The 534,156-nt window shown below is 45.1% G+C and overlaps 12 protein-coding genes and 5 long non-coding RNA genes across 28 annotated transcripts; 7 read left to right on the forward strand and 10 right to left on the reverse strand.

Annotated features, from left to right (window-relative positions):
* The first annotated feature begins 1,053 nt into the window (after positions 1–1,053).
* On the forward strand, positions 1,054–15,762 carry PEX6 (peroxisomal biogenesis factor 6). Its single transcript, XM_072035397.1, has 17 exons — positions 1,054–2,134; positions 2,223–2,386; positions 3,119–3,202; positions 3,775–3,877; positions 4,047–4,183; positions 4,268–4,379; positions 7,133–7,341; positions 7,931–8,123; positions 8,482–8,558; positions 8,666–8,798; positions 10,905–11,110; positions 11,191–11,252; positions 11,564–11,672; positions 12,845–12,961; positions 13,586–13,663; positions 14,725–14,864; positions 15,197–15,762. Exons 1-17 carry the CDS (start codon positions 1,172–1,174, stop codon positions 15,331–15,333), a joined length of 3,024 nt encoding a protein of 1,007 aa, XP_071891498.1. The 5' UTR covers positions 1,054–1,171; the 3' UTR covers positions 15,334–15,762.
* A 1,039-nt stretch (positions 15,763–16,801) lies between these two features.
* On the reverse strand, positions 16,802–18,734 carry GNMT (glycine N-methyltransferase). Its single transcript, XM_027452863.3, has 6 exons — positions 18,418–18,734; positions 18,216–18,343; positions 18,010–18,123; positions 17,401–17,543; positions 17,187–17,308; positions 16,802–17,110 (listed from the first exon to the last, which is right to left on the reverse strand). Exons 1-6 carry the CDS (start codon positions 18,621–18,623, stop codon positions 16,939–16,941), a joined length of 885 nt encoding a protein of 294 aa, XP_027308664.2. The 5' UTR covers positions 18,624–18,734; the 3' UTR covers positions 16,802–16,938.
* Positions 18,735–20,767: 2,033 nt separating this feature from the next.
* On the reverse strand, positions 20,768–25,192 carry CNPY3 (canopy FGF signaling regulator 3). 2 transcript variants are annotated; one of them, XM_072035398.1, is made up of 7 exons: positions 25,038–25,192; positions 24,591–24,896; positions 22,308–22,431; positions 21,986–22,082; positions 21,626–21,748; positions 21,381–21,498; positions 20,768–21,268 (listed from the first exon to the last, which is right to left on the reverse strand). In XM_072035398.1, the coding sequence occupies exons 1-7, from the start codon at positions 25,087–25,089 to the stop codon at positions 21,057–21,059; spliced, it is 1,032 nt and encodes a 343-aa protein (XP_071891499.1). In that variant the 5' UTR covers positions 25,090–25,192; the 3' UTR covers positions 20,768–21,056. The 2 variants fall into 2 exon arrangements, with proteins under 2 accessions (XP_071891499.1, XP_038032335.1); XM_038176407.2 differs by lacking the exons at positions 24,591–24,896; positions 25,038–25,192 and adding an exon at positions 22,990–23,254.
* Positions 25,193–25,583: 391 nt separating this feature from the next.
* POLR1B (RNA polymerase I subunit B) lies at positions 25,584–42,004 on the reverse strand. The gene is made up of 15 exons (XM_072035396.1): positions 41,736–42,004; positions 41,479–41,646; positions 39,936–40,082; positions 39,048–39,180; positions 37,976–38,112; positions 35,920–36,143; positions 34,361–34,532; positions 33,426–33,597; positions 32,350–32,631; positions 31,596–31,729; positions 30,982–31,152; positions 30,230–30,386; positions 29,013–29,209; positions 28,646–28,899; positions 25,584–27,160 (listed from the first exon to the last, which is right to left on the reverse strand). Exons 1-15 carry the CDS (start codon positions 41,892–41,894, stop codon positions 26,278–26,280), a joined length of 3,390 nt encoding a protein of 1,129 aa, XP_071891497.1. The 5' UTR covers positions 41,895–42,004; the 3' UTR covers positions 25,584–26,277.
* An 803-nt stretch (positions 42,005–42,807) lies between these two features.
* On the reverse strand, positions 42,808–58,302 carry TTL (tubulin tyrosine ligase). Its single transcript, XM_027453543.3, has 7 exons — positions 57,809–58,302; positions 54,377–54,455; positions 53,109–53,341; positions 50,316–50,451; positions 49,951–50,220; positions 48,850–48,993; positions 42,808–47,264 (listed from the first exon to the last, which is right to left on the reverse strand). The coding sequence occupies exons 1-7, from the start codon at positions 57,963–57,965 to the stop codon at positions 47,147–47,149; spliced, it is 1,137 nt and encodes a 378-aa protein (XP_027309344.3). The 5' UTR covers positions 57,966–58,302; the 3' UTR covers positions 42,808–47,146.
* Positions 58,303–60,614: 2,312 nt separating this feature from the next.
* SLC22A7 (solute carrier family 22 member 7) lies at positions 60,615–77,633 on the reverse strand. Its single transcript, XM_027453544.3, has 10 exons — positions 77,128–77,633; positions 74,701–74,804; positions 69,723–69,877; positions 67,927–68,095; positions 66,220–66,337; positions 63,085–63,194; positions 62,783–62,997; positions 62,173–62,281; positions 61,326–61,532; positions 60,615–61,139 (listed from the first exon to the last, which is right to left on the reverse strand). Exons 1-10 carry the CDS (start codon positions 77,503–77,505, stop codon positions 61,076–61,078), a joined length of 1,629 nt encoding a protein of 542 aa, XP_027309345.3. The 5' UTR covers positions 77,506–77,633; the 3' UTR covers positions 60,615–61,075.
* Positions 77,634–81,886: 4,253 nt separating this feature from the next.
* TTBK1 (tau tubulin kinase 1) lies at positions 81,887–185,268 on the reverse strand. 9 transcript variants are annotated; one of them, XM_027453546.3, is made up of 17 exons: positions 185,042–185,268; positions 174,896–175,156; positions 174,017–174,118; positions 169,573–169,731; positions 162,466–162,613; positions 152,177–152,250; positions 148,648–148,788; positions 147,462–147,566; positions 132,846–132,911; positions 130,272–130,364; positions 129,416–129,541; positions 124,747–124,901; positions 123,594–123,813; positions 119,757–119,932; positions 116,413–116,971; positions 89,023–90,617; positions 81,887–88,591 (listed from the first exon to the last, which is right to left on the reverse strand). In XM_027453546.3, exons 3-17 carry the CDS (start codon positions 174,017–174,019, stop codon positions 88,165–88,167), a joined length of 4,047 nt encoding a protein of 1,348 aa, XP_027309347.3. In that variant the 5' UTR covers positions 174,020–174,118; positions 174,896–175,156; positions 185,042–185,268; the 3' UTR covers positions 81,887–88,164. The 9 variants fall into 9 exon arrangements, with proteins under 9 accessions (XP_027309347.3, XP_038032897.2, XP_038032895.2 ...); XM_038176969.2 differs by lacking the exon at positions 174,896–175,156; XM_038176967.2 differs by lacking the exon at positions 174,017–174,118.
* Positions 185,269–190,192: 4,924 nt separating this feature from the next.
* ACSS1 (acyl-CoA synthetase short chain family member 1) lies at positions 190,193–225,086 on the forward strand. Of its 2 annotated transcripts, XM_027453549.3 has the most exons (14): positions 190,193–190,559; positions 193,469–193,565; positions 205,745–205,944; positions 207,471–207,646; positions 211,123–211,275; positions 212,396–212,543; positions 212,831–212,968; positions 213,570–213,662; positions 217,709–217,821; positions 218,744–218,870; positions 220,172–220,299; positions 221,253–221,316; positions 221,914–222,032; positions 223,110–225,086. In XM_027453549.3, the coding sequence occupies exons 1-14, from the start codon at positions 190,208–190,210 to the stop codon at positions 223,284–223,286; spliced, it is 2,085 nt and encodes a 694-aa protein (XP_027309350.3). In that variant the 5' UTR covers positions 190,193–190,207; the 3' UTR covers positions 223,287–225,086. The 2 variants fall into 2 exon arrangements, with proteins under 2 accessions (XP_027309350.3, XP_038032040.2); XM_038176112.2 differs by lacking the exons at positions 190,193–190,559; positions 193,469–193,565 and adding an exon at positions 199,157–199,209.
* A 3,480-nt stretch (positions 225,087–228,566) lies between these two features.
* Positions 228,567–241,456, forward strand: APMAP (adipocyte plasma membrane associated protein). The gene is made up of 9 exons (XM_027453550.3): positions 228,567–228,844; positions 231,663–231,779; positions 234,769–234,884; positions 235,876–235,968; positions 236,887–237,003; positions 238,226–238,400; positions 238,899–239,033; positions 239,399–239,591; positions 240,627–241,456. Exons 1-9 carry the CDS (start codon positions 228,753–228,755, stop codon positions 240,834–240,836), a joined length of 1,248 nt encoding a protein of 415 aa, XP_027309351.3. The 5' UTR covers positions 228,567–228,752; the 3' UTR covers positions 240,837–241,456.
* Positions 241,457–246,680: 5,224 nt separating this feature from the next.
* Positions 246,681–250,592, reverse strand: CST7 (cystatin F). The gene is made up of 4 exons (XM_005017135.6): positions 250,461–250,592; positions 248,101–248,273; positions 247,672–247,788; positions 246,681–247,480 (listed from the first exon to the last, which is right to left on the reverse strand). Exons 1-4 carry the CDS (start codon positions 250,534–250,536, stop codon positions 247,403–247,405), a joined length of 444 nt encoding a protein of 147 aa, XP_005017192.4. The 5' UTR covers positions 250,537–250,592; the 3' UTR covers positions 246,681–247,402.
* A 66-nt stretch (positions 250,593–250,658) lies between these two features.
* LOC101796804 (uncharacterized) lies at positions 250,659–256,850 on the forward strand. 2 transcript variants are annotated; one of them, XR_005264175.2, is made up of 4 exons: positions 250,659–250,783; positions 251,974–252,124; positions 252,990–253,290; positions 256,499–256,850. It is a non-coding gene; the product is annotated as an uncharacterized lncRNA (long non-coding RNA). The 2 variants fall into 2 exon arrangements; XR_005264176.2 differs by having other exon boundaries at positions 253,147–253,290.
* A 27,697-nt stretch (positions 256,851–284,547) lies between these two features.
* On the forward strand, positions 284,548–308,882 carry LOC106016273 (uncharacterized). The gene is made up of 4 exons (XR_005264986.2): positions 284,548–285,345; positions 297,611–297,753; positions 297,832–298,147; positions 307,552–308,882. It is a non-coding gene; the product is annotated as an uncharacterized lncRNA (long non-coding RNA).
* Positions 308,883–319,574: 10,692 nt separating this feature from the next.
* On the reverse strand, positions 319,575–387,663 carry SYNDIG1 (synapse differentiation inducing 1). Its single transcript, XM_027453553.3, has 4 exons — positions 387,507–387,663; positions 374,261–374,830; positions 364,138–364,275; positions 319,575–321,603 (listed from the first exon to the last, which is right to left on the reverse strand). Exons 2-4 carry the CDS (start codon positions 374,738–374,740, stop codon positions 321,445–321,447), a joined length of 777 nt encoding a protein of 258 aa, XP_027309354.2. The 5' UTR covers positions 374,741–374,830; positions 387,507–387,663; the 3' UTR covers positions 319,575–321,444.
* Positions 387,664–387,793: 130 nt separating this feature from the next.
* On the forward strand, positions 387,794–391,717 carry LOC140002100 (uncharacterized). The gene is made up of 3 exons (XR_011808037.1): positions 387,794–388,201; positions 388,421–388,564; positions 390,349–391,717. It is a non-coding gene; the product is annotated as an uncharacterized lncRNA (long non-coding RNA).
* Positions 391,718–463,116: 71,399 nt separating this feature from the next.
* LOC119716663 (uncharacterized) lies at positions 463,117–465,793 on the forward strand. The gene is made up of 3 exons (XR_005265046.2): positions 463,117–464,170; positions 464,408–464,532; positions 465,166–465,793. It is a non-coding gene; the product is annotated as an uncharacterized lncRNA (long non-coding RNA).
* A 40,750-nt stretch (positions 465,794–506,543) lies between these two features.
* LOC101796096 (cystatin) lies at positions 506,544–508,815 on the reverse strand. The gene is made up of 3 exons (XM_005017132.4): positions 508,536–508,815; positions 508,050–508,163; positions 506,544–506,925 (listed from the first exon to the last, which is right to left on the reverse strand). Exons 1-3 carry the CDS (start codon positions 508,761–508,763, stop codon positions 506,848–506,850), a joined length of 420 nt encoding a protein of 139 aa, XP_005017189.3. The 5' UTR covers positions 508,764–508,815; the 3' UTR covers positions 506,544–506,847.
* Positions 508,816–521,212: 12,397 nt separating this feature from the next.
* On the reverse strand, positions 521,213–524,184 carry LOC140002101 (uncharacterized). The gene is made up of 2 exons (XR_011808038.1): positions 522,211–524,184; positions 521,213–521,716 (listed from the first exon to the last, which is right to left on the reverse strand). It is a non-coding gene; the product is annotated as an uncharacterized lncRNA (long non-coding RNA).
* Between the last annotated feature and the right edge of the window lie 9,972 nt (positions 524,185–534,156).

A 534,156-nucleotide genomic window follows, 5' to 3' on the forward strand; every position in this document is an offset into this window, starting at 1 on the left:
TCTGCTCCCACCCCTCTGCCAAGCACGGTCACCTAGAGCACACAGTCACATTCTTGGTCACATTGCTTGCTCATGGTTTATCTGGTGTTCAACAGGACTTCCACGTCCTTCTGCGCAGAGCTGCTTTCCAGTAGCTCAGTCCCCAACGTCTACTGGTGCAGGGGGTCACTCCTCCCTAGATGCAGGACACTGCATTTGCCTGTGTTGAACTTTGTGATGTTCCTCTCGGCCCAACTCTCCAGCTTTCCAGTCTCCTCTGAATGACAACAGAGCCTTCTGGTGTATCAGCCATTCCTCCCAGTTTTGTGTCATCAGCAAACTTGCTGAGGATGCACTCTATCCTATGATCTGGTTCATTGATGAAGCTGAACAAGATTGTTGCCTGCTTCCCTAAAAGAAAAAGAATAAAGAAAGCTATTATAGGAGGTACCACTACCGTGACAATCTGTAATTGTCAGACTTCTGGAGAGCAAGTATTTGCATACTTTTTACATGCAGTTGATTTGTTTATAAATGGGTTTAATTATTATTACTTTATATTATTACTAATAATAGTAATTTATTAATATTAATGTTTAGTAATATTAAGAATGGTAATAATAATAGTAATAAAGAGCCTAAATTTTCTTCCATTGAAATCAAGAGAAGCAGTATTAAACTTTTATGATATCTGGAGTTAGTGCTATGAAATGGTAGCTACCTCTTGGCATCACCAATAAAAGAAATTTTGCGGTTTGTGTGCAGAGGGCGTTTTTAAAAGACGTTGTGGTTTTTAAAACAAAAAACGTCTAAGATGTGGAGCTTGGTGCCATGGGTTATATGGTTAGCGGTTAGCACTATGAGTGATACGGGTGGGTGGAGGACTTGGTGGTGTCTGGTCAGAGGTTGGACTGGGTGATCGTGGAAGTGGCAGCCCAACCCAGATGACTCTGCGGGAGAAGGGGCGGGGGAAGGCGATGAGTTTATTGTGGTGAATTTCCGAACTTTGACTGAATTCCTAACCGAGGAGCCTCCCTCTCTATGGTACCAGCCGCCACTCTATGACCCGGGGCGAGCCGCTCTGCCCCTCCCCTCCATTCCCCGAGACCTCCCGACCCCTGTGCGCCTGCGCGGCGCGGCCGCTCTACCCCCTCCCTCCCCCCCTCGTCTCTATGGTGTCGTGGCGGCGCCCATGGCGGTGGCGGTGCTGCGGCCGCTGGACGCTCCCCCGGCCGAGCTGGCTCCGGTCACGGCGCTGCTGCTGGCCCCGGAGCCGCTGTGCGCGGCGCTAAGGGGCCGGGCGGGCTCTGGGAGCAGCGGTGGAGGCGGAGGAGGCGGAGGAGGCGGAGGAGGAGGGCTGGTGCTGGCCGTGCGGCCTGCGGGGCGCGGCGGGGCGCAGGCCGTGCTGCTGAGCGCTGTGGCGCTGGAGGCGGCGGGGCGCCGGGGGGCCGAGCTGTGGCTCCGCGGGGCGCTGCTGCGCCGCCTGGGGCTGGCTGCGGGCCGCAGGGTGGCCGTGTGGCCGCTGCGCCGCCCCCCGCCGCTCGCCTGGGTGCTGCTGGCGGCGGCGGCGGGGGGGGGTGGAGGAGGAAGAGGAGGAGGAGGAGGAGGAGGAGGGGAGGGGGGGGGGAGGCCGGCGGGGGGCGCGGTGCTGGCGAGGAGGGGCGAGGCCTTGCCGGGAGCAGGCCCCGGGCCCGGGCCGCTGGTGCTGGAGGCTCGGCCGGCGCTGCAGGGGCTGCTGGGCAGCGCCACCCGCGTCGCCCTCGCGGCCCCTCCGCCGCCGCCCGGGGGTGGTGTCGCCTCCTGGCGTCGCCCCGCGGCGCCGCCGCTCGTGTCCCGCTTCGCCGCCGGCCCCCGGGCTGCTGAGGGGCCGCGCCTAAAGGCTGCGCCACCCGGTGGTGGCGCCGGTGGAGGGGCGGAGGTGTGGGTGAGCCGGAGGGGGCTGCTGGCCCTGGGGCTGTTCCACGGGGAGTGGGTGCGGGTGCGAGCAGAGGGGGAGGCTCGGCAGCACCTGGCGGCGCTGCTGGCTCGCCCGCCCGCCTGGGAGTACCCGCGGGCTGCCCGCAGAAAGCCCCCCGATGGCACCGCGCTGCTGGCGCCGGCCCTCGCCTTCAACCTGGGATGTGATCCTGCCGGTGGTGGGCTCCTCTGTCTGCAGGTGAGTGCTGCGGGGAGCGGGTGGTGGGCTTGGGGGTAGCAGAGGAGGGAGCTGGGGGTGGCTCATGGTGTCCCTTGTCCTGCCACAGAGGTACGAAGGAAAGGCTGGTGCTGCAGAGGGGAAAGGAAGCCAGTCCTTGCTGTCCGTGCCGCCCTTCGCCAAGGAACTGCACGTAGAGATTGTCTGCTCGCCAGCCTACAGTGCCAGAGGAGTCTATGACCGTATTCTCTACAAGCACTTTGAAACACCCCGGTGAGCCACACAGAAAAGCCACACGTTTCTATTTCTGCTCTTAGGAGGCCTTGTTTGCTAGCTGCACCCTCACTGTGTGTTCATGGCATCCAGATCCAATACATGCTGATTACATGCATAACCAATAGCAGAATGCTTACGGAGAGTATTTCCAAATGTCTGTTTGCACCATCTGCTCCCCATGAGTTCACACAGGTTCACTTCCAAGCAGCATCTCTTGTCCTGTCCCTCAAAAGTCACCCTTAAATCTCTTTCCTTATAATTTATCATCCAACACCAAAGGCTCCCAAGTACTGCCCGCAGACTTCCCTTCTGGGGCATGTCCATAACCCCAGTTCACAGCTTTGAGTGAAGATCAGTGACTGGGAAGCTGGGTGTGCTGTAGGCTTTGCTTGTGAAACCTGCCCTCAAGCCTTTTCAGGAGCCTCGTTATGAGGCTTTCTGCTGTTGCAATTAGCCAGGCACAAGAAGGTGACTTTGTCAGGAAGTGACACTCTTTGCCAGTGTTCATCTTCTGTATCTTCCTTTTAGTAGTCTGGTTGCAGCTACTCTCATCCCATGCATGCCAAATCTTTAAGTGGTTATTTTTGGTTTTAGAATGCAAGAAAGGAGTGAATTGGTACAAATTGTGACATTCTTTTCTGTAAAAACAGACGTGGTATGGGGAGGACATGCAAGAAGAATTTACAGTTTTTCAGTGTTGAAACTGTGTTTTGTTGTTGTTTCTTGTAGGCTTGTCCAGGAGGGAGACATCCTGTGTGTTCCAACGTTTGGGCATGCTGAGTTTTTAGATGTAAATGCAGACAAATTCCTTAGGTAGGTGGCAGTAAACTATGGTGCTATCATGTGGATACTCAAGAGAAAAGGTTCTTCTCCACTCTTGATTCTCTTGAAACAAGACAGCAGATTCCGTTCTTACCTGTCTCTGGAGCTGACAGTTTTTCTGCCTCTTATTTTGGGGGAAGAAAGAAATGTTTTGCTTGGATTATTGTTGAATCGTTAAGGTTGGAAAAGCCCTCCAAGATCATCTGGTCCAACCATCCCCCTGCCACCCATGTCACCCACTAAACCATGTCCCCAAGCACCAGGTCCAGCCTTTCCTTGAACAACCCCAGGGATGGTGACTCCACCACCTCCCTGGGCAACCCGTCCCAGTGCCTGACTGCTCTTTCTGAGAAGAAGGCAAAATGAGAAGTTAGTCCAGCAGTACCCGTGGGCTGAAGCCACCAGGGGAAGCTGTAGCTGTTGACAGTCCTTTTGGTCTGCCTAGCCAGACAGGAAGCAAAAGTCTCTCTGCCTACCCTTGCCTCTCAGTTGGCTCCTGGCTGATGGATGCTTTGTCTTCCAGATCTTGACTCCATGATTCTGACTGCTTGTTTTTCCTTCAGGTGGCCAGAGCTGTACTTCAAAGTGAGGAAGATTTTAGGCATGGTGGAAGGCGAGCAGTCTGAGGGTTACCTGGCAGACACGCAGAACACCTCTTTGTATCTGGTAAGATGTTAGAGGAGGGCAGGGAGGGTGTACTGAGCCTGAGGGTGCTCTACAGATGCCAAATGTGCCTGTGGAATCTTGTGCTTCCCCTGCTCTTGTGGAAGGGCATTTCAGGACAGACTCACTTGGTAGCTGTCTTTTCTCAGCTGCTGTTCTGTTTTCCTCACAGATGGGCTCAACAAACAGTGCTGTCCCATCTGCCCCAGCCTATAACAGTCACGAGTTATGGAGCAGCTTGTCTCCTGCTGGACTCTCTGATGTTGTGAAGGATCTCTGCGATGCACTTCGGCCTCACCTGAATAGTCAGTGAGTTAAATTCCCTTCCCTCACGCCTCGGGAGAGCTGGGGCCCTGCTCCCCAGTCACTGGGAGAACTGCCTCTGTGTTACAGGGCAACCACGCTGAGCAGGGTGGGCAGCGTTCTCCTCTCAGGACCAAGCGGCAGTGGGAAGCTGATGGCTGTCAGAGCTGCGTGTAGCTGCCTCAACCTCCACCTCTTCAAGGTAATTCCTCCTCTGGCTGGTTGATGATTCTATGATTCTATAAAGCCCAGAGATTGCCTTTGTACCTTTCTTTAATAACTGTTATTTGGGTGAGTCTAACTGACTTTACAGACAGAGCAGCACACGGTGGTGTTTTAGGGGATTTCACATCATTGGGTAGGGCACTGAGTTGGAACCGTACCCTAGAGGCTGGCACCAAGTGAAAACACAAGTTGAGGAGGTGATGAGGGCAGGAACTGCAGTGGCACCGGGTGTTTGCAGTTGTCCCTGATAAAAAGCATGTTGCAGAGTGAGGCAGAGATCACACTGAGATCTTCCCCAGCTGGGCAGGAATCCTACAAAAGAAAGGTGGCCGACAGTTTGATACCAACGTGTGTGCCAGGTCTGCTTCAACATCTCACTGCCTTTAGAAGAGCTGTGCTGTAAGTGGGCTTCCTTCCATTCACTGAGAATCCGTCCATAAGGACACAAAAGCCCCCACATCTTCCATTGCTGTGCTTGGCTTTGAAAGGGGAATGACCTCAAAATGAGGTTTGTTTAGAAAAAGAGTTGGCCAAGGTAAGAAGTCCTTACATCTGCTATGGGAGCAAATGAGGGGCAGCGTGCCGTAACACAAGGTGACTGCATAGATCATACAGAGATGGGCTTGAGAAAAGTGAATTGAAGCCAGAGCAGATGAACAGGAGGGTAAAGGAAACAAGAAACATTCTTCAAAGGACACAAAACTGAGGTTAGAGTGAAGGATGACGTTAGCAGAGACTAGGATGAGTGTGAGCTGCTGGGAAATAATCCCTGTAGTTCCTGCAGAGCCAAACCCTGTCCAGTAACCCTTCAGGAGGTTACTGAAGGTGTTACAGCAAGCATGTGGTGAAAGGAGCATGACTGATACAGTCTACTTGGGATTTGAAAAGGCTGTTTGGGAAACTGTGGCGGTGAGATGCGAGTGAAGATCCTGGCTTGGATATAATGCTGGTTAAAGGTTTGGGACATGATGGTCCGATGAGTCTGAGCTGATGGTAGCTGATGTACCTTCACAATCAGCAGGGGAGCTCTGCAGGTGTGTGGACTGGGAGCTGTGCTGTGCAGCATATTGAGAAATGATGTGGGAAAGAGGATGAATTGAGATCTGGTGGTTGTTCATAACAAAGCCATTAAAGGTACGAGGAGACAGATGGACAGACTGTCCTTGGGCTAGAGGAGAGGTTGAATGAGACAAAGTGACTGAGCAGTAAGATGCCAGATAAAATTTTCTGGAGGTAGCTTTACAAGAAAAGTGTTGGATTTCAAGCTGGCTGTCACCAGTCAGGATCAATACTTCTGTTCTATGTCAGTGGCTTGAAAACTTTGGCTTTGCTCTCCGTACATGGAGAGCAAAGGGCAGAGGGCTGTAAATGCTTACCCTGATCTTATTCTTTCTTAAGCAGCCACTTGTGGCCATGCATGGAGACAAGATAGTGGCCTAAGTGGACTCTTGGTCTGTACCAGTACAGCCATTGGTAGGTTTTCACAGCTGCAGCTATACTGGGTAAACTTTATGGACAAAATGAGCTCTAGCCCATGTCTCTGAACAGCACTTAAGAGTTCTGAACACAAACACAGTCTTCACTGACTTGTTAAAAATGCCATTTTCCTTCTGCGCACTCCTTTTTTTCACTCTGAGAGTCTGGATGTATTCCTCAAATTCTTTAATCTCCTTGAATCTATAGATTTATATTTGTAAGGGGCTTGGAAGTTGCAGGGTGACTTTTCTAAGAGCTTCCCAAACTCTAAAAGGACTTGGAAGAAGAAGAAAGCTAGAGTAGAAGAGAGCTTGAAGGTTCCTTTTTGTGGAAGGAAAACATAAGCTTACTCCTTTCATGTGGGTCTTGTTGAACTCACAGAAAACAAGCTAAGCATTTTGGATATTTGGGTTTTCTTCTTTTGCTTAGAAGTTGGGTCCTGTTAAATTGTGGCACTACTTGGACAGAGAAGAGCAGTTAGGAGAGTAAATTCATAACAGTGGGTCAGTGGGGGAGGCAGATAAAGCCCTGGCTGTTGTCCAGCACCGTCTCTTGTTCCAAGCAAAATGTCCTGTAGGGAGTCTTTGTCACAGATCCACTGCTAAACCTCCGGCTTCTCAGTGTGCAGGAGCCATATCTGGAGACTTCTGGCAACGCCGCAGAACAACCAGCAGATTTCCTCTCCTCTCTCTGCAAAACCTCTCAGCAGCAGGAGGCAGCAGTGTGTGTTTGCAGCAGTGTTGGAGCTGCTGTTCCAGGGCTCACCAGCAGCCTCTCCGTTTTGGATGACTTCATGCAGTGTTTGCCTAGAAAACAGTGTAAAGCCACCTATAACTTTTCTTTTTCTCCTCTTACCTTCTACCTCCCTCTTGCACTTTAAGCCTGCGTGGCACTGAGCTGGATAGTGCCCTGAGCCTTCCCCTCTGCTCTTTACTCTGTTCCTCCGAGGCGCCTTGTTCTCCCTGTCCTGTTCTCTCCCCTCCCTTCCAGCACAGGTTGGCTGAGCCGTGACATCTCCTTCATTGACTTCTCCAGTCCCTTGTCCTCAGCTCTTTCAGCCAAGACCCTCCTGCTCCCCTGTCCTCCTGCAGAGAAGCAGGAAACTGCCTTTTCTGCATGTCAGATACTCCCAAAAACCCCTTCCAGCTGCGGATTGCCCACAGCAGGCTCCATGGAAGCGAGCGTTGCTCCCAGTCCCCGGGCTGTCCACGTTGCAGCCCCTGCAGTCCGTGCATTGCGTGGCCTGTCTTGCAGGTGGATTGCGTGAGCTTGTGCGGTGACACCAGTGGAGCCACGGAGGAAAAAATACAGGTGGCCTTCGCCCAGGCCCAGCAGTTCCGTCCCTGCGTGCTTCTGCTGAAGGACATAGAGCTGCTGGGCAGGGACCGGGACATGCTGGGAGAGGACGCCAGGGTCATCGCTACTCTGCGCCAGCTGCTTCTGGATCGAGACCCAGCACTGAGGTAAGTTGGGCACCCAGGATGATTGTTTGCTTCTGCTATTCCTAGGGCAGCAGCCGCTGTTGCATCGAGGCTTTCATTGCTAGTGTGCCCAGTTTTGTGGTTAACCCAGTGGAGATTCTCACTGATTTACTTTTTTATGTTATTTGGCCCTTGCTCTTAGTGGCTGGGGGGCTCAGGGGGCCTTATTGTCCAAGTTTGGGCTGGTTTCTGAGTTTATTCAGATGAGCAAAGCTGGTGTAGTTGTGAGGCATGCCAAGGGTTGCAGGGTCTGCGGAGCTGTTCTGCTGGGATTGCAGAGCTAGACCCCAGGAGAATCCCTCAGCAGATGAGAAATACCAGAGAGCAGGGAGGGAGGCATCAGGTGAAGAGATGAGACATCACTTGAGGGGGCCTTGAGTTGGAGGCAGAGCTCACAAAGCAGTTCACGGGTAAGCTGGAGGAGAGTGGTATATGGGAGAGCTTGGCTGGTACATGCACATTTCTCAGAGGAAAGGCAACTACTGGAGAGCGATGTGATGTGGGTGAGAGCAGTGGGGAGGGGAAGGTTTTCACAGAGCTGCAACCATTCACTGCCCCCCTTTCTCAACAGCCACCCTGTCCTGGTGATCGGCACAACCTGCAGACCCCAGGATGTTCCTACAGATGTGCAGACCGCTTTCCTTCATGAGGTGAAGATGGAAGCCCTTTCCGAGGAGCAGCGGAGGTCGATGCTGAGCGTGCTGACTGCCAGTCTTCCTCTGGGCAAAGAAGTGAACCTCGCCAAGCTGGCCCGCAGGACTGCAGTGAGTGAAACCGCAGCGACACGTGGCAGGGGGCAGCCCCGTGATATATGGCAGGATGGGAAAAAAGGGACAAATCCCGTAGCCCAGTCAGTTTCTTCAGTGGTTAACCCCAGTCCTCAGACATCAGTCTTAAGAGCAGATTTCTGGTGGCTGAGGAATCTGTGCTTCTTGCAGAGGGTTGATGCTCTGCTCTGCTAGAAGTCAATTTGAAAAATGGAAAGGAAAAAAAACAAAAGACAAATCCGAGCCTTCAACCAAAGCACAGAAGCTCAGAGTACAGCTCCGCAGGGAACCTTTCCCATACACCTTTTGTGGCCTGGCTGGACTGAACTGATGCTCTTTGTTTCCGCGTTCACAGGGTTTTGTGCTGGGGGATTTCTGTGCCTTGCTGTCCCACAGCAGCCGGGCTGCCTGTACCCGCATCCAGGCCTTGAGGTAGCCCGGGCAATTTGGCAGGAGGCGGGGAGGGTGGGGATGCAGCGAGCCCGGCCGTGCTGGGAGCAGGGCAGTGCCTGAGCCCTTCCCTTCTCTTTCCTTGCCAGCTTCCCGGGTGGACTGAGTGAAGAAGTAGAGAGGGATTTTTGCACTGCTGGCTTCCCAGTGCTTGAGGAGGATTTCAGCGTTGCTCTGGACCAGCTGCACGATGCCCACTCGCAGGCAGTGGGCGCCCCAAAGGTAGGATGCTGGGGCAGAGGGGGTTGTTTCTCTAAAATTCCTCTCTCTGTGGCTCAAGATGCTTCTCTCAAACTTTGCCAGAGCTGTGCTGTGCCCGAGCATGTTGCTTCCTGCTGTCTCATTCCATGTACTCCCCAAGCCATGAAAAACAGTCCAGGTGTGTTTTTTGGACCCCGTTGGCTTTGGATTTGCTCAGGGAAGCCCTTTGCAGCCCTAATTGGAGATGGCTTCATCAGTAGGGGTGCCAGGCTGCATCGCTCAGCCTCTCAAGAGGCTGCTGCCTCACTGGGGTCTCTCCAGCTGCTTGGCATATAGGAACATGGCGAGGTTCCTTCCTGCAGAGGGAGTTTCCCCACGTGTGAGAAGCTTTAAACTTGATCCATGGCCTTGGCCATGGCTCGAGCTGGCACAGGCTTTTCCGAGAGCCAGGCGGTTTGAAAATTTGGGGATCCTTCAGGGAGAGGGACTGGGGGGTGAGAGAAAACCAGCAGTCAGCTCCTGGGGAGCAACGTGCTCTGCCTCTGGTGGCTCGTGACTGGGGAAACAGCATTTGGGGTGACTGCTTCTGCTGGGCAGCGCGGTGCCAGGACCAAGCAAAATGATCAGAGCCTCTTCTCCCTGCCCCCATGTGCAGACAACTGCGCTCAGCACAGGGCTGGAAACAGCCCTCAGAGCAGTTGTTCTGGCACCTTCCCCAGCTGCCCATTTGCAGTCCTGCCCGAGCGAGGTGTCGCCTCGCTGCTCTTGTCAGCAGGGAGCTACTCTGGGGCTGCTCGGTATCTAATAAATTCAGGAATTAACCAAACGAGCTCTGCTTCGAGGTGTGTTTACCAAGTTCACTATAAGCCAAATACTAACCACAGAGCATGCTCGGCAGCGGGCTGTGTGAATGGAAGCTAATTCTGCTTGCATTTTGCAATCCGTTATCGATTTCTTAGTTACTGGCTGGGGTTCAAGAAGCCCATTAGCAGACACGGATACTTTCAACGTATGTAACTCTCGGTTCCGTGCTTACTTTTTCTGGTTAGTCACACAATTTTTTTTGCAGTTAATGGGATGCCGGCTTGAGCCTCTGAGAAAAAAATGATTTCAAACTTCAGTTGCTAGCAGCATTTGCAGTGTGTCCTACCGCTGCAATGTTCTCCTTTGAAAACGACCCTGCAGTTTTCCAGCTCTCGTGCTGATGTCTGCAGAGCTTTTTCTAGGGAGGCAGCATCAGCAGGAGCGTGGGGGAGAAGGCAGCTCTTCTACTCATCAGCGGTGAAGGAAGGGTGCCTGGGATCTTTTGCTTTAGAAGGTTTTTTTCTAGAAATCCTTATCTTGTCAGACCTGATTTTCCGGCAGAGTTGCTGGACAGCTGGAGGAAAAGCGCGATAACATCTCGAGTAGCAGAGCAAGGAGAGCCGAAGGAGGGGAGGGAGCCAAAGGAGGGGGGAAAGAATTTCCCTGTGGCCTATTTTTAAACTCCCCGGTTGTGCTGGCACCTGTTCACCACCCAGCCAGCAGCTGGGGGAAGCGTGCTGGGGCTTTGTTTTCTCTGCGTGTTCCCACGAGAGCTGCTCTGGCTCTGGGGGATCTGTCACCCAGGCTGTGGCATTCCTGCTATTTCGAAGGCTTTGCGCAGAGCATCCTCCTCCGAGGTTCTTTGAGCATAAAATAACACAAGTGGCATGGCTCCCCCCTCTCAAGTTTGCTGTATTTCCTCGCTTAGCAATCCTCCCTTGCATACTTGCAGTTGGCCCCATCCCTACCTACTTGTAAACCCATGAATTTTGTTCCTGCTTGTCCCTTTTCAAAAGCAGCTAGTTTTTTGCAGTGCCCTCCAGGCTGTCTGGCTCTCACATCCTCCTTCACGTGACAGAGCTGTTAGTAGCCCAGGTTTTGTCACTCTGTTGCGAAGCCCTTGCTCAGTCTCAGCACCGTGGGGGACAAAGTGCCCTAAACACAAGTTGCTAGGCCCATTTTTCCTTCTTTCACCCTTCCCCCATGCGTCCCTAGGGGGATCTCAGGTGGCTGGGCAGTGTGGTGAGAGGCTGACGACTGGAGCAAGAGCTGAACAGGCAGGCTCAGGAAGAAGTGCTGATGGGGACTCTCCCTCTCGTGCAGATCCCCTCCGTGTCCTGGCAGGATGTTGGTGGGCTCCATGAGGTGAAGAAGGAGATCCTGGACACAATCCAGTTGCCCCTGGAGCACCCAGAACTGCTGTCGCTGGGTCTGTGCCGCTCTGGTCTGCTGCTCTACGGGCCTCCTGGCACAGGGAAGACCTTGCTGGCAAAAGCCGTGGCAACCACGTGCACCATGACCTTCCTTAGGTGAAGAGCCCTGCAGGAGGACTGGCTTTCTCCTAGCGCTGGCTGGCCGTGCTCTAACCAGCTCCCTTCTCTCCCTGCAGCGTGAAGGGGCCGGAGCTCATCAACATGTACGTGGGGCAGAGCGAGGAGAACGTGCGTAACGGTGAGTGGAAGCGTCCTGAGCCTGCACGTGGCCAGAGGGGCTGCTCTGTGGCTCCAGAGGGAAGGGGGAGTGCTTAAACCGCTTTTCCAAACACCCATCCACAGCAGGCAGCAAGGGCATATATCCAGCAGTCCCTAACGCCCAGTCTGGCTCTCTCTGAGCCCCTCTGGCAGGAGTAGAGAGGGATGGTGAGGCAGCAGGCAGCTGATTTCCATCCACAGCTCTTCAGTTCCTTGCTGGTGACTCCACTTGGGTCCCGTTGATTGCTCCTCCTGCTTTTCTCATCTCGTGTGCTCTCTGTCTCCTCCCAGTGTTTGCCAGAGCCCGGGCAGCTGCTCCCTGCATCATCTTCTTTGACGAACTGGATTCCCTGGCCCCAAATCGTGGGCGGAGTGGAGACTCTGGGGGTGTCATGGACAGGTGAGTGAGCGTGGCGTGTCCTTGGGAGAGCAGGCATGCCTGCCTCAGCTAGGGGTGCACGGGGTGGCCCAGCGAGCCAGAGTCCATCCCAGCTCTTTATCTCCCTTTTCCCTTCCTGCTCCCTTCAAACCCTGTGCGTGGCCTGTCTCCTCTCAGGCTCATAGTACGGCTGTTTGCATTGCAGCAGATTCCTGATTGCCCAAGCTTGTTGTGCAAACATTTGGTTAAAACTGAGCCTCCTCCAACTGCTTCTGTGGCTGCCAACTGTTCCCTTTGGCCTCTTCCAAGGCCATCCTTCACACCCCTGCCTTGTGGTGGGAAACCTTTCAGCTGCCTCTGGTAGAAGCAAAGCACGTACAGCTTGGCGATGCCCAGAAACAGGGCGACTTCCCCCAGGTCTCTTATGCTGAGCTGAAGGTCCCTCTCCAGTCTTCTCACCATCCAGGAGGGGTTCTGCAGTGCCACCATGTGCCCACAGTGCCTGTCTTCATGCACACAAAGCAATTGCTTTGGAAGGGGCTGGGTATGGTTTGTGTTGGTTGGCTCAGGCGATGCCAGAAACTGGTTGAGATTCCCCCATGCCAGGAGGCCTGCTCAGCACTGCAGTACTCTGCTGCCAGATGTCCTTCAGCCCGGTGGTTTGCAGAACTAGATCAGCACCGTGTGCTGTTTTCTGCCCTGAGGGCTGGTCAGCAGCATCGCAGGCCCACCAGGGAGTCCCCAGCACTGACTGACAGGGCAGCCCTGCAGCTGAGCTTGCTGGGCAGCACCACGTAGCAGGGAGAGTTGGGATTGACCAGCACATCTGTGTGGGGAATCCGATCCCTAGCCGTGCGTGCCTGCCTATGTTTGGTCTGTGTTGCCAGCGTCTGATAGCAACTTGTAAGCACGTGCAGCCAGCCTGGAAGGGTTCAGAGCCAAGCGTAAGTAGGAAGGACTGTCTTGGTACCAGGGGCTTGTGCTGACTTTGCAATGAGCCCACACAATCGTTGGCTGTGCCCAGAGAGGTCTGGGCAGCTGTGTCTGGGCTGTTCTAGGGAAGAGAAGTAGGAGGTGAAGCCCAGGATGTGGAGCTTTAGTGGTCTCCCCTGTTCTCTCTTATTTGGTGGCTGGGAGTGACAGCAGCGCCTTGCCAGGGCCCAGTTGTGAATATCCCATCTTGTTCCCTGCAGAGTTGTCTCACAGCTCCTGGCTGAGCTCGACGGCCTTCATTCCAGCCGCGAGGTGTTTGTCATTGGAGCCACCAACAGGCCTGACCTCCTGGACCCCGCGCTGCTCCGGCCGGGCAGGTACATCACCTCCAGCCCTGCCTCGCTTCAGGGCAGGGCTGTAGAGCACCTCAGCCGGTGATGAGCTGAGCTGGGTCTCTGCCACCTTCCCCCCAAACAGGGACTCTTCCTAAAGCCTGCCCTGGCTTCTGGGGAAGGCAGGCAGCTGACACGAGGCCAGAGCTGATAGCTGTAGCAGCAGCACAAGCTACTGTGCTTGTTACTTCCCCCCCTACTCTGGTTATTGCCCCAGCAGCAGAGCAGGGCAGTAGGAGTCTCGCTGTGGCACCAAACTGGTGGAAGGACTTGGTCCCCCAGGGTCTTTTCTGAAGAACTCTCTCCCAGCTTGTCTTCGTACCTGGGGTTTGCCTGTCCTTGGGCAGGGCTTTGTATCTGCCCTTGCTGGACCCCGTGTGGTTCCTGTCAGGCCATTTCTCCAGCCTGCCAAGGTCCCTCTGAAGAGCAGCCTTGACCTCCAGCATCTGTGCCACCCTCAAAGTCTGTTGTCCGTGGACTTGACAGCAGAAGGAACTGCCCCAGGGCCACCACCTCTCAGTTCTGGTGCACAGGGCTGAGCACCAGTGACAGGTGTTTCTGGGCCTGTTCTTGACCACCTCTTTTCTTTTTTTTTTTTTCTGCTGACAGGTTTGACAAGCTGGTGTATGTGGGCATAAATGAAGACCGGGAGTCCCAGCTGCAGGTGCTGAGTGCAGTCACCAGGAAGTGAGTGATGCTGTTCTCCTCTTGCAGCACCCTTCCACCACCTTGCAGTGGGTGGCAGCTTTCCTAGGAGCAGGCCACCCCTTGCTTGAGGATCCTGGCCGTGTGGTGAGGCTGCAGTGCACCAACACAGCAGGAAGGTCCCACTTGCTTTCTGCAAGACTTCCACAAGCACATCAGCTGCTTTTTCCAGAGCTGAGGGTGAAGGCAGCTCTGTTCATCGTACTGCCTCTTGCCTTGTGATGTTGAGGGGTGCTGTTCAGCCCATGCTCTGTGCATGTTCCTCTGTTTCCCAGAGAAAACACTGGTTGTGTGGGACCCCAACCAGCAGGGCTTGGCTGCTTCTCCAGCTTCTCTGAGCTCCGGAGAGCATCTCTGGAGGCAGAAGAGCAAGCTGTGCAATGTGGGTGTGGAGTTACACCTCAACAGCTGGGTGAGCAGCAGAACAGATGCTCTGCATCTGCCCTAGCTGGGACTTTGTGTCATGGGTCGTTGTCATCACTGCTCCTTTCGAGGACAAGCTAACAGGAGACGTGAGGGCGTGGGCGGGCTGCGAGCATCGTCTCACACCGTGTGGTTTGGCAGCCGTGCCCTCCAGAGCTGTGCGCTCGTTCGTGCCGTAGGAGGCTTGCTGCTGTCTGCCGTGCGGCTCTGATGGGATGGTTTGGTGTTCCAGTGGTTGCTGCTGTCTGTAATTAAGCGTGTTCTTATTCAGCCCTGGCTGCAGGCTGTTCCCAGGTGTGCAGAGCGTTTAATTTCCCTGAGTGAGGACTTGAAGTTGCCTTTGATCCTGCTTAGCAGGAGAGAGGACCTCGCTGTGGGGATGTTTCAAAGAGAAGTGACTGTGGTTAAAAAATAGAATAACCAAACAAACATAAACAAACAAACAAAGCCCTTTGATTTTTTTGGAGCGTGCGGAGCAGAGTCCAGAAGTTGCTAAACACGGGGTGTGACTCTGTGGCCTCTGATTCCTCCTGCCCAGTCACTCTGGCTGCTGCATATCTACCAGACTGTTTATATTTTTGTCCTGTGGCTCTGACACGTGTGGCTTCGTTTCTTGGCAGGTTTAAACTGGATCCTTCTGTGAATCTCAGCAGCATCCTAGAAAAATGCCCGGCTCAGCTGACAGGAGCAGACATCTACGCGCTGTGCTCGGATGCCATGATGTGCGCCGTCAAACGCAAGGTGGAATGGATCGAGGAAGGTGGGAGCCCGACCCCAGCCCATCCCAGGCGTTGTGGCTGCCCAGCTCAGGGGCAGGGAGAGCGGTTACAGCTGCTGGCAGTAACTGGGCTTCGGGAGAAGAGCCTCGGAGGCTCTGGGGCTGTCTCTGAGCGCTGGGCTGTGGGTTACTGGCAGGCAGTTTCGACGTGTGTGAGCATCTCCACCTCCAGTGCTTGGCCCTGGGGGGAAAGAGAGGCACGGGTTTTCTTTCCAGGCCAATTTCCCTCCCTTGGCAGGAGAGAGGGATGCTGGATCTTGCCAGCCGCCCTAGCGCTTTGCTCTCAGTCTTTTCCCATTCTCTGTCTCACGCAGGGCTGGACACAGAGAGCTCCGCTCTCATCCTGACCATGGAAGACTTCCTGCAGGCTGCTGCGAGGCTGCAGCCATCGGTGTCTGAGCAGGAGCTGCTCAGGTACAGACACATCCAGCAGAAGTTTGCTGCCTGCTGACGCTCAGTGCAGGTGGGCCTGGAGGAACCGAGGGGAGGATGCGCTAAAGGTGCGAGAGAACTGGGCTGAAAACAGGCGCCCTGCTGGTGGACCCCGTTTTTTGAGCTGGGCTGAAAAAGTGGCCGTGCAGTTCTGTGTGCAGGCGCTGTTCTGCTCAGCCTCCCCGGGTGGTGGGTTGTGTAGCAATCCCTCAGCTGTAGAGGAGAACCCAGGAACAGGCCAGGGTGACCCCAGGCAGGGGAGAAGCTGAGTCTGGTGAGTGTGGGCAGCACGGGGGTGTCCCAGGACAGCAGAGCGAGGCTAAAACTGGACGCGGTTTGGCAGCGGGACGCGGGCTGGAGGCAGTCACTTGTAGGACGTGAGGCAATGCTGCTGCTGCGGGCCTGGCCTTGACATGGTCTCCGTAAATAAATAGAGGTTTCTGCTCCATTGCGGCACTGCCTGGCCTCAGATCTTTGTCCGTGGTGCTCAGGACAGTCCCTGCTACCCCCTGGGAGAACTGGGTGTCCCAGAGGAACCCGCGTCCGGCAGGGAACGGGGAGTGCAGGCACATGGCTGGGGCCACCAACCCTTGTGGGGCTTGGAGAAGATGAAGGAAAACCTTGCTGCTGCCTGCAGAGGGAGCCCCGTGCTTCCTGGAGGAGCTGCAACAGGGACAAGTGGCAGCAAGAGAAAACCCCACTAGATACCAGGAAAAACCCCTAGCAGCAAAGAGGTGGGCCTCCAGCCTTGGAAATACTCACCCCAACCCCTGGCTGGAGCAGCCTGGAGCTGCCCCATCTAAGCCAACCTGCGCTGAGCATGAGCTGGACCAGACAGCCCCGAGGCCCTGTCTCACCTCCCTGCCGCACGTGCGCTGCTTCCTGGCCTTTGCCAAGGGTGCCAAATAACTGCCACGCTTGAGTTGTGTGTGTCGGGCAGCTGGCTTTGTGTCTGCCAGGTCCCTGCAGCTGCTCCTACAGCTCCGGGGCAGTCCCAGGGTAAAGCAGGGAGCCGTGAGCGCCCCAGCCCCGCGGGGTGTTGGTGCTGCCCACACCAGGACTGCTGCCAGCGGTGTCCCTGTGCCACGTGTGGCTGGTGAGGACCTTATCCTGGTCCAGGCACGTGGTGCGTGACCGCCAGCTGAGCTGCTCTGGCTCCTGAGCGTGTTCAGGCAGAGCTGGCTGTGACCACACAGTGCTGCTGGATGTGGCCACCACCTCTTCCCCAGGGCGAGCGAGGAGGGGGCTGCAGCCGTACCAAGGGATCAGGGCTGAGAGCAGTGTCAGGAAAAGGGGGTTGGAGGGGTGGTGGGGATGTGCAGCCACCCAGGAGCCGGCCCACCCTGGCCACTTGGTGACTGGCAGCAGCAAGGAGCAGAGAGAGGGGGGTGAGGCTGTGCCCATGCCACCCCTCTGCTCCCCCTAAGGTCTGGCAGTCCTTGCCCTGGGTACCCAGATCCCCCATACACGGACACACGGACCACAGGTTCCAGTAGCTCTCACAGGTGCTCTTAATTAACAGGAGGGGGCTCCCAGGCAGCTCGCGGCGATGTCCCCAGCCCCCTGCGTGTCCCCAGAGCCGCTCGGAGCTCTCCGCCGCCACAGTCCCATCTCGGCAGCCCCCTCACGCCGTCTTCTTCACGACGTGGATGAAGTAGCAGGGGATGTGGGCCTGCCCCGGCGTGTAGGGCTGGAAGTCACCCAGGACGCTGTGCTGGCACTTCCCCTGAAAGGCACCCTTCAGCAGCGCCGTGAAGGCCTCCAGCCGGTGCGGGTAGTAAGAGAGCCGAAATTTGCTGCGAGGAGGCAACGGCGGTGAGGCCGGGGGGGGCTCGGTGCCCACCAGGGACCGCCCTGGTGGCCCCCTCTCACCTCAGCTCCGGGGAGGCCCCCGCCTCCGTCGGGGGGACCTGCACGGTGTAGTCCAGGGTCACCATGTGGGCCTTGTTGTTCACCAGCAGCACCGAGGTGGTGATGTCCTTGGTCAAGTCGCTCTGGGGAGCACAGGAAGGGCATGGGGAAGGGGCTGGGGAATGGGGTTGGGGCAGAGGGGCGCGGGGTAGGGCAGGGTCGGGCAGACGCCCACCTTGTAGTAGATGTTCTTGCCGGGCGGCGCGCAGCCCGTGGCCAGGATGTGGTCGTAGTTGCGGTGGTCGATGACCAGGACGCCCCCCGGCCGCACCATGCTGGCGATGTTCCTCAGGGCCAGCTTGTGGTCGCTCTGGTCCCCTGCGGAGGGAACCGCGGCGTCCCCAGGCAGGGGTTGTGCCCTCGTACCCCCAGGACCACCGCCACCCCCCTCATTTCACCCGTACACAAATCCTTGCACCCCCCCCACCCCCCAGCTCTCAGCTCGGGGAACCCACAGCCCCACCCAGGGTATGAGCTCAGGCACGTTCTCAGCCTCGCCGGGGCAGCGCAGGGAACCCACAGCCCCACTTGTGGCACGAGTCTGGGTGTGCCTCCAGCCTTGCCAGGGACGCGACACCGACGCACGCAGCCCCGCCACCCCGGGGCCTGGTGGCCCCGCTCGTGCCATGAACTTGGGCACGTTCCCTGGCGACGCAGCAACACCACCTTGGTTAACCCGCTCGTGCCACGAGTTAGGGAAAGTTCTCAGCCTCCTGGGCTATGAGTAGGGGTAGAGGTGGGTATGTGACCCCTCCCCGAGCCCTCCCACCCCTCCCAGCCTCACCTTTGAAGTCAGGCAGGTGCGCGAAGGAGTTGCCCAGGCAGATGACAGCATCGAACCCGTCCCCTGGCTTCTCCAGGTCCTTCTCCAGCGTGAGCCAGTTGGCCTCCTCGATGACTGCAGCGCAGGGGAACGCGTGAGGGCAGCTCCCCACCCCCCACCCCCACCTCCCAACACCACCCTTTCCCCGCGAGCTTCCCCCAACTCACCCCATCGGTCGAAGGGCTCCTCCTTGCGCCGCTCCCAGCGCTCCTTCAGCGCGTACTTGAGCATCTTGTCGCTGGCGTCCACGCTGGTCACCTGGAAGCCCTCCTCCAGCAGCATGATGGAGTCCACCCTGGGGACACGGCTGTCAGGGGGGCGCCCAGGAGGGCTCGGAGGGCTTTGGGGAGGGAAGGGGGGCTGCCTCACCCGGTGCCGCAGGCCACGTCGAGCACGGAGCGGCAGCGGTGCTGGCGGAGCAGCGCCAGGAGCCAGCTGCGGTACTCGGCCGTGCGGCTCCGCGTGTCCCCGATGTACAGCTGCCACACGCGGGCCGCCCGCCCGTCCGCGTACTGGTCCGGCAGCCCCTCCGCCGCCACCCCCAGCGACCGCGTCCGGTACACGCTGTCCACCATCCCGCCGCCCGCTCCGGCTCCGGCTCCGGCCCCGGCTCCGGTCCCGGTCCCGGTCCCGGCCCCGCTCCGGCCTCGGCCCCGCTCGCAGCGCGCCACTCCCCCCTGTGCCGGGCGCGCCACTCCTCCCGGCGCGCCACTCCCTCGCCACGCCCCCCGCACTCCCCCCGCCGCCAGCCAATCGCCTGCCGCGCCCTTTCCCGCGCCACGCCCCCCGCCGGCCCTCTCGGCCAATCCGCGCCCCCCGCTCCTCCGGCTGCGCGCCACGGCCCGCGGGTGGCGGGGGTCGGGGCCGACGCCTGCGGTGCAGCCAAGCGGGGGGCTGCGGAGTCCAAGGGGGGGAGCCGGGGGGAACGGAGGGGCTGGAAGCTGTGGGAAGAGGCGGGAGGAGCACGGGAGAAGGGAGGAGTAAGGGAGGAGTAAGGGAGGAGTAAGGGAGGAGTAAGGGAGGAGTAAGGGAGGAGTAAGGGAGGAGTAAGGGAGGAGGAGTACTGCCATGAAAACAGCGCTGAGGGTGTGTGTGACACGCACGAGGTCCTGCGGAAAGCACCGTGAAAAGCTCCTGCGGGCTCAAGTGGGAAGTTAACCCGCCTCTGCGCCTAGGGTGTGTAAGGAGTGCGCTTGTCTTGCTTGATTTCAACCTTGAAGCTTGATTTTGATGCAGCACGTCGGAGGTTGTACGTCTCGATCTGCCCCAAAAGGCACCCGGGGCACTTCGCTCACCCCTGGCGAACTTGGGTCGCTGAGAGGGAGAGGGTTTATGCACGGCTAAGCGCCTTCCGTGGGATGGAGGGAAGCAGCCGAGGGCTACGGGGAGCAAAACAGCCCAGGCACAGGAAATGGTGTTAACCATAATGCAAAAAGAATGGAAAAAACAAAACAAAACAAACAAACAAAAAAACATGGGAAAGTTATACCTGCCAAAGACCCCAAAATACTGATTCAATCAGGGCTAGTTCAATCTACAAGCCTAAGACCTGGGTCCAAATACAGGTTAAACTCCAGGACTCGGCCACATGAGGTGACAGAACAGCAGTGGGACTGCTCACAGCAGGGTGATCGCTGTCCAGTACCCTCCAACAGCCCACCCAGACACCTAGGGGCCAGGCGGAGGCTCCCATGACCGTACAATTTCCATACACTGTGAGCTTTTGACAGTCAGTGTCTGAAACGCACGTCCTGGCGCTGCACAACTGTCAGAGTACAGCACAAATACTTCCAACAGCCCCTCAGTTCACGGTGTGATCTGGCCAACGGCGCCGGCTAGTGGGCCAACAAGCAGTCAAAAACCTAGGATGACCAGAGGGTGGTCGGTTACGTGGAGATGCTGGAAAGCCTGCACAGCCTTCTGTCTCCACAGAGCAAGGACCGCAGGGGTCTTGTATGCAATTTCTGGACCAGCTGGTAGGTGCCCTTTACAGGTAAGTAGATCATGCTGCGGCTTGGGAAGTTTTGTTGAAATGGCTGGCGGTTGAAAATGCTCATGCAGGTTGCCAACGGGTCTTAAAAACTCTGCGACATCCTGCACTTACAGACCTGACAGATGCATGTCAGAGGTGGGCACCAACAGCATCAGGCTAACCCTTTAACGCAGGCTTCTGCGGCTTTCCGTGCTGGATCCTCTGAGTCACAATAACACTTTCGTGGATAAGGCGGTTTTGGCTCCACAGGACCTGCACAGCGCCCTTCCCGTCGCTGTAAACTCCGACATTCCGCTCGGTGAAATGAGATACAGGGCCGAGATGGGCCCCACCATCATCACAACAGCCATCGCCGTCCTTTTAGGTTCCATCAAAATGGACAGCTGCTTGTATTTTAATTACACCGGTAAAAATCAACCTATAGCACAAAATATTAATTCCTCTCTATCAATATATAGAAATAGCACAGCCTGCTGCAACTGTGCCAGCCCGAACATCTTCCACTCCACCAACGTGCCCTCAGCACTCCCCTCAGAGATCTTTATCCACGGTGATTGCGCGTGGGGAGGAACACCCGGGTCCATTCATGAAAGCATCCAGAAAGGAAGGGAGGGGGTCGATAAACTCAGGCAGGATGGTGAGTGGGGATGGATTAACAATTTTTTGGGTGGTTTTGGGTTGGGACGCTGGGCTATGCACCTGTTGAAGCTACTCACAGTATCTCTGTTGATTTTCTTATGTATTTTAATACATGTACCGGAAAATGACCGGCCTCTGTACCTAGGGAATATAAAGAAGCACACTCGCCTAATAAAGTTTCGTTTCGTCCTGCACATCGGAGTCCGTACCTCTCAGTCTGCCACAACTGCCCCCTGCCCCGGCTCGCTGGAGCCTACAGGGGCTGGTGAGTCCATGCCAGGGCTGGCCGGGGCCGTGGCCCCACAGTGTGGAGCAAACCCCTTCCCCTTCAGTACTTTTGGGGTGAGCACCATGCCTCGGGGCTCCCAGCCCCCGCCTACAGCTCATCAGCAGGGCTGTGGGGGAGCGGGGCCTCCTCCTGGACACCGTGCTCCTCCAGGGTGGCCCCTGCATCGTGGAGGCTCTCGATGCCCTCGCTCTGCTCCTTCACAGTTTTCTTCTTCTTCTTCCCGCTCTTTTTCTTGCTCGGCTTCTCCCCCAAGCTCGCCAAGTCGCCCTTCTTGCCGGTCCATTTCTCTGCCAGGCAGCCTGGGGAGAGAAGCAAAGCCCTGAGGGAGAACCGGGTCTCCCCACACCCTCATCAGGCCACCCCGCTCTGCCCTATACGTGCCCGTCACCCCTGGGAGCAGCCAAGACTTACTCGCATCCTTCCCTTTTAGCACGTGGTCAGCACAGAGAAACTGGGAGAGATCCTCTGTCTGGTGGTGCCTGTACCAGTCCTCGATCACGTCTTCGTACTCCTCCACCAGCACGTCGCACTAGCAGAGAAAGGAGAGCCTAGATCCCAGCACGGGGGGTGGGAGCAGGGTGCCAGGTCCTGCCAGCACCCACAGATCCTCCCCCAGCCTGCAGAGCCGCAGCGGGCTGCCCCCGGCGGGCAGGTACCTGCTTTTTGAGGTCGGCCACCTCGGCGGAGGTCTCGTTCCACAGCTCGTAGGGGATGTCCATCACCACCTTGACGCCCTTGTGCACCAGGTTGTGCAGGGTCTCAAAGGTTTCCGACATGCCCTGCAGGGGAAGAGAGCCACCCCGTGAGGTGACGTTCCCTGCCCAGCTCCTGCTCTGTCCCCAGAGTGCTGCCCGGGGTACAGACAGGCACAGGGTGTGTATCTCCCTCCCCAGACCCAATTTCTGAGGCCTCATGTGCAGATGGCTGGCTAGGGACCCAGAGGACAGGAAGAATGAACCACAGTTCAGTGCCCCAGTAGCGTGCAGGGAGGCGAGGGACTGAAGGGCCGCCCCCACCTTTGCAAATCTGTTGCTGCCGCTCCTCTCCTTGTGCAGGTTGTAATCCAGCAGCCTCTTGCAGATGTTCTCCGTCACCTCGATGAGCCGGATGTCCCTGCACAGACAGGAGGGAGGGGAAGGGCTCAGTGCTGCTCCCCAGGAACAGCCAGGGTGTGGGGCTGAGCCTTTCTGGAGCAGGAGACGCATTTCCCAGGCCATGCTGCCCACGCTGCCAAGCCCTGGTGCATTTTAGGCCCGTGCAGCCTACCTGCTGGCTCAGCAAGGCCCCAGCTCTGCAGGCACCAAATGCAGCAGGAGCCCCTGCCCCGCTCTCACTTACGACTGCGTGTACTTGACGGCGGAGCCCTTCCCATCCAGGAAGCCATACTTGGTGTCGATCACCTCCTTGGTCTTGCCGGTCTCCTCAAAAGCAGATTTCAGCTCCAGCGCCACGTACTTGCACACTGCGGGGCGGAAAGCACAGGCGGGTTGGAGGCTTTCGGGGCTCCCGGGGAACGGGACTGCTTGGGGAATGAGAGCTGGGAGAAGGGCTGGATGGAGATGTGAGCAGAGCCGACATCATTTGTGTCCAAAAAAGCAAACAGCAGCACCTCAGCTGGTTGTGCTGAGATCCCCTGAAGCGAGGGGAAGACCCAAATCAGACCCAAATCCCTGTGCTAACGTTAGGGAGGCCGAGTTCCACCTGCGGGAGCCCTTCAGAGCCACATTGGGCAGCCACCCACGGCCTCATTTTTGAGGATGATGATGAGGAGGAGGATGAGGCTGAGGAGAAGGATGAGGAGGAAGGCTCCTCGTGCACCACAGCAGCCCCACGGCACATCCCACCCCCTCCCCACAGCACCGAGGCCTCCCCCCCCCGAGGGGGCCGTGTGAGGGCAGGGCCCAACCGCCCCCCCCTTTACCCCCTAACCCCCCCCCCCCCCCATTTTCCCTCAGGCGGCCGCAGCGCTTTATTTCCTCAGCGCCTCCCCCTCGCAGCCCCCCCCCCCGTCCCCGCTCACCCTCGCACTTGCTGGGCAGCCGCACCCAGTCCGAGTCGTCGCCGCCCGCCGCCGCCAGCAGCAGGAGGAGGAGGAGGAGCGCGGCGGGGCCCTCGGCCGCCACAGCCGCCGCCACAGCCGCCATGGCTCCGCTTCCGGGGCCACGCATCCGGCCGCGCCTCGCCCCGGTAACCACGGCAACCGCCAATCCGAGCGGGCTGCGTGGCGCGCCCGGCCAATCGCAGCCCGCGCGCCACGACAAGCCCCGCCCACCGCCTGCCCCCGGGATGGAGGGGCCCCAAGTGTGGGCAGTGCCCTTACCTCCCCCCCCACACACCCACCCACCCTCCCCATCCCCAGATTTTGGGGTCCCCCCCCTGCAGCAGCGGGGACCCCGCTCCCCTCCCAACCCCCCCAGCCTTGAAGGGGGCTCTCCGTGCTTGCAGCACCGGGGGGGCTCCTCGCTGCCCGTCCCGTGGGGGCGCCCCCAGACCCAGCAGGGTGCTGCCCCCCCCCCCCCCCCCCCAGGCACTCACCCCTGGGCCATGATGGCTGAGGTGAGGAGGGCGTCGAGGAGCGCCACCTTCAGCAGCACCACTCGGGCGGCCGCCAGCAGGGCGGCGGAGCCACAGGCACGAGGCCCTGGAAGAGGGGAGGCCAACGTAGCTCCCACAGGAGGCCGGGGGGCCGCACCGTCCCCACACGGCCTCCAGAAGTGCGGCGAGGCTGGGCGGGTGGCCTCCAGGCTGGGGGGGCTGTGGGATTCCTGGGGTCTCACATGGCATCCATCTCCAGCCTCCATCCATGGATTTCAACCCCAGCCTCCATCCTGGGTCTCCATCCCCAGCTTCCAACCCCAGTCTCTGTCCCAGACCTCCATCTCCAGCCTCCAAACCCCAGCCTCCATCTCCAGCCTCTATCCCAGGCCTCCACCCCAATCCTTCATCTCCAGCCTCCAACCCCTGCCTCCATCCCCAGCTTTCAACCCCAGTCTCTATCCCATACCTCCATCTCCAGCCTCCAAACTCCAGCTTCCAACCCCAGCCTCCATCTCCAGCCTTCAACCCCAGCCTATATCCTGGGCCTCCATCACCAGCTTCCAACCCCAGTGTCCAACCCCAGTCTCCATCCCTGGCTTCCAACCCCAACCTCCATCCCCAGTCTCCATTTCCAGCCTTCATCTCCAGCCTCTATTCTGGGCCTCCATCTCCAGCTTCCAACCCCAGCCTCCACACCAAAACGTTCACCATCCCCACCAGAACCCAGTTTAACGCCCCCTCACCCCCTCCCCAGTCCATCCCCACCCCAACCTCCATCCCCACCCCAGCCTCCAGCCTCCCAGCGGGGTTTCCTCCCTGTCGGTGAATTTTTGGGCCACCACCGGGGCCGGGCACTCACCGATCACGGTGCTGGGGCACAGCTCTGCCTCCTCACCTCTGCCTGCGGGACGGGGAGCAGCTGGGGAGGTGGCTGCAGGTGCACATTGGGGCCGGCCACAAACCCCTTCCTGCGCCCCAAACCGAGGGCAACGTTCGCCCGCGGGGCCTCGCACCTGCACCCCACCATCACGGGAGCCTCGTTCGGCCCCGTTCCCACCGAGCCGGGCAGCGGGGACACCCTACCTGTGACGGGGACGGGGCTGGAGCTGCGTGCCGGAGCGGTGCTGTTGGGCCCCACGTGGCAAGCCAGCAGCCCACCCTGCAGGGGGCTTTCGGGGAGGATGGAGACGGCGCAGACGGTGCCGCCGTCCTCCGGCGAGGCCCCGTAGGTGAAGGACTGCAGGGCGCTGCCGTTCCCGCTGGAGATCCAGACGGCGTCTCCGGAGCCGGGCGGCACGTCGCTCACCACGCACACCACCAGCTGCCGGCGCTGCCCGTCCACCACCATGGTCAACGGCGGCGCCAGGGTGGGCACGGAGGCTCCGGAGGCTGCGTGGAGGCGGGGTGGGACCGTGGCTAAGCGCTGGGGTCCCCTCACCCTTGGCACCTCGCCGTGGATGACCACCATCTTGCTCCGGTGCTATGGGTGGAGGACCCGCCACCCTTGTGCCTTGTCCCCCCAGTACTCACGGGGCAGGAGAGGGAGCAGGGTGGAGGCCAGCAGCATGCGGAGCACCTCCATGGCAGCAACAGCAGCAATAGGACCAGCAGCAGCAGCAGCAGGAGGAGCAGCACCAGCAGCAGGAGCAGGGCTCAGCCCCTCGCCACCTCCACCTGCCCCTCGCACCTCCCAGCCCCCGGGGGAGGAGGCTGCGAGGCTGGGGCAGGCTCCGCCGTGGTCCCGCCCCCCCCTTCCCCGCCCCTCCGCCGCGGTAGGGCCCCGGGTAGCGCCATGGAGTCGGCCCGCAGCACCGCGCCCTCCCCGCAGCCCGCAGGGGGGGACGAGGACGCCCCGGCCGCCCCCTCCTCCTTCGCCGAGCTCCTGCGGCTGGTGCGCAGCGGCCGCAGCCCACCGGGGGTGCGCAGCCCACGGGCAGCCCCCACCGGGGACACCCCCACGGCCTCCAGCCTGCCGCGGCCCAAAAAGCCCTGGGAGAGCCGCCCCGGCCAGCCCTGAGCGCAGGAGGCACGGGAAACCCTTCCCTGCCCTTCCCTGCCCTTCCACCAGGCGCCAGCTCCAAAAGAATTATTTTTATTTAAGAAAACATATAAAGAACTCTTAACAAGTGAAAAATTCTCCTTTGTGCCCTCGCCGCAAGCAGCAGGGCCCAGCAGGTCCCAGCAGCAGCCCGGCTCTCCCCAAACACGCGTGGGGCATCAAATTTGTGCTGCTGCCTCCAGGGACTCGAGACCGGGAGCCTGGGCTTTGTGCCTGCTCCCCCCCCCCGGCACCGCAGAGCTGCTGGAGCCAAGGTAGGAGCCAGGCTGCAAAGCCCTATCTACTTCTCTTCTTCAGCCAAATGCAAAAAAAATATATATAATAAAATAAAAAGTTACAGAGCAGTGCAACGCACTGCCAGTCCCAGCATTTACTTCATGCTGTTCTGTGACCTCTTTCTCTCCGCGGCTGCAGCCAGCACTCAGAACGAGGACCCCCCCACACACTTTCCTGGTGGGAGCAGTGATATTGCTTGATTTCCATACACTGTATCTCAACAGCTAGTGATCCTTTACGAAGGGTAAACAAAAGTCGGCGGAGCTGCATTTCTTCTCGATGCAGCTTCACGAGTTGCTAAGACGGCCCCGTCTCGGTACAAACCTCAAATTAACCTTGCAACCGTTTGAAGAACTTGAGAACGGACTGAAAGCTTCAAGCCCACCGGGGGCAAACGCAGGACTAACGCGTTCTTCCTCCCTCCCCGCAGCACAATCACGGCTCCAGCGTCAGCCTCAGCTTGATGTTCATGGCTGCCAGCTCTGCCACGAAGTAACGGAAGACGTGGGGCACCGGGATGACCTGGATGGTGTCCACCCGGCCGCACAGCAAGCAGGAATACCTCCTGTTGCTCGCCACGGAGGACGGCGGTGGCCGCTGCAGCAGAGGAGAGAGCATGCTGCCGCAGCTCGTGCAGACGTAAGCTTCGGAGCCATCGGAGCAGCTGAAGAGGCGGTCGTGCAGCAAGAAGGAGGTGCCATGGGCCAGCAGCGCATCACGTTCCATCTCGCCGAAGCGAATCCCACCTTCCACGTTCCTCCCCTTGATGGGCTGGTTGGTGACGGAGTCCCGAGGGCCCGTCGTCCTCACCTGGAACTTGTCCGAGACCATGTGGCGCAGGCGCTGGTAGTACACGACTCCCACGAAAATATCTGCCTCCAGCTCCAGGCCGCTGATCCCGCTGTACATCTTCTCCGTCCCGAAGAAGTTGTAACCCGCGCTCACCAGCGTCTCGCCGAAGTATTTCAGAGCGGAGTCCTCCTCCGAGAAGGTGAAGGGAGTGGCGTCGTAGCAGACGCCGTGCAGCGCTGCCGACTTCCCCGCCATGCTCTCGATCAGCATCCCGATGGTCATACGGGAGGGGAACCCGTGGGGGTTGAAGAGGATGTCTGGGACCATCCCGTTCTCCGTGAACGGCATGTCTTCAACCGGCCACAGCTGGCTCAGGATGCCTTTCTGCCCGTGACGGCTGGCGAATTTGTCGCCCACAGTTGGATTTCGGGGAACTCTCAAGGTGATGCAAACCTTCTTCAATTTCCCGGTGCCGCGGTCGTTGCTGCATAACTTGATGTTGTCTACAATGCCCACCTCCTTATTCCTGTGTGGGTAGAGAAACGTTCACAGCAAAGGTGTCAGACAGGCTCATGGTTTTTAGGGAAGGGAAGCAGAGGAAGGAAACCAAACCACTTTTTTAGTCTAATAAAGCGCTCGGGATCACTGCACTTCTTGGGAAATACTATTCAGGGAAATCAGACTGTGTAAGAATTTGAGAAAAAAAAAAAAAAGATAAAAAAGCATCACACAAGTGCCATCCATTTGTTGTTTCTAATGCTAGAAGCACAGCTGCAAGCTGCCATGCGATGAGGTAGCGTGCCATCCATGATTTCAAATAAAAGTAATTTAAACCAGGTTCATCAGTATCACACCCAATCTGAGAAAATATTTGTTTTGTTTTGAGGCAGCAGCAGCCCTGCCTCCCCAGTAAATTCTCACTGTCTTGGTGGGATACTAAAATAAATAAATATGTTTAGAGCAAAGTAAGAGAGGAAGGCTCAGGAACAGAGAGCGAAGGCATGGTGTGAGTTGACACAGCCTTTGCCAACAAGTTCAAGGGTGTGCTGCTTCTCCACGTGCACCCACAGCCCGATGTTTCACACGGTGGGTGCCTGCTGCAGGCTTAACTTGTGTTACACTGCCCAAACTCACAACTTGTTTTAGAGGTTTTTCCCCCTTTGTCCTTTGAATGCAACCAAAGTAGAGACCATCACAAAAAAAAAAAAAAAAAAAAAAAAGAAAAGAACTGCAAGCTTGTTCGAAGTTGTAAGTGAAAGCCTCTGTTCATCTCTTCCTAGCTTTGCTTAAGACCTGGCAGTGTTAAGACCTGCAGCACACTTCTGACGCTAAGGAGAACTTCAAGGTGCAGGGTCCCTGGGGAAACTGGGGGCAGGAGCCAACACTGAGGGCAGGGAACTACACGTCTCCATAGGAATCCAAATAATGACCCAATCTGGATCTGATCTGATTTGCCTTCTCAACATGAATAATAAATAGCATAATCCTCACACTATAAATGTTGTAGACAGACACAGAGAGGACCTCAAGCTGTATGGATAACTGCATACATATGAGTGCAGTCTTTGGTGACCAAGCACTTTCTTGTATTTTGTTGTTGTTGTTTTGTGCATTGGTGGTGCGGTGTTTGTTTGTGTGTTTTTTTTTGGACAGAACACTTTATCCTATTCAATTAACAAAATGCAGCAAAAAAAAAAAGACAGAGGAAGAGTCCTGGGGAGACAGCAAAACATTTCTGGAAGCTCTCTTTTCACCAGTCTCAGATCTGTCTCCTGGGTAAGTCAGGCTTTGCAGCTCTTCAGCATACACTGGCTTAGAGAAAAGCCACAAAACATGCACGTAAGTTGCCTGTACCACGAATTTCATGTGTCATCAACACGTGCATGTTTTGTGACCATGTGAGGAGGAAAGGAAACCCCGGGAAGATCACGCAGCTCATCAGGGGCCACTGCTATCAGACTGCTCCCAACTGCATGTTTGTTTAGGGCCAGGAAGGACAAGCTGAACTTACTTATAGTACACAGTGAAGGTCTCCCCTGTGTTGAGGTTCATGTAGCTGTAGAAGGGATCCCCTGGCTGTAGGATGGAGCCAATAAAAGGCAGTCCATCAGCATCTAACTTCTCTGCAACATTCGGGTCACCAGGCCTGGCACCAAATACTAAATTATCATCTCCCCTGTTGGCTTTAAGGGAAAGGTCAATGCTCTCCATCTTGATAACACTTCCGTAAGCAAACCCTCTCTCCCATGAAGATTTGTTCACAATCTAAGAGGAAGAAAAAAAGACCTGTTAGAGATTTGCTAGTAACTTCAAGGAAAGCATTTCCATTCTGATCCAGTGCTCATCTTCTTAACAAATTCCTTCTTTTGGTGGCTCACCATTGCATCTTCCATGTCATAGCCACTGTAGGAGATGACAGCCACGATGGCATTGGTACCGACCGGGTAGCTGTCCATGCTGTAGAAGTCGTACATTCTGGGCCTCACCAGAGGGCTCTGGGGAGTATGGAGGAGGTACAGCTTGTTATCCGAGCGGTCCCTGTAGTTGTAAACTGGAAACCCCATGGTTTGCTTTCCTGTAAAGAAAGAAAGTTGGATTTATTCAGGATCAATTCAAAGTCAAGCCACGTTTCATCCTCCAGGTATCTTGCTAAGAACAAGGCTGGAAATGAGTTAGAGGAATTATTGATTTTAAAAACTACAGAATTTAATAATTGCTCTAAATCCAGTTATAAAAGTTTCTATGAGCCACACACAATATTCAGTTCCCTTCATGGTATTACGTAAGGAATATTTGTAATTTTTTGTCTTTTCTGCAATTTCAGAATCTCCGATTAACATTTTTCCTCCTTTGAAGTTTCCCATAGTGAGGCATACTTTACATATTTCCAAGCCACAAAGCATTTGCTACTGCCAGGATCAATGCACTGGCAGGAAAAACAAGTTTTGAACAGAGTTACATTGGTACTTTCAGAGAAGTATGACAACATGGTAGCATTTTAAGGACATCTTTCTGATAATATTGCCAGAAATGTAATATGCTGTGGAGATAATGAGAGCTGCTCTCAGTTCCTACCACACGCTTCTCTTAGCCTGTCTTTTTTGTTTTAAATAAGATTCTTGCAGGCCACTTGCACATCAGACAATTGAAACTTCATGTACTTACCCATCCCAACTGCCTTCAGACAACCAAATAAATCAATTTAAATGCTGACAGAGAAAAAAAAAAAAACACTATTGCCACAGCACTGTATTACCATCCTGCAACAGATGCCTAGTAACTGTCCTCTGAAAACTGAGTGTCAAGACATCACAGTGACTGAAAACAGGTGGCAAAGAAACCTGCACTACTGCACAGCCTCTGCTCTAGCTACTAGTCAGAAGCAGGTCAACCTGGCAGCTGGGGGGATGGCGGCACAGTTGTCAGATATTAACTCCCCTACACAGCTGGTGCATTGCCCCTTGCTTGTCTATATGATCAACAACCTCAAACAGAAAAAAAAACAAAAAACACACACCGAAATAGACGCATGAGAGATTCCCCACTGGCTCCTCCTTGCCCAGGGGCTCGCAGCACTAGGTGCTACAGTACTTACCCATCTGGCACTGGTACATGTTTCGTGGACTTTGGTTGTGATCAGAGAAGGGGATGAGGTTGGCGACCACACTCAGAATGCTGTGAGGGAAGAGCTCCAGGTGAGTGGTCACTCCAGGAACCACCTCCGACTCCATGGTGGCCACATTCATGAAGATCTGCACGAATCAAATCAGACAGGTCAGGAAGAAAGCAAAATAAACCTGCCTGTGATTACTTTTCAGTTCAGTTTTAGCTGTGTTTTTTTTGTCTGCAGCTTAGTGCAGGCAAGAAAAACATGACAACTGTTAAACTACTACCACAATCACACCTAACTGTAAGGACAGCAAGCCTGAAAATATAAAACTGCCATGACATGTCACCTTTCCTTTCCATGTTCCAAATTATGAAGTCCCTAAGCAAGCCACTACCTGTTTCTGCAAACTGCCCTTGGCAGCTGTGATATAAACCAAGATGAGACAGTACACACAACACAGCAATCTTTCACCTAAAAAAATCTTGACTATGTTAATACTGAAAGCAGACTCAAATATCTCAAAGACCCCTACAGTCCACCTGTAAGAAACATACCAGAAACTTATCAGCTAGAAGTGACAAAACCCTTTTGTCACCTATTCTAGCTCTTCAGCACGATCTCCCTATGTCCCATTCTCAGCTCCTTTGACAAACACTTCACAAAATAGTGCTTTTGACAGAGGATACCTCTGTAAAACTTTGTTCCAACACTTTAAAAAGGAAAAATGCAAAACCCACCTGTTCCAGAGTGCCAATCCATTCTTTCCTTCCATACAGCAGGTTTTTGACAGGCCGCACCATCCGGCAAGGGGTTGTAAAAATGAACAACCCAGGATACAGACTGGGTTTTCCTGTCATTGGGATAAGGACCACTTCTGCCCGTGCAGGAAATCTTTTCTCTTGAGTTATCTGTTTGTGCAATGAAATAACAATTTAGAAATACAAACCAATATTGCTTTAGTTAAGTTGCACCCAATCAGCTAGGTTATGCTCACAATGAAAATACCAACCACAGATGTAGTTCGTAATATAAAATGAAGAACAGATTTAAATGGTGTTTCTACAAAATTCTCCACCAAGAAAAGGACAGAATACTTATTTTTTTAAAAAAACAAAACAAAACAAAACAAAAAACTGTAACAGTGACAAGTTCACAAACCAATAGACTGAACTTATGAATGTAAACAAGAAAAAACTGATAAACCCACTCCAGTACTAACATGCAGACAAAATATCTTATTAGGTTAGATTTAAAAAATAAATGGAAGTTACAAAGAAAGTTCTAAACATGCCTATTTTTGACCATTGCATACTGAGGACGTTTAACTCAGTCACATTTTAAACAAGACAACCTTGAAACGCCGGAGGGCTTCTGCAAGCTGAGGAGCCAGGTCCCACTCCACCCAGCCCACCACGGCGCCGTCCAGCACCACTCTGTAACACTCAGCATAAGGCCTGCTTGGAGTCGCATCAATGGGGACAACACCTGTGAGAAAGAACAGAAAAAAAAAAAAACAACACACAAAGCACACGTTACTTCTGCAGGAAACCTCAAATCCACACCAAAAAGCTTCATGAGATCAGAAAATTTAGACCACCTGTAGAGTGCAAAGCTGCAGATGACTTGATGGAAAAATATAAGATGTGCACAACTGAGAATGCCATTCCCCACCTACTCCCCAACAATTTTTGGAATGACATAGGACTCCTGTTATTGCAGCAGTCACTGGAAGAGCTGCAGTTTAATTAAGGTCACTGGCAGCATTAGGAAGGCAGTTTCATTCAATTTCTCACTGCTCATACTGTGCAATTCCTTGCATTCAAGTGAATGTCTTCACTCTACATTACATGGCTAAGACATGTGTTTTGAACTTTACATTCTCCAGAAGGTTGGCAAGCCTTTATAAGCAACATGCTACTTGCCATTAAGCAGAAGCACATTAAGAACAGGTTTACCTTTATTTCATCTTCTAAAGTTAAGAATTTACACTAATGGTATCTGGAGAACATTTCCGAGATATGGGTTTGTAGGGCAGAAAAGTAGAAAGGAGTAAAAAGGAACAAAAAGGAACTGCTCCATTAAACATTCAAGCCAGCAAAACGTACCTAGGGCACATAACAAAGGTGGAAGGTCTCTCACAGACACCATCTCTGTCACTATTTCACACAGAGCTGTCATGTGGTTCATCAGACCACAGGGCTCTCCATCAGGGGTGTCCACAGGGCACAGGAACCCCCAGGATTCGGGCAGCAGCTTGCGCACAGTTGTGGTTCTCATCTGGGCAAACGCCGAGCCTCTGTGTATGCAGCGGAAGTGGGAAAGGTAGCGAACAAAATTCAGCTTGTCGCCCACCACACACAGACCGCTGTCCTGTAACATGCCCAGGCCTAGGATCAAAATTGAGATTTATGTCAGGACGTTGCCCGGTTTTGACACAGAAAGCATGATGTTACAAGGCCGTTTCCTATTTCTCACTGGTAAGACCTAAAGATGCTCACGCAGGATCCCAACAACAGAAGGTACACATGCATTTAAGCAATTCAGTGACTTGTCAAAGACCTAGAGACTTTAAATTCCAAGCTATGGCTTAAAATCCAACTCCTGTCAGAGACAACTAGAAATAGTTCCTAGTGAAGTGACTTGGGGATTTGCTTCTGATACTTCTTAACAAAATTCTGCGGCCTTCTAATCTCACTTCATTTTCTGGTGAGCGTTAAATAACCACACCTGCACACTCCATATGCCAGAAAAACAGAAAGAAAATTTGAAATATACATTATTAGAGTGAAGCAGTTTCTCTGTGTTGTAACTCACATTACTAATGGGGCAGTCCTCATAAACAAATGCCCCTTCTCTGTCTTACATCCTATCTTTTAAGAAGAAATAACCTTTGGGAAAACAAGAATATGGTTGCTTGTTCGGACAATGCTAAATTTAATTTCAACTATTTATCTGTGTAGAGGCCTTGCTTTAATAACTAACATGTTTTATGCCATGCATAAAAATCTATGTTTGAAGACATATCCCCCCTTTTTTCCAACTATCCCTTTCCCCAAACCAGTCTTCATCAACTCACAGTCTATCGTTTCTGCATTCAAGTTGCTTTCAGTTAGAAGCTCAGTTTTATATTGTTTCTCATACTATGTATGATGAAAAAAGCCTTTTAAGCCTTGAGACTCACCAGTTTTAGAACGCAGGTTGCCAGTTGCAAGAAGATACTCAAATGCCTTGGTAACATCTGCTGTCATGCTGAATGCCTTGATCAAGCTGTCTGCATTTATGTTGATATCTGCCTTTTCTGTTCTCTTCTCCAAAACAAATCTAACAGACTGTAGCCAGTTCTCAAGCCTCTCCTATGGTTTAAAAGTGAGAGGTTTAAATTGAAAACTGGAAAATAGAGACTCAAATTATGAGTGTTTAATTTGTTATGCGTGCTACAGAAGTCTTCTGAAATCAGCAGGATGGACAACTTTCAGCAAAGTGGAAGCTTTCTGACCATATTTCCTACACTGACTTTATTGTATCTAAGTGCTCACAGTATCATGCCAGTGTAGACCTGCAACAAATTGCCCACTCAAAATCTTAGCAGTCACTTCCACCCAGACTGGTGGTGACTGTAGTGAATAAAATACTGTAACAGAATTTCATAAAAAGCAAATGAGTCCCAAAGCTGAGAGTATACATATAATCTGACCACAAGACTAACTCCGCTCTTTAGCCTACTAAATACAGTGATGAATTTAAAACCATGTCACGAAGCAAATTTAGACACCAAAACTTGAAGGCCATGGTCCCACAGAATTTAAAAATTGCTGAGACAATGTGAGACACTGGATTCGATTTCTATTTTTAAGCGTAACTTTATCATTGCTGTAGTCTTGGACACTAAATAAAAACAGGGAAAAGGAGGCAGAACACCATACCCATGAATACTTTAGATCTCCATGCTGCAGCCCATGGAGGAGCCCCCGGTGGAGCAGGTGGATGTGGCCTGGAGGAGGCTGCAGCCCATGGAGAGCCCCCGCAGGAGCAGGCCCCGGGCTGGAGCTGCAGCCCGTGGAGAGGAGCCCACGCAGGAGCAGGGGATCTGGGGGGAGATACCCCATGTGATCTTACCTTTAAGAACATAAGGTAAAGCTGCCCTGGAGTAAGCACTTCCTGATTCATCAGACTGTCAGGATTATCCTCCATGCACTCTCCTTTGGCAAAAGCATACAGCTTTCGGGTCATCATACAGAGCAGGTAGAACTTCTCAGTTCTGTCTGTTAAGTGTATGCAGACACACTTGCTGGAGGAAGAGAAAGAAGGACGACTAACACCATCTCTTCACATTCTTCCTAAATTATCTCAAAACATTTTTTACATGCCTGTGCTTATCCACATACACGCAACCAGACCACTCCCCAAATCTGAACTGGATTCTAGTAACAGATCACAAAACATTTCTGTCTGGCCACAGAAAATCCAAAACTCTGTTGCTATCAAACCCTTGCACAGAAAAAAAAAAAAGGGGCTGAACAACATTCTAGTGCAAGCAGAAAGGAAGGTTATTCCTAATTCCCAATTAAGCTGAGAAACTGCTTTCTAAATAGACAATTGAGGTAACTTGCCTTCCAAGACACAAGTGCAATCATCTTTCAGCATGTCAGCACTCAAGAACCTGTCCATTTCTGCTGCTGCTCTATATTGCCCCCCGCTGAAGCCTTTACAACTTCATCGTAATGACAAGCCTCCCAAGGCTGATTCTGAGGCACGTTCTGGCCAGGCAGAATTTATGATACAAGGTACATCCCAATTTAAGCTTTCCACTATTCCCACTCTTCTATCTCCCCAGCTTAGGCAGACAAGGTTACAGAACATATCCGAGGGGAAAAAACACCCTAAGAGTAATTCTCTTCGTTCTAAATACAATATAACTTCCTTGAAATTATCCACCTGTTTCTCAGTACAGTGCTGTACTTCCAGCGCTGTAAGTGCCCCTCTGAGGCACCTGAAGACTGCCTTAATGTTTCCAGCAACCTAACCACCCCCCCCCTATTTACAAGTACTCCAGGGCAGAGCCATCCCAAACGATCCTTTTCAAATGCTAAAATACCTCTCAGAGAACTAACACTTGAAAAATAAATGACTCGGTTGAATGCTCATCACATTGACCATCTCAAACCTAGCTTATTCCACGGAAGAAGTTAGATTTTAAAGCATCTGGAAGCTAAACTGGCTTCTAAACACCTAATTCCTATAATTTTAATAGACAAATGCAATTCTCGTAATAGTTGCCCATTACTGTGTGAAACAGCTGAGAAAATGCCAGTACTGCTGGCCAACAAGATTATTTTCAAGCAGTCCACATACGTACCTGTAACCTTCTTTTCTTTAAGTGAACATTCCAGTTTTTCATCAAATACACCAGAAAATTACATCTAAATAACAACGAATGCTCTTCTCCTGAAACCATTTTGTAGATATTTGTATCAATCTGTAAAATCTGTACTTTAGAACACCACAACTACAGATTAATATCCTCAAGTCCCATCAAGAACTGGCCACTGGCTATCATTTCATGTGTGCATGAAAATCTTAAGAAAGGCAGCGTGATGGCAGAGCATTCTTAAAGCTGCTTGTAATTTCAGTGCAATCACGCTGAATCACACACTCCGAGATTCATACATACATACTTGAAAATGAGATCTGCAGCCTGTTCGTTGCTGTACCACTCTGGGAGGTTCAGTTTTACTCTGAAGCTCTTTCCAAGGTATTCGAGGACGTTTTGCTGTGTGTAACAGCCTGCATCCGCTACTGCTCTCAGCATCTCAGTAACACAGTTCACGTAAAAGGTGTCGTTTTCCTTATCTTTGACCAGCTCTTTAAAAATCTGGTAGTCCGTGAAATTAACTAATGCCTGAAAGACAAAAGGGTGTCAGATCAGAAAACAAAAAAACAAACAGCCATGAAAATGCTGGGCCATAAAACACTGAAAAAGCAGAGCACCCCAATGATTTAGGTTCTTCAGTTCTCTGGGAACACCCTTCCACCATGCAAACTGAAAAATACTGTGGGATTAAGGGGCTTCAAGAGTAGCACCGAGAGTATTAATAAACTGATGATCATGAGTAGCCCCAATCTAATAAACCTTGGAAAACAAACAAATTCACACCTTCTAAATTAACAGGCTTCTTTTGATTAGGTTAGATTTCCTTGTATTTATATATATATATATATAAATAAGTATATATTATACAGACACACACATACTTTTTTTTTAAACTTTTAAGTTCACTTAGAAACATGAATTTAATTCACCATTGTCTCAAGCTACTTCTTACCCCACAGAAATCAAAAGACAATTTAGTCTTTTGATGAAGCCCATTACAATTCACTTTAGCTCCAGCACTTCATGTTCTAAAGCTCATACTTAAATCCAATGTTCTTACGTCTTGGTGTTATAATGGTTGCCTAATTGTTTCTTTAAGTCAGGGTTAAGCAAATACATTGCCCACTAATGACTTCTCTATTTGCAGACAAACCTCCCTCATCTTTAAGCGAACTGTTTGTCTACCACGTTTAAGAAGCTTTCAAGAAGTTCATTAAAAATGGAGGCTGTATAAAAAATACACCCAGGCAGATTTATTTCTTCAAGGGGGCAACGCAAACTCAGCAGTTATATATTCTGCCACTTGGTAAGTCGTGATATGAACAATCTAGAACCAGCCACAGCACATGCAGCAAGGAGGAACTGGAATCGCATCCAGAAGAACCAGGCTGCCACAGCAGGACCTGGACAGGCCACAGAAAACCAGCACAGAACTAACCTCAACTGATGCTGGGGATGGGGTGAAAGCCTAGGGAGTGCCTACTCTTGAAAGAACTCAAACTTCAGACAACACAGCCTGCTTAACCTCAGATCTCATGAGCTAAAAAAAGTCAGTATAATTATCTTGCTTACTAAAATAAAAGGAATAAACTTAGAGTAATTACCTATTTCTGGTAACTACTTTTGTTGAGACAGCAGACTGGAGAAAAAGTGAAACGTATCATGCAACAGCAACACAAATAGAGCAGGTTGTAAGTACACACAAATTCCCTGAGACTGATTTATGCAGCGGAAGACAAGCTGTAGTGCCACAGGCCTCTTACTTGCTCTTACCACTTTGCTGCTGTGCATAAAATACACAGCTGACATACAGTGGACTCTGCTACCAGAGAAAGCATGCTTTACGAGAAATTTGGAAACCTTGACTGAAGTCAAACTTTCGTCTGCTAGCTGAAGAACAATTTAACCCACCCAATGTGCTCAAACTGGTTTTTGTCTTCCAGTTCTTACCTGTTTTCAGTTCCAATCAGAAACAGCACTTTATTTTTCTCCTCAAAAATTAAGCCAGTTGCCTGATTTACTTTTACATGAGACTACTTGATTTTAATGATTAATACTAATATGGATGAGAATTGAACTGTTTCTTGTAAGGTCATTCTGCATTAAAGAGATTACCAAAACCTTTCAGATGAGGTGTCAAACCCTTACACACTCCATTTGTCCACAGCATTCATTGGTAAGGAGCCATAAAACCTTGCAAAACTCCCCCCTCCTCTCCTTTCCCTGCATGCACTCCATCTGCTGCAACTGTGTGCTGCATTACACATACAGGCTCAGTCTGGTTTACAGTTCACCAGCCAATATAGGAAGTATGAGAGAAAATATTTCTTATGGAATTAGCTGATTCAAGCACTATTTACCTTAAGAGCAAATCCCAAGGGAAGGAAGAACAACTCTTTCTGAAAAATGAAGTTCAACATGACGCAACCGTTTTCCAAGTAGTGAAGGTTCATATTTATTGCAGCGTGCTCCTCCTTAACACAGTGCATCACTACTCCTGCAAAAATTATCACAAGCAAAGACCAACGTGAGCTGTGCAAAAGCAGCTGACTGCATTTCTGTGACAAGTCTGAACAGGTGAGACGGTTCATTAGGCCACTAGCTAAGTTTTCGTACTTCGTAGTAGAGAACACAAGGCAGGCAGATCTCTGATTTCAGCATCAGCATCTCATTTAAAATAAAGATACTAGCTCAGTTTGATTCTTAATGACAAAATCACTAAGCAGCCACTGCATTTGCTGAGAGGCTCACAAGACGCATAAAGCTTTTAAGAAATGGAAAGCCCCAAGACTCATCTCTTCTATCTGGAATTGCAGGTCAAAAGTTTCCTAGTCCTGTTCTAGGATGTCCACTGCAGGAGAAATTAAAATAGAACAAATGTGACTGTCTAAACCAGACTTCCCTCAATATAAATTCACAGGGAACTGCAATGTGTTCTGAAACACCACGGCTCTCTCAAGTCAGCAGGCGGTAATGCTTGAGTGCAAACCCCTGAATTCTCTTGTTTAATGCCAACTCATTTACCTGAGTACACATGACAAAGCTATGGAACCTAGTTAATGTTTTATGTAAATTTCAAATGGCATCTTGGGAGTACAGAAAACCAAAATCACTGAAACAACTTCCAACAGTTTACACTGACTTCTACAGAACGTAGGATTCTAGTTAGTCCTTCCATATAACAACAACTTCATGTTTTCCACAGCCTGGAATACAATCTCCTTGCTTAGCACAGGCAGCTCAGACAATACCACAAGGCAAGTACCTGCTTCATACTTTCATCATTAAGTTGCTGTCAACCCCCTTGGTTTTGTAGTAAAATTTATCTCAAAATACAAACATTATGCAGTTTAAAAATCAGCCATAGTTGGTCATTTCCATTTGTCCACATGTATTTACTGGAGGGATGCTGCAGGAAGCTCCTTAGCTTACCATACTCTGTGAAGCCAGGGCCTCTGTTTTTCCACTTGTGTCTTGTCATTGCAAGAGGGAAATTTCGTCTGGGCATAATCAGCATTCTAATAACTTTTTCTAAGCCATTAATTATGAAGTAGCCTCCCATTTCCTGCCAGAAAAAAAAAGAATAATGCTCGTAACGTGCTTAAAAATTCATAATATAACGTTTTAACTAAAAGAAAAAAATGCTCGTATTATTTTGTGAAAGCAAACATTTAATATTTCAGCTATGAAACAGCAAGAAACACGTTTCAGCACTGTACTTGAAAAGGCTGCACTCTTTGTCAGTGACCTTTAAGTCTGATTCTAGCATACAGTGCAAGGAAATGGATGCATGCTCCTTCACTTCAAGGAAGGAAAAAAACAAAAAAAACAAAACAAATCTATGTGGCCAAGTAAATAGTTCCAAAGAGCTGATGTTAAAAGTATTTATTAACAAAAAATATTAAAAAAATAAGTTATAACATTGAATTTTTAGACAAAAAGAAACTTTGATGCAGAAAACCTCCCTCTGGTCACATATAAGCTTAACACCAATAAATTCATAGCTCCCCAAATTGTGTGTCATTAGAAAAAAACGTGTTCTAGTAATTAATACTAGGAATAAGGGTACAAGTGGCTTAGTAGAGGGGCCAGCAATAAGTACTTCTGTATTTAACTGCCCATAGATGAGAGGAGGTAAGAAAACATTTGTAGAAGACAAACAAAAATAAGAAAGACTCTTCCAATGTCTGCCGTAAAGAGCGAACATCCAGAGAATGTAAGTCAAGCTTAAAATACAAATGCTCAAGTCCTCTAAGTTGTTGGCCCAATGTACTGCTCATGTAAAATGCAGATTTTCCTGACCTGCAAAATCCTCATTACCTCTTCCTCCTCGTGGCGCTGGATGAGCTCTTGGGGAGAGAGATTATACAGGCTGCACAATTTAGACTTCACCATAATTGGAATATACCCCACAGGATGTTTAATAGTCCCTTGTGGAACACCATTCACTGACCAGCTGATGTCAACCTAAAATGATACAACAAGAACAGTGAGCAAAGTAAGCTGCCTTTTTACTTTCCTCACATATTAACTGCACATTTAACATGACCACCAATCTGTTTCATCAACTTTTTCCACTTTAAAATGGTAATAATCGTAACTAGTAAATACATAGATAATATTCTCTGGTAAACAGTCAACATGAGTTTCCAGAAGAAAATCATACAAGTCTAGAACTAGGTGAAGAAGCTGCTAGTAAGGTATATGAAGTTGGTAAGAGTTTACTCTGCCTTTCAGACCTCTCAAAAAAGCAGCCTAAACAGAAAAGGCTGCCACAGGGTAGGAAAGGAGGCCTAAGAAGTTAAGACACAATTAAAAGTAGAAGAAAAAGTGTTCAATGAAAAGACAACCAGATTACAAGCATTTCCTAAGACTTGTCCACTTAATGTTTTCATAAGTGAACTGAAAGGTGAGAAAGAAAAGTGTGCTGTTAAAGAAAATTTATTTACAACAGTAAGATCTCGCAGTGTGTTTGGAGAAGGATGATGCCTTGACTGTAAGAAAGAGTGATAAAATACCCAGCGGAAGGAAATGGTCCTGGTTTTATAGGCAGAATAATGAATGAGCTTTAAAAAAATCTACTGCCTCTCAGGAAACACTGGCATTGTAATATGAAATCACTGGTTCAACACTGGCAAGAACTGTTTTCTGTGTGACAAGCTGCTCAGCAGACCATGGCACTTACCGTGAAGAACTGAGAATAATTCCATAGTACTACGTGCAGTTAAAAGCAGCGTGGTGAAGACAGGGAACGATCAGACACTGCTCCTTACTGTGCAAGAGCGGGGAGTGGACGAGAACAAGCAAGGCTTTTTCCACACAAGGCACAGCAAAAATGTTTTGTTCCAACATGTGCACAGGTTGAAAAAACAATTAAATACACATAAAAAAAAAAAAAAGAAAAAAAAAAAAGGAGGGAAATAATATAGTTAAGAAGAATGAAAGCATCTCTAGCTCAGGAAAATCCAGGAGTCATTGGGAAAATTGCTGTGAACAACGTGTGACTGTCCCACTTTTATGTTCAGACAGGATGTTTCACTTGCAGTAGGTTTTACCTACTTGTAATGCTTCAGAGAAAGGAAAATAAAAGCTGAAACTGCAAGCAAGCATTCCCTTGCAGTGAACACATGGAAACGTGCAGTACAGCCCCAGTTACAGAACTGGGACAAAAAACAGCAGTGGCCAGCCACAGGGCAGAGCAAAGCATTTGGCAGGGATGCTTCTTCTCCTGTCACATGCCTGAGCAACCCAAAAAACTAATGAGATGACACGCACAGGAAGGATTTATAATTCTGGGCTTATGTGAAACCTAGATCCAGGCAGAAAGAAGATTTTAGTTATAACAGTGTGAGCTGAACCTCACCGTGATCTTGCCGCGGTAGGTGCTGCGCAGCCCCCGGCACTCGGCGGGGAACACCTTCACCTCCCGGCACACCGCCCCCTTCGGCACCATGGGCGGCGAGATGGCGGCGCCGGCGATGGCCAGCGACACGCGGCTGTCCCTCAGGGCGAACTCCAGCGGGGCGATGTCCTGCGGGGAAAGAGGGACACGCGCCTCAGCGGGACCCCCCCCACGCACACACATCCCCTCCCCACACCCTCCTCTCGGCTCCCCCAGACCTGCAGCGCTTGGTACACCCCCTCGCTGATGGCGTAGTTGAAGGAGTCGATGTGTGCGGCGGGCAGGTCGCGCTGCACCCCGCTGCGGAGCCGCGGCCGCCGCCTCATGAGGCGCTGCTGACCGCCGCCACCACCACCCGGCCCCCGGCCGCCCTCCATGCCGCCCGCACCGCGCCGCCTGCCGGGATGCCGCGGGGCGGAGCAGGCAGCGGCAGCGCTACAAGCAGTAGTAGCAGCAGGAGTAGCAGCACTAGTAGTAGTAGCAGCAGTAGGGGGCGCTGCGGCAGCCACCGCCACGTGCTAGCCCCACGCGCGCCTCCCCCCTCCTCACGCCTCACGCCTCAAGCTATGCCCCCCCCTCCAGCCCCACAAAAAAAAAAAAAATTGGGCTCCCCGACCCCCCCCGCGCCGTGTGGGTGCTGGAGGAGTTGTGAGGTGCTTATCTGTGAGGTGCAGGCATGCCCTGCCCACGCCACGGGTGCCGTCAGGCTGCCATGTCACACACTGGTGCGCCACACGCAGCTGCCTCAGCGCTGTTTATGCCCCCCGGGGTTGCCTCCCGTTTGGGGGAGTTGGTGCAGTGTGAGGTGTTCACTTGGAAATGAGGGGTCTTTAAGGCTCTTCCCAACCCAAACCACATAAGACATCATTAATGTGTATAAATATAAGGGGAAGGTGTCATGAGGATGGAGCCAGCCTCTTTTCACTTGTTTCCAGTGACAGGACAAGAGGCAATGGGGACAAACTGAAGCACAGGACATTCTGGCTCAGTATGAGGGGACACTTCTTTGCGGTGAGGGTGACAGAGCATTGGAACAGGTTGCCCAGAGAGGCTGTGGAGTCTCCTTCTCTGGAGATACTCAAAACCTGCCTAGATGCACAATGTGCTCTAGGTGATCCTGCCAACCTCAACCATTCCGTGATTCTGTGTGATAATTTTGGGTAGGCCTGTGTAGACCCAGGAGTTGGATTTGATAATCCTTGTAGGTCCCGTACAAATCCGGATATTCTGTGATTCCCCATGCCCATCAAAGACGGAGGGCAGGCCGCCCCAAGGAAAGACGCCAGCCCATGAGATCAGCTCGTTTAATGGTGGCCAAGGACAGACGTGGACACAGCTGCTGGAGAAGCGTGGGACACGGAGCCCCGCCGGCCCCACACGCGCATGCTGACGTGGGAGCAGCCAGCGCTGCCACTACTCTCTGTGGCCTGTGGGAGCTGACATGGGTAATGAGACACGGTTACTAACCCACGGATGGCACAGCAGGGCTCCCCGGGGGGACAGCTGCACATGGAGAACATGAAATGCTGGGACCAGGGACATGCAAGCAGTCCTGAAGGGCGTTGATCACAACGGGGTGCAGAAGCCGGGTGAAATGGCTGCTGAGTCCTTCTTAGGCTTCTCCAGCATTTTTTTGTGGGCTGCAGCTGGCCGCTGGATTTCGTGGGAGCACAACAGCGGTTGCATGGTAGTCACGACTAACCTGGCATGAGACAAGTGATTGGGGAATTAACTGAAACCCAGGGCCCAGCTGGACCAGACCCTGCTGGAAACCCGCCAGAGCACCTGGGTCTGAAATCCTTCGTGGCCCGCAGAAAGGGGCAGAGCTAAGACTAGAGACATTCTGCAGTATGGCAGGTATCTTCTTGAAACCCAGCACCATCCTTTACGAAAGCTTAGGAAAGAGGGCAAGACCTTTTCTATCGACCTTTTAGATGGAATAAGGTAGAAAACATTTATTTTTGCATTTTTCTAAAAAAAAAGAAAGTCTCACGAGGGTTTGTGAGCATCACTTGCAAGATGCACCCATGGCTGCAACACTCAGGCCTCAGCCGTACACGCATCTAATATATGCTTGGCTAATATACTGGACAAGACCTTAGGCACTATGCTGTCCTCTGTCATCTACCTCTGTGCTCTGCCTCGAGGAACACTTTGATGGCAGGTGGTAGTCACAAACAGTACCTGCCGTTTTCCTCCTGAGGCTGTTGCTTATTTTTAAGAATTCAGCAAACCTACTGATGATTAGTGTCCCTGAATTGCTATCTCCCCGCAACCCAGTTGAAAGGGCAGGTTATAAACAGCTGCGTCGCCCGTGGTCACGGCTCTACCATCGAGTCGAAGCCCTGCTTTTAGCTGAGCAGCACAAATAGCCAGTTGGTGACGTACCACAACGCAACCTGAGATGCAATGGGGGGGGGAAGAAAAGGCCTTGGAGTTTGGCAGAGGTTCCTGAGTCAGTACTTCTGGCTTTATCAGCTGCTCCAGTGAAGGCCGCTGCTTTCTCCTGCATCCAGGCTGCTTTCCTGGCCTCATGCCACTACTTCAGCACGGACCTCTACACTAAAAAAGGGAAAGATCTGATTTTTTAATTTCCCTTTTGAGAGGAAAAGAAATACGGGCTTAGTGTCCCAGGGCTGGTGTGTTTTTCATTTCTTTACGATGGGGACATTTTTTTCTCACTTCACACACTTAGCAGCTGTGCTCTAGGCTGCTCAAGAGCTTGAGAGAGTGCAGTGTGTCCTGTCACCTCATGTACATCCTGGAGCGGGGTGATTGCTATCAGATCCTGCATTTGCTGGAAACAAAAAAAAAAAAGTAAAAAAAGAAAAAAGATGTATTTTTAAGCTTATGTTAGGTTAAGCTAATTTTAAGATACCCTGAAAATGCCAATGGAGACGTGAACTGTCAGCTTTGCGAGTTGAGTTAAACAGCCATCATGGCCTACTTATTATTTTGGAGTGCTGCCACTATGCTTTGCCCAGTCTGCATTGAAGTTTTGACACCTACGTGCTATCAAAAGGTTACTAAAACCCAACCAGTCTTCCTCCTGCCCCCCTCTCTACTAGCTTATGATTCACTACTTCCCCACTGCCTCCTGACTCATGAACTGAAGAGTTCACAGCACCTCTTCGGAATACACCCAAGGTCCAAAGTCAGAGACCAGACCTGGTATTTGGGATCCCTCTAGAAACAAACCCACCCACTAGCACTCACAGTCCAGGCCTCTTCTGCACGCAGTACAGAGGGAAAAAAAAAAAAGCCCTGTTTCACATATTAAAATGCTCTTGCTCCTTGTCACTTCTCAGAGTGCACCAGTGCACCTTGTGCCTGTCACATGCTGCGCAGACGCTGATCCATGCAGCACTTCAGCGTGTTTACAGCTCCAGAGGCGTTTGTGTGGCTTTTCGGGATGCTTCCTCTCTGCAATGGTTCTGCTGGGTTTTGCTAAGCACTCTGTTCCCTCTTGGATTCGAGCATCCTTGTGTGAAGTAGTGCCACGTGTGGATTCACAGCATGTTGCAAAGAACGGCCGTCCCATTACACCATGACCAAAATACCTTCTTCTAGGGAGGCCTGGACACTTCAGTTCTGTCTCCAGAAAAGTGGCAGGATCATCTCCTGACAGAGCTCCAGGCTGGCAGGAAGACCTTTCAAATCTGTCACGAGCAGAGATGAGTCCATCACAACTCCAGGATCTTTTGAGGGCGAAATCCCACTGCTTGACTCAGGTCCCATTTACACACGGACAGCCAAAAGCTTGTAACCTCCATGATCTCTTCTTGTTTGTTTATTTTGGGTAACAGGAACCATTTATTTCTGTGCCAACCATCTCTCCCTGCCAGAGGCAGCAGAACAGCGCTCTGACCTCAGCTGCACAGTCTGCTCTCCTGCTGCAATCGATTCAAACCCCAGAGCTGCAGTTTTCCATGACGGTTTCCCACGCGGTGTGTGAGGATCTCAATCAGGCAATCTATCTCCTTTCCTCCTTGCCAGGACCTGGTTCTGTGCTGCTCATGCAGGCACAATCTGCCCTGAATCATGTTTTGAACCACGTAACTCACAGCTAAGGTACATCCACACATCGTGTGCAACATGGAAAGAATCCCCAAACCCAGTACCACCATTGTACAAATGAGCTTTAACATGCACTCTGTGAGCACTCAGTTCTTTGCAGACACGCCAGTAGCCTCTTGAACAGAGATCTAATTGTTGAACTTTGCTTCTCTGTATAAAAATCTGGGACACAGCACAGGCCAGACACCACTCACAAAGCCAGCTGCTGCTAGAAATGCTGCTGTGCTCTGCAGAGAGCTTTACTTTAGGAGGGGTGTGCTGGCTTATGCTGAAAATTCAGACAGACTTCACAAGATGGGTAACATGATTTAGGTCATGCTCAAAGTAGATGTTAGTTCTGAAATTCAGGGACCTCACGGAATTTAACTTCCCTTTCCCACAAAAATATCAGCCTGCCCCAGCTGTGTGGCAAACCTATAGACAAGGAATCTCTCTCCTGGTCTACAACAACCCCTCTTCCTCCTTGCTGGGACTGAGCTGTGCACTGTGTTCAGGGTAGAAAATTACAGTATTTGTAAAATGGAGGAGAATCAAACTGGCTGGATCAAACAGGATAAAAATCATTTGGGTTGAAAGGTTTCAGATTTAAGCCTCAAAGGCAGTAAGATGAAAGCTGAGAGAAGAGCCTCAATTCACTGCATTGTCTCAGAAGAAGCTGAGAAGATTGGGTTTCAGCTATTTGAAACACTCCTAGCACAGAAGTGATGCTAGAAATCCTATAGCCTGCAGGTGAGTCCCAAGGGGGATCTCTCTACCTGTTTCAAACAGAATCCAACTGCATCAGACTTGCACTGAAACTGATTCAAATCTCATTAGGAAAAGGGATAACTATAAACAAACAAACAGCCTTTGCTGCCTGGGTTAATTCACCGCCTGCAGTTCAGCACCCTTTCTGACAGCGTCCTTGCCAGTTGTTGCCTGGGTGTTCAGCCAGCCAGCTTTGAAATGACCTCAGGAAACTGAATTCCCAGTGTTCCTGGATTTATGCATCCTGTGACGCAAGAGAGCTTGTTCCTTTCCATGGAAAAGAGCAGGAACAAGGGAAAGGAGTCACCTATTTGGAGCTGAGCTAAGGCACTAATTACGCAGTGGGTGAGGAAAGAAGAAACACAGCGGGAGGAGGAAAACTTTCCAACTACGACGTCCTGGAAGACCATCGTACTCTTCACTCAACTGCCTTAAAAAAAAACCCACAATGTTATCGCTATAGAAAAGGAGGAGCTAATACAGTATTATAGTATCCCTGTTGGGGTTTCATCGTAAGGTTATCTTGCTGTTCTCCCAGAGAGATTTGTTTCAGGTATCAAAGTCACATGAGCTGTTTCTAAAGTGGATTTTGGTGAATGCAGGCAGAGTTGTCTCAGCAGCTCTGGCTCATCGCTGCTCTGTGTGGATGCCTGTTTTGTTGTTTTTTTTTCCCCATGATTTTCCAGAACAAAAAAGAAGTCTGTCCCTATCACTTTTTGGCATGATACTGAGATAAGCCATCGAACAGTGCTGACCCAGTGGGTGCAGTCTCTCCCTACGCACAGCAGACGCATTCCCGTGGTCATCACAGCTTGATAAAGATCGGTGACGGCTGGCTCATCTTCTGCCCTGTGTCAGCGAGGGGGAAAACGCTAGAGATGGCTACATCCACAATTCCTTGGCAGAGTTCTGCATACAGCTTCCTAAGAGACATGAGAGAGACAGAGTAAGACGCACAAGGAGGCCAAACCAGCAGGCCCTCACCCTCCTCATACAGAGCCATGTGTTTTCCCAGTGGGAGCTACAAGATCCCGCTGCTGTTACAGGTAGCTCCAGGGAGGCAAACCAGATGTGGCAGGAATGTCCTGGTATCCTCCCCTCCTACCCCAGCAACTGCCTTCTTTCTCAACGATGCTCCCATTCCCAACATTGCTCTTTGCTGCACGGGAACACAAAACCCATTTCTCTCAGTTTACTGTCAGAACAAGCTCCTCAGCAGCATCTCTGCACCCTCAGTCCCCAGACTTGAGTCACCACAAGACGCATGGGGACAAACAACAGCTAAGCACCCCCTGTACCAGTCTCCCAGCTCAGAGAGTCGTGATTATCACAACAGACCCTGTACAAGTGGGGATGCACCCCAGGGGGATTTCTCTGATGGTTCGAGGAAATGTTGCAATGGGGTGCAAGTGTGCATATTAACTTGTGAGCTAGGCACAGAGATTTCACAGGACTCCCCCAGAAGGGCTGGAAGGATTTCATCATGGCAGGGTTCACAAAAAGCAGGATTAGGCAGAAGAGAGATGTTTGAGAAATGAGATAACAACAGCTTTGTTTTCTGCTGAAGAAAATACATGTGTAACCTCAGTGAATGTGCTGGCATATGGGACACTTGTAGCACCAAAGCTGTCTTTACTAGAATTAATAATGCCACCTCTGAAGCTGGGGCTACTTAACAGTAAGATGCTTTTTCAGCTCCTGAGTGTGTTACTGCTTTCAGCAGACAACTTTTGACTTTTAAATGTGAATTGTGTGATATGGGTGCTATAAATTAAAATAGTCCTGAAAAGACTGATGACTGGGCTGCCTGATAGGTTGGCCCTGTATTTCTTCTCTAGTATGAGTGATGACCTAATCTAATCTGCATCTAATGGAGATTAATATTATGTAAATATTATTATTATTATATATAACATATTTATATGTATGTATAAAAATTGTATGTTAGATATAGTAATGTAGATAACGTAGAACAGCCTTTTCTGTTCTGCTGTGATTGTATATAATAAAGATGCCTATTTAGCAAAGATTTCTAGTCTTTCAGTCATCTCAATCACATAATACAGCACCTCTCACTGTGCCTGTTCAAGATGTTCATGGCCAGAGTTGCCTGGCTGTCCCAGCTTCCCTGTGGCTGGTGGAGGCTTTGATTCAATTTCTGCAGCACCTATAGTGTGCTCTGGGGTCCTACTGCCTGCAAATTCAGTCACCCACTTCCAGCTGCTGCCTTTAATGCTACTCATTTATTCTGTGTTCAGGTGAAGACCATCCACCACTGGCTCCACAAAAGAGGCCGAGAAACAACCTGAGTTTCAAGGCATTAATTCTGCAACGTGTCAATAAAAACAACCCAAGTCACATTCAAATCCAATTGTCCAGAAATTGAGTATCAGGTATGGATTTGCATGGGAAAGCCCCCTTCCAGTCACTTTCTTCCACCTTTTTCACTTTTGTGTGAGCCATGTGAATGGTGGCATCACAAATGTGTAACAGAAACTGACTACTCACTGGGCACAAGCTGGAGCCCCGTTGACTTCTATGAGCCAGACTTTCAGCTCCTCATCAACCATGAAGTCAAAGCCAAAGAGCTGGAAGCTCTGGTAGTGAAGATGCTTTGTGCTGATTGCAGGCTCTATACACATAAGGCAGCTTCTGTGACAGGAAAAATAGAAACGTGAGATTAAAAGCCCCGTGGACACACTGGTTGCACTGCAGCTTCTGAAGCCATGTGCATGGTGCAGGTCAGTGGAAGGCTCCCTCATTGCCTTGGGACTGCTTGGAGCATCAAGTGGATGGGGCAACACTTTCTGACACCGATGAGAAAACAAGCAGGCAGTGCCCCACTGCAGTATCTTCAGGCCTGCCTTGTGCCTGGTATCTGGGTGTCATTTTATCAGCCCCCAAAATTACGTTAATTACAACACACATCATGGCAACCAGGTCCCTGCAAACATCAAAACATTTGTGGACAGTCCAAAAAACCCTAAAACAGCCCTGAGTTAACACCCAAAGAGCTGGAGAGCAGCATCCACCCTCACCACTAGATTAGGCAAGGGGAAAAAGAGGATCTGCAGTTAGAGCCTGAAGCAGAAGGCGGATCCACAAAGAGCTGCACCAGGCCCCCAGGGAACTGCCACTCAGAGCTCATTTGCCACTGAGACCCTCAAAGGTCGTGTCATGTCATTTTGGTGTAACAGCAACGGGGGATTTGAAAAGAAAACTCTGCCATGGAGGATCAGTATTTCGTACCTGGTTTCTCTGCAGTGCCATGATCTCTCCAGGTAATTTACTCAGTGCCCAGGAAGCAGCTGATAGTGCTAGCTGGCTCTGCTTGGGCTGAAGCTCACTCCAGACACAGCCAACAAAATGCACACACACTGACACATCCTCTTCAGAGAACAACATCTATAGAGTCCCTCATTTGCTGTTTCACTGGGCAATGACATTGTGGTTTTTTTTCTGGATTTGTCTTTAATTTACCTCTGGGTCAAAACCCATAACCTATGCAAATTAATTCCTTCTCCTGTCCTTCTCCTTCCCCAGCTGTGTTCATACAGATTCCCCGTCACTGAAGGGTTACGAACCCCTGTGCAACAGGCAGCTGGTTACCTTATTATGTGTTTGATTTGCAGTAAGATGCTATTCTCAAGCGTTGTGTTCAGGGCATCCATCAGATACTGGTTGAACTCCTCGAAGAACATTTCATTCCCTTCCTCATACCGCCCATAATTTTTGGAATATTCCTTCTGAATGCAGTGATTGGTCAAGTGGCAGGTTTTGTCCTGGAAATTAGCACTGTTATATGGTTCGGAAGAGGTCCGCAGGACACCCTCTCTGTAGAGGTAGATATTATATTGATGATCCACGAGAACCCAGCTCCTAGGGGGGAAGAGAACAAACTCTAGTCTCAGTTTAAAAAAGAAACTACAAAGAAATGCAAACCAGTGTTACAAAATCCAGGCAGAAAAGGTTACCTGATGTCGAACTTGCGATGCCCTGGCTCCAAAAGAAGAGGCTTCTCCAGGTATTTTTGGATCACATGCACTTGTCCCTGCTCATCGATGAAGTCTAGGAGCTCTCCAGCCTCTGAAGATATCATGATCCCTTCCCCTGACACAGAAAGATAAAGAAAAAATCAGGCAGAGGATCTTTGCTGGAGCTCTTTCCGGGCCCAAGTGGACCGTGGATCATTCCCATGGAAAACCAAGCATCACATGAGAACCCATGGCCCCTGGGCTGCCCGGTGCCTGAGCAATGTCATGCTAGCTCACTGTCATGCAATAAATTGGCAGATGTATCTCCCCTTTTCCATGCCATAGGACATTTGGTTCCCTTCCAGCTGGAGCTAACGTAGATGGAAAACAAGGGTACTGAGATGGCGTGGTCTGCCTGGGGCCTGTGTGTAGGGGACAGCTATTTAGGTGTGAGCAGATGCAGAGCAATCGGGGACCTTGGCAAGACGTGAGGCAGCTGCTTTGTTGGGAGAATTTGATTTTCTTTTCTGGCATTTTTTTTTTCCAGCTGGGCTTAGCAGGGAGGGGCATTTAGCACTTTTTAAGTTTTCTTCTGCTTTTCCCTGTTTTTCAGCAGTTTGAAGAGAAGGGGCTTTGGCAGCTTGTGAGATTTTTCTTTATTTTGTTTCTTTGGGGAGGGAGGTTTGCTTTCATCCTATACTAAGACTTTCTTCCCCTGCCTGGCTTTTCTGTCTGCCAGAAGCAGACATGCAAACAGTGTTCCCCTGCTCACTGACTCCATTTAAGTTACTATTGAAATCATCGCTGGATTAGGAAAAGAACTGTTTCAAAATGCTCATCCATGTAGTCAGTGTTTTCCCCTTCTATGGAAACTCTTCATTAAAGAATTCAGATGTGTCTTTTAAATACTGCCACATTTTGGCTGAAGCTGTCGCTGTTCATTTCTTGCACGAGTCCAGACATGAAATCACTGCTGCAGAGCAGTGAAGAGGGAACAGATCCCTTCTGGGATTTGATAAAGGGATGGCACGGTGCCACTGAAGGATAAACCAGCTCAGGTAAAATTATCTAACACCTCTCTGGCACTGTGGCCTGTTGTTAAGCATTTAATTAACCTTTTAGACTAAAGCTGATAATTTACTCTTAATTTCGTGATTTTTTTTTCTTTTTTAGGAAATACTGAGTGGAAAGAAGTAAATGCTCTTCAGTGGGGCACCAGTAGGATAACAATGGTTTGGAGCATACCTGTGAGTCGCTAGCTTCCCAGCCTTCCCTAGCATTCCTAGCATTAAGTCAGGACATCCTAAACCTTTAGTTTTCCTTTTACTGATGGACAACCAAGCTTCTCCTAGAACTCTCCCGAATCAGGGGCTGTCTCTGAACTGAAATTGCCTCAGCAATTAATGCTGATAAGCTTTCTGCTTCATCAGAAGTAATCCCCAGACATTTAAACGTCTCTCTAGAAGATTAGCGTGAGGCTCTCTTTCCACTTTAATTCCCATCCTGAGTTCTGCAGCACAGTGATGAATACAAAAAGTTACTTTGCTTTAATGCAGAAAAGAAGACAGGATCACGCTTAAATAAAGTATGTGGAGAGTTTAAACCTCCCCATGCTGCAGTGAGTAACAGCCACGGCCTTTTCAGTTTTCCAGACTGATTCTTTGCCAGACAGTTACACTGCACAGACACATTTCCCATCAGTGGCGTGACGAAAGGACTCATCTCCCTTCCTCCTTGATGAAATACACATACTCTTCTGATGCTTCTCAGTGACAGAGCCATGAAAGCAGAGCAGTGAGGAAAGCCTGCACAAATGAGTTGTATCATGCAGCCCTCCTGCAGCCACCTCTGGCTTTCATGTTTCCTGATGATTTTTATAAAACTGCTTCAGAAGTGACTCTGCAAATATGAGTAGTATTTGTGGGCCTGTTCCCTTTGAAAAGACCAGGTCCTTCCATGGGCTGGGCTCTGCGCACACAGCAAGGCGAGTTTTCATAATGAAATTCTGAGAGCGTGCCAGTGATACTGCTGTAACTGGCAGATAGGATAATTACCAAAGCATTACATCCATAGCTGTGTCCAGCTCTATCTTCCTAATAGCTCATTATTTCTGTACAGCAAGCTGTGCAATGACCCTGGAAAAAGGAAGGGCACGTTATCACCTGGGTACCTATTGCCTTATTCAAATGAAAGAGAAATGCAGGTACTGCATTGCTCTGCTTGGGGCTGCCCAGGGCCTGGATGTGATTTGGGTACACTGCGCTCACAGCTGCTCAGTCAGTCTCAGTGTGGCCATGGGAGGGACATTGGCACCAGGTTTTTGGGTTTGGGTGGAAGACAAACAATGGTATTTCTGCCCAGCTGAAATCAGGCTCGGCTGCAGCATGGAAATGCTTGTCACTGTTCTGGAGGACTGCTCTCCTGTCCACTGTCCTCCTCCCCACGTTCTGTTATGTTCCCCATCTCTTGCAGTCCACATTCCCTTGGCCTGATGGGCCCTGCTGCCTTCCCCTGCAGCAAGTATTTTGAGGTGCATGACTAGAAAAAAAGGGACTTCTTTCACTGCCATCCGTGTCCTAACTAGCATGTGCATGTTACTGTTTGTCAGGAGCCTGATGCCACCAAACAGAAAAAGGAGAGCCCTGTGGTGGCATGACTGGCATGGATTAGATAGGTGAAGCCATTTACAGACGGGCTCAATATTAGCTGGGCTCAGCCAAGCCCCAGGACTCTATTGATCAAGTAAGGGGTAAGGAATAATGAGAAGGTGGCTCATTCTGCTGAAAAACGAACCTTTGGCACCAGCTGAGGACTTGGCAATCCACACGTTGCCTTCTTTGCCTTCCCGCCGCCTGTTGTAAGATGCCAAGAAGACCTCCCTCTCATCTGTCCTTGTGTTGTTTATGAGATGGCGAATCCCGTTCTGTGCTGGAGCCACGGGGGTCTTCAGGTTGGTTGGGTAAATCACATAGGACTCGGGGAACCATGTGCAGGACTCCGATAGCTCAGGGCTCGTCTTGATTAGCCTGGGTGAAGAGATACAGGCTGTTAATCTCCAGATTGTTAATCTCCAGAGTGACCCACGAGGACATAATTTCCTAAGTACAAGTCATCATTAACTGGGCTCTGGTGATGAATAGCATCTTACAGACAGCCTGTACTAAACAATTATATTCTCTTTAGACCCTCGAAATTAGGGTCTTTTTAAAGAGATCACAGCAACCTTAAGCTGCAACAATGCACTCCTCCTGGAACCAGACCTGCAAGCTTTTGTTAAATGTTTTGTACTTTACATATCACGAAGCAATCAGTAGAGAAGTTTCCACGTAATTAGAGCTTGTAGTGAGTTCCCTGCCCCATCTCTGCACGAGGCCACTGAGGAGGCGTGATTGCTACCGTGAAACAGGGCAGGAAGGAAGCTGTGATAACAGCAGGCAAAGGGGAAGCCAGAGCAGTAACGCTCTCTGGGCTGCTGCTCAGCTCGTGACCCCTTTCCCTCTGAGATCAGATCAAGCATCCCAGATGGGGATGGAGACCATGGGGCTGAAGGCTCACCCCCATTTCCCCAGGAGATCACGGCACAGCTGGCCATGCAGAAATAACTCCCAGAGCCAGGTCTTCCTCGAGATGTCTCCAGACATTTGTTTGACCAACAAATCTGATTAACTAAATGAATATTAGTGCCTCATCGCTGTATGAATCAGAGGACGAGAGGAGTAGGTTTTAATTAAGTAGCTACAAGGAGAAAGAACAGATACGGTTTGTTGTTGTTTTTTCTTTGATTTGGCTGTAAGCTGTAGCTCCTGTCTGTCTGATTCAATACACTCTGTGGTTTCAAGAAGATGTAATTCAATGGAAATGTCATTTCCCCTGAAGTTACAAAGAGGTCATTGTGCACCCAGATATCTGCCCAGACCAGCACAGAAGTCTGAAGACACCACGTGCAGGGACACCCCAGGGCAGCTGTTCTGTGAAATACCCTTACAACAGGTTCAGCAGTTGCCAACAGTTAGAATAAAAATTTCTACCAATCCCCTGCAACGTTTCAGTGAATTCCTTACTTCACCAGGGATGCTTTGCGGCACAGCTTGTCGGCTCCCCTGTAGTAATTCACCAGCTGCACAAGTCCGGGTTCGTGGCCTGCAACAGAAAATTGAAAAGTCAGGCAAACTTCTCAATTACTGGAGGAAAAACATCTGCTTGGTGCAAAGGATCTGTGCAGCAGAGAAGAAAAAGAAGCTGTTTCCTTGCCCTTCATCAAAGAAACAGGCTCTCAGCTGGTACCGGCTCCAGCATTTTTTTTCTATCAGGGAAGAAAAAACATGCTTTTATTCAAGTCTGTTTTGAACATGCCGCTTCCATTTTCCAAAAGAAAATAACCATTTCCTAATTCACACTGGCAGCGGGCAGAGCCACTCAAAAATGTTCTCCATTTGCTGGTGGCAGTTTTTAAGAGCCAGGATTTACTCTTAAGTGCAGTAGGAAGATGCAGGGAAGTACACCATGACACAAAGATCTTAGGAAATGACCTTGCTGTTTTTTTTTTTGGCATTTACAGCAGGATTCCTTTTTGGCTCAGATAAAGGGCTGGGAAATGTTATAAGACATTCCCCAAAGGGTAATGCAGGTCTGGGCAGTAGCGCACGGCCTCCCCCAGAACACGGATGTGCAACAGGTGAATAATGCCCGAGGCAATACCTGGGGCCCTGGTGACAACAACCAACATCCATAGGGAAAATATGACAGAAAACCACTCTGGTTTGAAGCGACAACTAGGAGGACCAGAGGGACCCCCAAGCATGACAGTTACTTGCATCTTTGCATTCTCTTTGCAAACAAATGCTTGTGGGGGTTATTTAGACCCTGAAACAGCATTCAGAGCTTTAGTTGCCCTCTGCAGTAATTGCCTGGAAAAAAAGGTCCAGAGCAAACATGAACCTAAAGACCAGACAGCTGCGAGATCACAGACAGTGAATATCTATTTCAACCCCAAAACCACGGCCTTGACCTGGCTCATTATTTTATTCACAGATCTTTAAGTATGAAAAACAGCTGAAAGATCTGTAAAGCCAGGTACAGTCAGCACTGCCACGCACCAATTTACTGAAAGAAATTAGTATAAGCTCTCAGATTTCCTCCTGTTTCCAGCTTACTGATTTTGCTTGCTTCCCAGGGCATCCGAGGTGGTGCCCCTGTTGGTTTGCTGAGCATCTCTGGAGCAGTGGCCTGTGCCGTGGGGGCTGGTGGCCAGCAAGGAGGGAAAGGGAACGGGTTCTTGTGCACACTGAGGTCTGCTCTGTGCATTTAATGGGATCAAAAAGCTGTCAAGGCACTGAGTGAACCGGTGATCCTCCAGTGGCCAGCAGAGCCCAGCATCTTCTGCTCTGTCAGGCCTCTGCAGCCTGCTCCTTCTTTGTCTCCCCTTAGCACAAGCTGCTTTTGCATAAGATACAGGCTTTGATGCCAACACTCACCGCCTAAAGGCACAATCAGCCCAAGGAGCAGGAAACCAGCGAGTGCAGCAGGAGTGCTTGTGGCCCACCAGCAGCAGTGGCTCCCCCATGACACACGATCCGGCTCAGCCCTTTGGAAGGCACTGCCCTACAACTCCCCAAAACAGTGCCTGTTTCAAGCAGAGCCTTTAGGAGAACCCAACCCAGCCAGCCTGCGTGCAACAGCTGCTCAGAGGGACAGCTTCAGGAAGAGATTCCAGAGAAGGCAGAGATTTTTGGAAGATGTACCAAAATAACTTTTTTTTTTTTTTTTTTTTGGTCTTAATCTACTGATTTCAGGCAACCAGCTCCTGCTATAAGAGGATGGGTTACAGAAGTCAGTGCTAAAGGTTGGTCCCTCTCTAAGAAAAAAATTGTAGGTACCCTGTCATACGACATACTGAAGGACCTGCTGAAGCCTTTCCATCATCCCAGGGTTCTTCTCTAGGGTGGAAGGGGTTAGGAAGAGGTTGCCCTGAGCTGGGCACGCTGTCCTGTTCTTTGCTGGCTGCAGCACGTGTGAGCATCCTCACTGCTCGAGCCTCTCCCAGGGTTCCCCTGCCTCCTGCAAACACCCCAGCACTGGGAGGTGACCAGATGGCACTGCCATGTGTCGGGGACTTTCCAGTCACAAGCGTTTGTGTGTGTGTGTGTGTGGAGACAGGGGGGGTGGTGCTGGAGCTGCTGACTTACCGATCTGACAGCGCAGGGGTGATCAAGTGGTGCCAGGCTTGATCTGCATGAAAGGGGCCGGGGCTGGGGGGCTTCTCCTTGCTCTGGTGTTTCTGCAGCCAGAAGCACTGCTGCAAAATCACCCCAGGATGGAGGAAACTGAGGCCAAGCAGAGGGAGGGAGGCCAGGAGGGTCCTGCCAGCCCTCGGGCACACACAGGGGGGACTGCAGAAGGGAAAAGCGCTGCGGTGCTGGGGTCACCCCAAACCTGCTCCGACACGCTGGGGACAGGAGGCAGCACGGGGCCAGCCCAGCAGCTGTCACTCTGCACGGACACCCACCAGCCACGGGCAATGACAGTGCATCTCTGCTCCCCGCCGCACCCCACAACGCTGCCAGCGCCTGGCGGGGCTCTGCCTGCTCGTGGGCAGCACACGGCCCTGTCTGGTGGGGTAGGGGACGAGCAGCAGGGCTGGCAGGGGACAAACCCACACAAGGAAGCTCCCAGAGCTTGCTCGGCCACGGCCACGCATGCTGGCAGAAGGGGATGAGCAGCAGGGGAGAAGAAAAGGGGGGTGGCCTGGCATTGCACGCACACAGCCTCCCCGACAACTCTCCCCCTGCCCCCCAAGCAGGCACCAGACGTGCTGTCACCCTCGCCAAGACCCTGCAGAGCAGCAGCAAAAAAAAAAAAAGCCTCAAGTGTTTTTCTGCAGGCAGGCTGAGAAGTGGGGGTGTCGTGACCCCACTAGACAGCCCTGGGGACGGCGGGGACCCTGAGGCCAGCGTCCTGAACACGCGGGGAGCCAAACAAAGGGAGCGTCCCGCTGCGGGGTGCGAGCCCCCAATGCCAGCATCCCACTCCCCAGGCTGGGCTGGGTATTTTGGGGGGCACTGCAGATGCTGTCCTGGAGGGCGATCCTTCCATCCTTCGAGGCCTGGTGAGGGGCAGCAGGGGCTGTTCATTTTTGGGCTGTGCCGGTTTCGGGACAGAGCCTGTTCCAGGGCTGCAAGGGGCTGTGGGGAGCCCCCCGCTGCTGCCCCTTTGTTCCTGGCGATGCGGGTTGGGGTTGGGGTTGGGGTTGGGGTTGGGGTCGGGGCGGCTGCGGGGTCCCTGCGGCAAGGAGCCCGCTGTCTGGGGCCAGCTGTCCCCGAGGGGCTGCAGCCACTGCCCAAGGCACCAGAAGACAGCAGGGCACAGCCAGGCGATGCCCCACAGGCTATGGGGGACCCCATGGGGCTCACCCTACCCGGGGGTAAAGGGGGGGGGGGGGACCCCCGACAACACCGCACCCTGCTCGGGCACGGCAGCACCGAGCCAGCCCTTACCCAGCCTGCCGAAGGGGAGCCGGTTCCTCTCGCCCAGCATCAGGTTGAAGCGGGGGTTGTCCTTCCTGAGCCGCCTCCACTGCCCGCTGGCCAGGAGCAGCCGGGAGACCTCGGCGTAGACGCTGCTGTTCTCGTCCCGCACCACGAAGGTGTACATGGCGGCGGGGCGGGCGGGGGAAAACACCCCCCCCCGGACCCTTTACCCTACCCTACCCCGGGGACCCGCCGGCTTCCCCAGGCCCATGGGGCCCCGCCGCAGCTTAGGCAGGGCCCTGCTCGGCCACCGGCACCGCCACCTCCTCCTCCTCCTCCTCCCGTCCCGGCTCCGCATGGCCGGGGCCGCCCGCCCCTACGCGCCGCCGGGCTGAGCTCATCGCGGGGAGGGACCGCGCCGGGCCCCGCGGCCGGCGGGGCGGGGAGACCCCAAATCGGCCCCGGGTGGGGTAGGGGGGGGACAGGGAGGGACAAGGGGACACACAGGGGGGTGCTGGCCCTGCCCCTGCACCGCCTTCCCCGCGGCGACCCGGAAGCAGAGCGGGTTTTGCAGATGGGAGAAGATGGCGCTGCTCAGCGCTCCTTAGCCCGCATCGGGGTGCTGAGGGTAGATCGAGGCTGGTCGTGGTGAAAGGGAACGAAAAACAGGTGGCAGAGCAAGGTGGCAAGCGACAAAGGGCCTGGCCACCTCTGGGGGTGATGCTGGCCCCAAGCTGCGAGGCAGCGAGGATGGGGAGCTCTTACACCGACACTCGTCCTGGGTCCATCACACTCCTCAAATCCTGTGTTTCTTCTTGGCATCTTTCAGTTTTCCTGTACTTAACCTTCCCAAGCATTGTTATCTAGTTAGATTTTTTCTGTTTACTGAAAATGTCTTTCCTTATACCCATTGCTCCCGTCTTCCTCTTAAACAAGGCTGCAGCCAACCGCACCCATCTCATGTCACAAATTCACAACCTGGAGAGTTCAGATCTCGTAACAAACCTCTCAGTAATAAAAAGATATGAGTTCTTGATTTGGTTAATGCCCCGGTTTCCTTGCAGACCCTATATGAGAAACGCCATCAGCACTGCCTGCTTGTGTTGGTTGCTATAAATCATGATGCACTTCCAACAAATCAACAGTATTTTCCTGAAGGGAACTGAAATGTGTGGTAAATCGGTGATGACCAGCATGCTTTTTCGTCTTTGACAACGTGAGACGATACGTGACTCAAGGACAGGGAAATCTCATTTTAAAAACGGCTCCTCACCTACGTCTTTTTCTTCTGCTAAATTGAGCAAAATGTTCTTAATGAAATGTTCTCCACCTTATGGACAGTGACAACAATTAGTGTTTCCAAGTTGTTATCATAAAAGACCAATTTTATTAAAAGTCTAAGGAACATAGAAAACACTCAACTGTAGGCCAAATGGGCGATAACAAGATTCAAATGAAAAAGAACTGTCTATTTTGTATCATCTTTGACTGGATGCTGACATGGACGTTGTTTAAATGGGATGCTAATTCTTACCGACACAAATCTTGGGATACTGAATCCAGTCTTTTTGAAGCTTAAAGGTTTTTCCTGAATATAAAATTGGAACAATCAGAGCTTAATTTACCTCCCCAAGAAAAAAACGAAAAGGGTTTTAAAGCAATATTACCTCAACTGTGCCATTTAGAATTAAACCATTTTATTTTGTGTGTGTGAGTTTATGTACACCTCTTATGTGTGAGGAGTGGCCTGTGGGTATGCTCCTGCATGGACAGAGTGGGAATGGAAACCATCAACCCCACTCATTTGGGATCCCACTTGTCTTCCTTTTGACAAGGCTAAGGTGGTGAGAAATACATTAGGACATTAAATCCCATCCTTCTCCCACTCTGGAGAAAAAAAATAACCTTCTTTATTGAAAGTTTTCCTGAACTGGCACTTGCCAGGTTGTGTATCTCCCTCAGATACTTGCTGTAGCTAGGGCAATACTCTGAAACGGATCCCAAACACGTGTTCTGCATGTGGCACTTCTGAAAGAATATTATGATCTGTTACTGATGTCAGGGTGTTGCAACTTGCTGATATAAGAGCGATGATCTGCCTCTGGTGAGCGCAAGGCAGTACATAGGGAATTGCTCTTTTTTTTTCCAGGGATTTTGGATGGTTATTTGACCCAATCTTTGAGGCATAAATAATACACAAAATTATGTGTCTCACTGAGGATGAGGTTTGCTTTCCTTTTGTTAGCTTAAAGCAAAAGTGAACGAAATTTTTACTTGTTTCTACTAGGAGGCGCTCTTCGACCTAGAATTTGATGGGGCTCCTCATCTGTTTTCGGATACGCCGTTGGTTTGTGTTATCCTAATAGACCTGTGCGTGGCTTAGCTTAAAATACATCAAAGCCCCGGGAATCATGGTGTGTCTGGGACTCAGATGCTGAGGCCATTCTCTCTTCCCAATTTAGAAAGCTGCTCTTTGTCAGGGTTCCAGATTTATAGTTGGTGCCTTGTCTCTGTTATTTGCAGAAGTGCAAGATGCAAAGGCATTTCCTAAACTTAAGATCAATGCGTTAGATCAATAAGCAGAATGAAATCCGTTACTGAATTACTCAATATTACATTCAAAAGTTCCTGTAATGATTTTTTTTTCTTAATGGATATCACATATACACTAGATGTAAATAATCTGAAAAAAACTTCTTTGTGTATTTGGGACAAATGCTTGGAGTTATCCCATTCTCAGTGGAATTACTGCATGTACTTTTTGCTAGCTTTGACCCTCAGTGTGGAAAATCTCCAGACCACTTCCAAATTCAAGAAGTATTTGTAGCTACAGTTTATGGTTTATCCACCATCCAGTTAGATTTATTTCAGATGATAATTTTTTTTTTTTTGGACATTATTTATATTATTATTTTTGTACAATTCACACTCAGTGTTTTTTATTGCTGTTTTCTTGTGGCTTGTAAACCAATGGACTGTAGTTTCTGGAAGGCTGTGCAGTAATCTGAAACGTGCTGCTAGTCCATCAAGGCCAGAGACTGGAAGAGCTAAGCACAGGGTCCTTGCATGTCCAGACCCTATTAGACCTGAGTGTTCTTGCTCCTGGCCACACTACAGAGAGGGATTAGCTCCCTCCAGCTGGTTTCATGATCCACCTCCTTCCTTATATACCCTCAGCCTCAATTCCCTGCAGAGAGAGACGAGGAGGATGGTGAAGGCTCTTTAGTTGGCAGGTCAGAGCGTGGCTCAGTTTTGCAGTCCTACACAGAGTCTGTGGCTGTCCCACGGAGTCCCTCACTTCAGAAGAGACTGTAACGGCGTGCCCTCAGGGGCACTGGTTTGTAGTGGCTCCTTCACCCTGGAAGAAAAGAAGGCACATTTAGGCTGATGGACAGAAGACCAAGAAGCCTAACAGTCCCGATCCCTGCTGGGCTGTCCCTTGATCTGTTGCCACCCATGGATGGGGAATTAGAGGCAGCAGAGTGGGACATCTCCGTGCCCTTTCATCAGACTCCACGTGCAGGGCAGGATGGAGCTGACTCACTGTGTCTTCTCGATGTCCTCGATGCCTTCAGGCAGGCGCACGTTGAGTGTCTCTGGGAGCAGGAAGGCCACGGAGCCGCAGCACACTGCCACGCCGCAGTACGTCACCTCGGGCAGAGACCTCCACACCTCATCCAGCAGGAACACGAGTGGAGCCAGAGCCCCGCCGAGGCGTGCCACGAAGGAGGTGTATCCCATCCCATTCTGCCTGGAAAGGGAGGGGACCATGGTGGTGGAGACCACAAGAAAAATACGAAGAAAGATTTTTTTTTTTTTTCTCAGATTTTCACAAAACAAAAACCTCCACAAGAAACAGAAGATTTCCTCCACCAGTCTTAGCTACATCCCAAACCATGCTGGTACTGCACCTAATTTTATGTCTCCAGTACCTGGATATTTCATATAAACTGGCTTTTTCCTCCTGGAAGGCTAGTTAATCCCTGCTTTAGTATCATCTGATGTCCAGAAGGCTATCAAACTCATGTGATAGTATGTGTCCCTTATAAAAATTGATATTTTGAATGATTATTTCCTGGGTCTTTTAGCAGTTACTGACAGATTATCGCAAGGAGCTAAGACTTTATTGAGCACAAATCCCTTGAGTTCAGAAATGTGCCCACACAGAATAGTCCTGACCTTTCCATACATTTCCCTATCCACATAACCCACCTGCCCTGCCCCTTTCTCACGAGTGTGATGTGTAATCCCTAGAACCTGCTGCTTCTAGAGGCAAGGCACCAGTCCTGCAGTCCAGCCAGCAGCATCTTTTGCTGTATTGATGCCAAAGACCAAGGGGTGCCATTCACACTGAGGGTCTGGATGTGCGCCCAGGCAGTGGCGTCTCTTACCTCAGGACGGTGGGGTAGAGTTCAGAGGTGTACAAGAAGACAGTGGTGAATGCAGCTTCTGAGAGACCTTTGCCTGTAATGGCTACTACAGAGCGTAAGGAAGTGAAGGCTGGGAGGAAAGAAAAGACATTTATGACAATGGTTGAAGAGCAACAGCTAGGAAAAGGCTTCTTGTGCAAAAGGAATGAATGCTCAATGCTCTTACAAAAATAAATAAATGAAAAGGAAGCTTCCTAGCCCTAGAGGTAGTGCATCCAAGGTCTGAATCAAAGTCTGAAAGTTTGGTGGCTGTTATCCTGAGTGGAAGCTGAACTGATGGAAGGATAGGTCCCAACATTTCCCGTTGGACATTGTCTGTAATAAAGACACTTAACCTCGTCATAACTGGACCCTCTGTAGCCACTTCACAGGGGCTGGAGACCACCTTTTGCCACCAGATATATGGGCAAGCCCACATTAGCAGCCTTGTCCCACTGTCACCCTTGAAGACGGAGGGCATCAGTATGCAGAGTTGCCTGCGGACAAGATCTATGGTTCTCCCTCTCCAGCATTGCATGGAATGGAAACCTCCCCTTTAGCAAGTGCTGTGTACAGCAGAAGAGCATCTCACGTTCGGGAATGATGATGTTGGCTCCTATGCATAGTCCAGTCAGGATGAGTGACCACGCCTGACTCTGCCGTCGTCCAATTCGATTCACCAGCACGTACACGATTACCTTGGCTGGAATCTCAATGATGCCAAAGACAAACTGGGAGAGATACATGTTGAGCCCAAAGCCAGTTAGCTTCATGCTCATGCCGTAGTAAGAGAAGGCAACGCCAAACCTGCAAGGAGTGTGTGGAGATGGGAATTAGGGAAAACCATCTGGGTAAGGGCAGAATAAATCCCCTATGCAAAGTGACACTGCTTACCACACTGCCCCAGAACACAGAGAGATCTTCCGCAGGACTGGTGTCCTGAACAAGCTGATGTAGGAGTAACTCTCTCCTGGCTTTTTGTCTGTTGTGATCGTTCTGAGGGCCTGGGAGAGGCAGAAAGAAGAAAACAGTTCAGATGCTGTACATTCAGGATCCAGACATGAAACTCCTGAGAGACTGGGGCCTCATCTTTTCCAGCTCCATCACCACAGTGAGTTTTCCATACATTCCTATTGCAGAACAATTCTCTGGACATATATTATCAGAGGCATGTCTTCATAGAATATTTAATAGATTGTCTACCAATTTAGGTGCCTTTTTCACCTATTCACCCCTTCTTACCTGCATACCCCACATGGCAGCAAGGCTTGCAGCAGATTGTGGGGTTAGCAAAGTCAGCATTGGCCAGTTGCACCCCATTCCCCAAGTAGTTGCCTTCCATGGAGTCAGGTCTCAGGCAGCAGCTAACAGTGAACTGTATGCTTTTTTCTCACATTTATGTAAGTACGATTATTTATATATCCCTCTTCATCAAGTAACTGCATTTGGTCAGAAGAATCGCATGCTAAACTCCATCAACCCTGTTCATTAGAGTGCAAGGCTCTAAAGGAGACTGCAGACAGCTATGATGTGGACACCTAACCTTGGGAGAGATGTCAATGCAGCTTTGCTTCACCATGCTCAAGAATCATCAGCCAATGTGGGGAAGGGCTTTTAAAATTGGAAAATTTTAAGGAAACCTTGAGGAGAGAGTTTGGTTAACTAGTGGTGTATTCTCAGATCAATATTCTCTTCAGAGAAAGCAAAGCCTACAACAAAGCTTTTGCATAAAGAGTTAATCACAGCCATAGATTTATGCTGGGAACCTGCAACTTGGCTGGATGTATGAAGAGGTGCTGCAATGTCTTGGGCCTGAGGGTCATTTCCAGTGCCTTGTCTCCAACAGCATCCTGCAGTGGAGCCTACAGAGAGCAGGGCAAGTACATAGAGATATCCCCCCCAAAATGCCACTGCCTCCAGCAGTTCAGGGACTCTGAACCAGATGAGCTGTCATTCTGTTTAGCAACCTTGGATGATCCTTTCACACATTGTCTAATGGTTTGCTGAACCCATGTTTTTCTTTTATTTCAGTATACCCACTTTCTTTCTTTCCCTTTTCTACTTTTTTTTTTTTTTTTTTCTCTACTTTTGCCTTTTTTCAGAGGCAAATAATAAATCTTTTCATCCAGATGCCAAGGATGAATTATAGCACTGATAGCAGACCACTTCTGCAATGCTGAGAATTTCAATGTGAGATTCAAGTAACCCTGATGGCAGTCAGTCCTCCCTTCAAGTTGCATGATTTGCTATTTAACTGGGTAATGTAAGACATTAATATGGAAGACATCTTCTACTACATATTGTTGGCCAGATTTCTTAGCATGTGGAAGGACAACTGGGAGAGCCAGAACAGCAAGAATCCCCAAGAAATTTTAAAAGCACATGGTTCAGTGATAGCTGGGGAGGAAGAGGGTGAGGGAGTCTGCAGGCTTTCAGCATCACCCACAGTTAACACAGTCCTGAACAGTTAGGGGGGCTGGGGGCTTGGAAATATCTAATAAAAGAGAAATCCCAGCTCAAAGAGCTCCCTGGTTTAAAAGAATTGTACAGAATGAAATAATGTTAGGAAAAGGAGGAGGATAGCTGTAAGTAACAGCATGTTCAAGAGCTAAGATTTTATGTTTAGTTGCATACTATGAGACTTTCATTCTTTGCAGTTTTTGGAAGAGTGACAAAACTTTTCACACTGAAAAAAAAATCACACTGGGAAATTGCTTAATGAGTTCTATAAGGCAGTGCTATTAAATCTGAGAGCACATTAGTAATGTAATGTGCAGTTATCAGGAGATTTATATGTCTCTCAAAGTCTTCTGAATAAGGAAAATCAGTTGTTATCTTGATAAGCCATCAAAACACACTGAAGCATGGTCAAATCAATCAAGCAATCTTAAATCAGGCAGTCCTCTGTTGCTTGCATGTTTGGATACAGATGAGAAAACAGACATGTCTCTATAAACCTCCTAAATCCAGCAAGGTGTCACAGCTGCAAACCTTTCTTGATCAAGGTCCAGTGGTCATGGTCCAGTGTGATCTGGTGCAAGGCTGTGATAGTGGGGAAGCCCCAGCTACGTTTCCTAACCCTAAGAGTAGTTGGAGGGTACAATCCCTTGTCCTTCCTGGTGATGCTGCACTCTGAAATACAGAGTCATAAGCCAAAGCTGAATGAATGAGGTTATAACTTGTTATTTTTGCACATTTAGTCAGAGCTACTGGCTTGATTAAAGGCAAGGAAGAGTCACACTCAGCTCCTGTCTGCCACAACCTAAACTCATCGTTCCTCACATGATTAAACAACGTATGTCTATTGTAAATCAAAGAGGCTAATCACCTCTTAAAAAAAATATTAAGAAACTGCTATTTAAAAATGGCATAGTGGCCAGGATAAGAGGCTGATGGGGATGCTGGAGTACTGTGTGCACATCTGGACCGTGATGGCAAAACACAAGGCTCGTGTGCTTGTGCCAGGGGTTTCCCATCTTCCTCCTTTGGTAAGAGAAAAAGCAGAGGACATTAAAGAAAATATCAGCACTTAATGAGCCACAAACTTCTGTGCCCGCTGGATTTCACAGCTGAGCTTTGTCACTCTTGAGGAGGTCAAGACTGAAATCACGTGGAACTAATCATTCAGAGGTGACAGATGTGCAGCCATCCAAGCCTGGCTGTGAAGGATTTTCATGAGCGCTGACTTCAGCACAGCCAACAATCTTCCAGTTGCTCATGTACAGTACATACAAGATTATTTCTCCAGCCTAAGGTGGACTAGCCTTTATATTTTTGGATATCACTGCATAGAGTACCTTGAGTGCAATAAATACACTAACTACATGCTATAAGTATGTCTTTATGTGAGCTGAGCTGATGTCTTCTCTTTAGCAGTGGGTATAAGTGCTTTCTAGAGTAAAATGGACTATGGCACCCTGTGGATCACATTGCAGGCTGTGAGCATTGCTTCAGGTATAAAATAGAATTAAAACAGAGAGAAAGAGGAAATAGAAGAGGAAGGATGTGTCTGGATCTTCAGTTTCTCACCTCTGGTGAGAGAGCGAAGTCTTTCATCCCATTCATTCTTGCACATCTAAGCAGGTGCTTGTGAGCTTGTTTCACCTTGCCGTTGGCTATGAGCCACCGGGCAGACTCTGGGACCCACCTGGAGCGAGGAGAGAAGATATCATTCCTGTTGGCACTCCGTGTTTTCCACCCCACATACATGGCCCTGGCCAAAGACAGGGGATCTTCTCTGTGAAAAGGACACTGTCTTTACACATGCATGCTATTCTGCTCTTACAGAAATAATGGAAGAGCTTATCCTTTCCTGGCACTCTGCCGCAGGAATTTTGGCAATATGGGCCACGTATTCCTCGCAGAAGAGGGACCCAACTTCTGCTGCTTCACCATCAGGATGGACGGTGAGCATTAAAGCAATGCTCATTCCCTAATCTGCCACTGCTTCTCTGCTTGCTTTTTGGCAGCTTCTGGCCAAACCAGGTGGGTGTCTCTAAACACAGAATTTAGAAGCTTGAAGAAATATGTAGGTAAAATATTTACTGAGATCACATATTTGTCAGAATCTCTCAATGGGGTCTTCCAGAGGAGTGATCTGTGACCGGTTCCCTATAAGCTCTTGGTGATTTATGTGCCCCAAGTCAGGCTACAGTAAAACTAATGAACTATTCAATCTAGTCAATCAGTAGATGAAAAAGGATGCGTGGAGAAAAAAACATTTACAGAACCGGACTTCTGGAAAGTTTTCAATTCCTTCCCATAACCTTTTAATACTTTGGCAAATATAAAGAATGAAAAATAGCATTTTGCACTCCTTGTCACCATCTCCAGAGGATATTATGTCATTTGGTTGTCTAATGTCTCAACTGAGTTGTGGTGCCATGTCAACAATATCCATGGAATGGGCTAAATTTGATTTTGATTCCATACTGCATGGACTTTTAATTATCTGACAATCGCTGACTTCTTGGGTGCTTGAATTTTGATCAGACTACAGTATATTTTGTTGGAGAACTCATCTCCATAAAAGGCATTAACAAAAGAGAGAGAGAGAAAAAAAGGAAAGTTATCCTTCAAAGGGTGGGTCAAAATGTATTTATATGAATTTCAACATTTCTCAGGATTCATTTTTTTACAGCTAGTTGTCCTCGAAAAAGAGCAAAAAACCTCAAACTAAAAAGCCAGCGGAACACATATTTTTGTGTTGTACTTGATCAGCAAAATACCAGATGATACACTCTGCCAGAAAGCATTAATCACTGGTGAAAGGCTACATCTATTTTTGAGCCATTGTTTAACAACAGCATCAGTCTCTATCCCCTTTTTCATTAGCATTATTTGTTGGTAGATCTATGCAGTTGTGGGAATATCTCTGCTGATTTCAACAAGGGACATCTGTCCACCTAGGAAATGGCATTGCTCATGCCAAGAACTGTTTTGTGTCTTTGAATAAACTAATCTAACATACTTCACACTACAGTATCAGTGAATCAGCTGTATATTTGAGTCAGTCTTGCTACGTGAAAGGAAAAAAAAAAAAAAAAAAGATGTTCCCACAGCCATGGTGCACCCTTGGCTCCTGACCTTGGCAGAGGTGAGGGGAGATGAAACCCAAGCCACTTCAGTTTTGTTATAAATGGCCTGCTATTCCAGGGCCAGCACTGCGATATTTGACATGCTCACAGGGCAGGGGAAGCAAACCACAGCCCGCAGGCTGCGGGGCGCAGCACTCACCACAGGTAGATAATGCTCAGAAGACAAGGTCCTGTCACGGCGACTAAGAGCCAGTGCCATTCCCTCACCAGGTAGGCTGTCAAGGCCAGCAGCATGTTCCCGATGCTCCAGAAGATGCTGGTCAGGACCCCAGAGAAGGTGCGGTGCTCTATGTCCACCCACTCCATCCCTGCAAGAGGGAGGCAGCGTTCAGCGGGGACACACAGGGCTTCTCCTGGGAAGGGTCTGCGGGACTTGGTAAGAAGTGCAAAGTGAGACAACGTCCCCGGTCTTTTCCTCCAGGAGAATTCTGCTGCTTGGCCGACATTCTGCACATTTTAAACATTCATCCATAATGCTTAACCTCCCACAAAGCTGTAGGCAATTAAAGTAAAGCCTTAAAAGAAATACTGGACATACAGTAATAAAAAATGGTGCTAAAACCCCTTAGATGATACATTTTTATCCTGTTCAGTACCATTCAGTGGCATTCTTCATCAAACCCATTTTTTTTTTTTTCTTACTATCTAGTTGTATTTTGTCTACCTAGTTTCCTATTTCTCTGCCCGCTCGTTATTCCAGATTAAAAAATATATTCAGCTGAATATGCCTTCATGGAGAGCAAATGCTAATGCACATGTAAAACCAGAACAAACGGTGGTCTCCTTGTTTCTGTGCGTGAACTAAAAGTCAATTTTCCTCTAAAGATCCTGACACCTTGCTACAGCATCTAACAATCACAAATGTCCTTCCCAAGCTCTGCTTTATTTTATTTTATTTTATTTTATTTTATTTTATTTTATTTTATTTTATTTTATTTTATTTTATTTTATTTTATTTTATTTTATTTTATTTTATTTTATTATTTATTTTTGTGTGTGTGTGTGTAAGCATCAGACTTTATAACAGGAATGAGCCATAGCAGGCCTTGGGACATGTGATGTCTTGTGTGGCCTTATCCACTCCTGAAGCCTTTTTTAACTTGATTTTGGCTGTATCTGCAAAAATTCTGGACATTTTTGCTGCACCTTTATCTTGCTCTACAGTACAGTGACTCTTGCCTAGTATGTCCTAACCGTATCTATAAAGTCATCCTATGCTCTGCTGGGTAGCTTGGAGTTTGGAGCTTGTTTTAATTATCAAAGTAATTAAAGTCTCCAGCTTCAGTTTTGCCTAGCTTTGAGTGATTAAATATATATTTTATTTTATTTTATTTTATTTTATTTTATTTTATTTTATTTTATTTTATTTTATTTTATTTTATTTTATTTTATTTTATTTTTAATTTTATTTTACTTTATTTTATTTTATTTTATATTTTATTTTATTTTATTTTATTTATTTTTATTTTACTTTATCTTTTGGTTCTTTCTCCTGTCCTTTCTAAAAATACGGGTTGAAAATGAAATAATGAAAACAAATGCTGCAAAATCAAGACTGGGGAGGAAGAAACACCCTGCAAATAACACACCATCCTGCTCCTGCTGAGGACACGGCACGCTGATGAATTTTCCTAATTGTGTTTGAAGGCTGAGAAGCCTGTATCAGAGGAAAAGGGACGATAATTTGTCTATGGCTTTCTCTGCACAGCTAATGATGCTTAACAGGAATTGGGCAGCATGGATTATGAGTGTTAATGCTGGAACAGAAGCACTAATAAGTGGTTGTTATATTTTGACGAGACTGCTAAAGCATTAACTGGACTAAATTGTAATGCTTGGATCTTCCCAAGAGGGTTGTTCTTTTGGCTGCCCATGCTGAAATCGTGCCTGCATGCTGCACAAGTCCCTGCAAACCTCCAAACCCCAAACACTTACCCAGAGGCAATACAATCAGGGAGAGGCCGCTGAGGGCCATCCCGGTGAGGGTCCGCGTGATGGCCAGCATGCTGTAGGACACGGAGGCGGCGCTCAGCATCCCGAATATGACAGAGAACACAAGCGACAGCATGAGCATGGATTTCCGACCGAACCTGCCGCAAGCACAGTCGTGGGTTACTTACGGGATGGAAACCTGGTCCGGGAGAAGGGTTTGAAACGGTGAAATGAGAGACTCGAGGAGGTCAGTGAAAATATTGCCCACTCTGCAAAGACTACGTGATGCCTCAGAGTGGGGGAAACTGCTCTGGATACAGACAGTGCTGCAGTGATGGGATCCCCTACAGGCAGTCAGCCTGCCCCCTGAGCACCAGGCACAAGTCTTGCAAATGGAAAGAGCAGCAATTATCAAAAATATATGTATATACATATATTGGGCTCCCCATTCAACAGCACCATGAAAAGAAGAGATGCCAGATTGAAAATTCATGTTGTTGGCACAGCCCACACCTTCCAACAGCTGTCCCCACTCCTCCTCCTTCCATCATCCCCTTTGAACCAGATGCTGCTCCTGCTCCTGAGGAGGAGGAGAGCACTGTGAACATTAAAAAAATAAAAAAAATAAAAAATTAAAAAACGTAAATTAATTTAACTCTGTCAATGGGTAACATTCAGTCAATAGGGACTGAAACCCTGGCCTGATTCTGACATTCTCCTAGTGGCCACCTGATAAGGGGGGTGGCAAAGACCATTACCCTGGTGGGGGAAAATTATGTGCTGGGACACGATGCCACAATAACATTCTTGAGAGGTATCATAGTTGGCTTCGTGCAGCAGCTAGTTAATGAATCTACTGTAGAAGAAATGACTCCTGGCATTGGCCTAGGCAGCTTGCTGGATCTGCTTTAAAATGTAAACAGACTCAGTCTGCAAAAGCCATTGTAATGCAGCTGGATCAGAGCAGCAAACATCCAGAAAACCACCTAAACTGGAGCCAGTTTCCAAAAGTATAACTGCTTAGGAAAGAAGGTACATTTCTGAAATTAAGGTATACCTCAAAAATGCAGCAAGAAGCATATCAAAACATAAAATTCCCTGCAGGGCACAAGGCAGCTATTTATGGATCCATTACTAGATTCTCTCAGCAAATGCATGCCACCTGCTAAGGAAACCAGAGGGAAGCTGGCAGGATTGAACTGCAGGCTACAGGAAGGCTGCTAGAAATAATGCGGTTAAAACCGTCTTCAGAGAGAAAGATTTGGAAAAGAGCAACCTCTGAATGATTAAATGTGGAAAATATAATAAAAGGAGCAAACTGCGCAAGCATTAAAAAGAATAAAAAAGCCATTTTCATAAATATCCCAATCTGGAAGTCTGCCAAAGCATCACACATCCAGTGAGGTACAAGGACAAGGCATAAAAGGAGTGTTTGGAAAAGAGCAGGCAATAACAGAATTTTATTTTATTTTTTTTTTCCGCATATGTATGTTCACAGTAAAGGTGCAGGGTAAAAATTGTCAGCAGAGGTGTTCTCACATGCAAGTGTCTGTAGGATCTTAGAACACAATGAACCATGAGTGTAGCAAAATGCCAGATTTTCACCCCAAAGCACTAGAGATGAAATAACTGCATTACAATTAGCACAAGTGGGACCTCTTCTCTGTTAAGAGAAAAGGAAGGTTGCTAAGGGGGCATCGGCTTTTATGGTGTCTCACAAAGGTGTGGGGCATGACATCTGGGGTTTAACAGATTTGGCATTGATACTGGTGAAATGGATAAAAATAATGATAAAAGAACTCTTAGACATGCAGATAAGCAAATAACGCAAGAATCAGCATGACTTTTGTAAAGATAATGCTCATAACCTATGGAAGTTCAATGGGGGAGAAGCCAAATGGATGACCAGAAAGCTCCGACTGATTCAGAATAGTGGGATTTCCAAAAACAGTCTGTGACTGGAGACTGGTTGCTGTATCTGGAGTGCCGTGGGGAACCAACACAAAGTGCTCGATACATTTGCTGTGGTTTGTGGGACATGGCATGACCTGCTCTTTCATAACTTCTCCTCTTCTTTCCCATCCCCACTCTGCCAGTCCCAGGCCCCTTCCCTGGTGCTTCTGGAGCCAATACTGCACTTGTCGTTCCACCAGCAGCTCCTGGAAAACCACCTTCAGGGGAGGCAAATCAGGGCAAAACATGCTTAAACGTGGGGCTTGCTTAGGAGTTTTGGTTCAATCCCACTTCAAGAATGTGCAAAGAGCCAAAGAGAAGAACAGCTGAGCAAGGTAAGGACCCTTCCCAGTTGGTACAGGAAAAAGGATCTGCCAAATTTCCTGCAAATTTACTGGGTGCCCTGCTCCCAGCACCATCCCCTGATGTGACCTGCTCTCCTGCAGGGCCTGTGCCCAGGTAGCTCAGCAGGGCAGTGCAGTCAGCTCTGCTCAGGGCTGCTCACAAGCACACATCAGACCCTCTTTACCTGTCATTTTACCCTGTCCGACTAATTGGAAGTCAAGCCAAAACTTAGTCTTTTTGTTGCCTTCTTCAAATTTTCTCAACTTCTACTATGACCTCTAGAGATGGGGAGGAGGAAATCAAAACCCCACACGGTATTCAGGATGCAGGACCACCATACATATGCATGTTTCTGCATGGTGACGTTCTCTTTAACTTTTTATTCCTTTCCTGATAATTCTTACTTTTAAATTTGCTTCTCCAGCCACTACACATCGCTGAGAAGATGTTTGCCTGAAGCTTTCTATCATATCCCCAAAGTCTTGCAGCTGTGGTCAGCTCAGAGGCCTCTATTTTACATGTGAAATTATAATTTATTTATTTTTTTTTAATATTAATCTACCCTGAAATTGTCTTCTAATGCTCCCATCCACTCACAGGGCTTTGTAAGATCCTTCTGCAGTTCTCCACGCTCAGAGCTTGTCTTGCCCAGCTTGGTCTCTCAGCCTCACCTCCCTGCTTTCTCCTTTTCCAGATCATTTAGAAAAATGCTGAAAAGCACACATATCCAATTATCAGGTCCCCAGAGGTGTTCCTACATTGTGACAACTGAACACTTACACCTCTCTTCTCTTTCCCAGCTTTTGATCAATTATTTAGCCAAGCAGGGACCTTCTTTCTTACTGCAGGGCAGCTCAGTTTCTTTAGAAGCCTTTTGTAAGGAAACTTCTTGAAATCCAAGTAGACGATATCTTCTTTGTTCACATATCTGTTAGCATCTTCAAAGAAATACAGCCTTCTTGTAAAGTATGAATCTTGTGCAAAAGAGAAAAAAGTCATGTGGCCACTGGCTCAGTTGTTGAGAACAGTTTCTGAGCCAATTTGCCCGATATAGCTAGATGCCAGGCTGCCTGGCTGCTGGTTCCCAAGATCTTTCTTGGGGACTGGTTTAAAAACTGACTCGATACATCATACCTTCCTAGTCCCCTGCTGTGGAGGTCACACAATGCCAACAATATTTCAGGTTTTCCATCCTAAGGGTCCTGTAGGACTGTGGGATGACCACTCCCTGGTCCTGGCAGTTTGCTATCATTCATTTTGTGAATTTTCTCCATGCCTTCTTCTACCAGCTCATTTCAAGGCAGGATTTCTCTTGAGAAGGCTCCAGCTCCAACACCTGTTGCTGTGTTCCCTCTCTGTGAGCACGAGCTCAGTTATGTCTCACACCACAGCCCTGTTGTTGCTCCCTTTATCACTTAATCATCGACTGGCCCTTTCCCCCTACAATCCACTTTCAAAACACAAACAAACAAACAAAACAGTTGATTTTTCATTTTGCTCTAACATAAAGCTCTTCTCTGCCTTAATTTGCCTAACTCCTTTTCCCGATTCTGTTTTTTTTCACCTCCAAAAGTGCTATCAAGCCTTTTTAGACACAAAGTCGAGACACACTGAAAACCAGCTGGGTGTCTTGAGTCCTCACAGAAATATACAGACATAAGCAAAGATATCAAAGATACAGAAGTAACTGGGAGCTTCATACTGGGAAGCCGTTTTCCCTCTGCTATGCAGTGATCTTGTAGCCTGCTTCACCCTAATGCTTGTTTACTCCCAGAGGACGGGGAAGCTCCCAGAGCTGGGAAGGAAACAAATAGTTTCCTGCACAGGAAACTCAGACATTAAATATTGAACAGTGTAGACTGAATGGCACATCCTGCTTGCTTGCTTGCTCTGCGTATTCCCTGGTAGGTTTCCTGCTTCTGCTATTTGCAAAAATACTTAATTTCTTAATTTATGACCTTTCTCGGTTGTTACTCAGACTTTTTTTCAAGTTTACATTATCACATTCTAACATTTAACAAGAGAGAGCAGATTTGTTCCTATTTTCCTCATCAAGGCATTGCCCTAGCTCTTCCTCAAGGAAAGCCTCCCTGCTTATAGCAACCTCTTTTACCTGCTTCTTTTGTAATAGCCGAGTCTTTTTTTTTCTTTTTTTTTTTTCTTGAAAATCTGTTTCAGACATGGCATGCATTTACTTTGACCCCTCGCTTGTGTGTCCTTAGCCAATTTCCAGGTAATTTGCAAGGATTTAACTTCTTGTTTGTTTGTTTGTTTGAACCAGCTTTCTCCTTTTTAATCAGTCATCTTTCTTGAAATAGGTCCCATAGACAGGGCATGTTTTTAGTTCCTACTCTTCCTACAGTGATGCTGACCCCCGTGTTGAGGGTCAATGTTATTGTTGCAGTGCACCTTACTCCTAACCGTGGCCAGAGAGCTGCTTCTCTGGTGGGCTCCTAACTGGCTGCCCCACGAATCAGTCGGTGGCCATCACTCAGCATTTAGCCCCTGCATTGCTCATCGGTTATGGCTTTACTCCAGTCTTCGTGTGAAAGGCTGAATTCTCCCTTTGTGATTCTGTTTTCTCCTTCCTCTGCCGCTCTGATTACTTTGACACCTCACAGGTTTGTGAAGGCCTTGTCATTGAAACCGAAGCCCTGAAGGAACAGCCTGAAAGGGGTCAAACCTGTCTGAAAGGTATCCAAACACCACGGCCCCGATTGTGACGCCAATGAAGAAGAAGGTGGCAGTTGCCTGGTTCAGTCCACGCTGCTCACAGACGAGGTCCCACTGAAACACAAGTCCAAAATGACACTTAGTGCCCAGTTCAGCTTCTGTCTCCATTCTCACCATTTCCCTCCAGTGATAGCTATCTCCTGTTCCAATTCATATTAGCCAAATCTGTTTGAGATATAGAACTGTGCATGGAGCTGATGTTCAGGTATTACATTATTCATGGAGAAGATGTTCAGGTATTACAACAGGCTGCCCAGGGCAGTGGGGGAGTCCCTATCCTGGAGGTATTTTAAGAGATGTGTGGATGTGGCACTAATATACATGGTCTGGTGATGGGACTCCGTAGGTTGTGCTGATGTTTGGACTTGATGATCTTGAAGGTCTTTTCCAACCTAGATCATTCCATGATTCCAGTTACTGTTGCCCTGGCCAATTTCCTCAAAGTTGTCTGTGTAGGGTAGAAAGAAGGCAGAGGAGGAGTTGGACTCAACACTAGCTCCTGAGGCTAACTTACTGATTTCTTATGAAGAGAGTGGTCTAGGCATTCTTTTTAACTCGGTTAATGAGCATCATTTTACTTTCTTGGAGGTGCAAATGTCGCTAATCATTACAGAATGTTGTGGCCAAGCTGCAGAGTTAATTTTCCATATGAGTGTAACTTGATAAAACTAAACTTAATCATCAACCCAGCCTTGCAGTGTCTCTGACGGGGCTGGCCAGACCTTGAGCAACCTTTCTGGCTGCAAGCACAAGACTCCAGAGGAGGCCGTGGCCCTTTGAACATGGCCCGAGGCCACTGCACCTTGAATGTGGTGTCACGAGGCTCCGAGCCCAGCACCTCTGCTGCAGAGCACCTCTCCTGCCTTTTCCTCCAAGGGTGCTTTATACCTTTCTCCCTGAAACGGTGTAGAAATCAGATGCAGACCTGGTGCCCATCTCACCTCAGTGCCTGCTAAAACCGGAGGTGGTGGGTGGTAGGGAGGAGACATTGGCTCTTGGTTAGGATCCATCGGCCTTCCGTCTGACCAAATGTCCCCTTCCCTCAGACCTACCATGTTTTGGGTTGCCTTTCAAGGAAAGAAAACCACAGCCTGCAAGTAAAGTATTAACACCCAGAGGTATCACTGTCAGCCCTAGCAGAGCATTTGAAAAGGCTGGTGGTTAATGTTTGATGGGCAGGGACCTTGGGCAGGCTCAAGGTTATGCCTGGCCAGAGTGCTGCACCTCAGCAGGAGGCCCTTTGAGAGCACATTTCTTGGCTGATGGCGAGACACACCGCTGGCAGTTGGACTGATGGACTCCTAAACCTCTGAAACATTTTCCAGGGGGACAAGGACACTGTGAGTCAACAGCTTTTCAGAAGGGGTGATGCATCAAAGCCCTCACTCTGATGTTTCCCCAGGTGGCACTGATGGGGACGATGGGCACCTGCTACCAGGATTCCCTGCCTTCCCATCAAGGCCAGGTTCATCCAACCTTTTGCCATGGGGTCTCCATTCTGTGGCTGCTGAACCCCCTCTGCTGGCATGAGGATGGGGCTGGTACTGGACTGGGTGATGTCCTCAGTGTCTCCAGGGGGCTTATCCCTGGTCTGCTGAGTACCTGCTGTGAGCTGATCACCATCTTGCTCCTGAAGTCCTTGCCTCGCCACAAGCCCTACTTCTTTCGGACTCTGATCTGGGAGAGCCTTGAATTTTGTTCCCCATATCCTATGTTATGTGCACCTGGCCCATCCATCCCTACCAGCCCCATGCCTGCTGGCTGCCTCATCCCCAGGGTGCCCCACGAGCTCAAGCACTTTCCAGTCAGTGGCTGCGTGGCATGGTGAGCATGCTACTCCTCTGCCTCATTTCTCCCTCTGTCCTGCTCATCTTCTCAGCTACATGCTCAACAAATGTGAAACACCAAAGCTATGCCAAGGGGGCAGAGATAAAACAAGAGGGGACAGTAAGAGAGGCGGTATGATCTCTGGGAGAAGAGGGGGAAGCAGGAGATCAGGGAGGAGAGGCAGACAGAGGAAGAGAAGTAATGAAGTTTTAGGAGAATCAAGAAAGTAAGTCATGGGCTAAGATGAAATCCTTATAGTTGTAATCTTGTGCAAATTCCACATGGCTCAAGCAGAGAAAATCTGATGTGTCTCTCCTCCCCACAGCACCACTCTCTCAATCACCCAGAGAAATCAAGATGCTCGTTATGAGAAATGTTGATGACTAACTGCACTTCAGAGAGCTTCCCCATCCCAGGTCATCTTCACTAAACAAGTAACTTCCACTGGTTAAAATGCAAAGATTCCCCTTTGACTCTGTGCACCTAACATCTCTCCATCTGGTTCTCAAAGCTGATTTCATTTTCATCTAGATCACAGACCAGGGGTTACCTGGGTGGAGATGGTGGAGGTGAACTGTGAGTGGTCATAGACCCATCCATGCTGGCAGTTCTGGATGATGGAGTCGTTTTCTGGTTGCAGAGAAGAATTGAGCAGGAGGTGAAACTGAGGCTGTGAGAACATCTCACAGGACCTGAAGGTGCCATCAGGCTCCCGGGGGATGCTGATGAGCAGAATTTCCTCCATGGTGAGGTTCACAAAGGCCTCTTGGTGTGGAATTGCACAGTGATGAGAGGGGGTAGCAGCAAGAAAGCTGTGCAGCAGAAAATGCATGGGAAGGTTGATTCTTGCGAGGCATAGTACAAACAAAATCAAAATCTGGAATCTGCCAAAGCCACCAATTTCCAGCAAGAGATCTTCAAATTTCATCTTTTCTATGGAGTTTGCTCATTCAGAGCAGCTATGTACCAAGGAGCAGCAACATGAGCTTGAGAAGCGGTCTCTGTCTTTGGAGCTCAGCTTCCCATGGCTTTTCATACAGCCACTCCCTTGGACTTTGAGACCTCACTGAAAGGTTGTCAAAAGTCACAGTAAAACTGTCCATTTGGGGTAGAGCCAACAAAATCATCCCGTGTGCACACAGCACATCCATTTCAAGTGGACCCAGCACAAGGCACATTCTCTTTTTAGAGCCCTTTCTTCCCGTTGTGGTTTTTGAGAGGGAGATCCACATTAGGAGAGGAGGCTGTGGGAATAGCCACGATTTATGGTTTGGGGGTGCCACACACTGCTGGCCTCTCAGGCACTGCAACAAGCTCTGCCTCGTGAGCCGATCACCAGCTGGCCCAGCTGGACATGAAATATGTCCCCAGGAGACCAGGGGTGACTCACTGTGTCTGTGGGCACTGCACCCTGCTTGCTGTGCATCAGCTGTGTGTTTTTAGCATGGCTTGTCTCAAGTCATGACCTCATGGGAGCAGGGAGTATGGAGAGGTGAGAGGATATCCAGAAGAGATGAAAGATGGGTCTCCAGATAGAGACCAATTGGATGGGAACCAGTGCAACAGCCCAAAAGCGAGGGACCTACAGCCCGTGACAGGACCAGAGGTACTGCTGCCACCTCCACACGAGCCTTGCACCACGTTTCTTTCATCACCACCAGAAGTAGGTTTCTTGAAGAGATGGGTCTTTAATTTGAATTTTCCACTCCTCATACATTCTTAACCAGGAACAGGGGCTCTTTACTCAGCCAGAGGTGACTTTTTTTTTTTTTCTTTTAGAATTGTAGAAACAATGCCTAGAAAATGCAGCAACTGTGAAGATGCAGTAACAGCTGGCACAGCTTGCTTCACACACACAACATGGTTCATGAGCCAGAAACAAATTCTTCCATGGCCAGCAGAGACCTGGATGGAGGATCACCGGCACTTGAAGACAAGATAGATGCAGCTCCCTGCCCCACTACTGAGCAGGCTTTGGAAAAGGGGTGTGATCAGGACAGGTTAAACTGGGATCAGTGGGAGAGGGGGCTTTACCCTGACTCTCTCTTGAGGAGCCTGCAGGACCCTTCCCTCAAAGTTTATAAGGCAAAGGACACCACGCTGTGACCTGAGGAGATCTTTGGTTGTCTCAGCAGCATTCCTGGCCATCCATGTTTAACTAACATGCTGACCCAGTCTTTGCCACAAAGCATTTCAGTGCTTATCCTGGGGTGAGCGTGGGGGAAGCAAGCAGGAATGGAGCCGGGGCACCCAACAGCACTGTCCCTCCAGAGTTACAGTTTAAGCTGAAGGAACTAAAGGGCAAATTGTTTTTCTTCACCACTGGTCTTCCAAGAGCAAGGAACAGGAGCTCTTGTCGATATGCTCTTGCATATTTAAACTACGAAGCAGGCCTAGGCTCCTCGTCAGAAATGAGGCTACAGTTCATTGCGCTGCAACTCCTGGGGCTCTCCTATTCATTGTTCAATTGCTAAAAACATACATTATTTTACTGCTGTTCTTCTCTAACACAAACACGTTCATTTAACCAGTCACCAGATACAGTTAATGATCACCATGTGTACAAATGCCATGGCTATGCCCTACCACTTGGTTGATTAGACCCAGGACCTGCCTGAAGTGGCTTGGACCTGCCTGGCAGCAGTGAGAACAGGCTGACTGCTCACGGAAGAACCTGGAAAGAAGAGTTGGCATTTTACCTCACATCTCTCTCTACCTATTTTATTTTTTCAGCAGTCTTTCTTCTCCTTTTTAGAAGGCCAACTATTGGTAGAGAAGGAAGATTTTTAAATAGCCCAGTCATTAATGATTTTTGTTTGTTTGTTTGTTTGTTTTTCAATTGCTGCATAATAACTGGATATCTGAACAATTGTTGTGGGTTGGTATTTAAATGGTATTTTTCTCCTATGGGAAAGCTGCAGATTCTGAAGTGCTGCCTCTCCCCTAAAGTTATGCCTCAGTGCCTTGAAAATACATGACACATGCAAGACTGCAAGAGCAAGGTAGTGCTTCCACCAGAGGCAATGACCTAGACTCCTCTCAGCCTCAGAGGGCAGAGGTGTCCCCATCTGACTGCAGCTCATTGAAGGACTTCCACATCTTCTGCCATGTGTGACCATGGGTCCAGTCCACATTCAGCGCTTGCTTCCTGCCTGTTCCCCAGTCAGACCCAGCAGAGATGCTTTGTGACCCTTCCCGCAGGCATTTAGTGTAACTGTTGTCTTTGTGCTCTCATCTCACCAGTGCTGTTGAGAAACCATAGCAGGGCAGAAATTCAGCCTGAATTACTAGGCTGGGTTTTAAGAAAGAAGGATGAACCCGATCTATTCCTTCAAGTAGGGAAAGACACAAGAAGAAAGGGAAATCCACTGCCATTTGCAGAGGACAATCTTATGTGAAGTAACACATTGCCATGGGCTCAAGATAAATACCTACCGGTTCAGAGAGCAGGACAAGAAGGGGATGAGCCAGGAGCCAAGGGGATCCCAGCACTGGCCATGTCCTCACCAACAGGGCACAGTCCCCTAGGGTCTCAGCACAGCCAGCAGGAACCTGGGTCCATTCAGAGAGCCCAGTCTGGAGCAGAAGGGTCTGGAGACAGGGCTACAAGGCAGGTCCAAGGGCCAGGGCTGGAGACAGGAGCACATGTAATGAGGCTCTGACAGGGAAGGGGGATCCAGGCTTGAGCTTAAGTGGGCTCCTGGCCCATGGGCACAGGAGATGTGGGTGGCAGATGAAGCTGTGCAGTGCAATTAAGGCACATTTGTGCTCTCATGTCCCTAATATACCGCAACTTAAATTAAATGGCAGGGTTTTACCTCAAAAAGACATGTAATGCTGCCTGGGGAGCTTGGAGCAGAATTTAGCACTGTCTGGAAAGCTACTTTTGGAAATCCTGTGCAGACAGTAAAGGTGTGGGTGTGAAAGTACATGTAGCCATACGTTTTCTTCCCCTGAAGCAGGAGATGGGGTGAAGTGGCTGCTGAGAGTGATTTGTATGTGATCACAGAGTGGGTGAAGCGAGGTTTAACACCTGATGGTGTTTTTCTGCCCAGGTGGCCTTTTGCTCATCACATCCCAGTAACTCCACAGCTCTGCTCAGCCTTCTCATCTTGTCCCAGACCATTCCCAGCTGGCCGCTCCCCCAAGAGGAGTTTTTTTTTAAAAAAGTGTCCAGGGGAGCATCCTGGACAGCACCAGACCTCCAGCAATGGGAACAACTCCAGTTTCCTGCACATTTTGTGCATTGATATTAGTGTTCCACCAACTATCTTCTTTCCTCTTCCTTCCTACCAACTTTCTTATTTAAATCTAAGCATCCCCTAGCTCCTATCCGGCGTGACTGAGACTTCAGTTTTGATTTTTCTGCCCTGTGTTTGAGTAGGGATCCTCTTCTTTTGCAGTTTCATCAATACAGCAACAGTCGTTCTGACCTGGGCTTTTACTTCTTTAATCAACAAGAATCTCACTCCATACTCTAGCAGCAGACAGAAGTCTGGGAAAGACTGTAAGAATGAGGCAATTACCAAGTGGTACTTTGCAGATGATTTTCTTGCCTCCAGCCTAATCCTTGTTTGAGGATTCAGGCTCTGTGACAGCTCTTATTGGATGCTGTCATCCCAAACTGGATGCTCGATGTTTAGTTTTCAAATTACATCTAGGCTTTACATTAAAATTCTAACACAATTTTATTTTTTTTAAAAATTATATGCCTGCAGACAGGTAGTATTCTGGTTTAGATGCAGTGCATGTCTTTATGTCTGTTCATCCCTGTGCACAAGTTTCTGAGTTCCTAATTAATTTATTTTCACACCAATCTTCTGAGCCTTTCATTAAAACTTTGTACCCCTCGCTGGTCTGCCAGTCCATCTGTCCTGCCTGTGGCATTGACAGTACTTCAGAGAAGGTGGCTCTAGGGATGCTGGTCTTTAACCTCCTGCCTAAGATCCTAAATGTTGCTGCCTGCCCCTTCCTCCATCAGCCATACCCACACAGATGATAATCCCCAGCTCTTTGTCATTCCCAGCCTCTTGCAGGGAGGCAGGTCCAACACACTCACCTCCCTGCAGAGCGTGAGCAACCGAGGAGTTGTGATGATGTAGGAAAAAATAACCTACCTTGTGGGGAGATCTTATGGCAACTCGGGACACCGTGGTTGCAGCAGGAGGGGTCGGAGAAGCAATGGGAGCCCCAGTTGCCATACAACTGGAATGAAACCTGAGCATAACTGCAGCAAAAGCCCTTTGCCAAAAATTCAGGTAGCATTTCTGCTTCGCGTGGCAACACCAATGAACGGGAGAAGACACCGATGAAAAGGTAGACAGGCTTTTAATGGCATGATCAAGAAACCCCCTTTTAATAACAAATCTAATGACAACTGTGTCTGATATGAACAAGAAATGGCATCATCGTTTATTTTTTTTTCTTTTTTAAGACGTGATCTGAAGTTATGACAAATGCCGGGTGGATCTGTACACAGACAGGGCCTCTGTGATGCATGCCAGATTTTATGGCCAAGAAATTTGCCATGCAGTTGAACCGGATTGTGGTTCCTGGTCGGAGTTGTACATTCTGTTTGCAGTGTGTAAACATTCTCGAGCTGCTTTCCTAACGAATGCAAAGGAGATATGTAGAGAGATTTAGCCTCGGGACCCAGTCGCATTCCCAGACAGTACCAAGGAGCAAGAGTCCTGTCTCCAGGCCAAAAGACTTTGTCGGACTGTGTCAAGAGGTGAAGGAAAACAACATCGGTGCGCCAGCTATGATGTCTGAGTGTAGAGTCCCAGGGTAATGTGTTGAAAGGAGATATACAAAATTATCTGCGTTTCCAGCTCCAATTCCCATCCAGAGAAGAAGCGGCCCAGGTCCCACACGACAGCAGTGTCACTGACACTGGTTTTCACACACGGACTGGATTTAGATGTGGACTCCTTGCCTAGCCCCTGTGTTCTGCAGAGCTCTTCACACCACCTGCGGACGGCAGCCCAAGAACTACCCTGGCACCCCAGCAGCCATTTACTCAAGTGCCACGTAGACAGCAGCCCCTGCCTCCCTCAGCAACCCCGCGCTCACACCTCGGTCCCTACCAGGAACCTACCCGTGGATTTGCTGTGGTAGCTCCCTTCCTGCTATCTTAACATCAGCTGCCTCTGCTGTTACCATCAGCACGGTCCCAGTCCTTCAAAGATCAGCAAGAGGCTGAGGAAGAGCAAAAAATATTTAGGGTTCTGCAGAGGACTGTGGGAGCCAGCCAGCAGGGAGTCCTTGGGCACTCACCCTGCTCTCAGTGGTTCAGACACACAAAACAAGAGGAAAGGACCTTGGAGCAGCTGGCAAATGGATGGAGTTACAGGTGGTTGCAAATGCCCAGGTGGTCCCTGTGTGCTTTGTGAAACCAGCCTATCGCAGATACAGCTCAGGCCAGTTAAGCCAGAAGAAGCTTGTTCGAAGCCAAACTCATCAGGTCCACAAAGGGACTTGTACCGTGTTCACGGGATTAATTTAACTGCAGTTTATTGATGTGTGGACCAAGGCCTTAGGTGGGCATCAGTGTCTGTGCACAAGGAGTAGTGGTGGGATCATGCCACGGGGCAGTGAACTATACAGGGAAGGGAGAGGTGTGCTAAGGGACCATCGAGCTACTGCTGGAGCTGGTCAGGCTGTAAGGAGATGTTTAGCCATCTTCTGACAGAGGATCTACGCTGAGAAAACACCTCTGTGTTGGGAAGGAGAAACATCAAAGATACTGTTGCCCCAACACAACTTGCTTTGGATCGAAGCACGCCACTAGCACACAACACCGTGCTTGTGTCGGTGAAGGGCCACCACCCGAGCGGTCTCCAGACCCAGATCCATGGTTATTACAACTCTGATGGCAGGCACGAGGGCTGCCCACCGTCCAAGGCGGTGTGTTTTGGCCCCTGGTTCGTGGAGCCTCACTCACTCAGAGGGGTACCCTGTGTCGCCACCCACGTCACCGCACGGTCCTGCACACCCTGGAAGTCACGTAGCATCAGGGCACTTCTTCGAGGGTACCAGGATCCTTTTCAACCTTTAGCCACTATATATAATGGACACTACTTATATTATATCGTTATAATTTTATATATATTTATATATATATATTATAATACTCTCTACTTAGAAAGGGCAAGCAAAGTGTCCTGCCTCTCACAACGTCCAAGCACGGCTCAGAGATGCCTGTGACTGAAACACCTTTTGCACCAAGACAAGCAGAAGTGTATGTCCTGCCAACCAAGTTCAGGTTAGTGTCTCCAGCACGTGTTTACGCTCTTCCACGGCATTATCCTGATGGGCACCATCAGTCTTTTTGCTCCCTCTGCCCATATAACCTGTCGTCATGCTGTTGTAGTGCTGAGAACTGTCTTTCAGATCTGCCATACTCCCATATCCCAGTTTCTCTGTAAATGTCTCCTGGACAGACAGCACCCATTGACTCATTTTTAGCAGCCCATCCTCTCAGCCAGCACACAAGAAAGCAGGCAGGACATTTGCAGATCCCAGCAAAGCAAAAACTCTCAGCAGAGTGTTTGCGGCATCTCTCGATACCAGGTAGCCTCAAAGACACTTTTGCTCCCAGCACGCACAAGACCCCACAAAGCTCAACTCTGGGCATACTCCTGAGCAAATCCAAACCATCCCTGCCACCCACACACATGCACACACAGACACAAGCACGGCAGCGGGCTGTTCCAGGAGTCCCCTCAAAAACTACGGCTCTGTGCAACTGGCCAGGACAGACCCTGCAGCAAACACACCAACAGGGAACCTATGCGTCGTGTCAGGCTGCTTCCAGAAATCCCCACAAATGTGGAAAAGTGTTGGGAAGTCTGCTTCTCCTCCCCCAACTCCAAGCACATTTATTTATTTTTTCTACATGTTTCCTCTGGTCTGGTCAGCTGGATCTTCTCTGCTTATGCTACTGGTGGTGTTTGAGCATCCCTGCGTGTCCTTGAGGCTCGGCAGAGCCCATGCACCATGTTCCATGGCAGGGAACAGCAGGGCCATGCCTTTCCTGCCTTTTGGGGTTGTAACAGGGCACCTTGTCCTTCAGGGCTAGAGAAAGCTTAGATTGTCTGCTTTCAGCATCTCTGCTGACACCTGGAACAGGGAGCAAGCGTTCTGGTTTTGGCTGGGATAGAGCTAATTTTCTTCATAGAGGCTCACACTGTGCTATGTTTTGGATTTGTGATGAAAACAGTGCTGGTAACACAATGATATTTTAGTTATTACAGAGCAGTGCTACCACTGAAGGGCTTTTCAGCTTCTCGTGCTGCCCTGCCAGCGAGGACCCAGGACAGATGGCCCAAAGCAACCAGAGGGATATTCCATATCATATGGCATCATGCTGAACAATAAAACCGGGGAGGAAATAAGGAGGAGGAGGGGACAATCAGACCTATGGCATTTATCTTCTCAAGAAGCTATTCCACGTGATGGACCCTGCTTTCCTGGAGATGGCTGAACATCTGCCTGCTGAGGGGAAGTAGGGAATGAGTCCCTGGCCCTGCAGGGTTAACCCAAACCAGCAAGCCACCAAATCCTGGAGCACGTGCTGGTGCTCCCAGATCCGTGTGGATCCAGCTGCACTATCAGCCCAGCCCTGTCAAACAGCACGAGGAAAGGCTGTTATCTCCTGTGCTGGAAATCTTTCACTGACTTTCTGAAACCTGTGGGACCTCTCTGGTGGCTCTCCAACATGCGGCATGTGTCTTGCATGATGGGGAAACGACTGCACCACACCAGGGAGCTGTCACCTTGGTGTCACCAGCATCCTGCCCGCTACTCGTGGTTGGGTCATGGTAGGAAGACCTCTTAGAAGACACGGAGGTTTCTCAGAAAACCTTTTTAATAATAAAAAGTCACCACATTCCTGTGAAAGATTTCGCTGGATAGTCAATTCAGAACTAAAAGCTTGCCCAGTTTCTTCACCTGCCATTCTCAGCTACTCAGTCTTTCCTGCTTTCCTGTGCTAGATGGATTGAACAAATACAATGATTGTGCTTCATTGGCCTCCCACGATAAGGCAGGTTTGCTAATCCTATAAATAGTCCTACAGCACTCTTTCCAAGCTCTTTCAATGTCTTTTTGGCATGTATAAGACCTGGATGGAGCATCTGGTAATGGCTTCGCTGACAAAGTCTTACCATCTAAGCACTCCAAAATGAATGGTCTCTTGACAAAGCAATAGGAGTGTCATTACCATTTGTATTTCCAGAAAGAATCTGTAAGTTTGGGTTTATTCTGTTTTCTAGTTTCAAAACACGTGGGGCATATTTAGGACGTATTTGGACCAACACTTCAAACTCATGTGAAGGCATCGTGCCCCCAGAAGAAGTGGATGCACTCTCTGTCCTCTCCTTCCTCCACTTCTGGCAGAAGCGTTTGTGTGACCAAAGGCTAAACCTGACTGATGAATAGGTGAAAACTAAACCAGCAAACCAGAGTGCTTGTTGTCCTACTGGATCCATGTGCCCAGCCACTTCACCAAACAGCTGCCCCAGCGTAAGGTGGGACAGTGCAAAAAGCAGCTGGAACTTGGAGGGACCTCTGCTGTTGGTGGCAAAGGCAGCTCAGTCCATCAAACCACAACCTAGGTGTGGAGTTCCCAACGCTTCTCTTCAGAGATGAGAGCTGGGATGTGTTTTTAGCCTAGAAGCTATGCTTCTTACTCTACAAGGGCGAACAACTTTTAAGGAGAACAACAAACATTTTGAGCTGTATAACATAAATTCCTAGTGTTGCCAACACTGGAACTGTTGTGTAAAGAGGTAATTCCCATCACCTATTTCTAGGCATTTCCCTCTTCAGATGTTCAAGGAGTGCCCTGTTCTCCCAGCCACCCCATCACAGCTCTCACGCTCCATGCTTTCCAGAGCAGTTCCTGCAGATGTGAACAACTTCAGGATTCCTTGGACTTGATGGCCATGAATGTGGCTGTTTGCATGTGTGTTCAATGAATCAAGGTTATTACCATCCAGATTCCTCCATCGAGCTTTTTTGTCTGCAAATATTTACTGACGCTGCTAGTTGCAGCTGCAGGAATGGGTGGGCAGAACATCCACATTTTTGTTCTGCCTCATGCAAAGCCTCTTTTAGGCATGACAATGGAGTGAAGCCCAAAGTATTCGGGTCTGGAGTGTTTCCCCCTGTGCGGCGAGGGGAAAATTTTGTGACTACTTCAAGATCTCATCAGGCTCAGACAGGTATCAATCCTCCTGGCTTAAATTTTCAAACCTTCCGAATTAGTTGGGGGGCTAAAAAGTTGGTGCATAATTCTAAGTGAGAGCTAAGCTTCTGCTCTGATAAGATTATTTGAAGAGCACAGCCCTTGCTTTTGTATTCACATTGTTAGTTCTCACGCAACGTGTGGAAGAGCTGAGCACCGAGAAAGAGAAAGACATAAACCCGATCTCCCCGTTAGAAATGCACGAGATACCCACGGTGTACCAGCAAACCTCTCCTTGCAAAGCAGCAGCTTTTGAATATACTACAGGATAATTATTTCCCACCCTGCTGTGTAGGGGAACTTTCAACCACAGTGCCAAAATTCACAAACACCAAGAGCGTGAACAATAAAGCACAAGGAATTTCGGTGCAGAGGGCACCTGAGCTGAAGGCATCCAGTGACTATTCACATCTTCAGGATGGAGCTGTGTCTGGTGGACTACAGAACTGCGGCACCGACCACACTTTGAGAGGTTGAGAGGAACCACCCGTGTTGGGAGATGTGGTCTCCGCAGGTCACAGTTCGGTATTTGAGACAGAAGCAGCTGCAGTGTGCTCTCTTCCACATCAATTAGCAAGCGCTCTTGATTTCCCAGCAAGCTGCCAATACAGCCCTACTTCCACCTAAACACCTGCCACATGGGCATCTGCAGAAACAGACTGCCTCCTCTGTGGGACACCCTGGAGCAGGTAGGAGCATCCAGCAAGACCTGCCTGCCTCCCCCTCCTGCCTGCAGAGGCACCTCTGGGAAGGAGAGCAAAACCCCCTCCACCCCTCTCCTGCTCCTCTTCTCTCAGCTCACGACACATCCATCACCCTTGGCTGAGCTGGTGACAATCCTTCGCTTACACGGGTGGCAGGAGCTGAGCCAACACTCAGGTGCTGGCAGCCAAGGCTGGTGTTCTCCAGCAAAGAGAGAGGAGGGAGCTGCTTGCAGGACAGGAGCCTTCCTCCCCAGCAGGCCTTGCTCTCATCACCTCTGCTCCTCTTTCCGAAGCCAGGGTCGGTATTGGCGACTGGTATTGCTAACAGAGAGAGGGGAATGCCTAGGGAGAGGGGAGGGTTAGGCACTAGGCAGGCTGCCTGGGTGCTGCTTGGTGCTGTGCAGTAGCAAGCGTGAGCTGCGGACTGGATGTTTCCCTCGAAGAAGGCTCCGTGGCTCAGAGGCTCTCAGGCCCGTGGGAGCTGATCGCGACGGTGTGGGGGGAGAGTGAGTGAAGCATTGAAGTACAGCTACTGCTATACACTCGTGGTTCCGGCATGGAAGGCTGTGCTGCAGCATCTCAAGTGTATACTATATGCAGAAGTTACCCAGTCTGTCAGGTTGGCAGAGGATCATTATCTGGCAGCTGCCTTACTTTCCGGGGACACCTGCTTTCCTTTGGTTGCTGGACTCTGAGTCTGGGTTTTTCCTCTTTGACGTTTTTTGGCCACACCAGGAGAGGGCAGGGAGTCTCCTGTTGGCCCCGGGGCCTGAGCTTGGGGCTGAGGTCGGGGGGAAGGTGGAACTCGCTGAAGGGCAGTCCCTGGCTTATGCTGCCGGCAGGGAGAAGGACTTTCCCTCCGAGGCAGCAACTGGCTTCTGGGGGAAGCACTGGGGTTTTTTGAAGGAAGAACAGGGCTCCGAGGGGATGCACAACTGGACCTCCGTGAGCTGCTCCGTGGAGGAAGAGAAGTGGAACTTGGTGAAGGAGGAGGCCGACTTTGTGTCTGTGTTGTTCGGCCATCGTTTGGGACATTTCCAGCTGGTCTCTGTGCCTGAAGCCTGCAAGGAAAGAGAAGAGGGGGGGATGAAGAGGAATTTCTGTGAAAATCTCCGGGCAGCTAAATGCAATAGCCAGGTCAAGTGCCGCTACGGAGTCAAGGCCACATTAAACATGCTGCAGAATTGAGAGCTCAATAAAGGAGGGATCTACTATTAGCAGCATCAGAGCAAATAAAAGAGCTCATGGAAGGGAAGAAGACTTCACAGCCAGGGCAAGTGAAGAGGGGCTTGGCCTTTTGGCCAGACTCAGGCAAAGACGACAGCAGAGGTGGGAATGTTAGACATCAGCGAACTGAAATGAAATGTAAGAAACAGGAACGGACCACTCATTCAGGCCAAGTGAAGAGTAAAGGAGTGGGAGGTGAGCAAATCCCCCACTGTGATTCCTTAACAAGTCCAATATCCTGCATTGTTCAGCATTTCAGGCTTACCTGTGGGCAACAGCAGCATCCTGTGGGGAGCTACACAGCACCGCCATCGCCATGGCTGTGGAGCTCTCAGACTTCATGGCCTCTAGCGGTGTTTTCACTGGCGTGATGGGCCGAGGAATTCTGCTCTTTGTGCTTATGAGTTTCTCTTCTTTCCCCAGGAGGCCAGCTTTCTCCTTCCCTGCCTTTCGTGGGATGGAGTCATCAGAGTCGTGGGTGTCCTCCTCAGAACCGGTGGCTGACAGGGTTTCTGAGGCCCGCCGCCTCTCGTCGCTGGAGGATGCTGAGGAGGACGCCCCCGAGGCCAGCCTGAGGAGGCGGTTTTGCCTCTTCTCCATCACGAGACGAGCCAAGTCAGGTTGCTTTGCCCTCTTATAAAGCCTCTCCTTGGCTGAGAGTGACGTTGAGAGATCTGAGCCAGTGTCCTCCTCAGAGAACAAAATGGGGATCCGGCTTCTATACCTAGAGCCCAGAGGCCTCCTGGGACCCTGCTGTGGTGTGTCCAGGAGGATCTCTGCTGGCTTAAGGTGTTCTGTTACTGACGCTGACTTCTCAAGCTCAGGCTCCTTCGTGACCACCTCGGCAGGCTCTTCCAAATCCAGAGAGAGTGCTACTTTGTCCAAGGACTCTGGCTTGTCCTCTGGAGGCTTTGCTATGCCGTTGGGAATGGTCTGCTGCTCTCCCACCGTCTCCGAGGCGATTTCAATGTGATTAGCCGAAAGTGCACAGCTCTCTGTCTCTGCCCCTTCTAGCCCCGAATGGATGCTTCCATTCTCTACCAGCACCAGGTTATCTTCCAGCTCCTCTTCAATAATCACCTCTTCAAACTGGCCCGGAGGACAGTACTCCTCGTGCCTCATGAGCTGGCCGCTGGAAGACATGACATTTAAGTGGGTCTTTTCAGCTATATGAACAAATGTGCGCTCAACTTTGGTAAACGGGGAAGAAGCTGTAGCCACTGCCACGGGAGGCTTTGGTTCGGATTTAAGGACTGAGGACAGGGTCCCTGGCTCAGATACATCTAGTTGGCTACCCATCGGCTGCGGCCGCTCGCTCTGAGGTGTCAGTGCGGCAAGAGTCCCCAGATCAACTTCTGGAGCCAAGTCTGTGGTCACCGGGGACTTTTTCAGATCACCTGGTGAAAACAGCACTAGTGTTTTTGAGCCTTCCTCCAGTTCCAGGTCCCCATCAGCCGTGGAAGCTCGACCCTTGGATCCCTTCTGGTCATCGGCCAGGAGTGTGGATGGTGCACACTCCTGGCTGCGCTCTGTGCTTTTTTGACTCAGGTCACTGCTGGAACCACTATGCATGTCAATCTCATCCCCTTCCTCCTCTGCCTCCTCCTCATCTTCTTCTTCCTCCTCGTCTTCTTCCTCGTCTTCTTCCTCCTCTTCTTTTCCATTCATTTCCAGATAAGGTTCCAGGGGTTTGCAAGGAGCAGTTAGGACAACATTTGAGAAATCAACTCTCTTTATCCGCTGGGATACCTTAGGCTTCTCCCAGTAGTCTGACACATCTTTTCTGAAGTCTTGGTAAGGCAAACTTAAAGGCACCGCCTTGGGCAGACCATTCATTTCAAATGACTTCAGTGTATATGCCTGCCAGAAAACACATAGGACAAAAGAAAAAGTTTAGTATTCAGACATATCACTGGCACAAACGTCATCAGCATCAACAACAGTGGGAAGCATCAGTGGAAAGCATCTAGACCAATTCCAAAAAAATTCCAAATTGATTCCAAAAAACACATTGGAGCAGTGACAACTCAGTTATAAGATTAGTACCAACCTTAGGAAGGAGAGATTCACAAAGACACTTATCAACAAAGACAAAAGAAAACATGCCAAAGGAGTTTCTTTGTTAGCAGTCATTAACTTGGACTAGAAAGGCCTCTTTGCAAGCAGTTCTTCAGGATTTTTTCACGTCTCCCAATCTTCCTCAGTACTTACCTATTAATTTCAGTACTTATATATTTATTTCAGTACTTATATATTCACTCCTTCCTTACTAGAACTATTCAGCAACTCTCTTTTATGCCCAGGCCACAGTAAGCTCAAGGACCCCCTCTGGGGTAGGTACATTTCCTGACCACTTCAGAGTACCATCCAATGTTGTCCCACAGCAACAACCTTTGTAGCTCTTCTGTGCTCCCCTGCTGTGCTTTCCATCTCTCCCTTCTGATTGCATTTTATGTCCAGTAACTTCTAATTCTGTCTTCTACAGGCATCTGTTTTCATTAAAATGACCAGCCAGTAAGTCACAAATGCTGACACAAAAAGTACCTTTATTAGGTTCTGGTGTGTCCAACCACTAAAAGCAATGGAGAACTGAACTGTTGGAGGAGACATGCGTTTTTCAAGTTGCAGTCTGTGGAGGGATGACTGCCCATAAGGCTACAGGAGAAGACTGTGAAATGTTTGAAAATAAAACGTAGAAAAGCAACAGTTCACTCACACTCTTGACTGAACAAGGAAAAGAAGGACAAAATAAATAGGAAGTGCCTATCCAAGTTTAGTCTAATTAACAATTGTTGTAAATGAAAATCGTAGTAGCAACACTCTGCAGAATGGATTTCTTTAAAGATATTTAGGTGACCTCTTTCCTCTAGAGAATTAGAAACCATCATATCTTTTTACTCCAATGCCACAACTTCAATTTGCACTGAAAATTCCTTGTTACATCTCTCCTAATAATTGTGCCTGAAAATGTAAGATCTCTATGCTCACATGGAACAGGGACATGTCAAATAGATTTGTGGGCAGCTCTGAGCAATTATGCATGGTGATAGATTGTTCTTCCAAAATGAAGAGGCACTCATTATTCAGTACTCCTGGATTCATTTGTATTTTGGTTGTTTCCTCATTTTTCCTTAACCATTGACAAAGCCTACCTGCTGCCACCTTCATTTTTCTATCTATCCTATAAAATAAATCACAGGCTGGCTTTGGCAATGCCTTTGGAGTCCAAAGCTTATTCTCATCTCTCCTTAAAGCAGAAACCTTGCCCTGAGGATGGCCCTGTATTAAGCAGATTTGGGCTGTTACTGATTTGCTCTACCTTTTCCATCAGGTTGGCAGATGTGGAGCTTTGACTATTTAGATGGACCTACCACCATTTGTGAAGGAAATATCCTACTAGGCTTCCTCCCTCTGTTTCTCTGAGGCACTTCCTGGAAATTAATCCATTTGGAGCCCAAGGTTGGATTTGTCCTGTTGGCTAGATTTGCTCTTCTCGAGAAATACACCCACTGTACAAATCTGCTTATCCCTGGAGTCCTGGTCAAGCAGGCATGCTTCCCCAGCTTTGGGACTGGACCCAAAGAAGCTGTAACCAACGTCTTGCTTTGTGCTGAGCTTCCCACTGGAAAGGATGCTCCGACACCAACAGCAGGTCACTCACTGCTCTACTTCACCCTGCTGTGGTTGATGGTACACTTGGGGGATCCTATGAACTTTTGATATTCATTTTATTCTCTGCTTCTAGCTAATATCTCAGCAGCCTTCTGGGAATATCAGCAAACCCAACATGCACACAGTTGGCATACTGTTTTAGCATCCTCTGTCCTGTCTCCAGCACCCCCTCCTTCTTCAACCATTCTTTCTTTTGCAAGGCATCAGAAGTTCTTCTGAGATAATTTATATATATATATAAAATATAGCAAACCAAGCAAAAAGGTATGACCCTGAGCTGAATAGCACAACATTGCTGTAATATAAATTACGGTTCTTGCCCTCTTCTGCTCTGGTTATCCTTTGCTATTGTTGAGTCATGCTGCAGATACTTTACCAACCTCCACATATTTCTGCCTCTGCCTGTACAAATTCCTTGTGGTATTCAGCAAATGGACTGACTGCCTTTCTGTCTGTCATTTCATTTTCTCTGTGTATTTTCTATTGCCCTGCTTGGACACTGCAGTGACACAACATTGATTGTTTGGCTTCTGCCTACCTTTGGCAGACTCGGACTATTTAACCTATCGCATGCACTACCCAAAGACTGGCAAAATTCATTCCTCAAAGCATCCTGAGGCTGTGGTTGTTTTGTCACTGCAAGCCCATCATGGAGAAAATCCAAAGAGCATAAATATGCCAAAAACAAAAGACAAAAGTTATTAACAACCCCAAGTAAAAGAGATGTTGAAATGAGTCTTGGGTCAAATATTACTTTAACACATATTTTCTTACCTCCACTACTATCACCATCTGAAGCTGTTAACAAGGAAGACAGTCCCAGGGAGTCAAAGTCTGAGACTGTGTTCACTGTTGAGTTAATGTGATCAGCAGCTACCTGCAAGTAGCCTTGCTGCTGAACAGGCTGTTCCTACTCTGAAGCCCTCAGCAGAGAAGGTTGTGTCCTCTCTTGACATACATCACGTGTCTTTGTTGCTACTGAACGCTCACTTGCTCTAGGACTGTTCCTCAGGGGCTGGAGGACATCCTTTCTGCTCTGCTGTACCAATGGGGAGGACTCGTTGGAGGATACTGGAAGGTCAGGACTAGAGAGGCTTAGCTCATGTCTCAAATTTGTAGAATAACAAAGATGTATGGAATATCTGAAGGTCTCTGCTCCAATCACACCTCAAAGAAAGACCAACTTAGGTCGCTCTGGGCCTTTTCCAGCTGAATTCTGAGTATCTCCAAGGACGGAGATCCCACAGTCACTTTGGGACCCTGTCCAAGTGTTTGACAATCTTCAGGGTGATTTTTTTTCCTTTACATCTAATTCCTATATCTAATTTTCCTTTTCATTCAATTTTTGTCCAGTGTATCATGACCTTTCACTGTGCACCTCTGAGAAGAATCTAGCATCATCCTCTCATCGGGTAGTTCAAGAAAAATAAGATCCTGCCCCAATTCTTCTCCTTTTAAGGCCAAATAAATGCAGCTCTCTCAGCCTCTCCTCATATGTCCTACCTCTCTGATTCCTAACCATGCTGGTGGCTCTCTGCTAGGCTCACTCCACTGTGTCAAGATCTTTTACTGGGGAGCCCCAGCCTGGATACTGTACTCTAGATCAGATTTCACAAATGCCTAATAGAGAGAAATAATTGCTTCCCTCACCCTACTGGTGCTCATGAAGATGTTCTGCAGAGTTGCCACCAGCCAGGACTGTCCTGTTGGATGGGGTCCCTCAAGGTGGAGGGCTTTGTTCTCCACAGGTCCCTACTTGAAAGAACTGGTGGGCTCACCAGCTTAAGAAAGAACAGGAACTATGCCATGAGCTGAGGTAGCTACTCCATTTAAAAAAGCTACTGAAACTGTGAATGAGCAAAGCTATGCTGGAGCTGGCTCTACCTGGGTCAAAAGGCCTTGCTTTGCTCCAGCACACTCTGATCTCTGCTTATGCTGCTCACTTTTTCAGAAGACGTATTGACTGTCCTTGGACAGTCAACTGTTTTTTCCCAACTCCTTGGGCTAAGATCTCAAATCCCAACTTTCTCATAACTTGTCAGTTGTTCAGGAGTGCATACAGCAGTATGTGGATGTATCCAAGTGTGTGTTCCCCACAAAGTCTGCACATTTCACCTCTTAAACACTCTTGTCTCTCCATCAAACCTTACTGCATGTAAATTCAATGTGGCTGGTTATTTTGGGTAGCAATACGTATTTGGGAGGTAGCAAATATCCCTGCTTTGCACAGAGGACACTTAAAATATAGAGGGGAGGTCTCTCTTTTTCAGGAGAGAAAAAGACCTACCTGCTGGCATTTGGCAGAGTCAGGACCAGCCCCTTGAAGACCATCTCTCCCTGTGCTCATGAATACCCAGGCAGACTCCGGGACTTTGTGTTTACTGTAAACAGGTAGGGTACCAAATTTGCAGGATGACTGGCACTGGGAAAGCCTCAGAGGAGGCTGCCATCACCCCATACAGGCTGCAAAGTTCCTACAGCCTGGTGATGTTGCAAATACTGCAAAAATCGGCAAAGATGCAGTTTCCCCTTTGTGACTGGGAATGTAGCCAGATGTCCTTCTCAGGACAGAAGCATGGAGAGGACTCATACCAATGTGTTCAGAAGCAGTACTGGTATCCAGGTCATTAATATGCTCTCATAACCATCCTGCCCCATTCCAAGATGCACACACTCTGTGCAGGTCCCTACAACAATGAAGAGTGATGACAGTGCCTGTTCTACCTGTGTTATCTTCTGGTGATCTCAGGAATCATAAGGGCATGGAGAAGAGACCCCATAACTTGCCTGTGCGTATGTCTCCACGCTGTGGCAGTCCCTGTCATGGCACAGAGTGGGTCCAGTGTCCATGGGAAAGAAAAAAAAAAAAAAAAAAAAAAACAAAACCAAAAACCTGCTTGCCTGAGCACATCTGCATTGCTGTGGGGGAGAGGGAACATTTTCCTCTGGGAGCCTCATCAAGTTTCCATCAGACTGTAGGATGGGTGGCAGGGGGGCTTGCTACCCCCCTTCCATCTCTTGTTTTTAGACAGTTTAAGTGGAATAATTTGTGAAAGAAACAGATAGAGGAAAAATGTTGCTGTGATATGACTGGATGCAAACCAGTGAAATTAGTGCTAGCCTACAGTTACATAAATAGAAGTCACAATGTGGCCTTCCCAAATGTGGCCTTCTCCAACAGTCACAAGACCTTGTTTCTATTCCCAGATTGGACTTAACTGAGAGTTTTCAGTGGTTACATTGGTAAATGATAATTAAACTCTCCCTGTTCTAACAGAGCTCCTCTACCTCCTGCCCATGCTCCCATGTACCCAAGAATGAGCAGGGGACACCTTCCCAGAGCTGGAAAGCAAGGGGGGTAGAAAAGCAAAGCGAGAAAGCAAACAAAAAACCCAGCCAACACCAAGATGCTGCCTTTGATTCTTTAATAAGGTTTTGGTAGTATACAAGCTCTTTTTTTCTTTCTTTTTCCGATTGTCTGGATTAACATACATGGATTTAAAAAAGGCACAAAATCCATTGCACAGCTTCTGTTTTGTTTGTTTTTGATGACATTGCCTGTTCATTGTGGTTTCAAGTGTAGGATTTTACAGTACTTTGCAGCATTTACAGCATGGTCTACATACAGGTAATCAATGCATGCTTTTATACAGGAGACAGAATTCAAATTCTCTCTCAGTATGTCTATATACACAATAATACAGTGTTTTTTTCTTCTGAAAAAAGCTTTAAATCGGTCTTGCATGCTCGGTGTGCCAGAAGAATTAGTGCAAGCATATATTACAGTGTTATTGCAGTACAAAAAGGGGTTGACATTAGGCTCTAAAGGGATTAGATACAGGAAGAATAAAAAGACTCAGGGAAAACAAGCTTTGGATCCCTTTAGTCAACTACGTCCTTCCAAATCGATCCCTACTCAGTACCACCTTTAAAGCTACAGCAGCCGCTTCTTCTCCATCTCCCTGCTGCCCTCCCCCTGAGATGAGCTTCCACAGCTTCTTCATACCTTCTGTCCCTAGCAATTGATGAGGACTTCTGGCAGCTCGAGGAAGCCCTTCTGCTGCGCCTCCTAATGCTGGAGACCTGCATAAAGGGGACTTTCCTGAGATCCACTGCTCCCAGCAAACTCAAGTCCCAGCGGGTGAAGTTTCCCAAACAAACCAGGAAGCACAACAGGTTACCTACAGGTTTCGTCTCCTCTCAGTAGAAATGACTACAGAAACCCAAATTCACCTCCAAATTGAAAATCAATGGTTAAATACGGTTTGGACTCTCTCCTGCTTAGCAGCAACTGAAGTCTAAGAGGTGACACAAGGTAATGCAAAGGAAGGATATGCTGGTCCCTGAGATTCTTCATGGGAGCTGAGAAGTCCAAGAAGCAGAAATCAAGTTCCCAACGTGACATCAATTGTTCCATTGGGAATGGGAAGAGGCCTTAGTCCTGAGAGATGCAGATGGCACACAGACAGCAAGAGCCATAGTCCGGTCTTCCCTGTAACAGCTTTGAGTTGGATACTATCAGGACCTTAGCATATCCTGGAAGTGACATTATCCTCTGCCAATATAGACTAAACTTGTTTGGGACTGGGAGATCTGGCAGGATTTAGGGTAGTGAGTGGAAAAACTAGAATCTGAGTTTCTGAAGCAGCTTTTTCTTCAAACCAGCATCAGATGAGGTAAAAGTAGCAGGGGTCTTAGAGCTGCCACACTTGCTTGCAGGGTCTCTGTGTTCCAAGAATCAGCACCATAAATGTCAGAGAGATGTTCTTTCCAGCGCCTTACCATCAAATGCTCCATAGCCTTTCTTTTTTTTTTTTATTTTTTTTTTTTCAGCAAAGTGGATAGGACAGTCCAGTCCTATGCTGGAGTACTCTGCTCCTCTCTATTTGTGCTTTCATATGTTGTTAGGTTTGTGCCAGTTTTCCTAGCATCTTGGACAAAAGCAATAGCTCATTAAAGGTAGTACACCTGCCACGTAGCTTCCCAACTCTGTACCCACCAGTGTCTCCAGCAAGAGGCAATGCAGAGCTCCCTGTCTGAGCAGACACGCAGACCACCTCATTTTTATCACTCAGAAGAGACTCAGGAAATGGCGAGCAAAGTGGAAGGAAATGCTAATCCAAAAATTGTTATAGTCCCTAATTATAAAGGCAACTTAATAGCAGCAAGAAAGAAGGAAATTCTGAGAGCTAAACATCTTCCTTATCCATAAAACTAACCATAAGCCAGCGGTGCTGAATAAGAAACAGGTCTGGCTTTTTTCAGGAAGGACCAAACTCAAGGGGTGAGAGTCCCAGAGAAATCCTCCTTTTTTTGACTTTTAGTTCAGAGGAAATTTGCCATTGTTGTGTTTCACATTGCCAGATCTATTAATTGCACTCATAATTAAACTGAGAAACTTGTTGGAGTTGTTGGAGGAAGCCCTGGGGATTCTTATGAGGCAAGTGCACTAGATGAGGTAACCGACTCGAAACACTTTGCATATGAAAAAATAAAACCTCCAAACATAAAGCATTTTTCTTTTTTAACACCGAAAGACATGCAAGTGAATGTAAAATGGGGATTGCTTCCAGTCCCCAGGTTACACAGTTAGCAGCTTGTTAAAAATGTACATTCATTGTAACATTTCTTCAATGGTACGTGTAATACAAAGGAGTTGCAATACATCAAATAATCCTTGGAAACATTTCCCATAAATGATTCTTTGTGATGTCCCATGGAACTGTAGATGTGGTCTGTGTGTTATAGCGACCCCAACACAAAAACACATGGTGTAGAAATGCAACAAAAAGGAAGGTAGTACTGCAACGATCAGCCTTTACACATTTTATTTAATGTTTTTTTAACATTACCCAAAATAAGTGTTTGCATACTAATAAATTACGTCCCAAGTAGCAGCACCGTTCCTATCACCAGAACACTCTGCCACCAGCTGACAGTGAACGGAGGGATACGTTTGCTACAAGACATTCAGTGAAAAAAAACTGGGCTGAGCCAAGTTGCTGAAAACATTTGCTCAGATCTGCAACACGCAAGGGCCAGCTGTGCCATCCGATCCAGACACCATGAAGATCCTTTTATCCAGATTCTTTCTTTGCAACAGTCTTTTGAGGACTGGGCTGCGTGCAAAGTGGCCCATTACCAGCACAGAACCGCTTGGGTAAGGCGTGACCACGCACGGCCATTCACACTCCGCAGGCGGGCCGTGAACACACACAGAACATACACACAATCAGAAATGGAAGCTCCAGCAAAAAGCACCCCAACACCACCCCGGGGACAGGGGTGAAATCAGGGAGCACATCTGGCTTACTTTGGTCAGCCTCTCCAGACACTGTCATCTCCTCCAGTCACTCTGGGGAGGGCTGGCAACTACAATGGAAGCAGGTCAAGAAAAACACCCCCTGTTCTCAAGCTGAGAAATATCTGGGGCAATTTATTCACTATAAACACCAACAGGAGTTGAGGGATTTGCAAATCGTTCATGATTTTCAAGGCTTCAGGCCTTGTCTGCTAGGAAATGAAATTTTATTTTCTTCAGCTAGCCTCTTGAAGCCCATCTGCTACTGCAAAGCTGAGCTAGACACATACATGATAGCTATCTCCCAGTAGTCCTTTCCCATTTGTCCTCAAAGGAAAAAGAGAAAATACAAACCAAAATAACAGGTTTTCTCTTGAACACATTGGGATAAAAGAACCCTTTCTTATTCAGTGTGAGAGTCTCAAAATGACCTCACTCCGGATAAAGTTCTGACAGTGGTGTGAATAAATCTCCACTGACAACCATTAATAAAATGTCCCATTCATCTAACCCAGTAGTTTATCTATAATAAAAATAAATTAGGTCATCACCGCAGTATTATGTGGCTGTAATGCTAACATGGCCGGACACCACAGAGACCCCATATAGCCTAAAGGAAGAGATGCGAGACCCCCTGGACAAACACAGTGGGTACCTTTCATCAATCCATCCAGATGAGCAATACAAAATCTCCTTATGTTTTCAAGAATAATCTTAAATTCAACATATAAATACCATGGAAGATTATTTCATGGAGTTGTGAGAAGGAAGGACATTAGAAAACAGGAAAAGGACCACATATCTTTCCGTGCTTTCTGATCTTCAAACTCACAGTGCATCCTATTGTTGAGCTATCTGACAATACAGGACTAAACTAACAATGGTTATATTTCTTTCCCTAGTTTATTTACATAGAATCACAGCACCAGACTCAAATAGTGCATTTTTGCATGAGAGAACAAGTGAAGATCCTGGTAATTTGCCTTCAAAGAAATGCCTCAGTAATATTTGTTATATTTGGTACATAGGGTTCTACCATCCCGACTGTTTCCAGATCATGAAATAATATACTGCCTCCTGAAAATCTCTCTCTGAAATCAAACTCTCACGTCTGACTTCAATATAACATGTTCTGAAAAGGCTTTATGTGCTGCTGGCTTCATCCAGCGGTCCCTGCACATCAAACAGCAGAGCAGTGACTCACAGCAAAAATAAAGCACTTTGGGGATCTTTTGGGTTAAGAGGCCATAGGAAGGTATGAGTACTGTGACTGCTAAGTATTGTTTCTGAATTAACTCTGGGAAGGTTGAATTGAAGCATTTTTCCTGGCTTTGTATCTGACAGGAGAAGGCTTCTACTGCAAAAATAAATAAATAAATATCAAAACTCTCAGAAGAAGCTGCGCACTGTGGGGCTGTGTAGTCAGTGATAGTGGTACCAAGGCCTGGCGATGTTACTAAACTAAAGACAAATGAGGTAGATAAACACTCCAAAGTGAACTCTTTGGAAGAAAGGTTTGAAGCACGGGGCACAGACATCTCCCAAACAGCACTTGTTTTGTTTCTCATCTCCAAGTGCTCACAACTTGGAGAAGATAGAAAAGAAAGTGTGTGCTAACTGGCTTTAGAGTCGTCTTTGGAAATGAAATGCCGCCCAACTATCGAAGAGTCAGTCAAACTCTCTGCTGCGCGAGCAGCTTAAGGAAACTGCTGAGGAGAGCTTTGCTTGTTATCGCCGATCAGTCTGAAACAGCATGACTCTTTCCAGAAGACCTACGTGCAAAAAATAGATCTAAGACTGAAGTTTTTCAGCTCAAAAAGGACGAAAGGTTGTTGACAGGTTCTTGAAGGCACTCTGCCTTCTCATCTAACACTCAAGTCTGACTGACGCAGAAGCTGCTGGGGAGAGCTAGGTGCCACACAGGATCACAGAAGAAACACGGAACTTGTTTAAAACAAACAGATAGATGCTTTGATGGCCTAATACCACTGGCACAGCCTAGAAAAGGGAAGAAATGTCACTAGATATGCCAAACTGAGGAATACCAATCCTCAAGTGGAAAATCCACCACGCCTGTGATACTTCCAGATGAGATAAGCAATGAGAGGAAACACCAGTGAGCTGAAGTCCAGAATTAATAAACCGAGTGTCAGCTCTATTGCACTTTAGATTCTCCTGTCCTGGCTGCTTGCAATATTCTATATATTTCTATTTTTATTTGGATCACTGCTCCAGTCCCAGGCTGGGGAGTGGGGACAGACAGTTTCATCAGCCCAGAAAACATCCAGTTGGAAGAGCTCGTACTTTGAAGAATTTGCAACTGGAGCTGAGAAATTTTCTCACTCATAGAGACCCAGGCACCTATTTAAATAAAACCTAGAGACATGCCAACAACAATAAAACTGGTGCTTCACCAGCTATTTATATGGTTTGTAATCACAGATGGTAGCTGTGTCTTAAAAGAAAGTGTATTGCCAGCTTCCTAAATTTAGCTGTTCGTGTACATAATAATTTGGGGGAGTTTGCTAAATCCCAAGGATTCCAGGATTTGAAACTTGTTAAGTTCTGTCCTGAAATTGGAGGGTATTTTGTATTATCTCTGAAATCAAGCTGCCTTCAACCAATAAGTTCACTGTTCTTCGCACAGACTCCAGGTAGAGCTGAGACTGCCCCGAGTGCCAACATGTGCCAGGGGTCTGGCGAATGTGTGGAGTGGGGGACACACTGGAAACTGGGGAGTAAAAAGAAGTTTTTCCTATGGGGAAGAAATAGGACAGGCAATGGATAACAAAGAGGCAACTGGATCCAGGAAAGTTTCTTAAAAGGTGAGGTAAAAATGAAGATGTTCTTCCTGTCACTGTGTGTACGCTGTGCATGAAACCCACCAAGATCTCGGGCCTACCACTGAACGCTGGCTTTCTTGCATCCAGATTCAGAGTTGAACACGAATTCGGTGGCACCTCAGCAGCAACATCTGATGCTGATGGAGCAATGGAAGGGATCCCAGAGAAGATCCTAGGGTTGGCAACCTTATCTCCATCCAGTCTGGAGGCCAGCTGCCCAAGTACAGCTTCTTCATCCCAGGCTAGGGAGGTGGCAACTACCAACACCCATCACAGCTCAGACGAGTACCTAGTAACTGACAGCTTCCTAAACTCTTCTCAAAAGTCATTTGGACACGGGAGGTGGGAGATGGGTTGATTTACTAACTAACTAAATAAACTAACTTAACTAAAAGAAAAGAGCTGAAGGAAAGACCTTCCCTTGGAGTCAACATCTGAGATGCGGAAAGGAAAGCACCAGTCCTGAATGCGGTCCCTAGGGACCACAAGGATGCTTAGCCCAACAAATACTTTTGGACCAGTCTGTCACTTGCAAAGCAATAATCTTGCAGCAGCCTTGACCACCACAATGGCCAGGTTCAGACCCACAACAAAGAGAAATAGTGGAAGAGCAAGAGATACTTTTCTTCATGAAGAGGTAGCACAGGGATGGGATTGCATCACCCATATGGCTGTCTTACAGGACATTCCTATCTTACTTTCTATCATTACTGTAACAAAAGGGACTTCAAACAGTGAAAGAGGTGATGCAGCATAACTCTTCCACTTACTTGTCCCCTCAACACTGGCAAAAAAAAAACAAAACACAAAAAAAACACACACAAAAAAAAAAACACATACAAATGGTGGACAAAGTCAGGGTCACACCAGGGACTTTGTCGACATGGGTATATTAACAGGATCCTCCTAACACAGGCACACTGCATTAGGTGCAAAATTGCACCTTTGTTAGTACAGCTTATTGTCAGTCAACCCACTCCCACCAAAACATTTTCCATTGAAAGTGAATTTGTGGTGGTGTAAGTGCATTCGCTCTAAGGGTTGTGGCCGGTCAGTCAAGAATTAAAGCTCTTCACCCCATCGCTAGCATAGCTCTGTTGGCAAAAGTGATCCTGCAGTATCATAGAAGGCTTATATATATATATATATACACTATATATATACACTATATATATACACTATATATACATATATATATATATACACATGTATATATATATATATTTTAAACTCAACCACTGGCATTCATTCAATTCCTTGTCATATAAATACCACCAAAGATAAACTTCTCAAACACATTACTGCGCAGCCTGGCATGGCAGGGGGGTGAGCTGCAGGACAAAAAATACTTTCTCCAGTAGCTCTTTACCTGCACTTTTGCTCTGCCAGGAGGAGTGCAGAGCAGTAATTCATCCAAGACTGAGGGACCAGCCAAGGGAGGAATGAGACCGCTGCAGGTACCACCTAGCAGCTCCACTGCCAATTTTTCCTAGCTTAACCCAAGCATATATAGTAACATTTCCACAAATATATGACATCTCATTAGCTCCTTCCTGTGGGAAGCAGGCTGGGAAGAGAGTGATAAATTGGAAACATCTCCCATTCTGCATTGAAAGAAAGTGAAAGGAGCCAAGGGACCAAGATAGAAAAAGATGGATTTTTCAAGTAGATAAAATTGATGTGCATTTGCTCACTGAAGTAGAGCATGAGATCCTAATGACAGCTACCTGTCCTGATGCTAGTGAATTCTGCATCACAAAGAAATAGCAAATGCTCACTTCAATCCTCGTTTTGGATTCTGAGGAGAACAAGTGCTATGTACAATTGGAAGTAAAAACAAGGACATCTCTTTCAGGAAGCAAGCCCTGGTTTTGGGCCCTTCAGATGAACAAAAGTAAAAGGAAAACTAACAATGGGAAAAAGCTTTTCAGCCCCTAGCCCAATAAACATTTGTTGGTATTGGCTGCCCACCATCACTTTTTTTTTCTCTGCTCCCTCTGCCAGAGCTCAGTTGTGCAAATGGACAGTGAACCCAAACATGAAATTAATCAAGCTAAAAGAAACCACAACTTTCCTTCTCACTGCGTAAGTCCTTGCAGCCACATGAACACCAGCACTGGCACAGGGGAAACAACTAAAAGGGATAAATGGGATGAAGTGGGGATAGGAGGGTACTTCTTAGGGAATTGGCACTTCTGTTCCCTTTACTTGGCCATAAAAATACAGACTGCAATGGAAAATGGCTGCTTGCCACTTCCTTTGAGCTTTCCAGTTGTTGGTTGTTTTTCTTTTGTTTTGACAACTCAATTTTGGATGTATTTACATTTATAACTGCAATCATTACAAATGTAATACAATAATTGCAATATAAATGTAATCTGAAAAGGGTTTTCAGAACTGCACTGTAACATTCTTCAGTATTTCAGTATTAATTTATTACATTTCCATAAATATAAAAAGAGAGCTATTTTCACATTTCTTTAATTTGCCAACTGTTCCTCGATAATATGTGGATTCCACAGAAATTATTACAGCATTAGATGAAGTTGTTAAAAAAATATGCAAATTGACTATTTTAATACTCTTTTCATGCTACTGCAACATCAAGATTTTACTCTTTAGCACCAGTTAATTTGTTCAGAATTAAATTTTAAAAGCCATATGGAGCAATCCGCGCATGAAATAGAACTCCCCATAAAACCCAGGCCACAGCAACCTGTCCAATGATTCTAGTACACAGCTCAAATTTGATGGTTTAACAGGACTGATTTAGATATAAAACTTCCATCTTAGAGACTCTGAACAGGGAAGAATTCAGTGTATTTTTAGAGTGTGTCACCAACCCATGCCTTTAAAATCAACATCTTACTTCTAGTCTGACTTTTGTTATTTTATCTTCCAGACCCACACCTTTGCCTGGCAGATTAAAAACCCATCTTTCTCTCTTCAGGCAGGTATTCCTAACAGTGATCACGTCACTTTTTAGTTTTGTCTTTAATGTCAGACTGCATTTCTTCAAGCTCATTCTAAAAGACAGACTTTACAGAATCAAATAACTCTTGTATTACTTCTCTCTTATCAGGTTTTGAAAATCTTATTAAAAAATTTCCATACAAGACTTGGATTCAATGCCTGGTATTGATCTCACCAGTACAGAAGATCTCCCCTCTTCTCATACCTTAATTTTCCTGCTGATACATCAAAGAAGTGCTCCCTCTCCCCACCTCCCATAATAGCATAATGAGAACTCACATGGAGCTAATTATTTCTGCCAAATCCCATGTCACTTTGGGAGACAGCACCTCCGAGGGCACAGTTTCACCCACTCTGTGCCTGTGACCTATATTCTTCATACTCTGAAACACAGCCTTGTTCCTGGGTGGATGCAGTAATTAGTCTGAATGCAAGCAGCTTATCAAGCAATCCAGATCCTTCTGCGGAGCTGGCCTGCTAGCATACTTTTACCAAGCCACCCATCTTCCTCTCACTGCAAACCTTCTCTCCCATGATTTTCTTTTTTCTTCTTGGCAGCCACTAAAGGCATGGAACAGTGCTGAGCTAAGGTCAGAAAATCAGAAATCCTAATGAGAAACATCCTTGCTTGTAAGAGATACCAGTATGTACATATTTTTTTGTTTGGTTAGTTGGTTTAAAATTTATTAAAGATTTTAATTAGAAAAGAGTCTTATTGAGGTCTGTATAAATCAACTATATCAATCAGATTTTTGAACTTATCAGAATAGTTCTATATATAGCCATGATGAATAGCATTAGATAGATTACTGCCCTCTAAACTTTTATGTACAAAGCTACATAATGACTAGTAGTTTTTTTTTTTCTTTTTTCTGAAAGTGGCAAGTTAGTTTATTTAAAAATAGAGTTTATAAATTATAGTGATCTTGTTTGCCCCCTTTTTTCACTGGCAAAACTAAAGTTTGTTTTATTTATACAAACTTTTGTTCCTAAAATTGGCCTTGAAAAGTGAACATCAGTGTTTTGGAAACTATAAACAAAAAATTATTAAGAGCTACTGATTTTAAATCTCTTTCTTTCATAAACTCTATTTTTCTCTGGAACCTGCTGTTCCAGTAAAGTCAACTCTATTGAATGTGGAAAAAAAAACAAAATCAGAACAGAGTTTACTTTAGGAAATCATCATCTCTCATGTCACTTTGAGAAAAGCAAAGCCTTGCTCTTTCTGGTTTCTACCCTTCATGAGAAAAGAACTGCTAGCTAGTATTAGGCTACTCCTTACTCCAGCCTATGCATCTCTGGAGATGCCTGGTGCTCTTTTGTAAAAATAAAACTGGTAAGCAAATTGCAGATAATTTTTTTTTAATTTTTTTACTGGGCAGTAAAGTGTCCTGTTCACTGACATTCTTGGTGCAAATCAAAATAAATTAATGCCACTGACTCAAAAATGACTGTGGGAAGAGATTGGCTGTACCTACGCAAATCTTCTCAAGCAGTGTGTGTTGCCTCCTCCACCCCCATCTCCACACTCACTGGGATGCTCTGTGGGCAGGCAGGAGGCAACACACAGCCTGCCTTAGCAGGTGCAGTGGCATGCTGAACCACCGGGCCAGTATGAGCTCTGAAAGAACCATTTCACCCTGTCAAAGGTTGCTATTTTAAGCTTGCTTATGCAAGGGTGAATCTGATAATAAGGGAACTTCAGGCAGGGCAGATAAACCTACAGAAATCGGTGTTTGAAAGGAAGCATTCACTCTAACTCAACTGGAAACATCCTACCTACACAGCAAGAGATTTGTGTCACAAGTCATTAGCTTCCTCTCAACAGCCATACCTATCACACACCATTTTCATAGCTGTCTGAGACTTCCACATACTTGCAAGCTGGGCTTACATATTTTCCTTTGGACTCACACTTTCCTGAAGCCCCAAGCACCATCAGTGACCCCCCCTCCTTTAAGCTTAACATCCATACTGCCTCTTCTCCCAGAAGCCCGGACCAAAGGCTCAGTTCAATTAAAAAAAACAGTTACAACATTCACTTAACTACGGGTCTTCATACAGTTTGGTATTTCACACTGCAGCCATACTGAGAAGGACAATATATCCCTGCAAAATTGGGAAATAAGGGTATTTATGACAATTTTAAATAAATTTGACCTCCCTTTGCCTCTGAGATTCAAGTTTTAGACAAGGGCTCTAGGGGCTCTGTATACCACCACCGAGGCCAGTTTATTTCTAAAGTGAGATCTATTATCACAGGCATTTCCAAGCAAGGCCAAGAAGCAAGGCTGCTCTGCCATTGAAAAGCTGCAGGTGCCTAAAATTTTTGGAATTTAGAAATAGCACAATATACAGCTGGATCAGTAAGAAAATTCTTGCTATCCAACTCTTGACAGTCGGTGCCTTTGGGCAGAAGGCAGGGATGTTTGGAGCAGCTTAGGAGTGGAGAGCAGACAAACAGGTCCACCGTCAGGTAACAGAGGCAAAGCCAGAGAGACAGAACAATGTGGTCACTGTATGGAAACAAAACCACGAGAAAAGCACGGGGATTTCCAAAGCAACAAAGAGATACATGATCGTAACTCCACAAGAGGGACAAATCCTGAGGTCCTGCCTCAGGTGAGCTTCTAGTGGGAGTCAGCCTAGGCCTAGATGGAGTAAAACCTCCTAGAGATGTGGCCTGGTGTAAGATACCAACAAAGATGCTTGAACTGATTTGCGTGGGGAAGGTAACGCTTGCCGATACCTCCACGGTCTCTTCACTCCAGTCATAATTTGACGATGTTTGTGGCTTGATTGCACGTGTTCAGTGAGGCAGCCCTGCACTTCCTACCCCAAGGCTGCAGGACACACAAGCGAGTCTCTGAGATGAGCCCTGGCATCCACCTCTGTAACACGTTACACGTTCACCATGTGCATTCTCATCTTCGGCCGTGCTGCAGCCCCTTGCACAGGTTGCTGGGAGGTTTAGAAAGGCAGATGTTTTCAGTCTGTACGGGGTCTGGTTGCGGGGGCTTTGGAAGTTACAGTACCTTAGGCCAGTGTTGTCTGGGATTCAATATTGCATTAAGTGGTGACACATTGTGGGCAGGTGGGCTCTATTATTGCATTATGGAGGCTGCTGCTTCCCTGAACAGGCTATGTTTTGTGTGTGAAGCGGGCCCACACCTGCTGGAGCTGGGACCTGGAAATGCGGAGGACGGAAGGCATGAGTCTGTGGTTTCCTGCCGTGGGGGGCATGTGCCTGCGGTGGGGCATGCGCACGGGGCTGCTCTCCGCTGAACGGCTGCGCTGTATGAAAGTGCCACCAACGTGAGGGTAGTGTTCTGTCTCCAGGGTTGAGGAGGAGAAAACGGAGGACGCCAGTCTTCTCAGGGGGCTGTACCTCGGGAGGGAGTGCTGAGAAGGCCTGTCCTCCTCCAACTGAAAAAGACCAAGAAGAGTGGAGGAAAAGGTGTCAGGCAAAGACTTGACTCGCCCCTGGTTTGTGATGCGCATGCTGCAGACATCTTCGCCGGCGGATGAGAAATGCTTTTGGTCTACACTCTGTCTTTATAAATTGCTCTACACTCTGTGTTCATAAATTCCCAGGGGTCCTAGGAGCACCACGGGAGCCTGCAGTTACGGGGGGCCTGGCATACTCTCCCCAGCCACATGCGAACACGAGCGACACCAGGAGTGTCAGGCTCTGCTATGTCAGTCCCCTCCTCTAGCTACGGAGAAGTGTCTCTTCAGGACACAGGCCTCACTTCTCTAGCATCACTTATCTTGACAGGTCATTAGGCTACTCATACATATTGCATACAGGTAACAGTCAAACTCTGAACGCACTTGGAAACCGTGTCTACAAGAGAAAAGGTGAAACACCTGGCGCTAAAATAATTATACGTACTGAAAAGTGAGGGATTCTCAAGGACTCTTTCAATGAATCTTATTAAAACTTGCTCCGGCTATTTGCAAAGGCAACTTTTGGGGCTGTTAGTGGACTTCCCTTTTTTCATGCTTACATTGCTGACTTCCTGATACACTTCTTTATTCGGTACCTGCAAGGGAAGTGTTAATGCTTCCAGTTTTGGTGAGTGGAGGAAAGCAGCTGCTGGAAAGGCAGGCAGTGTGTAATTATCCTTCACTGAGAAATTCAAAACACAGGAGGGAATGAGGAGAAGATGTACTCTTAGGTCCCTTTTCTGCTTCTGTGATCCTGGAGCAGCCAGGGAAGGGAGGAAGATATAATCACAGAGGACAATGTCTGAGCTTGTGTCATGATGAGATTGCAGTCCCTACTTCCCCTCTATGCTCTGAGTAGATGAGAGGCAGCATAGGGATGGTTTCAGACTCTTCACCCTGAAAATGCTAAACTCTTCCTCCCCTTTCTACCCGTGCTATGAAACTAGTGCTTTCACAGGCATTTGCAAACCTCCATTTCCAAACAGGCCATTTTTCCTGGAATTACATGTTTCCTTTTAAATCCATTCCCTTCCTTGTGCTGCATTTCTTTTCAAGATGTCTCTGCAGTATTTCAAAGTGTATCTGGGAAATGTGAAAAGGTAATACTGCATTTTTGTAAGCCAACATTATTCTACTTAGTTTACTAGAGATGTTGCCCTTGTAAGTCATACAAGGAAACGAGCTGAACTTCATCCAGTCTCGTCTCTTTTCTATCACCTTCAGTATTTTTGCAGTGCTTTGAGGCAGGCATGTTATCTTCATAAGAATCTGCAAACTACTCAGCTTGTGGTGGGCATTAAATGTGAAAAGCAATTATTCACAGTCCTCAATGTACTGTATGTCACTGCACAGATCAGATTGTCAGATAATAATAATGTAATGCTGTCGTTCAGAGTATCTGAAACAAAGAAATTCTAGACAGCAACTCTAATTTCTCTTAAAGACAACCATCTCTTCTTTGCGTAGATGGTATAGGAATTCAGTTTTGGGTATACTGTCTGTAGGCTGCACAAATAAGCACACTGGAATTGTTATAATTACTCTTTGCTCCATATTTGGGCTCAGCATGTTGTGTGATTTCCATTGTAGATATCATACCAACATGGCAAAGTCTTCTCTTCTTTAAGAAAAAAATAATTAAAAAAAAATCACTCCAACTATCGAGATAGCTGGCACAGGACCAAGGACCTTGCCAAGACCATTAAGGGGCAAATTTCAATGCCCTACCAGCAAGCATACTCAGGTATCGCTGCCTCCTGGCTGAAGCTGAGGTTACAGACATGCCACTTTCATTAACTGATGGTTCTAATGCTTGAATTACACAGTCAAAGCTGGAGATGCTGTCCTCCTTTATTCCTTTGCCCTTGGCAGCAATCCGGCTGGATCACACCATCAAGCCTGTCCCGCTCTCTTTGGACAGGAGCAGGATGATACCTCTCACGTGAAGTCCCAGAGAAATGTGGTGCTGACAGAGCTCAATGTATTTAAAAAAAAATATATGAAATGTGATTAGGAATTGAGCTTAAGGTTTTGGTTTTTGTGACCTGCATAAGTACAATGAGCATACATGAGCATTGATTCTCTCATAGTATCCTTTATTCCTAACACATGAAAGGACAGAAATCCAAAACCTAAACAGTGTAAGAGAACAGCTCTACATACGTTATTCTCCATCAACTCACAAGCTCTTCTCTTGTGGAGGGAAGCTGGAGGAGGTAAATGTCAAAGAACCACATCATCTACAACGGGCACCAAGTGCAGCTCGTGGGGAATTAAACTGAGTGTGGAATAGTTGCTGGAGGTGGTTTACTGAGACTAAACCTACATCCACATCTTATGAGAAGGTTCAGCGCTGAGGAAAATCCCAGAGTGAGATGTGGCAGATATGCAAGGAATCTGTTCCATGATAGTTCCCTTGGCAACATAAGCTGCAACCTTAGATATTGGCAACACCACGGGAGCCTGGTGTGCTGACTCTAAGAGAAATAGCACGGAAGGTGGAGAGAAGTGAAGACACCACAGCCAGGCTATGTGGTACCACTGTAGGGATGGGGAACCTGATGGTACTATGGAACTGAAAGACTGCATGGCCAGCCCTGAGCCAACTTGATAACAAAATCACATCTTCTGGGTGAATTTTGCTCATTATCATGTTAAAAAACACCTCCATCCCAAAGGCTACCCACCTCCGTGGTGCAACCACCGCTCACTGGACATGTGTTCTGAATTCCTCTGAGCCTATTCCCTTAAAACAGAAGTGAGAAAATTTCATACCAGTTGTAATGAAGGTATGCATGACTAGAGTCACTCAATCTCCACCTAAAACTAAGAAAATAGGATAAAATGGCTCAAGTGAGGAAAATGTTAGGGAAGATACCATCACAGACAACTCAGGAGGACATTGAAGACTTCTAGGATCAGTCCATGGGCTGAATCTCTCTTCCTCCCATAGTGGCACCTATTGGGTGAGATCCAAACCCTCAGATAAACCAAGTGCTTAGTCATATTCTTGGTATTTGCACATTCTTTGCAGATAGTGTATTTATTGCCGTCAATCCAAAGGAACCTGTACTTCTGTCGCTTTAACAAACTGCACCAGTCATTAATCTACTAGACTGAAGGTGTATTGAACTATTTGTGCATCCGTGATCGTAGTAATTCAATATATTGAATGTGACTGGACTTTAGCGCGGAAATGGGCATTACTCAGAACCTAAGACCAGCCGCAACCTGATATCTGACGACAAGCTGGAACCCAAGGGGGTTTAGGTCCTGCCAAACTTCTTTACCCTTTAATGCAACTCTGAATGAGGGGCAATGGGAGTCTGCCCCCTTTTATGCGAATGCCTGTTGCTCACCACTGAGAAATGGTCCCTCAGGTCCGCTTCCGAGTAGCCCACAGACATTATTGTAGAATTAAAGAATATCCCAAGTTGGAATGGATCATCAAGTCCAAATTCTTGGTTCCCAAAGAACCACCCCAAAAAAATCAGACCATGTGTTTGAGAGCATTGTCCAAACGCTTCTTGAACTCTGGCAGCTCGGTGCTGTGACCACTGCCCTGGGGAGCTTGCCCCAGTGCCCAACCACCTTCTCAGTAAAGAACCTTTTCCTGATATCATTGCTGTAGAAGGGAAAGGAAACTAAGAAGCCCAACACCTTTTTATACCTCATTTCCCCTGCTGCCTTCTTCCCCTGGCCTACCTGCTCTGCCCCCAAAGATACCATGCAACGCGGTGACTGCAGCATCCCTCAAATGAGGCAGTGATGGGGTTCAGGAGCATGGGGGCACTTGGGAGATCGCAAGGACTCAATACCAAAACAGGGATTTTTTTCTTGGCTCACTGAGGGTCTCAGCACAGCTTTTCACAGAATAAACTGGGTGATCATAGGTGAAGTTGGACTCCTGGTTGAAGCTGGCCCAGGCAGCTTGTGCAATGTGCTTCTGACTGCCTCCTGTCTTACTCATGGTGTTACCAACACGGGTCTTCATGTTGAGCACACTTGTGTGATCTCTTGGCAGACACCAGTGGTGGGTTATGGCTGAGAACAGTTCCTAATCTTCACAACTGCTGACTTCCCAGGGTTAAGACATGGACAATTTTAAATAAGTTCAGGTGTGGTACTCTCCTGGCTGTGGGAGGCTGGCTGAAGGAAAAAAGAGGCCTGACAGAACCAAGGGGGATTTTTTTAAAGAATGATTCTAACAACACGCCTACATTGGTGAGGAAATGTACCAGTGGCCCTTACTTTGAGACCTTTATTAAAGGACGAAATCCTGGGAGATGGGCCTGCAAGACACAGTGTAAGCAAAGTGCTCTATGAACTCTGCAGAACATATCCAAGAATAGGTAAGGAAGAGTTAATATGACCTCCCAGCACTGCTTCACCTTTTTTGTGGTTTTTAGATAGCATATCATTTAGGCAGGCAAGTCTCGAAACATTTTGTATAATGCCAATTGTACTAGCAGCAAAAGAGACTCGGAGTCCACAAGTACTCGTGTGCAGCCCTATAGACAGAAGTAATGGCTAAAATTTATAAATGCGTGAATGACTGTATTTCTTCCCATTGAAGAAGGCAGAAGTAAGTTGCTGTCTCTGTCATGTGTCAGTGAATTTATTCAGCATATTTAAGAACTTATCAAATTTTAAATGATATTGCTAGGTGTGGATGTAACTGCTTTCCAACAGTAACAGAAACCCTACACCAGGATTAATACGTAAACAGAAATGCTGGTTCAAGATTATTACTTTTTTTTCCACATTTTTAGCTATTTCTACAGCTTCATCTGCATGTTAGTGCATAAACCCAAGCAGAGATCTGTTACTACATTATGAAAATACATATATTAAAGTAAATCCTAAAAGCTCTGTTAGGTTGCCGTGTGCTCAGTGCTGCACCGAGCAGAGCACAGACAGAAGGCCTTGAACTGGACACCGTTTTGTGACAAAACTTTTCTCCCTCTGTACCAGGGTTTCCCATCAATCTACACACCATTGCAGCTGTCTTATTGTCATCTGAAACTAGAAGATATCTAATATATGAGAAAATCCAAGCCAGAAACTCTCCCAAGCTATTCAAGGCCTTTTCTATACTTCACTTTCCCCACAACGGCATCCATTCATACTGTGCTCTGCCTGATACCCACACCCACAAGGGCACCACCTTCTCTCACCCGTGCAGTACAGCATCCTTTTCTCAGCAGTTTCAGATATTTGAACAAACATCTGAGCCCTAGATGAGTATAACTCAGGAACCACACGCTGGTCAGCTTGGGAAGGTCATGGCGTTTGTCCTCCTGGAAGTCATTTCCAAACGTATTAAGGAGAAGAAGGTGATTGTGAGACATCAGCATGGATATTTGAAGACAAAGTCATGCCTAATGAACGTGATAGCTTTCTGTGATTATCTGACTGGCTTGGTGGGTGAGGGGGGAGAAGAGAGGATGTTGCTTATCTCATCTTCAGTAAGGCTTTTGACACTGTCTCTCATGACAAGCTCACAGACAAACTGATGAAATATGGGCCAGATAAGTGGACAGTGGGTTGGACTGAAAATTGTCTGAACAGACAGGCTCAAAATGTGCTCAGGGGCACAAAGTCCAGCTAGAGGCCAGTCACTAGAGGTGTAACCCAGGGGATGATACTGGGGCCACTCTGCTCAGCTCCGGTGACGCCACACCTGGAGTGCTGGGTCCAGTTCTGGGCTCCCCAGTATGAGAGAGACATGGACATACTGGAAAGAGTCTAGTGAGGGGCCACAAGGATGATGAAAGGACTGCAGCATTTCTCATAGGAGCAGAGGCTGAGAGAACTGGGCCTATTTATCCTGCAGAAGAGAAGGCTTCTTATAAATGTATATAAATACATGATGGAAAAAAGAGGATGGATCCACATTCTTCTTAGTGGTGCCCAGTGAAAGGCCAAGAGGAAATGGACAGAAATTGGAATACGGGAAATTCAGTTTAAACAGAAGGCTTTTGTTTGTTCGTTCTTTAACAATAAAGGGGACTGAACACTGGGACAGGCTTCCCAGAGGCCTGTGGAGTCTCCATCCTCATAGATATTCTGGACTGGTCACAGCCCTGAGCAACCTTCTAGTTGACCCAACCTGGAGCAGAGGGACTGGATGACCTCTAGAGGTCCATTCCAACCTCAACCATGCTGTGATTCTGTAATAACTGAGAGGTCACTTTTTGCCAGAAGTGGCTTATATACGGGAGCAACAAAAGAAAGCATGAGAGTAGGGATTACCCTTTTGCTCTCAGTCAGTATTCTACTGACATCAGTGAATGATCACCAGTTTTAGGGAGACCAGAAAGAGGTCCCAAATCCACACAACATGACCCATTATCTTAGCCACGGTAGTTCTGCATTTAGTGGCATTTTCACTTATCTTAAAGGCCCAGATTATGTTCACAGATGAGGAAGATTCACACACACATACTGTCTAATCACAGTTTCATACAAACCCAGAGGAAGCTCAAGACGGAGCTGCAGGAAACATATGTCATTGCCAGTCAGGCCTTCAGTATTTTCATTAGTGAAGCCCTTGGGCAACTGTTTACAACCCTCATTAAAATGCTGGTCCTAATCAACTGTCTCTCCATCTCTGCATACCAAAGGACAGCCTTTGGCTTTCCTTTATGCACCAAGTTATTTTTCCTTTGACTATTAGCAGTTGGTTTTGTGGCAAAATGGAAAAATACAAGTCATTTTGAAGCTGTGTGCAGAGAGTCAACCGATGGATCCAGACATCAAAGGAAGCACAAGCAAACCCCAGCCACTCAAGCAAGTTCAGCGTTGATCCAACTACAAAAAACGCTAAGCCTAGAAAAAACTAAAGGGTGTTTCAGAACAGAAGAGCAAAGAAATCACAGTCTGCTGGAGAACCAGGGATGTCTGATACATTAATGGTGATCACCCACAATCACATTATCTTTATTTAATGACAGGAAATGATTTTTCCTTTGTTGCCTGCTATGGTAACCTTTTTTTTATTTAAGTCACCCCATGCAGTGATAAGCAGCCTTCATACTGCATCATACCGAGCTCCCTCAGTTGTTTCATATAGAAGTATTATTACTTGCTATGCTTGCTCCAGCCTTCTGTAGTCACACTAAATATGTCAGTAAGCATCCCTGCTGGTTACCAGCTGGTTCTTACCATGTTCATCACATCTTGCATTGACCAGCCTAGTAAGCGTACAGAACAAATTCACACACAGACCCTTTCAACTCTGATGGTCCTGCCTAAGCAGCCTCTAGATACCTGGGGCATTCCATACATTGGCTTTATACAGCAAACACCTCCACTTTTTTTCTTCTTTTCTCTCTGGCATCCAGAGAAGAGAAGAATCTGGGCAGGGTCTGCACAGAAGGATCCAATACAGTGAACACTTGCTTAGAGAACAAGCTCAAGAGGGAATGGGAGACAGAGCTACCATCTTCCAGAAGGGAACAAGAAGACTGCACAAGCACCTGCCATAGTAGGGTATTAGGGTGCATGTAACCTGAGACTTGCCTGCTGTTTCCTGCACTTATGGACTGCACATGCATGATATATTTTCACTAACATACAAATTTCAGCCCTCAGGAGAACAATCTTATTGCTTCTTGAACAGACTACAGTATAGGGACAGCTTTCTTCATGTCTGAAAAATGAAGATTAGATATAACAAAGGAACTCTGAGCCTAGCAGTATATCATGTTTTTGCAGGTAGTGTAATAAAAGCTACTGCTTCTTACTAATAAATGAACTTCTTTATATCTTCAGAGGATCAAAAGAAAAAAAAAGGCAAAACTGAAAGAAAGAAGTCTTCTACAACTATCTTGAAAACAAACAACACGGTAGCATATGAACATTTCTGTGAGTAAATGCCTGGTAGCAACAATGCCAATCACTGAAGTAAGGCCAATGGGGTGTGTGTATGTGCTGGTTACTCTGAGCTTTTTATTAGGTATTCAAAACAAAGTTTAATTTCAGGGACTTGCTTTATGCTTTGCATTGCTGCAGGCCTACCCATGATGTGTGATTGCATTAGACAGCATTCTCTTGCAATATACTGCTGCTAAGAAACTACGAGGAGAAGGTGTGCTAGCGACACCTCCATACCACTAAGCAGTTATTAACAAATCACTGAGGAACAACAATACAACCAGAACTGTGCTCTCCTCTTGTCTCTGTGCCAAAATGGCTAAAATATCTTAATAAGTGTGTCCTTAGTAGTGGACAACATTACTGGCTATAGGGAGCACCTCTAAGGAGTTCACAACATTTGTAAACACTGGTAGAAAGAGTTTCAATAGAGCACTCATGCTTGGAATCACAGATTTCTCCAGCATGGCTGAGGCTTCCCAAGATGACGACCTTGCTACCCTAGGCAATGAGATACAGACCAGAGCAGGGATCTTACCTGTCTCTGAGGACCAGTAGGTTCAGATTCTCGTCTCCTTTGTCGGATAGCTGGTGCTGAGTGTAGGGGGGAGTGGGCTGGACTTCCTGTCTGCTGTTCGTGTTTACTGTCAGACACTGTTTGAGAAGGTCCTTCATGTCTGTGGGAACTGTCCTCCTCAGTCACAGGCTGCATACCCCGACTTCGCCCATCATGTGTCTTCGGCCTGACTGCAGCATCTGCCCCCAAGCGCCTCCTCTCCTCACCATCTTCAATAGGCCTTAGCTCCTCGGGCTCCTCATCCGTGGTTCCAGAGGTGCTTGGCTCAGCACCTGGGTGAAAGTCCTTCAGCTCTGTCTCCTTATCAATGATAACCCACTCCTTGCTATCGAAGTCCTCCTCCTCTGCAAGTGGCACTGAGCGGAAGGCATTGCTAAGGGCTTCGTGTTCCACCGAAGCAGACACATCCATCCTACCACTTGCCTGCCGGTCAGCTTGGCCAGTGTCAATGGACAGCATCTGGGCTGGCTGCGAGGAGCACACAAGCCGTGATGGAGAGCCAGGTAAATCCATTCGAGACCTGAAGACAGAACAGAAAGCTGTTAAAAATACATTAGGTTTCTGGTTAGAGTTAGGGATCATAAGAGTTGAGAAAAAAACAACTCCATAGTCTTCACTTATTTCTTGCTACACTTCAGAAAGACAGGTTTAGCCAAAAAACATCTAATAGAACCTACAGTGGCATAAAGACATCCCCCCTAAAGTACTTCAGTATGACAGCCAATTCCAGCAACTCTCTTCGTGTAGATGATAGTATTCAAAACAGTTTTCCCCCACAAAACCGATGTATCCTTTGGGCAGTTCTACTGCTTTGTGAAATAAAGTTTCCTCATTGGGAAGTTTTACTCTTTTGTGAAATAAAACCCTAAATCTTTTATCTACCATCTGACTTAACCTTTTTTCTCCTGCGCTCCTATAGACCCTTCAGCTGCACCGTCCTCTCTCTAAGGTGGCCACTGAGGCCTCTAAGGTGGCTATATAAGCTCTTTGAAGAATCTTGGATCCCATTCTGCAGCAGGAATTTGACTGAAATGCTCATAAACCATGGGTGACCTCAAAACGATTTGGAGGAACAGGAAGGAAATACGGCAAGTATCCTTTGACATAGCTGTACAGTGTTCAGTGACTCACAGCCTAAATAGCAGCAACTTATGCAGCCATGCAGAAATACCTCTTAAACAAGCCCTGGAAGCTCCCTGTGCCCCACTGGCCTTGGTATCATCACAGCTGGAAAAGCCAGAGGCACTTCTGTCTTTCTGTTGCACAGCGTTATGGTCCTTGCTTCTCATTTGGCCTGCACCTGCTGCTGGCTTTGCTTCTCTATTCTGTCCTGCCTATCACAGAGGCTGGCAGCTTGTTGCACAGTCAGAATGCCTGCTGCATAGAAAAAGACACCTGCAGTGTTTTTTTACAATAGGATTTCAGCAAGAACCATACAGGAGGCTTACATACTCTTACTGGAAAAATACTTTTGTATGTAACAAAGCATCAGGGGAAACAGAAAAGTGACTGACTGAAGGGTGAGGGTTACTAGGCAAACCTGGGTATCTTTAACACAGTGGAAGGTCAGAGCTGAGAGGGAGAGAATTACAAGTCGAAAAGCAATTTTTGTTGAAGAAAGAGGAATCAGGGAAGGAGGTGAACCACGGGATGATGCAGAGAAAATAGTATGCAAAAACAAAGATCTCAGCATAATCCAACTGATGAATCTGAAAGAAGTAAGGCTGTGTCTGTAAAAGACTTAAAAATAAAGTATATTTTTGTGAATAGAGGAGACTAAATAACGAGGTAAGACTGAAGAGTGCCCCCCCTACACACACACTGTATGTGTAGTACACTGGATTTTAGTGAGGTCTTGTTAAAAAAATAAAAGAAGGTGTCTGGATTTAGCCAATGTCTTCTTCCTTTCCCCAGAAGAAGAGAGACTCCTGGAGTGGCAGAATTTTCTCCAGGAAGCCAGAGGAATTTCCCATCGCTGGGAGTCGTGACTGTGTTGTAAAAAGAAGAAAACAGAATAAAGAGAAAACTGTGTGGCAGAATGGGATTATATTTGCACCATGCTGAGGCAGAGTATGTGGAAGATGAAAAAAATATATTTTAAAAATAGGGGCTGAGGGAAGAGTACAGGAGAAAGGGATGATTCTTGGATAATACACTTTTTCTATGCTAAGTTAGCATGACGCTGAGTAGACAAGAAAGAATGGGAAAAATAAAGGAATTGGTTAAAACCTTTCAGTGAATGTACAGGACTGGTACTGCTGACAATTATAAATGGCTTATTTCCCTGCCTATTTTAAAGAGGACGAGAAAAGAAAGAGGCAGCTAGAACCAAGATTTGTTACTCAAATCCTAAATTATTAACAGCAACACAAACAATCATTCCTGAGTTACAGAAGTATTACAGCTTCCTCCAGACATCCAGAATAAACCAGTATCTAACAAACTGGGGGTAGTGCTAAGGGCTCATCCCCTCTCTCTAGTTCTTTTTGATCCTCCTTCATTTCCAAATTGTGTCTCTTTGAGACTGAGCTTCCTGACTGAAGTCTGTCAGATTTTCTTTGACAAAGAAGAAGTCAGAGAATAAGGCTTGTCTCTTTCCTATCTGTTTTACAGGGGTCATTTCACCAGTAATTTCTGCAATGCCAGCCCATGCCCTGACTTTCGACAGGAAGAGGACAAGAGAGTAACAAGGAGTATGAAGGGGATTACCAACTTCATGGGCCTATGTCTTGTAACACGCATTCCTCAGCACACAATACTTCGTGCAGCTTTTTAAAATTAATTTTATTATTCTTGGCTTGTTCTTAATTTCTTTGCTGTGGATCTGAGATAGTCCTCAAAATCAGGCTTTGCCTTCTGGATGCAATGCATACTTTGCACATGCAAACAAGTGCAATAGTATAGGCTAAAAAATTATTATTATTATTATGGAAAAATAATGAAATAATGAAACTCACCAGATGAGGGTCTGCCAGCTAGCTCTCAGAATACGTGCATCCCTGTACGTATCCTAACAACATCCATTATTCCCCCCCACCTTAGGTCGGCCTTCCCTCTGACAAATATCCCTCCCTCCATCTATGGAGTTATTCCCATCCAGGGACAGGATAAGAATTCCTCCCACTAACTGCTTTTATTAACAGACATGAGCGAACCACCACAAAGATCATAAAGCTGATGTGAGCTGACTCCTCCACTCAGAAATGACCTTTCAGTGCCCAATTATTTAATGATCAGGTTGGCCTCAAAAATCAACCCTCAAGGCACTGCTATGAGCAGTAGGAGGTTACAAAGGGTGAGCAAACCTTCTTTCATGTAGATCTGCTTTGCCATCAGCAGTGGAGAGGCGTTCTGACTCGGGGCTGTTCACACGGCGATATCTTAGGGAGCGCGCTTGCGCAGTAGGGGACTCCGGAGGCACTCGGACTGGGGAGCTGGGGCAGACACCGTTTCTCTGCTCCTCTTCCACCATGCACTGAGTCTGTAGGGGGTAAACACAAAGAACCTCAGAAACTGACCACAGACTTTGATTTCCCATCCTTCGCTGGTGCTCTGTGCTTTCTTCCAGGACACGGTTTCAGCTGCGTTTTCACAACCTACACAAGCAATGCAAGGGACAATATGCCCTGCAACCGTCTAATATGAAAGCAAGGTATGGATTTTAATCGGTTCAAATATTTAACTGCCTTTACAAGATGGCCTTTGCCTTTCAATTACCTTGGAATAACTAATTCAAAGGAGTTATCATGGGTTAAACTAATGCAAACACAAACCCTAACTGCTGACCCTAACTCCAAGGCGTCTAAGAGCCATCTAAGAAAACTGTTATGAAAAATGCATTGTTTGTCTATATTTATCTGTGTAGGGTCCATGCATTATATTACAGCTTGGATGAAGATGATTCAACTAAGCCAACTCCTAATTCCAAAGGTGGTGGGTTTCGTTTGTTTGTTTTTAATTTTGGTCCTCTTTACAAAATCTTCCAGGATACTTACTCAACCACAACATCTCTAAGAGATCTCCACAGACCCAGGGTCAACAGTTTGGAGATGTAGGGACCTGAACATACTTGTAGAGACTTGTGAGCATTGAGTGTTCATAGATCTATGAATACATTTCACATGGCATTAGTGAATTTGATTTTATTTTCATTTATTATTTTTAATTTAGCAACAGACAAAGGAGTAGAAGTAGGTGACTAACACAGCCACCTTCTGCATTCCACTGTGCTGCTTCCTTCTGGAAGAGAAGACCTGTTTAGGCAAAAGCAGAGGGGCAGAATGGCCCAAGGTCTGAAACAGTAGTCTAGGGTTTGCATTCAAACATACTGTGCTGCCAGCCATGCAACATCAGGTACTACGCACTGCGCCTCTGTGGGAGTATGCATGGAGAGTTTTTATCTCATTCTGAAGCATGCCCTAAATTCCCTTGCTCTCTGTTAATGCCAGAGACTCTGAATATAAGCAGGCCTCTCAGTAAAATGTTGCTGATCAAGAAAGCTGCCTTTGTGTGAGTACTGTGTACACAGCCAGTCAATCAGTGTTCATAATTTAGCAGATCTAAATCACTCAGGCTGGGTTTAGAATAAAAAAAACAAGGAGCCTTTGCAGCTAGGGGGAGTGGAGATCTTTCAGGCATTACAGGAACAGCAGAATAGATGACAGCGATTTAATCTGTAATTCATGCAGGCCAAAACATGCAAGAATGGTGGTGACAAATGTGTTTCAGAGAGGAACAAAATACTGACATTGTAAATGTAAGGAAACAGGCAACTTGGTAAGATCCATGAGCAGAAAATTGGGGGAGGGTGCAGGAGAGAAGGAAGAGGCTTCTGAAAAAAATCAGAACAAACATCTTGATCCAGCGGAGGAAGGAGAACCAGGAGGATTTAGAAAGGTCAGTGACAGTGAGCAAGGAAAATGCCCTTAGCACAGAAATGGGAGATGTGGGACAGAAGATCAGAACTGTGTGAACAGAGAAAAAGGATGCTCCCCGATACCTCCTAGCAAGGTATTAGGGAGAAAAAACATGGCAAGATCTACTCATCACCTAAATGCAAAGAGCAGGACAAAGACAGCCAGAGTTAATTCTAGTTCTGTAAGACTAGAAAATGAAGGATGGCAATGCTGGGAATAGAAGAAGGGTGTTTTACACACCAGCTGCCTGTATCATTTTGAAAGACACAAGGGATGCCTGAAATTGCAAGCAGAGGTGAAGCTGTGTCCCTGCAGATTAAGTCTGCAGCCTCTTTTTTTCTCCCTGTGGTGATTGTGACTTAAATGAAAACTGATGCTTTATCAGAGAACAATCAAAGTAAAGAGAACAGCCCTAGAAGAGAGAAAGTACAGGATCAGACTAAAGATAACCCTCGCAGACAGAAAGGCCAGATCTCTTTTGCTTGGGAAAGCACGATGTCCTAGGCTCTGTTTCATATACTGCTGTGTAGCCACGGAGCTTGTCAGATCCAAAGTGCTCATTGCCATGCTGACTCCTCTATCTCCTTTGCCAGTAAACTGACAAGAAATAGCATATCTCTTGGCAGGAGAGTCACCTGGTCATGCTGTGGATGTTGCAGAAACCTCCCTTGCCTCTAGCTGCTGTTACGGCAGAGCTTGTGAATAAATGACAGTGCTGAGTACCCAGCCATGGCGTACAACTAGCATGTGGAAAGGACATTTAGGACTCCCTTGCACACGTCTTGGTCTGACTGAAGAGCATCAAGGCACCTGGTGGTTGTAAGGAACAGAAGAACACATAGGAGTTACCACGATTTTTCTGTAATATTCTTTTTTTGGTTTTGTATGCTGTGGAAATAGAACTGCCCCACTCTGTTAGGCTTTTTTTTTTTTTTTTTTATTTCATGTGCCTTCAGATGAGAACTTCTGCGAATGCACACATTTAGTTTACCAGAGAGAGATGTAGAAATGATTTGAACTTGGTTTGTAAGTCTCAGTATTGAGGAATGCTTCTGTTAATGTTTCATACAAATAACATGTTGATCCAAATTGTACGCATTGGAGAATTTAAGTAAGTTAGGTGAGATGCTTTCTTGTCCTAAAATAATCTTTCCTAATGAGACTAAGGATAGTGGAGATAGCTATAGGGCTGAAAGAAGGACTAACTTCATGCCTGTGTAGAGACTAAAGTGAATTCTGGTCAGACCTGAACAGCTGGTAAATTTACCATACAATTAATGTTTTTCCACTAATATCCATTAAAGACAGGTTTGTGAAGTGAATCCAACACACCCTGATAAATCTATGTCTGCTTGACGAAGGTTTCTCTGCTGACAGATTTTGTTTGCGTCTGGTATCATGCCATGTGACATTCTGATTTTGAAATAATTGAGATCAACACAGCAAATACTAGTTTACTTACAATATGTAAGTTGATCTAATAAACAAACTGGTAGATTCTCAAACATAGCACTTATGATGGAATCATCAGCTGGTAAGCCTCCAAGAAATTAGGTCACATTTGCAAGAAAAGACTGAGAAACAGCTTAAGGATTATAAGGAAAACCAGCTAAGTCTACATGGCATGTAGACTAAAAAAACTAATATGACCTTGGAATGCAAAAATACAACAGTATTTATAATAGATTATTCTCTCTTCACAGGGGTAAATCCATCATTATATGCTGCTTTTAGATTGTACCACCCTTAGAGAGGAAAGTTAAAAAATTGGAAGACAAAAATTCGGCTAGTGATGAACCAAGGTTTGGAAAAAAACGGCTTATGAAGACACCCCAGATTGAATTTATTTGCCCAAGATAAAAATGCAGTAAAATTTTAGTTTATAATTTCCCAAACCGGGACATTTCTGATACCATATCAGCTACTCAAGGACTAGAATACCATTGCTTGAAGTACCAAGATCCTACATAATGATATAACGGCTATATGAAAGATTTGCCCTAGCATTATTGGGCTCAAAAATGTCCTTTGTATAAAACCCCAAATTAATCCCAATGGCTTCCACTGTGTCCAAGAATTGTGATCCCCATTTCCACAGAGAAATTCCATGGTGATCTTTAGTCTGTACTATGGCTGCCATAGCAGTGGATCCAGGTTGCTTATAGCAGTCTATGAATTCATTGCCCTAAGACCAGCAACCACAGGAGACAAATAAATGTTCTTTACTTTGCTGATGCTGATCCTGAGTTTGTTGCGATTCACATCTGTCTCTTCCCAAACTTCTGCCTCGTTGAAAGCGGCATTTGGTGTCTGGCCGAGACCTTCTGCTGGCCGGCCTGACAGGATGGGAGGAGCGTTCTCTTGATCACTCAGATGTTCACCCTGTAGGACATCCTCAGTGTTCTCACGAAGCAAATCGCCAGGTACTGGAGTGACGTTAACCACACTATGGAAAAGACAAGAAGAAAGGAAATAACATCAGTACTTATGGAGTGTGGCCCATCACACTGCCCCACGGAAATTCCTTAGCAGCTTTTAGTGTATTTTGAGGTTGAAAAAAAACCAGGCAATCTAGCATTACTTCACAACATGAAACACAACAGGAGGAATCCACCTAACATACAGCCACAAAGATAGTGGAAAAGATCAGTGAAAGCATCTTGGAATAGAAACGTCTTCAAAAGTTTCCAGGAGTGCCCATTACACATTACTTAGTTTAAAGCATAGTTCTCATCTTTGCACAAGACAATGAGGCTTAATAGGCTTTGTAGCTTTTATGCTCTTTAATTTTACTATGGATTATTGTTATCTGTTCCCTCAAAAGCACTAGGACAGACCACTGAGCTAAACCTTATCAACTTCTGTTTGGACATATTTTCACCTCTGAGCATCAATCTCTGTGCACCTCTGCACTAGCACATGAAACACCCCATGAAGGATGTGGAGTTACATTCTGGACATGAACAGCACATGCACTCTGATGTGTTCAGCTCTGTATAAAACCTCCCCACAGCAAGGCAACAGCTGCCTTGCAGCAGGCACTCTCACGGAAGTTCCAGCTGTGTGCACTCCATGTAATATGCAAAACATATGGGTTCCAGTAATCCATGCCAAAGGTCTCCAGGCATTCCTGAATGTGACTCCAACCCACGCACTCATCCCAAGTAGAAAATACGTTTTCAGGACAGAAAGGGTCTGAAGCCACGTTCCATTACCTTAGATAGATGTTAATATACATAAAGTCAAATCAAGTAGTGGTTACCAGGCAGCTCCTACTTTCCAGGATCATAATGGCCTTTGAATCTTTCAATAATGAACTTGTCGGTGAGCTTGTTATTGGGCACGTCCATAGTTTGACTGTCATAACTGCAATACTCACCCAAACATGGCTGCGGTTTGCCTGGTGTTCTGCTGTGGTGGAGTAGAGGTGCTAGTGGACAACAAGATATCTGTACCAGCCTTCTCCCAGTCAAAGGCTTCATTTTCAGTGATGCCTCTTTCTTTCATGCTGTTCTCAAACACGGACATGATTAGCTGGAATAAATTTGCAAAAACAATTTATTCTAAGTGGCTGAGAGAAGCTATCACAAAAAAAAATGAAGTATGAGCATGAGTATGAAGTGCATCTTATAATCTAATCTCCATCTTGCCTGTAAAAAGTAAGGTTATCTGTAAAAAGAACAGATATTCTTTACGAAAAGAATGAAGTGTTCCACACAGCAGTGCACCACCCAAGGAATCGTGATGTTCTCCTGTCAAAGGAAAACAATCTGGATGCTCTAGGCCAACACGGCCATATGTGAGGTCTTGTTATTCTAATAATATTATTCATCTAAATAATTCAGAATTGAGCAGACTCAACGTGAAGAGAGAATATGGTGACAAAGACATGTGACTTATGGCATAGAATTAACACTAGGACATGAATAGAAGTTACCATGAATAAAACCCCTATTTCTTTGTATTTAAATTTCAGTTGTGTTTATCAGCACGATCAGAAAACATTCTGCATGAAGGCCTGGAGAGCCTGCCATTTCCTACTACCTTCAGCAAACTGCAATTAAATTCCTATCTGCCACTTTCAGTTGAGCCAACTTTTTCCTCCTGTTTGTGACCTAGAACCAAAAGATCTCTGCAGCTCTCCTCCCGCAGTGGCACTATGTCTAAGTAAGAGAATTCCCAGAGTTGGCTGTCAGCCAGACCAAGGGACAGGTAACACTCCTCCAAAGAGTGGAGACAAACTGGACATGACATGCCAGTTGTAGCAACTCCTTTGCTCAGAAAGGGATTTTAATTTTGTGACAGTTGAACATGGTAAGACTGAGTTTCTGTTAGCCACATATCATGAAGCCTCCTTTCACCTGTGGTGGAAACAGGACTTGTGCTGCTGCTGTTGGCAGGGAATTTCTTGCTCAAAACCAAGTGTGAGTAAATGAAAGGTCACAGTCTTGCTCTTAGCAAATGCATTTCTGGACTTAGTAAACTCAGATGGATGTATTCTCATGAATGTGCCTAATTACTAGCCTTCCTGAGCTTCCATCTGCAGCCAGGCCCAGCTGTAGCAGGGCTGAGCTCCCCCAGGAAAAGCTCAGAGATGACGTGGTTTCCTTTCAGGATGAGAAAGGTTCCCTGGGTAGCTGCTAAAAGAGGAAGTGGTACGAACTGTAGTATTGGAGGATCTGTAAGAAGAGGGTTTAGAGGTGAACAGAATAGCACTCAGAGCTGGTAGGGGAAAGGGAAGTAGTGTGGTTACTTAATCAAGGCAAAAGGGAGACAATCATGGTGGCTAACAAGCGTGCACACACAAAAATCACATACGAGTGAGGGTGTGGGAAGGAGAATTGCAAAACTACAAGAAAGAGGATAGAATTCGCACAAAGAGAATAAAAACACAAGCTGGGTTACCAGGGTAGATGGAGAGAGAAATACAGCTGTGAGTGATAAAGTTTCTCTTCCTCTTTCTCTTTTTAAAAATAGCAATATGGAGAAAAAATGGCAGGGGAAAAAAAAAAGGCAAGGAGTCACTAATATAAAGGATCTGCATTGCCTTCCACCCCTAAAACATCTTTCCTGTGACACTGATAAAACTACAAATAGCAGATGCAGTTGCTTTTTCCTTTACGTGTGCTGCATAATGATGGTGAGGACTCTAGGTGTATTTCACCATCCTACTCTTCCCACCCTTCACATGGGCATATTTGCCTACACTGACAATTCCAGATGCTGATAATAACAAAGCTGAAGATAAAGATTGCAGACTTCAAGGAAAAGACCACTCAGAGGACAGAGCACAGCAGCAGCAGCCAGTCCCCATCTGTCTGTCCCCATTAACAAAAGAGCAAGAAAGGAGAGGCTGACCCATTATGCCTCTTCTTACATCTTTGTTTGGCCTCTTTATAAAGCCAAAAGCATCCTATGATATCCAGCATCCTGCCAAGCCCGGGACATCCATCAGGAGAAGACAGAAAGAAAATACATCAACTTTCAGACAGTGAGGGAGGAGGGAGCAGTAAGAGTGATTTGGTAATCAGAGGCTCACATGCAGCGTTTATGCTTCATTCTCCACCTCAGAATGATGGAGGGGAGAGGAAGGATTCTACCAAAACCTCATGTTGCTGCAAAAGAAGCAAAAACTTCACTCAGTACAGAGATGGGAGCCATCAAAACTGCACTGACACCAGATCAAACAGATGGAATACTGGAAGACTTAGGAATGGAACGGAACATCACAACTGCAGTTTATCACTTGTGGGATATACACATCTTGAACACGCAATGCTGGCAATTCCCCACCTCAAAAATGTACAATTGGAAAGGTTCAGAGGAAGATCAAAGGTGTGGAAAGGCTTCCTTCTGTGCAAAAAACAACTCAGTAGACTTTAGTATGGGTAAAAGAGTAACTGCAGAGCAACACCGAGGAGGTTTGGAAGATAGTGTGTAGCTGGGAAGGGGGAGAAAGGAGTTAGGGATCTAGTGTCCGGAGATATATCCAAGATGTAAATACAGAGACATTTTTGGATGAGGAGACTCTTGAGCCTCAAGGATCTTTGATCCTTAAGTTTTGAGAGTTTTTGAAACATCAGTGAATGTTCATTCTTTTATAATCTCACAGACAACACCATTGGAGACATGCTACGAGGCCAGAAAAATATCTTTTCCAAAACCGTGCAGCTGCCCTTTTGTAATAATTTCTCTCAAAGGGAAGAACTTGGAGATTGACCAGAACTGAACAGCAACATCGAACACTAAACCTGTCCAGCGATAGGTCAATATTCAGAATCCTAATTCTCACCTGGTGATTAGTATGTATATCTTAAATTGAAATATAATAAAGGGCTAAGAAAAGAAATAGTAAACTGTAACTTTAAATTGCATTCATATATATTTTATTCTGTTTCCTTATTTCTAATCTTATCATTCCAAATTTTAAACCACCCATGACTTCATATCTGAATAGACATGTTTTCCTCACTTCCTTAGCTTCTCTGAATGTCTGGTACTGGTGTCAAATTCAGATGCCATCTGATATATTTTTTAATCTTTCTCAGTAATAAATTCAGGTAAGTGAATATAAAGGACACCTCTGGAGAATTTGCTGGCTGGAATATACCTCCAGTCAAGCTAAAAGAATCAGAGTTCAGCATTGAGCTACAGGTGCCAGATTTTTGTGGAGTTCCCTTTTGTATGCTTCTTCCCAGAGATGCACCTGCAAGAAACGGAGGGCAAGGAGACAATTCACAGCTTCTGACAAATCCCCAGCTGTGAAAAAAGCTGTTCAGGATTTGTACTGCACTAAAATGGTCTGGAAACACCTCCTTCCATTCCTATCTCAAAGATGGCTTTTCAGTACAGTTCAGACACAATTATTTTATACTGAAATAGAATGATAGGAGGATGTAGGTACAAAAAGAGCTTTCTAATTCAACCATCTGCTCAAATCAGGGCTCATTACAAAGTCAGATTCAGTTCCTCAGGGCCTCGTCCAGTTGAGTTTTGGAAATCTTCAAGGATTGAGATTCTACAGCTTCTCTAGGTACCTGTTCCATACATAACAAACCTCATTCTGAATTTTGCCCCTAGCTCTAGTCACAATTTCTCTTGATGCAGCTTGTGCTGCCTGCATTTTGCTGTATGCCTCCAAGAAATCTGCCTCAATCCTCCCTTCAACCCTCCTTGAGACAGTGGAAAGCAGCAATTAGATCCCCTCTCGTCTTTCCTGATCCTGACTAAATAAATTCCAGTCTCTCCCTTCAATTCACCTGCAGTTCATCCCTCTCCAGCCCTCCATCTTAGTTGCAAATGTTATACTTCCACTGTACTATCCAGAAAGTGATTTTTTTCCTGAAAAAACTTTTTTTTTTTTTTTAAATGAGTTGTGGTTGCTATGCTGAACATGTACGTGGCTAACATACAAAGCCACATCTTCCCACTCATTTGATGCACTGTCAACAGAAGCAGTCACTCAAAAGACTGCACAGATCTGCTCGTAAAATGTTGTTTTCATCGCTTTGGCTTTAATGTGGAGAGAAAAGCACTGTGATAAAGGGGAACAATCAAGTTGCTTCAGTTATATTGTGTTAGCTGAACTACCATAATAGATCACACACATGCAAATAGTGCATGGAAGAAAAAATGTTAAGATGAATATTAAATAAAGGTTATAATAGCTCAGGCCTACATAAACCTGCAAGAAACCAAAAGGATTGGTGTGCACTGCTGAGCGATTGGCACAGGCTCTCTGCAGACTTTGGCAAGCTGTGCTAAAATTCTGCCACATTTGGAGTATCTCGCAACATTTATGGTTTAATGAAAACCAGAAATACTCTGTTGCTTGGGAAGAGCTTTCTGTTTTAGAGTAAGCGCTTATTTTGGGCAGGGTTAGCAAGAGGGTGAGACAAGGAAGAAATGTACAGTCCAACCTTTTTCTTCTGGTCCTAGAAAAGGTATTCATCAGCCTGATATGAACATGTGCATGGAAAAATTAGAAAAACAACAAATGCCAATCCAGACTGCTGTGCATCAGGCTGGTAACAAAGAAAGGCTCCTACCTGATAGTCTGGCTTAGTGAAGTAGTCCAGGCTTGCAATATGATCCAGAAACAGGTGGAACTCTGAAGGCATGTGTTTTAGCAGCATTCGGTGTTCATACTTTTCTTTTATCATGCCAACTTGTTCCTGAAAAACAGAAAATAGCTCAAGTCAAGAATCTCTTTTATTGCTTCATATTCATACTTCCTCGGTCTTATCATTCCTGGAATACCATGCAGTCCAGGAACACAGCTGCTGCTTAGACACAGCACGGTATCTAGGCACTTCTCCTGTTTTGGTATCCCTAGCACAGTGAGGTAGACCATTGCAGGCAAAGGCCAAAGGAGAATCGTGAGTCAGAAACACTCTTCAGAAGCTGTCCCTTCAGCAGAGCCTTTGGCACAGGTAACATATTTCTTTCCGCGATTTAATTCTCAAGCACAAAGTACTTCCAAGGTAACATGAACAGTTAGCTTTATTCTGTTCAACTTTCTTGTTGCAATTCCCATTTGGCTTGTTTTTCATGGCAAAGAGTTATCCTCCCTCCTTTCTCAAGGCTCTGCTTATTTGTCAAAAGGACAGTTCTGATGCAGTTTTTCCACTTTTGTGCTTGCTTTACAAGAACAAAGTCAAAGTTGCTTGATCCAACATGATTAACTATGTGCATAAGAAAACATCTATTCCAAACAAGACAAGCTCTACTCTGTGCGTCACAGCACACAAAAACAGGTTAGCACCTTGCAGCAAGATCTGATGAAAAACAGGCTCCAGCTTTACTCCAGCAAAAAGCAGCACTCAGTTGCAAAAAGAGGAATAATAAGAGTCATAATAACAAAATATAGCACCCTGTCTTAAGCACAGACACTGGGTTTCCTACCTTATCTTTGATCTTTCGCCATGGAAGCTGACCAACTGCAAACTCCACCAACATGTAAAAGAGGGACCACAGATCATCATGTCTACCCATCTCCTGGAGAAAAGAGAGACGAAGACTGAGGAGCAAAGTTCCATGCTGCTCAGTGGTCCAGGTGTGCTCTCCAGATGAGCTACCTCATTTTAAAAAGCAGGAAGAGAAGTCATACTTCCCATTACACGATCAAATAAGCCAGATTAAAAATTTAAGATGCAGAATCAAGCACTTATTAAATGGGGCAATGTCAATACAGTCACTTGAATAGCTTCATCTGTTTTCCTTGCGAATACAATAGGAAAGAGTTTTTTAATATTTAAAACAGAACACTAATTTTCCATAGGACTCTCCCTCACTCAGTGTACAGCACATTTATTAATGGGATATGGTCTGATCTAGATTAAGAAAAAAAGCACCTGTATGTAGAAAGTCTTTTTTAGTACTGTTTTTAAGCAAAGTATCATTCCGACTCTGTTCACAAGACAGCATTTACTCAAGGGCTTTATTAAAACTCTCATCACCACGCACCACAACAATTTACAGATTTGTAACTTCTCCGCATACCATTCTCTTCCTGGTCTAGCAAATACAAAATTGAAACATGAACATGAGGATTAAGGCTGAAATTGTCAAAAACACAGGACTTCATTTTTTGGTGCTCAGCATATCTTAGAACAAGATTTCTCAGAATAGCATGTGTTATGCAGCAATTTTTGTGCCTAAATATACCTTCAGCTGATGCCAGCTACAGCTGGCACTATCCAGCTCTTCCAAAAATCACACTTTAGGTTTCTCAGTATCCCCCAGGAAACAGAAAGAATTCATGATGGCATTCAACTTCCCTCCCTTTATCACACTTTCCACCTTCTGCAATAATTGACATCTTGCAGCCAGCAACGTCTTTCCCTAAAAAGACTTGAAATTTCCTGATATGTGCCAAGTCATGCTACAGACTCATCCTAAATAAAACTGAATTCAGACCATTGTTAAGGGATAGCAGTGTATATACTAGTCTGAGGCTTACCAAATCTCAGACCTCTTCTCAGCAAGAACTGAGCTGGTTTTGCTATAGTTTTCCTGGAAGTTCAGCTTCTAGCAGATTCCTCCCATTAAATATATTACTTTCAAACATAGGGAATTTACAGATAGCTACAAAGAGGCTCTTTAAATAGAGAGCATTGGGTCTTACAAACATTTGTAAGTAGGAAAGGAATTCCCTAGCACATCCAAGGAATCTGAAGTACCATGTCCCCCAGGAGCCCGAAGCAAACTATTTGGAGAACGTTTTTGTTGTTGATGTTTATTTCTTAAATCCCACTTTATGGAGAATTTTATTTAACATTGCCTTCCATACAAACACTTTTCATGACATACTAGAAAAATTAGAATCAACAAAGATTATGTACCACAAAGATTATATATCTTAGCTTGCACCAGCACAGGCATTTGCAGGACCCTCTGCAAGCAGAAAACTAAAGTGGGACAGTTTACTATTTATTTAATTATTTAATGTGTATGTCTATGTATAAAACATACACACAGACATACGTTTGTGTATAGCAAGTATTCTTTCAGCTGATTGAGTTTAACTGGCTTGCAGAAGGGTCCAGTAAGTGCCAGGACCAGGAAAAAAGATGGGACTGTGGTGCTTGTGGCAAGGGAAGAGATGAACAAAACACTCTCTCTTCAGGTAACAGCACCCTGCTCAGTTGATTACAGGTTTACAAATAGCTGAGCTACTGTCCCAGTCTATAGATGAGGCCATAAGCAAAAGCTCCAAGAATGCTTTTGCTATGTATAGAACAGTGCAATGATTAGAAACACGATATCAATGCTGAACATACACAATACCAATTTACGATTACAAATACCCTGTCTCAAAAAGCAATAGCACTTAGGATGCTAGAAACCTGGAGATAAGGCAGGAGGGATGCTAATTCTCATCTGGCAAGCACTTAGCAGCAGAACCAGAGGACTTATGCTTCACTGCCTATGTGGGAAGAATTATTGACACAGGACAAAAGTGTTTTGAGAAAAAATGGTGGATGAGACTGCTAGAAGTGTTTAGAATGAAACAGGCCAGACACTGGAAATAATGGCTCTTTTCAGGGAAAAATAAATTTGACTTTAACTAGGTTGCTTTTAACCTGAGACCATGCTGTTAAGAACAAAAATTCCAGGTGTTGAATGGATTTGGTGACCCAGCACTTTGCAACTCACAGCCAAGTTATACTTGAAATTAGCACGCAGCCTGGCACTTAACACGGAATGCTGTTTTAGTGGGATTTTTTCCCCCTTAAGCATGTCTGACAATGCAATAATTACAATTATCAAATTTACCACCTAGAGAGGATCCAGTAACTGAATCATAATTATGATTTTACAGTCAACAGCCTTGACCTTCTAATGAAATTAGTAGGATTTATTAATTTCTGTAGGCTGTAAACCAGAACTTGCACTTCTTAGACCTCTCCACCTGAGAACACTTATCCAGGGAGAAATAACCCTGTTGTTAACTCTTTATAACCCAGAAATACTCACTCGGTTTTTGTGTGCGTTCACTGAAGCATAACGGACTGTTCCTCGAAAACCAGCAACGTTGCGAGGCTGAAGGGAGACAATAGAAAAATCTCAGAGACAGAGCAGGTTATTTAACCCCATGTGCTAACTGCTGAGAACTTCTCATCTATACTTTTATTTCTTATGGACCCAAGGCAAAAAAAAACTCTTTATGCCTTCATCTGCTCTAGCAGCCACCTGAACAGACAGCTTTTCCAATTCTGTATTTGTATAAAAAAATAATTTTACACAGAAAGCAAAGTGATTACAGAGATAGGTTAGAACAGTAATAGTCCAGACATAGAAATAAGAACATTTTCCAGGATCATATTTTCCTTTTTAAATACCAGGACAAGGAAAAAGCTAGTAAAGAAGTGCTAGTGCAAAAAAGAGTCAGGAAAAACATCAGCAAACCTGAGGGCAGCCTGCGTGTGACAAAAACAGGGATCCCTTGGTCTAACACAGGGATGACAAACATATGTATTTGCTGACATTGTTTGTCAACATCCTCTAGAAGACTTATAAAAACGAAGATCCTCTGACTTTTGGGGCTCTTGCCTTTTTTTTTTTTTTTTTTTTTTTTCTCCACAGTATATTGTAAACCATGTATCTTCAGTTTCTCTTGCTCAGATTGTCTCGATCTTCATGTACCCAGAAATGAAGGCTTGATAAAGGCACCTCCAAGACGAAGGCAGTCCTCCTTTGACTATTGCTCACAGCTGGAGGCTTCCTCTGTTCTGGGTGCTGAGCAACACCCCCAAATCTTTCCACTGCTGCCTCCACAAGGACACTAAGTCATGGACGCTTACTTACTCTGTTCTGAAAAATGTGCATTTAAAGAATGACATCCAACAAATCCTTCCAGCTTAGCTAGAAACACCAGAGCTAACTACAGTGCTTTCAAAATTCCCGTGGCAAAGCAAGGTTCAGGCCCAGGCACCTTGATGTTAAGCATGGGCAAAGCACTAGACACTGATAATTAATATGCTACTTTGGCAGAATTCTGAGTATATTAATAAATACTCTATTTGGGTGAGCTGTCCCACTTAGGTCAGTTGCTTTATGTTTGTTGTTTCAGCTGTGCCTATGTTTTCAGAGCTAAGCCTTAAATTTGGTACTTTTATTCTAGGGCACGCTTCTGTCAGTTTAAATGCACACAATTCAGTCACTTCCCTCTGGCTACGGGGAAGTTGCTCTGAGTTTCAGTATTTTTACAAAGACTACAACTTCAAATGCATTTTAAACAAGCAACTATGCTGCTAACACACATCTGACTGGTATACAGTGCAGCTCCCAAGTTACAGCGACTCCAAACAAAAAGTCACACTCCACGTGGAGCACACACATGCATATGCCATGTACTTAATGCAGCATATAACATTGCAGTCCACTAGCTTGAGCTATTAGCTACTTATTTAGCAGCAGGTAATAGTCAAGATATTATTTCCATGACCACACACCTCTTTCCTCACTGAGCATACGTTTCAGATGCTTACTGACAAATTACTGCAAAATATTTTTCAGTATTCCACCGAATTTGCTGATGTAAGTTTCTGAAAAGCAGAATACTGGCCACTGGAACACGTCTGCTGGAATCACCCATCACCATAAATGTCCTCTACATGTTAAAAAGCAAGAGGACATCCCTCTTTGCCGTCGTGAGTGTGGAAACTCACGTGAGTGTGAGAGATGAAACAGCAGCAAATTATGAACAATTCTAGTGTATGATCTGTAGGACTTTCAGAACAAACATTGTTCAGTCTCTGCATTCCAGGGGAGTTTATCTTTTATGCTTTTATCCTACTTCAGTGTCCTCAGATATCAAATACAAATTTGTATATATAGAACTAGGTACTACATTTTGGTTTGGTTGGCAATGTCTCTGAAAATACTGCTTAGATCAATACTTACTATTTGTGGCACAGTATCTATACAGTCTTTAATTAGATCTGTTCTGAAACCAACTCCTGGGCAGTTTGCGGATGTATTCCCCTCCTCTTTCATTAACAAAACAAACGTCCACCCACCATTTAACCGTACATGTACATCCCTACAAGAGCCAATATGAACCAGTTCATCAAGCCATTCTGCACAGCTGAACCCAATGGGCTGTCTCTCCAGTCCTCTCTGATATACTGCCTCAGTGAAGGGACACTGCTCAAACTGAGCAAGACCATGCAATTATTTTGACTGGATATTTAGAACTTTGAACAACACAGGCAGACGCTAACTGTGTTAATAGCTTTCTTCCTCCTAAAGGTTTTCCCTCCTTTTGGCTGTATTTGGCTGCCCTGCCAGTCACAAGGCAATTAGTCATGTCTTTTGACTGTCACTAATCAATGCAATCAAATGTTTCCATTACTGTGGAGAGCAGGAGAGACCTTATTTTTCATCTAAACAGTTCCTGCCTCAGCACTTGCTGTAGCTCATGCTGTATACTCAACTGTTACTGACTTCTCTTCTGAATTCATCAACATTAATTTGTCAGATGATTTCTTTACAAACTTCATTTCTTCCCATGAAAAAAATTTCATCCCACCACTGCATAATCCAGCAGTGGAGGATACCCTGGATAAAGCATCACAGCCTTCCAGACCTGTCCACACCTGACACAGAACTGAAATTCTAACAGTTAGGAACTTCAGATTATGGAATCATGCATAGAGCAATTGGTTTGAACCCCCAAAATTGTAAGGTAAAAAGCTAGAAAGCTGAAGTACAATTTTTAAACCATACATGATTTTTATTTTTTTCCACATCAGTGTTACTATGAAAAATGTTACTCAGGATAAAGCTTGTCTCTTCCTGAATTCAGATTGTGTCTAGCACACAAGCAAAAGTAATTTATTACACAGAGCTGTCAGGGAGATGACAGATATGAAATATATTGCATTGTGTCAGAAGCAAGGTTTAAAATGAGTTTTAGCTTGGGAGAATGTGTTAGACTAGTACTGTAGAGCAAAAATTATATTCCTTTCATATATTGGCAACGCTCGCTACATCACAAAGACAAAATTTGGTAACAAAATTATGTACAGAGTGGATGTATCGTCTGCAATTGCGTGCTGTCTTGCACCCATCAGCTTCTTCTCGTTCTCCAGTTCAAACACGGATGATCATCTGTATTTTAAGGGCCAACAGTGTCGTCCTTACGATTCAGATGAAGTCTGTCTTTCCTGTATATGCTCCCCTTTCTTCAGGAGCATTCCTGTTTCATCATGATTCCGGATCCCTGCTCCTTATACCACCTTCTTACCTAGGCATCAAAACTTTTCCTCTTGCCTCACTGGTCTCTAGATTGCTACTCTGAAGCTCCTGTTCTTCATCTCCATTTCTAAAAGCTTACATTTGAGTGCCAAAACTTTCCTCCCGCCATTTCTTATGCCTGTGGTACTCTCAGAGAACACAACCACTGGTTCCTCCCCAGCCTTCTAGAAGCCTGTGCAAACATCTCATGAGATCCACCACCTTTGCCCCTGGCAGGCCTGTTGTCATCTGGGATCATTCACCCAGCTGTCATGGAAACAGGAAAGGAACTTCCAGCAGCAAGAAAATGAAGGGAGAGTTAGCACAGACCGAAGAGGAGGTGCTAAGGGGAGGGAGAAAATGTCACAGATCACAGCAAGCACTTTGAGATGCATCTTGGACTGAAGTAACTTGTTGGAAAAGTTGGAGTAAGAAGGAAAAGTGAAAGGAAGCTGTAATTAATCAAAAAGCACGTATCTTTGTGACTGCTAGGAATTTCCTGCTCCCAGCAGTTAGGCTTACAAGGAAATACATCTACACTTCTTCTGTAGAGACAAATTCTGCATCTCTTACATGCATTTTGAGTCATTAAACAGCAGTACTCTGTAGAATCATTAACAGCAGCAGCACATTTTGTCCCAGTAGGGAGTTAGAAATGAATAAATAGAGAAATCCAGGGTCAAAAACGTCAGATGACAGAACTCCCCTCCCCTCGCCTCTGAAACCACAAAAAATGACAAAACCACAGTCTCTGGCACTGCCCAAATGTCTGCCAGCCCCTCAGGCAGAATCCCAAATACTCTAGGCCTCTGCAGCACATTTAGGTAGCTGTCAGGATCCTGCTGAAAAACAAACATATCATGAGGGAAAAGAAAATCAGGTGTAATTTGGACTTCCATATATAACAAAAGTGCAAAACAAAATGAAAACCCAGAAGCATGATGATGGCTCACTCACAACTCATAGCAGAGATGGTTACGAGCAGCGGATGGGAAGCCAACGCATCAAACACAGCCTCAAAAGAAGAGCCCAAAAGAACTGTAAAACAGAGAGAAACCCAAAGGAAAACATGATAAAAAACAACAAAATGAGGAGAAAAATTAAACAGAAATAAATTAAAAAACAATTCAATATTGCATCCCTTCAGAAACCTGGGCGTCTTGTCGAGCTGTTGTCACCCCCCAGCATCCTTCCCCGCGCCGCTGCCTGGTGCTGTATGTGGTTTAATTTAGACACAAAACTTTGAGCGAGCCTGTGTGGTTTGTGAGTGCTCTGTAAATGGTGAGAGGGGTCCCTCTAGAGACTAACTTCCCCCGATCACATATCACACACTCCTAACAGAAAGTATAAAAAACAAATTTGAGAGCACAGATGCATACAGGTTCTACTGTGATTTGCCTCCCTAGAATTACCTCCTCTGCTCCCCAGTCAAACAGACTGATATTAGTAACCAGCAAGGGGATTTGCTCTCTTCCATCTCCTGCATTTTTCACCCAGGGCAAGTTCTAACATCAGTGCTTTAGTTTCTAAAAGCTAAGAGAGATGTCCCCTTCCCTGTTTGATTATTTATGGGTTCCCACATCAGATTTCTGTTTATTTCTGCAACCACCACCTTGCCTCCTCACCAGTCATCTTCTCACAGTCACTGGCTGGCCAACTTCACAGGTGTTAAAGCTGCCGAATTCAGGCTATTTCCCCTTCCCTGATGCTTGCTGCAGTGCCCTGTCCAGAATGCTAGACCTCTGCCACCTGTGGTGGGATGCAGAATGGTGGTTTGCAAGAGAGCAGACCGAATATCAGTGTTGCTTTTAAGCCACGTGAACAGACGTTATCTTAAGGTATGAATTACGCAGCATGAAAATGCAACGATCACCCTGATCAGAGGCAAGAGCTAATATTATAACGGACCTTAAAACAAAGTTCAGGAAACTGAAGAAAAATCTTGGCTGAGACATACATTTGCCAATAGAAATCAACTCATCAAAAGCAATCAACCAAACAGAGCTTCTTACTTGAATGTCACCATTCCTCTTATCAAAAAATGTGCAAGTTCTATGAATTCTGCAGGTTCTGCAACAAATTTAGTTTTGAGAAAGTCACTTAGTAGTCCTGGAGTATTCTTTCCAAAGCAAAAGACGTGAAGGTGATTAGCTAAAAGGCTATCTTTTCTTCTTCATTTTAGGAGAACTCCAAATTTCCAATGGATTTAAACACTGAAAACAGAGAAGTGATCATTTTGTCTTTCTGAATAACAGGCTAAACACATGATTTCTGCACTAGAGCTTGGATTAAGTAGCACAGAATATCCCCATGGAAAGCATGGGAAGTGCTAAGTAAGAAAGATAAGGTTTCCACACACTATTTATTACACAGAGCAGCGAACAGAGCGAAATGGAAATGTTCTGGAGAGCTGTCAAGAATTAGACACATCTCACTTAGGATTTACAGCTCTTAATGCTTTCCTGGAGTCAGGTGGAAAAGACGGTCCTTTTCAAATGAGGCAGAAGACAAAAGACTGCCGTGGCAATCACTCGGATGCAGGAGAGCTAAGTCCAACCTCCCCCATCCCCAGACAGACATGAAAATCACACCTCCCTCCTTCCAGAGTGCACCCACACCTGTAAGCTACAGGACACTTTGAGATGCAAGACTGAGAACATCCATGTCGGAAAGGATGCATTGTGCATGAAATAATTTAATATTTATTACCAAGAGAGAAAGTGTGTGACAGGCACTCTGTAACCTGGCAGCAAACGCACTTACCTGACGTAGGGGAGACTTGACCTGCAATCCAACTCAACATTCACTTGCCTAGGGTGCGAAGCCCCTGTTCCCTCACCACTGGGCAGAGCAATAGCTTTCTTTTCCTCTTTCTGTAGTCCAATGGGAAGAATAATCAGAGCTTCAAGTGGAACAGCACCAGTCAGAAAGGAAGGAATGACACATTCAGGTGTTTTGAAGCCCCCTACAGCATGGCAGTACTCAGAAATGGAAAATAGGATCTCAGTGCCCTCCAGGCGTGTATAGGATTTGAGCCTTGACTGCTCCCTTTCCCCTCACCCCTGTAGTACAAGAGCTCTGACTAGAAAGCTGCTACAAAAAACAAAACCATCAACAACCTGACAGAGGTGATCTGAGGTCACCGTCACTGCACCAGGGCTTCCAGGTACAGAAAGCAAAAAACCAGCAAGTTCTAATGGACAAGATACAAAAGTCCCTGCTCACCAACAGATTTTGAATTGGTACATTTAAACTGCATAGTTGTAATGTTTTAAAACAACACACACTCCCTTCTTAAGTCCAAATTTGGTACTCCAACAAGAAGAGTAACAATGAGAATCTGTACACAATTTTCTATATTGTCCTATAGTTTTAGTGTTCTATAACATTCTGTAACTAACTCACTCCCACAGAAATGGCACTTTCATAATACATTAATTGTGCAATGTTTTTAAGACATAGGTCCGCTTTTTTCCTTCTTCCCATCTCTATGTGAATTAATGTGACTATGCTGTGCCATCAGCCTTTTCTGCAATTACCTTTTTCACAATATAAAGACAAAAATTACATCCTTTCCTAAGCTAATATAGCACTTTGAGTACTACAGCTTCACAGATCTGTTTATTCTACTGCAAAGCTGTTAATCTTATCAGTAACATTATACTCTTAGATACATTTCAAGTTAAAAGTACGTGAAAAAGCTACTGGACTTCTATGTTTGAATATTTGGGGTCTTAGGATCTAGGAGTTAACATCCTTTGTGTTATTTTATAGCTCACTTTCCAGCAGGGAGGAAAACTATAGCAAAATGTACCATACTCTCCTCTTCTAATACCTTGCTCACTGCAGTGAAGGCTATTTTTAACACTGTGCACAGACACTTGGAAAATAAATATATCAATTAGCTGACACATTTCTGCAGCCTTCATCATGCTCGTCTACACAGGCTACGCATCGCCCTGCCTACAACCTCTCCTCTCTACCCACCGAATCACAGAGCCGCCCTCGCACATGCATGGTATTTTCAGCAAGGCACTGCAAACTACTGCAGTGCAGTCTGAGCCACGAGGAGACCGAGATCTAATCAATGGGCTGCAGCTGACTAAGCTAAAAAAAAAAAATGCTTGCTGAGCATAACAGCTCAGTGCCAGATCCTGCAAGCAGAGAGAGGCTCCTGGAAAAACATAGCAAAGCCTCTCCTCTCCTCTGTTCTCTAATAAATAAGACCAAGTTGCTAAAACCTCCATCACTTTCAATTAATATCTGTGGAACCACGGAGAATGTGTTGCTGAAGGCAGGGTGTCACAGAGAGGGGAAAAGCATAACGCTGTCTGTACGGCACCTTAGCGACAAGCCTAGCAGACTTGAACAAAGACCAGTAATGATGAAGGAGTTATTGTCAAAAAAATGACCTACATTAGCACTGAAGACCTTCATGACTCCACACACCTCCAGCATACGAGCACAGGCTGCTCATCATATTATCTGTCATGTCTCTGTTCCCCTCCAAGTTCAGATTTTCTACTCAGCCCTGGTTCTCTGTATTGAACACCCTCTGCTGTAAAAATGAAGGTGAGATGATGATTTTTCTTGTACGCTTGCTGCAGAAGATACTTCCAAAAATTTTAAAAGACAACCTTTCAACCCATTCTCTAGCTTTTTAGCTCTGTTGTCTAAAATATGTCTCAGCAATGAGTGCTTACAGTTCATTGCTGCATTGCAAAGGTCGGTTGTGCAACTGGGACAATACAGGGAATAAGAAGACTCTTCTCATCCCTGCCTCAGTCATGGCAGAAGGCTGTATTTAGAAGAAGAAATGGTTAGATTCATAGAAAAGGTCCATGTATCCCATAATGTCATATTTGTTATGGACGGTCTTGGGATTCACCCCAAAATGAACCTTTTCATGGAAGGGGGGCAAAAAAAAAAATCACAAAGGAAAAACTAGATTTGTTTCTCAGAAGAGAATCCTCTGCATCTGGAAGCAGTTATTAACTGGAGCTGAAGTAATAGTTACCCTCTATAACCCATGTCTTCTTAAACAGATCTCCAAGCCTTCCATGACTGAAAAACTGAGAAATGAACAGGTTAAACAAATGCCAGCTTCAAACTGCACCACCCCAGCTGGATGGGAACCCTCATGCTGGTAAGGAAGCAGATCTCATATCAGCATAATCTTATCAAAAACTACACTCCCCTGCCACCAAAGTTATGTAATTGCACAAATCCTGGGAAGATCCTGTGGGGAAAAGGGTACTGGAGGGGGCTGCATAAGTTTGAAAAAGAAAGGATAGCGGCCTTGGATGAAGCAATGGCATTGCTTTAAGTATTAAAGGAAGAAAAAAGTACTTCCTACGTCTCAGTAGCTTGGACAAAGTTCTGACTGACCCTAGATGACACTGCTCCCAAGCTACCTCCCCTCAGAGTCTACACATTTCCGAATTTTCTCTTCCATAAAGGTAAAAATGGGGTGCAAAGGTTCTGGAGGAACACCATCAGGATGGAAGGCAACATCAGTTCTTTCTCGTATCTCCATTTTTTAAATGTTTCTAAACAGATTTTATATTTACTCGCTGAGCTAGCTTTCTCACAGTCACTCACCAAGTGAAGCCCCTATAAATGCCTCAGAGTAAAGGGGCTAAGAAGTAAAGCACTCTAGAGCAAATGCTTTTGGTCACAGGTGGCAGAGATGGCCCAATACCTGCAACTGCTGCTACCATCGTCCTGTGACCAAGACAAAGATATGCTCTTTGCAAGAACAAGGCCAACAGATACTCAGACTACCTCAGATCAGTCCCAAGGTCTGAAGTTTTCTCAGGTACAATATGAAAACTCTGAAAAGCCATACGCGTATCATCAAGTGTCACCACAGTGACCTTTGTTTTGTCCTGTATTCCTTTCCTGATGACTTTTGCTACTTAAAGTATCCTAGCTTCACGAAGACATAGATATTCCACAACATCAAGGTTTCACTTATCAGCTCTACTTGTCAGCTCAGAGGCCACTAACCAATACGGGAACTGGAACTGCTTCCCTCCTAAACACACCACGAGCATCACCTTTCACACTTACCTACTCCGAATTTCATCTGCCATTTTATAACCTCCTCCCTGTATTTTATAACAGCCTTTGGCATTTTTTCCAGTGCGGTCCTTTTCTTTATCACAGCACACGCCGTGTCATCGCTGCTATTCAGACCAGTTTCTGCCCTGCACACATACTCCAGTGCATACTATGTGTGGCAGCAAGTGATGCCTCAAGAACAAATGCATCCCTTTACTGGGATTTATTTAGGTTTATCACCTATTTCACTGACTATCTTCCTCCTGTGTAACCAGAGAGAACAGAGGCTCTCTTACTCCCTTCTCAAGGCTTTATAGTATTTTACAGACTGTTACAACATTTATTTTATTCTTCTTCTTCCAGGTTCTAATTACAATCTTTCTGATTCCTCTCCAAGTGAGCTTGTCATTACTCTCTTCTGAATACTGTTTAGATCTGCAATACCCTCTTTACAACTGGATGGGTGGTATCATATGCATTATTAACTCTGTTGTCTCATCTGGTTTTGTAAAAAGGCACTGAAGTTTTGTAGCATTCTTTACTCTGTTCCATATGGACCATAACAATTGCTTCACTGGCTCTATACATCTCATCTGCTATCCTGCCTCCAGCCCTAAAGAAGTTGCTTCTGGATATCTACAGACAGGGTACATGTAGTTGGGCAGATACAGTCCCCCTTGCATTCTCTCTCATTTTGGCACGTACAGTGCTAATTTGTAAGAAGTACCATGCAGTTTCACAGCCCACACAACAGAATGAATGCTTGAAATTCTCCTAAATGATGAAATCATTAGGGATATGGCCAGTTGGGATGCAACTAGGAAAAGCCTGTGCAGTTTTTCTAGGGGAAAGTAAGATCATGAACAGTGTTCTCTGAAGCACTCGTGCATATAGACGAGGATAACCTGGTCCATCCACCTGGTGCCTCTGCAGTGGCCTCATGTGTAAGACAAATGCTTTGATGCAGGTCCAGAGTTGTCAAATGCAGGAGTTCTGGTGAGGTGGGGAAGGAGGTGAGCAGACTGCACAGCATCCAGAAGGGTGAACAAGAGACCAAGAGTCTTCACAGAGCCTCTGAAAGTGAGGATCCCAAACCCTTGCAATGCAAGGAAAAAGTGACAGCATGCAGCTACGTTCAAAGGAAAAACGCATGGAGGCTCCCAAAAGGATGGGAGCTGGCAGCAGGAGGCTCCTGCACCACACGTGGGTCTGCTATTGCAGAAGAGAGTTACCTGGGAGCAGGGGAGGAGTGACAAGGCCTGTCAAGGAGACCTCACAGCCATCTGAGCCTGACAAAAATGTTTGCACCAGGAAGCAAATATGTGTGGTGGTCACTGAAGACCCCTTCCTGCAGGAAATGCGTGCCCCATCTGACTTGATGTCTCAGGAACTTTGTGGCTTGTTGAAAGCCTGGATTTGGCATGATAAGGACAGAGTGCCAAGGTTTGTGTGTCCTGACTATTAACCCATGCTGCTCACTCATGGGAGCACCAGAAATACTATCAGGGGTGACCTAGAGTATACAGAGACCGACTACTGATCGGTCTGCATGAAGCTCTCCTTGGAGCAGGCGATGAGATGGCCACTGCTGATGGGTAACTGATGAGCAATAACTAACACAAGTAACATAATGGTGGTTGTCTGCTACCGACTGATCAAGAAGAGAAAGTAGATGAAGCCTCGTTTAGACAACTGAAGGGAACCTTACGGCTGCAAGCACTGGTGCATGTAGGGGGCTTGGCTAACCCTGATCTCTGCCTGGAGTGAAGCAATCCAGCAGCTTTCTGGTGAGCATTGAACAGAACCATAAAATAAAGAAATGAAAGTGCAGAGTCACAAAAAGGACAACAATGAAGAGGAGCACTGTTTCTTTTCTCCAGTATTAGTTCATTCACCCAAATTTGGAAGTCCCAGGTTCATAAATTCCTCGGCTACATGAATTCCTACATTTTCACTTGATGGCAAAGTACCACAAACAAGCAGGCATCTTGTGATCTCTCCCATTGAAACTTCACAGCTTTGAACAAAATTAAGATTCATTCCCTAGGAAAGGGACCTCAGGAGTTTCACAGTCCCAGAAATCCTGCCGCCTGTGACCAAGTTATTTTTCAGTAAATATGTAAGTAATATTTTTTTGGTGCTGCATACTAAGGGTAATGGACCAGGAATACTTTGTGCGCTATCACTGTCGGCACTCCCTTGAGAAACTGGAAATCTCAGGTCAGACATGCCTTACTGGTTAAGAGCTGTGATCTGTCTTCAGTATTTGTCACCCTTCAAACAAGAGAGCACCGGTACTGGGGGCTTGGAGAAATGGTAAAGAAATCAGCATCTTCTCTGGGAAATTTGTCAAGCTGCCTCTCTTTCCCTTCATTTTTCTGTCCTCACTTACAAGCATTTGAAACAAAAACCTCTGGAAAAAAATAGCTTTTTGCACTGGCAGTCTGCCCTGATTATCATAATAGCCAGCGTCCCTCCTGCTAACCAGGCTGTTGACTCTGATACAGATGCTGGAAATGCTGATGGCAGCCAAAGTAACAGACTCCAGACCAGCTGTAAGAAGCTCTCAGCACACATTGGACATCAAATGGCCACATGGCTAATACACATCTGCTCTACCTGTCCAAAGGAGTAAACATCAAACTATGTTTTCTACAACTCTCAGAGAAATATTGAGTAATGAGACTCCTGAAAACAACTAATTTTTTCTAATTGCTGACGCAGGAAAAAAATGTTGCTGATGCTTCCTTACATACTTTCTGGTTCCAACCATCTTTTGTCTCTATCCTGCCATGTGAGTTACCATTCATGCTAGCATTAGCATCCCACATTAGGTATATCAGAGGGTCAGGGTTTCAACTAATCTCTCAAAAAATCAAAAGGAAACATTTTCAACAACAGCCTATGCTATCTGCCTGCTAAGGGGCTCCTTGACTCTTGATATCAAAAATAAAAATAAAAAAAAAATCCATACTGGTTGACATCAGTGAATTGACATAAAATAATAAATTAAAAAATCTGTGTCAATAAACTTTCTAGTGGATTTTGTTCCGTGGAATTGCTGGCCTTTCCCTTTTTTAAAATCAAGAGTGTTTTCAATACAGAAAACTGGCCAAAAATAAGAGTGTCAAAGATTTTTAAAACAAACAAACAAAAAACACATCACAACATCCTAAAATCCAAGTCCACCATCTGTATTACTGGCAATTAATTCACAGTGTTTCAGAATAGCTAACAAGCAAGACTGAGGTTATGAATTTCGGTGGATGTAAAAATGGCAAGTATTTTTATGGTATTTTCCATAATGTAAGGTAATACATGAAACTCTAGGAAAGTGCACGGAACCCACCTGAGCAGAAAGTGTCTATTAAAAAATGAATATGACTGAAAGTTAAATTAAAAAAAAAATGCATCCAGAAAAAGAGAGTGACCTCCTTCTCCTACATATATTTTATATTGTGCCTCAGAACCAAATGATGAAAAGATGCATACGGGATGATTGTGTTACATATCTGGGAATTTTACTCCTCACATATAAAAGAACTGAAAGAGAATGATGAAAGAAGAATCTACGTTGTTGGCTTGAAATAATCTCCCTGGTGAAATGAAAGATTGAGCTCTTAATTAAAAAAAAAAAAAAGAGAGAGAAACAAAAGAAAAGTTTTAAAATATATGAAAATCTCTCTTCTCTTTATTCAGCATTTGGGATTTCTTCCAGGCACAGCTTCAGAGTGGCTCTGCAACAATGTCTTCTAGAGCAGAGTTTTCTACTTTTTCTGCCAGCGTGAAGCTGCTGCAAGGGTGCTTCACCTCCTCAATATTATTGCTCAGGGCTGATGGTTAACATCACTTTGGGCATCTGCAGCCTAACCCTCCCCACCTACTACAGACCAGTTACTCTAGAGAGCACTTTGCGACTAAATTAGATTAAGGAGCACACAGAAACACAACTAGGGAGAGTGCAGTGTGGGGGCAGGGAAGAGAAAATCTAATTCCATTTGCTTTCATACTCCCATTCGTCCCATCTCCTTCCCAATCCTCTGTGCATTATCTGGGTAGCAATCTCACCGTGCTTCTCTAGGCAAATCTGAGTCCAGTTAGAACTCAATAGTGGTACTGGGCAGCAGGGACACAAAGGAATCAAACAGCCTGGTGACTAAGGTATAATGATAAAAGGAACTGAAGTAAATGTTTATTTTTATTGTTTTGTTTTTGCTTAAAAACAAGCACACATCACCTGAAGTATGGCAGAGGAGAGCAGGTATATGGTGCTTTACCATATATGATCCTTACACATTGAACAAACTTATAAAAATATGAAAAAAATAGAAGAAAAATCCCCACCTATGTTCATCTGCTCAAGACACAGAACTTGCTCACTGGTCTTTTCTTTCTTCCTGCTCCCTAAATGTATCCTGCATTAATGAGTCTTTGAATTTAGCTCTCACATTGTCAACAGTTTTCAGAACAACTAATATCTCACAGATGGAGAAGTTGTGGTATAAGGTATAAGCCTAGGATGATAAACAGAGAGATTGTCTGATCCCTCCAAGCTTGTGCTGTATTCCAGAATAAGTCTGGGAATGCTCTGACTGCAACTTGTTGGAATACCTGGAGTGTCTGAAGCTTACGGCACCCTTACGAAGTGACACCAGATAATATGGTGCTGGTAAAAGGACTGAAGATAAAACGCAGGCCACGTAGTACAAGTTGTGTGCCCTGTTCTTACCTCCTCTTCAAGCAGGCACACAAATACTGCCCCTAAGAAATCCAGTTGGTGGACAATAGACACAAAACCAGAACCAGACGAGAGTGCTAACAGCATTATGGTTCACAGGAAGCTCAGCCTCAGAGATTGTGCTGTCCTCTAAACTCTTGTTGGTTTTAAGAGGCTTTACGAAGCCACCAACCTTGTTCCCCAGCTCATGCTCTCAGAGCCCTGAAGTACACGAGCCCTCAGATACTACAAAAGTTACGTGGCCAGCACTGGGTTCATTCTCTTTGCTTGGCCAGCATGCACCCAGTAAGTATTCTAAGTCCATGGAAAATACAATTAACCTGAAGGAAAAAACAATAACAATAAATAAAAGCCACACATCTTGGGAGACAATAGCAAGCATCCCTTTGATCACCAGCTCAAAGTCAAGTGCTGCTTCTCGCCTTGCAGAAAACGCAGTCCAATGTAATGTCCAAGCATAACAACCACAAAAACAACAGAATAACAAAACCTTTTCCTTGCCTAAGCAATAGCAGAACTGGCAACAAAGAAATTACTTAAAATTTACTTACTGGCCTGACTTCACCAGTGGTGTTGGTATACTGACGGGCCAGACCGAAGTCTAACATGTAGCATTTCCTGTACGTTGAAGGTAAACGGCCCATGGCAAAATTGGACTAGACAAAAAGAAAAAAAAAAAAAGAATAAAAAAATAAGTGTGATAACAGCAACTTGGCTAAGAGCCACCATTTGTTGACAAAACGTTGTCATATAGCCTCACACACTTCTGGTGAAAACATGAGAGGAATTTTCAGAAACACCTCATGGTGCATCTTAAGCACCATGACCTGCAGAATCACTGCCATACTAGCAAGTTCACTTCGCAGTTAAAATTTATCTGAAATTTAAATTTATCTGAACATTCGGGCATCTAAAAAAACAATGCTTTTGGTTCTTAGTAAATAAATTGACAACAAGGAAGTTGAGCAGCTCTCATTTAACTCCCATTTTGAAGATGTGGCCTTTACCATACTGGATGGCTGCTAAAAGGATTTGTGGCCAGCCTCGCTAGTGACAAGTTAGCTAACTTTTCAGATGAATCTGGTCGACCAAAACCAGCTGATTTTAAAAACAGTGAATTGAACAAGAAAGACTGTCATGACAATAGTGTAGCAAGAGGTGTTCAGGTCAAGCAGTTAAGAGTTACGAGAAAGAGACTATGGCTCCTGCAGTGAGACTTGGAATTATTGTGCCTCACCTAGGCATCTAGATGACCAACACTGCAACTGTGTTTTCCAACACTGGAAACTGTGCTCCAGTTGGCAGTTGCTCAGAAGAGATTTAAAGGATTATTTAGTTAATGAAATGGCATTTATTCAAGTGATAGGTCATAGTACAAGACATCCTTTCTAAATTCCTTTTATATAGTAGTAATTGGTTGGACTTCAGATGATTGCTCAGAGTCAGATTGTTTCCTCATGATCCTCACTGGGAGAAGTATGACTGACAGCTACTAATCCACCATGGATTGGTCTCTGCCAATAAAAACTGGTTTGCTATGCACTTAACGGAATAACACTGATATAACACTGCCATTTTATGTTTATAGAAAATAGCCTGTGTGTCAGACAGAGGGAGAGTGCAAGGAAGCCTAAATGCCCTCATTGAAATATGTCCATGTTCAATCCACCAGGCTGTCTTTATTGACTCAAGTATAACAGACATACCACCAAAAGGCAAATTTCCAAAACAACGTACAGGCTTGATGTCACGATGCAGGAATCCCACGGAGTGAATGGCTTCTATTGACTCCAGAATCTGTTTGCCTAATCGCAGTGTTGTGCTCAGCGTGAAAGTCCCTCGAGGCTGACTTCTTCTGAGATCTGCAAGATTTCGGCCCTGAAACAATCAATATAATATTTAAACTACCATAATAAAGCAGAGAATTGCACAGCTGCAAGATCTAACATGTATCCTCCCAAAAGCAGAAATGCTAATTGGACACGTTTACCTGTCTCCTTTATTTCTTCTACATGGTCTTCCAATGCTTCATTTTAACTTTTAACTGATGAATTTGCTGATAAGAGGATATTAAACTGGTATCCTGGGAAGTCAGATGATCTATTATTTGGGAAATAGGCAAGGCAGGGGCAGCAGTGCCTCTGATTGTATAAGCCTAGCACCTCCTTACTGTCAAACCCAGTCTACACAGAAGCTGAATTAAGAACAACCTTTGACTTTTCTCTGAGACAAGGAAAGATTACAGCAGGACAAATATGATAAACAGGTCATGAAGCTATTTGTTACAGCTCACAGAAGCAGTTTCATCACAAATTCCCCAGCACACAACTGTCTGGCTCAAGTTCAAGTCACCATTGTCGTGGCAATGCTGCAGCGGGGAAAGCTGTCTATCAGGAAAGGACGATTTTTTCCACTGACTTTAAAAATACTTTTTCAAAAAAATTTACTTCCAATTAATTTCCAATTTACTTCCAATTAATTAAATTTCTGGAAAAAAATCTAGCAGTACAGCATGAAAATAAAAACAACAACAAAAAAAAGGGACAGACTTAGCACTAGAATCACGTGTTCTTTGATCCCTGTCATCTCAGTTTTGCTTATACCTCTTTTGATTTGTAAAGAGAAATAAGGTTTTTAAATTAGTATCTTCTATGACAGACTACCCCTCTAATCCACAGAACTAATGCAGGTTATCAACTGATCAAAACCATTGGGAATAAAAGTACACTGTTTCAGACTGTGTGCATCAAGAATAAGTTATGCAGTCACATCGATTATCCCAATAATATAAAACCAGTTGATTCTGCTTCTGCAGAGACATATATGCCCACAATAAAAGTCCAGGGGTATTCAAAGTCCGCTGCAGAACATACATAAAAGATACCAAATATTTGATGAGAAAGCACAGGCTGTTCTCCAAACCAGTAAAATGCCACCTATTCATTCACCCATTTCCAATTGCCAAGTAAATAACTTGGACAGACGTTTAGGAGCCAACTGCAACTGGCTCTTTAGCTAAGACTAACCTTTCAAATTGGTTTCACCCCTGTCTTGCTCCAGGGATCTGGTGCCTTGAAAGCCACACTTGACAGACCAGCTAATACAGATTCAGCTAAGCAACTGCAACTGGTCCAAGTTTGTTCCTTAGTCTTATCTTTTTTTCTTTTTTTTAACATTTCTGTGACATTTTACTAGAAGCAGTACAGATTTGTCATCATTATCCCGAAAGATCCTAGCTTCTAAATTGATGGCAGATTTCTTTCCCCTGTAAAGTGGTTCTTTGGACACTGATTTTTTTTCAGTAAGATTTTTTCAGAGCTGTACATTGAAATGTTCCACAATTTTCCCCAGCTGGTTTGGAAAACAGTCTCAGAGACCTGCTCTCTAGTCATGTGAAAGCTGTGATCATCCAATATTGCCCTCAGGAAAAGACTGAAGATTATTTTCCTAATAAATACAACCAGGCAGGCTGAGAAACTGAGCAGATGCAATGAGTTGCAAGGCTTAGACTGGAAGCTTCAGTCCGTGTGAGCAAGGAGAAAGGGGTAATTGCAGTACACTACAGCCAGAAGGATGCATGATAAACCACATGGCGGCAGACCTTGAAGTTGAAGGGGAATTTTAGCCTGAAGAGTGATGGTGCAAAACGAGCTCTGCTTTAAGCAGCAAAGCCTTCATTAACAAATAATGAAATACATTTTAGCTTTGCTGACTCCACACGCTCAGCTACATAGTTAAGAACAGACTAGAAAGTAAGAGATTCTGTGCAAAGAATTTTTTTCCCCCCAAGGGATAGTCATCTTCAACAGGCTTGTTAAGGGCAGGGTTGGGGTTAGAAGTCTTGTCATACAATGAGCTCCAGATTAGCCTTGTCAAGAATCATATTCACACTCACACTGCAGCCATGGTCAGGGTTGGTTAGAGAGCAAAAGGTTTTGTTCTGTCCATAACATCAGCAGTTGGGATGCCAACGCTGCATAAAAGGCAAAGCCAAGCACTCCAAAAAAGTGAGAAGCATATTTTAAAGAAGAACTGGAGTCTGCTGATGTCTATTTTACCTCATTCAGCATTTAATTAAAAATAACCTTCCAGTTTATGCAGCAGCTTACTTCTTGTTGCTTACTAATTCATCCTTCTCACTTCAGCATGTACTGTCACCCAGATTATACAAAAAGAAACACAACATGGGCTGTAAGCTCTTCAGGAGAAGGGTGGGTTTGCATGGTGTAATCATACAGTGGTTTATATAGCAAATCCCTGATCATACAAGCTACAAGGGAGTTAGGACAAGTTCCCTTTCAACTCCTCTGACAGGTGATGAGACAGGCTAGTTTCCAAAACAATTATGTCAGAAAAAAACAGTTTTAATTTCAAAGTATTCCCCTTGAGATGGGAATTTCCTTCCTCCCTTAAAGGCCTTTCTTCCATGTGTTTTTGATTCAGGTGTATCTTCCACTTGCTCCCCTCCAGCTCTTTCTCCTATGACTGCAATACTGAAAACAAAAGCTTCTTTCATGGAAAAAAAATAATAATCTGCTTTCGTGACGTTACCACCACATTCGGGCTGTGAAGACCTAACTACATGCGTTTACTTGGTAAAGTCTTGTGCTCAACCCTGCAGCTCTTGGTGTTCTGTAGACGGACCCATACAACCCTTTATCTGGCTACCTCCAACAGGAGTAACTGGCTGTCTAGAAGTATGGTGACCATATGCCAGCTATCCAAATGTTTACCCTGCTTGACTTAGTATCAGTGATGCACAAACAGGAGAAAAAAACCTTCCACAGCAGACACCGTGCTACTGCTGAGCTTGGTAGAGATGGAGCCAGAGATCATTCTCGTTCGCAGAGAAGACTGCTGCTGATATGACACCAGTGGCCCCGACCACACTTGAGCCCTGATGCAAGACACATTTTAAATGCTCTATCACAGCTCAGCAGGCGATAGTTCAAACAGCTGCCACTGCTGCAAGATGCTGCGGGTAGCTCCAGCAAGCATTCTAGATTGAGTGCTTTCCCCAGAAAATTGTCAGAGAGACATTTTAAACAGAAAAGTGGAGCTATGAAATATCTTAGCACGTCTTGACAATTGGAGGTACCCCAAGGGATATCACAGCAACACCACCCCTTCTCACTGTCTCCCGTTCCACCCACTTCCTACGTTGAGCGTAATCTCTGCACCAGTGCTTGGCCTTATTCCTTCACTGTAAAACCTTCCCTGTGATGCCACCTCAGTGGGATGGGGTCAGAAGAAGCACAGAACTCACCTGAAGTTGCATGACCACATAATTAAATTTTTCATTCCTTCCACAGCCAATAAATCTGCAAACATGATCCTTCCCTGCAAAGAAACAGAAACACACAGAATGGAACATAAGACAACGACCCTGTGATCACAACTTGTAGAAAAATGGTTTTCTAAAAAGGGCTGGTAACCATAAGTGGCATCAGGCAGGGAGTTCTGCAGAACAGATTAATTTTGTTTTTACTTCCCAGCCCCACACTTCAAGACAGCAATTGACATTCAATAACAAAACTGATTCTGAAAACTGATTCTGGTTGCTACATGTTACCACAATACCAAACACTTGGCTCCTGATGAGGTTTTTAAGCAGGGAAGAGCATGAATGTCATTGCAGAGCTTTGCCCTGTATTTTTGTAGCGCTTGAGCAGTGGCGATTTTAATTAGTTTTTATACCAGAGCTTTTTTATTTTACTGCACTGCCTGTAATGCCCTTGGGACCTTGCTATTGCTCTCATAGGCCGGTGGCACCAAAAACCGTGTAGGACACCAAGACGTGACAGAATAGGGAAGTGGAGGGCAGCAGGAAGCAAACAAGCATCTCTCAACCCAGAGAACCGGAGCTTTGACCAAAACAAGGCACACAGAGTCCACCCATTTCAGTAGGAGCATCCGGGGCCTGCTCCTACAGGGCCCGGCAGCGTCCCAGAGCAGAGCACCCACACCTTCTGCCCTACCACAAGGAGAGCACACTGCTGCTGGCAACCACTCTGCAGGAACAGAGGCCTTCTTCTCCTTCTCCTTCTTATCCCTGGAGAATAGGCTTAAAACAGACAAGCCAATACCACAACCCCAGCTCTACCTGTAGCCGGCTAGCTAAGCAGGAGGGTATGGTTAGGAAAAGATATTCAGATGAGGAAAGGTTTCTTATCAGGGCAGCCTCTGAGCTCTGCCTTGTTCCTTTTTCTCACATACTATGCCTAGGTGTGCCCACGAGTACCGGCTGCCACTGTTTTCCTGCCATCAATACATTCATTGCAAATTCAGTGTTGACTTTGACCTACTGATTCCTACAGGCTGAAGCTGCTTTTTCTAGGAGAAACTCTTTGAAACAGTGGATGCAGTGCATGCTCTGGCCCAGGTGTTACCAGGATGGAAGAGCCAACAAGCCTCAACTGTCCCCATGATGTCCTGCCGCTGTCCCCATGATGTCCTGCTGCTGGTCCCTATACGGATGGAGACACTGCCTGCAGACATGAAGGCAGCCTCCAAGCCAGATTCATGGCTGCAAAGTCAACACATCTGAGTAGCTCCCGAAAGAACCAGCAGGTTTCTTTGGGAGCTTGCAATACCCATGTCCTCTGGCTAACACAACCCATGCAGCTCTGTGGACAGGCCAGCACAGGCTCATGCTCACTCCAGAGCTGACTCTCAAACCCATACAGACTCACACGGAATAGTTTGATGCTCTTATAAACCCCAAGTCCCACTCTGTTTAGCCTTGCAGAGCACCAGGAGATGGATATTGAGGCAACAGACAAAACAATGACTGTTTTTACTGGCAATGAGAGCTGCTGTGTGCTAGAAAGGGTAAATGACTCAAGTTTTTACTTGCTTTTATTGTTTTAAGTGACTGTAAAGCACTCCTAGCAAGTATACCGTGTGCTTTTTCTTGCTCTAAAACTAGACAAGAATGTCAAAAAACAATCCTCTGACAGGGAGAATCTCAAACCATTTGTTTCAAAGGAATAGGGGTGCTACTGTGTGGTACACTTGATTGTGATTTAAGATGCATCCCTGCTGACGGTATGGCCGCTTCAGATTTCAGCTATGTTCTCAAGAACTTTATTATTTTTTAAATCAGTTCACTCCATAACATTGTTGTTTTCTGGATCACCAAATTTTACAGGAAGAAAAAATATTAGAATTTGTAACTGATTATCTGATAACACACTTCAGCTTTCTCTATTTTTTGAAAAATAAATGATAACCTTATCTGCACTAAGGTTAATAAAACTGACAGGTCTTGATGACCTGTATCTCCAAACTGATTTTACTCCGAATCCTCTTTTTGAGGTAGGTAGGAGCCTAAAATGGGCTCCTACCCAATCTGTTAGTTCTCAGAGAAGAAAAAGAAAAAGAAAAAGAAAAAGAAAAAGAAAAAGAAAAAGAAAAAGAAAAAGAAAAAGAAAAAGAAAAAGAAAAAGAAAAAGAAAAAGAAAAAGAAAAAGAAAAAGAAAAAGAAAAAGAAAAAGAAAAAGAAAAAGAAAAAGAAAAAGAAAAAGAAAAAGAAAAAGAAAAAGAAAAAGAAAAAGAAAAAGAAAAAGAGACCACGCCAATTCAATTCTTACATGAAACAAAAGGAGCGTAAGAGCGTAGAGAAACCAAGCCACATTTAGCAGTGGTGTATGTACAGCCAGCTGGTCACATAGATGGGATAAATCCTTGCAGCATCAGCCCCTTTGGGTATCTGAGGCTTTTACTCATTTTTCAACTAAAGGAGGCATCGGTATACAATTGTTTGCTCTCTTGGAGGGGCTCATGCCATGCTGAAGTAGCAGATGGAGGATGAGAGTCAGGCGTGACTTTGGGATTCCTGCAGATCAGTCCTGCAGCTGATCAAAATTATGTAGCACAAAAATAATCATGTTAATAACCTACTGTGCAGTCAAGATGATGGGACTGTCATACTTTCCTTTAAGGCAGAAGGAAACAGCCCTCTTTCCTCACACGTGCCCTCCACAAGCATGAAGATCATTTGTTCCACTGAACAGCCATTCTGGTATTACAGAAGATCACAAGCTACAATTTGTGCATTTCGGTATTTATTACTAAAACAAAGCATATACCTTCCCATAAGGTAAAGAAACAGAGTAAGAGATTATGAATAGTTTTATCCCTTTAACTAAAAAGCTAACGTAGGCTGGAGGAATAAGTCAGCTCGATGTTAACAAACACAAACCTGAAAAAAGTTTGAAGGAACACGTGTTTTATTTTGTTTCACACATATTTATTTCTCTAGGCATTTAGAGAATGCAGTGCTTTAATGTTCACCCACAGAAAAATACATTTTTTTCCTACTATGACTTTTAAATTAAAATGAACATTAAAAGTCACCCATAGACTACTGGGTAAGAAATAAAAATATTTCAGTTACTGAAATGGTCTTTATGATCCCTATTCTGAAGGAACTCAAAAATTATACTCAATAACCATTTCCTAATATATAAAACTAAAACCACAAACTGGAAAGCCCTTCTACTATAGGATATATATTCATCATCTTGTAGAGATACAATTAAAATAAAAAACAGTTTAATACTTTAAAAATTCCATTACATGAAAAACCTTCATTACACAGCTCTGAAAAAATTAAATGGTAATCTTTTTTTGAGTATATTTTTCTACACAAATCAGTTTCAAAGTACTGGTAAGCAGTATTCCTTCTGATCTACACCTTTGTGTTTTTAAATATTCCTCTAATACATTAAATGTATTTTCAAGACAACAATGAAACCAATAAAAAAAATAGTAAGAAAGAAATATGTGACATTGCCGTTGCAACTTGAAGCATCTTTTTTTTTTTTTTTTTGTAACAGACACCATATTTCCTGTATTTTTACCTGCACAAGAGCAAATAACCAATCTTTCCTTGTAACAGGGTTTCAAGATTTAATCTTTAAAATGTATGCTAAAATTATTTTGTGATGCATCTCCATAGACGAGCTGTCTCATTGCTAACAGTCCACCAAAAGCATCTAGGAACCTTTCACTATATAAAATTCCATAAGTCTCACAGCAATTACTTTTACTCTCATAACTGTTACCCTTATGCATTCTAGCATATCTTCTGCAGAACAAGACCAAAGCTAACATAAATCCACCAAGATGCTTGTGGGTAATGGAAAACATGACATTCAAAGAAAACATCAAAGGACTGGGTTTGTTCAGCTGTAAGAAGGTAGCAGATGGGAGATATCAGAGATATCTGGTCAGAGACACCTCACAAGAAGCTGCAAAGATGAAGCCTGTCTTTTCTGGTGTTCAACAAGCTGCGAGGCAGGAAATTCTCATCAGGTACAAGGAAATTTCTTTTTCACAGTTAAGGTGTTCAAACCCCAGAACATGGGCCCAGAGAGGCTGTGAGATCTTTATCTTTAGAGATAATTGAAAAATTTATTGGAAAAAGCCTAGAGCAACTGGATTTACGTGCCCGTGCTTTGAGCAAGAGGTTGTACTAGATACCTCCAGAGGTTCCCCTGCCGGCCTAAATTATCCTCTGGTTCTGTGGCAAATACTCTTTTTTTTCTTTAAGATCTGTCTCTGGCATCAGCAGCAATGTCTGACCGGTCTAGTCACAAACTCAGTTTAACTTCAGAATCATCAGTCAAGTTTCTTTTTTTATTCAGGCAATGTGAGTATTAAAACAATGGTATATCATGGGCTAGAAATAACCAGCATGGCACAGCCCGCGAGCAGCTCAACTTCAAGATAAACTGCATAGGAAAACTCCAAGTGGTTACTTGACATAATTTGCTGTTAGTACATGCACAGATGCAGACACCCAGCTATACAACTGCATTCACTGGACTATGGAAACCTCATGCAGCTATTTCTCATGTTCATGCTTTATAACTATAATATACCTTTTATATATATTCTCTATTTTTATTCACTTGTCAGCATCATTGTCAGGTTTATCAGTTTAGCACAGATTTTGTATTTTGGGGGTAGCTGATGTCACTTCTGTACCAACATTCTAAAGAAATGGAGGATCCATCTTGAACCAATATGAGAGTTATGTTCACCATCTTCTAACTTTCATTGGAAATACCATCTGAAGCCTAACAAAGTTGACTAGATCACAGTTTTCTTTCCCCCGCAGTTTGCAAGTCTCCTCTCTGGCCAGACAAACTAGCTGACTTCAGGGACTTGTCAACTTGACTGGAAACGAGGAGTTCTGAACATAAAAGAAAACAAATTCAATGCTGGAAGTCCAATTTAAATAACTACATTATCTGATAGTAATCAACTATGATTTCATTAACTGGGTTAGCCTTACTATTGCTTCTGTAATAAATTAATGAACTAATGAACACACATAAAAACAAAAGGCTGGTCACCACCTTCTAATCCAAAAGCAAAACGTAAAATTGACTGACTTTGCATGGCATCATTTCATCTGCTTGTGTCCCAAGACCACTAAAAGCTTCAGGATGACCAACCACTAATATATTCCACACAGGGCAAGGCAGAAAAGTGAAAGAGCAAGAATTTAGCGCAGCCTCAAAAAGTGTATTTTAAACCCCTTTCATCCATCCCATGTCCCTCCCCAGTCTTGTGAGGCCATGGTGACCAAATGCCAGTGCATTCAAACACCCACAGGAACCTTTCACATGGCAAAATACAGTGCCAGGCACAGAGGCTACAGCTACTTCAGGTGTCTGAATCTGCCTCCCTGGGTTAGCCCAACACCTGACAAGAGCAACTTACCCTGCTTTCCTATCTTCACAGACAGCTTGGTTACATCAGCCTAACAAAATGCTATAGAAACATAAAAAGTGGTTACGAAAGTAACAGAAACTGAATTGCTGGGAGTTAAGATACCACTTTAACAAGTCACAAATGCAAAAAGAAAAGGCTAGGTCTGGCAAAAAGAAAAAAAACAAGCAAGATCCCTTTTCTTCCCTTCTTTTATTGGTAAACCCTTACCTGTCCAACCCCTGGCAGTAAATGGTGAACAAGCAACACAGAACTGCTTCACTGTGCGCTGTAATAAAATCAGGCACTCAAAACTACAATGCCTGTGACCAGGCTGCATCTTGCACAACTACTCAATATGCAGAAGATCTCTGCACTGCAGAATAAAATTAATCAGAGTCCTACGCAATGAGATTGGTTACACTGAAAAGAAGGCATTTACAAAGAAAACATCACACTGAGCAGTGCTTAGGAATATCTGGCTGCCGAGTGAGGTCAAAGGCAAGTACGCAGGACCCCACAGCCTCACACCAGGAAAAAAATTACTGTGGTGGATTAACAGAAATTGCTCAGCACCAGAATGGTATGGCCAATTTAATTAACCATCTAACCACTTTGTTAGGCTGCTCCAAAAAAAATTTTATCAAAGAAAGGTGAATGTTGTGGCCACATCCATATTTTGGGGACCTGCAGATCAGGAGGCATCCGAAGCACATGCCTTGTGAGAGATCCTTTTGTACCATTCCAGTCTCACAAGCCCACAGAGTGCTTCCAGAAAGGCATATCAAAAAGTGGGTAAGGACAGGAGGAACACATCTGAATTTAAAGCTGGGAGCTACTGCTGGGCCTCACACAGTCCCTATCTAGCATCTACAGAAGACAGTGCCTGGTGCATTAAGTGCAATAAAATGGCTTCCACAGGCCTCTCTGCAGCAGCCAAAAGCAGGAAAAAATAACCACTGAATTTAATAATGGATACTGATTTCCTATTTCTATGACGGAGGTTGCTGTTGGAAATCCACCCTGATACCGAAAGAGCCCAGGCCACGCACCTCAAAAGCTGTGCTAGCGCTCTTCTGACAGAGCCCTTTATTCTGTTAACCCCAAAGACTTCAAAGATGGAAGACAGAGTCAGTAGTCACTGACAGTATTTCACAGATGTCCCTTTGTCAGCTGAATTTTGCTCCACAGCAAAACTCCACAGTGGGGAAATAAAGTCCCAGAGAGAGCAGGCAGGCGTCCGTCTGTCTGCATTCCAAAGGGTTAGAAAAGCACTGAAGATATGGAAAAACGTCATCTAGAAGATTCTTCTTTCCAAGTGGTAAATGACAGAATACCATCTTTTTTTTTTTTTTTTCTTTTTTTCTTTTTTTCCTCCTCTACAATTCCAAAGAACAGGACTCAGAATCCTGATTTGTAACAGTAAGGAGGTTTTAAAGCAAGCTCCCATACTGCCTCATATCTACACAACTGCCACATGTCAGTGCTGTTCACACAGTGAGTTTGGGTTAATGTAAATCTTTTCTGAGCAAATAGACACAGAAGATCCACTCCAGATGCACATCAATATTTCCCAAATCCTAAAGGAGGCAGAGTCCACACCAACAACTCGTCCCCCAGACAGCATCAAACCACTTCCATGTTGTGGAGAAAGAGAGTTACTCAGACCAAGGGACTGGATTAAAGTTAACCCAAAGCAAAATCCTCACACCACACACAGTTTATAGTGTAAAATCCCAAAGCCAAATATAGTAAAGACGTAGAGGCCCTCAGCAACTGCTGCAATCTACTGATCTGCTCATATTGTACTGCTTACTAACACAGTCATAGCTTTCATGCTTACTAATGTAGATACTGACAGCCCTGCAAAGGCCCTTGCTCCCTGGATAAGCAAGGTGCAAATTCACTTAGCCATACAGATCTTATTTCCATTCACTTTTTAACAAAAGTTATCTAAAGCCTTGTCTACACAGCAAAATGTAATGCAGCTCTAACTAAACCAGCAACCTTCCCTGCTGGAGGCAAGTTTTATCTGCAAGAAGTATTCTGATAATGCAGCTTAGACTTGGTTTCAAAATGCTTGACTGCAATATAGATAAAAGCCTAACTGAGGTTAAAACCATGTGCAAGTGGTACTATCACACAAGATTATCTCAAGTGAGGAAAACTCTACAATAATGATTAAAGTAATAAAATAAGAGCTTGGCACTAAAATAGCATTCCTCTCACAGAGAAGCTGTGTTCACGTGGAAGTTCAGCCTGAAGAAGAGAAGGCTCCAGGAAGACCTCATTGCAGCCTTTCAGTACTTAACAGCAAAGGACTCTACCTCCATAATACATGCAGTGCCATCCCAAGTACAAGATCATTCCATCATTCCACACCGATCTATAGTTGCCTGACTATCACCATGTGGTGAGAACTCAGGTAACTTTTCAATCTTGTTTCACCCAAAGCCTAGAAGGAGACTGTTGCTGGTACTTCCCAGTCCCAACACAACATAAAGACTTGGGAAGCGGGCCAGAAGGTGACCCAGGATCCTTGCAAGTAACAAGTCAGCAAGAACTTTGCCTTTGGCAAAAACATTACATCTAAACAGATAAAGAAAAGGCCTTATACAGCTAGAAATATCAAATCAGTTAAGATCAGAGCAGAATGGCTCTACAAGGCTGCCAAGAGATACTGAAGTGGTAGTGATCTTGCACAACCAAGCACACGTGTCACAAAATCATTTGGGTTGGAAGGGACCTCTGGAGGTCATCTAGTCCAACCCCAATGCTTAGGCAGGGTCAGCTAGAGCAGGCTGTCTGTGATTGCATCCAGATGGGTTTTGAGTATCTCCAAGGACACAGGCTCCACAACATTTACAGGCAATTTGTGCCAGCATTTGACCACCCTCACAGTAAAAAAAAAAACAAACAAAACAAACAACAGCACGCACCACCACACACCACAGCGTTTGTTAGAAAGTACATAGACTCTCTAGCAGGGAGTCCTGAAGTTCGTCTGCAGTATGGGTTGATGGCCAGCTCAAACTCTGTAAAGCTCTAACAGCTTGCAAGACCGTGATCACAAGCTCTGAAAAAAAGCAGCAGCTCATTAGTCCTTTGTTGTTCTATTTAGGTATCACACCAACATTAAAGCTGTACTACTTAAGAGGGACTGCAGTGCTCAATCCTACCAGAAAAGTACAGAAGCATTTTACACAACACTGACCCCTTGCTTTTTACCTGGAAAAACGTGAACTGACTCTATCATCTATGGTAATGCCACTAACCTACCCCCTTCTACCAACTGTTTGGCGAAAGTCAGTCTCTCCTTTTCTGAAACGTTTCTCACCTTTCCCTAACAGCTCACTGTGAAAACATACACAATACGTGATTCCCAACTCTCTCAACCTTATTTCTTATTTTAACTTTATAATTTATTTTAGTAAAGCGTTTGGGGATTAACCTTGAACCAAAAAAAGCTCAACTCTTCACAGAGCAGCTTGATTTATACAAACATGGCTGAAGTAATTTGTAATTCTTAAATGCTGGATAGCTGATGCATAGCCAATTGAGCTGCTTCTGTCATTTCAGTCCCCTTGCATTTGCTAACTGCTTTGCCAATTTTCTCCTCCCGCCCTGCCCCACACCTCTAAATTCCCAGGCTCATGCTGTGTACAACTTTGGCTGCTTTTCAAGCATTTATATTTTCAACAATAAACACTGATGGAAAAGTATGAGCATTAATTAGTTAACTCCCTGAATCTTCTCTGATGCTAGCTCTGATTTGGTGACTTCAAGTCATGCTTTTCAAGCATTCCCTGCTCTGGATATAGCGTTTACTGACACTAGCCAGCACGATAGCACCTTCTCTTGGTATTCTAATAATCTGCTGTTCTACAGTCACACCCCTCACTCACAGTGAGCAGTTCCAAGTGTACAGCCAAAAGCAAAAATCTATGTCTCTGCTTTGCTTATCCCATTACATTGCTTTGAGACTTCAGCCACCTGCTCTGCTGTTCTCAAACAGCCTCCGTGTACCCGGCCTTTTAGAGATGAACAGCAAGTTTTCTCTTGATGATATGAATTGATTTCTCCTTTGCTTTGATTCCCTTTACCAAGCACAGATGCATCTATTATAACACAGCCTATTCCAAAAAGGCCTTATCAGTCCTCCTAGAAGAGCTGAACTGTGGAAAACTATTTGACTTTCCAAAATAATTCATTCACCTTTCCCTAAGGTCAATGTGACACAGACATTAACCCCATTTCAAAAGACCTGCAACCCTCTAATTCAACCATCTCTGGAGATTTTGTGCAAGGGCAGAGATACAGGTATGGACACAGGGCCACAACACTATCTCTGAAGTATGAGCCTTGGTGAAAAGTATATTGCTCACTGCCTCATGAAAAGGTGTTTTCCCAGCTCAGATGGGAACCCTGCAAAAGAGAACATCCCTTCTAAAGGCATATTCCACTAGAACATGCAAACTGTACCTGCCAATAGCCGCCCTTGCCTTCACAAGGAAATCAGTGCACAATGCGCTTTTGCAAAGAGCAGTTCTCAACTCCTCAAAGGCAGATTTGGAAATTCCTTGTCTCCATCCTCCTATGGCTGTCAGTTCTTAGTAGGAGCCCCCTCACTGCTCCTTCAACCAGAAAGGCCTGTTGCACTTTTTGTGCTCATCTACTATTCAACCATTTTACATGGAGAGTCCTTCGTGCTCACAGTGCTTTAGTCACAACCACTGCCCTCGCCCTTTGGGAAGGTTTTTGACTTTGGTTTCTAATTGTTAATACGCATGGTGACCTTCACCCCTTCAGAGTTCAAAGAGCCTTCTGCCTTACCTTGCAGCTTCTTCAGGACAGCCACTTCCATCTTGAGAACTTGCTTGGGCTGCTGGGCTGATTCCACCTTCAAGGCCACATTCTCCCGGGTCAGCAGATCCATTGCCTCGTAAATCTCCCCAAAGCCACCGCCACCAATCTTCTTCAACTAGAAGAGAACAAGGAGGTTTGGTACAGTGCACAAGAGAAATGACATCAAATTGGCTCTCACAGAGACAGGCACTAGCTTCTTTAATGCATAGGCAGGAACAAATTCAGCTCCCAATCTGTGCTGTGCCTGAATCCCTTTACTGCACAGTTAGGCAAAAGTCCAGCTGCCCACTTGACTGTGCTATGTATAAATTCTTTGCTGTACAACAAAAAACAAGCCCAGCAAGTGGTGACGTAGATATCTAAAGCAAATGATAATGCCTATTACGTCAATAATGTTCTTGCCAAAGCAAAAGGAAAGATCCCTCAAGGAGATAGCAGAAAGACTATCCAGAGTGTGGCAGATGTAAACTGTCATTCTCCCTCCACATGCTGGTCGCTGAGCTCCTCTGTCTTTCCTGGGAAGTGATCCCTTGATTCTCCTTCTGCTAAGATTTGACAAGATATGTATGTATAGATATGCACATGGGATATGCACATGGATGTAAGACAGACTCCTCGGGTGTTGCAAGTGTTAATGTCCATGCCAGGAGAATATATTTTTTTTAATTTCTCATTCTCTTAAATGTTTGAAGCACGCTATGCTGCACAGTTCACAGCAGAGCTAGATCAGGGCTCATTTGATTCACTTAGCACTTATCCACTGAACCTAACTGCAGCCCTTCCTTTCAGCAGTCTGCTTTCACGGTGTTCACAACTGCTCTGGAAGCCCTGAGGACTGCTTGTTTCCAACAGCAGCAGTAACATTTGAAGAGGAAAAGAAGCTTAAATTAGCCAGACGCTCAAACATGCATCTTACACAATATTTGACGAGGTTTAAATGGTATTTGGGTGTCTTCTGCATCACAGAAGGCCTGTCCTGTGCATCTGTCCAGTTTGCTGAACAAAGGTCCCTGCCTCTCAAGGGCAGTTGTTTTTTTTTTTCTTCTTAAACCATCTGCTTTTCTGGCTCCCAAGTCAAGAAAAACAACTCTGCATGATAGCTGGGACAAGAGTTTGTAGTACTTCCAGCATTAACACCCTGAGTATTGTCTCTGAAGATATTTTTGGATAACCCTTAGAGAGTTGCTATCCAGATTCACCCTTCTCTTTTTACCTGCTATTTTTCCTCACAACATTCTACTGGCTACACAGGCATATCCACACCGTAAACATCCCAATATCTAGGTCATCACATATTATTCATAAATTATTACGGTGCAGCCCTACTTCTACTTGGAAATTCATACTGAGCTGGCTATTAAAAATCCTTCTATCAAAACAATGCTACATTCAGCATAGCAACAACATGACAGCTAATATCTCCAGATCCAGTACATTGGATCTTCTGTTCACCAGCATATTAATGACAAAGAAGATGTGAAAGGGATGGCAAAAGCTGCAAAAGGCAAAAAGTTTAGCTGGGACCTGGGAGGACTTTGAAGGAAGATGAAAGAAGTCTCAGTGGGAAAACGCACAGCAACACAAACAAAAGTCACCAGTAATAAAAGTAACATAACATAGCAGGATCAGAGAAGAAACACAGGCTACACAAACATCTTGTCAGGTTGTAAATTCAAGAAATTGATCTTAGAAGAAATATCCCTGAGCCAGCAGAGATCCAAACAAAGATGCTTTTCCATTCACTGCCCTTAACAGGGGCAGTTCCCAAGTCCAACAGAGTTGTCAAAATGTAAAGCTGTTACAGTATAAATACAGTCACATAATTAGGATCATTGCCCACTATAAGCATCTGTAGCAAGGTCTTGTTAAGTACAATGTGCAATATGTGATCACTTTGCTATTAGAGGCTCTCACAGAGCTAGGAGTGGTTCATTTCAGGATTACGAGAATGATTAGGAGCCTGGAAAAAAATAAGGACAGACTAGGACTTCTACCTCAGAAGAAACAGAAGGAAATGTGCATCAGAGAAACAGGTTCAGGAAGAAAGGTGCAGGTACTGAGACTGCTCACCTGGGAAAACAACAGAACTTGAGGACCCATGAAAGTCCCCAGAGCAACGAATGCAAGATGATGTGAGATCAAGGCTAGAGTTTCTGCTGAATCAGAAAATCGATTTTATGCACACGTTCCAGTCAATGGATGCACCCTCACTGCCCGAGAGCTCTCAAGCTGTCTCTCCTTCCTCGTATTTTTTCCTCAATCTCTTACAGAAATTATTCTCTGGCACACTTTTCCCAGCACACCAGATGGTCCTATTCATCATTACCAGCACTGCCAGCCTCCTTGATCTTTCAGCAACATCCAGAGGCCATCAGCAGCCATTTCCTTTTCTCTGTTGCTGAGCACGTGGTTTTATTGCAAGTCAAGGTCTTGGCTGATGTCAGGAGTTTACCACACAAGCATCTCCTCGTTGCTTGGATACTTTGGGGGAGTTCAGCATCTAAATGAACTCTGCACAGCCTTCTGCAGGACACAGAAGAGAGATGGGCACACACCACTCAAGAAATGAATAAGGAAACTCTTAAATGCAAATTCAAGAAAGAGAAGGGAACATCTAATGAAAATCTCTTTCTTAAGTGGCAATCATGAGTCACCAGCCCTTGCTATGCCTCACTCCTCAGGGATAATTCTCATCTCATCCTTTTTCCTACTTTCCACAAGTCCATAAGACTGAGATACAAACTGATGTCAATAGCAGGACTCACCCTACCTAAATGCATGAGCCTATAAGGAAACGGGGTGCCCAGGGTTCCATCACAGCCTGTCGAACAATTCATCCGACCAAATGCTGGTATCTATTTTCACTCACATGTAACTAAAATCAAGTAAGCTGCATCCCAGACATACGCTTTCAGTCCTTTCAGTATGCCACGAGTGGCCACACCACCACACTGCTCATTGCAGCACTTCTTCCATTTCCTAAGAGCCTTCATGACACAAAGAGAACACTTTTACCAAAAAATCACGCTACTTGACTCCCCAGCGTGACAGGCTCTGACAGGGGATGCCAGGAATTCCCCAGACTGAGCTTTCCCTCAGGACCACCAACACGAAACTGGCATGTCCCTGTGGGGGCAGCCAATTCCCAAAGCCTTTCTGGATGTATCAGCAGTTATACAGGACACAGACTGCTGCCTTTGAAGTCTCCTTTAAATATCCTTAATATTTTGGATTTATCCTGAAAAGACTCTTGCAACACAATTCTCCAGAGCCTAGGGAAAAAAGACAAAACAAAACCAAAAACCAACGAACAAACAAAACCCCACCACCACCAAAACAACCTTACCACTAAGCAGAAAACAGCATTCTGAGAGGAGAATCAAAATGCAGCTCCACTTGGAATATGGAAAACTGCACAGAACAGGGATCACAAAACAGCATATATGATTGTAAGAGTCACCACCTGTGTTCAAAGCTCATTGCAACTGCTAAATCTGTCTTGCTAATAAGTCCCAGCTGTGAATCTCCAACACAAAGAGCTCAGGAGAGGTTAAGAGAGGTATCCACTCAGCCTTAGCATCTATAACTAGTTCACAGCAAGTACCAAAGCAATGTTTGGTTTAGTTCCCTTCCCTGACCACGGCAGTACGTGTGGATCAAGTCATCCTCTGGGGTCTCAGCAGAAGTTGCATGGTTCTAGTACCATCCAAATTTCATCTAGCCAAAACATCTGCAGGTAAAAAATGGTGATTTAGAAGAGTACTTGAAGTCCAAAAGTTTTGATAAAAAGTGTAAGTACTCCCTGTCCATGCCTTTCTCCCAAAATAACAACAACAGCAAACATCACTGCTGTCAGAAAGCCAAACTCTTCTCACTTGGAGTGACAGGAAAAAGAACTACCAGCAGGCTAACTGCAGAGAATGAACATCTTCATTTGTCAGAATTTGTCAGCCAGCACATAGGAGGAGAGGAGGAAGGGAAAGAATTCAAGGAATACATTAAACCCATCTAAATTTAGAACTTGGCTCAATACTGGAAGTATACCAGCTCTGAGAACCACAAGGTTCAAGCAGATGCCCAGCCAGAGATAGACACAATGGGAGGACAAATTGCACGAAAAGCCTTCTGGCAGCTGAACCCCAGTGCCACATAAATATGCCACACACCTGCTTGTGCAGGGTCCATTTCTCACAGCAGAGCTTCACCTGTCTAGCTTGCATGCTCTGTGTTAAATTCAGAAAGGTCTATGACAAAAAAAAACAAAAAAAAAAAAAAAAAGAGCTCTTACTACATGATGCTCGCTTAAGGAACACTCCCCTTTGTGTCCGTCATTTGCTCCTATGCTAATCAATTCCTTGCACCAAAAGTATTTTTCTACTTTCATCAGGTTAATTTGAGCGCCGTACAGCTCCCAGTTCTGACTAGTTCTGGTAATCAGAATTTCTCATTGATAATTTTGCCCTTAAGCAATTTCTCTGAGCCTTCATAAGGAGTAGCGACCTCACTGCAGTACTGAAGAATGCTGTGAGCTAACATTATAAAACATAAAAGGCTATTACCCGAGTTACAGCTGTTGCTGAAAATGTAGCCACATTTCTATATTTTCTAATTTAGGGTGATCGGTAGAGGTTCTATCAGTCCCTAGTCTTACAGATTCATGCAACAATGAAATCACTGAAAACCACACATAGTACCTTTACCAAATTTACAATGAGTTCAAAATGTTCCCCTAAGAGCACAACCAAGTACATTTTAGGTTTCTAAAGACAAACACAAACCCAAATCCTTCTGTTGTATCCAAGACCAAAGTTACTCTGTTTAGACCGCGTAAAAAACATACAAGCAAAAAAAACATCACTTGAGGGAGAGGTTTTAGCACTTTTGCCCATGAAACAGAAACTTGAGGCTTGATGAAGAGTAATAATGGCACAAGCCCAAGCTACCTAGGGTGCAGAAGAGTATCTGCACCAATGGCTTAGCATCAGAATTGCATCTAACTTCAGCTTTGCAAAGAATATGCACCGATCTGGCCAAATTGTAGGGTCTGAGGAAATCTCTGTGCAGGGAGGGTCAGCTAAAAGCTGCAAACAGCATTTTCTGAGAAGTCCATAAGCACAGAGCGTGTTTCAGGTCCTGCAAGCCCGGTAGCCTGCACAGGCTGCAGCCTCCCAACACAAGTATATGTGCTCCAGCCTAAAGCTGAAAAAGCACAGCGAGACTTCCCTGCAGTTGTGCTGGAAAGCTTTGGGAGGGTGGAGAGGGTGTCTCCATTTTGGTGTGTAATTGCACAGAAACTAGAGATTCTCCATCTGCTCTCAGGAAGCACAGAGATTGAGGAGCAGTTTGAACTGCCTAAATATAAGGCTGTTAGGGGATGGGCCAGACAGGAAAGTGAAGGCTGTGGAGAAATCAGGAGCAAAATGTTGGGATGAAGACAGGCAGGCAATGGGGGAGTAACAGGAACAGAGAAAAAAGGTGCAACTAACTGTTCAAGGCAACAAAGAGATACAGGCAACATGTAAGACTAATGAAGGAATGGTACCTTGTCTGAAGTGGGCTGTTGAAAATAATCAACTCACAGTCTGGATCTGAAGAGAGTTCACAGTCCTGAGTCTCTTTAAGTCCTCTGATATTCACAGCCCACGGCATAACTCACGAGACAGATGTACTGTACCCAGTCAGCACCGGGAAACTGCTTAGTGCTGCTACCCCAAATCACTTGCAGTTCAAACTATAGAGGTTGGTGTTGGGAGTTTAATGATTCCGACATTGTTGGTAATTCAAGTTAAAAATGGACACTGTGGCACAAATGAAATTTTAATTTTCCTTTTTTTTTTTTTTTTTCTTTTAAGACAAAGGCAAAATACAGAAAAATAATACAGAACTTTTAACAGTAAAAACTTAAGCAATCCTTTTATGTATTATGTTCTAGTTTCTTTATCCGAGATGATAACATAATGCTACTTGCCCTCACCTCCCTCCCATGGGCCTTATTTTAGGAATAAAAAGAAGGCCTTATACATAGGAGAATCTGCATCCTCTGAACAAATCTGGAGGCAATGAAACACATGTCTAGAGGATGGGATTCTCCCAATGTCTCTACCAGTGTTTTTGCATCATTCTGTACAAGCTTCTGCTCACAAGCTGTCATTGTTCTCAAGCTCGTCTGCTGGGTGCCTAAACCAAGACAGCCAGGTCCAGTCCATAGAAGTACTGAGCATGCTTGGATGCTCATGATGTCTAGCAGAGTTGTGCTTTGGTCATAAATATTAAGCAGTCTGTAAAAATAATTAAAAAAAAAAAAAACTAATTAAATTTGAGACCCTTTCTGTAAAAGCGAGCTAATAGTTTTCTTGTACATCACCTGGTAAAAGAATGTATAAAAAAATATTCCTGACACAGATACTATAGCAGTAAGAAACACAAAAAGGTGCATTTAAATGACAAAGTCAAGCCACAAATTTAAATGGATATTAAGATCTGCAGCAACACAATGTATACATGAAAAGATGAAATGATTCCACTGATTCAATGCATCCTATCCAGCTTGCACACCAGATGAGACAGTTGACTCATGAAGACCTAAAACTCTTAACATATGATGACATAATTTTTAATAGTATTATAATAATTTGAACACAGAAATTGTACCAACAAGATAACTATGGAATTTCTGACTTTTGAAGTCAATGACATTCTAACCTTAAACATTTGCATTTAAATTATCTTTTTGCAATGTTATTTATTTAAAGGGATATCCCTAGTATTCTTTGCCACAATATCTCAAAATCAGAGTTTCCTACTAAAAGATGACTCAGCCTGCTGCAACAGTTGAATCGTAACTGAAAATTCCTGGCAGGTTTAGTCTTCTAAAAATACTAGATGTTCTAAAATAAAAACACTAGAGCAATATTGACCATCTCCTTGCAGTGTTCTACTAACATATAGGACAAACTGTAGGACTCCGCTGTCTCGTGCTGGAGCCCAGGACTAACTGAGTAAGTTTCTATACTACTACAGGAGAAGGAGATCTGTTTGGGATACCAAAGGAGGCACAAAGCCAGTACTACTTACCACTTTCCAGCGATCTTTGACCACATAATTGGCCGGAAGGATGTCGACCTGCTCCCCTCCTCCACTCATGTTTGGTTCGTCCTTGATGACTGCTGCTAGGCACTGCATTTGCCAGCCAGAGAGTATTTTAGTAGCTCCCAATTTAAATGAGCCATTTATCTGGGGGGAAAAAGGGACAGGGGAAAGGAATGACAGAATTAGTACAGGTTATGGCAGAAGTACATGCTATATTTCCAAAGGTTTTGTTTATCACTAAATCAGAACCAGTCTCTTAGGAAAGAAGGCGAACTCACCTTGCAAATACCTGAGCTCAACCCATGCATAAACTTGGCAGACGCAACCATGCTTCAAGTCAGCAGCACAAACTAAAAGGGTGACAATTCCCAGCTATACCATGCAGGAGTCCAAGGCTCTTGGGCCTGACAGCCAACAAGTCAAAGAGAATCTAATGCCAAATGCTGCAAGAGCTGTTATTGTTACTGGGCAAAAAGGTCTTGCTTTAACAGAGCAGCTGCAACATCGGCAGTTTTTATGGTTTTCACTGGACGACATCCAACACAAATCAGAAGGGTTTGCCAGGTATTGCATTCAATAAGCCTAAAAGCATCAGAGTAGGGTAGAAGGCCCTTTGGAGAGCCAGAATTAGACACTGCCACTGTGATGGACAGCCAAGCAAAGAAGATAGGGATGGTTAGAAAGGGCTTCAGCCACGTACAGGTTAGTCCTCCTAATAACATACACACTGCTAGAAATTATCAAATTAAAATATAGAAAGATATCTTATTCCTATAGCGTTTGCATGCCCCATGCCCCTTCTTCCCTGCTTTTATAGGGAGCTCCAGATACCCTATGCTGAAATTAATTTTGCTTCATTTTTTTAAGATTACAGTTCTACAAAACTGACTTCCAGACACACACTGAATCCCGTGCTCTATAAGAAATTGAATACAGAAGTAATAGATTTTCCAAATGCATTTTGCCTCTTCCTGTAAGATCCCTTTCTTGCTTTAGAAGTAGGCCAGACTGCATGGATCTCTTATTAAGCTTTCTTCATGGTTCTATCTTCCTTCCCTCCCCCCCAAATATTCCAAAATATTCCTTATTTTTGTTCCTAAAAAATGAATGTTACCGCAGCACTCTGACAGATGAGTTAAATAAGGTTAACATTGTAAGTATCAAATGGGAATAAAAGACCATCACACTTCTTCAGGCCACAAAAAATGAACAAAGTCACCAGTAAATTAAGAGCTCAAGTAGCGAAAAGAGCTCACTTCCTAGCAGTGAAAGGACCAAGGAAAGATAGGAAGGGACCAGCATGCTGTGTGCACAAGGCAGCAGCAGATAGAAATATGTCACAAAGTCCAAGACAGAGGATGATCAAACATCAGAATACGAGCAAGTCAAAAGATTTTGTTCTCGAAATAGAAGATAACTATGTGGAAAAACCAAGCAGCAGAATAATGAAATAAGAGGACTTCTGAGAAACGTTCACACAATCCAACATCTAATAAAGTACAATCAAAATGATAAAAGAGAGATAGGAAGAAACTGAATTACAAAACAAATAAAATAAAAAGTCAGAAGAAATGACACTGTGAAATGCTTCGAATTCCCGTAGAAAGAATCCTGTATCTGTACAGAGCAGCCACTTTCAGTTCCCAGCTACTGAAGACAAAAAGAAAATGGAAAATTCTCCAATGAAAAAAGTACACTCTGTGTTTGGCAGCACAATATTTGTGCTTCTTATTCCTAATGAGCAATTCTAATGCTATTCCCTGGCTCCTTTATTCCAGCCAGAAGAGCTGAACTGACCAGCCCTAAACTAGCAACAAGCTCTGCATATGCTGTCCACCCAGCCTCCCTGCACCTCATTGCAGCCTGCACGGGAGAGAATCCCCCAAAATCTCTACGGCTGCCTTTTCTTCTATTATTTAAGGAAAAGTCATTTAGTTATAGACTGTCCTACCTCCTCAACTTCACGAGAAGATAAAAGCACATTAACATACACATACAGGGGCAGGTACCATCTCTTAATCCAAAGGAATAATTTTAGGGCGAAGACAGAGTACGAAAGTCAACAAATTCCCACAGCTTGGTAACTGCTTTCTCTGCTGCTTTATACACCACGTTCCTTCATCAACATTATAATATATGTGTTCAAAACCAGCATGTTTGTTATTTAAAGAAGCGGTCGTAGAAAGCTTTACTGGCTTTGAAACAGAATAAAATCCTCCTGGGGCACTACCATGAATAGCAGCCATTTGGTGATACAGAATTAGAGAACAAAGTTTACTGATGTGCTCTGGTGCAGCCAGAGTGATGCAGCCAAACAAAAGGCCAATTTAATTACAGCCTGAGACAAATTTTAGGCTGTTTTAGATGACAGCAGCAGCACAAAGCAGGGATACCATACCAAAAATTTGTTCCTGAGGCAGTATTAATACTGCAGAAACATTGGGTTTACCAAAGCAACAGAAGCATTGCCTACACCCATGAGAAGATCTAACACACATTAACCAAGACTTCCAGAGAAAGGGTAAAAGAAGGGGTGGAAGTTAGCTTTGTGCAGAAAACATAAGTGCTTATAAATCATGCCTTAATGCAGTACTTTAATTCCATCTAAATCAATAAAATAAAGCACAGAGGTTGTTTGCATCTAAGTCTGGTGCCAGCCCTCTGCTGGGGTTGAATTTGCTAGTGGAGTTACAGAAGCGAGGTGGTAAAAGATGGTCAGTGGGGGACAGGTAAGGCACTACCACCTCCTCCCCAACACAAGCACAGAATGTTTGACGTGCAGACACAATGCTAACGGGTGTTAAGAGGGACTGGAGCAGAGATGGAGGAATTACAGCTCTCATGACCACCAGTAAGGCTGTTTCTGACTCCAATGGGTATGTCCAAGCATATGAACTCTGAGCTATCTTTGTCACTTTTAGCTTTAAGATGTACAGATTGCAGAACCTAAGGGTATATAACTTTGAAGACTGTGACTAGGAAGACAACAAAGTTCAGTCTGTCTTTTTCTGTAGCATTTTTCAGGAAATAACTGTAGCCCTGTCCCAAGAAGAGAAGCAAGAGAGCTGAGGAAGCCCATAATACTGTAAAACCATCTTCCTAGCAATAGTGTATGAAGTAGAAATGAAAGCAGCTGCAAGAAAGCAACACTGACAACAACAGGACCAAATCCTGTCTCTTGGCCAACCTCAGCATGCTGTGTGAAATAGCTCTTGCATACTGCTATCTCTTCCAGTCCATACTGAAGAATCTTTAGAGTTTTATAAATTTAGTCTTGGCCTTAAAAATATATACATATATACACACACACAAAAAAAAACATGCTTAAACAGGCCGCACTAAATATTCTGACACACTGCTCTGCTATCTGTTTCTTCTACTTGGCATCAAGACAGCTCCCACGAATAGCACACGTGGATAAATGGTCTCCTTAATTTTAAGGCAGCTTGCAAGAAAAACTGATGTAATATAGCAGCAATTATTGAACTGACATGAAAATCTAGACCAGCTGAGAAGTGTGACTAGGAGAGATGACGGTAAGAAACTTAGGAGGAAAGAATTATGTCAGTGCAAGGCCTGATGTTGCAGCCTATTAGTTTGGCAGAGCCAGACCATCAGATGCACCTGCCTTGTTCACATTTGCGTTCATCAGGAGAAAAACTCAAAGCAAGCAAAAGGAACTTCAAAGAAGTTGTTAGGCTGAAGAACTTTTCACGGCAGATGCTAACAGCTTACACAGATTCAAAACCTGACTTTACAAATTCAGGAGAAATACGTGATTATAATTAAAAATCCATTAATGAGCTGCATAGAAACATTCCATCTTTGGCTTAGGAAGCCTCCAGTTCATGAACCACTGAAGGTAGGAAGTGCATTCTGGAGAGTCATTTTATATGTTTTCTCTGCTTTTCTTCTCTACACCACATATTCAGTCTTGGCAATCTTGGGACAGGATACTGAGCTAGATGGACCCGTGATATGACTTGGTATGAGCAGATTTATGTTTTTATCAGTTACTTTCAAAGTAGTGTATGCATGTGTATGCACACATCTCCCGTATCCTTTCAAGGAGGCCAGAAACCAAACAATAAAGAATCAATTAGAAAGTCTCATATATACACCCCAAGTACTTATCTTACAAGTTCTCTTTCAGGCAGGCAAAAATTTAAACAGCTTGACTGGAAGAATGATTTCCTTATTTTACAGGACCCTAGCATTCTTAAAATCAAACTTAGAAATATGGAGCATTCCTTGTGGAAATCTGAAGCATTTATATGAGATCTTTCCTATGTTAGTTCATTTCAGTCTCAGTATAATGGGTTAGCAGTGCTCAAAATACAGCCAAACTTAAACAAACATCAAGTTGGAAACTCATCAGATGCAAGGTGGTTATCACAGAGCAGAACAAAGCTATGGAGGTCTGTCTCACCATCTTACTAAAGGTCCTGGATAGCCTTAAGTGTCTTTATCTCACTGTTGAGGAATTGCAATATGTCACTTTATTTCAGGACACATCCTCACCTCTGGAAGCCTACAAATTAAAACAATTAGAACAAGTGAAGTTTATTTAAACTGCTGTAGCCCAGGACCTTCATTACTTGATCAAAGTGTTGCCCACATCATGAACAAGGGATCCACTTTAACAGCAGATCCCAAAAGTGTTTTAGATAGCTGATGCAAACTACAGATTTTTAGGTGAGATGAGGCTGAACTTGCACAAAAACAAAAGAAGCAACCCCGGTAAGCCACAGTCTAGAAATCAGATTGATCTCCTTTTCCAATACTTGAATGGCAGGAAGTAAAAAAAAAAGTTGTGAACAGAATCTAGGTATAATTTAGCTGTTCCCACCACAAATATTGGTTTAAAAGATCCCACAAAGAAGCAAGTTTACCAGCATTAGGCCAAAATGAAACTGACAGGGCAGGTAATCAGAAAGGAATACAGTAAGTAGGATTGGGAGTGCTTAGAAGAAAAAGAACAACAGCAGGGTTTCCAAGTGCAGCTGAGCAGCAAGATTGGGGCTCAGTCAACAGTGCCATTAACTGCAGGCGCTCAGTGTCACTCACTATGTTACAAACTTCATCTGCTTCCACACAATACCAATTTTCAAAATTAAACCCGTCATGTGAAAACAACAACAACAAAAAAAAAAGGTTTTTTTTTTTTTTTTGGTATAAGTAAGGTCCACCGTGCACCAGCATTCTTTTATTAGGATAGAAATGCATATAATAATACAAGAAACAAGTTGATTAAAAGAAAATACAGTGTACTGGACTAACAATGCTTCAACCCTGGAATATATCATACCTCCTGCTGAACTTGAAAGAGCAATCTAAAACAAGTCATACGTTAGGGTCGGTCTGACAGCAGGAGCTCGAAAGGTTCTGAATTGTTCCTTGTAGACACACATCTTCCTTCATTGCCTGCCTCTGCTGTAGCAAATCCTGCTCAGAGAGCAGGCTCGACTCCTAGCAGTTGTGGCTTAAAGTCTCCTCTGTGACATATTCTTCCCATAAGCATGCAAGGGCACCAGCTTTAGACATTCTGGATTTGTTATTCAAAGCATTTCTGTAAAATAAACAAAATATCTAAAGGTGAGGTTGCAAGATACCGGGACTATTTTTCACCTTTGAGAGGCTTCTGTTTCATGCCTGTGAAGAAGTGATGTAAATGTGACCAGGAAAAACACATAAAATCTGAAATGCTGCGATCGAGACAGGCAGCTCCAGATTTTCTGCTAACCCCGGGCTGCACTAAAGGGAATGTAATAGATACGATAGCAGACGCCCCTTGACAGCGCTATTACCACTCGCTGGTTGTGCAGCCAACCCAATGCAGTTTGGCCCCCGCAGTGCCTTTGAAGGATCAGAGCACGAAGGAAAACAAACCCCCTCCACCCGTCAGCTCACGCTGCCAGGTACTGTACTAGTGCACAAAGCAGTCAGCCACAGCAGTGGTTTCTGTGCCAAACCCACCTATCTACAGGGAGAATCAGCACAGTTAATTACGGCAACAAATCATTAGGAACGTGCAGCAGAAACTGCCAACAGTGCGGGCGCTCTTACATGATCCTAATCCTCTCCCACCAGCAGTCTCAGCTGCAGAGGTCAGAAAATGGGGGAGAAATGGGACTTGGAGAGGGAAGTCTGTTACTTTCTTCTGGTCTCCCTGACCAAGCTGCTCGGATTTTTGATCAGAAAACTAAATACAACACCAGGAAATCTCTCTTGCATCATAACCAACTTAAGCCTCTAGTGATAGAAGAGACAGACATCATGGTCTGCTCACAATAAATAAATTTAACTGCAGGTAGATACACTTAAGCTGCAAAGTCAATATAGATCACTATTTGCAAAGCTTGAGTAGTCTGCTGGTTGCCAAAATAAATATTTCTGGAAAAAAAGCAAAAGCTAAGCAGAGGTTATACTTCTGGTGTCGCTTGGCCTGCACCTCACACCCTTGGACATCACGTACATTTTCATTCCACTTCTGGAAGACAGGGAAGAAAAAAATCACGTATTTATACATCTGCCACTTGGATTTCAAGTCGCCCAGAGCTTTCTGAAATTTAATAAAAAATTAGAGTAAGTGAGGTAGCTGACACTTGCTGCACTGATACATCACATTAGACCAAATGAGACCATGTGGGACAAAATTTTCCTGGCTTCCAAGCCCACTGCTGATCTCAGCAGAGACTGTTTGTAATTACACAGAAGAGATTTCCTGGGACTGACGGAAACATTTTATCATGCCAGCTGCTAGCCACTTAAATCACCTCTTTACAGCCCTCCTTTAACTATTTCTTCCTTTTTTCTGGGAAGCTCTCTGCCTTGGTTGGAGCATGCTCAGAGGAGCACGTTTAACCTTCTTTTACCTCCTACTTTCCGCAAATCTACAGTTACATGCTCTGATCTGCAGCCTTAACAGTTTTTTTTAGTTTGCAGACAGATGGTGAATTGCTCAAAGGTGATGTCCTCACGGCTGACCCACTTTTTCTTCTACCCTTGGGAAATCCCAATACATTCTCAACCACATTCAATGGCTCTAAGCTTTTTTTTTTTTTCTCCTCCTCAAAGACAAAAGCACCCAGGGATGTAAAACTTGCTCTGAGACTCGAAGCTCAAATGTCATTGTTATCTGAAGGGCCTACAATACGATTCTAGAGGAATTTGTTTCCTTCATAATTGATCTAAAGATAATATTAACAACAAACACAATACCATCGAGGCAGATAGCAGTTGTAGCCCACACCTGTTTGTTTCTCTCTGTGACTGAACATCCTAGAAAGACACATGAAAATTCTTGCATATGCAAGCATGCTCTGTTTAATTCTGTCTGCACTGCTGCAAGAGTCAGTTTCCAAGGAGAAATGGTGTTACTAAGCTCATGGAAGTTTTACAAGCTGGCCTCAATTGCCTCTATATGAGCCATTTCCACATGTATCTACGATGCCGTCCAGTCCACAACTGTCAGCATGTGCTTCCCATCTCCCAGCCCATGCAAACAATCATTTCCCACCCATAAACCACAAGAACAAGTTCTCTTATTTGTTGAGTTTAACAGCTCTATGACTTAGGCACGTGTCTTCTCATTCTGCGATCAGACCTTTCAAAACATGACACCTGATCATTGTGCTTGAAAGAAGAATCTCTTGAATATTATTCTCCAAGGGAAAAAAAAAGAAAAAGAAAAAGAAAAAGAAAAAGAAAAAGAAAAAGAAAAAAGGAATAATAATAATAATAAAAAACTTCAAAATCTGTTCCTCAGGGCAGATTCATTGTAATAATCCATATTTGTACTTTGATCCTCAATTTGCCAATGCTTTGCCAGGTAACTGGATCCTGAGAATTTCCTATTACAGAATACATACAGTTGTATTTTGTGTCTTTACTGTAAAAATTATTTTAATTCAATCCATAACTGTGTTCAAGTAATGGAAACAAAATTTATACCTAAGCTGGCAAAAGCTCACAGTTTTTCAGACAGATCTCAACCTGAAATGGGTAATTACGCCTTCTGTGTTCAATGTGCCAGGGCAGGCTGGCTACCAGAGAACACTTCTAATAATACTCCACAGACACAACAATCACCGCTTCGAGTCCAGCCTGGGCTCTTTGTAGTGGGGGAAAAAAATAAGGAGAATTGCACCACAATCAGAAACGCAGATGGCAAGGTTAAAGAAAATTTGCTTGGCAAAAAAAGCAACTATACTGAAATACCAGCTTCTGAGTCGCCATCAATCCTGAAATAGGTTGCAGAGACCTACACGTGAGCAGGCAGCCCTGAGACCTAGAACTTAAATGCCTCCTCTCTTTTCCCCCATGCCATGAAAAGAGTGAGAAAACACTTTGCTGCCTTCCTTTTGAATTCGTCTTTTACCCTTTTTTTCCTCCTGCTCAACGTACAAAGGCCAGTAAGCTTCATCTTTGCTTGATGAGCAACCACTCTTTCTAGACAATGAGCTGAAAGAGTCACGAAAAACAGAAAGAAGAAGTGCATCTTACACAAAATACTTCTCAGCACAACCAAGCTCAGGCTCAGACACCTAGGACTAAGGCCTACAGGTCATGCCCACAGAGCACAGCATTGCTGCAGAAAGCAGCAGGAGATAGTGGGGCAATTTTGGGGCAATTCTGTCCTTGCCTACAACTGGACAGACAGACACTGGAGTCAGGAATAGGCCAGCATCCACACCAAATGGTCACTAAAACGATGGAGATGAAGAAAGGCTGAAGGATGCCTTCCTAGTCACTTGATAACTAAACTCTTTACAATGCAGGTATCTTATCCAAAAGGCAACTGAAAGGCAAATTCATTTAACACAGAAGCATCTTCTATGAATATTTAAGAGACTGAAGGGCTCCTCCTCTCCGCCTCATCTTCCTACAGAAGCTGCAAATTGTTTCACTGGAGTTTTCTTTTCCTAAAGGAAAGCAACTAGAGCAAGGGAGGTGGCAGATTCTAGATCTCTTGCTCTTTTCAGATCAAGGCTGAACACCTTTCAGAAGGCGTGCTTTAGCTACTGCAAATTTTACTAAAACCAAAACCCAAACCCACATTTTTGGGTGCCAAAACGCTAATGAATGAAAGTTGACAATCAATGGAAGCAGCAGAGTGGTTACAGTGCGTTACCTACAGTCTACAAAGGTACACTGATCCTGGATCCACAACTTCAGGTTCCTGCTTCACCACTAAAAGCTACCTGCAGCGAAAAGAAAGAGTTCTCTCCTCAAGGTTATTCTCTTCAAGGTTATTTCCTCGGCTTTGAGCTACTCGAACTGGTTCGTTGTAGGGTCAGTCAAATGCAAGCACCAACATAGTGCAGGAGTGGCACCTCAGATCCAGTTCAGCTTCAGTCCAGCTGTGCTCTGTGTTTGCTTTCACAGCACCAAGTCCTCAGCCTACCATGAAACCACAGGGCTCGGCCATTTCTCCTTCAAAGCAGCCAAGTAACTGCCTCAAGCCAACCTATTTTCCAAGGAAAGCAAGACACAAGAAACCAATTACTTTTGATAACTTTTGCACAACCCCTAAACCAGTACATTTTAGAGTCCAAAGCATCTAGATTCTGTATAAATAAATAGAGACAAGGCCAGCTGCATGCCTCTGGACAGATGCGCCCCTACCTCGCAGGTACAAAGCATTGCTTTTTCACATTAGGGATGGATGAACTGCACAAACTGGGGTTTGGGGAGGAGGAAGAAAGAATTTCAGATACAATCCTGCCTTCAGGCTATGTTCCCACCATCAGTGAATGCCAGGGAGGGAAAAACATCGTGTGGCAATAGGTTTTTGTGCTGACTGGCAGCGATCCTGTTGGTGACACCTCCTCGCTGACCCCTTGCACCAAGAACAGCCACTCAGATCTTAGGCACACCGACAGCTGAGCTTGTGAGGTAAAAGCACAGTGTGATAACCTGCCTGTCATCAGTGCAAGAGCAGCACGCCGAGCCCTGGAGGGCAGATTCTCATGAAGAAGTTGAGGTGCCATGTGATTGAGATTTATAGAAACAATTCAGCATGGAGAAAGCGAACAAGAAATGACCATTCACTGCTTTTTCTGAAGCATTAAGGAAGCAACAGCATGCAACTCGGCAGCATCACACCAGCCAGAAGCTAGCAAGCATCATGTCCGTGGCTTTTGGTGGCAAAAAGGCCAAGAACGATAACCTGGGTTACCTAATTCTGCAATGGGGGAAGGAAAAAGACAAAATGTTATAAGCACAAAACCAAAACAAACAAACAAAAACACCAAAGAGTGCTTTCAGCGGTATGTCATATTGAAATGGGACCTTTTGGGGTGAAACAGGTCTCATAAAGAAGCTGGGGAATTACAATGTATAGATGCAGGGAAGCACATTTAGGAAGTTGCTGAAGGGACTGCATTCCTGGGCACTCCAGCGAACAAGGTATGAAGAAAGAAGGCCGGGTCACTCCAGTGGAGGAATAGCATATGTACAAAAGAAAACAATGGACTTAAAGGAGATAGGTAAATTAATTGTATCAAGCCTAAATTCTAAGATGTAGCAGCAAAACTACCCCATTGACCCTCTGACCAGAACGATGTGGCAGCTGTGGTTTGCTGAGGGAGAGCAGAGGAGCTGCGAAGGGCAGCAGTGGGTAACTTCAGATGCCTTTTGGTGATCAGGTTTGTAACTCAATAGTAGCTCAACTTTGTTCAGTAAGAGGAGAAATATGCCACCCTAAGAAAAAAAAAATCAAATCCTTGGCCAGAGCAACCTCTGTTTTGTTCTTTAAATTGCTTGATTTTAATTCTAATTGGCTTATTTTACGAGCAAAAGTCTTTTAAAAATAGAATATACACAGAAAGGAAGAAAAAGGGATGTATTTTACTACATTAAATGTAAAATCATCAAGCAAAAAAAATATCAAAGAGCTGGAACAAACTGCTAAAGATGAACGTTATGTATTTTCCACACATACTTGACCACAGAGCAGCCAGCCAGTCTGCTGCATGACAGACTGACAAGGAATAGAAAGTCTGAACAAAGAGAGATGATGCCAAGGATTTTTTATACTTTGTTTTAAAGAGCTTTGCAGAGGATCTGGAAATCAGTCTTACTTCTTCACCAGACACGTTCCGAGAACTGAAAATGAGAATTAAAACTAACCGGCAGGCAGGCAGAAGGGAGATGCCATGACATCCAGACCTATAGGAAAGGCTAGGTGTTTTCGGATGACTAGACAAGTGTGCAGATAGGGCCATCTCTGTGAAAACAGTGTATCTGGAGAGCCAAAACCTCCTGGTGTGCTACCAGACAGACCAAAGGCCTTAAAAATTAAGATTTCTCAGGATTAAACCAAAGTCTCTCTAAAACTAGTAAGCGGTTAAAAGAGGGGAAAGCAAACAGGAATACAAGGCTAGGTTTCACGGCAGTTATCACATGAAATGACACACCCTGTGCACATGCAAAATTATTCAGGATAACAAATAAAAAGACTATAAAACACCAGACTGCAACGCCAAGAAGAGTGCAGCTAGGAAAAGCATGTTATATGTGTCACTGGTAGGAAAAGGACTGGAGCAATAAAGGATTTTAGCCTTCCCAGGTGGGTTTATGATCCTACAGTTGAAGTCTTTTCAGTAGAGATCAACTTTCTCCTTATCTGTTTGGCAGTCTCTTTCTATCTGATGGGTAGGTCACCAAAACTTCTCCACTTACAGCCTCTGGGCCGATGGTGAGCCTTGGAACATTTCCTATCGCATGGATAGCGAGGAATCCACTTCCATCTGTCACGGCTGACACTAAATCTCTTTCTTTAGTCTAGGCTGCCCTATTTCTCAGAAAAGAAAAAAAAAAAAAAAAAAAGGAAATCTCTGCCCAGCAGCTCTCCCTCTGCTTCCCATTGTGCCTATATGGCTGGAGTCAGCCCGTCATCTGCAGTCTGTTCCTTTTACATTGTTCACCAAATTAAAGGTGACATGGCTCGACACCGAAAGGAAAGGCTTTCCAGGCACATCTTATTTGATTACACCTACAGTCCATCACACAGTCAGTATCTTCCTTCCCTTTTCCATGCAAACACCTCTTGAGGAGCGAAGAAGACTTAATGGAAGGCAGTGGGGAACTGGGTAAAACCAAAAGGGATTGTGAGCCTGATGAAAATCCTACTCTGGTAGTAATTTTTTTTTTCCATGTAAAGCCCAATATATTGATGCTATTTGCTTTTCTCCAAAAAATTGAAAAGTTCACATGAAACAGCACCTGATATGCACTGAGATCCAAAATCACACTGCTATTCCTAGATTTCCCATATTTACTGGGATAACTGCAGCAGGTCTCAACGGCATGATACACATTCTGCTATTGGGGAAAAGACCAAGAGCTAGTCCTGCCTGACACAAAGGAGGGCTGCCAATGTCCAGCTTCTGTCTTGTAAGGCTCCTACAGGCAGGGGAGCCTCAGCCAGAGTTCAGACACAAGAGTGCATAAATTACATCATCTCCATCATCTCCCACCTCTCTTTCCTAATGCTTCAATAAGTGTCTGAACGATTTCCCCATTCTTCCTCTGCCTGAGGGAAGGAAGCTTTATAGCAGGCCTTTCTTCTTTCTGTCTCCCAAAGCAATCGTGGTGCTTATTCCAACTGGACAGAGTCTCAAAATGACACTTCAGGGGATTTCAGGATGCTTCTGGGGAATATCCACTTTTTTTTTTTTTTTTTGAGGGAAGGTGGGAATGAAGCACTAGTTGTACCCATTCTTTTATCTTCTTCAGCAAACCAGCTGAGCTTAAACATTGGCAAGTGCTTCAACAATCACACCAGCAAATCTTGGGCTGTGCCTTGCAACGTTCAAAGGAGGAGAAATCAACAAAGTCAACAAGCCACTAAAAATACGAGAATAGTCTACAAAGCCCCTAGGGACTCTGTAGAGACACACTGTCCTAGGAGGTCCTATTTTCTGTCTTCTGCTCTATTCCCTGTTTTCAAAGTGAACCAATGTTACTGGAAGGTCATCATGGAGCTCTGGCAAATGAATCTAATCTAGGACCTTCCCAGGAAGCCATTCCCACAGAGTTTACCTGGAACCCGTACACAGACACATACCTAAATAAGACCAATGTAGAAAACTGACAGGACGTGACTGAAGTGGTGAACCCATAGCAAGATCCATCAGAGAGTACTGGGCTATCTAACACGCTGTAAGGCAATGTGGCAATCTTTCCATAAGAGAAAGCAAGAAACCACAAAGGAATCACAGCACTTAAAGAAGAAAGAAGGATTTGGCTCTTCCTGGATCTGTCTGATCACTCCTGCTCTGGAAAACATCAAGTACCAACAGCTTCCATCAGAGGAGGGTTTCATTCTGACTGTTCCAGCATCGAGATGTAGTTGGCTTCACCACCACACTTTCCTTCAGCACCAAACACTGGGGTTGAGATGGAGAGGAAAGGGGAAGGAAATGAATACATGGGCTGAGGTGGGGGGCACTTCATTAGCATCAACCCTGGAAGCTGTTGAAATACATTTCCTACACCAGAGAGAATCATTTCTAGAGGACCAAGAACACTGATGGATCTGATTTTGTTCTTGCTAACTATTACAAGAAATATATATATATATATCCCTGAGACTGATCCTGGCAAGAACTGACCTAAACGGAAATGTTAATTCTGGTGCTTTTCTTCACCGGACAGAGAAGATGCCCGTTCTTGAAGGAATAAAACTATCACAAAGCATGCAAAAGCACACAGAACACAGAATTTCCAGCAGTGGACACCACATATGCCAAGGAGCATCGCGTCTCAAAAGTTTCTGACCTCATGTGCATCTGTATGAAAATACCTATGACATGGATGATCACAAGCACATAACCAAAAAAAATTAACACATAATTCGTAGCCCACGCCTATTTCACTGAGAAAGTCTCAAAATAAGTTGGTAGAGTGAAATGTGGTGAATAACTGCTACTAGTTCTGATGCTTGCTGATCGTCGTAGCACCTGTAAAGGCACAGCACCTGTAAGCTTTAGCGTTGAGCTAGCAGGTTGCACACCCTATCTCACACACAGCACGAGGTTAAACTCACTCCTATAAAGAAAAAATTCAGATACTCAAAGATCTCTGTTGTGATTCACCGCGAAGTTTATTGCTAAAAGGTAGCACTTCCAGTGACAGTACAAAGGACATAAAGAAATGCATATGCTGTGGTAAAATCAGGAAATCTTTCCTTCCATCAATCAAATTACCTACACGTCCTCCTTGCAAGCCTACGGAAAGCGAAAAATGTAGGAGAATGTTAAATGTACACCTGGTTTGGGCCACTCCGGAACACCACAGCAGCACGTACAGAAATCCCACCCCAAAAAAACACAAGAAACTGAGCAGGCACCACATCAGCAGGTATCAAAATCCCCCCAACAACCAGAAGGAACCGAGCAGTGCCTGGCTCAGCGGACCCTGGAGGGGCAGCGCCAGTCGGTGGCCCTCGGCTCGCCGGTTCCTCGTGCTGCACGAGACGTGCTTCAAGGTCACGGTGGTCGTCTTGGACGTCGGTGGTGGGTCTGAGACGAGGTGTGGGGTGGGTACCGGGTCCGTTTTTGCTATGTATGTGTGGAAGCCGAGTGCCCGACACAGCCTCGTGTGCCACACGCACCACGGCACGAGGCTGGAGGCTGCAAAGCCGCCTCAGGCACCACTGAGCGCCAAGCACCGAAATCTCCCCATGGAGGGGAAGAAGCCTACAGCAGAGGAACCCTCCAACCCCAGGACATGGCAGCAGAGCTCCGTGCCCCAAACCCAACAAAACCCCAAGGGACAGGGCTGGTTCCCCACCACCCCCCGCCCATCCCTCGCACCAGGCGGAGCGCACACGCCCGCCCGAGCCACGGGCACGCTGCCACAGGGCTGGGGGACACCACGATGCCCCCCGAGCCCCCGATCCCCCATGCCCAGGCCGTGTGCCCCCCACCCGCGGAGCCCTCGCCCCCCGCCCTGCCCCTCCCCGCGCCTCGCCCCCGGACCGGCACCGCCGGGACTCGAACCCGTGGCCCCGGGAGCCTCCCCCCCCCCCCTCCCTTTCCGCAGCCCCTCACCTGGGGCCGCCCCGCCTCCCCCGCCGCCCGAGGTGGCCGCGTCCGCCCCTGCACTGCAGCTAGCGGCACCCCCCTCCCCCGCCCCTCTCGGCAGATGGTTCGCCCCACCCCGTCCCGCCTTCTGATTGGCGGCGAGCAGCCGTCACTCCTCCCGGGGCCCGCCCATCCCGCGGGGCACGCTGGGAAACCGAGTCCCCCGCCTGGCTCCTCCAGCACACAGCGCGGAGGGGCGGACTACAAATCCCACGCTGCCCCGCGCGCGGCACCGGAGCGGCCCGGCCCGGTGCGGGCCCGCACCCCGCGCCCCCCCCCCCCCCACAGCGGGCGAGCCCCGCGCCCCCCCCCCCCCCTTTACTCCGCCATCGCCCTCCGCCGCCCTCCCCGCCCCGGCTCACCTGGCCCCGCCGCCTCCCGCTGCGGCCGGCGGAGGCAGCGCACGCCCCGCGCCGCCAAGCGCGGCTTCACCGGTCCCGCTGGCGCCGGGCTGCGGTGGCGGGGCGGTTGCGGGGCGGCCCCGGGCGCATCGTTTGCTGCCCCCCCCCCTCCCCCCCTCACGGAGAGGAGCCGCGGTGAGGCGGCGGGATTCGCCCACAATGCACCGCGCCGACGGCAGCCCTGACATCACCCGCGGGCCGCCCCCGCCGCCACGGCACCGCCCCGGGACCGCCCCGAGCCGCCGCCACCGCCACCGGCAGCGGCAGCGGCAGCGGAGCCCTCATCCCGCAGCCCAAAGCGGAGCTGGACTCCCCGCCCCACCTCACGCCGCCCTCATGTGTCCCATAAGCACGCTCCTCCAAAATCCCCACACATTTCCAAAATCCCCACACTTCCAAAGTCCTCACACACTTCCAAAATCCTCACACACTTCCAAAATCCCCACACACTTCCAAAATCCCCACACATTTCCAAAATCCTCTCACGACCCCAAAATCAGCCCCCCGCAGCCCAGGCTGTGGTGCTCCCCGTGTAGGACATGCCCCCCAGCCATGATCTCCCCCCTCCCGGAGCAGTGCACCAGGGCTGAGAGGGCCCCAGCTCTCTCTCTGATCCTTTTGGGTGGCCTCCAGGCTCCCTTTTTAATACCCAACCTGCTGCTGTGGATATTTTTGGCACCCCGCTCTCCCAGGCTGCCTTCTACACACGTCTGAGGGCCTCACGGAGCTTTCCCGTGGAGGGATGCACCTCAGGGAGAAACTCATGGCCAGACACATTCAGCTCTTTCTACCTGCATGTCCAGCTGCCAGCAGCCTTTTCTATACGGAAAACGAGCCCACAAGGCCGAGGGCAGGGTCCTCACAGCCCAGCAGGAGGGAGCTGGTGGGGCACCAAGCACAAACCCAGCAGGATTGTTTTGGAGGAGCCTGTCATGGTCCTGGGTGCACTAAGAAGCCTTAATGGCTCCTACCAGCCTCACCAGGACCTCCCTGCGCACGGGCCTGTGAGCCCTGTTAGAGATCAGTCTTCAGTCCCTGCCTGAGCAATGCTGTGCTGGTCTGCACATGGATCCTGACTTGCGGATGGGCTTCCTAACTTGAGCTTGGCCCCATCTTGTCAGTATGGGCCTGCCAAAAGCCACAGGAAAATGCCTGACCCAGGCTACCATCACTGGACCTGATCCTCATCTGTAGAGTGACTTTCTGGCTCCACCTCACACCTGCTTCATCACTACAAACTTGACTGATGATTTGGGCTCCTGGTTGGGCTTGGCAACCATCGCTGCATCCACCTTCCTGGGTACTTGGCCCTGGCTGCGGAAGGCCTTGCTGGCAGGGCTAACTTACCAAAATTAGAGCAGGGTCCTGTCCAGGCCAGTCTGGAAGATCTCCAAGGATGGAGAGACCAGCAGGTCCCTCCCCTGGAGAAGTTTTCCCATGCTCAGTCAGAATTATATTGTAATTTGTGTATCTGGCCTTCATTGAAAGGATGGAGAACACAATATTACTTGATGAGCTGAAGTGGAAATCAAGCGAGAGCTGGAAGCTTCCTACTTTTCTCAGTCTTTTTCCCCAGACAACTGTTGGCTCATGAGCGTGCCTCTGTCACATCAACACCAAGCCCAGAGCATCACTACCAAGCTGGAGGGGACAGAAAAATTTGGTGCTGAAGCCTTCTGTCCCTACTTATGGTGGGCGGCCCCAAGAGGAGGCTGGCATGATGGAGAGGTTTATCAACAAGGAGTTTCAGGTACAAAGCACACAGCAATACCAGTGCGTACGTGGCTCTGTAGTTTTGCCTGTTTTTGCCTTTTCCTACCTTTCTTTGTGGGGTCAGGTATCAGTTGTGTGCACACTAGGTGGGAAGACCATTGAAAAACATGGTTAGGAGTAGAACAGTTATAACAAATTCATGGATTTCATTATCTTCTTACTCTCAGTTTTAGGATATTAAAGGAAAAATGGGGACAAGCAATTGGGAAACATAACACAGGTCAAATACCTGCTTTGTAGCAGGGAAAAAGGGATGGAAAAAGACTGAGCAGAGTTTTTCTCATCAGCCCTTTGCAAGTCAAGACTGCATGTCTGAAGCCCAGTCTCAAAATTGTAGTTCCCAAGAGTAATATGGTTGTGTTGTGTTGTGTTGTGTTGGTTGGGGTGGGCTGCAGGCCAGCCTTCTTCCTCAGCTGCCCTGCAATAAAAAAGGCTTCCCACAAGAGGATTGCATTTGGAGCTTCCTAAAACTCTGTGCTATGACAGAATTGGGTATTTGATACAGGAATGCAGAGCAAATCTGTCAGAGGGTGTCAGTGTGTGTGTCCATGGGATAGCTGTGCCCAGGAGTGGGGCACAAACAGAAATCCCCTGATATGCCTGATCTCCCAGGTTGCACAAGCCTGTGCAAGAGGTGGTTTGTGGGGTAAATGCAGAAGGAACCCATGGAGAGGTGGCATGGAGGCTGGAGCCGGGATAAGCCTCCTTGGTGGAGTCCCAGAGCTGCTGAGACTGAAGGCTGAGGCTTCAAACCATCGCCAGCAGGTCACTGATGGACGCAGAGAAGCCTGACTGCCTTTCTAGGATGCCAAATGCTACTTAACCCAGCAGGGATGAAAATCCTGTGCTTGAGTGCTTCCAGTTGAAGGTCGTGATCCTACAAATACCCCTGCCTGTGTTTAGCTTTATGCTGGCACCCTGAGGATAGGATGCTTGCACGCTGCATTGAGCAAGTCTTGTATTTATTGGCAGGAATCAAAGATGAGGCCAATAAATGACATTGTTGGATGTTTTGGTAGTCGGAATAGGAGAGGATTGGTGGATGCTGATTTTTTGTTTATTTATTTTTGGTGTGTGTTCATTTGTTTGTTTTTGTTTTTGCTACAGCTCTGATTAACAGATACCCATAGCCAAACTCACCCAATACTCACACCGCTACTGGCTTGGTTCCTCAGTACTTGCCATGATGTCAGCATAAAAGACACTTGATTTTAGCAGCCAAGGGCTGCTAAAATCTCATGTTCAGTGAGGGTGCCTGGCAGGAGCAGGAGGCTGTCTCAGGAATCTTGGCTACACCAGGGAACGAATCCCTCTGCAGTGGTGGCCACAAGCCTTTGGGAGCTGCCTTTAAGAGGTTCATGGATCACAGTAAGTGGACGTCCCCAGAGCTGCTAACACCAGCATCACTGTTGGGACTTCATAATGCCAGGAGGGGCTTCTGAATGGAGAAATGCAATTCCGTAACTGCTTTTACCTAGCTCCAGCCTTTCCTGGCATACTCAAGCACTGTACTTAATGAGAATTGCTGTAACCCTCATTTGCTTTTGAAAGTAAGCAGTCTGCTGTCAGCCTTCATCACCAGAAAGTCAGGGACAGGGAGGCATTAACAAAACCTCATCCCCCCTCTGCCCAGCTCTCTTTGAAGCAAGAATTTAGGGTTGTTCTTGTCCTGCCAAGCAGCCCAGCTGAGCTGGGAGATCAGGTGCTCTGCAGGCTGGATTGTGCCTGAGTTGTGCTGATGGTGGTCATGGCTTTCTTTGAGGAAAAAGACAGCCAAAACCTGAGGATGGAGGGTTGCCTGGTGAAGCATGAAAAAAAAAAATAAAACTTCATGTTGGAAGAGGAAAATCAGTCTTATATGAAAGAAAATCAGAGAATGGCAGCATTCCCAGAAGATTTCAAGGTCTGCAGCAGCCTAGGCAAATTAAACAGCTAGGTTTTCAGGCCAAAGAATTTAATTTCATGCTCTGTTTTTTTGGACAACACTTCCCCCCATTTCTATCTGCTGTTTTGTGTGTGTGTGTGTGAAAAGCTTTCATCTGAAATACTGGTTTATTTATTTATTTCTTGCCTATAAGCAATTTTGATGGAAAACTTTTGAGCTACCCTAAGCAAACCAACCGAAAGCAAAACAAGTCCCCATACTCCCATCTGGCACAAGGTGGCACACACGCTATTGGTTACAACTCAGCACTTACCCAAAAAGAAATATTGGTGTTGAGAAGACAAGGAAGGGATCAATAATTGCATTAGCAGTGTGACAATGCCAACTTTACAAGGAAGTTAAGGGTGTATTTAATCTTATGTGTTACCTATAAAACACAGCTGGAAACCTCAGAAGTGCCAGAAATCTGAGTCCTGATAAGGTCTCTACTATTTACCTAGATAAAATGTCTGGTGATATTCCTAGGAAATCCAGAGAAAACACTACCTTGTTGCTACCACTGCCAGAACAAGCTTGAGCTTAGCACAAAGAATAGGTTAAAGTCGCTATTCTTGAACATGAAATGTGCTTTGTCTGCCCAAATTCTGGGAGTTCATTGAGGAAACACTCGATAGTTTGGCACTTCTTAAGGAATCCCAGACCTTGCTACGAGCTTTCCAACTATGTGCTGGGAGGCAGGGCTAGACTGCCTAAGAGAATTACTGCACAGCAAAGAGGGCAGCGTTATGTGCAAAGAAGAAGGTCGGCGTTATCTGCTGCAAAATCTCAGCGCTCATTTTTGCGGGTCGGGGTTGAACCGTGTCTCTCAGCCCCCCTGGTGCTGCGACTGAGGGGAGGTGGAGGAGCACCGTGATACCAAAGCTGGGAGCTCCACGTTGTGGTTATAACGATGCTCGCAGAAAAAGAAAAGCCAGGAAAAAAGAGGATGGAGACCTACCCTGTTCAAAGCTGTGAAAGTGATAAGGGGGCAGTGGTAGGACTCATGTCTGCGTGTGGGTTCAGAGAGGGTTCCCAGGGCTTTGTGGACATGGGGGTGCATTGGGGTGGGCATCTCTTAGGGGGGTTTCTCCAGAGCTGTGCGGTTTGTGGGGACTTATGTGTGTGCTATGTGTGTCCCCGAGGCTGTGAGGGTGTCAGGGTGTCTGCCTGGCTTCAGGAGGGTTCCTAAATCAAGGCCCTGCACCCGGGGAGGAACAGACCCACACTCCAGTCCGTGCTGGGGCCTGACTGGAAACACTGGGTGTTGTTGCCACCAAGCTGACCACGACTGACAACGGAGGCTGAGGACACCCAGCGCTGCCTCACGAGGGGCTCACCCTCCTCCTGCGCTCACCCCCAGCCAGGAGCTGCCCCCCTCAGCCACCCCACAGCTCCCGGCCCTCCCCGTGCGGGCGGTGTCTCCCGAAGCCATGGGGGTGTTCCCGGGGCGGTGCCGGGGTTGGGACCGACACCCGGAGGGCCCCGAGGACGGCGGCGGAGCAGGGCCGTGCCCCATGGCGCTGGCTCTGCGCTGCCTCAGCCGCAGGCTCCGGCTCCCGCTCCCGCTCCCTGCCCGGCGCCGCTGCGGGGGCGGCCCCGCTCAGCTCCCCCCCGGCGGCTACGGGGCATGGCAGGAGCGGGCTGCCCGCGACCCCGCTGCTTTTTGGGCCGAAGCTGCTCGGGGCTGGCTGCGCTGGGACAGCCCCTTCCACACCGCCTGCGAGGCCGGCTGGGATGGAGCCGGAGCCCGCTGGTTCCTCGGTGGCCGCCTCAACGTCTCCGGTAAGGCTGCCCCCCCCCTGCCCCGGGGCTGTGCCCGTGGTGATGCTGTGCCCGCAGCTGCTGGGGGCTGGGTGCTGGTGGGGATCCGAAGCTCTTCAGCAGTCGAGTTTCGAGTTTCGGTAGGACCTGTTGCTTGAAGGGAGCCGGAGCCCAGTCCCTGCTCCTTGCTGTGGCTGTCCTGCCTGCCCTCGGTTTATTTCGGGCTGTATCAGCCTTGTCGTCTCCTCCATACCATGGGCAGGCTCCATCCAGTGAGACTAAGCCCCAGCCCTACCTAGGGCATAACTCGGTGCTGAGGTCTTCTAATAGGGACGTATATTTTCGTATAAAGCCACCTTGCTTTAGCACAAAAGAGCAAACCCTCCCCTGGGCTTCCCAAAACACACGGGAGGATTCCCAGCTGTGGAGTTCCCAAGGGAACAGAGCTGTTTGTACAGCCCTGCTTCCAGCACACAGACTTCAGCCAAACTCTTGTTTTCAGTGCTTCCCATTGAAAGGAAGATCCTGGCTGAGCAAAGGGTTGTTTAGGATCCATTAGTTCATCTGTATAGCAGAATCAGCACCTTTTTCTTAATCCCATGTGGGTCAGGTAAAATCCAGCTGTTTCTGGGTCTGATTTTACACCGTGTCTTGCATCTGGCTCTTCTGCAGACACTGAATGCCACTTATGTTTTCTCTGCATAGCTGGAAAAAAAACAAGTCACAGACCACTGAAACACAGCTGCAGAGAATTAAATGGTTTTGCTGGGGCTGTTTTCCTTCTTTTAAAGCATGATGGAGATGAATAGCATGGTACTCAGCCACCAAGTGGCTGGTTTTCTGCTAAGAGGCTCGAGTTTTGTCCCCTGATCTCTTGATTGGAACAGTGGATAAGAAAGCACACAGCAGCTCAGATCTCTGATTCGGAACAGGCTTTTTGCCTGGGGGAGACCTTGCAGAGGCATGAGGTTCAGCGCTTGGGGGTTTATTTCATTGTGACTCCTTTCCAGGAAAAGACCCTAAGGAGGACTGTACCTGCAAGGCACCGCGTCCTCAGGAGCGTGTCTCGTTGAATCGTTTCTGCGTGCTTTTCCAAGCCACGTCGAGGAGGCAAGAAAACAGACGGAGAAACCATTAGGGTGTAGCGGTAGGGGGCAGGTCACCAAGTTCTATTTTGTGAAATAAGAGAAAGGCACTTGCAATGTCAGGAAGGAAATAACAGCGTTTGGCCCCGATTCACTGGTCAGTTCTTACCGGGCAAAGAACAGAAACTCTCACTGGGCTCGCTGTAACAGAAATACCCACTGAAATCTGGTTATGAGAAGGGAATGCTGCTTGGGAAATGAATTTCTGTGAATGTGGTTTACTGTAATGTGGAGCAATACGTAAGGGTATTGCTGCAATGAGCTCGGAGGTAGGAGTTGGTAAGGGTCCCAGAACAAACCACAACAGATCTGATTACATATGGATGGACGACAGAGGAAACCAGTGTATGCTTAAAGCATTCTTCCTCAGAGCTTTTGTCCTCCTGTATTGTGTTAAGAAATGAAGAAATTTTATCTCCTTTATTTTTTATTTTTTTTTTAGTATTACTGCAGAAATTTACATTCAAAAGTAAAAGACTTAAAACAACTGAAGGGCTTTTTTTTTTTCGTAGTTTTGAGATAGAAAGTTGTTCTTGTAGTGAAACATGCTGAATTCTGAGGTTATTTTATCTCCTGCTCATCTTCAGAGGCTCATTTCCACCTTACTTGTAGTGCTGTAAATCAGCTTTGATCATAGAACAGCAGAAGCAGGCTCCAGGGCTGCAGTTCACTTAACCTTCACAAGTTTTGACAGAACGATAGGCAGCTTTCATTGCACCTAATTTATCTGGAAAAATAAAATCCTTCCTCACCAGTATTAATATCTCTAGGAAATGTGATCTGAAACTCAGCATTTATTTCTTTTTCAGGGTTATCTCTGAGTTGTACAGCAGTGAGCCTGACTGGTTTTTAATAATTGTCTACTGAAATATCGTAACTGCCTTTACAAGCATATAATGAAGTATGAAACTGTAGTTTAGGCTTGGAATTAAAAATTTACAAGGCTAATCTTTAATCATCAGACAAGTAGCTGCCGAACATGTGGGCAGGTTTCTTGAGTGGATTCTTTAGAAGTTTTTTTAAGGTGGGTACTCTCTGTCCCTTCACTCAAACTTCACCTCACATAGTTGTCCAGGTCCCTTTTACATGGGGAAATGGACCTTCAAAAGCGAATTTGCCCTTCATATTTTAGGAGTTGTAGCACACAGTTTGAGATGTGTTCATCTTTCCCAGCTGTCTAGTAATATATAGATACACATCTCTGCTCTGTGTGTTTACACTAGATCCTAAAGTTTGAGATTATTTTCAGTAAGTGGAGATTCAGCCCTTCCAATTATACCTTGGAATAAAAATGCTTTGCGTGAGCTGTAATTAGAAAATCCAAATGATGCAGTGCTAAAAATGCAAGCTGGGGAAGGCAAGTCTGTCAGATTTACGTGGTAAAACGCTGCTCTGGTGAGGAAAAGCATCAGAAGAGTGTCCTCCTTGTCTTTGCGCTGGCGGGAGCAGGGGAGAGATTTTTGGCTGGTTTAAGCACAGCTCCTCTGAGTGCCACTGAGCTGAACAGAATCAGGCAAGGCCTCTTGTGGAGATGTCATCTCTAAGGCAGCTGTACCAATTCAGTATGGTATTTGTACACAACAAATATGGCAAAGACAACTTTCCTACTACTACAATGCTGTCGGTGTAAAGGATGACTTCCCAGCGTTTGAAATGAGCGGGCAGCTAGCTAGGTGGCCGATGAAATTTCAACTTAAGTCTACCTGCTGATATGCTTGACTGAGCTGAGTTTACAGAACTCTTTGTGTGTTATTAGGCTTTGATTAAACTTCTGCTTTCTTACAGTAAATTGCTTGGATCAACATGTCGCAAAGTCTCCGGACAGAGTGGCTTTGATTTGGGAGAGAGACGAGCCGGGAACTGCAGTGCACGTCACGTACAGGTACGGCACCTTCTCTTCTTACAGTGCCTGGAGTTGTGGTGGGACTGGGAGAAGAATTGCTTCTCTGAACTCAGACCTTTGTGAAACTCTCCATTCTTCCAAGGTACCCCAGCACACAGGGCATGCAGCTACAGCTTGTGGCATTGTGATGAGGTATCTGCTGAAAAATGAAGTCTTGTTCCAACTTAGAAATGATATTCTTCCCTTGGCTTCTTCATGAGGGCTTCCTGATCTTAGATGCCTATCTAATAAACGTTCTACACAGTCAGAAGTACAGTGGATGCAAATTAGTGGTAATTACTGAGAATTTCAGATTCAGATCTGCCATCATCTGGTTTTGGTGTTAATCAGGCTTGCTTGTGGTTTCCCTGTCTCTAAGTGGGTGGTTTTAGAACAGAAAGATTTTTTTTTTTTTTCTCACTGGCTTATGTCTCATCTGCCAGTGTTCTTTCTGAAGTTTCTGTGGCAATAGTTCGGGGAGCAGCTTTCAGTTTCAGAACAGCAGCAAGTGTGTTGGTGCAAACAACGTCCTGTGTTGTTAGTCAACAGCATGATACGGAGTCTTTGCTAGAGGGGGTTTCAAGTTCCCTGTATTGTTCTTCCCCTTCCCCAGTGCAGTTTAGAGCAATCTTGAGGCTGCTCTGAGAGATACCAACTTGTAATTGCTGCTATAGGTAGTAGGGTTTGTTAGAAATGGCAGACTTCAAACATGTTTCTCTTCTTGCTGTGTGCCCTTGCTTAAGAGACAGGTCTGCCTGCAAAAATGCCTTTTACCTCACGTCTCCCTAGTAAGAATTAAAGGTTTCCCACACTTGTGTGTTCCATGTTGGCTGTTTCAGGGAGCTAAAAGTACGTTGTACAAGAAAGCATAGGAGATATAGGTAGTCCAGCTGATATAGGTAGTCCTGGCATCTGACTCTTTTACAAGATGTTTTCTGCAACATGTTGATAGTTGGGATTTGCAGAACTTTTTGACTATAAATAGGTTCCAGTTGTCTTGTCTTGTTCACCTTTGGCATTTATCAAAGCTCCTAAAAACGTAATGTATTGGAGTGAAGAAGGTGGTCAGCAGGGAGAAATGAGTGTGCAAATAGCTTTGAGAGGTTAGTGCACCATACAGCGTGCCGAAACCAACTAGGCAGCTTTGCTAAACCTTTGAATTTTGTCCTTTTCATTCTGGTGGTATAAAGGTAAACGGAATCCAGGGTTTCTTCCAGAGTTTGGGGTGGTATATGGACTTCTACCTCTCTCTTTGTGTCACAGGTGTGGAAATGGGGTACGTTGGAGGTTGGAATTGGGTGACGTGTTTTGATTAACCTAAGAAGAGCAGCCCATTCCATGGCACAGCCTCATTGAAGGCAACTCTAGCCTCTCCCTTAGGCTGTGCTACATGAAATGTGCTGAGCTGCTCTGGCATCTCCAGCCGTCTTCTCAGGATCTGCAGAGGAATGAGAAGTCTTTTCTGAGCAGCAACAGAACTGTTTTTCTCTTGGCCTGTGGCATGATGTAGAGCTCAGTGATATGGTTTAGTGGAGGACTGGTTAGTGTTCGGTCTGAGGTTGGACTTGGTGATCTTGGAGGTCTCTTCCAACCTAGATGATTCTGTGATTCTATGCCAAAAATGTATTTGGAGAAAAGTATGTTTTCAGCCTGTGGATTTGTCATTGCAGTGTCTTGAAGACTAATAACCCACATCTGAAAAATGATTCCATCTTTGTGCAGCCTTACAAAGATACAATAACAAGGAACCAGGAAGAAGAACATTCAGGTGAAAGACAAGTTGGCAATCTCTATTTTTCAGTCTTCTGCTTGTATTTGAGAGCCATGTTCTTGTTTCTTCTTTATACTTTTGGTGAGACGCGGCTGCGTTCCGGTGATGGAGTTTTTCAGGAGATGTTGGTCCTACCAAGTGGGTAAAACAGGTTGCTTGATTTTTCTGCTCATCCTGTTATTGTCAGGAATAGCTGTGTTGACAGCGGTGGTATATGCAGGGAGAGAATCAAAAGTTTAGCCTTGAAATAACAGCCTTTTCTTTGAGCTGCATTTTCAAAGGCTTTATGTATGGCAGCAAGGTTTTTCAAGGCATGTTGGCATTGACGTCCCCTTGAGGCTAAGTCTAGTTGAAATATTTTTGCAGTAACATCTTGGTTTAGGTAGAAGTTTCGTGAGGGAAAGTGAATCAGAAAAGGAGGTGGCACTGTGATGCCTATTCAGTAATCCTCAGTGTGGCAGTTTGACCTCTGCATGTTGTCCTCAGCACAGGACAGGCCCAGCATGAGAAGATGAAAGGGATATTAGGTATCAGTACCTGAATGCTGGTACCTGTGGCAGAGAAATGCCTTTTTCTTAGGATTTGGAGGCACTGTTAATGGGATTGCATCCTTACAGTCCTGCACTAGGAACGTAAAGACTTTAATTTGGCCACTGCCTCATGGACGAGCTTTGGAGAAGGTCCTGGAATCTCAGCTGGGAGGTGCCCGGGGCTCAAGCGTTGAGAAGTACAAGGCTCTAGCTTGTTCCATCATTCACTTGGCAAAGCCTGCTGCCGTGAGCTTCTGCTCCTTAGAGATAAGCCTTGGGAGGCATGAGGGAAGATGTAGCTATTGGCATGGAAGCTCTCTCTTCTCTTCTGTGGAGCTGTCAGCGGCAAGGAAACAGCTGAGTGTTGGCCCTGCTCCCATCACGGGCTGCAAAGGAAGGCAGCTGCTGTGCGAAAAAGGGGCCTGGAACAAGCTTCTTCCTCTTCAAGTAAGGGACAGGCCTCAATCAGCTGGGCCTCCTCCATGCATTGGTAAGAAATGCAGCTACATCGCAAAGTGCTGTCCCAGCTGGCTCATCATTAGGGGAAGCAAAGAGCTGGTGGGGCTGTAGCATGAGCCCCAGCTATGTGTGCCCGCTTCTTGGCAAGGTAGGTTGTGTTTATTGAGCTGGGTTTAAGGGCTTTTTGCTACAGTGGGAACTCAGATGTGGCCTTATTGGCAAATTTTCACCCATAAAGCCTTGGGTGAAATGTTTTAGTTTTTGTTTGAATGGTGATTGCTGTTTTTACAAGCTCAGTTGCAATGAATCCATGTCTTCCAATAAAATCCTCTGCTATAAAACTGAGCTGCTCCGTCGGAGAGCCATCCTGACTCCTCCTTTGCCAGGGTAGCCCCTGAGGGCAGTGCTAACCTAATAGAGGGTGCCTGGCTCCCAGAGCAGCCTCAGCACCTGTCCTGCATCAAGGATGCTCAGTTAGCAGCTTTCAGCAGCTCCTGCCAGTGTTTGATGCATCCCAGATGCTGGAGATGTGATTAAGTGGCTCGAGAGCAGCAGGCTGCTTAGGTCACTGGCTCGCACCCTCATTGTAAATGATCTTTTCACTGGTGAGCTGGTGTCCTGTCTCTCCAGCTGATACATCTCAGCTGTTTTGGGAAGAAGTTCCCTTTTATCCTTTTTTTTTCTCTTCTCTACATTTCATTTTCTATCAAGCAGAAATCCATCGAAGTTTCAAGGACTGAACGAAAAGGCAGGAGACTTGTTTTATTAGTGTTTTGTGGCAAAAGGGCATGCATCTCTCCTGAGATTGGGTGGCTGCAGTCAGCGAAGGGGGGACAAATCAGGCCATTTTTTATCGAGTGGCCTGGCTCTCTGGAGGCTAAATAACCATAAAATCATTGCTAGGACACCGGCGAAGTAGCAGTTTAGCCACAGGAGTGTGCTGCTCTGAGCAGACAGCCGAAACGATTGGCGAAGGGTTCAGCCTAGCTGGGAGTGTTTTGTGCTGCTCTGTGGATGTTGTCACGGCCCAGGAGATTTGAAACTTTGCAGAGGAGTTCCCCAAGGCACCGCTGAGCCTGGGTTTTGAAGCATACTGTATTATCAAGCGAGTTATATAAGCAGGCACAGTTCATTGCTGGGTTACAGCCTCTATAAGCTCAACAATAGGAAATTTTAAAGACGGTAGCTAAAGCATTGCCAGGCCTCTCCCTCTCTGGGGTTATTTATTCCCTTTGATATTCCCTTGTTGACTGCAGTACTCATGATTTAGCCACCTGTGAGCAAACATTCCCCAGCACTGCAGTATCTAATGTTACAAGCCCGATAGAGAGAACTAATTAAGTAAATATCCTGCTAACTGGCTGATTCCCTCTGTCAACCAGTTCATAACGTTATCAGACTGTTCAAGACCAGGCAGTGCAATGAGTTACAGAGAAATGGAGCTACCTCACAGGTATGCGTTTAACAAACACCACCGTGGTGGTTCCTCAGCTAGAGAAGAAATGGTTGAAATTGTGTTAGATGTTACAGCAGGGATGGAGGCTGGAACCCGTGTGCAGGCTGGGTGGTGTGGAAGGTGTTTCTCGTTGACACAGAACTGTTTCCCTTCTTTCTGGTACCATATTGGCTACCTAAATTGAACTTGCAAGTAAAATTTGTCCAGGCTTTAAGTTTCCCCCATCATAGGCAGCTGAGGGACTTCTCACTTTGTCACCTGCAGAAAAAAAAAAATCACAAGGGGTTTTTCTTGCCTTGGGATCAGGATATTTGAAGGAAGGCTGGAGGATTGTGCTTGGATTAGCAATAGAACCTGTAGCCAAGAAGCCTTGCATGTTGAGCTCTGTGTTTTTTAAGTTATTCTCACTGAAGTGGAAGTATGATTTTTCCTTTTGGTGAAAAAAGAAATACTTTTTTTTTCTCTATTTAGCAAAAAGTGAGGGATATGGAGGGTTAAACTGAGGCACTGTTCACACAAGCTGAACTGAAAAGTGAGCAGATTTGTGCTTTATGCTTTTTGCCAGAACACTGAGCCAGGAAGAAGAGACAGGGTTTGCTTACAGGGGACTCGAAGCTACATCTCAAATGATAGCACCCTTGATGCTATCTATGATCATGAGATTCAGAGACAGGCTTTGAGTGTGACTGTTCCCCAGTAACTCACACGGAGCAACAAACAGGAGGTGAGATGGGCTGAAAGATGCCCGGATCTTTTTTTTTTTTTTTTAAAAACTACAAAACCAACCTATTTGGTGCATTTGACCTGAATTTTCAAATAGTTTCATCCTGATCCAAACTGTGGTTCCAGGAAACAAACTGGTGATTGCATGAAATACTCAACCCAGCCTTCGGACTGAGACAGCAGAGAACTTGGTTTGTGCCAAATCTGTTAACTTCAACAGACACTACCAAAGCCCCTGTACAGCACTGGGTGCATTAGGAAAATAGAAAAGCTGCTTACTGAAGAAGGTCTTGATGCAGTTTTTTGGGATGCAGAAAGAACTGGCTTGCTTTGTTTAGAAAGCTGCAGGCTGTCTTGCTGGATGTAGTGAAAGATAGGATCAGATTTCTTGGAAGAAGGTTCCCTAAAGAGAACTGCCAGAGAACTGTGTCAGGGAACTGCCAGCGAAGGGTTTTACGGGAGTTTTTGTTTGAGACATTGAGCAATGGGCTTTGGAAACACAAGCACTGGGGGAGGACATGGGAAAAATGCGGTCGGGTATTTTCTGAACAGAGAGGTCATAAAGATGGGGAGAGAAGGGCTGCGTCTGTCGGATTACACAGAACCACAGGAGAGGTCTGCTGGCTCTGCTGAAGGGCCGGTCTGGCAGACGTGGTGCTGAGGAGTGATGCTGGGGTACCCGAGGAGATGCCCGTGCAAAATACGGTGAGTCTCTAGAAGAGAACAGTACTAATGCTCAAAATCTTGCTTATGGCTATAAAGAAGCATGCCATAACAGTCTAATTTTATTATTCCAGATTTAATCATTCCAGAACGAGGAGGTTCTTTCTATGCGTTACCTTGATACTGCTTCTGTCCAGCTCCAGGTCTGCACTGCTGTTCCTGACCGTGGCCAAGTCGTTTGCGTTGCAGGGTCTCCAGTGCCAGCCTGCACTCCCTCTCTTGCCATCCCATGCCTGCCGCATCCTGAGCGTTCACCTCTCAAGGCCTCGGTTATCGCGTCAGACCTGCATTGTTTAGTGTGTTGCCTTAGTGTGTTAGGGCCATAAAACCACGGTGGCGCCATTAAAAGATAAAGAAAGATAAAACAAATTAGCCGTAGTTACCCAGTAAGTTAGAAGAGTTGCTGTGACAGCTAAACTACATGAACCGAGGCTGCAGGTAAATTAAAAAGGGTTCAGACAGAACGGACCCGAAAGCTTCATTCCTGAGGCCGTGCAAGCTTGTTACAAGACCCAGGGCCTTTTACTTTGAGGGGCAGCAGGGTATTAGAGCTACAGGGTAACAGCAGGAGCAGACTGCTCTATGGGTAAAAGAAGATCATTTTTCAGCAACTTGTAACACGAAACAGCTATGTGAGGGCTTGTTCCAAAGCTGGCGGAAATCAGCCAGTGTGGAGTGACTTGGGAGAGATCCAGGAGAGCAGCTCCGCAGCAGGGTGGTCATTGCTAACGGGGATTTATGTCCAGTCCAGCCTCTCCCTGCTCACGTTTCTGGGAGCTGGATCCACCCGCAGAGCTCTTGTGGGTGGTGGTTGAAGCTGTCAGCACGTCGCCTACACCTTGAGCTGGGGTGTCACTGGGATAAGACCAGGTTTCCCTCTGATTTTGGAGGTGCTGAGCTGGAGTGGGTTAATTAGGTCCATCTCTGCAGAGGTGGGGTGAGACCGGAGCTGGCACGGATCTGTTTGACATCCTGCTGTTTTGCGGTTTGTTTTGTCTGCCTGTTTTTTGCCTGGCTGCATTTATGTGAAATCCATATTCCGCAGCTGTTTCTCTCCACACCTGCAAAGCAATGAATGGCTTGGGTTTGTGTATGGTTTTAGTTGAAAGATGCTTTTTCTTTTCCCCCAAAAGCAAGTCCAGAATGTCCTTTGCATGTCATAATTTTCACCTTGCCTGCTCACGTTCGCTAATTCACCCACCGTCTCCTGGCTTCTTGTCTGTGTCTTTTCTCAAACTCTCCCTTTCCTGGTATCCTGTTCTTTCTCCTGCCTCACCTTCTGGGTCCAACTGGTTGCTGATTCCCCATATCTCAGCTCTCCCTTGATACTTTATCTGCCAGGGTGGCTCTGTGTTTAGAGCCCTTGCAGCCCAGCCCTCGCTCCTTAAGCTCAGCTCTTGCAGAGGAGCTGCAGATGTTGTGCATTAGCTGGCTGCAGTTTCTCAGCTTTCTCTCTTCAGAGGGGCAGGGCATTTCCTTCTGTTGCAGCACACTTCCTTCTCCAGCAGTTTGCAGCGCTGAGATCCTCCTGTTTGCCTGTGTTTGTCCTCCCTGGGCCCCTCTGCATGCCCAGCGACTTGGTGGCTCCTGGCTGCCTCTGCAGAGAGCAGAGCCCTGATCAGCACAGGCTGCTTGGGCGAGGGAATTGAAGTCCTTTGGGGAGCAGGCAGCACTGCAAGCACTGCTCAGGATTTTTGCTCTCTTCCCTTGTGGTTGTGGTGTATGTTTTTGGTAGATGGGAGGATTTGCTGGATTTGGATGGGAGGCAGGTCCTTTCTCGTGCGCTTTCTGCCCGTGTTGGGTGGCATTGCCCCTGCTGCTCTGCCTAGGGTGGGACAGTGCTGGGTGTCAGCCCCTTGGAATTGCTCTCTGCCTTTTAAACTTACATGCTGGAGTGATCACAATGCCGAGCTTGGCACCGGTAGCAGGTGAGGATAAAGGGCAAGGTTTCCTCCTGCTCAGTTCCCTTCTGTGGAATGGGATGGGTCTTTCTCGCCCAATTCTTCAAGGCCGTGTGCTCGTTCCACCCTGAGATGTGCCTCGGTTAAATGTTGGAAAAGTGTAACCTGCCAGCACCTACGAATTGCCTCCTTGTTGGAGATGAAAGTGCTTGAAGGAGTGAGGGATTCCAGGGTGGGATTCCTAGCACAGTATTTCTGCTAACTCCCTTTTTCGAATTGGAGAGGAAGTTGCTGCTGTAGGAGCCAGAAGGCACAGCTAATATTTGGGGATTTGTGGAGGGAGGTTTTGGCTTCTCCTTCTCTTTTGTCCTTTGTGTCCAATCCCTCATGTGCTGCACTTGTAAGGGAGCAAGGCAGAGCGTGACCTTCCAGTATAGCCCTTCAGAGCATAAAGGACAAGGCAAAACAAATAGATCTGAGGATAAAGACTCGGTCCTTATTTTCTATCGGTGTGTTCACGTGCTCTCATTAAGCAAATGTTGTTGTTGTTTTTTAATTATTAACCCCTATTTAACGAGGGTTTCTGCCATCGTGATGACTGAGTCCTGCATAAGCAAGTGAAGTGCTGAACTGTTCAGAAAGGACACCCTGGCTAGAGCTGTTTTGATGTTTCTGTTCAAGAGAAAGAGGTTGCAGCTCTAAAAGCACTTGTATGTGTTCCAGCACAGATAAGAGGTTTTTATTTCGCTTTCTCACAACTGCCCAACAGGGGCTTGTTTCACTTCCTCTTCTCTGCAGTTGGACAGCAGAGACACTCAGTTTTGTTTGGTCTCTTTAATATTTATTATTAATTTATTTTAATGTTTATGCATGTTGATGTTTTACTCTAATGGAGAAGAGAATGTGACCTTTTAGGACAAGCCATAAAAATAAACGTTGGGTGGGAATTCATTATTGCATGGAGTTGATCAGTTCCTGAACTTAGGAAAAATAATCAAAATAAATACACAGTCTATCAGCTGTATTATGTAGTTATTAAGGCTGCGCATGCTCATGAAGCACTTGGAAATAGTTAATGAACATTGTGCTCATCTCTAGGTGTAAGAGATGAAGCTGAAACTCAATCCAGGGTAAGGCAACTCCATACCTGCTTGCTCTAGGGTTGCCATTTCTGTTGCCAGCTGCTGCCAGAGCCCAGGTACTGCACCAAGTGAACCCCAGCGCTGAGCCTGTCTGCCACCTGTGAGTTACTGTGCTGCAGGAGTGATGTATTTATGTAACACTACAAGAACAGCCTTAAAATAAATAACACAAAGTGCTGTGGCTGGGCTTCAAGGCTTGTTTTTCTTATCATTTTCCTTATCTTCCAAAGGACAGCGGTGGGTGGTATCCCTCCAGCTATCGCTGGATCTGTCCTTATACTTTCCCTGTGGTTGTCACTTCTCTGCCCTCACAAGGCAGATGGAGTTTTTATCCTAAAGTTATTCTCAGCCCACGTTGTTTGTTTTTATTTTAATGTCATTTTATTTTTATTTTAATGTCATTTCCAAAGTGGAGCTCTTGGACTTTGCCCATTTCCAACATGCACTGATTTTATAAAAGAAGCAAAACAGTTTTTGACTGACCCGAACATCATTTCATTTTATTTTCAGCTTAGCCACCACCTGAAAACTGTTTTTTTTATTTGTTCGTTTTTCACAGCTGTGGCCAGCTCTGGATGATAAGCATACTCTGGTAGATTCATGCTTTACAGCTGATTTTGGTATGCAGACCCCCTAATACATTTGTCTGATCACTGCTCTCCTGACCTCATAGATCAATGCCAAGGCTGAGTGCGAGCCCTCCAGTGTTGCTCTAATTAGAGCAAACCAGCTATGATCAGATTAACTTTGTTTGCACTGTGCTTATAGACAAACTACAAAAGCGAAACAGAGTTAAAGCGTGTAGGACAGTGACAATATGGCATAAATTAGAGAAATCAATAATGGAAATTACTGCTCGATAAACACATCAGTCTGGCCAAAGGCAAGACATTTCAGAGAAATATGTTGGCTTTAAGTAAAGCTGCAGCTCTCTCCCCAGCTACTGTGTGAACTGTATGGTGAATTAGCAGCTCTGGGAACTGAAGTCCCTTTATGGGGAGAAAAATTGTCTTATTCCTTGGAATGCTGAGCTTTTGGTAGGGGTAGGAGGGGAGCACCTCTGTGCTGGGACTGCGGGCAGCCAGAGCTGGCTGTGGCTGTGCTGTTGGTGCTGCAAAGTGAGCGCATCCCTTCTACAAAGGGGCCAAGGGATATGACCTCCTCAGGTCGTACCCACACTGCTGTGTCGGTGGGATCTCATGCTGTACAGTCACATTTCAGGAACTGCTTTTGGAAGGTGTGCATTCTTTACAGCATCTCTTTAAAAGCATCAGCTGGTTGCAGGGACCGGTGGTGAGGTGATAATCCTTTGTTTCATTAAAGGATCAAGAAATCAATGGCCAGTGATTCTGGAGTCCGATGGTCTTCTTTCCAGGGTGGCATCTGCAGCTGCTAATTTGTTGTCATGTGCATCCTTATCTCAGGGGCTGCTCATTAAGTGAGACCTGTTATCATTACTGCTGATGGGAAGAAGTGCTCGGACTCCCTCTTATACCAAAAATGCGTGGGAGTGAATAGGATATGATAACTTTCAGGATCTCCTCTGACATAAGAACTGAGTGATCAAAACCAGCCGGGAACATGTAACAAGGACCTTGCATTCCTAGCCAAGGGAAATCAGTTATCTAGGGCATCGAATCGTCATGGTTCTCCCAAAGAAAAATACCATTTAGTTTAGTCATTCTGCAGCTAGTCTTAATTAATTATCCCATGCCACATTTCTGTTCACATCCCCAAGAATCAAACTAGACCAATATATGACAGCATACGTCTGTTGGGACAAAGTACAAACCACATCTAGCAGCGCTTTGGTTTATGACAGCTTTCATATAATGCAACTTTCACTCTGCATCCCCCTTTTGGCCACCTTCCACCTTGGAGGTCGGAGCATGCTGCCCAGGGAGGACCCTGGTGCAAACCAGCTCCAACAAAGTTGCTTCTCTTTGCACAACCCAGAGAAGCAAACCAAGGCCATGGCTGCTCAGAGGGAATTTGGTGTTGGTTGTGCTGGGCACGGCCAGCCTGCGGTGCCTGGCATGTGGGGGCAGAGACACCACGCACGGGTGGATGGTGGTGATGCCACTGGGGAAGAAAAACAAATAACAAAGTCATTTCTATCTATCAGCAGTTTTCCTGGCCATGCAGAGAAGAGCAACGAAGCTGGTGAAGGGAGCAGAAAACGAGTGTTATGAGGAGTGACTGAGAGTTTTCACAGTCCCTGGTGGTATAGTTACAGACCCTGAGGCATCTGCAGGTGAAGGGTCAAAGATGAGTATGCTAGGGCACATTTCTCTCCTCTGGGCTTCAATACTCAGCAAATTTCTGAACACGGAGGGCGATTTAATTCCTGGCAGGCTCTGGGAGTCATTATCTGAGCCTGGCAGCAGTAAGAGGAAGGCTGTGCTGGCCTCCCTGAGGGTCAGCTCCTTCCTTGGCCTGAGACCGCTCCTCAGGTTGCGTCCTGCACTTACCTGTCTTCTTCTTGAGTCCTTTGCTGCAGACACACTGAGCAGTTCAGTTCAGGACAGCATCTTGGTCTCAGATAAGCCTGCCGTTGTGTTATCCTCCGTGCAGACATCAGAAGAAATGCACATGCAAGTTCTTGTCCGCAAGCTTAGGCTTTTGTTCTTCAGAGGAACATTTGTTTCGGTGCTTCTTCTGAGGACGCCAGCGTGTAGCAGGGGGAAACGCTGTGAATTGGGCCTTTGTTCCTGTTCCCAGCGTTCTGAGTTTGTTTATGTGAGAAGCGGCTATGGCTTTACTCTTGTGAGGGCAATATCTAAGCTCTGCTAGGCTGTTTGGCTTTGTGGCCTGGCAGGGTGAGCTGACAAACTGGAAACCACAAATTGCTGCTGGCCCAGCTTGGATGAGTCTGGTAAAATCTCACAGAAACATCTCAGGACTTAATTCCACTTTTCCTTTTCTTTCTTATGTGTGTAAATGTGTTGTTTACCCTTTTGATTTAAAAGCTCCTGGTGGTGAAGCAATTTGGGGGGTTTCTTGACATCAAGTAAACAGTGCTGGGAGTCTTCGACAGCGGCTTCCATTTCATCCTGTGTTTATCCCACAAGTGTTCTCGGCAGCTTCTGACTGAGCCTCATAATCTTGTAGGTCAACAAGGCATGGAGGATGGCTGAAATGGATGCTGAGTTCTGGAGCCAGCAGGACAGTTGTTAGCTCTCTGGCTGCTCTCCCTGTGCCCTAGCCCAGCAGTGAGAGCCGGGCAGGTTCCTCCCACGAGCAGTGGCTGCAGCAAATGTGGCTCTCTGCCCCACTTTTCTTCTTTTCCCAATGGCAAGAGCAGTCTGGCCCTGACCAGACCACAGGCTGCTCTTCTTTAAGATGCAGGAATCGGTGTGCCTTGTATTGCCAAGGTGACGAGGTCCAGAGGGAATCGTAATGCCTCGTTTGGTTCAAATCCATCCTTTCTTTGTTCTGTGCAGTCACCTGACGATGTTGCTTCTGTGCCTGCAGGGAACTTCTGGAGCTGACTTGCCGTCTTGCCAACACCCTGAAGAAATATGGGATACGGAAAGGGGACAAGGTTGCCATCTATATGTCCGTGTCTCCCATGTCCGTGGCGGCCATGCTGGCGTGCGCCAGGATTGGGGCCGTGCACACCGTGGTCTTCGCTGGATTCAGCGCGGAGTCCTTAGCTGGGAGGATCCTGGACTGTAAGTAGATGCAGACCAGGGAACAAACCCATTTGGACAGTGCTTGGCACCCTCCAAGACATGCTGACGTCCAAATTCTGTGTTTTCTTGGCAGAAGAAGAAAAGGTTCATTCTCAGCTGGCTGGATAGTTCGCTTTTCTTTGCAAAGTACTTCCCTTTGCAAAGTGAAGAGCCTTTTCCTTAGTGGCAGATGAAGTGTCCTCTGGCCTTAAAATACTTCATAAATTGCTTAACATTCAGTCTGCTCTGGGTTACTGCCAACCAAAGTAAACCTGGAGGGAAAATCGGAGCTTAGGAATGTGGCCTGATTTGTTCTGATGCGGTGTAATTGCAGTGTTTCTCTCGTACTTGTGCACGGTGCTAATTCTGCAGTCTAAATTGTGATACTGTGATTTATGTATAGCAGTGAGGCGTTGGCAGTCTTCCCCCGCTGTGTTAGCCATTGTACCAACATACAGAGCAGTTCTTAACCCAAAGCAGTTGTAGTGTGATTAGATAAAAAAGTAACGCTAAAAATACAGCAGAAGTACAAAATAGCAAGTATATTCCATCTAGCAGTTGCATCAGCTTCTTTATGGCTGATGTGAAGAAATAAATCTTACAGCAGTTTTCATGCTTTTTTTTAAAAGTAAATCTATAGAGAGCAAGTATGTGTTTTGATTATCCCTCACTTTTGGCCACTAAGTGGAGGCTAAAGAATCATTTTTCTGCATCTTTCTATGGAGCTTTGTAATTAATTCAGTGAGATACAGTTTGAAGTGGTCCGTCAGAGTGCTGATACGTGCTGTGGCTTCCAGGAAGTTTCCCCTCTAAGTACTGAGTGAGTTTCAGAAGGCTGCAGGTATCTCAGAGCAGGACAATGCCTCTGAGAGGGTGCTGAATTTAGTGCTGCACAATTTGGAATGGGTGTTGTGTGCAGGCTCAAAGAGGGGATGAGAAAGGGGTAAAGGAGATGCTCGTTCACTGAGGCCTGCTGAAATTGTTGGAGATTTTATGCTGGTTTCAGTGCGTGAGGTGTTAGCCTAGAGAACCAGCATGCACTCTGAGGTATGTAACTGGGAAGAAATCGTTCTGTGCGTTGACTTTGACAGGTAGGAATTTGTACGTTTAAATTAGAGTGAGTGATACTTTGGCTAGACATTGGGAAAGACTTTCTCATGTTCATAACAGAAATGGGAGTGAGCTGGTAGAGAAGGAATAAATACTTAACATTGGAGTGGCTAAATACTAAGCATTGGAGTTGGACAGATAACTGCCAGCAGTGGCTTAGCTGGAGCTGACCCTTTAGGGTGTTTAGGGTGGAGGGGATGGTCTAGGTAAGCTCTGAAGGTTCCTGCTACCCCTAGTCTGTGCGAGAGCCAGGTTTTAAAGTGGTTTTGTCAGTGGCACTGACTGACTTTCATTGAGAGAAATTTTGAATATTTATCATATGCATTGTGCTATACATCATTCCCAAAAGTAATGCAAGCAGCGTGCACATATTGGAAAACAGGCTGGTGTGTCTGCTAATTCTCTCTTCTTTTTAGCTGGATGCAAAGCAGTTATCACCTACAACCAGGGAGTCCGGGGAGGCCGAATCATAGAGCTGAAGACGACGGTGGATGAAGCTGTAAAGAACTGTCCAAGCGTCAAACATGTATTTGTAGCTCAGAGGACAGATAACAAAGTCCAGATGGGTGACCGTGATGTGCCCCTTGAAGAAGTATGTTGATGCTGGTAAACCTCGCCTATTTTCCCTGCTGTTTGTCCGTGTGATGTTTACCGTGTTGGGGGAGAGGGATATGTTCTACTAACAAGCACAGGAACCAGCTAACACAGAAATCTCTGAGAGAACCACTGCAGGGCTGTTCAGAACACAAGCATGAGAGTCTTGCTGAATGTATAGATTATGCACACACTGGTGGCTTTGGTCTTTTGCCTGCTGTGGGCTGCATGATTAGACTCTGCAGCCAAGAAATATCAAACAGTCTCCTGATATTTCTTTCTTTTCATATGTGTGCTGAGTTAAAACCTATGAATTTTGGCACTGCAAACTTGGCACTCCAGTGTAGCTACACCAAAACTACCAGGGACGGCTGGCATTTATGCTGCTTCCGGAGCAGGTTTGCAATGTGTGCTGCTCTTTCTATACTGCTGCAGTACCCCAGTGGGCTAATGGACACAACTATATTACAGTGACAGCATCTATATATCACTGCAGTCACTTAGCTCTGCAGATGCCCCCTGGCAGTCTGGTTAGCTCCATTTAGGTCTGGGTGTTGGCTACATCATCTTTCTCTCCACTTGTGCCTTTTGCTCCTGAGTTCTGCAGATGAAAAGGAGATGCACCTTACAGCATCTGCATTTTCATCCTGAAATAGGATGAAAATAATTCATCCCTGAATTATGGTTTGCTATGACTGTGAGTTGAAGCAGCTCAATCTGTGTCTGATTTATCCCAGTATAAATCCCAGGGATATGTTGCTCCATTTCAGCAGTCTTGAAAACCATGCTACAGTTTTAGGAATGAGTGTTTCTTGAGACCCAGAGTGATACCATTGCTGTTACTGTTGTACTATGTGCAGACACACTGTTTTGATTTGTGAGCTCTCATACGTATTCTCAGACTGGGCACTGCTGAAAGGCAGCGCAGAAATAATCAGGTTCCTGAGAACTCTTAAAATAGTCAATAAACAGTGTCATAGCTACCCCATGACAGGAGGGTAGTATTTATAACTTGTACTCTAAAGAAAGAAAGGAGAAAACAGTGGTGATTTTTAGTTTTTAGCTGGCACACACGGGACTCTGCAACTCAATGTAGAAGTAGTTTTATCAGTTTGCAAGCAGTGGTAAACAGAAAATACTCATCACAATAATACCTGGAAATCACCCCTCTGCAGCCAAGATAATTACTCAAGAGTCCCTGTGCTGGTCACAAGAGATAAGGAGCAACTACTAGGGTAAGTTAAACAGAGAAGGCAGGTTTTATTCAGAAATTGTACAATAAGGAAAAATGTTTCAATGTACTTTGTTGAAAGAGTAAGACAAACAGCCCGAGGTGCTCTGGAGATCTAAGAACTGAGCTCAGCTCATTGTCAAGTGTAGGATTAACTCTGAAACATAATGAGAATTCAACTGCTAATGCTTTTAACTCTGTCATCACTGATCTTCACAGCAGTTGTACTTACCAGCCACTGCGCTTATCTTCCCACATCGTAGATACTTTCTCTTTAGTCCTGTCTCACATCTGTTCACTCCTCTGCTCACCAGTGGAACCCCATTCGCGCCTCTGTAGTGCAATTTTGTGTCCTTCATACAAGCCTCTGAGAAGCAGTGAGTCTGGGAGGGTAATGTGGGAAATAACTGAGATGCCACATGAACTGGCTGACTCTTTGTGATTTAATTGGCTCACATAATCCTCTGTCTTAACTGAACTCCTACAATAGCTTACTGTAAAATCTAAGCTCATGTTTTAATGGAGCATATGTAAACTTCATTTTAGTATCCAAAACTGGTAAATCAGCCTATGCTGGTAGTGCTGAAAGGTCACTGTAAATACCTACGAAGTCAGCCGGTAAGAATTATGTCTGACTGTATCAGCTCTTCTTATTTTATCAAGCTTTGTTTGTCAGACACTTGTAAATGTTTGGACCTGGATTTGTAGTGTTTGCTTGTAAGAAGAGTGTGTTTACGATATATACTTGTAAAAAAGCAGTACCTAGAAATTCCCTCAAAGAGCAACCCTTGCAGGAATCATTATTCTCCCAGGACCATACAGAGCCTGAGAAAAACAAGCCAGCTGTGCCTTTTTACAGCCGTATGTCGAGCATCTGGAACACACGGTCATTACTGCAAGTTTGTACACAGCAAGAAAAATGTTCAGCCTCTTCATGAAAAATTTACAGTTTGAGCAGACAAGCAAGACAAATGATGCTCTTCCAGAGTGCCTTTGTGTTGTTCACCCTGCTCTGGAAGAATTTTTTTTTTTTTTAGGTGTGTTTTATACATGAAAGCTTTCTAGTAATGGAATAATACTATCAATTCACAGCCCATCTTAATTCTAGCACTTTGCATCATTGATGGAAAGCATAAGTTTAGCACCCTTAGTCTTTTCAGATGGGGAGTGTAAGTAGAAAGCTCAGAAGCAGCACTGACCAAGCATACAGTAGGCATTCAGTTTTCATGTCTAAAGCTTCACCACCTGTTTTGGTCTGAAGATGTCTCTCAGAGTCCCTAGTTTTGTTGTTTTTCACAGTACAACTCTGTGCCAGACCTTAGCTGCAACTTATGTTCCGTCTGGATCAAGCACATGAGTCAGGACTGGGAGCTGGTCCGGATGCACTTTTGTGCAGGATCTAAATGCTGATGAGAAGCAACATCCTGTGTAAGTTCTTTGTATGGGACTTGAGCACTACGCATACTTGCTGCTGTGCTGTGTTTTGGATGTTGGCCTTCTGCAAGCAGTGCTGCTACAGGCACATTATTTCCCCTTCCTCTGATGGACTGAACATGCAAGCGTGGCCAAACATCTGCTCTGGACTAGTAGGATGTTGCATCCTTCCCTCCAGTGGTTCGGACACTACAGGTGAAGAGAGGATCTAGGTTCTCACCCACCTGGCCAAATGATGGTGTATTAGAACAACAGAGGCAGGAGGGTAAAGCACTGGGCAGAAGTAATGAGAATTTCAGGATCGAATGGACAGGACAGCCAGTCTCCGCTGGGGCCAGAGAAAAGAGATGAACACACAGTTTAACTATAATGTTACAGTCTTAAAAGGAAAAGATCCCCAACAGTATTGAGCCTTGCTGCTGCTGCTAAGTGTGGTTCATGTTTACAGTCAATCTTTGGTTTTCTTCCAGCAGTTTGCAAAGGCTTGAGAAGCAAGCTATTGCCTTTTTTTTTTTTTTTTATTTTTTTTCTTTTTTTTCCCTGTGATGTTATTTTATCTGGCCAATTCCCTTTGGCTTCTGGCAGAGCTGTTAGGTGAGAGGCTAGGTGCTTTGTGTCCCCAGGAACCTTTCCACAAGGTGAGCAAGTGTAACCTACGATACATCCATGCACATTTGTGAGGGGGAAAAAGCAATGATGGTGCTTGTCTCTTGGCCCTGCTGACATGTTTACAGATGGAGTATATGCAGTATTGATTGGCTCCATATAACCAAAATCTTTCTGTCATCATTACCCATTTATTTTCTTAGGAGATAGCCAAGGCAGCTTCTGAATGCACTCCAGAGAGCATGGACAGTGAAGACATGCTTTTCATGCTGTATACCTCAGGCAGCACAGGAAAACCCAAAGGAATTGTTCACACCCAGGCTGGATATCTGCTGTATTCTGCTCTCACGCACAAGGTAACTCAGACATATCACCTGGAAGAGGTTCATTGACCTTCTGACAGTATTAATGATAGGCACTTTGACTGGTGGAGGTTATTGTGTTCTGTGTTTGCTGCCTCAGTGGTTTATTGGGCATAACCAAATTGAAAAATTCTGAGAACATGTAAGTAATCTTCAGAATTTATTACCAGGGAATGTAATGCTGTGAGAACCAGAGCCTAGAGCTGTGAAAGAACACAAACTCTGTGGTACTTCTACTCTTGCATTTAAAGTATTGGTGTTTTAGGCCCAAATTTGCAGACATTAAAATCTGCATCTTTGAAGTCAGGTATTAAAGATGCAGCTGAGGAGAGTGTGGTAGGTACCTCGCTGGCATTGGTAAGTTGGGTATTACTCCGGTATTTTGCAGAAGGGTACTCACCTTTTTTCTTTTGCTGCCAAGAGGATCTGCCAATCTATAATTGCCAAAACATCTATTTCTTTCCTAGTCCAAACAGTAGATCCCGCACACTGGTGCAGGGAGACATTGTATGCAGCTGCCGTCCCTTTAGAGGTACTTCAGAGCCTGACAGGGAAAGGTTCTGACATAGATAAGGTGAGAATTAGCTCTCCTAGACTGAGGGATCAGATGACCTGTGTGGCCTCTGTGATCTTTGCACACTCATGTGTGACATTCTTGTCACACATTCACAGGTTTGTTGCTGTGGTGTCTTTTTTTTTTTTTTTTGATCCGCTTTCTTTGATTTAAAAATAAAACTGACTCTTCCTTATGAGTCAGGACCCCTTCACCATGTGGTAGAGGAATTAGATTTACAGAGGGAAGCATTTTCCAAAAGCGAGATGAGATAATGAGTTCTCCAAGATTTTTATTTGGTTGTAGCCTCCTGATACAGCCATGTGCCTCGATCCCTGTATGTTTGCAGAAGGAGTTAGGAAACTGGAAGGCTTGATTGCTCTGATTTGCTTCCTCACCTTGGGCTACCCTTTGTTTTGCTGTGTCCCGTGTGACTGGCTCTACTCACCTTGTGAGATCTCTTGCTCCCACTTGGATTCATCCCATCCAACACCTTACCCATAAGCTTTTTGCACCTACCAACAAGAAGCCAGCTGGCCTTACATTTATCTATCTTTGCAGTATGTATTTGACTACCAAGAAGGCGATGTCTTTGGCTGTGTGGCTGACATTGGCTGGATCACAGGACATAGCTATGTTGTCTATGGACCACTCTGCAACGGAGGCACCACTGTGCTGTTCGAAAGCACTCCAGTGTACCCTGACCCAGGTGGGTAAAGGTTTGGCTAGACCTGCAGTTTGACAAGGCAAAAGGAGGTTATGCACCTATCCAGTGTGACCTGCCTGCTCAGGAAAGGCAAGCTCCATTTCTTTGGAATGTATTTCTGTAATGTTCAGGAACGTCTATGCATCCAGGGTGGAAAAAATAAAAATAAAACATGTTGCCATTGGTTTTGCTCTGCACTCACAGTAACCGCGGCTTTAGCTTTGACTATTAACCTTCAAGCTGAACTTTTGTGGTGGAATGTCAGTGGCAGTGTGTTTATGACCTTGCAGGTCGTTACTGGGAAGTGGTACAAAGGTTGAAAATTAATCAGTTTTATGGAGCACCTACAGCTATACGCTTGCTGCTGAATTATGGAGACAAGTGGGTGAAGAAATACGACAGATCATCCCTGAAGACCCTGGGATCAGGTAGGGGGCATAAAATCTTCCTCTGAAAAGGATATTGGGTTCTAGCTGATGAGGATGAAAATATCAGAGGGGCTTCACTAACCAGATGGGATGTGGTAAAAATAGTTGATAAAGCAGGATCCCCATCTGGCTTTTCAGATATTGTCTTAGAAGAAGGGGAAACAAACTGAAACTGGGCACGTTGAACCTTAATGTAGTTGCCCATTTCCCAGCTCATTTTGCGGGATTGTATTCCTTCCTGAAAAGGTTTGTTCAATGGTAAATTAACTTTACTGGCTTAGGTGGCCCAAGCAGCATTTCACTGCATTATTTAGAATTCTAGAGGTTCTTATACATGACCTGAATCGATTAATTACTTCCTGTGATATTTATTGCTTGCCTTTTGGTCTTTCTGAAAAAAGTAAGTCTTCAGTTGCCTAAATGCATTGTAGTCCTTTGCGCATCTCAGCAAAAAAAGCTGTAAGCATTCTGCTTACTCATGCAATCACCACGTTGTGCACCAAAAGGGAGAACAAACTGCCTGCAACCCCTTGAGTCTCAGGCTACTTCTTTCCTTTATTTATTTATCCATCTATTTATTTATTTATTATTTTGGATCTAGTGGGAGAACCCATCAACAACGAAGCGTGGCAGTGGTTCTACCATGTGGTGGGAGAAGGGCGCTGCACCCTCGTGGACACATGGTGGCAGACAGGTAAAAGGCATCCTCGGGGAGTGTGCAGGGCCCTGATGGTTGTTAGGGAGGCGGAGGTGGATAGAGAAGAATTTGTACGTTTAGATTCAATCCAATGAATCTGTCAAAAAAAAAAAATCTGGCATTTTTTTCAGATCTGGAAAGTCACTGGGGTGTTTCTGCACATAATAACAGTATAACAGCATCTAAAAGTAATAGCAATGGTTTTTTGTGTTGTTTTATTATTATTTTTTATGTCCTTTCCCTCTCTAAATGTTCTTTGATATTTTGAAAGCTGGGAAATCTCAATTGGTTCTAGAAACAGAAGGCAGAAATTGAATTTTTAGGCAAAGCATGGAGTAGGCAGCTTGAATTAGAAATCTGATTTCCAGTTATTTATTGAACTGTAGTGACCTTGATGTGGTCTTATCATGAAAAGACATGTATAGTACTATATAGCCACAGACTGCACTTAGGTGTGTTTTGTTTCCTTGCCTGGAAAAGGTTAGAGGAGGATGGAAAGCTAAACCATGTAATCAAAGGCATCTACTGCAGCTACTCTGGCTGATTGTGAAGGAATCAGCTGGGGCTTGCTGGCTGTGCATGGACACTGGCAGCAGCCCCTCCCAGGACTGCAGGCGTATGCTTTATTTGCTTTGGCTGAGGCTGTGTTGCCTGGTGGGACCTGCATTTGAAGGAGTCCTGCAGCTCCTCCTTCCCAGCCCAAGCAGCAGCCAGTCCTCTCTTCTGCACACCAACGTTCAAGAGCTGTAAAAGGTGTCTTGAATGCTCCATCTAAATCTTGATGGAAATAAAGCCTTCTCAAGCTGTGAGCCACACAGTTCACCATAAAAGACAGCACGGCTGCTGGCTTTCTGCCTCTGTTGAAAAAAAGCCATCCTTACTCTTGAATTTCTAGCTGCTGTTGAGCAGAATATCCATTCCCTTTCTAGTCGAACTGCTCAAACCTTTCTTCCTGCTACCAGACTCCCTATTCAGGATCCCTGTGGCCAGTCTCAATGTGATGGGTTAGCTTCTGGCACCCAACCAAGTTCCATTTAATCCAGATTGGGCTTGCAGACTCTTTTTATTTTCAGATTTGAAATAAAACAGAGCAGCAATGTTATCTGCTCGGTACTTCAGTTACTAATACCTTAATCCATTTGGGTTCTCACATGCTGAACAGAAGAAAACGTGGCTGCCTAGGTGCTACATACTGCCTTACTACTTTGAAATGAAACACCACGGAGAAGTAGTTGGTTACTGTACAGTGATGGAGATGAGAAAAATCTATTTTGCCCCAACATTTTTGGTTTTAGCTTGTCTTTAGTCACTGATGCATGTAGTGTGGTAGGTTTCCTATGTCCCTTAAATACAGGGTTAGATCTTAAATGAAGCTGTATTTCTCCTGGGTTTTTGAAGCAACAGTTGTCAGGTGGGAGGTCAAAGAACATTTGCTGGACAGTCTGTAAAAGCAGAGTGCTAGATTCGTATCTTGAACGAAGCATAGTTTTGCCTGCAAACAGTTACCAGCTCTTGGAAGCATAATATAATGATAAATATTCATGAAATTGATTCTACTTTCTAACAAAATCAGTCTTTCTGCACATGAGATTGATGCTTCCAATAAAGAGGAAGCCAAATTAATCATGGGAACACTACATACACTATACAAATGTAAAGGGAGTGTGGAAAGAGATCACAGAAACAGTTTGATGGATGCTGGTTGTGATCCTGCGGTGTCACTTCTCCCAGACAAATTTCAGTGTAGCTTGTTAATTATACTGCTGTATGCAGTGTCCTCTACGGTACATTGCTCTCCAAAGCAGTGGCATGTTGCCAGCTAATAAAGCCTGGTAGGCATAAAGATGAACAAATGGTGATTTAAGGATCCACTTGAATGTCTTTGGATGAGCAAATGAGTGAGATAGCAATTGTGAGAGGCAATTTAAGTAGCATCGTGTGTGCAGATGGGAGAGACAGAAAATTTCTATGGCTCTTGGTGTTAAAATATTAGGATGGGCTGTGATTGACAGTAACAGAGTCAAATAATAAAGGATAGATTTTCAGGTGTAGTTATTCACAGTGACATCAGGTATTTTTATTTTTGTTGCTGTTATATATATACATATATACACACATGAAGTACAGCTGTTGTATGCAGCTGTGAACAAAATCTTTTTGAGAGGCATCTCTGGGTAGGTCCTGGAAGCTTCTGTTGTTGGATTCTTACATTGGCATCGTGTTGCAATGGTTTAGACTGGGTTGGTGTTTCAGAGCTGGATTCTTCCCTGCAGCAGTCAGGCAGTTGGTCCAGTTTGTCACAAAGAAAAAGGGAACGGGCAGCACGTGCTGCACCGGGCTGCTGGAGGTGATTTACCCACAGAAGGGAGCCTGTTCCAGTGCATCGCCTGCCCTGCTCAGACTCTGCTGGCCTTTTTTAAGGTCTGGGTGGCTTTGCACTGTGACAGCATTGGAACAGGTAGCATGGAAGCACAGCTTTTAACTTCTGCCAGCTCTGCCTCTGAGAAGACAGAGTTGAGAAAGTCAGGATAGAGCCTAGAAGCCTTGCTAGCTGCCATCCGTCAGTTGCTAAAATCTGCACTTTTTAACCAGTTTAAGACAGGTCTTGGCCATGCAAATAATTTTTAAAGCACCTCTATCACCACGCAGCTGTCTCTGAAGTGTGTCTTCACTGCTTCATGTGTAGCTGGTTTCGGGTTGTATAGGGTGTGGCAAAACACATGTTGAAACATATTTCGCAGTGCTGTATTCGGAATGAATACTGGCTTAGCAAAATCAACCGTCATTGCAATCTGGTTCCCTCCTCTGCCACAGATTTTTGTCTGTGCAAATACAGAGCAGCCTATGTCTGGGGTTCTTTTTTCTTTACCCAAATTTGAAAAAAAAATCAAGATGACCCTTTCACAATGAACAGAAGCATGTGACGTAGATGCACGTCCATCAATGAAATCTGAAATAATTTTACACGTAAGCCACATCTGAAACTACTTTCTGCAGGTCTGAAGCATAGGGTTCCCTCAAAGAGACCCTTCCTCGTAGCCACGTCAAGGTAACTGGATACAAATTCAGGGTCACATTGAGCCTTTCCAAACCCTGGTTTCAGTTTCCACAACCTCAGCAAAGCTGGTGGACCACAGCACTCTCAGAGTGGCAGAACATATCTTTATTTCTAGAGCTATATTTTTTGAAGCCTAATGTTCCTGTGTTTTTGTTTTTCTCTTGCGGTTTTTGAATTACTTTTAGAATAGATCTTATTAAGGTTGGAATCTGATTTAATGCTCATCCCAGCAGGAATGAAAAAGGATGATTAAAAGGTTCAATTTTGAATAGAAGATAATCTCAACCTGCCTGTGAGGGATGGGTTATTCTCATACCCTGTAATAACAGTAATTCAGACTCCTGAAATGCTTTTTATACTAACCTTAGACAGCTGTAAAAAAAAGTATGGGGAAATAAATCCCCTGCCACGCATAGACTTTCTCTGTAAAATCACTACTGGGCTAGGAAACGGGGCTGATGAGTACTGCCCCTGCTGCCAAGCAGCCCTGTTAATGTGAAGAAAAACCTGCATGGGTGGATGTGAGCATTCGAGCTGTATTCATTGCTGGTTGGTAGCTGGAGGAATGGCTTTATACGTGAGCTGACTTAGGGCCAGCTTCTGGGAGGAGAGCACATGGGCTGAATCAATGGGCGCTGCATCATGCCTGATGGATTTGCCACGGATGGGACCATGGGAGGGGTGTTGGACACACACGTTGTGTCTGCCACTGCAGGGTCTGCAGGCATGGTGCAAAGGCAGTGCTGTAGCCCTTGCAGTGCTCTTCGCTGAGCCTGGGGAGAGCTGAGCTGGACGGCAGTGGTCTTGATGCTTGGTGGTGTGGGGAGCCAATGCTCTGCCCCTGAGGCTGCTTAGCCATGCTCTGGTTTGTCACCAGCATACGCAGAGGTGACTTCTGTATTCTCTTTAACAAAGAAAAGCTGGTGTTTGCTTTCATCCAGCATTGGATGGATCCCAAATATTTTATTTTCCATTATTCCTTCAGAAACCGGTGGCATCTGCATTGCCCCACGGCCTTCAGAGGAGAAAGCTGAGATCGTTCCAGCTATGGCCATGAGACCCTTCTTTGGGATTTTCCCCGTGCTGATGGATGAGAACGTGAGTAGAGGCTGTGCCGGGTGCCCAAAAATGAAGCAGCTGCTTGTTTCTGCCTTAATCACCTTTCTGATGGGAGAAGAACAGGATCTGGGAGGATGTTTGTTCCTCCATTAAAATAGAATAGAAGAGCAATTTATATATTGGAGTACACCTCGAATGTCCATACAGATTTCCAACTGGACATTCCAAGCTGTCTGCAGATTTGGGGTGTCTGCATTTTCAGCTCCACTTCCATGGTCTTACAGTGTTTCTGATTAAGATCTGCTGCCTCGATTTATGAGAGCAGTCAGAATTTACGCAGCTGCTGGAAACCAGGGAGCTGAACGGTTGGAACAGCATGTGCAACATCTAGTGATGTAGCAAGACTGGAGCAGCCAGTGGGACTGACGTTTTTTCCAAGGGAAATGCAAGGCATGAGGCCCTGCAGCTGCGCCTGTCTGTGAGAGAAATGCTGGTCTGTGAAGCTGTGCTGAGCAATCCCCATCTGCGCTCCAGTGCTCAGTAAAGGATGTAATCTCCTTCATACACAGCTTAGTAGGGGAATGTGGCAGTTAATAAAAATGAAAGTGGAAGGCAGGAGTCCAGGCATTTCCCTGCTAGCCCCGTCCACGCTTCCTTTGGCTGCCTGGCACATCTTTGCTGTTATCTTTTCCAGCCTTGCCGTCTGGAGAATCACAGGCCTCACTTTTCTTTTAGACTTACAATGGTATTTTCTGCAGTGCTGCTGGCTTCAAGGGGTGAGGAAGGCATGGCAGAGATTGTGTGCAGTAGTTCTGTTAGTGGATTCATTTTCTCCCTGTGTGACCTTCCGTTGGCAGTCTGTACTGAACAACAGAGTGATTCATGACAGATCAATGACTCAAAGGCACTTATTATTCCTGTTTTGCTCTCCTGATCATCCTTCCTTTGCTCGAATCTGCAGGGAAAAGTTGTAAAAGGCAATGATGTGTCTGGTGCACTCTGCATCGCCCAGCCATGGCCTGGCATGGCAAGAACGATCTACGGAGATCACCAGCGATTTGTTGATACCTATTTCAAAGCATATCCAGGTAAGGAGAGTGCCAAGGGAATGCAGTTTGCACTACAGTATAAGCATGCTGAATATTTTCAGCAGCATTAGTATTTCTCTACCAGCTAGATCTTGGGGGTGGCTGGAATTTGGTGTGTTACATGTTACAAGCATGCAGCTTCTAGGTTCTAGATGGTGTTGACCTTTTTAAGTATCAAAAAGGAATGTAGAAGAAGTTAGTGTCTAGATTAAAAATCCAGCATTCCCTTTCTTTGGGGCCATTTTTGTCTCATTTGGAAATAAACATGTAGGATGGGAATGCACCTCCTGCATCACTCAGTCTCACCCTGGCTGACACAGGCTGTTACCTTTGTCCTTTTTTAAACATGGTCAAGTTGTATCTGGCGAGTAACTAGAAGTGGCAGAGAAAACACTTTGTAGGGGATTGGAGAAGACCAATCTTTAATAAGGGGAACAACTGAAACAAGGCAGAGAAGAATCAGGGGTTGTGCAAAATGGGGTGGAAAAGAAGAATGGGAAATGGATGGAGGAAATTGAATGAGCTCATATTCTCTTATTACTCACTGCATGTCTGCATCTGAAATCCTCATCATTCTTCACATAGGTTGATAGCTCCTATCAATAGATAATTGATTTGGAAAGGCAGGAAGCATGACTGAAAGTCCATGAACTGGACGATAATGGGTCCCGGCAAAAGCTAACTTCAAAGATGACAGCACTAGCTGCTTGCTGCTGTGCAGAAGCACCACAGGACATTCAGTTGTGGCCATGGCTTTGGTGAAGAGCCAATACAACCTGCATAACTAGTTGTGTCTTCAGTGACACTGCAGTTCCTTGGAACCACTGGGTCTTTTTCATTCTCCACCGTAAATTTTAGGCTCTCCAAACTCTATGCCTATCTTGTTTTTTATTTTATGCTTAGTTGCTGTGCATCTGTAGGCATGTAACGCTGAGGGAGAGCTGAGAACCCTCCATTGGTTTTATAAATCCAGCAGAGCATCACTATGCTGTGTTGCTGTGCTCAGTTTTACTTCAGGGACATGAGCCACTGCTTTCTCCTGATTGCTGACAATGATTCTGCCTATCCTGGCAGAGATCTGAGCTCTGTTGTCTTGGTGCTGTCCAGGTGCTTTCTAGGAGCCAGCAGAGCCCAGAGAGAGCAGCCAAAGGTTGAGGAATGGCAGAGGGAACAGGGAAATTACATGTGGCTGGTCACTCAGCTATAAGCTTAAGAATCCCTGCAAACTGCCTGATCCATCAGAGCCCAAAACAACAGGCTGTCACGCTTCTTGCTGCTAATTACCCGTGTCTTTCTGGTAGGTTACTATTTCACTGGGGATGGTGCTTACAGGACCAAGGAAGGCTATTACCAGATAACAGGGCGCATGGATGATGTCATTAACATCAGTGGACACAGGCTCGGGACGGCAGAGATAGAAGATGCAATGGTAAGCTCCAGCCAGGTAGAGGTCCCATAACAGCACATATCTGTGGGGCTGGGTAGCCCTTGAAAGATGCTGTAAGAATTCAAGCAAATGCAGGGTCTGGTTGTGTGAGGTGGCAGTATTGCCTTTGGACTTCTGACCCTGCTTACATGCAGCCTGATGCATAATGAATAGCAAGAGTGAAAGAGGAATCAGTGCCCATTTGTGGTCTCCTTAATGAGAGGAGGCACAGCATGAGTAGTCCTTGCAACTTAATTGTCAGAGCTGTTTCTTCTCAGTGACATTGTTCTGTTGCAGATGTAGTTTTGGATGCTGATGGTGTCTCCCTAAGGGATTTGCTCTCCTGTTCACTCCTTCCCTTCTGCTAACACCTAGCCTTTCCTTCCCAAATCTGTGGTTCATGCACATCTGAACTAGCTGTGTATGGCTGAGAATTCATCAGTGTTGAAGCAATCTTGATTCATGTCAGCTGTGAAGATAGCATATCATTTTGAGAGAAAGTAGTATTAGCTCAGGGAATTGAAAACAAGAAGTACTCAAAGCATTTATCTTCCAAGCTTGACCTGGATATTTATTTCTGTATTATGTTCCTTGCCTGCAGACAGCACTTAAAAAATAACACTGGATAAACCTGACGTGGCACATAGGATTCTATTTTTCTCTGTGAGAAAATTTTTTGTCTGTGTGGATTTCTGATCATGGAAATAGGATCTAGTTCCTCTCCCAGTTTGTGTGTGTGTGTATGCAAATGCATGCCTGTGGCCGCCAGCCAGCTATGCAGTGGGAAGGTGGAATCCACCTTTCCTATTGTGCATACAACAGAATCTGCCAAGGGAGAGTGAGAAATAGCTCAGAGAGATGGCAAGATACTGCAGATATGCAAGAACAGCTGGCACAAATGCTGCAGGGCTTGAAGCAGTTATTCTCTGAGTATTTTTGTTTGACTTTTTGTGAAGGCTGATCATCCTGAGGTCCCCGAGACGGCTGTGATTGGGTATCCACATGAAATCAAAGGAGAAGGTATGTGAAAAGCAGCAGCATCCTGACATGATACGTTTATACACTACTTAATTTCTAACCTCAACTCTGTTCTAAGTGGTGTCTGGGGAATATGAGCCAGTTGCCTTTAGGCTGACTGGCAGTACAGCCCTAAGAGGCAGTGGTAGGTGTGAAAATAACTGCAGGTTATTAATAACTGCTGGTTTTAGGTATTGTTCCCGTAACTATTTTCACACACATTGTTTACATATGTAGTAGAACTTCTTTAGAAAGGATTGTGTTCAGAGAAGTCCTTTGAAGAGAATGGGAACAGCTGATCTGCGTTGGCCAGCTTTAGATCCCAGTGACGCTTTGGTAATCCGTGTTGTCATTGTCACTCAGACCAGTCTGGTGCATGGAAGCTGAGACAAGGCTGAGCCATAGTTTTGAGGGCTGGAGTCTTGAATGCTATTGTAAACGGGATCAACATCTTTTTTGTCAGTCCCTAGATTGCACTTAGAAATGATCTGAAGCCTGCCTTGGCATTCAAATGAGCATTCATGCTCTTGGTAGTTTTGCCAGCCAAAATCTATTGTGAAGCATTCACATTCCATTTCATTTTGCTCATTTTTCTTCTAGGTGCCTTTGCTTTCATAGTGCTAAGGGACCAGGCAGCTGATATAGACCATGTCAAAGAAGAGCTCAAAACCATAGTAGCTACCAAGATAGCAAAGTATGCTGTGCCTGACCACATTCTGGTAAGTGGAAAACTGGGATCATCTAGTTCCAAACCCCCCTGCCATGGGCAGAGATACCTTCCATTAGAGGGATAAAATCCTACCAAAACTGTAGAAAAAGGCCACAACCTCAATTGTCACCAACGGGCAGAGTGACACTTTCTACTGAACGGTTGTTTTGCATTGATAATTATCGTCGACCCCAAATCCCAAAGCACTGGCTATTCCTTCTGCACAACTCTGACAGCTATTCTGCCTGGCCCCGAGAGCACTGCTGAATTCAGGGCTCCGTTTCAAGCCTGCTCACCTTTCAGCAGCTCCTGTTGTGTGGTTGGAGAGAGTGCACAAAGCTGCCCTTCATGTGTCCCCCAAGGCCTATCTGCATCATTTCACTCTTTGCTTGGAGGCAGCGATCAGACCGCTTCTTTGAGGGGCTCTGTTTTCGGCACATGCTGGGAAGATGGATGCCAAGATACAGGCTATGAAATGCAACAGGAGCAGGCATCTGCTGTTAAGTCCTTTGCAGGAAGCATAGCAAAGGTATTTAACACTTGTCTGGTTATGAAGGAAGTCGTGCAGGCTGACATTATGATCAGGCAGCATCAGCAGCCAGGAGTTACCACTGGAGTGGGAGATCCTGTGGCTGGCATGCGGTGTTGTGTGCTTTATGCTCCCAGCCTGTAAGTGGGGTTATGACTGCCAGCTTTGGTAATGCGCTGAGATTTGTGTCATCATCAATGCCTGAGTTTTCAAGCGTAACTAACTTTCTAGTTCAGCAGTTAACAGCTTGTTCAGGGCCTGAGTCTCCAAATATCTGTGGCTCCTGCAGCACCCAACCTGGAGTTACACGGCAATGAGTAAATGAGGAACAAAGTCCACTGAAATAAGAATACATTTTATAGCAGAAGGGATTGATGCTAGCAACATTCCTTTGCTTGGACAAAAACTAATATGCTCAATGGTTTAGTAGTTCCCAGGAGTCTCGAAGGAGCTGTTGACAAGGGGTAGTGCCAGGCTTAGGATTGTTCAGCCAGATTTCCTTGTGATTTCCAGCAAGATCCAGGTTCTGATATAGGTCTGTCTTTCTCTTCTCTGCAGGTGGTGAAACGTCTTCCTAAAACCCGATCTGGGAAGATCATGAGAAGACTGCTGAGGAAAGTAGTCAGTGAGGAGTCAAGTAACATGGGAGATATCACCACACTTGATGATCCAAGTGTTGTCAGAGAGATACTGGATGCTTACCAGAAATATAAAAAAGAGAAGAGTTCTTCATAGCAGGCAGCTTCGGAATCTGTCCCCTCTGGAAATGTGGAGTCTCGAATAACCAGGCAAACAGCTTGGTTCTCTCTTGGTGTATTCTGCAAAACACATTTCTGTTGTAGAGGAACAATGTTTTCCTCTCCACAAAGCGTTTTGAGATGCCCAGAGCTAGGAGTGTTCTGCAGTCTTGCACCATCAGGGAACTTCCTTTTACTGCTTTTAGGGCTGAGGTAGAGCAGCCATTGGTGGTTTCCATTAGCGATGATGAAAATAATACTAGCTGAAGCAAGATGAAATTGTTAATGTTTCTCATTTTAATGCCACTGTACAGGGAAATATTTTTATATGATATTTTTGCTTTTTTAAGAGCAGCCCTGGAATACACTCCTATTTTTCCTACAGTTTGGATATCCAAGTTCAAGTAGTTGTATTTAACTGCAACCGTGGTGCCTTTTCAGCAATGCTGGGTATTTTACTAGATATTTCACATGTGTTACTACAAAATGAGGACTTGGCTAATCTGATAATTGTCTCCTTTGGCTTTCCTCATAACGACTTGTTCATTCCACTACATTTCCAGGACTTGCCTGAGATGGTGAGCATGTGGCCCTTAATGTCACACTTAGGCAGCCCAGCAGTAGCACTTCTAGCTACAAAACTGAGCCACAAAGCCTATTCCTAGGCTCCCTGAAAGTCCTCAGTGTACTGCCAGCTGTGCAGGAGGGGTCTGGTGCCAAGTATTTTTACTCTGCCGTGAGAGATGGAGATCACCAACTGGGATTTTAAAGTAACTGTCCTCTACCCCATTGGTGATGATGATTTGTGTAGTTGCCTTTGTTTTTTTGAAGTCACTCTGAAAAGGGGACTATGTTTACATTTCTGTCTGCTAGAGGAGCGTTGGGAAATAGAATCCTGAAGTGTTTGAGAGAGGTTTGGAGCTGAGAGAGATGTGCTGGAAGGTTCATGTGACTTGCTGTGGTTTCTGGCCAAGGAATGGTTATTTTAGCCTGCTCCCAAAAGGCCTGTAACGTGGTTTGCCCCCAACAAAGACAGGCACCCAGTAGGTTGTTTCTCCTGTCAGAAGCTGTCTTATTGCTTATCATTTCAACTCGTGCCTTATCATGTATGCCCCTTCCACATGCTGCTGTGCTGATCTTCCAGAGAGTTAACTGCCAGGTTGGAACATACAGACAGCACAATCCACAAAGGACGAGGAGAAGGAAGTGCCTCTCAGATGCTTTCTGGAAGGAGATGGTGGTATTCCAGGCCAGCAACCTCAGAGAAACAGGGAACAATATTGTCTGTCTTTCAGATGCTTTCAAAAATGCAACTGATACATTCAGTGCTTTATTTCTGAGTTCTTTTTTGTTTTATCATGAACCACTGTGCCAGCACACAGGTCATCTGTCAAGTCTTGCAGTCCTGTCTTTCTCATATGACAGTCTGCTTAGTTTCATGGAGCTGCGTGTTTTGGCCTGCCAACCCTCTGAGCAATTGGTAAGATGGCCAATTTTTGCCACAGTTCTGCAGGAGTGACTTATTTCTGAATTTGACTGGAGCAGCATTACCTTTTCAGGTGGGATTGTGTACAGACAGTCTGTGCACCTAACTGCAGGCAGGAAAAGGAGATGGCGAGGTGGTTCTGTAGGACTGGGGGAGAAGTGGTGAGTTTTTTGGCCAGCAGAGATTCTGATACTAAATGGGGAAGCAAACTACTTGCAGAGGGATATGTTCTCAGACAGATGTGTTGTCTTAGATCCCAGAGTTCCTCTTGAGTACACTAGCTGCATTTGCTCCTTTTTTTTTCCTTTTTTTTTTAAATCTGTTTTAAATGTCTCTAGGGACTGGGTAATGCAGAGTAGGGAAGATTGTACTTTGTTAAAATTCCCATCTTTCTAACTGAAATCCATTTTTGCTTAAGGTAAGTAGATACCCCGTGGACTTTGTGGGAAGATGAGGATCAGAATGTTTGCTAAAGTTGAGAGGATGTTAATGTTTTAGGGGACAGCCACTACACAGATCCTCTACTGCCTCTGCAAAAGAAAACGTCCTCTTCCTTAAGTGATTTTTCAAGTGGGAAGCAGACAGTAGTTAATGCTTTTGATAGAAGAAGTAGACTCCCTTGTTTAAACAAGTTGTCTCCACACAGTCTGAAATACAGTGTGAAGAGAGAAAAATGATCTTTGAACAAGATTGCAAGCTTTATTTTTAGTCAAAGTATTTTCTGTGTTATGCATATAGAATTTCCTTGTCCTGGTAATGTGAAATTTCCATGCTAAGGCATGACCCAGTCACAGATGTGGTTTAATTCATCTGAACTGTCTCTCAAAGACTAACTATGTGAGGAACAACATGCTTCGGTGCACTGAGATGTTGGCATCCAATCCATCTGCTCAGGGAAAAGGGGAGATGGGTGTGTTCCCCCACCTGTGTCCCTGCTGTCTCAGCTTGCATGTGCTTAGGGACCACAGCTGTCAGGGAGGTTAGGGACTGACTGTGGCTGCAGCATCCCAGTAAATCCACAGGATGGTGTGGACTGTAATTACAAGCAAGCCTCACACTGTGAACTTGGGATGCCTCACAAGTACTTTTTGCTAAAATCACGTCAACGGCATGTGCTAGGTAGAGTACCATCCCACACCACGATGGCCACTCTATTTCTTGTGAGTTTTCTCAGCTGAGCCATGGTCACAGAATTTCTAGGTTGGAAGAGACCTCAAGATCATCGAGTCCAACCTCTGACCTAACGTTAACAGTCCTCCACTAAACCATATCACTGAGCTCTACATCTAAACGTCTTTTAAAGACCTCCAGGGATGGGGACTCCAGCACTTCCCTGGGCAGCCCGTTCCAATGCCTAACAAATTAGGATGTCCTTGGGATGCCATCTACTCTGAGGTCCCCTGTGATGTTCAGAGAGAACACGTGGTGCTGTCACACTGCTCACATGGTGTGCTGCAGTGGGTGCAGCTCCTGGGCAGCCTCAGCCCCTACCTCTCCTGGTAAAACTGCTCTTTTGGGAGCATACCTGCATCAGCTCTTGGAGCTATCAGCCAGGGCTCAGTTCAGTTAATAGCACCGAGGCTGGTAGGAGACAGCTAGGCAGGACTTGGAACTGATATTCCCTAGAAAAGGAAAACCATTGTGCTGCACTAGGCAGGCTATTCGTAGAAGGTTTTGCCAAACAGATGAAATTTTCCAGCCTGAGAACCACCCCCTCTCATTTTTATTTTTTTTTCCTCCATGATCTCTAACTGCAGCTGTTGCATCTTCAGTGCAAAGCCTGAGTCAAGTTTTGCATTTTTGTTATTCCCTGGATGTCAGGAACATCAGCACAGCTGCATGTTGACAGTGCTTTTTGCTTCCCATGCAGCTGTACCACCCCTCAGGCTTGTGGTTCAGGGAGGGGCTCAGCGTGCAGAGCTGGCACTGATGTGCTCAGTTCTTGAAATGCCAGGAGAGAGGTCACTTGGAAAGGACTTCAGGCCTGCTGCCTTTTAAGTTGATGCCCACTAATCACTCCAAGAAGGTAATGATATACGGAATGCTTTACAGAGGGATCAAGGGACACTCTTGGGGGTAGTTGAATCGTTTTTGAAAAGCAGAACTGCTGGACTCCTTCAAGCCTTTTGTGCATCCATGATTAACACAGGGATAATTTGCCAGATTGCAATTGTAACTTTGTCAAAACAGTTTCAGACTCAGTTTTACCTGTTGCAATTTGATGCAAAGGGCAAATGAAAACTTTCAAAAAGAGAAATAATTCCTGCCAGGGAAACAGTGCATCTCAACAGTGTGACTGCTGTGGCAGAGTCTAGTTGTGATGTACCCTACCTATGCCTGTCCATCTGGTGCTTACTTTGTTTTCCCACTCAAACTTACCAGTGAAACCTGATTGTGGTGCCTTTTCCCCCACTGAAGGCACAGACCATGATTTTCTTAATTTTAGGAAAGGAAAAACAATCTTTCCAGAGATGATGTGTTGTACAGATTGTTAAGCATTTCATTTTTTTTTTAATAATCATGCTTTAAACACATTTATTATCCTTGACCAAAATAAGTTCCTTGAGTGATCTCTGTATTCAAATTGTCATTAAAAGTATCTTTCTCTATGTGATGTGTTGGCTTTGTATCACGGGTGTCTGACCTTCCATCCCTTCAAGGATCTGGGGTTTTATTTATTCCTTTGGGTTTGCTTTTGCTTCTCCAGCTTATTTGAGTCTGTCAAGAAGAAAGACAAAAGAGTTTGAGATGATGATGTGTCACCCCGTAGTCCAAATTGCTGCTTTACTTTATTGCTTTTCTCGAAACAGTAGCTCACAGGAAATGAGTCGCTGCCAGAAAACTGCATGACAACTGAAGAAGGGGAAGAATTAGCGCTTGGTGCCTGAAAGCTGCACGTCTCATGTAAATCCTGAAGTCCCAGCGCTCTGCAATTATTTTCCTGTGCAATGGAAACAGAACAATTAAGGGGAGCAATTAGTTACCGTTAGTTAGTATGGATGGTTCTGCTGCTAATCTTGTGGGTTTTTGTTTGTTTTTCATAGAAGCATGCACAGCCTGCGCAACGGGGTGTGTGTGGGGAAGGTGAGACACGCAGTGCTGTGCAGGAGCGTGTAGCTGTCCCGCAGCTGAGGGAAGAAATGTGTTTCCAGGAGCCACAGGCCACTTGTAAATGCCAGGAACACCCTCTGCAGGATGTCTTGTCCACGAAAGAGCAGGGAAGATTGTGTTTCACCACCAGCATACCACACAGATGACACTACAGCTGTATTGCAGGGACGGACACTGAACATCCTCGTTAGCCACTGCTCGGGTTACCTCCAGCAGCTGCCTCTGGAAAGCTTCCCAACTCCACACTGGGAAGCATCTCCTACAAGTTCCAGGAAGAGCTAGATAACAAGGCAGGTGCCCTGGTGATCCATTTATTTGGGAATTGGTAAAGTGGAGACTGTTTTCCAGCCTAACACAATTATAATCAGGGGCTGCCTCTGTAGCCAGCTAACGCCACAGCAACTTATCTCAGTAACAAGCTTCTGCTTTTAAGCTAGGCTGGTACAAAATGTTCATTTTCACCTCAAAAATGGGAAATTCGGGACGGGGAATTATTCCCAAGTGAGTTTAGAAGCTTATAGCAGTGAGCTTGCCCCTGCTCCGTCCTGGATGGGCGGATTTGGGGCTGTTCAGCCACTTTTGGAGCTTCCCCTCTCCTCTTCCTCCTGCTTGGTGCCCCAGTGCCCCCTGGTGGATAACGGGGGGGCTCCGTGAGGGGGCTGAGCCGAGGGGGGGGCTGCGCTGAGCCGGGACCGGGCCTCGCTTGGGGAGCCCGGAGCCTCACCGGGAGCCTCCCGGAGCCCCCGGGGTGGCCACCGGAGAGCGGCCCCGGGGCTACCGAGCACGCAGGCGCCGCCGAAGCCGAGCTGGGCGGGCCCGGGGGCGGGCAAAGGCCGGGGCCGAGGCCGGGGGCTGGGGCCGGGGAGGATGAATGAGGCCGAGGGGCTGCGGCAGCGCCGGCCGCTCCGCCCGCAGGTCATCACCGAGGACAGCCCGGCGCAGGAGGCCAAGGAGGGCAGGTGGGGCTGCGAGGGGGTGGGGGGGAACCGGCCCCGGGCTCCTCCGAGGGCTTCGTGCAGGGCTGGGCTCCCTGGAAAGTATTGGCTTAAGGGGTGGCTGCTTTGGGGGTTTTCTGGCCTTTTTTGGCCTTTTTTCTCCTCTTTTTCGTAGTGCTCGTGCTTGGTTAGCGAAGCGATGCTGGTGACCGTGCGGTATTTGTGGGTGTGTGGGCACCGTGCAACGCCTTGGTTGGGGTCTGGGAAGGGCTGCAGGAGGAGGCTGTGGTGTAACGAGCAGCCTGCGTGTGTTTCGGACTCTCGTAATACCCTTGTGAAAGCGTTGTTTGCTTGCGGCGAGGTTCAAAGTTCTGCTTGTAGCTTTCTGCGCAGGCATTTTGCTCAAAGTTGGCTTGGCTGTAACAGCAAGGTGGTAGCTGCCATCAGAAAGCAGGGTTTGGGCCCTGCTGAATGACCTGTGTGATGACGAGCACCGCTCTGGCTCCCCGCGTCTCCTCTTTGAGCACCTCACAGGTTCTCCTCTCTGCCCTTCGGGGCCATCAGGCCGAGGGAGGCGCTTTTGGCTGTGCGGTGACCTGCACACACAGACCCCTTTCCACCAGCATCACTTAGCATGTCTTCCTGCCTTCACCCTCCCTTGCTAACTTTTCTCAAATCAGTTGTGTTTCTAGGACTCCAGCAGCGATCCAGAGTATCCATCGCCCCAGCAGGTCCTCAGGAGGATGAGGCAGCTCCGGGTTGCTGGTTGTGGTGACCTCTAGTGTCTTCTTGTCAGCCTGCTGTCTTCAAGAGCTGGTGCAACAGCTTCTCTTCTTAGGTTCTCAGTGCCAACTGACTGACTGTTGTTATACCTGGAGCCTGGGAAGTTGTATCCTTGAGATCTGTGGCTGGAGTCCGTGCGAGTTTAATTTTCAGAGACGCAATTAGCTAAGGACCTCCGTTTTGTTTATCAGTGTTAGTAAACTAACTTCAGCGTTTCTTTCTAGCAACCAGTCCCTGACTTACAGTTGTCTGTATTCGGTATTGGGTATGTTCCGTTTGCTTGCTTTTGCAGTGATCCTCGGCATCTGACTTCTCAAGTGTTTGCTGTTGTTTGTTTGCTTTTCTTTAAATTCTTGTGGTTTCAGCAGGATCTAAAGTAGGTCTTGCAGTTTGCAGGCTTGAAGTGCGATTTTGCACGTCACCTCATTCTTCCTGCTTCTTTCCTTTATTGTCAATTCCTTGCAAGTTTGAGTGAGGCTCAGAAATATGACCTTTACTTACACCATGCTTTCAGGAGCTTTAATTAAGTTGGCTTTCGCAGATGAGTTCCTATTCATCTTTATTAGCTTCCTGTTGTGTGAGCTGTTCTCAGCTGTCACAAAGATGCTTAGGTGACTGCTGACAGCACTTTTAATCTCACAGCATTGAGCCATCATCTTTTGAAGGACAGTGGAAGGGCAAGGCTGACAGCTGAAGTCTTTGTATAAACCTGGGGGCCCTCTCATATCTCTTCTACTCTCTCCTTTCCAAATCCAAAGGGAAAAAGACTGGAATGCTGCTTCCCCGAGACACGTAGTGTTAGAACAGATAGTGCTGAAATCTGGTGGTTCATTGCAAGGTCAGCCTGGCCCTAGGGAATTACGGAGAGGTCAGTCAATGTGGATGAGAAAGCTTATTTGAAGCAGTTTCTGTATCTGCTCACGTCATCTTGGATGGAGACAGGCTGACTGCTGTAACGTTGCTGAAGTGCACGAAGGGGATGCTGCACTCTTGAATGTGAGAAATAAAATTGATTTATAAGTATGTCTGAGAGCAGGACCCAAGCAGGGTTTGCTGGTGGTGCATCCTCGGAGTGGTCGCCTCGTCAAAGCCTAGGTCTAGGCCTAGCTCTGTGCTTTCTGTCCCAGCAGGTAACCCCAAAGGTTACCTTGAGGCTGACACCAGTACTGCGTGCACATGCCTTTAGCTTTCCAGCTGTGGTATTTGTGCTCTGGGCAGTAGTTCCTGGTTTGTTCTGCCTGGATGATGTGCTGTCCTTCACCAGCTGAGTGGAAGTGGTCCAAGGATTAATGCAGAGCGATCGGGCACTGTTGGCCTTCATTTGTTTCATGCTGCAAAGAGACTGGCTGGCTGCACCAGTGAATATTTGAGAGTAGCTAAGATTGTGGGAGCTGCTTTCCTAGTTCAAGGCTAGGATTTATTGACCGTGGCTTTGTGCTTGGTTCTGTAAATGCCTGATTGAGGCTTCTAAGCTTGTTGAGAGCAAAATGTTTAATTCCTATGAAAAAAACAGTTTTTGCTGTTTTGCTGTGTGTTAGTAAATAGATGATGCTTAATTTCTTCTGCATGTTAGGGTCAAGTTTTGAACCAGTTTTCGCTAAGTCAGGGAAGGATTCAATTAATCTCCTCTGATCTTTGTTGCATTAGTTGCTTGAACTTTTTCATCTAAAATTCATACCTAGCTTATTTCTGTTATTTGAAAGATTCTGAGAGGTGTAGGTTTAACTTTGTGCCGTGATAGAAACTGATGCCAAAACTTTAATTCAAGTTTTTTAAAAAAATAAAATATTGGTTTTCAGTCAGCTGTAACTTGTAGCCTACGTGAAACCTGTGTGTGATACTACTCCCATAGTATGCTGTTGTGCTAAGGCTGGATAAATGTCCCTTTCTCTTATATTAACCCAGTCAAAGTGGACCTTTGACAGTATTTGAGACAGTGTTTGAGCAAAAGTGTTTGTGCTTCTGTTTGTAAAGAAAACAGGCTGTTAAATATACATAAAAATATTAGATCTTAAATCAGCTTAGCGTGTTAATCTTATTTCTTGTCTGTTCTTGGCAGCACTTACAGCAGCAAGGTGTTCCGTGTTACCTTCTTGACTTTGGCTGCAACTCTAACTGTGCCCCTGCTTGGAGCAACTGTTCTGCTGGATTGTCCTATAGACCCCCAGCCTATAAGGTAAGTTGTTGGTTTGTTTTGAAGGCAATATACTGACACATAGCTACTTGTATGTGTTCTGCTTTTTTTTTTTTTTTTTAAACAAACGAGTCCACAGTGTAAAGTGATTTCAACTGGATTAAGAAATCCGGGAGTGATTGCAGTATTATCCAGTGCCATGGCTTGCTTCACATACCCAGTCTGTTTCTGAGTCATCCTGTGTGGTTGTGTGTACTGATCGGGGACTTACTGAATTATTTTGTTTGATCGTTAATCTACAAAATGTTTTTCCCGCTGTCCAAGCTGTCAGCAGCACTTGTCGTTACTTACGTGTGCTCCTGTCTTCAGGGAGAAAAGAACTGCTCTTTGACTAGGGACCAATCTGTACGGCTGTACCAGAGCTGTGCCTGTTTCTGTCAAAGAGAGACTGTTCATCTCAAGATGTGAACTGAAACGATAACCTGACTGGGTGGATTTGGTGCTTCGTACCAGCTGAACCATATGATGATGTTATAGTTAAATGCAGATCTCACAAAGCAAATGCTTCTAGGTGATTTCTGCCTGGAAACATCTGAATCAATGTCTGCGTCAAATGTGGAATGTAACAGTGAGTAAGCTACACGAGCAGATGAAAGGTGTGTTGAGAGAAGTTGCATGTGCAACACCACTGACTGCTAGTGTAGTCAGGCTGTTTAGTGCTTCTGGCAGTTTGAAGTAAGTGAAAATGCTCAGTCGGCTAAATATTTATGATCAATGCGATAATTCCTTAATGAAAAGGAAAACCAACACTGCAGATATCTCCAGAGTTGAAAGAAACTGTTAATGTGCTCGTAGTACTTACGAGTCTTGCCAATAAGCTATTAGCCATAAGCTGCCTAATTGCAAATCTTAATGAAATGCTTTCTCCTGTGGCTGGGTTTAACAAAATATTCTCTGAAATACATTGCAAGTAAACAATTTTGGAAGCCAACAGGATATGTCCGTAAAGCTTTTCTTATTATATTGTTCTCATCTAATTCTTGTCCAGTATAACAGTGTTCTGCATGCTTACATATCTTGCTCTGAGTCCGTTTTACAATTATTCTTCTTGTCCAAATCACTGGCTTGTATTGCTTCACGTTCTTAATTAGGTGTTTAGCTTTGCTGCTAGGAGTGATTTTGGTCTGTACGCCACAGGGTAATTCTGTGTGATGTTTATGAAGTGCTTTGAAACAGCTGAAGTAGATGCTGTTTGAAGCAATCCCTTCAGTGAAAGAATACACAGAAATTCTATTCACCAATGATGATGTTATTCTGGTAAGACACTGGAAAAAATGAGGGATGGGGGCATGGGAAGCAGATGAGATCTGCAAAACTCTGCACGAAATTTCTGCAACTCTGATTTATTCCGAGTTCTTTCTTTGTAAGTCTGTCTTAGATAGTACTGATCCTGGGGAAGATTTTCTGCTTGAAAACATAACTGGCCAAAGTTCCCAGCAAATGAGCTCCTTATCTGGAGCAGCTGTTATCTTCATCTAAAACATCTGATGCTTGGAAGAAGGCATGGAAAACCAATTTGTGATAGCACTGTGCAGGGAACTTTGCTGTAAATCTAGTGTGGACAGGAGCAACTAATTCAATTGATTTTGTTGTAAAATAGTAAAATAGGCTGAAAGGAAGGTTTGCTGTCTGTATGTGTTTTTCTCTCTCTTTGCATTATTTGTATTGTGTGCCTGTTCTCTTCAATTGTCATAGCTTTTACAGTTTGCAGTTTCAGTTGACTTTCTTTCCCCTAATTCTAGAAATGTCAATTACATTCACCATATGAACAGTATGGTTGCAGTGTAGCTTGTGCTGAAGATGTCCTGGATCTTGTGAACCTGGGCACATTTTGGAGTCAAACGTTGTCTTTTTAAGATTCTACAGGTGGAAGGCATTTGCTTGTGATCATATAGGGGGTTATTTACATTAAAAATTCAAAAATTCTTTCAAAGCTTGACCCTGGGAGCTTTAGCACGTTATTGTGCATGAACAGCTAATGAGCTTACCACTGTGGGCAAGTATGCAGCATTAGTAATGACTTGAAATCCTTAACTCATGGAGACTGTGGCAGTGTGGGTGTGTTTTTAAGAACCTAAAACACTGGAATATTATTTGTGTTTATTAGCACAATTAGAGCTGGTTTTGGAGCACAGTGCTTTGTATCCTGGCACGTGAGTTGAAGCTGTATATGCATTTTGCTCCTAGCTTTCTTCATATTTCTGTGGTTGATTAGAACTCTGGTTGACTTGAACCTGGCTATTTATGTGAATAAGGGCTTGCAAGACTGCACCTTACTCTTATTATTTTTAGGTTTCAGTTCCCTTTATGCACAACTTACTCCTTTGAGCTGATCTTTCTCTATAGGAATGCATTCCAATTATGAACCTGAATACATCTTTCAGTGTGGTATGAAAACATGCATGTTGCGTGCTTAAAGTGCTGGAACACTTTTTGCACTATTTATTAATTTTATTTATTTATTTTTATTGTGTATTGTAAAATGACAGGCTTTTAAGTTCTAAAACTGTTTTGGTTAGGAATTTGCATCCATCTTTCTGGGAAAAATAATTTTATGTGATGTATAAATAAAACAATGTGCTACAAACAACTTATTCAGCTGAGTAAAAGAAGAGTAACTCTTTTGTGTTGTGGCAAAGCTGAAGCCTTTGCCTTTGTGTAAGGAAGACGAACTGGGAATGTGTTATTGGACTTAAAGCAGTTTTCCAGACATGCCTTAAGAATACATGATTTCAGCTTTTCTTTCCACATCAGCAGAACCAGAAATTTTTGATGAAATCCCTGATGAACAAGAGTTGTTTTTTTCCAGCTCGCCAGCTGTATTTTCTCTTTTGAAATGTGCTGTATGTGAAGCATAGGTCAGGTTTGCAGGAGCTGGTAAACTAGGGAAAAAAACAAACGATCCAACTTGTTGCTCAAGTGTGTTTGCAGATTGGTGCAAAGGGTCACGAGGTCTGTTCTGTTTTTGCAGTTTGAAGGAACCTCCCCTCCTGACGGGTGTTCTAGAGCCCAATAGCAAGTTACAGAAAGCTGAGCGGCTATGGGAGAATCAGCTGGTTGGACCCGAATCCATCGTCAACATTGGCGGTAAGCACTGACAAAAGCTGCTCAGTAGGCGTACCTTTTATTTTCCTTCTGCTGTATCTTCTAATGAATTAGTAGAATATTTGTATATGTATTTTCCCCAGCAAGAAAGCACTCCAAGTTCCTTCCTCAGGTGACAGTTTTGTTACCTAGTTTTGTCAGTCTCATCAGAAACTGTTCAGGAAACCTCCTTGCTTGTGACAACTGAGCTGTGGGTGAAATGAACAACCAGACTGGGAGTAAAGTTTGTATGAATAAAAGTTGAAGTCTTATACCCTTTGAGAAGTATAATTAGCAAACTTAGAAGTTAAATTAGAGATGGAAAAGCCCAAGACAATAGTCACTTGTCACTTAATCTGGATATGTGGAAAAGTTTACGTGCTGTTTGTATTCAGTGCATCTGCCTCATGGCTTGGCATGAATACAGTAATTTAGCAGTGCTTTTGGTTTGGGTGGATGTTAGGTTGCTATGTCTTTTGTAATTCTTCTTCAGAACAGATGCAGTGTGGGCATTGGCAGTTTAAACCTCTTCAGTAGTGCTCAGCAGCCTGTGGGAACTGAGTCAGAATTAGAAGTTTTGTCTGGTCAGTCTCTCCTTGAAAAGAAATAAGATGGAAGCAGTACCTGATTATGTTTTGTGGTGATGTAGAAATTTGCCTGCAGGGATCAATTCGATGACTAGTCATTAAGTGGTTATGGTGGTTTTTAGCTGAGGAGTGGGGCCATTTATGGGTGAAAATCTTTATATCCATCTGCTAACTCCTAAGGCTTGAATCCTTCCTCTTCTTTTCGAGTAGGAAGAAATCTAACCAAGTGCTTTTATTTGCTTTCATCATTTCCCCCTTTCCCTATTTACTCTTGTTCCCTGACTGAAGAGCAAGATTTACAGTATTTTAAACATGATTTCTACTTTGTGCTAATATTTCTATCCCATAGAAGGATGTTTGCCACAGTAGATTTGTGATCAAGTTAATTACATGGGTTGTTTTTACAGATGTGCTATTTACTGGGACAGCTGATGGGAAGATTCTTAAAATTGAAGATGGAGTTATACAAACGATAGCCAGAATTGGCCATGGTCCTTGTGGTAAGTGACAGCTCCTGTGACAATATCTGAAAACATCAGGACCAGGACTTGTGTTGATTAACTTTGGTGTTTTGTCTGGATTGCTCATGCAAGTGCATGTTGTCTTCTGTAGAGATTTTTTTTGTGTCATGACTAAAAGGCCTGAACTCTAATAAGACTGGCGTGGATGACTTGTCAGTAGAATATCGTGCATGAGGAAGAAGATGAGGTTGCCACCTTCCTTCTCTAGAATTTCACCTTGCATTTTGTTGTACCAATTTCCCTTTCTTCTGTTTGTAAGCACGGTGTGGGGGCTGCGTCTGCAGTTACTTGTTGAATTCCACACCTCTCTCCAAACCACTTACTTGCTTCGCCTAATGAGTTTCTCACACAAGTGAGAACAACTGGTAGTGGCTTGTTTATTAGTGTTATTAATAACTTGAGTGTTTGCAGCCCTGTGCTGGTCGCTGGTTAGGCAGAGGCTGTGAGCTGGAATTGTCGCTCAGCACAAACATACTCAGCATTTTAGGTATTTTATGTGGCTATTCACAAGATAAGGCTCTGGTCAGATCGAGAAGCATCATTTTGTCTGTCCAACAAGTAGGCAGGCCTGTTGACAGCCTTGAGGCCAAAAGAAACCAAAGTCTGCTGCCAGCTGTTACAGAGCTGGACTTTGAGCTTCTGGGGTCCCAAGCAATACTTGGGGCAGCTGTTAAATGCTCACTAGCCTGACAAATGATAGGATTACCTCTAGACTGATCAAAACATGGGAATATCTGTTCCACTCACACCTAGGCAAGTAAGAATCATTTCTTTAATGAATATGTGTATGGTACAGGCCACAGAGTCTTGTTAACCTATAGATGAACCTAATGTGGATAGCCTGAATGCCTTGCATTTATTTATATTTGTAAAACCATTTAAAAATTGTTTCCTAAGGAACCCGTGAAGATGAGCCAACTTGTGGACGACCGCTTGGCATCAGAGTGGGACCAAATAACACCCTTTTTGTAGCAGATGCTTATTATGGGCTCTATGAAGTTAATCCTGGCACAGGTATGACTTTTCTGCTCAGCAGTTCTCTTTTGCTGACAAATCTGGTCTTCATTTGGAGTTTTACCAGACACTGTAGGCTTAACAGCACCTCGCTTTTCTTTAGAGTGGTTTGCAGCTGTCTGGGTGAAACATGCCATGCACGAACATGACATTTATTTTCCTGTAGCAATCAGTTCCTCTCAATATCTGTCTAGATCAGTGTTACCAGTTGCTTATCTTCTGGTGATCTGTGCTGTTGACTGTCAACATGAGTACCTCAGGATTCATAAGCTCTGTGTAGTTGCTTTAGTTTTCTTAAAAGTAGAAAAATAATCTGCTGTTACATAAGCTTTTTGCCATGTTTGGTGTACTCTCATTTCTGCCTTAATCTTACTTCGTGTTAGCGAAGAGCTCTTCTCTGTAACCCCAATCTGTAGAAGGCAAATAAAGATGTAGTTTGTGTGGCTGAAGATCAAACTGCTTGCTCCTGCTGAGAAAGGCACTGCTGCTTTGTGCCCTTCATTGCATCTCCCCAAGCCAGGTCTCAGTTTCAGGAGCTCTGTTGTCAGAAAACTGTGGTTTGCTTTCTCGCAGGGTTGACTTTTTTTTTCATAGTTTACATCTCCACATTGGCTCTGGGTGGGGAGGGGGAGGCTGTCCAAATCCCAAGTCAGATGTATTGAAAGGGCTTAGACTGGGGGGCTTTGGGGGACCGTAATCGAGGTCTCACCTTTCAGATGGTAGGTAGCTACCATATTTGCTCTGTCATGTCAAAAGCAAACAAACAAACACCCATGCCCAAAGATGACTTTAATAGATTTTGGTCAATTTTTAGAGAATTGATCATTGTAATTTATCTGGTGATGTGCCAACTCTCTTTTCCTGTGGGAAAAGAGAGAGTAGTGATTGGCTTGCCTGAATTCTTTTACAAGTCTGGGACCTGAATTTGCGTTTGGTTTAACGTGACCTTCACAAACGTGAGAAGTTTGGTGCATATCAATAGGAAACATCTACTGTTTCAGCTTTTCTGAGTAGTATTTTCCCCTTGTCATTTACATTATGTTGAGTTGTTCCATTACAAAACAAAACCTTATTACTGAACAGGGGCAAAAATGGGAATAAAAAAATTAAAAAAAAAAAGTGAGATGCTTGCTAATTTTCTATTAATATTTAACTCATTTCCAAGGTAGGACATACAAAAGCTGGTCTTACGTATTTATTTTTTTATTTTTTTTTAAACCAGGTGAAACAAAAATGCTTGTGTCAACCAAAACGCCAATTGAAGGTCAGAAGTTGTCATTTGTGAACGACCTTACAGTGACCAGGGATGGCAGGAAAATCTACTTCACTGACTCCAGTAGCAAATGGCAGAGACGGGACTACTTATTCTTGCTTATGGAAGGCACAGATGATGGCCGGCAAGTATCCCTTCCCCGTGGCCTTTAACTTCATTTAAGCTCATCAGTAGGAATGGACTTGGCTGCTTCCTTGATCTCCAAGTTTTTATTTTTATGAACCACTTGTGCAAGCACTGCGCTGCCCAGGAGAGGGCTGAAAAATGCGTGGATGGTGCTGATGAGACCTGCAGCTAAGTAAATTTGATTCCTTTCCTTCCTTTTAGAGGATTGGAATGGAACATCCATTTTAAAAGGGAAGGTGTTAGCATTATGTTCTACCTAAATCTTTTGTGAATAGGCCACTTGTGATTGGCATTAATGTTTCTTCTGTGTTCATAAGCAAGCTCTTCTGTGTTCATAAGCAAGCTCTTCTGTGTTCAAAAGCAAGCATTTCCTGACTATTCTTCCTCTTTAATGTATGTGAAGTGCATGTGACCGGGAGGTAAAATATGTGGAGAACGAATGCGAGATGAGTAAATCTGTTTTCTCTCACAAACATGTATAATGCTTTCTTTTTAGCCTCCTTGAATATGACACAGTAACAAAAGAAGTGAAAGTCTTGATGGTGGGACTGAGGTTTCCCAACGGAGTCCAGCTCTCTCCTGCAGAAGACTTTGTCCTGGTGCAGGAAACAACCATGGCTAGAATCAGGAGGTGAGTGGGACTTCATTGAAATCATTGATATTCTGTATTTAAAGATAAAATGACTGAGCTGAATGACCCAAATACCTCCTACACTCTGTCCATGGCTAGTTATCAGTGGCAAAGAAAACTTTCCTCTATACATTTTTTTTTTTAATTTTCACTGGATACACTGCACTGCATAATCCTGAGCTCCTTGAGCACAGCAGAGTAAGATGACTTTTTCTGAGGGAGAACAATACATCTGTGTTTTATTTCCCTGTGCTAAACTAAGGAAACATTGAAGTTATTTTTAAGTGAATTCATTTTTAGACTTGTATTTATTAGTTAGACTGCTTGAGTTAAGATTTCTTAATCTTACTATTTATACCTTTCAGGTATTATGTGTCTGGGCTGATGAAGGGTGGAGCAGATATGTTTGTTGAGAACATGCCTGGTCTTCCAGATAATATCAGGTTAAGCAGCTCTGGAGGATATTGGGTAGCTATGGCAGCTGTCCGTCCCAATCCTGGATTTTCTATGTTTGATTTTTTGTCTGAAAAACCGTGGATTAAAAGGATGATATTTAAGGTAAGAAAAAAAAAAATCACTTTTAGTATAGGAATGGAAGTGATAAATACTTGTTTGTCTTGATTCTTCCTCCTCTTAGGAAGATTTTAAATATATATGTATATATTAGTGTTGTGATTGAAACTGTTGTGGTTGTCTCCAGGTAGAGCAGTCTGTGTAAACTAACTTTTACCTCTCTGAGTAGGAGGTACACATCTCTAAGTTGCCATCCAGCTTGATCTCAGAAGAGAAAGGGGGATTCTCTGTCCTAGTCATGCAGCAATACAGGATCTGTATTTGGATATATGAAGACTCCACCTTTATACCTGAAGTGCCTAGGCTGCTTACTGCTTGGTGTTTGAAGAGCATTTGGGAAATCTCGTCTTTTCTAACGATTGTCCTAGGCATCCTAGAAGACAGTATGCATTACATATGCTGCTAGGTGACACTTTTTGTTCTGACTCGATGTGCCTGTTATGTCACAAAACCATTTGAGATAAGGAATAGTAAAAAATAATATATTCTGTGAAGGGCATCTGACACTGAAGAAATGGAATGGTTCTCTATACACAATACAAAGACTTGAAAGTACTACTCAGAACAAAAACAAACAAAAAAACACCAAATCAACAGGCAACACTTGGCTGAAATGGCACTTACATCCTAAATGAATTCTTATCTGTGCTGTGCTGTCTCTGTAAAGCCTGCTGTTCTTCCTGGTGCAGTGCAGGATCCTTAACAGAGTAATGCTACAGGGAGCAGTGCCTGATGTCAGCTGCACCAGAACAAGCTGCTGCTTCCTGTGAGGACATTCAGTCAGCCTAGTATCAGTGTCCATTTCTGCTGGTCATTCCTTTAAAGTTGACTTTATATTTCTCCCCAGATGTTAATGTGTTAAGCCTATGTAATAGTGTTTACTCAAAATGTGCTCCTTTGTTTTTAGCTGCTTTCTTGGAGGTGTGTGGGATGGTCTTTCACTGTGTAAGTGTCTGACTTCTAATTATGTACAACAAAATCTTTTGTTAACTTTCTTTTTTTTTTTTCTTTTCTTTATAGTTGCTGAGTCAGGAAACTGTGACCAAGTTTTTGCCCAAGCGTAGCCTCATTGTTGAACTCAGTGAGACAGGGTCCTACAAAAGAAGCTTTCACGATCTCACTGGCATGACAGCAGCTTACGTTAGCGAGGTACATGAACACGACGGATATCTCTACCTGGGCTCCTTCCGGTCTCCGTTTATTTGCAGACTTAATCTTCAGCACGTTTAACCGTCCATACATGATCAAGTGCCACTGTCCTGTAATGCTCTAGAGGTACGAAGGAAGCATGTGTTTGAGACAGTGTGTGACCAAGGAGGAAAAATGAAGACAGCCTGCTAGCGTGTGCAGTAGCACTGTTCTGCTGCCGTAGGAAAATGTACGGCTTGCTGTATCTGTCCTCTTCATGGTTTGGCTGCTCTTGCTTTGGAGTTGGCATGCGTATTAATGTACGGTGGGGCATCTTCATACGGTTATATGCTCACACAAAATTGATTGCTTTTACAAACCCAACCCCGTTTGGAGTTTTCTTAAAAAGACATCATCTGTCACCCTTAATGCAACTGTACGTCTTCCTTAGGCCGGAAGGATTTATGATGTATGGAATTTAATCGTGTATGATTTGGATTGAAGGTGTCTTGCATGTGTTTGTTTTAAAGCCAACCGTTTAGGATTGATTACGGTGCATGTTCTAATGTCATCCCGTGGTGCTGTGGTAGAGACAGCAACATCCAGAACGTGCCTAGAAATAGAGTTCTACCATTCAGGTGTCTTCAATTCCAGCCTGTGTAATCAACATCAGAAACTGCAGTAAACAGTTAATCAACATGAAGAATCTAATTTGATCATTATCTGTGGATTCCTGTGTGTCTTTTTTATAGCATCGTAGTTGGATGATGAATGAAAGTTGCGTTTTCAATGTTATTAAAGACTAGTTCCAGTGGGTTTAAAGTGGGTCACTTAGAGTGTTACCTCCGTGTTTATCAGCTCCGGTAAGTGTCCTGTTCATTACATAGGTGGCCGTTTCTGAGGGGCATGGGAGGGAAGGGAATCCTCTTCAGCATGCTTTTTATGGAGAAGGGGGGAAGGTTTTGGTGAAGGTCCATACCTGAGGGTGGATATGGACAGAAATGTCCCCTGCAAAATCTTATAGTACTGGGTGAGGAAACTTTTGGAGGAAAATCTTGGAACGTGGTAGTAGCTCATGGATGCTTCCTGGCATTTCCAGAGGATATTATGTACCTCCTGCATTGACAGATACTCTGGAGAATCCAAGAAATGATTTTCTGACAAGCACTGCAAAGGAAATGCTGTTCAGTTTACACTTTCATTAAGTTTCTTTTTTTTTTTCACCTCATATAGGAACTTAATGGTGTTACTTTAGCAGCTGTGTGATTTTAGTACATTGATTCCTGTTCAGGGACTGAAGATTACTGCTTGTTCTCTTTCTGCCACTGGGTGATAGTCAAACATAGACTAACTCTGTTGCTCCGTTTTCTCACCTTTGAAAAGGAAATAACAAAGATTTGCTTGATGTATAAAGAACAGCACCAGAGAAAGGGCAGATGTTTAACGTGTCATCTGCTTTCACTGGCTTTCGTTTGCATATCCCTGCAGTAACAGAGACAGGCACAGAAGGTGATTGCTTTCTGTCAGAGCTCTGTCACTTTGTGCTGTGTTACTACAGACTGCAGCAGCCCCGTGGCAGGCAGCTGATGGGTGCTGGCTCAGGGTGACTTGCTCCTGTACAGGCTAGATCACATTCACAAGCTCTTTTGCTTGTTCCAGTGGCTACTGGGCTTGGGAGGAAGCTCAGTAAGAGGAAAAAGAAGCCTGGCAGATGAGTTGCTGCAGGCTCTGACCTCTGGTGTGGCTGAGCTTTGTGGGCAGAGACTGAGTGATTCTGTGGCAAGTGAAAGGCTGAGAAGCGTGACCTGCCTGGTGGACTCGTGCTATGGGAACACTGAGGAAGGGCTGAGAATGGGGCACTCTTGCAACATCTCTTCCTGGGAAAAGGGCAGGCTGTTTAAGCAGCAGCTGGCTAGCGTTGTTCTGCCAGCCCTTGTAGCTATTAGTCTCAGTCTCGTGGGACATGAGGATTAAACTTGGCGTGAGCTTAAATCAGGGGTGCCAGGTTGCTGTGGGGCTTGTTTCAGGTTAGTGCTTTGGTGGCCTTGAGGCAGGCATGGCTTTGTCTGTTTCTGCAAAGTTAGCTCTAGTGCTTGCAAAAGTATCTAACTGAATAACCTGTGCTGTCTTTTGTGGTGAAATGGACCTTGGTTGTTCAGACATGCCACATGTAATAGCTTTTGTGCAACTGATTCCCTTTTAGATCGCCTTCAGCACTTGGGATCCGTGTTGGTCACTGCATCTCAGGGAAGTTCAGTTGTTTCCTCTCCTTGCTGGTTGGTGGTGCAGTTTTTTTTCTGGCTGGACCTCTCCAGCTGGGCAGAGTGGGCCTCCAGCTACTGCTGCTTTAGAAATAACTGCAGGTGGATGGAAAGCAGGCTCTGCACTGACCTGGGGGCAGGAGGGGAGTTCTGGCAGCGGGCTTCAGAGGCAAGCAGGAATTCATCCCCATAAAAGTGTAGTGCCTGATGTTTTGCCCTGCCTCTTGTTGTGCCCCCCTGGTAACAGAAATTGCTGGTTTTGTCTGTGTTTGGTTGGAAAGTAGCTGAAAAGCTGCAGTCTAAATGAGTTTGTCTACAAGTTTAGCCTTTGGACTAAGGGTATGAGTGGAATTTTTCTCAATTTAATTTTTCAGATTGTATAAAACCTGTCTGCCCAGCTCCTGTGAATAGGGAAAGTTCATGGGGTCCCAGTCTGGTCTGCGGTTCCCGTTGTACAAAAGCAGAAATACCAGTCAAGTTTGTAAAGAACTGAACGTAAAACTGTGATAGGCTGCACAACTGAGCAACAAACTACACGGGGCCATGCCATTTAGCCAGGCTGTTGGTATTTTGTTTGTCACAAGAAGCTTAAAGCCTCAGCTAAAATGAAATGTTGCTATGAGTTAACCTTTCCTCACAGATGCGAGTTAACCTTTTTCCTCTGAGAGGTGATGTGGCCATCTCCTGTGTTTTGGTAATGACCTGAAACTTTTCAGCAAAGTTTTTCAGCGCTGTGCTTGGCCCTGGGAGCTCGAGCTCGATCTGAAGCAGCGTGACATGTAAGGCACCAGGTCTAGGAAAGAGCTGGTATGCTTGACTCTTCCTGATAAGAGAGGTTCCTGGCCCAACACTGCCAGTGATTCCGTGGCCACTAAAATTGAAAGGAGGCCACTTACTGAGGATGGCTGCAGTATCAGCAGGCACCTGGGAGGAATTGCAATACCAGCTAGAGGTGTCATGGTGCAGTTTAAGGCTCTTCTGGTGTGTATCTGAACTGGCACGAACTCCTTTTGGTGCTAATGAGAAGCCTGCTTTTACAGGCTCGTTCTAGTTCCACAGAAGTGTGAGTCAGGTTTCAGGTGGCTGCTGACACATCTGCCTTGAGCAACTGGGAAAGCTGGAAGTGAGGCTTGGAAAAAAAGACAGCTCTGCCTTCTCTTGCTTGATCTTGCCAGTGCAGGAACATGACATCTGTGCAGCTCTGGGGCCGGCACTTCTCTAGAAGTGGGAGCATTTTCAGTGGTGTTCAAAGATTTTGTCAGGACATGATTGTTTTGGTGTCAGGAGAAAGACTCTGTGGCTTCCTAAGAAGGGCAGAAACCCTCTCTGCACAACTCCGAGTGGGTTCTGAGGGTACATTCTGTGTTTTACACAAGCTTCTCCAAAACGTTGGGATGCAGAACTGGAAAACAGTGCCCAGTCTCCTGAGGGATGTGTATTTTAAAGATCTGTTTTGTATCACCATGTTTTTGTTTTGTTGGTGGAACAGATGTTTCTGCAGGGCAAAAACGTCAATAAAATTTTGCTGAAGCTGTTTAAGGTGTTATTCCCCAGCTAACTGCCCTGTCCCCGTTCTGGAGCAAGCATACAGTAGAGCTGCTGGAAGATGGTGCATGTACCTCACAACACTTCTGCAGAGTTTGCTTAGAAAAACTGGTGCTAGAAAAGAATAACCACACGGGGACCGACTGTAGCTCATTTTGCTTCTTTGTTTGAGGTAAGGACTGAAAGATTTAGCAGTAAATTGTCATAGTGACCTAAATACGAGTGGTTTCCTCCCAGCCAGCAGAAAGTCATGGCTCCATACAGAGCACTGCCAGTAAACCTTGCGTTGGTTCTGTGTAACTCCACGCATGACACCCCAGCTGCCAACAGGTTCTGGGTGTACCTGATTTCACAACTTGACAGAGAACTGATATATAAAGGCCTGCCATGTCCAAAATATGGAGCTGCTGATGTGAAGAGACTGCGAAGTGGTACATCAGTCAGAGTTCATTTATTTTGGTAGCTGGCAGGCTGTTTCCTATGTAATCAGTAAGTAGGAGTGTGGGGGGAAAGGCTGCATAGCACAGCTTTTGAACAAAAATGGGGGAATTTTGACTGACCTGCCCAGATCAGTGCAGATCACTAGGCTCTGCGAATCTCCAGTGAAATGTAGGCTGGCTTGGTTTGGGTGCACGAAGGGCTCCTCAGCCTGCAGCTCATCCCTCCCTAAGGCAGAGCTGTTAGGGAACACTACTCCAGAAGAGGCTGAGCATCCTCCTGAGGAGATGAGCTGAGAAAATTCGTAATGCACCAAGCACTTGTGCTTCCAGCATGCCTGGAGCACTGTCTGAAACCAAAGGAAACTGCTCCTTCAGCTCACTTGTAATGCTTCTAGATGAACAGATTCCTCTGAAGTACCAGCTTTGGTTTTCACAGGAGCTCTTAATGCTCTGCTGGGATTGTTCCTTTTTCTCCAGCAGCTGGGGTTGGCAGGATCAACTCTTCCTTCTCTCCTTAGGCTCTACGTTTTTTTATTGGATGTATTTATTTTTACATAATTGTCTTTGTAGCCAGGAGTAGATGTCAGAGCCTCTGCAAATGTATGAACTCCCAGTTTTAACTGGTAAACAGTCAACCTTGGTGTAAATTCTAGCAAAACTGCATCTTGGGCAGAGATGTCAGCTTGTCTGCTGGATGTCACGGTGACTCAGAGGCACTGAGCACTGACCTAAAAGAACTGCAGCTGGTGGTGCCCTCCTGATGGGAGACTGTTTAATGGCTGAATTCCGTCCCTAGCAAGGTGCTCGGAGGTGGACTAAGAGCTCAGCTGATGTTAGCCCTGCTCCTTCCTTTGATCATGATAACTGTTAACTACCTGGAGATGACGGATGCTGCTATTCCAGCGTGCCTTGCTTATTGTAATGTTACAGTAAACACTTAGGCTTAGATTTACGGCTGGAGCAGATCTGTCTTTCTCAGTAGGTGCTTGCTGGCTAACTTGGTTGCAAAGAGCTCCTCTGTGTTGTAGGAAATGCTGCCAATAGTTCTGTGTAAAGCATGCAGCTCTCCTTTGCTTCCAAACTAGCCTGTTTGGATAGAAATGTCTGAACAATCTTGCTGCATTTTCCTCAGGACAGCAGCACGAGCACGTTGTGTTTGTTACCCTGCATGATGCCAAATGTCTGGCTTTAACTCCTGTTTTTTAACAAAAGGGGGGTTGACCCTGAGTCAAGTGATCTGCCTGCAAAGGCTGTGGCACTACTTGGAGCAGAGGCCTCAGCTGTGCTGTGAAGAGCCCGCCTGGCTTCAGGGTTCTTGCACCTCAGCCTGGAGCCCATCAGTGGCCGTTCTTGACCAAATGATGGTTAAAAAGACTGAAAGTGGGGGTGTCCCTGCTAATAGGAGGTGCAACAGAGCTGCAGAGCTGTGAGAAGCAAGGGTGTATTTGTGGAAAGAAAGTGATGTTTATAGCTTAGGTCAGGGCCCTATTCACTTGTAAGAGTGTGAATGAACGTAGACCGAGGCTTTGTTGCTGTTCTAAGGTAGCAGTTACACAAATGCTTCCAAATTTCTCCTCAGAAAGAGCAGTCAGGCACTGGGACGGGTTGCCCAGGGAGGTGGTGGAGTCCAATTCAATTAAATTCAATTAAACATTGAATATCAACGTGAATGAAACTACGTTGTTTAACCTCAGCAAAAATATGCTTTGGAAATTATTGTGTTTATTTGTCTTAACATTCGCAACAATGCCCTTTCATAGCAGATTAGCTTTTGATTACTTTAGAAACAGTATTTAGGCTGTACCGTTTTTGAGCTGTGGGTGTGTCTTAGGACAGTCTCATCCATATTCTTGACTTGAGGAAAGAACAGCTCTACCTTATGCATTCCTGATAGATATATCTAAGCTTTTCTCTGGCTCTGGAGATCCTTTAACGCTCGTGTGTGTGTATCCCCAGGCATACTGTCCTATTGTAAATCTTTCCACAGTGTCAAAGTTGTGTGTGCTGTGGTTTAGGCTCGTTTATGTCATAGCTGCATGAAGACTCATCATACAGCAACGCAAGTCCAACAGAGTGTCCTGGGTCTGCTCACACTGCTTGGAAATCCCGTTCAAAGAGGGTGAATTGCTCTCTAGTGAATGAACGACAACATGTTCTCATCTGGGGTTTAGTTTCAGAAAAAGAGATACACAACTGGATAGCAATGAATTTGGTCACAGCAAGTCTTTTCTTTGTCACTCAGATTTTGAGCATCTTCCTCAGGGACAGGTAGAAAAAACCCGACCATGTGCTTTGGGAGCAAAGTTCTGTGTTGATTCTGTACAGCTGTTCCCCACTTCACTTTTGGCCTCAGAAGCCCAGACAAGGAAAAACTCACGATGGCAGATCCCCTGCAAATCACACTCTCACGGGGAAAGGTGGGTCAGCGACAGAGAGCAACAGGGACGTGTGCTTTCTGTAACCAAGGCACTATCCAGACCTCAAAATAGCATTTCAGCATCTGCAGATAAAAGGGAAACGGGTGACAAAGTTCAACTGGCTGCTGCTTGTTCTCGGCATCGTGAGCCATGTTGGGGCAGGAGGAAAAGAGCATCTTCAGGAGAAAAAGAGCATGGTGTGAAGTGACTACACAGCGAGAGCTGGCCAGGGATCACCCCTGTTACGGGGTACCCCATGGAAGTGGCTACCTACCTGTTGGAGTTTTTTCTTCTTCTGGAAGTGACAGCTGTCCAGGCTGCAGTGCTCCTTCTTCTCACACACCGTGCGGCCGATTTCCACATGGAGCATGTATTTCAGCCCTCTGACAATCTAGAGAAAGCAGTTTCCTCCTTTAAGGTAAGGCAGGGGAAAGGGGTGCTGAAAGAAGCTATTGGCGAGGGATCAAGTGCTACCTCTGCGAATTGTGTGTGGTGGTGTGGGTGGAAGTGTTTTATATTAAATTACATAACATAAATTGTGGAAACACCTCCCGTGGGGCAGTTAAATGGGATAGAGGGACATGTGGTGTGTATCTTTGGGCACACATAGCAGCCCTGAGGAGGATCTAGCGCTCCTGTCTTGGGTGCTCTGCAGCAGGGTCAGTTATGAATGGTTTGGAGGGCCACCAGAAGTGTGTCTTACCTGCACCATGGCTTTGTTTATTTGCCATTCTTTAAACAGAAAGAGGTCGTTAGAACTGTTGTTGTACTGGTAAACCCCAAAGCGAGCTGCCTTGCGAACACCAGGATTGTCTGTGTCCATAGGCACAGGGAAGCCAGGTTTCGTGGTCGAATGAGGTGGTGGTATGTAGGTACCTGCAACAACACAAAACACAATCATGAAACACATGGAGTTGCTAAAACCATGGGAGGCTGGGGTTTGTTCAGCCAAGAGCACATCTTTCCACACAGCCTTTATTACTCTTTGTTCTTAAGTGTGCAGCTACTTTCCCTGCATCTCCATTTGTCCTTTCAATAATTCAGAAGAATCCCAAAGCTCACACTTGATGCCCATACCTTGTCCACTTCACGCTTGCCTCCACTCCCCTTTTCTGAAACACAAGAGGAAGAAATCCCGAGCCTGCACAAGTTCTCGTGCTGCTGTTGATACCAAGGCCTGCCAGTCGGGGAGGTGACCCTTGGGGTTGTGTGTGGGCAGCAAGCCTGCATTCATATGTGAACTTGAACCCAAAGCTTGTACTTGTTTTCTGCAAAAGCAAAGGTTTTTACCACCTCCAGCTTTTTTTTTTCTTTTTTTTTTTTTTTTTTTTCACAGTTAGATCTCACTAAGAGCTCTCCGCTGAGCCACAGAACACCCTGTGCATTTAAGCTAGTTTTTACTGAGGAAAATAATTAGTTTATCTTGCTCCAAAGGAGAAAAGAGAGCCGACGTGGTGACCCAGAGCCTATTTAAAACACAAACAAAAACCAACAACAAAATGGAGCATTTTGTTGTTACCATCAACATAGGAGCCTGGAAGGGTTCAGCCTTCAGGTTGCATGTGCACACCCTGGTAACATTGCTCAGCATTTAAAACACTGCTCTGCGAAGGAGAGACTCAGCTCCACGTTCCCTCTCAACCTAAGGATGTCCAAATTCACATCTCTTCCTATCCCGTACCCCAGCTGTCTCAATGACCCCCATTTTCTTGCAGGTGGGAGCCAGGAGACGCAGCCCACGTGGCTCAGAGAGGAGTGGATGTTCCGCAAGTGACACGTCTCTGGTGTGGGGGTGACAAACTTCACAGCCTCATGTCTCTGATCTGTGTTGGGACTGGGGTGCAGCCAGCACTAGGCAACGTGGCAGTGTTTTTTCCACCTACCAGCCAAAAGTAGAGTGGCCCAGGCTTTCAGATGCCAGTGCGAGGCTCTGTGTGTACCAGTGGTGTTAAAACACCCCCAGCCCACCCTTGTAAGCCCTAGCCTGGGTAGGAGGAGATGCACTGCATGACCTGGTGCTTAAATCTCACAGAGGATGTGGTCTCGGGCTGGGAACAATGACTCTCACCGCTCTACGTGGAGATGCTTAGGGTCAAAGTGTTTGTTTCTCTATATCTTATCTTTTCTTCTGGGTTTGAACGTGAGAGGAGAGGTGTTGGTGGCGTGTGTGGGGGTCTGGCCCGCCTACAGCTTCTGCCGGGCAGTAGGAAGGCAGATGGCTTTCTTGCTCTGAGTTTACAGGCAGCTGCCTGGTGTTAAGCAAGAGAGGGCTGCTCTTGCAGAGGTGAGCCAAATGTGTTGAAGGGTCTGTCTTGTGCTTTCCTCATCGAGGAACAACCTGGGGGTCCTATTCCCGCAGTATGAGAGAGCAGTCCTGTGGCTGTTCTCTCCCAGCCTGCAGGAAAGCAAATGGGGACATTTTTGCATATTTTTTTTTTTTAATCGTGGGGGTGCTTTCACAACCTCCTCCTCATTACCAGGAGCAAGGCTGGTTTTTATCTTTATATTTAAGACGCAGTAGAGTTCCTGCATGCTTCTGCAACCCCCAGAGGAAACCACAGCCGAAACAAAATGCTGTTGGCTAACCAAACGCCATCCCTGAGCACGTTAGTGCTTTTCGTATATAAGAACCAAAGCAATGCTGTAGTAGAGCTAGTAGAGCTAGAGAAAAAACACTCCTGTCTGCCACTGCCGTCCCAAAGATTTAAGGGCAGCTGCAATCAAAAGAGTTTCCTTGCTCAGCAAAGAAAGAAACGATAAGGAGAAATGTTTCATTAAAGTCGGTACTCAAGTGCCCATCTGTAGTCAAATTGTTACCCACAGCCTTTAGATTTAATAATCGAGGTCGTGCAGAGTTTAAACACCGACACGTAAGCTGAGACTGGGAGTTGGCTTTGAAACCCTTAGGTGATGCTCGTGGGTAGCACGGCTTGCTAAAGGGAGGGAAAGCTTTTTAAGCAAAGCTTCAGCTGAAGTCTGAGCCAGCACGGGCAGCAGTCAGGGGAGAGCTGCGGTCGCAGGGCCTGAAGCACGAGGAGAACAGAGATTATTTTCGGCTCTTACCATCAGAAGTCCCGGTGAAGCCCCAGAGTGCTACACAGCAAAGCGTGGTGAAGCTGCAGGCGAGGCTCGCTGCCATCTCCACCGCTTCATGAGAGGAGCCCGCCGGCGAGAGACGTGACCGCCCTGCTTCCTGCAGGGGAAGATGTGCCTGTCACGGCCCTTTTATTGGCTGCGAGGGGAGAAATCACCCCGGCCCCCCCGAAGGGTGGTGGCTCTGACACTGGCTTTGTCTCCTGCTGGTGACCACGCACCTCAGGGCCCCGGCACAAAGCTCTGCCTCAGATGGGGACTTTTGCTTCGTGATCCCCAGGGGCTGGGCAGAGGTACGTGATGTAATGCCCATCCTGTGCTCCGGGAAGGGTGGTGGGGTGAGGAGAGTAACGCTCATATGCTTTGAGGTTCATGGGGAAATGCAGCCCTTAAGAAATGGGCAGTGAGCCCCGGGGATGTGGTTCTTGACTTGTGTGTGGGGAAGAGCGACAGAGAAGATGGGTCTTGCTTCCCCTGAGGTGGCCATGCAGAATTGGGGTGAGCTGAGGGTAGGGAATGACAAGGAAATTTCAGAGGAACCCACCTGAGGGGGCTCCACGGAGCTGACTGGAAGATTTTGACTTCAGTGGCTGGGGACAATGCTGTGCTCCCACATTTACAAAGGGGGTTTTGAGAGCAGGATGTGTCCTGCTCCAAGGAGGTAAAATTCTCTCCAGGTGCTTTCCAGAGAGCAAGACAAACACAGTGAGAGGGTTGGTTGGGTTCTCAGTGGCTTGCAGAGCTGCTCAGCCCTGGGCTTGGTTTCCTCAGGGTCAGTGCTCCAGGTGGTCATCTTCAGGTGGTGTTGGCCTATGGGGAAGATTTGGGAGAATGAGCTGACACCACACTGAGGGGCAGGGGGTGACAGACCTTAGTCTGCAGGTGTACATTTATTTTAGGCGAGCTGGAAAGTGGTGGTTGCCTTTCACTTGCCCCAGCAATGAACTGTGCTCCTTTGGGCAAACCCATCTTATTGCCTGAAAGTCCTAAAGCAGGCCAGCACGGGTGGCACGTAAGAAGCCAGAGGAGACTCATGCGAGTGTTTCTCTATAGAGATGAGGTCAACTCCCTGCTGAAAATCCCACCACAAAGGAATGGGCCAAGCAGGGTGAGTCACACTTAGCATCAGTCCTATTGCACTTCTGAATCAGACCTCAAAGCCCATGGAAAACGTTGAGAGCATGACAGGTACTATATTGGTTGGGTTATGTTTGTTTTCAGCTTACACCATGGCCTGACCCTAGTCCTAGGATTCTAACACGTCCATGTCTTGCTAAAATCCCTTGCCACCCTGCCACATGATGGGCCAGGAAGGGGTTCCCCTGGGATCCTTGTCCCTCTCCTTCTCTCGTTGTGTCCTGCTGAGCTCACCGCCTTCTGATCCGAGTCAAAAGGGTCCCAGCTTGAGGGGACGATAATTGGGTCTGCTCAGGGGTTTGGGAGGGATCTTCTCCAGCTCTCTTTCCTTCCTCGCTTCATACAGGTGCCCTGGGACACCAGGGTGTGGGACACCTGGGACACTGTGGTGTGAGCGGGGATGGAGAGCGAGGAAGGCCGAGGGAGGTGAGGAGCACCCAGCTGGGTAGGATGGCTGCAAGGACAGCTCTGCTGCTGGCACCAGAGGGCACCAGAAGGTAAGGCACTGTGCCTGAGCCCACTCCAGCAGCACCCAGAGCATCCTGAGCAGCCGCTGCTGCCTTACCTGAGAGCTGGGGGCACTGGGGGGCCTTGTGTGGAGCCCCATCTTCTGCACAGAAGCCAGGGACAAACACAAACCTCAAACAGAGCAGAGCTGTCCCCTTCAGTGGCATCTCTGCTTCTACAAATTTTGTAGAAAACTTTGGGCAAGTTTTGTCCAGTGGAGAGGGGAGAAACCTGTGCCTGGAGAGCTCTCTTGTTTGGCTTTGCGTGTGTAGGGGATGCTTATTGAAAATTGTGGGAGATGGAGTCCGCTTTCTTTTCTGCAGGAGAATTTTTAGGGTATGTTTCTTCTGTCACTGTTAGGCTGGATTATTATAAACAGTGTGTGACTGTGGGGACTTTTTGGATAAAAATATAGACTCTTTTCTATTGAAGATATAAAAGTGCAGTATCCAAAGTTTAATTTTCGTGACGCTTGGTGCATGATGTGGACTTTTCCAGCATCACTTCTTGCTTCCCTCATCCAACACTAACCTCTGGCCATGGTGGTTGCCTCCATGGCTTCCTGGAATAATGCTGCATGGGATCATGCTGGGATTGTGCTCCTGTAAATATGATCAGTATCTATCCCTGCACCCACAATTTTTCATTTGCAGTTCTGACTCCCCCTTTGCACTTCATGGATCAATGGGGGACTGTGAAAAAAAAATCATCTCATTAACTTCTGCTGGGACTTGGAGGATGACTAGAGTGTGTTTGAGTTGTGCTTTCAAAACTTTTAATTAAGACACATTTACCAGTGTCAATAGTGGTTTTTCTTTTTTTTTTTTTTCTTTTAATCTTTTTTACATCTTCTAGGCCTTCATCTGGTCCCCAGGGCAGCTAATTTAGCTGGGTTTGCTTTAATGAAGGATCTGAGCAAGATGCTTTTTGGCTCTCAGCTGGAATAGAGAAATCACCACATCTCAGCTTTTGGGAGACTAATACATGGGAAAAACATCTGTTCCTTTGGCAGAGTGGTAATAACAGACTGCAAGCCGTAAAGGAGGAAGGTGGACGTGATGTCGCCCGCTCTGGAGACCTGCACTTTGCAGCTGCTGAGGTGTGTTGAGGTGCAGAGAAAGGAAAGTCCTAAGAAGGACCAGGACAATGCACTCAGGTGAGGACCCAGCTGTTCCTCTGCCGTCCTGTAGCATGACCACCCATCTTTCAGCCTTCAGTAAGAGGAAAACCACGCAGCTCACGTAGCAGCAGCTTTTAAGTACAGTCACCTGGGCAGGCCACAGGATACTGGCACCCTTCAGAGCAGGCACGTGGCTGAGCAGGTTTGGTCAGGCACAAGAGAAGGAGAGGAATGGTTCAGGGCACAAATTCTTACAGAGGATTAAGTCAGTAGTGGAGGCCACATGGTATAGGTCGAGATAATGGGTCTGTGCACCTGGCAGCAGCAGGATGTAGAGGAGAAATGGGCATTTGGCACTGTTGGGTTGGTCTCACCTGGGGCATTTACCTCCTTATGCTCCGTTGTCTCTTTTGGGAGATGCTCCGTGGCACTCCAGCACCCTGCCTGCACCTCCACTGCAGGGGAAGCTGTGATTTTTTCAAAAGGATCAAGGTTCAGGCTGTTGCATCTGTATTTCTACCAGCAATAACTTTTGAACTGATGAATTTCAATCAAAAATGAAAGCGGGCTGGAAGACTTGAGGATAATTTGGTTACCATACATTTCTAGAGAAGAAAGACCCAAATGAATGGCTGAGCTGAGGTGAGGGGGAGTACAACTGTGCCATTATCCAGTCTGCCGACAGCACTGCCAGCTGATGTACAGGGATTATCTATAGATTGCATCTTGGGGCATTTATAAGGGATGTATGTATGTAAAGACCTCACTGGATTTCATATTGGGGCTGCACTTATATTCACTTTGAGGTGAACAAACCTCCCACACTCTCCTTCTTTTCTTGAAGTACTATATTTGAGGGCAAGCCTGCCCCTTTCTACAACTAGTGCAATGAGAAAGAAGATGCATGTTTCACTGAGATCCTGATGCTGTTCCCACTGAAGCATCCAAGGTTTGTGACTTGAATTTAAAATCAGCTAAAGCCTGATGACCTTAGTGAGAACAAATCCTCCATTTCTAACAGGAACATGATATACAGGCGCACACATCAAAGGTCTCTTTAGCACTGAACCTTCTCTCAAAGCACAGCTCTAAGGGGAGGCTCTCTGTTCTCCTAAGCCACCCTGAAAGTATTTTAAATGCAGTTAAGCACCTTGTTCTCGGTCCTATTTGGGAAGCACAGTTTTGTTAGGGGTTGCTGATCAGGAGATGTTGGTGGCCATGTAACGTTCCCTGCCTCAATCTCCTTTTAACCTTTCTATATTTTGCTTGTCTTGCTAATGACTGTCTCTGACCAGAGCTTTGCACAGCATTTAGCACTGGTTGGATAAAGCCTTTGTGATAAAGCCTCTCACCCCTTTGGCACTGTGCTTTTTCAGCATCCGCACACGGTGGCTTCTCACTCCATTCTGTTTCCCTCTGCCATGATGCTGAGTGTAGTGAAGGACATCAGGAAGCTCTTCTTCACTGTGCAGGTGATGGAGCCCTGGTGAAGGCTGCCTACAGAGGCTGTGGGGTCTCATCCTTGGGGATCTGCCTGGATGCGGTCCTGGGCAAGCAGCTCCGGGTGGCCCTGTTTGAGCAGGGGGTGCACCAGATGGCCCCAGGGGTCCCTTCCCACCTCAGCCCTTCTGGGATTCTGTAAAACAGAAAATGAGCTTGCAGACTCTTCCTTTTAGAGACCAGCTACCACAGTGGGAAATTAGAAGTAGTTAGCACGCTGTAGTTGCTGGTGTGGACATTCACAGCTGCTGCTTACCACTGCTTTTCCTCCCTTTGCTGTCACCCTGGAGGAAGTAGGCCACTGTTCCTCCACGAAGAGGGGAGGGGTTTTCCCAGCAGAGGAGGAGGAAGGTTGGAGTCTACATCCAGCTGCATCTGCATGGGAATGCACACAAGCATGAGCGTGAATTCAGTGTGTCCTGCCCCCAAACCTGTATTAAAGAAGCGGCTGAGAGAGACTCTTTGTTCCCTCTGAGGGTATGGTGCAAAGGTGGCTTCACATGCTTTGGTGTTTCTCTTTCTGGATGTTTTGGGAATGAATCCATCAGGTATTCAGTGGGCCTGCAAGGGACCTGTGGAAATGATGCAGCATGTTCTGGGGACTCAGGACTGGCTGGTCCTTTGTCCAGACCTTGTCCAGACCATGTGCTACACTCATTCTGCACCATCATCATCAGATGATTGCTTCTGTTTTGTGGGGAAAATAGACTGACCTCTTGGCTCTGGATACATTGAAAGTATTTGCCACAGTGTATTTGCCCATGGGAAAGGACATGGGGAATCAGCAGAGGGCCAGAGCCACTAAAAAGACATTTGGGTGGCCAAAGTAGGGGTTGAAGTGAATGCCTGTCTCAGGCTGTGGAAGCCTTGAAGGATTTCTTTTTAGACCAACGTTGTGTTTTATCTATTTAGGATCAGATTTGGCACAAGCCATAAAAAAACAAGCGCATGACAGAGCGAGGCATATTGGTGCTGCAATGCAAGCCTGTGTCTGCAATGCAGCGCAATGCAGGTCTCCCACTATGAAGAAAGACAAATCTGTGCTCTCTAGCAGTGTTTAAAAATATCAGCTGTAACTCCATGGAGCTTCTCTAACAGGTACCCAGATACTCAGTGCTGCCCAGACCTGGATCTGAGAGCCCCAGCCTGCCTTGGCCGTGCCCTGTTCCCTTTTACCACCGCTGCCAGCTCTTGCCCATTGCTTCAGCTCTGTGAGGAGCAACCACGAGCTGACCTGAGGGGCACTGAGCTACGATTTCATATGCAGCTGGCAACGCCACACGTGCAAAACACTCGCAGGGCTCAGAGTTTGGTGTTGGAGATGTTCTCCCAGGGAGCGTGCAAAATCGGTGTGTCCTGAATGTAATTTAAATGAAGCAGAGCAGCGTGAGTTACTCTAGGCAGAGTGTTAACTTCACAGTGCCCCCCCTTGCCACTATCCCATGCGAGTTAACCAGAGCATGTCCAGACCCAGAGCAGCAAATGAAGCCCTTCCCAACTACTCTGCAGTTTGGGTAGAGGGAGAAAAGCCATGCTATCAGCTGAGACCAATGGAGCGTTATCTGCTGAAGTCTGTCACCAGAAAATATGGTTAAGCCACTTCTATAGCAACAAAAGTGAAGAATCAGCCAGGGCTTTGTTAACTTTTGAGAGCATAATGTGGGCTTTTCCACAGCAATCACATCCCTGCCCTTCTCCTCCTCCTGAAAGTGTTTACATGCATTTTTCCCTTCTTTCCCTTTAGCAGCAGGTAATCAACTTAACAGAGAAAAGATCATCTTTGGAACACAACAGAGCTGTCCGCCTTCTGTAGAAGCAGAAAATGGCGAAGAGTTTGAGGAAGTTTTTGACCACAGGCACTGAACTAAATCTACAAGGCCCTTGACAAGGAACTGGTCAGGGAACAAAGTGATGCTTGGTTACCCATCTCTGAGTCCTGGGATGTTTCCGCATGTGTCTTGGAAAAAGCAAGTGATGCTCGCTGTTGGAGAGGGACTGGCGGGTTGAACTTAGCTGTGCTGGTGACCCTGGTTGGCAATTTTCTGTGGAACATGCTTTTTTTGCAATGTCAGATTACATTCCTGTGAAACGAGCAATTTCAGATGCTGTGATGTTTTTTCTTTTTGTCGCCAGAAATATGAAATGGGAGGAAAGCATAAAATGGGGCTGCCATAGTGCTCCAAGGGAGTTGTGGCTGGATAGCAGAGAATGAGCAGCCCCTGTAACTAGAAACTATTAACTCTAGTCTTCCTCTGGGTCTGTCTCAGCCCTCAGTTTCCCAACACACCTGGTGGTACTACATTTTGTGGTACATGCCCGAGGTGCAGCCAAGCTCCTCTGCTTCCTCCCAGGCCTGTGACCAGAGGCCCTGCCCTGGCTCAGGGACATCTCTTCAGTACAAGACCAACGTGGTGGGAATCCATATGTTTTTGGTGGGACTGTTTTTCTCTGGTCCTTCAAAGCGTGCATGTATGAGGGTGAAAGGTGCTCAGAAGTGAGGAGGAGGCTCTGGCAGTGGCAACAGAGCTGCAGGAGGGGAATGGGCCTCCCTGAAGCTCACCCAGCTCCTACACAGTGATCAGGCCTTCCCACACCTTTCTTGAGGTTGTTGGAGGTTGTGCTGAGCTTTCTGAGACAGGAGGGTGACAGGCTTGGAGAGTCTCAGCAGAGACCAGCAAGTGGCTTTCTCTGTCAAGAACAGCCTTTCCCCACAGAACGTTAATTACTTCCTCAAAATCTGCCTGGGAAGACCCATGGCTGGGATGAATAACATGAAGCAAAACGAGTTTGAGACCCTGCAGGGTTTCTGTGTGAGAAAGATGGAGAAATTCAAGTGTGAGTTGAAAACCAAAACACATGAAAGCTCCAGGAGGTTGCTCTTTTCCTTCCAGCGGCCTGCTGAGCCAGAGGGGCTGGTACAGCCTAAGGGACATTCACAGTGTGAGGCACGAGGTGCAAGCAGCCATCACGGGACACTTTGGGCATTATGCTATGGTCCTTACCTCTTCCTCTCCTCCTTTATGTGTGTGACAGAGAGCAGTACTTGAGCTGCCTTGCAGGGAGCACAGGGTCAGGATAACATCGTGACTGTGAATCTGTGGCTGCTGGCACCAAACATGAGCTGTGAGGGGGAGATGGAGAGTTGAGGAGAAGAAAAAGTTCATAGGAACTAGAGGTTTTGTGGTGCAGCAAGGTGTGCTTATCAATTTGTCCAGCAATATTTTTTGTTGGGGTAAAAAGACTTGGAGAAGATTGGCAGGGCAAGTTTACAAGCTTTAAGGAGGCTTAAGCCTGTGGAAGTATGAATGACTTTTGCATATTTACCCTCATCTTGTAGGATGGCCTTATCTAATGAGAGGCTTTGTCAATTAACCTGAACACATGCTCTCTTGTCAAGGGCTACTTGCTTGTAGGAAGACATGTTTTTCAGAAAACCGAGGAACCAAGGCATTTGCATTCAGTAAAAGTGGAAACTTTTACAGAAAACTCAGTAAATCTCTTGTGTCATTGAAGGGCTGGGGACGTTTATCTTTTCTCCCATGTGTTAACACATTTTTCTTGGTGATATAGCAGGGTAAGAAGGATAAGGTGAAGCAGAGCTGAGCTCTTGAATCCGCAAGGCAAACTTCTTCTCCAAATGGGGCTGGGGGCCCAGGACCCCACAAACCCTGTGCTGCACTGTGGGCAGGAGTCCCCCTTGGGCTTAATAAAAGACAACACATGTTGACCTTGGAGCATGCTGAGCTTGGCACAATGCTAGGCCCTTTCGGGATTCAACCAGAAGCAACAGAATTTGTTTCCTTCCCTCTGGCTTCCCAGACACGGGAAGGGAGCAGCATTGTTCACGACAGTGCTTAGTGCCAAGCTGAATGTCAGCCTCCTGTCAGTGCAAATGTAGTTTCCATCCTAGAGCTTCCTTTAGATCCAATTAGCATCAAATGGTAAATCATCTCCAATAGCTTGGTGTCTGCCTGACCTCAGCGCTGGGACCATGCCGCTAAACTCCACAAACCAGCAAGAAAGCCAGAATCAGTAACTAAGAGGGCTTTCTCTTGATTAATGGCCCGTGACCTGCAAGTCAACACCTATTTAATTTTATTTTATTATCTGCCTTCTGTAGCTCAGTTTAAACAGGAGAATCAACTGAGTACCGAAAGCCAATTCACAAGGAGCTCTTGTGCATGTGTGAACAGGAAATCTTTTTGCTTTGTTTTGGATTTATTTCATTTTGTTTTGCAGAAAGTGCAGCTGTTAATGAGGAGCTTTTGGGAGTTGAACAGCCAGCTGTCAAGCTGCTGGGATGTCTTACACGTCAGTCCTGTCACACAAAATCCCCATCCAGAGGGCTGAGTTCTGTTATTAGCAGCTGCAGACAGTGTTAACACATTGACAACTCCTGCTGAGTGCAATGACACTGGATTAGGCTCGAAAATCTTCTCCCAGGCAATATCCAGGCAGTATATAAATGCCTAGTGGCACTGGGGCCAGCCTGATCCTGGGATCAAGTAAGCTATACCCCGACGAGCAGCAAGTGTTGCCCACGTGCTCTGCTCCTTCAGGGAGCAGGGAGAAGAGCTGTTCCATTGCAGCTGAGCAGGGATTTGAGAAAATCTGCATGAAGCTGTGAGTAGGATTGGGGAAGTGCACTGCATGCTGATTTAGAGTAGGAATCAGGTGCATAGAGCAGAGAGGAGGACCATGGAGGAAAGGTCTTTCTGATCATTTTTGGAGAGGCAGAAAGGTTGAATGCGGATAGAGTTGGTGCAGATAAGCACACAGGGAAGAAAATCTGGATCCTGCAGTGTCATCAGAAGTTGAATCAGTGGAGAATGGTGTTCTTAGCAAGCACTTTTCCATTGCTTGGTTATCTAGAGACATCTAGGTAGGAATGTGCTTTGAGACAGTTTTGGAGAGAACAAGTTAATGGGGTGTGTAGGCAGCATAAGACAAATGCAGAATTTTTGGTAGTTGTGTGGAAAAGTAGTCACGTTCCTTCCAGTCCCAGTACAGTCCTTGAAGAAAGCTTTTCTTCAAGGATCTGACTGTGTGCAAGACACAAGAACAAAGGTCCTCTGCACAGCACGTGGGTGGCACTGCAGTCAGAGGAGCATGAATGCTTCCCCTAGATGCACACTTCATGTCCTGCCTGCCTGTTGGAGGGGACAGCTGTAAGCTGTCCTTGGGAACGGAGGGGAAGTGCTGGAGGACAAAAGCACCATTGCATCACCATCAGCTGCACCCACAAGGTAATGCAGCTGCCCTCATGGAAACCACAGTTTCGCCTTCCTTCTGTATCAGCTGAACAGACCCACGTTCACAACACATGTAAGTATTTCTTCCTCTTAAAAATAAATAAATAAATAAAACAAAACAACAACAAAACTGGGATCCTCCTGAGCAAGGCCGTCTCACCGTCTTTCCACTGCAACAGTGGAGGATGTTCCCTTATGGACAACTCCTATGCAAATCACAATAATCATTTAATAGTCAATAATAATCAGGTGTTTTTAGAGAAATAATGGGCTGATAAAGCACTTTTTTTTTTTTTAATTTTTTTTTTTTTGGTGGTTCATTTGTACTTCATGTGGCCTTTCCTGCTCTAGTCCTTGCCGAATGGGAGACACATATTTTCTCCGAGCTAGAGAAAAACTACAGCAGTGGGCCAGGACTGGTCCCATGCTGTGCTGTGGAACCTGAATAAGACTGCAGGCCCGTTTATTGTGTCAGAAATAAGGCTGATGAAATGGCTGCCCAGGGAAAGGAGGTTTTAGTGGGCTTTTTAATAGGAAAAGATGTAATATCCAGTGCCTGGAAAATAAAGTTTGCAATCAAAAAAAAAGAAAAATCAATCTGGAAATACAATGTAGATTTTTAGGAGTTAGAATAATCAGACATGGAGACAGATTGCTAAGAGACTGGATTCTCCATCACTGTGAGTCTCTAAATTAAGGCAACATCTTCAGGTTCTTTCTCCTAGGACAGAGCCTGTCTTGGCATGGAGGCATCCAGGAGAGAGAGAAGCAACAGGACTGAGAAGGTGAGAAAGCTGAGCAGCACAAACTTAACAAAGGAACCAAAAAATCCCACAACAGGCTCCCCTGTGGCCACTTCCCTGGGTGAGTTCGGTGGGAGCAAGGGTGGAGGAGGATGACAGTAGAGTTAGCAGAGCACTGTGTCTAAGGGGATGTCCAGTTCCTCACCTGAACTCCAAATTCGGGAAAAACGTTTTTGTTCCGGATAAAATTAAGTTCTCTTGAACCCACTGAACAATGAAGACAAAGCTACCGCCGCTCAGCTCTCCCAGCTGGGTGCCTGAGCCAGAGTTTGACAGATTCATTGTGAGCATCCATTATCCAGTGAACGGGTTCAAGTGGCCATTGAACAGGGTGGGTGGACACAAGGTCACTCGATGTTCCAAGGCAGTCAAAGAGGAAGATTTAAGACAATCTGTGCAGTCTTTGTTTTTTGACAGTTTTTGATTTTTCAAGGATATCTTCATACTGGGAGCTTTTTCAGAGTATCTTTTGTAAGCTCTTGTGCTCCCACCGCTTAGCAGGAAACCATTCTCACCTTAAACCAATATTTATGTTATAATTCCCCAGTAGTCACATGAGGTTTTCAGACAGTAAAAACTGAGAGATAACTTGTGGAAGCTGTCATTCAAAATTTCTCAGCTTTTAAATAGTTTTAAAAATGATTTCTACATTATTTTAGCAAAATTGTACTAAAGGGATCCGTGCAGAGTTGGAAGCTGGAGTTATTAATCTGGAAATGGCCCGGGCCAGTCTGGGCTGTACTGCGTGGGGGCATGCCACTGCTGGATTTACTATTCTGGTTACAGTACAGATTGAAACGCAGTGGTAAAGGACAACTGATTTGGGCTCCTGAACCCATATACCTCTGGAAGTACTTATGGGCTTGGTATCCTCATTCCCCCTCCATGGGCTGTCCCACAAGAGTTACACTTCACGGGCAAAGCAAATAGCTTTGACCTGTAGCATGGCTTCTAGCTGTCGGCACCTCAGTGGAAAGACCATTGGTGGCCTTTGGATGAAGCTTGTTGTCTGTAGAGCGTAAAGTTTAATGGAAGGTCGCTCTCCAAAAGGATCTTCCCCAGCCTGGTGTCCTTATTTAATGTGTGGTCATCACCAATCTATTTGCATTGCTGAACTGCTCAGTTATCTGTACTCAAGCTCTGTACTTGGAGGCTCTCTTCACTCATGGCTTTAGATTTCAATTGTTATTTGAGCTGGTTCCTGGTTTCATCATTAAAAAGAAAGCAAAGTTTATTTTCCTGCCTCTTCTTCTTAAACTTCTGTACTACTGCATTTTATGCTGTGCACATACAAAGGGTAATAAATTCAGTCATTTTTGTTCTAAATGTAATTCCTTAGTAATTGCCATCTATTTATTTTTATTGGTAGCAATACCTTAGCTTTACAAATGCAAGATCTGGAGTCTTCTGGCAGTATCCAAGGGAAGGTTTGCTTAATAAAAGTAAAAATTCATTTGGGAAGGTTTAAATTAGATGGCAGCAGAGAAATCTCCCTTTTTCGCTGAATGTGGCAGAATCCATTCCCCAACATGAGTGTGTGAATTCCCTCACGGGGATGTGGGGGATGTAGGGCAGACGAAACTCTTCTCTCTGTGAAGGTTTGGGACATGGTCAGCTGAATGACTTCTTCAAAAGCACAGCTGCAATGAGATTTGGGTCTCAAAAAGGCCAAGCCTAGTGGCTACTTCAGCCTTGAGCTTAGTGGCCTCACCAGGCACTGGCACCACCTGAATCTGTGACCTTCCCTTCGCTTCCAGGGCTGGGGGAGCCTTTGCATAGCTGATGGTGACCTTGGGAGTGGGCTCTTACTGATCTACAATTTCCTGATGAACTGAACACGGCACCGGGAGCACAAGTTATTCTTGTCCTTTTTCATTCCTCTGGTAGTGTTAGTTTTCTTTTTCGTCTTTTGATCTATCCACATTGAGAACAATAGCCCCACCTCCACAAATCCCTCTGACCCACATATGCATACAGCACAAAGAATATTTTTGATATTGAGCAAGCTTCAGGAGAAACTCTGGGTAATTTTCATCTCCATTTCACCATCCGATCATTAAAACGAGACAAGTAAAACATCTCAGAATAAAAATGACAGACACCAAAGCAGGTCTTTAAATATTAGCAGCTTAAAACTTAATGTTTGATAATATTCCGTGCTGACTTTTGATTACTGGAACCTTTTACAAAGTTCAGCTATAAGATCTGAATCTTTTATTGTGCATTCCCAGGGAGATAAAACACAGTTATTGCTAGTGCGGTTTGCCTTCTGTACCTTTAGCAAAATGCCTCTTCCTTAGTTGCCATATGCTAGCAAAAGGGCAATGATTTTAATTACCAGTCAATAAAATACCTTCACGATTTTCATGGTAATAGACCTTAAAGAAGTTATTTTTACTCACTAGTTATTTAAAGCCTCTTTAATGCCAGTGGTTAGGTGTATATTGGGGTCACTGAAAGTCAGAGAGGTGTTTATTTGCAAAGCTCTTTGCTCTGTCCCTCTGTTCCCTGGCAGTGGACACCAGGATCCTGCAAGCCCCACGTGTTGGGTTATCTGAGTCTGTCACTTTTCCCCTGCCAAAGCATGGGGACAGCACTAGCAACGTAGCAGTAAGGCTCTGCACGAGTGTGCAGATCTCTGCGTGCACAATATTCTGCGCTAGGTCTCTGCTGCTGGCAGGAGTTCATCCTGTAGGGTCCTTGCTTTTATTGCTGCCTCTGGCTGTGGTCAGGAAGCTGTAAAGTGTACGAGAATGTGAGAAATAGTCTGTGACCCATAAACCCTTAGCCCTGTCTTTCAAGAGGAGAACTTAGTCAAGGGGGAGGAGGGTATGGAGTCTCTTTCAACTCAGTTGGGCCATTAAAGAGTCCTTTAGCAAGGGTAAGGTGGGGCACACAGAGAAGCTTTGCCATTTGTGCTGGCTGAGAAGTCAGTCATAAAGATTGGTCTTAGACAACTCCATCTCATTAAGATCGTGGGTCTAGAAAACATTAATTCTTGGAACAGAAGGAAACCACAACCCACTGTTGTGACTGGTGCTAAAATGCTGAACCCAGACCTGTTGTGGTGCTTATTTGTGAAGTCTTGCCGTGGATGTCCTGCTGCCACTAGTAGAGCTGCTGGGGGCTCCAGACTCGTGCCTTTCCATGCTGGCTCTTGGAAGATGCCTGGAGAGGGTGTGGAGAAGGAGACCAGCCTCCTGACTTACACCTTGAGCATCTCCAGCTTTTGTTGCATTTGGAAGCCAGGCTGGCATGGTGGGGGTGACACAGAGCTGTTCATTCAGGCAGTCCAGGGGGAAACCGAGTACTAGGATGGCCACAGACAGCACCTCTCAGAGGGGTGTAAAAGAGGGTGGAAGGGGATGTTCAGAGCAGAGCTGAGCATGGAGACACTGCTGCAAACACAGCTGTCTCTGTTGATTAGCAGCTAGAGGCAGCGATGGGTCTCTGACCCTGCAAACCTTCAGCTCAGCAAGCAGCTCTAGGTCTTTGGGTTGCATTAGTTAAATCTAGCTGGGAAAGTCCAGGGGGTTTTCTTTGTGTGTGGGTGCTGCTCTGCTGGGGGAAGTCATACGGGAGCATTGCTCTGTCTTAGGCTGCACGTGGATGGAGCAGATCCCAAGGTTTTGTACAGTCTGTGGGCAAGTCAGACGCTGCTGGAGGTGCGTTTGCAGAAGTGGGCATCGTAGTGTGCCTGCAGCAAGCTGTGGGAGAGGAAATGGCCATGAATAAAAACATCAGCATCTAGCCCAAAGAGACTGCCTTGCAGCCAGCAGGCTGACAGCAGGGAAGTCCAGGGGGACAGCAGTGGTTAGTCTTGCCTCATCGATTGTGGCAGCAGCTGATTGTCCTGCTTTCAGCTGGGATAGAGTTAATTTTCTTCATAGGGACTGCTGTGTGCCACGTTTTGGGTTTAGGAGAAAGACAATGCTGACAACACACCAATGTTTTAGTTGTTGCAGAGCAGTGCTTGCACTAAGCCAAGGACTTTTCAGCTTCTTGTGCTGCCCTGCACTGAAAATGGGAGGGTTGGCTGGCTGCTGCTCAGGGACTGGCTGCGTATCGGTGGGTGGGTGGTGAGCAACTGCATTGTGCACCACTTGCTTTGTATATTATTATTATTGTTATTATTATTTCCTATTTGTTTTTTTGTGCTATTAATCTGCCTTTATCTCAACCCCCAATTTTCAGCACAGCTTCAGGCAATCCTATGGGCTTCAGCCCAGCACCATGCACCAGATCGTGCCAGGGAAGCGATGCAATGCTTTCCTGCACACTGCCATTTTCCAGGATTTTGTCTGCGTTAGTGCCAGAAGCTGCAGCCCCCTTCATCCCCTGCAGCAGAGCAGTGCATGGGGGTTGTCAGCACTAAGCTCGGTGCTGCTGCAGTCACTGCCTGTCGTGACAATGTTGTGTTTGCTCTCTGAGGTGACAAACGGCTCCTGACCCAGGCTGTTCGATTCCCATAACAGTGTGGCTAATAGCCAGTGAAGGTTTTACTTTTTGTGCAGCCCATTTTACAGACCATCTGGTAGGCCTGGCTATCGGTTTGCAGGAAGTCTGAGAGGCATCCAGCTCTAAAGACCTAACTTTAAAGGCAACCGGGACAAATCACAGGCTACCATAAAGGATACCAAGAACATCTCTTAGTGAATATTTGGCTTGGGAAAAACAAAACGAAATGAAATGAAACAGCAACAAAAGCAACAATAACTAAAGAAGACAAGACCCTGACCACAGATTTAGACTTCCAAAAGTCCTTTTTGACTGTTCCTGTAGCAAAGCAGAAATGAACTCTGTGGTACCAAGGTACCTTTGCTAATAGGTGGCAAGAAGCTAAGCAAGCAGCAAGGATCTCGTGTGGCATTGAACTAAGCCATCTACTCCTAGTTGGCCATCGCTAGGAGGAGACCAGGACAACCCAAACGCCTGGCTTTGACTAGCGTAGGCTTGCCAAAAGTCATATCCCTTTCATAGCTTTCTGCCCGTGGTTGCTCAGCAAAAGGGAGAGGTGGCAATAATTTATGTCATTAACTTGAAGCATGTGGGCCATATGCACGCTGCATCTCCTCCCGTCAGAGATGGCTGAATTTCAAGCAGTTAAATTTGATGGGTGTGGGAAACAGCACGCTGCACTGTGAGGTTAGGAGAGAAAGACAGGCTGCTGGAGGGGAGGACAGACTGTCATTTATTGTGAGGACAAAGATCTACCTTCAGCATTTGGGGCTTTCCCCTGCCCCAAGTGTGTCTCTAAGGTTCATGTTCTCCACGGTATGTGCTGAGGTTAAGGCAGCTTTGCTATAGAAGCCTGCTTGCTGACCCATTGTAACCCAGGGGTTGTGAGGCTGGCTCACCCTTAGATAGCCTGAAACGGTTGCGACTCTTGGGAATGAGGGCAGGAAGGAGAAAAACACCTTTTTTCCTCTTAGCACCTTGTGCCTGGTTAACAGAGCCAGCTGGTGCCCAGCAGGTTGAGAGCCACCACTTCTGTCTTTGCTCAGCCTTGTCTGGATCCCAGATTGCACAACATCTTGCACCGGCCCCTGGGATGGGGGACTCCAGCCAAAATCATGCTACACACAGATCGTGCTACAGGGAAAAAGCAGTGTGTCCTAGAAATAGCTAGCTGTATCATGCGCTTTCACGGCCGTGGGATTGTGAGCTCTTCTTCCGGGGGCTGATGGCACAGGAAAACATGCTTTGGCCTTCTTCAGGGACCAGCAGGGTGGGTGGCTGCAGGCGTCCACCACTGCCTAGGGGGCCTCTGCCCTGCAGTTTTGGCAGGAAGGTGAATTGGGCTTAGGGTTTGGTGCTCAGCTGCCTTCAAAGTTTGGCAAAGATGCACCAGTTTGGCCCAGAGCTCATTCAGTGATTGAAAGTCCCAGGCTGCTGTAGGCACAAAGACCACATAGGCAGGGTAAGAAGTGAAATGGTGCAAGGGGATGTTCCCTGACACTCTCCCATAATACTAAATTTTTAATGTCCCTAGTACACTTTTTGACCAGGGCCAACCTCACACTTACCTCAGTCATGGCTTTGTAGTAGCATGGATCAAAGGTAATTTCCAACAGGCTACTGGGGTAAGGTTTTGTGGGAGTTTATGAAGCAGTGACGGTAGCTGCTGGGTATCGGAGAATGAGTCTGGCCTCCTCAATCTATTGTAGGTATAGGTGTAACCCAAATTACTTGGAAACATGATGTGAAATGTTTTGTGGCTACTTTGACTTTGGGGGCATCTGGTTTGTGGGGATATTTAGTAAACAGCTATTAAGCAAATAAAGAAAAAACAAGAAAAAATAAAAGTAATGAGTGCTCAGATGCAGAAATCCTAACGAACAGGACACAATAATGAATTCTGGAGCCCTCAGGTCAATGGCTGCTGAAGGGACCACTCCAGCACAGCCTTGGGGCTTGCTAGGTGACAGGAAGGGGGTCAGCAGATTATGGTGGGGCTCATGGGATGAACTCACCTATAATGGGACATACCCATAATATCTTGTATGTTCCCACAAACACTATTTAACATCTGATAACAAGCTTTGCATAATGTATGGCCAGCCATATGTATTTTGTGCTCATCTACATCTTTGGGACAAATCCTTTGCTGGGTGGAGACACCTGCAAATGGGAAAACTGGCAAATAGACTGGTGAGGAGAAATTCCTTGGGTCTTCAAGCCCACTGGATTCAGCATGAATCTTGGCATGATGCTTTCTAGAATCACCTTTGTTCCTCATTAAAGGAATGTATTTCAGCTTTCGTGGGGAATTTAGGGCAAAAACTCACTGCTGGTGGAGACAAATTTCTGCAGACAGAAGTTTCCAAAGAGGGGGTTAGTGACTTGCTGTGGTTATGGAGCAGGGCAACAACTGATCTGTGGAAACAGATTAAACATGGACCATTTCCAGTTAAAACTTTGAATGTGAACAGAAAGATAAAAAAAAAAAAAAAAAAAAAAAAAAAGGAAGACTTCATCCCAAAATCTTGGGAAGTGCAGCATCATATCTTCCAAATCTGAACTGTGTGCACATTCATCTTCTGCACATGTGATATACCTGGTGTTTGATGGCGCATGTCTGAGAAAGGTGATTTGCATTACCAACACTGAAATGAGTGGCCTAGATATGCTCTTCCTTGTAATATAATTGTAAATGGATTTTGCTTCTAAAACACCATGACATTGATTTCCTACAAAGTGACAGTCTTGTCTCATTACCTACATTCATTTGTTATCTGACGGATTTTAATAGCAAAGATCTGAAATCTGATGATTAACCCCCACCCCCAAAAGAAAAAAAAAAAAGTTCAGAGCCATGTCACATCCTTAACAGGAGCTTCAAAAAGAAGCATGACAAGCAGTGTTTGGGAAGAAATTCATGCTATTCGAAGTGATGGCAGGGAGTCTCAAAACAAAAGGAAGACATTGAAGAATGAGAGAGACAGGAGAGAAATCTTGGATTGCAGAGGCATTAGCATCAAACAAGCAAGCATAGTGCCCCTTCCAGAAGAGAACTGATCTGCATATATGTCCAAATTGATCTGAATTCAGCCCCTGGCTGTGTTGCCTTACTATTTCCCTGGAAGTGGTCTTTCTAATAGTTAGGTCTTCAGTCTCCTGGCTCTAAAGGATCAGTATCACTTCCCTCCGTTCAGCATGGTTATGTGCCACAAAGAGCTAGATTTTCATTAGGACGGATTCAACTGCCTAGTCACGTGCATTTAACAGATGTAGAAACTGCAGCTTCTGGATTTCTGGGGTGGAGCACAAGCCACTTGTGCTAGACACAGGAGAGGAAGGAGGGAGTACAGCAAGTGTACAGAAAATACAAGGCTGAGGAAAAAGGCCATGGAAATGAGCAAGGATACTGGGGTGAGGTTTTTCTGCATTGTGAGATTTGTAATGACAGCCTAATTACCTGGAAACTCCGGGCTAGTCCCCCAAAATGTTGCAGCCAAAAAAACTACATGCTCACTGCGAGTCTCCCAGGATGCAAGCTGAGCTGTTTCATCAGAGTGATGGCTCCTGGTTTAACGAGCCACATTAGCCCAAGATTGATCGGCCCATTTGCAGCATGAAAGATCAGTGCCATTAGCAGCAGCGAAGGTCTACACCCTCTGGGGTTATTGCTGGAGTGGGGGCGTCGGGCAGCTGCCTGCGTGGCCGTGCTGGTGGACAGCCTGCTCTCCTGTGGCTGGACATTGTGCTGGGGACATGGGCAGCTGCTTGCATCCCATGATGTTATTATAGAGCTCCCTAAATTTTAGCTGTCTCCTGGTCAGCCTTTCTTTCTTCCTTACATCCTTCTCCTCCTTTAGCTCAGTGGCTGGGTGCACATGGGGATCGTTCATGTTGGGATCACTTGCTGGCAGCAGTTCCATGTGGGAGATGCCTGCGTGGAGCAGCAGTGGGGCTGGGAGAAGAGAGGGATGACCAGAACTTCATCTGGAGCAGTGAGTCCATATCATGGCTGCTTCAACACAGCTCTGGCCTTGTGCTCATGGTTGGGTCCAGCAGGGTAACCGGGACAGAGAGGTTATGTGTGTCACTGGTCGGGGCTATCACAACTTTCCCGTATATCACATTGCCTGCAACCTCTAACCACTTGGGAGTGTTTTCCCTTGGCTGGCGGATAGTGAGTCAACACTGGCCTGCTGTCACCCCTTCTCCTACGAGCAGCTATGTAAAAATCATGTATATCTTTGAATTAGGCCGTGGAGGTAGTGGTGGGGGAGAGCACGGTGCAGCTTGGGTGAGGAATAGGCACATACAGTGAGTTGAAAGCTGTGACCTGCTGCGAGGCTGGGCCTTTTGGCAAAGCACACAGCACCAGAGGTTGGAAAGCTCAGCAGAGCAGTCCCAGTGGCTCAATACATTGCACAGGAGGCTTCTGGGCTCATGCCAAATGCTTTTGAAGTATTTCTTCTAACCTAGTCCTGGAATAGGAAAGGTTACTTCCAGAGAACAAATGTGCAGAAGTGCATGGAGAATTTATAACTAAATGAAAAGCCAGTGCGCGAAGTTGTGTCTAATTGGTTTCCGAGACCCAGAAAGCCACAAAATGCCCTTAGGCTGTGCCTGCCTTTATTTAAGTGGGAAAGTTTTTGGGATCCTTGGGAGAGGACGAGCTCATGTGACAGCAAATGAAAAATGTGAGGCCTGAAGCAGTGGCCTTATGTTAACTTCAGGTTGGAGGAGACCCAAATTCATTGCAAAGGCTACTGCGAGGCGTGCTGGAGACAACCTTGCTGCCATAAACCATGCAAGATATCTGGGTTTTTCTTCATGGCTGGCTGCTTTTTCAGGTGACTCCCCACTCCCCTGCTCCCCTTGCCCCGTGACTTGGCTCTGAGGAGTCGGGAGGTGACAGCGTGTGTTCCTTGCTGTCATTCTGAACAGGTGAGGACAAAATGCTGACAGTGAGATAAAAGTGAAATAAGGTGGGTATGTAAGCAAACAGGCAAATACGGCAATCATGCTATGAGGGAGGGAATAAAAAAAGAGCAGCTGAGCCTGTCATGGGTTTCTTGTTGAGACCCTGTGCTGGCAGGTCAGCATCAAGTCTGTGGTTCCTTGCTGGTGATGACAACATTCACATTGCTGGGCTGTGTTGGGTTTTACCACTGGAGACTGCAGCTAGATTTATGGAACGGACACTGAAAGATGTGATCTCCCTCTTTCACTATTTCAAGCTATTTTCAGATAAATGACTGATGTTATTAACTGATCTTCAAGCTTTTAAGAGCCATGTCTGACCATCTGTCTCCAATTAGTTCCTTCAGCCCTGCAGTCTTCTCTCTTTGAAGTCCTCACACTTCTTTTTTGATACATTAATAATAAAAGGAACTTCAAAGTACTCTCAAAGTTTCATTCTACCTATTCGAAGCAGTATAACTTCACCCCCCTGGGAAGAGGTGGGACAAGACAACTGAGGTGAATTTTTTTTTGACATCCTTCACTTAAGAGCCCCTCTTTTTTTTTTTTTTTTTTTTTTTACTTTAACCTGTGCAATTTGGCTGAGATAGTACTGTGGCAGCAGCCCTCGGCAAGGCACAGGGATGAGAATTCAGAAGATTTGAGTTCATTCTCACTTCTGCAGAATGACTCCTACCTAGCGAGTGCCTAATGGAGTCTGCATGGTTACTTTCTCTCACTCCTAATACTGTGAGGCCTTGAGCACACAAGCAGGCTCTGCAAACTCTTCACTCCCTCCTAGGAGTTTGGCCGCCTGTTCTGAAGGCCAGCTCTAATACGGTGCAGATGTGTACAAGGTGCACCTTGGGGGAAGCTGCTGAGGACTGGAAGAAAGCAAATGTCACTGCGGTCTTCAAGAAGAGCAAGAAGGAGGAACTACCAAGGGACTGCAAGCTGGAGGAACTGCAGGCTGGTCAGCCTCATCATTTACTGTAACATGCTTCATGCATGATGGGAAGCATGTACAAGGCCAAAATAATAAAAGGCAACCTTTAAATAACTCCTACGGTCCACAGCCAGATAATAACATCTGGTGGGTAAAGGATATACTCACAGAGATCTCTCTCTCTCGAAAACAAAACAAAAAAATGACTTCCAAAAACTCTATGTAGAATTGTAAGCATGTAATTTGTGTAACTAATAGCCAGTGTTGTTTGCACATGGCATGGTTATTAAGAATGAAGTATTCAGGCCTCACCTTTGCATTGTGTAGGAAGATTGTTCGAGACTGATCAAATTAATTGGACATGTACATCATTTGCAAAACTCCATATGATATGCCTTGGTTTGGATGTTTAATGAGTCCCCTGGAGGCCAATTTTTCAGCAGGTATAGCTTGTTCTTTATTTTTTTCCCTTTCTGAGCAGAGAGGAGTAGAAGAGAAGAAAAAGCCTATGAGCCTTCCTTGCTCCAGCCTCAGTGAGGCTTGGCTTCTAAGAGCATTACGTTTGCAGACTCCTGTGCAAAAATGCAGGTGACTGCTAAATCTGAGCTGGTTTGGTGGTGAAAAAAGCAGTTGAACCAGAGCTGTCTTACGGGGCTTCTTGGCTACATATGGACTCAGTCTTGGCTGGGGTGTGCTGAAGTAACTCAACTGCTCATTTAGCCTGTTTTGGAGGTATCTCTTTTGTGGTGTATCCCAACTAGAATAGCTTTCTTCTGTGTGCAGACATAGATCGTAACATGTCATGTGGATTTTTTTCAGATACGGCAACTGAAGGAGCAATTAAATTCTTTATTGCCCAGTGACTGAATGAAAGCTACTACGTACAGGCTAAACTGGGTGAATGTATGGGAGCCGAGGCCTGAGTGAGGAGGGAGAGAGGCAGAAAAAGTATCAGAAAATGGAACTTGGCTGGGAAGAGAAGTGGAGTACAGGGAAGGAAGAGTCCTGGAAATAATGAGAAGAGAATGCCAACAGTATTCTGAGTGGAAAAGCAGGCTTGGAATTAGCAAACAAACTGCTTCCTCTCTGAACTGCACTTCTAAGAAATAAGATGTTGAGATACACTCTTTGTAAATAGATTGACACCCAAGAAAATCTGGCTTATGCGATCGCTTGCTGTTGCTGTTACAACAGCCTGAAAAACTATGAAGACCTCTCTACTAAGAAAGTCAATAATATCATATTGGGAATAGCTTCCAGTCAGCCAGGGCTTAATGTAACATGGCATGTGTAAGATTTCAGAGCTTGATGCCATCTGCTCACAGAGAGCATCAGATCACTGGAAAGATGTCAACAAATAGGCTTGAGAAGCTTGTGAAAATGAAGAGGGAAATAGCAAGCTCCAGGGTGTAGGAAAATGATGATTTTTCTTTGTGGCTGTTGCATTCATGAGATTGGTTAGTCTGTGTTTTTTAATCCGCTTGCTACTGCCCCTGGGGAAATGCCTGCAAAAGGAGAGGTATGAGTCCTTGAGTTGAACTGAGAGAAATATGCCAATAAGACTAGCAAATGAATAAAACACAAAAACAAAAACAAAAACAAAACAAAAAACAAACACAACACAACACCACCATCAAAAAAAAAAAAAAAAAAAAAGAAAACCTTTCACACCTTATTTGGAGACATTACTTGAGAATTAGTGTTGGTGGGTTACTGGGAAAAAAGCTAGTAGGCATTATAGCTAGCAGCTCTAAGGTCTTTTTAACACAACTCTCAGTATAATCTATGAGGTACCTAGATTTTTTTTAAACCCCAGATGGTAAAGCTAATAGGAATAATCTTTGCTCCAAGAGTCAAGATAATTGTACTTTGAAAAATGCTTTTGGTATAACATTAATTTTGACCTTTCCATGAAGTGTGACATAAACACGTTGAAAATGGATATTCATGCCAACACCATTCCCATTACCAACTAAAAAGATTTGGGTGTTATGTTACAGTTAAGAAGTTTGAAATAAACAATCTCTCTTGTGGTGCTGTTTTAATGCTGCAATGGAGGTGCTTACCACAGGCTGAACAGGTTTATCTTTTCTTTTCTTCCTTCTGTGTAGAACACAAAACTTTGCTGTTTTTCAACAACTGATGCTTGAATACATACAAAATACTTCATGTGTATACAGGTTGAGTGTCACAATGTTTAGCTATTTTAAATTGTTGCTCACTAAAAATAACTTTTTTTTTTCTTTTTTTTTTTTTTCCCCAAACCTCTATCCTACTTTTACCTATGAGAGGTGAAGAATATGACATTAATGACAATTAAGGTTATTAATATCAATCAACTTCTGGATGCTAGCTTATTTTTCCCACCAACTACTTGAAGAGTAATTCCATGAGTGATGGAACTAAATTGTTCAGGCAGTGCCAGACAAGGTAAAAATGGCCAAAGGCAACATAACAGTGGCCACAGACTGAGGACTGAAAGATTCAGAGAAAAATGACATCAGGATAAAACACTTACCTGGGGGAAATGTGCAGCCCTGGGACAGGTCTATAGGGGCATGGGGATGGGATCTCCATCCTCAGAGGTCTTCCAGTGTCTGATCATACTCATCCTCTCCTCTGATCTTCTCCAGAGCTGGAGACCAATTCCATAAATTCCTTGGATCCATTATCTCTACCCTGTGACACCTGGGAGTGACAGCAAAGATGCAAATATACACCAAAGCCTGGACAAATCTTTCTCCATCTGAATCTGCTCTTCAGTGATTCCTGCAGGGACAATTCATGCCCAGTGTTCTCTAGAAGTCAAGAGTAAAAGAATTTTGCATGGCTCTCGAGGCTAGGTCTCAGAGTAAGTCCCACTGACTTTTATTGCTTTAGCTCCTGGGACAACATCCCAGAAAAACATGTTTGTCTACTATCATCTCTTTATAGCTCTGTATTTCTTCCTCCATCACCGTTTTTGTTGAGTTACTTTGATGTGTGGCTGCCCTTGGAAGCCAAGAGGTGGAACAAAACAAATACATGAAGATGAGGCTGTAGTGGTGGTGCTGTGAGAAACTAATGGGCTCCAGATCAGCGTAATGGCAATGTCACTTGGCAGCTTACCAGACAGTCCTGGCTTATTGTAGTTGCTCTCTGCTTCACTCCAAAGTCTTTTTTTTTTTTTTTTTCTCTCTATTTTTTTTTTTTTTTTCAGTACTCATGATGATGTGTCCTGAGGGAAATTCATAAAGTTTCTTTAAGGATTAGCCATCAGATCCAACTATTTCAGGAGTATAAGCCCTGGAAGTGGAAAAAACTTTATTTATGCTCTCAGTGCCTCAGGCTAGCTTGGGTGATTTCTGAACTGTGAAGAGAACTGTTCTTTGGGTATCCAAGTTATATATTTCTGTGATAGGAACAAATTTTCAGTTTTTCTCACTGACTCTTGTTTCATTTATTTTTATGAATTTCTCTTGTAACATGTATGGACCACTGAATGACAGAGTTTTACCTGAGGTTCGTTACTGAATCGTACTGATAATGTCCTTGCGAGAGTGTGAGAGAGATCTTTATGAATGTATTAATTGTTATTCTGTTATTCTCTTCTGCAGCTCAGTATTTGGTTACACAGTGTGTTATCAAAGATGTAATTACCCAGAAATCCCCTTATAGTGCCCTCTCTTCCACTTATTACAAGAATATAAAGAGTACTACAAAGCAAAAAGCAAAATTGGAAGGTACCTTAAATTGAACAGGGGGTGTGGAGTATGGAAACATTAAGATTTTTTTTTTGACACTTTGATTTTGAAGACGATTTTTTAGCAGACCAACTTTTATAGTAATGTTCACGATACAGCCTATGCTGGAATACATGATTTACTGAAAAGACTTAAAATCCACCCCAGTTCTGTTGTCAGATCTGGGCACAGTAGCATGAGCTACCCTTTGTGTAGCCCTTACACTAAAGATTTGTGCAAGTGAAAAAATGAGATAGACTGGTTCCAGAAAAGCCATAGGAATCACCTCTCAAAATGACTTTCTACCAGCCTGTTGCTGCTAAGTGTGGCTGGTAGAAGTGGTGCAAAACTGCTCCTGCTTTCAGGCTTTGAGAGCTGTGTCTTCAATGATTTGATGATTCTAGTCCTCCAGCAATTATCTTGCATTACTCTCTTTTCTCTCCCAGGTCTGGTTGCTCTGGTCAGCTCAATTTCTTTAGGGCCTGAGTTTAATCTCCTGTGGAAGAGGGGTGGTTAAGTGATTTTCATATTCCCTTCCAAAAACCCTCTGAGAAAATAAATTCAGAATAAATCAGCCTGTCAGCCTTAACATAAAGCAATCTGCAAGTCTGTCTTTCTTGGACTGAGGTGGGGACACAGCTTGAGAGAAAGCAAGAACATCAATACTTCAGCTGCAGCAGCTGAAGTTGTTGGCTTGACTTTGGGACAACAACAGTTGTTGTCTGTGCTGAAGTTGTTGGCCTGACTTTGGGACTGCCCTAGCACCCTAGGCAGTGATAGCAATCCATACCACTGCAGAGGCCTGGGATTGTCATTTCAGCCTGCTCTGTGCTCATGAACTCTCCAGGCCAGAAACTCTCCAGGCTGAAAAATTCAGCCCAAAGCTTCTGGAGTATTTTCTCACTGCCTCCTTGGTTTAGATACTGGGATCGTGCTGGAAGGAAAAAAATCCGTGGCCTTCCTTTATTTCAGCATCCTTGCTTTTCCTTTTGGATGCAGGTAACTCCCAGTGCCAGTGTAGGAAAGTTCTCATTTCTGCTGGTGAGACCCAGGCCTGGGACAAAATTGGAAAAAGGTGGATGTCCTACACACAGCGATGGATTTTTGCCAGCAGCTAGATGAGCCATCAGGATTATCGTTAAGTCCTGGTCCACGTGGCTACAAAAGGCAGACAACTTCCCCTTCCTGCTGTGGTACTGCACACTAATTCGGTAAGTTTCTGTTGGCAAAAGTCTTGTTCTCAAGTCTTTTTTTGTTCACCCCCCTTTTAAGGATGAAGCTGTTTCTGTGCCAGATGCAGTTAACTTTCTGCCGTGGCTAATTGGATTTTGCAGGGCACACAATACCATTTCAGTGGTGGAAATGCGAGATGTGGTAGTGCACCTTTTGATTATGTCAAGACAAATTGTGTTTGTGAGCACATGCTGAAGGTCCATCTCCTGTAACATGTCAGTCTTGCCACATAATCCCATTAAGTGAGGCAGCCTGGTTTCTTTGCTAGACATGGGTTGTCACTTTGCAACATGGGTTGACTGGAGCTTCTGTCTTGGGATGCACTCTTTGCTCGCCCCTTGTTCCCTTGCCAAAGTGACTGCCTGTGTCCACCTGTGTCCAAAATGTATCTTGGACATTGATTAAGGACCTGGGGGTGTTGGTTGATGAGAAGGTTGACATGAGCTGGCAATGTGTGCCCGCAGCCCAGAAGGCCAACCATGTCCTGGGCTGCATCAACTGCAGCGTGGCCAGTAGGCCGAGAGAGGTGATTTTCCCCATCTGCATTTCCCCTCTGCTCCTGCATTCAGCTCTGGGGTCCCATGGAAGTATTAGTACGAGTCCAGAGGAGGGCCACAAAGATGATCAAGGGGCTGGAGTGACTCTCCTACGCAGACAGGCTGAGGGGGTTGAGGTCTGGAGAAGAGAAGCCTGGAGAAGACTACAGGGAGACCTTATAATGTCCTTCCAGTACCTAAAGGAAAGCCAAAGAGGGATTCTTTGTCAGGGGGTGGAGTGACAGGGCAAGGAGTGATGGATGTAAACTAAGAAAGAGTAGATTTAAAGTAGATATAAGGAAGAAATTCTTCACTCAGAAAGTGGTGAGGCCCTGGCACAGGCTGCCCAGAGAAGCTGTGGATGCCCCATCCCTGGAGGTGCTCAAGGCCAGGCTGGATGGGGCTTTGGGCAGCCTGGCCTGGTGGGAGGTGTCCCTGCCCATGGCAGGGGGTTGGAACTGGGTGATCCTTAAGGTTCCTTGTGACCCAAACCATTCTGTGGTTCTGTGATCTCCACAAAACCTGGGCAACATGCTGGGGCTTCCTCACTGGGACAATCCCTCAAACAGGCTCTCTGGGAACATTGCAGGGGTTAACCTAATGAGGGTTATTAGCTTTTTACATTGGTATGGGGAAGCGATAACTCTTCTAAAGTCTGTGCTGAAGTGGGCACTGGGAAAGGCTGACATTTAACTTTCCAAAAAAGCTCATTTCAAGGAGTAATTCACTGTAGTGCTCTTCAGATTAATTTTAAAGCAAGTAATCTAAGAAGCCTGAGGAAAGTGGAATTTCAGGCAGTCTAGAGGCCAGAACAGTAGGGAACTGCAGTTCTAGAGAGGTGGCTGGGGCTGCGGAGCACTTCACAGAGGGGATGACTGCCAGGAGCTGTTGTGCCTCTGGTACATCGGGTAAGTTATGTGGGTGGGAGACAAAAGGGCCACAGATTTTATACCAGGAAAGGTTTTTCTGCCTAACTAATGTGCCAGGCCAGGTAAATACATGATATCAATATTTTTTTTCCAAAAGGCTAGACAGAAGTAAAAATCAAATGGCTCATTTCGATACACCTTCCAGAAAGAGGCAGAGAGAGGCAGCTCTTCGTAGTCCTGGGTCCATTTCTCTGCTGAGGACCTGTTGAGTATTTCAAGCCAGGACTGCTGTCCCATAAAGAAGCAGCTGTTTCCTGCTTGCCTACCTTTCCAGTTCTGTGCTTCATCTTGGATTGCATTAAATATTTATTTGGTAATCTAAAGGGAACTTTTATTGTCTCCTGCTATGGATATGGGTGTTTCTGGAGCCTGCTTCCTTCTCTATAGCAGCCAGGACTTCCTAAAGAGAACCCCATACAGGGCCATTTATCAGCATTCACTCTCCGTGCAGGCTTCCCTTCACTATACTGTCTGCAATGTAGGATACAAAAGAACTATTACACTTTTCCAGGAGTGTGTGCTCTTTGTTACATTTAGATTTGATGCTAAAATCAATAGGTCACCTCACAAGAACATGTATGAACAACAACATGAGAGGTTCCTTGAGTGGGTTGCACTGATGAGCCAAAGTTTTGCCTGAACTCTTCAGCTTCTGAGATTAAAAGTACTAAAATATTTCTAAAGTTTATTGGGACTGGATTCTCTGACTGTAGGCAGACAAGCTCCCTCTAGAGAGGCCATCTGTGACCTCTGGTTCTCACTTGGTCTGGGCTCAAAATGAACGTTGTGATTCCTAGGGGAAAACACAGACTGCCTTCCCCTCCCTGCACCCGGACACCAGCTGCCCAGACAGTGAGCAGGGCTAACAGCATAGCTACAAGGCACAGCCTCACCTGTATCCCTGATTGCAACCCTGTGTCATTGACTGCTCCAAATCCTCTTACCAAGGAATGGAAAGCAGACAGTCAGCAATAAAGATTTTTCCTTGCAGTGGGAATCTGCCAGCTGAGGAGGTGTTCCTGGATCCCTTGATGCCCGTGAGGATGTGCAGAGAGGTTTCAGGTCAGGTAGGTATGGTTTAGATGGTGGAAACCATAGTGCTCTGCAGCTTCTGCAGGAGGATTTCAGAGATGCTCTAGGAGCACATCTGCTATGAAAAATGCACGATGGTTTGGATGGGGAAGAGCAGAATCCAGCCCCACATCTTGCTGGGTGAATGGATCCAGGCACTGTCAGTGCAGTCTTCCTGAGAATATCAGTTGTATTTGTCTGAGGGGGATTGCAGCAAACCGTGCATCTTGTTTTGAGGGGCATTCATGTGGTGCCTAGCACTACAGCATCCTGGTTCATGACTAATGCGTCCTCTGACAAACTGTGATGGTGAAAACTTGACCTTTATAGTGCAAAGTGACCATTTTGGAAAGGGAAATAGTAAAACTGTTGACATGATTTCTTCTCTGTCAAGCCTGCCTGTCCTTGGGAACTATGGTGTCTCTGTGGAGTGTATCACAGCTCCAAGCAGGGTGGCTGGACAAACCCAGGAACTGGGGTGTTCTTTTACTGCCCTTTGTCACAATGATTGGATGAAGAAAGGTGTTTATTTATTTATTTATTTATTTATTTATTAAAGCAGGATGAAGAAAATTTGTAGACAATGACAGTCTCAATAATTTTTTGGATGCCTAGGTCCAGGGATCAGCAATCCCACCTTAAGGCAGTTCCAGATGAGACTGCCTGTTGTTTTACAGAGTTTTCATTCCATATGTCTTTCTACATGTTATCCCAGGAATTTATCCACTTCTTATGCCACAAAGGAAGAAGTGCTTTGGTCAGATAAGGGAGTAGCATCTGCTGTGAAACTTGGGATAAAACATTTCTCTTTAAGATCTTCATCCCACCTCCAATCTTCCCTTTTTTGAAAGGCCACTCTGCCTTTCCACCCTGGTAGAATCGTGGTGGTTAACAGCGAAGGGACAAATCCCTGCTGCTCTGGCAGGTTTCTCAGATGACTGTAAGAAACCAATGTTTCAGCTGGGTGAGACTTAGGAGAGGAGGGAGAGAAACACTCAAATTCACAAAATCCTATGGTGGAGGAGTCTGTCTTCTGAGCAGTGTGGATCCTGTTGCCTTGTTGAGTTGTTCCTGTTGAGTTTAGGGAAGTCAGCCCCTAATCCAACAGAGCAGTGTTTGTGCAAAGTGTTTTAATTGCAGTATCTATCTAGTTCTTCTGCACTTAAATGCTCCGTCAGGATGGCTGCTTAGGGTGTTCTTCTAGTGACCTTCACTTTAATTGTCTAATTGCTCACCAGTCATTTGGATGATTCCAGTGCTGCCTGCTAGCTCTGATTAGAACTGGTTTCTTTCCAGAAGTATTAAGTGTCTTCCTCTCTCTTCTTTGAATGAGTAAAACAAATATTTAAATGCACGCTGAGGTATGCTGAAACATCGCTGTGGGATGGGATAATTTGAAAAGCTGAGGTACCTTGCTTCTTGCTGCCATGGGGTATTTGGGGTCAGGTGTTGTTACCTCCAGGTCCCTGAGCTGTGATACTGGGTTCCAGCACTGCATAGCACACACCTCCTGTGATCCTGTTTGTGCTCTCTGCCTCTTGTCCTGGCACTGGGCACCACTGAAAAGAGCCTGGCTCCAGCTTCTTTGCACACTCTCTTTCCTTGGAGATCTCCAATGCCTATCTGGACAAGGCCATAAACCTGACTGTACTGAGCCAGAGGTCCTTCTAAACCTTCATTTCATGTGGTTTTATGATGGATCCTAAGGACTGTGTCTTGAGGACACCTCCTCAGAGACCAAGGAGGGGACCGAGCCACCAATCACCTGACAGCTGCAGCACTGAGGGAAAGAATACAATCACGGGCAATTTTGCCCAGGTTCCTCTTTAGTCAGAGCATACTTCTTTTTATAAGAAGTCTTTAACTTTGATTACTGCAAACACTCCAGTCAAAGGCACTCAGCAGGTAGCTATGGCAACCCTTGAGATAAGTGGTCTAAAATATACCAGGTAAAATAACGAGGGGATAATAATACGGTTTTAGTTCAAATAAACTATTAAGTGTGACTAATGGTTTTACATTTTAAAAATATTCATACACCATATTTCTGGGCTATAAATTAGTAATGGTTCAAGGCCCATTGTTCATCCCACTGCTGTAGGTGGTCCCCAAAGAATACCGCTAATATATGCCTCCTGCATTTGTTAACCCAGCACTCAGCAGGAGAAAAAAAAAGTCTTGTAGCTCCACAAAATAAAACTGGTAAAGGGGGAAGGGCTCAGAGAGGCAAGATTACCCATGTAGAGCTCTTAGAGCCCATTCGTTGAGGCTGACTTAACTAATTTAATGCAACTGTCTTAATTGTATTATTTACTTATCTATTTGTTTTCAAAACTACCTCCATAGGACCCAAATCAAAACTAGCAATTAGCAGCTGGGAGATAAGTGCTCTGCATAGTCAGGATGGGACAGTCATTACGCAAGGGAAGTTTATGATTTAAAGAAATAATCCATCACCTTTTCCTAACTTGTAATGAGAAAAAGTGCAGCTGGGATTCTCTGTTCCTTAGGAGCTGGTCTCTTCTGTATTTTTCTTCTAGCGAGACAGCTAGCCAACTTGGTAGGAAATTTTAATAAAAGAGAGATTAAATTTGCTGAAGCTACTTATGCTGTTTCTGGTGGGCACTAAACCTTTAGACATCTTGATTTTCAGAATATACCCACAAACAAAATGAGAGACCATCTTTGCTGTTGCTCTTCTTTTTTTTCTATATAGGTTTTCAGTCTTCATGCTGCTCTGGACAAGCATCCTCTTCCTCCACCCTTTCCCCCTCATCTCTGTATGCTTGTTTTGCCAGGTATTGCCTCTAAAAGGAGCTTGTTTTTTAACATGGGAGCAGTGTCCTAAATCACTCAGTGTGCAGTATTTAATCAGCCATTAAAGATAGGGTAGGGAGGAGGAGCAGAGGATGGAAGTCCTTTGACTTCTTGAAGCAGCAAGTCCCAGCAGAAAGGGGTCACAGACACTTCCAGCCCTCTGCACGACCTGGTGGTGTTTCCCTTTTGCCTGGCAGGCTCTTTTCGGACTGCTGGATTTAACCAATAGTCCTGCAATGCTGAGCCATTATCTTTGGATTCATTGCTGGCCAACGAGGATCTGAAGTGTCTTCTTCTCTATTAGTGCTACTCCCTGCTGTCCCTAAGACATTTTGAGATGAGGGTTTGCTTCCTCGTAGAAGTGCCCCAGGCAGGTGTGGTCTCAGCAAAGCAGGTTGCTTTCCTAGTCCTGGGGTGAACAGGGACCAATGTTCTGCCTCTGGTTGTTGAACGGAGCTTCAGCTTCCCTTTGCTCATCTAGCCTGTCCCCTCTGAACTTGATGCAGTATGGCCTGGATACCAGACCAGATGATGCCTGGGATGACTGGCAATTTCTATCCAGCCTATGTGCTCCCTGGCTTTTTAAAAACTTCTCTGATTTCTTCCTGCCTCTGTGCCTCTCTGCTTGGACTGCAGTAAGGCTTTCTCAGCCTCTCTTTCTGTGGGCTGTTGAAAGGCTGTTCAGACAGAAAAAAAAGAAAAAGAAAAAAAAAAAAAGCCAAAGCTCAGATATGCTCTTGAATTTTAATTCTCCTATTGGCTGGTAGCAGGAAATTAGCCTGTGAAAGTCAATGGACACTGACACTTTCCTGCTGGCCAAGTGCTAAACTGAGCGTTGTCGGCTTTTAGCAGTGACAGTCGAGCCATGCACCATAGCCCCCCAGATCTCATCCTGCCCCATCCCTTTTGTCCAGCCCTGGGACCAAAGCTGGCTGGGCATCCCTCCATTGCCTCTGGGGCAAGCATGGGTGACCTTGCTGCAAGAGATGTTTTATATTTAAATGACTATTTTATACCAAGTCTTATTTTTTTCCTCTTAATGTAAACTTAAAGCCACAAAACAAGGAGTAAATAAAAGGGGGGAAAGAAGTAGTGATCCTCACACCAGTGGCAGTGGTTTCCGAGGAGAAACCTGCCATAGCAATGGCTATACAAGTGCAAGGCCATGGGAAAAACAGGATAGGAAAAACAAGTGGAAAATCCTGCCCTGGAGGCTCTGGAAAACCCTGCTACAGGAGTTTTCCTGAGAGGCTGCAGATCTGGGAGTGAAAGGCAGACTGCCCTGAGCATTGGGAAGGTGAAGGTACTGTGCAAACACCCCACAACGTGGTTATGCTGAGAATTTCTTGCTCGTTTGTGCTCACTCCTGTAGTTGGCAGGCTCTGAGGAACAGCCTCTCTTAATGGGAGTGCTGGGAAGCAGCCATGCCCCAAGCCCTTTACCCTTCTGGGCTGCAAAAGCAAAAGTCCCTGCACACTGTGAACAGCAGTACTGGGTACTACTCTTGCCAGCATTATCCCCCCCCATTTTTATCACCCCCCGTTTTTGTTTGAGGGAAGGATGTAATCTCACCAACTTGGCTTCCTATTAACCCGTGTTGGTAAACGCAGTACTTCCAAGTTTCTCATGAAGCCAGGGAAGTCTTATGCTCCCCCAGGACGTAGTCATGCTCATCAGAAAATAGCAGTCACAGCAAAATACAGCCTCACGAGGGTGTTCCTGTTCAGCGGGCAATTCTGTCAGCTCTTGCAATGTTTATCTGGCCTCAATCAAGCAGTGTGTGAAACGCATTAAAACAGACAAATATCAAAAAAAAAAAAAATAGAAAGAAAAAAAAAAAGGAAAAAAATCTCCTCCTCTGACCCCAAAACAGAAAGTGTGCTAATGATTTCTGAAGCAGGTGAGGGAGGAGAGAGGACGAACAGCTTGGCAGCAGCTTGTGGTGGTGAACAGATGTGAAGGTGCCTGTGTCTGAGGGCCAGAGGCGAGCAGCAAGGAACAGATGTTGAGAGACAGGTTAGATTTTCCGGGCTGTGGAGCAGATAGTGCACCGAGAATGTGTCATTACACCACAATTTGACACTGCAAGGGAGACCAATGGACCAACCAGCACAAGAGCTGCTTTGAATGCAGACATCGAGCCCTGTATAGGTGCCGTGCCTCTACTCTGCATTTTGTGCATCAGGGAGCATTAAAAGTCTCCAATCATTGAAAGAAAAAGCATACTGCATGCTTCAGGATCCCTTGCTGTTAAAGCACAGTTTATATGTGTTTGCTGCAGTATGCCTTGCAAATGCTTATAAAATTGAACAATTTATTATACACAGTTAGGTGCATGCATGAGCACTGGAGAAAGTGAAGAGCTCTTCACTCCCCCTCTGAGCTATTTGGGGACTCCCCATCACCTTGAAATGAGGCCAGGGATTGCTCGGTCCAGCTGAGTACAGGTGATAATATTTGTTCTGAGCTATTGCTTTTAGGTAATCAAAGCTCTGTTTAGAAGTAGGAAATAAAACAGCGAGAAAAGGCACTGAAGGTTCTGAAAGCTCTGTGCTGGCGACAACATGAAATGTGGAGGATCCTTGCAGCTGTCATCTGAATCTCCCCAAATTAATTAGCTATGGGATTGCCCATTGATCTCTCTCTCTCTCTCTCTTTTTTTTCTCAATTAAAAGAGAGGCTTCATTTTGATTTCAAAACAATCCCAAATAGGAAAGTAAAGGATGGAAGGGGAGGAGGAATGGGGATGGCGCAGGGTAGCTGCGTTATCAAAACTGCCCTTTCCCCAAGGATATTTCTAGTGTGTGACACCTTTCCCTCACCTCATTTTTTTTTGGTGGAGGGAAGGTTACAGAAATAATACGCTGCCCTGGCCCTTGTTGTTGCTGCTGTGAGGAAGAATGGAGAGGAGCAGCTGGTCAGTGTATCTTTTGTATGCCCGCTCAAAAAGTGAATTACAGCGCTGTGACCCAGCAAAAACTTCATCTTGCTTTTCACTGCCACTCTTTTCTTCCTTGTTACTGCTACCCTTTTGACACTGGCGTTTCTGTTTACTTTTTCTTCCCTGCGCCCTGTGGATGCCTCGTGCCCACTGCCCACACTTGCAGTCACCAGTCCCATCAGTGGTGACAGTGAGCAGAAGCTGGAGTGGGAGCAACTGGTTGTGCTTCAGGGTGGCCTTTCTCAGCAGCTGCAGAGCTCATCAGCTGGTTACGTTTCCTCCACCCAGCACATTACAGCTGGGGCTGTGCAGCTCACTGAGTGGGGCAACACCCTCCTCCATCTGATGCGCTTAAAACGATCCTGCTCCAAGTGGCTGCTCCCCATATCCCACCTCGTTCTACGCAGGAGCAAGGGAATGCTTAATTCAAATGAAACATCCAAAAGAGGCCACTTCTCTGTTTTTCCATAAGGTGCCAGTGAATAGACTGTGTCAGAAAATGTATTCTGGGCTCCATGGGTAAGTGCTTTAATTTTGGGGTGGAGGCGCACATAAGAATGAGATTGATTCTCTGCTTCCAGTGCAAATTCCTTCGTAATTGAGCTGCTATTAGCAACTCCGGGGCGGTGCACTGTGTGCTTTTACGGGCCAATAATAGATGTCTGGGGTGATTGGAGGCAATCAGCTTTCAGCCTGGAATCTTACAAAGCCCCAGATGTGTAAAATAACAGGCCACTGAAGTCTTCCCTACTCAGACTTATAAATACCCCATGCTCTAGGAAAGCAGGCCAGCTGCTATCTTAATGGGGAACAGGCAAAACACCTGTGGCGATGGCTTGTATGGCCTGGGACACTGCAACCTGGATCAGAAGGGCTCTCCTGGGCTTAATTGAGCCAAACTGAGTGGTAGTGGGTGGTATGAAAAAGGTGAGTCAGTGGGGCACAGTAGACGTGCAATGGTCTGACAGTACCAAGTAACCCCGTTGTGGGTGTTGTGTGCTCAAAATGTGAGGTTTTGCGTGTTTAAAATGTGTCTGTTTTGTTAAAGTAGGCAAGCCTTGTCACAAATATGAGGCTCGTGGCCCATCTGGGATCCTATGTGAGTACATTTTTTTTTTGGATGTTAACCCTGAACCAGGAGTAGAGGCAAGACTTGTTCAGGATTATGCATGGTGTCACTGAGAAGCTCAGGGGTCCTGGAAACCAGCCATGCAAAATAGTGTTGTATTTATGCTGGGCTTGGAGGTGCTTTCTGTGCTAACACAGTCTTTATGATTTAGCATTGCCTGGCACAAACAAGGACTTCTTGCTGCTGCCTCTCTCCTGGTGCCTGGGAATGGGCCAGACAGGTTGTGGTGTTCTCTGTATGTGCTCAGCAGCCACAGGTGCCCACAAATCACCACAGATGTGGGGAGCTCAGCAGCGGCGTTCAGAGTCATTGCCCAACAGTGCAAGAGGGCAGCGTGTACAACAAATGGGACAAGCAGGATCCTGGGCTGAGCCTGGGCCCCAGTGCTGCTGCCCTCATGTTTCTCAGAGAGAAAAAACAACAAATGTGCTCCATTCCCCAGCAGGCAGTGAGCCTTTTGACTTTGAACCCTAGCAAATGGGAGAAATGATGGATGCTAATATAAAAAAGATTCAGCTGATGGAGAGAGCAGAATAGGGAGGCATTTAGTGTTTCTCAAGTGAGAAATCACTAGGGAAAAGGGAAGCAAACTGTGCTTGAAAATAGATGCTGATGTGTTTAAAGCCAGAGGAGAAACCGAGATCAAGGTATTCTCCATTTTGGGAGTGCAATGAAGACAAATTTCCAATACTTTAATAAAAAGGAGTCTATTAACCATAGCCTATGCTTATCAAGGGCAGCCAGTTGAGCTGTAGTGGTGTGAGATGGATAACTTTGCAGTTTTTCCCTGAACTGATTTTGCACAGTGTTGTCAGAGAGGTGCAGCCCTAAGATACTCCTTACTCAGCAGAGCTCTACTTCAACCAGAAAGGGGCTTGTGCCTCTGTTGCTTTATGTTTTTTTCTTTTGCATTATTAGCTGAAATCTAATGAATGCACAACTCAGTGACAGGTCACCATTCCTCCCATGCCTCCGAAGCAACGTTTTTCTGACACACTGCTAGCTGAGATGCTGGTATTCCTTCAAAACCCAGTGTTGTAATCAGCAGAGGAAGAGAAAGTTGGTGTCAGTGGAAGAGGAGGATATAGGGCAATTCAGACCAGAAAGAAGTTGGCATGTGCACTCTTTCCTGAGGACACTCAAAGGCTAGTGTGAAGAACTGAATTTGACCATTGGTCTTCCCACTCCTCCCACATTCTCACCTGAAATTCTACCCATTCCTCGGAGCCTTCATGGATCAACTTTCAGCTGAGACCCTGGGGATGTCAGAACAAGCAGGGAGGAGGATGATTATGAAGACCCTACCTGGCTTGCTGCTGGGTTTCTCTTGAGTTTAGAAGTGTAAGGATTTCTACATAAAAAAAAAAAAAAAAAAAAAAAAAAAAAAAAAAAAACCTGCTATTTTAAAGGTAATAATTCTACTAAGAGTCTAGTTATTTAAGAGGGCTTCCAAGTCTGAACATAGATGCATTAGCCTGTGGGGTGGCAGTGATTAGGAGCTTTCATTTTTTTTAACTCTTTACAGAAGTATTTGCTCAGTGTAAAAAAGTACTATTTTCTGTGCCATACACTCTAGTTAGTAAAGTCAAAATTTTGTTTGAGAGTGTCTGTTGCTCTGTTTCTTCTGTTGTTTCTTGTGTAGCAAGGTAGATTTTGATTGTTTGAGAGAGGCTTCTGCTTGTAAGCAAGCAAAGAAGTGCCTTTCAGTTGAAGAGCAGGAAAGGAGCAAAATGAAATCTGCGCTGGTCTCTTTAAGCTATAAAAATAGATAAAAGCATAAATCTGAGCCCATTATGGATCTGGAATAAATGGGATAAATCAGAGGCAGCTGGTAATGTAACAGTAATGCATGTTTGCAATACAATCACCACATGATATTTAAAGATAAGTGTCCATTTGCAAAGCAATGATGAAGCAGTTCCGGATGCCTTGAGGATCACCTTGCAAAACTTCTAGGTGAAAGGAAAAGGTCCCCGTGTTGGATCTGAAGGAAGTGTCAGAGACACTGGAAGATGTGAAAGAAGGTAAACTGCATTTTCTTGCCCAACAAAGCTAGCTTGAGGGATGAGGAATCTAAGTTTATCTCCCCAGCTTATGGCTCCAAAATATGTTTCTGAGAAGTTTTCTGGGGTCCTTCCAAGCAAGAAAGATGATGGTTTGGTTGTAACGCCGGTGGATTGAAATTGTGCCCAAAAAAGTACTGTGAAGCCCTCGTAAAACATCTAGTAAATATAAACATCAGTTGTGATTGTGATAAGATGAAATGAAAGCAGTAACTAACAGCCAGAATTAACAACCTAAAATTTCATGTTGCTCTATAAACCTTGGGCTAGGCAGTGAAGCAATGAACAGGGCTGCATAATTACAGCCATAAAAGTGCGAGTGTTCTCAGCACACTCAGAGCAGAAGAGTCAGATGAATACTGCTGAGCTTGGGAAGCTGTTAATTTGTTTCGTTTCTGTAAATTTCCATCCTGTGAGCTGTCTCCTCAGCTGGTAAACTCACTTACTTAACTTACATCCAGTGGAGTTCTGGGGACCTGCATGCAAGGCAATGGTTCCTGCAAAATGAAAGCAGAGGTAACTATATTACTCAAAGATCTTAAGGCTGGAAGGGGTTATTATGAAACTGCCCTCCCTTCCAAAACAATTCAAGCCTTGAAATTTCACCCAGCAATTTCTGTATCAGTCCCATAGCTTCTGATTTAGCTAGGATGCATTTTTAGTAGGTTGGCTGTAGACATCAAGTGATGCTGATTCTACTGTGTCCTGAAACAAGTTGTCCAGTGATTGATTTACTTCACTGTTAGATATTTTCAGCTTTCGGTGTTGAACTGTATCTGCATTTTGCTTTTTTTTTTTTTTTTTTTTTTTTTTTTTTTTTTGAGATGGAAAAGCTCATACTTAGTAACTTTTATAACCCATAGTAAAATAAACTCTTAGCTCTTACCTGTACTAGAAGCTTGGTCTACATTTTTCATATATAAAGCATATTTTCCAGAATGCTGAAGGGCTTTTTTTTTTTGCTCTTTTGTGAACCATTCTTTCTGCTTTAACCTCCATCTGGAAATATAGATGCAGGATCTGTTACAGTCCAAAAGTACTACTTTGTTCCTATCTGGTATTCCATAGGACTGGATGAGAAATATTTTGCCTGGAGTTTTTGTAGCAGCATTATTTATTTATTTATTTAAATTTATATTTATTTCTTCTGTAGTCAAAAATTTATTTGGGGGAGGTCTAAATTTTTGCTGACAACTGTAATTCTGTGAAGACAAATATTTCTTGATGAGCTCTTTGCTCTCTATCTCCTTTCTGCTTCTGTTGAGGTTTGTAAGGCATTGTCAATTGGAAAAGTGAAATAACCGCATCATTGTTTCTTTGTCTTATTTCGTTCATTCTGTGGTCTTTGTGGTCTGTCTTTGAGGTTGGCTGGCATATTCCCAACCAAAGTAAATAGCTCATTAACGACCTTGACAACACTAGCTAATGACCTTTTCTTCTGGAGCAGGTGGAGTTTGAATTGCCGCATGTGATCACAGCACTGGTTGGTCCTGTCTCACCCACTTCTGCTCTGGAACCCCACTACATGGTTTACAACATTCAGGAGAGATGCCCTGATGAAACTGAAAGTTCACATCTGAATTTTCTTCCTCCTTGTTTTCTCTGTTCACCAGGAGGGTTTGGTCTCACACTTAGTGTCATGTCGTGATTGGATGATAGGTATATAAGAGATGTAGGACTGGAAAACATCATTGGTGTAATTCTATCCAGCCCTCTGCTGTTGTAGATAACTACCTTCTCCATCTCCCTGGACAGGCTGAGATACATCCTACGTTCACTAGTCCTCTTGGAAAGCTGTTCCAGAACATCCTGATATTAAGATGATACATCAAAGCTTCGTCTTGTAAATAATAGTGATAGTGTCTTTCTTCCCCTTGGTAATGGACTTAGAAATCAGAGGGTGGAAAATGCTGTAGAAAACCTAAAATCTAATGCAGATGCATGAGGAGTTGACAAGCATTGCTAGATCTGATTAGACCAGTTTTGAGGAGAGGAATGGGCTTGACTTCTGGAGGTCCTTTCTAACCTAAACTGTTCTAAAATTCTGTGTATACGAGCCAATTGACATTCTGTTGGTATTTTGACATTTGCATAATTTTATGCTGAAGCTGGCAGTTGTATTTGTTGGATTCACTTAAGCAACTGCCTTGATATTTTTGTTAGTTTCATTTTTTTTCTTAGTGAATTGATAAAGAAAAACTTTAAAAACCAAACAGATTAATTAGTCAATTCCTGCCCCATGACAGATGATAAAATGACCAAGGTGCTCCATTTCTGTTACCTTAACTAGTAATGTCTCAAACCCTTTAAGAGAGGGACATTTTAGGACCTAGGCTGGTCTCCCTTTTCTTCCACCTAGATCACCCAAATCCAGAGCCACTCCGCCTTACATGTGTTCTGGTTCAGACTCCTGTCCTTGGTCTTTCTTATTCCCTCTCCCAAGAAATGTGTGTCAGGAACTGCTTATTATATGTTTGTCCACCCTCCAGAAGCTGCAAGGCATTACATGCTCATGTGTGGTCCTCTCCATGGACTGAAAGGAAATCTGGAGTGGTATCTGGAGCACCTGCAAGGTGAGGCTGAACAGCCTGTAGTTCCCTGGGTATGTCCTTGTAGAAGCCCTTCTTGTTGCATTTGATACCCCTCAGCAGATTCAGTTCCAGGTGGTCTTTGGCTTTCCTGAGTTCATCCCTGTACATTCAGTGTTTCTATATTCCTCCTAGGTTACTTCTTCCTGCTTCCACCTTCTGTACACTCCCTCTCTATGTCTGAGTTTTGCTCCTTGATACCATGCAGGCCTCCTGACTTTCTGCTTGTTGGGATGGGCTGTGCTTGAGTTTCAGTGAATCATAAGCCTCTAGATTTGGGAACAGTTTAACCTGACGTTTCTAATTTTTATTTTTTAAGTCCTTCAGTTCATACTTTTGATTTGTTTATTCTCCATCACAGTTAGACACATACCTAGAAGAACAGAAAGTCGACATCCTGGTGTCAGTAGACTTCAACATCTAGGACTTTTTTTTTTTTTAAAAAAAAAAAACTAAAAGAAGCAAAATCAGCAAACGCAGATTTGGTCATGAGATGGCAGACTTGTTTGTGGAGAGTAATTTATGCAATACATAAAAAAAAAAAAGATTTAGTTTTGATTTGATGGGCAAATCCAAGTTTGTCTGAATTTACCCTGATCTTTAAAAGGGCTATGGCAATTTTGATCAAGTCAGGATGCAATCATCTTCAGATTTATTTTAACCCCATATGAAATGTCAGAAGAGCGGGTGAGCTGCTTGATGACCTCACTGTTGTCTGGGTTTATCTGGATTTCAAATCCTGTGTAATACTGCAGTGTGTTGGTTGTGGATAGAGTACAGCGTGAGAGTCTTGCATCCTCCTCCACGTCTGGATTTTCTGGTTTGTACTTCTACACTTTTTTTTTTTTTTTTTTTTTCTTTTAGAGAGCTTACTCTGAAGAATGTGATTCAATAATTTAAACATGGATGAAGATGTCTCTTTCCGGCAGGTCTGGTCTTCTCTGCCTTCTTTTTTTTTTAGTCTTCAAAATATACTATGAATGAAATTCTCCAGGGAGTTTTTGCCTTCGCCTTACTCAGAACTTGTTCATTGAGAGAAAGAAATGGTGTAAATAACCCCCCAGCACAGGCACCCTTGCTAAGTGCCTTCTAGCATTTTTCTCTTAGAACTTAATTTCTTCCCCTTTTTCTGAAGGGTGTGCATGCATGCACGCAGCCATGTCTCTGCCTCCCTTTTCTCTCCATTGATTTGAAGGCAGCATTCACGCTGAACTCAGAAGCCTCTGTGTTCCCTTTTATCACTATCTTCATCATGATCAAATGAGCCCTTATGGTGCACAATGAGACTTCCCTGCATTGTTAATAACAATTCAGACCTATAGAGATCCTGTTTGTTTCTGGCAGGGGAAATCTATCTGTGATGGCTCAGGAGCAATTGTAGCCCTCTGTGCTTGTAGACGAGCATCACTCAGTTTTACGGATGCAACAGTTTTACACAGCCCCTGCCACCTCAGCCGGGTAAGAACAACACAAAAGGCAGAAATATGTTTTTCAGCTTGGCTGAATCCGGAGCCTTCAGGAGGTGTTAGTGGGCCATTGCAGGGGAAAAGTCTGCAGTGCAGTTGCTTTGAGTCGTACCTGATGTTCAGACAGCTAAAGACACTTAATTAGCACTCTGCTTTCTTTAGCTTCTATGAGCATCCTATAAATCACTTTCAAACAGGGAAATTGGGGCTGACTCTCAGGCCAATCGACCGACAAACATCCAAGGAAGATTTGCGGTGTCTTTTCACAAGTAATCATGCTCAATTTCAATAACTGAAACGTGGAGGTTGTTTGAAATGTGCATTTTATTCATGTTTCATAAATACAACCTGCTTGCAAGAGAAGTATGCATTAAAAAGATGCTGTAATTCAAAGGTATTTATCATGGTTTCAGGTTGCTTTTCCTTGAGACATTGAAAAAAAACCATCCTAGCCTGCAGCAGATTCTACTGCTGCTGCCTATTAAGTATGCTAAACCATACAGTGGTTTAAGATTTTCATGCATGCTATATTTCACAGCTATAGATGGCTGAATTAAGTAAAGAAAAATCATTTTCCTCTTTCTTATTTTCCTATTAAAATGGAGTATTTTTACTTCCAATATATTTCTAAGGCTTTTTTTTCTAATGGGAAGATTTTTAGCTGATTTAAGATTGAGCAAGAAATGAGTAAAATAAGAATAGACCTGGGTTACAGTGATAGTTATGTTCAAAATTTTCACCAAAATCGTTTTGATGACTTCTTTTTTTATTAGATTTTTGAAAGTAGGGGGAAACATCTGGTCTCTGTGTTGTGAGCACTTTTTAGGTTTCTGAGAGAAGATCTCATAGGGTCATAGAATATCCAAGTTGTAAGGGATCCACAAGGATCATCGAGTCCAACTCCTGGATCTCCAAAGGACGACCCTATGTCTGAGTGCATTGTTGAAATGCTTCCTGAACTCCATCAGGCTGGGGGCCTTGGCCACTTCCCTGGGGAGCCTGTCCCAGTGCCCAACCACCCTCTGGGTGCAGAACCTGTCCCCAACCCCCAGCCTGACCCTCCCCTGTCCCAGCTCCATGCCGTTCCCTCGGGTCCTGTCGCTGTCCCCAGAGAGCAGAGCTCAGCGCCTGCCCCTCCGCTCCCCTCGTGAGGGAGCTGCAGGCCGCCATCAGGCCTCCCCTCAGCCTGCTCTGCTCGAGGCTGAGCAATCCAAGTCACTTCAGCTGCTCCTCACGTTTCTCCATGCTCCACACACTTCCCCTTTAGACCCTTTACCATTTTAGTTGCCCTCCTTTGGACACTCTAAAAGTGATGCTTCATGTTACAAACATGTAGTCAGAGCTTGCCATATCATACAGTTGTTGTTTCAACCCTGCTGCCCCATAATCAGGAGGAACACTTAGGTATAGCTCTGTGTGCAGAGGGAGAAATCCTGGCTAGCTCCATAGAGGGCTTTTCCATACCATGCGATGTAGGATTTAATTTGTCTGCTTCCACCCAGACAGCTCCTGCAGGAAAGCCCTGTTGCCTGCCCAGTCTTGAAGAAATTCCCCCCTGAATCTTTGGGAAGGCTGGCACTCTTGTGGTGTTTTTTTTTTTTTTCTCAGTTTCATGTGGTGTCCAATCCTACAGGAGTGGACGAGAGCCCAGCTCTGTCTCCCATGCTGGTGTGCCATGTTTGGGTGTATGGACTTCACTGTCCTTGGCCAAAGATGAAAGATGGCCCTGTTGCATCTCAGTCTGTAAGACATGTGGACGGGGATAGTGTAACTGTCAACTTTTTTTTTTTTTTTTTTTTTTTCGTAAAGCCTCTTACTTGATCTCCCACATAGTTGAGAGAGATTTTCCACACATGCCCCAGTGTGATGAGTTCATTGTTCACCAACAATGAAGGCCTGATTATAATGAAGATGTGGCACTTGATACTTAGAGTGGGGCAGCGAGCGTGCTTGTTTCCGCACATCCTAGTGCAATTTAGCCTTGCTTGATACCGTAACTGTTTGGTATCTGCTGGAAAACATGGCCTGCATGACTAATGCTCATTGCAGTGGGAATGCTGAAGGGGAAATGAGACAAAGATGTGGATGGGAGACAACTTTATCCCAAACAGACAGTTGATGAGAAAGGACCAAGCAACAAATCTTCCTGAGAGCCTTGGCCCTGGCTGTGCTTGTAAGAAGAGCTCCAAAAACTTGCGTGCAGTCTCCTTGGTAGTAAAGTTCCTCTGCTCTTTCAACTTTCCTGTTGTCCAGCTCTATGACAAGGATGTTAAATCCAAAATATGTGAAAAGGAACGACCACTTGGCCATACAGTGACTAGTTTTCTTTTCACATGCGCTGCTTTTATTTCAGCCTCTTTAGGGCTGCTCTAAGTCATTTTGATTATTGGGCAAATTTGCAGCAGAGATTGCTTGTGCTGCTGTAGATCTCATCCGTCTTTGGTTGCTTTGTCTGTGTTGCAGCTGTTGGGACCAAAAGGAGAGGGATTGTGGTGTTACAGCCACACTGACCTGCAGGTTGTTGGGGGAGCAGCTGACACAGTGGGAATGGTACTCTATAAAGGATCTGTACAGAGTAGCACAGAGCCCCTAATTTCACTTATATCATCTTCTCTGATGGGACAAGGGTCCAGGAACAGTGAGGTCTACCTGGTAGAGGGGAAGATCCACCTCACTTTTGAGGACCCTAAAGGCATGTTCTGTACAGCAGCTGGAAAAGGAGAGAAGGATGGTCTCCGTGGTTGGGTACTCCATTTGGAAAGAGGGCTGTCTCCTCAAAGATGAGCTTCTGTGCAGCAGGCAGGGGCAACACCATCCCAAAAAATCAAAACAGAGTGGCTCTGTGTTGGAAGATGACCCAAACACTCACCACTCTGCCTGCCCTACAGCCTGTCGTGCTACCTGCAGCACAAAGATCATCTTTCCACTCTTCTCATGACCTTGAGTCAGTGAAAATGCTTCCTATGGGCACATAGATATGAAGAGTATGTTGGCGAAGTGAGGGCAAAAAGTTGAACTACAGGATAGTGTCAGATAAGGGTCACTTTGTAATTTGCTGAGGCTAAGCTTGTGATGCTGGAGTGCATGCTACTGAAATCTTCCTGCGTGCATTTTGGCAAAGAGTTTCAACTTTCTTACTGAAGGGCTATAGGATGCTATTTTTCTTCCCTTTCCTTACTGTATTTCTTATTTTATCTTATTTTTTTTTTCTTTTTTTTTTTTCCTTTTTCCTTTAAAAAGCAACAAAAACAAAGGAACAAAATTTTCAAAGCAATTCAGTCTGGCAGTCCCAAGATAACTGATAAACTCACCTTGGAAAGATCCACTGGGTTTAAAAGAAACATTTGGCATCTTCTTGCTGCTTTTCTTAAGGAAAGTCTGCCCTTTTTGGTTTGTTAAGCACCTAAAATGGCTGGATGAAATTACAACGCTTTCTTTTAATGATCCCAATAGAGGTTGATGCTGCATTTCCAAGGCATATACTGCCCATCTTGTAATTGGTAGCAGACAATTGACAAGCGAGTGTCTCATTTGGGGAAAATTGCAAATTAGAACAGTTACGATGCTGCAAATTAGAGAGATGTAGCATATAGCCCATTATCCCCAGTCCTGCCTGTGTGACACAGGGCACTGCTGAGGCTTGAATATCACTGAGACATTCTGGGTGACATCTCTGGGTGTTCCCTATAAGCAGCCAGGAGCTGTGTGTGAGAGGCTGGGTCTGATCTGCAGACTCCGTATGGTTACAGGCCTGTGTCAGCCCAGAGGAGATGGGTTGTGGATGGACAGGGCAAAGCTCAGATGAAATCAGGGTGCGTATGGTGAGGGTGTGGGTGAGGTCCTGCCACAAAGCTCTCAGCAGCTTGCTGTGTAGACTTTGCAAGGACTGATTTATCAGCTATTGTGTCCCTACAATTGTAGCGTGTCGGATCTGTGGAAGCAGAAGTTCCCCAGTCTCCCATGGGAGACATCCACGACATTTAATGCTCGCTGGGACCCACCAGGGCATGGTCACACTGGGAACATAATACTTGGCAGTGGAAGAGGGACTTTGGGGTGCCTATTGTACAGAGGCCAGGCCAAATCCAAGGACTGGCTCCTGGCTAGTTCCAACCTCTTTGCATGCCTGCTCTTCTCCTCTATTAAGAGCTTAAGCCTAATTTCTCGTTTGAATTTGCCTACCATCCACTTCAAGCTGCTGCTGCTTGTGCCTTTTTGTGTGAGATTGAGGAGCCTGTTTACCAGAGAGCATTTTCTCCCTGTGAAAGTATTCACTCCCCCTAATCTACTCCCCTTGCCTCCTCCTTTCTGAAAAGCATTAGCTTATGATTTCTGAGCCTTGCCTCTAATGCACTTCCCTCCCTCCCCCTAATATTGTTTTGATACCTCTTTTCCACTCTGCCTTTGAATTTTCAGTGCTTCCTTAAACTCCAGATGCCAGAAAGCTGCATAGTATCCCAGGACTGGTCTCCTTGTCATGGCATGAAAAGTAAATGCCACATGCTTGCTGTAGATTGTATTTCTTTGCCAAATCCTCCTGCTGGGAGGTCGCATTTAGTCCTGGGACCATTGCAACCCCCATTTCAGGGCACAGTCCCTGTCTTACGCGTTTTGACATGCTAGACACACGACTTCGTACGTTCAGGCTGACTCTGTGAGAGTGCTGTGCTCTTTCGGTGATCCAGACTCATTTGCATGGCAGCCTCATCCTCTCAGGCAGTCACTCTCTGCTGAACTGCTGGTATCTGCACCACCTGCCAGTTTTGTCTGCATTGGCTTCCAGAGCACAGCTGAAAGCAACAAACCATTCGGGGAATGTTTTTGCTCCTCAGGCCACCTCGCTAGAGCCATTCCTGTTTAATGTTGGTTTCCCCTGACTGTTTACTGCTTGATATCTGTCAGGTAGGCAGTTCTTAATCTGTTTAGAGCTTTATTGATGCTATATAGTACAATTTTATTTTATTTTTTTAAACCAAATGTCATTTGAAACTAAGTCAAAAGCCCTCCAAAGATCTAAGCCTATTACTTCTGGACAGTTCCCTTTATCAACCAAATTTGTAATCTCATCACAGAGCAAAATCAGGTTTGTTTGACAAGCCCTATTTTCATAAAAACAGATTAATTGGCCTGGTTGCATTCCCATCTTTAATTTTTTAGTGAATGAGCCCTGTATGGAGATTTCTATAATTTTGTCCTGGATTGATGTTACCTATCCATTTCAGCCTGTTTGCCATTTCGCAACACTGACAAGACATTACCACCCTCCAAGGATGCTGCGTGAGCTGTGATGCTCTGAGATAATGAAAGAAATCATTTCTCAGAAACAAGACTCCCAACTGAGCTTAAGTGCAGGGAAACAAAGGTTCCTATCAGAGGCAGTCTGAAGGGCACAAGAGCTGGGGTAGGGTATCATCTGGGGTCCTCTACCTGCCACTCTTCCTCTGTGAGCTGGAGACGAGCTTTTAGTCCTATAATGTATGAACTGATATGCAGAAAGACAAACAGACACATCAGGAGACTTGCTTAGCTAGTCTCATGACCTGACCTGTTTCATGCTCACCAAAAATGGAGAGGAACTGAACTGAATTCAGCTCTTCTGTAGGAAGAGCAAATTCAGAGCAGTGGTTTTATAGCACTTGAGGGCTTTGGCCTGGGGTGAGGATGCTAGGCAGTTATTGCAATAAAAACAATTCATGGGGCCACTCTTCAGTTTATAGCTATGCTTAGTCTCCTAGAATGAGTAAACCAGCACAAAACATAATGAAGGCTCTGACTTTGCTCGGAACCATGGCATTAAATATAGCTTCTTGCCATCTTTACCCTTATTACCTGCCCAGAATAAAGCCAAACCCAACACATTAACAGTGACACCGAGAAGCCCGCCTTAACAAGACCCTGCTCTTCTAAGAGCTGTCAATAAAGATTACCTTTTGTAATGCCTCACAGGTAATCTGCTCCCTGCCTGCCTGCCGGGTGATATGACAGCAAAGGGAAGATCACAGCGTGCTAGAATGTAATACCGTGATCAATGCAGACTGCCTCTTCTGTCTGATGCCAGACAGCTTTGATGAGCACTATAGAGAGGTTTGGTAAGACTGCATACCCCTGTTTTATTGTGATGATTTCTTTAAATTCAGCAGTAGCCATGTCCTCTTTTTTTTTTCCAGCTTTCTCTCAAAAATCACTTGTTAGTCTGACCTATTCCGATGTCCTGTTTTGTCCGCTCATGATGCTCTTCTTTTGGATTAGTCTCTAGGCTACATAGAAAGGCACTGGGATAATGCCTCCCAGGGCTGCTCTGGCACTGCTTCAGCCTGGGCCATGCCTGAGCAGAGAAAAAGATAAAGATAGGTGTTGTGCTTGAATGTGGCAGCCCAGATGCTGATGCTGAGTGCAGCTGGTTCAGTGGAGCTGTTTCTCGCCTTCCTTACCATCACTGCTTGCAGTCTCCTGTGACCAGCTGTAATGCTGCAAGGCAGACAGGTATGTTCATCTTTCTAGCAGGGAAGGGCAAGAGATTCCATGGGAGAGGTGGAAATGCACTCAGGAGACTGACCAGTGATTGCTATCTCTTACAGAATAAATATTTTATTTTATTTTTCTCAAAAAGAGGTCGGCTTTTGCTCTTCTTATTTACTGGAATAGTCTTGTTTGTAATAACCCTTTCTCATTCCTAGCGGGCTGCCAACATTTGCAGATATTCAGCCTAGGGAAGGAGTAGGGCTCACAGCGGAGACATTGGAGAGCAACATCTTGCAGCCATGCTGCTGGGGCAGGTGTTGGTGCTGGAGTCAAATGCTTTTGATATTCAACATCACACATGGTTTAAGAAACCCATGCACAGGACTGGGTTTCTTCAGAGTTGGGCATCTTACTGTGGAAGTAGCAATTCTGAGCCATAAAACATTCATCTTGTTATTGGCAATTTCCATAAACCTCAAGGATCCGTGAGACTTGAATGCTGAGGTGTCCTCTTCTAAGAGGCCCAACCAGTTTCAGAGGTAGAAGCACATTAGATGGAAGGGGTCGGTCCTGTCTGAGGTGGCCTCAGAAACACCAGTTGGAGGGTTCATACCCTGCAGGTGCTTCTAACGTCTGAGGAGTGGTGGGTGACTAATCCTGCACCAGTTAGAGGCAGCTGGAAGTAGCGTGATGGAGGTCAGCACAGAGCCCTCCCCAGCTTGACCAGTTCAGCCAACAGGCAAAGTGACAAGGAATTGAGGAGCAGGGACACAGGGAAGGTGCTTGACTGCAGAGGACGCCCTGCCTGCAGGGTGAGACGTAACCTGACTGACTGATTGCTCTTCACCAATGATGAACATGGCCTAAATTACTGTCAGACAGATTATACTGATGATGTTGAGCCCAGTATTAATGACTCGTACCTCATAACTTGGGCAGCCACTGCAAACACCAGAGTCAGTGTTCAGCTAGAGGACAAGTGAGGGGAAAACACACCACCAAGCTGAAATTGGGGTGGCCACCCCCATGGCCACTTACCCAAGACTAATTTAGTAATTTAGGAAACAGAGCTTCAGGTGCATTATAATTCCTTGACTGACTTTTTCTTTTTTTTTTTCAACTCCATCCAAGTCATCTCTGCTGGTAAAAGCTTTATGCCTGTCTTTAGCCAGCCAAGTACCTGAAATCTGTCTATCACTACCACAGACGCAACTTTTCTGTTGATAGAGGCCTGCACCAGCCAAGTTGTTTTGTGCTGAAAACTACATCTATATAGATACTTAGGTGTCAACAGTATTTGTATTGTATCTACAGTCATGCGAGAGGAAATCTGGAGACTTTCCCTACTCGGGAACATCCCTTTGTATATGGGCTTCTTTCCCTGCATATATCTGACGCAGCCCTTTACATGCACAGTAGCTAATGTCTCCTTTCTTAAGTGTTTTGTCTGCTTAAGTGACTCTGACATAGGGTCTGTTCCTTGCTGTGTTCACATACAGCAGCTGTGCAACCACTGTGAAAGTCTGGAAGGACTTCAGCTAGTCTGTTTTATCTAACATATTGCCACTATCTCACCTGGTGCCTGAGCCAGCTGCATTTGGCCCCTGTCTTCTCACAGTGTTTATCGGCCAAACATCTTTTTCACATAGCTAGAATTGCTCACACAGGTCTCAATGGAGAGGGAAAATTGATATAAATTTCCTCTGAATGAGGCTTTGCTAATTTGCATTTTTCTCTTGGCATCACAAGGGCCTGGATTAACTAAAACAGCCACAGTGATGATTGTTCCCCTGGCAGCAGTGCTGAAAAAGTGGGTAGTCGCACTAGTCCTGGATTGATTTTGCATGGTCAGACCTTTGTGACCTTCCAGCAGTGTCATAGAAAGTTGAGGGGATATGAGAGTGCTCACAATTTATTTGATTGTTTTTAAAAGCAGAAGTGGTTTGACCAGAAGTTTTCACAATGTGTTTGTTTATGTGCTGCATATGAGTGGTAAACCAGAGAAGAAAAATGTTGGGGGAATCTTTTTAGTGCAGTCTATGCGACTTTGAATTATCTATTCCTTTTGAAATGAAGTCCTGTTGGAGAAGAGGTTTCAGATTCAAACTTACATATTTCTAAAAATATGTAAGTGCCTCCAAGCCCGGTCTGCAGTGCTGGGGTGTTAAATTCTTGTTTTCATCACTGTGTTGCCTGCAAAGATGGTCTCTACTTCACACATCATGCACTCACATCTTGGTGGACATCTGTGTCCACACTCCCCTCTCTACTCAACTGGTGTATGTTACCAGAGGCTTTGCAAATTCTCATGTGGTCTGAAGCTTTGCAACAAAACCATGGTGAACTGTATTACTTCAAGTTTCTAAACATTGAAGATTTATTTAATACTGAGAGCACCATTACTTAGCAGCTCCAAGGTCAGAGAAAGCTTGGTGGAAGTTTGGGAAATAGGTTATTTTGGCAGTCTTTTGAGAAGTATAACTTTTGGGCACAATGAAACACCACGTATATGACAGGGAAGAAGCAGATAAGGATGCAAAAACATCTATTTTTTTCTTTAAAGGAACTATGAAGGCAAATGTGACAGTTCCATTGCCAGATTGTGCTTATTTTGTTCAGCATTTGCTGTTTGCTAATCTTCATTTCAAGCTTTATCCTCAAAAACTTAATTTCCCTGTGTCTTTTTGTTTCCTTTAAGGAGCAAAACATGAAGACCAAACTTGCCTCCTCTTACTTGTTCGAAAAATAAGCTTTTGCAGCTATAAGTTTTGAAAAACTTAACTCATTAATACTTTTCTACTGTTTTAAAATAAAATTGAATAACCTAACAAGAGAATCCTATTTGTAGCCTGAAGTTAAGTTAGAAAATTAAATGCCACTTTTTGGGGGCTAGGTTTTCAGGTAGTTTAAACTGCTCCCAGATAGTCAAAATTAGCAGGACCCAAAAATCTCTGTATCTGCATAAAACCATATAATGTTATTATGCTGAATTTCTAAACTAATTTTGTCATTTTTTTCATTAGTGAAAAAAATATTCTATACATGCATAAATGCATACATATATGCACAGAAAGAGATGATTTTGAGAGAATAAATTAATTTCTCTGTGGTTTTATTGTTGTCGCGCAAAACCTATGTATCCTAGGAGATAAGAAGATTGTCTCTCATGACTGGATTTTTACAAAATAGTGTTGGGATGAATAGCCATTATCTTAAAGAGTAAAAACACTTAGAAGAAGTGCATGGAAATAAAAATGAGCATTTCAAAGTCCTCTGCAAGCATGGGCTATTTTAACTCTGGAATTTGCAGCATTCAGCTACTTCACAGTCATTAGTTTATTTGTCCTTGAACAGCTCTGGGAATTAAGAGACAACTGCTTGGTGTGCTAGTGCACTGCAGGGCATGGAGAAACAAAACACAAATTTCAGACGTATGTAAATACTCAACTCCCAATCTACCTGTTCTTATAAGATCAGGGACCTATTTTGCCATGTGCTTTGTACAAGAGAGGGCTGACATCCCCTGGTAATCCACTTTTGAAGGCATTGGGGTCTATCAGTGATGGCCTCATTTAAGGTACTGCTTCTTGAGCACAGGAGCAAGACATTCCAACGTGTCAGAAGTCAAAGAAGTGGGACAGAAGTCTGGCTTGGCTGAGCAGGGATCTTTCTCTACAGCTTAGGTGGAAAAAAATAAGTGTATGGTCACTGGAAGCGAGGTTGGACAACATAGGAGGACTGCAGAGATGCTATTTTCAATTGTAGGGATAAAATTTGTGTCCCCAAAGATCAATTAGAGTTGAAGCTGGCTAGCACTGCAGGGGACAACAAAATAGGCTTTTAAAAATATGTTTAAATATAGCAGAAAAAGTAGGAGCAGAGAGAGCATGATAAGAATGATCACCTCACAAACAGGGACATAGACGAAGAAGAGATGTTTAATGCCTTCTTCACCTCTGTCTTTAACATCAGTGATGGGCCCTAGGACTCCTGGAGCCCTGAGTTGGAGGGCCATGACTGCAGAAATGATAAATTCCCAATCAACTTTGAACTTGTGCAGGATTAGCTGCTCTAGCTGGATGCATACAAGTCTATAGGGCCTGACAGGTTTAATCCCATGGTACTGGCTGATGTCATTGTGAGACCTCTTTCAATTATTTTTCAATGGTCTTGGGAATCTGGAGAGCTCCCAGTCAGCTGGAAGCAGGAAAATGCTGTCCTGGTTTTCAAAAAAGGCAAGAAAGAAGACCCTGGTAATTACAGGTCTGTTAGTCTCATTTCAATGCCTGGTAAAATTTTGAAGATTATTCTGGGAGTTGTCGAAAAACACCTGAAAGACAATGCAGTCATTGGTCACAGTCAGCATGGGTTCAGGAGGGAAAAGTCCTGCTTAACTAATTTAATTTTTTTTATGACAAGGTCACCCATCTAGTTGACCAAGGGAAGTCAGTAATCTTTTTGTTTTTCACAAAATCTTTTGATACTGTTTCTCACAGTAGTCTTCTGAACAAAATGTCCAGCATACAGGTAGACAAATATGTAATGAAATGTGTGAACAATGTGCTGATGGGTTGGGTTCAAAGTGTTACAGTAAATGGGGTTATATCGGGCTGGTGGCCAGTCACTAGTGGGGTTCCCCAAGGCTCCATTTTAGGGCCAGTTCTTTTTCATGCTTTCATAAATTACTTGGATGTAGGACTTGTAGATAAGTTTGCAGACAACAATAAATTGGGAGGAGCTGTTGACTCTGTTGAGGGTAAAGAGGCCTTGCAGAGAGATCTTGATAGCTGGGCAATCACCAACCACATGAAGATTAACAGGAACAAGTGCCAGATTCTGCACCTGGGATGGCACAATCCTGGCTATATGTACAGACTGGGGGGTGAGAGCCAGGAGAGCAGCTCTGTGCAAAGGGGTCTGGGGGTTCTGGTTGATGGCAAGTTGAGTATGAGTCAACAGTGTGCCCCGGAAGCCAAAAGGGCCAACCATGCCCTGGGATGCACCAAGCATGGCATTGCTAGCTGGTCAAGGGAAGTTTTTGTCCTGCTCTGCTCTGCGCTGGGGAGGCCTACCCTTGAGTACTGTGTGCAGTTTTTGGTGCCACACCATAACGACTTAAAACTATTAGGGAGTTTCCGAAGAAGGGCTATGAAGATGGTGAAGGGTCTAGAGAGCAAGATGTATGAGGAGCAGCTGAGGTCCCTGGGTTTGTTCAGCCTCGAGCAGAGCAGGCTGAGGGGAGGCCTGATGGCGGCCTGCAGCTCCCTCACGAGGGGAGCGGAGGGGCAGGCGCTGAGCTCTGCTCTCTGGGGACAGCGACAGGACCCGAGGGGACGGCATGGAGCTGGGACAGGGGAAGGTCAGGCTGGGTGTTAGGAAAAGGTTCTGCACTCAGAGGGTGGTCAGGCTCCCCAGGAAAGTGGTCATGGCACTGAGCCTGCTAGAGCTCAACAACATTTGGACAGTGCTCTCAGACATGGTGTTTGATTTTTGGGTGATCCTATGTTGAGCCAGGGGTTGGACTTGATCCTTGCGTGTCCCTTATTCAGGATATCCTATGGTTCTATGATACTCACATGGAGCAAAATATTTCTTGGCTGGCACTTGTATCCCACAAGGATCATGGTTCAAGTGTTTGGCTGTCAGAGCTCCGTACTGGTGCATTCAAAGCTCTCTTGCTGATACAACAGTGGAGGAAACCAACAGACACAAAGGAATAAAGAAAAAAATTGAATTCTGAAGAAACAAACAAGTTATAGAAAGAAGTAGAAGAAGATGATGTTTCAGGTCCTGCTTGTGTTTGAGCTTTTGAAATTCATAAGGACTCAACTGACACTCTACAAACAAAAGTACATTTCCCTTCACTCAATTTTTAAATTCTCCTGAGGTAAAAAATGTTGCAAACAGACAGTTCTTGGTATTAGCTCTATTGTACATGGTGAATGCATATAGCACTCCCACGCTTGTGCAGAAAAATTGAATAGTCAAAGCAGAATCTAGTTATACATTCCAGATATATCTACTGCTCAGTTCAATATATTCATTACCTGGTATTGTTCCATCGCTGCTTTCATCAATATACATGAACAGAGCAATATACAATAAAGGTAGATTGGTATTCATATGGTTATGTAGATTTGATAACTCCCTAAGTAAACTGTCAGTGGAAGTTGTGTGGAAGGGATGAGTTTCCACATTTCTCAGCAGATGGGGTCCGAGTATTGTGAAGGCTGGCCCTGTTCTTAGGAGAAACTGGAAACCTGCTTTAGCTGTTACTCTTACTCATGGGTTTGGGTCTAAAAAGGGAAGTTAGAAATGGAGATGATGAATTGCCTTGTTCATTGAACTGTGGATGATAGCTATTCAGGCAACCTGTCCCACATGTGGGTTTCAATACAAACCTAGGAAGGGCAGTGCTTGCTGCTGGCCACACAGCTCATCTAGCCACAAACATTTTGTGTAGTTTTGGATGTGAGTTGAGACTAGAAAGAAGTCCTGAGTCTTGGGGGACATCGAGGCTGGTGGCATCCTGGAGAAAAAACAATTACCATGAGCGATTTGGTGCCTATACAGAACTGTGCCTGTGTCCTGTCTGGAGTTTGGTCATCAAAAAATTTTGCAAAAATCTATGTACTGAAGGGGCACTAAAATAGCTTGCTGGTGAATCACAAAGGAGGAACTCCAGGAGAAGATTGCTGCTCCTAACTGGTTTTGGTTGAAAGGTGTATGTGGGGGTTGTGGGCTGACTGGTGTTCCATGTTTTAAAGGTGATGATATGGCCACAGCACCACTTTGATGGCATGGCAGAGGGCCACGTGGTAAATGTCGATAGACAGTAAGTAGGGTTGAGACTGATAATCTGCTGGATATATTTTTTGGCCTTTCACAGGCCTAGAGCAGCAACAACAAGCCAAGAGCAATTGGGAAGAATTTCTCTGAGTTTCATAGGTTCACAGAATGAAGTAGGTGGGATGGGATGCGATATATTCCTTTTTTAAGACAGGGACAATTTCAACATTAGGTCATGTTGTTCAAATGAGGCCTTTGCTGGCCTCTCTCCAGTGTCTATTTCTGTTGTGTACTAGGGACCCCCAAACAGCGTTCCAGATGAGGCTGGAGAAGTGGTATTATCTTTCAACTTCAGCCACACCACAGCCCTTTTGCACCAGCACATCTTGACATACACCCACATCTTTGCCTTGCAAACGGTTAGAGATGGATGCAGATGGTCTATCCTGCTGTTTCTCCAGCTTAGGTATTGTCCTGACTGTTTTATAGCAGATATTTCTGAATGAAAAGGTGCATGCAGAGCTCACAATGGGAAGAACAACAAAGACATCTCCCAGACAAAGTCTAGCATTTCAATTTCTTCCACCCCAGCTGTGGGTTGCCTGTGCTGATCCTTGCTGGAGCTGTACTATATAATAATATGTTTTTTGTTTTTTGTTTTTTTTTTTGTATTTTGTAGTGGGGAAAGAAAGGAAAGCAAAATGGTAACTTCACAGGGCTTTGAGTGATGAATGAGGGGGAAGCAGGTAAAGATCCATTTGACATTTGGGCAGTCATCCAAAATGTTTAGATTACCCACCGACCTCTATTCATTAAGAAAATAGCTCCAGCTAAATAAAGCTACTGATCAGCATGCAGAGAGCCAGACTCAGGGCAGGGGAGACAGCATAAGAACTGATGGATAGGAATGGTGCTGGCGTGAGACACGGACCTCTGCACTGAGAATGGGCAACACTTTCTTCTCCTTCTTCCCCTGTTCTTGCTGCTGCCTCAAAGCATCTTTGTCAAGGTCAAAAGATGACAAAGCTGGAATGACACCTGCAAGACAGCTTCAGAGACCCTCTACAAGCAGAGAGGAGGCAGGGGAACAGAAGCACACTCCAAGCTCTCCTCCAGGATTTACTATCGGAAACATCTCGTTACACTTGTCTCACTTCTGCTTCAGCCTTTGTTTTAAAGGACTGATGCCTAGAACTTCACTGGGCTCCTGCAGAAACTAGCTTGCTGAGGGCTGAGGCAAATTGGAGCCACTTCTGCTAGGCAACCTGTAACCAGAGGCATATCCTGGACATGTTGGCACTACTCGTGTGTAGTCTGCCTGTCTGACAGCTCTTGCCTACATGTGCAGGAATGCTGCTGCATCCCTGATTTTTGATGGTTCTGCTTTAGGAACCAACATTAGATGGTTTAATGGAGCAGGGATATCTACAGCCCTGATTTACCACTGAGGTAATGAAACAAGTGCCAGCCCCAGGGTTTCATGGGAGGTGGTAGCAAAGCTAAAGATAAACCTGCATCTCCTAGTATTTCTCATATAATCTACAAGTGATCTCTGAATGGGGCCCTCAAAACATGAGCTCATCCTTTCACCTTTGGCTAAGGACAAAGGCAATTGTGTTTTTGGGACAGAAGGGTTGGCAGCACAGAGGAATACGATCTTGATGAGTAAAGATAGCTCTTCTTTTGCTGGGGTGTGAGCTGTGATAAACACCTGGAAACCCTGAGATGGTTTATTCTGGAGGGTGGAGTAACCCTACAGACTTGACAAGGGATATCCCTGACCCTGAGTTTTGGTGGCAGTGTGTGTTAGCACATGCCAAATTCACGTCAAACTTGTGCAAAACCTTGTTGTGTAGCTTTGAACTACAACGTTTTGCAATTCCAGCATTGTGTATTTCAGTTTGCAATGTTGAAATAGGATGTGCTAGGCAATGGAAGAGATCTATGTTCCCTGATATAATTTGGTGCATTGGATACCATCCAGGATGTTGAAAGGATCAAATGCCTTGTGGAGTTTAATGGAATGGAACAGAAAAGTAAACAGATAATCACGCAGAACAGAAAAACAGAAGAGAAAAAGCTGCTGTTCCAAAAGCTTAACAGAAGTCTGAGCCTGAAGCAGAACTGGGGTATCACAGAGTGTGAACAGGCCAACTTCCCACCAGCGAGTGGAAAGTCCGCTGTCCTTCCTAAAGAAGGGTTTTCGGCACACACCTCTGCTCTTAGATGAGTATTTGAATTTTTCCTGACATTGTTCCCTTTTCAGACAGCTTCAGAATAGGTTCTCCAGGAAGGGTCTCCCCACTTTTTTTTTTTTTTTAGTCCTAAAATGGAAGAGTCAAGGCTTCTGTGTGTGTTTGGGCAGGCATGGACACATTTTTACAAAGCTTTCAAATACTCTGAAAGATAGCAAAACAAGCTGCCTTTTTTTGAAAACTGACAAGAAAGAGTAGGAGCTCATACAGTCAACTGCATGGCACTATTTCTACAGCATACTGTGCAATATGTTGTGGATCACATGTAAAACTGGGTATGTTTCAGGAAAGACGTAGAGATGGGAGGAACGGGATGGCTGCCTCATTCTGGATTCACATCTCGTCATCACACTTTCTGTCTTTATTTTCTCCTATATCTAGTCTCCTCACTACACCCTGGAGTGCCATTCGTAGTCTCAGCCTCCACGACTGCTGCAGTGTGTTATAGTCCTTCCAGCCAGGAATTCGGCCTGCTACAACTCGGAGAAAATCATCAGCAGACAGCGTGGCTGCAGCTGGTGTGGTGGAAGGGGTCGGGTGGCAGCAGAGGATCTGGCTGAGCGCTGAGCTGCAGTTGCAGCTTGTGGTCTGCAGTGAGCTATGGAGATGTGAAGCAATCGCATTGCAGAAAGCAAGAGAGATGCCAGCTCCACAATCCAAGCATTGACAAGGAAAAACTACATCACTCACTGGGTTAGATGATTTTATAGCATCACAAGGCAATCAGAGAGGTGGGTCTCTGGCAAGCAGTGCTTCTTAGGTAGGTTTGGTGCATGCCACATATCTTCTGTTTGCAGTTTGTTTGCTTTTTCTTTGGCTTGCCAATATATCAGTGGCTTTCAGTAGTTCTGCAGGAGCATTTGCGCGGTTCTGCAGGAAATCTGTAGGTATTTACATTTCCTTCATAGCAAAACAAACCAGAGATCTGTCTTGCTCTGAAGAAGATGAGAGCGTTATTTTCTTTCTCTCCATAAATTCTGACAAGAACTAGGAGGACAGATCTGCAGTGCTAACACAGCAACAGTGAAACCTTCTGTATTTTTCATTACAACGCTTGTCAGAGGAATGGATTCATGCAGTGCCACTTTCTAGTCATTACATTCTTTGTCACAAGAATAAGTTTTTAATCCGTCATGTGCCCTGCTGGGGCATGGTGGAGTGGCTGAGGACTCGTACTTGCTGTGGTCTGTCCCATGTGGAGAGAGGAGCCAGAAAGAGCTGTCGAGGGCAGCGTCCAACATGTGGCATGGAGGTGAGGGAGGCTTTGAGCCTAAATCTAGGGGCCAGGAAGACATGAGCAGGGAATAAGCTGTTCGTGCTCTCTTCCACGAATGGCTCCCGGACTGTTATTTGAGATACTAACGCCACATGTGGCTCCTAAATGTTGACAGCTGGAAGAGAACGGCCAGTGCCCGTTTCTCTGCTGGGTGTACATTTAGAAAGCCCATGTTCACTTATGAATTTGGCTGCAGGTTCCTCTTCTCATCCTGGTCAGGTGTCTTAGCCTTCCCATCTGCTCTTCTTGTTCCCTACCTGCACAAACCAGAAAGGAAACCAATGCAGTGCTGAGCTCAGTAAGGGGTGATATAGCTGGGGAAACTGGGCAAAACTTTTCTTGTTGCTCATGACACGGAGGATATGTTTTTAGTTTCATTAAAGGCTTTTGTGACAACATGATTTATTTTATGGTATTTTTTAATTTTGAGGAAAATTGATAAAGGCATCCAAAACCGTACTAGGTTTGACGGCATTACAATAAACAAAAAATAAGTTTGGGGGCAGTTGGAAGCCAGTTTTAATTTCAAAGTCTTGTTTCACTGTAAGACATCCCAGAACAGCCACAAAATTACAGGCTCAGAACTGAAACCTAATATTTCAACTGACATGACTTTTTTTCTCTCTCTCTTTTATTTTTTATCCACTGCTAACCAAGGAGAGAAAAGAAGAATTTCTTTCAAAATAAAGCATCTATTTTCCTCGGCACTTCTTTTTACCAATGAGCTGAATGTTGCTTTTCCGTTTAGTGCTGTCCCTGTAGTAATAGTAGTGATAGAGACATCGTATAATAGGACAGGTAGAAGAAGACCATGGAGATAATCAGCATGCAGACACCAAAGGAAAAAAAAATAATAATGAGAATTGGAGTTTTCTAGAGAGGGAGAAGCCGCTATCCAAACTAGGTCAGCCTGTGTCCTCAGCTCCTGTGCAAGAGATGAATCACGCACTTGGACTCCAAAGCAAGCCATCCCATAGAAAAATGTTAACTCTGAATTGCCAAAGGGCATTTAACTGAGATTCAGCCTTTGCCAGCTAGAAGGAAACATGCCCTTCAAGCACGTGATGCTTGCTGCTCCCCTCTCTGTGGGCTCAGCCCCACATAATGGCACGGAGCCCCTGGAAGCGTGGCAAGGGAATGCAGGTGGTGAAGGTTTTCCAATCTGACTCTGGCCGTGCAACACCTTCCCAGGGAGGAAGGGACATGGCTTATGGTTATTCTATAAGCAAGAAGGGGAGGTAAGGGCTGCCTGCTGAGGCCCAAACTGCAGGCAGAGAGGAACCTGAGGGGAGGATGTAGGGGCAAGATCCCATCCTGCAGCACGGGAGTCTCGGTGCTTTTCCATGAACATAGCTGGTGATGAATATTGCCTCTCTCTGTTCTGGGAATAGGAAAGCCAACCACGCCATCTGGACTATTATGACACTGTGCATAGCTGTTTCCAAGCAAATGCCGTTAAGCCAGACTACTTGCTCAGGCCTTCTCCCAGTAGTTTTGCTACCACCTGCTGTAGTTTTCTTTTATCCCACTGCTGAAAGCACACTTGTAGCGTGAATTGGCTGACATGAAGAAGCAATTCAGGTATCTAAACACATCTTTCAGTGTTTTCTATAAGAACCTGTGGCATTGGCTGGGGTAAAGGAATATGATAAGGGACTTCCATAAGAACTCCAGCCTCTGGAGTGGCACCAGGACGATGGGAGGTCGAAGCTCCCTGATAAGGGATCTACGGGGCCTTATGCATTGGGCCCACGGTCACCTTCCCTTATCACACAGAGGAACTCATGGTCTAGAAAATGGATGTTCTTGAGAGTTTCTGGGAAATCCATGGAGAAGAGCTTGCTTCTCCTTTCTCTCCCAGGATCATTCTCAGCTCTTGGTGCCTTTTCTAAGGACAGCCCCACAAAGGGAGTAAAGCAGAAATGCAGGAAAGAACAACCAGCATCCTAAACAGTCAGCATTGCAGGAAAGCTGGGACTCAGGAGATTCTCCCAGTGTCTACAATCCCAGCCTAACCCACTGTTTGTGATTTACTGCCTAGAACAGTGGCTTTATGCCCCTTTTCCTAGAAGTGTTACATTTCTTTTAAAACATTAACCACCAGAACCACAGTTTCTTGCTGATGTACAAAATGTCCAAATGCCATTCATGTGCTCTGCTCTAATTCATTTTAATTTTATTTCTCTGGGCTCATTACAAGAGGGTGGCTCTCGATTCTGCTAGTGCCACTTTCCTTTGAATCAGCAACAGCCATTGATGAAAATGATCAAGATATAGTTGGTTTCTTCTTAGGACCCGAACACACAGGTGTGTAGCACGAGCACCACACTACTGCAAAATGCCCTGCACTTTCTTTGTGCTGCTCAGTGACAAGGTGATCTCCCCACTCCCATGAACACAATCTTAATTGGCCCAGGTTAATAGTAAATGTTTAACATGAGAAGTCAAATCAGGTATTTAGCCAAATTACAAATAACAAATATTTATTTATTTATTTATTTTTGGCATGTCAATAGAATTATTTTCTCTTTATTTTAATGTAATTTTCTAAATGGCTCTTTTTTTTTTTTTTTCTCCTTTTATTTATCTCTCTCTCTCTCTCTCTCTTTTTTTTTTTCTTAAAATGTCATCTTTTTAAAAATCTCTTACTGGCTTCTACTTTAATCAAGTCATTTATCTGTTTGAAGAGTTAAACTAGAAAATTGACACTGAAAGCTAAGTTCAAATCCTTTTTCTGGCATCAGGATGGCCTTGCATGCAAGCTTGTTCCTGACTGTTTTGGCTGCTTTGTGTGGGAAGGCCATGGGTAAGAGCAGGCACTCCTCCAGCTGTGTATGTTAAGGTTAAAGCCTTACTACCCAAGTGTGCTGCTCCATGGGCAGGAGTGCGCCTAATTTCAACGCACATTTAATTTCCATGTGGCTCTCAGCAGGATATGAGTACTGGTGTTTTCCTCCTTCTTTCAGTCAAAACTGCAAAATTTCGGTGGGACCTGCCTTAATTCTAGCTTCTTGGGGGTTGAAAGCTGTTACAGCATTTGCCAGAGACATTCCCACAGCTTAGCTGATGGCCCCCAGGAGACGTTTTCTTCAGTCAAGATGGTCACTCCCAGAGGAAACAGCTTGTTTTATTGACCAGCACTGTATGGGAAGAACTTGCTTAGGGCAAGGCTGGCTTCTGGGATCTCAAATGCATGAGCACGGGCAGGGAACAGAGATATGTGTGTAGACTCATATCAAAAAGGCAAACCTGTTCCTGGCCTCATTCTCTGGGGAGCTGTGAAATAAAGCAATGAGTTAGTAAAGATGAAGGGCAGTTTAGATTAGCTTGGCGTGATCTGCAACAGAAGCTATTGAGTCTCCTTCTGGACCAATATAAAATGGACCAGGCCATCAGGTCAACTTTTATGACATGGGTCATCTTCACACTCTCTGACACTCTCCAAACTAGGTGGGGTGGTTAAAAGTCTTACGTGCCTTGACTCTACATGATGTAAAAACTTGTGTAAGGAAGTGGCTAGGAGTTTAATGGGACAGCTGATGTAGGCAGGAACAGGCATGCAGACACAACATTTGCCACAAGTCCAGTAGAGCAGGTTGCTCAGATGCAGGTGGCTGTGCCTTTGTATGCTGCTGGGCCGCTGGAGAGGATTGGAAGCATGGCAAGTTGACCTTGGCTGTCTGTGAGGTGCCCACCAACAAGCTCTCTCTCTCCCTCTCCTCAGCAAGACAGAGAGAGAAAGTAAGACAGAAAAGCTCAGGGGTCAAGTTAAGGAAGGGGAGAAAGAAACACTAATATTTTGCATTTGGGTAGATCTGGGAAGAAAACCTAATCTGCCTTCTGAGATGAGCCTGTAAAATACAGTCAAAGACCATCAAAACACATCTTGCAAGTCCACTATATGCTTAGTTTATGTGGAGATCACTCTGTGGAGGGAGCAACATCTGTGTCTTTCCAAGCCACACGTGCATCACACACATAGTGAAAACTTTTTTTTTTTTTCTTAATTATTATTTATTTATTTATTATTTTATAAAAAAGACAACACCAGGACAACCTGTGTTACCCCAAGGCTCACAGTCTTCTATGCAGTGTGTGTCCATGGTGTAACTTGTTATCTTAGGTAGTTCTTGCAATTCTGCTCCCTTCTCTGGAAATGGCTTGGAAAGGAGATAAAACTACAGACAAGCTTGTACACAAGAACAAGATAACTAGCCTAGACCTCTTCAGCTAGGAAAAAAATGTCTGAGGAAAGACAATGCAGAGATATGAAGAATGATGAATGGCAAGGCGAGGGCGTACAGGAGAAACCTTGCATTTTTACTTCCAGTAAAATGCTTCCAGCCATTGTCTAGGGCAGAGTGAACACAAAGAGGTGGTTCTTCAACACAGTTAAGTCTACATGGTGTACAACCATGGATTTTATTGATAAAAACCTTTCCAGAAGGTATTCTTAAAGGTAACCACACCTGGGAACTGTGAGCCCCATTCTTCCACCTGGTTTGGGAGCAGTGCCCGTGCTTCACCATGCTGCAGCCTGGAGCAACAACTTTGTTCTCCTCCAAGCTTGGCAGCTCAGACAACTGAAAACAGAAAACGGGCTCATATTAAAACGTGAACATTTTAATTTATGCATCTGATTGGTATTATGCTGTAATTAAATTATATTCCCATGGTGCGTATAACATCAGGGTTGTAGTAATACAAATAATTAGTAATTAACTCTAATCAGATCAGTTAGCAAATGGCAGATTCCAGATGAATAAGCTGTCCAAGGGTGTGTGTGGGGAAAGACAAGGAAGAATGAAGAAAAGCTAATTTGTGCTGATGAATAAAGGAAGAAATGATAATAACAGGAAATTCATTTTCAAGAGAACCCCTTCTGCCAAAGAAAACAAGAATACAATCCTAAAAGACCCCTCTAGGCAACTGTCATCATCCTACAGCTCAGCTCCCACAAGATGCTCCACTTTGACCTGTAACATCCTGCCTTGAGTCCCTCCCAAATGCTCATCCTTCTTCTTATCATGCTGCAGTGCTGAAGTGAATGAAGTGACTGTACAACAGCATGCACAGAACCATGCTTTCCACCAAAGGGACCTCCCTTAGCTGCCTCCCTGCTAACAGCTCCCTTGATGATAAAGTGATGATAGCACTTTAAGTGTCCTCCTCAGCACACCAGCTGCACCTTGGCATGGGAATTTGGGAACGGGTTCCTAACCAAGCTCTCCCAATAAGATCCAGGTAGCTGTGATGCTGTAGAAGCAACTTCAAGCCACAGAAATGGATGAGATAGGATGGTGCATGAATATGTGGTGGGAAGAGCAGTCTGAAAATATATGTGGATGTGCAACTCAAGAGTGATTAAAGCATAGGTCATATGAAAGGAAAGTAAGCATCTCGATGGTGCTACAGACACACAGAGCCCAACCTGAGCACACAGAGTACCTCTCTCAAGGCTGCTTCTCTAGCCAGCAGAGAAACACAGCCCTCCAGCAAGTAATTCAGAGAATTAATCTCTTGCTCTGAATTGCCCTCAGGAGGCCCTGATTTCTCTCCATTAACTACTGCAGGAGTCAGCAGAGACAGGCTCTCCTAGGCTGAGGCTTGCTGCCAGGAATCCCTTTCCCTGAATGAGTCCGAGAGGAGTTAAATGTACTGTTGCAGTACAGACCCCAGAGATACAGGCATGATCTTCATCTCAGCTCTAAGGATGCTGAACCAGCTCATGAATATCTCATAACTTAGCAAACTGTTGCAAGCATTTGGAGTTCAGGGGCAGGTGAGATCCTGAAGCTAGGGCAAAGGCTGCTGTCTGTTGACCCTGACGAGCTGGATCAGCTGAGGGTGTCCTGCCTAACCTTCAGAAGAAGATTGATTTTGGGACTTGGTGGGAATGAAGGGCTTGGGCAGCATGGGCTGTGCAGAGGCAGCACATCTTATTCTTCCAAGAAGAATTTCTCTACAAACCAACGAAGTACAAGAGATCTGGAAATTGGACTTCCTATGTGATAAGTAACACCACAATCTGAACATGTGTTTTGGGCTTTAAACAGAGCAAAATATTGCATTTTGGCAGTTGCCTAAAAACAAATAAATAAACAAAATGTTTTTAACAATTTCAGTTTGGGTCTGTCAAACAAGGTTTCAATTAAAGAAAATTCAAGATGTGCTCTTGCCAGCTGGACTGCAGTTTGATCAGTATCAAATATTTTTGGAGACAAATAATTTCAAAATAAAATAGTCTGTGTTACATTTCAAAAAGGTCAGCGTGAAATATTCTGCCATTGTACAAGGGTTTTGCTTTTTATTTTCTCAATTATAAAATGTCCTTGAAAATGACATCTTCCTGCAGCCAGGCTTTCCTTTTGATTGAATGGCATTTTCTGGTGGAGAATGTTCTAAGCAAACATAAAAATGATTAGAAAATGCGACCAGCTCTAATTGCTGGTGTGTGCCAAGAGTACACTGACAGGTCTTTTCTCAGAGGGAAGGAGGAAAAATGAGGTTGCCTGTTTTGTTTTTTCTTTCTTTAGTGGTTCAAGTCACTAGCTGCTCAAGAGTTACTGGTATGAGTTCGCAGACAAGGCTCCAGAGATGGTCAAATGAACCAGTCAGCAATATGAAATAATAAAAGAGGGTGAGAACAGGTTGTAGTGGGTAGATTCATACCCATGCTTTAGAGACCTCTGCAAGAACCTTCTTGAGACTCAGTTGCTTGCTGTGACCATCCAGCAGTATTTTTGCATGCATGCTACTTCCTTTATGTCTGTGGAGCTGTTGCATCTGTGTCCTTTCTGGTCTCCAGCATGGTTCGCTTCCTTGGATAGGTTGTTACTCTGTCATGGCTGTAAGCTGCTTGTAACCAAAGCACTTTTAGTAACAGTGAAAACTGTTGCTTCATGAATTTGTTTTTGAAAGAAAATCCATATTACTTAGCCTGCATATTGGATCATTTAAGCATTTATTTATTTGTGATTAGTCTTGCCTCTTCAGTGTGTCTCAAATTAGTAAAAAATAACAAATATGTCAAGACTTGTAGGTATTCTTCAAATATAATGGATAAAACAGTTCTAGTACAGAATGCAGAAAAGCAGCCCCAGTTCTGAATGTGAGTCAATCAGGCTACCCCAGGTGCTCAAATTGTCTTAAGCAGAATACGAAGTTCTGTGCTGCACAAGAGAAGTGGGAGCTTGATTTGCAGTGACCAGACTGCCTGAAGAACTGTCCTGTCTTGGTAAAGCAAAGCTGTGAGCAAAGCCACACAGCCAGCAGAGCATCCTTTGTGCTGCACTGCTACAGGAAACAGAGCAGGAGGCTGAAAAGGCTGGGCTGGTTTAGACAAGAGAATTAACACTATTCTTGTCATCCTTTCTGTCTGATGCCTCTTGTCCTAAGTTTGAAGTTGTCAGGTGCCCAGGACTACCTACCTGGAATGCATCTTGCCCTGAAGAAGCCAGGCACGTAATGAGGTGTCCTCAGTACTCCCTTTCTGCAAATACTCACCTCATGGTCTTGTGTTGCTAACAGGTAAGTGCAACAAACTCCAAGTCCTACAGGTTGTGTGTACTGTGGCCTGTTGTGCACTCTGAGAGAAGCTCCAACACTGTTTGGGGCTTTTAGCAGCTGGAGTGTCGATTCTCTGACATCTAATATGCAGTGTGCTTTCTCAAAGCCCCTTCCCATGGGACAATGATTGGGTGTATTTCTTCTGTTGCAGTGGTTCTTCTCATCAAGTTTGTAGGCACTTCATCATTATATTAATGATGTTACGTTTCACTGAAATTAGTTACTGAATTAAAAAGTCACCGCACACACATGCCTCTCAGCTGTGATGGGTGCATGGCAGCATGCCCAGAGAAGGTGGTTGTCACTGCCACAGACAGGCAGGCTCGTGTCTGCCCCAGTCTGTTTCAGCCTCAGTGTACAGTGCTGCTCCCAGCAGTCTGCATGCCCTCATCTTGCTTCGGTCAGGAGCTCCTGCAAGCTCACCGTATGTTGGGTGTTGTGTGGAAGAAGGGGGAAATTCATCTCAGACTGACAGAGCAATAAAAAATGCTCAAGGCTAGCAAGATTCCCAAATGAAGGCACCGAGAATCAATGGAGGTATCAGGGGGTTATGAAATGCCATCAGATGGCAGATGTAATGTGTAATTAGTCTCTGACCCAGCATATTATTTGCTGAGAGTCTCTCTGTTCCCTTGATCTCCGAGACATTCACAAATACTTTTTTTTTCCTCTCTTCTCAGTGAGTCTCCAGCACTCCCCATGCATCTTTTGAGCCTAATCCACAATGACACCCTACATTATAAGATTGAGTTGGAGCCTTCAGACCCTGCACTTTACAGGTTGATATTTTTCCTTGTAGTAAATCTTACCTATCACTGCAACCTGTCATCTGGTAAGGATATCAATGCCATTTCTTTGACACCTCCTGATTGAACCAATATGAGATGAAGGTCTGACCTCAGAAAGGAGGGGGGAGCAATGAGGCACTGTAGTGTTTGGGGAAGGGTTTCTCTCCTTCCTGTCTGGGATGGCCGAATTATTTCATAAACTAGACAGGAACTCCATGTGTCCGAATGCAGGAAGGCACCCCAAATGTGAGGTCTACTTGAAATAAAGTCTCCTTTAAGTCTGGAGAGAGCATAAAAGGAGCAATGGCTTCTGAATAACAAATAAGTTCAAGGGATAAGTTTAAGCTGAACTGAATGACGGGTAATTTAACTCAGTTTCAAAAATCTTCTTTGAAAAAGGAAAGCACCCAGAGTAATTTTCTTGGCCTCCCTCTGTAGACAAGAAAATTTCAAGCGTCTGTCTTTACCTGTCAGTACTTCCACCTATCTTCTTCCAATTCATCATTCACAGCAGATGTATGATCCCTGCCTCTCCTCCTTGGTTGCACAACCCTTCCTTTCCCAAAGGAGGGGTTTGAATAATGATCTTGTGCTGACTGCTATTTCAGCTCAATAACTACTGTCAGTATTTGATAGCCAGCAATGGTAAGGCTCTAAACAGCAGGAGTCACTGCCATAGCAGTTGATGAAGGTATTGCTCTATCTGGTTATGTTTTCACTATCCATAAATGTTTGTACACTGTGGCCTTGCTCAAAAATACCATCACCTGGGTAAGGCAGATGCACATACTGGTGTTTCTGCCAAATGAGCCTGAGCACACAATAGGATGTTTATGCCAGGTTTATTCTGGCTGGGTGTAGACAGGTGGTACCTGGTCTGACACAGAGCTGATAGATGGAAAGATGACACAACAGCTTATTTCTGAATAGATCTTAAATGAGGAGAGTGCTTGGCAGCCCATGGTATATGGTGGCTTGGAGCTGGTATTCAGAAAGCAAAGCCTGGCAGTGTGGTTTCAGTCAGTGTGTGTCATGCAGGTTGTTGTCTGTGAATAAAAGGCCATGGATCTCCTGTGGCTGCCCAGCTTCAAAGCGGCATTTCCAGCTTAAGCAACAGGAGCTTTTGATTTCATTTGCACATGGACCCTCCTCCCTTCTGCTACTGAAAATGGCTATAAATCCCCCCAAGGGTGTGTGAAAAAAAAAAACATTCCCTGGATTTGCCAGCATAAGGTTTTCAACAAAGACAGAAAAGGTCATAGGCAGCCCAAGGTATCAATTTTACTTTTGGGTCTTGCTGTTGTTCTTGCTCGGATGTCTTACAAGAGCCCAAATCACCCACCTCTCAGCTCTTTCTAGTTGGGCCCATCAGGATGGCAGAGCTTTACACATCTCCCAGGCTGATGGGGAAAAAGGTACTGGTAAGCAGTACAAATGTTTGGAACAAATTATTTCCACAGCTGACATCTTCCAGGAGCATTACTGCAGATGGTGAGATATACTCACAGCTCAACCAAAACGGGGGTGAGCCTCTTTCACAATTCAACGAATATCCATGTGCATGCAAACCTGAAAGGGTTTGATGTTCTTTGTGTGTGCGCGTGCACTGACTTCTTGTGAACCCCCCTGTCTTTGTAGGGTCACCCACTCTGCGCCTCCAGCTGTGCAAGGAGGAACAAGCCCCTCTGCCAGGGTGGTCCCACAGCTGTGTTGGCCTGGGGCTTCTGGGCCAGGACACACCACAAACGTTTAAGAATATTACTTTCAGGTGCACAGTTAAAGCAGAGACAGATCCTGAAGTCTATCTCCACAGCAGGGAGTGATCATTTACAGCTGCCTCCTCAGTCAGGTGCAGTGAGGTGCTGTAGGCAGCATTTTGGAGCCAGTGTTGTGTATTACCTGTCTGGAAAGGGGACCACAGCCGCTGAAATGCTGTATCAGCTCCTCACAGCCCGCTGGAGACTTTCCTAGCCTCAGCCAGAGCTTTCACTCAGACAAGATGCTACTCCATGAATGCCTGACATAGGCCCAGGCCTAGTGTACATAACCCTGTAGTTGTATAGGCCCAGCAACACTTCACTATACCCTTGAAAACAGCCAAGAAAGAGACTTCCCACTCTTTGTGACTGGGAACAGTTTGAAATGTGACAAATTTTGAACCACAGTAGTCCCAGACACCTGATTTCCAGGTGCATGATGTGAGACTGCAACACACATGCTGGCTTGGTTTCTAAAGCCACGATGCACTGCTTTGGACTGTAGCTGGAAACCCTGTGCATCCTGATGGAAAAGTAAGGAGAATAAGATTGTGTCCTTGCCCATATCCAAACCTTGAAACTGCCTATTGGTGAAAATCCAGAATGGAGATGCTAACTTGCCCACTCCCTAGTGCCTTCCTTCAAAGTGAAGGCCTTCTCCGTGGCAGTTGCTAGAAAAAAAGAGTTGAAGGGGAAGAAGAGCCACAGAACTGACTTTGCCTTAGTAGCAAAACCAGGCCAAAAACCTACATTTACTGGGCTTTAGCAGTGGCTGAGAACTGATGAAGATGAATAGAAGAACGATGCTGTTTTCCAAGTTTGATTTGAAGCCCAACAAATCAATGCCCAAGAAAAATTGCCACTGACTGCAATAGGCTTTTGGGTCGAGATACAGTATGGAATAGTCCATATGGGTATTTTTCCAGGTAGGTGAATTCACACTTCTACTGTGGCAAGTTTCACTCAGTCTAATATTTCACATCCATCCAAAGAAAGTGTCACACGGAGCAAAAGCAGCTGTATACCATGTATTTTAATAAACTTTATAACCAGCAGAAAAATAGTTTTGAATGTGTTTGTTCTCCTCCTCCCTAAAAAAAAAACAAAACCAAAAGTCAAGCCAAAACTAAAACAATGTCAACCCCAAAACAGAAGGAAAAAAACATCCCAGAGCAAAACAGACACAAAATACAGAGGTGGACAAAAAAGTCTTTGGGTAAAGAAACGGTGTTGGTAAAACAGGAGGCAGTGGATAATAAAATATTTATTGTCTTGATCAGTTTATGTGTAGATATATGCATATGCATATGTAGATACATATATATATCTATACACATAAATCCTTGGTGAAATGGTACATTTGTAAGAAAACAAAATAAAAGGGTGACTGTGGGGAAGGAGTAAAGAATAAAATAATAAATAAATAAACTAGTCAGTGAAGTAAGGATAATGCTCAATTCCCTTACAATATACCATTACATCACTTATCAAGGGACATGCTTTTCTCTCCATGGCTATTTTGTGTCCCTTGTCCACGGAGGAGCTGTCAGCTTGTAATCTGAGTGATCCCCTTCGATGCTCTGTTTCTGAGCAATACCTCAGAAATGTATGAAACATTCCTTCCCCTGGTTAATTCCCATGCTTTTCCATGTTTTGTAATTTAAAAATGGTTAGTATTTCAGTTTGCATTTTTCCCCCAGGTTTCTTGCATTTGCTGCTATGCATGTCTCCACAGTAGGGTGGAGCAACCCCGGCGAGCAATATGCCACAGGAATGTGTTGTTATCACGGTGTGACTGGATGGAGAAATTCATTTTACAATGGATCCCATGCTACTTCGACCTCACACTCAGTCTGCGGAGCCAAGTCATGCAGTAACCTCAGCTGGTCTGTATCGAGTGGGCCTGTGGGTCACATCTTAATCCAAAAAAATGAAGAAAGGAAAGAAAAATATTTTTTATTATTATTTTCTTTTTTTCCTTCCATGGAAACCTACTAACATGAGAAGAGTAGGAAATACCATTCTCTGCTTCACTCTTAGGCAAATGAGTTCTGCATTAAAAAAAAAAAAAGAAAAGAAAAAAAAAAAAGGAAAGAAAACATTCTTCCTCCTGTTGTTATATTGCTCTTTCAGAGAACCAGCCACTGTCCATACTTTTCCAGATCTCAGTGCCGTGCTTAACAAGCAAACTAAGCACAAGCTCATGCTGGCTGCAAAGTTTGGGTCACCAAGAAGGTATTCAGAGAACATCTCTGTTTGCCAGCTTCTTGTAAACACCATATTGCAAAGAAGGCAAAGGCAAAACACTCCTCTCCACACCTCCCTCAATTTTTCTTTTCTTTTCTTTTCTTTTCTTTTCTTTTCTTTTCTTTTCTTTTCTTTTCTTTTCTTTTCTTTTCTTTTCTTTTCTTTTCTTTTCTTTTCGTTTCGTTTCGTTTCGTTTCGTTTCGTTTCGTTTCGTTTCGTTTCGTTTCGTTTCGTTTCGTTTCTTTTCGTTTCGTTTCTTTTCGTTTCTTTTCTTTTCGTTTCTTTTCGTTTCGTTTCGTTTCGTTTCGTTTCTTTTTCGTTTCATTTTCCTTTTCTCTCCTTCCTTCCTTCCTTCCTTCCTTCCTTCCTTCCTTCCTTCCTTCCTTCCTTCCTTCCTTCCTTCCTTCCACACGGTTTCATGAAGAGAAGCAAGACTTGTGCATCACAAACGGTGGAACTAGCCCCATCACAGCCACCTTCCCACCCTACAGTAATGCACAAGCCCATCTTAGCCTGTACCTGCCCCCAGAAGGTGTTTGTTTGTCTCTTGATCTTTTTGAAAAACCATGCAGTCTGATCTGCTGTGGAGTTCTGCAGTGCAGGTGCTGGGTGGCTGGTTCTCCCCCTTTCCTGAGGCTCATAAGTGATTGTTTTTGGACAGGTAGGCAATAAGAGCCACGGCCACCCCGACATAGATGCCAGTTCCGATTGTGATGGACAGCACAGCCAGGAAGAGTGCTCGCCGAGAGCTGGAGCTTGCATGGTGGAAGTCGCCCTTGGCTACAGCTTTGTTTGTCTGCAAGATACACAACAACAAAAATGCAATATATTTATTTGTTTCATCTGAAAATGAAGACGAGATGCTCTTTTCTTAGCTGAAACATGCTTGGGGATATGACAGTAAACTGGTTGGGAATCAGATACTTTTTTAGTTGAATTGGATTACTCGTATGATTGAGATGATTACGGAACCAAAGGCATCTCAAGCAGTATTTTTAAATGCCTTGAAGCTTAAACAATTTGTAGGATTTAATACTATGTGTCACAATGATTCCTGAGACAGCTCAGCCTCTTCTGAGAATGTGAGCAGATAGGCTGCAAGCCAAGAGTCTCCTAAGTCCCCTTCAGAAACAGCTAGAACCCTGTTTCAGAAAGATGGATGGATTCCAACCTGGCTGGGAAAGGTAACAAGGGAAAAGCCATTTAAAAGTGTTATTTGGAACCAAAAATTCTTCCAAGTCAGCCAAAATGTTCTTACCTGGACAAAGGCAAGAGGGGCAGAATTTTCCTTTTCCGTGACCAGGTGGAGTGACTGGTGCAGGATCACCACCACAAAAAGGCCAGCCACCACCACTTACCTTGCCTTTACCTTAGGTCTGAGCTTTAGTACAGAACACAAACACTTAGAAAACTAGAGCTGGTAGACACTTGATTCAGCTGAACCCTTCTGCATACAAGCAGGACACTCTGCTTGATTACCACAGTGACAACGAGCACGCTTCAGTGCGGTTCTGAAGTGGGGCCATTGGTGCTGGAGCCATGGCCTTCCCTCCTGAGGGCAGTGCATTCGGCTGGATGTGTCAGCAGAAGGAGGAGTTTCCATTTTGATGGTGCTAAAGTGGTTTTGATGTCTCTATCTCTGGTATCCAGTAGCTTACAAGACTGATCCAAAACCCTGGTAATGGCATCACATCTTCTATGTAGGTCTGATTACCCTAGCAGCTGTCTTGAATTCAACCTGATCAGCTGGAGCTCCTGAAGTTGCATGCCAGACATTTAGGCTTGAGTACAATGAACCTCACAAATTTACAGCTTTTTAGTACAGCTGAAATATCAGACACAGAAAGCAGAAATGCAGCAGGTTTGGGACTGTTGTCTGTGATGATCCCACAGTCACACTAACATCAAAAGGATGGCCTCTGCAGAAAGCTACACCTGGAGTTACAGAAGTGTTCAAATATCGGTTCCTCTAACTCCCTCCTTCCAGATGCCTTCGAGTCCAAGACCCAAGACAAAAGCAAAATCCCTGCTCAAAGCAGGAAAGCCAGAATTGGACAGGACTGATATACTCATTGACAACACTGCCTAATGCCTTTTCAATCTTGCAGCATGATGAAAGGAGGGTGTCTTTTAATAGACAGTGGTGTGATAGCAGCAGGGTCACCCAGGAGGCAGTAACAGATCTGTCACCTACAAGAAAGGTCCTTTAGAAGCATATGAGCTCCAAAAGGTCTGGACAGTCTTTGCTCCCTTGTTACAATGAGTGAGGGATTCTTAATGCTTTAATTGTACTTCTCCACAAATGCTCATTTTGCTGGGACACTTTCTGCTTCAGTATCATCTAACTTTCTAGACAGTTTTTGCTCCATTTTCTATCATTTTTACTGTCTTGCTACTCAGAGCGATTTACAGCGGATGAATGACAAGATTCCAAGCTGACAAAAAGGCTCCTGGCCTTTCTATCAATGACTTTATTAGGAGAACCGTCTCTTCTCATTCATCAACCTAATTTTTTAAGCATAATGCCTAATAAATGTTTCAGGCAGAAACAATGTCAAACAATGCATATTAAAGGAGAGGTGGGCCAGGCTGCAGGCAGGAGGAAAATGACTGTTTCCAAACAACGACATATAAACAACTCTCAGGTTTACCCTTAGCATCATGTCCTATAGTTCAGATGGGGAAGGCATCCTACTCACTTTGCAAAGGATGTCCAGCCAGCCCCTCACCAGGGTTAGTAGTGGTTTTATGATCTTCTTGTCTGGAGTCACAGAAAACAGAGCCCTTTCTGGAAAAAGTGCAAGGGGATTTGGGAATCATGGAGGCTTCTGTTAAGGTTGCTTGAAAGTCTTGGCAATGAAAGCAGAGAAAGCTCTAGGAATAGGTGTTCATTCAGCTCTCCCCAAAGATTTTCTCCAAGCACTTGCCATTCATCAGAAAGTTAATAAAAGCTTTGAACAGAAAGGCTCCTAATAACTGAATTTAGGTTGAATTTATTAGACTTAAACGTAAATTTGCAGCACTGAAGATATTTATGCCTTTGGATAAACAGAGTTAAAGAGTTTCAACACCCAAAATGGAGGAAAAGTTGGAAATCGTTGGAACATTTCAATTTGACATTTCTGAAATGTCACGTTATATTATGAAAAATTCTACAACATTTTGGGCTGACCTCTTTTAAATGAAACTTTGTAAAGCTTCAAAGCAGCAGCATTTTTTCATTTAAAAATAGCCCCAAAACTCCAAGGAAAAAGAAGCCATTAGCCAAAATGTCAAATAATCTGAAAACCTGACACTATGTCTTCATTGGATTCAATAAAACCTGAGGATCTACCCAAAATGATGTGTTGAGCAACCCAAAGGTATTCAGAAGACTGATTTGTTGAGTGCTAATAGCCTTTTTTTCTGATAGGATCTTCAAACTAGTGACAAATCTGCTCACAAATAACAGTTATTTTTCCTTGTTTGTTCGTTTACCCCTTGTTGAGCTCTTTGAGGACTGTCCTGACCTTTGTGAAAGGACTGCACCTATGATGAAAAACCAGCTTTTTGTTAAAATATTCAACCCAGCCAAAACCAGATGTTTTGTATTGTGTGTTGCCATAGAGTTGTTGAATTTAACATCTTCTGTCATTACGATGTAGCATGATTTTACTTGTGGAACAAGCCTGCACTTTCACATAAATTTTACTTTCTAAAAAATTGCCTATTGCAGGAGTTGTGGTTTGTTTTTGTTTTCTTTTAAACTGGTGTGAGTTTTGTGATTTAGAAAAATATATATTATGACATATTATATATTATAGCAAAATATATACTATAATACATTTACATATAATTATGGGTGTAGAGAACATTAGTAAGGGCACATCGGAAGGACAATTTTATGTTCTTCCTTTAGTCCATTCAAAAAGTTTTCCACCGAAATGGAGAAATCACCAACACAAAAAACATCCTCCACTAGTGTAAAAATAGTCTCAAATTGCCTATTTATGACAATGAAAAATTTTGCTGCTATTTGCTAATTAGAAAAACAATCCCATTATTCCCCTATGTCACCATATGCAAATTATAGCCTTTCTGCAGGTTTAAGCTAGATGGTTCTGGAAAATGGTTATTACACAAAATACAATTATGGCCAATTTTATTAGGTTAGCATCTGGCAACTAATAAGCAGTTTTTCTTGAACTTTATTTATTTATTTATTTATTTATTTATTTATTTATTTATAAACAGGGATCTTTGATATTTCTGTGTACTTTGAGAAAGTCCCTTGGTTTTGGTAGCCATCCTCCAGTTTATGGCCTAGCCCATTTAATGCCTGACACAGAGAAACCACTGTTTGTGTTTGGGGTTTCCATTCCTGGGATGCCTCTGCCCTAGCAAATGCAATGTGGGAAATGAAGACAAGAAATGCCTCGTGTAGATCAGAGAGCCCAGTCAGACCCAGTCTCACCAGCTTCTCCTTGGCCTGGTAGAGAAGATGAAAATAATGCTCATAAAACCTAAAAATAAACTAGGGCATCTAAATGTAGTGGTCAGACTGTTTACGTGATTTTATAGTGTCTGTATTCAGACTAAAAGCTTCTCTTCTTAGAAGAACTGGCCACCTGGATCAAATGCCACAGACAGGTAAGCAGAGGCAGTGATTCAAGGCTCCAGAAGCCCCAAAATGTACAAGTACACAGACAGGCCTCTATCATAGATCCTTCTTGGTATCTGCAGTCAGCCACAACACTGGGACCTCAGGCACCAAAACAAATTCAACCTCCTGTTCTGACACATATTTTTGGGTCAAATGATGAATGTTTTCATGATGCCACTGTGATTAAAACTGTAGAAAAAAAATAATAATCCATTTTAGCTGTTAAAAAAAAATGCTGTGTGTGTTGGGTAAAAATATTAAACTGAATAAGGAAAAAAAAAATTTGGTTAAAAACACTTTTAAGGAATTCAGACAGATTTCAGGTTCTACAAGGCAGGATGCATTTGGCTGACGCTGTTCCCAATTTCACAAAAAAGCCCCATCTCAGGTGCCCACAGTGCCTGCACCCCTGGGTGTCCACAGGTACCACAGTCTACTCAGAAACCTTGCCTAAGATGAGGAATCCCTGCATCCACCCATGTGTTTTACTTATTAGATGTGGCAATTGGGTAATGTTGATCACTAGGGCCCTTGGGCTGATGTGTCAAATGGTACAAAGGCAGTGTTTGCCCAGCCATTCATATGCAGTTTGGAAATGGATTTCTGTGAGCTACTTTTGGCAGACACAGCTCTGACCTCAGTAAAGGAGAAAATGCAATGTTTGCTTTCATTTTTTCCCTTCCACTGAAAAATAAAGCTTTAGCTATTAGTATTAGTGGGCTGAATACTTAGCTGTTATTAACTGGCCCATCATACTTGACTCTGGAAGGTAATGCAGCAACGACTGGTACAAGAATGAAGATCTAAATGCCATAGTAACAAAGGCTTTGATTCACTAAATCATCTTCAAGATAAGTACCTTAATTTAACTAGTAAGGAATACAAAACAGCTATTCTAATGGGTTTAAAAGTGAGTGCAGAAGTAAGCACTTTTCTTAATCAGAATTATATAATGTGTGGAGTTTTATGGCATTTCTATCCATTTGTTTCTTCCCTTCCTTAGCAAGACTGTGTCTGGCAGCCAGATGATTGATGAAGCAATTTAATACAGTCTTTGGACAGCAGTGGGACCAACAGGTTTGATAAACAGAGCAGGGGATGAGTGCAAGACACTGGATGAATTATGAGTGGGGGAAAATTCATCACATCAGCACCAGGTTCCCTTGCTGCACAGCCAGAAGATGAGATACCTTCCTTGCAAGGGGCTCCTATCCCTGGATGAACCCCGCCTCTTGGTTTTGCTTTGGTTTGTATCCTTTGGATGCCCAGCTATGACCAGGGGCTTGTCAGCTACTGACATAGGCTGCCATGAAGTTTGAGGTCAGCTGGGGCTAGAGCAAATACCAGCCCTCACTCAATCTTGCCTTATAGAGGCTTTGGAAGCACCCCAGGAAAGGGACAGGGTGGAGAGTGGGGGTTTGTAGAAGGGGTAAGGAGGCCTGAAAGGTTTTTCTGTCTTTATTTAACTAACAAAACTAATATCTTGTTTAGAAACACTTTCAAGGAACTTCCCTGGAGTTCCCACTTGAGCTTCAGCAAAACATATTCATCACGTCTCCAGGCTGCATGTTTTATGGGCTGAGGAAAGATGAATACTGTACCTGCACAGATGCAAGGCCAAAACATTCTGCTGCATCCCACACTGACTCATATATCATGCTCACAAAATACCTTGTGGTATGCTGTGTCTGGAGACAAGAAACGCATTGATCACAATTATTAATCCTGCTTCATCCCCTTGAGGCTAGACAGCAGGAATGGCCCCATGCAGTAGGAGGAGAGGGAATCCAGACCTGGTTGGTCAGGTGGCAGGAGGGTTTCTTTCCACTTTGTGGGGAGAAATGGCCACCAGGGAGCAGGAATGCACAGGTTACATGCAGTCACTAGCCTTAGTCACTGAGTCTTCCATCTTCAAGTGTTGTGCAAATAAATGCCACAAAATGAGTGACTCATACAGAAACTGATCCTGCTCCCATCTCTTCTTCCATCTTTCTTCTAGGCAAAAGCCCTGGCCACTGTTTTTGGCTTGTCCATCTTGCACTTCTGCTGATCTCAAAGTTGTGGGCAGTGATGCCTCCCCTCTCTGTGTTGCACCACTTAGTTTCACTGAGTGCAAGAAAAGGACTCCAGAGACTTTCCTCAAGATACAGATGGGAGAAGGCTGCTCAGGATTTGCTTTTGGACCATAAATGACAGAAGGGAGGTGCCACTCAGCAGGGAAGAGCATGGGGCTGGCAGGCACCAGGCATGTGGGTTGGGATGTGGCAGGGGAGTTTTCAGGCTTGAGAAGACTTCTCTGGCAACAGAAGGGCTATTCAAGTCCCATCAGACAGCTCCACAGGCAGAAATGGTGATCCAAATAAATGACAGATGGTCCTGCACTCTGTCAGGCACTTGCGAATTCCTTTATGCCCACAATATAATAGAAACTGCAGCCCAGTAGAAACTGAAAGGCTCTTCTGGAGGTTTCCATCATTTCTGCTGTGAGCTTGACCCAAGAAATGGACACAAGTCTCAAGTGACCATTCCCTGCCTGTAACTTACAGTGGAAAGGGTTAAAGGAATTTCCACAATAAAGTGGGAAGTGGAGAGGGAAGAAGGTGTCATCTGAAATGCAGACACTCCTAAACAGAAACCCAAACTTCCTAGTTTCAGTGCTGGACTTAATTTCTCATGATGCTTAAGTTTCTTTTCCTCTTCAAAGGCGGTCTCCAGCTTACATGTAGGCTTATCCAGCCTTTCGACAGCAGTTTCTAAAACCAATTACTTGGGTCATCTTCAGGGGATTTCTGTCCATTCTCCGGTGCTGATAGGTAGAGACTAGATAACTTGGGACTGTTATCTTTCCTTCAGAGATGGATCAACCCTTTTCTAAACCCTGAGCATTTAACTGTTAAAAAGTGTAAAGTCTTGATGATAACCTACTGTCTGGTAGCACTAAGATCCAGTTGGGATAGCTTATGAGGGCCACGTTACATGCGGGGCAGTGCTGAAATACCTCTATTGTTTGGGGAGCAATGCCAAAAGGATGATACGGGGGTGTCAACAGAAATTCCTTGACATCTGGAGAGGGGATAAGCTGCTATAAGCAGCTGCTGCTGCTGCTCTGCTCCTGGTTCTTCCATATGTCTGAAGTGCTCTGCTGCACCTCCGAGTGGCAAAAAAAAGCTGGTATGAGAACTTATTCTCAGAGGATTTCTTCCTCAAGTGATTCCTCATTCTAGTAAATAGGTTTGTGCTTTCCGTGGCCAGAGCATAGCTCTGTGCAATGCAGGTGCATCACAAAAGGCAGGCAGGTAACCATGTGTCTGGAGTTGCCTCTTACATTGCACTTCATATTTAGACGCGGTTTAACCAAATCTTACTCCATCCAGCCCATGAAGTGGCATTTCTTTTTGGGTGAGCATCACCTTCTTTGCCCTGTAACAGTATAGGAACGTCCAGTTTGAACAAAATCACACCAAGCTCCTGAATGACAAAGGGGCAAGTGAGAACAAGAAAAAGGATTTCTGCTACCATTAAATTAACTGATGCTGTTTTCATGGAAGGGGATGTTCTGGGAACCAGATTTATTCCTGGAAGCTCAAGAAAGGCTCAGGAAAAGAGTGTGTGAATAGGAAGGAGAGGGTGTAAATGGAGACCAGCGTGAGCCTGCCTCTTCTGCATGATCAACTTTCATAACATCTGGGTTTGAGCCATTAGATCATTTCAGTATCAATGTTTTCTGTCGGAATTTGAAAATATGACGTAGGCTAGGACGTGATTCAGCCCCCGGCTGGTGCTGCCTGTGGCGTTTGATTGTATATTCAAGTGCAGATAAAACTATAAATGTCCGAGTGAGATTTTGACAGTTGGAAAAACAAGAGAATAATAATGAGAACAGCAGGCGTAAAAGGCCTGAGTGAGCAGAATGCAGAGAGATGTTTTTAGACGAGCTCCACAGCAACAGCAGTTCATTTGATTGCACTTGAGAGGATGAGACCTCAGCCTGCAATATGAGGGCAATTTTGTTTTCCTGGCAGATAAAGGAATTTGAAACCTTGGATGTTTATGGTAAAGAAGAAGATCTCAGCCTCTCCGGTTTGTCTCTAGCCCTCAAACAGATTTTGCCATTTTGTGATGGAAGAGGAGAAGAAAATTTGGGGAAAGTGATGTGGTGAAGCCTAGTTTACACATGCTGACAGGTGTGTGCCCACACAGCTCACATGGGTTTGTGCCTGGAGGTTGGATGCAGCTACCCAGGTACCACTTATGTTTATCAAATAATTATTAATGACCAATTCTAACCTAATGATCTCTCTCTCCCCCCACTCCCTCTCCTATTTAACTTGTAGTTTGTTTCTTCTTTATATGAAGGCTAATAACCTTCATAATTATTATATATAATAGCTTATATATAAGCTATTTACAACCATCTCCTGAATTTGGAAAGATCTGCATTCATATCTTTCTACCACTATCTTCTTTTATAGGGTTGGTGTAGAGTAAATTCCCTCTGTCTGCATCCAGCCTTTCTGCCCCATGACCCTCCAACTCCACTTTTATCACCGTGCAATGTGTGGTCCCAACCACATGAGTTGTGGATCTCAGACCTCGGTTTTGGGACCTTTTCTGTCCATGAGGATGGCCACATGACCTGACACCAAGCCATGAGTGTATGTCTGAAGTGGAATGATGGCACCAATCCCCAGCTCCAAGCTGGGGCTCCTCCTTTTGTCTCAATGTGCTGTGCCTTGGGGTATATGAGCAGGACGTTTTGCCCCCATTTCACACCCTTAGAGCAGACAAGAAAGGGATGGTGGGGCAAGGATGTGATGGGACCCCTGCCTGGGGCACCCTGAGCCACAACTGACAGGGGACAAGAACAAGGAAAGAGCCTCTGCAGGTTTGAAAGTGCCTCTGGGATGGTTTCTTGTCTTGACAAGAGGAGATTTGCACAGAGAACGACTTCCTCCAGTTTTGAACTCTCATTGTCTCATCTGCAGCTGCCCTGATTTGAGCTGAAAAAAAAAAATCTCTGGATTTTAGGTAAATTATAATAGGAGATTTTGTTAATGGTATTTAAGGTAAAATTAAGAACTCTTGAAGTAGCACTCTTGTTTGTTGATACCAGTATTTTTTTTTTCAGCTTTGTATCACAATCATCCTCGATTACTCTAGGAGTATTTATTCTTACTGTTCTCTACACTGTTCTTTATCTGCCCCCAATTCCATGTGTTGAAGACATTCAGAGTAGCTCTTCCTGATCTGTTATTGGGAAAGCCTGGTTTTCTTGAGATAGTTGTGTTGTTTGTTTGTGGTTTTTTTTGTTTTTTTTTTTGTTTTTTTTTCCTAGGTTGGTTTCATGAGGCTACATGGAATTGTTACAAGGATTGCTGCTGGGGTACTGTTTGACAGACCAACCTGAAAGGTCTGAATCCTCTGATCAGCCTCTGCTCTCCGATTGCTGTGGTGGCAGGAGACCCAGCCCAAGCTATTTCTGAGAAACTTTTTCTCCTTTGATAGATCAGCTAGCAGAGTAAGAAGATACCAGGCACTGTGGACTCTGCAGCATACAACAGTGAATGTAAGGTAATGTAATCCTCCTCCTTCAAGGGGCACATTTGTCTGAAAAGCACTTGGAGACAGCTCTTCCTGGGTTTTCAGCGTATTTAACCAAACAGAAAAAGTCCTGAGGGCAGGGAGAGTCACAGACTATGTGTGGTTAACATGCTATCTCTTCTTACAGTATGTCAGAAAGTGTAATGGATTTGCTGCATAACAGGAGACCACAAGTAATTAAGAGCAAGCAATCCTGCAGCACTCACTCAAGGAGAATAACTTCAGTGGGGATATACCCATTTTAGAGTTCAATCTGAATAAAGAATCAAGGCTTTGCCTTTAATTTCCATGTGGACAGGAAGGAGACCAGTCTGCAAATTCTCTGTCGATGCCAATAGGCCAGGTTCCCAGTCCTCTGGAGGCACTGGAAGGATTCCTGTTGGTCCAATGTTGCTGCAGAAACTGCAGCAAACCCGGGCTCCTGAAAGGTATCCTGATAACGCTTAAGTTCTTTTACTTTAACATCAACCAGAAAGAAATCTAACTAAATTGCGAAGGCTTCAGAATGTCTACACAAGCGTATTTGCTGATTTTATTGTATTGCTTTAAGAAGCAAATCAGTTTATGTTGCTAGAGCTCTCTGTATCAGCCAGCTCTGCAATAAGCTGATGTGCACAGTGTGAATGAGCCTGCACCTTCCTGTTAAGGACTTTGGTTTTGATTTTGAAAAGAGACAAGGAGCTTTGTTTAGGAGCCCACAGAGGAAAGTGACTCTGAAATAACTTGGGGTGTGATACTAATATCACTAATATCACTAGTATACTAATATCTAGTGATGCTAGTGATACTACCAGTGATGCTATTAGTGATACTGTTAGTGATACTAATATCACTAATATCTACTCTTCTAAAAGAGTGCATCTGGCACAACTGGAAGTCCTGAATGCATCCCAGCCCCTCACCTTGTCTGGAACACCCCCTAGCTTGAGTGGTCATTCTGCTGCTATTCTATTCTATTCTATTCTATTCTATTCTATTCTATTCTATTCTATTCTATTCTATTCTATTCTATTCTATTCTATTCTATTCTATTCTATTCTATTCTATTCTATTCTATTCGATTCGATTCGATTCGATTCGATTCGATTCGATTCGATTCGATTCCATTCCATTCCATTCCATTCGATTCCATTCCATTCCATTCCATTCCATTCCATTCCATTCCATTCCATTCCATTCGATTCGATTCTGTTCATGGCAGCTCTGCTACTCTGCTTACTTTACGGCACAAGTGGTCAATGGATTGAAAAGCTCTCAGTAAGGGCTGATGGACAGGCAGGCAGACAAAGGCCACAAAAATTAACACAACCTGCTAGTTTCGCTAGTGGTTATGTCTATATCTTACCAGCAAAGAAATGCCTGGCCTTAACTTGTTATTGACTGCACAGGGAATTCCCTTGCACAAGATAAAGCTGTAAGATAGCTAAATTGCACCGAGCCATAAATTCAGTTCCTGCAAACTGCTGATGGCCCACTTTCCCAAGGTGAAGTAGGAAGTGCCAGACACAGCCCTGCAGAGCCCAGCAGCTTATGTTAGAGAAAAAAGCAAGACCCAAATTTCAGTCCCTACTCTTTCTATTCTCCACCTTTCCTAGACATGAGCAGCAGCTCCCTAGTGTAATAGTCATCTCTTTCCTGTCTTCTCACTTTGGCTGCAAGCCCACATGACAGTAGCAAATCCAGCAGGGTGTCACAAAAGTCTTTATGTTTAGGTACTTGTTTCAGGTGTCTCAGATGTCTGGGATCTCTTGTAAGCAGTGGCAGAGATATAAATGGCTCTGGACAAAAATGAACTCTTTCTGGCTGTACTTAGGTGTCTTGCTTTTATTAAAAAAAAAACAATAATAAGATTTGTTATATTTTACTTCTGATGGGAATGATTAACCTAACCCCATTGCTTAAAATAAAATGTCTTGAGTTAGTCAAGTAAAACACTTTATTTAATTGAATATACTTTTTTTTTTCCCCATACCTGATTCCCTGAAATTATTGAAGAAGCTCACTTCAGATTAATCTCACACTCTTTTTTTTTTTTTTTCTCTTTTCCCTTTTTTCTTTCCTCTTCTTCTTCTTCTTCTTCTTACTATGTGGTAATACTTTTTTGAAACCTCCCAGGTTTTGGAGAATCAGTTATTCTCACATATTCATTCTCAGGCAGGCCTGTTCCCCATCTCACACCTGTGCAATGTCTGGTGCAGAACAGCTCATTCCAGGACAGCAAAGGGACTTTTCTTGTAAGACTGAGTAATGAACTGCAACAAGGTGTTTGGGGGATCTCTACCTCTAATCCAGTTGTTCAGCAGAGAGCATCTTTTAAAAATAAGGCAACAGAGGTCACAGACAACATCCTTCTCATTCTGCTTGTATAATAAATAACCAGAGGGGACTTGGTCCAGTCACTGACTTTTGATCTTCATCTTACACTAACACGAATGGTTTTCTGCACGAGATAGTGAACAGAATGATCCAGTATATAATTCCTGTTGAGCATAAAGCACTCTGTCATCCTTGTATACTGCTACATCTGACACCAAAGAGCTGAAACTGTATTTATTTTTCCTTTTGAACTCAGCAGCAAAGTGTTTTCTTTCAAGGTACAGTTTCAAAGGGGATATTGTATGAGAACTTGTTTCATCACTGAGATTTTAGTAATTCATGTATTGTGGATATTATTTGGGAACAACTTTGTGAAAGCAATATGGAAGCACATGCTTGCTCTGTTCTTAAAGCCCTCTCTTCCCATCTGTTTTTGACACCTTTGGAGGCAGGTTATTGGGTTGGGTGGGCCCTTGATTTGGCAGAACTTTCATCTGTTCCCAGGAGGGTTCAGCATCGCCCATTTATAATGCAGGGTGACATGCTGAGTTAATCCATTAAGCTAATATTCTACTCCTATATTTATTTAATTAAAGGCATTGGTTTTACTAACATAAAAATTGCACCTATTTAGGGACAGAACCAACATCATCACTTTTTGAGAAAAAATCTGTTTACTCTTGATTAAAGTCTTCAAAAAGCCCTGTGAATTACTGGTAGTAGGTAAGCATTCAGTTCTGATTTCTGTTCTTATTTCTACCAGGAAGTTTTGAGTTGGTAACTGGCATGGGAGAATTAATAATTTTGGAGCAACTCAAACTGCATTTAAGATTAAAAAGAGATACAGGCAAGGGACCGAGCAAGAAGTGCGACATTTCTTTTTGATCAAGGGCAGAAAACAGTATCAAATAATGTTGTTACACACAAATATGTACTCCCATGTGTTGCTTCTTCAGAAAACTGATTCTGAGGAAGCTACTGCTCTTGCTGGGGCTGGGATGGCCTTGAGTGAACAAACTCTTGCGAAGTAGTGACCCTCCCAGAAGAGATGGTTTGGGTCTATGGGATATTTTGTGTCTGCTTCTGGATGCAGACCTGAAGCTGTCTCTGCCACCTTGAGGAACACTTAGAAGGGCAATAATAAGCATATTAATCCTGGTTTGGCAGCCCATATTGTGGGGGAGACCTGGGAACTGCAAGGGAACTTAGGTGGTGTGAGCACTGCAAAGAAGGTGCTCTCCATCATGCCTAGTGCCCCCCCCCCCCCCCCCCCAAACCACGCTTGGATGGGGAAAAATGAATAAGGAGATAAAAAAGTGCTGTAAGAAAACAATCCTACCCTATCCATCCCACGAGCATCTACTAATGCCAGCAACACCTCTGCACAGGCTGAAGAAACTGGAGGGCATGCTCATATCTTGACTCAGCTCCACACTTGTTAGAGGAAGACTCAACAAGATCTCATTTTTCACGATGGGGAAAGTTCATCAGCTGACCTGGAACAATTCATTTGTATTTGTCACCATGCTGTTGGCATGGAAATAGAAGGCCTAACCTTGTATTAAGCTGTCAACACCCTGAAATGACTGCTCTGTCTTTCCTATGACTCAGCGTCTGTAAGACAAGAACTCCATGTTCTCCAGCAATAACACATTGCAGCATTGTGATGCCAACAGAGAAACTAGCTCCTAATCTCTTGTATACAAAAGTCCTCGCTCCTACAACAGCAGTACAGCCAGGCAGACAATCCTGGGCTTCAGTGGTACAGTGGATTGCATGTGTGGGGCCTGTGAAAGGGCTTTATCTCAGCCCTTGCTCTTCCCCTATAGACTTTGTCCTTTTTGATCTCCTGTGGATTATTTCTGCTCCTCTTGTTGCCTCTGTGCTCCTGGCTCACCCTCTCTTTCTTCTTTCAAGGACAGCAACCCTGCCCTTGCATTTTGTGGGCATTATCTCCATCCTCTTACATGGATGCTAGCTGTCTGAAGGGCAGATGGTGTGGTACACCGTGTTCTTATGCCAAGAGTTTAGGTGGGAAAGGAGCTGGGCTGTGGGTGTATAAAAGACATCCAGGCAGCAGCACTATCTGCCCAGGGGTGGGCAGCTGGAAGGAGCCCATCAGCAGCTGGAGAGAGCTGGAGAGCCTCTGCTCATCTTTCTGCTGCATGGTGAGCAGGGCAGAAAGACAAGAGATCAGGGGAGCTCTCCAGAAAAGCTGCTGCTAAGGAGTGAGTCACCTGCACAAGCCTTGTACCAGCCTCTTCCAAACCAGTTCGGCTGCTGGCATCACAGAACGACCAGCAAGATCCCAAAAGACTGTTAAGAAATGTGGGACCCCTGTGGATCTTGCAGCACAGAGCTAAAGGTTTTCACCTCCACGATGACAAGAACATCTTGCTAATGTGCTTTCACTATGTCTGAATCAGCTCTTATTCCTGCTCGTAGGAAGAAAGTGAACTGGCTTGAGACAGGTATCTCCAAGAATTCTCTAGCTTTGGTACTCTATCTTCCTCCAGCATCTTAATAACATCTACAATAAACACCTTACAATATTGCTTTCTTGCTGCAGAAAATCTCCTCTCCAAATCTTCTATTGCCACGCTAAGAGAAAGGAGTAGGAAGGAGCAGAGTTGCAGCAATTCTTGCACTGGCGTGCTGGGACCATTATATTTTTTATTCACAGGACCCCCAGTCAGAAGATTTGTTGCTTTGATGATAATTGGTGGAAGGAAAAGGCCATCCCAAAGGTCTCCTCTCCCTTTAACAAACTGCTCCTCAGGGGTAAGGCTCTTCCTCGGTGGAAACCTATTAGCATACAAACAGACTCCTGATTGTCTAACAGGGAGAGCACAGATTGCTAATAAGGATCTCTCTTAGTGGCTCCAAGGGGTCATCAACAGCCTGGCAAAGTTTTTTTTTTTAAATATCAAATTATTCCAGGGAGTACAAACAACTAGGTGATGTCTGCTTCTCCTCTCTCTCCCTCTCCTTCTACTTGCTGTGTGCATGCAGCAATATCTCACCGCTCGCCGTTTAATTGGCGTTGCCGTGTCTGCCAAAAGGAATGGAATACGAAAACCCATCCAGAACAGCAGCCGCTGTCCGCACCAGGACCTTGGCAGCGGGAGGGTTGTGAGCATCCCTGTCTACGTGTCCTGTGCTGAACGGGAGCGGCGGGGATGCACTGACACGCTCGCTGCGGGGGGACGCAGCACATGTGCCACACTCTGCCTTGTGATGAGCGATAAAAGGCTCAGCGGGATGCCCGCTGAAGAGGGGACTCGTTCTGTGAAATGCAAGCCTTGGAAGCCGGAACAGATTCCCTTTGATTTGAAAGGGTTTTGCTTCTTGCTCTCCAATCCCTTCCCCGTGAGGTACTGGGAGGAGGCTGTGCTCCCCTGGGCATCTGGCTGGATGACAGCCACGACGGAGAAGCAAGCCCCTTTCACGTGTAGTCCCCTTTAACTTGTCCATCTCGTGCTACATCTGTACTACATCCAGGCAGGCAGAGGAGTGCTGTAAGATTGTTGGAAACCCTTCACTCCTTTCAAATACCGGGTGCCACTTTTTATGGTAGAGACAAGCATGTCATGCCATGGCTTGAGCCACCATCCATCAGCTGGGCTGCTGACAGCACAGGGGTCGTGCCCTTTGCCCGTCCCAGCTCATGAGGAGAGCACGAGGCTGAGAAGCAGTGTGCCTGGCGATCAGGCAGCCCATGACACACACACATCCCAAGAGGGAAGACGAGGGGCAATAGCCCCATCTCATCCACACGGCAGCAGCTTTACATGAAAGGGTGTGGGAGAGGATGGGGGATGTCCACGGGTGGTAGCGAGTGAACAGGACAAAGGTCTAGATGCAGAGACATGAACTGGGTGAACGCTTAAACTTACAGTGCTAGGGTGAAGCTACAGAAATGGAGCTGTGTTAGGTCTGATATCTCTGTTGCATTTATCTATCAGAGGATTTCAGCAGGAAGCCATTCATGTGGGGAGGGATTTGATAATTATTTCAGGGCTCGCTCTCTCCCCTCTCCTATCCTCTTCCTCCCTCCCTCTCTCTCTTTCATCTCTTTGCAGCACTGGGCAAATACATGCTTCTTGACTGAAATGCATACTTTGTGAAAATATTCCAATAAAACATTCATGAACAACCCTTTCCATCATTTGATCAGTGCTAAATGACTTCGTGACCATTATGCAGCCAGAGGTCTAAAGCAACTGCGTGCCGTAGTGACCAGCGCTCCCCCGCTGTCTTCTGCTCCCTCTCTGTATCTATCTCACTTTTTCTAAGCTGTAAAATGTTGAGGAAAGGCTCATGCATTTTTCTTACCATTTCCAGAGTGTTAGCTTTGATTTGTAGCACAATGGGGATCCTTGTCCTGGGCAAGTGCTGGTGGCAGTGAAAAAGATACAGATGGTACCAAGAGCATCCTAATGACACTAAGTTAATTGCCCACACTATTTTTTCTCCACCAGAAAACAGCACAAGGCCAGGCTCTAACCCTCTTTGGAACAGGATACAAATGTTATTTCAGGGTGTTATCTGAGCCTTTGTTCCCTTTCAATTCAGAGATTGCAAAACCACTCAGAGTATAGGGTAAGATATATTGCACTTTTGCTTATATTTCTATCTCCCACTACATAAAAGCTGTCTGCTGATTGAGGAAAGATGTCTTCCTCCTATAATGACAGGTAGAGCTATTCTTGCTCGGTGAAGTTACCCATAGCTCTTCATCCAAACAACAGCACAGTAAACAAAACTTTCAGAGAGGGGAAATTGCTGTCATGGGGCACAGCTCCTGATGGGAGTGGGTGCTGCATGACTTTGTCCCCGACTCCTTCAGCAAATGTCTCTGTGACATTTCAAACCTCCAGCTGAGACAGATTTAGACATGATCTGTGGTGTCCTCATGCTGGAGGGTGAAAAGCAGTTGAGTGAAATATCCACTTAAAGCAACCCTTTCAGGGGATGAGAGCAAATCTGCCCCACAGGGTGCTACTGGGCAGAGCGAGGGACTTCAAGTGTCCACAGACATCTGGAATGATGAGGAGGATGCCCATGATGCCAGGAAGTGGGAGATTTGGAAGGCAGAAAGTTTCCTGACAGCTCTGGTAGGTGGCATGGAACAGCCACAACTGTCTGAGATTTTGGCAGCTTTGGGCAGTAGGACAGATGGCAAATGGTGCGCACACCACTAGGGTCAGTGTTGGACTCCAGGGCAGGCTGGATGTGGTCCTTTCCTCTCCACAGTGCTGCTTCCTTTCAGGGGCAGGACTGCAGTTTGAAATCTCCCTCCTGCAACTCATCCTTAGGCAATGTGGCAAAGAGCCCCGGGCAGGGGAGGATGCTGTGGAGGCTGTGTGTGAAGTGCGATGGCTCCATGGAAAGAAAAACACGTCAGGGCTGAAAATGGAAGCAGTGTTGTCACTAGACTGGAATGAGTCTTCTTTCAAATGAACCCTTTTACCAGGGAGAAGGGTTTTTACTATTTTATTATTTGCAAGCATGTGGCTTGGAGCAAGGCACCAGGTCACAACAGGAATCTCAAGCATGTTGCACTTGCCAGTGCTGCTGCTGGAGTAATTAGGCTGAGTCACCTCGGTGCTCTTTAAAAATCATCTTGGCTTCTCTTTAACTTCATATGAGAGAGAACAAAGGTTCTGGACCTTGCCCACAGAAAGCAGCATAATGAAAGGGATTCTTCCAGCAATTTGAGGTTACCTTTCTCTCTGTTTTCAGAATCCCTTTGCTTTTGAAGGGATCCCATTATTTCCAGAGGAAAACACTGGCCTTCTGAAACATTTGGACGCTAATGCAAGGACATATTTTCTCAAACAGTTCTTTGCTTTTATTGTGCCTCTTTTTTTGGTGCCTAAGGGTTTCAGTATTGCAGAAATTATATTCTTGAGCTCAGGCTTTCTCCCAAAGAGAGCCTTTGCTGCCCTGGCTTTTCTGGAGCCTGATCTGAAGCCAGATGAAATGGATGGGACACTCCTCAGTGGTTTGAGGAACTTTGAACAGGCTCCCTCGTCTGAATTTCTTTGTAGGTTGGTGCACGTTTTGGGGCCAGCTATGTTAATTTCTCCCAACTTGAGTCTGGAAAAAATCATTATTTAATCCTGCTGTGGCTGGCAGAGTGTACAAAGGAAATGATAATCCTCTTGAAGCTGTCCATGCCTGACTTCCTACTGTCTGGGCGTATATGCTGATGAGAATACCTTTGGTCTTCAGCTCTAATACTAATTTCTTCATTCTTCGTTTCAGCTGCTCCTTTCTGACACTGGATTTCCTACTTCAGCAACAGGAGAGGCACACTGACTAATTCAATTACAGATGAGAGCAGGGCTCACCCTCAATTTCCTCCTTTCTGCTAAAGAAGTGCTTTCCTGTCATGGTTGCAAGGGCAGTGCGAAGCTGAGCCTTAACTGAGCTTTGCTGAAAAGGTTACTGCAACAGGATGTCAGCCTCTTCGTGTCACAACGATATTCACCCAGGGATGGCATTTCTCCTGCCCAACTCTTATCTTCATTTCCATTAACATTTTACTGTGATCTACTGTCGTGTTTGCAATTTCTAATTAAAAAATCGGAAGTTTTCAATGACTTGTGAAATGAACAGAGGTGTTGAGGGAATAAGGGGGCCTGGGGTGGGGGGACCTGACACTTGTACATGGATACCCCTGGGCTGGAATAGCCTGTTTGTACAGGTGAAACATTTTTGGCCATTACTTAGCTGATCTATTTCTAGCAAGAAAATGATGTCCAACAGCTAGTGAGAACAGCCATACTTTGTGCATTGAATGTGTGAAGGTTGAAGGGACTTACACACAAAAATGGAGCAAAGACACTTAAGCCTTCAGTCTGGAAAGTAACTGCTCAGTGAAGAGGGGAAGGTGGTTACAGGGCCAGGTATTCCCAGCTTTCCTAAACTCCCCCGCAGTCACAGAAAGACATGTACCTTCTGATGGTGCTTCACATCTTTGGAGAAACCTGACAAATTGCTAGGCAGAGGCAGTGTGAGGTGTTAGATACACTCTGGGTCACACTAGGTCTGTGCAAAGAAAGGCAAACGACCCTTCAAAGCAAATCAGATGGCAGCTGAAAACCATAACCCAGGTATCACAGGGCTTTTTTAGCAGAAAGCTAAGCAAGTCTCGTTCAGAAGGAAGTCTCTGCTCAGTCACAGTCAGCACTTTCTCTGTGGTGTTCAGGATGAGGTGGGACATGTATGTGGTAATGCCAGTGATGGTGAGCAAGGTGGAGTGATGCCTACAGCAAAGCATAAAAGCTGAGATGCATCTAATTAGACTGTATGCTGCAGGGTCCAATTAGCACTTAGAAAACAAATATATATTTTTAAAGGGAGTGTAATAGCTAGACAGCACTGGATGTGAACATTGCTGAAATTATTGACATTCAGGCAGACAAACATATGAAGGCATGTGTAAAGCTAAGAGGTAGTGACCTTTATGGCCCTTGGTCCTCACTGCCATTCCTGTCCCTCTTGCACTAGATACTCTGCAGAACAAAGAGATTCTCTCTCCTTGGAGCACTTCCTATCAACAGACATCAATTAAATTTTGCTGCAACAAAGTCAGGATGGAGCTGATGCCTGGACTTTCAAGGCAGGAGGAATTTCATTTTTGGAAGTAAGCCCTGGGGGTTCTCCAGATCCCACAACCCATGCAGGTGCAACACACGGTTTGTTTGGGCTGTGAATGCAGACCAATATCTCATCCAGCATCATTTAATAGCAGATGAGAGGTGAACTGGGCTTAGTGAAACAATTATAGACACTAATTTCTAAACAATGTGCACTGAAATTTGGTACTCTTGACCTTAAATAAAACATCCATATTCACATTCTGCATCAGTGCAAGTCTATGTGCTTCTAATGCGATGTAAGTTAAGCTAAGCTATAAGAAGAAGCTACCCTCCCACTGCTGCCATCCTAAATATGAGTGGCAAACCATCATTTTCCACATGTTGGAGCATGGGGATGGATTTGGAAAAAACATCTTCACGATAATTTTTTGAAACATATTGAGAAGCCAAAATATGGCCACTAGTGCATAGCAATGCTTATGTATATAAACGAGTATTTGCAAAATCGGGAGTTGTTTATGTGTTTTATTAATTGACTGCTACTAAGTCACCATTCTGGTGGTGAGAAAGTGGCTGGCTGAAAACTAACACAATTTCTTCTGCTTTGGCAGGCAGACCACTTACTGCATAGAAATAAGGGTTTTAAAAGCAGGGTTATTAAAGAAGAGAAAAGGCTCATAATTCAAGTTATGGTGAGTGGCTGGAATTTCAATAATTTATTTTATCCCTTTTTGCCATGTTTTACAAAATATGTGCATTTGTATAGTTGTGGTTTCCAAGTATAAGGGATTTTAGCCAGTGCTTGGCTTCAAGTGGTGGAATAACTGCTTGTCACAGAGTATTGAATTCAGACCAGCTACACACAGGAGTAAATTTAGGAACATTCCCAGGTCTGCATCTTAATTAAGAGTCTTGTTTTTTTTGTACTCGCTTGCATTACACTGAAACGAACAATATCTCTGTGGAAAGAAGCAACAGTTTAGATCTCTCTGAATGCAATGCCAGTGTTGAAGTGAGTAGACGAATGACAGATATATCACCAGTTTAAAACCAGTGCCACTCTGAACATTGGGTGGTAGCTTTAATAGTACAGTTCATTAATAATGCGTGTGTTTCCTTCTTGAAAAGGATATTGTTATTTAAGTTGCAACTGTTGCTTTTTTTTTTTTTTTTCATTTTTCTAATTGTCTTATTAATTACAAGCTAGCTCTTTTCCAGCTTGTAAAGGGCCCGAGCACACCATGTACTTTTCTTTACATACTACAGGAGCACAGGTGAGCGAGCAAGAAACAGTTTCCCAGGATCTAAGTGTACCCAGCCTGACAGCTTTTGTTGTATTTGATATATATATATCAATAAATATATATATATATATTTGATATATATATATATCTCAGATTTGATATATATATATATCAGATGCCACAAGTTTGCTGAAGAATATAAATTAAGTGGCAGTTTTGGAAGAATCACACTGTCCTCCTGTCTCAGGATGTCAGGAGTAGGGCTGTATGATGGTTATAAAGCCATGCTTCAGGAACACAGCCTACCCATGTGGAGCCATTCAGAGCACCCAGAACATATCCCTGCAAAACTAAACCACGTGAAGGAAATTCAGGGATGTGTAGGCAAGAAATCAAGGCTGATATCCTGATGTGGAAAAGCAGTCATATTCTATGGCCTGCATTTATACCAGTCATTCCAGAGGTCACCTACATCTTCACAAGCAGATAATTAAGACAGCACTGATATTTTCAGTTTACATGTAGCTGTTTATCTGGGAGTGGAACAATGTCAAATGCAGAGAGATCAGAGGTAGTTAATTGCATATGCCAGTTAAGGTTTTAGTGAAGGAGAGAGAAAGTGAGAAAAGGGGAGACAGATAGGAAAATACCAATTTATGAAACATAGCACTGTAATGGCAAGAGACTGAAAAAAGAAAAAAAAAAAGAAAGAAAGAAAGAAAAAAGAACTTTGCTGCAATTAGGCACACATAATAAATTGCACAAGAATGCAAGCAGCTCTCTCTGATGCCCCTTCACTTCTATGGATTTTGAGATTTATTATCATTTGCATGCTATATCCAAAAATATCCTACCACTTCACTGTTTTAAGCATGGGTAGCTTCCCTGAATTCTTCCTTTACTCAATTCTTGAGGTTGGAGCACATTCAACTCTTGCTTAAATTAATTGCAAGGGGACATCTTAGGTGCACCCAAACCTATGCACATTTGGACACGCACATATATAATATCTGATGTAAATAAAATCACTGTAAATCAGATGCCATCCTTGGAAAAAAAAATAAAAATAAAAGTAAAAGCCTTTAGGTGAAGTTTTGTTGAGGATAATTCTTGTTTTTAGGGAAAAAATTACAGCTTTCCTGCCATTGTCAGCTGATCTCTGTGCTGCGTGGGGGTGGCATTCGTGTTTTGCAAACGGGCCCGGGCTATCCGCATGGAGCTGCAGCTCTGCTCACTGTCATTAAGCTTCCTTTGAAACTTTCTGAAACAGTTTTTTTACACCTGCCCACACAGAGAATGACACACTCGCGGGGCTGTGCGGGGAACTTAGCAACACGCTTGTGCGGGGAAGCCGCACAGCCATCAGCAGCCTGATCTCAGCCACCTCCCAGTGTCTGCGCCCGCTCTTTCCCTGAGCTTTCCCTGAGATGGCTGCAAAGACACCAGCACTCGCTGCTGGGGGGTCTTGCCTCAAACAATCCTTCCTATCAGTAATCTGAGGCAGAGGCTGTGGGTACACCAACCACGGCAAACTTCGCTCTTTCTCCCGGCTGTTCTCCCGACTCTTCCCCTTCAGCAACCACCCCAGACCTCTGGTTGGTACAACAGAGATGTGCCATCTGCAGGGAAGACCTGAGGTGGCCCAGGGACAGGACACCTCCTGAAATCTGGATTCCATGGTTGCGTCTTATGAAACAGACCCCAGATTGTGTTCAGACTGCTTTTTTTTGGTACCCAAGAGCACACGTGAGGACTGAATGTAGTGCTCCTGCTTCATATGTGTAGATATGAATCCTTGGAAATCTCTTCTCTACCGGCGCCAGGCTTGGAGGAGAGATGGCTCTTTGAGATGTGAACAAGCTAAATGGCACTGCTTACTCCATCAGCAGTACTGGTCTTCCCTCAAGAGCTCTTAACAAGAAAAAAACTACAAGCTTGTATAACATGAAAAACAGACACACCAAAAGAGAACAGACTTCCTACACTTGGTCTCCAGTAGTGGGAAACAACAGATGCCCTAGGAGTGTAGAAGGGCAGGGTAAGGACAACATGCTTTTTCCCCTTAGTGGTGCCTCCATCTTCAAGGAAAGCTGCTTGGAAGGTTGCTATGCGGCAGAAGTGGCTTCAAGATCTCAATCCCCTTTATTCGTTTTGTTAGTTCCTTTTTTCCTGTGAAGATCTCAGAAGAAACATCAGCCTGGCTAAAATAGTCACTGACAGATCTTAAATATTAATAAACATATCTGCCTTCTGTAATTTGAAGCAATGTTCCAGATCGGGGTGCTGCAAAAGCAGCTGTTTGCTTGCAAGATCTGGCTGAAGAGGAGGAACACGTCAAAAGGGGGATGTGCAGAATGCAGAATTTGCAAAAGAGGGTGATGGAAATAGCTGTGACTGCTAGCAGAGCATGCAGTAAAAGTTCTCCTCTTGTAAGCGGGTAAGTTACATTGAAGGAAATAGTTGTTGGCTGGTGTGGATATATAGCCCCAACTGCTATAAAATACAGGTCCCAAAGGGGAATTCTTCATAGGCCTTTCTTCACCAGTAAACATGAAAAGCAGAAGCCTAGATTTACAGAAGTAAACACCAGGGTCTGGCTGGGAATTCCCTGAAAGTGTTTTATGCTTGTTTTCCTGTATATGAAATTTGATAGAACAGTTCTCTGTGAAGATTTTCCTAGGAAAGTGTAAAAAAAATGCCAAAAAATGAGGCAAACACTTCAGTTCCAATGCTCTACTGCAGTGCTGCTCCAATGGAGCTGCAGTTTGCCTGCCCTAGGTCTCCATCTCTTCTGGGGTCCTGTGTCTCTACTGGGACTGCCTCCCCACCACGATGCCCCATGGCCAGGGAGATCCTGGGATGCACAACTCAGAAGCAGGAGTATAAGGCAGGATGTTATTTCTGTATGGAGACATATAGTCTTTTAGATGAAAACCTGGGTTTTTTATTGTTTTGCTTTGCCTACTGCATTCTCACTAAAGATTTTTTTCTTGTTCTTTTTGAACTTTTTTTTTCTTTTTTCAGGGAGATTAAAAAAAGAATAAAACAACCTGCTCTGCTTTTAGACTAGCTGTCAAACCCTTTTTGATGGCCATAAATATATCAACACAGCCTGCTGGTACGAACTGATAACTATTCTTAGTCATGCAGTATGGGTTTACTGAACATTAAGAACCCCTCATGACCAAGCACTTTTCCTCCTGCTTTACCAAAACTGATCTTTTATTTTCAGAGCATAGGGGGTTAATACAATAAAGCACCAAATAAGTAAATGCTAGCCTCAAAATACACAGTGTTGAAGTCAGCAATCCTGCAAAACCAGTTAGCTCACCCTCTAGGCAAGCTGCCAAAATAGTGCATCATACGCAGCTCTCATATGATATCAGAAATCTGAGCAAGTTTCAAACATGCTAGAGCTCTCCTGTCAGTTTGGTGAGATTACCTTCACCAGCCAAAGATTATAAAAGCTGGGAAAGGGAAAAAGAAGGGAAACACAGACTGTCCTGCAGAGATGAACGTGATGCCCAAAGGCCAGGGAATCAAACAAAGCCTGGCTGTGCAGACAGCACAAAGAACAGCTCGCTGATAACAAGAACAATTCAGAAGGAACCACCCCAGCAGCTTGATCTGTCCCATCCCTCAGAAGCAGAGTACAGAGTTAGTAAGAAGAAATAATCTCGTATTATTATGGTGCCTTTTCTGCATCAGACTGCAATCACTCCCACTTTCCTGTGTAACATTCCTAATTTGGGGGTCCAGCAGTTTTTTAGGGAACACTCTCCACTGTAAGCACAGCTCAGCCTTTGAAGAACAAAGGAAATTAATTTTGCTGTCTGTCTGTATTATTACATAACTTATCCCCACTGTGTATTAAGAAGCTCCAGCTGAGAGCAGAGTGCCTAGAGTGTCTCTGGGCTGCAGAAAGCTGTGAGGAGGACATGAGTTTCATTTCCAGTGCTCTGTGAGGAGTCAGGCTCTGCTGCAATGAAGCAAACGTGGAAAATTTTCCTGTTCTCTCAGCAGAATGCTGGCAAAAACCTCTGTGCTTAGATTGAAAATTAGGTGAAATCCAAACAGTCCATGAGCTCAACATTACTTTTTTTTTGGTATCATAATATTAAGTGAAAACTGAAACCTGAGTTATAAAATGACTTATTTATTTATTTTTATGGCAAATAGAGAACTGACACTTGGGAAGATTTGGGTCTCCAGGTTTGTAAATTGTTTTTTGGTTATTTGACCTACCCATACGCCATCTCTTCATGTAAAACATTGAAAGTTTAGGGCCAGAATTTCAACCCACGCTGAATATTTGAAGTCTGGAAAGAGTTCTTAGGATGGAAAATTATTTTTTCTCAAGTTGATGGAGAACCTACTGGTGGGAAGAGGAAGGCCTCAGGTCTTTACTACGAACTCTACCCTGGTCCTTGAAAAAATGAGCTACTTTTCAGTCCCATCCACCTGCATCTGTGGCTTAAAAGAGTGCTGCCATTACATGTATGCTTGCTAAGTTGAGTGGCAATCCTGACAGAAGAGCAAGTAGTAGCCCACTAAGATCTGTAAATGATCAGAAAAGGCTGCAAAGACATCAGTTATTGGGTAGCCAGTAAACTAATTCAAGACTGAGAGAGGTTGCTGGTGTGTGAAATTACGCTTTGTTATGCTTTTTTTTTTTTTCCTGAACTATGCTGAAATTACAGAGCACAGGGCAGAGGCATGGCAATAGATCAGTTCCAGTATATATCAAACTGGCATCAAGAGAGGGTTTTAGCAAAAGCAATGATGATCTTTTTGAAACCTCGAGCTCTGCCTATAAATGTTACAAAACTATTCCTGAGGGTTCATCTCACCTGTCCTCAATTCCCTACCAAGGTAAGGTAATATAGCTTTTCCCTATTTTTAGCTACTAGAAAGATTTTCCTAAAGTCTAATCCAGACAAACCTCACTGCAATCTAGGGCTGAGTTTTTTTAACTGTCCTGGAGTGGACATGGAGAAGAGTTTACTCCCTCCTAGTCTGCATCTGCCTTTCACATACTTGGAGACCACTTCTTCATTTTTCCCTGGAGACCTCCTCTCCAGACTTTTTCTCTGCTCTGCTCTACAGCAGCAAGCAGCCTTAGCTGGCACTCAGAAGCTGGTAACACTGCCACACACTGAAAATGTAGGCAATAGCAAGAAGGGAAGGCTGGCACAGGCAGAGATAATAATACGTATTATACTGAACTTTATGTCAGGACCAGAAGGCTCTTTATTACGTGATTTTCTTCTTTACTGCTCCCAACAGAGCACCAAATGCATATATTAGACTGTAAACCTCTACAATGCAATCTATGTAAATCACAAATATAAAGGCATGTAATGTTCCCTCATGGTGATCCAACATCGGCATCATCAGCACTGTCAAAGCCAACAGGGGCTCATTATTGCCTTCACAGGCATGTCTTTGCTGGCTGAGATAACAGAAAACATTTTTTCCTTGCTTGGGTTGCACCCCCCAGCTCAGCCAGCCTAGACAGCCACTGCTGGCTAAGGGGCCAGCAGCTCCTTTTGTTGGAGAGGTGCTGGCATGAAAGCTGATCCACAGGGGCTGTGTAATCAAAGCTCTGCTAAGTTATCACCCAAAATTCCTCTGTTGTATCCTGCTGGAGGTACCTAGGAGCTGGAGGCAGAGCTAAGCCCTGGAGAGCAGGAATCTCAAATGTTCATATAATGTCTGTTGGAAATTTCCTTGCAGTTGAGGGGATTTGAGAGGGATAGAGTGAAAGGGGCTTTCCGACAATGGGGCACAGCTGGAGGAAGGGGCCAGAGAATCTCTGGGCACAGACCTTCCCAACATAAGGACTCTTAAGAAATTCTAGAAGATAAATACAGGGAGGGTCAAGACAATTGTTAACCTTGACTGATAGGTCATGGTAACCCAGTCTTGAGTTTTGGGGGGTCCTAAATTGGCTTTCATCCCATTTCTTTCCTATTTTCTCATCAGCACCTTGAAAGAAATTGCAGAAGAGGCAAAGCACAGCATGGGAATGCCTGCCATCCAGCAAGTAGGCAGCATTTTGTGGTTCTGAGGATGTTTGTGCCTCTTGCAGCAGCTGCAGGGAATCTGCCCACAGACAGCTTTTTGCTTCACGCTCGCCTCTGAGGAGGCAGGTTCACTTGCTGTGAACGATGCCGTTTGAAGAAGCTTCACTAGAGGAAAACTGGTTTGCGAAACAATTGGGAGCCCTCGCTGGTGAAATGATCAGTGGCACGTAATTTTGTGTTAAGAGGCATTTGCCTCCCGAGGGCTGTGCTAATGGAGTCTGACTGGGTGTTGATTTGGCTATCCTTCACTGCTAGGTAGACAGATACCCTTTTCCGCAGGCGGGCAGGCTGGGCGTTAATGATCCTTCCTCGCAGGGGCTCACAAGCAGCGAGCTCTGACGGAGATCCCCATGACAGACAGCTCATCAGAGAGGTCAGCGCATCCCTGGGGGGACCCTGCCTTGCCAGGCCACTCTGCCAAGCTGGGAGAGCCTGGGGTAGACTCAGATAACTTCATCTCAGCCTGGCACAATGCACCTGCTGACTAATAAAGGTATCAGTTGGTTGCACTGCATTTAGGAGCCCCGGAAGTGAGCTGGTATGCCACAACTCTGTATTTCCAAAAGATGGTCCCTGCCTCACAGGCAGGCAGTGAAGGGCAGGGTTTTGAAGAGTATCCTTCAGCCTCCTCTGAAGGGAACTGGGTTCAGCAATGCCAGGCTCTCCACAGAGATGCAGTAATAGACCAGTTCTCCTCTGCCACCTTTTGCTTCAAGGCCTGCCTCTCACACTCTGGATTTCCAGCAAGTCACCTTTCTCTCTAGCACCCATATTTTCAACTGCTCAGCCTGAGGTGTCCCTCACCAGGAGTGCTCTAGGACATGTTATAGTTCCCAGTGACTTCCACCAGTAGGTCATAAAAACCTAGATCTGAAAAGTAGATCTGAAAATTAAACCATTAAACCCAAATTAAGACATCAAAAGAGACTTGTGACAAAGCAGTTGTGGGAAGTGATGTAAGCAAGAATACACAGAGGGAAAAATGAGTAGGAGTGGGAACAAGTTCTTTATCTTTGGAAAGGCTCTTTCGGGCTGAAAAGGTAAGATCTGCTTCAGCCTCATTTGATGCCCCATGGAGATTGGCATTAACTTTGTGGTCCCTGCTCTCAGACCTAGGGTGATACACACAAATGACCGAGGAATATCTTACTCCTTCCCATTCTTTGAGAGAACATTGTGTCTGTCTCTAACATGGTTTTCTTGTTTACCGTTCTAAATAACAACCTGGTGGTGGCAGACAGATGGGCAAGATGAACTTAAAGGTCTTTGCCATGCCTAATGTCTATGATTTTATGAGTCATTTCAGTCAGAAAGAAAGGGGAGATGAAATGTTTGAATGGAGCTAAAAGACATGACATCATGGTTCTGTTTCCTTTCTTTGAAATTAGCAATAAACCGAATTACGTTCAGCCACTTATCATTAACAAAAAATCTTTAACTTGCTTTTTCCAAAATATGTTTCCCCTCTCTCCTAAATCAATTCACTAGAGAAAAGCAGGAGGCTTTCTCTTGTATACGCACAGCAGAGCAATTTGGCCTTTGAAGAAGTAATAGAATTTCAGCATCGCAAACGAATCAGCAATGTCTCAGCTGTACGTACATCCAAACAGCAACTGAAATATTTAACTGCGGCCTTTAGCAGCATTTTTTGTTCTGGCTGCTCAGTTGAACATCCTGTCCTGCTGGGCTGGCTAAAACGCCCTGGTGAAATCCTCTTGGCATTGCTGTTCGTGCCTTTCAGAGCACTGTTTCACATAGCCGACTTCATTTTAAGGTGAGAATTGGGGATTTTCCTCGGAGGACTTTGCTGCACGATGAAATTCTCAGTGACATATAATGTCACATGAAGTGGCATTCACCCTCAAAGTGTCCTGCGCTGGTTCAAGGACACCATGTCATTCATGAGCCTAATACAGATAGGGCTCATTCACTACCAGCACATGCCTCTCTCCATTTCCCCCTGCCTTGGAGCACAGGAGCCCTTTGCCCTGCTCCTAACCCTGCTCCAGCTCTTTGATGCAGAAAAGGAGAATCAAAACTTGCCAGACTGAAGGAAGGAGGAGCACTGCCCATCTTCTGTGCTCTGCTGTTGCTTGAAGTGATGCCTGGCTACAACAAGTGGTTTGAGACAAAGACACAGCAACAGGAGAGGGTAACCAGCTATGGGCTGCAGTTTCATCTGTGATGCTTGCTGTGGTGGTACAGGGGTATTGGAGAGTAATTCACAGCCCCCTGGAAGCCTACCTCTTCAATCCTGACAGCCCAGCAAACCCTGAGACTTTACGTAAGGAGAGAGAGGACAGAGCCTCCCGATACAAGCACAGGTTACATGAGTTGACTTGCCCATTTCAGAGTGATTAAAATGTTGGCAGTGAGAAAAGAGCTCCCCAGATCACATCAGGGTTGCTGCTTTGATTTCTCTTCTCTTCTTGTCTCCCAAGGTTGAGACTCCATAGTTCTGCTATGCACATGGTACGGAGAATAAATAGGGATTCCTACACATACGTATAAGCAGGTATTTGTTTCTGTACCTTCAGGGGTGTAAAACCAACGCCAGAGATGTCTTACTTAAACATTGCATCTTGCCTAGGCTCTTTGCCATCCCTATGTTGCAGACCTTTCTAATCAAAGTGGACAGAAATCCTTTCCCCACACATGACCAGATTTTCCTTTTCCAGCTTAGAGAAGTCTCCCTTTTCCTTGCTGCTTTGCACCATGCACACCAATACCCTTCAGACCCTTCCAGCGGTCACTTGGTTGTTGCATTGCTTGTTCCAACCTCATCCAGGTTTTTGACCACAAACTCTCCCACTCAAGCTGAAAGAGCAGGTTATTTTCAGGGCTTCAAAAGCACAGGCTTGAAATAAAATCCAGATACTAGACAGCAAACTCTACAAAATGCCATTTTAATCTACCTCTGTGACCACAATGAAGTATGAGGACTTGCCAAAATAGCAATATAGCAAGCAGGTATATTTTTTTTACAAGGAGTAGATGGCATTTGCTCCTACTGCTGAATATCTCTTCTGAACTATTTATGGCCAAGGAGGTTTCAGGTCTTATGTATCATCTTGTAGAAGTCCAGACATTACATCTCACCTTGTCTAAACTACCTCCATGCAGGAACACCTTCCCAGATCTCAGGGGACTGTGATATACATCTCCAGGAGACCTCATGCTCAAATATGCTCCTCATGCTCCGGTTTCTGCAAGGTAGCTGTTGTCAAGGCTTTCAGTGCAGCAATGGGCTCTGCAGCCAAGACTGCTCCTTGTGATAATGAGGACACTGCTCTGTCTGATTGTCACCCCTGGCCACCAGCTCCCCTTCTCTGGTGGAACAACCCTCATTTCGCTGCTCCCTGACACCTCTGAGCAAAGAACATTGCTGAGAAATGATTTTCATGGGATGAATGGAAATGTGTGAAAAACTGGTGTTATATTGCCTATCGTAGTTTTGTCCTGAGATTTACCTATGCTTATGACATTGGTTTGAGGTTATTATCAGAACTGAGATTAGTATAATATCCTGCCCCATCTGGTCACCTTAAAATGGAAGCCCTGGTATCCCCAAACTGGATGCCTCAGAAAGACCTGAACAGGGTTTACAAACAGTGTCATTTCTACATTTTATCCTTCATCCTCACCGTGCAGTTGCTAGGAACAATGATCTTATTTGCTTTGCTAATAACTGCAGCCACATATGATGAAGACTCCAGGTTGGGAAGGTATGGGTTGGTAGAGATATTGAACATCCTGGAAGGGTGATTTTATGCTGATAATACTGTCACCACCCTGTGCTCATAGTGGAGATAGCAGATGATGCATGTTCTGCCAAAGAGATTTCACAGAGGTTGTGATTTTCCTTAGCACTGAGCTATGACAGCAATCTCTCAGCTTAATTAGCAATTGCCGAAATATGTCACACTTGGTAGGAGGTAAATTATTTTGGCCTTATCAAATCATTTTCAAACATGCTGTTTCCTTTGTGGTCACAAAAACATTAAAGCCTCAAATCAGCAAGGGAGCTGGTACAAGGGAAAAAAAAAAAAAAAGTTTTGCAATAATAACAGGACTCTGCAACAAAACAGTGAATGTACAAGTATCTCGGCTCCAGGTTTCACTGTGACATGGATCACTGTAATATTGTTCAGGTCTGGCTGACTTCCCAAAATGAGGAGAAGCAGCTATTTCCCCGAAATCATGTTGTGGCAATCAGCTAGTCAACATAATCTTCACACATATCCCATTTCAAAAGCAAAACAGAAGCTCCCTAGTTCATGCTGGAGCTCCAGGCATGATCTGAAGTGTTGAGAGGTATTCAGATCTTGACCCCCCCTCCCCCCCTTTTTTTTTAAATTTCTTAATATTTTCTTTGTTTCTTGCCAAAGAGCAGCATTTTTAATATCTAAAGATATAATTCTCACTTTTGACTGTAATGGGTACCCCTATGTGTGGGCAGGGGAGTAAGCAGGAAAGTTCTTGCTCCTTGGGGAGATGCTATGGCACAGCATCAGCTGGCTGACCTTGCGAGAGGAAAGCCAATGCCATTGCCCTGGTAGTGCCCCCACTCAGGTCCTTCCTCTCCCTGTGGGCTCAAGAAGACACCACAGGACTCATTGGAAAAGTGTTTCCTATTCCATAGAGTGTCCTGGGATGATGTGGCTGAGCACAGCCACTCAGCTGAACCAGCAGGCTTGTCTGGCAGTGGCTGAATCACTCTGCCTAGCTGGTTTTCCATATCCTGCTAACTCTCCATGTGGAAAACATCCATTTTGCCATCTGGTAAGAAACATCGTGTATATGACTTATGTTTAAGAAAAAGTAAAGATTTTTTTTTTTCTTTAGCCGTAACTTCTTCCTTGGACATCTTCTTTGGCCACTGCTGGAACCAGGACAGTAGGCTAGCACCACCCTGCGCTGGACAGGGACAAGCCTCTATGGGAAGCAAGTATTTCTCAAGTCCCTGTAAGCCTGGCCACTACCACTCTTTCTTCCTCCACCCAGCTTTTGGAAGAACTACCTTGGACTTTTGGAACCAGGTTGAATGCCTCAATTGCCTTTGCTGTGCATAAACCTTCCCCACTGAACACCACACCACTGGCAGGATCTTTCCTCCCTCCTTCCTCAGGAAACCTCTCCAAAATGCCAAGTGACAGCAGAGGACAAAAATCTCTCACCCTCAAAGGTTTTGCTTTTGAAACTTTTTGTCTGTGAAGAAGCTAATGAATATGACTGCTTTTTCAATGCTGATAAAGAACAGCAGCTTGAATCCCACTGGCTTCCAATGTGATCTATGTTCTTGTGACTCTCTGGGTTTTAAAGACGAGAAGAAAATTTCCTGGCACAAAAGGATAAGCCCCAGTCTCAGCACACTTCCATTGATGTGCCCTGCGTGCCTGCTCCTCGTGGGGCTGCTCAGCTCCACAGGGTTGCTCTGTTCACTTCCTTTGAGAAAAACACCTTCCTGTGTGCAACATGTCATGAAAGGCAGATTTATCTCTCCTCTGACACAGCCACATGCCGGTGTCCCCGTTTCAGCTCTTCAAGCACTGTAATTTATGTGATTCTCACCCGTCACCCCAGCAACGTCCAGGACAGCACACGAGGAACCTAAGTTCCACCTACAGACGGCAGCGGTACGACTGCACCCAGCAGGATGCTGCTTTGTCTTTCAAGCTACTTGTAACAGAGAGTGTTTTCTGCTGGACAGATTGCTCCTTTCTGTATGTTCTCATATATCTGAGAAGATATTTCCTGGAATAAAGGGTATTGATGCTAAGCCTGTGTTACAGGGGTGGGCTGCCTGAAGTGCGCTGCTTTAATTAAAACAGTATAATTTCTGCTTGTAATTAATCCCTAATGGGTTTTGAAGATTGGCTCATTCATTCATCCTGGGCCACAGTAAATGGGAAATTTCCTGCTAAAGGAGCACTGGGCGCAAGGGACACAGAGATCAACACCAAGGTGTGCAGAGGCTGACAGAAGGAGAGAGGTTGTGCAATGGCCAGGGCACCTCAGTCACAGTGCCCTTCCAACAGGCACCACGTAGATTCCTCTCCTTTTGTACTCTCTTTTGTATTTCTCTGCACTGTTCTTTCCCAGTGCACTGGCAGCGTGATCTGCCCAAATATCGGGCATTGTGGGTGCCTGGTGGTTACGGATGCAAAGGGTGCTAGAGACAGAACAGGCATCACCCACAGAGAGCTGCATTGTCAGGAGAAGCAGGAATGCTACTGTTACTTTTCCATGATGAAGGTCTTTCTGCTCTTGAGTCCTCAGTTCCCTCAATGAAGCAGAGCCAATGTGGCGCCCCATTTAGAGGTAGTGTGTATGGAGCAAGGGCTGATCTGGGTCTGATGTTCGCACAGGAATACAGGAACCCTGAACTGAGACACTCTTGGTTTCAACCCAAGCTACAGTGAAAAGTTGCTCTTTGAGATTACCTTCAATTTTGCTTAAATGCCACTTCCTTCTTCTCCATTTTCAATATTTCACTTGAATAACTTTAAGAAACGTGTGGAGAACACAAAACTCCACTTGCAGTTCATGAGCAAAAAACAGACAAACAATATTACCTATTCCTCAGGCTGGATGCAGTGCCCTGAAATACCTTGAAATTTCTAGCTGTTAATAAAAAAAATGAATATGAACAAATGCTTCTTATTCTTCTTGCAGTCAGAGTGTTTACACGCACTGAAACCTTCCAAGATGATCTGTTTTCCAATCAGCAGACATACACGTTTGTATTATGGGTTTGTTGTTATTATACAACACAAAAGTTATTAAAAATGGGGGAGAGAGTCATTAGGCATCATTTCTATGACACAATTAGAATCAGAATGTCTAAAAGCTTGAAACAAGGTTGATGAGGGGAAAATTACTAAAGTGTTGACAGAACAAAGTGAGATACGGTAAGAATAAGAAACTATCCCCATGTGATGTAAACATCCATTTAAGTCATGGGAATTCTGAAAGCCCTGGGAAACAAGAAATTTGTTTCTACCACAGTTTAGGAATAGACACTGCATGCCACATGCCAAGATGATCTTCATGAGTTTCATTAAAGGAAAGCATTCAAATGCAGGTGAGACATCCTCAAGGCACATCAGGAAGCACCCAGCGATGCTCAGGGTCAGTCCAATCTGTCACAGCTGTGGTTCAAATTAAGACTAAGCAGATGCAGTGAAACCTTAGCAAAGACAATTTGGAGAGTCTTTGGATCAATGCTGTAGCAAGGTCCCATAAGGTCACTTAAGTTATTGCTTTACAATAGCTCCTGTGTAAGTGCAAGCTCCTAATTAATTGCTTAATTAGTTGTAGGCTGTAGAAACCTGCTTAGAACAATGCCATCTGTGCTACAAGGTCAAGAAATGAGGACACATTCAGCAAAATTATCGAGTGTGGTGTCTTGAATGAAATCCAGAAATCCCAGGCTGGGATGATTACTATTTAAATTAGTCCAAAGGCCCACGTGTCTGGGGACACAAAATCCCATTTCCTGGCCTATCACACCTAGGAGGATTTTGAATTTGCTGTCTGCCATTATCGACACAAGGGAAGGGAAGTGCTGGGAGCAACTGCAAGGCTCTGAACCACGGGTAGGGAATTCTCCACCAGCTTTTGAGAGGGAACATGATTTCTTCCAGAGATCCCCATGACATGATTGAGAAAGAAAAATGAAATCTCTTCCAGAGCGGTTCCCTGAAGAGCCCTGGAAACAAAAAGTTTGGCCTCTCCTACTCCTACCATGCTATTACTACCTGGTGCCTTTTATATCTGGAGAGCAGCTCAGAGAGGCCATGACATAAGTAAGTCTATGTATCTGTATGGCATCACACCATTGCTTATTCTCCTTTGGCCATCCATTCATAAGGGCCTGGGAATTTTGGATAACAACTGTTCTGAGTTTCATTCCTTCCCATCGACTTCATAACAACACAGCATTCACTCCAAGGAAAGCAGGATGAGGAACGTGGTGAAGCAGGGATTGTCAGTTCTATCTCTTGCTCCATGCCACGGTCTCTCTTCTTTCATCCTTGGCCTCTCCTCTGCTTTTGGAGGAAGCTGAGTTCCTCTGTGAACAAGCAAGGACTTCCATTCACCCAAGCAGCCATGAATCTTTCACACTTCATGGAAGTAATACAATAAATGTCAAGATGTAGAAATGCCATTCATAATTCATTGCTCATCACTCCCCATAATGAATGCATTTTAATACTACACTGGCATGGGGGAAGGGAAAAGAAAGATTTTCACAACAGAAAAAAAAGTTGGTGTTTTTTCCCCTGAGCACATAAAATACTACATTAGTTTTATTACCAACAGTACATTAAGATCATGTGCCTTGATAGGTGCATTTTAATGTCCTGCCTACCTCCGTGGGTACAGCTGGAGGCAAAGCATCCAGCAAATGCTGTTGTTTAGATTAGCAAAGAGTGTTTGTGAACAATGCAATAATATTAGATAATGAACTAATCTTTCACTTCCCAGTGAAAGATTTCAACCACTTTATGAACACAAATGAAACAAGGGCTGGAAGCAGGAGACCACAGGGACTGGTAAGAGGTAATGCCAAGGTGCCTATAGATCAATGTAAGAACTCTCGAAGCAGGAGAGCACCTATCTGTATGCCTCAGGCAGCCTGAATTTCTAGCAGCTGCCTCATGGAAGCTGTTCCTGCTTGGCTCAGTATTTTGTCCAGGATCACGGGAACCAAATGCAATCTCTCCATTTAATTTAATGGGATGTCTTTATTTCTTGTTGGTCTTGATGGTCCCTGTGGACACCACCACTAGCAGTAGAAGCCTGTTTTTTACTGTGTTGCCTTCTACCAGAGGGACCTACTAGGCTCTCATAACACAATTCATTTTTTATCTTTTAATTTTCACGTGAAGAAACCCTTGCAGTCAGTTGGAAAGTCCATAGGATCACCGTTGGGATGGTCATAACAACTATTTGCTCTGCAGGAAAACTTCAGAGCATAATCACCAGTGATGCATGCTGCTCAGGCACAACATTTGAAAACATGGAAGCCACAGAGAGCCTTCTCCCTTCCTTCCTCAGCTAACACCGTCATTTATAAAACAGCCACATTCCTGTCTCAGGTTCTGCCTTGCAGTGGGTTCTGAGACTCATCTGTTCCAATATTTTGATACAACAGGTAATCCAGTGTGTATTTTAGGCTGAAGAGCATAGCCATTAGTTGTGGGAAGGCAGGATGCAGTTTTCAATACAAACTACACAGCTGCTGGTAGGTCCTCATCCCTTCCTTTTCAGCTGGTTCCTGTGGCTTATTTCAAAATACCCATAAAAAACTTTATTTCTTTCCTGCTGATGGGAAGTCAGTTAAATCAGTGACCAGTTGTGATTGTCTGGCAGGCATCTTTGGATGCCTAGATCATTACATTCATATCTTCCCTTCAAAGAGTTTTTCTGCAGCTCCTTTGAAAGAGATATGTAGATTGTAATCAGAAGTGATCATTTCACTTTGTTGTGCATCCAAACAAAGTAGTAATTCAGTAGCACTCACCAAAACAGCTACTGAAAGATGGTGAGGTGTATATCCAAGATTAGAAGGTAGCCCTGAGTACACAGTGTTGATCTCCAAGAAGAAAAAGAATACTTGAACATTCTGCAAACTGATAAAAGGTTAACCTTAATCTTTGCTGTTGAAAACATCTATTCATTTTACTTTACCTTTGCATATATTAAACTTCAAATGTGCATGCCTTCTTTTGTTTTTGTTTTGGAAAAGGGTACTGTCACGGTGTGAGATGAAAGGAAGTTCTGTTATATAAACAGCACTCTTCTTGCCATGGGAGAATTCAAAGGACATAATTTGCCACCTTGGATGTGAGGATGTTCATCACATCACTGGGCTCCTGATACAGCCATTGAAGCAGCATCTAAAGCTTTTTGGCTTTCTTGACAACTGATGGTTGTCAAGCAGATAGTGGGATGGCCAACGAGGAGGGAGGAAGAGGTCTGTGCTCCACTCCCAGATCTGCAATGGGTCTCTTCTTTTCTCACTCCTTTTTCAGCAGGGGATGTACTAGGATGAAACTGTTTAAAGAAAGCAATGAAGGGCCTGCTGGTAACAATCCTGCATTTTCCTTCACTTGGAAAAGCAGGGCACTGAAGCACTAATCCCTGTGGGAGCTGACTGACACAGCACCATTAACTTACAGAGCTGTGACCGCTGACACCAGTGAGGGAGCTCCTTCTTGGCTCCAGCAGCACCAGAGGTTGCAACAAATAAATAAATAAAGAGGCAAATGCTACACAAGGGCATTTCAAAAACCTCTCTGAGGTGCCCAGAAGAGATTATGTCATCCATAAATGCATCAGGTTTCATTTCTCAGGGCTTTGCAGGGGTGGAGGATGGTGCTTTGTCTTCCAGGGGGAGATGGTTGACTGCCACTCCACAGCAGCATGGACAACTCCCTACTCTCCTGGAGGCATGCAGAATCATGTTCCCTCTGCTTGCCCTTGGACAGGAAGTATCTACCTCTGTGTTGTCTCTTATAATGTAATTCTTTCTGGACAGTCTATATTTGCAAGTGTGAAAAACAAGTATTTAGCTGGGACATGAGCAGTTTACTAACAAAGGCCCCTCACTGTAATTCTAATTTCCTGTCCATGTTTAAAAAGAATCCTCTCTTACTACGCTAAAGAAAAAAAAAATCATTAAAAAAAAAACACCTCTGCCTAAATTAAAATACTGTTTAAACTTTGTGAAATTGCTTACATGTCAGGGTGCCTGAACCCCCAAATCAACTGTTGATCTATCACCCTACTCTTCAGATGCCTCCACCAGATGCCTCTGATTTTGTGGGTAGCACAGGCACACCAAGTTTAGTGGAAGGAGCACAAGTAACCTGTTGCGGGTGCATTATTCTGCACTGAAACAATATTCACTGTCTCATAAGCCTGTGAAATAATGAGCCGATAGATGAGCAACAAAAATTAACAGCAGGGCAAAAAGAGGATGCCAGGAGGGAATAATGTTTTGTACCCTTGGAGCAGAACTCTATTGATACGTCTCTTGGCTCCTGCTGTCTCAGCATAATGTGTGAGGCATAAAAGTCTGACAATGAACAATTCCCAGACAAAGTTTGCCATTGTGCAGGATGTTCTTGTTAATAAAGAGACTCCTAATCTCTTCAAGCATTTCACATTGGTGTCTGTGCTGTCCCAAAACTTCCTTGTAATTAAACACCTCCATAATGAATTAAACTCTCTTGGGAGTGTTACGTGTGAGCTACCTTTCCAATTATTTAAAATTAGCTTAAGGGCTGAAACGATCAGGCCATTCATTAATCTAATCCCTTTTCTGTAATTGTAGTTCGTGACTTGGAAATGTGACCACAAGATCAAAGGGACAAAGAGGAATGAAGAGGAAATTATACGAGACACTGATAAAGTTCCCTGGCCCGAGACTTCACCCACAGCCCAATGAAATCAGCGGTGCTGACACACAACACTAAATGACCATTTTTTTTTGTGCATGCACAAACACCTCTCTCTTCAGGAGATGTCTACCCCGAAGAGACAAATCAGCATAAGTCTACCCACACTCTCACCACTGGCTGGAAGCCAACTCCAGCCTGGAAAGCAGAGAATTAGGGGAGCTGGTAGTTAATGAACCCCCCTTCAGAGCACCTATCGTGGTCTGGGGCAGAGCTGGCTGCTGGCAGCCCCCTGGGGAACCAACAGGCCATAGGGCACACTCTGCCTCTCTGCTCTGGAGTAGATTTTCCTCTTCTCTGAAATGAGCAAAAGTTGCAAACCTTGAATGTGCTGAACCATGTGACAGCCTTTTTGCAAAGCCAAGGGATGTCACCCAAACGTCCCAAACCCAGGGCCAGGGGCATCCATTTCAAAGCTGCACTTCCACGAACGAGAGATCCAGCTCTTTCACACAGTGCCACATGTTCCTGGCTATCTCAGCAGGTAGCCAGCCTCCCTCTGTACCTGGGCTGAGAACAGCAGCCGTGATATTTAATGCTAGCACAGGTTGTGCTGCTCAGTATTCACTACCATCCTCTGCCCAGCAAATCTGCCATCTGCCTGCAGGGAGCAAAGGCAGCCAGCAGTGACCTTCTGCACGCCTGCCCTGTTGAACACAGCCTCCTCTGTGCCCTGGCCACGCACATCATCTGCACGCCCCATGGGCTCTGCTGCCCTGGGGCGTTATCCTCCAAATACTTGAGACTCAGCTGTGAAAGGGAGAGCTCCCGCCCCACACAAAGCCAGTCTGGTGATGTGGTGCATCACGCTGTTGTCCTGTCTCATGCTTTTTCTAGCTGAGATGGGGTCTGCGAGCTGGATTTCTAATGAATATTCAACAGATAACACCTGGATGTTATTTTTCTGTCCTTTTCAGCAGTGGCTAAATGTCAAAATCTGATGCAGAAAAACAAAGAATGTGAAATACATTCACGCATGTTGAGCATCTGATCTCTGGTCTTTGATAAAGTTTAAGTTCATACTGTCTTCTCCCTCCCAGTGGGGACATGGACACTTGTCGCTTTCTTTTACCTGGCAACCACAATAACATGTCAAAAGAGCCTTTTTTTTCAAAGCCTCTCTCTCTGAAAATGGGATAGAAGGTAACCAAATGGCCCAGAAGTTATCATGAAGGAAGACAAGCTGCTCTTTTGGCTTATCTTGTATGCCTCGTGCCAGCGCAAATGCAAGAGAAAAGTGCACAAGTCCCTACTTTTCTGCAAAGGCAATCCAAGCGATGATATTTTGAGCTGTGCCATTCAAATCATCCATGGATTTTGGGAATAATTACGGAGCCGTGCAGCTCTCAATCACTGCACAGGGGAATTAATTGCCGCACGGAGTAACCACGGCAGACGGGAAGCGATTGCTCTTGTGTGCTTGGATTGGAGTCTGCTGCCTGCCAGACCGCACGTGCTGCCACGGAGGAGAGCAGGGCTGGGGTTTGGAGGCTCTTTAAGCACCTAAGCATGCAGAAAATTGTCTGGTGGGATTTTTCAGGTGCGTGCCTACGGCTTCTGAAAATCCCACTAAACCTGTCCTGGCATTTGTCAGCCTGAGAAAGCCAGCGGACACCTGGCTCCTGCTGCTTGCGGGAGAATCAAGGAATGAGCAGCCCATGAAAATTTACATTGGCAGGAGCAGGGAGGTTCAGCAGGAAGGATTTAGGGGAATGCAAAGAGATTATGCTGTCCTCCTTGTTGGCTCAGCCAGACCCGATGCACATCTTTAGTTCCACCACACGGGCAGCCCCTGCACAGCTGCACTGTTCACTGCAGATGGCTTTCAAGAAGCCTTAAGTCAGCAGCACGTTGGCAAAAGCCTCCAGTCCCACACAGAGTGGAAATAGCTCCTGGCGGAAGCACGTTGCATTTATGGAGCGTGGGGAAAATTAATCTTTCTGTTCATACAGAGCATCTGTGAAACTTTATGACACCAATCCCCGTACAATTCTTTTGCACCGTGACACAGACGTATGCAGCGTAAATGTACTGCTGGGTGCTGCGGGATTAAACCGAGAGCACCCGTCCCTTTTAATTGATCTGCAGAGCAAATGTATCTTTAGCAAACCAGGCATAGATCTGCAGATGTATTGATCATCTAAAGGAGCCCAGTTTTAATATAAAAAAAAATAAAGTTTGCCACAGGTGCCAAGTCCTGGCACAAAGAATGCAGCCTCCACCCCTGCAGTTCCTATGTGCCGCAGTTTTTTCCCAGGCTGGGCCTTTTTGTCGAACTACCCAGGAGACTTTTGAACACGTGAAATTGTCAAGAGCTTGAGCAACTTCAAAAAGGGTTGGAATGCAAGTACCAAGTTTGATCTCTAGGTACAGTTCTGACATTCGACAAAGGATGGGGAACGCTAGCCTGCCATTACGTGTTAATGAGGGAGCTCAAATGTTATTCAGGAGTTCAAGTTAAAAGATGTCCATAAATAGAAGCCACACGCTAACAGGACATAATGTTTTACTACCTCACATATAAAAGATCATTCTGAATGCTACCTCGTTTCATCAGCCCTCTCACCTTGTTTTTTAAAGGAGGAAATTAAATGAAAAGAACTATCCTCATCCATCATTAAGCCCAGCAGTTTCCGAAACATCCATTAACACTTCGCTGTGCTTCAGTCACCAACACAGGAGGCTCCAAGGCTCAAACCAGCAAGTCCCTGGTCCTAACACCCCCTTGGGAAGAGGCCATCAAAACATACTGTAAAGGCAGTCTCTCCTCTTCCAAATACATTTTCTTCCCTGCCTTCATAAGACCTTTCCCACCTTGCTTATGCTGCTATCAAGGCAGCAGGGTTTTATGGGGTCATGCAGGTCCCTGGGATCAGATCACAGCTATTACGATGTCTTGTCCTTCATTTACTGGCTCTCAGCACATTAGCTTCTCAGCCATGCTGCTTTTTAGTACTGTATTATGTTGTTTGTTTTGCATTTATTGGGCTGCGCTGGGCTTTCACTGTTTGGATAAATCCAGCTAGCAGTCCCCAGGCCTCCCAAAGGAAAGCTATTGCAGGAAATTAATGAATGCACTGTTTTCCCCAACACAGTGCAAGTACAGTGCCAGTGATGCCATACTCAGAACCCTTCCTTTGCTGCAGCTTTGGTAAAAAATCCTGCCTTGTCCAAGTACTAAAGTGCATGTGGCTTCCTCCCAGTTCCTTGCTTTGCGCTGTCATCATCATCAGACAAATTCCTTGATCCAAACTTGAGAAATCAATAGCACTCAGATGAGAAGACGTCCTATTTTCCGCTGGACAAACTTAATTGTCTCAGAGGCTTCAAAGCTCAATGATAGAACATTTAAATTTAAACAAACAAAAACAAATAATAAAAAGAATAACAAAATGTTCATGCAGTGTCTCTTTATCTGATATTAAAGGGCAGGATTCTTCAGATCTGAAGTGCCTGTTCTGGTTTGACATATACACCATGCTGGTAGATGTTTAGAGCAGGCAGATAAGAAAGGCAGGCAAGAGGGTGAATAATTTTGGTGCTGCAGAGCACAGTGTAGCTTCCAATAGGCACTGCTACCACCAGCAGATAGAAATATAAGTGAATGTTTCCTTGCAGTCACTGATGAGACTTCTAGTGTGACTTTCTGTCATGTTACATTTTCTGCCCTGCTGGGAAACTCAATAATTACTCTGCAGGCACTTCTGAAGACATAGTTGTCGAAACAAATGATGGGGCATTAGGTGGTTGTTAGGCACAGGCTGGAAACAGCAAGCCTGTCACAGGAAGGAAACAAACCAAAACACCATCGCTCCTCTGGTAAAAAATACTTCTATATTAATATTGGACAAAAAGAACAGACTGGGCAATTTTTCATTGAGAAAGGAAATTCTTTCCTAGAAAGCAAATCCGCTTCTGTAGAACAGAAATGAATTTCTACTCCTGTTTTTCTTTTCCAGATGACCAGCTTAGGAACTAATAAATTACTTTACACAATGGGAAATCTGAACATTTGATATAGCAGGGGTGTTTTCCACTCAAAATTTCTGTGCAGAGAAAATCCCTAGCTGTACATTGTATAAACTGACATGGAACCTGACCATTGTCAATGAAAACCTAGAATATTTTGTAGATCCCTTGCTCACTAAAATCTCTCCCAAGACTACCACTATCACCACAGAGACATAGCAAGGTGGAGAACAGTGTCTCACGCATACACACGACTTTGTTTAACCACCTCCCACCACCCTGAGAGGGTTTCATGACCACATGTGTGTCTTGGTGAACTTTCCTTGCCAGTGTGAGATAATAGCCACTTTGTGGATGCAAAATTAATAATTAGCAGGATATGTTTTAGCATTACCTCATGAGACAGGTAAAAGGCAGCAATTCCCAGTGGCCAGAAACAGCAGAGCATGGAGAACACAGTGAGGCCGAGATGATCTCTTGGCGGCATCATCAGGAAATTGTCTTCACTTTCGGTGTCACTTGAGTAATCACTCTGGAATAACAAGGGAGAGAGAAATGTAGAAGTGCTGTTAAGGTAGTGATTTTAGGAAGTGTAACTCTGGAGTTACAGTTTTGGTGCAAGAATGGTCCCACAAAGTATTAAGTCACCCTGGGAGCACCTCCAGTCTGAGATGAGGTGGCTGAAAATCTTCTAAAAAATCTTCTGGGGTTGCTTTTTCTTTACTGACTGTAGAAGAAATGCTGTGCAGAACCTGACTGAAAGAAAGACACTGAAAGACAGATGTCATATTTAGAAACTTGTCCTCCTGTGCCTGGGTCCTGTGCCTGACATTTTAGCCAAAATGAATGATGAATTGATATTCTTCCACCAGTGAGTTATAACCTAGAAACTCCTGAACAGACTGCTAAGTGTCCAAGACGAAAATGAAACCATATGCAATGGGGTAAGTTTCTAAATACTAGTGAGCCACAATTAAGAAGGACACAGAAAATACAGTCAGGCTAATGATATTTGAAAGACTTAGCATCAGAGAAAGCATTTACTTCCTGAGCCAACTCCTTTGGGAACCAGACAGGTAACGTGACCCATTGCTTGCTAAGATGGACAGACCACTTTCAGGGGAATTGCTGGCAAACACCCACCACAGACCAGAGAGGCCTGGGCTGTGGGAGGGACGTGTTCCCATGCTTTGAGACTGCAGTGCACAGGAACACCTGCATGTGCAAAACAACTCCCTGTGGGACACCCCAGCCTGTTATGGGAGCCTCGATAACCTAGCAGAAATGGCAAAGCTTTATTTGGCCCAAAAATTCTCGTTCTGAAGGGACATCTGATGATGTTGTTGTGCAGCTTTTGAGCTCGGTTACTTCCCTTTCTGCTTCAATTTTCACAACAAGGTGTGTAAGTCATTTTTAATATCAATAATCTTTCATTTCAAGAGTAAGAGAAGGGAGGGGGAGGAAGAAAATCCACATCATTGCTGAAACTGTCTCTTGAAACAGTGCCCTTACCTGAATTTCATGACAGGGAAGATAAAATGGAAAATGCTTTTGATTACCCAGTTGTTGGCTGAGTAGTGTGCTGATATTGTATCTGTGGAGACTACCTGTCTGGTATTTCAAATTGCCTTTTGTTGTAGATCGAGATGAAATGTGGCTAAGAATCTCTAGATAACTTTGATCAAATGATGAACCATAAAATTATCAGTTTTGCTGCTTTTTAGAAAGCATTCTCAGGGTGCTGAAATCATGACATGTTAGACAGTTTCCATGCAAACTTGAGATGTGGCTGTTAGACTGCAAGAGGATAATAGCAGAAGTTTTCTTAATTATGCTAACATGAAAACTCTTGTTGGGAAAGATGAAGTCGCTATAGAAATGTACTAATTGAACCATAGATTTGTGCTGTGAATGCTGTTTTGATGGGTGAAGTCCCTGTAGTATTTATATCGGAGTAGATGATCTGAATGTCACTCACCAAGGGTGACAACAATTCTGATCAGAGAATGTAACCTAGGTAGGAATTAGTAGGGCTCTAATACATAAATAAGTAAATAAAATCCAACAACAAAAGGCAAAAGGTATCTCTTATCCCTTCTGGATAAACACTTTTTCCTCCAAGCAAGCATTCCTGCCTGATGTTCTATTTTTCTCTTATAAGGTGCTCCCCCACCAGCACCCAAGCCTGAGGTTATCTAGACATCTTTCCTATCTAGAAACGTTTTTAACATGGGGAAGCTTTTGACAATCTGGCTGGCTGTCTTCACTTGGTCATGATTTCACAGGGGCTGCACACTGATGCTGATGTGCTGGATACTAGAGTTGCTGAGAAATCAGAATTTCTGTCACCAGTTATAATCGCTTTGGGTTAACTGACTAATCCTGCATAATCAGGAATATTCTTGTCCACAGCATTGCTCCTTTCATGTTTAACAGCCTCTTTATAAACTTATATAGTACTTACTACATCCTAATCACACTAATCTGACTGAAAGCTTTTAACTCTTGCAGAAGCTAGAGAATAACATAACTAATTAATTTTCAAGGCTTGGGTGGTGAGCAAAACAGCACAGACAGGTTTTTCTTTATTTAATGTTGGCCTGGATGAGAATAAGCAATCTGAATATCAAACTTTTTTTTTTTTTCTTGCTACAGTTCTACCACTAATGCATACTACAGCCAAAGAGTAAGCAATGAAATTAGAATTTGTGTAACCAAAATAAAAAAAATACTTGGCATGATGCTACAAAAACCTTGGGATGGGAACAGAGTAAAATACATCCTGATGCAGCTGCAATGCAGTAAGTGACAAGGGACAGAATGATCATGGATCGTCAAGCAACAGCAGCAACAGCTGATGGTCTCTTCAGGATTTTGAGGGATTCACTCCTCTTCAGACCTAACATCCAGTTCCAGCAGCTTACATTGCAACTGAGCAACAAATGTTAACCATGACACACAGAGAATATTTACAGAAGGCAGCATCTTTCCACCTGAAGTCAGGCTTTGTCTTGGAGACACATCTTTATGCTTTTGTGTGTAATCTCAGCAAGGTCCACAGTCACTCCCCTTGCCAAAGGAGCTGCTCTCTGCAGCCCATGCGAGATGCTGCTGTGCGAACAAATACCTGTGCAAACAGCCCTGTAGCAGAAATGACAAACGATCTCTGAGGTTGCTGAGCACACAGTAGGGACTTCCTGCTTTCAGTGGATCCTTTGTAGCAAAAACAGTTATTACAATGACACCAACCCTCCTCATCCTGACTGTCGCTGTGTGTCCCTTGCCAACACACTTGGAGTTTTGCTGAAAAGACAGCACAGGATAAAGCAGTCTCCTGCTTCAGTTTATCCACAAGCATTTCCATGGCTATTTGGAGAAGGAGGTGATTTCAAGAGCACAGGCAATATTGGAGTTACCAGAACAGGCCCCAGAGGACATCTCCCCAGGGCATGAAATTCTGAAGAAAGCACAGCATGACACAGAACAACAAAGAAGGAAAGCAGCTCTTTTTATCCTTTCCTTTCATTTCCTTTCCTTTCCTTTCCTCCATATGGGACTCCCCCACACCAGCTCTTTGACTCTCTCTTACGCCCACGTTTCTAAACGGTGCACACCTCTGCAGCCCTACACTTCATTAGGCATAAGTGATGTGGGCAGGACATAAAGTGGATTGTTGCAGAAACGGAATGTAACGAAGGATGAGTAGGAGAAATAAACCTTGTCGGGAGAAGGGAGGTATCTAATTCCCAGACACAGAGCTTGTGGGATTTTGCAGAGCTGGAATTTGGGTGCTGGTCAATCTGATGGGAAACCTTGAGCTCTACATTCAAGGGGGCTGCTTCTGGCATTTCCCAAATGACCAGGAGCGGAAATCAATCAACCCATCAAATTTGGGAGCAGAAATCAGCCGGCACAGAGCAAGGCATTCAGAATCAAAAAAATTCAGAATGAAAAATCCATGTGCATCATGCTGCAGGAAATCTTTCACCCTGGAAGAAGGTGAAAAGGCCAACTTCACTTGTAAGATAACTTTAAGATGCAATTTCATCACAATCTCTAAGTGCCTCTGTGAGTAGATAATTTCTGATCAGACAGCTCTGTTGTTTGGCAGAAAATCATAAGAAACCCCAGTGACTGAAAGCGGAACAGAGGAAGAGCAGACACAAGGTGCAGATTTTTAACAGAGATGGTGATGAACACTTTTCTGCAGTTGTAATGGATTTTCTATTACACAAAGACCTTTTTAAAATTGAAGCTAGCTATCCCTAAAAGCTATGTGCTTTACCTCAGCTGAGACATTACGAGCGAACAAAGGCTCTCCAGGCAGCCTGCCATGGGCTGCCTGTGACATACTGGAGTCTGGACTTGATGGTCATGTAGTGCCTTCCAGCAGCTAAATGCTGGTCACACTGGTGAAGTCAGACAACGAGGTTTGCTGTGAACCACAGCTGCCAGCAACCTTTGGTGGATTTTCAGGAAACCAACTGTAAGATAATGTGTGCTCTGTTTCCCTCTTCGCAATGCCTGGTTTGGTAATGTGGTTAAACATGAGGCCCTATTCTGACCAGCGCTCTCCATCCCTTTGCTCTTCTGCAAGCAGTCTGAGTTGGCCTCGGTGCAGCAGATGGTGAAGGCAGCATGCTGGGAGGTAGCTCTCCCACCAAGGGCTGTGGTTTATCACTGTTCTTCCTCAACACACTTGCTTGTCACTGGGCATCACCTGGCTGATGCTTTCTTAATGAGTGATGTCTCTAAAGCCTGTTGCCATCATGGATTCCTTGGCATGTCAGTGTATTATTTATTTACTTATTTATTTGCCTATTTGTTAGTTCATTTACTTTTACCATTTTGAGTTTTCCACGTGCTTCCATTCAATTTTAGATGTATTTAAATATTCTGTTGTCCACTAACCCTGACCTGGTGCAAATTCCTTTTGCTCCCTCAACTCCTGGTCTAAAATGTCTTGCCAGTCAAGCAGGCAGCCTTCCAGGATGGGCTTGCAGGTGTCTCTCCTTGCTTAGAAAGCTTTTTATAAATCCCTTCACAATGCCAAAATGTTACAGGGAAAAAACAAAACAAAACAAAACAAAAAAACTTGGTGCAGATGTCCAAGCCCATTCTTCTCCTGAATTTAGTTCAGCTACCTTGTGGTGCTCTCTAGACACCCACAGCCAGTCTGTCTATAGCTCTTCAGTAACTTACATTCAACACACTGCCTCTGGAAGGGGATTACTGCAGAAAGCCATAAACAAATCCATACAGGACCAGCCCAGCTGCCATCACCTCCTAAATCACACTCCTTCTTTTGGAGAACAGTAATAACAGCCATGAAGTAAATATCCCTGATCTTTGTGTGAGTGACAGGGGCTTCCATCCAGAACCCCTCTGAGTTCATCGGGAAGGCACATGTGTGGCACTTTAACTGAAAAAGTAACATTACACAGCTCAAGCTAGGGGGGAAGTGACCTTCCACAGCTGTCCTCTTTTTGCTTTGCAGCTGACACAGCTTTCTTAGTGCTCTGCTCCTCAGAGATGTGTGCCCCATCCCCACCTTCTGCTAATGACAGCTCGCAGCTCACCCACAGCTCCTGCTGCTTAGGGGCTGGAGGCCCGTACAGTGTCAGTCCAGCAACTCAGGGAAGTGATGATGAGAAAGAGAATTGCTCTGGGAAAAGGCTGCCGTTAGCAAGATTCATAGAAGGGCACTTGGAGACTGCTGGACGTGACTTCCCAGCCATGCTCCCCTCACCGAGGGCTGCCTAATAAAGGTTAATATCCCTTGGCAGGGCTCCGTACCTCCAGACTCCAGTGGCCTCTCCTCTAAGGGAAGAAAATAAATCACATGCAAATGAAGTGTAATCCCTCGTGTAACCTGTTAATAATGTGCCTGTGAAGGAACACGGGGGCATAAAGCATGTCCTATGGGGTCAGGTCCATTGAGCCCTGTGCTCTGCCCCTGACAGAAGCAGCAGGACATTGCTGTGCAGGGAGCTCACATAAACCTGGACACTTTGCAGCCCATCCCTTGTGCTCTCCCAGCATCCACAACAGTTGTGTGAAAGATATTAGAAAGAAAAGCTGTGCCAATTGCTTTTAATAGCTTTTTATGGATCCCTTGTCCATAAATCAGTCTAATCCTTTCTGAACTTGCTGCTCCACCACTACCTCCCATGACAGCAGGTTCACCAAGTGTTCACTGCCCTGTATGTGAAGAACAATTTTAAGATATCTGTGTTAAGGCAATCTCTCAATAGTTCTCTCAAGTTTCTCTCAAGATTCCCCAGCTTCTACTATTGCAGGTTTGCTGAGCAGCAGGTCTGCATTCACCTTATCCTTCACCTTCATGATCTGGTGCATCCAGGAGGTTCATACACCCCTCGGCTTTCTACCCTACAAAATGGAGAGCCCCAGCTTTCCTCACCACTTTCCGTAAGGAGGCTGCAGCTTCCTTTTAATCATTTTTTGTTACCCTTTTCTATCTCCACTACATCATTAAGAAAAATACAAGTGCCATGTAGATAGTGGATTGCAGTGAGATTTTATACAGCAGCAAAATGCTGCCGGTGCCCTGTCTTGTCCTCAGTGTTCTTTATGACATCCAATATTTTCTTGTCTTATTGGCTTGACCTGCACACTGTGCCCTGAAATTTCAGAGAACTGACAAGTGATTTCTTCTCAGATTCTTTCCTGAGCTGCAGCTCACAGTTAGAGGCTCAGCACAGAGTCCACATAGATTAGATTATATTTTTCTGTAAATGTATTAGTTTCCATTTCTATACACTGAAACACATCTACCACCGTTTTGAGACTCAATTTTGTGCAGTCCTTCCAGAGTTCTTCTCCAGGGGGTGGACACCTCCCCAGGGGGTGTCCAAACACACTTTCTGGATATCTGGTCCCAGGGGAGGCTCAGGACGCAACAGCTCATCTCTTCTCATGATGCCAGATAGTTCAAGCCCCTGCAAGCTGGCAGCATTACGAGAAGACATGCACGTCAGGGGGCTCCCTTGCATAACCCCCCTCCATGGCCTTCTCTTCACATTGCAGAAGAGACAGAGAAGGGAGGTGCTTGGGCATGCTGTGCAGAGCAGTAAGATGGAACAGGACATGGCTTAGGATCCACCTTCTCTCTCTACACTTTTATGCTCGTGTCAAAGGGATGAGTTTTCACAGCAGCATCCAGCAATTCATAGGAAGAAGAAAAAAGAAAAAAAAAAAGAAAAAAAAAAAAAAAAAAGAAGTTTTAGCTTGAAAGCACTACATTTCTTTTCTTCATTTACTCCCCAGAACATTCTATTTATTTCGCTTTGCAGAGACTGTGTCAGACTTTGCTGGGAAAAAAGGTTTTAAGAGAGAACTCAGATGTATTCTTTTATGCGACACATATGAATAATTCAATTTTCTGCCATCAATAGCTTGGATTCCTCTAAATAAGCCATCTATCTAGGGGCTAGGAGGAAGAGTAGCAGGAGTGTAATATGACAAATGATGTTTCTGGATGGCACTGCATTTACACATGAACTCTAACAGGAGGGTATTTCAGCTAGGAGCGCATGTAATATTTCACTGGCACCACATTTGACAAGTTGTCTGTCCATTAGTTGTGGCATAAAGAACTCATAAGATATTTATAAGCGTTCCAGAGATACCTAAATAGGGAATCGTTTGATTTCAGGGATGGGCACAGAAAGGAGAAGTTTAAAGCTTTGACAGAATGCACAGCCTTCTGCTTTCATGCCTGGTAATTGCTGGAGCAAAGTGGGGCTGGATATGCTAATGAGAGCTGTTGCAGAGATGTTTTTCCCTCCAGAAAATTGTGATTTCCATATAACATTATGCTAGGACCTGAGACACACTGCTGGTAAAGAAATGTCAAAGTTAAATACGGCTGAATTGTTGCAGTGAATGCCAGGACCCCTGCTTTGGATGTATCCTGATCCTCTGCTACATCTCCCAGGATTTTTCAGAGTCCCTACACCTGGAGAAGGAAGAAGATGCCTCCTTGTAGGCAAGCTGTTGAAGACATTGATGATCTGGTGAAACCCATCCTGAAGGGGACAACAGGCAGCAGAGCAGCAACCCTTGCAGCCTGGCTGGGTCAACTCTTCATACCGAAACCACATTGCTGTCAGTCAGTCAGAACAGCTGGCTTTTCCCAGAACATTTGGCTGTGGTAAGGTTTTCTGCAAGAAAACAACAACCTTTCTGCTCGTCAAAAGCCTGACTGTCATCAAAAACTAAACATTGGCAGAAACACACTGACCAGCTGGGTGCATAAAAGCTGTTCCTGGCACGTGTCCGCAGACTCCAGGTACGTACTACATGGTGGGGCTCATTACAAGAGGATGAGTTAGATTTTTCCATGTTTCCAAGGAACTAAATATCCAGTCCTGAAGACCCTGAGGCAGGTGCTTTGCACTAACACTGGCAGTGCCAGAGAGATGTGAGCAAGGCCAGAAAGGTCTTCCTCAGTGTGGAAGCAGAAGATTGCACCTCTCCGATGTTATCCTCTTTTGCTCTTCTCCTAACTTTTGCTCCCAGTCCTTCTGCTAAACCTTTCAACCCTACTTTGGGTGTATTAGTAATTTAAAAATGCATTTTCTTCTTGTCTGTAACTGGTGGGGAAAAAAGCTTTCTACTGGGACAGACTCATGCTGCATGATTCAGATGCTGTATTTCTCATTTGGACAGATAGGCAATTTTTTTTTAATGTAGTTAAGGATCTAGTATGTTTCATTCCTTCTCTTGGTGACTGCTGTCCTCAAACACTTTCTTCCATTCCTGGAGTCTCAGCACATGCAGTTATATCTCCAGCAAACCTCTGTACTAATTAAGCCCAGGGAAGAGCATCCTTACACCTCTTTGTTTACAGAAAGATAGGAAGGAGAACCCTGGGAAAATGATGCACACACTGTTACGGCATGTTACAAACATTTGCAAAGGCATGGGGATGTAAACTCTCTCCTTTCTCCCTTGGAGATCTGAGGAGGAGGAGCATGAAGTCCCTTTCCCCAGATCTCCAGTTTTACAGGTGGTTTTCTAGCAACAAGTGTTTCCTGTGCAAAGCTGATCCAAGCTCCTGTGGTGCCAATGGATGAGATGCCCTACATTGCAAAGGCACTTTAAAAATCCCACCAAGAAATAGCAAAATATTCTTGGTACAAAGTATTTTGTTGTTGTTGTTGTTCTGCATATTTCCCTGGTCTTTTTTTAGCCCATTCTAGCTAAAGAAAGCCTTGCTGGATTGACATGAGGTCTTTTATTTTTTTCTGCCTCAATGTCAGGCCAGATGTGTCAATAACACCATTAGGCAATTACTGCCTGCTGCAGTCACTTGCATCACAACTGCTGCATGAGAGAATCTAGGGCAAAAAAGCGGCATCTAGGCCTTTTATTATGATTTTTTTTTTTTTAAATGAGGTTTCCCACAGCCCCTTTGAAATGCTGCAGAAGGGTGTGATTTGAGCTAGCACCATCACGGGCCCCGGAGAGAAACTTCTTGTCTCCCTGTGAAAGTATTGAATACTACATTACTGGCACACACTGGGAAAAACACCTCTCTCCCATACCTTAGCAATGCAGAGAGAAAGGAGAATAAAAGAGTCACTGGTATTACTGGTATTACAGGAGGTGAAAATAGAAGTTTTAGGACTTGTTAGGTCTCAATGGAGAAAACCTCTGCAAGAGAGAACATGAGAAAATAATCTCTTGATCTCATCTTGGACATTCAGATTGAAGCTATGCCTTTGCTCCAGACTGACAAATGGTCTTTGCTAGCTTAGGAGTCTATGATCAATGCTGGAAAAGTTTTGTAATTAGCATCATCACGAACACCCTCCATTCCCACATGTACTGGCCAGTAAAAAATATGCTACTTTTGGGCAGCTGGTTTCAGCCAAATAGGTGGAGATTTTCTAAAGTTAAAAATGCATCATTTAAGAAAGAATGAAGTTGATTTCCACAGAGTACCCCATTTGGAGAATAAAATGTATGTTACTTTAGTGTGAGCAATCAATGAAGCACGGGAACCTAGTGAAAGAAAACATCACATTTGGGGTGTAATGAAGTGTTTTATTCCATCAGAAAAAAAAACTTTTTCAAACGCATGGGATTCATTGTGTCTAGAAACCCAAAGACTCCTGGTTTTGTTTTCACAAAGAGGCACGTTTCATGTTTGAGCTAGTAAGACAAACAACCAGCTTTATACCCAGCTCAGGTCAGGAGAAAGTAAGAGATGATGTTGAGTAAGACAAGCTGTGGACAGGTGCTTCTGGCCCCAGCCTTACCAGCATTTAAGCGCATGGGTTTTCTTTAGTCTGTGACCAGCCCATTCACTGGTCCCACAGAGTTGGGACTTTACACAACAAATAAAGATGAGCAAATGCTTGTGGTCCTGGATAGAGGAGAGAGCAATACCTCTGATCCCAAGAAGACCAGAACTCAGAAGCTGTGCACTTAAGCCCATTATGTTCTCCCCCACCCCAAACCTTCCCCAAGGATCCCAAGTGACATCTGACCTCTAGCTCCTGGAAATCCTCCTCTTCCTCCACATCGTAGGAGAGGGTGTGAATCTTGATGTCATCTGCCGAGAGGTCGATGAACTTGCTGTCCGGGTACTCCAGGCTGTCCTTGGTGGGGGAGCGGTCCTCGATGAAGGTGGTTTCGCAGCACTCCGAGCCGATGCTCTCGCCCCACGAGCGCAGCACGTTCTCCGAGTAGAGGATGATGTTGGGCCGGTAGTGGGACTCCACCGTCTGCTGCAGCATGTTGGGATCCAGGAGCTGCTGCACGGGGTCGCTCCTGCCATTCTCCAGGCAGCTTGGAGAGGAAAGGCTCCCCGCTCGGTGGCTCTGATACTGCGGGGTTGGGTACACGGAGACCAGACCATCTCGGCTCTCTGCTACCAAGTTCCTTGTGTTAATTAAACCATTCCTTTTCCCGGCTTCGGCGATCTTATTGTGCATCAGCACACTGTTTTGCTCAATCAAGCCATCCATACTGGGAGGTGTCTGAGGGAGCGGGGCGGGCGGTCTGTGTTTTGTTGTACCTTAGAGATGGGTCACACTGGGGCAGTGGCCCCCATTTTCCTGAAGAAGAAAGGAAATAGACACCAAGATGAGGATATAAGCAGTGAATGGCGTATGAAGGCACACAAATCAGCTTCTCTTCAGTATGATCTCATGAGGAAATATAGCCTCATGTGTGCATGCACCTAGCTTTCCAAATATATCTCCACTTGGAAAGATAATTAAAAAAAAAAAAAAAAAAGTAAATAAATAATAAAGCAAAACAAAACAAATCCACCAATAACAAAATCCACCAACAACAAAAGAGCCATGAGGTGAACAGGAACAGAAGATAGTGTGTGGTCACAGAGAACTTCCTGAGATGTCTTAGTAATGATGAGCCCTGTCAGAGAAGGGCGATGATGCCTCCTCCATCCCCACCCGTATGCCACTGTCATTCTGAGGATAACATCCCCTTCCTCTTAAGGTTCTGATAAGTGAGGTTTAAAAAAAAAAATGCACACACTCCAAAACCAAACAAAGATAAAAGATAAAAGAACCGTTTTCAGTTTTTGGAAAGCTGCAATTAAGAAGGGCAGGCAGCTGGTGTGCTCAGCTGTCAGTCTCTGTGGCTACCCTTCACCTTTGGCAAGTGCTTTGCTACCCTTTGAAAACACAGCTGAAGCAAAAAAGAAACAGCTCTCCTTAAATTGAATGAAAAAAAAAAAAAAAACACATGAAGGCGAAATCAGATCTGACACAGATGAATTAAACCTTCTCTGGACAGGATCTCAAATCCCCAGCACTGCTCTGGGTGTGCTGCTTCTTCCAATGCCTCTGAGAGTGCCCAGTGGTGACAGATCAAAGGGCTGTGACAAGGCTGGTCAGCATGAGCAGCCCCATCCTGATTCACCAAACAGGGACACAACTGCTTGAGCCCCAGGACCTGGTCACCTCCTTTTGCACAGGAACAACAACTGTTGTCTGTCTCATCGGCCCACCAACCTGGCTCTGTTTTGTGTGGCTTCCACAAAGGTATGAGAAATCAAAGGAATAGCTCAGAAGGCTAAAAGTACTTTTCCCCAGCCCAAATACTTTCTCACCAGGACACCTCTTCTGCTCAGGTGCAGCCAAAGAAAAAAAGAAAGCTTTTTGAAATATGGTTGTACACATCACAGCTGCAATGAGCTCAGGATTTTGTTTCTGGGCCCAACCATAGGAATCACAGAAATCCTTCTGCCTTCAAATGCACTTTTTAAGGTTCAAATACACTTGTTAAATAGTTAAGGTAGGATTACCTGTCCCCAAAGTGCTGCTTGGAGGAAAACAAGAATTGCATGTGCAAACAAACATACATATGTACTGTTTTCACTTGATGCTTTCTCTCTATTTCCCCTTTATATCAGAGATCTTCTAACAGAGCAATGGCTAGCAAAAGACTAAATGTATTTCCTCTATAAAATTTTAGGCTTCAAATATTTTCAGTCTCCCTTTTGGCTTACAAGAGATATTGAAACCCCTAAGAGCTGGTCTTCTGTTCTTACACTAGGAATGAAGCAAGAAACTCATTTAATGTGCAAGAAGGCACTTGTTTTAACATGTAGAAAACCCATTTTAATGTGTTGGCAAATAGTTCAGAATTTGTTCTAAATGAGCTGTCAGGAAAGCTGCACAAGTGAGAATATATTATGGTGGGATCCTGTGGAATTTATGCTGCACTTCTCTCAGCCCTAAACCCGGGGAATGTGCTGGCAAAATAAAAACGATTTGCAAATTAGTTTGGAAGCTTGGACTCAGTTTCACCAAAGGAAAGACCTAAATCCCATTGCAGCAGATAAGACTGAGAGCAGGTTCTCTGTCTTTCCAAGGAAAACTCCTTTCCATATGTAACTACATCTGTGTTAATGAACAGAGGACCTTGCTCTCTCTCCACTTACAGTAGGGTTAACACTGAGTAACATCTTATTTCAGCATGGGAATGGTGGTGTAAGGTCAAGCTGCTTTTGTAGGAAGCAAGGCAAGAGTAGATGGGGAGGCCAACAAGTCACACACGTGCCTTAGGACTGATCCTTGCAGAAATACCATCTTCCATCGACTGCTCTGCAAGCACCATGGTCCCATGGAACAGTGCCAACATGCACAGTCTCCTGTAGGCTACTGAGCAGTCCCAGTTTCATTGTTCAGGCTCCAGAGGCATGGTGAGATCCTGACACGAGTTGAGTTGGGGAATACCTGCTGCTTTATCCAGGTTTGGTGGGGTCATTTGCTAAAGGGATTGTTCTGTTCTCTCTCTTACTGTTTGCACATAATCATTCCCCTTCTTCCACCCTCCCCTCCCAGAGAAACAAAAGGAAAGCACATCACCAGAGGCAGGAGCTGAGAAAAACTCAGCAGTTAATGAGTAAGTTGTCACAAGGCTTTGCTCAGTTCCCCCTGAACTAGCATGAAAAACGTGTGAGGCTCCCTGACATGTGACATAAACTCTTGACTCCACTGAAGTCAGAGAGATTTCACCCAAAACTGCAAACTGTCTCAGAGGCATTCGTAGCTCTGGCATTAGTCCAGAGCAAACAGAGATGGTCAGCAGAAATACTCTACAATTCTGCCACAGATGTAGCAGGAATGGGAAGAAGATGTACAAACCAAATAGATACCCTCCCAGAGAAACAAATGAAGAGGTCAATAATTTGGTCACTGCATCAATGGCTGCAGCAGAGCGTGGGCCAGGCCTTGCTTCTTGGTGCACTCACATCATTCCAACAAATGTGTATTGTCTGGTTTGAGTAGCACTTGGGAAAATGCCATTTTAAAGCAGCTTTATCTCATGCCTTCGAGCTGCACTGTCAGATTCCCTTCATGTTGCCTCTACACTCGTGTATCATCCAGATAATGCTTGGCTCTGGAAATGCAGGTCTCACCCCAGGCATTTCATTGACAGCTATACTGTCTTCATGGAAAATGCTAGCTTTGAATTGGTGCAAATGAGGCTCTGCACACACAGTGACACCAGGGCTGGCTGCTATGCAGGCTGATATATGTTCCTCGTGTAATTTGGAGAGGTCGTTTTGAAAAGGTTGGATTATGAGGGAGGTTCAGTCCCACCTCTTTAAAGCTGTCTTACATGGCAACAGTCCAAAGTCACTGGAAACAAAAGCCATTCTTTGGTCCTTTCCACACTCCTCAGGAAGAAGAAAAGTAAAGAGAGGCCACAGGAAAAAATGCTTCAGCATGCCCAAGTGATGTGAGACCCAGGAACACTTCAGGAAGTCAAAGGGATGTTGCTGTTGTCAGGATTTAGGACTGTCCCAAGCCACTCCTTGCTCCCTTTCCAATCACATTCCCGGCTGTCTTTCCAATTGGGTGATTAAAAGGAAGATGGAGAGTCAACAACACTGGAAAAGGTAATTCTCTTTTGGGCAAGTAAGAGACTTTAGTGGCATGGACAGAGCTGATGTTGGACCATTCAGCTTGTGGATGACAAGGTGGATCCAGGCCTGCCTTGTTTACTAAACAGGACAGAGCAGGTGGTGTTTGCTTAGTCCTACCACGGATCTGAGCATCTATCTGGCCAGTGCCTACCTGCTGCGCATCTAAACCAGTCTTGTAAGCCAATCTTGCAGATTCTGAGTGACACTTTCCCCTTGGGATGGGGGAGGAGGGAAAGAAAACATCTGAAAATAAGGAAAGGACAAAACAGGAAACATCCTTCCTGCACAGAGCTCCTCCAGTAAGAGGGCTAATGCATTGCTCAAGGCATCTTCTCCAGGGCCTTGCATAGCTGTGCAGCTTACATATGCCTCGGGGAAGGTCAGCAAAGAGAGATGGGGATGGCAGCATGCAATCAAGGAACACTGTCACTTTAATCTGTAGCTGGTTGGCTACCTTGCCAGAGCTTGACCCAATGTCTCAGCCCTGCAAGCGTGTGGCTTAATGGTGAGGAAATGGTGAGATTCTTGTGCCTTTCCATTATGCTACCTTAATAGCTAATAATAATAATAATAATAATAATAATAATAATAATAATAATAATAATATGGCATTGATTTTTCTTTTCCAGGTGAAATTCCTGAGTGGCTGGCCATTAGGTTTAAATCAATAACACCTTGATTACCAGTGCATTTTGATGCACAGCCAAAACAAGGTCAATGGCTGTCTGGGGAAACTGAGAAACTGTTGAGGTGCCCAGAGATTCTTCATCAATAAGAAAGCAGGATTAAGTGTTGCCAGCCACAAATGAAATCTCATGTCTTCACTGATAAAAGAGAACCTTTTCTGGGCTTTTCACTCCTGAACTACTGGCTGAAGAGAGTTAAATCACACTTCCAAGGCCTTTGTTGCTGCTGTTATCCTGGTGTTGGTAGGAGAATTAGACTTATGGTCTGGAATTCATTTCACCCACTGCAGGCATCTGACAATATTTCTTGGGAGAAGTTAATTGCAGTTATGCAAGGTGCATAGGACAGGCAGGCAGCCTCTCTGTAGAGTAACAGTACACCTGCAGTCCACAGGTGAGACCCTTTCAGCTTAATATTAACCTTCAGATAAGTGAAGAAAGTGTTGTTAGTCCTCCAGGTTCAGCTGGAGGAGCATGGGACAAGGGCACGTGGTTGTGAATGATGCTTAGGGGCAAAAGACTCAGCCTGTACTCTGCCTGCGGGGACTCCTTGGAGGAGAGGCTGATCAGTCACCAGCCTTTCATTAAGGGCTTTTCCTGGCCTTACCTGCTCCAGGCTCACATGTTCACGTCTCACAGGCAGGTGCTAAAATGAAGAGTGCCCCAATTTCCAGCCCAAGCTGCAGCCTGGAGGATCCCGGATGGCAGCGCGACTGAGCAGACATCCTCTGATAGACAACCTGAGGCAATCAGAGGATGTCTTCTCTGCGGGGAGCCAACACTCCAAGCAAAAAGAGAGCCACTCTCATTGTCTAGGACCTCAGCGAGGCCTCAAAATGATGCTGACAGGAAAATGAAACTCATCAGAGCCCTTTAAATAAGAGAGCTGTTCAATCTGCTCCAAGATGCAGAGTTAATTTAACTGGTTTGATTCAGGTTTCATTTGTCTTCACACGGTTTGAATTTCTCCCCACAAATCACTCACTGGTGCTCAGGCTAACCAGAAATAATTCTGCACTTTCAGACTTGAGGCTGGAACCAGAAGGGAAAACCAAGTTCAAGCTATTGACAAATACTAGATCAAATTTCGATCTATTTTTTTCCTTGGGGATTAGAAATTTTTACCCAGGTCTCTGGTACTAAAAGTGGAGTTATTCATTATTTAAACCTTCGTTTTTTCTCAGTTTCTTGCCTTTTTTTTTTTTTCTTTTTCCCTCTCTCCTTCTTTCTTATTTTAATAAGAAGCTGTAACCTGTGCCAGGATATCTCATCTGCAAAGCTGTGGTTTATTAAGCTATCACTTGTGTCACAGCAGAGCCCAGCGACGGTAGCTGCAGCGAAGGCTGTGCTCTGCTGGGTGTTCTGCAGGCTCCTCTGATGACAGTGGCTGACAAACTAATTAAGCAAAGGGTGTAAGGCAGAAAAATGCAAGCTGCAGAGAGGGTAAAGAGAGAAAAGCTAAACACCGTGCCACAGGCTCTGTCAGACAGGGAGTGCCAGCCAGCTCTGATAGTGTCCACCATCCCAAAGCTCCTTCTTTCTTCTGTAACCCAGTGTGTACAGTTGTCCTCTTGCCTCCATGGGGCTCTCCCCTCCATGCAGCTCTAGAACAGCCTCAGGTTGTTTCAGCCTTTGGCAGCCCCCTGCCAGGTGCCAAAAGGTCTGTGTGAACAACCAGCTTTGTTACCTCTGCAAAATGAGACTAATACAGAAAAGCCCCAGACCTTTTTCCACAACGGATCAGAAAGACATTTATCTGGGCAGAACCACAACTTCAAGGTCTTGCCTGGCCAGGAGAAACAGCATCAGCTCAAATATGACTCTGCACGAGCCTTTCCTGGATATAAGGACCAACCTTTTCCCCAAGAAGAGAGTCAAGCATGGGAAAATGAAGGTTGTACAGTCTTGGAGATTTTTAAGACCCAACTGGATGAAGATCTGAGAACCTAGTGACCCCAGAGTTAACCCTGCTTTGAGACAGAGGTAGAACTAGAGTCTACCTGTGTTTCCTTCAACCTGAGTTATCCTATTATCCAAATCTCCCTGTTCCTAGCAGATTCTCACCCATATCCCCTGCTCCCAAGAAGACACCACTGCTCCCGCACCTTCCTGCTCACCCCTCAGTGACTCCAAACCGAGTGCCTGCGTGGCAAAAGGGACGATAACCACACTTTGCAGACCTGTGCCACCAGCAGAAACTGCTGCTGCCTCATGACTACTGAAGTCCACAAAGTTCTGTTGGGTTTGATGCTACTTCCTATGTTGCCCAACAGAGAAAGGAGAGGGTAGAAAGCTTTCTTGAAGAGCTGCAAATAGTGAGACCTGCAGCCTGATAAAAACCACACTGAGAGGTTTGGAGGCTACAGGATTCCTAGTGAAATCTTTCAGGTGTGAGGATTTGGTGTTTGTTTTGTTTGTTTTGTTTTGTTTTGTTTTGATTGTGTTTGTGTGTGTGTGTGTTTTTTTGTGGTTTTTTTTTTTTTTTTTTTTTTTTTTCCAAATATATACTACACAGGCTTCAACATCATTTAAGGTATTTCAGACATCTAGAAATTACAGCAGCACATACGGACCTTTTGCTTGAGAGAAATCACCATGGATCTGGAGAGCTGATATCAAAGTAAAATATTTAAGGAAAGGAAAAAAAAAAAACTTTTCCCCTTGTATTTTTCTTTATTGATTTAGCCGGGCTCATTATAATAGTTTTTGTTTTAAGGAAATGCTGCTACTTCAACAGCTGAAATTCCTTTTGACCTATTAAGTAAACTACAGGGAGTTTCATAAAGCTATGCAACTAACTCACACTGGGAGAATTAGGTATGCATGCATTAGTGATAGCTAAATGTTTAATTGCCAGCAGTAGAAGTAAAAAGACCTCCATGCTATTTTAGTATTACCAATATGCAGCAAATCCACTGTGAGGCACAGGCCTATCCTGCCCTAAAAAGGAGGGAGTCAGGGTGCAATGAGATGCCCAAGGTCACGTCAAACACAGTAGCAGAGCTGGAAATAAAATCCAGGTCTCTTGATTGCCTGTCCGGAGGTATATTTAAATGTGGAAACAATTACAATATGCATATGAGGTCTGCCTGAATAATTGATTGCTTGATTCAGCAGCTGAACCAAAGAACAGAGGGGAAACAGGTGGAATTACCTCGTGTTGGCCTAAAATGTAAAATGTTCCCCCTGCAAGAAAATATTTCTTTTCAAGCAGATGGGAGCATCTGGTATTAGACAAAATTAAATATAATGTTTCATATATATTTATTTTTAATTGAACTTGCTTTTAGTTCAATTTGCCTCAAGTTGTCTCCAATAAAAGATGACACATTCAGGCTTTTCTAGCCGTCCTCCTTCCCGACCAGTTTTGACAGCCTCAACGATTTATTGAGTTCAGTCCAAATTCACAACTTTTTTTCATTCGATGACAGAACTGCACTTTCCAGCTAATAAATAACTGACCTGAATAACAGCACCTGGCTGTAATGTAAATAACCCTCTCTGTTGTGGAAGGCGCCAGTATAAAAATACCTTGCCATCTGCACAACTTACGGCAATTACTTTGCAAAGTGAAAACAGTCAAAAATCAGGCTCTGTGCCTCTTTAAGCAAGAAATTCATTTCACCAAAGTAATCGGGGAAAGCTCAGTGTCAGAAAGCTATTATCAGCTACCGAACCACGTCCGGACACATGAATGCTATGAATCAGTCTTTGACCAAGCAGCTGGCGAGTTCAGCGTGAACCTGTAAAAACCAGTGGACCCTGTCCTAACTCTGCACCTCCGCATGAGTGGAGCCTCTTGCACACATGCCTGGTGCACGCTCCTCTCACACCTTCTCCATCTCTCCTGGCTGCAAATCTGTAGCCTCCTCTCCGAGCCTGGTCATCCAGGAGCTTGCAGAGCAAAGGATGCCTTTGTGCCAGCTTGCATCGCTGGGTACTTTGCAGCACTGCTGCTCAGAGGTCCCCAGGACTGCAGAATGGGACCATCTGACAACCCCAAATCCATCCTCACGACACCCCTCTGAGCCACCCCCCCACTACTTCACACTGGGCAGACTGAGGCATGAGGAGCGATTCCTGCTACAAAAGCCCTACCTCTCCCAACAGATGGCCAAGCTGACGTTTCCTCTCCTTCCAGCCATCCCATAAAGCTGTGCTGCAAAACTCCCCAATTAAGTCCAGCCCAATAAAGCTGACCTTCACGAGACCATCAGTAGAGCTACACGCAATAAATAACTCAGGTCACTACCTTCAGCGGAGTGGTCAGGCTGAAGGATCTGTTTGCCAACTCCAAGAGCAGAAAATTGTGCTGCCTTTTGCTTTCAAAGCAAGTGAATGCGGCTGTTCTCTGGGGTGTATAATTGCATTCTTAATTGTACAGAGTGCCCTCACTGAGAAAAACTTGATCCAGACAGAGTCCCATGACTTTCCTGCATGCAGTGGAGAGCACTCCCAGCCTCTGACCGAGAGTTGCTCTAGCCTGTGGGGAAAACTTCAGCTTAGATCATGCCAAGTTTGAGGCCAGAGCAATAGTTTTTGTGGATTTAACCATGATCCATGCTTTGAAGAGCGAAAACTTGCACACAGCTAACTACTTGTTTCACTGAGTGTCACCATTTACTTGACAGACAAGCCGTATCCTCAGGTGGAAAGATGCAGTGCCTCCATCCTCTTGGTTCCTGCACCGCAGAATCTAGGTGGTTTCTGAGAGTCAATCTAGATCTAAAGATCTGGGTAAAAGTGAATTACCGCAAAATATCTCTGCCTGATTTCGGTTTTGTGCCTGGTGTTGCAACAGAATTGAAATTCTCCAGCCTAGAATAAGCTACCTGATGCTCTGCCCTGCAGAAACCTGCAGCCAGGCAAAGTTCCCCTGCAGCAGGCAGCAGAGCATTTAAATGAACCCAGAGTGCGTGAACACAGGAATATCAGCATTGTAGCATCCCCTGGCCCTCTTGGTCTGCTTGTGGGCTGAGTCTGGTGCCTCTCTTTGACCTAAAATCCCTGTAACCAGGCTGGTGCACAGACAGAAATACCCAGATGTGTGACGCTCTAAGCTAGGACTCAAGATCTTCCTAAGGAAGGAACAATAAATAAAGAGAGGACAGAACAGGAAAACAGCCTGGCGGTGTTGGCTTGGTGCAAAATGAGGGTGTCCGCTTCTCCTGCCCCAAGGAAAGCACTTCAGGGTTGTAAGTCACTTTGTTAGCAAAACGCTCCTGTGATACTGTAAAATTGCTAGTGCTGGTTCATCAGGGCGAGGATGATTAGATTAAGCAGCCACTGCTGGGGCAATAAAATCAGGCTTGCTTCATCAGGCTCTAGAAGAATTGCAGAGCCTGAAATATGCTGTGGGACAAAACCTTTACAGAAGTGATTTAGACATAGCAAGACTGGTAGCTGGAGGCAGATAGGACAAGCAGGGAAATGGTGAAAAATAGTATCAACGGGTGTACATTGACCTTTACAGACCTTTCTTAACCCCATATTCAACCGTCCCTGAAGAAATCAGAGTTGAAATGAAACATGGGGCCCATTAGACTCAGGACATTGCCAGAGCTTGAAGACAAGCCCTACGTTGACTTTCCTCTTCCTCCTTCCTATATAGAAATAGGAAATTTCGATATGAGAGGCACAGGCATTCAGCTGGCAGCAGTTTCACGCAGCATTGCCTCCGTGATCCTGCAAGCCACATGCAGTGGGGAGAAGGGAGATTATTTTGTTGCAGAGAACACAAGAACAGGAGCAGAAAGGTGGGTGAATGGGTTGGAGACCACGCTCTGAGCACTGCATGCAGCAGGCTGCTGCTCTGAGAGATGTTTTGCAGGGGAACACTGAGCAAATCTGTCCTGCCCTACTTGATGCCAGGCAGGATATCTCATGGGACCTGGGATGGTCAGGGGACCCCTCAAGGAGCTGAACTCTTTGATTATCCCATGATTATCTTCCAATAAAGTTATCCAATTGCAAATGCAATATAAAAGACCTTCCTTATCCCCAGGGAGTTTTGAGGGGTCTGAGCTCTACTCAAAGCACATAAACCCACAGAAATCCCATTAAACCTCTGCTCAAATTCCAGCAACTCGATGTGAACGGTGAGTTTATTCTTCCTGTGCCTCAGTGAGTTGCAGTCTCAGAGCTCGGTGACAGAAATAATTTACTGCATGGATTTGGGTGGATGGTTAATGAGGGAACTTTGCACATTCGGGTTTTATATAGATGCGGATACACAGATACACATTTGCAGTGATGCCATGTTTAAAATTGGGAGTGCTAAAGGCATGCATGGACTCACACCTCTCATGTACTGCACCACTATTTTAAAATGCAGTCTTTGCTGGTGCAACGAAAATAACCAAAATTCGTCATTCGTTCAATATTATGACATTAAACTCAAAGCTCTGAATCTTTTGCGCTATATTCATGGGTGGTATAAGTTGGTCCAGCTCCACCTGAATCCTCAGGGTTACTGACATTTACATCTGCTGAGCAGCATTTTGCTGTGATCTCATTGCTCAAAGTAGTTTCCAACTTCTACCAGAGAGAGAGTATTCAGAAATGTTTGTTTTGATAGCCAGAGGATGTGTATTCAGAGATGAGCAGACACACACTGACACACTTACACACACACACTACTCATTCAGTTTTGTCAAAATAAAGTCATTGAACATGCAGAGCATTTTCCTCATGTTTCAGCCTGCAATTCTTTTCCATTTTTTCCTCAATTCTGCTGTACAGTGACCTATAAAAAGTTGAGTCTCCAAAGTGAAGAAAACAAAATTTGAAAGTCCCAGTATGTAATCTGCAATCCTACTAACCAAACAACCTGTATTACAAATTCTTCTGGACAGAGACATTTATAGCTGACTTATAAATGTCTACAGATGCAAATTCATAGCAGAGACACGGACAAAAAACCTTGCCCAATTATGCTGGCACTTTTTCCCTAATACTATCCTTAGAAGCCAAGGCATTTTAAATACTGCAAGCAGTGTTCATCAAGTTAAACGTGTCGTGGTGGTGCCCATGCACACCAGTACCGCATTACATCTGCATTTGTATAACGAAGAGCCTCCCTGAGCGTGTGAGATTTATTCCAGAGCATACAGTAGCAGCGATGTGAGATGTCTGCTTGCCCACTTAATAAGAGGAAACTTCTTTAATTCTTACAAATGCATTCATCTTACATACACCCTGACACGACCTGTAGTTACCAAACTGTCAATAAAATGTCACCTTGGCCAGTAAAATGAGAAGTGGTTTATTCTTTGGAGAGAAGTAATTTGAAACTAATATGAAGAGCATCTAAATGCAGCTTCTTTGAAGAGGATAGCTCATTAACTATAATTAAGAGCAAGTCATTTAAATACATGAATGTAGAAAAATGCATTCTCTTCTCTGGCTGCATTTTTATAATACACAATAATCCCCCTGAAAATACCAGTTAACTCATCTTCTTGTGTTTAAGAATATCAAAGCATCTTTTAATTGTTGTTAATGCCCTGTTTGTGAGGGATTAATATCTAATTATTTGTGATTTGAGTATTTAATCTCCCTGGAAGTTTAGATTTATTTATTTTTGACATCCTTCTCATTACATGCTGAGGCTGCAGCCTTCCCTCCGGTTATTTTGAAGACACAGTTCAACAGATTGTTCTCCAGAGCAACTCCTGCCACTAGGTAGCTCCATGGTTTTTAGAGGGGAAAAAGCCACCACCACTGCTGGTCCCGGACAGACCCTTGCACCTCTCCTTCTGCGCTGCATTTTGGACCGAGGAGCGCTACCAGCCCTGTTCCAGGAAGGCTTGCCCTCCTGCACCGCCAGTTCCAGAAAGGTCTCAAAGCATTTTTGCCAGCCTGTGCCTACCGAAAGGTCCTCCTTGATTCCTTGTGGGATGCTTTCGGGGTACCTGCCCCAGAAGGAAGGAGCAGGCATGGGTTACTTACCCAAGGTCACCCCACCACACGGCAGGGATCGCTCCTGCCTCCTCGCCTCTAACCATCCCTCTCTCCAACTTAGCCGCCACTGCCCGCAAACTACAAGGCTGGGAAGGGAAAGAAATTCAACCCAGCGACTCTGGAACGGGGTGCTGAGGCAGGAGGGCAGCTGAGGCAAGCAGCCCAGCCTCCCGCAGCCTGCCCCGGCTCAGGCTGTGCCCCGGGGCTGCGCCCCCCGCGCCTCCCTCTCCCCATCCCGGGGCGCAGGGGAGGGGAAGATGCTCCGCCACGGGGAGCAGGAGGGGGTTCCTCCTGGGGAAGGGAGAAATGGGGGGATCCCACGCACGGTTTCCCTTCCAGAAAACTCGCCAGTGCTCCCACGGCCCTGGGAACAGCCCGATCCCTCCCCTGACCCCCTCCAGGCGCTCCGTGCCGGACCGGCCATGCAGATTTCGGCTCTCCAGCGGGGCACCGGGGCAGCACCGGGCCGAGACCCCCCCAGCTGCCTGCCGGGGGCAGGATCCCAACCACCCCGGCTCGGTGGGGGTCCCCCTCACCCCGGGGCTCCCCCCGGGGGCTCTCCGCCTCGGCGGCTGCGGGAAGCGCCGTGCCCCCCGCCCTCTCTCGGCGCCCCCTCCCAGGGGGCTGGGGATGCGGGGATGCGGCGCATCGCTCCCCGGAGAAGCCGGGGGGGTCACTCACCTCCCTGCAAGGTGACCCGCAGCGCGATCCGCCCGCCGGGGGCTGCAGGAGGGGCTCCGGGCTTCCCCGGGCCGCCGGAGGCTCAGCGGCCGGGAGAGGAGCCCGGCAGCATCCCGGCGGCTGGGGGGGGGGGGGGGGAACGGAGGGGGGCACCGGGGGACCGGGGAAGGGAGGGAACGGGGAGAGGGGAGCCGGGGGTCGGGCAGGGCGAGCGGCCGGAGGGGCTGCGCCTCCTGCACCGCCGGGCTGCACTGTGCGCTCAACTCGCGGGGAGGAGGAGGAGGAGGAGGAGGTGGAGGAGAAGGAGGAGGAGGAGGAGGAGGAGGGAGGGAGGCGGAGGGAGGCAGGAGAACCAGCCCTGCGTGGCAGCGCGGCCAACTTTGCTCCTGCAGCAGGAGCAGCATCGCAACCTCCCCCCCAACACCCCCTCGGTGTCCCTCCGGGGGGAAAGGCAAAACGTTTCGCTGTCTGTCCCCCATCTCCTCCTCCTCCTCCTCCTCTTCCCTGGGCCTTCCTCCCAGCCAGGGGGGCTCTGCTGCTCCTCACCCAGCGCCCCAATTCGCACCAGGCACCCCCCTGCACCCTCCATGCCCTGCCGCAGAGGCACCCCTGCAGGGCTCCCCCAGGGGCACGGGCACCTGCGGCCCCGAGATGGACACACAAACTCCCCGAGAAGCTGAGGAAGGCTCCAGCAGGTCTGAAGAACTTTATTTATTTGCTTGATTTTTTTTTTTTTTTTAGTATCGTGACGAGCACACTGGGCTGCCTGCTGCAGCGTTGAGGGGGTGTTCCCTGCTTTCCTAATAACCATAAATAATATGGGAAAGCAGGGTTCATTCATTCCTCTTCCCATCCCCAGCAGGCCTGCTAGCCAAGTCATTTGCCTAAAAGCTTCTCTGTCACCACTTTTCTAGATGCTTCAACATCTATGGCTTAAAATGCTGTTGGAAGATCACATGCCCAGTTTAGATCACTGCTGTCCTTTGCTGCCGCAGGGAGAGAGACACGAGGCCTTATACACCCAGTGAGTTTTTGATGTATCCACCTCTCTGCTTGGGGTAAGGCTGTTTTCTCTCTTTTTTTTTTTTTTTTTTTTTTTTTTGCCTACTGCTTGTTACTCAGACTCTCAGAATAACCTATGCCAAATCTTTGCTGAAGGAGGATGTTCAAGATTTAAAATACAAGCTAAACAACTCGCGCCTGTCTTGGGGATTTTCAGCAGAAAATCCCTCCACCCCCATTTCCCCCTCTCCCACCATATTTTAGTTCTCATTGGGCTACTCTTCAACATGAGCAAATACTTTCCCTTCCTCTCAGACCAATGGAACCCCTGGGATATTTCATTTTCATCCCCAAAAAACAGATAGAAACTCAAAACCTTGTATCTTCTGGAAAAACAAAACAAAACAAAACAAAAATCAGAATAGCATTTGAACATTCAAAAGTATCCGAACATATTTTCTGATTATTATTGTTATTAATTTTACTTTCCCTAAGAATAGCTTTTGTGGTTTGATAGATTTAATTCAATAGCAGCAGTAAGTGATACTTTCCCACAGGAGATATCCCTTTCAGAAGAGCTTGGTTTCCCTGGTGGAAACCAAAAAGAAGAGGTCCTGGAACACCTTTTCCAGGCAGTGCTGCAAAACTCTGTAGCTGAAATGGTGGTAACATTTGGGATCCAGTCTTACGCAGGGGACACCCTCATTTACATTGTTGCCACCAGTGTTTAAAAAAATATATATAAATTTCCTTGAAGTATGGGCCCAGATTAGGCAGTACCTTCCTCCACCTGCATGGGAAGAGTTGTGCTATGGCAAGGTGGCACTGCCACGAGACCCTGCACTCCTTTTACTTCCATGCTCAGCTCCACGAGTCCTTGGGCAAGCCATTCACCCTCTCAGAGGTTTTGGCATCTACATTAGAGATGGGTTTGTGCCCACAGATGTGAGTGTGGGGGGTGAGCACAGCTCTGATGTGATGTCTCAGAGCCTGGATATAATTTGTCTCTGTGCTGCAGCCCTGGATGCTGCACAGATAATGTGAGATAAGCCAGGCGTGGCTTCTCCTATGTCAGCTCCATCATCAGCTTTCCCTGAAATACAAAAAACTCAGAAACTCACTGTCCACTTGCTATCACATTGCTAGCAGGAATCAGCATCTTGTAGATGAGAAACCTCCCTTCTAGTTGGCAGGTTGGCCCAGAACACGGAGTGGTTTGTGTCCTTCCAAACCCTAATTGAATTTTCAGTGTATCCTAGCGGTACTCGCAAAAAGATTTTTCTATCTAAAATGCTGGTCCCTTGTTCACTCCTGACATCCTCTGGACTTCAGGGAGGTTTTGTGCTTTAGTGAAAGGAGTCTCTTCCTTACTGTAATAGGCACTGGGAGAGGATAAATACATAACAAATAGAATAAAAATAATTCCAAATTCTGATTACCCTGATTCTCCAAAGTGCTTTTCACCTTTCCTTTCTCAGAAAAGGAATCCTGCAAGCCACATTCATTAAGCCTTAACTGAGTAAGACTTTTAGGAAAAAGACTGTCTTTCTGTTCTGCTTGTACAGGAACAAAACTGTAGGGGTGCTGGCTTGCAACCAAATGCCTTCTAGCTGCTACAGTGCAAATTCTTATCATCATGCGTTACTGCTACTGATTGGAGCTATCAGCTGGCTTGGATGGCTGGTGAATTCCTGGCAAAACACTGTTTCTTAGTGACTGGGGGAAAAGTGGCAAGATTTCCAAAAAGGCTTGTTAAATTTTTCCTTGGAGGAAAAAAAATATTTGTTTACACAGAATGGAGCATGGAAAGGATCGTTGAGTCCAATTTTCTGTCTTTCAGGAAACTATATCCTGTGATCTTGTTTGGTTCCTTCTGACACTTCCAAAATGAAGTGTTTTTCATGCTGTTATCAAGGTAAGGTTTATTGACAACAGGGAAGTCATTTTCCATAACACAATTTCTCCACCTCTCCCATTCTTCCTGCACCAAAAGATATGTGCTCTTCTTTCAGTTCAGGAAAACCACAGGCCTTTGTGTCAAAGAGGAAATTAAGCCTAAATTGCTTTATTTGAGTTTTGCAGCAGAACCAACTATTGAAGCAATCACAACTCAACAACCACGGTAGTTGTAACTACTGTTACAGACCAGGACATACTTCAGCATCTGTTGTCTCGTCAATATATTCTCTTGCCCAAAACCACTAAGGAAGGAGTTTGCAGGTACTCTAAAATGTGTTGATCATAGCACATCCCTATTTGCACTAAGCTTGCCATAAATTGGCCTATTCCTGACACTGGAAGGCTAGTGACTATGCCCAACCTGATTTTGATATCTGCAGCTCTCAGTGTTCATTTGGTACCCTGCAGATTGACACCACACCTTGCATTGCTCTTGCCACTTTTGGAGAAGGGTTTTCAAAGACCGATAGAAGGGGGCAGCTTGTAGTGAGGTAAAACAAAGCTCAATAGTTGGTGATTTGGGGGTTTCCAATCAGGTCTAACAATATTGCCTTCGACACCAGCATTTTTACTCTGGGTGAACATGCACAATGCCTCCATAATGCATTGTGCCAGCAAGTTTCACAGCTACTTGTTAAGTGCTGTGCGTGGGGAGAAACTGGGAAGATACAGTGGAATCAGTGGAAGCACCCTGAGTAACACCTCTTAAAGCAGGAGTCCCTGGCTGGAGAACCACGCAGTCCTGATCAAGTGCTTCGTTTTTGCTCCTCCAGATCCTCTGCACCACTGTTAGCAGTCACTCTGTGAGAACACTTGGAGACAAAGATGCTCCAAAAGCCTCCTGGCCAAAAAACACTGCAGAGGCATCCCAGTGTGGGCGCAAGAGGGGGTTCATGTCTGGAAACCATGTGACAAATGCTGTGGGATACGAGGGTGAGTTTTCTGGTAGATGTGAAGCTTCTTTATATGATACATCTGTTGATGTGTTAAAACACTCATGGGAGCTGTTGGGAGAAACGTTAAGCTGCTGTCCCCAGCTGTCCAAGAAAATTCTGAAGGTCTCCTGTGTGGCGTACACCTCTGCAGGCCAAGGACACCCTGAGTAGGGAAGTGGAAAGACAAAGACCTGCAAGTGCATTCCTGGGCTCTGGGAAGAGCAGCAGCACCACCTACCACCACAGGAGAAAGGGAGGATAAAGTGCCGCTCCTGCTCACTCTTTTTTTGTTTGCTTGTTTGTTTGTTGGTTTTGCTTTTTTTTTTACACACACACACACACACACACAAAAATTACAAGATTGCAAGAACTGTCCATCATTTAGAGGATGTATTTTGGCTGTAGGAAGCTGCTTAGAAGTTTGCAGGGTCTTTGGTTTGCAGACCTGCTCAGTAAGGGTTTTGCCTCTCCAAAATCCTGACACCATAAGTTCTGTGGGGTCTGAACCACATTTCAGCTGATTATAATTCAGAGTGATGGTATGAAACAATCAGTAAGTAGCCCAAAATCTTTAATCTGTTCCTGCCAAAGGCAACAAGACTCTTTCCATTTAATTGGATCAAACCCCAGAGGTGTAGCCAAGAGTGCTTTTAACTTTCTGAGAAAGAAAAAAAAGGTAAGCTGAAATGGCTGAGGTACGTGGGTGCTGAAGGTTATTTTGGATTGTTTGATTGTAGTTCTGGAACCAAAATAAATGTGAAAGCTTGGGCTGGACATTTTTTTCTTCTTATGTATTTATGGCAATAAGAAAAGTAATTTTTTTTTTTTTTTTTTTTGGCTGTATGAACAACATAACAGCTGAAAATCAAGTATTTCATTGATTTGACCTCTTTACTCCTTTTAAGACTGGACATGCACGCTTCTTTGCCACAGAGGAAGAATCTAACCACAATCACTGCCAATCTTTGTCTAACTTGCACCAAGAAAATTTGCCTATTGGATACCATCCGCTAAGAAGATGAAGCAAACTGTGTGCAGGACTTTGCCTCTGGTACTAAATTAATTCAGGAGGACCTTTTAGCTTGAGTGAGACAGAACCATCCTTTCACATACACAAGTCTCTGGAAGAGTTTGTCTTTATCTCCTTTTCTCTTGGACAAGCTACACGAATTCAACTAAAATGGCCTAGTTTCTGAGATGTCCAGGAGCTAAGAGACTCAGAAGCTCATAAAAAAGCACACTGCTTTTATTTTGCCATCTGTGCCTCGTCCCACTACAAGTAGTTCTCATGTTTGAACTTTCTGGAGCTCTTCCAGAAAGCCTTACAGCAAGCACTGGCACCAACATTTCCCTATTCATAAGACAGCTCCTTGACCAGGAAGGACAGCTCCGAGGGAGAGGGGATTGTAACATTTCTGTGCCTTCTTGCATTGCTGGCCTTCTGAGATAGATGAGAAAGGCATAGGTTAGTGCTAATTGAGATGTGGCCATCTGTCAGACAGGAAACATGCCAAGGCCACCTTTTGATTGTTATGTGGGAAGGAACCAGTCTTTGGTGAAAATATTTAAGTGCTACAAACCTTGAAAAGAGTCAGAAAGATATCTGAGATGAGAAATGTTCCCCTTGGATATGATTAGGGGTCTCCTGAGTTCAGCATCTCACATTAAAATGCCTTTTTATCCTCTGTGAAACCGTAGCACAACTGCTTTATTTTAGGTCAGACACTTCTTTGGAGCTGACAGCCATGAAAATGGATCTATTATTTATTTTACAGTATTTCCCAGGCTCTCTGTATGTAAGGACATGTATATAAACATGTTAAGAGGCAGTCCTTTCCCCAAACATCTGATACTTCAAGTAGTTGGGACAGAAAAAGACGGCACTACCTAGACCCACTGGGAACTGGGAACTATGGATGCCTGAATTTAATAGTTAATTTAAAATACTAATTTAATTGTTCTTTTTCTTGATGCCTGAAGCCTATATGGCATGGATCAAACCCTACAGCTCAGAAACTTTGACAGCAGATGTGCACAAAGAACACCATGGTTTCCAAATTCTCCATTCGCCTGCAGATTTGAACTAGTCAGTTCCTGTCCTGTAACATGCTTTGGGGAGAAACACGAGTAATGACTGAGTGAGAAGCTGTTGGAAGTAGCAGATAGCCCTGTGAGAAATGACCAGGTTTCACAGTTCATGGGGGAGTTACATGAGAGAAAGCAGTGCTTTGCAGATAACTGACAGGGAGCACCGGGGACATCTCGAGGAAAAGAGCCTTGCAAAGGCAGCAGAGCCCAGGTCACCAGATCAGAAACACACGGTGAGGCCAAGAGAGCCTCCTTGATAACATCAGAAAATAGCAACTTTGAGCATGGATGAAACAAAAATGGGACCAAAGGTGAAAAAGTGTTTAATGATAGACTGATGATCTGAGAGAAGACTGGGGTGAAGAAAGGGTTTCTACAGGGTGGGTGGCAGAAGTGCAAAGATGGTAAAATGGAGAGAAGGGGTGATGAAAGGGCCCTGTGGTGAACAAGCAAGTGGCTGGTCAGTATGCTTATCTAGCAGTACCCCCTGCCGAATTACCAGAATCTGTTCTGCTGTCTTATTAAATTTTGTTGCAGAGTATTTCCAGTGTGATATGGCTCTCTGTCTTCTGCACGTGTGTATGTCAGGACATTTGGGGCTAGCTCTTGCATGGGCTGCGTATTTAGAGCTGTTTAGCTAACTCCTATCATGATCAGCTGAAGAGGGGAGCAGGATCAGACCATCTCAGGAGTTCTTGTCTATGTAATAACTGTTACTTAGCCTTGCTACTGATGGGATACACAAATGGGAGCAGGAGCAACCACATCCAGTAGACTGAAACAGAAGAAAACTCATGGCTCTTAGAGGCCACCAAGTTCAGCTGTAGTTGACAAGGAAGGAGAAGATGCCCAGGTCTCTTAATCCACCGAATCTGGCCACTCCTTTACAAGGTACATTCATGCTTCTGAGGACCATGATTTCATCATCCCAGGCCAAATCCAACTGAGAAACTATTGCATTTCAGCTGGTATATGTAGAACCAAGTGAGGAGAAGAGTGGCACTGATATGAAAACTTGTGGAAGGGCAAACTTGAGGAGGCAGGACTAAATAAGAGGACATTATGGTTCGTAAGCGTTGCAGATGTGGAGAGATGGCTTGAATATTCCTTAATGAATGGTCCCCCAAACATTTCACTAGATTCACTAAAGGAAGTAATCCATCTGCCTGATAAATATCTACTTGCCAGGAATGCTCATTGAGTTATCTGATGCCACCTTAAAATGCAGGGGGAACATAAATTTAACTTGGTCATTAATTTCTGTGTGCTTACCTGTCTTTTATGTATGAGGAAGGTTTTTTTCCTGCCTTGGAGTAACTGATAAAAGAACGAACAGATTGTTCACCAAGAAAATGTCTTAACAAAAACCCCAGAGGTACTCTGCAATTTCCTGCTGGCCCTGTGCAGTGCAGAAAGACTAGGAGAAACTCACCCATATGCTGTGTTCAGACTGCCATAGCTCACTGCTTGGCTCATGTGGCACCCTGCTTGGACTTTGGGGCTGCTTTTGAGGTGTGCATACTACAATTGTCCTAAGCTAGCCAGTACTTTGATGCTCAAGACAATTGTGGGTGGGTTGGGATGTGAACAAGGGACTTCCTCAGGAAGTCTGGTCCCTGAGAGATCCCTCTTACTCCAGGGAAAAGAGGGAGGGGAAAAAAAAGTCAACTTTTTGGCCCCTGTTCTTTCTGTTCATGAGAGGAAGTCTGGAGCCCAAACTGCTTATCCTTTTCACCTTGCTTGTCAGTGCCTCAAAATCAGATCATTTTGTCCTCACGACAGTGAGAGGATCACCTATATCTTATGGCTCTCTGTTGATCGTTTTGCACGGTCTTATGGGCAAGTGGAGCTCACAAAAGAGATCTATAATGGAAAAGGAACACATTTTCCATGTAAATACTATTTTAAAGGTAGTCAGGGACAGATCAGGCCTTCCTTTGGTGTTCAAGGAAAAACTCCCAACTGAAATCAATGAGGGGCTGTGCTTCCAAATTAATTGCACGCTTCTGTCCTTAGCATCTGGGCATGGAATCAAAAGTGATGAGCCAACAAAGCAGCACTGAGCTGCTCCTGTGAACAGTCACCATCAATAATGAGAAATACTAGGAGAAGTGCTCTTTGAAATTCAAATCACAACAAGCATCATTTAAAAGTGAACTCAGGAGAAGCAGAAATACCATGCACCACACATTAATTGTCATGCATGTGACAAAATCCTCTGTATTGCTGTTACTTAGCAGCATTAAATTTATTCTCATATTATTAATGCCGTACCTGGGATGAAGCAATTAAACTGGCAGCCCATTTCTTCTGAACTAGAGGCCAGATCTTCATATGGTGTAAATCAGAATAGCTCCACTGCAGAGACATGGATTTACAACCAGTCGGGGAACCAAGCCATTGTTTCTAAAAAGGGAGAGTTGAAAACGAAGTCAAAACAGTCATCACTCTATGTCATCCCTTCAGCCCCAGAATAAAGGTAAGTGGGGCTAAAGTCCCATCTGAGCTGCACCTGCTTCCAAAGCGTACTGCAAGTAAGCTGAAAACTCCTCCAAGCACATTTAACAAATTAAATTTGGAAAGTTAAATATTTAATAACAAAATACTCATTTCTTCCAAATAGGCACACTTAGTAGCGATTATATCTTATTCCCTTTATAACCAAACTCATCAGAAATATCCACAGATCTGTTTTGACAGAAATGCTGTGTTATGTGTACAGGAAAAGAGCCAATGTAGTGTTCATTACCCAATTCTTCTCTTTCAAGACTTCTAGCTACAGCCCGTCTTCCAGCCTGGCTCCCAACGTGCTCATACCTCCATGACAGCAAGACAGCTCCACCTGCATCCATATCACCTCTCAAATCATGACCCCAAATGGCATGCCTGGCCCATGGACAGAAGTAGCCAAGTGGACAGCTGCAGTGAGAGCACAGTCCTTTTAAATGGGGGGTGTCCTGGTGAGAAACACATCATATGAAGTTTGGACTGTGCCCTCCCTTCCCATATATGCAGGGTATAAAAGACGCCCATAGGTAGCCACATGGAAGAAAAGAGGAACTAGAGGTAGGTTAGAGGAAGGTTATGCTCAAAAAGCAACACAGGAGTAAGAGAAGGTAGGTTTTAACACATAATTACGTCAATTTCCAACTATCATAACTGACATTAAATGAAGATACAAAGTGCCAAGATTCAAAACAAACAAGGAAGAGTTCTCCATACAACAGATCTGTGGAGCATCTCGCTGAAAGATGCTGTGGATGTGACAGCTTGCACAGGTGCAGGAAGAGATGGGATAGGTCTATGGAAGAGGTTCAGTGAGGGATATTGGATAGATAAAGATTACATCTGGTTTGGAAAAGCCTGGAGCTGCAAAGGGCTGGATGCATGGGTATGTTTTAGAAGTACTACCATATTTGCTATGTTGCACCTTTCCCTCAGTATCTGTTTTTTAACATTACTGGATAAAGACAGCCCTTTGGTCTGATCCAAGGTGGCTGTTCTTAAGTTTCCATGGCATCCTAACTTGCAGAGGTACCAGGCGTACGTTGTCTTACTGCATGGGCACAAAAAATGCCGACAGATGATTTTTTAAACCTCTTTTTGCATTTCTAAGGTAGAATTTTCAGAGCGCTATATGCTCTTCTTTATTCAAGGCTGAGTTTTAAAGGCACCATCTGGCCCTTAATTAAAAATGGTAAAATAAAATTTTCCATTAAAATTGCTTTTCAGCATAAATAGTTTGAGATTATGCTTTTTTTTTCTCTTTTCAGCAAGTTTTTGATTTCCTTGAGAACTTTTGTTTATTAAAAGGAAAATTGAACCCCTCTCCACAATATACAGGTGTTCCAACATTTTACATTCCCTTTAACAGAAAGCTGAGGTGATCAAGGTTTGGGGATATTTTTGGAAGAAACATTACAGTTTCAGGGTTCTTCTATAGTGAATAGTGAGTGCAAAGAGGTATTAATGCAAATTAAAACAACCTATTCATTCAGCTTAAAGATGCAATCCAGGTAGGATGTTTTTTTGTTTGTTTGTTTGTTTGTTTGTTTGTTTTTTTCTGTCTAAAACAAGGAAGCTATAGAAATACCATGCCTTAGATGTTTGTTCAAGATTTCCCATTGATCTGAGCAGTGCTGGTACCCAGATCTCTTAGACAGTTTTGATATTCATTCCCAAGCATTTTGACCTATATAAAAACAGCAGAACTGTATGGATCCTTAGTGTACTAGAAAAAAAAAAAAATGCCCTGGATTTGCCTTGCACACTTCTGCTCCAGAATAGCAACTTCTACCTACATTTATGGAGACAACCAATTAAAGATACTTTGGATGGATAATGCAGTACTCCTGAACTCCAATGTCTGGGTCTTTGGAGCTAGATCACTGGAAATCTTTTTCTTTTTTTCTTCCTTCTGCTTGTGTTTCTGACAAAATACCAAATATGTTATACAAATCTGTATGGGTGCCTTGTAAATTTTGCTTTGCTTGATTAGTGCAGACTCTTCTTCGCAAAATAAGTTATCTCCATTAAATGTGTCTTGCTTGCAAGCAGTTAGTCTGCCAGATTTATCCATCTCTTATGATCTACCTGTTCTATAAATTTCTGGAATCACTGGGACAATAGCACTCCCCTTCTTTAAATTTCTGTGCAATGCTTACCAGAAGGGAGGCAGGAAGACTTTAAACTTTGAGATTTATAGCTGCCATTGCTTTATAAATAATGAATCATAATAATATACAAACACTGACTTTTTTTTTTTTTTTAGTCCAGAAATCTCCCTTACTCCAGGGAAATGCAGAGCAGGCTCCCATAAGGAAATTTTCTACTAATCAGCAAGAGAAATACTTACAGCAGACTATGCTGAGCATACAAAATGCAGAAATCAGCACAGTCTGCTCAGGACAGTTGACAAAATAGAGCTACTGAATCCTAATTGGTATGTACAACCACAGCTGTAACCTCAGAGCTGGCCAGTCTAAACTTCCTGGGACCTGCTATGTCTACCATTTTAAGCTATTGCAATTTCCACCTACAACATACCTCCAAGCAAATCAAGGCAGTATACATTCTTCATGTAGAACAGCTTCAGATTGAGTGAATTGGCATGGCTGATCAGATTAGGCTGATTTTCTTCAGGCAATACCCTAATGATTCAATGGTCTATGACTCTATCCTATAACAATTGGTTTTTTTTAAGCATAAATTGTAAGAAAAAATGGCTTTACGTATACAACAGAAACGGAATTATGATTATATTCTCATTGCCCCACATGACAAAGGATTTGGATGCAGCCTGCAATTACAGGTAAATTTATAAGACTTTATCTTTTCTCCATCTCTCTTCTCTGCCCGAACACTTCATCTCCCATCATTATCATGACCTCGTTCTTTGGGAGACACATGAGGAATTTCAGTGGGATGATTCTCTGGGATGCACTGGAAACAAAACTGTATCATTTTGGGGTCTGACTAAAAAAAGTGGGGTGAGAAGGTATTCAAGCACCTTGTAAAAATCCTGAGGAAATCCTTATCCTTCATTCCTGTGAACATCCAAAATGTCAAGAAAAAACTTCACTCAAAAGTCAGATGTAAAAAAATGTTGAAGTGTTCACACTTTGATGAAATGTATGCCTGTGGTGCATGTGAGAGAGCCTTTCTCCTCCCACCGCTCTTTTGCTGCTAGAGGATCTCACTCCTTGGCTTCTTCAAACATGAGTTTTCCAAGGATCTCAAGTACCAGCTGGAGTATTCTCCAAAAATCACTCACTAGCACTCCTTGTTGATATGGACAGCCCTTTCCCCGGTGAGACCACTGGTAAAGTAGGATTACAATGATACACTTGGACACTGGAGATCTGCAGCTTGTTCCACAATGACCCTTGAACATAGTTTTGTTTCAGATGTAGTCATTTGGGGAGACAAATTGTCATCTGCAAGATAGAGAAGGGCGACCACAAAACCGCTGCCACTGGTTAGAACATATGTTTGGGTTGATGTTCCTGGTGAACTTTGGAGATGTGAAAGCAGAGCAGGGCATACACAAGTGTGTACCATCCAGAAATGCAAGCTGCTATAGGATCGATGCTTCAAATTCCTCAAGTCTTCCTGTCTGGTTTGCAGTCTGTGTGAAGCAAAGTTATGCTGCTTTAAAGCCAGCTGATACTCTTAGTAACCTCTGTGGTGTGTCTCCAGCCTAACCCAGCTGCTCCTCTGGCATTTCCATGTCTTAGAAATAATCAAAACATAATCACAGTGGGAGGATAACATCTGATAGATCACCATGTGTGCTGCCCCACTGCAGCGTGTGCTCTATACACCTTTCACTTGGAGGGCGGTCATGGTGATCCTTCAGAGCCTGCTTGTCAGACATTTTCCCAGGAAACATTGCTTGCATCTAATGTAAGTAATTTCCCAAATGGAAGCTCAGTGAGTCTCCTGTTTACTTGCTTATTCTGCACGAACTTTTCTTGTACACCTACGTTTGAACCTTGGTCTGACTTCAAGAAAGAGACCAAATGAGTCAGCTGTGGTCACAAAGCAGTCATGCGGGGATTTCAGATGCCGTGTCAACTCACCAGAGAAGTTACTTGGTATCTTTTCTAAGCCCCAGGACACTGCTGTAAAAATATCCCCAAGTATTCACCCTGCCTGGCTTGTTCTTGTGGTGATGAATGAAAAGGGAAATCTCTCAATCCTGCTGTTGTGTAGTGAGGTGGGGGTTGGTCTGTTCTCCCACGTGCCTGGTGACAGGATGAGGGGGAATGGGCTAAAGTTGCACCAGGGGAGTTTTAGGTTGGATGTTAGGAAGAACTTCTTTACTGAAAGGGTTGTTAGGCATTGGAACAGGCTGCCCAGGGAGGTGGTGGAGTCACCATCCCTGGAGGTCTTTAAAAGATGTTTAGGTCAGGAGCTTAGGGATATGGTTTAGTGGGGACTGTTAGCGTTAGGTCAGAAGTTGGACTCGATGATCTTGAGGTCTCTTCCAACCTAGAAATTCTGTGATTCTGTGATTCTGTGATTCTGCTGCCTTGCGCACTACTGCTCTATAGAATCGAAGGCAGGTTGCCTGTCTGTGACGGCAGCTCATAAAGGACAGCTGAGCTTCTGGCGTCTCTCTGCCAATAGCTGTAGGACATAGCATCCATGGCTGATCAACCAGCACCGAAAGTGGGTTGCTCTTGGTGATGTTTACGAGTCAGCAGCAGCTGAATTTTGGCCAGGAGGAACTGGACATTGCTTTCCTGGGAGCAGACAGAGCGGTGATTGGAGGACAGCTGCTGCAGTCTGAGAGCAGACCTTTGCTGCTGGCAGGGATCTCATAGCACCTCCTTCTACTCCTCTAGGATCTTGCCAGATCTCTTGCCTCTCCAAGGCAGCTCACAAAGTGTGACAGTGGCTGATTCAACAGCGTAGGCTTGTAGCTGTGCGGGATAAAGTCACACTCGGTTGTTCAACAAAACAAGTTTTCATAACATAACCTTTCCCACTAGTGGATACGTCTCAGTCACTTCTGCAGTGAGGGAGATCTGTTACTTGCAAAATGTGCACGGTCCATTTTCAGGTGCCCCTTCAACACAAGTGTGAAGATAACCATCTGGACCATGGACTGATATGGAGCCACTGGCACCAACTGACATGGGTAGCCATTGCCTACAAGTCAGCTGGAAGACACGATAAACCAACGATATCAAACAGCTTTTTGTCGGAACTGCAGTGCCTCATGTAGCATTTGCTTCATAGTCTTTGTGCTAACTTAATTTCAGCTCATCTTTGTCACTGTGGGGTTTTGTTCTGATTCACTGGTCAACCATAGCAGTCTCCTGGGTTTTTGGAGGCTGGTGAGTTCATCTGCACAAGTTAACATTAGGACACAACATTTTGTTCTTAAATACCACAACATAAGCTACCAGGGCTGGTATACACTCCTTGAGAGGAATAGTTCTTATATGCTATGCTTATATGGTATACACTCCTTGAGAGGAATAGTTCTTATATGCTCTGTGTCCCCAAGGTGAGCAGGAATCTCATAGAATTGTAGAATCATAGAATGGCTTGGGCTGAAAGGGACCTTAAAAATCATCCAGCTCCATTCAGGTCCTTTGTCCTTCAGGACAGTGTTCCAGGGCATCTCATCTACTGGGTCTTTAAATAGCTCAAAGTTCACTCTTCAGAAGTGTCCTAAATTTGCTCTTTGCCAGGACCATATTCCTTGAGGTCACAGACTCAACCAGGGAGCAGTCACTGAAGCCCAGACTGCCTGAATTTATAACAACATTTGCTTCAAAACATATTTAAAATACAAGTTCCATAAAAGATACAAGTTTTGTTGATTTCTCATTGGTGGTTATAAAAGGATCGTGCTCCTTTTCCATCAAACCGTAATTTGGTAGCTGTCTTCAGTCTCCATAAGGGCAGATCTACCTTCCCAAGCCAGGAACAAGTGGCAAGAAACCTGTGCAAGAAATGCAGAAGGAAAGCAGATGCTCTGTGCAGTTGGTACGCCTTCTGCAAGCTGTTGCCCGATGTTTGCACACCTGGGCAAACGTGGACCAGAAATTCCACCTCCTGGGTAGCAGCTCAGGGCAGGGATGGCCAGGATGAGCCCTAGTTACACTATGAAACCTTTACTTGCTGCCATCATCTCTCTGAGAAAAAATGTGCATTAGGATGACAGTGAGTGCAAAAGTGAGTAAGTGTGTAAGTATGAGGCAATATGAAATGAGGTTAAAAATAGTCTGTGCTCTACTAAAGCAGGTGAAAGAAGCGTGGCTGCTCCTTTGGTATAATTCTGCCATCCAAAATGACGAAGTGGGGTGCTGACAACAGTGTGGGAGCAATGGCCACAAAATAGTGCTCAGAGCTTGTATCCCTGAGAGACTGAATGCTCCTGGTGGCGAAACATGGATCAAACCCAGGGCTATGCAGCTTCAGTAAACCATTGCTGTGGTCGGTAGCACAAAGGCTTTAAAAAAAGAAAACAAACACAGCCTTGAATCCAGAGCTGTTGTTGGCCTCATCCCGCTGTCTACCGTCCCTGATTTCCAGACACTGCAGGGCACATGGGAGAAGCATTTGTTGTGCTGCCCAGAGAAGTGCCACTTGTTTCCCCTAGCAGGGGTTATAGCCCAGCAAGTGTACGGGGGCACAGGAGCAGCACTGTGTGCAGTCGTAGCAGTCTGGCATGGCTGTGGCTTTGTCCTCACTGCTGGATGTAAAGGCTGAGAGTCCAGAGGCCCTGGGGTCAGGACAGTGCTGTCTGAGGACTGGAGGCTGTGTCAAAGTGGTGGTTTGCTCTTCCTCACCACTCCCACAGATCCTGTGCCTGTCCCAGGGTAGCTGCTGAGCAGGAACAAGTGGAACTCTGCAGCCAAGTGCTAAATGTTTTGTGCTATTGCCTGATTGATTTTAAACTGTGCTTACTTGGCAACACGCCTCTCAGGACTTGTTACATAAGATTAGAGATGTTTTTTCCTAATGCGGCACTGTGCCTTGTAAACCCATTGTGCGCTGCTGGAAGCTTTAAGGGTCTGTGCTTAAAACTAGAGTTGCAGCAGTGTTTGCCCCCCTCACCCCAGCCAGCAATGCCTCCATGTCCCCACAGCCCACACTGGGATGGTGCTGTGACGCACGCTGTCTTCAGCAGTAAATCACCACCATGTGCAGTGATGAAGTCCCAAGTGTTCAGCTGCTGTCCTTCCCCTCAAAGACTGGCTTGGGAAAGGAAGTGAAGTCTGTATTATGTGTACGTTAGTGACCTCTCAATGCCTTTTCAGAAATATCTCCACTTTTGGAGCTGGTGCTTGGTTGATTTTTATATATATGTTTTTCAAATGTCAGGTGCTGTAGTCCTCCAGGACCACTACTGGGTGGGAAAAAAGCATTGCAGGACTCCTCCTAGGATGGAGGAGACATCCATCCTAGGATGGATGGAATAATATTTCAAATCTTTGTTTGATCACAATGTTCCTCAGCTTTGGAAAAAAAAAAAAAAATCAGGTCAAGAAGGAGAAACAAACCTCCTTTGTCAATACCACACCACTGGCAGTAAATTTTGCTCAGTTATCAAGAAAGCTTACACATATTTTTTAATTAAAAAGGGAGGAGAGAAATAAAACCATGTAACCATGATAAGGTTGTTGTCTTGCCAGGTTTTCAGAAGGAACCTCTGAGGAGACTCAGAAATAAGAAAGGATGGCTTCCATTTCAATGAGAAAGGATGCAAACACGGCCAAGTTGCCATCAGCACCTTTATTTTGTGAGATGGGAAGAGCTCGTCTCTTCCAGAAAATAATGTGCTTTTTATTCTATGTCTTCACAGCCCATTCTTAATGTGAAGGACCAAAAATCGACTCGACAGCACATGCCAGTCATTCAGCTGTGAGGGATGCTGGAGTCCCTCAGCCAGGTCTTGGGGAAGAGAATTTTGCTCTGCTCAGCACCCAGACAGGAGAAGTGCTCTGGCCAGATGACAGAGCAGTCCTGAGACTTCAGCCCTTTGCAAGGAGGAAACAACACATTCCTCCCTAGTCCCTGCAGCCTGCAGCACAGTCTGTGCAGTTCTTTCAGGCTTGTAGCTCCAGGAGGTCATGTTGGTGGTAGGTAGAAACCTGCTGCTACCAAAGACAGAAGATTTGCTGCTGACCTGCCCATCTACAGTTTGCCAGTATTAATCTGCCTGTATGTTGACAGTCACATCAAAGAATGAATGCTTCCTGGTGGTGATGAAGGATTGCTTTTAATTTATGCCATGCGTAAGGGCTGAAGTAAGAAGTTCCCTGGCACATTTTCCATTTGTAATTGGCTGTTATATCTAAGGGATATTGCAACCTAACAATGTTATCTAGAGGGAGAAGAGGAAGGACAACTCCTTTCCTGCTGGTAAGAGAGAGGTGAGCTGTTTGGGAAATGGAGAAAAATAAGAAAATAAGGAGATTTCTTAAACTTTTCTCATTATCTCAGTTCAGTAACAAAGGCTGGGGCTGACTTCATGTTTAAGCAAAACATCAACCTCAGCTCTGTGTGCACCAAATCTCTTACAACAGGGGAGACAGTAAATCTGCCTAGGAACAAAAACACGGGCTTCTGCATCTTGTGTATACTGAGACATGGCTTGTGAGTACAACGGGAAGACTTGTCACCTGGATGTGACCTAGGTATGTTGATGTGAGCTCCCTAAACCTCCCATGAATGCAGTAGCTAGCCAGGTCCCTTTTCAGCTTTTCTCTATTAGGATTCAATGCAGATGATGAGAATATTCAGCCTTACTGTCCCCAGGAGAGTGAGGCAAACTCCCTCCTGCACAGTGCCATTGCTGCTGGTGTTGTTATTACCTGATGGAGCAGTGGAAGCAGCCACCAAAGTAAAGGAGGTAATTATTTAAGAGTCATGCCTTACCCAGATTGGTCCCTTCAGGGTCTGGAAAGGAGTAAGAACTGTTATTTCTTCCTTCTTTCATCCCTGCATCCCTGCCCTGTTTTCTTTAAGCACAGAAGAGTTTCTTTCTCTACTGTGTCATTAGATTAAGGGTTAGCTTCTTGAGAATGCCATTATGCATATGGTTAAGAAGCAACACTCTAAATAAGGAACATTGGGAAGGAATCTTACACACATCAGCCAGTATTTTCTAAGTTATATCAGTGTGAGAAGACAGGCTGGGCAAAACATGTCTGTTGAAACTTTTTATTAGGCAGTAAAGTCATTGTTTGGAATTAACCCTCCACTCCTCCCCTCCTATCTCCATCCCTATGTTTTTCAATATTTGTGGTCCTTTTTTTTTTTTTTTTTTTTTAACAACACGTGCTATATTGAACAATCAATATTTTCAGTGTCCAAACACGTTCCTTAGAATATTTTGTCTTTCTGGAGCTCATTCTTTCAGATCTCTTAGATCTCCATCTCATGGCTGAGGGTCAAGAGACAGCAGATTCTTCACCATTTTTTTGGGAGATGATTGCCCCAGTGCAAAAATTGTTACTTAGAAGTGACAGGGCCCCTGTCATTAAAAATAAATAAATAAATAAATAAATAAATAAATAATAAATAAACACCATCAATATTTAGAATAATAGGACTCTACTGGCTGGAAGATCTGGTGAGACCTTCTGTTCCTCAGGGAAGAGCTCCCGTATGTTTTTATATAGTAACTATTTTCATTGCATATTTAGAGGTCATCTGCATTTTTAAAATTATTATTTTAGAAGAAAAAAAATCTGTGTGCAACACCACCCATGCAGTGAGCCCTGCTCGTCAATAGGCCACTGACATACCCAAGTGACTGGGGTGAGTGCTTGACATGACTAATGGAAGGAGAAGACAGATGAACCCAACTGGAACAAGCCCCTGAGGTCCCTGATGGTGGCAGCTCACTCATGCAGGGGCTGCAGTGTCTGATTGATTCCCCTGCTTGGCCTGAGTCACAGGGAGACAGCCCAGGGCTATCTCGGCTGAGCAACGTGACCCCTCTGGAGGGATGTGTCTGGGGTGACCTAGCTGAAAGGAGGTTTGCATGAATAAACTGACCCCATCAGCCCTGCTGAGATGGTCGCTGACGTCACCTGAGACAGTCAGGAAACCCAAACCATTTTTAACTTCCAAAGAGAGAGCTGAGACAAATTCAGTGGCCAGCAGCAGATATTTTTGAACACATCGAGAACATATTTTTTTATTATGATTTTTATTTATTTATTTATTTATTTATGATATTACTAGAACCAGGTGGCATCCACCCCAAAGTTCTAAAGGTAATAAAAATGCTGAACCATTTGCTCTAGTGTGCTCTGACTGTGTGATTGAAACTTCACCCCAGAGGAGGTAGCCACCAGAACAAATGAGATATGTCAGAGAAAAGTCTACAAAACATTATGTCTTCAAATCTGTTAATATTCTTGGGAGGACTCTGAATAACAAGGAGTCTTGTGCTTCCTATGTTTCTTAAAAAAAATGTTGTAGGCAAGGCCCCAAAGATTCCTCATAAAACTTGACAAAGAAAACTTGACAAAGAAAAATTGAGTCAAACATGTTGTGGATTCACAAACAGCTAAAGGCATGGAGTAAAGGTCTGTTTTCACAGGGCAAGGAGATTATTGAAGATGTCCCCCCCCCTTCCTCATTCACCTGTGCTACCCATCATATTCATAAGGGATCTGAGGAAGAAAATGAGTGGGGGAATTGTAAAGACTTCAGGTGACGCAGAATTACATAGGATGGTGTAGGTTGGTGATTGTGATTAAGTGTAGAGTGGTGGAAGGATTACTTGAGTAAGTGGTCCGTAAAATAACAAAGAAAAATTCAATGTCAACTGGAAATAAAAGCTAACATGGAAATGTAAGCTTTACAATATATGCTTACTGGCACTAATTTTTGCACCAGTTTTTAACACTCACCATGCAGATTTAGAGTTACAAAGAATAGTATAGTTCTCAAAGGATAAGAGAGTGGTATGTAGATACATCTTCATTCTCCATGGCCTGGGTTAGTGTATTTCATCTGCTTCAGCCCCAGCTATGGGGTGCAAGGATCTGGGAGCAGAGCAGTGAGCTCAGCTTTAAATATTCTCCTCTAGCTGGGGTGAGTGGCGAGTAGTGTATAAATTATTGCTGAGGGTTTTTTTTTTTTCTTCCCAAGATGATGAATCAACCCAGTCTATTATGGGGGAGGATACAGAGAACAGTGGATCAGACTGCACATCTCTGCTCTACTCCTTTGGTTTCCTCTGCCTTTCCACTCTCAGCAGGGATTTCATCAGCTGTCCTGCTCCTGTACCGGTAAGAGCCTATTACATCCCTATTCTGTACCAATTTGCAGCTAATATATACTGCCTCATCCTTCCAATGATGAAATTTGACCTCTTCAGCCTGAGATGACCCCCATATATATTAGTTCTTCAAGTTCTTGGCTCGATCTTTGATAGGCTGGTAAAGCAAGAAACCTTTCAAAACAGGGAGGTAGCCGGGATGAGAAGGCTGTTTTGTCTGCAACACTGCACACTGAATGACACTCAGTTTTGAGAAGTTTGAGAAGAGGGTAAGTTTGAGCATTAGAAAGAAGACCCAAAACTTAATTAAGAAATTGCTTTGCATCATCCTGCTGTTATATCTCCTGCTGCTGGCTAATTCCCTTCTCCTCAGCACCCAGAGCTTCAGGGGAAACACAATTTCTGAAACACAGCTAAATTACATCAAGACTGCAGTGACTTGAGAGCGCTACTGCCTTCCTCAACGTCAGATGTCTTCCCTGTCTGTCAGTCTGGTGCTTCCATTTGCAGTATTTTGACTTCCTAGTTCCAGGACATTACAGGCTCGCCTTTATGGATATCTATGGAACTGCTAAAATTGTTCCAGGCTGCCAATCATTTCTTGCAACCTCATGTGCCCCACGGAACAGGTTCTACAAAAGGCAAAGAAAAACCCAGGGTGGAGCACCACCCTGCCTCTTATCAAAACCTTTCTTTTGTCTGGGGTCCTCATGTACACCTCATGAAGTGACAAATGAAACATTCCATCCTACATTTTGGCTTTAATTTTCGTTTAATTTACTTGTGGTCCTACAGCTCTTCTATTATTTCTGGTTCTATTTTTTCTATAACATCCCAATTACATCAGCTTTGTCAGTACAGCATGCTCACGTATCTCGCACCCTGCCAATTATCTTTGCCCTAACAAATCTCATGAGCACAGCCTGTTTCTCGTGGTAGCAATAAAACAAATCTCCAGTCTTCCTTTGAGAAGTCATTCATGGTTTTCCACATTGTCCTTAAGAATTTTAAAATGCATTTATATATATAATTTTCCTCATGGCATTCTTTTTTGCCCACGACACTTCACTAGGTACCTCATTTGTTGTTTTTCTAAGCTATCTCTCCAGCAGGATTATGTTTCTTCACCAAAGTTTCAGCCTGTCTGTTCTCTACTGTTTACACAGTTATCATTAAATGATCCTGTCATATCTTAACTTTGCCTTTTTTTTTTTTTCTCCATCTTTCCCAGCAATATGTAGCCTGCTCTTGCTTGAGTACATGGTCATTAACATACACGGCACGGCTGCTGCTGTTGTTAGTCTCATTATTACCATAATGGCTAGGGCCAGAAGAGAGAAGCAGCTTTAGGCATTGTACAAACACAGACAATCCCTGACACAAAGGAAAATCTCTAGTGTTGCTCAAAATAATTCTGAAAGCATTCCTATGAGTATCCTACTCTCCCTTTAAAATATTAATTTTTATCCATTGGAAAGTCACTTCCAAAGGGGATGTGTTCAGACCTTCATTCTCCTGAAAAGTTGACTGTTTTGCATTAGCTTTTCCTTCCATCTCATTTTCCAGGTAGCCTTAGTGACGGCATTTCAGCTACAACAGGTGAATCCCCACAAGACTAGAAAAAAAAACCCTCTAGCACTCGCTGCAGTTTCCTACATCCTTTTGGGAATGCAGCCACATATTAAGTACTAAAATAACATATGGATTCCTGGCTTTTTGAGAAACCAAGTCTTCATTTCATAGTTGTACAGTTTTCTGCCTGTGCCTGTATTTGCCCCCATCCCCCCTCCAAATAGCCCTTCTGGACTGCCTTTTTTATCATCATTTTGTTCTTGAGATCAGATCTTCAGACTGGAAATGTGTTTACTTCCAGCCAGCCACCACTGGCCAGTGCTGCACAATAAATCAGCAAGTTAAAAGTCATGCACTCATTTTGCTTGATCCACTGTCAGCACAGGGACATAGTGCCGAGCCCCAGTGAACAGGATATACTTTGCATTTTGACAGAGTGCCAGCACTCATCTGCATTGGAGATCAAAGGCAGTGGCTGAAACATAGAAATAGCTTGTAAACAACTGGGCAGTGCTCATTAATACTGATTGATTACATAGTTTCCTTTCTGCTTAATTCATTTGTGAGATCATCGGTATTGAGCCGTCCTGTGGAAGTAGAGACGAGCCACTGTGCCATAGAGGAACCTGATTTGGGGTCTTAGATATTAACATAAAATCAGGGTAGAAGCCAGGGCAGATGTGAAAGCAGCATCAACATGCCTACAGCTTAACCAGTAAAACATGAAATATAGGTGGTGTATGTTCCCTAAGCTTGGTGGTTAGAGGACAAAGGAGCAGGTGAGAGCTCCCTGGCTGATTCCCAGAGAGACGGGCAATAGACCAGGAGATCTTGGTCCATCTGTCAGCAGAATTTTGGTACTCCATGCCTCCCCAAAACTTGGCCTCATCCTCCCCCTGCAACACGTCACCCACTTACAGAGCAGAACAAAGAAGTCTTTATATTTTAGGAGCAGGAGGAGAAAAGCCACCGAACTACAGACAGTCTGAGAGGAAAGCAGGCTAGAAAGCTGTAAGGATAGCATACAAGACATGCTTGTGGGACTGGTAGTGAGAAGAGCTTTCAGAAAGGTCCCCAGGCTCTTTAGTCCAAGGGTAATTCTGTGAGGAACTGCAGTAACACCATTTGTTTTTATTGTCTTGCATCACCATGAAGAAAGGGGAGGACTCCAGGGTGGTGAAACCTTAGGATGTGGAGTCTCCAAAAGCTGTGCTCTGTCCCTGGCCCAGCCAGCTGGGGAGGTATTCTCTGGGCAAGAAGCTGCTTTTCACATATGTAGAATGGCGATAATGCTCCCAGCTGGTACTAGAAGGCTTAATTGATTAATATATGGAAGACACTGTATTAACACAATGTTATCATCGCTGGAAAATAAGGAAAGGCTAAAAATAGCATAGTACATTTTGACAGAGCCTTTGTTATTTTCTTTTTATGTTCAATTCTTTTGAGTCTGTCTTCTTCCTTGTTAGGAAATCCTAATTAACATTTTCATTACCATTTCATTACGGGGTCCAGGTTTTGGTACTCTACAGACAGACACTAATAATTCAGTCCCCAAATGAGATGGAGGTTTATTGGTATGGGAAGTGCTACAGATATACCAGGGAAAACCCTGTCCTCAGTACCCTGAACAGAGGCAGTGATGGAGCAGTGACTTTGCTACAGTCAGAGTGAAATAGGTCAATAGACATCTGGTCTGGCATATGATATCCACTGTCACAAATTGTTTTGAAGTTCTGTTGAGGCAACTCTAGGGCTGAAGGCATGCACTGAGCACTGTACTCCCAGTGCCCGCTTCTATGTGTTCCCATACTGGCTGATGGGATGACTGTATAGAGGCAAGAAAGGGGCAAACTGAGCAAATTCATTATCTGGTTGCTCCCACATGAAGCATGAGAACAATCAGGTGTACGGGGTCAACACAATACATCAGGCTCTGTGTCCTGCTTCCAACAGTGCCAGCATTTGATGTTCATGGGAGAGTAGAGATGGGGCAAATAGAGAACCATATTTGCCCAGTACATTTATTTTATACAAAATGTGTCTGAAAGTCTGTGTGTACAAATGTTACAGTAGGAGAGGGGGTGTTCAGGGAACAGGACTGTGGTCCTTGGATTGAGGAGTGGTATGACAAAGTATGTAGATGTGGGGAGAGAATAAGAGCCTCAGGCCATTCATACCCATTGTGCCTTCATCTTTTGTAAGGCAAGGTGCTAGCCACACTAGGAGCCTGTCTAGCTGAGCAAGTACTAACTCAAACCCAAACACTGTAATTCCACTGATTCAGGGTCTGCTGATGGTTGAGATCCCACTGCAGATCCTGCTTGACTTCCATGTCTATTCTCCCCAGGTAGGCTGCAAGTAGGGGGCAGGCCTAACACCTTGCTAATTCAGTTTATGTCTCTAACAGACGTGAACCTAGATTAATGGGCTTGAACACGTAAAGGCAGAACATGTGTCCTGGCTCCCCTCTTCCAGCTGGGGAGGAAAGTCCATAATGATGGCGTGGCAACATTAGTTAAATCTAAACTAATAACGCTAGAACAGAGGCTTGAGCACTGTGCACTAATCACCAACATTAACACTGTCCCTCATTCATGGCTTTGACATATTTCCAAGCGGCAGCATGAGGAATACAATCCCATTTTGAAGGAAAAGATAATTTAGCAGCATGGTCAGGGACTGTGCGGTGCCACATGCCCTTTGGGCCAGGCCCCTGTTTACTTACAGTGAAGACGCAGCCCTAGGGGCTCTCAGGAGCACAAAATATCAAGGCTCAGAAGGTAGTCTTTATTGCAGCAATTGAGAAAGCCTCTCCCCAGTTTATTACAGCAAATGCCTCCTGACATTGAAGTGCCAAACAGAGCTTTGGGCAAAACCTGTGATGAAGGAGGTTCGAGGGTGTGAGGCTCCTTTTATTCATTTTATTCCTACTGTAGCAAAATGACAGTGTCAGTAATGAAAGCTGTTAGTACTTGCATGAATGACCTGTCTTCATCAGACAGACAACAACATGAAAGTTTTAACAATACCATTAATAATTATACGTGGGCTGACTTATATGGGAGCCTCCCACCTCGCATACCCTGCCGAAGGAGCTGTGTGAAGCAGAATTGTCTGTGCATGAATTAATCATGGTATGAATCTCCGTGGCTGAGCTTTGTTCTGCACGTGGTAGCACACACTAGCTGCTTATTGAAAGGCTAAGAACTTTCCTCACTCCCCTTCAGATCCCAGCAACTCGTTTGGTGGAAGTGGAGAATACTAATGCAATGCTCAGCCGTCACCTGGCATTCCCGACACATCAGAGGACTGTTGCACCAAAGTACCAAACTCCATGGGGAGCGGATGAATGAGTGGGTAGATAAAAATGATCAGGGAACTTCTAAGTTCTTTTAAGATTGGAAACACATTTTTCTTGCTTTGCTCTCCTCTAGACATTTGTAAAGATACTGAATTCTTTCTGAAAACACGGCCTGCTTTGGTGCTTCTGAAAGCTCCCACTTCCAGAGTTTGTTCTTTTCCTTAGTTTTTACAGGCAAACACAACTATGATACAAGTGAATGAAGCTCTGCAGTAATATAGATGTCTCCAGTGACCTGAGCTTTAAGCCTAAAAGCCCTTTGAATTGGATATAAATGCTTTTGCCTTGGCCAGAAATTGGCTTCTGCAAGAACAACAGAAGATTAAGCAGCCCATCTAAACCCAGGTGCATCTTATAATGATGATATAAATTAGTTTCTAGCACTCATCCAACTCTTACGACTGTTGAAACTTAAACTGAAGCCGAGTGCCGTCTTTATGAATCAGGTAGCATATTTCTCAGACTCTAACTCCACAAGGGCAAACAACAGTGTTTTCTTCAATACCTTTAGCTGTTTAAAACTTAGTACTAAATTATACAGAGGCAAACAAGCTGGGCAGGAGGACAGTTGTTCCAGCCCAGGTCAAGGCTTCCCAGTCAGTCCTCTGGGCTCCTAGAATTTGGCCTGATTCTGATTTTTTCCTCTACACAGGGGTGAAAACAGCTAAACTGTTCAGCTCTCCCAGGGCGTAAGTCCAGTAACAGAGTGGAAAACACCACTGTGTAGAAGCAATTGCAGTGCTAGTTTTCCAAAAGCAGTAATTACCCTGTTGGATTTCCCTTTTTTTCTGCTTGTTTGTTTTATTTGTTATTTATCTGAGCTTTGCTTTGTTTTCTAATTGCTTTATATTAACATAGCTAAGGATTTCCTTTGGGGTACTATGTTGCAGCTGGTGATCACTATGTATGTTATAAACGGTGAAGGCTGGATTTCTGGTTTTGCCTGTTCATTGTATTTCATGTTTGACTGCTGTTTCTCAGCGTTAACAGCTAAATGGTAAGGGTAGTTCTGACTGCAAAGCTTACGAACCTCCTGAATTCATGGATGAAAAGAGCCATGTGGCTCTTTGCAATACAACAACAGCCACACGTACCGAGGAGGACATTTCCTTTGCTCTAAGCTCACACTACAGGTGGTTTCTTGGAGCAGTAGCCAGATATTCTTTGAGCCATTGCCCTCAAAATAGAGCCCAGCTTTACAGAAGTGGAGCACAGACTGGTATCTGGAGTGTGGTCTGCACTCTTGACCATCAGCTGGTTTATGTTTGACCTGTCTTTGATATGTGCAAGCAAGACGAAGCCAAAAAAAAAAAAGAAATACGTTTTAGACTATCTTTTGCACAGCCTTCTAGCACCCCTTTCTTTCAATTGCCTGGCTGTTTTAAGAAGCAGAGTGAGCTGCAGGAGAACTGAGTGAACTAAAGATAAGTGACTGTGGGTTTTACCAGCCTCTGGCAGTGGAGGCAACAGGCTCTGCATATTTATTGATTACAGTGTGCTTTACATCCTGGGAGGGGGTATTCAGAGCTAATGGTGGGTGTATTTGTTATGTCTGGTTCAGAAATCAGAATGAATAAATTATAAGCAGTGGAATGCAATTGGACTGCTAACAAGTTATTTTGACTTGCTTCGTAGTGAGAGCCCCGCAGAGCTGTGAGCTCTGCACAGGTGTGGAAGGGCTGTAGATGTGGGGAAGACCATGCTGGATTTAATCACTGAACCTGCAAGTTGAGCAGCTGGCTGAAAACATATCCTTCCAAACCATGCATGTAGCCTTGCCCCACCAGAGAGCACAGATACACTCAGGCTGTGGGCCTGGTGGGATGTGGAGCTGGGCAGCACCCAGCCATGTCCATCCTCACATCACACTCAGATATCCCTGCTCAACACAAGTTGTGCACTAGAGCAAGTAAGAGGACAGCAAACAGAAAGAGGGCTTTTTTCTATTAGGAATTACCTAGGCCACCACAACTTAACTCTCCTGAATCCACAACTTCCTTTTAAATATTTTTTGGTTTTGTCCATACTGAGGGTGTTTCCAAAGCCATCCTCAAGGCAGAGCTGGTTTCCTTGGTAGACAGCAAGGCTTGGGTGCAGCCTGAAGGCATACGTTCAGTGCCCAAAACCGGCCTCAGATCTGACAATATCCCACATGGCACAGCCCTGTCTTGCTGGTGGCTACACTTCAAAAAGTCAACTGCAACCTTTCCAGTGCTTCTCCCACCATGCTCTCAGGAAAGAACAATTATCTGGCTACAAATTTGAACACCACTGGCATGTCTCCTCCCTGCCTCTATACAGCACCAAGACTGGTTGGGCATTTTACTGACTTCATCTTACATTTAGTCATTATTCAGCATGATTATTTGTCAATGAAATGAGTAACTAAGGCTCTGGGCCCCCTGGGAGTCTTGATAATTATTTTTAGTAGGTTTTGTTTGTTTGTTTGTTTTGTTCCAGCATCTTTTCCCAAGGAAAAGAAACTCTAAATCATCTGTAAATATAGGACACTTGGAAAGGAGTCCTTTATTTTTATTTTTATTTTTTTTCCCATAGCTTGGCTTACATGAAGAAAAAAGCTCTTCCATTTGGATTACAGGCACAATTTCTAATCTTTCTCTCTGCTGTGGAAAGATTTGCTTGGGGAATACAAAATATTATATACCTACTGTTTGTGATAAATTTAATCCTCTCCCCAGCAGCAACATTAGGAGCCTAATTTGCATTTACAACAAAGTCTAGATAACAATCCTTTTACTGCAGCAGCATAAACAGCTCCTCATGTGAACGGCAATCAGGCCTAGTGTGTCCCTATAGATATGGGTGGACACTTGTGACAAATAAGAATTTCATTCATTTACATCTTCATTTTGTTAAAGGTATGTTGGAATTGTTCTTGTCACATCTGAAGTTGGAAGGGAGGCAACGCTTCCACATGAAAACAGCAAATGGGAAGGTGAATCAAGGTCTCCAGAGTCCTACAACTCTTTCAGGGTGTAGTGGTGACTTTTCTCCATGACTACTAGGGTAAACTGAAAGAAAGTGATCTGGTTTGTTTCAAGGAGTATTAAAGCCAGTCAAAGAATGTTTAGGGATATTAAACTTAATTGGAAAAAAAGGTACCAGAGCACTTCACCAGAGATGGCAGAACAAACTTATCCTAGAATGGACCAGACGGATCATATTTACCCTCAGAGCAGGATGAAGTAGACAATTTCTGGGGGTCTTGCTACACAGATTACCTCTCTCTGCCCCTGCCCTTATGAATCACCTCTGACTTGGTGAAACCCCTTCCCCACTGGAAAAAAAACACAACACCTTGCACTTTGCTGCCTCCTTGATTGCGTGTGTATCTAGCTCCTGTGACTGTATGATATCCTACCTGTTAGTCTGTGACTGTATGATATCCTACCTGTTAGTCTGTGCTCAAGGAGTCATATGGCTGCATGAGAGCCATGGGTTTAATTTCTTTATGGCATTATGTTTCTAGCTCATTTCGCTGCAGGCAACAGTTTGACATAAAAGCCCTAAGGAAAACAAGAAGATACCAACATTTGTTCTGTCTTCCGAACCCCTGTTTTTAAGCTAATTGAGTTTTGGAGAGCCAACTTCTGGGTTTTGCACTCCTGAGGACAGTAACTTCATGAAAGTTTTGTTTGTTAGCTGATATTATCTAGCACAGCTCCCTCCAAAGCAGAACAATGAAAGGCAGTATCGAGTGTCCTGGAAGCCGCCTTTCTCTTTGAGGAAACATCTTGGGAGAAAGAGAGCTCAGAAAGACCCAGGTAAGGTACTGCAAGGTCAGCATAAGCTTGGTGCTAAGCTCTAGACATGCAGAAGAAGGCAGACCCTCTGCACCTATCAGCCGTTTAATAAGCATTGATGGTTTTACCTGCCATCAGCATCTTCACCTGCAGCCTCTTCTGTCTTGTACTCATCCTCTTAAGAAATAAATAGATAAATAAAAAGCCCCTATATCTCCCTCCTTCTGTTTTAATTGCTTCATATAAGATATTTTCTGCCTTGACTTTGTATCGTTTTTGCCAGTAACTGGCAGAAAGTGAGTCACTCTCAGCAAGCTGGAAGGAGGCCAAGGGCAGGCAGGAGAAGGGATGTGAATGCTGTTTTCCCTGCTGTGGCAGACCCCTTCTGCTGTGCTGCTGGTGGGTAAGCACTGCTCTTGGCTCTAGCACAGGGCCATATGGTGGAAAGTAGGTGGGAAAAGCCTTCCCCATCCAAAGAGAAGCCCTCTTCTGTTGTGTGCACTCAGGAGGTGGTTCCCGTCCTCACTGCAGCTTTTCTCTCCTGCACCTCCAGAGCAAAGACGAGTTGTTGCATTTTGCAGGAGAGCCTTGGTTTGGTCCCATACAGAGACAGCAGCAGGTGGTGGATCTCTACAGCCCTGCTTCATGGCTCACCATCTCCAACAGGTCACGGGCAGGGAGGAGGCAGGCGGTCCCTCTCCGGCTCTGGAAGCACTTTGTGCTCACCGTGTGCTGGGTCGCTGCCTGAGCCAGGGCAGAAGGAAGCCCTGAGCTCTGTGCTCTGTGCTGTGCTGGGAGGAGCTGGGCTCCGAGGAAGTGCCAGAGGCAAGATCTGTCAGGAGAGGTAATATTTTTTATGGGAGCAATTCACAGAGGTGGATAAAAGGGACAAGCTTTAGAGCTCCCAGGACCTTCTTCGTGGCTGAAATAGGAGCAGCATGAGACGAGCTGGGGAGCTGAAATTCATAACTGTGGACACTAAACATCATGGGCTCTATAGAGATATTGGTTTTACAGCACATTATAATTCTTATCCCCTCCTCTCAGCTAACAGCTTCATGTTCCACAGGCAGTAAATTACCTGCCGCTCTCTTTTTTTCTCTCCTTCCCAGAGGACTGAATGACTTTTTTACCTCTCCTCCTGCTAGAAACATCCCTCCTCCACTCACCGGATCCCAGGTACCTTTTCTCACCCGAGGTGTCACCAAGTTAATTAAACAAATTAAACCCTGAACAACTGTTCTCAGTTTGTACTTAGTGCTGCAGCTTAGGTATGTGTGCCCAAAAAGCAGCTCGTTTCAAGCCAAATATATCAATCGCGTTAATAAAAGGTATTGTGCTTAAGGCAGGTCGGTGCTGCTGTATAAAGCAGGTGTGCTGAATTTGCAGTCATACTGGGAACTTTTTCTGGTGTACAGAGCCTCTGTGCAACATTTGAGCTGTGGACAATTGGTAAAGGTGATTTCTCTGACACCCAGGAAACTGGGAGCTGGTCCTGAACTGCAAACAGTGCATAAATGGGCTCATTTCCAAACTCAGGCAATTTGAGCTGCAAATTATTACAACTACCGTGGGATCCACCTTAACTTCCAATAAAGGATCTACTTTCTGAGACAGGCAAATTAAATGCAGAGCATCCCTCTTGTCTCTTACCAGCGATGGGACTGTGAGCAGCAGGGGGAGGCTGGGGTCTGAGTGACCTCCCGGCCTACTTGGGAGGATCTCTCCTTTGCTGGGAAGTGTAAATAGTGTGAATCTGGGCCTCGCAATTACTAAAAATAGGTCTGGTTACACAGGCAAGTGAATGCCAGGGGACTGTTGGAGCCTTTTTTGTCAAAGGAATGGCAACAGTGAAGTTTCCCAGCCTCTAAGCCCACGTCAGCAGCTCTCACTACAGCTGGACTTCCCAGGGAGTCTCCCGCTCTTTGTGAGGATGCAGAGAATCACAGAATCATGAACGCTGGAAAAGAACTCCAAGATCATCTGGTCCAACCATCACCAATCACCGATATCACCCACTAAACCACGTCCCTCAGCACTACGTCCAACCTTCCCTTGAACACCCCTAGGGACGGTGACTCTACCACCTCCCTGGGCAACCTGTCCCAGTGCCTGAAATATGAGAGACAGCAGCAAAACATGACCCAGCATTTTCAGATGTGAACAAATTCCTTGGATATGAAACCATAAAACCATTGTGGCATCTCATAATCCTGATGCTAGCCCAAGGGGAACACCTGGTGCATCTCCCAGTACATCTATGGCTGTAGCTCCAAGGGCCATTGCCATGAGCTGACTTCAGCCAAACAAAGGGGTTCCTCTGGGATTTTCTTGGCCCTGTTGCTACCTGTTTTTCCAAACACAGTGAATATAAGCTGAGGACAAAGCGAGGAAGTTTGAGAAAACATTCTTGTGGTGTGGTTTCTGCATTATGTTCGAGCAGTAAAGGTGATTGCTTTGTAAAGAACATCTTCTGATGGAAAAACATGCCACAGTTCTAAACAGTCTCTTCGAGACAATTCATTTATCTTCTCACATCTCTTACTCCTTGTGTAGCACAGTTTCTGGTTTTAGATTGTTCTGGAATACATTCGTGAGAGTGTTTCAGGGAGACACCATGCACAGCTCAATGGCAGTTGTTTTGATCACGCTTGTTTAGCTGTCAAGGGATGTCAGTCTGGAGCGGTCATATTAAGTGTGAATTTGGTGAAAAGATTAAGCCAGAAAATGTGGATGAAATTGAACGGGCAAAGTTGTTCATTTGAATATCTCTTTTAAGAGATCTGTTTTGATTTTTCCCTTCCAAACAACCTTTTAAGGACAAATTTAGCTCTGTGTGTTTAAAATAAATAAAGAGCAATTAAAGTGAAGAGTCACCATCTCGTTTCAATTAAATCAAATATTTCTGCTCACTGAAAATATTTGAGAAGGCCTGAAGTTTCATTTCAGACAACTTCAAAATATTTCTACAATTATTATTATTTTGGTTCAGCTACTGAACTGAAAAATGATTTATTTGTACAGCGCTGATTAAGGCAGAGAGAAACTTATTTAAGCACTTTGATTAATTGTGCTTCTATTCCCAGCTGAGCAGGAGCGGGAATTCCAAGTCAATGGCAAGTATTGCTTGTCCTTTCTTCATTACTTTGGTAAATGGCTTTGAATATGCATGTGATACCATACCCTTCCACTATGGCAGGGCTTCTGGATGCTGCTAGGAACAGCTTCATGACGTAAGAGTAATTTACTTTTTTGTCTGTACCATGCCTACATGGCAGGGGCCAAAGTCATTTGTTTCTAGGTCTCAGGGGCATATGGAAATTAAACAAAAACAACAGTGTTACTTGTCTATATTCACCAGGCTGTTTTCTGTGCTTCTTACTCTCATTCTTAAACGTTTTGTTGGTGCTGTACTATCCAGGGACTGGGAAGAAGAGCGGGAAGGAAAGAAGTGTGCAAATTTTAATACCGATAACATTGCAGCTGAAAAATTGCAATTTTTTTGTTGATAACTGATGTGTTCCTACTTGGTAATTCACCCTGTGTTTCTGTTCTCTTTGCCATGTTTCACCCTCATTTTCCCTCTACTAAAAGAGCAGCTGTGAATCTCTTGGAGCAGCACATCACAGCACACACGGGCTGGGGTGGCTGGACCAGGGCAGCCTATGAAGAAATCAAATTATGATCCATAATGGGCAAAAAAACAGTGACAGCAAGTGCTCAGAGATGGGGGCAGAGGACCAAAATTTTAAATTGCAGATGTGTGGATGGAAGTGCTCTGCTCAGATGTTGGGGCTTCTGGCTGTGCTGGCAGTCGTGCTGCCTGCATGTACCATGCTCTAGCACAAGCCGGGGGTCATTGGAGAAACCGGTGTTCATTTCCCAAACACAGGCACTAAGGATATGCTTGTCTCTTCTGCTTTCTTTAAAATGTATTTCATATGATAAATGGCCAATCAATACAGCCATGACTTTCTTTCTTTTTCTTTTTTTTTTTTTCTTTCTCAAAACATTGATCAATAGATGTTGCAGCTGTCTGCTGTCAAAGATTTGATTTACTGTGAATCTTACAAAAGCTGAACCGTACTGAAGTTATTTCTATTCTTTCTAAATTGCATTTGAATTTGCCTTGAAACAGCTGCTCAGTGCTGCCCAGGGCTCGACCATTTCTCACAATCAGAGTTTTCTCCAATAAGAAAGAAATTGCCTTAAAGCCCTGCAGTGTTCTCTGGCCCTGATCTCAGCAATACTCCTGTGTGTGCATAATTTCACATTTTTAGGGACCGGCTCCATAAGAACCATGCGTTGTCACGGAGAGCAGAGAGAGCACAGGGAGTTGTCATGGAGAGCAGCATATCATCAGAGTTTTTGTTTTCAGTGCTGAGTAGACAAAACATTTTGGCTGGCATGAGTACTGGGGGCTCCTTACACACTTCAATGCCCTCAGGACCCTGTTAGGAGAGCAAATCCCCTAGGTACTGTCAAACAATCTGCTCTTTAAATGCTTATAGGTGCAAGAATGTACAGTTTTCCCTGATATTGTTGAAAACAGGCATCAATAAGTACTTTGCAAGAAAAAAACACAGCTTTATTTTCTGGACATGATTGATAGAAAGTGACTACAATACGCCTTAGCTCTTCTCGAAGAGAGATGTCCTGCCACTCTGGAAATGCAATGAAACTCCGGCAACTAAATGATGGAGGTGGATGTTAGCACATCCTGTGCACACTCGCAAATCTTCCAATCTGTTCTTTAAACCTGCCAGCCAGATTACTGTTAGAGGGCACCTGGCCAATAATTTGGTGACACTGAGCACCTTTAAGCCCTTATCTCACAAAGGGGTACCAAGAAAACTACGGCCTTGTGGCAGTTCCTTGTGTCGGGGCTGTGACCCTGGACTCCTACCCTCTCTTCAACCAAGGAGATGAGCTGATCTTTTTGCAGCTGAGCAGCCCAAGAAACAAGGCTCTTTAGACAGTTGAAGGGATGTGCCTGTTTTATTATTATTATCATTTTTTTTTTTTTTTAAGATATAGTGATCCTGGACATTGTTGAAGCAGTGTGTTGTGGATTTACACACTTGTAAATTGTGAAGTGTCCAACGACTGCAGTGATGGTCTGACAGTCTGTAACGTTTTATACACCTCAAGAGCAGTCTGATTCCAGTTTGAGAGATTTATTTCATGTTTCTATTGGCCTGCTTTTTTTCTTAGACCTGGAAAAGCAAATAGACTGAAGTGTGAATAAACATAATTTTGAATTCTTTGCTGATCCCTCTAGGTCTCCACTGTGGTGAGGCACAGATGGGCTGACAGAGAATTTCAAGTGCAGTACTGATCTCTGCAGACCTTCATCACCTAGACAGCTAGCTAAATAATTTCAGTTTCTCTGCTGATCCCTCTGGGTGAGCAGATATTTTCAGATTCTGACCCTATTCCTCCACAAGGCCAGTAGAGAAGCAGAGGGACAATTCCTGCTCTGAACTCTCATGTCCTTACAAATCTGGATTAATAAAATGCTGCTTGTCTCTCTTTTCTGTCCATGCTGCCTATGCTGGCTTCTGGTTTGCGATGCAGGCTCAGGAAAGGTAGTAGCTGAATTAAGAAGGACTGAAAGCCAGGGCTGTATGGTCGTACATCCTCTGTGCTACCCTACTGTGACTCAGTGCTACAAAACACCTGGAGTGATTGTGAGTGGGGAGACTAAGCCCAGAGGTAAGCACATGGCTTGCAGACCCCACTAGCAAGCTCTCCAAGCCCCAGGTTACTCAGCTATGCTGGAGCAAGCAGCAGGGCATGAGAGTGCAGATAACAGCTGACATTCAGGTCTCCATTTGCCTAGGTCCACTGGTAAACTCTGTTCTACCTACCAAACCTTTATTTCATGCTGCACCTCCTCTCCATCCAGAATACGCCAGAGGTGCCCACCCACATCCTTGCCTTCCATCTACCAGAGCCACCCCTGAAAAGGTGTTGAAGGCTGTATCTATACTGATACTGCTGGGACAGCAGGATGTGTCCTTTGCAACTGTCTCTGAAGTCTTACAAAGGGTAGTGGAGAGATTAGACAGGAGGTGATGGAAATCTGGACAGCAGGCACAAAGACCCCTGGAAATAACCCCTCTTGTATGGGAACAGTCAAAAAAAACAGATCCTCGTTTGCAATGAGGACCAGAAAATTTAAGTGAAGGCCTAGATGTGAGCAGACCTTGCTCTTCAGCCCTTCCCTTTGCTTTGGTGCTGTGGAAAGACTCTCTGGCCCTTCTTTTTGTTCCAGCTTGCCACCACAGTCCCAGCTTGCCTGAACCTACCTCCTTGCCTCCTCACTCCAGACTGCTGCCAGTGTGGGGAGCAGGCTCCAGAGCTCACAGTATATTTATTCCACAATGAGTTCAGCACCTGCTGCGAGTGCTTTGCAAGCATAGACATATTTTGTGTTCATTTTACATTGCTTTCTTGCCAGGCCCCAGCCTTTCTCCTCTTTAGCTCTTCTGCACCATTGTAGGGAACCAAGGCCATACTGTCTTCACAAAACATTTTTTTCTGTGCTTCCTACAAGGGACAGGAGATGTAAACACATGATGTGGCTCCTAGGTCATGCTGCCCACAATAAGCTCTGCTACTCTCGGATTGCTGTTTAGCTGGAGAAATATTACATGGCAAAGAGTGGTTCTGGGATGGAGGGAGAGGGTTTTGATGCTGCTGCTTTCTGTCAGACACAGAAATCTCAAAAGGCTGGGTTTTGTTTGTGTTCCTTCAGGGCTGGTTGCGCAGTTTCTGTTTAACATGTTTTATTGAGATAGCATGTGTACTTCTTTTTTAAGGGGATAAATCTGCATCGTATTTTTGGCAAAGACCTCTGACAAAAGCAATGCCTCCCAGGAGCTGTGATTTTCTTCTCCTGTCCCATTCTCTTCTCTTTTATGTTTTCATAAAGAGTATCTGTACCCTTTTAAAATAGCTGTAATGGAAAACTTTTGGCCAAAAAAATCAACATTATTTTGGTCTAGGACTGTGGGATCTGTGGAGACCAGTGGAAACAGCAATTTGACCTCACATCCTTTCCTTTTTTTTTCTGGATGGGGAATTCCCTGTCATTTTACAACTGTGCATGCATATGAGTGCACCTCCTTGGGAAGAAGAATAATGAGCAACATGAAGCTGAAGTACACAGTGATTTCTGGGATATTTCCTGACATATTGATTCAGGGGATCTTGGTTCGTGAGATATTGCAGCTTCTGTTTTTTGCTAGACCCTTCAGGTTATTTCACAGCTTTGGACAGGTTTTGGTGTCAGCATATATTGTTTAGCTTGGCTTCTGTCTGCTTTGGGATCTTTCCAAACAAGCATTGAGCTCTCCTAAGCTTCCCTAAGCAGGTAACCCCAATAATAACACCAGACCCCTGAGCAGTGAGGATTAACTTAACCAGTCACGAGTTATAAAATTAATAGATAATAAATATAGAAAAGCTGAGGTCTTTCATGATTCCTCTGGATTTGTGGCATCAGAGGAACCTTGTTTTCATGCCTGATTGCTTAGTCAAAGATTGGAAACATATTATTTGGTTAACAAAGTTGAATTAGTTCTGTCATATTCTGACTCTAGGGACTGGGTCTTTATGAGAGAGCCTAACAATCAGATGAGTTTATTACATGGCAGTGGTGCAGTGAAATTCAATTAATTTGTTTGCTGTGCTTCCCGGAATGAGAAATAGACATGCCATAATGTGAACGACGCCATCACTCGGGTCCTGTGTCAGAAAACAAATGTAATCTGATGATATTTTGGAGTCTCACCATCCTTCCTTGCACACCCTGGGTCTCTTGCAGGTCCAGGCAAGAGGATGCTAAACAAATGCAGAATGTTGAGGACCCCTGCTTTAAAAATGTGACCATCTATGACCTGTGGTGAACAACAGGAGAGGAGGCCCTACCTGTGAAAGAAGTCCTTGGCTGGTGTTGCCTTCCCAATTGCTGCATTTCCATGGACACAGGAGCCATGTGGTGGTGCATCTGCAACGAATCACCTGGCCCTGATCTAGTCTTTGTGTCCACACAGCCTGGATAGAGAAGTGGTTCCCATCCATGTTCCCAGACAATCTACAGGAATGATTGAGGGGGTGTGACTGGAAAATCCAGAAGCTGATGTGTCCTTGGATAAGGATTTTGTTGAGCTCAGCAGAATCAGGCCCTGTCTGGCAATATGGGACTGGCCTGTTACTGATGTGAGGAGGCAGGGAGACATGAAGCACAAAAGGAAAATCCTCAGAAGGAAATTCCTCAGGTGGGAAAAGTGGGCACTGAAATGGTTTTATGCCATCTGCCAAATTCTCCTTAGGGAAAAAAAAAAAGCACTAATAACTTTTCCCAGAGGACTGTGTGCTGGAAAAGGATTTAATATTGAAGAACTGAGAGATCTGGCTAAGAAGCTTATCCTAACAAAATGAACATTCCTTTCAATAAAAAGCTAGCAGTCAGTGACTGTTTCCAGCCCCCACTCCTGAGCTGAGCTGGCACTGGGTGTGCTGCTCCTATGGGCTCTGCTGAGAGTGACCCTGCACATCATCATGTGGCAGTTTGCATGGCTCTTCAGGAGCCCATCACTCCCAGGCAGGGATGCTGCTTGACCATATGAATATACAAACAGCTGTCTGGAGGCCTTTCTCCCCAGGAATGCATGCCTGCCTTTGTTAGCATTAGAATGAGTTTCCTCAACTCTTTCCTTCACCTGAAACTGAATGTGAGTGGGGTGTCTGCACCCACCTGGTGGAGAACAGGACAGCAGAGGGGGAGATGCTTCCCTTGGTGCTTTCTCACTATGACCATAGTCAATTAAGCATCTCTCTGGCCTGGTTGAAATGGTATTTGTGTTATAATACACTTGGAGTCCTGATATTCTCTGACAAGCTCAGTCCTTATATTCATCCTAAGGGGAAAGAGAGAAAGCCTTGATAACTTTCAGAGTTGGAAGGCCAAGACTTGAAAGGCACTAGAAAAATTTAAACAATGACCCCAGCTGCAGTCCAAGATGTGACACAAGCACTGGAATCAGGTAAATAATCACTTTCTCTTATTTCTGGCCTTTTCAAAAATAGAAAAACAGGCTCAGCTGGACAAAAGTTGAGCAGGAGGTGGCCAAGTAGCTGAAGGACAAAATAACAGGAGCAAGGAGACTTCAGGGTGTTTTTCCGTCTCTGCTGTTCATCCCAAGCTGAGCAAAGAGCATCCCAAGGCTGATCAAATTCACATAGGGATTTCAGCAGTCATTCCATTCCCAAGCACAGCATTAGATGGTAGCTCCGGACACAGCCCAGAAAAGGTATCTGCTGGGTCTACCTACTTGACATGTGTCATTGAGGTTTATCCTGAATCAAAAGGTCCCCAAGAGAAACCAGCACATCTGAGTCACCTGTGACTACATAGCCTAGGAACCAGAGGTACTTCTTGTTTAGGAAGAACTGGCTAAACATTCAACCTTGTGTGGGTATTAGGTTATGTGATAAAAAGCTTTGTGCCTTCACACCCACAAGGAAGCACAGAGGAGCAATGAAAGGAAGGGAAGCCCAAGTAATGCCTACTCCTGGCAGGAGACTGCAGCAGGACCTGGCTATTGTATGGACCAAAGGGTCCTGGGTGACTGCTGCAGAGACTGTGAGGTCCAGGGGTTGATTAGGAAACATTAGGGCAGAGTGAGCATCCAGTACTTGCTACTGGATGGACTGCATGTCTATGCCAAACTGCCTGGGGCTCCACATTGTATCTATAAATAAATATGCATATATATTTCCCCCAGTATCCTCATCCTCGTCAGCCAGAGAGGAGAACAGAATGAGGCCAAACTGTTGGTGCTGTTTGTGCTTGCACACGTGCTGAGTGTCTCTGTGTGATAAGCTATGTGTATACACATGTGTGCTGTTCACATGCATGTGCTGTGGAATAGATGCTCAGCCTCACCACTGGCTGGACCTGGAGCTGCAGCAGCCTCACATCTGTCAGGCTGCCAGAAGCAGTAGCTGCCCAGCAGATATAGCAAGAAATGATGTTTCAGATGTTTCTGTTGGAGGGGATGAAAAGGCTTTGGGGTGTCAACACCATTTTTACACTGCTGTCTTATTCCTGGAAATCTGGGCTGGTAGAGAGAACAAGACAGTCCACTGGAAGAGATGTGCTGTCAGAATTCAGGCAGCAGAAGAGGCTATTGCTTTATCTTCATTTGCAGGATGAAAAATCTCAGAGGCTTACACAAGATTTCTATAATGTAAGCTCCATGTGAGGATCTGGATGTTCACCAGGGTGCTGGGTGCAGAGGAGGTTGCCCTCCTCCTCCCTAAATCCAGAGCTCTACCTGCAGCTCACTCTCATCCTGAGAAAAGCATAGAGAGAGCTTTTTTGCAAGAAAGACACCCATGACTAAAGCAATGAAGAACTGTGTCATCCTACACTGGGACAACAGCAGGATGTGTGGGTGTATTAGTTAAGGAATGTGAGGACCAGGTTTTGGCCACAACCTGTGAAAAGCAACCCAGGAGAAGGGTATCCTTTGCAGTTCTGTTAACTCAGGGGTGTTAGGTGATTCATCACAAGCTTCTTAGAGTATTTCTAGACACTTGAGTGTCTTATAGTCAGCTCGTCTGAGCTTTTAGGTCACACCTCCCTGAGTTAAAGGCTGTTTCCAATGTACCCAGGCGGCCAAGAAGGCCAAGGGCATCCTGGCTTGTATCAGGAACAGTGCAGCCAGCAGGACCAGGGAGGTGATCGCCCCCCTGTACTCTGCCCTGCTGAGGCTGCACCTCGAGTTCAGTTTTGGGCTCCTCACTACAAGAAGGGAATTGAGGCCCTGAAACATGTCCAGAGAAGGGCTACGAAGCTGGTGAAGGGCCTGGAGCACAACTCCTGTGAGGAGCAGCTGAGAGAACTGGAGTTGTTTAGTCTAGAGAAGAGAAGGCTCAGGGGAGACCTTATTGCTCTCTGCAAATACCCAAAAGGAAGGTGTGGGGAGCTGGGGGTCAGACTCTTCTCACAGCTAACTAGTGATAAGACTAGAGGGAATGGCCTCAAGTTGTGCAATGGGAGGCTTCGGTGCAGAGGAAAGCAAAGGTGTCCATTAGGTCAGGGGCTGCAGAACAGAGGCTGAGGGAGCTGGGCTAGGCAAAGGGACAAATTTGTTGCTGTCTGCCACTGCCTACCAGGAGTTACAAAGAAAAAGGAGACAAATTCTTCTAGGAGGTGTGCAGATACAAACTGGATCTTTGGAAAATCTAACTAGATTTGAGGAAAAATATTTCACCACAAGAGTAGTCAAATACTAGGGCAGGGCCCTAAAGGGATGAGTAGGATCCCCATTGTGTTAGATACTCAGAACTTGTCTGGACAGAGCGCAAAACAAACTGACCTAAATTTGTCCTTCTTTGAGCTGTGGTTGGACTATAGACCTACATAAGTTCCTTCTAGTCTAAATTATTCTATGTATTTGTGGTTGCTTTGAGACCCTGGGCAGCTTCCTTTCCTGACAGTATCCCCCTTGAAGAGTTCAGCCCAGAATTAGAGACCACGAGAACAGGACCTGTCCTGTTGGCCATCAGGATTCCTGGTTTCTTCTCCTACCACCCTGTGGAATAGGATTTATCATTTACCACTCATTCCTTCTACGTAATTGCAATGTAATTGCATGCATTCTCTCCCCGACTATGGAGAGAAGCCAGGAGTTCTGTTTACCAGACTTCTCCTTGAACCACTGTGCTGGTTCTGTCCTAAAGCCTGTTACAGGCCACAGAAGGTCTCACCCCCCTTCTCCACATTGGTTTGGGTAAGCATTTCCCATTGTTTACTTCTAGGTGAGAATAACTTAGGCAAGTAGTAAAGGCTGAGCAAGGTTTCCCAAGGTGCTCCTTGTTACCTTCTGCCCTGAAAGATATTTAGAGAAGACTCAGTTGTGTGAAGCACTGGTTTTGGTTGTGAACTGACCAGATAACCTTTTTTTCAACGTGGTCTAGGATTGTACAGAATGGTACAGAAGTCTCTTAAAATATTCCCAGACATTTCAAAATCGCATATCAGATCCCCAACTTTGTAGACTGGCCTAAAACACATTAGTCTGGGGAGAGAGTGGTTTTTGGTTGTTTGGTTGCTCTTTTAAATTTCTTTCTTTTGTTTTTCAGAGGGAACCTGTGGAGTCTGTCTTCTTGTCTTGTAGGATTTGAGCCTTCAGAAGTCTTGCTTTTGAGTTTTCCTCTTCAGCCACAGAAGAATGGAAGTTTATTTCTGGTTTAAGGATGTTGAACTGCTCTGTCAGCTCTTGACAGAAGATTGATAACAAAGTAGCTTTGCTTTGAAATTCAGATAATGTTCCTCCTGTGCATTCCAGATTCGGCTATGCACACTCTGTAGCAGCTTAGAGTATTTGAGAGTATATGAAGGTTTCTCTTAGATTTTTTTTTCCCCCAGAGGATACAAAGGGCTTTCTTTCTTGAGTAAGAGTTGTGGAGTGGAGTTAAGCAAAGAGCTCAGAGATCCTGAAGCTTTGTGTGTCAGGTATAAAGTGCTTTGTAGTGTAACCCAAATCTCAAAGCACAAACTAGGAAAGAAAACATCCTGTTTGATCTATAACAGACAATAAAAGACAGAAGGCAGATAGGATAGATTTCTGACAGAGCTCTAGACCTTCCTGTTCTTTCTTTAAACATCCTAAACATGGGAAGGCCAGCCCCTCCCTCCCTTCCTCTGAGCACCTTCCCCTACTCTTCAAGACCCACCAGTCCCAGTCCACTTCTCCATAAAATGGAAGTCAGGACCCCAATGTAGATGTCCAGCACCTGCAATTCTCCATAGTCTTGGGACCCTACTACTAAAAAAGGTTTCTTAAATGTCATGATTGATCCACAGCCAACTTCCATTTGGCCTCAAGCTTCTTGGCGGCAGGAGACTGAACACCCCATCACGTACCTCAGCAGTTTCACCTCAAAGTCAGACCTCCTCAATCAGTGTATAGCCCTTTTCACATAAATATTTGCAGTAATTATTAGTAGGAAGCATAGGAAGCATAGTATTTTTCAGGCTAGAAGACATGTCATGAGGTTGGGAGTGGAGAGTGACAGATGTCTAGCAGGTCTTGAAAATGTGAGTGGGGATTGTTAGATTTTCCCTTGATTTTCAGATTGGAAAAGAAGAAATACATGAAAATAAAAGAAATCAGACTGAAAAAATGAGCAGAAGGATGTGAGCCTCATCCGACACATGACTGGGTAGTGAAGCTCTGGCTGCAGGACATTGTGAAACCATGTGCTTGTGTGGTTTCAAGGAGAGACTGGGCAAGTGCATGGAAAGAGGAGACCTAGCCAGACAAGGCCAACCTGTCACTTCTAGTAATTACTGTCTAGTAATTTGCCTTTCAAGGTAAGTAAACTTGCAGAAAGCATATATGGCTCAGGAAGTGCTGGCAAACAAATGAAGGCTGGCAGGAAATGTTTCAGCTGCTTGCCCTGTTCTTCTTCTAAGCACCTACTTATGACTATGGCTGGGAGAAGGAACATTAGCAGGATGGTCTGTGCACTGATCCTGTCTGACTTCTCTTATTTTTTCTCTGCCTAAGAAAGTCAGAAGAAAGAACTGGCAGAGGTAGGCACATGGTCTGAGGGTTGAAACACAGTTCTTCTGAGGTTTGGTGTGTTCAGTGCCTTCAGAAAGACCAGGAGCTCATCTGAGAGAGCCCAAGGGGGTGCCCCAATACAACTGTGGCAATTTGGGATGTGATAGAAGGAAACCTTTGGGTGATGTCGTCTGATATAGGGCTCACTTTCTTTCTAAGAGATGGAAAATTTACTTTGTAATACATATTGTTCCTGGAAGACATGCCAACACTGGTTTAAGACAAGCCTTTTGTGGTTGTTAGACCATAGCAAGAATTTAACAGTAAAATGTACCCAAAATGTAATAGACTAGTGGGAGAAAGGGCTGAGCTGCTGTGATTTAACCTATCCAAGAAATTAACTTACTGTGGATGCTACAGCTGACTGTTCCAGGAAAGCTGCCAGAAAGTAATGAAAGCAAATAGGGGTTTTGAAAAAAAAAAAAAAAGAAAAAAAAAAAGAAAATTCTCTGTTACCTGAGTGAGGAAATGCAATCAGTTTAGAAGAGAATGACAGAATATCTTTTTATATCTAACCTTTAAAAGCCCTGAAGTATATTAGCTAAGGAAGATTTAATTGTGTGCAAGAAACACTGATGATAGACAGTTAGGAATTTTCATCTGGATTTGGGGGAACTTTTATACCATAATAAAGATGTTTCTAAAAAATACGGAAAAATGTACCTTTCTGCCACTATGTTTCTGCAACAGATTTGAACACTCATAACAGAAGACAAAACACCACCTGAATCTCCTCTGTTTTAATCAAATTACAAGAAATATTATTAATTGTGTAGATCAAATAGATAAGAATGGGGATTGCCTAGATTGCTGGAGTGAAAAGTTCAGGCTGTGTTTCATTGCTCACCAAGAGAGAATAAAATATCAGTAGTGACAATCCAAAGAGCAGCACGGATGATTACTTTTGCTTTAATTAGTTTCAAGAAATCTTGATTGAAATTAAAAACCAAAGTGCTGTGAACAAGCTGTTGTGCTAGCTTGGAACACAGAATGGTTTTGATAGTGCTTTAAAACTGACAGGGCAGGGAGACCCTGCCAGCTGAGCAGGTTTGACAGCTTGGTTCAAAATACAGCAGGCTTTATGCAAGCTGTAATACAAGTAGCGTCTCTCAGATTGAACCTCGGGCATTACTTTAAGAGAGAAACTGGCATGAAGTTGTTAACACTAAGATATATCTTTTTATTTTCCCTTTTTTTTTTTCTTTTTTCTTTTTTTTTTTTTTTTTTTTTCCCCAAACACACAGCCCAAAGTTGCCATCAGTTCTCCAGAAGAACACAAGGATCAATTTCCTGCTCAAAGTTCTTGATTTGGGCCAGAAAGCAGTATTTACTTCAAAAGAAAATTATTCCTTGCAAAGGAAAGATCATCCTTAAGGGAAATACATTCAAGGAGATGACATGGGAAGTAAAGGCAAACCAGCACTGGTTCGATTAAATGTGCAAAATCACAGCTTGGCATGTTAAAAACACTGACCATGGGGCAACAAAAGCAGTGGTAATGGTATGAATGGGGCAAACTCAGTGAACAGAGTGTAAAATTTCTGTGAGGCCTAATGACATTGCCATTTGTGAGCATGCGCTGAGCTGTTAGACCAAGGAGCAGCACTGTTGTTGATGCTCTGCGGTGAAGAAACTGGTCTGAATAACAAAAGTCCTTCCAGCACAGACAAAGTAAAGGCAAACCTGAGAGCTCTGCAAACAAAACAAAGCAAAACAAAACAAAACAAAACAAAAAAGATTTTTTTTTCTTCCACTTAAACAGGAAATGAGAGTCGATAACTTAGTTGGAAAGAGAAACTTGGCACAGTGTTTTCTCAGTAAAATAGAAGGTTAAGATTTTCATAAAGCAGTGGAACAAGGTATTCGTGGTCTTTAATCATGATATTCACAAGCCAACAGGAACAGTTATAGGAAATAAAAGGTGTGCTTGATCTTAAAGCTGCCACTAGAACGCACATCCCTTGGCAAAGTATGGTGTTAAGTCCAGTTTCAGATAAATAAAAATGGTGATGTCATGAATGTTCCCATATCGGTCTGGCCACATAAAGAACTGGGTCATTAGCTATGGTATTATAGAGGAGAGCTAAACACCACTGTAGCGTTTGCTTATCAGGATAGTGCTATCTCACACCATTTAACAGTGGGATATGTACTTTTCATTATGCTGCTGTGGCAAAAGTGGAAGTGCTCATTAACTTGGCAGGGAATCAGATGCTCCTTCTGGATAAATATGCCTGTCAGAGCTCTACCAAGTCATGATATTATAAGGGGATACGCTGTCCTGGCAAATTTGCAGCAGATTAAATTTGAAATTAGAGTAGATATTCAAGAGACAAAGCCTTTACAAGTGAAATCATTGTGGAAAGCCAGGCACAATGGTTGAAGGGTCAAGGAGCAAACCTGCAGGCAGGAGGGTGATCTGTGACCAGCAGGAGTGATCTGCACATCTTGGAGCCAAGACTAACTATTTGTCAGACAAACAAGGGAGCCTGGCAGATGTATAACAAGGTCCAGAGATGGTGGAAGTGCAGAACAGGTCTTCAATCTGCAGCTGCTTTCTAGTTAAACAGACAGCGGTCACTGCAGATCAAAGCACCAGCATCTCAATGTTACAGCCTTCATGTACAGAGAAATGCTCTGCAGTTTTTAAACACAAGCGAATTCTGAAATTAAGACTTCCAAATAGTGGCTTGCCTAAGAGAGGAGCAGTAGTTTGCATCTGGACATAGCACTGGGGAAAAACAGAAAAACCACTGAGAGGCAGCCATGCCAGGACTCAGAGTAACACAGATGGCAACGCTTGATCTTTATTTCCTTAATGGAGGGGGAGCTGCTGCCATTGTGGAGCCATGGCTGAAGACAGTTGTAGGACTGCTGCAGTATGCCTTGAGGGTTTTATAGCTGGATTAGTTTATTGAGTCCTGGTGAGTGCTAGGCAGAAATCTGGAGGTAGCTAGAGGCTCTCTTTGCGTGTGAGGCACCATCAGAGAGACAGTGGGGAATGTAGATCCATGTGAGAACTACACATCTTTTTGCAGAGAAACCATCAAGCTCCAGTGGATAGTTTGGCTGCCTCCTGGAATTCCTTACATCTGCAGCTTTCTTGATATAACAGGGTTATTCCCCAAGAGGTTGACTGTAAGTTGGGAATGGATACATTGGATTTCAGAAAATAAAATCAAAAAGCAGGGTCAGAGCTCTGGAGAGACTGTATCTCAAGAACTGCTTACGTTTTCGCAGTGTTACTGGGTGGCTGTTGGCAAGCTCACAATCTCCAGGTAGAGTAGAGTCACAAACCAGAAATAATTTTTTTTTTCTTTCTTTTTTTTTTCCTCTCCTTTCCTATTATCTTACATGTCGACCTTCTGCTCAGAGACCAGGCTTACTTCTGCTCCAAGCAAAAAATATGAAAATAATTGTAATTGATAACTGGTGAAGAATCTAACCACTGCGAGTATTCTTGACATCACTCAGAAAGCTGGAGTTCCTACCTTTGAAGTGGGCTATAATTGGCAGAATGACATGACTACCTTTGTTTCATGCAGTCCTTTGTGCTTTATAGGTATTGCAATGTGTGAAATGGTGCCTTCAAGTCTGCACAGGTGAATATCACAGTGCACTGCAATTAGCTGATGATTTTTTAAGGCAATTATCTAAGAAAATGCAATTAGAGGTGGAAGAAAAGGAAGTATGAATTACTTAGAATACCCCCTTTCCATAAACTGCAGCAGAACCAGACCAAGACTGTTTTTTAAATCACTATATAGTCCCTCACAGCTTTGAAAAGAGTCCGGAAAGAATTTAGGAGACTAGTTGTTGGCCCCAGTCCCTTGGCCATGTAGAGATTAAACACAAAGCTCCTTGACAAGGGTCATCCACATCTGATAAAGATCATATTTTAAAATTATTTTCAAAAATGCACCACAAAGACTTAGAACATCATGGTGGGTTTTGTTTGTTTGTCTTCCAGTACAGTTGGGGTTTTGTAATTTAATAAAAAGAAAAAAGAATGCATTGCCTCAAACTACTCAGAAAGGCATCAGTGAAGAGCCATAGGAAGAGACGGGAGGTGAAATCTCACAGGCATGCTGGGCACTGCAACATCCCACACTAGCTTTGGGGAAATGGGACTCTTTCATCGTAAGCTCTGCTGAGTTTTTCAGCCTCACGGAGTTGTCCTGTGTGTGAGAGCTGCCCAAGCTGGCTCCTGGTTTCTCCAGGAGGTTAGTGGGCACCTACAGCCACACCATCTTGTTTTAATGAAAGAGTAAGCACTTCTTTGAGCCACGATAGAAAACACAAACTGTTTCATGAACAAGGCGGCAGCTTGCTTTTATTTTTCTCAGATAAAGCCCATTGATTCTGGTGAAGGTGACTTTTTTTTTTACAATAATATATCTAAGAAGCAAATAACTTCTGCTGACTGAATCCCACTTGAGGATTACAGAGGAACCCATCCTGCACATCCTGTTTCTATGGAAACTAATGTACTTCTCACAGCGGGGTAGGGGGGAAACGAGGAAACCAAAAACTAGTACAAGTAGCTAATAAAGTAGGATAATTCTGTACATTTTGGTGTCATTTTTCTGTGAGTATGTACATATCCCACTGAGGGCTGTCTCACCCGTGACTGTAAGGCATCATCCCCAGACCCTGAGGCAGAGAAGACTTTCTGAACATGGTGTTGGAACTATGGGGTTATTTGCAGAGACTGCTTAGTGTCAATTGTCCTCACTCCAGTGACTTCAGGAGCACCAGATCAGATCCTATACATTCTGACATGCACATGAGGATAAATATTATTTAACTTCTAGGATGGAGTCTGGTACCAAGGGCAACAGTGCTTCACTTTCTCTGACTTTGTTGGGAATATTTATGAAGCTGAGCACTTCTGCACGTGAGAAAGGATGTGAGGGCCTGGCAATGTAAACACACACTTGTAACTCTGTATTTTGTATAGAAAACATGGTTTGTAGAGGAACTTCTTCATCAGGTCCAAAGAGTCTTATTGGCCAAATACCTGTTTTCACTTGTGGTGGAAAAAAATATATATTTAAGATTTGAGAGGTCTGGCTAGGAAGTTTATCCTAAAAAAAAGGAGTTTCCTCACCTCTTTTCTTCACTTGAAACTGAATGAGTGGGGTATCTGCACCCACCTGGTGGAGAACAAGACAGCAGAGGGGGAGATGTTTCCCTTGGTGCTTTCTCACTGTGACCATAGTCAATTATGCATCTCTCTGGCCTGGTTGAAATGGTATTTGTGTTATAATACACTTGGAGTCCTGATATTCCCTGCCACAGTACTTAGCTAAGTTCTAGTCAGCTGATTTTTGCATCATTGGAAATACCAAGAGATGCAGGAAAGTTGTCCTGAGGTGTGCAAAAGGAATTCATAGATTAGATATGAACTGTCGCATCTGATCCTTCTGGGAATCCCATTAGATATTAGTAGACATCTACCTGCATCTTTAAACAGTTACAAAACCTTTCCAAGTCTGTTTTTGGATCACTCCTAAAAACAGGACTTGGGCACCTAGTATCCCATTCAAAAACCGTGCAGTCTCTGCTAGATAAACCAAGCAGCAGATAAACAAACCAAAAAAAAAAAAGCCCTACATCCTTCCCATGTTGGAGTTAGATGCACACTGCAGCACATCGTGCTTTGCCTACGGGTCTGGGTGATGAAATACAGCAATCAAATGCAATGTATAATAATGATAGCTGTTTCCAGAATTGTCAGGATTCTGCAGTGCCCAGTCCAAGCACCCCCAAAATCCTTTATTCAGCTATTTTTTCTCACACGCTGCACAGATTTATTAACTTTATTGACTTTCCAAATGTTTACACATGGAACATTCATCTGTCAAAGCTGCTTGCTGCATCTGCAATCAATCTCTGTGGTTTCAGTGCCACGGACAGCGATACGAAAGCTTTGTATTAAAGATCACCCAAACATTTTTGTTAGTCAGTGTTGCTAAGCAGGTGAAGCTGGAGTAATGTACACAGCACGCACGTTCAGAATTATGTCAGAAAACCTGATTTGTGTACATTCTTGTCACAGCACTTCAGGTTTCCTAGATAGCCAAACTTCTCTGCATCTTTTCTTGGATCAGTAAACTGCTGACACAAAGGGCAATGCAATTTTAATTCCACAGCCCTTCCAATGAGCCATGAAGCACTTAAGGAGAGGGAAACTGAGGCTCAATTTGCTAAGTGCTCCCACAGTTCTGAACTGTCAGCAGCATATCCCAAAGGAAAATTTCCAATGTTTTGGCAAAATTCCTCCAGCCTTAAGACAAAACAAACAAAGAAGCCACCAAAAACAACAAAAACCAACGAGCAATTAGGATTACGAATTAGCTTTTAGTTGAGAGAAGACAAGCTTTCCTTCAGTGTGAACACCTTTAGAAATAAAATGCATTGTGTGCATTCAGCTCTGCTACAGACTCTAACCTGGATGCAAGGGCCAGCAGTCACTCTTTTTCCAATGAATTCACAGGCTGCAAACCCAGCCAGAGAAAAATGTTTCTCGTTTCCTCGTGACACAGTGCACTTGAATGAAAGCTTCTTGTTCTATAAAGACTTTGGATTATTTTTGTTTTTCACTTGACTTCAGCCAAGACTCTTGTGCATGTCTACATCTCATTCCCTGAGTGCTCCAGCAGCTGACAACTTCCTAAAAAGCTCATGTCTCAGACACCCTTTTGATGTATGGAGGGGTAAGCAACCTCCACTTATGGATGGCCCGGATTCCGGCCATCAAATTTCCATCAGTATGACAGGTCTTGGGTTTCCTCCTGGCTGTTTCTAGCAAATGGCTGGTTCCAGGTAAAGGGAGATACAAGGTCTGGTGAAGATTTGAGGACTTGTGGTCTCTTTGACCCTTAATCACAGCCCAGATCTATGGTACTGTTTTTATCTTTCACTTTCATCTTCTGCTGGCTGCCAGGTGACCTTTCAGCATGCCAGACCATGCACAAGAGCAATGTGGCAGAGCCAAGAGCTGGTCTGATAACCAGCGATGGGCAGAAGACATCCAGCTGCTTTCCATTTCAACAGCAAGATGAAACCCAGGCATCGACAGACCAACCCTCTGCATCATGAACTTGTCATCACCCTCCCATGGTAATCACTGATCTTCTGCTCTGCTCAGCCAAAGATATATTGTTCCCTGGTGTTTAGGCTCATAGATTAAAGTTACTTCTATGGGTCTAAACATACTCAACTGTGGATGAGGTAGTATCTTCAGTTTTCCATGCCCTATCTCATGGTCTCCATCCATCCATGTTCTATCAACACTTCCACTCTGCTTTTAGTGTACGCTTAAGATAATGGTTTCCGTGGATAAAACATCTTCAAGGTCAGGATGCCTTTGCTCATCCACCTGCACACTTACCCTCCTGTGCTGTTGAGCAGGATCTGTTATAATCCATTTCTGACATAGATAAGGGTCCTCAACCACAGCCACCCCACCAGGTGACCAGAAAATAGACAGCATCCTTTAAAACCCAATGACATTACCAAGTGACACTTCCCTAGCTATTTCCTCACTTGCCAAAGGATTTGCTACTCTGGCTCTTGTTCAGCTGGACCTTGTCTGGGTATTTTTGGAGTGGGGAGCTGTTCCAGCCCTTTTGCAAATACACAGCATTCTCGTGCTGCGGCTCTCCTTCTCTAAGAAAGATGAGAGGAAATCTGCACTTGCAGCAGTGGCACTCCATGGAAAGGTGGGTGCCAAAGCAGTAAAAATAGCTTTGGAAGAGCTCTCCCTGCCCACTCCTCTCCACCCAAGCTCTAGTTCATTTCTCACCTTCAGCTTTGCTGTTTTCTGTATGTGAGCCAAGGGAAACCAACTTCATCTAGTGCCAAGCTTCCTTCAGGAGAAGTTTTTTTCTTTTTCTTTTCTTTTTTAAACGCTTTAAAAAGACTAAGCATCTTCGTGTAGCAAAGGCAGATTCACACCTAGACTGGAAGCTTCTGAGCTTGGTGGTATTTATGCTATCCAAGGAGTGACGTGGCCAGGAGGGAGGGCTCAGCTAGCAGCACCAGTGCCAAGGTGCTCTACCAAGCATCACAGCACCTGCTCCCCAGGCCCTGTGACCATGCCCTGTCCCAGGTGTTTGGCACGAAGGATGCTTCTCCTGCCTGTAGGACTGGCGCTTGCTAGAGACAGCTCCATGATACTGGGAAAGTTGGCAACTGGTTGTTTTCTGGAACTTTAGGAAAGCTTTTCATAGACAACCTGTCCTGACTTCAGGCTGCTGGGTCACAGGGCAATCAAAGCCAAAGCAGAATAGCCTCAAATTTATAAAAGCTACAAAGTTAATTCCCTCTCCTGCAAAATCTGTAAAACAAGCCACTGAGAGGTATTACTAATGCCAAGAATGTAATAGGAGACAAGCCCAGATGAGCTGTTTTTATGGCTGAGAAGGAGTTGAGTTGCAACACTGAAGATTTAGATAGGAGCTTTGGGGAAAGATTAGAAATCCACATTCTCCCAGCTTTAGAGCAGCTGCCAGTTGGTGGAAGTCAGGAAATCATTTTGTTTTGGACAACTTGCTATTTCCTAGGAGGTCCCACACCTTCCCAGTAGCAGAAAGGTTATAAGCAGTTATTCAATCCTGTCCAGAAATTCGTTTTTTATTAGCGTTTCATACTCTATAGTGATTTCCAGCTGCTGTCACAGATGTCCTGGGGACTCATACTGCTTAATCGCCTGACATTATGCTGAAATTCCTATTTGGTCCAGCAGGTGGGTTATACAGAACCAAAGCTCATTTACATTTCCAGTTTCTTTCTAATACTTTTACTGGTGTTAATATTTTGAGCAGTTCCTGTCTGTTTGCCCCTCCTTGGCAGGTAGCTTTTCTACAGGAGTAATTGCCCATCGTGGCCAGGATAAATATATTTTTCTTCAGCTCCCATTCACAGAATGCTCTCTTTGACAGGTAGCTTTGAGAGCAATTATTTGGCCTGAACAGATAAATTTATGCTTCAGACCTCATGGGATATATTTTCAAGGGGAATTTATTTTGCAGTGTAATTAATGTTATTAATGTTAATGGGACTCATATCTCCAAATCTCTGCACAGCCTTCTGTCACTTCTGTCCCCCACACCGTGTGTCTTACATGGAATAAATATTCAAGTGAAACAAAGATCTAAAAGAGGAAAAGCAGAGGCCAGAAGCTGAGAAATCGATTACTGGCTTTGTATCTGAGGGTTACACCTGTGCAAGGAAAGCCCTGCTCAGACTAGGGACTCAGTCACCCCATCCTCCAGCTCCTGGGACCGGCACCAAGCTTTCCATGCGAGCCCAGAACCTCCCAGCACGGTGCCATGTACACCTGCCCTCTGGTTCCCCAGCCTGGATTCACCAAGCACTGCAGTGCCACAGCTGGGCAGCAGAAAAGAGAAGAACCCAAAATTACAATCCAGTGTCTCATACATTGTATGACTACTTCCCGATGCCTTTTCCCCCCTTCTGAGTCCCCTGTGCATTGCTAGGGGATGGTTGCAGAGACGTTATGGTGAGGCCAGAGCCCATCATCTCACACCACTAACCAGGCATCCAGCACACCACTGCTTTGGATTTGGGGGTTTTGAGGCTCCGAGTGCTTCCACGAGCAGCAGTGCAGGGCACTGTCAGCAGAAGTCCTTCCAGATGAGGCAGAGCTCATCCCTCCTGGAGGAAATGGCAGACACTAGGCTCTTTACCCAGACCCGATTTTTATAATTTCTGTATTCCTGTGGCTTGCTCCTGATGTTCAGCTCCAACACATACCAACAGCAACCAGCTGCAGAGAACGGGAGACTGCAAGCAAGCAGAAATCCACTATCTTGTATACAAACTTATTTCTTATGCTTAATTAAACAAAGAAGCTGTCCTTGATGAATAACAGACCTTCAGCTTAGTGACTGAAATAAAAGATACACAAAATAATTAAGCTTATCCTGAATTTATTTTGCTCAATCTCAGATGGAAGGATTCAGCTGGCTTTGGGCTTATTTAGCAGCTTTTCAGCCCAACTTGCTCCTTTTCTGTTCATTTTCCTAACTGACAGCTCTAAGCCACAAACACAATTCAGAGACAATCAGCATTTGATGGAGCTGAAATGATACCATTGAACTAATGTGTTTTCACAACTTAAAAAGTTTTCCTACATTTTCTGCTAAATTTAATTCATAAATAGATTAGTTTCTTCTGAAACTCTTTTTTGAGCAAACTTATTGGTGTTTTGTTTTTTTTTTTTAAATAAAAACAAACAAATCAAGAGCCCCTTTGCCAGCTCATTTGCTTTTAGTTCACCGAGTGTGCTTTTCGTTATGAGTGCAGAGAATGTCACAAGTTTGTTCATTTGAGATTTCTTAAAATAAACATACAGAGAAGGCTGAAAACTGTAAGTAGGCATTTAAATTAAAAAAAAAAAAAAAAAAAAAAGTTTAAATACTAAGAAAAATTAGCTTGCTTAGCAAAAGGACATGCCTCATAAAACCAGTACTGGATTTTTCCAGGGGGAAATATATCGGTACGTGAATACAAACCCATATGGGAAAACTTATTTACTTATGTGAATGCAAGAGAAAATTGTTTCTCAATTAAAATCTCCTAATTTACATATTCAAATATTCACTAATCTAAAATTTTACCTTCAGAAAAGTATTACCAAAGCACTGGAGCAAAAAAAAGGCGCTACCAAGTCAGCTGCAGTCTGCATTAACCTCTGCAGAAAACAAGTGTGTAAGACAAACACTGACTTGTTCCAGAGAGAAGCTCTACAGCACTCACCAAGGAAGAGCATGCAATAGTTTGAAACCCTGGAGCCTTCACCATAATTTACATTATATCCTGGAGCAAATAATGAATCAATTCATCACCAAAGCTGTCCCCACCAAGCTGAGAGTCCCAGGGACGTGTTTTAATGTAAATTACTTACCCTACTTCCCTCCTTTTTTAAGGAGACAGAAGGAAATTTGCAACTCCTGGAAGGATGCGATACACGTATCTCCTCCCCACCTCATACCTTGCACCTTGGTGACTACTACAGCATTGACACCTGCACCTCTCACCACCCCAAAAGGCCAGAGAAGGAAGAGAAATGGTTCGCCTTGTGCATGGCCAGCAGGAGGGAGCCACAGGCAGGAGGAGATGAAGTCAGACAGGCTAAGTGCACAGATCACTCAGAGTTATCTTTTCAGCACATACCTCTGGGATGTGGTCTGGCAAAGGACAGTTTTGCTTTCTGAGAGCTTCTTCTTTTCAAACTATTTTCTGAGTGTGTAGAGAGTGCAAGAAATACCTATTTGTACTTCTGCACCCATCCCTTAGCAGGAGCAGAGCAAGAGCTCTCATGAGGAAGAAGCAACTCACTGCCATCAGCATAGGCATTTTACAAGAGGGGCTCACATAAAGAAGTTAATTTGCCACAGTCTTTTAAAAAGCAGACAACTTATCACAGCCACTGGTGCAGCAAGCACTGGGCAGGGAAGATAAATTTCTTCATTTTTTACAGAGTTAAATCTTGCTAATTAAGACCACATTGCTGCTTGCTGGAGAGAATTTGCATTGATATCTAATATTTCCCACATGGACTTATCAGAAGCAAATGTCTCAGCCTGCCTGAAATATGGGCATTGACTTCCTCTGCTTCCCAGGAGCATAGCTTCTGAAAAATGGACTTCTCCTTTTTGGCCGTGCCTCTGCAGGCCTCATTTTTTTGAGAAATATTTCTCCAGTGAGGTTATTTACAGAGATACCCAGCAAGGGTTGTGCATCCCCCATCTGAGAGTTGGATTTTCACAAGGGCAGGGGAAAGGTAAGCAGAAGATGTTGCGCTTGTTTCAGGACATTTAAATGACACGTACATTATTTAAATTTATGTACATGGGACTAAAAGACTCCTGGGAGAGTTTTAGTGGCTGCAAATTAAGAAAGCCTGTAATGGTCTCTTTCAAGTAGTCCACCAGGACAGGAGATGTTTTCCAATGTAGAGCCTTAAAAAGGCTAAAGGTGAAATTGTAACTTTGCTTCTGGACTTGCTAGCTGGCATCTCCTTAACTGGTGATTCGGAAGGGTTTTGTATCTGAAGCTTCGCTTATGAGGAATCTTTCTTACAATGCCTAGCAGGTGACCCTGTGCAGGAGGGAAGGACTTGAGAAAAGGAAATAAAAGGAAATAAAAAAGGAATGGAAGAGGGAAAGATGCTATCACCTAAATGATTAACTGAGATGGATAACCAGATAAAAGTGGTAGGCCCAGGGAGGTGGTGGAGGCAGTGACCCTACCTGACCTAGCTGGTCCTGACCTAGCCCTAAAAGCATCCTAAAAGCCACTCCTTGTGTTGGGTTTCTCACCAGGATGGTGCTATTTACCCCTCTGCGCTGAAAGCAGAAAATAATTTGCCCAGCAGGGACAAGCAGAGAGCCAAGGAACTGATCAAGCTGAAGGTGTTAAAGGAAATTCTTGGACAGCAGAACAGGTACATGCCAGAAAGTCTTGTTAAACAAGTATCCACATGCTAATTAAACGAAGACCTTTGAAAGTGAAGCCATTAACATCTGTCTGCATTTGCAAATGAAGGGAAAGAAAAAATAAATCTTCCACCATGCTGCAGGTTCTGGTGCTTCCAAGCTCTGCTTTAGTTCGACAATAAAACAAATAGTCAAAAAAGATGAGATTTTACTGGGAAAAAAAAATACAAAAATCACCTTTTTCCCAAAGTCTCAGCACAACCTAGTGATGGACAAACATGTCATTTGTTATAATGTTGGTTGACATTTACTTCCAGTACTGCCAAAGAAACCTACTATGAAGGGGTCAGCACACATTTGGCTTTAAAAATGTTGAAGCCAAAACACTAATGCTGCAAATGGCAAGGTCCATTAAAATGAAAATGAATGCTAATATCTCTCTGTAAAGCCAAAATGGAATGAAACAAAAAAAGTTGTGAAGCAGCATCATATGTCACTAAAAGAAAATCATCAGGAGGATTGAGATGCACTGACTTGACATTATCAGAACAAGCTGGGCAAGGTGGAAAGATTTGTCTTGACACTTATTTGTGGATGGATAATTTTGCTGAACTGACTTTCTGAGGGGAAACTGGTTTTGACTTTTGTGTGTGTCTGAGGGTCCTACTTAATGAGACAGCAAGAAAGACCAGTGAAGGGCACTAGGCTAAGCCCTGCACTGCTGAGCTTCTACTAGCCTGCTGTCTCTGGCAACAACATTGATATTATTGCTAGCTCTTGCCTTATAATTATCAGCTTCAGAGCTCTTCAGTTTTGTTATTGTTTTTGTTTTCCTTATATAATAATTTTCTGGAGTCAGGAGATTCAGGTGCCAAACCATTTTTCCTTTTTTTTTTCTTCCTCTTTTTTTTTTTGTATATATATTCCTAGATATCATGTCTGAAAGGTCTGAGCCATATGACTGCCTTGACATTTTCATAGCTAGAAGGAAATAAGGAGAACCTAAACTGTAACTTGTATGGGATTCCTCCTGGCACATGGGGTTAGTCCCAGCATTTCTTCCAGGAGAAGGTCAATTGCTGTGGTTTTCCCTGGCCAGGACTGATCCAAGATGGTGCTGCAGACCAAGAAATCCATGATTTATGACAGATCAGCTATGTCTTTCTCAAAATGTTGTGCAAATCACATTTTTTCCACAGGAGGTGATATTCTTTTAGCAACAGCATGTATGGTTTTCCATCCTCTGGCCACTAATAACTTCTCTAATTATTAATAGCTTTTCTAATTACAGAGTTGGGCTGGACTCCTACACACACAAATGGTTTCCAGTCCTACAGATGGAGGTCAAGGAAAGCAGTGCCTTCCAGGCACAGAAGTGTATTTCTCCACGAAGTGTTTGCATGAGCTGACAGCAGGGAAAACATGGGTTCAGACCTCATTTCTGCAAGCAGGGACAGAGCCAGATAAATCTCCTTCTCCTTCCCCTGGGAGAGCAGTGCTCACCAGTGAGCTGTGTGAGGCAGGAGACCTCCTCTAGCAGCAGCTGTATTGCAGGTATGAAAAGGTCATTGTCCCAGGAGATGGCTGGCAAATGGAAAAACATACAAACAGGGAAAAAAAGAAAAAAAAAAAAAAAAAAAAAAAGGCTGCTGGAAGGGAAAAAGCAGCTCTGTGTGTGACAGCCTCAGACTCCAACACTGGACTGGGCATGTGCTTTGCTGAGCAGGAACCACGGGACATCCATTTGGTATGGATGAAGAGGGGGCAAATTATCTGCTGCCTCATTCTTGAAAATCCCCATTAAACATCAGGGGATGCTGTGGGGTGCACGGGTAAGCCACACACCCCAGAACAATGACCAGGTCCCTGCCAAGCCTGAAGCTGGCTTCAGTGTCCTGCAGAACAGTGCTGAGTTCATCCCATCCTGGCTTCAGGGATGTTCCTCTCGAGGCTGGAGGGAGTGATGAAGTTGTGCTTGTTGGGAGCATTCTTGGTGCCACAGGTAACTCCAGATCTCGTGTGGGTTAGAGCTGGAGTAATTAATAAAGTGAGGCTGGCAATGGAGCGTTTCAGCAGAGCTGAGGGAAGGCAAATCTCTGCTAGACCCATTCTCCAAAGCAGAGCAGCTCTCAGAGGCCATTACAGCCTGGCAGTCTGTTTGGTGGGAGAGCAGGTGGGAACCGATCCCTGAGAGCGTGCCTCAGGAAATCTCCTCCCAGCTCCTCCGGAGAGCTCAGCTCCCCGCTGCTTCTGCTTGGCATTTACCAACAGATTTTCCCAGGCAGCCTCCCACCTGCTCAGCTTTTTTGCAAATCTGGACCCTAAAGGGGAACTCGGCTCTTTCAGAAAATCTGCTGTGAAAAGAACTGAATGAAAGCTTCCTGACACCCATGGGAAGGTCCTTGCTGGTTCCAGCAAGCCTTGATTCATTTCTCTTTGTTCCCGGCACACTGGCATGGTTCTGGAGATCGAGATGAAACACTGCCATGTACTTTGCCACTGCCGTAGCACAAAGAAAATACACACAGCCCAAAGAATAATTAAAGTCATGCATGCAGTTCTTAACTTACTTTAATTGAGGATATCAAAGAAGAATAAATTTCACTATCAGGCTCAGCGGGGAAAGCTAAGTTGGAGGGAGGTAGCTCTTTATTCATTTACATGGCTATGTATCACACATAATGTCTGGCAGAAAATAAAGTGTTTTAACTTGGAGGGAAATACTAATTTTAGCTGAAAAGAAACAGTGGCTAATATGCCCACCACAGCTTTTTTTCTTTTTTTCTTTTTTGCCTTTTTTTTTTTAATTTTCTTTTTTTCCCAGCAATATGGCTTAGAATCCAAAGATAAATATTCTAACTGCTAACTTTAAAGTAATTACATCATTACAATTTCTGAGGAGGAGTATGTTTTCAATCACACACACAAAATAAAATCACCACATTTCAGAAAGAAACCCAGCAGTCTGGATTCCATTCGCATCTGGTATAATGGGTTGGATGCTGCTGAACCAATTAAAGCCTATTAAAGAGCTCTCCTTATACTTGTTATTGACCCAGAATTGGCCAAGCCCTGTTCTTGGATCATTAAACACCTTGGTCTTTTCCAGCTAACATGTCCTAACACACTAGTCAAGACATGACAGGGACACTGAGCACAGAACAGGTAAATTACTGAAAGTATGAGGCTGAAAGAAAAGTCCTGTCCTGCGTTTGACCCAGGGTTGTGGATCAACATAAGGATGGTCTAGTTCAAAAAAAAGCAATGGACTCAGACTTGTGGCCCTGAATTGGTCATGAGGCCCCTTCACTAGGGTATTACTACCTCTTGAGTTGGGAAAACAGAGAAAGAAATTGCTGTGGAAGAAGTTCTAGAACGAAACCATGAAGCAGATGTCTCAGTGCAGGCTGAGTCCCTGCTCTGGGCTCCCCCAAAAGAAAGTAATTTTGGGGAAGATTGAAGCTGTGGAGAATTCTTTAAATACACACTTTAAGGAAATTGTGCCAGAAACAATAATCTGCTATGATTCTGGATACCTGGAATTGATACAACATCACTGTGGAAAAATTATCCCTCACAGTTACATACTTGGGGAAATTTGCCTTTGAATGTGGGAAACTGTCAGATGGTCCAGGTCATGGTAGATCTGAGGCTCACACAGGAGAGACAGCATAAATCTTTTAAATAAAAATTAATTGGTATTACATTGAGAAATGCAGAGCAAGACTGTGTTAATTCGGATAGTTTACATTCTCTAACACCAAGGACTTATCACAGTTCAAACCGGTGTTATGTGGTGAGATGTGTTTGCATCTGACTTTGAGAAAAGACTGGCCACTGTGTGAGCTTTCTCTTCAAGGGTGTTTTACAACTTCATGCAATAAACGTATAGTTCTACATAGTCTCCAGGAGCTAAGGAAATCTGGTTCTCTGAAACTCACTCATTTCTGAGTGCAACAAAACCAGAAATGCATCACTGTGGGTAGAGTAGCTTGCTTCAAAACACCTCTTTGAGATTGATTGGTTACACTGCTAGAAAGCACAAGAAGCACTTGCAAAAATTAGAAGTTTCAGCTGAATTTTCTGTATCTCTCCTCCATACACTAACAAAGAGGGAGTAACCAGCCTCTTTTTTTCTACTACCACCTTTTATCTAATAAAAAACTGAAAGTCTCTGCTCGGTCTCTTCTTTCCTGGGATAATCAGATTTTTCCTCACAGGTGTTATAGATGTCCCCTCTTTCTTGCTCTTCTGCTCTGTGGTGTTGTTTGTTTGTTTATTAGTTTGCTTATTTTCCATCAGGTCAGCATAGCCCTTGAAACATAGCTTCAAAATGAGACGCAACACTTAAACCCTTTCCGGACCCAATGTGACCAGACCAGCACTAATATCTCACAGGCTGCACTCCTGTTAGCACCTGTTTGAATCAGCTCTGCCCTTTTTGCCAGAGCATCCGCCACACCCAACGGTCTGTCCCCTGTATCCTAACACACGGTGTTTCTGTTTCTTAGTGTCATATCCATATTCTCATTTTTTTTGGCTGCTGAATTCTCTCCTGCCCTGTACGTCGTACCCAGTGGGTCTGTAGGAATGTTTCCTGGGGAACCTCAGACCCTGATTCAACAAGGCCAGCCTGACCAAATTCTGCCCCCTCGGTGGGACAGGACACCCCCTGTATCTATAACTTACTCATTTTAGTCATTCCTGTAATTCATAAACCTACTTATTAGAATCAGCCATTGCTAGTGCTCCCTCCTTCCCCTTCAAGTGGGTTACCCAGGCAAAGAAACGTCATCACCTTGTTCTGGCATGCCCTGCTTTTGATGAATGCAAGTTGACTGCCTTTACCCCTCCAATTAGTCTTCATTAAGGACCTGTTGTAGAAGGAATGAGTGCATGACAGTGTCATCCCAGGCATTGCAGCTAGACTGTCAGGTTAATGAGACCCCACCTCCTTCCTTTCAGAACAAGCATCATCTCCAGAGCTATAGGCCTGCAGCCATGCTCCAGGAGTGCTCAGAGATAAAAGGTTTAGAAAGGAATTTTTTGTTCCAGCCTTGTTTGAAAAACAATCTTCTTTTGAAATTAATGCATTCAGAAGTAGCCTATTTCAATGAAATAGGATTTTCTGACAGAAATATGTTCTGCCACAAACTTTTTAATCAGTTCTATTCCTAACCCATTTGAGGAATAAACTAATATTTTTCACTCTTTGTTTTGTTCTGTAAAGCTAAGATGAAGAAGATTGCTTGCATTTCCTTCACTCATGATGTCTGTTATGTTTTTGAAGTGCTGTTCTCAGGCAGTGAAAGAGTTTGGTCTCTATGAATCTTAAAATACTCACCACAGGAATGTTAATAGACCAAGGGTAGAACTAAACATTGTCTTTGCTGAGAGCAGAGTTAGATTGGAAAATGTTTGAACTTGGCACAAATCAAATGAGTCAAGAGCTTTTCGACAGCTGATGATAAAATCTGAATGCCTGACCACCTGCAGAAAATCTCAGCTGTTCTGTCTCCTTCCAAGGTCTGGGTATAAGATGTTTAACTTTAAAAAGAAATCTTGTTAAATTAAAGCCTTTAGGTCAAACGCTCTTCTTCAGTTAATTGACATAACTTCCTGATGTTTATCAGCCACATCCTCATGCAAGCGATCTTTAGGGGAGCAATCAGGTCTTCAGCCAGGTGAAGTGTTTGCCTGCCCCCAGATCAGGCTGTGTTGGATTGCCCCCTATGTGAATATAATCAGGAGGGACCATGGCTGAGTCACCTGATTTCAGGTATCTCCTGTTACCAGAGATTTCCCAGCACGTCCTTGCTTACCAGGTGCCCTCCTCCTACCACCAGCTCAGCTGGTGCAGGAAGAGCTCACTGGGCTGCAGATCACAAGGAAGGCCTGTACCAGTGCTGTCTCTGCCATGGGATAAAGAGCAAGTTCAGTTTCGGCATAACCATTCAGAGCACGGGGGTAAAAAATCTTTATTCAGTCTAAAGAGTGACTTGCTTCAGCACCTAAGAAATTGGGTTTAGAATCCAGTCATTGAAACGTTCACAGAGGAGCTCACAGCGTGGAAGTTAATCCCTGGCAGAGGATGTGCTGTGGTCTCGAGACCAGTGCCACATCGCTGAAGGAGGGTTGGATTGCTGGGCTGGCTCTGCTGGCTGCTTTGGGAGCCAGAAATGTGTGAAAACCAATCCACCTTGAAACGCAACTTTTCGTTCTTGCTTTCCCTCTGGCTAATTCTAGCCAAAGGATAGTTTCATGCTATAGGACCTTTGTCCCTAGGATGAATCTCAGATAAAGGCTGCTTTCATTCCAAAACAAACCAGTTCATCTTGCCATGACTTCTGCTCCAGTTCCTAGCTCAGAAGGTCTTGACACAATTTTTCAGTGCACCTGGGTGAGTGCTTCTCTCTCTACCAACATGTTCTCCTGTCCTCTAGTGTTTCTCATCCTTTGATCCTTTGCAAAGACCATCATTATTTCCATGTCACATGTAGACAGGCCTAGCTCCTGCCGCACAACTACATCACTGCCAGTGTGGAAGAGAACCTTTACCATGCTGTGCACCTTCTCTGCACACATGTCCGGGATGAGCTCCCTGGTAAGTCCTTTTAGCACAGTTTTCAGAAGAAGAGACCATTCACCTTACAAGACCCCTGTAAGGTGAACTGCTGCCTCAGGGAAGTTCGTCTCTCCCCATGCAGTATTTTCTTGCTCTATAGATTTCTTCCCATGTGGAGTTCTTTTGTAAGGACATTCGTATCAATTCGTTTACCCAGAAGATTGGTCTACCAAAAAAGAAAGACTTTTTCTCAGCAGGCCATACTTAACAGGTCCCCCAGGACTTAGACACCCTGATAATCACTTGGTCAGGGACTCTGGTTATATTGGAAAAATACAGGATGACAGGATATATCATATTAACATGCTACAGCTCTCTGCTTTCCAGCTGCATGGAGCTCTGAAAGCTAGAAAGCATAGAAAGCATTCCACATACTAAAATGAAATATTTAAATTTCCCCTTTTTATTAAAGATTATTTGCTCTTCCATCCCTCCCCCAGATTTTTTCTTTTTTTTTTCCCTTTTCTTTTTTTTTTTTTATCTGCTTCATTTCACTTTACTGCTAACTGTGACTTAAGTACGATTTATGATTCAAGTCAAGACCCTGATTGCATTTAGTTTGCTGGTGACAGAATCAATTCATCCCGGGTAGGAAAAATGATGCATTGCTTGTCAGCCCCTTACCAGCCCATGGATTATTGAGAAGCCTAGAGAGTATCTTTGCATGTTTTGGAGTCGTGGCTTTTTGGTTAAGTGGCTTCATAATTACTGAAGTTCAATATCCATCTTCTCACTGGAGGTTACGGGAATTCTCATACAGAGTGAATGCATCCTGGTTTGCAAAGGTCTGGCATGGGGACCAGAATAGGATGTGGCCTGGAGCTAAAAGAAATTCCAAATTCTGTCCAACTGACTGTCCCTGCACTGTCAGGTGGGTGTAGGTGCCTGGAACAGCATGACACTCGAACACCACATGTCTTCAAGACCCTTAGCTGGTGGAAGGCTGGTGGTAGTGGAAACCATCATCCCCTGATGGCTGCTGCCTCCCTCACGTGGCACAGACCATGATGGTCACCCAGCACAAACCCAGTGCCTCTGCTCTGAGACAGCAACAGTCAACCCAGAGAATTTCCTTCTGCCCTGTGGACGAAAGGCAAGGCAGGAAGATGTCTCCTAGGAATACTCAGAGGACCAGGGAAGCCAGAAGGTCAAAGGCCTGTTGTAGCCCTCGATTAACACCGGGCATTGGATGTGGTACAAATAACATCTGTAGTAGAGAGTGGAGAGGCCTCAGGGCAGTAGAAGAGGTAGCTTTGAGGAAGGTTTTAAAAAGAAGATTGCTTGGAGCTTTTCCAGCATAACAGTTTTTCTTCAGAGCATTTGCCTTTGATTTTGTCAAAAATGTAAAAGGCCTGATAAAATGACTAGAACAAAGAAAGTACTGGAAAAAAACTCTTTCTAAGTTTCTCTTCATAGTACCAGATCATCTCACCCTACTGAGGTAAAGTAAATAAATTCCTCTTTCAACTCATCCATTTTCATTAATTTCACGTGAACTTTTAGGATAATATCAAATATTAATTTTAATATTATATTTCATTGATGTCTTTAATATTTGCTGGTATAATGCTTTGTTATTATAGAAGTAAAATGTGTGTACCTTAGGGAAATGGAGTGTTTAGGTATTGTTGAAACAAAATGATTTGATGTAGTCGAGACCAGCCAATTTGATTATTCAGATTAGACATTTCTGGAGGAGGGAGAGAGAAGAGCATTTTATGTTGAAATTTGATTTAAAATAAAAATGACTTCTGAAATATTGGGATTTTATCACTGGCTGAAAATTCTGATATCTGGCAAATATTTTTTACCAAGAAACAGAGAAACCAAGAAAACCAAGTGAAAAAAATGAAAAAGGAACAAAGAGACATATTTTCCTGCCTAAGGCTGTGGAGGTTAGATTACCAGTCTTCAGATGTAGCAGAGCTAATGCAAGAAAGATTGGCAGAAAAGCAATGTACTCATGTGTACAAATTAAAATTCTCAGGTTCATCTTTCAACCCTTCATATTGTCTTTATTTATTTATTTATTTATTTATTTATTTATTCATTTTTATCAGAGGAAGTTGTTGCCTGTTCCTCATGCATATATCATTGCTCGAGTTTCTCTTGCTGCCCTGAGAGAGGGGGAGTGGGAGTTGCCTTTTCTTCCTTCGTGCTCAAAACCTCTCACGCATTTTGCACGTTGTTAGGCTGGTCAGGGTGAAGGACGGTTTTGTCCAGCCTGTCTGTAAGTCCCCACAAACAGCCAGAACAAATGTATACAGGACTGAGCTAACAGGCTGGAACTGAGCAGACCTGAGGATATGTTCATGAAAATCTGTAAATATCTAACCATGGAATGTGAACCTAAGGTTATTCTTGACTAACTACATCCCCAAAAAATTAAGTCCTGTTTTAACTATCTGTCACAACCCACCTCCATTCCTGGAGAAGAAATATCTTAGGGCTGAAGGGAAGTATCCTACACAACAGAGCTGAACGTAGTTGACATACATATGAGGAGGGCTGGATGTCCTTCACTTCCTAATGGAGCAACTCCTGAGCTAAATGCATATAAAGCTTTGGCTGCATCTGTTCATCAGACTAATGGCATGGTGGTAGCTGTGTTTATTGGATTAAATCGGCATGGAGGCACAGACTTATGCTAAGAAGTAGCAAGTCCCACAAAGTCCTTGAAGTATGTGATGTCTGCTGACTGCTCCTCCAGAAGCCATGGGCACCATGTCAGAAGGTGCATTATGAAGTGTCCACGATGACATTTTATGTGTGATAACAAAGTCAGATTGAGGGTCTAATCAATACTGACCCATGCCTGAGTAAATCAGTGCCAAAATCACACACATGATGATTCCCTGCTCCTCAGGAGACCCCAAGAGATGTATCACTGTGCTGGTCTCCTTGGGAGCACAGGCAGAATACCTACAATAAGGCAGAATAAGTAAAAAAGTATTCCACGCACTGGAAAAAATAGATAAATGATATATGGCAACTGTCACTTTGGGAAGGTTCTTGCAATGACAATTACCCCAAACTGTCTAGTTTGGTGGCCTGCAAGACAGGAAAGCATGGTCACAGATGCCTTGTTCTTAATGCTGATCAGTTTTGTGTGTGTCTAGGGTAGGCAACAAAGACTGAAACATCAGAGCTAAGACCTTTGCTGCTCTCTGTTCTTGGCAATAACACTCCTGTATACAGAAGTGGACAAACAATGACACCTTTCCTCTAGAAATGTGTCCTGGCCAGGACTCTCACTTCACTGAAACACTTAAATAATTTGATGCCACCACATACTGAGACACCTTCTGAACTCTAGTTAAAGCTTTGCTTTAAGCTATGCATCTGCTCGAGTGCCACTCACTCTGTTGCTGACAGAGGGTTGGACCAAACTATTCCCAGAGACTATTCTCAGGAACAATTTTCCTTCCCAACAAGTTCCACTTATTTTCCTCTTTCCCATTCGTTATTAGTGACATCTAGTGACCAGCTAGAGTCATGCAGAAAATGAATGAAACCATAATTAATAAGGTAGATGGAACATACAGGACAAGAAAGTACGTGGTCCATTAATTTGTCAAGTATTTCTCACTGCCACCAGTAGAGAAATCAACCAGGCAGGAGCTCTGGGGTTTGAAGTTATCCTCTGTCTACTCTTTAGCTCTTTGTAGAATGCCAAAGGCTGCCCTAACTCCTGCAGGAGGTCCTACAGAGAAAGCCCTTGGCTAAGATTTTCCAGCGTGTTTTATAATGCATATAATGGTCTAGGGATTTGCATATGAGGTACTTCAAAGGGGCTGATTTTCAGGTAGTGGGCTTTCAGCTCTTCTCGTAGGTCACGCTTCTTCAGAAAATCTCAGTTGGGTGCCTGATAAACATACTTTCCTGATTAAATAATATTATTTAGTTGCTGTGAGCATTGCAGTCATTTAGCTGAGCCTCTATCCCCCACCAGCTTACACACCGTGTGACGGAGCAGTAGATATCCCTGAAGTTATCACACCCAGGCGAGTAGGAAATCACCTAGAGCAAGGTCCCTGAGAGACTGCAGCAGCACTGAAACTGTAACTAGATGCTAACAAGCTCATCTGGGAAAGAAGGCAAGTGGGAGAGGTGCCTTATGTATTCCTCAGCCACAGGAAAAACATCGCTTCAAGTTCATGTCTTCAACGTGAAGACAAAAGACCACACAAAAACAATCTGCTTTGAGGTGCAAGCACGGGAAGAAATGGGCTTGGTTTGGCCTTCAGCTTGCTATTGCAAGAATTTGTACAAATAACCTGAGAAAGAAGCTATGATCTCTGCTTGCCTCTTCTCTCTGGTGCTCTCACCCTGAGGAACTCTGTTTTCAGATGATGCCCAGATTTCAGCTCTGCCACAGCCATTCCCTAGAGGCTGAGAGGGAGTGGGGGAAAGAGCTGACAGCAAAGTGGGTCCCAGCTGAGGAATCCAGCTCCCCTGCAAGATTTCAGAAAGCTGGTGCCTCTCTCAGTAACCAAGCCTAATTCTTCAGATAAACAGATTTTTATAGGAGTTTATGGCTTGTGCAGTCACCACTGTGCCATGCAGGACACGAATACTGTCATGCCATGGGGCCTGTTCAGTTCCTGACCTTGCCACGGTAAAGAATGTGACACAGGACTGGAAGAAATGCGGAGACACACAGCTCTGCAGCCAGTGCTCACTGCTGGTGCACTCTCTGGGAATCTGGGTGCAAAATGCCCCAGTGGAGGTCTCTGCGAGACAGTGGCAGATCTCACGTGCTCTGACCCACGGGCTGCTTAGGTGCATGTCTCAGCATCATTTCCTCTGACAGATGCTGCAAACGATATGACTCGTAACAGACTGAATGCAAAAAAGTGTTGCAGCCCCGAGCAAACCCCGAGCTAAAAGGGCCGCAGCATTGCACTATTAGTCAGAGCAGATGCTCGTGACGGTGGCAGTGACCTGAAAGTGCTAATCTTGTTACTCGGGGAGGGCCTTCAGCCATGGGACTGGCAAGTGTGGAATAAATAAACCAGGCTCTTTTTTCCTTCCCCACGCTGCTGCCACTTTCAGATCTCACTTGAGGCAAAGAGAACAGGGAAATGGTGGTGGCAGCTGACAAGCAGTGCCCTTCACAGCTAGCCCACTGGTAGAAACGGCTGCTGAGATTACTTTCAGGCAAAGATGACTTAGTTGGGGCTCAAAGCTGAAAGGCTGAAGCCTAATGCCAGCTCTGGTTTTATATTCTTTACTCAGGCTCTTCCTCTGCTTCTTTGTGAGGTTTCATTCTGCCTGCACACCACTGAGCATCCTGGGGCAGTCACCCCAGGGTGCAACCTGCACATCCACCCTCATGTGCAGTGTGACAGTAAGAATGAGCTGTTGACTCTTTTAAGGAGCACGGGGTGCTCCACAACTTCTGCACAGCTGTCTCCTGCATAGAGTCTGTACCCAGGTAACAGGATTTGGGGCTGAGTGGAATGAGGTTGCTGCTGAGCTCAGACCTGCCCGGAGTTTTCTGTGTCTTTTTCTTAGCAAGTGGGCTGTGCCACCCGCATCACTGGGGCTTGTGATGAGAATAAAGCATTGATGCCTTTCCTGGTTAATCCCCAGCACTCTGACTATGGGTTTGTGCCCGTATTCTCTCCTTTAGGGCCTGACACTGCTCTAGGGCTGACACACCTACCGTAGGTAGACACAGACATCCAAGAATGTCTGCATAGACCAGCCCCTGCCAGCCACTGGCATACTACAACTCAGCAGCTTGGGGTAAACCACAAGCAAACCCCCAGGAGTTGGACAGGCAAGAGAAATACTCAGCACTTCCTAGCATCTCATGGGGAGAGCAAGGAGATGGCAGGAAGAAAAATAAAATACAAGATTTCTACCAAAGTTTCTACCACTGTTCAGATACCACAGTTGGGCAAGCAGAGAAGCAGAGAGGTTGTTCTTCCGTACTTTTTTCTTTAAAGATCCCTCTTTTTCTCAGAGGGATTCAATTCCTTAGAAAGCAATGCTCCCCGGAGCTCTGCTTGAGCAAAGGACAACAGCTGTGACAACAGCGTGACCCCATACCTTGGGAAGTGTATGGACAACCACCAGCACCAAGACAAATCACCTTGGATAGAAACTGATTTATTTATTTATTTTTTCATCAGCACCTCCCTGCCTCCCCAGCAGTGTTTCAGGCTGTGACTTTCTGAAAGCTCTAAGTAAACCCATAAAACATTTGCCTGCTGCAGGCAGCATAAGAATGCCTTTGTGGTTTTCATTTGAAAAATTTCCAGCCATAACGATGGACGAATCTGCACAGGCATCTATGTCAGAGGCAGGAGAGGAGCAGATGCTCAACTACATCTACTTCTACAATCAGTATCTGGGCAAAAGGCACTTCCAGGTACACCCTGGGATATACTCGACAGACCTGCCATGGTGTCATGGATGTCTGCCTCCATGACCATCATCTAATCCCTCCCAGGACACCTGTATGATGCTCTCTCCCTGCTTCCTGTACGTAAATCTTGGCCCCACTTTAAAATCCTAGTATAAACAGGCAAGCATTTAAATGCTACAGTTGCAATCTTGTCAAATTACATGGTTTATAATTACCTTAATTATTTTTAATCGCTTCACATACTACTGCCTAGATCTCATTAACATGGCTAAAAAAATCAATCAGACCGAAAGCCTTCTCATATTTTACTGTATGTATCAAAAACATAATCTTATAACACACAGGCTGATTTTTACCCTGTTTTCCTAAGGAAACATCTGCCTGTCTGTGTCAACAGACACCTTCGTTTTCCTCTTTAAACTCTTCCAGTGCTGTGTCCAAAGCAGGCATGATATGAAAGACACAAAAATGTTCAATTCCTTCAAACACCATGAAAATGTACAGGTGGGTAGGAGGCAAAAAATCTACTGCTGCAAAGATCAGTTCAACCTTTGACAGACCCTGTCCCCATTAGGGAAGGCACTTCTGCAGAAAACAAACCTCTCTTGATTTTGCTGTTCTTTCACTGTAATTACCCCAAGTGATGGAAACATCAGCTGGCTGACACCACCAGTGCCTCTGATGAAGGCTGATATTGGCTGCTTCAGGAAAAAAACAACTTTTAAGAGCCCAAAGTAAAGAAAATAAAGCAGAAATTGCATGCATTTAAGATATACAAAATTCACAGACCACAACCTGGTCCCGTGAGCTCTTCGGCTGTTGATCCACTCTGACACCACATCCTCAACTGGCTCATGGCTTTCCAGGACAGAAGCTCCTCTGATGGCAAGGTGTAAGTTCCTTTTCGCTGAAGAAACAATATTTCGGCGCATTACAAATATGCTTTCTTTATCTCAGCCAGATTGTCACTGATTCCTTCTCTGCCTTCTTCATCTTTTACCTTTCCATCACTGCTGACAACAAGGCAAACATTATCAGCAGCGACTTCATGTTTGCTTAAAAAGCTGTAATGAGGATACAAAAGTGTCTTGAGCATCAGGCCGGTCTCTTCTAAGTTCCTGTTTGAGGACTGTCCAACACCACATTTCTTCTAGGATGTGCCCGTTCATCAGCTTACCCTGCACTTCTTATCTCACATGCAGTTTCTTCCTTCTGCTTCACTCAGAATCCCAGATGAAGAAGAAACAGCATTTATGTGACAAGACCTATTTTCCATAAAGCCTCGGTGTCTGGCATTAATTTCATTTGCATCCTTTAATTATTTATTAGTTCAGTGCTGCATCTTCATGCCTCTGTGTTGCTTGATGTTGAGAGCTGCCTGGGCAGTTCAGTAGTGCTTGGATCGCCCATAGCATCGTGAAGACCCTTTTCTGACAGTTCCTCTCATCCTCTGACTCCTCCTCAACATGGAAAGTCTCAGCAAATCCCAGCAATGTCTGGAAAGGCTCAGAGCAGGCCCATAAACAACTCTCTCCTCTCCTGGATGAAGGGAGAGATTGCTGGAAGGGGAGATCTCCCAAGAAAGCTGTCCCATTTTCTGCTCCTTCAACCTCTGGGCTGTGTCCAGTCCATTTGGTCCTTGTGATGACTGTGCCTTTATTCCTTGTGCTTGCTGCTTGCTCTCGTTGTGACAGAGGAATATAATGTTTCTAGATTTTCTTATACTTCATAAGCTGTTTAAAAGCTCCCTCTGAGGTAGGTAGGACCCACTTGGGAGCTCTCTAGCTTGCAAGACCAATAGATTTCTTTTCTCTCTTTCCCCTCCCTTCCCTTCCCCACTTCTCCCCCGTCTCTGAAGCAATGAAGATATGTGTTTTCCCATTTTGACTTTTCTCAGCAAATGCTGACTCCTCTGTTGCAAACCCCAAGATCCCTTACCCACTGTGTCCTATTCTTCTTCTTGAATGGGTAGCAACACTGCCTAAAGCCAGGCAGATGCAAAACTGCCCACCTGTAAAGGGAGATGTGAAAAGGACAGAAGAAATGTGTTCCTCCTCAAATCACAGATGCTGAATTCCCTCGCCAGAAGCACGCACAGTTCCATGGATGGCAGCTGAAAGCACATAGCACACATAAGGAAAATCCTTATTGATTTCTGTCTCTCCAGATGCCAATGTCATGAAATTTCAGCCTGATACACTTTCTAAAAGTTGAATCTTCTTCAGGGAGTTACTAGAAAACCTTTTTTCCTCCTTAACCTGATAGCTGCTAGATTCAGCTACAGCACGCAGGGAGCTCTGAGAAGGCTTTTAGAAATATTGGGTAAGATGAGGCCAATTCTCAGCCTGTTAAGCTTTGTGTCTCCATTGGCATCAGCAGGCCACGTCTACTGACATCAGCCAGCATCGGGTCTGGCACTAGAAATGTACTTAGCTTCACTTTTATGAGAGCCTGAGATGTACTTACAGTTCATAACAGAGCTCTGTGCCAATGCTGCCTTGCAAAAACTGATGTGTTAGTTTAACATTATTAGTAAATCTTTAGCTCTGCTGCAGCAGCACTTTGTGGTTATTTAAAACCTCAAGGGACAACTTTCTTAAAATAATAGGAGAAGCACTGGGACTTGAGAGCTGAGTGCAATTCTCTGCTGTTCCAGACTCAAACCTTTGGCAGATCAATGTTCAATGCTCTGTTGCAATGAGGTACCCACGTACATCCCAGACACATGGGAGATGGGATGCAGCACAGTGGAATACAGTTATTTTTGTGTGAAGATGATGAAAGAAAGGTAAATGTGAACATGGTGATAAATTTTAAATGACCCTCATCTTTCTAGGTAAGTTTTCTCTCTAGGCCAGGAAAATGTAGTTGAAAAGGGAAAAAGTGAAAACACTCCTGACTGATAAAAAATATCCCAAATTTTCTAAAATACCTTTTTTTTTTTCTTCTTCTTTCTTACATGCTGCTTCAGCCTGAAAGATCAAAGCTTCTTTAACCTATCTTTAGACTGTTTCAAAGCCAACGGCTGTTGAAGGCAATGAAAAAGTTTCAAGAAAGCCTCACCATCTCCAGAACTCCAAAACGGCTTGAAATTGCCTTAAATCGCAAGTGCTGAGTGGTTGTAAAAAAGGGTCAGGACTTGAATCCTGAAGAGAAACATCTTCAAGTCATGCTTTGCTCACTTCTTCTGCTTCTCTATGCTTACATCTGAGAGCAAATAGACTTGCATGTGGGGAGTTGTCTGAATTGTAAATGTGACTGCCTTTCATAATTCTGTATTTGTTTATTTGACTATTACAAGCCTGGGAATATTTGTCATCCTTTTCCAGAGACAGACAACAAAACAGATTGTTAGTTCTGGAAGATCACCAGCTGCCTGGGATGGGCTTTGTGCACACAAAGATGTCAGTTTGCTTTAGCACCCAGTCAAGGTCTTTGGGGTCTTTGCCATTGAGCCCAGTGGGTTCTGAAATAGATCCTAAGTGTGGAACTTTTTAGACCTCCGTGGCTCTTCACAGCAGCGACTTTATTCATGGACTACTTCTGTCATTCAGCTGTCTGTGCAGACCCATTTTTCTTGGCAGGAAGAGGGAAGCGCTTCAGAATAAGAATGTGATTAGTTAGTAAGTTAACATCAGGCAATCTGAAGGTGGGACTACAAGACACTAAAGATCATTGTCAGCGTTATTATTAAAGCATAAGATAGCCTCCCGTAAATGCCTTGTTGGTTTATTTCTCATGCAAGGGATATTGTCAATACTGAGAGAATCTCTTGTTTCACTAATTACTGTCAAACAACTTGGCACTGGGCTCTAATCTGAAGTTTATTCTATTTAGCAGACAATATGAAACAATGCTGAAATTAATTTCCACAAATATCTAAAAACCAAAAATGCATGACACTAAAATTCATCTGAATTTGATGGATGGATTTAGAACTTGCTGGAGTTCCTACATATATTTATTTCTCCATTCAGATTTTATAAAATACCTTCATATCACACACTTTCTTTGCCCTTTCTATAAAATGCTTTTATGATGACAACTTTATTGGTGCTGAAATTATTCCTCTCCTGACTTTCGGATCATAATAACCTTGTTTGCCTTTTGAGTACTACCTATTATTATTTTTTCTCCCTATCATAATGATATTCATTATTTCCCCTTCTCTTTTTTTAATAGTTTTTCCATAGCGACATCTTCTTGAAAGAAAGAGACACAATAATTAAAAAGATGGGATGTCTTTCGATGTTTCAAGTCTGTGATGTGTGAAATACTCAGAATTATTAAAGAGAACTTTAGAAGTTAGTAATGTCTTTGAAAACACGGACAAGAATCTTCATCTAGGTCTTTTTTTATTTCCAGACATGTTTTAATACATGCTTTCTAAAGTTGTCTTATTTCTAATGCCTATTAAATCGCCTATTTCTAATTTTCTTTCTTATTTCTACTTAAACTTTTCAGGTTGCCCTGTACATCGATGTGGTTAGTCAATTGGAAAGAATAACTGAGAATTGTGTTCCTCTTTTTTCCGTGTGGGTGGAAAGAAGCCTTTCCTGTAAGGAGCTCTTTGCTGCTTACAAACGTGAAAATGAACAGTGAACAGAGGGAGAGCAGGTGGTGAATAGACAGTGACTAAACATTGGATTAACATTAGGTGGAATCACTCAGGACAGGGGAACAGTGTTCAGCAAAGCGTCTGCATTCTCCCTGTATTTAATTCCCAGCTTCTGCATGGGGAGACTGGTTAAAACTAAGGACTGACAAGGCTAACTCTAAAGGCTTAAAAGCCAGTTGGCAGGCAAAAATTAACCCACACAGTTGTTTTTTTAAAAAAGTCTTGCAAGGCATTTTGTGGCAGAACTCTGAATTCACGTTGTAGCTCTTAGAGTTGATTAAATTGCTCTTCTGACCAGCGTGCACCTCTGTATTGAAAGTGACGTGGCTGGAATTGCAATACAGAAACAAGTTGATGCTCCAGACCATTGTAAAGAGATGGCTGTAAGTTGCAAGGATAGCTTGTGTACTTATAAAATATGAGACTGCTTATGTTTGTCAAGTAAGCAGGAAATCACTTCTTGGGCCATTATCTGCTCGGCTTCTGGGCTCACATAAACTGATTTTCTGTAGCTATGCATGTTAGCAGTTCTGACATCTCTTCCCTGCCTCTGTCATATCTTCTTCAATCACATATTTAAGGCTCCCAAGGAATGCTTAAAAAGGAATGAAATACTCCATGCTCACCTGTTCCTCTCCACAATTATTCCAGCCCCTAACTAACCACCAATTCTTAGGCTAGGTAACACTTTAAACTTTTGTCTCTGTCATTTTTCATCTAGGTGGTGTTCATGGAAAAGAGTATCACTAACAAAACCAAGGTCTCTCATGACAGCAGAAAGGGTGTTGGCTTGGGATGAATCTTGAAGAGTAACCAGTTTATTACCAGGGACTCTCTTCAGTGCCAAGAGCCCTCACTTCTGGTCAAAAAGTGGAGGAAAAGGCATTGCTGTGGAGTCTTGTTTTTTGTTGTTGTTGTTTTTTTGTTGTTGCTTTTTATTTCTATAGATATTACCTGTACCCTATTCATTTTGGAAGGATGGAGCTGGACTTTACTGCTGAAAGACAGGACATTGTGAAAAATAACTACATCAGCCACTAACAAATTCCTTGGCTAGGAATAGTGTATGTCAAAGACTTTAAATACTGAAAACACTGAGCTGCTAACAAAGCTGTATAAACTCTCACTAAAATGTGCTACAAGGGCTTAGAACATCTATGAAAAAATCTATAAAAACCAAATCCTACAGCAGATAATTTGTCTGGAAGATAATCAAGTATAAAGTGATTTCTACAGCATTTGGGTTATCACTGTATAATGGGGACAAACCAGCATTGCAGCTGAAGGGAAAAGGAAGTGTCTCTAATTTATTAACATCCCAGGGAAATGCCTGCAGAATACAAAGCTAAGGACAGTCTGTGTGTTCTGCGTTTAGACCTAGAGGTATGGATACACAGAGACGCCTGTGTTTCCAAGGCTATTCCCAACCTACCTATCATGAAGAAGTAAAAATTGCACACGGAGATTGGGTGGAGAAAAAAAAAAAGGAGATGGTGAACCACATCCTGTAAATATGACTCTCACCTGTCTGTGCCCCTTGATTTGGGGCTTGCTGCCTGCAGATCCAGTTGCCATCTTGGGAATAAGCCTCATATTTTTCAAGTATCAACAATTGTCTTTCTATTTCAAAATTTACACCTGCTTTCCTTTTTCTCACTTTTAATCTAAAATGGCATAACTTGCACAGGAATACCTGACTGCTGTTTACAAACACAGAAGATAACAAATAGAATTGATTTGAGAACTATACTTTTTAAGGAAATACTTAGATGAAAACCTCTTTTTTTTTTTCTTTTTTTTCCACTACAGAGCAGGGAAGGGAAGGGAAAACATAATGGGGAAAAAAATTAAAACCCATTGTTTGGTGTTGGGTCTACACTCCTTTCTGGCATTAAAAAAAAAAATAAAATAAAAATAAACAAATAAGAAAACAAAATTAAATCCAAAGCCATTTTCCGGGGGGGGGGTAGGGGGGGGCAGGAATCAACTAATTTTTTGAACAGGCACCAACACCTTGACTAAGGAGCTTTCCCATGAGCTCTACAGGGTTCATTTCAATGTTAGCCAATAAAGACTTTTTGTTCAATGGACCAACACCTGTATTTTGTGGTAAAGGTAAAAACTGTGAAAATCAGTAGTGCAGCAATCTAAATAATCCTTGCCATGCAAGGCAGAGATGCTCTGAGTTAATCCCTTACAAACACTATGAAAAGCATAATAAAAAACTGCATTTCAAGGTATTTTTATTACAACATATCTAGATGTAAAATCCAATAACACATTTATAATTTTCCAGAAATGTGCACATCCCAGAGTTAAGACTGAACACACAGGCTCTGCATGTGATTTCCAGTACAAATTAAAAACTTGTTTTCTTCTTTTTTTCCTTCATGGCCTTTGAAAAATTAATCAGGCCCAAACTCATTTTCCCTGGCTTCTTGCCAGTATTGCCACAGTAAATACAATAACCGGACATTGGCAAATGCTTTGCACTGTGCACACAACAATTTTAATATGTCAATAAGTTATTTGACTGTAATCGCCAATCTAAGATACATTCAATGAAAGCTGGTTGATGTAGAAGAGACGGCCATCCTCTCCCTAGTTTGGGACTGTTTCAGAAAGCAGGGTGCTTACTGAGATTCAGAAGATAGCTGCGATTTGCTAATTTTAAGTACCACCAAAAGCAGGTGAATATGGTGCTGATGTCCCAGCACGGCTATAAAGAACAGAACACATTTTTTTAGTTAGACTGTCTTCTGTATTAGGTGGCTCTGGTAAGGCAGAGAAACTTCTTTCTTCAGGAACTCTGCTCAAGACATGGCTAACTATGCCTAGGAGCAGGCTCTCCATGGGGAGAAAGTGAAGACCAACACCATGCATTCAGTGCAGTTGCCTCCTGAGGTCCCCTGATATTCCTAGGCAGAAAGCCCTCCCTGTATCCCCACCTACATAGCTGCTCACTGCGGGCTTCCAGCTTGGTGCCCCTACCGTCATCCTCCATAGCCTGGGGTCCAGTGGCTCAGGGAGGGATGTCCCTTCATCCCCCAATGCTTTCCCAAAGCAGGACACAGCAGTAACCTCCTTCAAATCTTTAATCTCAGTGCATAAATCATCACAGACATGTTGTCTTCTTGAAGGCTTGCCCCCAAATAAGCCAGATGACAACTTGATCGCTTGCAAAATGATGGTTGAGTTAGATGATCATTTCCCACCTTTACTTGACTGTATTTTTCATTGCTGCTCGTACCTATGTTGGTCGCCTTCTCATTTGTCACCTTTGCAATTTCTTTGTCAAAATCCTCCTCCGTCATTTCAAGGTCAAAAGTTTCCTAGTATCATGGCAGTTTTTTGGTCCAACAGAGATGAATTGTTCATCAGAAAGGTGTCAGAATTACTGAAGCATAATTAACCCTTATTGTTTCCAGTGGTAGGCCAAGTTTAACCAGCCCCAGATGAAATTCTCTTGCTCTATAAATCCTAGTTATGCTAACATTTACTGTTATAAATGTGTGCAATCTGACAGATGTATTTTTATTAGGCTGTGTGCAATCTCTATTTGCATGGTAATGAAGCCTTCCAAAGGCATTCAGCAGGTGAGATGGGAGATGAACTCCTTCCATCAGCACCACCGCATGATCGGTGGCATTTGTCAGAAACAAGAAAAGCTTTTTGATTTTTTAACAACAGAGCAAAACAATACAACCAACACCGGCTGTGGTACCACTTACACAATCACCGTTACAGTACAGGACTCTTCAAGGTGATCCATGCCTCAGCACAAAGCCAGGCCTGCCACCACCAGTGGCAGGACATGCTGCTACTGGATCTCTTTGTTACTTATCCAGCTCAAAGACGTTTTATTAAATACTAATTTATACTCATTGTTACCATATTATTAGAGAACTTTACTATCATCAGTGGTTTTATGCTCCAGCATGCTGTGTTTTCTGCAGGTGACTCTAGGCCTTAATTTCTGTAAAAGAAAAATAATCCCAGTGCTACACATCACGGTTAAACTCTTTGTAGCACAGACTCTCACTGCATGGACAGCACGTAGCATGGTTATAAAGTGGACTGTTATAAGACAAAGACTAAACCAATAACAATAAACTTATGTCCACCTTCCAGGTGTGGTATATTAAAACAAACAAACAAAAAAAAGGCAACAGAGGCATCTCATTAAGTCTATTTTGAACCCAAATTGGCTCCTCAGTTGATTTGTTGTTAATTGATGCAATCAGGGATGCAGCTGAGGCACATTAAATGCTTAGCAATTGTAATGCAATAATTTCTGACAGTACTTTAGTAAGAGTGGCAAGAGTAAGCCCTGTTTGCTGGGAAAGACCTTGCAGAGGGGGGAGCCTCTCAGGCATGTTGTGAGAGCTCCCAGCAGGCTGCATTAAAAATGAAGCTAGGTTTGAGCTGTGAATAGCTACGGTCATCTACCTGCCTGCATCTAGAGGCTGGAGAAACCCCTTCCTAGGTAGGTGTAAGAATGGGCACGAGGAGATTTTTGTACCCCCTCGAGCCAGTGCCACTTTCAACCTGTCTTCAGACAGGTCTTGGTCTTACTTGTGGACCTCATGGATACTCCAGTGGCAACTCAGGTCTGGAATTAAATCCATCCAGTGAAGATGAGGTCCCCACTAGGCACATTTTGTGCTGGCGCTTCTGTTAACTCACATGGATTTCTACCTGGAGGAAACCCCATTGGTTATAGGTGCTGAGGAAGAAAGCATGGAGCCTGTCCTACTTTGTCCAAGTTCCTGAGTCAGCTGGAGTGGACAGAAGTCGTGTGAGCAGGATTGCCAGGTCAAGGGACTCCACCAGGAGCAGCACACACAGGTGCAGAATGGGGTTTTCTTCTGAAAATATCCCATTTTAAATGTTCTTTTTCCCCCTGAGTAATTGTATTTAAAACATATAACCTTAATACAAATAATGATGTTTTGGGTGTTCTTGTGATAGACTATGTGTAATCCTCTTTCCTTGGTGTTTTGGGTTGATTCCACCATCACCAAGGGGGCTATTTTCATAATAACCTAGTTCACAAAGTATCCAAAAATACAGGGGTGATATTTAACTTGGTAAAGATCTCATATTTTCTGGTTCTAGCCAGGTTTCTCATCACCCCAAGCAAGCTTAAATGCCAGTCATAACAGCAATGAGAAGAGTAGACTAGAGACCAGAAATAATAAAGAACCTATTTAAACTGAGCTCTGGTGGGCTCTAACCCCACTTTCATAATGAGACAGGGTTTGCATACTGCATACCTTATCTGCCTGTCTTCCTTCTTATGACTAATACTGAAGCTCTTGCTCAATTTAAAGCTCATCAGACATAATTTGAGCTCCTGAAGATAATTAAACTCCTTCAAGTTGTGTGAAAGTTGCTGGCTGGATAGAGAATGCAAATTGAACACATCCTCAGAGGGAAAATTACCAGGAAGAGCTCAGCAGTTATTTTTATTGCTGGCAGGTCCACGGACACAAAGGCTCCTGCTGGCCAGCAGCACACATGGTGCTCAGAACGAGCCTCTTGTCAGCAGAGCAGGTTATTGCTGACATTATTGCCTTGGTGAGGTAAGGCTCAAGGTGGTGGGTATTTGCTGAATTGATAACAGACCCTCCCAAGAGGAGAGGAGATGCATCACAGATGCAGGCTAGCTGCAACTACCTCCCAGTGCCATAGCAATGATGTTCTCCGATGTAGTCCTCATTCCTCCTCAAAAAATTTCTAACAATGGATTTGTTTCCCAGCACAGGTGGCATTTATCCAGGCAGCTCCTAACCGTATCTGTTGTCACAGCTTTCCTGGCACTAGTGCTGTCCACCAAAGGGTGTTTTTCTTGCCTCTGAAATGGTTCAGAAGATCATGTCCCAGCCTCCCTCTGCGCAGTGTGTGGTGGTCAGGCTGGGCTCGTGGTTCCCATGCGTTCTCACTATTTCATTACGTTATCTGGTAAGTTAAATAAAGATGTAACATTGCACTGAAATCCCTTTCCCCAGACAGTGATTGAATTTTGCTGATGTCATAAAAGGATTTGTTCCTCTGTTGTTTTCTGTAACATCAAGTAATTCCCATTAAATAGTAAGTAATTGATTTACCATGTTTGTCTGAGGCTTTCTTTTTTTTAAGTAATTGATTTATTTAGTCCTTGCAATTACAGTAATGCAGTTAACTAAAAATAATGGCAAATAATTAATTTACTTAGTATTTAAATATTAGAAATTGCCATGAATGACTGCAAATTACTCGCAGACAAGGCAAATTTTCTTATCACTTGCAGGAAATGGGATGATTAATTTTAAAATGTTATTTATACACACTGTTTTTGGTGGTTTGTCACTGCTGTTCCACCGGCTGAGCAACCCACAGGAAAATCCAGTGACAGAGGCTGGTTCCAAAGCACCAAGTCCCCTACTGCTCCCTTCCCAACATCTCCTCAGCTTCATGAGGCAGAATTATGTCCCCAAGAAGTGAAAAGAGGAGTCAAAAAAAAAAAAAAAAAACCTTTAAAAGAGGGATCTGAATGCCTTGCTTGCAAGCTTCATCTCTCATCTGGGGATTCTGTGGTGCTTAATAAATCTGAACCTCATGTTTCAGTTGTTTCACTGATGCAATGACCACTCTTGCAACATCTCCCCTACATGGCCATCTCTTTGAGGAGGCAAAACCCTGTTTGAACACATAACCTTTGAGGTGTCTCCCTTACTGCTAAATCTGGTGGAAACTAGCTAGCAGAGGGGAAAAAAAGTGATGGAGAGAAGAGCAAGGGAGACAGACACCACCAAAATCACATTATCCTTGCTTCTGCAGGAAACCATGTGAATAAACTGGTCTCATTCCTTTCATTTGTGAAAATGTTGAAATATTTCAGTGTTGGGCAGGACAGCATTAATGGTGTGTGCTGCCCTAAAAGTGCTTCGTTCCTAGCAGTCTGTCCTTCATTGCCACATCTGTGTAGTGGAGATAACAATTCATGCACCTGGCTGTCATGAAGCAACCCTCAGCTGTTGTGGCACAGGAAAAGGAGGGACATACAGAGATCAGATCCTCCCTGTGGGCTGCTTCAAAGTCTTTTGTGGTGACAAGTGACCACTGATATTTAAGAATCCTAATCTCCACACAATATTTCCGAAGAAAACATCCATGTTTCTGTGCAGGTGCATGTTTCTTTAAAGCATTAGGGAAATAGCACTCCCAGAAATCTCTCTGCAGGGGAAATTGTTGTGCTTGCAGATGGAAGCATCTATATTTTTCTTGCAACAAGTGTCTTAGAAGATCTAGCATGTGGGATGGTCCTGGGATGGTCAAGGGATGGAAATTTCCCTCTTTGTGGTCATTAGGTTACATCTATGAGGTTAAATGTGGTGGGATGTCCTTGGTTCACAAGTGAGGCTGAACCACCTCCAGTCTCTGCTGCAACAGAAGCACTTTCTGGTAGAAACTTAGCAATAAGATGGGGAAAAAAACAACTAGCTTGTATAGATCCAAAAGGGCAAAACAGTGGGCTGTCTGGGGACTCTTTCTTCTTTCCTTTCCTTTTTTTTTTTTTTTTTTTTTATTGTAAAGTGTTATTAAAATATCATTTGGAAAGTTCAGCTGATGTAATCTCACACAGAGGCTTACTCTTCCCAGGAGAAACAGCTGAGCCATGGAACTAAAAATAATTATTAAAAATAAAATTAAAAAATAAATAGTCTTCAGACACCCTTCATTGCCTTCATCTGAACTCAGTGAGCTGCTGTGTGGAGCTGCTCTCACGAAAAGCTGCAGCAGAGTGTCCCAGTGTGTACTGCTTATCTCACACGGCCTTCTTGTCATGGCCCCTGTGGGAGCAAACAAGGGCAGAGAGGGAAGCGCTAATGAGAGTCCAAGGGAAGATTTACAAGCCCCTGCAGGCCTAGCCCTAAAAAGCACTCAGGAATTTGCTCAGCTATAAAGCGTGTGTTGAGTAACACTGCCTCGGAGGGGATAGTACAGCCGATGTTGAACATGCACACTGGGATGTTAATCCAAGGCAGGAGTCCACATTTGAAAAATTCCCCAGCTGCTCCTCTCACAGAGCTTTAGGAGCCTGCAAAGCAGACTTTTTAAGACAAAACCAGACAGTAAGATGTGCTCCAGGAACATACCACATGGTGACAAAGGGGACGTCATTCAGAGTGACTGCCATAGATCTGGGATCCTCAGCACCATAGATTGCATACCATAGCACCAGCATCTTGCTTGTATCTCATTTTCTTTCTCTTGCTAGGTTATTTTTCTCATCATGTTGGTGGTCAAACGCTGAAATAGATGTTAAGAGAAGTGAGGAAACTCCACCTCTGGAGATAAATTCAGAACTTGACCAGGTGTAGCCCTGAGCAACCTTCTTCAGCTGGCCCTGCTTTGTGCCTGGAGGGTGGACCTCCAGAAGCTCCTTCTAGTCTAAATTACCCAGTGTTTTGCTTACCTGCATTACATGTTGAACCCATTCTGCCTGAAAAGGCTCAGTAGTCGGTATATCTTAATGATGCCTCTCAAAACTCCTTATCACAGGATTTCTCCCTTTTCTTTTCATCTGTGGTGTGCTTATGTGGGTGTTGGAAATCCAGATTCATTACTTCATTTCAGCACATCTAATTAACTCTAATTGCACCATTCTAATATTCTCACCAGTCTCACTCACCTCATAAACTGGCTTAATGCCTTCACTGGAAAGATGCTCAAGGCAGAAGAGTGTGTGTGTGTGGAAAAATAAACTGCACAAGTAGAAAGACTGCCTGGGTTACTTGTCATTCCCTACCTGTTTCCTCTGTCTTCATAAAAGCTTGAAACAAGAATGTGAGTGTGACCTCTTGGTCAGACCGAAAGTGCATCTAATCCAGTACACTCTCCAGCACTGGGAATACAGATGACTCAGGAGAAGTATAAAAATAGGACACACACACAGCAATGCTTCCCACAAATTCCTCCTGGCCTCCAGGCCTGCAGCTGACACCCTGCCTGAGCCACAAGCGTTGTCTCCGTGCCTGACCACCCTCAGGTTCAACCCCATTTTGAACCCATACGTACCACGTTTTATCCAGACTACCAAACCACCCACCCCCAAAGCCCCATCCCAGAATTTTTGCTTTTAGGCCCAGCCTCAGACTAAGGGGGTATTTCCAGAAGGCAAATAACTGAAGGCCTTAACATTTCCTCTTGCCTTGCTGGCAGTGCCTGAATCCAAAATAAAGAGACCAGAATAGTCTTAATATTTCCAAAAAATAGCAAAATATTTCTATAATAATGAAACATTGAATCAACAAGGAACAGATTTTGCTTTGCATGAACATTTCTCTCTCTCTCTCTCTTTCTTTTTAACGAGTGAAGGGAGCATCCAAGGGTAGACATTTGGAACTAATGTTTCATTTTAAAATACTGAGAAAACTTTTTTTCTTCTTAGCTTCTTTGCTTCGCTTCTGATATGAACAACTTGGCAAAGCCAAGAAATGTTTACAAAGTATGGTGGCACTGATGGATTTTGTATGCTGGAGAAAAAGGTTCCAGCTGCAAGCCCATCACTGACCTTCACTCCAAGTAGCCCCACTGGCTTCTGTTACCCCCGTTTTCTGCCCAGGTCTCCCATCTCCCTCACCTTCATTTATAACCCACAGGACACTCCTCCAGAAGCTTCCCAGACCATGCTCCACCTGCCTTCTCACCAGCTGGTCATAAATCTGCTGCTTCTTTACCTTCTCCTTGGTGTTACCAGTTCCCATGGGTCCCTCATCTTCGTGATACTTGCCTTGCTCCTCTGCTCCTCCTTGGCTTGCTTTCAACTCATTTTTCCTTCACCTTCATGCAATTTACTGCCCTGTAGGACAGAAGAAAAATAAATATAAGGTGAAAAAATACAATGAACTCTACAATAGTAAACAGATTTGCCAGGCTAATCCAGGAATGAGTCACTAATGAAAACGAGGGGTAAAACTGTAATAAATGCAAGGCTCTTTTTTTTTTCAGGATAAAGTCTTCCCAGCTTGGAACAAAGAATAATCATTTCATTATTTCTGAAAAGGCCTGGCATGAGTCCAGGAGCAGAATTTGATAAAGTGTTGAGAACTGAGGTAGGAATAAAAGAGTTATTTCTATCTCAACGAGATTTGATGTTCCACTTAAAATCATCAGCAGATCCTCTGCTAGAGTTAATTGGCATCAGAGAACTTTTATCTTTTGGAGCATCCCAGAGAGACACCAGTAGAGAAACTGCCTCACTCTATTTCCAGGTGCCCCGTTCTTCCTTTCACTCACTTCCCAGGTGAAAAAAATAATAATCTGATATTAGATTTTAAATATCAATACAGAAGTCTGGAGTTTACCATTCTGGGATCATTGCAGAGAAGGAATCGTTACAAAGGTGCATATTTGCAGGGCATTTAGGAGGTGCTTAGAGGAAGCCTGTGCTTATTCAAGCATTCACTTTCCTAAATTGAGCCTGAAGTGTTCCCATCACTCCAGCTGATGAGTATGGTCGGGGCACAAGTAACACTGATTTTAAAGGCATTGCTCTAATGCCCACCCAGCTCAGAGAGAGCTGGGAGGTGAAATCTTTTTCATGAGGAAGACAAAATGAAAGAAGCCTGTTTTTTTGGTTTTTTTTTTGCAGAACGGCTTATTACTATGGCAACCAGGGCACTTCCTCCCCTTCTCTCCCCCTGCAGCACTGATCCAAGAGGTTAGGGAGGAATTTTAGCTGAGTCTGCACATTGCTTTCCCCATAACTGTAGTGACCATGCAAGCCATCCCAAAAGTGAAATTAAACGGAAATGCAATTAATCAACACACCATACAGAGCCAAACATCCAGGCAGTTTTGCCAAAGAAGCATCCTCTGTGCTTCCTGGTTACTGGGGAAGGAGAAGAGACTGGAACATGCTTTTTCCATCCTGTGTGACTATGACAAAGAGCCAGAGCCCAGGACGTGCAGCCCGCAGAAACAGGCACTTTGCAACAGCTCCTTTCACTTTGGGGAGAGACAGAGTGAAAATGAGAGGCTGAGCTTGGAGAACATGTTTGCCAGAAGGCTGTGCAGAAGTTTAGCTTGCCATTGAAGGGAATGTAAGCTTCTGCATCGTATCACTTGCTTTCATAGCTAAAACAAACAAACCAAACCAGCCAAAAAAAAAAAAATTGTTTTTAAGAGAAAAAGGGTTACTCTCCTCACTTCCAGTTACTACCTAGCAATCGCCAGGCAAAGCGAACAGCAGGCAGAGACCCAGCTTTACTTGGGACAGTAACAGCTACAGCAACTAGGAGACCAAGAACTAATTTCAGCCCTGCTCTTTGTTCTCAAAGTACAGCCTGTCCCACAGAAAAGTGTTAAACAAAAGATAGAGCCTTAAAAATTCAACCTCCTGAGAGGCTCCAAACCTGGCACTTTCTGAATGCACCCTGACTTGGATCAGGGTGACCTGCAACTGATGGGCCAAGGTCTGACTGTCAGAAGTCCCATAGCTGGCTACAGAGAGGTAGATGAACATGCCAGCTGGAAAGGACTGAGACACTTCCAGACAATAAAGCAGCTATTGTGGTGCTTCAGTTCTTCATTAATGTGATTAATCAGAGCAAGGCTGACCGCTGGCCGCTGCTAGCTTATGTGCATCATGCAAACTCCCAACACGTTTGGTTTTGCTCAAGATCACTGAGGTACCAGGGCTACTATTTAAAATCTTAGGGGACGCATTTAAATAAGCACCTTCCTCAGCTCCTGTTGTGAGGGTTGTACATGTTATTTAAAATAGAAAAATAAAAAACAATGCTAACCAGTCAATGAAACTTCAATCCCTGAAAAGCAAAGCAGAGAGTTTCCAGGGTTCGCACTATGTTTCCTTGTTCATTACGTATTTACTAGTGGGATTTGTGTCTTTGGTAATGCTCAAGAGGAGCAGGAGGCAGATGATGTTAATTATTGTTTGCTTTACTTCTCTCTTTGCAGGCTCTGCTTTGCCAAGATCCATGTGAAAGGCACAGCAGTTGCTCCTACAGCCCTGCATCCCATTCCCTTGCAGAGCAGTGCCACAGCTACAGGCTGCTCCAGCTGCCCCTGCTCCTGGGAGGGGAAAGGCTGAACAGCCCCAGGGCTGCCTCCTGAGGACTAAAAGAGGAGAGGGGCAGAAGTTTCCTGCTGCAAGGTGGGAACTGCTGTGCCATGGTGTTTCTGTTTCCCAAACCCTAGGAGAGAGAAATATGGAGGTGAATGAGCAGTGGTCATCTCTTGGGGTCTGCAGGGAACCCAAGGATGTGGCTGGGTGTGCAGAAGCGTGCACAGAACTAAAGTGTGCATGAAGCAGGGTGCCCATGCAGCTGGAGCACACCATACAGCTGCTGTCCCAGCCCCTCTAGCCCTCCTGGGCCAAGCTGTCCCCATTTAGAGCCAAGACTTTTCCAGTCAGAGCAAGACTCTGGCAAGCTTCATTTCTCTGCTGCCTGCTCCAGTCCCTGCTGTCTCCCCTTAATTCGCTGGCTTAGGTTTTATTCCTCTCCTGTCATCTCATGAGAGATATCGCTGTGCTTTGACTTTCAGCCACAGTCAGGCGAGAGGAGGAACATGTTTCAGGGACCGGTGTTTGGAAAATCTTTAGTTACCACATCCCATGCTGGACTGGGCATTATATTGGGGTATCTAATGCGCTTTCTGTGGTCTGTGTGAACAGTTTTCACTGTTAAAGAGTGTTTGATCTCTTGTGATGTGTAAGACAGTACTTATAGACCACTGCAAAGCATAAATCATATCTGCATATGTTCAAAATCCTTACTGCACATTGATTCTCTTTGCAGCAGTGAGCTCTCTTCTGCTCATGCCAACTGATCTGTGCAAAATCTCTGCTAGCCGAGAGCTGGCTCTACTATATTTCCAGCCTCAAAACCCAGAGGGAAAATAAGAGGACCCCCTGATTTATCGTCTTTTACAAGAGAATGAGCTTTGTGCCTGTCTTAAAAATCTGGGACATTGTCTCCTCCTCCTTGAACTTGCAAGCCTGACGCTGCTAAGGTGAAAGAAAGTACATTTTAAAAATTCAATGGTACAAGCTCTTTCCAGTGTCTGCCATTCATCCTTCCCCCAGAGAGCCAGGAAACTGAAATGCGTGTCTCTGCTGGAGTTATCCTGCCTGGGTTAGTGAAGCGGGACTTTTCCCCTGCACGCTGCTTGACTTCGATTCAGCCTGGCTCTTTTTCAATGAGCCTTGTCCAAAGGCAGCCACCAGCCCTGCTCTGGGGAGCAGGAAGGGCAGCTGGTGCTTTGGGAATGGTCCTGTGACTAAAAGTGCAAGGAGTGAGCCAAGGACAAGGAGTTGTGGTGCTCTCATATATGCCTATTTTACATGGGTGTGTGTTTTGGCAAACAAAGTTCAAATGTTGGCTACTGTCAGTGGTGAGCAGAACAAGAAAACCTACGGCAACAGCAACATCTGGGGAGCAGATCAGGATAATGTCTTCAGAGAAAGTTTCTTCCAGCCCTCAGTCTAGCCCCACAGCAGGTAGATTTTTGTCCTGCCCCAAACCCAGACATAGTCAAATATGTTCAAAAACATAGGAAACAGAAAATAGGCAGTTACACTCAGATCTTACAGCAGTGAATTTGCTATGTTTTTTAAGGAGGGGGAAAAAAAAAGAAAGAAAAAAAAAGAGAGAGAGAGAAAAAAAAAAAAAAAAAAAGAAGAAAAAAAGAAAGGAAAGGAAAAAAAGAAGAAAGTCTTCTTTAATTTGTAAGCTGCCACCTCCTGCTTTTGTTCTCTGCCCGCTATTCCCGTGCTCTGGGGGACAGATGACACACCTTCTGAGTATTAAACTGGGCAAACTCCAGCTGAATGTAATAACTGGCAAGTCATGCTCCTCTCATTAAGGGTAGTGGCACCTTTCTTCTCAAGAACTACACAAGCTCAGCTCAGCTGGTGCTAGGACAGCACAGGATGCCACATGTGGGTCCCTTTCAAAGACTGGGCATTGCAGGGGAAGTGTCAAAGGGCTGTGCTCCATGTAACAAGCCCCTGGGCTTGCAGAGCCCCACAAAGTGTCATGGACAAGCGTGTGCGTATTCATCTGTCACTAGCTAGATGATGGAAAAAAGCTGCAGGTGAAAGCAGTGCTGTCAGAGCCACAGTGGGGCTGGTAGAGAAGACACAAAAGCCAACATTTCACCACTCTTAGCACAAACAGGCACACTGCTGCACGTCTTACATTTCAGCTGCATGCCACTTGCACACCACGGTGCTCGAGACAGCACGCCAGTGCCCCCACCAACTGGCACAGCAGCAACATATCCACCCAAATTCAAAGCACATCCAACTGGCTTTATACCTGCTCCACGACAGCTGCGTCGGATTCATTTCTAAGCCACTTAACCCACTGTGGTGTGTCATTTAATTACCTCAACTTGCAAAACAACCTCCCAAGCCTCCAGTTTATTAAGACACTCTAACGCAGAAAGATCCCAGGCTGACTGCAGCTTTGCTCCATCTTTTATTCTTTAAAGTCTTGATATTCATTTTCATGTCCTTCTGCTCTAGGAGCCCTCTAACAATCTACAGGACTTTTTTTTTTTTCCCCTAGCACTGTCTGTAACAAATTCTTGGAGACAGGTAAATATTGTCTTACGTAATTTTGTTTGGCACTGGTTCTACTGCTTGAGGTCTCTCTCTGGCATTTACCAGCTGTTTTTTGATATTACCCCTGTTCTTACGTACTTCTCTGCTTCTTTGTAACTGCAAAAACAAGAGGCTCTTTCTGACAAGGTCTTGGAAATATAAAATTGAAAGGAACAAAGTAAGACTGGCTGGACTGCTTTCACAAGACACCAACACACCTTGGAAAGGATTTTGACATGGGAACCACCTGCACAAATTGATATATCTGCCATATATCAGAACTAGATTTATGTCTTTCCTTAAAGCAAGGGGAGACCTTGGAAGATTTATACAACCATTTCCTGTAACTCCAACATCCCATGCCAGGCATAGCTTCCCAGGGCTATGAGGGACTCCCAGTAGCTCTGCCAAAATCTAACAGCATAGAGCTGGATTTCTGCAGCTGGCCACAGCGTCATCCACAAGCACAACAGCAATTCCTCGTTCTGCTCCCACTGAACCGATGCACAAAATCTTGGGGCAAACCACTGCAGATCAGTCCATCCTTATGAGCACACTGAATCAGATCCTTGATATCTCATTCAAATTCTTGCCCCCAACAGTGTCAATGTCACAACAACATTTTAAAGCCAAAACTTTTGTGATAGAAAATAGAAGTGAGAAAAACAAGGCTTTCTAAAATTTAAACATTTTGTTCATTTCCCTTGAACTTTTTAAAAGCTCCTTCAATTCTCTTCTAACTTTTATTTTCATCTGTTGTTCTTATGACACAAAATATTATCTTCTATTCTGAGTAAAATGTTTTACTTGGCCCAAATTTATTTTCTTTGTGAGTGGATTCCTTTCTGTTTGCCAAATGTGGTGGGAGAAATCAGAATCTCCTCTGATTCTCATATTCCAAACTGATTTTCATCTCCTTACAGCAAAATGCATATCACCAAATACAGATCACTCCAGACCTTTCACTTGATGGTTGAAATGTCCTTCTTCCAAATTATTTCTTAAGTGCTTAATTTACACTTGAAAACATGAAGTCTTGGAATAATATAGTATAAAAATGTTGAATGCAACTGTGAAGTCTGAGCAACACCCAAAGATACTCCAATGTCATTTTATATGAGAGGTAGCAGACGAAATACTCCATGAGTATTTCATGGCCTTCTTGGGTTCTGCTGCCTAATTAGCTGCACCCAAATCACCTCGGGATACTGAATGTGCATCCATTTTGAACCCAGTCCACACTTAATTGCAAGCAAGGAAGAGAGACGTGTAAATCACTGCAGTCTCCCTGGCACCAGATGAACAGAAGCTCAGTGTCTTGGCAAAGCATCCCTCAGATGGCAAGAGGGACCTGCCAAGACAGCAAAATGGTGAAAAGCACAAACAAGATCTGTAGCATATTTCAATACATTAATGCTTTAGGGCCTAACCTGTTCCCAGACAGCTGATTAGCAGCCCTAGGTTTTGTACATAGTATTTCCATTTTAGCCAGGGGCCAAATTCTGTCTCTTCTCCCCATCCTGGCTACTTTCCTTGCCTTGAAAACTATTTCATGAAAATCAATGCTAAAAGACAGACTGGGGGATTATTAGATAACCTTTAAATACTTAAAAATGACTATGGCTCAAAGGAGCCCATGGCAATATTTATCTCCATTCTTTCTGACCTTGGCTGAACACTTAAAACATGAATTTACATGGCACGGACTGATCAGAAGCCAATGCCATTTTCATACGTTGCATATGTGCTTTACATAAAGCACTTTCAGGCACGAGGAATCTACCTATTCAAATGCAACCTCTACAAGACTGTGCACAAAACCATCTGGACACCAATTAAACCACAATATGGGTCCAAGATATATCATCTTCTTTGAGCTGGGGACAATCAGAACAATGCCAGGATAAGACACTGAAAGCACACAGCTTCTGGTTACGAGTTAGGGCTTTCTTTCGTTAGGAAAAGATTTCACTTGGCCTTTCATTAGTGATATTTTCAGCTTTTGCTGGAAATCCTTGAATCATTCTTTCTCCTGCCTACTGCTGATGGCTCTTTTTAAAACATGATTGATGGCCCATTGTCAATAGCCATCATGCTCTGCCAGAGAAATGTGAGACATGAAATAACTTGATTTTCAATAATTCAGGTTATGTTGCTAAATTTGAAAAGCAGACACTGGGATGAATGGGGGCAAGACAGAACCTTTTTTTTGGGGGGGGAATGAAGGTCTTTTGTCCAAGCTGTAATGTGATTGGGAGTACCATGACATCAATAGGCTTGTACTCCAGAAGTAACATTATTCCACTGCTGGTTTGAGAGTCATGAATAATGACAAAGAGCACACACAACCTGCTAAATCTGATGGGGCTGCAAAGTTGGATGTAACCAACAGGATTCTGTGCAATCCCTGCACAGAAACATGCTTCTCCAGCTGAGGGCGATGGAAACAGACTTCAGGCTGCAATTCTCTTTCCTGTCTGTTAGCTCTATTTTGCTTTCCAGCTGGTACCTGCTGAGTCCTGTGCTGCAGGGCCAAGTCCAGTGTCTGAACAGACTACTGATAGGTGTTTTAAAAACAATGCAGATAAGAAATTAACTTTAACAGATGGAGAAAGACTGCATTAAAAAAAAAAAAAAAAAAGTATCACATCTTTCTCAGATGGTTTTAAGTCATCTGCCAGATGACATTGTCTCTCCATAAGGTAATTACCTACTGTAATCAAGCCACCAATGGATCTCCCTGTGCACCATCACAACCTGTCCTCAGGTAACATTTCTCCATTCCTCTTCCCTGCTCATCCTCTCCAACACTGCAGCAGTGAGCATGACAACATACCTGGACCAAGAGTATCTCTGTCTCAAAATCTCCCCTGATTTTAGGCATCTTGAGAGCCACTTTCTCCATCTGAGATACTTGGTTTTTATTACTGGTGGAGAGACAGCGAGTCTCATCATCACCTTGTCATCATCGGCCCTGCAGCTAGTTCCTAAAGGCATCAGAAAAGCCATGAGGGAGAATCCAGCCTGGGGGATTAACTGCTACTGTTTGGACGCTTCTTCCCATGGATGCTTCTGTAACAACTCTCACTTGTGCGACTTCTTGATTCCCCAGTCAGATGATGCATCCTTGCCTTCAGAGAACTTTAGCAGAGTTGCTCTTCTTTAACCCAACACCTTGACATTTCCTACTATTTTTGTTTTGTTTTGTACTATTTTACTAATTCTACTGAAATGAGGCTCAAAGTTATAGGGTCGAGATGCACAACTCCACATGTACAAGTATATACACATCATCTGCTAGACGTCATTTCACAGGAAACTAAGCTAAAACTCTACAGAGCAAAGCACTGGAGTTCAGTTCTGTCCTTGGAAGACAGGGACATATAAACTTGACCATAGTTTCATTGAGATCATATACACCATCTGATGTTTGGGCCTCTAAATGGATACCTCAGGAAAGGAACAAGCAATCTCCTGCTGACCTAACTGATGCAGGGTCGTCTTTGCAAGGAGCAACCCAAACAGCAAATGTATAATTGAAAGAAAGCTATTCTCATCTAGCAGAGGGAGAGAAAGCAGGTGTATGATAGCTTCTCCATTACATGTCATGCTCAGATACAGGACAAAAAAAAAAAAAAAAGAGAGAGAGAGAGATGAAAAAAAAATCAATATAATAAATTTCCTCTTCATGGCTCTCTGATCCCATTCCACTTTGATGATGGACAGAAGCATCAGCCAGAAAGTGGATGGAATTTTAAGTGGCAGCAGGAGAACTTAGCCAGCTGTCTCCTCTTCAGACATGCCTTGTCTCCCACCAAATCTCTTCTACCTATTTTCAGCAGTGATTGAATTCCTCTCTTTCTAAGAGGGTTTTTCTCAGGGGCTTGCAAGACCTTCAGGCCAGGGTGCAACCTGCTGAGATATTCACAGTGGAAATTCTTCCAGGAACATCCCTGGTGCAGTAACCTCTTTGCAAGCCAAACTAGTACAAAGAGAGCTAACAGGGCACTGCAGGTGGCAAACAGCACAGAGCTTAGTTTCAAGATGCTCAGAAAAAGCATGCTTTTGTAGCAGCCCAAATCACAGTGCAGATATCCCCAACACATTTATCAGATCAGACTTGAACACGTGTAAATAAGACAAACTGCTTCCAACCCAAGCTGACTAGGGCAGAGAGGGCTTGCAATTTTGTGCACCCCACGCCCCCATAACCTCTAACGTCCAGAGCAATGGAAGCAACTAAATATTGAGCTAGACCAATAACCCACAGGTGCACAAAGATTACAAGATCATGGCAAATCCATTTGCACTCCCTGTCTCCAGCAACTTTTAGTGATTTTGACTCCTGATTTTGAACCAGAGTATCTCTAAATTTAATAGCCCACTGTTATCTTCTCTTCCTTCAAATTGTCAAAGCACTTTTCAAACCCAAGCACACACTTTTTTGCATCTTTTGGCTACCAAACCAAGCAGCAAGAGGTTCCACAGCACAGCCACACTGTGCAGGGAAGCATCACCAAATCATAGCTACCAATTTTTCTACAGCTGGAATTGAGGATGGGGTCTGGAAGTGCAGTCAGAAAATAACCTCACGTCTGCTCTGTTCCTCCTATAGAAAAGGAGCACTCCACATACTGATTTGTGTTTGACCCCTTTCTAGAGCCAGGGAATCATGATCTTTTTATTGATTTTGCCAAGTCAGGGAGTAGGGCTCAGCTATTCACTTAAGAATAGTGAGAGAGGTATGTGATACCACTCAATCAATACCACCAGTTAGTTTTAGCAGGCACAGTAACACCTGGGCTGCAGAGTCAATGTTTTTCAGGAAAGGTTGGTGGAGTGCACGCAACTTTTCTCTGGGAAGTTCTCAGCTCACACTTAAGGGGCACAAATATTGCAAAAACGTGTGTATTTCACTGTTCAGAACGTATGTCATTCCTCTTTGTGCTTGAGCCAAAAATTTGCATTTGCCGGTTTGCAGCTAAATTTGTTCCCAGGTGTGAACACTGCAGAGTGCATGGGCAAGACAGGTTTTCATCAGGTCTTTAGGGAGAAGACTGTGCATCAAAAGATGCATACTGAGATGCTAGACCAGGTCGTATGCTGAAAAGACTTTACTCCAATTCATGCTGGGACAAAGTATTACTAAACTGGTGGGATTGTGCTGTGAGAATTGCCGATGTGTGTCCATGCACAAAATTTTCATCTTCCATGGCTGTGTATTCACTGAGCAGGTTTTATATCTTCTGGCAGAAGGAAAAGCAATGGGAAGCATGCAGGGTGGTTATCTCTGGGCAGGTGAGTGATGCAGATTTAATTAACTCCCACCAGCCACGCAGCACCGCTGCTCCTGGGACATAAATGGTGCAGACTGCAGCGTTGTGCTTATTAAGGATCCTGCCTTGGTTCTCCCTAGGATTAGTGGTGAGATTGTCAAAGACACCTAAATAATTTAGAATCACGAGTCATTAAGGATAAGAAATGTCCTTCTAACAAACCTGAGGCGCTTCTGAAAATCCCATCGAAGATTATTAAGTCTGATGTCCCAGCCAGAGGCAGGGTGGCTCTGCTGTGTCCCACGAAAAGCATCTTTGTGGAACTGTGAGCTCCTAAAGGCTGCTCAGTGGGGCTGTCAGGCTGCTTCTCCCTGGCTACGTGAGTGATGTGTTATTATGTTTTTAACAAACCATCTGCTTTCGTAACTGTACACTGCCGATAAACACGGCAACGTGTGTAAATGTTGTGTATGTTCAGAAAGGTTGTAACTGCTCAGGAGACATTTCCCAACACACGAACACACACGAGCATTGAAATGAATGATCCCTCAAACCCTGGGAGCCACAGGATAAGGGATATGTTTTTCCTCAGGCTGTCCAGCGCACAGATGGATGAAAGAGCTGAAGAACTGATGCTAGATAAAGGATCTCTATCCTCTCCTCTTTCAGGGCTCCTACCTTGGAGGCAATGAGGCACCATCCTCTTGCTGCCAGACTGACGGGGCCTCGGGTGGAGTGGCTGGGAAAGCAAATTTTCCGACTGTAGGCAGCCGAGTGTCTTGCAATGCTAATCGACTTCTGCTGTCTTACTGGGTGCTGCTCAGGCCCTGCCTGTGCCAATACGGGGAAAAGCTCCAGGAAGAATCAATCAGCTGCTTAGCTGAGCATAAAACGAAACATTAGTGTGGCCTTAGGGATGTGGAGGAAAATAACCCGAGAAAATAATTGCTGCTAAGGAAGCAATTCCGCCGGCTGCTAAAACAGTGCTGGCTGCAGAGAAAAGCCTCACTCCAATTGGGGACACCTGAATTTCTTCTGAGGGAACCGATATTTTCAGGTGTCCTGCAGCAGTGATAACACACGGAAGAAGCGATCTGTGGCTGGCAGAGTTATTTCTTTCCTGATTGCTTTGCCGAGACATAAGCGTCTTCCCTGGGGTAGGGCTCTCCTCGTCGAAGCAGGGAGCCCTTCAATTCAGCAACAACACTCATTTATTCCTAATTTCCATCTGTCCAGTGCCACGGGAAGCAGTCAGTCTGCAGCCTCACCTGCCCTCCCCTGCTCCACTGCGGTCCTTGGCCACCGCCAGCTCTCTGTGCCTGAAGCCTCCTCTGCACCTCAGAGATCTGGGGGGCTGCCTCTCCTAAAACAATGATTTCCTTTCCTCTGAACCACCTCCCTTCTTTAAGCGTGTGCTAACGCTGAAGGGCTGCTTATCCAGCAGGCAACAGCAGCAAGCGGTGAACAATTTTCTATCTCCACAAAGTGCTGCGAGAAGAGGGAAAGCCGTAAATCGCATCCCCCAAAACCTCACCTGTCCTATCCATCACACACAGAGATGAGGGATGCGGGCTGAGAGCTATTCCCACTGCAGCAATAGCCAGTGGTAAATCAGTCCCCCATGAGAAGCAGGGCAATGGGCCCTGCAATGTCCAAGGAAGAAGACAAAAATCCCCTGTGCTGGAGTACTGCTCTGGGGAGAAATCAGTTGTGATGGGGCGGCTGCCTGCTAAAATTTTGAGATTTTTGCATACTTTGCCAGCCGGACTCTCCCATACAAAGAGCAGCAGAAGGGTCAATTGACTCTTTTTTTTTTTTCTTTTTTTTTTTTCTTTTTTTTTTTTCTTTTTGCTGAATCAGCCAGTAGATCAATTCAGTGGCGGCCGAAATGTATTAAATAACGGAGTCCTTCATAAATAATGTAATGCCAAAGAGACAAGGCTGGATTCTCAACTGCTAAAGCTCCATTGATCTTCAGTTTTCAGGGAGCTGCTCTGCACAGGCAGCGGCTGCTATGCCAAGTACAGAAGTACCGTCAGCCTGCAGCCTGAGCTTCTGCACCAAGAGCAATCCTTGCAAGCCTCTTTGTGCCTATTTTCAAAAAGATAAATAAACATAAGATTTACACATCTTAGATTACAGAGTGCTTTCTAACAGTAAAGAAGACCAAGACTGCCTCGAGACAGTGTTTAACACCCGTCACTGCCGGCTTTTAAGAGCGATTTAGCTGGAATGGATTAAAGAGAGCTGATGCCGCTGGGAGGCAGGGTGACTGGGAGCGACCTCCTGGATTCCTGCCAGCTCTGCTTTCTGGTGTTTGTCTGCTGCTGGTAAACAGCACCAACATTAATGATCATCTGTATGATAGCGACATACCTAGTCATTAAGGGGGCAAGCAGAGAAAAAAAGAAGTCATGGTTAAATTGCCAGAGAGTCTTTCTTCTTCTTCCTCTGCAAGAGCAGGCATGGAAGGGTTTGCCAGGAAGAGTCCTGAGAGGTACATCTTTGGCAGACGGCAGTGTGAGCATGGGAAGGGATAACCCAGAGCCTGGAGGAAGACTCAGACCTTAGGGGGACATGGTCTCCTTCTTGGGAAGCTCGTCTGCCCCCAGGTAGCTCACAGCTACCATCCAGCCCACGTTACCCGCTGACCAAACTGCAGGCTTTGCAGTAAAGCCAGGGCAGCCTTGTATCTTTGCTTTAGCCCTGGACTTATTGGTTTTGCAATGAAGGTTGAATTATATCGCTGCCTGGAGATGCGTTTTCCAGTTAGCTCAAAGATGCTGATAGAATATGGAGAATCAAGCTCTCCCCTCCCTCCTACCTTTTGTTGTTGTTGTTGCTTAGCATTTCTAAATTTCACTGCATGTCTTCCTCATATCACTGCATTAGGTGTTTCTGAATTGCCCCCCCCCCCTCTGAATTCAGCATCCCTTTCTACAAAAATCTCTGGTTTGTCTGTGCAATTTGTTCCAAAGGCTTACGCCGTGAGGTTTTGTTGCTTGTCCTGTTCCCCTGCGATGCGCTGATTGATCATCCTTTTCATAAACTTATTTCTTGCTTCAAATGAAGTGAAATAGCATGGGAAATAAGTTGGGATCTATACATTCTTCATAATTGATTTGATACAAATATTTGATAGTTCTGAAGCTCAGTCATCTGAGCACATTACAGGGTATTTTTCAATACTTACCCAGAAACTGCTTTTATTTTTTTTTTCCACAGAGTTGCCCCTCTCGAGAGCCTTTACTCCCAAACTTGGAAGCAAATGGGCACAAAACTTTCTGGAAGTAAATTAACTGGGAGGGGGGTAGGGGGTTGTTTTTCTTTTTCTTTTTTTTTTTTTTTTTAATCTAAAATGTTTCTCAAGACTTGAATTTCTTATTTATTTGTTTGATGCTTTTGCCAATACCTACTTTCTGAGGAAATGTTGTTCCCTGTGTTTTGTTGACATTTTTTTCTGTTGTTTTGTTTTGTTTTGTTTTTATTTTGTCACTTGGTCTTACTTATGTGGGAAATGAGATATGTTCTCTAAGCAACTACTTCCATGTGTCACACCAGCAACTTGACCAAATAATTATATTCCCATATCCTACCATATAAAAAAAAAAACTTTTACTATCATTTTCCATTTCTGTACAATTTTCTATATGACAGTTTCCATTACAGAAAAAAATAAAATAAAACAAAAGGACAATTTCTACAGTCAAGGCAAACAAGAAATTTTTGAGCAGTGCCTGAAAAACAGAGCTCAAGTGCAAGAAAGACATGTGAAAACCTATGATAAGCAGGAAATACTGCCAGCTCCGAGAAGCTCCAGGTAAGAAGTTCCTGGTTTTTAACTTAACTGGAGAAATGACATGTCTCTGGGGGAACATGTGCCCAGTGACCACATAAATTCATAAGGTCATAACAATCTACTAAAAAATTACATGTGTATATACATATATATATATAGTGTGTGTATATATAGTATAATATATATATATATGTATATGTATATATAATATAGTATATATTATATAATATAATACATATAATATAATATATATATATACACACTATATATATAATATAGCATATATATACTATAATATATATACTATATATAGTGTGTTTATAGTATATAGTATATATACTGTATATAGTATAGTATAGTATATAGTGTATATATAGTATATATACATTTAGTATATAGTATATAAGTACTGTATAGATATAGTTCTTTTAAGTAGATATATATATACATTATATATAAAATATTTATATTTTATTAATTTATTATTAATTTATATATATATGTATGTACGTGTGTGTGTGTGTGTGTGTACATATATATATAATCAGCCCTAGAAATATCTCTGTGGCTGGGGCTCTATTTGAAATAAGGTAAAACTAACAATTTATATGCAGGTAGCAATTGTGTATATTAGTTGAGAGCCTGGCATGGCTGGTAGTTGTTGTGAAGCTATGAAAGATTTTCCTGCTTTGAAGACCTTACAAGATACAGGGCATTTGTCCTGGTTTGGGCTCAGATAGACTTAATTTCCTCCTAATAGCTGGTATGTTACCATACAAAAAATGTGTGCAAACAGCTGTGTGATGCCCAGCTGCCTGGCAGGTTAAACCAGAACGGCACTGAATTAACAATATTAACATGTGAAGCTTCATCATCCTTTAGAGAGGAGAAACCACGATACAGGGAGGTGAAGCGATGTGACCAGAAACGTATCAAAAGTCATCAGCAAAATAACAACCCTGGCCAAGAGACAAGAGCCTGCTTGCTACAGTCATGTCTTGGGTGTCGTCAGGGCTCGTTATGTGGCTCATCAGATTCAATTATCAGAAACCGCTCCTTGGGTCTTTAAAGATTGTGGAAAACTCAGCAAAGCCTCCGGACAATTTCAAGATGAAAACATGAACCCTGCCTCATTTGGGTCAGCTTAATTACAGTTGGCTGGGGAGGGAGGGTGAAATTGGTATCCTGGGAGTATTTCTTACCATCCAAACTTCCCTTTGAAGGGAACATTCACTCTGTTCCCTCTTGGTGGGGAGAGAGGCAGCTTTTCCCAGTGCACGTTTAGTCCTGCCACTCCGCAGAGCAGCTCTCCAACCCATCTGGAAACACCTCAGCAAAAGGCAGGGAGGAAGAGGTCATCTGTAGATGGCCTGCTCTCCTGCCCCGTAGCACCAGATTTGATCTCCGAGTTACAACCTGGCTGTCCAGGGTGATGAATAACCCTCCCGATCCGTAAATCAGCGTTGCCGTACCTCAGGCTAGCTCCTGAGCATCCCTCCTCCCTCCCATACAGAGGATGATGGATGGGTTCGCTTCGAGAAGCTCGTAGGAGGCCAGGGGGAAACGCTAATTGTCGTGGCACGGTGGGATGCTTGGACACTGTTTTTTTTTTCAGCAATGTGGAGAAGAAAAGGGAATCACAGCTGCAGTGAGGACAGCGTGGAGGTATGGAGTGGGGCTGGTCAGCACACTCAGGAATAGCCTGGAAAGGACATAAGCAGCGAGGTAGCAAAGTTTTTTGGCAATTCTGCTTTTCAGGGTGGTCAGGCAGGCCATGAAGAGCAGCAAGAAGGGCTTTTGAGGCTGAAGGAGCACCACGTGTGTTTATACTGTTCAAGGCCACAGTTAGGCATTGTCTGACCCCCTGCTCCACACAAACTGAGATACCTCACCCTATTCTCTTCCTGAAACCATGAGCTGTCTTGGTAAAGACAAAAAAGTCCCAGCCATTAAGCCCAACATGGAAAGACTGAGATGAAGACTACCACTTCACTGGTGGCTTAGTCCAGCTGAAGACCTGTGTCCGACACCAGTACCACCTGCGAGGTGTAACCACAGGGACCAATCTCACCCAGCAGCTGTGATGGGCTTCCTGAAGTCATCCTCAGCCACATTTAAATCTTCCTCTCGAAGTATTTCGGGTTCAGCCAAACAACACCCACCAGAAGTCCCCTCTCCTCCAAGTCTCTCTTTTCAGCAAGTGCCTCTTCACCTCCTTGACTCAGGCTCAGCCCTTGCTCCCTTGTTGTGGCTGGCTGACATCCCCTTTTTGGTGGCACCTGTGTCCCCAGCCTCTGGACAGAAAATTTTCTCAGTTTTCACTCTGCCCTGGTGCTGAGCCCCATGCCAAGTGCCACGGCTGGGCTGCTGCTGCAGTGAAGCAGCTCCTGCAGTCATGTAGCAAACATCAGTCGGGAGCAGCGCTGCCTCTCTCCATCTCTCACAGCCTCCCTGCCCACGCTGCCTTCGAGGTGCAGTGCTCATGTCTAAAATTAGACCTCACTGCTGCTGAGAAACACACCGAGCAGGAGTCTGAGCTCCTTCTCCGTGTCTAGCGGCACACGATGCTCTTTGGTCTCTTAGGGTCTCCCTCTGGCATCAGATAGGTTGGGGATATGAGGATATGAAAAAAGAGGTTAATAAGTCTCTGGGGAAACAACTCTGAGTTGCAAACCATGTGGCAAAACATGGTTTGAAGAAGAAAAGGCAGCTGTCCTAGGAGAGAGATGCAGACATGCAGGAGCAGATCCGTGACCCACCTGAACATGGACTTCCCAGCTGAGGGAGCTGCATGCATAGGGGCGAACCCCAACCCGGAGCCATTGCTTGTGTTGCTAAAAGACTCTTCTCATCCTTGACTTCAGTGCAAAGATAAATACTTGCCAACAGAAACCTGAATTATGTCACCCACAGACAGAAAGGCTTCTGCCTATCATAAAATACTAGGAAGACTGTCGAGGAGTGGCAGTAAGTCAGCATAAGACTACCTGCTCACAGTTTTTCCTTGCTGCTTGGTACCATTTACAATTTACAGGTGCATTTATACAGACACGAGTTTTGAGAATTAAATTCTTGAATTACTTTCAAGCCAATGAATCTGGGGGAAAAAAATGGTCACCAAAATATGCCTTATATGGGACAACTGAACAGACATTTCAGAGCCCATCTCTGTAACTTGGCTGCCGTGCCTGATGATTGCTACATGTGAGGAGAGTCCAGAAATCAGTTTGTAAATTATTAATGTGAGTTATAAATAAAAAGTATATGAAAAAAAAAAAGTGTATAGGGATAATGCAGATTAGGGTAGAGGGGCTTTCAGTTGCATCAGAGCCAGGCACTAAGTCCCTCATCCTGTCTCCATCAGTCCACTGATGTGTCCAGAAGTCCCCAGAAGAAAGGCAGGAGATGTTCAGCAGCTTACTCTCGTGGAGTAACCTGCATGCAGAGTATGTGTTTGCAGACCTGGTGTTCGGGGCTAGCCAACGGCCAGGGTTGCTTGCAACTCTTCTGTACCTGTTGGATTTAAAATTAAATGACTTTTCCAGAGAGTGTAATCAGCATTCTGGTGCCAGTGCACAACTCCCTGTGGAATTGTTCATCCTGAAAAGGAACACTTTGCCTCCAATACCTTGGAGAATAAAAGGCAAAACCATGCCATCCTCCTCAGGGCAAGGTTTAGAAAGAAATCTAAGACGTTCCTATTCTCTAGAGCTTCTGAGGAACAGGCAAGCAGCATAATCTGTATGTTTAAGATTCTCATCATATCCTAACACTGCTTTTGTCTGGATCTTCTTCTGTCTATGTATTTAGTACGAGGTTTTGGGAGCAAGAGAAGCAGCACTGACCCACTGGTGTGGGTGTTGCTGGTACCTGCCCACAGCATGGTTGCAATGCACGTGCATGTAGTGACATCCCATACTGGCCCTTTTCAAAATGCATTTATTGGTACTTGACACAGAACAATTATGTTGCATAAAGACTTTCAGACATTGTATCTGCACATGAACAAAACAAACCATCTTTTTTTTCCCAAGCCAACTCTTAAATCTTTCATGTTCAACAAGCAACACCGTTATTATTGACCTAGGGAGGTGAGAAAAGTCTGTCTGGATTTACCAGGGGACAGGCCCAGAAGGGAACTGTGGGAAGTTTAAATATTTGCAGGAAGATTAAATTAAATAGAGTGCAAGAAATATATCAATTTCTTATAGAGTTTACGAATATATATTAAAAAAAAAAAAAAAAAAAAAAAAAAAAAAAAAAACCTCTTCATCCCTAATCCTTAGGGAAAGCAGGAATAAATGAATTATTGATTGAGGTAGCATTTCGCCATATTCCTTTCTCTTACAAAATCTCATGTTATATTTAAAAACTCCATACAATTATTTTCTTCTTTTAACACTGAGCCATCTGAAGTTGAATTATGACGAATAATTTTTGTCCCCACCTCTAGCTTGGACTTCTCTGCCTCAATCCCCACCATATGAAATCTAATTTATTCCCAAAATAATTTTAAAAATCCAGAAGCCAGGCACAGTGCTCTGGGGCTGTATCTGGTTGCTCAATCCACTGTTATAATATCAGTCAAAGGGGAAATGGAGGGATGGTGGATTACTTGCCAACTCTGTGTCCAGCTGCCCAAAACCATTAAGCAGTTCAGCAGCAGGACCAGGAGAAAAGGCATGGTTGTTGCTGCCTCTGCCTTGCCATCCACCTTCATCTTGTGCTCCAAAAAGTCCTGCTGGCATCACAGAGACAGAAAGAACACAGAGACCCCAAAACCTCAGAGACCAGTACTCTAGAGAGGAAAAAAGTAAGGAAACTAAACCCAGAAAAAAAAATAGACATGAAAAAGAGCAGCAAAAGTGTATGTCAAAGCAACCTGTGCTACTAGGAGTGTCAAAGAATTCAATCTCAACAAGCCTATAGCAAGTCTGCAGGGGGTTCAAACTGTATTTTCCTCCAGTCATAAAGATTGCCTAGGGCTAACGCACCTGCCCCATGAGGAGACACTGGAGGAGCTGATATTTTTCAGCCTGGTGAGGAGATGGCTTCAGGGGGATCGAACAGCACTCCCCAGAACCTACATGGGGGCTTTTGAGGAGATGGAACCCAACGCTTCATGCTGGTCTGTGGAGGCAAAAGGTGTACGTTGACACGAGAGTTTCCAGATGGATATCAGGAGAAAAACTTTTCTATAAGGATAGTCAAACCCTGCAATTTGTTGCCCAGAGAGGTGGTGGAGTCTCCATCCTTAGAGAATTTCAACCCCGAACATGACATAGCCCAAAGCACCCTGGTCTGAATTCACTGTTGGCCCATCTTGGCCTACAGACCTTCTGCAGCCTCTATGAGTCTGAATGATCCTATGATTTTAATCAAGTCTGCTCTCCTGGCTAGAAAGGCTGTTTTTCCTGTTTTTTTTTTTGTTTTTTTTTTTTTTTTGGTCATGTCTGTTCTCTTTTCTCTGCCCATTTTCAGGCTTCTAGACGATGAGCTTTACAGGCCAAGAGCTGGCTGACCACTGCATGCAGACTGCAGAAGAAATATTTGCTTATTGTAGTTCTAGCTGAAATTACATGGGAACAGCTTCATCTCTCATTGCTAATTTAAGAAGTGGAACTTCCGTACCAGGTATACAAACTGGCCAGCTGGTGAGCAAGTTACCACCAAATGGGTTTGCACCGACAGGACTCGAATCCTATGGCTATCTGCTGCTGGGAGGCACAGTGCTGTTTAAAAGTTAAAGACATCACTCCAAATCCAAGCAGAAGAGAAAATATCAGTTTTAAAGTGGTGAGGACTTCATTTTGGAGTGTGGTGTAAATCCAGATAGGAATGCTGCTGAAAGTCACAGCAGTAACTGCTTATTTCCCCCCCAGTAAAGTAATTAGGGTTGTGATTGATGAGTTGACGAACTCTGCTATAAAAGTGAGATGGTTTCCTAATGAGAATGTGCATCTCAGACACCTCCTCATCCTATGCCTTGTCCAGGGTGTTACGACCTGCAGCAAAGGCAAACTGTATACCGCTGATCTTCCGAAGTGCTTGGCTCATGTGAAAGGGGGAAGATGGATGAAATGGAAAATAACTCGTTCTACTGTGACAAAACTGAAGAGATGAGGTAGGAAAATCAGCCCTTAACGATGGGTATGCCAGGAGGGGATGATCGCAGAGAAGTTCAGGGTTTGGTTGAAGGTGCCGCATTAAACACACACCTGTGAATTTTGAGAGGAGAAAATTTTCCACTGCTTGTCCCAGGAAGCGTGCCCTAGGGGCTGCTCAGGTGGTCTCTGCAGGGACCAGGAGATGCCTAGGAGGTGGAGAAGTTACCCCAGAGACCACCAGGCACCAGAGGACAAGCTCTGCTCTCACCTGGCTCCCCATAGCCTGCACCGGGCACCTCCTCATGACAGCACCAAGGTCCCACCACCACTGAGAGCAGCGAGGTGCAGCATCAGAGCCCTGCTCACAGGCAGGGAAGTCACAGGAGAAACCTCCCAGAGGCTGGCAATGATGCGAGGCATGCCATAAAATCACTCGCTGGGAACTCTTCCCTCAATAAAAACCATCTCTCTTTGCAGCAGAAGTGATATAGTGCTGGAAAGACGTCTCCATTCCAAATTATCTTCAAGCATCTTCAGCGATGCAATGTTTTGTACCTTCAGCAGGGGCTGCTGTAAACACCCTCTGTGCATGGCGCAGCTCCGGTTGTGGCTCCTGCTCGCTGCTCAGCCGCACACAATTACCCAGCGGAGCATAAACTGCAAATCTGGCAATCAAACAAATCGTTCACAACCGGCTTTCTGTGAAAGAGTCATGTTGAAATTGACTTTTCGTAAGTATTCAGCCCAGCATGCCGGCATTTTTTGTGGGAAGTGAGCAAACGAGGAACGCTGCTGTTCTCAGCTGAAATTCAGCTTTTGCATTTCTTTGATTTTTTTTTTTTTTTTTTTTTTTTTTTTAGGAAGAAAGCAGAGGAGGCTGAGCTATTCAGGCACACTCCAGCGTGCTTGAAGCCAACCACTGCAGTCCAGTGTGGAAGGGCCCTGGTGATTAAAGGCTTCCAGGGGTAGGGCTAAGTGCATCTGCATAGCTGCAGCTCTGGTAACAACCCTAATGGCACGGATCAGCAACACTCACCCAGCTGCAGGGAACAAGACTCTTCCCATCCCTCTGCTGAGAGGGAAAAACATCCAGAAAACAACCCTGTGCCATGTGAAGCTGGTGGCTGCTGTAAGGTTTCTACCTCCATGGGTGGAAAGTATCATATAGTTTCTGTCTGCAGCTCCTGAGTTCAGTGCTACAAACACACATTAGACAGTGTAAAGATGGGTAATGCCATGTGTACAAACACAGGAGCACGTTAAAATCAGATTGCACGCAGCCAGCCGTGGGAGGTGGGTTTATGATCCAAGGACCCTGGATAGCTGAGGCTATAAAACACCCAGTGTTCTTTTTTTCTTTTTCTCAGCTCAGGGCTGCATGGAGAGCTGCAGGACCAGGACATTTCGTGCCTTCATTTAAGCCATGTTACCCCCTGTGCACACACACAGGGTTGGCCAGCTTAGTGGGACGCTGGATGATACAATTTGCAGTGAGAATGTAATGGATTAGATAAAGGAAGAAAAAAAGGATGCATAATAAATTTGCTGGAAATAATGCAGTGTTGAAGGTGCTGACATGAATTACAAACTGCATGAAATTTGTTCGATAGAAATGGGTAGCTCAGAGTAGCTGAGATGTTTCATTTCACCTTTTCTTTGTGCATATTTTCCATTCTTCTTTTTGAAAGGAGACTTTAATTTCAGTTTCATATTTTTAAAGAAATTGTAGACAGAGTTAAATAACCTGAAAATCATATGAAATACTTTATCACAAGCCAGGTGCTGGGAAAAAAATAAAAAATAAATGGGTTATGGCTATTAACTTTATCTCTGAGCATGGGTACTTTTCCAAATCCAGATATCCTTCAGCCCTTAGCTCTGCAGGGCTGATTTCTGCAAGACTCTGTGGGCCAAACTGAGCCAAGTCAGCAGCATGCCTACAAGTGACAAAGGCTTCTTATAACCAAGAGAAAACTAAGGGAAACCAGGCATCATGAGCCCCTGAAGCAGCATACCACTAAAGGAAATGGCGCTATGGGCTCTTCTGCTCTCTGTTCCCTTATGGAACAGCTACTGTGACTGCAAAGTTGATGAAAAATGTGATTTCCACCACAAAGGAAGGACCTGAGAAGACTAAGGTGCCTTGATAAGCCCTAGTAGGAACAGATAACCATCATATATGAGATCAGTGACAGACCTTGCACAGGGGCACCCAAAAAGCCAAAACTGTTGCTCAAAATTTAGCTTCTGTAGCCCCAGCAGTGACCCCAGCTTATCAGGTTCACCACGGCGACGTGGGGCATAGCCCGCAGAACACAGCCCTGAAGGACAGTGTTGCAAAAAAAGCCCTCCTGATTTGTGATGATAAAATATAGCCATTGATACATGACGTTTGCGGAGACAGAGCAAAAACATCCTCAGAAGAATGAATTTTGCATGACTGCCCGAGGCAGAGCAAATTCTCATTCCCTGCTCGTCAATACGGGACTGTTTTCTGTGAGCTAATGCTGGTTCAGGTAATCATGAAAGGATGCGGGAAGGAAATCAAAGCCAAGGTGTGGTGAGGAGCAGAGTGCTCAGCTGCATGGTGGGGACATGGAGGCAGAGCAGCTGAAAACATGCTTGCAGTAGCCCAGCATTCAGGCATGAAAGTGCAGGGCCAGCATTGGCAAAATCTTCAATTTTGTGAGCGCAATTCATAACCAGAGGGTATTACATGGTGAGAGCAACCCTGGCCTTCTGTATGTTTTTTTAATTTTATTTTTTTCCCATAGAATAAAACAATGTAAGACCTTTCACTAGATGTGCTTTTCCCTCTGCTCTCCTCCTTAGAAATGTTTCCAAAGGAGTTTCCCCCCCCCACAATACTCAGCACTTATGAAGACTGAAAATTTACAGCCCAGGTCAATATCTGAAGTGAACAATTACAGCAGCAGAGGTTATTGCTTCCTCTGTCTTAATTAAACAGAACTGGCCAACAGTGTTTTCACTCCTTCTTGCCTCTTCCTCCCTTCCCCAAAGTTTAAAAAAAAGGAAAAAAAAAAAAAGGTTATAAGTTATATACCAGTTTGTAACAAAAATGCCATCTTAGGTTTATGATCACCTGAAATCAGTATTTTTAAGGATGACATTGTTTTCATTTTAAAATAAACATATATCACTGTAAATTATTTATTTGCAATTAAAATATTGTTGTTATTTTTCATTATGGTGTCTTACTTCAGCAGAAAAAGCAGTTGCAAACCGCCTGCCTTCCTCTAGCAAGCTCTGTGAGTAACCCCCTGAGGTCTCAAAGTTTTGTTTTGTTTTCAAATCTACCTCAGCTGATGCTGATTGCCCTTTGCACTTTTGCATTTTTTTCTGAAGGTACTCAACATGCTGCCATAAAAAATAGATGGGAATGTTCTAGAATCTGCAGCTATAGAGATTTGATGAAGGAAATTAAGAAAAAGCATCCCATGTGTAACTGCTTTTTTTCAAATAAAACAGGTTGAGAAGAAGCTTAAAATGGTTGCTGGGCTGGAAGTTATCCAAAGACGGTCAGACTGAAAAACAGAAAAAGGCCAAAGCCCAACAGGGCAGTGATGACAGGTGAAGCACCTGCAGGCTGAAAACCACTTTGACCACAAAAGAGCTGCAGCTGCCATTTGGGGAGCCAGGAAAATAAGAAATGACCCATATTCTTCTCATACTGCTGCCTTTGCCTGGTGTCCTCTGCAGAGACAAAACCCTTGAAGGATAAACAAGAGGGAAGGAATAGCACAGCCTTAGATAAACCAGGAATACCTTTAGCAATGAAAACTGCTAGTGAAACACAAAATCCTTCCAGACACTTTCTTAGCAAAAGAAACCTTGACGTAAACTGCCCACTGGTGCTAACTGGTGTTTTGAGAGGCCCTCACCACACTGCTCAGGCCATGGTCTTACTCCTGGGCCTTGCCCTCATGGCTCCTAGCAAGAATACCTCCTACAAACACACTGACACCTTTCAGAGGAGGGGTTGGCTCTCAAGGGTGCTGAAGAAGTGTATGGCACAGGGGGGAAGTACACCCAAATCCAACAACCTTCAGTCTCCAGAGATGATGTCTGCAGGGTGCCAACAGGCCCTGGACCATCAGGAGTGTGCAGGGTGAGCCTGGGCATGGAGCTGCGACTTTCAGACACATTTCCTTCCACAACTGGCTTTTAGACACGTTTCTTTCTAAGTTGTCTTACCAGAGGCCAGTGGCATTTCCACATGGATGTAGGTGCCTCCAGCACAAAGCCATGGACCCCCCTGCATTTGCAAAAGCTCAGGCAGGGAAATACTTTCCTGTGAGCACACAAGGTTGAAGGAGCATGGCTGGGCTGTGTTTTCCAGGAGCCTTGACACGAAAAGACAGTTTTCCCCACAAAAAAGGACATGTTCAGGAGGAAGAAGCCGATATCAGAGCTCAGTGAAACCATGCTGCCGTTTTAATATGTCCTGCATGAGGGGATACCCAGAGATTGTACTAGCATCCAAAGGGGATCAGGAGGAAGTTTTTACCCTGCTTTGGGTAATTAATTGCACAGTCTTATGTGCCCAGCAGAGGTTGGTGACTTGTTCCATGGAAAACTTTGAAACAAAATTAAAATTGCTTAACAAAAAAACCAGTTTGACATTCTTGCATCACTTTGTGGAAAATGCAGACTTTCCCCTGCCTGGAACTATTCATTTCCTTTATGAGAACAAATAAAGCCTATCTTCTAATCATTTTTTAATTCACTGTGAATTGGGAGAGCTTGAACAGGAAAATAAGGCAAGCAATTTAAAGTCAAATATTCATTGAAAATTGTCCAGGCACCAGCAGCACTATCTAACAAAAATGATCCTAAAATTTCAACTCTGCAGGTGGGTTCACTTCAGAGAATTTTAATATAATTAAATTTCAATGTTTCTTTTCAGAACTTCATACATAATCATAGCATTTTTTACACCAGCATGGAAGTGTATTACCAGAAAGGCGCTGATGCTGTATAGCACAATTCATTTCTCCAAGTAGTACATTGGTCCATGTGTCATGAGGGTCAGATTGAGACAGTTAGAAAATGTTCCTCTGCAAAAGCTGGAAATTGCTTCTATTATGGTCAGTCTGTTTATTCTGTGTGTGCCAGAACAGATTAGAAATTGCATAGAGAAAATATTCAATTGCCCCAAAGAGTAAGAGCTCAGTTCTTGTGTAACTGCAGCAGTGGATGCTTATATCTACCAATCAGTCTCAAATGGGTTTGGACTTTTTTGGGAGGGGAAACCACCCCATTACATCCCCACTATGTCACACAGTGGGGAAATGGAGGAGCAGAACGATGAAACGACCAGCCTAAGATCACCCACAAGGCCAGCAGCAGAGCCAGGCAGTGAAACCAAGTCTCTGGAGGTCCTGTCCTGTTTTCTGGGGTGCATTATCCTCTGGTTCACCCGCACCCACCATCCCAGTTACTCTGCAGAAGCCAGTTCAATGTGGAATGGGTTTTCCTCCAGTATGAGCAATTCATCTTTCCCTGGCAGCTCCTGCTTCAAAACATTTTGTCCAGGCCTGCCAGGCAGGGAGTTTGGAGATAGGTTTTGCTCCAGCTCCAACACAGCCCAATAAATGTTATTTGTGCCACTGCTAGTAAACAGCCATGGGCTTCATACTGACAGTGTCAGACCTCAGGGCATTCCTCAGGGCGTATGCAAAAATGCCTAGAATTAAAACCAATTAGTTTTAATTTAGAATTAAAACACAAAGTCAAGGAGGAATGGATCTTCACCACCACTTACAGACTCCTTCATGCCAAGATCCCAGGATAACTCAGCGTGAAAACTCAGATCCTCCATATGAAGAAGACTGAAGTCCCAACCACAGGACTCAGAGGTGGAAGGGTGAATGTGACAGCAGAGAAAAGGCGTAGGCAGTGAGAAGCTTTTGCATGCATTGTGAACATTCTATTGATGAGGTTTTTCTGTATGAGTTAGGGCAAAGACCATGAACACAAGTGGAAATGTACTAACAATAATAATAGCATTTTGTGATAGCTGGGTTATTAGGGTTTTATGAAAGACCACAAATAACAGAGTTCAGGCATCACTGCCTTGTGTGTCCTTGCAAGAGTGGTGGCAGTCAGTGATGGAGAAACAGTGTCATTGCCACCCCCAGTACAAGCTCTGCCACATTTATGTGAATGTCCCCAAAACCCAGCTGCCTCCTTTCCATCCCTAGCAGTAAAATGGCAAGGCCTGGCCTGTAATCAGTCAAGGTGGCCCCAATTTGTAAGCATAAGCCTTTATGTAAGGTACCATCTGAAATCCCACTGCAGGTAGGTTGTCATTTTAATGCACATAAAGTCATTTTAATTCTGCTTTGGAAGCCGCTGGTACCTCTGTTGGGCTCCACCTTGCAAGGGAAAGCCACAAGCTTCAGAGAACCAAATAACCAGAAACCATCCTCAGATATCCACCATTCCCAGAACAACTTGTTTATGGTGCAGTCTGAAGGTCTTACCCTCTTTTTATGGTACTTCATAATATTGAAAATACAACATTTCAACAAAGCTGACCTATGATAACATTACAATTATTAAGAGCAAAACAGACAAGTAAAGTCAAGTTCCTTTTGAGATCAGCACAGAGTAGTGAATTAACTGTGGTCTCAGATCTCCAAATCCTCCAAAAAACAGGTATCTGGTTATCAAATCCTAAATGGGACAACAAACCTTCCTGTTTGCTGCTCCTTTTTCAGAAGGATGTGGAAAGATGCTTTCTCTCTGCCCTGGTGGTAGCCTCAGAGTACAGGTGTTGAGCCACTCTGATCTCACGAAGGAGAAGTCACCCATGTCAGGCACAGAACAAACTCAGTTACTAACTGCAGAAGCCAAAAGGTTTCCTTTGGTCTCACTTCATTTTTTTTTCTCCCTAAATTGAAGAGCAGCTACAATAATCATCAGTCTGTCTGCTCTTATTGAAGATGTTTTTTCACACCCAGCAACTTAGGCTTGATATGTAGCTGATGACAAGACAACCTTCAGCAGAAACTTTCAATGGCTGTTTAAATAGATGTTTTGCTTCAGTGGAAGTCAGTAATTTAGCCCTCCACCTCCACAAGCAGCTGTCAGGGAACGCAGGACCTTGGGCCAGCTCTCCCTGGGAACTCCAAAACAGCAAATACTTTTCTATGTGATCACAGGAGGGCTTGGAGAGGATGTCCTGGCTCCCAGAGGCACTGCTGTCATCCCCCAGACCACGCTACCAAGTCCCCCTTGTACCAAACTCTACAGCTTGCCTTCGCTTACTGCCTCGTTAAACTCCAGCTGGCTGTTGCTCCCATACCAGAAAATGAGGCATTCAGCTATGCCTGACCTGGGCTCACCCAGGACCGCCCCAGGACTCTGAGATGAGCGCTCCTAATTAATGTTTGTGCCATCACAGCCTTGTCCATTCGATAGAAGGCAATTAGCAGTTTTCCCAGTCTTGCCTCAGACCAGGGGCTCTCACCCGCACGGGGAACAAGAGAGGTTTTAATTGATGGCATAAAACCCTGGCAACAAGGAAGCAAGCAGTAAGCAAACAAAAAATAAATAAACAAATCTGATTTTCATTTCTTCTGTGCAATGATTGCAATTATACCATATATCACATCATTTGCATTGCCACCATACAGCCCTTTATCTCTGCCTGAGTTGCAAGCCATTTAATCTCAGCCTACCTCCAAGAAAAGGAGAAAAGGCCTGCAGAAAAAGAGACACTTGCTTTATGCTGATACAGTTAAGAGAGCTAATTTCAATTCCGAAGCAAACAAGATTTATCTAAGTTAATAGCCCAAGGGGTCCAGGAGCCAACCAGAGCAAGGCTCTTGTTGTTCTGTTTTAATAATCCACAGGACAATCCCAGGTATTTACATAAATTGAATCCTCCAGATCTCATCCAATTTCCAGATGATAATTTCCTAGGGGGAGGACATTTACTGCTAATTCCAGAATTGTGCATACAGCTTTGGCTGGCTTCACACATAGCCCTGAAATGTATTTGGGGCAGCATAAAGGAAGTGTCCCACTTGGCACTTCTTTGCCAGAGATAAATGTCATTGGAGTCAGCAAAGGGCATTCCAGAGGCAGCGTTTTCCTCCTCCCATTGCAGGATGTCCCTTGGAAGAAGCAGCTCCAATATTTATAGGCAATGTGGTGACATGTGTCAGCAGCTTTTCCTGGAGAACCGATGCAAACTGTTGCAGAAGCATGACAGACTGCATTTCAATTAGGCCAGAGATCCAGCTAATCATTAAATTAATTTAATCCTTCATTAATATATTGCAATCCTGAAGTTCATTGAGCGTGCTGGAGAAACATCCAGTTTCTGCCTCTTCTCGTAGGGCAACATACTGAAAAAGATAATATTATTTCACCGAGAGAAGGGAATATTGCCTCTGGCTTTCTGGAAGAACTAATTGCATGGGGACAACTCCAGTGTAACCTTTAGAGCAGGACTTGGAAAAGCTCACAACCCTTTCCCACAAACATTTATGTTGGTATTTACACACAGCTTGTAACAGCCACAAATGGGAATTGTCCATCTTCGTGTCTGACTGCTTCTGAAGCCCTGCAGGGGCTGGGGTTGTATGGGGGATGAAGATTTCAGTATCCCAGTCCTCTTGCATATGCAGACTGTGCTAATAGACCTGTGCTCGCAGAGGCAGGGTTGAAGCTCTGTAGCTATTTTTGTCATGTCAGGGGGACCCAGCAAAGCACGTTTCTCATTGCAGAATGAACAGAAGTCACAAGGCCAAGGGAATAAGCAAATGTCCAATCACTCAATGACCCTGCACCAAAAAACAAGTGCCCCCTCCAGCACTGAGCAGTGGGCTAGTGTGGGGCAAGGCACTTCCCTGCTCCATTTCTCACCTCCCTGCCTGACCCATCCACAGAATCAGGGGAAAACAGGGGCTGACGACCTGCAGCCCTCTGCCCAGCAAAGACTCCGTATGCTGGCACAGCTGCAGGAGCCACCTGAGGATTTTTGGCAGAACAGGGAGGCCCTGTGCTCGCTACTGGGTTGCTTCTGCAGTCTTAACGCATGGCAGAGGAGGAGTTTGCTGGCTGCATTGGCATTTGCTATTCCTCAGATAAATCATGTCTCTGAACTGGGGAGCGTGGCTGTTTGCATCTGTCTGGAATGCAGATGAGGAGATGTTTTCTCCTTGCTTCGTTCTGAGTTAACAAACAAGGATGTCCTCATAGCACACCAGGTCTTTTTGAGGGCTGCTGTGTGCTAGGCCCCAAATTACAAGTGCAGAACATGTTTTTGGGCACATGTGGCAACAGCTGTGGAAAATAAGAATATTTGCATCAGTGTTGCTCAAAAGATGGTGAGAAAGCTCAGAGGCACCAGAGACTCAAGCAACAGTTTATCTTAATCTCAGGGAACATGATGAGCTCCCCATCCCCACCCAGGGGTAGTTAAGTGTGATTTTGCCCTATGCATTTAAACAAACAGTTTAGTTATCCTCAGAAGTAGGGCAAGAAGGTGAGGTGCAGTAATCTAATGTCTTAGAGTAAATAATCTCTTCCAGTTTAAGGACCACCTGGGAACAAGATGCTGGGAGGTGTCTTGTAGCTCTTTATCTGCTGACAATGGAAATATCCAGGCAAACAGCTGCAAAAATGGGTGTTGACCCTGAAGAAGAATGTCCATTTGGGGTATCCAGGATTTTGAGGGCATTATTGAAGCAGCATCATTTGCTTTCATGCCCTTATGCCTGGATGATCAAAGCAAAATGTGGCTCTGCGTCAGACCTTCCAGGAGGCACCTGGGAGGAGGTGGTCATGTACCTGCTGTGATAAGGGGCAGGACTGTGGCACATGCCTGCCTCTGCCATGCTTTTGTGAAAGACAAGAAACCAGCCTTTCTTGTGTCTCCAGCCTGGTCCTACATCCACTGTGAGATGGTGACCCCCTGTGGAAAGCTTTTAGGTTACACGTGAAAGGCTGCAAGAGGTGAGAGCTGAGCACTGGGAGTAGAAAGAGTTTACAGCTGGGACCAGTTTTCCAGACTGGAAATTCACCCATTCCCTCACTCAGCCTGCTCCTCCCTGCTAACCATGCCATATCACCTTTCTAAGAAGCTCTGGGAGATGACCACAGACATGAGAAGGGAAAGACCACAGCATACTGTGCCCATCTCACCTGCAGGCAAGAGCCACCCAGCAAGCCTCATGGCAGGCTCCCTGCACCCTGGCATTCAGCAACCTCAGCACCCCAACGTCAGGCATATCTGAGCAACCACCACTGGGGAGGGTCACACACAGCCCAAACGGGTGGTCTGCAGCCAAGAGAAGCTCCCCAGACTTTCCAGATGTATGGAAAACAGGGAGTGGAGGTGTTTCCCCAAGGGAACTTCAGAACAAGGCCCAGTGCACCCCTCTCTGACTCTGGCTAAAGCAGGGTGTCTGCAGAGCCGTGTTCCCTTCACAGTGGGTACTTCAGCACCACAGGAAGGTTTTGAAGGTGCATGAGCAACTCTGCTGAACAGCAGAGCCCACCAGGTGATACACAGCCCCTTGCATGTGGCACCACCTGGCCAGTTTACCACCTACTGGTGGGCAGAAAACGCAGGATTTAGTGAAAGGCCATCACCGAGGAATCCTCCATGACTCCAATGGGATTTGGGAGCCCCCGCAGGCAGCCAGGTGTCTGGTCACAGCTGCTGCATGGGCTTCGGGCAGTGACACCAGGGCCACTGGAAGGACCCAGCTCCAAGCTCTCCTGCTCAGTCAGGTCTCAGTGGCCCCACCAGCTCCATGAGGAGAGACATGGCTGGGCATGGCCTCCTCCTTGGGAGAGGGAAATTGAAGTGCTAAAGATCTCTGCAATCCCCTTTAGAGACAATAAAAAACAAAGAAACCAAAAGAAACGCTGAGGCTGGCATGCAGCTTGTAGCACAGGCCCAGAGGCAGGCTCTTCTCCACGCAAGCCACTTTGGCACAGCGTATTGCCTTGGATCGAAAATCGTCTTCCACACCATGAGTGGCACAACACTCCGGAGAACATTATCGTATTTTCTCTCCAATTTCTAAAAGGCTGATCTCATCAGCTGTTCCACTTTTGTCCCTACTCATCCCATTTTTGTCTGCAACCACTTCTGCGTGAATCCCTGACCACCAGTGGGGCCTAGGGTCTGCAGAGGTGGAGGTACCATGGGATGTGGGGGCACGTCAGCGACTAGAAGCACCTGTGACCAAGGAGCAGTGTTAGCTGTGCCTGAGTGACTTAGAGAGGGAGCACCACAAGAATATTACTCACCAGTCATACCTTAATTATATTATTTTCCACTTTTGTAGTGCAAATATAGGCTGGGTTGGGCCAGATGAGCCAATTTTTGCCAAGTTTGAGGAAAATATTTGTGACTCCCCGACCAGTTAGACCATGCGGTCAGGCAGAGGACCAGCACTTGATGGGCTGGCATGACTTCATTCGTCCCTTCTGAAGGCTGTGGAAGTGGTGTGGGTTATCCACCCCAGAAGGAGAAGGGGATCAGCAGCTCCCAACCCAAGCCCACCACGACAGCGTACGTCCCCCGGTGCCATACCAGGACACTAGGGACCCGTCCCTGAGCCATGGATTTGCACCAGCCTGGGTCTCGCTGGCTCATCCAAGCACAGAGGGCATTAGCCCTGACTGCAAGCTCTCCAGCCTGACAACGCACACAGAGGTGACTCTGTTGTCTTCCTTTCTCTCTTCCCCAGATACTAAGCACTTTCCCCTTCCTGGGGACAAATAATCTGGGGTCAGCATTTAATTTCTCACTCAATTACTTCCCAATCAAACTGGCTTTGATGATACTCAGAGGATGCTGTGGGTTTGTCTTTTTTTTTTTTTTTTTTTTTTTCTGTTTGCAAACTCAGCAGAGGGTCTGAAAACCCATCAGGCCTTTTCGCTCCTGCCTTCCTTACCACCATCGACCGAGAAGCTCTGCAGTTAATACTTAGCTGACAATCTTTGGGATGAGGTGAAAAAAGCTGTTTTCCAGATGTTTCTTGGACTTGTGCTGTTATCATTAGAGATGGTAATCACGGGGTCAAAGCAAGATTTTTCTGAGAGTTCTTGATGTGTGCTGGCTAAGTATGACTGAAAGCGTGCCTGTGCTCCTCTAATATCTGCTGAGCTCTGCTGCACCTTGCTTTCCAAGCACAAATATCTGCAGGAAGCATTTACTATATTTGGGGAGAGTAGTTTAAAATGGCAAAGAGCAAAAAGTCTTTTGCCAGTTCTCCAAATCTCCATCAAACTGAAATCCCAGAGCCAGTTTTGTTCAGAAGCCTCCGAGCAAGCTGGCTGGGTGAAAAAGCACATCAGAGCTGTGGAAATGATGCATTTGCTATTCTCTCAGCATTCTGCAGGAGAAATAATTTTCACTGAACCACCAGAGGTATGCAGGAGATGGACAAAGTGTCAGACTGAATAGGAAAAACACTTCTGACTACGATATCCAATGCAAAAAGCAGCGAAAAGACCTGTTATTCTGGGAAGGAAAATAGACGATTAAAAATCTGTACTCACGTCAACAAGTCCCGTGAGTTTTAACGGAGGGAGATCTGTGCAATTAGACAACCTGCCCAGCCTAGCCATGCTCAGAGGGCCAAAGCTGATTTCGTTTTGTATGCTACCGCTCTTCTGGAGGGGAGCCCTTCTGTAACTGGCCCTGTGACCCATGAGGCCAACAAGCAGCATCCTTTCGAATGGCTTTGGTGCCCCCTTTCTTCCAGAGGAGGTGTGCTCAGAACGAGCTTGGCTGCTTTTGCAAACTGAAGTCACCCAAAAGGCCCACCCTGACTTTTCTTCAGCCTCCTCCACTCTTAGCTGCTGCTGGTACATTTTCTCTGGGGATGTCAGGGCTTCTCCCCAGCCCCACGAGAAGGGAAGGAAACCACTGCTCATCTGTACAGATGGAGGGGCTTCACTCTTGCTCCCAGACCGTATGGGATGCAGAAGTCAGGGGATATCTTCAGTAGCACTGGAAGGCAGGGTTGGCATGGGTGTCTGCTCCAGTTCCCACACGGCTTCACAGCTTCCCCCAGCATGTCTGGGCAGGGAGGAAGATGATCAGTGTAAATATCACTATTTCACTTGAAATTATGCTTTTCTTGCTAACTTTTAGATTCAAGGCCTCAGACCCAACTTCTTCTCCAGCTGGGGGAGTGCTCTTTGTGACACCTGTACTCAGTGGAGGACGGAGGGGATCATACACATTTATTTCACAATAGTCCTTCAGGCAGAAATTTTCATTTTTCAGCATTCAAGCTGGTTCCTATCTCACACGACATTATTATTATTATCATCATCATCATCAGTTGTTATGATATTAATATTAATGTTATTAATATTGTGTTGACCTGCTGAGATTTTATTTTTCCCCTTTCATTCTCCAAGTTAAGGAGAGAGGATGAAATGATACTGCCGCACAGTGTCCCCTACAGACTGCTGCTGTGAATGGCCAAGATTAGGAAACCAGGGAGACTGTTTGCAAGGCAAGTGGCAAACTACTCACCTGCAGACATTGGCAGGAGAGGAGACAAACACAGGGAGGAAGAGCCTTCGCTTGCTAACAGTAGCCTTGACCCTGCTAGAGCCAGATCTCTTGGGGTGTTTAAAGAGAAAGGGTGGAGACAGCATGACATGAGGTACTACGTTTCTCAGCTGGTGGGGAAGAGGGCATGGCACAATGTCGTAAGTCCCTGGTGAAAATAGAGAATAGTTCCTGCAACCTCAGCACTAGGATGCACGTAGCCCTCGAGCAGTGGGATGAATAGGAGAAGCTGGCATGTGCCCTCTCAGCTTCTCACCAACAGAGTACCGACCGCCAAAGCTGGGCTACAAGTGAGGGAAGAGCTCAGCATCATTAGCAAGGATATAACTCAGGAACTTCCATGCATAGCCCTGCAGAAACAAGCACCAGATTAACACTGTGCCCTGCAGGGAAAGGGATCTGAAGTCTTACCTCTGGTGTCATCAGCAAGAGATAGAGCACCAAGAGGCGAAATGTTAGGTGGATTGGACCAGAAAGTTTGATCTCCTGCAGGATCAATATTAGAACGATTTTAAGGCATTGCACATTAATGATTAATACAAACAGCCTGGCATCTTCAAACACTCTTGAAAGAAATCTCCATGCCTTTAGCTAAGAACTATTATACATCCTGAGCATATACACACTGACAACAGTGCTGGGCAACGCAGCTTTAGGTCTGCAGTGCCCCAAGGTGACCTGAATTCTTACATGGTCATTTGCTTTCGTAATTGCAGGAAATTGCCATTTAGGCTGTGCAGAGGGAAGTCTCCATGCCTGGCAGGAGCACTGAGAGCTTCAAGGACCTCAGTAAGACCCCAGAGGACCACGTGTCAGGCAGCAGCACGAGAAGGAGATGAGTCAGGAGCCAAGGGTCCAAGTTGGTCACGTCCTCACCAACAGGGCACAGCCCCACGGGGAGACGGGTGGGAGTGAGGTCCATCAGCCCCAGACACAGCGAGGGGATGAGCTGGAACCTGGGTCCGTCCAGAGAGCCCAGTCTGCAGCACCAAGCTATATGGCAGGTCCAAAGGCCAGGACTGGAGGCAGGGGCACATCTAATGTGGCTCAGATGGGGATGGGGGATCTAGCCCTGAGCTTAAATGGGCACAGGAGGCGTGTGGTGAGGGTATCAGACAAGGCAAAAAAGAAATGCAGCCTGTACCCCATCTCTCAATCCTTTCAGGCTCTGTGCTTCTCTTGGTAAACCTGCTTTTTATCACAGACTCTTTTTTATCAAACTCTCTCTCTCACATGCAAAGATGCTCTTAAAATTCAGCTAAACTGAATGCTGCCTGCCTGGCTGGCTGGGATCAATACCTCTGCTTGCTCATGCTGACAAGGATACACCCCCGTTATCTTCAGCTGAGCGTGCCAGTGGCACACCAACAATGCCCACAGGCTCAAAAAAACACAGTGGCTTTCCACAGCTCTGTGCCCCGGCTCTGCTTTGCAGAGCTGAGAGATAGAAAGTTCATTTGAGTATGGGTCTGCAGGTACAGGCACTGCTAAGGGTGGGCTACACTAATGCTCTTAGCCCATTACAAATGGGAAGTAACACAGCCCATAGAGGAAGGTGCTTAATTTAGATCTAGTTTTTTGGCATTTGCTCTGTTTTTTTTTCTTTGTTTGTTTTTATCAATGAATAGGACATTTGTCCAAGCCATGAACAGCCAGGTTCTCCTGGAAAACTTTGTAAGAAAAAACACTGAATGCCTTCCAAAAGCCCAATGAGACAGCAGCTACAGCCCTTCTGTCATACACTCATCTTGCCATGGAATGAGTATCTCATCTCAGTATCTCATCTTGCCATGGAATGAGACCAGCTTAGCAAGGCAGGACCTGCCTTTTGTGCACCCCTGCTCACTGGGGCTGATCCCCTGGGTGTCCTGGATGTGCGTGATCTGCTCCAGGGCCTCCCCAGGAGCACCTCACCCCAAGGGCAGACTGACAGGCCTGTAATTGCTCACATCACTCCTTGTCCTGTCACTACACTCCCTGAGAAGATGTCCCACTCCAGCTTTTGTCCCACTCCAGCTTTCTCAGAGGCCCCCATTTAGGTATGGAGACCACCATCCCCATATCCTTCCCTGCCCAAAAATCAGCTCTTTGCAAAAGTCCTCTTTGGGGTTAAAAACTGGAGTTCACTCACTCCCACAACTCCTCTGAACCTGGCTAGCTTCCCCTTCCACACAGAGATGAAATTTCTTTCAAGGATACCCTGCTCCTTCTTTCCAACCTTCCACAAAGTTAAAAACAAAGTCCCCCCTTTTTTGTTCTCCTTTCTCACTTCCCACCTGCTCAGGAAAGCTCCTTTTGCTTGACATCACAAGACCTCAAACAAGTAGATTTTTTTCCTAGATCTAGAGCTATCTTTCCCTGTGACACTTGCACCAACTCCAAACACAGTGTCATACATACCAAAACCAGCAGCCATGTGCTTGATTGAGCGAAGAGACCCCACCAGGTTACACACATGCTTGGATTTAGAGGGTTGCTTCTGGGGAATATCCATCCCCAGAGGTTTTGTGTCCATGATCTATTTGCTATAAAACCACCTATATAAGACTTGGTTCTTACTTACCAGTTACTCACTCAACACCACTTATTAACATTCCTATTATTTTTGCACTAGACTATCCTCAGGCTAAGTAGGCTACTGGTATCAGGGTCACCTCATCCATCCTTTTCAACGCAGGCACAGTATCCCGTGTTCCCCTGCAGTACAATTTAATTAGTTTAACAGGAAACACCTCAGCCAGTTCTCTTAATAGTTCTTAGGCACTGATCCTCCCAACCTGCTGATTTAAAGGTATTTGCCCTAGTTAAACATGATTCAAATTCTCCCTGCTTAATACACCACCAGACTACAGTTCTGCCTCCCCACAAGCCAGGCTTGTCATTCACCACCTTCAGGCTTCTCTGCACCCACAGGTGGAGAGTGGAATCAGCTGTTCCTCCAGCTCCACTGGCCACAATAAAGGCTATAAATGAAGTTGGCTGTGTTACTGCTTAGACTACAAGGAAGGCCCTCAGGCTTTCTACTCAGCAATTCTGTTCCAGAAACACCAGGGATACAGCAAGGTAACTTGTGAAGATGCCATGCCAGAGGAAGCAGAGGTTTATAAGAGACCTCAAATGCAGTGTAAAAGGACAGCGCAGTTAGTTCTTACACAGCACAGCTACATAAGCCCATGCAGCTGATGTAGAAGTTAAACAGAATGAGATTGCACACACCCCATGAGTTCCAGTTAACCTTCCCAAAAGACAGTGTTGCAAACCCCAGTGTTTCCAAAACCAGAACATTTCTTCTGTCAGAACAGCTACTGACCTTTGTCCCTTACTCAAAGCTGGATAGGAGACATGACTTACCTCCTGTAATTAGGACCCCACATTCCTTCTCACCCCAGCCTTTGGGGACAGGAGACTGGGTGACAAATAAAGGCACCCCAACCCTCCAGGAGGCGAGCAACCCATTACAAAGACAACCACACACCACAGCAACATGGCATTATGTTTTAATGTTTACAGTAGTCACTTCACAGGGACACCAACTTTTTCCTCAGAGTTTTGATGCTGGAATTACTTTATTGGGAAAATTGAGAAAACAAACAGCTACACCAAAAGTATAATTACAATGAGGAAAAACAGAGTTGAGATCCTACTGTGCTTTAGAGGAAGGTTACATAGTTTTACTTGCATAACACACAGAAGTATTTGAGTTAACAGGTATTGATGCATCCCATCTCAATGTTATTACTTTTTTTTTAATGCTGGTTGCTGGTCTCTGCTGGAGCCAAGGAAGTTTACTCGCAGCTACTTTTCAGTAGTTTAATTTGGTTTAGCCAAGGAATAGAGTACACTACAAAGTTGCAAGTGGTGTGCTAAGGAGAGAGGAAAAAAGCAATTATCAGTTCAAAAAGCATACAACAGTGTTCTTTGCTATCACTTTATACAGATTTACCCTATAATGCAATCCTTCAATGTATACCACTTCTGGCTCTCTGCATTTGCACTCCCCTGGCAAGTATTCTGGAACACTGCTCCTGTTAGTACTTGCTCAGGACCAATCACTTCTCTCAAATACTAACACAGAAGCCAAGCAGTCAGCACTTCTGAAGATCAAGTTACTTGCTTATCCCAGTCATATACTAGTTCCCACTGGCAGAAGCCTTTCAGCCTGGGCTGTACTTCAACAGCAGCTCTCATGTACAGGCAAGTATGCCCACACAGCTAATCAGTTTGTGCATGCTTGTCTCATTATTGCAGTTCAGTCAGTGGTACTTAGTGGATTATTTGTGTGCAGTGACAGTTCTCATACATGCAGGCATAAGTTGCACATACACACAAAGTACAACCTATCACTGATTAATACCAGCAATGAAATAGAAAACAAGACCAAACACTGACCAAAATAAGGTAGATAAATCAGTGCTCTCACCTAAAAAGATAAATTATTGCTTAAATAGCATTGTGATACAAGACTGCTGTGCAACTCAGCTCGGTGGCTACTTGGAGAACAGGGGTAATCTGTCAGTTGTGATTGGTGCTTAGCCCATAGCACAATCCACAGTAATGGGAGTCCCTTATGAAAGGGCATTAAGTCACTGTCCCATCAGCATGGGATAAAAGGAGCAGAAAAGGGTATGGACACTCTGGGCACCAGACTGAGCGCCAGGAGACCTGTAAGCAACCCCTGCTTGGCAGTTTCCTCTGCATATCCCTGAGATCAGAGCCATAAGCACTCTCACAGGACTGAGGCATGCTCCTGTGTACCACAGCCTCAGGTCTCCACGTAAATATGCTGTAAGAGGCCTGGCTTCCTCTGTCAGGAAGATCTGGCAAGACAAGTCCTACAAGGGTGGCATCATCTCATCCAGCCTAAGAGACTGACATCTGATTTTCTTAGAGGCCGACAGATGACACTGCCCATACCTCTCCGCAGCACACCAGCTGGAGAAAAGGCATCAAAAACCCAGGGAACAACACACCCTGTTCTGAAACCTACCTTAGCCATCTCCGGAGTGTCATGAAGAGCGCAGCTCTGGGGATCACCTGCTGCCTTTGTGCAAGTTGTCCGGCCAATCTCCACTTCAATGGTGTACTTGATTCCAGACACAAGCTGCAACAAGACAAGGGGCAGAAACAGCTTTAATTGCAACACATATACAGAAGCTCTCCAAACAGAGGGCCCTGACAGAAAGAAAGATAGCTTTGTTGTCACATTCCTGTAGCCAGAACCGAGAGTTACAGACAGCAGCATGTGGCAACCTTCACAGAAGAAACACTTGAGGTCCTTTGAAAAAACAGGAAACAACATCCATGTAAACAAGTTGTGCCATAGCCTCCTTCATCAGTGAAGGAAGACGCATGTTAGCTCATCCACGATATAAGGAAGTTACTAACTTCTCCTGTAATTTCAACCCCGGCATTCAGACGTAGGAGCCCCAAGACAGGGCTTTAAAAACAACAAATCTGCTTCTGTGGCACCCACCTGCCGCTTGGCGCTGATGACCCGCACCACCTTGCTGGAGTACATGTCGTTGCTCGCCCTGTTGTACTGCGCCATGGCGAACTGCAGGGCATGCTGCAAGCCCTTATCGTTCTCCGCAACATCCTCGGGAGCCCCCAGGAGCCGCCGGCGCTCCTCGCTGCCCAGGACGGCCTGGGCCAGCAGCAGGACAGCTGCCAGCAGCGCCACCAAAGCCCTAGCGCCCGCCATGCCTTCGCCCTACCCCGGCCCCGCCGCCGCCGCCGCCATTTTAAGGCCGGCGGGGCTGGGCGGGACGCGGCCCCGGCCCTCCCCGCTCCTCCCCGGCCCGGGAGGCACCCAGCGGGGGCTCGTGTGGGGTTTCGCCAGCCGGTTCTACCCCGTGTCACCGAAAATAAAGAGTCGGGGGATGTTTTTTGCGGGTTGTGGTGTCCCTCCGTAACCGTGCCCGAGGCTGGCGCACGCTTCCCACAAAGACAGCGGGCAGGCGAGGGATGCACGCCGCCTGCTAGCTGCGAGCTGCCCCAAGCTGTTTTCTTTTCCAAGGAAGGCAGATTTTAACATCTAGAGAGTCTGGGGCTTCACGCCGAGTGCTGCCACATCTTGCCATCGGTGGCATTCCTGGAAAGGCAGACTGAATGTGCAATAGCACAGGGCTCAGCTGGACCCAGAGCACAGCTCGGGCTTTTGTATTTATTTTCCCCCATGCCAAGCGTCAGTGAAGGTGTTGACTGAAGGCCGTGGTTGCTAGCAGGATGAAGGTTACTCACCAGACTGCTAGCTGTTGTAAGCTCTGGGCTGGGTAGCAGTTCCTGGCATGCCCACAGGTGCTACAACAAGCAGCAAGTGCCAGACCCAGAGGGCCTGGAGGCACCTTAATGCACAGTCAACACTGTGTAAATCGGGCTGTTGTTCACCAGGGACAGAGCCAATGTGTCCCTCAGCTCAGCAAGACTCAGAAGAGGAACAGGCATTTAGAGAGAGAACAAATACATCTAAGTTACTGCAGTAAAGAGTATGCAAGGAAACATTCTTCTTTTAAAACCCCAGACCAGCCAAATAGTCACCACTTAGGACTGAGGAGCCTCTGTGGGTCCTAAGAGAGTTTGGAGCAGGGCAGGCAGATGTCTGCTACTTGGAGCTTTGTCAGTGCCACCTCTCCTTCCGTACATAATTCTGTTGTGTGACAGCATCACAGGTGCCTGGCATGTGTTATTCTCTCCTCTCATGGGAGCTGCCAAAGGCCTGCAGACAGAACCTGGAGAGCCTTAGTGTTTCACTGTGCTGCTCTGTTTTCTCCTCAAAAAAGTCAGTGTTTGAGGAGGAGAGGGTTTCAATAACCCATGAAATTTCTCTACTGGGGAAAAGCTAAGGATGTTTTTGCCTCTGCCCTAAAACCATCTTGTTTGTGGAAACACCATCTTGTTCACGGAAACACACCTATGCCCCTCTCCCTTCAGAGAGGACAGGATGTAGGTGGGAGCTTGGCACAGCAGGAGCGATGCTGAAGCAGCCCTGTCCTATCTGGAATTACACTGCCCACAGCCCTCCTTTTGGGTACGGATGGAGGAGGCTGTTTTCCCACATGGGTCCGGGAACCTGGAGATTTTTCCAGGCTCTGCCTCTTCATGGGTTATTCTAGCACTCATTCCCCTCTACTGTGGAGGGAAAACAAAACCACAGAGCATTTTAAGTTACAAATATGGCTTCCAGCACAAAACACCATGTGTCATTTCCTATATCTGCCTCCACAGCATTGGTGTTACCTCATCTACATTAAATGCCTAAGGTCAGAGGGGCATCGGTGGCAGGGTTGGTTTCCCAGACAGATCACTTAATTTCTAGTGTCATCTCATAACCACAAGACTGTCTTTCCCTCCTGTCAGGAACCCTAAGTTTGGCAAGACAGGACCTAGTATAGCTCTAGAGAAATAGCTCAAGTGAGATTTAAGGCTTTGTGCGGTCGTTGTGCTAAGAGAGGGTGATGTTTTACGTCTGATTATCTGCAACACCCCCCATAATGAAAAGGAAGGGACTGATGCACTGACTGGAAAAGTTGTTTGTAGCCTGCGAGTGCCAGCAATATCCAGCTTCAGAATTACCACAGGAAAAGCCCCCGCAGCTGGCAACAGGCTGTGCAACTAATGCTACAGCCACCGGACATTATGTCAGTTTTTACTACTAAAGAAAGACAGGAGCAACACTGAAGCTGCACAGTGTGTTGGAGAGGGACTGGGACATGGGTATCAGGGCATGAGCCAGAGCTGCTAAAAGGCTGCGGGAATCTGTCTCCAATTTGACTTTTCCCTTATTGGCCTTGGATCCAGGCTGGATCAGGGGAGAGGCACGGAGGAACGGCCCTAGTTAAAAGCTAAATGCTTTGCCTGCAGCGTAGACAAACAAGCAAGCAAAGTCTTGGCCCTGCTGAAGCCACCTCATTGGAGTTAAAATATCACACAAAGACATACTTGGCCTGTGTCCTTCTGAGTTACAGCAGCCCTCCCTTCAATACTTCAAGGCGGTATGTCAGCTCACAGCACAGTCCCAAAGACCTCAACGTTATTTCTGCAAGCAGAAGTTGTGCAACGTCCAGGACAGCGCAGCTTCATTCCCTCTCACCTCTGCTTTGACACCACAGATGCCTGTCCACAGAATCACAGTCAGCCTTTTGGTTGACATCAAGTTGTCCTCTTCCTTGGTCGTTGACACCGCACTCTGCTGAACACATATAATTGCAGAAAGCAGAGCTGGGCTTTGGTCAGAAGTGTCAGCTCATGGAGTTTCTTTTGTGCCAGGGTTTCTCTTTGTCTTTCCTAACAGATGCGCTAATATTTATTCTGCAAAAGGGTGCCTGACAGAGTCCTCTGACACCACTATGCAGAATGCAAAGGGAAGCTTGCCCTTTGCAGGTCCTGGTTCTCCTGGACCAGAGGCTTTGAGGGTGGTTGTTCTCTCGACCTGGCCCTGCTTGTGAGCCAGCAGCAAGCTGCATCTGTTTATGGTTGCTAGTCCAAGCCTTAGAAAATCAGGACTTCAACCAAAGCAATTCCGAGAAAAAAGAATTGGCAAAAAAATGATGTTTTACAACCAATGAATAAAGGGGACCTAGTTCATGAAATAAAAGTGCACTTGTCCTTCTGTTTCTGAAGGGTGCCACTACTTTTGTCTATCACAAGCTTATTTGTTTTTTGTTTTGTTTTGTTTTTAATAAATAACACATAAATTTTCCAATAGTCAGATGACCCTAGGAGACAGTAATTTAAGGAATATACGAAGAAGCAGGAGACTCCTGATGTAAGATTGGAAAAGTTTTTGATACCGTGTGCTGTCACTATTACCAGAAAACAGAAAAACAGTTTCCTTGTCCTCTTGCATCAGACCACACAGTTGGTTCAGCATAAATTGTGCAATATCCAAGATATTTTCATCTTTCTTTTTGTCGATGTTTCCACACAGTCCACTCAGGACTGCTGAGGTTTTTAGGGCACCAGGCACACTCCGAAGAACTGCTACATTCCTTGCCCTTGCTGTTGAGGGCATCCCTATCTCTCTTTTAACATCCGAAGGAACAATTGTAGATGCCTACCCAGTATCTAACCGAAAAGCTCTGAAACACTGTGGCGTATCTTTCAAAGTACAGTTAGACAAGGTTGTTTGAAAAAGCAGCCAGTCCTATAATCAAAAATAATAGTTTCTCTGTAGAACTGAACTCTGAGTGACCCTCAAGAGAGGGTAATTACTGCGATAGCGGCAGGAGCAGTAAGAAAAGCGTGCTCAAACACTAAAATCTGGTTTAAATTCCTCATAACACCAGGATCAGCAAAAAGTGCTGGCCAAGCCTATGCTGCGGCCAGTGCTTTGCATCCTGCTCGGTGGAGCTAGAGCCCTGACAAGTGGGATGCTGGCATGGTTCCCCCATCTCCTCCCACCGTGCTGTGTAACTCTCACAGGGTAATGGATGGTAGATGTTTCATAAAAGGGTATCTTTCAGAGACTGAAAGCCCTTTGAGCAAGGCAGTCAGCAGTTTATGAGACGGGGCTGAGAGTGATTCAGTGGCAAATGCAAAGCCATTGCTGCTGAAGACTGCCTTGTGCTTATGGGGATGAACCCATCTCCATCATGCTGGGCGATGTAGGGAGCCTGTGCCTTCCTTAGAGGCTATGACCACCTCTGTCCACTCCCTGCTGCTGGTACGCAGAAGCATTTCATAATTTCTTTTTTTTTAAGAGACTAATGGAGGGAATGCCATGACTTGTCCACACAAGGAAAATCGTGGCCCTGCTTTCTCCCTCACCTTCCAGAGGGGGTCTCTGAAATCTTGGCAGCTGACTTGCAAGTCCCCAAGGAACTGGGACCTTGGCCACATCTCTTCTGCATCACCTGATGTGAATCCCTTTCTCTTATGCAACGCAGAAGATAATCTGCTTCTAAGAAATAGGTATTCGCATACAAACATCTGCTAAGTAATTGCTGATGTTAATCTGCCTGACGGCATTATTATTTCACAGGCAAGCAGTAAATAAAGCAATTGCCAGCAGAAAAGCTGCATTTCAGGTATCTGCAAGCAATCAGTTATGGTCAGATTGTGCAAAAGAAGCAGTGAAGCCACATTATTGGTAGCGATTGTTGATTTCAGTGAAGTACTGGTGCGTTTGGGACATTAGAAGAAAAAATAAATAAATAAATAAATAAATAAACAAACACCTACACCATCATCCTTCTTTATTGTGAAAAACATAAATGCTGGTACAGTGATAGCATATATTCAAAATAATCATCAGAGATTTTATGCAACCTGGTGTCTTTGACAGCTTGTATTTGCTGAGAGTAATTCATCCATCCCCTTTTTTTCTGTATTTGTTCATGATAGCCTACAGGAGAAATAGGTTGCCTGCTTTAGATTTGTATTTGTTAATTTATAGTAGATTTTGTCTTCTTCCCCTTTTCTTTCCCTTGGAAAACTTCAGAGCTTACCAAGAAAATTAGTTCCCTCCAATCCAACCAGAAGCATAAAGCATGTGTTTAAGTTAAGCCCCTGAAGAGTACCAGTGACTTCAGAGGGCTAAAAATAGGCTTAAAATGAAGGATATGATTGCATGCTATACAGAAGCTGGCCCTCCAGCCTGCTGGGGTGTGCTGCACTGTCCACTCCCATCTCTTCCAGCAGGAGGCTCTTACGCTGGAGTGAGACTGTCAAGCGTGTCAGAAAAATTTGGCTTAGTGGAGGAGCCGGGCCATAAAGAAAGGCTGTTTCTCCAGGTCCCCAGTCTGCACACAGCAGAGGAACAAAGTGCAGAGGCCTGCAAAGACTGGAGATCGTGCCCTAGGGCTTCACGGATCCCGGGAGCCCAGGAGAGGGAAGTTTATCCCGCAGAGGCATGGTGTCTGTGCGGGGCTCCCCCAGGCTCCCCAGCACGGCGTGGTTCACCAGCCACACCACCTTTGCCCTCTGTGCAAACCAATTCCCTCCTGTCCTCCCTTGAAGCCCTAACATCACTAGTGCTAAGCCCAGGGGCTTTAGGACATGGCACAAATCTGGGGACATCCCCCCTTGAATACATAAATGTGCATTTATGACCAAGGACCTTCATGGGGAGCAAGGCTGAGCCCCCTAATGCTCACACAAACCGAAGGGCCGTGCAGAACCTCAGGTCTGCAGCCAGATGCCAGACCCCGTCTTGGGCCTGGTGGTTCTGTGCGGACAGACGCCACCTCTGCCACGGGATTTATTTTTTGTTTGTTTGTTGTTGGTTTTTGCAGAGACAATGGTCATGGCACCGAGTGACTGCATTTCTCGTTAGAGGACACACCACTGATGGTGCACGGCCTGGCTGCATTTGCAGACCCTATGTACGTACGACCTCTGCTCAGGGCTTGAAGTGGTTATGGTTTCTGCTCACACAGTATTTGAGAAGAACAGATTCTTCCTGGTTACAGTTTTTTTTTGGTATAAGGAAGCAAAACTCTGGTCTGTGGAACACCAGAGAGCAGAGAACAGCCTGTTCTCAAGGGGCTGGCCTGCCAGCATGAGTCCTGGCTGCTTCTCATTAGAAAGGACTTAAGCGCTCTTCTATACTGTTCCTGTAGGACTTGAACCACTGGGAAGGGGAGGGAGGGATACGTGTAATGTTTTAATGATGGCAACACAGAAATCCTTAGGAAGTCAAAGCAGCTCGCCAGCAGAACCAGGCGGTCACCCTTGTCAAACGGGGTTACGTGGCCACTTGGGTTTCCGCAAAATGGAAGTGAGATTGTGAGCAACCCCAAAATTCACCCAGCCAGCCGTGCATGTGCTGTTCTACACACATACATCCAGCAAAGGGACCGGCCCACTCTGAAATACCACATGGCCTGTCTGAAGAGTAGGCATTGTTACACATAAGAAAGAGTTCTGCATGTGTTATCATTAAAAAAATAATACCTAGAAAGGCCCTACAGCTTCATCTTCAGGCCATGTTGCGTCCTGCATTTATAGCCAGCCATCCTCCAGGTTTCAGGAAGCCCAAGCACAGAGAGGCTCACTTTCAGAGTGAGGCCTTTATTCAGACCAGACAATGGTTATTTGAGGGTGAGCAAGACTGCTTCTATTGTCTGCGTGTTGGTTCGCTCCAGCCATCTGAGCAAGGAGGGGGAATGCCAGCAGCCAGTGACACAGAGCTGGAAAACACCAACAGGACAAAATTTGAAGAGGAACTTGACAAGGGTGCAGGGAACTGCAAAAAAAAAAGGAGGTCTCAAGTGCCCAGAAAACCCATGCCAGCCCTGTAAGAGGCAGATGATCTGTACTGTTAGAGGCAGTGGAAGCTGCAGGGCTGGCTTCTGTAGAAAGAGCAACGTGGGTCAGGCCTTTCACTTAAAATCACAAGACTTCCACCACCGCCGATGGACCTAGCTGGACGTTTTGGCCTCCTCACAAAGCTCAGTGCACAGACTTGACACAGTGGCAGTTCTTTGCTCAGCAAATGCCTCCCACCGAAATAATTACCACCAGGATTAAGGGGCTTTGGCATAGCTTTGCAAGGAAACGTGCCGAGACCCACCACAGGATCTCCTGCATCGTCTGTGGCACACCGCTGGTTTTATGGGTATTAAGTCTTTTGCAAGCATTCAGTAATAAATTAGTTCACATTTTCTTCATTCTCTACCACTCAAAATTAGATTTCTGAAACAGGAAAGCTTTGTCTGTGAAACTGTAGCTATTAGAATACGTTCATATTTCCAGAAAACCTTTCACATAAATGTTCTTTAGCCTCCAGCCAAGGTCCCCACTTTAATTCAAGGGTAAGATTTGTAACATCGTGCTTATAAAGGCACCAACAAGTGAAATGGCAGGTGAAAGTGCCCCCTTTGTGATGGCACACATCAGTAGGTTGTGTTGCTATGGGCCACGTTCCCAGGTTTGCTTTAATAGTATGGAAAAAAAACACGGGGGCATTTATTTATGCGTGTTTACTTATTTATTTATTTATGAAAAGGCTATCATACACTTAAGCATGGGGGGACTTTGTCTTCTGCTCTCAGCTTTCGCAGTTCCTAACTTGTTCCTAACTCTGGGCACAGACTTAGAGAATTCGGCCGCACTTCCCAAAATAATCGTCGGTATTGCAGTCCCTTGAACGTTATCTAGCTACCTCCATTCCAACCCACTATCTGCATTTATCTAATGATAATTCCGTTTAGCCCAGCCCCGTGCTGGTTCCTCCAGGGCTGGAAAGCCAGCTCTAATCTCTGCAAGGCACTCGGGGTGGAAAGCAGGGCTGGCAAAGGGGACAACATTTTTTTCCTGTCTCTAAGCAACAAGATAGCAAGCCTCAGATGTTGAAAAATGAGTAATTATGCTCCCCAAAGCTAGGACATTACCTCTGAAATATCGCAGGTTTTAAAGGCAACACAATCTAAATGCTTTTTATATCTGCATTTTCATTATTATTCTTTTTAAAATATATCAGTCATAAATCAGGGTTAAATTTTCCGGTTTTCCTCTGTGAAACTGGCAGCCAGAAGCAAACACAATATAAGAAGTAGCAGGATTTGCATACGTTCACATCAATCCAGAGGCTGGAACTCGAACAAAATCTACAAATTATTCTGAGATTTCTTGGAGGAGACAAAACCTTTAAGAATTAACAAGCTAAATTGCCAGGGAGATGTTTGAAACAGCTCCTTCCTGATCAAACAGGCGGTCTCATTTGGAGAATTGACTGAAATTACGACTTCAACACTTCCTCTTTTTGAAAGCCAGGGAGCTCTAATATCAGAGGGGACAGAATAAAGAGAAGTGAGGCAGCTCAGCGTGGAATTAGTTCACCGCACTGACATTTGATATTTTCTTTCCAGTCATCCTGAACCATTTTGTGTCAGGTCAAAGTATTCCACTTAGCTACTGTCCACTAAATTTCAGGACTCCAACCCAGCAGTTCTTTACCTATTAGGAAATCACTTGACAACAGGCAGGCCTTATTTGCCGTGGCTGCACTGCACTACAAAAATAGAGAGTGGTTAGGCAAGCCTTGAGGCAGTCATTACAGGCATGCCACGGCCACTTCAGCATCAAGCAGCATTATCTGCCCAGGAATCCCGCTGTGCCCAGCACAGTCTGTACAGAGCAAGAAGCCTGCAGGCACTACAGCCCAGCACTCCAGTTCTGGGCTTGAAAACACACAGGCAACCAAATAACGTCAGTTTGCCAGGTTTGGGTAATGTTTTCTTGATGCAAACAGCAGAAGGGGGACCAACTCCTTAGCTCTCCATAATTTTCAAGGGTGTCTCTTGAACCCACTGTTGGCTCCCTAGGGAAAAATGTGTTTCTTCTCCAAAAGTACTCATTTAAACTACTCCCAAGGCCACCTCCCTCTTTTCCTTCAAATTCCAGGACAAAACATTGCTTTGCTTTGATGAGGGGGGAAAAAAATAAAGAAAAAAAGTACTGGGTAGGAAACAAGTGCATTAAAGCTCTGTCCTTCAGCTACTTGCCCCTGTTTCCCTCTGTGTAGGTCCAGTTATTCATGTCACACAGCAATTTGAAGCTCTTAGCAGCAAGAGCTTGCTGACACAGTGCTTAGGTCCCATGACACCACAAATCACTTGGAGTTCACTGGGCTAAGTCAGCTTGCACTGAGTGAAGACTTGTCCTGTGTAATCTTCAACATCCTTCTTGAAGATTAGATCTTTCCTGGAGAAGCAAACTGTGAATTCAGGGAGCCATCAATATGCCCATTTATTAAACTTCTAGTTCAACTGCAGGTTAGTGCTCAAGAACATGCAAAGGAGCTGAATACATGGAATGAGTTTTGAATCAGGGCCCAGCTTCAGGAGAGGGAGACCAGAAACAAGCCTCGATACCACTCATTTAATTCCATCATTATTTCTTTCTCCCCCCAGCATAATTCCCTTCATCCGCAGGGGGAAGTCCCTCCAGGAGGCCATTGCTAATAAAGAAAAAGGCATATTCCCTGTAATTCTGATTGATTAGCATTAACAACTCATTGCATGCCACACAGTAATCCACCCTCACACATAATTAACCATGTCCAGTTTAATAACATCAGGAATGCCGGCTCTCTTTCCCCCACCCCAAAGGATTTGGGCTGTTAAAGGGTCCAGCATTTCAAGGTCACCCCCGCAGTCTCTTCCACAGAAGAGAGGAGGCTGAGGGAGAGGCCACATGATGAAGGAAACACGAGGTACCTCTAAGTGCCCCCGTTCTGCTCCCCTCCTGCCTCCATCCTGGTGATCAGACAGGGCCTGGGGACGCCCTCACCTCTGATCCCTGCTGTTCCCCCTTCCCTGCCTGGATCTGACCAGCTCCGCCTGCTGCGCTGACTCACTGCTGGGGTGAGCCAAGTTGCAGCCTGCGGCAAGCGGGAGCAGTTCCACTGAACATGGGAGTAATTGCCTCTGCAGTCCTGCCTCTGACCCCAAGCCCACATGAAAGCCACTTTCTCCAAAACCCTCTCACTCGTGCTCAAGAGAGCCGCCGGCCAGCCAGCCCCCACAACAAGCTGTCCTCTGCTGTGAAGTCTTCACCGCTGGATGTCAGTGGTGAAAGCATCCTGCCACGCTAGGAGTCATTCAGTCATCGACCAGTTGGCATTAGAGATTCTGGAAAGAAAAAAAAAAAAAAAAGGAAACAAGCAGAAGTAAATCAATAGCTGGTCTCAGTATCATGAGGCGGTCCGGACCATGTGGACATTTGGGAACGGAGCCCTAAGATGAGGGTGGTTGGCTGGCTGCTGTTTTCATGAGACAATCCTTGGCTCAAGGAGCTCCCAGCACAAGCAAATGGAGAGAAACAGAAGAAAGAAGTGAGACGATTTGCCTGGGGCTTTCAGGCAGGGCTGAGACCTGGGATCTGTCAAATCCTAGCCCTGTGAGCGTTGCCACCAGCCTCCATGTGGCCTGGGTGAGGTAAGGCAATCTGGCCTCCATTTCCTAGATAAGAGGATCCCAGCCAGAGCAATACATAAGGCTGCAAGGCCTGGGAGCTGTTCTGATCCATGCCTATTTGGAGATACAAAGTACTGTGAGGAGTGACCCTGCAAAAGATGGTTATCAAGGATATTGTGCAAATCTAACCCTTGTAACAGCCAGGAAAATCTGCTAAGCCACTCAAATGAATAGTACCTACCACAAGCTCCATGCTTCGTATGCAGGAATACAGCACTTAGAGAGGACAAAAACAGAAGGGGTGAGGGTGTGTACAGAACCACGCTTGTATTTCGTCACCTTTACTCGGAGACTTCTCCCTGAGACAAACAGGAGCAGACCAGTCCTATAAAACTTTGCAGACATCCCATATTTGCTTGCAAGCACACATACCTGATATAAGCTGGGAAGTCGTGTTTTCCTTTCGTTTCCTAAAAACACACTGGCCAAGCTCCCAGTTCAATCCCTACCTTAATTCTGTTTATCAACCTGGGGCACAAATCCCACCCTTCCTCAGGCTGCGTGGCCAGGGAGCTCCCTTTTGAACTCCACTGCTCGAGTTCCCACTGGGCTGAGGATGGTCATTCTGTCACGACAAGAAGCAAAGCAATGGATCACAATGTCTTGGACACAAGATATAAAATGCGTGGCTGTTCGGGAATGTAACTGAGGAAGATGCCAATTTCTGCAAAGGGACCTGGGGTGAGTGGTGAGAGGATCATCCCACTGCTTGCACACCCCCACAGCCACAGGCCCGCCACAGCTATGCCAAGGCCAACGTTTTCCGAGTCTCTCACTGATGTTCTTGGGAGAACAAAGGCACAGCAGGCCCACATGATCGCCCTGTGGCAGAAGTCCAGGCAGAGGGATGCAATGACCACTGCAAGTAAATAATTCAGTCAGTGCAGATACCGCAGGACCAAAGCAATCTCCATTGCGAGAACCTACGGCCTGCTTAATCCAAGGCCCTTGCTTATAAAAAAAAGGGGTGTCTTCTCCATCACTACTACCCACGCTTAAATAGTAGGGGTGTGTGTGTGTAATACACACACTACTGAAGGCAGAGGCCTGGCCTGGAAGCTCCTCAGACCCCAACAGGTGACATCCAGCTGGTGACTGAGATGGAGGTGAGGAAGGAAGCGGAGCCAATTCCTCTTCAGCTGGGGAGTTTTTCCTTCAGGCTACACCTCAGAAACACAGACGTGGAAGGGATTGTTTAACATTAACCCCATATTTAACAACATGGGGTTGTTAAACAGCCCCCACCCTGACATTTCCAGCCTCATTTCCCCTATAACCACAGTGCTCTGGGGGCCACCAGGAGACACAACAGCCAGGGACCCATCTCCTCTTCCCAAAAAGTCTTCACCCTGAAGACTTTTACTGGAAGTGAGGGTGGGAATAGATTTCAAACTTTTTCTCTACTTTTTTTCTTTCCTGGTACAAGTCCAGTCCTCTGCCTGTTTTTCCTCAGGTTTCCCAGACTTCAGAAGATTGAGAACAATCTTCCTACCTATTGAAGCCAATCAAAGGACAACAGAAGGACCCTGGGATGTAAAAATCATTGTGTTACATGTGTTTAGTACGAGACAGAAAGCTGTAGCTTCACCTTCCTCTGTTATTTTCTGCTTTTGCTGAGGGGTGTAGGCCCTGCTCACCAGGTGGCACTTGGTCTCCTCATCAGTAGCAACCCACAGCTGTGATCTTCCACATCACCAGCCTCCTGATTTTGCAATGCCAAGGTTACTCCCACCCTGCTGTCCCTAGCACAAAGCCAGCACCCACCTCCAAAATCCCAGAACATCCAATACCTGTCAGCGAACCTACTGGTTAGGACTCATTTCTCAGCCCAGGATATGCTGAAAAAAAAAAACATATGGGCTACCTCTGAGCTTCCTGAACGGAAAAGGGGCAGAATACATAGCAGGGGGGTGTGCAGAGGACAGGTAGAAGGAAGGATGGTGGAGACATCATGAAAAACATGTCTCAAGTGTTAGGTCTATGTGTAGTATGTAGGACAGGAAGACATCTCCTAGCCTTAGGAAGGAGTGATACCCTTCCTTCCTTTTGCACAACACAAAACTTGCAAAACCTGGGGCTTAAAAAACAACCCAGACAAGTAACGGGGACATAAATATAACTTTTCCCAGCATTATACTTTCTGCAGTGAACTTGGCAGCATGTCGCAGCATTTGTTATACCCAAATGTTGAGAAAGTTTCTAACTATACCAAATGACAGAACTTTGCTCTCTGTTGATTCTCACAAGTTTATTGGCAGGAATATTTACAGTACAAGCCAATTGCAAGCAGATATTACCTAAAAAAGCCAAAATACAGATTTTCTGCGGGCCCTTACACTGCAAACCTGGTTTTAAAAGGGTAAGAAATACCAGACTCCTCATAGAGAACAAGTATCCCACGGGAGATGTTTCTCAGATAAGAGTATTCCAGCAAGCTGCTCCCAAACGAACCCCATGACTAGGCACAGGCAAATAAAATAAAATAAAATAAAATAAAATAAAATAAAATAAAATAAAATAAAATAAAATAAAATAACACTGAAAAGGCCCAGAGTCACCTTGCATCAACACCCCATCTTGGCAGGGAGAAGGAAGGAGAAGTGAGCTCTGAAAACATCAGATCTGCCAGAAACCCCTTCTCTCAGACCTAACGTGATCAGAACAGACCACAGCTCACAGATCTGGGCTCTGATGGTCAAACTGCCGCACACTTTGGAGTTTGAGAAGCTGAGAAAGCCTGTAGAGAAAAATAAAAATTAGCATATTTCGTTTTTTTCTACCACTGAAGGTGCCTCTTACTCCTGCAAGCATGTGAACTCCCACCAGCCCCACTCTACACTCAAGCTTTGTGCAAAGTCCTTGCTTAGGAATTTTAAGCAGCAGTTCAGAAAGGAGTGTTTAAGAGGGCAGCCAGTTGCTCTGGAGACCAGCCGTGCCACAGCACCTTCAAAGATCTGGCCATGCCACCTCTAACTTTCTGTGTCTCCTGCTGCCTGCTCAAGTGCTTCTAATCACTATTTGCCACTATTTAAGCAGCTTCCTCCATAATGTGCACGCACACCACTTACTGAAGGCTGGCAAACACAGATAAGCGAGTCTGTGCTATGAGGTATGACTTGAGGTGTAGCTCCAAGGAATGCCTCTCCCCCGACCTCTCTCCCCAGCTATTCCACTCATACTTTTCTTTATTTGCTAGGCAGATGCTGGAGGAGCTGGGGTAGCTCAGCCTACCCTAGGATGCAGGGGGATGATTTAATCATGGAATAATATCGGTTTTGGAAGAGATTTTGGAGGTCAGCTCCCTGCTTGAATCAGATCCAGCTCGACCAGGTAACTCAGGGTCTTGTCCCATCTGCTAGTCCTCCACGTGGCCTCAAGGTCCTGGACAGCCATAGGTCTCCTACAGGACAACGGATACAGACACTCAAGCTCTGAAGACAAGGACTCTGACAAATAAGCTCTAGCAAGCCTGTGTGGTGACAAAGACATTTAGTTCTGTCTCATGTATGACGCTCACAGCTGCAGATCTTATTCTGAGTATATTTAACCTTAACAAAATAGGGAAAGACACCTGGAAAAGAAAAATCACAGAACTAGTATCTTTGTCTCCCCTTAAACATTTTAAGGTCATGGTCTAAAAAAATCATTTCACCTATGGATGTTTGTATGTGCAGTTAACTTAAAGACATACAACAAGAGAACCAGTCTTCCCAAAACAAAGTTTCCATATATAGAGGTGCAAATAAATACAAACAAGTTTTTTATAATGCTTCTTATTGAAGTAGGAAAAAAAATATGTAAGATTTATCGTGACACAGAAAGGGATGAGAGCTTGGTTTTGGAAAAGCTGAAAATAATAATTTTTGAACCATTTCTAATCACAAATTGAAGATTTTTTTTATTTTTTTTTTAAGCACAGCAGCTTAGCAGTTGGCCATGCCGACCTCTACCTTACCCTGCCTGTCTGAGCCAAGCAGTTTCAGCTGAGAGCTGCTGGAAGGTACTGACAGAAGTCACAGAAAGCCTGGTGGCACCACATCCTCCCAGGAGGAAATAGTCCTAAATGGAGCCTGACTGCTTGCAGATGCTGAGGGGCAGCAGTCAGCAAGTCACAGAGTTCAATACTGGGTGGAAGCGCTACCTCCCACCCCTGGTTTTGTCCCGAAATGCAGACACATGGGCAGCAATCTGCCTCCCACAGTCTAGGAGAGAAACCATACCCTTTCCAAAACAGATGGTTTTGGAGCAGGACAGTGGTCTCTGGACAAGAGCTGGTAGCTGTACTGGCTTCAAAGAAACCATGTCGTGTGCAGATGGGCGATGCAGAGATATCTAACTTCATCTTCTCTTTCTTTTGTTGGGAGACAAAACTTCATCTTCTCTTTCTTTTGTTCCTGCACTCACAGCAGCCATATGCACCTCAGGATCCTCTTCAGATGGGCTGTGAGCCTTGGACAATGCTACACGCCGGTTCCTCACCTTCACTGGGCCAGGATTTCCCCAATTCTCCTGCCATGAGCTTCCTGTGTTTGTCACATTCATTCCACTGCTGTTCCTTGGGACTCCAACAAGCAGTGCTTTGCAGACCCTTTATTTTCATACTGCAAATAGGGAATACATTTCCCCATATGAAATTGGGAGTCAGTCAGGAGGGTCAGAAATTAGACCTCTTCTGCAAGATAATGGGCAGGGTTAAGCCCTGGACACAGCAGGGTTTCTGTTCTCATTACAGGCTGCGAAGGTGACCATGGCTTGGGCGTGAAATACCTATGCTGGAAGAACCAGGCTCAGGTTAGCTGCAGTGACTGGGCTGTGCCAAATTCAGTCAGGTCCCAGGAGCAAGACCATAGGCTTGCAGCAAGCATGTTTACACCTGCATCTTCCAAATTTCAGAAAGCACCATGCTTGGTGCCAAGCATCTCAGCTTGAAATGGTCTTTTAGCTCCAGGAATGGTGTGCAAGAACAACCTGGACTATCAGCTGCAACACGGATGAAGATTTACAGTCATTACTCCCATGTCATGCAGGTAGGGGATCAGAGAGAGAAGGATCTCCTGGTTTTTCATCCTCCAACTCCTCACACCATCCAACAGCTTTATCAGCAGTGCGGCCCCCTACAGACCTTCAGGGCCAGTTCTGCTTGGAGAACTCAACCTCCATCTCCATGAATTCCTGCAACATGTGCGCCTTTCACCAAAAATTCAGTCATCTCTGGAAAAAAAAAAAAAAAAAAGAAGTCACTAACTTCCCCAGTCATGAGAAGATGAGCTCAAATATGACTTTGAGTGGCTGCACTGCACTCAAAAACATCACGTGCTCAGCCAATAAAAGGCAATATCTAGGTGCACCACCACTACTGCTCAAGGTGGAATTTCCCAGCACCAGCTCAAAACAAAGCTGGAAAGTGACAGACAGGATGAAGAAGCTAAAATAAGGAAAGGAAGAAAGCACCAAACCCAAGGTGAACATCAAATCAAATGCAAGTCTCCAGACAGAAACATTAAAGCCCAAAGGGTAAGAAGCATGAACCAGAAGAGATTCGGGATGAAATTAGGTGACCCTGCTCGGCACAGGGGTTGGACCAGGTGATCTCCAGAGGTTCCTCCCAACCTCAACCATTCTGTGATTCTGTGAAATTCTCAGCTCAGAACCCAATTCCCAACTCAGAGCTGGGAAACAAAACAAGAGACAAAGTGAGACTGGAGCAATGCTAAAAAGTTGAAAAAGAGGAGCTCTAAAAAATAAAAATAAAGATTTTATTTCACAGAAATACTGACTTCTGATAAAAAATCAGTGCTGTCTAACCAAAAAGAGACTGAGCTCTGATTCCGAAATCACATGTGCCCTCCTGCCAGCAGTCAGGCCTCAAAAAGTGAGATATTGATATACTTCCAAATGGCAGCCTAAAGCAAGCTGAGGCTGTTTATCTGCCGTCTGGATTTTAAAGCTGTGAACTAAGTTTTCCATTGTGTTTGGTTTTGATTTCAACATCCTATCTGGAACACTCAGCTCATGTTCTCATGTTTTTCTAAGCAACCACAAGGTTTAGAGATTTACTTTTTTTAAATGAGAAAATGGAGATTCTTATGCAATATCTTCCTTCCAGCAGCTGGGAATTCAAGAAAAAATATAGATACAACATCCTGAGACTGCTGACAAGACCATAATGCTTAGTAACCACTACAATATGCCATTAAAAAAAAATTGCTGTCCATTTCCCTTCCACAGACAACTCTCTTATTTTATCATTCATCCTCTCTGCCAAAGAGTTTGCTGCAGTCTTTACTGAAGCAGTGTACTGAAATGAACTATCTGTAACTTCTTAAAAGAATTTCCATTGAAGCCTGACTTGGATGGCTCAAAAAGCAAATATCACTGATACTGCACCTGTCACAGAAAAACAAACAACATCTGTGCTTGGATGTGATCAAGGCATTGTTTTATGGAGAAGCAGTGCTCCCAAGACCATCACAAATCCACATGGTGCCTGCGCGTGCCAGATTTTATGTTCACATCTTGAAGTCAGCTCAAACAAGTGGAAAATCACAAGTAGACACAGAGCCCCCGTAATGATTTCAACTGCTTAGAAGAGTCCTGTGCTGTGTTTGTTCTGGCAAGCATGTGAAATATCTAAGCCTCATGAAAATGCAAGTGTTGGACCATGTAAATAAATGAGGACGCGAGTTCTCCCACTCTAGAAGAGCCCTGGCTCTTTGTTGCAGGTGGACATTCGCACACAAATGCACTAATATATGTCAATCTTGCTACATGTATGCCCCCAGGTGCACCCTAACTTTTGAAACACTTCCCCAGAGCTACGCCAGGTTTACAACTGCAAGTGCCTTGCTATTTCAAAGTACTTTTTCAGAGCAGAAAGCCTTCCAGGATGCAAATCTCTACGCAGGGTTTTAGTGCTGTGATGCAGTTGTGTTGTGGTTTTGTTGCAGCAGCAGGATTCCTCCAGGCTAAGAAGCCATTCTGGGACTGTGATGATCACCCAAGATACACATTCTTTAGATATGCTTTTGGTGGAAAAAAAAAAAATCCAGAGAGCAACAATGCTTCATGAAAACCTACTTCACCTTAAAGTGGTACTTGTTTAGCTCATGGCTGCTGCAGTATTAGAGCCAACTCTCATCAATGCTAAAGATCCTTCATGCCAAAAACAGGACACTTCACATGGCGCCAGAATAATTCACACACCATTTAAAATCCCAGCACGCTGGCGTGAGAATCAGGCTCCGCACCCGGAGCAAGGAGCTCAGCAGGAAGGAGAGGGCTCTGCTGATGAGATCTCCAGATCCAAGCCAGCTGGTCTGTTCTCCTGGTTTGCTTCTGGTGGTTTTTGTTGGTTTGCTTCTCACCAAGAGAAGCAAACTTCTCACCAAGAACCTCCAAGAAAGGACAGCCATTTCTTTCCCAAATAACCTAGTCCGCTGGTTTGCTCTTCTCACCTTTGGAAACATCCTTGTAACCCCAAGTGTCCCTTTCTGTGATCTCAGACCAATACAGCTTTTCTTCAACTATCATGAGCACAAAGAACACGTTAATTTTCTGCAGCTGACCCTCACATAAGTTTGGAGATTGCTGTGAACTCTTAAGTGCTTTCATCCTTAAATTAAGCAGCCTTCCAGCTCCATGCATATTCCCTTGAAGACCACACTTTCTAAACTAACATGAGCTTTTACCTTTACCTACAGTCCCTTATGTTCCCCAAGTTCCAAAATTCCTTTGGGATTTCTGTCAGGTATGAGACATCACAAATGAGGGGTGTCTAAGGAAGGATAGAGTAGATTGAGTGAATTGAGAGCAGTTGGAAGGATGGGCCCTTCAATCAGGAGCAGGCAGCTGAGACCCTTAGTTTCCAGATTCGTCTCCCTCAGAATGCCATGGGGAGGCCATGAAGAGAAGACCTGCCCCTAGCCTGACATCACAGCAGCTCCAGGGCTTCCTCAGGCTCTCAGCATGGGTAAGGGGCAAGGCAGACAGGTGCAGAAGGAAGGCAAGACATCACAGCAGCCCCCAAAGAAGGGAGCACGCTCATTTTCCAATCTCCCTGTAGCATCTGGACCTGTCAGTCAGGAACAATTTTCAGTTTCACAATGTAAGCCATTCACCAACTAAACCAATTACCCATCTTTTCCTCCAAGGGCAGACGACTTGTCTCCTCAGCAAAGCAGGAATGGGGCAGGGGGCAATATATGTTGGTTAAAAGAGCCAGAGTGGGAACAGGAGCCAGGCACTGGTAGGGAGGAAAGAATATGGAAAAAGCCAGAATTAGATTGTCCTGGGGAGTTAATGCTTCAACCCAGTAATTAAACAGGAAAAGTGTTATCACCAGTGATTACGAACTCAAATTAGTACAAACTTAAACCTAGGGTATGTGCCAACAGCTCTGTGAAGCATAGGTCACAGGTGCAAGAAGAAGTGCCACGTTCCTCTGTAGTGCTGTGTTCTTCTGTGGGGCTGTTTACAGCGAGGGTGTGCTGCAGGCAAAACCTTTCCATTCCTGCTATCCCATCAGCAAGACTATGCAAAACCACCAGAGAGGAAACCTGCACTGCTGCCACCAGATATCCACCTGCTCGCTGTGTTTTTGCTGATCAGCCAGTCTCAGCATTCCCAACCTAAATATTCCTCCTTCCATATGAAGTCTGCAATGAAGGGGCAAAATTCATCCAAGCACTACGATTATAATAACAACAGAAATAATAAAAATAGCCATAATAATAAGGCAGAGAAAACGTGAAGTTCAGCCCTTGCCATACGTGCTGGGATGTGGTGGAGTCAGTTTTCCCTTGTTGGCCAGCATTTCTTCACCCTTGGACTGGTGTGAAGGATGGGAGCTCTCTGGTGGCAACATGTGAATTTGCACAGGTGAATTTTCAGTGGCCCCACTGCTTTTCCCTGCTCATGGGAAAGGCACAAGAGCACAGCTGAAAAACAGTCCTGTGCTACCCTCTCCTAAAGGAGATCCACCCAGAGCACCTCTCACCAGAGAGCAGCCGAATGAAAGAAGGGACAAGGTGATTTTTAGTGCAGGGAAAAGTTGTCTGAACAACCAGAAAGGTTGTTCCAACAGAGGCATATGTCAAGATGTTCCTGCTCTGCACACTGGAGGCTGGTAGGCTGCTTAGCAGATCTCCTGCTGCTGCCTCATTGCCTTCACCCATCCTTCCCTAGGGATCTGCTGTCAGGAAGAGGACATGAGGCGACATGGACCTTTGATCTGACTTTGGGCAGCTCTGATGGACGTGGAGCTGTCACACCTCAAGTCCTAGCAGAGCCTGTCCTTAGATAACTCCCTCTGAAGCTCCTTCTCAGTCTGCGAAAACATGTCAGGGTCAACAAGGAGCTGGTCAAATTTGTTAGCTTAAGCCTCTCTGCGAGAGGTGGTCCCAGCAGCTGGGGAGAAACAAACAGGTGGGAAAAGCCACAGAAAGGAGTAAAAACCACAGGAAAGAAGCTGGACTAAAACAAAAAAAAGAATGCTGGCAACTACCACCAGGCTGTGTCTGGCTGAGAAAGTCAGGACCGCTCTCCTACAGCTGTGAGGACAAATTACTTTCGTGCCACAAGATGGTGCCCTGGCTTCACGGGAGTGGCCAGCCAGGCCCTGTGCCCTCTGCTCTCCTGCTCTAGCAGCATTTTGATGGGCCCTGTCCTCCCCAGCAGGCACCTGAGGGCAGCTGGAACATCTCCACCCCGACCAGGCTGTCTGGGCTCTGAGTGTGGGACCAAAAGGCTAAACTGGGAGAGGAAAGACAACCGAGAGCCCGGCTGGAGGTGCAGCCAGGGAGGGTGAAGTGCTGTCTGTCAGGAGAAAGCCCTCGGTGACAGGGAGAGCCCGATCCAAGAACTGTGTTTTGGTTACATTCAGTGCTTATGAGCCTGGGGAAGCAGCAGGGCCCTGAGGAAGGATGGCAGGGGAGCCTGCATGAGGAAGAAGTTGTTCTGGCAGGCCAGATTCAGCCCACACACCATCGGCTGGCTGCCTTTGCTTCCTGGCCTCCCTTGGCAATGCAGCCGCGGCCATGCCCCGTGCCAGCACCCACGTATGGCTGTCGTCACTGGCCGTCTGAGACCGGGCCGCTCTGGCAGTGCTGTGGCTCAGAAAGACACTGGCAGGACCCTGCTTGTCTGTGGAAGCTTCCCCATAGCCACTTCTTTGTATAAGAGCAGCCACAACAGGAATGCATAGCTCGCCATGGCCCAGCTGGCTAGCAGAGCAGTAGCTACCAAGCCCCTCTTGACCCCATTCTCGATCTACACATACAGACCACATCCTGCTGGCCAACAGTACCACAACACAGACAGAGGTCAGGGGTACAGTCAGAGCTTTCCACCCCCAGACTGCTGTGTCCACTGTCTGCCTGCATGCTTGAGGAAACACAGCCAGACCCTCATCTCTCCTAGCATCCATCCCTGTGACAGCTGCCCACTCATCACTTCGCACAGCCCACGTGGCAGAAGTGGTAGGAATGTCGTCTGTATGTGCCTGAGGCAGGTTCATGAGGAAAATAACACCCTTTCTGCTAGCACAACCTGCAGGCAGAATTGTCCTGCTGCCCATGCTGGTTGTGTGCTTACCTCTCCACAGCTGCCTCCTGTAACCCTCCTGACTTCTCAGAGCAGCACCCCGTGCCCTCCCCATACAACAACACATCCTCAGAAATCATATTCAGTGCTCGAACACTGGTTTTGGAGAGTTTTGAAGGGAGTTTGGGGGCTTTCATTACCCTCTAGCAAACCTCCTCATAGGCCTTCCCAGCTATCAGGCTGCTGTTGGTGAACACCGTCATGCTGACTAATACGGTCTCATTGCTTCCTTTTTCATTACCCCATACATTTCTTATCTTATGGCTAGATAGTAAGCAGATCAGGGCGGGGACTTTCCAGGCAATGCCTGTACAGCCCCTTGCACGACTGATGATGCATGTGGTAGGGCTAATTCACATGCTGCCCGATCTGACCCTCAGAAACCCTCCTTAAAATTAGCTGCTAATTTTAACCACTCCAGCAAAAAGAGCCCCGTTCCCAGACAGGTTCAACAAGTAGCCTCAACCCCAACAAACACAACCAGGCCTGGAGTTTCCAAGTCAGAAGAAACAGGCATCCTGCAGAAGCAACACGCCGCCACAAGGTTTCGTCATTATTCTGAGGCAGCCAAGTGCAAACCCTATTGTGAAAAACAACCTGCTGCAAAAACCTTCTGCCTGGGTCACACCGTAAGAGTAGCAGGGGTTAATTTCATCTTGAGGAAGAAAAAAAAAAAAAAAAAAAAAAAACAAGTTTATTAATGGCATTGCAGATAGATGTCAGCAGCAACCACCTCCACACCTGGAACAAAGCCCACATAAGCCACAAGTGCTTATTCTCTAAGAAATTCTTACAGCCATGCTGCCTTCGACAAAAATGATCATCTTACAGGCTCAGAGAAGAAATGGCCTAAAGGTTAGTTAGGGTGTTACCCCATAAATGGCAGCAAAGAGTGCATCAGCCCTACCACAGATTTCCTGCCTGGGGCTGGGTGTCACGCAGCCTCCCACAGCTCGGCCCTGCCCCTCTATAAAAGAGGTTGCAGACGCAGCCCAGTGTCACAGCAAAAGCTCAGGAGCACAACCAGGCTGGCAAGGCAAAGCGTTCAGATAATACAGCCAGAGAGACTGCTTAAACCTTTACCCACAGGTTCGGAGCAGTCCAAGGCCTCAGTGTGCTCAACACACCCTTCCCTTCTCAGGCTGAGGGGGGTTTAAGACAATTCAAGCGCATGCAGGAAAACCAACACAGCATTTTAAGTGTTGCTTGTTGTCTATTTTGATGGTTTAATTGAGAGATGAGCAGTGGTTAGTCCTTCAGCTGATTCCAGGATGCATTTCATTCTCATCATATGGAGGACTTAGCGCAGGCAATCGAGCGGCAACAGAAAAAAAAATAAAATAAAATAAAATAAAATAAAATAAAATAAAATAAAATAAAATAAAATAAAATAAAATAAAATAAAATAAAATAAAATAAAATAAAATAAAATACAAGCCAGTTAGGAGATGACACCAAGCTGAGTGGTGCCATTGATACAACAGAAGGAAGAGATACCATCCAAAGGGACCTGGACAGGCTGGAGAAGTGGGCCCATGTGAACCGAATGAGGTTCAACAAGTCCAAGTGCAGAGTGCTGCACCTGAGTTTGGGGCAATCCCAGACAGGAGTACAGACTGGGAGAAGAAATCACCGAGAGCAGCCCTGCAGAGAGAGACTTGGGGGTTCGGGTGGACAAAAAGCTCGACATGAGTCAGCAGTGTGTAATTGCAGCCCAGAAGGCCAACTGTGTGCTGGGCTGCATCACCAGAGGTGTGACCAGCAGGCTGAGAGAGGTGATTGTCCTCCACTGCTCTGCCCTCATGAGGCCCCACCTGGAGTGCTGCATCCAGGTTTGGGGCCCCTAGCACAAGAAGGATTTGGGTCTGTCAGAGCGAGTTCAGAGGAAGGCCACAAAGATGATCAGAGAGCTGGAACAGCTCTCCTATGAAGAAAGGCGGAGAGAGCTGGGGATGTTTAGCCTGGAGAAGAGAAGGCTCTGGGGAGACCTCATTGCTGCCTTTCAATACTTAAGGGGGTCGTAAGGACTCTACCTGGTTAGATAATGATAGGACAAGGGAGAATGGTCTTAAACTAAAAGAGGATAGATTTAATTAGAAATTAGGAGGAAATTCTTCATTCAGAGGGTGGTGAGGCCCTGGCACAGGTTGCCAAGAGCAGCTGTGGATGCCCCATCCCTGGAGGTGTTCAAGACCAGGTTGGATGGGGCTTTGGCCAACCTGATCTAGCGGGTGGCATCCCTGTCAATGTCGGGGGGGTGGAGTTTGATGATCTTTAAGGTCCCTTCCAACCCAAGCCATTCTATGATTCATTCTGTGAGAGTAGCCTGACGACATTCTTGCATTTTTAAATTAACACGGGGCTGTTCCATTCCTGAGCTGCCTTTTTGTTTTATTCCCTCCTTCATCTTTCTAGTGATGAAAATGCCACCAGGTGGTAATGAAGCACCTGGATACCTCCCCCATCATGCTTGATCCAGAATGGTTCTGATGAGGTTGGTAAAACTACCTGGGATTTATAGCAGTAAGCAAGGTCAGATTCTGCTCCCGTTGTTCACAGGCTGCAGAGTTTTTACCATATGGGAATTAAGAGGACTGCAACCTGCAGCAACTGTGGAAGCTGAGAGCAAATTAAAATAATAAATTTCTGACATTCAATCTTTAGCAACTTGGGACAGCCTTTTCATTACTGCAAAAATAGCATGTATTTATAAGCAGCATCCAGCTTCGATATCCACTAAAAAATCTCAAATCGCAGTACAGTAACAAGGTTAACACTTCACAAATGAGAAACTAAGGCAAAGAGGTAAAACAGCTGGCCCAACCTCACCCCAGAGGCCAGGGCAGGGCTTTGGGCCAGACTCCAGGCTCTTGGCTCCTGTGCGCTGCCTGCTGTGCTGCATCATATCTTCAGAAAAGGGATGGAGCATCTTTAGGCTCACCTCCTCCCCTGAAATTTCCCTGTAAATTTTGATGCCAGCATATCTCCTAAGCTGAACGTTTCAGCAGTGCACAGCAATGGATTTCTCATTGCTTTGTTTCTGCCAGTGAAATAGCAATGACTGCAAGGTTTACAGAGACTTTCTGTTCCTGTCTAAAATTATCTTTGCTGAGCCTTGCGACGCCAAGAGCACAGAGCCAATATTCCATAAACCCCGAGAAATATGGACTACTGGATTTCAGGCACACAGAGCAAGTTAGGTTACAGCAGCATCCATCAGCCATGACCATGGCTCAGAGCCCCCGCCACACTGTACACAAGGGGACCACTTGTTTCTTTGCTGCATGAGAGCACACAAAGTCGGGGCCTGATCCTGCCACCCAGGGGCTCCACGGTTGTGGGGGCTTGTCCAAATGAAGAGGAATCTCTGCAATCCCTGCTTGAAAAGCAGTGAACAGGGAGAGTGGGGCAAAAGGGTATGAAAAGGCAGCAGGTGGGTCTAGACAGATGGGGGAAACGTGGGGCTAAAAGGGAGACAACAGCAATTAGCATAAGCAGCAGCAGCCTCAGCTCACCAGCTGCTTTGCCAATTGTCTGCCTCCCTGAGTTGCAGCAGCAAAGCAGCAATTTGCCTAAGAGCACAGTCAGTAGCCAAAACTGCCCCTCAGAACTGAAAGTATTGGGGAAAAAAATAAATTGATTTCTATGGTACAAAAGCAAGGCTTGCAGGGCTGTCATGTAGGAGTTTGCCTAAGTAAGGCATGGAACAGGCGGCTCAAAACAGCTACCAAATACTTGAGAGCGAAAGGCTAAAAAAGGAAGGTTTTAGAGGAGGAAATGAGTCAGTAGCTTGGAGGACAGGAGGGGGAGTTCACATAGCTGAGGCATATAAAGTAAGCAAGTAGTCACCATCTCAACTGCTAGAAACACAGCGAGGTGGAGGTAGTATTGATCTCCGATGTCTGTAGATGCAGGGGCTCATCCCCAAACAGGAATCTGCAGATAAATTTTTTCTATTGACCATGCTGGGTTTTGAAGTGGCCCTTCAGCCAACAGAAGCTTGCTGGCTGCAGTTCATCCAGCGTTTCAGACTGCAGCCAAGGCAGAAAGCAGCCATGAGCAGCAGCAGTGCTGCTGAGGCTTCTCAGGCTTACTTGTGTGGCTGGGGGACAGATTTTTCTGGAGGGAGGTTTCAGGTTAATTGCAAAGGCAGCTTGCCTTGAGAGAGGGAGGGGAATTCGGAGGGGGGGGGGCGGGTCACATTTTGAGGTGGTGCGTCTGAACATCCAGCTGGAGCTTTCCACCTCGCTTACTCATAGCACTAATACCAGGAGAAAAGGACAGAGCTTATTCAGTGCTGGAAAGAAGCACATTTAAGAAAAAAAAAAAAAGAAAAAAAAAAAAAACGACTCCATTTCCACAGCACAGTTGTAGCAACTGACGTGTTAATTTCTTTCTCCTTAATAATTTTGCTCTGCATTTACGTCCTGGGGCTGAAGGGGAAGGCCTGGGAACCTGGCCCACCCAGGCGGGTGAAGGGCACAGCTTCCTCACCTCCACCCCGGGTATCTGTCCCATCAAAGGACAGGCCCAGCGATGAGGGAATCAGTAAAAAGAAGCCCCAGAATTCCTTCCCCA

Source organism: Anas platyrhynchos, chromosome 3 (assembly GCF_047663525.1).
Source record: "Anas platyrhynchos isolate ZD024472 breed Pekin duck chromosome 3, IASCAAS_PekinDuck_T2T, whole genome shotgun sequence".
NCBI lineage: Eukaryota > Metazoa > Chordata > Aves > Anseriformes > Anatidae > Anas > Anas platyrhynchos.

Excerpts from the sequence above, each read along its gene's own strand:
- PEX6 (XM_072035397.1), top strand. The coding sequence starts at position 1,172 with ATGGCGGTGGCGGTGCTGCGGCCGCTGGACGCTCCCCCGGCCGAGCTG. Across the intron at positions 4,380-7,132 it reads TCAACCTCCACCTCTTCAAG|GTGGATTGCGTGAGCTTGTG; the intron begins GTAATTCCTCCT and ends CCTGTCTTGCAG. Across the intron at positions 11,111-11,190 it reads TGCACCATGACCTTCCTTAG|CGTGAAGGGGCCGGAGCTCA; the intron begins GTGAAGAGCCCT and ends CTCTCCCTGCAG.
- GNMT (XM_027452863.3), bottom strand. The coding sequence starts at position 18,623 with ATGGTGGACAGCGTGTACCGGACGCGGTCGCTGGGGGTGGCGGCGGAG. Across the intron at positions 18,124-18,215 it reads GGAGCCCTTCGACCGATGGG|TCATCGAGGAGGCCAACTGG; the intron begins GTGAGTTGGGGG and ends CCTGCGCTGCAG. Across the intron at positions 17,111-17,186 it reads GGGGCCTCCCCGGAGCTGAG|CAAATTTCGGCTCTCTTACT; the intron begins GTGAGAGGGGGC and ends GCCTCCTCGCAG.
- CNPY3 (XM_072035398.1), bottom strand. The coding sequence starts at position 25,089 with ATGGAGGTGCTCCGCATGCTGCTGGCCTCCACCCTGCTCCCTCTCCTG. Across the intron at positions 22,432-24,590 it reads CAGCCCCGTCCCCGTCACAG|TGTGCAAGTACGTGGCGCTG; the intron begins GTAGGGTGTCCC and ends TCCGCCCCGCAG. Across the intron at positions 22,083-22,307 it reads GCCGTCAAGTACACGCAGTC|GGACATCCGGCTCATCGAGG; the intron begins GTAAGTGAGAGC and ends CTGTCTGTGCAG.
- POLR1B (XM_072035396.1), bottom strand. The coding sequence starts at position 41,894 with ATGGAGGGCGGCCGGGGGCCGGGTGGTGGTGGCGGCGGTCAGCAGCGC. Across the intron at positions 39,181-39,935 it reads AGCGCCACGAGGAGGAAGAG|GAAATGGGAGGCTACTTCAT; the intron begins GTAATGAGGATT and ends TTTTTCTGGCAG. Across the intron at positions 28,900-29,012 it reads ATGACATGGAAGATGCAATG|ATTGTGAACAAATCTTCATG; the intron begins GTGAGCCACCAA and ends TCTTCCTCTTAG.
- TTL (XM_027453543.3), bottom strand. The coding sequence starts at position 57,965 with ATGTACACCTTCGTGGTGCGGGACGAGAACAGCAGCGTCTACGCCGAG. Across the intron at positions 48,994-49,950 it reads CAAATCAAACACATAATAAG|AAGCTGCCTTATGTGTATAG; the intron begins GTAACCAGCTGC and ends TTCCTGTCACAG. Across the intron at positions 47,265-48,849 it reads GGGGCTCCAGCTTGTGCCCA|GAAGCTGTATGCAGAACTCT; the intron begins GTGAGTAGTCAG and ends CATGTCTCTTAG.
- SLC22A7 (XM_027453544.3), bottom strand. The coding sequence starts at position 77,505 with ATGAAATTTGAAGATCTCTTGCTGGAAATTGGTGGCTTTGGCAGATTC. Across the intron at positions 63,195-66,219 it reads ACTTCGCTCTCTCACCAGAG|GCCCTCAGAACGATCACAAC; the intron begins GTGAGAAACTGA and ends TGCCTCTCCCAG. Across the intron at positions 62,998-63,084 it reads CTGTGTTCTGGGGCAGTGTG|GTTTGGCGTTGCCTTCTCTT; the intron begins GTAAGCAGTGTC and ends CACTCCTTGCAG.
- TTBK1 (XM_038176967.2), bottom strand. The coding sequence starts at position 174,934 with ATGACTTGTTTTAGATTGCTCTTTCAAGTTCAGCAGGAG. Across the intron at positions 162,614-169,572 it reads TCAAAGATCGCTGGAAAGTG|TTGAAGAAGATTGGTGGCGG; the intron begins GTAAGTAGTACT and ends GTTCTCTTCTAG. Across the intron at positions 152,251-162,465 it reads TGTCCTGAAGAAGCTGCAAG|GGAAGGATCATGTTTGCAGA; the intron begins GTAAGGCAGAAG and ends GTTTCTTTGCAG.
- ACSS1 (XM_027453549.3), top strand. The coding sequence starts at position 190,208 with ATGGGGGTGTTCCCGGGGCGGTGCCGGGGTTGGGACCGACACCCGGAG. Across the intron at positions 212,544-212,830 it reads TCCAGTGTACCCTGACCCAG|GTCGTTACTGGGAAGTGGTA; the intron begins GTGGGTAAAGGT and ends ATGACCTTGCAG. Across the intron at positions 217,822-218,743 it reads CCGTGCTGATGGATGAGAAC|GGAAAAGTTGTAAAAGGCAA; the intron begins GTGAGTAGAGGC and ends TCGAATCTGCAG.
- APMAP (XM_027453550.3), top strand. The coding sequence starts at position 228,753 with ATGAATGAGGCCGAGGGGCTGCGGCAGCGCCGGCCGCTCCGCCCGCAG. Across the intron at positions 228,845-231,662 it reads CAGGAGGCCAAGGAGGGCAG|CACTTACAGCAGCAAGGTGT; the intron begins GTGGGGCTGCGA and ends TGTTCTTGGCAG. Across the intron at positions 239,034-239,398 it reads ACCATGGCTAGAATCAGGAG|GTATTATGTGTCTGGGCTGA; the intron begins GTGAGTGGGACT and ends TATACCTTTCAG.
- CST7 (XM_005017135.6), bottom strand. The coding sequence starts at position 250,536 with ATGGCAGCGAGCCTCGCCTGCAGCTTCACCACGCTTTGCTGTGTAGCA. Across the intron at positions 247,789-248,100 it reads TAAACAAAGCCATGGTGCAG|ATTGTCAGAGGGCTGAAATA; the intron begins GTAAGACACACT and ends TGCTTTCTCTAG. Across the intron at positions 247,481-247,671 it reads AGAAGAAAAAACTCCAACAG|ATGCTGAAATGCTATTTTGA; the intron begins GTAGGTAGCCAC and ends TTTTATCTGCAG.
- SYNDIG1 (XM_027453553.3), bottom strand. The coding sequence starts at position 374,740 with ATGGATGGCTTGATTGAGCAAAACAGTGTGCTGATGCACAATAAGATC. Across the intron at positions 364,276-374,260 it reads AGGATTTCCAGGAGCTAGAG|AGTGATTACTCAAGTGACAC; the intron begins GTCAGATGTCAC and ends TTGTTATTCCAG. Across the intron at positions 321,604-364,137 it reads CCTTTTACCTGTCTCATGAG|ACAAACAAAGCTGTAGCCAA; the intron begins GTAATGCTAAAA and ends TGTATCTTGCAG.
- LOC101796096 (XM_005017132.4), bottom strand. The coding sequence starts at position 508,763 with ATGGCGGGCGCTAGGGCTTTGGTGGCGCTGCTGGCAGCTGTCCTGCTG. Across the intron at positions 508,164-508,535 it reads TCATCAGCGCCAAGCGGCAG|CTTGTGTCTGGAATCAAGTA; the intron begins GTGGGTGCCACA and ends GTCTTGTTGCAG. Across the intron at positions 506,926-508,049 it reads ACACTCCGGAGATGGCTAAG|CACACCACTTGCAACTTTGT; the intron begins GTAGGTTTCAGA and ends CTCTCTCCTTAG.